The sequence below is a fragment of the Dermacentor variabilis genome, chromosome 9 (assembly GCF_050947875.1).
Source record: "Dermacentor variabilis isolate Ectoservices chromosome 9, ASM5094787v1, whole genome shotgun sequence".
NCBI classification, from domain to species: Eukaryota; Metazoa; Arthropoda; class Arachnida; order Ixodida; family Ixodidae; genus Dermacentor; species Dermacentor variabilis.
This window is the reverse complement of record NC_134576.1, coordinates 5309718-5886433: the sequence shown is the minus strand read 5'-3', so window position 1 is coordinate 5886433 and position 576716 is coordinate 5309718. Positions and strand designations below refer to the sequence as shown.

Sequence of the window (576716 nt, the reverse complement as noted above, 5' to 3'; positions counted from 1 at the left end):
ACATACAGCTTTTGATAGCACGCGCACGTTGTTTTGCGCCAAACCACAAGTTAAGCATGCACATGCTGCTTTTGGCAGAGCGCGCACGTGGATTTCTGCTAAACCACGTGCTAAGCACGCCCATGCTGCTTTTTGGAGCGCGCGCCACTGCATTTGTGCCAAACCCCTTTTTAAGCACGCACATGCAGATTTTGGTAGCACGCACACGCCCTTTTCTGCCTAACCACAAGCTAAGCATGCACATACAGCTTTTGGGAGAGCGCGCACGTGGATTTCTGCCAAACCACGGGCTAAGCACGCCCATGCTGCTCTTTTCACCACGCGCGCATGGATTTTTGCCAAACCACTTGTTAAGCACGCACAAGCATCTTTTGGTAGACGCGCACGTTGTTTTCTGCCAAACCACAATTTAAGCATGCACATGCTTTTTTTCGCAGAGTGCGCACGTGGATTTCTGCCAAACCACGTACTAAGTACGCCCATGCTGCTCTTTTCAGGGCGCGCGCATATATTTGTGCCAAAGCACTTGTTAAGCATGCACATGCAGGTTTTGGTAGCACGCACACGCTGTTTTCTGCCAAACCACAAGCTAAGCATGCACATGCAGCTTTTCGCAGAGCGGGCATATGGATTTCCGCAAAACCACGTGCTAAGCACGCCCATGCTACTCTTTTCAGCGCACGTCCCTGGATTTGTGCCAAACTACTTGTCAAGCATGCACATGCCTCTTTTGGTAGACGCGCACGTTGTTTTCTGCCAAACCACAAGTTAAGCATGCACAATCTGCTTTTGGCAGAGTGGGCACGTGGATTTCTGTCAAACCACGTGATAAGCACGCCCATGCTGCTCTTTTCAGCGCACGCGCATGGATTTGTGCCAAAGCACTTGTAAAGCATGCACATGCATCTTTTGGTAGACGCGCACTTTTCTTTCTGCCAATCCACAAGCTAAGCATGCACATGCAGCTTTTGGCAGCGCGCGCACGTGCATTTCTGCTAAACCACGTGCTAAGCACGCCCATGCTGCTCTTTTGAGCGCACGCCCCTGGATTTTCCAAACCACTCGATTCGCATGAAGATACACCTTTCCATAGCACGCGCACGTTGTTTTGTGCCAAACCACAAGTTAAGCATGCACATGCTGCTTTTGGCAGAGCGCGCACGTGGATTTCTGCCAAACCACGTGCTAAGCACGCCTGTGCTGCTCTTTTCAGCACACGCGCATGGATTCTTCTTTAAAACACTTGTTCAGCATGCAAATGCATCTTTTGGTAGAAGCGCACGTTGTTTTCTGCCAAACCACAAGCTAAGCATACACATGCAGCTTTTGGCAACGCCTGCACATGGATTTCTGCTAAACAACGTGCTAAGCACTCGCATGCTGATTTTCTCAGCGCACGCGCATGAGTTTGTGCCAAACCACTTTTTAAGCATGCACATTCAGCTTTGGTAGCACGCGGACGCTGTTTACTGCCAAACCACAAGCTAAGCATAAACTTGCAGCTTTTCGCAGAGCGCGCACGTAGATTTCTGCCAAACCCTGTAGTAAGCACGGCCATGCTGCTCTTTTCAGGACGCGCGCATGGATTTGTGCCAAAGCACTTGTTAAGCATACACATGCAGGTTTTGGTAGCACGCGCATGCTATTTTCTGCCAAACCACAAGCTAAGCATGCACATGCAGCTTTTGGCAGAGTGGGCACGTGGATTTCTGTCAAACCAGGTGATAAGTACGCCCATGCTGCTATTTTCAGGGGAAGCGCATGGATTTGTGCCAAAGCACTTGTTAAGCATGCACATGCCTCCTTTGGTAGACGCGCACGTTGTTTTCTGCCAAACCATTACTTAAGCATGCACAATCTGCTTTTGGCAGAGTGGGCACGTGGATTTCTGTCAAACCACGTGATAAGCACGCTCATGCTGCTCTTTTCAGCGCACGCGCATGGATTTGTGCCAAAGCACTTGTTAAGCATGCACATGCATCTTTTGGTAGACGCGCACTTTTCTTTCTGCCAAACCACAAGCTAAGCATGCACATGCAGCTTTTGGCAGCGCGCGCACGTGGATTTCTGCTAAACCACGTGCCAAGCACGCCCATGCTGCTCTTTTGAGCGCACGCCCCTGGATTTTCCAAACCACTCGATCCGCATGAACATACAGCTTTTGATAGCACGCGCACGTTGTTTTGCCCCAAACCACAAGTTAAGCATGCACATGCTCCTTTTGGCAGAGCGCGCACGTGGATTTCTGCCAAACCACGTGCTAAGCACGCCCGTGCTGTTCTTTTCAGCACACGCGCATGCATTCTTGCCAAAACACTTGTTCAGCATGCAAATGCATCTTTTGGTAGAAGCGCACGTTGTTTTCTGCCCAGCCACAATTTAAGCATGCACATGCTTTTTTTGGCAAGTGAGCACGTGGATTTCTGCCAAACCACGTACTAAGTAAGCCCATGCAGCTCTTTTCAGGGCGAGCGCATGGATTTGTGCCAAAGCACTTGTTAAGCATGCACATGCATCTTTTGTTAGACGTGCATGTTGTTTTCTGCCAAGCCACAAGGTAAGCATGCACATGCTGCTATTGGCAGAGCGGCAACGTGGATATCTGCTAAACAACGTGCTAAGCACGTGCATGCTGCTTCTTTCAATACAAGCGCATGGACTTGTGCCAAATCACTTTTTAAGCATGCACATGCAGCTTTTCGTAACACGCGCACGCTGTTTTCTGCCAAGCCACGTGGAAAGCACGCCCATACACTCTTTTCTGCACACGCGCATGGATTTGTGCCAAACCACTTGCTAAGCATGAACATGCAGCTTTTGGTAGCACGCGCACGTTGTTTTCTACGAAACCACACGCTAATCAAGCACATGCAGCTTTGCCAGAGCGGGCATGAGGATTTCTACCAAACCGCGTGCTGAGCATGCCCATGCCGCTGTTTTCAACACACGTGCATGGATTTATGCCAAACCACTTGTTGAGTATGCACATGCATCTTTTGGTAGACGCACACGTTGTTTTTTGCAAAACCACAAGTTAAGCATGCACATGCAGGTTTTGGCAGAGCGCGCACGTGGATTCCTCAAAACCACGTACTAAGCACGCCCATGCTGCTCTTTTCAGGGCACGGGCATGGATTTGTGACAAATCACTTAAGCATGCACATGCATCTTTTGGTAGACGCGCACGTTGTTTTCTGCCAAACCACAAGCTAAGCATACACATGCAGCTTTTGGCATAGCCCGCACGTGGATTTCTGCCAAACCACGTACTAAGTACTCCCATGCTATTTTTTTTTCAAGGCACGCGCATAGAATTTGTCCCAAAGCACTTGTCAAGCATGCACATGCATCTTTTGTTAGACGCCCACGTTGTTTTCGGAAAAACCACGTGATATGCATGCACATGCAGCTTTTGGCAGAGCGCGCACTTGGATTTCTGCCAAACCACGTGCTAAACACGCCAATGCTGCGCTTTTCAGCACACGCGCATGGTTTTGTGCCAAACCACTTGTTAAGCATGCACATGCATCTTTTGGTAGATGCGCACGTTGTTTTCTGCCGAACCACAAGCTAAGCGTGCACATGCAGCTTTTCGTTGAGCGCGCACATGGAGTTCTGCCAAACCACGTCCTAGGCACGCCCATGCCGATCTTTTTAGCACACGCGCATGGATTTGTGCCAAACCACTTGTTAAGTATGCACATGCACCTTTTCGTAGACGCGCACGTTGTTTTCTGCCAAAGCACAAGTTAAGCATGCACATGCAGCTATTGGATGAGCGCGCTCGTGGATTTCTGCCAAACCACGTACTAAGTATGCCCACGCTATCCTTTTCAAGGCACACGCATGGATTTCTGCCAAAGCACTTGTTAAGCACGCATATGCATCTTTTGGTAGACGCGAACGTTGTTTTCTGCCAAGCCACGGGTTAAGCATGCACATGCTGCTTTTGGGAGAGCGCGCACGACGATTTCTGCGAAACCACGGGCTAAGCACGCCCATGCTGCTCTATACAGCACACCGGCATGGATTTGTGCCAAACCACTTCTTAAGCATGCACATGCAGCTTTTGGTAGCACGTGCACTTTGTTTTATGCAAACCACAAGCTAAGCATGCACATGCAGCTTTTGGCAGAGCGGGCGTATAGATTTCTGCCAAACCACGTGCAAAGCACACCCATGCTGCTCTTTTCAGCACTAGCGCATGGATTTGTGCCAAACCACTTCTTATGAATGCACATGCATCTTTTGGTAGGCGCGCACGTTCTTTTCTGCCAAACCACAAGTTAAGCATGCACATGCTGCTTTTGGCAGAGTGCGCTTGTTGATTTCTGGCAAACCACGTGCTAAGCACGCCCATACGGCTATTATTACCGCACGCGAATGGGTTCGAGCAAACCCCTTGCAAAGCATGCACATGCAGCTTTTGGTACCACGTGCACTTTGTTTCCTGCAAACCAAGGGCTAAGCATACACATGCACCTCTCGGCAGAACGGGCATATGGATTTCTGCTAAACCACGTACTAAGCACGCCCATGCCGCTCTTTTCAACACACGTGCATGGATTTATGCCAAACCACTTGTTAAGTATGCACATGCATTATTTAGTAGAAGCGCACGTTGTTTTCTGCCAAACCACAATTTAAGCATGCACATGCTTTTTTTGCAGACTGCGCACGTGCATTTCTGCCAAACCACGTACTAAGTACGCCCATGCTACTCTTTTTAGGGCGCGCGCATGGATTTGTGCCAAAGCACTTGTTAAGCATGCACATGCAGGTTTTGGTAGCACGCACACGCTGTTTTCTGCCAAACCACAAGTTAAGCATGCACATGCAGCTTTTCGCAGAGCGGGCATATGGATTTCTGCCAAACCACGTACTAAGTACGCCAATACTTTTTTAAGGCACGCGCATGAATTTGTCCCAAAGCACTTGCTAATCATGCACATGCATATTTTGTTAGACGCGCACGTTGTTTTCTGAAAAACCATGTGATAAGCATGCACTTGCAGCTTTTCGCAGAGCGCGCACGTGGATTTCTGCCAAACCACGTACTAAGTACGCCGACGCTATTCTTTTCAAGGCACACGCATGGATTTGTGCCAAAGCACTTGTTAAGCATGTACATGCATCTTTTGTTAGACGCGCACGTTGTTTTCTGAAAAACCACGTGATAAGCATGCCCATGCAGCTTTTGGCAGAGCGCGCACTTGGATTTCTGCCAAACCATGAGCTAAGCACGCCCATGCTGCTCTTTTCAGCACACGCGCATGGATTTGTGCCAAACCACTTGTTAAGCATGCACATGCAGCTTTTGGTAGCACGCGCACATTGTTTTATGCAAACCACAAGCTAAGCATGCTCATGCAGCTTTTGGCAGAGCGCGCACGTGGATTTCTGCCACACCACGTACTAAATACGCCCATGCTGCTTTTTTCAGTGCAAGCGCATAGATTTGTGCCAAACCTCTTTTTAAGCATGCACATGCAGCTTTTGGTAGCACGCACGCGCTGTTTTCTGCCAAACCACAAGCTAAGCATGCACATGCAGCTTTTGGCAGAGCGCGCACGTGGATTCCTCAAAACCACGTACTAAGCACGCCCATGCTGCTCTTTTCAGGGCACGGGCATGCATTTGTGCCAAATCACTTAAGCATGCACATGCATCTATTGGTAGATGCGCACGTTGTTTTCTGCCAAACCACAAGCTAAGCATACACATGCAGCTTTTGGCAGAGCACGCATTTGGATTTTCGCCAAACTACGTGCTAAGCACGCCAATGCTGTTCTTTTCAGCACCCGTGCATGCTTTTCTGCCAAACACCAAGCTAAGCATGCACATGCAGCTTTTGGCAGAGCGCGCAACTGGATTTCTGCCAAACCACGTGCAAAGCACGCCCATGCTGCTTTCTTCAGCGCACGGGCCAGGATTTCTGCCAAACCACTTGTTAAGCGTGCACATGACTCTTTTTGTAGACGCGCACGTTGTTTTATGGCAAACCACAGGTTAAGCATGCACATGTTGCTTTTGGTAGAGCGGGCACGTGGATTTCTGTCAAGCCTCGTGTTAAGCACGCCCATGCTGCTCTTTTAAGCTCGCGCGCATGGATTTGTGCCAAACCACTTTTTAAGCATGCACATGCAGATTTTGGCAGCACGCGCACGTTCTTTTCTGCCAAACCGCAAGCTAAGCATGTACATGCAGCTTTTGGCAGAGCGCGCAACTGGATTTCTGCCAAACCACGGGCTACGCTCGCCCATTCTGCTCTTTTCAGAACGCGCGCATGGACTTTTGCCAAACCACTTGGTAAGCATGCAAATGCATCTTTTGGTAGACGCGCACGTTGTTTTCTGCCACGCCACAATTTAAGCATGCACTTGCTTTTTTGGCAAGTGCGCACGTGGATTTCTGCCAAACCACGTACTAAGTACGCCCATGCAGCTCTTTTCAGGGCACGGGCATGGATTTGCGCCAAATCACTTAAGCATGCACATGCATCTTTTGGTAGACGCGCACGTTGTTTTCTGCCAAACCACAAGCTAAGCATACACATGCAGCTTTTGGCATAGCCCGCACGTGGATTTCTGCCAAACCACGTACTAAGTACTCCCATGCTATTTTTTTTTCAAGGCACGCGCATAGAATTTGTCCCAAAGCACTTGTCAAGCATGCACATGCATCTTTTGTTAGACGCCCACGTTGTTTTCGGAAAAACCACGTGATATGCATGCACATGCAGCTTTTGGCAGAGCGCGCACTTGGATTTCTGCCAAACCACGTGCTAAACACGCCAATGCTGCGCTTTTCAGCACACGCGCATGGTTTTGTGCCAAACCACTTGTTAAGCATGCACATGCATCTTTTGGTAGATGCGCACGTTGTTTTCTGCCGAACCACAAGCTAAGCGTGCACATGCAGCTTTTCGTTGAGCGCGCACATGGATTTCTGCCAAACCACGTCCTAGGCACGCCCATGCCGATCTTTTTAGCACACGCGCATGGATTTGTGCCAAACCACTTGTTAAGTATGCACATGCATCTTTTGGTAGACGCGCACGTAGTTTTGTGCCAAACCACAAGTTAAGCATACACATGCTGCTTTTGGCAGAGCGCGCACTTGGATTTTTGCCAAACCACGTGCTAAGCACGCCCATGCTGCTCTTTTCAGCACACGCGCACGGATTTGTGCCAAACAGCTTGTTCAGCATGCACATGCACCTTTTCGTAGACGCGCACGTTGTTTTCTGCCAAACCACAAGTTAAGCATGCACATGCAGCTATTGGCAGAGCGCGCTCGTGGATTTCTGCCAAACCACGTACTAAGTATGCCCACGCTATCCTTTTCAAGGCACACGCATGGATTTCTGCCAAAGCACTTGTTGAGCACGCATATGCATCTTTTGGTAGACGCGCACGCGTTTTTCTGCCAAGGAACGGGTTAAGCATGCACATGCTGCTTTTGGGAGAGCGCGCACGACGATTTCTGCGAAACCACGGGCTAAGCACGCCCATGCTGCTCTATACAGCACACCCGCATGGATTTGTGCCAAAACACTTCTTAAGCATGCACATGCAGCTTTTGGTAGCACGTGCACTTTGTTTTATGCAAACCACAAGCTAAGCATGCACATGCAGCTTTTGGCAGAGCGGGCGTATAGATTTCTGCCAAACCATGTGCAAAGAACACCCATGCTGCTCTTTTCAGCACTAGCGCATGGATTTGTGCCAAACCACTTCTTATGAATGCACATGCATCTTTTGGTAGGCGCGCACGTTCTTTTCTGCCAAACCACAAGTTAAGCGTGCACATGCTGCTTTTGGCAGAGTGCGCTTGTTGATTTCTGGCAAACCACGGGCTAAGCACGCCCATACGGCTATTATCACCGCACGCGAATGGGTTCGAGCAAACCCCTTGCAAAGCATGCACATGCAGCTTTTGGTACCACGCGCACTTTGTTTCCTGCAAACCAAGGGCTAAGCATACACATGCACCTCTTGGCAGAACGGGCATATGGATTTCTGCTAAACCACGTACTAAGCACGCCCATGCCGCTCTTTTCAACACACGTGCATGGATTTATGCCAAACCACTTGTTAAGTATGCACATGCATTATTTAGTAGACGCGCACGTTGTTTTCTGCCAAACCACAATTTAAGCATGCACATGCTTTTTTTCCAGAGTGCGCACGTGCATTTCTGCCAAACCACGTACTAAGTACGCCCATGCTACTCTTTTTAGGGCGCGCGCATGGATTTGTGCCAAAGCACTTGTTAAGCATGCACATGCAGGTTTTGGTAGCACGCACACGCTGTTTTCTGCCAAACCACAAGTTAAGCATGCACATGCAGCTTTTCGCAGAGCGGGCATATGGATTTCTGCCAAACCACGTACTAAGTACGCCAATACTTTTTTAAGGCACGCACATGAATTTGTCCCAAAGCACTTGCTAACCATGCACATGCATCTTTTGTTAGACGCGCATGTGGTTTTCTGCCAAGCCACAAGTTAAGCCTGCACATGCTGCTTTTGGCAGAGCGCGCACGTGGATTTCTGCGAAACCACGGGCTAAGCACGCCCATGCGGCTCGTTTCAGCACACCCGCATGGATTTGTGCCAAACCACTTGTTAAGCATGCACAAGCAGCCTTTGGTAGCACGCGCACATTGTTTCATGCAAACCACAAGCTAAGCATGGACATGCAGCTTTTGGCAGAGCGCGCACGTGGATTTTTGCCAAACCACGTACAAATTACGCCCAGCTGCTCTTTTCAGGGCACGGGCATGGATTTGTGCCAAAGCACTTGCTAAGCATGCACATGCATCTTTTGATAGACGCCCACGTTGTTTTCGGAAAAACCACGTGATATGCATGCACATGCAGCTTTTGGCAGAGCGCGCACTTGGATTTCTGCCAAACCACGTGCGAAACACGCCAATGCTGCGCTTTTCAGCACACGCGCATGGTTTTGTGCCAAACCACTTGTTAAGCATGCACATGCATCTTTTGGTAGATGCGCACGTTGTTTTCTGCCGAGCCACAAGCTAAGCGTGCACATGCAGCTTTTCGTTGAGCGCGCACATGGATTTCTGCCAAACCACGTCCTAGGCACGCCCATGCCGATCTTTTGAGCACACGCGCATGGATTTGTGCCAAACCACTTCTTAAGTATGCACATGCATCTTTTGGTAGACGCGCACGTAGTTTTGTGCCAAACCACAAGTTAAGCATACACATGCTGCTTTTGGCAGAGCGCGCACTTGGATTTTTGCCAAACCACGTGCTAAGCACGCCCATGCTGCTCTTTTCAGCACACGCGCACGGATTTGTGCCAAACAGCTTGTTCAGCATGCACATGCACCTTTTCGTAGACGCGCACGTTGTTTTCTGCCAAACCACAAGTTAAGCATTCACATGCAGCTATTGGCAGAGCGCGCTCGTGGATTTCTGCCAAACCACATGCTAAGCACGCCCATGCTGCTCTTTTCAGCACACGCACATGGATTTCTGCCAAACCACTTGTTAAGCATGCACATGCATCTTTTGGTAGACGCACACGTTGTTTTTTGCAAAACCACAAGTTAAGCATGCACATGCAGGTTTTGGCAGAGCGCGCACGTGGATTCCTCAAAACCACGTACTAAGCACGCCCATGCTGCTCTTTTCAGGGCACGGGCATGGATTTGTGCCAAATCACTTAAGCATGCACATGCAGCTTTTGGCAGAGCGGGCGTATAGATTTCTGCCAAACCACGTGCAAAGCACACCCATGCTGCTCTTTTCAGCACTAGCGCATGGATTTGTGCCAAACCACTTCTTATGAATGCACATGCATCTTTTGGTAGGCGCGCACGTTCTTTTCTGCCAAACCACAAGTTAAGCATGCACATGCTGCTTTTGGCAGAGTGCGCTTGCTGATTGCTGGCAAACCACTTGCTAAGCACGCCCATACGGCTATTATCACCGCACGCGAATGGGTTCGAGCAAACCCCTTGCAAAGCATGCACATGCAGCTTTTGGTACCACGCGCACTTTGTTTCCTGCAAACCAAGGGCTAAGCATACCCATGCACCTCTTGGCAGAACGGGCATATGGATTTCTGCTAAACCACGTACTAAGCACGCCCATGCCGCTCTTTTCAACACACGTGCATGAATTTATGCCAAACCACTTGTTAAGTATGCACATGCATTATTTAGTAGACGCGCACGTTGTTTTCTGCCAAACCACAATATAAGCATGCACATGCTTTTTTTGCAGAGTGCGCACGTGCATTTCTGCCAAACCACGTACTAAGTACGCCCATGCTACTCTTTTTAGGGCGCGCGCATGGATTTGTGCCAAAGCACTTGTTAAGCATGCACATGCAGGTTTTGGTAGCACGCACACGCTGTTTTCTGCCAAACCGCAAGTTAAGCATGCACATGCAGCTTTTCGCAGAGCGGGCATATGGATTTCTGCCAAACCACGTACTAAGTACGCCAATACTTTTTTAAGGCGCGCACATGAATTTGTCCCAAAGCACTTGCTAAGCATGCACATGCATCTTTTGTTAGACGCGCATGTGGTTTTCTGCCAAGCCACAAGTTAAGCCTGCACATGCTGCATTTGGCAGAGCGCGCACGTGGATTTCTGCGAAACCACGGGCTAAGCACGCCCATGCGGCTCGTTTCAGCACACCAGCATGGATTTGTGCCAAACCACTTGTTAAGCATGCACAAGCAGCCTTTGGTAGCACGCGCACATTGTTTCATGCAAACCACAAGCTAAGCATGGACATGCAGCTTTTGGCAGAGCGCGCACGTGGATTTTTGCCAAACCACGTACTAAATACGCCCAGCTGCTCTTTTCAGGGCACGGGCATGGATTTGTGCCAAAGCACTTGCTAAGCATGCACATGCATCTTTTGGTAGATGCGCACGTTGTTTTCTGCCGAGCCACAAGCTAAGCGTGCACATGCAGCTTTTCGTTGAGCGCGCACATGGATTTCTGCCAAACCACGTCCTAGGCACGCCCATGCCGATCTTTTGAGCACACGCGCATGGATTTGTGCCAAACCACTTCTTAAGTATGCACATGCATCTTTTGGTAGACGCGCACGTAGTTTTGTGCCAAACCACAAGTTAAGCATACACATGCTGCTTTTGGCAGAGCGCGCACTTGGATTTTTGCCAAACCACGTGCTAAGCACGCCCATGCTGCTCTTTTCAGCACACGCGCACGGATTTGTGCCAAACAGCTTGTTCAGCATGCACATGCACCTTTTCGTAGACGCGCACGTTGTTTTCTGCCAAACCACAAGTTAAGCATTCACATGCAGCTATTGGCAGAGCGCGCTCGTGGATTTCTGCCAAACCACATGCTAAGCACGCCCATGCTGCTCTTTTCAGCACACGCACATGGATTTCTGCCAAACCACTTGTTAAGCATGCACATGCATCTTTTGGTAGACGCACACGTTGTTTTTTGCAAAACCACAAGTTAAGCATGCACATGCAGGTTTTGGCAGAGCGCGCACGTGGATTCCTCAAAACCACGTACTAAGCACGCCCATGCTGCTCTTTTCAGGGCACGGGCATGGATTTGTGCCAAATCACTTAAGCATGCACATGCAGCTTTTGGTAGCACGTGCACTTTGTTTTATGCAAACCACAAGCTAAGCATGCACATGCAGCTTTTGGCAGAGCGGGCGTATAGATTTCTGCCAAACCACGTGCAAAGCACACCCATGCTGCTCTTTTCAGCACTAGCGCATGGATTTGTGCCAAACCACTTCTTATGAATGCACATGCATCTTTTGGTAGGCGCGCACGTTCTTTTCTGCCAAACCACAAGTTAAGCATGCACATGCTGCTTTTGGCAGAGTGCGCTTGCTGATTGCTGGCAAACCACTTGCTAAGCACGCCCATACGGCTATTATCACCGCACGCGAATGGGTTCGAGCAAACCCCTTGCAAAGCATGCACATGCAGCTTTTGGTACCACGCGCACTTTGTTTCCTGCAAACCAAGGGCTAAGCATACACATGCACCTCTTGGCAGAACGGGCATATGGATTTCTGCTAAACCACGTACTAAGCACGCCCATGCCGCTCTTTTCAACACACGTGCATGAATTTATGCCAAACCACTTGTTAAGTATGCACATGCATTATTTAGTAGACGCGCACGTTGTTTTCTGCCAAACCACAATATAAGCATGCACATGCTTTTTTTGCAGAGTGCGCACGTGCATTTCTGCCAAACCACGTACTAAGTACGCCCATGCTACTCTTTTTAGGGCGCGCGCATGGATTTGTGCCAAAGCACTTGTTAAGCATGCACATGCAGGTTTTGGTAGCACGCACACGCTGTTTTCTGCCAAACCGCAAGTTAAGCATGCACATGCAGCTTTTCGCAGAGCGGGCATATGGATTTCTGCCAAACCACGTACTAAGTACGCCAATACTTTTTTAAGGCGCGCACATGAATTTGTCCCAAAGCACTTGCTAAGCATGCACATGCATCTTTTGTTAGACGCGCATGTGGTTTTCTGCCAAGCCACAAGTTAAGCCTGCACATGCTGCATTTGGCAGAGCGCGCACGTGGATTTCTGCGAAACCACGGGCTAAGCAGGCCCATGCGGCTCGTTTCAGCACACCCGCATGGATTTGTGCCAAACCACTTGTTAAGCATGCACAAGCAGCCTTTGGTAGCACGCGCACATTGTTTCATGCAAACCACAAGCTAAGCATGGACATGCAGCTTTTGGCAGAGCGCGCACGTGGATTTTTGCCAAACCACGTACTAAATACGCCCAGCTGCTCTTTTCAGGGCACGGGCATGGATTTGTGCCAAAGCACTTGCTAAGCATGCACATGCATCTTTTGGTAGACGCGCATGTTGTTTTCTGCAAAACCACAAGCTAAGCATGCACATGCAGCTTTTGGCAGAGCGCGCACGTGGATTGCTCCAAACCACGTACTAAGTACGCCCATGCTGCTCTTTTCAGGGCAGGGGCATGTATTTTTCCCAAAACACTTGTTAAGCATGCACATGCATCTTTTGTTAGACGTGCATGTTGTTTTCTGCCAAGCCACAAGGTAAGCATGCCGATGCTGCTTTTGGCAGAGCGCGCACATGGATTTCTGCGAAAGCACAGGCTAAGCACGCCCATGCTGCTCTTTTCAGCACACCCGCGTGGATTTGTGCCAAACCACTTGTTAAGCATGCACATGCAGCTTTTGGTAGGACGCGCACATTGGTTTATGCAAACCACAAGCTAAGCATGCACATGCAGCTTTTGGCAGAGCGCGCACGTGGATTTCTGCCAAACCACGCACTAAATACGCCCATGCTGCTCTTTTCAGGGCACGGGCATGGATTTGTGCCAAAGCAATTGTTAAGCATGCAGATGCATCTTTTGGTAGACGCGCACTTTGTTTTCTGCCAAACCACAAGCTAAGCATGCACATGCAGCTTTTGGAAGCGCGCGCTCATAGATTTCTGCTAAACAACGTGCTAAGCACGCGCATGCTGCTTTTTTCAGTGCAAGCGCATGGATTTGTGCCAAACCTCTTTTTAAGCATGCACATGCAGCTTTTGGTAGCACGCACATGCTGTTTTCTGCCAAACCAGAAGCTAAGCATGCACATGCAGCTTTTGGCAGAGCGCGCACTTGGATTTCTGCCAAATCATGTGCTAAGCACGCCCATGCTGCTCTTTTCAGCACACGGGCCAGGATTTGTGCCAAACCACTTGTAAAGCGTGCACATGACTCTATCTATAGACGCGCACGTTGTTTTCTGGCAAACCACAAGTTAAGCATGCACATGCTGCTTTTGGTAGAGGGAGCACGTGGATTTCTGTTAAACCTCGTGCGAAGCACGCCCATGCCGCTCTTTTAAGCGCACGCGCATGGATTTGTCCCAAAGCACTTGTTAAGCATGCACATGCATCTTTTGGTACACGTGCACTTTTCTTTCTGTCAAACCACAAGCTAAGCATGCACATGCTTCTTTTGGCAGCGCGCGCACCTGGATTTCTGCTAAACCACGTGCTAAGCACGCCCATGCTGCTATTTGGAGCACACGCGCATGGATTTGTGCAAAACCACTTGTTAAGCATGAGCATGCAGCTTTTGGTAGCACGCGCACGTGGATTTCTGTCAAATCACGTGCCAAGCACTCCCATGCTGTATCATTTCAGTGCACGAGCATGGATTTGTGCCAAACCGCTTTTTAAGCATGCAGATGTAGGTTTTGGTAGCACGCGCACGCTCTTTTCTGCCAAACCACAAGCTAAGCACGCCCATGCATGTTTTGGCACAGCGCGCACGGGGATTTCTGCCAAACCACGGGCTAAGCACGCCCATGCTGGTCTTTTCAGCACACGCGCATGGATTTCTGCCAAACAGCTTCTTCAGCATGCACATGCACCTTTTGGTAGACGCGCACGTTGTTTTCTGCCAAACCACAAGTTAAGCATGCACATGCAGTTTTGGCAGAGCGCGCACGTGGATTTCTGCCAAACCACGTACTAAGTACGCCGACGCTATTCTTTTCAAGACACACGCATGGATTTCTGCCAAAGCACTTGTTAAGCATGCACATGCATCTTTAGGAAGACGCGCACGTTCTTTTCTGCCAAACCACAAGTTAAGCATGCACAATCTGCTTTTGGCACGGTGGGTACGTGGATTTCTGCCAAACCAAGTGCAAAGCACGCCCATACTGCTTTCTTCAGCACACGGGCCAGGATTTGTGCCAAACCTCTTTTTAAGCATGAACATGCAGCTTTTGGTAACACGCACATGCTGTTTTCTGCCAAACCACAAGCTAAGCATGCACATGCAGCTTTTGGCAGAGCGCGCACGTGGATTCCTCAAAACCACGTACTAAGCACGCCCATGCTGCTCTTTACAGGGCACGGGCATGGATTTGTGCCAAATATCTTAAGCATGCACATGCATCTTTTGGTAGACGCGCACGTTGTTTTCTGCCAAACCACAAGCTTAGCATACACATGCAGCTCTTGGCAGAGCGCGCACTTGGATTTCTGCCAAACCATGTGCTAAGCACGCCCATGCTGCTCTTTTCAGCACACGCGCATGGTTTTGTGCCAAAACACTTGTTAAGCATGCACATGCATCTTTTGGTAGATGCGCACAATGTTTTCTGCCAAACCACAAGCTAAGCATCCACATGCAGCTTTTGGCAGAGCGGGCATATGGATTTCTGCCAAACCACGTGCAAAGAACGCCCATACTGCTTTTTTCACCACACGGGGCAGGATTTGTGCCAAACCACTTGTTAAGCGTGCACATGACTCTTTTTGTAGACGCGCACGTTGTTTTCTGGCAAACCACAAGTTAAGCATGCACATGCTGCTTTTGGTAGAGCGGGCACGTGGATTTCTGTCAAACCTCGGGCTAAGCACGCCCGTGCTGCTCTTTTAAGCGCTCGCGCATGGATTTGTGCCAAAGCACTTGGTAAGCATGCACACGCATCTTTTTGTAGACGCGCACTTTTCTTTCTGTCAAACCACAAGCTAAGCATGCACATGCTTCTTTTGGCAGCGCGCACACGTGGATTTCTGCTAAACCACGTGCTAAGCACGCCCATGCTGCTATTTGGAGCACACGCGCATGGATTTGTGCAAAACCACTTGTTAAGCATGAACATGCAGCTTTTGGTAGCACGCGCACGTTGTTTTTCCCAAACCACAAGCTAAGCATGCACATGCAGCTTTTGGCAGAGCGGGCATGTGGATTTCTGTCAAACCACGTGCCAAGCACTCCCATGCTGCTCATTTCAGTGCACGCGCACGGATTTGTGCGAAAGCACGTGTTAAGCATTACGCGCCCTTTTCTTTCTGCCAAACGGCAAGCTAAGCATGCACATGCAGCTTCTGGCAGCGCGCTCACGTGGATTTCTGCTAAACCACATGCTAAGCACGCCCATGCTGCTTTTTTCAGCGCAAGCGCATGGATTTGTGCCAAACCTGTTTTTAAGCATGCAGATGTAGGTTTTGGTAGCACGCGCACGCTCTTTTCTGCCAAACCACAAGCTAAGCATGCACATGCAGCTTTTGGCAGAGCGCGCACGTGGATTTCTGCCAAACCACGGGCTAAGCACGCCCATGCTGCTCTTTTCAGCACACGCGCTTGGATTTGTGCCCAACAGCTTCTTCAGCATGCACATGCACCTTTCGGTAGACGCGCACGTTGTTTTCTGCCAAACCACAAGTTAAGCATGCACATGCAGTTTTGGCAGAGCGCGCACGTGGATTTCTGCCAAACCACGTACTAAGTACGCCGACGCTATTCTTTTCAAGGCACACGCATGGATTTGTGCCAAAGCAGTTGTTAAGCATGCACAATCTGCTATTGGCACGGTGGGTACGTGGATTTCTGTCAAACCACGTGATATGCACGCGCATGCTGGTCTTTTCAGCGCACGCGCATGTATTTGTTCCAAAGCACTTGTTAAGCATGCACATGCATCTTTTGGTAGACGCGCACTTTTCTTTCTGCCAAACCACAAGCTAAGCATGCACATGCAGCTATTGGCAGCGCGCGCATGTGGATTTCTGCCAAACTTCGGGTTAAGCACGCCCATGCTACTCATTAAGGACACGTGCATGGATTTGCGCCAAACCACTTGTTAAGCGTGCGCATGACTCTGTTTATAGACGCGCACGTTGTTTTCTGCCAAACCACAAGATAAGCATGCACATGCTGCTTTTGGCAGAAGGCGCAGGCGGATTTCTGCCAAACCACGTGCTTAGCACGCCCAAACTGCTCTTTTCAGTGCACGCCCATGGATTTGTGCCAAAGCACTTGTTAAGCATGAACATGCAGCATTTGGTAGCACGCGCAAGTTGTTTTTGCCAAACCACAAGCTAAGCATGCACATGCAGCTTTTGGCAGAGCGCGCACGTGGATTGCTCCAAACCACGTACTAAGTACGCCCATGCTGCTCTTTTCAGGGCAGGGGCATGTATTTGTCCCAAAACACTTGTTAAGCATGCACATACATCTTTTGTTAGACGTGCATGTTGTTTTCTGCCAAGCCACAAGGTAAGCATGCACATGCTGCATTTGGCAGAGCGCGCGCGTGGATTTCTGCGAAACCACAGGCTAAGCACGCCCACGCTGCTCTTTTCAGCACACCCGCATGGATTTGTGCCAAACCACTTGTTAAGCATGCACAAGCAGCTTTTGGTAGCACGCGCACATTGTTTTATGCAAACCCCAAGCTAAGCATGCACATGCAGCTTTTGGTAGAGCGCGCACGCTTATTTCTGCCAAACCACGTACTAAATACGCCCATGCTGCTCTTTTCAGGGCACGGGCATGGATTTGTGCCAAAGCACTTGTTAAGCATGCAGATACATCTTTTGGTAGACGCGCACTTTGTTTTCTGCCAAACCACAAGCTAAGCATGCACAAGCAGCGTTTGGCAGCGCGCGCACATGGATTTCTGCTAAACAACGTGCTAAGCACGCGCATGCTGCTTTTTTCAGTGCAAGCGCATGGATTTGTGCCAAACCTCTTTTTAAGCATGCACATGCAGCTTTTGGTAGCACGCATACGCTGGTTTCTGCCAAACCACAAGCTAAGCATGCACATGAAACTTTTGGCGGAGCGCGCACGTGGATCCCTCAAAACCACGAACTAAGCATGCCCATGCTGCTCTTTTCAGCACACGCGCATGGTTTTGTGCCAAACCACTTGTTAAGCATGCACATGCATCTTTTGGTAGCACGCGCACGTTCTTTTCTGCCAAACCCCAAGCTAAGCATGCACATGCAGCTTTTGGTAGAGCGGGCACGTGGATTTCTGTCAAACCTCGTGTTAAGCACGCCCATGCTGCTCTTTTAAGCTCGCGCGCATAGATTTCTGCCAAACCACTTTTAAGCATGCACATGCAGATTTAGGTAGCACGCGCACGTTCTTTTCTGCCAAACCCCAAGCTAAGCATGCACATGCAGCTTTTGGCAGAGCGCGCAACTGGATTTCTGCCAAACCACGTGCAAAGCACGCCCATGCTGCTTTTTTCACCACACGGGCCAGGATTTGTGCCAAACCACTTGTTAAGCGTGCACATGACTCTTTTTGTAGACGCGCACGTTGTTTTCTGGCAAACCACAAGCTAAGCATGCACATGCTTCTTTTGGCAGCGCGCACCTCAATTTCTGCTAAACCACGTGCTAAGCACGCCCATGCTGCTATTTGGAGCAAACGCGCATGGATTTGTGCAAAACGACTTGTTAAGCATGAACATGCAGCTTTTGGTAGCACGCGCACGTTGTTTTTGCCAAACCATAAGCTAAGCATGCACATGCAGCTTTTGGCAGAGCGCGCACGTGGATTCCTCAAAACCACGTACTAAGCACGCCCATGCTGCTCTTTTCAGCACACGCGCATGGATTTGTGCCAAACAGCTTCTTTAGCATGCACATGCACCTTTTGGTAAACGCGCACGTTGTTTTCTGCATAACCACAAGTTAAGCATGCACATGCAGCTTTTGACAGAGCGCGCACGTGGCTTCCTGCCAAACTACGTACTAAGTACGCCCATGCTATTTTTTTCAAGGTACGCGCATGGATTTGTCCCAAAGCACTTGTTAAGCATGCACATGCATATTTTGTTAGACGCGCACGTTGTTTTCTGAAAAACCACGTGATAAGCATGCACTTGCAGCTTTTCGCAGAGCGCGCACGTGGATTTCTGCCAAACCACGTACTAAGTACGCCAATGCTTTTTTTAAGGCACGCACATAGATTTGTCCCAAAGCACTTGTTAAGCATGTACATGCATCTTTTGTTAGACGCGCACGTTGTTTTCAGAAAAACCACGTGATAAGCATGCACATGCAGCTTATTGCAGAGCGCGCACGTGGATTTCTGCCAAACCACGGGCTAAGCACGCCCATGCTGCTCTTCTCAGCACACGCGCATGGATTTGTGCCAAACAGCTTCTTCAGCATGCACATGCACCTTTTGGTAGACGCGCACGTTGTTTTCTGCAAAACCACAAGATAAGCATGCACATGCTGCTTTTGGCAGAGCGCGCAGGCGGATTTCTGCCAAACCACGTGCTTAGCACGCCCATGCTGCTCTTTTCAGTTCACGCCCATGGATTTGTGCCAAAGCACTTTTTAAGCATGCACATGCATCTTTTGGTAGACGCGCACTTTTCTTTCTGCCCCACCACATGCTAAGCCTGCACATGCAGCTTTTGGCAGCACGCGCACGTGGATTTCTGCTAAACCACGTGGTAAGCACGCCCATGCTGCTCTTTCGAGCACACGCGCATGAATTTGTGCCAAATCCCTTGTTAAGAATGAACATGCAGCATTTGGTAGCACGCGCACGTTGTTTTTGCCAAACCACAAGCTAAGCATGCACATGCAGCTTTCGGCAGAGCCGGCACGTGGATTTCTGTCAAACCACGTGCCAAGCACGCCCATGCTGCTCATTTCAGCGCACGCGCATTGATTTGTGCCAAAGCACGTGTTAAGCATGACGCGCACTTTTCTTTCTGCCAAACCAGCAGCTAAGCATTCACATGCAACTTTTGGCAGCGCGCGCACGTGGATTCCTGCTAGACCACGTGCTAAGTATGCACATGCAGGTTTTGTAAGCACGCGCACGCTGTTTTCTCCCAAACCACAAGCTAAGCATGCACATGCAGGTTTCGGTAGCACGCGCACGCTGTTTTCTGCCAAACCATAAGCAAAGCATGCACATGCAGCTTTTGGTAAAGCGCGCACGTGGATTTTCGCCAAACCACGTGCTAAGCGCGCCCATGCTGCCCTTTTCAGCTCGCGCGCATGGATTTGTGCCAAACCACATTTTAAGCATGCACATGCAGATTTTGGTAGCACGCGCACGTTCTTTTCTGCCATACCCCAAGCTAAGCATGCACATGCAGCTTTTGGCAGAGCGCGCAACTGGATTTCTGCCAAACCACGGGCTAAGCCCGCCCATGCTGCTCTTTTCAGCACGCGCGCATGGATTTTTGCCAAACCACTTTTTAAGCATGCACATGCATCTTTTGGTAGACGCGCACGTTGTTTTCTGCAAAACCACGTGATAAGCATAACATGCACCTTTTGGCAGAACGGGCATTTGGCCCGCAGGGGCGTCTGCGTCAGCAGGCGTTTGGTGTGTTGCGACACCACGTACCCGAGCACACGAGGTTTGGACCCTCCCGCGCGTAGCCGTGCGCGGCTTAGCCGTGTCTGGGGAAAAGGGGATCCTGGGGGTTGAGCCGAAGCTGGGTGTTTTGGACCTTTAAGGCCCCCCGGCGGAGGCAGCACACCTCTTCGGCCTCGGCTTCACATAGACGGCACCTCCAGGCTGACCCACCTAGAGGAAATCGGCAGTCGCCTTTTCCTGTCTCTCTCTTTCTACAACCTTCGTCTTTCCCTTACTTTCCACCTTTCCTGTCTCCTTCTCTCTTCTATTTACTTCCTTTCTCCTTGGCGGCAAGGGTTAACCCTGTGTGGTTATCCAACCTTGGGTACACCATATTTGGTTATAGTGGCGGCGTACGACTGGCGTCGTGCAGACTTGCATGCAAGTTCTGCCGCGTCCCCTCGTTGGGCTCCGTGGTGGGCGGTCGGCGCTGTTGCCGAATGTATACATTTTTTCATGGAAACTCCTTTCCCGAAACTCCCTGATCGCCCTCAGAAACGAGGGCGCACCGAAGATCTCTTTCAATTTTTCGGACGACAAGTCCACAACTTTCCTCGATTCCACGTGATTCACTCAGAAAAGCCAGACAAACTAGTGCGATCCATTTCACCGTTCCTTGTTTCCAAGTCTTTGACCGAAGTTTTCGGTACAGGATATAAGGTGTCGAGAATGTCAAGTGGTGATCTCCTTTGGGAACTCCAAAATCAGAAGCAGTATGAGAAGCTGCCAAAACTTGTGTCATTTGGGGAGACCCAAGTAACAGTAACCCCGCACCGTACCATGAACACAAGCCGCGGTGTTGTCTCGGACGATGACTTGCTGGAGCTCACTGAGGATGAACTCTTGGAGGGCTTCAGTGACCAGAACGTTATCAATGTTAAAAGAATTAAGATCAGGCGTGACAGCAAAGAAATCAAGACCAAACACCTTATATTAACTTTAAAAGAATTAAGATCAGGCGTGACAGCAAAGAAATCAAGACCAAACACCTTACATTAACTTTCGGCTCAAGTATTCTGCCCGAGTCTGTAGAGGCCGGGTACATCAAGCTCCGTGTTTGGCCATATGTGCCAAATCCGCTTAGATGTTTCAAATGCCAACGCTTCGGCCACAGTTAGCAGAGCTGCCGAGGCCGTCAAACCTGTGCGAAGTGCAGTGCACACGAACATAATTCTGAAGCTTGCGTGAACACTCTCCATTGTGTAAACTGTGAAGGCGAGCACGCCGCATACTCGCGGTCGTGCCCGTCCTGGAAAAAAGAGAAAGACATAGTCACAATCAAAGTAAAGGAAAACATATCATTCAAAGAGGAACGCAGGCGGGTCGCATACCTGCCTAAGAACACATATGCCGAAGTGGCGCGTCAGGGGGCAGCGTCACAACGGCCTCCGGCGGCTGTCCGACCCACAGGCAGTGAGTCGGCAGGTACGCCATCTGCCCCCGCGGCGGTTGCAGCAAGCGCTGCTCCGTCAACCCTGAATGAGGGATTATCGACCCCGAAGGTTGACGCAGCCGAGGCTGCCCCGGCCTCCCCGGCCCCTTCCTGCGCTGGCAACAGCCGGCGCAGCCAAACTCTCGGGGAGCCCCATCGACCTCCGGGCTGGTGGGCGCAGGGGTCTTGCCCTCCAAGGCGGGACCCTCTCTAGTAACTTCTCGCTCGCAAGAGCACGTGTCCGGCGCCTGACAAGAGGCAATGGACACTACACCTATCCCCAAGGCGCACCAAGCGCCTAAGGAGCGGCGATGCTCACTCGAACGCTCCAGAAAGGGCAGAACCCCTGTTACAGGGCCTCGAAAGAGCTCTGTAACCTAAGTCATCACCTGTTTCCATACACACAGCACTTATTAACCTTCAATATGGATACACAAATTATTCAATGGAACGTTAGAGGTCTTCTTAGGAACCTTGATGACGTACAAGAACTCATACACAAACACAATCCAAAAGTGCTGTGTTTACAGGAAACACACCTAAAATCAAAACATACAAACTTTCTCCGACAGTACATAACTTATCGCAAAGATCGCGATGATGCTGTCGCATCATCGGGCGGTGTTGCCATTGTTATTCAGAAAGGCATAGCGTGTCAACGTTTGCAGCTACAAACGCCCCTTGAAGCAGTGGCGGTTCGTGCTGTTCTCCAAAACAAACTTATCACTGTGTGCTCGCTCTATATACCCCCACATTACAAATTAACTAAGTATGAATTTCAGTCCTTCATAGATGAATTGCCAGAACCTTACATTGTTCTTGGCGATTTCAATGCACACAACTACCTGTGGGGCGACCCTCGTATAGATGCGCGAGGACGACTTGTTGAACAGTTCCTTCTCTCTTCTGGTGCGTGCCTGTTGAATAAGAAGGAACACACATATTACTCTCTTGCAAACAGAACATATTCTTCAATAGATCTTAGCCTAGTTTCCCCGTCACTACTGTCTGAATTTGAATGGGAAGTTAACAACAATCCTTACGGAAGTGACCACTTCCCCATACTACTAAGATCACCTAAAGATATCGAATAGTAGACGCGCACGTTGTTTTCTGCCAAACCACAAGTTAAGCATGCACATGCAGTTTTGGCAGAGCGCGCACGTGGATTTCTGCCAAACCACGTACTAAGTACGCCGACGCTATTCTTTTCAAGGCACACGCATGGATTTGTGCCAAAGCAGTTGTTAATGCACAATCATGCACAATCATGCGCAATCAGGCACAATCTCCTTTTGGCACGGTGGGTACGTGGATTTCTGTCAAACCACGTGATATGCACGCGCATGCTGGTCTTTTCAGCGCACGCGCATGTATTTGTTCCAAAGCACTTGTTAAGCATGCACATGCATCTTTTGGTAGACGCGCACTTTTCTTTCTGCCAAACCACAAGCTAAGCATGCACATGCAGCTATTGGCAGCGCGCGCATGTGGATTTCTGCCAAACTTCGGGTTAAGCACGCCCATGCTACTCATTAAGGACACGTGCATGGATTTGCGCCAAACCACTTGTTAAGCGTGCGCATGACTCTGTTTATAGACGCGCACGTTGTTTTCTGCCAAACCACAAGATAAGCATGCACATGCTGCTTTTGGCAGAGCGCGCAGGCGGATTTCTGCCAAACCACGTGCTTAGCACGCCCAAACTGCTCTTTTCAGTGCACGCCCATGGATTTGTGCCAAAGCACTTGTTAAGCATGAACATGCAGCATTTGGTAGCATGTTCCTAGGTGGAAGGTTGACACAGCTGACTGGGAGAAATTCCGCACCCTAACTAGTATATCATGGGATGACATGTCCTCGTTAGTAATTGATGCTGCTGTTGAATATTTTACAGCCTTTATAATAGATGCCGCATCAAAATGCATATCAGAAATAAATGGCCTGGCATGCAAACGGCGTGTCCCGTGGTGGAACGACGATTGTAGAATCGCTCGTAAAAAACAGAACAAAGCGTGGGGGTTGCTACGCGCGTCTCCCACTGCGGAGAATCTTATTAACATTAAGAAAGTAAAGTCCCAGGGCAGGAGAACCCGCCGACAGGCTAAAAGAGAAAGTTGGGAAAAGTTCTTATCAAGTATAAATTCCTATACAGATGAGGCCAAAGTATGGAACAAAGTTAATAGGATAAAAGGGCGACAAACATATTCACTTCCTCTGGTAAACACACAAGGTGAAACACTGAAAGATCAGGCCGACTCACTTGGGGAGCATTTCGAGAGCGTGTAGAGCTCAACCCATTATTCTCAGTCCTTTCTCAAATATAAACAGATAGAAGAATGTAAGCCAATAATTAGGAACTCCAGACAGAATGAACCTTATAACCGGCCTTTCAGTATTGCCGAGCTGAGAGCTGCCTTGAACACATGCAAAAGCACTGCACCGGGACCTGACAGAGTCATGTATGATATGATCATAAACTTACATGCTGACACACAAGTTACACTACTCACACTTTACAACACTGTTTTAGCTGCGGGATACCTCCCATCTACATGGAAAGAGGCGATTGTCGTTCCTGTCCTGAAGCACGGAAAAGACCCCTCCTTGACAGCAAGTTATCGTCCAATAGCTCTTACGAATTGTTTGTGTAAGCTCTTTGAAAAAAATGATTAATCACAGACTCATACACTTCCTTGAATTCAACAATATACTCGATCCCTATCAGTGTGGCTTCTGACAAGGGCGGTCAACAACAGATCATCTTGTGCGCATTGAAGGACATATTCGCGATGCCTTTGTACACAAACAGTATTTCCTCTCCATATTCCTCGATATGGAGAAGGCATATGATACAACATGGCGCTACGGGATCTTGCGAGATTTCTCGGGAATGGGCATCTGTGGAAATATGTTGAAAATAATTGAAAGCTATTTGTCCAATCGTACCTTCCGTGTAAAAGTCGGCAATGCACTGTCACGTCCCTTTACCCAGGAAACTGGTGTACCCCAGGGAGGCGTGCTCAGCTGCACTCTCTTTATTGTTAAGATGAACCAACTACGTGCTTCACTACCACCTGCCATCTTTTATTCCGTATACGTAGACGATATACAAATAAGCTTCAAATCCTGCAACCTCACAGTATGCGAAAGACAGGTACAGCAGGGCTTAAACAAAGTGTCCAAATGGGCAGACCAAAACGGATTTAAGGTGAACCCCCACAAAAGTTCTTGTGTTCTCTTCACAAGAAAGAGAGGCCTGGTCGCAGATCCTTGTGTAGAACTGGGCGGACAACAAATTCCTGTCAACAAAGAACACAAATTTCTAGGTGTTATTCTTGACTCCAGGCTCACTTTCATTCCTCACTTAAAACATCTTAAAGAAAAATGCCTTAGAACAATGAACATACTTAAAGTACTATCCCACACAACGTGGGGTAGCGACAGACAGTGTTTATTGAATATTTACAGGAGCCTAGTTCGATCACGGTTAGATTATGGTGCCGTAGTATACCACTCTGCCGCACCGAGCGCGCTTAAGATGTTAGATCCCGTACACCATCTGGGTATCCGTCTGGCCACTGGCGCATTTAGGACAAGCCCTGTTGAAAGTTTATATGTAGAGTCAAATGAGTGGCCACTCCATCTTCAGCGAACCAACATCAGCTTAACGTATTTTCTCAAGGTTCGCTCTAATAAGGAACATCCGTGTTTTACAACCATTAACGACTTCACGTGTGAAACACTTTTTAATAACAGACCCTCTATGAGACTTCCTTTCTCACTGCGTGCAAGAGAACTTAGCAAGGAAATGGATGTGCCAATTCTCGAACAACGCCTAATGCCTCCAGCTAAGCTAGTACCGCCCTGGGAGTGGCAGCTGATAGAGTGTGACACATCCTTTGTAGAGGTCACTAAACATGCTCCAGAGACACATATCAAAATGCATTTCTTGGAGCTCCAGTACAAGTACTCGTGCACAGAGTTTTACACAGACGCTTCTAAGTCGCATGCCGGGGTGTCCCACGCAGCCATTGGTCCATCCTTCTCGGAATCCGGTGTACTGCACCCTGAAACAAGTATATTTACGGCTGAGGCCCATGCACTATTGTCGGCTGTGAAACATATTAGAAAATCAAATATTCAAAAAACAATTTTATTTACAGACTCCCAAAGCGTCGTGAAAGCCTTGAAGTCACACTGTAAACAAAGAAACCCCGTAATTACTGAGCTCTATTCCATTCTCTGTAGAGCGTATATGTCTAACCAGCATGTCATTGTATGCTGGGTGCCTGGACATAGGGGCATTGAGGGTAACGTTCTAGCAGACCAGATGGCCACATCAATTTCATTGCATACAGTTAATCCTACCGCTTCGGTCCCTGTCACAGACCTGAAGCCTTTTTTAAGAAGGAAACTGCGAAACCACTGGCAACGTAAGTGGGACGCAGAAGTAAACAACAAACTGCACGTGATACAGCCACAATTAGGTTCTTGGCCCTCCGTAATAAAATCACGCCGGACAGATGTCCTATTCTGTCGTCTAAGAATAGGACACACATTTGGCACACATAACTTTTTACTCACCGGAAACGAGCCTCCAACCTGTGGTAGATGAAGGGGAGAGGCTGACCGTCCTCCACGTCCTTCTGGAGTGTCGGAAAGCCGAATCTGAGAGAAAGAAACATTTTCCCTTAGCATACCGCCAGCACATCCCCCTTCATCCAGTAATGTTACTAGGCCCAGCACCGCTGTTTGACTCCAGCGCAGTCCTGGGCTTCCTGAAAGATGTTGTATTACATGTTATTAGCCCCACATGTTCATAGCGGGTCCTCCCTTCAGAGGATGCCGCTGTGATAGCTCTTTCGTATAGCACGCGCCTCTAGGCCCTTGTGTTCCAAGGGCTCCGGGGAGGCAGCAGTGCTCCAGGTAATTTTACTATCTCTTATATCTTTTATTCTGCATCATTCATTTACAATGGATTTAATGTTCAAAGTATTCGTCATGAGTCACTGCCATAATTTTATAGCACGTAAATTTTACGCACTTTACAGCGACAATTTTTAGGCCAGTTTACAGCCAAGTCACGTCTCCATAATACATCGTCAACATCACCACTTGTCATGGCGCTCTTTGGCCAAACCTGGCCCTTGCGCCATTAAACACCACATATCATCATCATCATCAACGGGCATATGGATTTCTGCCAAACCACGTGCTAAGCATGCCCATGCTGCTCCTTTCAGCACACGCGCATGAATTTATGCCAAAACGCTTCTTAAGCATGCACATGCATCTTTTCGTAGACGCGCATGTTGTTTTCTGCAAAACCACAAGCTAAGCATGCACATGCAGCTTTTGGCAGCGTGCGCACATGGATTTCTGCTAAACAACGTGCTAAGCACGCGCATGCTGCTTTTTTCAGTGCATGCGCATGGATTTGTGCCAAACCTCTTTTTAAGCATGCACATGCAGCTTTTGGCAGAGCGCGCACGTGGATTCCTCAAAACCACGTACTAAGCACGCCCATGCTGCTCTTTACAGGGCACGGGCATGGATTTGTGCCAAATCACTTAAGCATGCACATGCATCTTTTGGTAGACGCGCACGTTGTTTTCTGCCAAACCACAAGCTCAGCATACACATGCAGCTCTTGGCAGAGCTTGCACTTGGATTTCTGCCAAACCATGTGCTAAGCACGCCCATGCTGCTCTTTTCAGCACACGCGCATGGTTTTGTGCCAAAACACTTGTTAAGCATGCACATGCATCTTTTGGTAGATGCGCACAATGTTTTCTGCCAAACCACAAGCTAACCATCCACATGCAGATTTTGGCAGAGCGGGCATATGGATTTCTGCCAAACCACGTGCAAAGCACACCCATGCTGCTTTTTTCACCACACGGGTCAGGATTTGTGCCAAACCACTTGTTAAGCGTGCACATGACTCTTTTTGTAGACGCGCACGTTGTTTTCTGGCAAACCACAAGTTAAGCATGCACATGCTGCTTTTGGTAGAGCGGGCACGTGGATTTCTGTCAAACCTCGGGCTAAGCACGCCCGTGCTGCTCTTTTAAGCGCACGCGCACGGATTTGTGCCAAAGCACTTGTTAAACATGCCCGTGCATCTTTTGGTAGACGCGCACTTTTCTTTCTGTCAAACCACAAGCTAAGCATGCACATGCTTCTTTTTGCAGCGCGCACCTGGATTTCTGCTAACCCACGTGCTTAGCACGCCCATGCTGCTATTTGGAGCAAACGCGCATGGATTTGTGCAAAACCACTTGTTAAGCATGAACATGCAGCTTTTGGTAGCACGCGCACGTTGTTTTTGCCAAACCATAAGCTAAGCATGCGCATGCAGCTTTTGGCAGAGCGCGCACGTAGATTCCTCAAAACCACGTACTAAGCACGCCCATGCTGCTCTTTTCAGCACACGCGCATGGATTTGTGCCAAACAGCTTCTTTAGCATGCACATGCACCTTTTGGTAGACGCGCACGTTGTTTTCTGCATAACCACAAGTTAAGCATGCACATGCAGCTTTTGGCAGAGCGCGCACGTGGATTTCTGCCAAACCACGTACTAAGTACGCCCATGCTATTTTTTTCAATGTACGCGCATGGATTTGTCCCAAAGCACTTGTTAAACATGCACATGCATATTTTGTTAGACGCGCACGTTGTTTTCTGAAAAACCACGTGATAAGCATGCACTTGCAGCTTTTGGCAGCGCGCGCACATGGATTTCTGCTAAACAAGGTGCTAAGCACGCGCATGCAGCTTTTTTAAGTGCAAGCGCATGGATTTGTGCCAAACCTCTTTTTAAGCATGCACATGCAGCTTTTGTTAGCACGCACACGCTGTTTTCTGCCAAACCACAAGCTAAGCATGCACATGCAGCTTTTGACAGAGCGCGCACGTGGATTTCTGCCAAACCACGTACTAAGTACGCCCATGCTATTTTTTTCTAGGTACGCGCATGGATTTGTCCCAAAGCACTTGTTAAGCATGCACATGCATCTTTTGTTAGACGCGCACGTTGTTTTCTGAAAAACCACGTGATAAGCATGCACTTGCAGCTTCTCGCAGAGCGCGCACTTGGATTTCTGCCAAACCACGTGCAAAGCACGCCCATGCTGCTTTTTTCAGCACACGCGCATGGCTTTGTGCCAAACCACTTGTTAAGCATGCAAATGCATCTTTTGGTAGACGCGCTCGTTCTTTTCTGCCAAACCACAAGCTAAGCATGCACATGCAGCTTCTGTCAGAACGAGCACGTGGATTTCTGCCAAACCACGTACTAAGTACGCTCATGCTGCTCTTTTCAGCACACCCGCATGGATTTGTGCCAAACTACTTGTTAAGCAGGCACATGCAGCTTTTGGTAGCTAGCGCACTTTGTTTTCTGCCAAACCACAAGCTAAGCATGCACATGAAGCTTTTGGCAGCGCGCGTAGGAGGATTTCTGCCGCACCACGTGCTAAGCACGCCCATGCTGCTTTTTTCAGCACACGCGCATTGATTTGTGCCAAACCACTTGTTAAGTATGCACATGCATCTTTTGGTAGACGCGCGCGTCCTTTTCTGCCAAACCACAAGTTAAGCATGCACAGGCTGCTTTTGGCAGGGCGCGCACGCGAATTTCTGCCAAACCACGTGCTAAGCACGCCAATGCTGCTTTTTTCACCACACGCGCACGGAATTGTGCCAAACCACTTGTTAAGCAGGTACATGCAGCTTTTGGTAGCAAGCGCACTTTGTTTTTTGCCAAACCACGAGCTAAGCATGCATATGCAGCTTTAGGCAGCGCGCGTACGTGGATTTCTGCCAGACCACGTGCTAAGCACGCCCATGCTGCTTTTTTCAGCACACGCGCATGGATTTGTGCCAAACCACTTGTTAAGTATGCACATGCATCTTTTGGCAGACGCGCACGTTGTTTTCTGCTAAACCACAAGCTAAGCATGCACATGCAGCCTTTGGCAGAGCGAGCACGTGGATTTCTGCCAAACCTCGTATTAGGCACGCCCATGCTGCTATTATCAGCGCACGCGCATGGATTTGAGCAAACCCCTTTCTAAACATGCACATGCAGCTTTTGTTACCACGCGCACTTTGTTTTCTGCAAACCTCAAGCTAAGCATGCACATGAAGCTTTTGGCAGAGCGCAAACGTGGATTTCTGCCAAACCACGTGCAAAGCACACCTATGCTGCTCTTTTCAGCACACGCGCATGGATTTGTGCCAAACCACTTCTTTAGTATGCACATGCATCTTTTGGTAGACGCGCACGTTCTTTTCTGCCAAACCACAAGTTAAGGATGCACATGCTGCTTTTGGAAGAACGCGCTTGTTGATTTCTGGCAAACCACGTGCTAAGCACGACCATACGGCTATTATCAGCGCACGCGAATGGGTTTGAACAAACCCCTTGCAAAGCATGCACATGCAGCTTCTGGTACCACGCGCACTTTGTTTCCTGCAAACCACAAGCTAAGCATACACATGCACGTTTTGGCAGAACGGGCATATGGATTTCCGGTAAACCATGTGCTAAGCACGCCCATGCCGCTCTTTTCAACACACGTGCATCGATTTATGCCAAACCACTTGTTAAGTATGCACATGCATTATTTAGTAGACGCGCACGTTGTTTTCTGCCAAACCACGCGATAAGCATGCATATGCAGCTTTTGGCAGAACGCGCGCATGGATTTCTGCCAAACCACGTGCTAAGCAGGCGCATGCTGCTCTTTTCAGCACACGTGCTTGCATTTGTGCCAAACCACTTGTTAAGCATGCACATGCATCTTTTGGTAGACGCGCACGTTGTTTGTTGCAAAACCACAAGTTAAGCATGCACATGCTGCTTTTGGCAGAGCGCAAACGTGGATTTCTGCCAATCCACGTGGTAAGCACGCCCATGCTGCTCTTTTCAGGGCTCGGGCATGGATTTCTGCCAAATCACCTAATCATGCACATGCATCTTTAAGTATACGCGCATCTTGTTTCCTGCCAAACAACAAGCTAAGCATAGACATGCAGATTTGGCATAGCGCGCACGCGGATTTCTGCCAAACCACGTACTAAGTACGCCCATGCTATTTTTTTCAAGGCACGCACATAGATTTGTCCCAAAGCACTTGTTAAGCATGTACATGCATATTTTGTTAGACGCGCACGTTGTTTTCTGAAAAACCACGTGATAAGCATGCACATGCAGCTTTTGGCAGAGCGCGCACTTGGATTTCTGCCAAACCATGTGCTAAGCACGCCCATGCTGCTCTTTTCTGCTCACGCGCATGGATTTGTGCCAAACCACTTGTTAAGCATGCACATGCAGCTTTTGGTAGCACGCGCACATTGTTTTATGCAAACCACAAGCTAAGCATGCTCATGCAGCTTTTGGCAGAGCGCGCACGTGGATTTCTGCCAAACCACGTACTAAATACGCCCATGCTGCTTTCTTCAGTGCAAGCGCATGGATATTTGCCAAACGTCTTTTTAAGCATGCACATGCAGCTTTTGGCAGAGCGCGCAACTGGATTTCTGCCAAACCACGTGCTAAGCACGCCCATGCTGCTCCTTTCAGCACACGTGCAAGGATTTATGCCAAAACGCTTGTTAAGTATGCACATGCATCTTTTCGTAGACGCGCATGTTGTTTTCTGCAAAACCACAAGCTAAGCATGCACATGCAGCTTTTGGCAGAGCGCGCACGTGGATTGCTCCAAACCACGTACTAAGTACGCCCATGCTGCTCATTTCAGGGCAGGGGCATGTATTTGTCCCAAAACACTTGTTAAGCATGCACATGCATCTTTTGTAGACGTGCATGTTGTTTTATGCCAAGCCACAAGGTAAGCATGCCCATGCTGCTTTTGGCAGAGCGCGCACCTGGATTTCTGCGAAACCACAGGCTAAGCACGCCCATGCTGCTCTTTTCAGCACACCCGCATGGATTTGTGCCAAACCACTTGTTAAGCATGCACATGCAGCTTTTGGTAGCACGCGAACATTGTTTTATGCAAACCACAAGCTAAGCATGCACATGCTGCTTTTGGCAGAGCGCGCACGTTCGATTTTTTCCAAACCACGTGCTAACAACGAACATGCTGCTCTTTTCAGCACACACGCATGGATTTGTGCCAAACCACTTGTTAAGTATGCACATGCATATTTTGGTAGACGCGCACGTTGTTTTCTGCCAAACCTCAAGCTAAGCATGCACATGCAGCTTTTACCAGAGCGCGCACGTGGATTTCTGCCAAACCACGTACTAAGTACGCCCATGCTGCTCTTTTCAGGGCACGCACATGGATTTGTGCCAAAGCACTTGTTAAGCATGCACATGCATCTTTTGTTAGACGGGCACGTTCTTTACTGCAAAACCACAAGTTAAGCATGCACATGCTGCTTTTGGTAGAGCGCGCGTGGATTCCTGTGAAACCACGTGCTAAGCACGCCCATGGTGCTTTTTTCAGCACACGCGCATAGATTTGTGCCAAACCACTTGTTACGTATGAACATGCATCTTTTGGTAGACGCACAAGTTGTTTTCTGCCAAACCACAAGCTTAGCATGCACATGCAGCTTTTGGCAGGGCGAGCACGTGGATTTCTGCCAAACCACGTGCTAAGTACGCCCATGCTGCTCTTTTCAGCACACCCGCTTTGATTTGTGCCGAACCACTTGTTTAGTATGCACAGCCCTCCTTTGGTAGACGCGCATGTTGTTTTCTGCCAAACCACAAGCTAAGAATTCACATGCAGCATGCGGCCGACCGCGCACGTTGATTTCTGCTAAACCACGTGCTAAGCACGCCCATGCTGCGTTTTTCTGCGCACGCGCATGGATTTGTGCCAAACCAATTTTTAAGCATGCACATGCAGGTTTTGGTAGCACGCGCACGCTCTTTTCTGCCAAACCACCAGCTAAGCAAGCACATGCATCTTTTGGCAGAGCGCGCACGTGGATTTCTGCCAAACCACGTAGTAAGTACGCCCATGCTGCTCTTTTCAGGGCGCGCGCAAAGATTTGTGCCTAAGCACTTGTTAAGCATGCACATGCAGGTTTTGGTAGCACGCGCACGCTGTTTTGTGCCAAACCACAAGCTAAGCATGCACATGTAGCTTTTGGCAGAGCGCGCACGTGGATTTCTGCCAAACCACGAGCTATGCACGCCCATGCTGCTTTTTTCAGCACACGCGCATGGATTTGTGCCAAACCACTTTTTAAGCATGCACATGCAGCTTTTGGTAGCACGCGCACAATGTTTTCTGCCAAGCCACAAGCTAAGCATGCACATGGAGCTTTTCGCAGAGTGCGCACGTGGATTTCTGCCTAACCACGTGGTAAGCACTCCCATGCTGCTCTTTTGAGCACACGCGCATGTATTTGTGCCAAACCACTTGTTAACCATGAACATGCAGCTTTTGGTAGCACGCGCACGTTCTTTTCTGCCAAACCACAAGCTATGTATGCACATGCATCTTTTGGTAGACGCGCACGTATTTTTCTGCCTAACCACAAGTTAAGCATGCACATTCTGCTTTTGGCAGAGTGGGCAGGTGGATTTCTGTCAAACCACGTGCTAAGCACGCCCATACTGCTCTTTTCAGCGCACGCGCATGGATTTGTGCCAAAGCACTTGTTAAGCATGCACATGCATCTTTTGGTAGACGCACACTTTACTTTCTGCCAAACAACAAGATAAGCATGCACATGCAGCTTTTGGCAGCACGCGCACGTGGATTTCTGCTAAACCACGTGCTATGCACGCCATGCTGCTCTTTTCAGCGCACGCCCATGGATTTTTGGCAAACCACTTGATACGCATGAACATACAGCTTTTGATAGCACGCGCACGCTGTTTTCTGCCAACGACAAGTTAAGCATTCACATGCTGCTTTTGGCAGAGCGCGCACGTGGATTTCTGCCAAACCACGTGCAAAGCAAGCCCGTGCTGCTCTTTTCGGCACACCCGCATATATTTTTGCCAAAACACTTGTTAAGCATGCACATGCATCTTTTGGTAGACGCGCACGTTGTTTTCTGCCAAACCCCAAGCTAAGCATGCATATGCAGCTTTTGGCAGAGCGCGCAACTGGATTTCTGCCAAACCACGTGCAAAGCACGCCCATGCTGCTCTTTTCAGAACGCGCGCATGGACTTTTGCCAAACCACTTGGTAAGCATGCACATGCATCTTTTGGTAGACGCGCACGTTGTTTTCTGCCAAGCCACAATTTAAGCATGCACTTGCTTTTTTTGGCAAGTGCGCACGTAGATTTCTGCCAAACCACGTACTAAGTACGCCCATGCAGCTCTTTTCAGGGCGAGCGCATGGATTTGTGCCTTAGCACCTAATCATGCACATGCATCTTTTTGTATACGCGCACGTTGTTCCCTGCCCAACAACAAGCTAAGCATACACATGCAGCTTTTGGCATAGCGCGCACGCGGATTTCTGCCAAACCACGTACTAAGTACGCCCATGCAATTTTTTTCAAGGCACGCACATAGATTTGTCCCAAAGCACTTGTTAAGCATGTACATGCATCTTTTGGTAGACGCGCACGTTGTTTTCTGCAAAACCACGTGATAAGCATACACATGCACCTTTTGGCAGAACGGGCATATGGATTTCCGCCAAACAACGTGCCAAGCACGCCCATGCTGCTCCTTTCAGCACACGCGCAAGGATGTATGCCAAAACGCTTGTTAAGCATGCACATGCATCTTTTGGTAGACGCGCATGTTGTTTTCTGCAAAACCACAAGCTAAGCATGCACATGCAGCTTTTGGCAGAGTGCGCACGTGGATTGCTCCAAACCACGTACTAAGTACGCCCATGCTGCTCTTTTCAGAGCACGGGCATGGATTTCTGCCAAATCACCTAATCATGCACATGCATCTTTTTGTATACGCGCACGTTGTTCCCTGCCCAACAACAAGCTAAGCATACACATGCAGCTTTTGGCATTGCGCGCACGCGGATTTCTGCCAAACCACGTACTAAGTACGCCCATGCAATTTTTTTCAAGGCACGCACATAGATTTGTCCCAAAGCACTTGTTAAGCATGTACATGCATCTTTTGTTAGACGCGCACGTTGTTTTCTGAAAAACCACGTGATAAGCATGCACGTGCAGCTTTTGGCAGAGCGCGCACTTGGATTTCTGCCAAACCACGTGCTAGGCACGCCCATGCTGCTCTTTTCAGCACACGCGCATGGTTTTGTGCCAAACCACGTGTTAAGCATGCACATGCATCTTTTGGTAGATGCGCACGTTGTTTTCTGCAGAACCACAAGCTGAGCGTGCGCATGCAGCTTTTGGCAGAGCACGCACATGGATTTCTGCCAAACCACGTCCTAAACACGCCCATGCCGATCTTTTTAGCATACGCGCATGGATTTGTGCCAAACCACTTCTTATGTATGCGCATGCATCTTTTGGTAGGCGCGCACGTGCTTTTCTGCCAAACCACAAGTTAAGCATGCACATGCTGCTTTTGGCAGAGTGCGCTTGTTGATTTCTGGCAAACCACGTGCTAAGCACGCTCATACGGCTATTATCAGCGCACGCGAATGGGTTTGAGCAAACCCCTTGCAAAGCATGCACATGCAGCTTTTGGTACCACGCGCACTTTGTTTCCTGCAAACCACAAGCTAAGCGTGCACATGCAGCTTTTGGCAGAGCACGCACATGGATTTCTGCCAAACCACGTCCTAAGCACGCCCATGCTAATCTTTTTAGCACACGCGCATAGATTTGTGCCAAACCACTTATTAAGCATGCACATGCATCTTTTGGTAGACGCGCACGTTGTTTTTTGCAAAACCACAAGTTAAGCATGCACATGCTGCTTTCTGCAGAGCGGAAACCTAGATTTCTGCCAAACCACGTGCTAAGCACGCTCATGCTGCTCTTTTCAGGGCACGGGCATGGATTTGTGCCAAATCACTTAATCATGCACATGAATGCTTTGGTAGACGCGCAATTTATTTTCTGCCAAACCACAAGCTAAGCATACACATGCAGCTTTTGGCAGAGAGCGCACGTGGATTTCTGCCAAACCACGTACTAAGTACGCCAATGCTTTTTTTAGGCACGCACATAGATTTGTCCCAAAGCACTTGTTAAGCCTGTAGATGCATCTTTTGTTAGACGCGCACGTTGTTTTTTGAAAAACCACGTGATAAGCATGCACATGCAGCTTTTTGCACAGCGCGCACGCGGATTTCTGCCAAACCACGGGCTAAGCACGCCCATGCTGCTCTTTTCAGCACACGCGCATGGATTTGTGCCAAACAGCTTCTTCAGCATGCACATGCACCTTTTGGTAGACGAGCACGTTGTTTTCTGCAAAACCAAAAGTTAAGCATGCACATGCTGCTTTTGGCAGAGCGCGCAGGTGGATTTCTGCCAAACCACGTGCTTAGCATGCCCAAGCTGCTCTTTTCTGTTCACGCCCATAGATTTGTGCCAAAGCACTTTTTAAGCATGCACATGCACCTTTGGTAGACGCGCACTTTTCTTTCTGCCGCACCACATGCTAAGCCTGCACATGCAGCTTTCGGCAGAGCCGGCACGTGGATTTCTGTCAAACCACGTGCCAAGCACGCCCATGCTGCTCATTTCAGCGCACGCGCATTTATTTGTGCCAAAGCACGTGTTAAGCATGACGCGCACTTTTCTTTCTGCCAAACCAGCAGCTAAGCATTCACATGCAACTTTTGGCAGCGCGCGCACGTGGATTTCTGCTAGACCACGTGCTAAGCATGCACCTGCAGGTTTTGGAAGCACGCGCATGCTGTTTTTTCCCAAACCACAAGCTAAGCATGCACATGCAGGTTTCGGTAGCACGCGCACGCTGTTTTCTGCCAAACCATAAGCAAAGCATGCACATGCAGCTTTTGGTAAAGCGCGCACGTGATTTTCGCCAAACCACGTGCTAAGCACGCCCATGCTGCTCTTTTCAGCACACGCGCATGGATTTGTGCCAAACAGCTTCTTCAGCAAGCACATGCACCTTTTGGTAGACGCGCACGTTGTTTTCTGCCAAACCACAAGTTAAGCATGCAGATGCAGCTTTTGGCAGAGCGCGCACGTGGATTTCTGCCAAACCACGTACTAAGTACGCCCATGCTATTTTTTTCAAGGCACGCGCATGGATTTGTCCCAAAGCACTTATTAAGCATGCACATGCATCTTTTGTTAGACGCGCACGTTGTTTTCTGAAAAACCACGTGATAAGCATGCACATGCAGCTTTTGGCCGAGCGCGCACTTGGATTTCTGCCAAACCATGTGCTAAGAACGCCCTTGCTGCTCTTTTCTGCACACGCGCATGCATTTGTGCCAAACCACTTGTTAAGCATGCACATGCAGCTTTTGGTAGCACGCGCACATTGTTTTATGCAAACCACAAGCTAAGCATGCTCATGCAGCTTTTGGCAGAGCGCGCACGTGAATTTCTGGCAAACCACATACTAATTACGCCCATGCTGCTTCTTTCAGTGCAAGCGCATGGATTTGTGCCAAACCTCTTTTTAAGCATGCACATGCAGCTTTTGGTAGCACGCACACGCTGTTTTCTGCCAAACCACAAGCTAAGCATGCACATGCAGCTTTTGGCAGAGCGCGCACGTGGATTCCTCAAAACCACGTACTAAGCACGCCCATGCTGCTCTTTTCAGGGCACGGGCATGCATTTGTGCCAAATCACTTAAGCATGCACATGCATCTATTGGTAGACGCGCACGTTGTTTTCTGCCAAACCACAAGCTAAGCATACACATGCAGCTTTTGGCAGAGCACGCACTTGTATTTTCGCCAAACCACGTGCTAAGCACGCCAATGCTGTTCTTTTCAGCACACGCGCATGGTTTTGTGCCAGCCCACTTGTTAAGCATGCACATGCATCGTTTGGCAGCACGCGCACGTTCTTTTCTGCCAAACCCCAAGCTAAGCATGCACATGCAGCTTTTGGCAGAGCGCGCAACTGGATTTCTCCCAAACCACGCGCAAAGCACGCCCATGCTGCTTTTTTCAGCGCACGGGCCAGGATTTGTGCCAAACCACTTGTTAAGCGTGCACATGACTCTTTTTGTAGACGCGCACGTTGTTTTATGGCAAACCACAAGTTAAACATGCACATGCTGCTTTTGGTAGAGCGGGCACGTGGATTTCTGTCAAGCCTCGTGTTAAGCACGCCCTTGCTGCTCTTTTAAGCTCGCGCACATGGATTTGTGCCAAACCACTTTTTAAGCATGCACATGCAGACTTTGGTAGCACGCGCACGTTCTTTTCTGCCAAACCCTTAGCTAAGCATGTACAAGCAGCTTTTGGCAGAGCGCGCAACTGGATTTCTGCCAAACCACGGGCTAAGCTCGCCCATGCTGCTCTTCTCAGCACGCGTGCATGGATTTTTGCCAAACCACTTGGTAAGCATGGACATGCACCTTTTGGTAGACGCGCACGTTGTTTTCTGCCAAGCCACAATTTAAGCATGCACTTCCTTTTTTTGGCAAGTGCGCACGTGGCGTTCTGCCAAACCACAGGCTAAGCACGCCCATGCTGCTCTTTTCAGCACACCCGCATGGATTTGTGCCAAACCACTTGTTAAGCATGCACATGCAGCTTTTGCTGGCACGCGAACATTGTTTTATGCAAACCACAAGCTAAGCATGCACACGCTGCTTTTGGCAGAGCGCGCGCGTTCGATTTTTTCCAAACCACGTGCTAACAACGAACATGCTGCTCTTTTCAGCACACACGCATGGATTTGTGCCAAACCACTTGTTAAGTATGCACATGCATATTTTGGTAGACGCGCACGTTGTTTTCTGCCAAACCTCAAGCTAAGCATACACATGCAGCTTTTACCAGAGCGCGCACGTCATTTCTGCCAAACCACGTACTAAGTACGCCCATGCTGCTCTTTTCACGGCACGCACATGGATTTGTGGAAAAGCACTTGTTAAGCATGCACATGCATCTTTTGTTAGACGGGCACGTTCTTTACTGCAAAACCACAAGTTAAGCATGCACATGCTGCTTTTGGTAGAGCGCGCACGTGGATTCCTGTGAACCCACGTGCTAAGCAAGCCCGTGCTGCTCTTTTCGTCACACCCGCAGATATTTTTGCCAAAACACTTGTTCAGCGTGCACATGCATCTTTTGGTAGAAGCGCACGGTTTTTTCTGCCTAACCACAAGCTAAGCATACAGATGCAGCTTTTGGCAGAGCGCGCACGTGGATTTCTGCCAAACCACGCACTAAGTGCTCCCATGCTATTCTTTTCAAGGCGCGTGCATGCATCTGTGCCAAAGCACTTGTTAAGCATGTACATGCATCTTTTGGTAGAAGCGCACGTTGTTTTCTGCCAAACCACAAGCTAAGCATGCACATGCAGCTTTTGCCAGAGAGGGCATGTGGATTTCTGCCAAACCACGTGCTAAGCACACCTATGCCGCTCTTTTAAGCACACGCGCATGGATTAGTGCCAAACCATTTTTTAAGTATGGACATGCATCTTTTGGTAGAGGCGCACATTGTTTCCTGCCAAACCACGTGATAAGCATGCACATTCAGTTTTTGGCAGAGCGCGCATGTGGATTTCTGCCAAACTACAGGTTCATCACGCCCATGGTGCGCTTTTCAGTACATGCGCACGGATTTGTGTCAAACCACTTGTTAAGCGTGCACATGCATCTTTTTGTAGACGCCCACGTTGTTTTCTGCCAAACCACAAGTTTACCATGCACATGCTCCTTTTGCCAGAGTGGGCATGTGGACTTCCGCCAAACTACGGGCTATGCACGCCCATGCTGCTCTTTTCAGTACACGCGCATGGATTTGTGCCAAACCACTCGTTAAGCATGCACATGCTGCTTTTGGCAGAGCGCGCACGTTCGATTTTTTCCAAACCACGTGCTAACAACGAACATGCTGCTCTTTTCAGCACACACGCATGGATTTGTACCAAACCACTTGTTAAGTATGCACATGCATGTTTTGGTAGACGCGCTCGTTTTTTTCTGCCAAACCTCAAGCTAAGCATGCACATGCAGCTTTTACCAGAGCGCGCACGTGGATTTCTGCCAAACCACGTACTAAGTACGCCCATGCTGCTCTTTTCAGGTCACGCACATGGATTTGTGCCAAAGCACTTGTTAAGCATGCACATGCATCTTTTGTTAGACGGGCACGTTGTTTACTGCAAAACCACAAGCTAAGCATGCACATGCTGCTTTTGGTAGAGCGCGCACGTGGATTCCTGTGAAACCACGTTCTAAGCACGCCCATGGTGCTTTTTTCAGCACACGCGGATAGATTTGTGCCAAACCACTTGTTTCGTATGAACATGCATCTTTTGGTAGACGCACAAGTTGTTTTCTGCCAAACCACAAGCTCAGTATGCACATGCAGCTTTTGGCAGGGCGAGGACGTGGATTTCTGCCAAACCACGTGCTAAGTACGCCCATGCTGCTCTTTTCAGCACACCCGCTTTGATTTGTGCCAAACCACTTGTTTAGTATGCACAGCCCTCTTTTGGTAGACGCGCATGTTGTTTTCTGCCAAACCACAAGCTAAGAATTCACATGCAGCATGCGCCAGACCGCGCACGTTGATTTCTGCTAAACCACGTGCTAAGCACGCCCATGCTGCGTTTTTCTGCGCACGCGCATTGATTTGTGCCAAACCACTTTTTAAGCATGCACATGCAGGTTTTGGTAGCACGCGCACGCTCTTTTCTGCCATACCACCAGCTAAGCATGCACATGCAGCTTTTGGCAGAGCGCGCACGTGGACTTCTGCCAAACCACGTAGTAAGTACGCCCATGCTGCTCTTTTCAGGGCGCGCGCAAAGATTTGTGCCTAAGCACTTGTTAAGCATGCACATGCAGGTTTTGGTAGCACGCGCACGCTCTTTTCTGCCAAGCCACAAGCTAAGCATGCACATGCAGCTTTTGGCAGAGCGCGCACGTGGATTTCTGCCAAACCACGAGCTATGCACGCCCATGCTGCTTCTTTCAGCACACGCGCATGGATTTGTGCCAAACCACTTTTTAAGCATGCACATGCAGCTTTTGGTAGCGCGCGCACACTCTTTTCTGCCAAGCCACAAGCTAAGCATGCACATGGAGCTTTTCGCAGAGTGCGCACGTGGATTTCTGCCTAACCACGTGGTAAGCACTCCCATGCTGCTCTTTTCAGCACACGCGCATGGATTTGTGCCAAACCACTTGTTAACCATGAACATGCAGCTTTTGGTAGCACGCGCACGTACTTTTCTGCCAAACCACAAGCTATGCATGCACATGCATCTTTTGGTAGATGCGCACGTATTTTTCTGCCTAACCACAAGTTAAGCATGCACATTCTGCTTTTGGCAGAGTGGGCACGTGGATTTCTGTCAAACCACGTGCTAAGCACGCCCACACTGGTCTTTTCAGCGCACGCGCATGGATTTGTGCCAAAGCACTTGTTAAGCACGCACATGCATCTTTTGGTCGACGCACACTTTACTTTCTGCCAAACAACAAGATAAGCATGCACATGCAGCTTTTGGCAGCACGCGCACGTGGATTTCTGCTAAACCACGTGCTATGCACGCCATGCTGCTCTTTTCAGCGCACGCCCATGGATTTTTGGCAAACCACTTGATACGCATATACATACAGCTTTTGATAGCACGCGCACGTTGTTTTCTGCCAACGACAAGTTAAGCATTCACATGCTGCTTTTGGCAGAGCGCGCACGTGGATTTCTGCCAAACCACGTGCTAAGCAAGCCCGTGCTGCTCTTTTCGTCACACCCGCATATATTTTTGCCAAAACACTTGTTCAGCGTGCACATGCATCTTTTGGTAGAAGCGCACGTTGTTTTCTGCCTAACCACAAGCTAAGCATACAGATGCAGCTTTTGGCAGAGCGCGCACGTGGATTTCTGCCAAACCACGCACTAAGTGCTCCCATGCTATTCTTTTCAAGGCGCGTGCATGCATTTGTGCCAAAGAACTTGTTAAGCATGCACATGCATCTTTTGGTAGAAGCGCACGTTGTTTTCTGCCAAACCACAAGCTAAGCATGCACATGCAGCTTTTGCCAGAGAGGGCATGTGGATTTCTGCCAAACCACGTGCTAAGCACACCTATGCCGCTCTTTTAAGCACACGCGCATGGATTAGTGCCAAACCATTTTTAAGTATGGACGTGCATCTTTTGGTAGAGGCGCACATTGTTTCCTGCCAAACCACGTGATAAGCATGCACATTCAGTTTTTGGCAGAGCGCGCATGTGGATTTCTGCCAAACTACAGGTTCATCACGCCCATGGTGCGCTTTTCAGTACATGCGCACGGATTTGTGTCAAACCACTTGTTAAGCGTGCACATGCATCTTTTTCTAGACGCCCACGTTGTTTTCTGCCAAACCACAAGCTTAGCATGCACATGCTGCTTTTGGCAGAGCGCGCACGTGGATTTCTGCCAAACCACGTGCTAAGCACGCCCATCCTACTCTTTCCCGCGCACGCCCATGGATTTGTCCCAAACTACTTGTTAAGCATGCACATGCCTCTTTTGGTAGACGCGCACGTTGTTTTCTGCCAAACCACAAGTTAAGCATGCACATGCTTCTTTTAACAGAGCGGGCACGTGGATTTTTGTCAAACCACGTGCTAAGCACGACCATGCTGCTCTTTTCAGGGCACGCGCATGGATTTGTGCCAAAGCACTCGTTAAGCATGCACATGCATCTTTTGGTAGATGCGCACTTTTCCTTCTGCCAAACCACAAGCTAAGCATGCACATGCAGCTTTTGGCAGCACGCGCACGTGGATTTCTTCTAAACCACGTGCTAAGCACGCCCATGCTGTTCTTTGGAGCACACGCGCATGGATTTGTCCAAAACCACTTGTTAAGCATGAACCTGCAGCTTTTGGTAGCCCGCGCACGTTGTTTTTGCCAAACCACAAGCTAAGCATGCACATGAAGCTTTTGGCAGAGCGGGCCCGTGGATTTCTGTCAAAGCACGTGCAAAACACTCCCATGCTGCTAATTTCAGCGCACGCGCATGCAGTTGTGCCAAAGCACATGTTAAGCATGACGCGCACTTTTCTTTCTGCCAAACCACAAGCTAAGCGTGCACATGCAGCTTTTGGCACCGCGCGCACGTGGATTTCTCCTAAACCACATGCTAAGCACGCCCATGCTGCTCTTTTCAGCGCACGCCCATGGATTTTTGCCAAACCACTTGATACGCATGAACATACAGCTTTTAATATCACGCGCACGTTGTTTTCTGCCAAACGACAAGTTAAGCATGCACATGCTGCTTTTGGCAAAGCGCGCACGTGGATTTCTGCGAAACCACTGGTTAAGCACGCCCATGCTGCTCTTTTCAGCCCACCCGCTTGGATTTGTGCCAAACCACTCGTTAAGCATGCACATGCAGCTTTTGGCAGCGCGCACAGATGGATTTCTGCTAAACAACCCGCTAAACACGCGCATTCTGCTTTTTCCAGCGCGTGCGCATGGATTTGTGCCAAACCTCTTTTTAAGCATGCACATGCAGCTTTTGGTAGCACGAACGGGCTGTTTTCTGCCAAACCACAAGCTAAGCATGCACATGCAGCTTTAAGCAGAGCGCGCACGTGGATTTCTGCCAAACCACGTGTTAAGCACGCTCATGCTGCTCTTTTCAGCACGCGCGCATGGATTTGTGCCAAACCACTTTTTAAGCATGCACATGCAGGTTTTGGTAGCACGCGCACGCTCTTTTCAGCCAAACCACAAGCTAAGCATGCACATGGAGCTTTTCGCAGAGTGCGCACGTGGATTTCTGCCTAACCACGTGGTAAGCACTCCCATGCTGCTCTTTTCAGCACACGCGCATGGATTTGTGCCAAACCACTTGTTAACCATGAACATGCAGCTTTTGGTAGCACGCGCGCGTTCTTTTCTGCCAAACCACAAGCTATGCATGCACATGCGTCTTTTGGTAGACGCGCACGCTGTTTTCTGCCAAACCACAAGTTAAGCTTGCACATGCTGCTTTTGGCAGAGCGCGCACGTTGATTTCTGACAAACCACGCGCTATGAACGCCCATGCTGCCCTTATCAGAACCCGCGCATGGATTTGAGGAAACCCTTCGCTAAGCATGCACATGCAGGTTTTGGTAGCACGCGCACGTTGTTTTCTGCCAAACCACAAGCTAAGCATGCACATGCAGCTTTTGCCAGAGCGGGCATGTGCATTTCTGCCAAACCACGTCCTAGGCGCGCCTATGACGCTCTTTTCAGCACACGCGCATCGATTAGTGCCAAACCACTTGTTAAGTAAGGACATGCATCTTTTGGTCGAGGCGCACGTTGTTTTCTGCCAAACCACGTAATAAGCATGCACATGCAGCTTTTGGCAGAGCGCGCATGTGGATTTCTGCCAAACCACAGGTTAATCACGCCTATGGTGCGCTTTTCAGTACAAGCGCACGGATTTGTGTCAAACCACTTGTTAAGCGTGCATATGCATCTTTTTGTAGACGCGCACGTTGTTTTCGGCCAAACCACAATTTAAGCATGCATATGCTGCTTTTGGCAGAGTGCGCACGTGGATTTCTGCCAAACCACGCGCTAAGCACGCCCATGCTGCTCTTTTCAGCGCACGCCCATGGATTTGTGCCAATCTACTTGTTGAGCATGCACAGGCCTCTTTTGGTAGACGCGCACGTTGTTTTCTGCCAAACCACAAGTTAAGCATGCACATTTAGCTTATGGCAGAGTGTGCACGTGGATTTCTGTCAAATCACGTGCTAAGCACGCCCATGCTGCTCTTTATAGCGCACGCGCATGGATTTGGGCAAAAGCACTTGTTACGCATGCACATGCATCTTTCACTAGACGCGCACTTTACTTTCTGCCAAACAACAAGATAAGCATGCACATGCAGCATTTGGCAGCACGCGCACGTGGATTTCTGCTAAACCACGTGCTATGCACGCCATGCTGCTCATTTCAGCACACGCGCATGGATTTTTGCCAAACCACTCGTTAAGCATGAACACGCAGCTTTTGGTAGCACCCGCACGTTGTTTTCTGCCAAACCACAAGGTATGCAAGCACATGCACCTTTTGCCAGAGCGGGCATGTGGATTTCTGCCAAACCACGTGCTAAGCACGCCCATGCCGCTCTTTTCAGGCCACGCACATGGATTTGTGCCAAACCACTTGTTAAGTATGCACATGCACCTTCTGGTAGACGCGCACGTTGTTTTCTGCCAGACCACGTGATAAGCATGCACATGCAGCTTTTGGCAGCGCGCGCATGTGGATTTCTCCAAAATTACGGGTTAAGCACGCCCATGCTCCTCTTTTCAGTACACGCGCATGGATTTGTGCCAAACCACTTGTTAAGTATGGACATGTATCTTTTGTTAGAGGCGCACGTTGTTTTCTGCCAAACCACGTGATAAGCATGCGCATGCAGCTCTTGGCAGAGCGCGCATGTGGATTTCTGCCAAACTAAAGGTTAATCACGCCCATGGTGCGCTTTTCAGTACACGCGCAAGGATTTGTGTCAAACCACTTGTTAAGCGTGCACATGCATCTTTTTGTAGACGCGCACGTTGTTTTCTGCCAAACAACAAGTTAAGCATGCACATGCTGCTTTTGGCAGAGCGCGCACGTGAATTTCTGCAAAACCACGTGCTAAGCACGCCCATGCTGCTCTTTTCAGCGCACGCCCATGGATTTGTGCCAAACTACTTGTTAACCATGCACATGCCTCTTTTGGTGTATGCGCACGTATTTTTCTGCCTAACCACAAGTTAAGCATGCACATTCTGCTTTTGGCAGAGTGGGCACGTGGATTTCTGTCAAACCACGTGCTAAGCACGCCCATACTCCTCTTTTCAGCGCACGCGCATGGATTTGTGCCAAAGCACTCGTTAAGCATGCACATGCATCTTTTGGTAGACGCACACTTTACTTTCTGCCAAACAAGATAAGCATGCACAAGCAGCTTTTGGCAGCACGCGCACGTGGATTTCTGCTACACCACGTGCTATGCACGCCATGCTGCTATTTTCAGCGCACGCCCATGGATTTTTGGCAAACCACTTGATACGCATGAACAACAAGCTTTTGATAGCACGCGCACGTTGTTTTCTGCACAACGACAAGTTAGGCATGCACATGATGCTTTTGGCAGAGCGCCCACGCGGATTTTTGCCAAACCACGTGCTAAGCACGCCCATGCTGCTTTTTTAAGCACACGCGCATGGATTTTCGCCAAACAACTTGTTCAGCATGCACATGCATCTTTTTGTAGAAGCGCTACTTGTTTTCTGCCAAACTACAAGCTAAGCATACACATGCAGCTTTTGCCACAGCGCGCACGTAGATTTCTGTCAAATCACGTGCTAAGCACGCCCATGCTGCTCTTTTCAGCGCACGTGCATGGATTTGTGCCAAAGCAATTTTTAAGCATGCACATGCATCTTTTGGTAGACGCGCACGTGAATTTCTGCGAAGCCACGGGATAAGCACGTCCATGCTGTTTTTCTGCACACCCGCATGGATTTGTGCCAAACCACTTGTTAAGCATGCACATGCAGCTTTTGGTAGCACGCGCACTTTGTTTTATGCAAACCACAAGCTAAGCATGCACATGCAGCTTTTGGTCGAGCGCGCACGTGGATTTCCGCCAAACCATGCACTAAACACGCCCATGATGCTCTTTCAAGGGCACGGGCATGGATTTGTGCCAAAGCACTTGTTAAGCATGCACATGCATCTTTTGGTAGACGCGCACATGGATTTCTGCCTAACCACGTGGTGAGCACTCCCATGCTGCTCTTTTCAGCGCACGCGCATGGATTTGTGCCAAACCACTTTTTCAGCATACACATGCAGCTTTATGTAGCACGCGGGCGCTGTTTTCTGCCAAACCACAAGCTAAGCATGCACATGCAGCTTTTGGCACAGTGCGCACGTGGATTTCTGCCTAACCACGTGGTAAGCACTCCCATGCTGCTATTATCAGCGCACGCGCATGGATTTGAGCAAACCCCTTGCTAAGCATGCACATGCAGCTTTTGGTACCACGCGCACTTTGTTTTCTGCGAACCACATGCTAAGCATGCACATGCAGCTTTTGGCTGAACGGGCATATGAATTTCTGCCAAACCACGTGGTAAGCACGCCCATGCTGCTTTTTTCAGCACACGCCCATGGATTTGTGCCAAACCATTTGTTAAGCATGCACTCAACTTTCGGTAGACGAGCACGTTGTTTTCTGAAAAACCACAAGATAAGCATGCACAAGCAGCTTTTGGCAGCACGCGCACGTGGATTTCTGCTAAACCACGTGCTATGCACGCCATCCTGCTCTTTTCAGCGCACGCCCATGGATTTTTGGCAAACCACTTGACACGCATGAACATACAGCTTTTGATAGCACGCGCACGTTGTTTTCTGCACAACGACAAGTTAGGCATGCACATGATGCTTTTGGCAGAGCGCCCACGCGGATCTTTGCCAAACCACGTGCTAAGCACGCCCATGCTGCTTTTTTAAGCACACGCGCATGGATTTTCGCCAAACAACTTGTTCAGCATGCACATTCATCTTTTTGTAGAAGCGCAACTTGTTTTCTGCCAAACCACAAGCTAAGCATACTTATGCAGCTTTTGCCACAGCGCGCACGTAGATTTCTGTCAAATCACGAGCTAAGCACGCCCATGCTGCTCTTTTCAGCGCACGTCCATGGATTTGTGCCAAAGCACTTTTTAAGCATGCACATGCATCTTTTGGTAGACGCGCACGTGGATTTCTGCGAAGCCACGGGATAAGCACGTCCATGCTGTTTTTCAGCACACCCGCATGGATTTTTGCCAAACCACTTGTTAAGCATGCACATGCAGCTTTTGGTAGCACGCGCACTTTGTTTTATGCAAACCACAAGCTAAGCATGCACATGCAGCTTTTGGTCGAGCGCGCACGTGGATTTCCGCCAAACCATGCACTAAACACGCCCATGATGCTCTTTCAAGGGCACGGGCATGGATTTGTGCCAAAGCACTTGTTAAGCATGCACATGCATCTTTTGGTAGACGCGCACATGGATTTCTGCCTAACCACGTGGTGAGCACTCCCATGCTGCTCTTTTCAGCGCACGCGCATGGATTTGTGCCAAACCACTTTTTCAGCATGCACATGCAGCTTTTGGCACAGTGCGCACGTGGATTTCTGCCTAACCACGTGGTAAGCACTCCCATGCTGCTATTATCAGCGCACGCGCATGGATTTGAGCAAACCCCTTGCTAAGCATGCACAAGCAGCTTTTGGTACCACGCGCACTTTGTTTTCTGCGAACCACAAGCTAAGCATGCAAATGCAGCTTTTGGCTGAACGGGCATATGAATTTCTGCCAAACCACATGCTAAGCACGCCCATGCTGCTCTTTTCAGCAAAGCGCATGGATTTGTACCAAAGAACTTTTTAAGCATGCACATGCAATTTTAGTAGACGCGCACGTTGTTTTCTGCCAAACCACAAGTTAAGCTTGCACATGCTCCTTTTGGCAGAGCGCGCATGTGGATTTCTGCCAAACGACGTGCTAAGCACGCCCATGCTGCTCTTTCCATCACACGCGCATGGATTTCTGCCAAACCACTTGTTAAGCAGGCACATGCAGCTTTTGGTAGCAGGCGGACATTGTTTTCTGCCAAACCACAAGCTAAGCATGCACTTGCAGCTTTTGAGAGCGCGCACACGTGGATTTCTGCCAAACCACGTGGTAAGCACGCCCATTCTGCTTTTTTCAGCACACGCGCATGGATTTGTGCCAAACCATTTGTTAAGTATGCACTCATCTTTCGGTAGACGCGCACGTTGTTTTCTGAAAAACCACAAGTTAAGCATGCACAGGCTGCATTTGGCACTGCGCGCACGTTGATTTCTGACAAACCACGTGCTAAGCACGTCCATGCTGATATTATCGGCGCACGCGCATGGATTTGAGCAAACCCATTGCTAAGCATGCACATGCAGCTTTTGGCAGAACGGGCATATGGATTTCTGCCAAACCACGTGCTACGCACGCCCATGCTGCTGTTTTCAGCACACGCGCATGGATTTGTGCCAAACCACTTGTTAGGTATGCACATGCATATTTTGGTAGACGCGCACGTTGTTTTCTGCCAAACCACAAGCTAAGCATGCACATGCAGCTTTTAGCAGAGTGCACACGTCGATTTCTGCCAAACCACGTGCTAAGCACGCCCATGCTGCTCTTTTGCGCGCACGCGCATGTATTTGTGCCAAACCACTTGTTCAGCATGCACATGCATCTTTTCGTAGACGCGCACGTTGTTTTCTGCCAAACCACAAGCTTAGCAAGCACATGCAGCTTTTAGCAGAGCGAGCACGTGGATTTCTGCCAAACCACGTGCTAAATACGTCCATGCTGCTCTTTTCGGCACACCCGCATGCATTTGTGCCAAACCACTTGTTAAGCAGGCACATGCAGCTCTTGGTAGCACGCGCACTTTGTTTTCTACCAAACCACAAGCTAAGCATGCACGTCCAGCTTTTGAGAGCACGCGCACGTGGTTTCAGCCAAACCACATGCTAAGCACGCCCATGCTTCTTTTTTCAGCACACGCGCATGGATTTGTGCCAAACCACTAGTTAAGTTTGTACATGACCTTTTTGTAGACGCGCGCGATGTTTTCTGCCAAACCACAAGTTAAGCATGCTCATGCTGCTTTTGGCAGGGTGGGCACGTGGATTTCTATAAAATCACGTGCTAAGCACGCCCATGCTGCTCTTTTCATCGCACGCGCATGCATTTGTGCCAAAGCACTTGTTAAGCATGCACATGAATCTTTTGGTAGACGCGCAATTTACTTTCTGCCAAACAACAAGATAAGCATGCACTTGCAGCTTTTGGCAGCACGCGCACGAGGATTTCTGCTAAACCACGTGCTATGCACGCCCATGCTATTCTTTTCAAGCCACGCGCATGGATTTGTGCCAAAGCACTTCTAAGCAGGCACATGCATATTTTGGCAGAGCGCGCACGTGGATGTCTGCGTAACCACGAGCTAAGCACGCACATGCTGCTCTTTTCAGCACACCCGCATGGATTTTTGCAAACCAACTTGTGCAGCATGCACATGCATCTTTTGTTAGAAGCGCACGTTGTTTTCTGCCAAACCACAAGCTATGCAAGCACATGCACCTTTTGCCAGACCGGGCATGTGGATTTCTGCCAAACCACGTGCTGAGCACGCCCATGCCGCTCTTTTCAGCACACGCACATGGATTTGTGCCAAACCACTTGTTAAGTATACACATGACCTTTTTGTAGACGCGCGCGATGTTTTCTACCAAACCACAAGTTAAGCATGCTCATGCTGCTTTTGGCCGAGCGCGCACGTGGATTTCTGCGAAACCACGTGCTAAGCACGCCCATGCTGCTTTTTTCAGCGCACGCGCATGCATTTGTGAAACCACTTGTTAAGTATGCACATGCATCTTTTGGTAGACGCGGACGTTGTTTTCTGCCAAAACACATGCTAAGCATCCACATGCAGCCTTTGGGAGAGCTAGCACGTGGATTTCTGCGAATCCACGTACTAAGTACGCCCATGCTGCTCTTTACAGCACACGCGCATGGATTTGTGCCACACCACTTGTTCAGCATACACATGCATCTTTTGGTAGACGCGAACGTTGTTTTCTGCCAAACCACAAGCTAAGCATGCACATGCAGCCTTTGGTACCACGAGCGCTTTGTTTTCTGCAAACGACAAGCTAAGCGTGCAGCTGCAGCTTTTGGCAGAATGGGCATATGGTTTTCTGCCAAACCACGTGCTAAGCACGCCTATGCTGCTCTTTTCAGCACACGCACACTGTTTTCTGCCAAACCACAAGCTAAGTATGCACATGCAGCTTTTGGCAGAGCGCTAACGTGGATTTCTGCCAGACCACGTGGTAAGCACGCCCATGCTGCTCTTTTCAGCACACGCGCATGGATTTGTGCCAAACCACTTGTTAAGCATGAACATGCAGCTTATAGCAGCACGCGCACGTTGTTCTCTGCCAAAGTACTAGCTATGCATGCACATGCATCTTTTGGTAGACGCGCATGTTGTTTTCTGCCGAACCACAAGTTAAGAATGCACATGCTGCTTTAGGCAGAGCGCGCACGTTGACTTTTGACAAACCACGTGCTAAGCACGCCCATGCTGCCCTTATCAGCGCACGCGCATGGATTTGAGCAAACCCCTTGCTAAGCATGCACATGCAGCTTTTGGTACCACGCGCACTTTGTTTTCTGCGAACCACAAGCTAAGCATGCACATGCAGCTTTTGGCTGAACGGGCATATGAATTTCTGCCAAACCACATGCTAAGCACGCCCATGCTGCTCTTTTCAGCAAAGCGCATGGATTTGTACCAAAGAACTTTTTAAGCATGCACATGCAATTTTGGTAGACGTGCACGTTGTTTTATGCCAAACCACAAGTTAAGCTTGCACATGCTCCTTTTGGCAGAGCGCGCATGTGGATTTCTGCCAAACGACGTGCTAAGCACGCCCATGCTGCTCTTTCCATCACACGCGCATGGATTTCTGCCACGCCACTTGTTAAGCAGGCACATGCAGCTCTTGGTAGCAGGCGGACATTGTTTTCTGCCAAACCGCAAGCTAAGCATGCACATGCAGCTTTTGAGAGCGCGCACACGTAGATTTCCGCCAAACCACGTGGTAAGCACGCCCATGCTGCTTTTTTCAGCACACGCCCATGGATTTGTGCCAAACCATTTGTTAAGCATGCACTCAACTTTCGGTAGACGAGCACGTTGTTTTCTGAAAAACCACAAGATAAGCATGCACAAGCAGCTTTTGGCAGCACGCGCACGTGGATTTCTGCTAAACCACGTGCTATGCACGCCATCCTGCTCTTTTCAGCGCACGCCCATGGATTTTTGGCAAACCACTTGACACGCATGAACATACAGCTTTTGATAGCACGCGCACGTTGTTTTCTGCACAACGACAAGTTAGGCATGCACATGATGCTTTTGGCAGAGCGCCCACGCGGATCTTTGCCAAACCACGTGCTAAGCACGCCCATGCTGCTTTTTTAAGCACACGCGCATGGATTTTCGCCAAACAACTTGTTCAGCATGCACATTCATCTTTTTGTAGAAGCGCAACTTGTTTTCTGCCAAACCACAAGCTAAGCATACTTATGCAGCTTTTGCCACAGCGCGCACGTAGATTTCTGTCAAATCACGAGCTAAGCACGCCCATGCTGCTCTTTTCAGCGCACGTCCATGGATTTGTGCCAAAGCACTTTTTAAGCATGCACATGCATCTTTTGGTAGACGCGCACGTGGATTTCTGCGAAGCCACGGGATAAGCACGTCCATGCTGTTTTTCAGCACACCCGCATGGATTTTCGCCAAACCACTTGTTAAGCATGCACATGCAGCTTTTGGTAGCACGCGCACTTTGTTTTATGCAAACCACAAGCTAAGCATGCACATGCAGCTTTTGGTCGAGCGCGCACGTGGATTTCCGCCAAACCATGCACTAAACACGCCCATGATGCTCTTTCAAGGGCACGGGCATGGATTTGTGCCAAAGCACTTGTTAAGCATGCACATGCATCTTTTGGTAGACGCGCACATGGATTTCTGCCTAACCACGTGGTGAGCACTCCCATGCTGCTCTTTTCAGCGCACGCGCATGGATTTGTGCCAAACCACTTTTTCAGCATGCACATGCAGCTTTTGGCACAGTGCGCACGTGGATTTCTGCCTAACCACGTGGTAAGCACTCCCATGCTGCTATTATCAGCGCACGCGCATGGATTTGAGCAAACCCCTTGCTAAGCATGCACAAGCAGCTTTTGGTACCACGCGCACTTTGTTTTCTGCGAACCACAAGCTAAGCATGCAAATGCAGCTTTTGGCTGAACGGGCATATGAATTTCTGCCAAACCACATGCTAAGCACGCCCATGCTGCTCTTTTCAGCAAAGCGCATGGATTTGTACCAAAGAACTTTTTAAGCATGCACATGCAATTTTAGTAGACGCGCACGTTGTTTTCTGCCAAACCACAAGTTAAGCTTGCACATGCTCCTTTTGGCAGAGCGCGCATGTGGATTTCTGCCAAACGACGTGCTAAGCACGCCCATGCTGCTCTTTCCATCACACGCGCATGGATTTCTGCCAAACCACTTGTTAAGCAGGCACATGCAGCTTTTGGTAGCAGGCGGACATTGTTTTCTGCCAAACCACAAGCTAAGCATGCACTTGCAGCTTTTGAGAGCGCGCACACGTGGATTTCTGCCAAACCACGTGGTAAGCACGCCCATTCTGCTTTTTTCAGCACACGCGCATGGATTTGTGCCAAACCATTTGTTAAGTATGCACTCATCTTTCGGTAGACGCGCACGTTGTTTTCTGAAAAACCACAAGTTAAGCATGCACAGGCTGCATTTGGCACTGCGCGCACGTTGATTTCTGACAAACCACGTGCTAAGCACGTCCATGCTGATATTATCGGCGCACGCGCATGGATTTGAGCAAACCCATTGCTAAGCATGCACATGCAGCTTTTGGCAGAACGGGCATATGGATTTCTGCCAAACCACGTGCTACGCACGCCCATGCTGCTGTTTTCAGCACACGCGCATGGATTTGTGCCAAACCACTTGTTAGGTATGCACATGCATATTTTGGTAGACGCGCACGTTGTTTTCTGCCAAACCACAAGCTAAGCATGCACATGCAGCTTTTAGCAGAGTGCACACGTCGATTTCTGCCAAACCACGTGCTAAGCACGCCCATGCTGCTCTTTTGCGCGCACGCGCATGTATTTGTGCCAAACCACTTGTTCAGCATGCACATGCATCTTTTCGTAGACGCGCACGTTGTTTTCTGCCAAACCACAAGCTTAGCAAGCACATGCAGCTTTTAGCAGAGCGAGCACGTGGATTTCTGCCAAACCACGTGCTAAATACGTCCATGCTGCTCTTTTCGGCACACCCGCATGCATTTGTGCCAAACCACTTGTTAAGCAGGCACATGCAGCTCTTGGTAGCACGCGCACTTTGTTTTCTACCAAACCACAAGCTAAGCATGCACGTCCAGCTTTTGAGAGCACGCGCACGTGGTTTCAGCCAAACCACATGCTAAGCACGCCCATGCTTCTTTTTTCAGCACACGCGCATGGATTTGTGCCAAACCACTAGTTAAGTTTGTACATGACCTTTTTGTAGACGCGCGCGATGTTTTCTGCCAAACCACAAGTTAAGCATGCTCATGCTGCTTTTGGCAGGGTGGGCACGTGGATTTCTATAAAATCACGTGCTAAGCACGCCCATGCTGCTCTTTTCATCGCACGCGCATGCATTTGTGCCAAAGCACTTGTTAAGCATGCACATGAATCTTTTGGTAGACGCGCAATTTACTTTCTGCCAAACAACAAGATAAGCATGCACTTGCAGCTTTTGGCAGCACGCGCACGAGGATTTCTGCTAAACCACGTGCTATGCACGCCCATGCTATTCTTTTCAAGCCACGCGCATGGATTTGTGCCAAAGCACTTCTAAGCAGGCACATGCATATTTTGGCAGAGCGCGCACGTGGATGTCTGCGTAACCACGAGCTAAGCACGCACATGCTGCTCTTTTCAGCACACCCGCATGGATTTTTGCAAACCAACTTGTGCAGCATGCACATGCATCTTTTGTTAGAAGCGCACGTTGTTTTCTGCCAAACCACAAGCTATGCAAGCACATGCACCTTTTGCCAGACCGGGCATGTGGATTTCTGCCAAACCACGTGCTGAGCACGCCCATGCCGCTCTTTTCAGCACACGCACATGGATTTGTGCCAAACCACTTGTTAAGTATACACATGACCTTTTTGTAGACGCGCGCGATGTTTTCTACCAAACCACAAGTTAAGCATGCTCATGCTGCTTTTGGCCGAGCGCGCACGTGGATTTCTGCGAAACCACGTGCTAAGCACGCCCATGCTGCTTTTTTCAGCGCACGCGCATGCATTTGTGAAACCACTTGTTAAGTATGCACATGCATCTTTTGGTAGACGCGGACGTTGTTTTCTGCCAAAACACATGCTAAGCATCCACATGCAGCCTTTGGGAGAGCTAGCACGTGGATTTCTGCGAATCCACGTACTAAGTACGCCCATGCTGCTCTTTACAGCACACGCGCATGGATTTGTGCCACACCACTTGTTCAGCATACACATGCATCTTTTGGTAGACGCGAACGTTGTTTTCTGCCAAACCACAAGCTAAGCATGCACATGCAGCCTTTGGTACCACGAGCGCTTTGTTTTCTGCAAACGACAAGCTAAGCGTGCAGCTGCAGCTTTTGGCAGAATGGGCATATGGTTTTCTGCCAAACCACGTGCTAAGCACGCCTATGCTGCTCTTTTCAGCACACGCACACTGTTTTCTGCCAAACCACAAGCTAAGTATGCACATGCAGCTTTTGGCAGAGCGCTAACGTGGATTTCTGCCAGACCACGTGGTAAGCACGCCCATGCTGCTCTTTTCAGCACACGCGCATGGATTTGTGCCAAACCACTTGTTAAGCATGAACATGCAGCTTATAGCAGCACGCGCACGTTGTTCTCTGCCAAAGTACTAGCTATGCATGCACATGCATCTTTTGGTAGACGCGCATGTTGTTTTCTGCCGAACCACAAGTTAAGAATGCACATGCTGCTTTAGGCAGAGCGCGCACGTTGACTTTTGACAAACCACGTGCTAAGCACGCCCATGCTGCCCTTATCAGCGCACGCGCATGGATTTGAGCAAACCCCTTCCTAAGCATGCACATGCAGCTTTTGGTAGCAGGCGCACGTTGCTTTCTGCCAAACCACAAGCTGGGCATGTACATCCAGCTTTTGGCAGCGCGCGCACGTGCATTTCTGCGAAACCACGTGGTAAGCACGCCCATGCTGCTTTTTTCAACACACGCGCATAGATTTGTGCCAAACCACTTGTTAAGGATGCACATGCAGCTTTTGGTAGCACGCGGACGTTGTTTTCTGCCAAACCACAAGCTAAGGATGCATATGCACCTTTTGCCAGAGCGGGCATGTGGATTCCTGCCGAATCACGTGCTAAGCACGCCCATGCCGCTCTTTTCAGCACACGCGCATGGATTTGTGCCAAACCACTTGTTAAGTATGCACATGCGTCTTTTGGTAGACGCGCACGTCGTTTTCTGCCAAACCACAAGATAAGCATGCACATGAATCTTTTGGCAGGGCGCGCATGTGGATTTCTGTCAAACCACGGGCTAAGCACGCCCATGCTCCTCTTTTCAGTACACGCGCACGGATTTGTGCCAAACCACTTGTTAAGCACGCACATGCATCTTTTTGTAGACGCGCACGTTCTTTTCTGCCAAACAACAAGTTAAGCACGCACATGCAACTTTTACCAGAGTGTGCATGTGGATTTCTGCCAAACCACGTGCTAAGCACGCCAATGCTGCTCTTTTCAGCACACGCGCATGGATTTGTGCCAAACCACTTGTTAAGTATGCACATGCGTCTTTTGGTAGACCCGCACGTTGTTTTCTGCCAAACCACAAGATAAGCATGCACATGCAGCCTTTGGCCGAGCGAGCACGTGAATTTCTGCCAAACCACGTAATAAGAACGCCCATGCTGCTATTATCAGTGCACGTGCATGGATTTGAGCGAACCCCTTGCTAAGCATTCACATGCAGCTTTTGTTACCACGCGCACTTTGTTTTCTGCAAACCAAAAGCTAAGCATGCACATGAAGCTTTTAGCAGAACGGGCAATGGATTTCCGCCAAACCACGTGCTAAGCACGCCAATGCTGCTCTTTTCAGCCCACGCGCATGGATTTGTGCCAAACGACTTGTTGAGTGTGCATATGCATCTTTTGGTAGACGCGCACGTTGTTTTCGGCCAAACCACAAGCTAAGCATGTACATGCAGCTTTTGGCAGAGCCAAACGTGGATTTCTGCCAAACCACGTACTAAGTACGCCCATGCTGCTCTTTTCAGGGCACGGGCATGGATTTGTGCCAAATTACTTGTTAAGCATGTACATGCATCTTTTGGTAGACGCGCACTTTGTTTTCTGCCAAACCCCAAGGTAAGCATGCACATGCTGCTTTTGGCAGAGTGCGCACGTGGATTTCTGCCACACCACGCGCTAAGCACGCCCATGCTGTTCTTTTCAGCGCACGCGCATGGATGTGTGCCAAACCACTTGTTAAGTATGCACATGCATCTTTTGGGAGACGCGCGCGTTGTTTTCTGCCAAACCACAAGTTAAGCATGCACATGCTGCTTTTGGCAGAGCGCGCACGTTAATTTCTGACAAACCATATGCTAAGCACGCCCATGCTGCTATTATCAGCGCACGTGCATGGATTTGAGCAAACCCCTTGCTAAGCATGCACATGCAGCTTTTGGTACCACGCGCACTTTGTTTTCTGCAAAACCACAAGATAAGCATGCACATGCAGCTTTTGGCAGAGCGCGCACGTGGATTTCTGCAAAAGCACGCGCTCAGCACGCCCATGCTGCTCTTTTCAGCACACCCGCATGGATTTGTGCCAAACCACTTGTTAAGCGTGCACATGCAGCTTTTGGTAGCACGCGCACTTTGTTTTATGCAAACCACAAGCTAAGCATGCACATGCACCTTTTGCCAGAGCGGGCATGTGGATTTCTGCCAAACCACGTGGTAAGCACGCCCATGCTGCTCTTTTCAGCGCACGCGCATGGATTTGTGCGAAAGCACTTGTTAAGCATGCACATGACTCTTTTGGTAGACGCGCACTGCTGCTTCTGCTGATCCTTCTGCTGCTCCGAAAGCATATCCGTGGCGGTGAGGGAGGACTCGCATATTTGTACTTTCTGATGATTGGGCTGGCCTGACACTGGGGAGCGAGACAAGGCATCCGTGTCCGAGTGTTTACGGCCAGAGCGGTAGAGCACTCGAATATCATACTCTTGGAGTCGAAGCGCCCACCGAGCGAGGCGGCCTGAGGGATCTTTCAAGGATGACAGCCAGCAGAGTGCATGGTGATCCGTGATGACGTCGAACGGGCGGCCGTAGAGGTAAGGACGAAACTTAGTTATGGCCCAAATGATAGCCAGGCATTCTCTTTCTGTAACGGAATAGTTTGCTTCCGCTTTTGTGAGTACGCGGCTAGCGAAGGCAACAACGTATTCATCGAAGCCAGTCTTTCGTTGTGCAAGAACAGCGCCAATGCCGACGCCACTGGCATCCGTGCCTGTTTCTGTCGGTGCGCTTGGGTCAAAATGTCGGAGTATGGGGATGAGGTTAGAAGACGGCGCAGCGTCGTGAAGGCGGCATCGCAAACTGGCGGCCAGGCCAAGAGGTCGTGGTTACCCGCGAGGAGCTGCGTCAACGGCGTTATTATGGTGGCGAAGTTGCGGATGAAACGACGAAAATAGGAGCATAATTCGATGAAGCTGCGGAGTTCTTTTGTGGCCTTTGGTCGTGGGAATTCGGCAACGGCTTGGAGTTTGGTTGGATCTGGGAGCACACCATCTTTCGAAACAACGTGGCCAAGGATGACTAGCTGCCGGGCGGCGAAGCGACACTTCTTTAAGTTGAGCTGGAGTCCAGCATCGGCAAGGCGAGTGAGCACGCGTTTGAGGCGGAACAGGTGAGAAGACAAGTCTGGGGAAAAGATGACAATGTCATGGAGATAACAAAGGCATGTCTCCCATTTGAGTCCCCGGAGGATGTTATCTATCATTCTTTCATATGTTGCAGGCGCATTACAGAGGCCAAAGGGCATCACGGTAAATTCATATAGGCCATCAGGCGTAACAAATACTGTTTTCGGGCGGTCTGCGTCAGCCACGGCGACCTGCCAATAACCGGATCGTAAGTCTAAGGACGAAAAGAATTCAGCGCCTTGGAAGCAGTCCAGTGCGTCGTCGATACGGGGAAGAGGATAGACATCTTTCCGGGTTATCTTATTTAGACGCCCATAGTCCACACAAAAACGAATAGTCCCATCTTTCTTTTTTAACCAGCACTACCGGGGAAGCCCAGGGACTGTGTGATAGCTGTATAACGCCGCGTCGAAGCATGTCTCCTACGTGCTCATGGATGACGCGGCGCTCCGTCGCGGACACACGGTATGTACGTTGGCGTAGCGGTGCGTGGCTTCCGGTGTCGATGTGATGAACGACTGTGGAGGTGCGTCCTAAACATTGTTTTTGGAGGTCGAAAGAAGTTCAAAATTGGTTAAGGAGGTCACGTGCGTGCGATCTGCGTGCGCTGACTCTGCGTGCGCTGACTCGTAGTGAGGTTAGGGTCAATAAATGGAGCAAACGTTCGGTCACATGCAGGCGCAGGCGCAGAGGCAGGGAGAGCCATGGCGTCAACGTGAAGAGGAGTCGTGTCATCAGGCACATCGTACACAGAGCTCGTGTCGAATACGTCAGCAAAACCGAGGCACTCTCCACGATGTAAGCTTGATGGACACGAAAACGGATTCGAAACGTATAGTGCGCTAGAGCCGTGGCGAAAGGGAAGGAGGGCAAAGGGAAGCAAGAAGGGATGACGGCGTGCAGCAAGTTGAGATGGCGTGAAAAGAACTGTGGAATCGCAGAAAGCAGTACAGGAAACGGGTACAGACAGACAGACAGACAAAGAACTTTTATTTTGGTCCTGAGAAGACGATGAGTGTCCCCGTTAGGGGGCAGCGTCTGCGGGCCGCACCCACGACGGAGCCGGGAGGTTGAGACTCTCGGCGATATCGCGGGCTCTCTGGACAGCCCTGAGTTGCTCTCCCTTGGCGGAGCTGGTGACGAGCCGGAGCCAGTCTTCCTCCGAAGAGGGAGACCCTGAGCCCCCGCACAAGTCGAGGCACTGCCAGAGCATGTGCATAAGTGTGCATCTGGGATGTACACAGCGCGGACAGCCCGGGTTGATGCCACCTAAGAACTTTGAGCAAATAAATGGAGACGGATACGTCTCCGTCTGCAGCATTCGCAGGGTGATTGCCTGTGGTCTGTTTAGGTGTGGGTGTGGAAGTGGAAACTTCCGACGCCCTAGTTGATAGTGCCTGCAGACCTCGTTAAAAGTAAGGAGAGGGTCCCTGTGCCACTGCCATCCCCCAGCCTCCGATTGCCCACTTCCGGCGCGGCGGGTGAGATCTCGCGCCTGGGAGTGAGCAAGTTCGTTGGCGTTGGGGACGGCTTCATGAGCATCGCTGCCCATGTGACCGGGGAACCAGATTAAGTGCTTTTTGCCTGTCCAAGTTGCTACAGAGAGAACGCGAGCGGCTTCCTTGCATACCGAGCCTTTCATGAATGCTCTAACGGCAGCTCGCGAGTCTGTGAAGATAGTGGAACGGTTCGTGGTGGCCATGGCGATGGCTACAACCACCTGTTCGGCTTTGTCGTCGTTCACATTTTGATGCGTAAGCGACGTCAGCAGCTCCCCCCGCAGCGATGTGGCCACCGAAACAAAATGATTGGAAGCAGCGTATTGCGCAGCGTCGACGAAGGCGACGTTGTCCTCAATCTTAGCCGCCAGGCTAAGGAGGGCCCTGGCCCTCGCTTTACGTCTGCCGTAATTGTGCTGAGGGTGCATATTTCTAGGTATCTGGGATACTGAATACATTTCTCTGACTTTGACGGGGGAGCACGCACCCTCTGTTTGGTGATGCACGAACCTTGACTGATATGCGCTAGTAGCTGTCTGCCGGCTTCCGTGGAAGCCAGTCTTGCAACTTGTGACATCTGCTGCGCCTCGACTATCTCTTCAAAGGTGTTGTGGACACCTAGCTCCAACAGCCTTTCGGTACTGGTGCTCTGTGGGAGACGCAGTGCCTTTTTTATGCTCTTGCGAATGATTGTTTCTGCTCTAGCCGCGTCCCTTCTGCTCCATTTGTGGGCCAGGGCTATATAGTTAATGTGGCTGATTAGGAAGGCGTGGAAGATTCGCCTTAGATTATCCTCCGGTAGCCCCCCTTTTTTGTTGGCCACCCACGTTATTAACTTTGTCATGGAATCGGCTTTGGTTGCGATGCGCTCTAAGGTGTAGTCATTACTGCCGTCCTCCTCCAGAAACATGCCCAGGATTCTGATTCTGTGTGCTACCGGAATGACGGATCCGGTCTCGGTGTTGATAGAGATATCGGGAGGTGTCCCTTTCTTTGCACCGATTGTGGGTCGGTATAGTAGCAGTTCCGATTTCTTAGCCGACAGGCAGAGTCCTGCCTTCGCGAGAAACTCCTGAACGACTGTGATCGCTGTTTGTAATTTCTCTTCGATGTACCCGTCGCTACCTCCCTCGCACCAGACTGTGATGTCGTCGGCGTAGAAGGCGTGACCGATACCCTCAATCTCGGCCAGCTTTTGGGAAAGAGCTCTCATGGATAAGTTAAATAAAAACGGGGAGAGGACTGCCCCTTGCGGGGTGCCTCTGGGTCCGAGATCGAATGTTCTCGAGCCCAGAGCTCCTAGGCGAATAGTGGCTTTTCTATCCTTTAGGAAGGAGCTGACGTACTTGTAGAATTTTTGTCCTAGACCTGCTTCTTTAATCGATTCGAGTATGTGAGAGTGCGTTACCTTGTCGAAGGCCTTTTCTAGGTCCAGTGCCAGGACGGCTCTGGTGTCTCTGGAGGCCTTGTCAATAATCTTATGTTTTAGAAGCAGCATTACGTCCTGTGTGGACATGCAAGGTCTGAATCCAATTTGATTACACGGAAATAGATTCCTTTCCTCTGTGAATTTAGTGGCCCTATTGAGAATAACGTGCTCAGGGACCTTTCCCACACAGGAAGTGAGTGAAATCGGCCGGAGCGAGCCAAGCTCTAAGGGTTTCCCTGGCTTCGGGATGAGGATTACGGTCGCGTTACGCCACTCCAGTGGTACCTCGCCTGTCTCCCAAACCTCGTTGATTTTATTTGTGAGGAGCTCGATGGCCCCATCATCCAAATTCTTTAAGAGTTTATTTGTGATCCCATCGGGACCCGGTACTGATCTGCAATTGAGTTCGTATAATACCTCTCTCACCTCCGCGTACGTGAAGGGGGCGCCCAGAGGGTCCGTTTCGTTCTCGTGCGTCGCAGAGAGGTAGTCATTGTTTGAGCCGGGTTCGATACAGAGGTACCTCGAGGCCAACTCGTCTGTAATTTGTTTCTCGGTCATACCAGAGTTTTTTAAGTTGTGGATGAGCCTATCAATAGTGTGCCTCTGATTGGCTTTGGATTGTTTGTCCCCAAGCAGATGCTTGAGGATGTTCCATTTTGCTCCGCTCCTCATTTGCCCGTCGACGGCGTTGCATACTTCGTCCCATTGTTGCCGAGCGAGGGTTTGGCTATGTTCATCTATTTGCTTATTAAGTTCTGCAATCCTTTTGCGTAGGCGTCTATTTAACTTTCGCGTTTTACATTGTGCCTGTAGCGTGTTTTTGGCTTCTAGCAGGTGTGCTAATCTACTGTACATGCGCTCTACCTCTTTGTCCGTCTCTATTTCCTTTGTGGAAGCAGCAACGTCTTCTCGGAGGCAGGCGAATAATTCCTCTAACGAGCTGCATTTAGTCTTGTCCTTCTTTCTGATAGCTCTAAAGAGGTCCCAATCCGTTACTCTGAATTTTGTGAGAGGCGGTGATGACACTCTTATTGCGAGGCTGCTGATGTAGTGATCACTGCTGAGGTTCTCTTGAAAATCGGTCCCTACCGGTTCCTCCGCATTCCTAACCATGGTCAGGTCTGGCGTGGTATCCCTGCTGACTGAGTTGCCAATTCTGGTGGGATATTTTGGATCGGTGACCAAGGTGAGACCGCAGGCTGCTATCTGTGCCGCAAGGGCCTTGCCCTTGGCCGTATCTTTGATGTAACCCCAATCTTGGTGTTGTGCGTTAAAGTCCCCTGCTATGATAAGCGGATGATCGCCTGCAATTTGACATGCCTTCTGGAAGAGAGCGTTAAACGTCTCCCTTCTGTCGGCTGGCGAGCTGTACACGTTCAGAATGAAAACGGATTGGTTGAGTTTAGCGTTTTGGATGAGCTCGATCATGATGTGCTCGACTTTTAAGTTCGGCCTGACGTCGTGATGTGAACAGGCGAGGCTCTTTGAGACGAGTGTCGCTATTCCTCTTTTGCCCTCCGAAAAGTGCGCTTCTGCATGGTAGTCGCGAAGAGCGATCACATCGGTGAGTGTTTCCTGGAAGAGGATTACTGACGGCCTTTCGTTAGCAGAGCTAAGTAGTTGTTGCAAGACTGCCTTCCTTTTGCGGAAGCTGGCGCAATTCCATTGCCAGATAACTAGATTGCTTGAGTTAGCCATTTTACTTACGCAGTGGGGGCGTACCGAACAGCGCAAGCTGTCTGTCGGATTCTAAAATTTGGAGCCTCGCTGTGTGCTCGTTCAGTTGGAGCTTGATGGGGCTAATTTCGGAAACTATGTCCTATCTAAGCTGGTCAAGGAGTTGCTTAATCCCCGAGACGTTAAGCGTCTCCTCGTCGTCCATGGGCTCGGGGCTCGCCCTGCGTTTAGCGCCTCTGTTAAGAGAGGCGGCTGCTGCGGCAGCTTGGCCGCCGATCGCGCGTTCTCTCTGCTGCATTTCCTGCAATCATGACTTAATTTCAGACAGTTCCTTTTTAAGAGACGCGTTTTCGCGCTCGAGTGATTGAATTTTGCCTAGCGTTTGCTCTTGGAGTTGCCCTTGCTGTGCGGGAGCACGGGTCTCACCTGTTTTGGCTGCCTTTTCCGCCCAGGTGGGTTGTGAGTTGATCCGGACCCGGGATCTGCTCCTGGATCTCGATCTAGAACGTTCCGCGGTGGCGTTCCTGGGAGCGTTGGTAGTTGGCGTTGTGGCTGGAGCTGGGGTTCCTCGACCCCCAGCGTTGCTCGTTGCATTGTTCTTCTTGTTGCCGCGTTTCCTTCCTCTTCTGCGTCGTCTCCTCACGACATAAGGAACTTGATACCTGTTTTTGCAAGTTCGGTCGCCGGTGAGGTGAGCGTCTCCGCAAAGCGCGCACTTGGGTTGCACACATTCATGTCCGTCCGTGGTTTGCAAAGTTCCGCACCTTTCACACACTTTTTCGGTCGGTCTGGGGCAAACGTCGTGCCTGTGACCGACTCGTCCGCAGTTGCGGCAAGTGTCTATTTGCCTCTTGTACAGCGTGCAGCGCACTATGTTGGGGCCGCAGCGGACATAGTTGGGCACTTTCATGCTATTGAACAGTATGATCACGGTAGCCGACTCTCTTATGCGCCTGACTCCCAGCACCATCGGGTTTCTGGGTGTGACAAAAAGGCTTTGCAGTGCAGCTTCGGGCAGGTCGGCATCGACGCCTCTGACCACGCCTCTGCAGGTATTACCCGGAGGCGTAATGTATGCCGCGATAGGGTGCCGTTTATGCGCCAAGATAATCTCCCGGACCTGGGAGTATGCATTGGCGTTCAATTCGGAGGGTGTATTTATAACAAAGATATTCTGCATTGCATTCGCACACACGATATCCTCCTCGGCTGCCACCGGGGGCAGCTTGGCCGCCATTAAAATGGCGTTCGTGACTTTGATCTGACTGCATTTTCGCACGTTCAGCCCTCCCTCCGGGCAGACGACAACTCGGAAGTGGGATTTAGGCAGGCGCGGTAGCCTGGAGGCTGCGGCAACCTTTCTTAGCTGGCTGGCTTGTTTGGCGCCAACGTGGGCGCCTTTTTGCTTTGCCTTGCGCCTCTCGTTCTCGACGCAGGTTTTGTCCACGTTCCGCTTTCTGTGAGCGGTAATCCAGCCGTTGGACTCGGCGTCTTCTTTGCAGATTTGCTCTCCCTCTACCATTGCCTCGTAAGGCATGGCAGAATGTCCTAGAACGCTCTTGGGTGTCGGCTAAGCGAGCGGCCGCGCCTTCCCGCGCTACGGCGGAGCCGATGTCGCGCTAAGCCAAAATAGGCTTAACCCTTGGTGTCGGAGAAAGGACCCACAAAAAAGGTTTCAGTGGACCTACCGTGATAGATGCGCCATCCAATTGCTCCTTGTAACTTCCCGGAGTCGTTCCAGTAGAAATTGTGAGGAAAAAGTACATTGGAACAAGTAGGTCAACTTCGGTTGGCGGAGCTGATGCAGACACGTCCGCACGTCACGCCGCCATCTAGCGTCTCCATATAAGCGTCGGTGGCGACGAACACCCGAGCAGAAGGTGGAGGCAAATCTTCAGAAGGACTGCCGCAAAGTGGAGCCAGCGCAAGTTCCGCACGGACACAATCAATAACAGCGTGATGAGATGAGAGGAATTCCCATCCTAGAATGATGGCATGAGAGCAGCGAGGAAGAACAACAAACTCGATGTGGTGTGGACTGTATGGCGACACGGGCGGTACATGTTCCTAAGGGCTCAATTGGCTCAGCGCTTGCTGTACGTAGCGAAATGGCAGAAAACGGCGTCGCGACTTTTCGGAGCGTACGGCGAAGCTGGTCGGCAATCACGGACCCTGCGGCACCCGTGTCGACAAGCGCGTGAACGGCGACACCTTCGGCAAAAACTTCAATGATGTTCGTAGGCAATAAACGAGGGCTTGAGCAGTTCGGAGAGATCGCAGTTCTTGCCTCCGGAACTGCGCCTTTTAGTTTTCCTGCACAGCAGGAGGGCGGCGGACGATGTAGGAGAGGGAACGTCGACGGGGAGATGGAGACCGACGTGTGTTGAAGCTTCGGGGAATAGGAGATGAAGGAGCGAAGTGAGGAACTCGTGGAGAATAGCGGGACTGGGAGTCAGTAGTATTCCCTTGACATCTCGCAGTATCGGGAGGACACCAACCCCGCCGGCGGCAGAACCGTGCCACGTGGCCAACAAAGCCACACGCGAAGCAGATCGGCCGGTTGTCTTGGGTACGCCACGGATTATCAAGAGGGGGCCTAGGTAGCGGTGCACTGTTTTGAGCTGGGCGTAGGGGCTGCGGAGGCGCGCAGAAGCCGCTTCTGGGCAAGTAGTTCGCAGCTGGAGAAGGCGAGGCGTAGAAGCCGCTTGTGGGGGTGTAGTGCGCAACTTCAAGCGGCGGCCTTGGCCTGGCAACGACGGCAGCGTACGTGAGCGGAACCGGCGCTGAGGGTGGCTGATTAGCGAGAGGTAGTGCGTCGCTGACTTGTTCGTGTATGACGCGTCGGAGTTCCGGGGACAAAGACTCAGACGAGTGGGTAGCAGGCAGCAGTGACAGTTGGCGCGTGACTTCTTCGCAAACGAATTGCTGGATTTGGTCGAGGAACGAAGAGTGGGCGGGAGCAGCACTAGAACTGTCAGTTAAAGCCGAAATCGTGTCGTCGGGCGCGGCAGCTCGGCGCCTAGTAAGACGTTGTTTGCGGAGCTCATCGTAGCTCTGACACAGTGTAATGACATCGTCAATCATTTGAGGATTTTTCGCCAAGAGCATTTGGAAGGCGTCATCCTCTATGCCCTTCATGACATTCTTGATCTTTTCAGAGTCGGGCATGGCGGGATTAATGCGCCGGCAAAGGTCAACTACGTCCTCAATGTAGCTTGTGAAGTTTTCACCCTTTTGCTGAGCGCGACTACGCAAGCGTTGTTCTGCGCGAAACTTGCGCACAGCAGGGCGACCGAAGACTTCTTTGAAAGAATGGGTAAATGCTGTCCAGGTGGAGAGGTTGGACTCGTGATTCCGGAACCAGAGATTAGCGACTCCAGAAAGATAGAAGATGACGTTAGTCAGTTTAGCTTTGTCATCCCATTTGTTATGCGCACTCACGCGATCGTATGACGACAGCCAATCCTCCACGTCATGGTCGGCGTTGCCGCTGAAGACCGGAGGATCTCGTTGGCGTAGAGCACCCACCAAAGCAGACGACAGGCGATGCCAGGGGAGAATCAGGCTGCGCGGCGTCCTGAGGCATGGCAGAAACGGTAGGGAGCGTCCGGCTGCGGAGTTCCAGGTTTGGGAAGGGCCCAGCACCTCCACCAAATGTCAAGAGGCGTTATAGTTCGGTTGCTAAAACGCTTAGATAGCAGAGCACCGCAGCGAGAGGACACAGAGCTTCGGCAACACAGGCACAAGGCTTCCAAACACTCGTTGTAGTCGTCTTTCTCTAAGCAGTGCCTACTGCTCATTCTTCTTCAGTACGAAAGAAACATTTTTTTTTACACTCGGAATGACCATGCTTACGTAGCCGCTTAATGCGACAAATTTCATGTCAGTAACGCTGTGCCAAGGTGGGTACTGGGAAGCTATGAAGCGCGCTGCCCGGTTCTGAATGGCTTCGAGCGACTGAATCAAGTAAACCTGGTGAGGGTTCCATATGGCTGAGGCATACTCCATTTTAGAGCGGACGTATGTTTCGTATGCTAGTTGCCTGATGGATGGAGGGGACATACCCAGATATCTTCGGATGAAACCAAATGTTCTGGAACTGTTAGCACAAAGTTTCGTGATATTGACACGTGTACTTATCTTTATCGGGCGACCACGTTTCGCCGCTTAACAAATGTAATCGCACAGCGAGGGACGCGCCTTTATGTATCCGACGTTTCTGGAAAGTTATCGATGCTTCTACCCGGCTGTCTGTTGTCGCCGAACCTTGTGTTATCTGATTTCATCGCCTGCCGCGAATGGTGTAGAACTTTGTGGAAGGCACGCGGGTCCGAACGATTAGTCTGGAACATTCGACGACTGGCTGTATAAAAGCCGACGCGCTTGACCCGCTGATCAGATTTCCGACGATCGCCGACCGTGTTCGCCGCTATCGTTGTGCTATAAGTGTAGCCTGTTTTGTGGGCACAGGTTCACCCAATAAAAGCTAGTTTTGTATTCCACCGTACTGCTTCTTTCTTCACCGTCACTACCACGTGACATCTGGTGGAGGTGCTTTTCGTTCATGTACGGGATGCCCCCGACAAGCCGTGATCCCAGCCCAGACCGCAAACAGAACACCAACGTAGTCCCGGACCACCGAGCAAGCCGCCGTCTTCAACAGCTGCCCCCGGAGCACGGACTTCTACCTGAGAAGACCAAGAAGATTGTGGCCAAGGCAACCCCAATGGCAGCCCCAGCGTCCCCCATCGTGCTGCAGCAGCCCAGGGAACTACCGACGTTCCGCGGTTCCACATTTGAGGACCCGGAAACTTGGCTGGAAACGTATGAGAGGGTCGCTACGTTTAACAACTGGGCAAGCGACGACAAGCTACGACATGTCTATTTCGCATTGGAGGACGCCGCCAAGACGTGGTTCGAGAATCGAGAAGCCACCTTGACGACGTGGGACCTCTTCCGAAGCGGCTTCCTGCAAACATTTCAAAGCGTCGTGCGAAAAGAGCGAGCCCAAGCTCTACTGGAGACAAGAGCGCAGCCGCCGAGTGAGACGATCGCGATCTTCACTGAGGAAATGAGCCGTCTGTTCCGCCACGCCGACCCCCAAATGTCCGAGGAGAAGAAAGTACGTCTACTAATGCGTGGTGTAAAAGAGGAACTTTTCGCCGGTATGGTAAGAAGTCCACCGAAGACCGTCGACGAGTTTCTTCGTGAGGCGACGAGCATCGAGAAGACACTGGAATTGCGGAACCGGCAATTCGACCGACGCACCAAGCCAACAAGCTACTCCGGAATTCAATCACTGGCCACGGACGATCTATGCGAGACCATCAGGGCCATTGTGCGCGAAGAACTGCGCAAGGTCTTGCCATCGTCGCAGCCTCAAGTGGCCTCGGTCGCCGACATCGTGAAAGAAGAGGTGCACCGATCGCTAGGAGTTCCTGAACTGCAACCACAATTACCGCAGCCCCAGCCAGAAGCGATGACATACGCCGCCGTCGCACGCCATCCAGGTACCCCTCCGCGACCACGCCAGGGCCCTGCAACGACGCAATTCCGTCGTCCACTGCCGCCGCCGCCAGCACACCCACCCGTCGCCCAGCGCACCTACGCGAGGAAGACGGACATTTGGCGCGTCCCCAACCACCGTCCGCTCTGCTACCACCGCGGCGAAGCCGGCCATGTGTACCGCCAATGCCCATACCGCGACCTGGGATTGCGAGGCTTCGCCGTCAACGCGCAGCGCCCGAGGGAAGGTGAACGACCTCGTGACATCGCCGACGACCTCGCCGCTACTCAGTGGAGCACTCGACGACCATCGCGTTGGTCATCACCAGGCCGCTACCTGTCGCCGCAGCGCCGACCATACACTGGCCTAGCCCGGGGCCGGTCAGCGAGCCCATATCCGGAAAACTAAAAGCAGCAACCGATGGAGGTGCGGTTGCTGTTCGTCGAACTGACGAAGATCCTCCGGCACCGGCAAAGACGCCGAAGAAACTACCTCGACGAGATAACGACACGCCGCCGTCCCGACGAAGTCTAGAAGCAAAGAATACGACGACGAAAGACGACCTGACGACGCGACGTTCCAACTTCAGTTCAACACGACGCAGCCGTGATCCGACGCCACGAACTAACTGCAACGCCAGACAAAGAACCACCGACCTCGACGTGCTTCTCGACGGTCACGCATTCACTGCCTTAGTCGACACAGGGGCCGATTACTCCGTAACGAGTGGACACATCGCCGCCCAATTGAAGAAGGTTAAGACTGCATGGGAAGGCCCCCAAATTCGGACCGCTGGAGGACACCTCATTACGCCGACTGGATTCTGCACGGCAAGAATTACCATTCATGACCGGACTTACCCTGCCACCTTCGTTATCCTCCAACAGTGTCCACGAGACGTCATTCTCGGCATGGACTTCCTGAATCAACATGGCGCAGTCATCGACCTGAAGTCGAAATCGATAACGCTGTCACAAGATCAAGCGATACCGCCGGAGAGCTGTCGTAGTCACCACGCCTTGAGTGTGCTCGAAGATCAAGTGAGCATCCCGCCGCGTTCCAGCATTATTATTTCCGTCGGCACTGAAACACCCGCTGACGTAGAAGGCGTCATCGAGGGCGACCAACATCTACTGCTCGACCGTGAAATTTGCGTTGCAAGAGGGATCGCTCGACTCCACGGAGGGCAAGTGGAAGTTATGCTAACCAACTTCAGCCAAGAGTTCAAGCACGTCAACAAGGGCACGACAATCGCATACATCGAGGAAATTGTGGAAACCACTAATGCCTTTGTCCTCTCGGATTCAGCCGCATCTACCCCGATGAGCATTATCCCCGAACCAGAGTTCGACGTGAATCCAAGTCTTCCTATGAGTAAGCAGCAACAGATCAGAAGTCTTCTCAGACGATACAAAGACTGCTTTTCGACGTCATCGAGGATTCGACAAACACCAGTTGCAAAGCATCGCATAATAACCGAAGAGAGCGCTCGACCACTCCGCCAGAGCCCTTACCGAGTTTCGACGCGAGAACGTGAAGCTATTAGGCAACAAGTCGACGAAATGCTGCGCGACGACATCATCCAGCCGTCGAAAAGCCCGTGGGCCTCTCCTGTAGTCCTGGTAAAGAAAAAGGACGGAACCCTACGCTTCTGCGTCGATTATCGTCGAATGAACAAGATCACGAAGAAGGATGTGTACCCCCTTCCACGGATAGACGACGCATTGGATCGGCTCTGCAACTCTAAATACTTCTCGTCGATGGACTTCAAGTCTGGCTACTGGCAAATAGAAGTCGACGAGAGAGATCGCGAAAAGACTGCCTTCATCACGCCGGACGGCCTCTACGAGTTCAAGGTCATGCCATTCGGACTGTGCTCGGCGCCTGCAACGTTTCAGCGCGTCATGGACACGGTGTTAGCCGGACTGAAGTGGCAGACGTGCCTTGTTTACCTGGATGACGTCGTTGTCTTCGCCGGAAATTTCGACAATCACCTTAGGCGGCTTGCGACAGTGTTAGAAGCCATCAAGTCATCAGGGCTCACTCTGAAGCCGGAAAAGTGCCGTTTCGCTTACGATGAGCTTTTGTTCCTAGGCCACGTGATCAGCAAATCAGGAGTACGCGCCTACCCACAGAAGACAGCTGCCATCGCAAAGTTCCCGCAGCCAACCGACAAGAAGGCAGTGCTCAGATTCCTTGGCATGTGTGCCTACTATAGGCGCTTTGTCAAGGACTTTTCACGCATCGCGGAGCCGCTAACACATCTAACCAAATGTGATGTCGCGTTCAAGTGGGAAACGCCTCAGGCCAAGGCATTTCAAGAACTCAAACGACGCATGCAGTCGCCGCCGGTACTTGCACACTTCGACGAGGACGCCGATACCGAAATCCACACTGACGCCAGTAGCCTAGGCCTCGGTGCCGTCCTAGTCCAGAGGAAAGAAGGACTTGAAAGGGTGATATCGTATGCTAGCCGGTCGCTGTCAAAAGCGGAAAGCAACTATTCTACGACTGAAAAGGAATGCCTCGCCATCATTTGGGCTACAGCTAAATTCCGCCCTTACCTCTATGGCAGGCCATTCAAAGTCGTCAGTGACCATCACGCACTGTGTTGGCAAGCTAACTTAAAGGACCCTTCAGGACGGCTGGCGCGGTGGAGCCTCAGACTACAAGAATATGACGTCACGGTAATATACAAGTCCGGAAGAAAACACTCCGACGCCGACTGCTTATCGCGCGCCCCCATCGATCCCCCGCCGGAGGACGACGAGGACGACGACGCCTTCCTTGGTATAATAAGCGCGGAAGACTTCACTAAACAGCAACGAGCCGACCCGGAGCTAAAAGGCCTCGACGAGTATTTGGAAGGGAACACCGACGTTGTCCCTAGGGCATTTAAGCGCGGGTTCTCTTCGTTCACGCTACAAAACAACCTGCTCGTGAAGAAGAACTTCTCACCAGTCCGCGCCAGCTACCTTCTTGTTGTACCGTCAACGCTGCGTCCAGAAATACTGCACGCCCTACACGACGATCCAACCGCTGGGCACCTCGGATACTCCCGGACGCTGTCAAGAATACAGGAAAGGTATTACTGGCCGCGTCTGACCGCCGACGTCGCCCGTTAAGTCAAGACATGCCGAGACTGTCAACGACGCAAGACACCACCGACAAGGCCAGCAGGATTACTACAGCCGATCGAACCTCCTCGCCGACCATTCCAGCAGATTGGGATGGATTTGTTAGGGTCGTTTCCGATATCAACATCCGGGAATAAGTGGATCGTCGTGGCGACGGACTATCTCACCCGTTTTGCTGAAACTAAAGCTCTACCAAAAGGCAGCGCAGCCGCAGTGGCAAAATTTTTCGTGGAGAACATCCTGCTGCGACATGGTGCCCCAGAAGTCCTCATCACCGACAGAGGAACGGCTTTTACAGCAGAGCTCACCCAAGCCATTCTGCAGTACAGCCAGACAAGCCACAGGAGGACAACTGCCTACCATCCGCAGACGAATGGTCTCACGGAGCGCCTGAACAAGACCCTCGCCGACATGCTAGCAATGTACGTCGACGTCGAACACAAGACGTGGGACGCGGTCCTGCCGTACGTAACCTTTGCGTACAACACGGCGGTGCAAGAAACAAGACAGATCACGCCGTTTAAGCTGGTTTACGGCAGGAACCCGACGACGACGCTTGACGCCATGCTGCCGCACGTAACTGACGAAGAGAATGTTGACGTCGCTAGCTATCTCCAGCGCGCCGAAGAAGCCCGACAGCTCGCCCGCCTGCGAATCAAGAGCCAGCAGAGTACCGACAGCCGACACAACAACCTCCGACGACGCTTCGTCGAGTACCAACCTGGCGACCGTGTTTGGGTCTGGACCCCGATACGCCGACGAGGACTCTGAGAAACTACTCCGACGCTATTTCGGACCCTACAAGGTCATCCGACGTATTGGCGCTCTGGACTATGAGGTCGTCCCAGACGGCATTTCGCATTCACAGCGGCGCCGCGCACGATCTGAAGTGGTCCACGTGGTGCGCCTTAAACCCTTTTACGGACGCTGACAAACTTCGCCATTTTTGTTCTGTTCTTTGCTACGAGTGCTTTTGTTTATTACCTTCGTTTGTTTGCAGCATCGGGTCGATGCTTTTTAAGAGGGGGGTATTGACACGTGTACTTATCTTTATCGGGCGACCACGTTTCGCCGCTTAACAAATGTAATCGCACAGCGAGGGACGCGCCTGCATGTATCCGACGTTTCTGGAAAGTTATCGATGCTTCTACCCGGCTGTCTGTTGTCGCCGAACCTTGTGTTATCTGATTTCATCGCCTGCCGCGAATGGTGTAGAACTTTGTGGAAGGCACGCGGGTCCGAACGATTAGTCTGGAACATTCGACGACTGGCTGTATAAAAGCCGACGCGCTTGACGCGCTGATCAGATTTCCGACGATCGCCGACCGTGTTCACCGCTATCGTTGTGCTATAAGTGTAGCCTATTTTGTGGGCACAGGTTCGCCCAATAAAAGCTAGTTTTGTATTCTACCGTACTGCTTCTTTCTTCACCGTCACTACCACGTGACAATATGAAACACGTGCTGTGAGCGGTTAGTCAAGAATTCTTCTATCCATTTAAAGATATTAGAGGGGAGGTTCAAATATGAAAGTTTTAGTGGTAAGCGTTTGTGAGGAACCTTGTCGAACGCTTTTGCATAGTCCAGAAAAATAGCATCGGTCTTTAGGTTAGAGTCAAGATTAGCATGCAAATGAATAAAAATGACCAGCTGTGTTTCGTATGAGAAGCCTTTTCGAAAACCGTGTTGCGCAGGATGAAAGAAGTTGTGACAGTCGAGGAAGCTCATTACATTGGAGTAGCATAAGCATAAAAATAGCGCACAAATATCCTTATTATTTTTCAAAAGCTTTGAGTTAATGTTGTCAATGCCGGATAAAGATGAAATTTTCATGGTTTCAATTAGGGACAAAATGTCAGATGACATGAAGACAGCTGGTGGCATCGCATAATTTATCAGTGATGGTGGTGCTGAAAATGATGGCGGTATTTCAGTTTCTTTCGTAAATACGAATGAGAAGACAGAGTTAAACACAGTAGCGCACTCAGCATCAGTGAAAACTGTTCCTGACTTATGTGTGATGGTTACTTCCGGTGCGTGATGCGGATTGATAACTTGCAAGAACTTTCTGGGGTCACTAGTTAGCATATTCGGCAAGTCCGAGTGAAAGAAAGGTATGCTTGGCATTAGAAATAGCGGCGAGATATGATCTTTCAGCATCGTGATATTTTACCCATGCGCTATGCGTTCCCTGAGAGGTGGCTGGACGGTAAAGACGCCTCTTATTGTTCTCCAAACGTTTCAGTGCTTTAGTAAACCATGGCTTTGTGAATTAGTGAAAACTAATTTGGGGGATGAATCCATTAGTTAGACTTTCTAGTTTGTCTTTGAACAGTAACCAATTTTCTTGAACAATGCGGGAATGAAAATGTGACGAGAAGACTTGAAAAAACGCGTTAAGTTCATTAATTATGGCGTTATAATTTCCTTTGTCATAAAGACGGGTGGTTTCACGGTATTTGCGGCGCCGGTTTGGCGTAAGGAGAAGGTTAGCGTGAATTACTTTGTGGTCGCTTATTTCAGGTATGTATGTAATGGGCTGAACGCTGCCTGGGTGATTGGTTAATAAGAGATCTAAAATATTTGCACAGTTCTGTGTTACGTGGGTAGGTTCAAGTATTACCTGAGTAAGGTTGAGTTTGTTGCAAAAATCTGGGAATTCCCTTGTTTCTCCATTGTTAGCTATAAGTGCGGGCTGACTATGCCAGTCGATATTCGGAAAATTAAAATCGCCAAAGAGGAAGATATGTGAATTAGGATGCTTTGTGGACAGTTGACTTAGTACGTATTAAGCTGACGGGAAATATCCTGGCTACTATGTGGTGGCCCGTAACAAACGCCTAGTAAAACTGTGTTAGGTGCTGCGTGAAAGATTAGCCACAACATTTCGAGGTCAGATGAATCTTGTATTAGGGAACATGATAAATCTTGGCAGACGGCAATGAGTAATCATCATACCTTGCTGGTGAAGCAGCGCACTGACACAGACACAGTGAAGACAAACAGGAAAAGACGACACTCGCTGCACTCGCAACTATTTTCGAGTGTCGTCTTTTCCTGTTTGTCTTCACTGTGTCCGTGTCAGTGCGCTGCTTCACCAGCAAGGTATGATGATCACTCACCAACTAGCCCAACTTTCCATTTTACTGGGCAATGAGTACGCCCCCTCCTTATGAATCTTTACGGTCTTTCCGAAAAACTTGAAAGTTTGGTAGATCAGTGAGTATTTCGTTGTCTGTCATGTCACTGCTCAGCCAAGTCTGAGTTAGTATAAGTATGTTGATTCTTGATGACGAAACAGGGCTAGAAATAAGTTCACACTTAGGAATAAAACTACGAATTTTAGTGTGTATAACGGAGAGCGAGGGGCTAGATAAAGAAGCGTTCTTGGTACGGTTTCCAGACAGTTCACGATGAGGTGATTGCTAATCTGATAGGGAGGGGCGAGTTACTATTTCCTTGACTGTTTGCGTGGTTTCATCGAACATGTAGCGCTTGGGACCACTATGTACTGTCTTAAAATTCAGAGCAAACTTTGTTGTCTTTTCTTTAGCAAACGCGACTAAGTGCTTTCGCGCATTTCGTATTTTGAGGGAAAAGTCCTCGCCGACGCTGAAGGTAGTTTCTTTAAACTTATTACCATTCGATAATATGACATCCTTGATCTTAGATGAAGTAAACTTGACGATGATTGGACGAGTGTGGTTGGATTTTTAACGCCCAAAGCGATGGGCGCGTTCAATGTTCTCAGAGTTAATTGTAATACTCAAGTTCTGACAGCAATGGTTGATGACTGTTTCCTCAGAGCCTGCAAAATTTTCGGAGGGGTTAGTATCGGGAATGCCATAGAATATAAGATTACTGCGGCGTCAGCGACTTTCTGCATCCGCAATTCGCGCATCTAGAATGTCTAAATGTCGAGCACTCAGATTTCATTGTTTCGAAATCTGTTTGAAGATCTGAATATGCTTGGAAATGAACCTCCAGATCGGTCATTCGCTTAGTCAAGCCGGCTATAGCAACTTCAGTGGAATTGATCTGAGTTTTGAGGTCTTGTATTTCGAAAATGAGCGTGGTTGACTGGTGGATATATTTTTTAGTTGAGCGAGCACATCCTCAACAGTGTAAGGGCCTGGGTTAGTTTAGGTTCGACATCACATTCCAAGAGCAGCAAGGCACGCAAAACATTGCCGCAATCAGCTACAAGAAAAACGTAGCACTGCGGGCTCGGCACCTGCACGAAGAAATAGTTGCTAGTTTTTTTTGCAAACAGAGAAGACTTGTTACTAATCTGCATGATGAATACCTGAGGATTAGTGACTTGTGCGGGAGCAAAGCCACCGAGCCCACAGAGCGGCGAAGGTGGTTGTAGCACTTTTATATCGGCGGGTGATGACTGCGGTGATGCGGCTTTCCATTGAGCATCCAGAAATAGAAAACCGGGTAGTGGCGCTGTCGGATAGGATGAAGCGTTGATGTCGGGCGGAAGCAGGAATAGGATGCCGTTATCACAGCAGCTGGGTGCTGTAGTCGAATCAGTGGCGGAGGAAAGGGCGAGGAGAGCAGCGAAGAGCGCGTTGGCAACGACGGCAAACACCTGCATGACGAGTACCAGAGGATTAGTGACTTGTGCGGGAGCACAGCCACCGAGCCCACAGAGCGGCGAAGGTGCTTGTAGCACTTTTATATCGGCAGGTGATGACTGCGGTGATGCGGCTTTCCATTGAGCATCCAGAAATAGAAAACCGTATAGTGGTGCTGTCGGACAGGATGAAGCGTTCATGTCGGGCGGAAGCAGGAATAGGATGCCGTTATCACAGCAGCTAGGTGCTGTAGTCGAAACAGTGGCGGAGGAAAGGGCGAGGAGAGCAGCGAAGAGCGCGTTGGCAGCGACGGCAAACACCTGCATGACGAGTACCAGAGGATTAGTGACTTGTGCGAAAGCAGAGCCACCGAGCCCACAGAGTGGCGATGGTAGTTGTAGCGCAGAACACCTCTACAAACTTAGAGAAGGGAAACTGTACCTTCCACAGTGCAACGGAAATAAGAGTAGCGGTGGCGTTGCGAACTAAAGTATACGACCTGGAGATGGCACTGGCAGTGTTATCATCATCATTAAGTAGTGAACAATATGGCCGTTTCGGTAGCGGCTGGTGGGGTTCGTTGTGCGGCTCGCTCGCTGGTTTTTGGGTGTTTTGCTACCGCTTTTGGAGCGGTGATCGTGTGTACAATACTCTAAAATTACTATCGCCACCTTTATTATATCGCCAGGTGACCGAGAGGCCTCAACTGGCAAAAAAAGATACGTCAGACAAGTAAACATACATTGTTTATTGTCAATCGTGAATGAAGCAGTACATGACCACAATTTTCATACAGGCCAGGTGGAGCTAATGCTGTCTGTTACTGAGCTTACAACATACAGAAACACAGATAGTAATCTATTTAACTGAATTGAAAGCTCAAATCGAGATAAGTTTTCTCAGCCGCCGTGGTTGCTCAGTGGCGATGGTGTTGGGCTGCTGAGCACGAGGTCGCGGGATCATATTCCGGCCACGGCGGCCGCATTTCGATTGTGGCGAAATGCGAAAAAACCTGTGTACTTAGATTTAGGTGCACGTTAAAGAACCCCAGGTAGTCAAAAATTTCCGGAGTCCTCTACTAAGGCGTGCCTCATAATCAGAAAGTGGTTTTGGCACGTAAAACCCCTTAGTTCAATTTTGAACTCTTCTCATTCTGCTCGGCGTGCCGCTAAAGCAATAACAACGATATTGTGCTCGGCTACACTCGTACTTGTGTTACGTACAGTGCTGTTTGACGTGTTTCATACTATACGTATGTTGTCTGCATTCGACGATTTCAGCTAGATTAAAAAAAGAAACATAAGAAGTGCTCGGTAAAGATGTACTGTCAGTAAGGTAAGCTCGAGCTGCAATGTCACATTGTTTTCATAACATATTGGCGATTGGCGCGAAGTCTAGAGGGAAAAAAACGTTATGCTAAATTTTAGATCACATATTGTGTATTCTTGATATTTCTACTGCACATTTAGTGTTCAGCTGCAGCAGTAAAGGCTTTGTCACAAGTGGAGTACTCGTAGGAAGGCGAGGAACATTATGGAGACGATAGTGCTTACAAGGACCTCTGCCAATATTGTGTGTAAACAAGCACACTAAATAAACATATAAGTATGCCCAAATAATGCTCACGGATCCTTGTAAAATGAAATTTACGGTTTCATGTTGAAAAAAACATCCCGGTTTGCGTCTTCAAACAATGCAAAAAGTTTACAAGGAGATGAACACTTCGGTTGAGTAACAGAGGTGCGCAAGGGAAGCCTGAGCCTGCAGCCAACGTTTCAACAATCAAACATATTTGCGAGGGCCGTGACGAAGATAAGTTCCCACGCTGAGGCTTCCCTTGCTCCTCCGCTGTTGATTGGCTGAATGTTAAGCCTAACTTAAAGTATATTTCATAAACTCTTTGTGAATAAACACACTGTCCTCAGGTATGTCATCTGCTGTTTGAAGAGAAAGAAAAATTGACTTTATTGGTTCGTCATGTTTGAGAAGTGTGGAGTAGACCAGTTGTGTGAAGTTGCCTGTTCTAGCTATTTCCTACGGTACGGAGCTACCCTAGTTACTGATTTTTGCAAATGAAGAATGCAATATCCAGGTTTAATTCTCACCCTATCACTTACCATCTTAACAGTGCTCCCTTAGATTTTATCATGTCCTATAAATATATTGGTGTACACATTACAAATAAATTAAATTGGACCAATATGGAGTATGTCATTAACAATGCAATTCACCTACTCGGGTACTTACAGTGCAACTTTTCCAAAGCGCTGTCTACATTAAAACACCTTTACAAGACTCGAATACGCTCAAAACTTGAATATGCATCCGCAATATGGGATCCCAGTCTTGTTAGTCTTACCACTTCACTTGAACTAGTACAAGATAACTCTGCTCGTATTATTCTAACTGTATTGTGAGCATAAGCTTATTGAAACTAACCAGCACTCATTCCCGTAGCTAGTCGCCATGTTTCGCTATTTCATAAAATTTTACGTCATACCACACTTCACGACGACTTCATACCATGGCCTAAAGTACATTTCAAACAGCATCGATCATCGTAGTAAAGAAGGGATTGATTCTTGCTACACGAAGACTTTCAATCTTTCATCCCCTGTGCATCTCAGGAATGGAACCACCTTCTCTCAAGTATCGAAGCCATCACCGATAACAAACATATTGTTGCAGGAAGAAAGCAGGCCCACGAGTGTAAAATAATGTATATTTACAACTGATGTTAATGGCGTTCAGGCAACTGCCAGACTTCGTCTTCGTCTAGTCCAGTCCAACTTCTTCCTTCCCTTCACCGTAACATCACCCTCCCGGCGGGGTAGCTCCGTCCCGGTGCAAGTTATAGAGCATCACTTAATGGGGGGACATAGGGCTTCAGCCTGGCGACGTGAACAACATCGCTGGTGACGTTGGAAGGCACTGAAGGCTGACCGACTGGGGCGATCTCATACGTCACGTCGGACAGTTGGCGCAAGATCTGGTACGGACCAGAATAACGACAAAGTAGTTTTTCCGACAAGCCGACGCGACGTGAAGGCGTCCAGAGAAGGACAAGGCAACCAGGTGAAAAATGGGAGTCTCGGTGCCGAAGGTCGTAGCGTCACTTTTGAGAAGCTTGCGAGACTGTGAGGCGATGATGGGCGACTTCTCGGGCCTGGGCGGCTAAGTCAATAGCATCGCGAGCGTAACCAGTGCTGGGTGATTGTACTGCGGAAGGTAGCAACGTGTCAAAGGGCAAGGTGGGGTCGCGGCCATACAACAGGTAAAATGGTGAAAATCCGGCGGTGTCGTGACGGGACGAGTTGTATGCGAAAGTGATGTATGGTAAAGCGACGTCCCAGTCGCGGTGATCGTCGGGAAAGTACATGGCCAGCATTTCAGTTAGCGTGCGGTTGAGTCGCTCGGTGAGGCCGTTCGTTTGAGGGTGGTAGGCGGTAGCAATCTGGTATTCTGTAGAACAGGAGCGGAGCAGATCTTCGACGACCTTCGATAGAAAGTAGCGGCCGCGATCCGTCAGCAACTGGTGAGGGGCGCCGTGGTGCAGCATGACGTCATATAATAAGAAGTCGGCGACATCTGTAGCGCAGATGGAGTAATTTCGCTCGTGCGATGGCATATCTCGTGGCATAATGGGCTGCTACAGCAATCTATTTGTTTCCTTTGATGGAAATGGGAAAGGGGCCAAGGAGGTCTAGGCCCACCCGGTAGAAGGGCTCTGTAGGGATATCAATTGGTTGCAGCAAACCAGCGGGAGGCATAGCAGGCGTCATCCGGCGCTGACACAGGTCGCAAGAGGCGAAATAACGGCGCACAGAGCGATAAATGCAGGGCCACAAGAAGCGTCGCCACAGGCTGTCGTATGTACGAGTGATGCCGAGATGTCCAGCAGTAGGAGTGTCGTGAAGTTGCTGGAGCACGGCTAGTCGAAGGTGCTTGGGAATGACTAGGAGGAGCTCCGGGTCGTTAGGACGAACGCTACGACGGTATAAATTTCCATCGCGCAAGGTGAACATCCGGAGGGACGGGTCATTGGGCGAGGAGCTTAGGCGTTCCATAAGTGTCCATATTGGCGCTGCTCGTCGCCAATATGGAGGAAGCCGGAGAGGGATAGAACACTGATGTCCGAGTCTGCATCGGTATCGTCCGGTTGATCCACGGGATTGCGGGACAGGCAGTCAGCGTCTTTATGCAGGCGCCCTGATTTATACGTAATAGAAAATGTATATTCTTGTAGACGCAAGGCCGAACGTGCAAGTCGTCCAGTTGGGTCCTTCAAAGAGGAGAGCCAGCAGAGGGCGTGATGATCGGTTACGACGCAGAAGCTCCGACCGAAAAGGTACGGCCGAAATTTCGCGACCGTCCATACGAGCGCGAGACATTCTCTCTCAGTAATGGAGTAATTTCGCTCGGGCGTGGAAAGAAGGCGGCTATGTAAGCGATGACACGGTCTTGGCCCTGTTGTCGCTGAGCGAGGACAACGCCGATGCCATGACCACTCGCGTCAGATCTTACTTCAGTTGGCGCAGAAGGGTCAAAGTGTGACTGTATTGGGGAAGTTGTAAGCCGCTCAATCAGGGTAGAGAACGCTTTCTCCTGCAGTGGTCCCCAAGAGAAAGAGGCGTCTTTCTTAAGAAGGTCAGTGAGAGGGTGAACTATGTCGGCAAAATTTTTCACAAATCGCCGGAAATAAGAGCATAAGCCCAGAAAACTACGGACATCGTTTGTTGAACAAGGTACAGGAAAATTTCGCACGGCGTGAACTTTCTGTGGATCAGGTTGGATTCCGGCAGCGTTTACGAGATGGCCGAGCATGTTAATTTCACGGCGACCGAAATGGCACTTGGAGGAGTTCAGCTGAAGGCCAGCCCTGCGAAACACGGAGAGTATTTCATTTCATTTCATTTTATTACCTTAAAGACCCCGTTCGGGGTATTACATAAGGGGTGGTTAACATGTGAACATAGGAAAAGGCAGGTGTTACATTGAAATACAAGTTTCAACAGTTTCTAGAAATTGTGAATGACATGTGATGGCAGCGACATTAATGGGTAGGTCGTTCCAGTCCTTGGCAGCTCGAGGAAAAAATGATGATTGAAAAGTGACAGTTCGTGTTCGAGGACGAGAAACTTGGAGTTGATGGCTAGTGCGCTGTGACATGCGTGAAGATGATGGCGTGACGTAAGGCGGGCGGCTTAGTGAGCTGTAAAAAAATTTGTGATAAAGAGAGAGCGTGGCGATGCGACGACGAAAAGCAAGAGATGCCAAGCTAGATTGTGCCTTTAAGTGTGAAACGCTGATGTTATATGAATATGAAGAATGGATGAATCTAGTCGCACGATTCTGAACCGACTCGAGTGCATTGATGATATATGTTTGATGAGGGTTCCAGATGGCGGCGGCATATTCCAGTTGTGGCCTGACAAATGATTTGTATGCGAGTAGTTTGACGTGCTGTGGAGCATGACGAAGATGACGCCTCATGAACCCAAGGGACTTGTTTGCTGACGAGATTACGTTAGTAGCATGCGTATTCCAGGAAAGGTCGTGGGACAGGGTTACGCCTAAGTACTTATAGGTTAGAACTGATTCTAGTGGGACGTTTGCAATTGTGTAAGTAGACAGATAAGGATTACGACGGCGGGAAATTGAAATAAATTTGCACTTGTTAGGGTTCAAGGCCATTTGCCAACGGTTGCACCATTCCTGCACGTTATTAAGGTCATTCTGGAGAGATGCTTGGTCAGAGATGTTAGTCACAGTACGATAAATCACACAGTCGTCAGCGAACATACGAATAGGACAAGATACATGCAGCGGAAGATCGTTAATGTATATTAGGAAAAGAAGCGGTCCTAAGACTGAGCCTTGAGGGACACCTGAAGTGACAGGGAGGGGTTCGGAAGAGACGTTATTGACAAAGACGAACTGGGAACGATTAGTAAGGAATTCTTTTATCCATTGTACTACAACAGGATCCAAGTTCAATCTAGATAATTTTATTAGCAAGCGGTTATGAGGCACTGTGTCAAAAGCTTTAGAGTAGTCTAGAAAGATTGCATCGGTTTGAATGTTGTTGTCAAGATTAACGTGGAGATCATTAAGGAAGATAGCTAGTTGTGTTTCACATGAAAGCCCTTTACGAAAACCATGTTGTGAAGGATGAAAGAAGTTTTCCGAGTCTAAAAAGTTCATGATATGCGAGTATATGACATGTTCCATGATTTTGCAAGGAACACTAGTTAATGAAATGGGGCGGTAGTTTAAGGGGGAGTCTTTGTTACCTGCTTTGAATACTGGAACGACCTTTCCCACTTTCCAATCATCCGGTAAAGTACCTGTAGACAATGATTGCGTGAACAACAGAGTGAAACATGCCGCGGATATATGCTTAGTATTCATTAGGATCTTTGAGTTAATTACGTCTACACCAGAAGAAGTACATAATTTGTTTTTTTTTTTCAATGATTGATAGTATACCATCTACCGAAAATACAATGGGTGGCATATGTGATGTTATGTTAGTAGATAGTGGAGAGTCCGGAGTGGTAGTTTCTTTTGTAAACACGAAAAAAAATGCTGTCTTGAATATATCGGCGCACTCGGCGTCCGTGGCGGTGTCGCCTGCTGCATTCGTCACGCTGATGGTACGAGCTTCTTTGGGATTTAAAATGCGCCAGAACTGCCGAGGATTTTGAGTAAGTAGCTTGGGCAGGTCGACGTTATAAAAAGATTTTTTAGCAGTGCGAAGGGCACTCATGTAGGCGTTCTCTGCCGTGTAGTATCTTGACCAAGCCTCGGTGCTTCCAAGACGCGTGGCTAGCCGGAAGCGACGTTTCTTTTGGTTTTCAAGCTTCTTTAAATCTCTGGTGAACCATGGCTTATTTTGATTAGTGTGCATAGTTATTCTTGGTATATGTTTGTTTACGAGTTCATTAATTTTATTTTTAAATAGTGTCCAGTTTTCTTGAGGCGAGCGCATATGGAATAATGTCTCAAAAGTAGAAAAGAAGTCACGTAACTCGTAATTAATAGCGTCGTAGTTCCCTTTATCATACAGTATGGTTGTGAGGCGCCGCAGCTGGCTCTCAAAGTTCAGCGAAAACACAATCACATCGTCGAGGTAACACAGGCATGTAGATCACTTCGAGCCGCGCAAGAGAGAGTCCATCATGCGCTCGAATGTAGCTGGCGCATTGCATAATGCAAAGGGCATGACTTTAAATTGGTACAGAGCGTCCGGTGTGACGAAAGCGGTTTTCTCGCGGTTCATCTCATCGACACTAATCTGCCAATAGCCGGAGCGGAGGTCAATTGATGAAAAGTATTGGGATCCGTGAAGGCAGTCAAGAGCGTCATCAATGCGAGGCAGGGGATAAACATCCTTCTTTGTTATCCTGTTGAGGTGACGGTAGTCAACGCAGAAGCGCCACGAGTTGTCTTTCTTCTTTCCTAAGACAACTGGTGATGCCCACGGGCTACTTGAAGGTTCAATGACGTCCTTGTCCATCATCCTGTCTACCTCTCTTTGTATGATGGCCCTTTCTGTTGCGGAGACACGATACGGCCGCCTATGAATGGGGCTGGCGTCACCGGTGTTGATGCGATGCGTGACAACAGATGTCTGGCCAAGTGGACGGTCGTCCAAATCAAAGATGTCCCGATAAGATGACAGGAGGTGACGAGGAGCTGCTGTTTGCTCGAGAGAAGGTCATCATCATCATCATCATTATCAGCCTGGTTACGCCCACTGCAGGGCAAAGGCCTCTCCCATACTTCTCCAACAACCCCGGTCATGTACTAATTGTACTAATGTACTAAAGAAGGTCAGGGGCGATCATCTTAGAAACATAGTCCGTAGGCGTTGAGTACCGAGGAGTGGGTGACAATGGTCCGTTGGTACTGAGGCAGGATTCAGAGGTCAAAGAAGAAATCTCAAATGCTTTCAAAGGACTGATATGCGCAATGACGATACCGTGTGGCAGCACGTGCGATGAAAATCTAAAATTGAGGATGGGCATGCGAGTGCAGTTTTCGTGGATCCGGACTAAGGTGCTCGGCAGGGCAATATTGCGCGACCAAACCACGTCAGTAAGCGGCGACACGACGTACTCGCCATCAGGTACGGTAGGAGAGGGCGTCAGGAGGACATTTGTAGCCGCTTGTGGAGACAGCCTTGCAAACTCAGCCGAACATAAGCGGTGTGCAGCACAAGTTGTTGTGTCGGCAGGAAGCGGCAGATCCAACTGTACAACACCTGCGGAGCAGTCAATTTGGGCAGAGTGTTTCGAAAGGAAGTCGAGGCCGAGAATTAGGTCGTATGGACGATGTTCAAGGACGATAAATAGAACAACGGTATAATGACCCCCAATGGTCACACGTGCTGTGCGCATTCCAAGGACAAGTGAAGTACTCCCATCGGCGACTCGCACAGTGCCCAGTACGGCGGGTGTCAGAACCTTCTTGAGCCTTCGGCGGAGAGCAGCGCTCATAACTGAAAGCTGCGCTCCTGAATCAACGAGAGATATAACAGGAACGCCATCAACTTCGATGTCCAGTAGGTTTCCACATGTAGGCAGGGTCAACAGAGGATTTGTGGGCCGGGTCGTAGTTGCAGCTTCACCTCCCGGAGCTGCACCGCCTAGTTTCCCGAAGCGAAGCGACCGGTTGCAGAAGGGGACGAAGAGCGGTGGACGAGAGACGAACGGGAACTACGACATTGCGGAGACGGGGAGCGGCTAGATCATGGTGCAGCACTGTCGGCGTTGCTGTTCCTAGTCGGCGTATAGGGCGAGAAAGCGCGATTGTCTTGTACTTGGTGGTAGTGACTCGGACAGGACCACCGAGGAGGTGACGACCAGTGGTTGCGGCAATGACGGGCGCTGTGTCGAATACCGGAACAATTAAAGCAGATGGGTTTATCATCCGCTGTGCGCCAGTCAGCTGGGTTGCGACGGGGTGGCGGAAACCTTTGCGTCTGGGAGCGAGCGGCCGGAGAAATCTAGTAGGTGTTTGTATGGCGGACCGAGCAAAGAGATGGAATGCCCCAACTTGCTATTTCCTCCCGAACGACCGCTTGTATGAGGGAGATAGCGGGCACGCTTTCCCGACAGTCGGGACGAACTGAGCCGGAGCCATGGCCTCAAGCTCACGGCGAACGATGCGCGTGATATCTTCCGGTCCTGCGGGCTGAGCGAACCGCGGTGAGACTTCGCAAGAAGATGTCGCGGCGGTATTGGGCAATGGGTCGAAAGTTTGTGCGACGCGGCGGCCCTTCGCTTGTTCGAAGCGCCGGCACTCCTTTACAATTGCATCCACAGTGGCACAGTCCTTACACATCCGGAGATTGAAGGCATCGTCTGCAATACCTTTCAGTATGTGACCAATCTTGTCTGCCTCGGTCATTTTGTCATCAGCCTTGCGACAGAGGGCCAGCACATCCTGTATGTACATGACATAGGATTCTGTGGACGTCTGAGCGCGGCACGCAAGTTCTTTTTTTTCTGCCAGCTGACGACCGACAGGTCTGCCAAACAGGTCTCGAATTTTTTCTTTGCCGACATCCCAGCTCGTTAGGTCAGCTTTGCGTGTGCCGTAGCTTCGCGTGTGTCGTACCATTGCTTCGCAGTTCCTCGTAGACAAAATATCGCGTTTGCTAGCATCGTTGTTGGATCCCGCCTGTTGTTGTCGCACACTCGCTCGTACATGGTTAGCCAGTCCTCGACGTCGGCGTTGTCCGTGCCACAAGATGTCCCTGGGTCCCGCGGATGAGTGAGGATGACCGTTGGCACGGGTTTCTGAGGCGTTGTCGCTTGTGTCGGTTGATTTGCCATTGTGGCGGCAGGTAGATGACGTCCGCTGCGAAGTTCCGTGATTGTACCCCGCACCTTCCACAAAAATGTTGCAGGAAGAAAGCAGGCCCACGAGTCTAAAATAATGTATATTTGCAACTGCTGTTAATGGCGTTCAGGCAACTGCTAGACTTCGTCTTCGTCTAGTCCAGTCCAACTTCTTCCTTCCCTTCACCGTAACAATATTTTGCAATACATTAGCTAACATGGTATAATCAGGAGAATCATTGTAGCACCAAAACTCACTGCTCTTGTTTCTTTGTTTTACTCTGCTGCTCTGTAACCACTGCCCTCTTTAATGGCATACGGCCCTGGGCGTACTTTAAATAAAATATTTATTAATAAAGTGAAGAGTGACTGCCAGAGTTTCAGTGAACATGAAGCATAATTTCCTCAAAATTGCTCTGAGCGGTTTTGAAGGGTTTAAAATTCTTTGCAGGTTCATGTAACAAATTGATGCTATGAAGGAGCATGTGATACTTGTTGGTAATGCCCGTCAATCTGATTTTCAAATAGCACATGACAGAATTTGTGCATTACCAAGTAGGAGCTTGCTACATGACGAGAAAAGGGACAAGTTGGAACTCAACTTGTTACTTCTCCGATTGTCATAAAATGCCCTTAAAATCAAGCAAGCTTGCATGTCAAATTTTAGCATTCCCGCTCGGTACGATACAAAACTGTAGACTGTTGCTTTCCTGATAGGGCTCACAGCCCTCTTTCTGGTAAACTTGCAAACATTTCGTGGTGAGGCACGTAGTCCAAGAGTACCTGTTGTTATTATGGTGTCCGTTGAGCTTCTTATGGCTTGGCGTGGGCAGTATGCGAACCAATAATCTCTCTTTTGTCCTTCTTCCTGAAAAGAGAAATCATGAAACTGTGACAAACATGCAAGCAAAGAATGGTGAAACAGAAGTTTGTCGAATAAATGAACAAATCACAGTTCTAGTTGAAGTGTTCAGAAATATACCTGGCGAGGATTCTGCCTCTGGTGACACATTCACTGGTGTCTTGTACGTCCAGAGACAATAGAGGCTGAAGTAGTGATCAAATAGGAACAGCATCTTGGAGGCTGGAGGCAAAAGAAGGAAGACCCAGTTACTATGGAGGAAGCGTGGGTGAGTTTGTGATTCATGTATGAAGAACAATGCACAAAACGCTCCATGACAGAAAACACAAACAACACTGTTATGAGTCTGCATTTCTTTCAATAGTGTCTTTGTGCGGGCTGTGCTTTGTGAAGTCTCGATGAAATTTTTCGCCAGCTACTAGGTAATAAACACAGTAATTTTATTGTGTATCAAAAAATAATAATTGAACTGTATCACCGGAAGTACACTTGCACTAATTTGCTCCGAATTTATCGCAGTGCATCCTTTCTGCAGACACAGCCAAAACTATTTATTTTTTATACTGTACTCCATGTGAGGAATTTTAGCAATGTGGCATAATAACAAGAGCCTTGCTTGAATTTCTTTTGAAGAGCAATATCTTTATTATGATTTTACATATTGAAAAACGAAATGACTACGGCAATCTGTTTTACACGCCTTGCACCCAATGAAATTGAAAGTTGAAAATGCGAAGCAGTGTTTTTTGACTCACCGGTGCACACACCCAAAGCAGCAAGGTTAATCCGCTTTCTTGGGCAGTTTCCAGACAGACTGTGCTCGGTTCCAGCGACGAGTTTTCACGCTAGCTCGCACATTTTTTTTCAAGCAACCCGTCATTACGCGGCCAGACTCGGTAGACTACTGACGACGGAAGCCATGTATGTAGCCATTATGCCAGTGAAACGCCGCAGCTGATAAAATTCACCGTCTTTAAACACGACCGTCGGGTAGCGGCTATCGAATGTCGGATGCATAAACTGGCTGAGATATTATTGTTGGCTAATAAGGACGAACCTGCGTGATGCTGCACAAAGGCAACGACCACCCCGTTCGCAAATATAACCGCCGTACAATTTGAATCGATAAACGGCACTGACTGCATTCGATACTAGTGGGCTACTGCTTATCACACGTCAGTGAGGTCTCAAAACCTTTATTGAAGTAATAAAGCACAGGCTTTAATAAAGTAAGTTTAATAAAAACAATGGTCTGTTTATTTTGTAGAAAGTTCCACGTTAACTATGTTTGACGGTTATTATGTTTTCATTTATAGATGAAACATGGATGGATGGATGGATGTTATGAGCGTCCCCTTTGGAACGGGGCGGTGGGCTGCGCCACCAAGCTCTTGCTATTATACTGCCTAATGTCCTACCTAGGCTAAACAATAAAAAAAGAGAAAAAAAACACTATGAACTACCCCACCCAAATTTTCTGATCCTCTATTTCGAACTGTGCTTTTGCACGTCTCCGTTTTTTGACGTTTCCCTACTTTTTTTCAACTAACCCTCTAATCGCCTCTTACTAATGCCTATTGCGGACCTGTTTACTTTTCCACTGCTTTCGCTGAACCCAAGTGCTTCAAGGAGGCCTGTGGCGCCTAAATCGACCGCTGGGTAGACGTCTTCACAATGTAATAACACACGCTCCATAGTATCCCTAGATTTACCGCAGCAAGCACATGCTTCTTCTTCCGTCTTATATCTCACTTTATAGGTGCGTGTTCTAAGGCATCCCGATCTCGCTTCGAAAAGTAATGACCTTCCCTTTGAGTTATCATAAATGGTTTATTTCCTGATTTCGTATTTTTCTCTTAAGTAGTTACTCATGGCAGGTTTCTTTTTCATTGCCGCCACGCATGAGATTATTTCAGCCTGTCTGACTTTCCGCTTGACCTTCTTTGTTGCTGTGTTGCCCACCCTACACGCCGCATACTTGTTGGTAGGCTTTCTAGTTCTTTTGCTCCACTGTGAATCAATGTTTTTCCTGTACAGATACCTGAACACTCTCCCAGCCCATTTACTTTCTTCCATATTCCTCAGCCGTTCTTCATACTCAATGTTACTGCGAGCTTCCCTCACTTCAAAGCTAGTCCAGCCCATATCAGCCTGCAAAGCTTCATTTGTAGTCTTTCCGTGAGCGCCCAATGCGAGGCGACCCACTGACTTTTGGTTCCCGTCGAATCCTGATCTTACCCCTGATCACGGAGTAAGACATTTAGGAGGTGAAACTCCCGTCATCACGAGCGAGCGCAGGCGAACACATAAGGTCACAATTGTTGTATGCGCCGACGGCGCCGTATACAGTGGCGGCGCCCTGCGGCGCGTCGTAGAAGTCGCAGCGAAAAAAAAATGCAGCGCCCGGGCAGGCCGCTCCAGCGCGCTCTCAACGGCGGTGATTTATTTCCAGGCCGCCAGGCGCCGCCAGCACGATAACGGCTCCGCGGGCATGTGACTTTTTCTGGTCGCCGCAAACAGCGGAGTTTCCACTCCTAAATGCTTCTTGCTCCGTGCCCCTGATTTAAAGCAAACAACTGCATTTCCAAAAGTAAGCCCTGGAACCATTACACCTTTCCACATACCTCAGAGGACCTCGTACCTATTGTATCCCCGTAGCGCTCTGTGCTTCATTATGGCTGCATTTCTCTTCCCCTTTACTGTTATGGTATTTTCCTGTGTTTCCATATACATATTGCCTTCGTTTATTCGTATACCAAGGTATTTATATTCTGTTACCCGAGGTATTTCTTGGCCCTGTATCTCCACTGTCTGTTGACTGTTTTCATTGAATACCATAACACCTGATTTTCTAACACTAAATTTCAGACTTAAATTGTTGCCTTCCTGTCCACAGATATTTGCGAGACGTTGCAAATCACTTTGCTTATTAGCTAGCAACACAATGTCGTCCGCATAAAATAAACCTAGGAGTTGCTGCAGTACTACTGTACCTGCTTGTTTGTATGAGAGATTAAACCCGATATTACTTCCTTCTAGCGCCCTCTCCATCCAAACCATATACATCATAAACAGCAGCGGGTATAAAAGGAATCCCTGCCTCAGTCCCTTGTTGATATGAACTTTCTCCTCGCTCCTCATCCCTTCCCATTCAACGCAAAGGGTATTTTCTAGGTAAATCTTTCTCAAAAGCTGTAGACAATCGTTACCTAAGCCTTCCCCTTCCAGAATATCCCACAAGGTGCTGCGGTCTACGGTGTCGTAGGATCCTGTACTGTCTAAAAAGGCTACATACAACAATCTGCTTTCTGCTTTTGATATTTCAATTCAATGAGTAAGAACAAACAAGTTATCATCCAAACGCCTACCTATTCTGAAGCCATTCTGAAGCTCTCCCAAAATGCCATTATTCTCTGCCCCTGCTTGAAGATTTAATTTTATTGCCTGCATTGCTAGCCTGTATATTACCGATGCAGCGGTGCGTAGAGTGCAGCGGTGCAGCGGTGGCGTAGAGGCAGAACACCCGCCTCGCGTGCAAGAGGTCCGTGGTTCGAATCCCGGTGCCGGCAATTTTCCACCGGTTAAAAAGAAATCCGCGTGTTGATAAAATTGCACAAACAGGCCTGGAGTGTGGCCTGATCCCGGTGACCAGAACCGGTAACGCACTCCCTCACCAGAGCAGGATTGGCCACCCTGGTGCAGTACTTGGCCACAACCTCCTATGAACACAACAATCAAACCCCGGCCCTCAGTCCCCAGCAGCTGCGAAGCAACTGACCACGGCGGCGGTCAGACCTGCGCCGCAGCAGAGGGTGCTAAGAATCACTGGCTCCGGACAGGCCGCCATTGGAATATGAACCTGGCAACGTTTAACGCTAGAACGTTATCTAGTGAGGCGAGTCTAGCAGTGCTATTGGAGGAATTAGAGGGCAGTAAATGGGATATAATATGGCTCAGTGAAGTTAGGCGGCCGAAAGAAGCATATACAGTGCTAAATAGCGGGCACGTCCTGTGCTACCGGGGCTTAGCCGATAGACGAGAACTAGGAGTCGGATTCCTGATTAATAAGAATATAGCTGGTAACATACAGGAATTCTATAGCATTAACGAGAGGGTGGCAGGTCTTGTTGTGAAACTTAATAAGAGGTACAAAATGAAGATTGTACAGGTCTACGCCCCTACATCCAGTCATGATGACCAGGAAGTCGAAAGCTTCTATGAAGACGTGGAATCGGCGGTGGGGAGAGTGAAAACTAAATACACTATACTAATGGGCGACTTTAATGCCAAGGTAGGCAAGAAGCAGGCTGGAGAGAAGGCAGTGGGGGAATATGGCATAGGCACTAGGAATAGCAGGGGAGAGTTATTAGTAGAGTTTGCGGAACAGAATAATATGAGGATAATGAATACCTTCTTCCGCAAGCGGGATAGCCGGAAGTGGACGTGGAGGAGCCCGAACGGCGAGACTAGAAATGAAATAGACTTCATACTCTGCGCTAACCCTGGCATCATACAAGATGTAGACGTGCTCGGCAAGGTACGCTGCAGTGACCATAGGATGGTAAGAGTTCGAATTAGCCTAGACTTGAAGAGGGAACGGAAGAAACTGGTACACAAGAACCAATCAATGAGTTAGCGGTAAGAGGGAAAATAGAGGAATTCCAGATCAAGCTACAGAACAGGTATTCAGCTTTAACTCAGGAAGAGGACCTTAGTGTTGAAGCAATGAACGACAATTTTGTGGGCATCATTAAGGAGTGTGCAATGGAAGTCGGTGGTAACTTCGTTAGGCAGGATACCAGCAAACTATCGCAGGAGACGAAAGATCTGATCAAGAAACGTATGAAAGCATTTAACCCTACAGCTAGAATAGAACTGGCAGAACTTTCAAAGTTAATCAACAAGCGTAAGACAGCTGACATAAGGAAGTATAATATGGATAGAATTGAACATGCTCTCAGGAGCGGAGGAAGCCTAAAAACAGGGAAGAAGAAACTAGGAATTGGCAAGAATGAGATGTATGCTTTAAGAGACAAAGACGGCAATATCATTACTAATATGGATGAGATAGTTCAAGTGGCTGAGGAGTTCTATAGAGATTTATACAGTACCAGTGGCACGCACGACGATAATGGAAGAGAAAATAGTCTAGAGGAATTCGAAATCCCGAAGGTAACGCCGGAAGAAGTAAAGAAAGCCTTAGGAGATATGCAAAGGGGGAAGGCAGCTGGGGAGGATCAGGTAACAGCAGATTTGTTGAAGGATGGTGGACAGATTGTTCTAGAGAAACTGACCACCCTGTATACGCAATGCCTCATGACCTCGAGCGTACCGGAATCTTGGAAGAACGCTAACATAATCCTAATCCATAAGAAAGGGGACGCCAAAGACTTGAAAAATTATAGACCGATCAGCTTACTGTCCGTTGCCTACAAAGTATTTACTAAGGTAATTGCAAATAGAATCAGGAACACCTTAGACTTCTGTCAACCAAAGGACCAGGCAGGATTCCGTAAAGGCTACTCAACAATAGACCATATTCACACTATCAATCAAGTGATAGAGAAATGTGCAGAATATAAGCAACCGTTGTATATAGCTTTCATTGATTACGAGAAAGCGTTTGATTCAGTCGAAACCTCAGCAGTCATGGAGGCATTACGGAATCAGGGTGTAGATGAGCCATATGTAAAAATACTGGAAGATATCTATAGCGGCTCCACAGCCACCGTAGTCCTCCATAAAGCAAGCAACAAAATCCCAATAAAGAAAGGCGTCAGGCAGGGAGATACGATATCTCCAATGCTATTCACAGCGTGTTTACAGGAGGTATTCAGAGACCTGGATTGGGAAGAATTGGGGATAAAAGTTAATGGAGAATACCTTAGTAACTTGCGATTCGCTGATGATATTGCCTTGTTTAGTAACTCAGGGGACCAATTACAATGCATGCTCACTGACCTGGAGAGGCAAAGCAGAAGAGTGGGTTTAAAAATTAATATGCAAAAAACTAAAGTAATGCTTAACAGTCTCGGGAGAGAACAGCAATTTACAATAGGAAGCGAGGCACTGGAAGTCGTAAGGGAATACATCTACTTAGGGCAGGTAGTGACGGCGGATCCGGATCATGAGACGGAAATAATCAGAAGAATAAGAATGGGCTGGAGTGCGTTTGGCAGGCATTCCCAAATCATGAACAGCAGGTTGCCGTTATCCCTCAAGAGAAAAGTATATAATAGCTGTGTCTTACCAGTACTCACTTACGGGGCGGAAACCTGGAGGCTTACGAAAAGGGTTCTACTCAAATTTAGGACGACACAACGAGCTATGGAAAGAAGAATGATAGGTGTAACGTTAAGGGATAAGAAAAGAGCAGATTGGGTGAGGGAACAAACGCGAGTTAATGACATCTTAGTCGAAATCAAGAAAAAGAAATGGGCATGGGCAGGACATGTAATGAGGAGGGAAGATAACCGATGGTCATTAAGGGTTACGGACTGGATCCCAAGGGAAGGGAAGCGTAGCAGGGGGCGGCAGAAAGTCAGGTGGGCGGATGAGATTAAGAAGTTTGCAGGGACGGCATGGCCACAATTAGTACATGACCGGGGTTGTTGGGGAAGTATGGGAGAGGCCCTTGCCCTGCAGTGGGCGTAACCAGGCTGATGATGATGATGATGATATTACCGATGTAATCGTCAACGGTCTATACGAGTGAATTCTGTCTTTCTCCCCCTTGCCTTTATAAATTAAATTCATTCTACTTTGTCGCCAAGTGTCTGGTATCCGTCTATCTTTTAAAGTTTTTTCCACTGCTTTCACCAGAGCTTCCTTACTTTTTGGCCCTAGTTCATTAGTAAGCCTAACCGGAACCTCGTCTTGCCCTGTGGGTGTGGGCTTAGGAATTTTCTCTTCCGTTTCTTGCAGTTTAAATTTGTCAGCACCAGCTCCTTTTCCACTTGCGCCTGTTTTATGCTCTTTTTTTCTTCAAATACAACCTCGTCCTTGCCTTGGAAAGATTCGGCTGTTATTTTTCGGATGTAATTTATTGCTGCTTCTCCTTCCAGTCTGTTTTCATCTTCGTCTAGGATATGTTGTATTGTTGTTGACTTCCTGCCTAATAATTTTATGTGGTTCCAAAATATTCTAGGTGCGGCCTTCTTTTTCTCACGTATTTCTGACAACCAACGTTCGCTTTCACCTTTTAATTTTGCTTGCACCAGTATTCGAACCATAGAATTTTTCTCTCGGTATATTTCCCATTTACTGGTTACTTCATCCTGCGGAAACTGCGCCTTCTTTGTCTGCCTGTGCTCTCGAAATGCTTTCTGTCGTTCGGCGATCGTTTTTCGTATCTCCCTGGTCCACCAGCTTTTCGATCTCTTTCTTCCTTTCCAACGAACATGTTGCTTCTCTTTCCGTATTCCTGTCGTTATTACACTTAGAAGCTCACCATATTCCCACTTTTTACTTGGCCATTTGCCAAGTTCTTACTCCACCCTTGTGGCTATATTTGCTATTTGTTCAGCATTCAAATTTGGACTGGCCATCTTGCTCTCCTTGCTCTCTTTCCCAACTACATATGCCATTTTTAAAATGATGCATTTATGGTCACTCGCTCTGCTGCTATGCCCTTCCTCATCGATGACCATTTCTCTCAACTTATCATGAATTCCTTCTGTCATCAGACAATAATCAATGGTTGATAGCCGGTTTGCCACTTCCCACGTGATCTGCCCTTCACACTTAGGCCCTGTATTCACGATAACGAGGTTATGTTGCTCACAAAGGTCTAGCATTGACTTCCCGTTTTTGTCGGTATAGCAATCTAAATCCTGTATGTGGGCATTCATGTCCCCTAGTAGGACAATTTCAGCACCATTCCCGAAACCTTTAATATCAGCGCTTATGCATTCCACTGACTCACTATTCTTCTTTGTGCAATTTTTTTCCGGTCCACAAATACGTAACGCCCAGTCAAGTTTGTTTCCCACTCATTGTGCCTGATAACCAGATGCTCTTGACATTTTGAATTTGCACTGTTCCATTTGGCTCCCTCATGGATGAGCATTCCGACTTCCCCTCCCTTTCTTTCCGACTTAGTTCTGCTGCACCCTTCCCAGACATAATTCTCATAACTGGTGGCTCTTCTGAGTCTCTAAGGTGCGTTTCTGTAACCGCATACACCCCTGTTTGATCTTTATGTAACTGCTCCTCAGTCTCTGCCCACTTTTCCTTTCTTCTGCCGCCCTGCATGTTTATGTAGCCTATTGCATGGCGAGCTCTTTTTCTTGCTTTCCTCCTTTTTTCTGTTATCAATGGTGATGCTCTTCTGAGGTTCCCCTAGGGGACCTTCTTCATTACTATCTACTCTGACCTCCTGAGCGCCCTCGGGCCCATTAAAAAAGCAACAACGCGACCACGAAGTCGCCAGCCCACTTCTCGTGCCAGCCTGAAGTTGAAGTGGATCCCGTCTCGTTTGAAATCACCACAACTTCTCACTTCCCTGTTTACTTCGACAACCTCGAAGCCTTTCTTTCGGCTCATTTTCCATGTTGCCTCATTAGCAGGCACAACGGCTCTTTGTAGTGACCGACACGTACAGGCACCTCCGGCACCGTGCACACCACGATCTGCACCTGTGGGGATAGCTCGCGGAAGTCGTCCACCCCCTTCGCCAAGCGCTGGGCTAGTCCAGTCCCTTTCCTGTTTAGGACGTCATTTAGCCCAACTGCTACTATGACAATGTTGCGCACGTGGGCATTTTCTGCGAGCTTTTCTTTTGCTCGCTCCATGACAGAACCCGGTGTCCACCCTGGAAATGTCCCTACGGCCGCTCTTTTGTCGCCTTTCACCCTCTCCACAATTGCGTTTGAGCACCCAGCCAAGTTTCTGTCGCCCGCGATAATCACCCTTTCACTCTCTCCTACCTCGCCCCTCTTCCCTTTGTCCTTTTCCGCCTGATTCGGACTCGACAAGGGGCATTGTCCCCTGGGCTCCTGCTTTTTCCGCGTGGCGGCCTCAAGGTTGGTGCCGCTCTTTCCAGCTAACCCTTCATCACCTTGCATGCGTTCCACATATTTCGTTGAGCGCCCGCGGCCGTCGCGTCGGGGGTCAACGTTCCATTGTCACGCATATTTTCGTTCACAATGGCGACCCTGTTCAGCTTTTCCTCGGCTGCTTCAAGTCTCTTTTAGACTACCTTCCGTGCATCACGCTCCCTGTTGAACTCATTTTTGAGCTCTTGTACCTGTTTGAGAAGCTCGTCCTGGAAAGCCTCCATTTTCTGCAGCCTGGTATCGACATCACATTGTGTGCCAGTTGATTCGATGCTCTCTCCAATCTCATCCATCTCCTCATCTGCCTTGAGGGACCCCCCGCGCACTGCTTGCTTTCCCGTCTTTCTCGCCATGTATTGCACGGCTTTTTGCAAATACTACAATACTATAATAATGCTACTACTGATGCAAATACTATAATACTATATCAATGCAGAGTGCATGCCTGTTAGTAAAGACCGATACGCACAGGATCCAAATCCTCAAAATGGCGCAAGGAAACTCTCACCACTGATTCCAAAACAATTAATGCCGCGGAGACCGAAGGTATGACACGCTCTCGCACGCGCTCAACCACGCGGCCACGCTCTTAAGTTCCTACCAAAACACGCACAGTAAAACCACTAATAGCTATTTGTCTTGCCACTTCCAAGCTACCATTTAAAGACTACAAACACTCGACGTCCCTCCCGGCTGCACGTGTAGGAGTACGTGGCACTAAAGGACTCTCTAACCATCCTGCAAAAACAAATGCACACGAAGCACACCCGCGCACCCGAAATACGAAAGACAAGAAAAGGAAAGAAAAAGAAAACCACCCAATTACTACTTAAAGGCAAAAAATCAGCAAATAAAGAACAGAAGCAAGCTCAAAGCATGCAGAAAGCTTATGATTTTGTCGCCGCCACGGAGCACCGAAAAGCACGTCCATTCGCCACAAAATCCAAACAAGCACTACAAGGTATACGTTAAGCACAAGTTACACGTTAACTATGTTTGACGGTTATTATGTGTGCATTTATAGATGAAATATTGAGCCGCGTTGAGCGCTCTAGCAGAAAAAAATACAAATAAAGTAGGCGATAACTGGTGACACGCGCGTGGTAGAAGCGAAATGCCATACTAAAACGCTGATGCCACGCACGGAAGTGGCGTCACAGTAATGATGACGTTGTTTAAATAAGTAATGCGTGTTCCGGTTTATAGCTTTGCGCGCGCTGCTGGAGCCGCTTCAGGTGTTCAGCTTAGCTAAAACACAATTTTACGGTTTCTTACTGTGTTGTGTGATACAATGTTGTTCTAGTTAGTTGCGCTAGAAGAACCGGATGGTGTTCGAGCTTGCGATCTCGAGCCACACTTGGGCGCAACGTTGGAGCAGCTCGTTTCCTTATGCCTTGGAGCGCGTTTATGGTTGGTATAGTGCGATCTTGTGCAGCTCCTGTTAGGTTTTTCAGTGCTGTTGCTCTTGTTTGTTGAATTTACTGATGTGAATGGGGAATATGTGGGCTCTTAGTTTGGCAGAACTTTTTGCTCTTATGGTAAAACCATTCAAACTCGTTCCAAGTGCTTGTTGCCGCAGTTGCCACTTAGTGTTATGCATCGATCGCGAAAAAAATATTGTTTCATCCTTCGTAGGATCGCTGTTGCAGATATTGCCTGAGTAAGTGAGCTGTTGCAATTTTTATATGGCACTCGATGTCGCATTTACCTCTACCGTTTCTTGTCTTTCATGTTCGTACTGTTCCCTTGTTTATCTCGGATTTTGGCGGCTTGCGAACCACGACTTACTTGAGCGCCTGCTCGCCACAGTTCAAAAGGAACATGTTGAGCAATCCCAATGTAAACTATGAAGACCAATATTGCAGAACGTGGCCCAGCCGCTCATAGTTCTACTCTGGCTCAATTTTGTTGTAAAGCTTGGCTGTCTTGAAGACCAAGAAATTTTCTTAAATTTCTTCCAGCTAGTTTGCTAAGCTGCTATTTAGTATTGCTTCTTTTGATGGTGCTATGCGAGGTACCGGAATCTTGGAAAAACGCTAACATATTCCTAATCCATAAGAAAGGGGACGCCAAAGACTTGAAAAATTATAGACCGATCAGCTTACTATCCGTTGCCTACAAAGTATTTACTAAGGTAATTGCAAATAGAATGAGAAACACCTTAGACTTCCGTCAACCAAAGGACCAGGCAGGATTCCGTAAAGTCTACTCAACAATAGGCCATATTCACACTATCAATCAGGTGATAGAAAAATGTGCGGAATATAACCAACCCTTATATATCGCTTTCATTGATTACGAGAAAGAGTTTGATTCTGTCGAAACCTCAGAGTCATGGAGGCATTACGGAATCAGGGTGTAGAAGAGCCGTATGTAAAAATACTGAAAGATATCTAGAGCGGCTCTACAGCCACCGTAGTCCTCCATAAGGAAAGCAACAAAATCCCAATAAAGAAAGGCGTCAGGCAGGGAGATACGATCTCTCCAATGCTATTCACAGCGTGTTTGCAGGAGGTATTCAGAGACCTGGATTGGGAAGAATTGGGGATAAGAGTTAATGGAGAATACCTTAGTAACATGCGAATCGCTGATGATATTGCCTTGCTTAGTAACTCAGGGAACCAATTGCAATGCATGCTCACTGACTTGGAGAGGCAAAGCCGAAGAGTGGGTCTTAAAATTAATCTCCAGAAAACTAAAGTAATGTTTAACAGTCTCGGAAGAGAACAGCAGTTTACGATTGGTAGTGAGGCACTGGAAGTGGTAAGGGAATACATCTACTTAGGACAGGTAGTGACTGCGGATCCGGACCATGAGACAGAAATAATCAGAAGAATAAGAATGGGCCGGGGTGCGTTTGGCCGGCATTCTCAGATCATGAACAGCAGGTTGCCATTATTCCTCAAGAGAAAAGTTTATAACAGCTGTGTCTTACCAGTCTTACCAGTAGAACTTGCCACAGCTGAGAGATATCTTATGACCAACCCACAGCACAATGCACAAAATGGTTGGCGTGATTTCATACACCCTTGTCTCTTGGTACGAGAACACAATTGGGCTAATTTGACAGGTGTGTAAAGGAACAAATGGAACATTGTATCTAGCAGGCATGATCTTGAAGCTGTGGGTAAATTTGTGCACATATTTGTACATGAGGTGTACAATTTCTACACCTCACGTCTAGTGGCATATGTTCCGCTTACATCTGATTAGCAAGTCCTTGTCGAGCTGCTCTTCAGCTTTTGGGAAATGGATTCGGCCATGGCACGTATGAGCTATAGGATAAACCTGCTTTTAAAAGCCTGTCGATCTGATCTGCCTCATTTTGCCATCAGTGATAAATAATTCACTGCTGTTACAGTAGCACCCACTTGAATATAGTCCAAGGTCATCCCTTCTTGGTCCCAAAACATGGGCGCCTTACCTTACCTGCAGAAATTTGGATTTTAAATTCCTTAGGTTGAGGGGAATAAATGTCTTCAATTTTCTTTGTTTTGACGTTGTACAAAAATAACCGTGTGCCAATTCATTAAGAGTAACCCACAAAAAACAGATGCCTCTCTTCGCAATAGCGTACAAGCTTCTGGCACTGCCCAGGCAGCGCGTCGGTGCAAAAGCTATCATTGCTTCGCAAGACAAGTTGAGTCAACACTGGCACGGTGGACTGGTCTGCCAGTGTTGTGCTAATATCGAAACTACATGCATGCTCTTGCTTAGAGCAACAGAAATGGCACGAATTTTGCTTTGTTACTGAAAGCCAATAGCAAAATTATTCGCTTTCACATAGACAAATGTTGTACACTGCTGCGCACGTTTTTGGAGTGATAGAAGGGGTCTTTTTTGGTGAAGGGCCAATATTCAGAGCAAAGGAAACACACAAATTTTTTTTTTTACTTTGCCACACCATATATGAATTTATGCTTTGAAATAGCAATTCAGAAGAGTCTGTGAGCATGACTCGGCTTGATATTCGAGTAGCTCGCTCTTTCATGGCACTGCTTCGACGCTCTAGTGAGCCTTCAATTTTTGCTTACTTTAGCGTGTTCAGTGATTAGCCGCTTCTCGAGCTAATGCACGGAGGTAATGATGAAGTGTGACCATTATATTCATGCCACTGAAATATGTATGCATTTCGCTGGATCTGCTACTGCGGCCACACATTTTTTTTATCGTACAAACTGCAGCCCGTTAGGGCTATGGCAGGAGTGGGTGTACATGCAAGTAAAACTAATGATATGCAGAAGCAGGAACACAGAAACACAAAAATGTAAAGGAACTATGCATCAGCAATAACATTTAAAATTTGAGAGATGGGTAACAAATGAACTTCGGCAGGTAACAAATTCCACTATTCAATCATGCGGTGGAAAAAACTATTGGAAAGTGTTAGTGCGTGGATGGAGTGGTCTGATATTAGGCATGATAAGCTCTAGTTGAAGTCGAGCAAACAGGCGTTAAAAGGGAGGGATCTGATAGGTGACAAGGAGAGTTCTTATAAGAATAGAAAAGCTTCAGAGATTCTATGTGCCGTCGTCTAGAAAGAAACTGGAGGTTTAATTCCGCAAGAGCAGCTGACGCTGAAAATTCTGTCAAAGCGACGGTAAACAAAACGAATAGCCTTCCTCTGGACCAATTGAATACAATTAATTTCACATTGTTTATATGGGTTCCATACGGAGGAAGCATATTCTAAAATTGGGCGAATCAGTGCTTTGTATGCTACTAATTTAGTGTCCCTCGGAGCAGCAGACAAAGTCCGGCGGATCTAACCAAGTTTTTTTAAAGCTTTACTACAAATGTAATTGTATGTTTGGACCAAGACTAGGTGGGTGTAAAAATGACGCCTAAATATTTGTATTGAAAAACTCGTGTTAGTGGTACACCGTTGCATATATAATCAAAACATATGGGCATCCTTCTGTTAGTAAAATACATTATAACAGTTTTATCAAAATTGATGCTCATTTTCCAGGTAGCACACCAGTCACAAAATGAAACAAAGGCATCTTTAAGGCGCTGATGATCAGCGAGTGAGTCAGCTGGGCTGTACATAACAGAATTATCTGCATAGAGGCGTATTTTTGAAGTAACATGGTCTGGAAGGTCGTTGATAAACTATAAGAATAGTAGAGGGCCAAGTACAGGTCCCTGTGGGACCCCTGAGGTGACGTCGACTACAGATGAATCCGCAGAATCATAGCATACAAATTGGGAACGCAAAGAAAGGAAACTGGAATTCCAAGACACTAACTGAGGGTTATTTACAATATTATGGAGTTTCAAAAGAAATTTAGATTGCAGTACAGTGTCGAAAGCTTTGCTATAAAGTCAATGAAAATGGTGTCAATCTGATTACCTAAGCCGATGTAATGGGAAAGGTCATGAGTCAACACCGCAAGTTGAGTTACAGTGCTAAAACTTTCTCGCAAACTGTCTTTTCTTGGCACGAAACAAGCACTGTGAGGTTTATGGAATGCTACTTTAATAGGCCACATCTACTTCGTATTGGCCTTTAGTGTCCCATTAAATGGCCATATTAGGAAGCACCTAAACCATTCAAATAAATTTCATGGTGTGCATCTTGGCACGCTTTGCAAGGCCTACTAATGTGAACTGTGCTTTTCGCGTGTTATGATCTTGGGCAGTGTATGAGTTTATGGAGGCATATGTTATTAGAACGATCCTGCATGTGTTAGTTAATATAATTCATTTTAATTGCATGTGACCTTAGAATCAGGCTAGTAGCCAATAAACTCTTGTAAGCTACCCCAAGGCATTTAGGCGGTCAAAGTTAGGGCCGTCGACCATTTGTCTGCTCCTAAGCCCAATTAATGGCAAATCAGTTCTGTGGAAGCCCGCAAAATCAAGGAAGGTTCAAGAAAAGGAAGATTCTCATCAACCTGACTTTAGCAGAATGTCCTGGGTTCCATCCCAGGACCTGGGGAAAATTTTATCAGCTATGAAGCTTTTTTTTTCAAAGGAATCCCTTAAGGGTTTTTAAAAAAACTGCTTTCGGCTGAGGAACCTATGAAGCCATCGTTGTTTTAACAGACATCACATGATATAGCCATAGGTATGTACGATTGTATAACACATAATCACTGATAACTTCACAATCCATGCTTCTCTTTCATGTGCTCGTCCAGTACACACGTAGAACGCAGCAGTCTGCATGTTGTAAGCTGACTTCAAATGGCTGGAGTAGAAATCATGCCGTCAGTGTCACACAATCATAGTCACTGACGTCTTTTTGCTTTCGTTACACACAGTTCATTTTACACAAACATGTCGGTCCGCCTAGCAACACTTCATGTTAATCATAACAATGTTGGGTTACCAACAAAATGTTACCATAACATTGGTTCCCATAATGCATGGGAGTCGCTCCATTTTGATTTCCGACTTGTGTAAATGTTTAACCCTTCTGCTGGAATGTAAATTAACAAGTCCTTATGGTTAATTACGTGAATGCAATAATGACTTGCAGGCTAAGGCAATCTTTTCTGACTTGCGACAGAAGCACTGTGAGCAGAGGTGTATGTACAAAGAAGTTGTGGGAAGGCTAGGTTCGGTCGTCCTGGTCACCAATTTATGGGCGGCAGCATGAAGAGGTAGCCACGGCTTGTTCAAGCCAGCTAGCCATGGTGTCACGGGATCTTGGGAGCAGCCGTTCAGGTCGCGTACACTAGCATGTTCTATTCTTGCTCTGCCTGTGCGTGAGCCCATCTTCTTTGCCTGTGTTGGAGGCGATAGTCGCGCGGCTACAGAGCCCATCTCCTAGGGCGAAGTGCAATTGAAATAAAGGCCAATGGTAAAGCCCAGGTAAAATGTGGAGACGGTGTCGTCATTGGTAGTGTCGGGTTCACGCAATCTGAGAGATATACACCAGGCAGCACCGGCAGCATAGGTCGTTAGTGAGGCGCAGCCACAATGATACCAGAGTGCGAAATTGCAACCTGCCACAGGCACTCGTAGCACGGGCCTCTAGAAGTCGGAGCTCCAAAAGTAGACCGTCTGGCAGCTCGGGACTTGCGTGGAGATAGCGCAAGTGTTGGTCACTCATATTGTTGACGTAGAAGTGATTTTCGAGCTGAAGAAACCGGATGGCAGAGTTGCTCCTGCAAAACTTCGGTAGGCCATGCATCCGCGGAAGGTGTGAGCACAACATCGGAAAGCTTGCCTGCTGCTGCTTGCAGTGGAATCTCGAATGCCGATAGCATCAGGGTAGCAGTGGTCACTCAATGCATCACGAATGTTGTGCTTGTGGCAACGCCGTGTCAGCGAGAGTGAAATTTGCGCCTTGTGGAGTCGGTGGCTGACCCTCTGAATTGGCGAGGAGTGAGTTGCCCCGAGTGGAAAGCAGGCAGCTTGGGGAACGTCTAAGGAACGAGAGCGACGAGCTGTAGAGTAGCCGAAAGCGCTTGCGTTTAGCCCAGTGTATTTCTTGGAAAGAATCGTCGACCAGCTGCCTTTGAGCTGGGGAGGAAGCTCACGGACCAAGTAGAGGTTTGATGCTCGGGTCGGCGCATGCTAACGACTGCCATGTGTGGACGCAGGTGATGTAGTACGACCAGATGTAGAATGACACGATAGATGGCGAGAGCTGTTGTGAGGGAGCACCATCTGGAAGAGAGGGAGCGCTCGAGGTGACATAGTGAGCAAGGACGGCTGCCCACGAGTCCTTGTACAAGTCAGAGCAGAAGCTGAGAGCCGGAGCCTGGAACCTTCTTGAGAAGGAAATGATTGCTTAGCGGGATGAGCCAGATGTCCAGCATCTGGTGCTGGTCCTGGCATGACATGCGCTGGTGCTGGCATGGCAGGGCTCAGTTGTTTTGGTCACCAAGTTGTGGGAAGGCTGGGCTCGGTCAGCTGTGTCATCACTTTGAGGGAGGTGGAGCGAAGAAGTAGCTGCCGCAGCCACTGTTTGTTTAAGCCAGCCAGCCATGGTACCAAGGGATCTCAGGGCAGGCTGACACCGCGGCTGCTTTAGTCAAGTGCGCTAGTGTGATCTATTCTCGCACTACCTGCATGTGAGCTCATCTTTTTCGCCTGCGTTAGAGGTGACAGTCATGCCGCTACGACGTATTAAACATGTTTACAGCTTGAGCATCTCTGAATTGCATGAGCTATTAAATACACCCATCATGTAAGTGCAGAGCCCTTCCGCTAAGTCTATCTGACAGGAGTCCTTTGTCTTGTAAATGTTCATGTTTTCCCTGTCCATTGTACAGCTGTATCCTGCTACGTCTACTTGGTTAGATGCCAACGCGAAACTTGGAGGAAAAAGCGAAGCTAGATCCTTATTAAATGATTTCAATGTGGTAAAATGCTTAGAATTATCAGCATTCAAAATTAGCTCTCATTACAAACCACATTTAAATTTGTGATTAACTCTGATTAACGCATGCAATCCACGTGCGCGCTCTGCCAAAAGCTGCAGGTGCATGCTTAGCTTGCGGTTTGGTAGAAAAGAGCGTGCGCGTGCTACCAAACCTGCATGTGCAAGCTTAAAAAGTGGTTTGGCACAAATCCATGCGCGTGCGCTCAATAAAGCAGGATGGGCGTGCTTAGCACGTGGTTTAGCAGAAAACAACGTGCGCATCTACTAAAAGAGACATGTGCATGCTTAACAAGTAGTTTGGCACAAATCTATGGGCGTGCGCTGAAAAGAGCAGCATGGGCATGCTAAGCACTTGGTTTGGCAGAAATCCACCTGCGCGCTCTGCCAAAAGCAGCATGTGCATGCTTAACTTGTGGTGTGGCAGAAAACAACGTGCGCGTCTACAAAAAGAGTCATGTGCACGCTTAACAAGTGGTTTGGCACAAATGCATGCGCGTGTACTGAAAAGAGCAGCATGGGCGTGCTTAACCCGTAATTTGGCAGAAATCCACAGCCGCGCTCTGCCAAAAGCTGCATGTGCATGCTTATCACGTGGTTTGGCAGAAAACAACGCGCGCGTCTACCAAAAGATGCATGTGCATACTTAACAAGTGGTTTGGCACAAATCCATGAGCGTGTGCAGAAAAGAGCGGCATGGGCGTGCTTAGCACGTGGTTTGGCAGAAATCCACATGCCCGCTCTGGCAAAAATTGCATGTGCTTGCTTAGCTTGTGGTTTGGCAGAAAACAACGTGCCCGTGCTACCAAAAGCTGCATGTTCATGCTTAAGAAGTGGTTTGGCACAAATCCATGCGCGTGTGCTGAAAAGAGCCGCATGGGCGTGCTTACCACGTGGTTTGGCAGAAATCCACATGCCCGCTCTCGCAAAAGGTGCATGTGCTTGCTTAGCTTGTGATTTGCATAAAACAAAGTGCGCGTGCTACCGAAAGCTGCATGTGCATGCTTAACAAGAGGTTTGGCAAAAATCCATGCGGGTGTGCTGAAAAGAGCAGCATGGGCGTGCTTAGCCCGTGGTTTTGCAGAAATCCACGTGCGCACTATGCCAAAAGCAGCATGTGCAAGCTTAACTTGTGGCTTGGCAGAAAACAACGTCCGCGTCTAACAAAAGATGCATGTGCATGCTTAACAAGTGGTTTGTCACAAATGCATGCACGCGCCTTGAAAAGAATAGCATGGGAGCACTTAGTGCGTTGTTTGGCAGAAATCCACGTGCGCGCTCTGCCAAAAGCTGCATCTGTATGCTTAGCTTGTAGTTAGGCAGAAAACAACGTGCGCTTCTACCAAAAGATGCATGTGCACGCTGAACAAGTGTTTTGGCAAAAATATATGCGGGTGTGCCGAAAAGAGCAGCGCGGGCTTGCTTAGCACGTGGTTTGGCAGAAATCCACGTGCGCGCTCTGCCAAAAGCAGCATGTGAATGCTTAACTTGTCGTTACAGAAAACAACGTGCGCGTGCTATCAATAGCTGTATTTTCATGCGTATCAAGTGGTTTGGCAAAACTCCTAGGGCGTGCGCTGTAAAGAGCAGCATGGGCGTGCTTAGCACGTGGTTTAGCAGAAATCCACGTGCACGTGCTGCCAAAAGCTGCATGTTAATGCAGAGCTTGTGGTTTGCAAGAAAGAAAACTGCGCGTCTACCACAGATGCATGTGCATGCTTAACAAGTGCTTTCGCACAAAACCATGCGCGTGCGCTGAAAAGAGCAGCATGGGCGTGCTTAACCCGTAGTTTGGCAGAAATCCACATGCGCGATCTGCCAAAAGGTGCATGCTTATCACGTGGTTTGGCAGAAAACAACGTGCGCGTCTAACAAAAGATACATGTGCATGCTTAACAAGTGCTTTGACACAAATGCATGCGCGTGCCTTGAAAAGAATAGCATGGGCGTACTTAGTGCTTCGTTTGCAGAAATCCACGTGCGCGCTCTGCCAAAAGCTGCACGTGTATGCTCAGCTTGTGGTTAGGCAGAAAACAACGTGCGCTTCTACAAAAAAATGCATGTGCATGCTGAACAATTGTTTTGTCAAAAATCTTTGCACGTGTGCCGAAAAGAGGAGCACGGGCGTGCTTAGCACGTCGTTTGGCAGAAATCCACGTGCGCGCTCTGCGAAATGCAGCATGTGCATGCTTAACTTGTGGTTTGGCACAAATCGATGCGCGTGTACTGAAAAGAGCAGCATGGGCGCGCTTAACCCGTAATTTGGCAGAAATCCACATGCACGCTCTGCCAAAAGCTGCATGTGCATGCTTATCACGTGGTTTGGCAGAAAACAACATGCGCGTCTACCAAAAGATCCATGTGCACGCTTAACAAGTGCTTTGGCAGAAATGCATGCGCGTGTACTGAAAAGAGCAGCATGGGCGTGCTTAACCCGTCATTTGGCTGAAATCCACAGCCGCGCTCTTCCAAAAGCTGCATGTGCATGCTTATCACGTGGTTTGGCAGAAAACAACGCGCGCGTCTACCAAAAGATGCATGTGCATACTTAAGAAGTGATTTGGCAAAAATCCATGGGCGTGCGCTGTAAAGAGCAGCATGGGCGTGCTTAGCACGTGCTTTAGCAGAAATCCACGTGCGCGTGCTGCCAAAAGCTGCATGTGAATGCTTAGCGTGTGGATTGGCAGAAAAGAAAGTGCGCGTCTACCAAAGTTGCATGTGCATGCTTAACAAGTGCTTTGGCACGAATACATGCGCGTGCGCTGAAAAGAGCAGCATGGGCGTGCTTAGCACGTGGTTTGACAGAAATACACGCGCCCACTCTGCCAAAAGCAGAATGTGTATGCTTAACTTGTCGTTTAGAAGAAAACAAGGTGCGCGTCTACAAAAAGAGTCATGTGCACGCTTAACAAGTTGTTTGGCACAAATCCATGCGCGTGTACAGAAAAGAGCAGCATGGGCGTGCTTAACCCGTAGTTTTCTGAAATCCACATGCGCGCTCTGCGAAAGCTGCATGTCCATGCTTATCACGTGGTTTGGCAGAAAACAACGTGCGCGTGCTACCAAAAGCTGCATGTGCATGCTTAGTAGGTGGTTTGGCACAAATCCATGTGCGTGCGTTAAACAAAGCAGCATGGGCGCACTTTGCACGTGGTTTCGCAGAAATGCACGTGCGCACTCTCCCAAAAGCTGCATGTGCATGGTTTGCTTGTGTTTTGACAGAAAAAAGCGTGAGCGTGCAACCAAAAGCTGCATGTGCATGCTTAAAAACTGGTTTGCCACAAATCCATGCGCGCGCGCTGAAAAAAGCAGTATGCGCGTGCTTAGCACGTTGTTCAGCAGAAATCCATGTGCGCGCGCTGCCAAAAGCTGCATGTGCATGCTTAACAAGTGGTTTGGCACAAATCCATGGGCGTGCACTGTAAAGAGCAGCATGGGCGTGCTTAGCGCGTGGTTTAGCAGAAATCCACGTGCGCGTGCTGCCAAAAGCTGCATGTGAATGCTTAGCTTGTGGTTTTGCAGAAAGAAAAGTTCGCGTCTACCAAAGATGCATGTACATGCTTAACAAGTGCTTTGGCACAAATCCATGCGAGTGCGCTGAAAAGAGCAGCATGGGCGTGCTTAGCGCGTGGTTTGACAGAAATCCACGTGCCCACTCTGCCAAAAGCAGCATGTGCATGCTTAACTTGTGGTTTGGAAGAAAACAACGTGCGCGTCTACAAAAAGAATCATGTGCACGCTTAACAAGTGGTTTCGCACAAATCCATGCGCGTGTGCTGAAAAGAGCAGCATGGGCTTGCCTAACCCGTAGTTTGGCAGAAATCCACATGCGCGCTCTGCCAAAAGCTGCATGTGCATGCTTATCACGTGGTTTGGCAGAAAACAACGTGCGTGTGCTACCAAAAGCTGCATGTGCATGCTTAGTAAGTGGTTTGGCACAAATCCATGTGCGTGTACTGAAAAGAGCAGCATGAGCGTGCTTAACCCGTAATTTGGCAGAAATCCACATGCGCGCTCTGCCAAACGCTGCATGTGCATGCTTATCACCTGGTTTGGCAGAAAACAACATGCGCGTCTACCAAAAGATGCATGTGCATATTTAACAAGTGGTTTGGCACAAATCCATGTTCGTGTGCTCAAAACAGCGGCATGGGCGTGCTAAGCACATGGTTTGTCAAAAATCCACATGCCCGCTTTGGCAAAAGGTGTATGTGCTTGCTTAGCCTTAGGTTTGGCAGAAAACAACGTGCGCGTGTTTCCAAAAGCTGCTTGTTCATGCTTAACAAGTGGTTTGGCACAAATCCATGCGCGTGCGCTGAAAAAAGCAGCATGCGCGTGCTTAGCACGTTGTTTAGCAGAAATCCATGAGCGCGCACTGCCAAAAGCTTCATGTGCATGCTTAGCTTGCGCTTTGCATAAAACAAAGTGCGCGTGCTACCTAAAGCTGCATGTGCATGCTTAACAAGTGTTTCGGCACAAATCCATGCGGGTGTGCTGAAAAGAGCAGTACGGGCGTGCTTAGCACGTGGTTTGGCAGAAATTTACGTGCGCGCTCTGCCAAAAGCAGCATGTGCATGCTTAACTTGTCGTTTGGCAGAAAACAACGTGCGCGCGCTTTCAAAAGCTGTATGTTTATGCGTATCAAGTGGTTTGGCAAAAATCCATGGGCGTGCACTGAAAACAGCATGGGCGTGCTTAGCACGTGGTTTCGCAGAAATGCACGTGTGCGCGCTGCCAAAAGCTGCATGTGCTTGCTTAGCTTGTGGTTTGGCAGAAAAGAACGTGCGCGTGCTAACAAAAGCTGCATGTTCATGCTTAACAAGTGGTTTGGCACAAATCCATGCGCGTGTGCGGAAAAGAGCTGCATGGGAATGTTTACCACGTGGTTTCGCAGAAATCAACGTGCGCACTGTGCCAAAAGCTGCATATGCATGCTTAGCTTGTGGTTTGGCAGAAAACAGCGTGCGCGTGCTACCAAAAGCTGCATGTGCATGCCTAAAAAGTGGTTTGGCACAAATCCATGCGGGTGTGCTGAAAAGAGCAGCATGGGCGTGCTTAGCCCGTGGTTTGACAGAAATCCACGTGCGCGCTCTGCCAAAAGCTGCCTGTGCATGCTTAGCTTGTGGTGTGGCAGAAAACAAAGTGCTCGTCTACCAAAGATGCATGTGCATACTTAACAAGTGCTTTGGCACAAATCCATGCACGTGCACTGAAAAGAGCAGCATGGGCGTGCTTAGCACGTGGTTTGACAGAAATCCACGCGCCCACTCTGCCAAAAGCAGCCTGTGCATGCTTAACTTGTGGTTTGGCAGAAAACAACGTGCGCGTCTACAAAAAGAGTCATGTGCAGGCTTAACAAGTGCTTGCGCAGAAATCCATGGGCGTACGCTGAAAAGAGTAGCATGGGCGTGCTAAGCACGTGGCTTGGCAGAAATCCACCTGCGCGCTCTGCCAAAAGCAGCATGTGCATGCTTAACTTGTGGTTTGGCAGAAAACAACGTGAGCGTCTACAAAAAGAGTCATGTGCACGCTTAACAAGTGGTTAGGCACAAATCCAGGCGCGTGTACTGAAAAGAGCAGCATGGGCGTGCTTAACCCGTAATATGGCAGAAATCCACATGCTCGCTCTGCCAAAAGCTGCATGTGCATGCTTATCACGTAGTTTGGCAGAAAACAACGTGCGCGTCTACCAAAAGATGCATGTGCATACTTAACAAGTGGTTTGGCACAAATCCATGCGCGTGTGCTGAAAAGAGCGGCATGGGCGTGCTTAACGCGTAATTTGGCAGAAATCCGCATGCCCGCTCTGGCAAAAGGTGCATGTGCTTGCTTAGCTTTTGGTTTGCATAAAACAAAGTGCGCGTGTTACCAAAAGCTGCATGTGCATGCTTAAAAAGTGGTTTGGCACAAATCCATGCGCCTGCGCTGGAAAAAGCAGCATGGGCGTGCTTCGCACGTGGTTTAGCAGAAATCCACATGCGCGCGCTGCCAAAAGCTGCATGTGCATGCTTAGCTTGTGGTTTGGCAAAAAGAAAAGTGCGCGTCTACCAAAAGATGCATGTGCATGCTTAACAAGTGCTTTGGCACAAATCCATGAGCGTGCGTTGAAAAGAGCAGCATGGGCGTTGTTACGTTTCGCCTACAACGCGCGGTATAGCCGGCGCGGATGCAGCGGACGCCGGGGCTTCGTTCAAAGCGGCGGACATTTTGGCCCGTTCGGCGCCGCCGCTACGCCTCCCCGCCAAGCACGTCCAAGCACGTGTATGCTGAGCAGCACAACGACCATCCGGGAGCAGTGCAACGAGCCCTGTGTGATGACTGGTTGCCTGCAGCGGAACGACTGCGCTGAATTCTTGGCTGCGAGGTTTGGTGAGTGCGGGACTTTCTTCTTCTGAGTTTTGCCAGGCTTTTGTTAGTGTCAGAAACAGAGCTGGTAATTGTGGTTGTCGTTGCTGCCGGGTTAGTTTGCGGCAAGACAATAGTAGGCAGTAGAGAAAGCAGCATTCAGAGTATCCATGGATTGGAAGTCGTTGCGCAAACCGAAATTGCTGGAGCTTGCAAGAGAGTTGGGTCTGGATGTCTCAGACAAACTCAGAAAACCAGAACTGCTAAGGGCTATTCTTGAGTTAGAAGCGGAGGATGACGAGCTGTCGGAATGCCTTGAGACCATTGAGGAGAGGGCAAAAAGACAGGAGCGTGAACTTAAAGAACAGAAACAGAAAGAAAAAGATGAGCGTGAACGAAAAGAACAGAAAGAAAAAGAAGAGCGTGAACGAAAAGAACAGAAAGAAAAAGAAGAGCGTGAACGTAAATAACAGATAGAACGAGAGCAACAAGAGAAAGAAAGAGAGCGCCACCATCAACACGCTTTGGAAATGAAGCGTCTCGAGTTAGAGATGGAACGCGCTCGTAATGGAAGTCAGGCACACGGTGCAGGAGAACGAGTATCGTTCAAAATGACTGACCTGATGCGGCCGTTTAAGCTTGGAGAGGACATTGGTTTGTTCCTGGTTAACTTTGAGCGAACGTGCGAGAAGCAGGGGTTCTCTCGGGAAACGTGGCCACAGCGCTTGCTCACTTTGTTACTCGGCGAGGCGGCCGACGTAGTCGCTCGCTTGAATAGAGAGGAGGCAGAGGATTTCGACAAAGTGAAATCGAGTCTGCTAAAGAAGTACAGGCTGTCAGCGGAGGCGTTCCGTCGGAAGTTTCGGGAAAATGAGAAAGGCAAAAGTGAGTCATATACAGAGTTTGCCTACAGGCTTATGTCAAACATGCAGGAGTGGTTCAAAGAAGAGAAAGCGTTTCGTGACCACGAGAAAGTTCTGCAGTGTTTCGGGTTGGAACAGTTTTATAGTCGGTTACCTGAGAACCTGCGGTACTGGGTCTTGGATAGGCCAGACGTTTATACGGTGGCTAAAGCCGCCGAGCTAGCCGAGGAGTTTGTGACGCGTCGGGCTCGCGGAGCTAAGGACGGTCAAAAGGGTGAATTTGGCTCCAAGTTTGAGAGGCCAAAGTTCACACCCATGAGAGCAAGGGGCGACACACGTAGTGCGGATGCGAGTGAAAGCAGTCCGACCGAACGTAAGGAGACGGCGGCAGCCGAAGCCGAACGCAGAAAGCGGTTCCAGACGAGGCAAGCGCGCGTGTGTTATACGTGCCAGAAGCCGGGTCACTTTTCGGCGCAGTGTCCGGAAAAAAAAACAAAAGTCGTGTTTTTGTCATTATGCAGCACTGACGAGAACATGAAGCTTCTCGAGCCTTACATGCGAGACCTCCTCGTGAACGGGAAAAAGTGCCGAGTGCTTCGCGATTCCGCAGCTACGATGGATGTAGTTCACCCCTCTTACGTAGAACCCGATATGTTCACGGGCGAGTGCGCATGGATCAAGTAAGCCGTGGAAGCTCATAGCGTGTGTCTGCCCGTAGCAAAAGTGTTTATTGAAGGACCTTTCGGAGCGCTTGAGACGGAGGCCGCAGTGTTATCTATGCTGCCCCCCCAGTACACGTACCTATTTTCGAACAGGTCCGATCACCTCCTGCTCGAGAAGGGGCTTTTGTTCGGTGAGGCTAGCGTTCAGGCCTTAACCAGATCGAAGGTTCGGGAGCTCGCTGCAAAGGCGGTAGTTGCGGGGCCGACGTTGTCGAACAATGAAAAAGGGTCAGAGGCGCAGCAAGCTGATATTCAGAGCACGCCCGAACTGAATAAAATTGAGCCTGTAACGTTAAATACACCAGATACTGGAGAGGAAATTACCGATGCAGGAAAGTTAGAAGAGCTATCTGCAGATTTGCTCATCGCGCCTACGTCAGCCGGACTTAATAGGTTGCTAAAAGTCAGCAGGGCGGCTTTGATAGCCGAGCAAAAAAAGGATGGCAGCCTAGAAAACATACGCTGCATTGTCAAGGAAGGTATCGCCAAGAAAAATGCTCGCTTTGTGGAAAGAGGTGGGGTCCTGTACCGGAAGTATCTAGACCGCAGGGGAGTGGAGTTCGATCAGCTGATCGTGCCTCAATGCTATCGTCAGGATCTGTTGCGCTTGTCGCATGGGGGTTCGTGGTCCGGACACCTAGGAGTTAAGAAAACTAAGGACCGTCTCTTGCAAGAGTACTATTGGCCAGGGTGTTTTCGGGACGCAGACCACTTTGTGAAGACATGTGACACCTGTCTGCGGGTGGGCAAACCAGGGGACACATCGAGGGCGCCGTTGAAGTTGGTACCTATCATTACGGAGCCTTTTAGACGGCTCCTTATTGATGCAGTGGGACCTCTGCCGGTAACAACCACGGGGTACAGACACATTTTGACTGTGATCTGCCCAGCGACAAAGTTCCCTGAAGCAGTGCCGCTTAAAGAACTCTGCTCAGTTGAGATAGTCAATGCACTACTGTCCATATTTGCGAGAGTTGGTTTTCCTGCGGAAATCCAGTCAGATCAGGGCACAGTGTTTACTAGCGCTTTGACGGCAACTTTTCTCGAAAGGTGTGGGGTAAAGCTGTTACACAGCTCAGTGTACCACCCACAGTCGAATTCCGTTGAGGAGCTCCACTCCGTCATGAAGCGTGTGTTGAGAGCTTTGTGGTTTGAACAACAAACTGACTGGGAGCTGTGTCTGCCTGGGGTGATGTTTGCATTGAGGACCGCGCCGCATGCGGCTACGGGGTTTTCGCCAGCTGAGCTAGTGTATGGTCGCTCGCTGCGATCTCCGCTTCGCATGCTTCGAGACGGATCACTGCCCTCTCCAATGGCTGCAGACCATCTCTTTCACAAATGGCCGCCTCCTGCGCTGTAGCCTCGCTTTGCAACAATATTCCTTTGAGGTGCGTTACAAAAAGGGGAGTCTCAACGGTAACGCCGATGGCTTAAGTCGGAGCCCCTAACGTAAGAATCAGCCTCAAAGTTATTTGTTACTGATGTTTTTCTTCCTGAGGCAGGATTTTTTTTAACATATTGCTTTTGTTTAGTGTTTCAAAGTGATGACGTGCTTTCTAGTGCAATTTTCCAATTTGTGGACGCGTTCTGAGTGCTGCTAGACTACTGTAAGGAACTAGCCAGTGGTATAAAAGGGGAAAGAGCATGGCAGGACTCGGTGAGGGTTGTTTCGTGCTTGCTGACTGAGCGGTTCAGTTTCGGCGTAGTTCTAACGCTTGCCGGGAACGAGAACAAAAATGTCAACTCTCCCGAAGTCACTTTGCTGTGTCCTGTGTGAACCTGAACGAGAGAACGAGGTCTTCTCTGTGCGCTGCGCTCAAGAAACGCCGACGGACGCCCGACTTCGGTTATGAACATCATCGAGCGACATCCCTCCGGACAGCGGATGCAGTCCCCTGACCATCGGGATCTCCTTCCCCCGGCGGGGCGGTCTGTTACGTTTCGCCTACAACGCGCGGTATAGCCGGCGCGGATGCAGCGGACGCCGGGGCTTCGTTCAAAGCGGCGGACATTTTGGCCCGTTCGGCGCCGCCGCTACGCCTCCCCGCCAAGCGCGTCCAGGCATGTTCCAATGCCACGTGTCTTCGTGTGCGTATGTGTGTGTGTGTGCATGTTGGTGCCCACGCTTGTCGAAGCGCGGCAGCCGGGGAGAGGAGCTCCCCCAACTGCGAAGCGAGGAGGTCTTGACGGCGCCGGCCCGGCGGATGCGTCACCTACTCGTCTCAACGTGCCCGAGCGGCGCCGTCACGTGCGCGTCTATAGAGGCGTTCCTTCTTGCCCTCAACTGCGAGAGTATAAAAGCAGCTGCCCCCGGACGCCGAGAGAGGCTCCGATTTCTTCTGTTGAGTAACGTGCTCTCCCGTCTCTCCACTTCGGTCGACCTGACCGCCCGCTCTTATGCGATGATAGAATAAACAAGTTGTTCTCTTAGCAGTCGACTCATGCTTTGCCAGGACCTTCGGATGCTTCCACTTGTGCCCCAGGCCGCCAGGCCAACGCTACCCTTGGGGCTTGCGACCCAGGTGCAACAACGGGTGTCAGCGCTGAGATTACAACAGCGTGCTTAGCACGTTGTTTGACAGAAATCTACGTGCACGCTCTGCCAAAAGCAGCATGTGCACGCTTAACTTCTGGTTTGCAGAAAACAACGTGCGTGTCTACAAAAAGAGTCATGTGCACGCTTAACAAGTCGTTTGGCACAAATCCATGCGCGTGTACTGAAAAGAGCAGCATGGGCGTGCTTAACCAGTAATCTGGCAGAAATCCACATGCGCGCTGTGCCAAAAGCTGCATGTGCATGCTTATCACGTGGTTTGGCAGAAAACAACGCGCGTCTACCAAAAGATGCATGTGCTAACTTAACAAGTGGTTTGGCACAAATCCATGCGCGTGAGCAGAAAAGAGCGGCATGGGCGTGCTTACCACGTGGTTTGGCAGAAATCCACATGCCCGGTCTGGCAAAAGGTGCATGTGCATGCTTAACAAGTGCTTTGACACAAATTCATGCGCGTGCCTTGAAAAGAATAGCATGGGCGTACTTAGTGCGTGCTTTAGCAGAAATCCACGTGCGCACTCTGCCAATAGCTGCATGTGTATGCTTAACTTGTGGTTAGGCAGAAATCAACGTGCGCTACAACCAAAAAATGCATGTGCATGCTGAACAAGTGTTTTGGCAAAAATCTATGGGCGTGTGCCGAAAAGAGCAGCGCGGGCGTGCTTAGCTCGTGGTTTGGCAGAAAATCACGTGCGCGCTCTGCCAAATGCAGCATGCGCATGCTTAACTTGTGGTTTGGCAGAAAACAACGTGCGCGTCTACTAAGAGTCATGTGCACGCTTAACAAGTGGTTTGGCACAAATCCATGCGCATGCACTGAAAAGAGCAGCATGGGCGTGCTTAACCCATAATTTGGCAGAAATCCACATGCACGCTCCGACGAAAGCTTCATGTGCATGATTATCACGTGGTTTGGCCGAAAACAACGTGCGCGTCTACCAAAAGATGCATGTGCATACTTAACATGTGGTTTTAGCACAAAACCATGCGCGTGTGCTGAAAAGAGCGGCATGGGCGTGCTTAGCACATGGTTTGGCAGAAATCCACATGCCCGCTCTGGCAAAAGGGGCATGTGCTTGCTCAGCTTGTGGTTTGGCAGAAAACAACGTGCGGGTGCTACCAAAAGCTGCATGTTCATCCTTAACAAGTGGTTTGGCACAAATCCAAGCGCGTGTGCGGAAAAGAGCAGCATGGGAGTGCTTACCACGTGGTTTGGCAGAAATCCACGTGCGCTATGCCAAAAGCTGCATATACATGCTTAGCTTGTGGTTTGGCAGAAAACAGCGTGCGCGTGCTACCAAAAGCTGCATGTGCATGCCTAAAAAGTGGTTTGGCACAAATCCATGCGCGTGCGCTGAAGAAAGCAACATGCGCGTGCTTAGCATGTTGTTTACCAGAAATGCATGTGCGCGCGCTGCCAAAAGCTGGATGTGCAAGCTGAGCTTGTAGTCTGGCAGAAAACAAAGTGCTCGTCTACCAAAAGATGCATGTGCATGCTTAACAAGTGCTTTGGCACAAATCCATGTCCGTGCCCTGAAAAAAGGAGCATGGGCGTATTTACTACGTGGTTTGGCAGAAATCCACGTGCGCGTTCTGCCAAAAGCTGCATGAGCATGCTTAGGTTGTGGTTTGGTAGAAAAGAGCGTGCGCGTGCTACCAAAACCTGCATGTGCATGCTTAAAAAGTGGTTTGGCACTAATTCATGCGCGAGCGCTCAAAAGAGCAGCATGGGCGTGCTTAGGACGTGGTTTAGCAGAAATCCACGTGCACGCGCTGCCAAAAGCTGCATGTGCATGCTTAGCTTGTGGTTTGCAGAAAGAAAGGTGCCCGTCTACCAAATGATGCATGTGCATGCTTAACAAGTGCTTTGGCACAAATCCATGCCCGTGCGCTGAAAAGAGCAGCATTGGCGTGCTTAGCACGTGGTTTGACAGAAATCCACTTGCCCGCTCTGCCAAAAGCAGCATGTGCATGCTTAACTTGTTGTTTGGCAGAAAACAACGTGCGCGTCTACCAAAACATGCATGTGCATACTTAACAAGTGGTTTTAGCACAAAACCATGCGCGTGTGCTGAAAAGAGCGGCATGGGCGTGCTTAGCACGTGGTTTGGCAGAAATCCACATGCCCGCTCTGGCAAAAGGGGCATGTGCTTGCTTAGCTTGTGGTTTGGCAGAAAACAACGTGCGCGTGCTACCAAAAGCTGCATGTTCATCCTTAACAAGTGGTTTGGCACAAATCCAAGCGCGTGTGCGGAAAAGAGCAGCATGGGAGTGCTTACCACGTGATTTGGCAGAAATCCACGTGCGCGCTGTGCCAAAAGCTGCATATACATGCTTAGCTTGTGGTTTGGCAGAAAACAGCGTGCGCGTGCTACCAAAAGCTGCATGTGCATGCCTAAAAAGTGGTTTGGCCCAAATCCATTCGCGTGCGCTGAAAAAAGCAACATGCGCGTGCTTAGCATGTTGTTTACCAGAAATGCATGTGGGCGCGCTAACAAAAGCTGCATGTGCATGCTGAGCTTGTGGTGTGGCAGAAAACAAAGTGCTCGTCTACCAAAAGATGCATGTGCATGCTTAACAAGTGCTTTGGCACAAATCCATGTCCGTGCCCTGAATAGAGCAGCATGGGCGTATTTAGTACGTGGTTTGGCAGAAATCCACGTGCGCGTTCTGCCAAAAGCTGCATGAGCATGCTTAGCTTGTGGTTTGGTAGAAAAGAGCGTGCGCGTGCTACCAAAACATGCATGTACATGCTTAAAAAGTGGTTTGGCACTAATCCATGCGCGAGCGCTGAAAAGAGCAGCATGGGCGTGCTTAGGACGTGGTTTAGCACAAATCCACGTGCACGCGCTGCCAAAAGCTGCATGTGCATGCTTAGCTTGTGGTTTGCAGAAAGAAAGGTGCCCGTCTACCAAATGATGCATGTGCATGCTTAACAAGTGCTTTGGCACAAATCCATGCCCGTGCGCTGAAAAGAGCAGCATGGCCTTGCTTAGCACGTGGTTTGACAGAAATCCACGTGCCCGCTCTGCCAAAAGCAGCATGTGCATGCTTAACTTGTTCTTTGGCAGAAAACATCGTGCGCGTCTACCAAAAGAGGCATGTGCGTGCTTAACAAGTAGTTTGGCACAAATCCATGGGCGTGCGCTGAAAAGAGCAGCATGGGCGTGCTAAGCACGTGGTTTGGCAGAAATCCACCTGCGCGCTCTGCCAAAAGCAGCATGTGCATGCTTATCCTGTGGTTTGGCAGAAAACAATGTGCGCGTCTACAAAAAGAGTCATGTGCACGCTTAACAAGTGGTTTGGCACAAATCCATGCGCGTGTACTGAAAAGAGCAGCATGGGCGTGCTTAACCCGTATTTTGGCAGAAATCCACATGCGCGCTCTGCCAAAAGCTGCATGTGCATGCTTATCACGTGGTTTGGCAGAAAACAACGTGCGCGTCTACCAAAAGCTGCGTGTGCATGCTTAACAAGTGGTTTGGCACAAATCCATGCGGGTGTGCTGAAAAGAGCAGCATGGGCGTGCTTAACGCGTAATTTGGCAGAAATCCGCATGCCCGCTCTGGCAAAAGGCGCATGTGCTTGCTTAGCTTTTGGTTTGCATAAAACAAAGTGCGCGTGTTACCAAAAGCTGCATGTTCATGCTTAACAAGTGGTTTGGCACAAATCCATGCGCGTGTGCGGAAAAGAGCAGCATGGGCGTGCTTACCAGGTGGTTTGGCAGAAATCCACGTGCGCTCTGCCAAAAGCTGCATGTGCAGGCTTAGCTTGTGGTTTGGTAGAAAAGTGCTTGCGCGTGTTACCAAAACCTGCATGTGCATGCTTAAAAAGTGGTTTGGCACAAATCCATGCGCGTGCGCTGAAAAAAGCAGTATGGGCGTGCTTAGCACGTTTTTTAGCCGAAATCCACATGCGCGCGCTGCCAAAAGCTGCATGTGCATGCTTAGCTTGTGATTTGGAAAAAAGAAAGTGCGCGTCTACCAAAAGATGCATGTGCATGTTTAACAAGTGTTTGGCACAAATCCATGCGCGTGCGTTGAAAAGAGCAGCATGGGCGTGCTTAGCACGTTGTTTGACAGAAATCTACGTGCCCGCTCTGCCAAAAGCAGCATGTGCACGCTTAACTTCTGGTTTGCAGAAAACAACGTGCGTGTCTACAAAAAGAAACAAGTGGTTTGGCACAAATCCATGCGCGTGTACTGAAAAGAGCAGCATGGGCGTGCTTAGCCCGTAATCTGGCAGAAATCCACATGCGCGCTCTGCCAAAGCTGCATGTGCATGCTTATCACGTGGTTTGGCAGAAAACAACGTGCGCGTCTACCAAAAGATGCATGTGCTAACTTAACAAGTGGTTTGGCACAAATCCATGCGCGTGTGCAGAAAAGAGCGGCATGGTCGTGCTTACCACGTGGTTTGGCACAAATCCACATGCCCGCTCTGGCAAAAGGTGCATGTGCATGCTTAACAAGTGCTTTGACACAAATTCATGCGCGTGCCTTGAAAAGAATAGCATGGGCGTACTTAGTGCGTGGTTTAGCAGAAATCCACGTGCGCGCTCTGCCAATAGCTGCATGTGTATGCTTAACTTGTGGTTAGGCAAAAATCAACGTGCGCTACAACCAAAAAATGCATGTGCATGCTGAACAAGTGTTTTGGCAAAAATCTATGCGCGGGTGCCGAAAAGAGCAGCACGGGCGTGCTTAGCACGTGCTTTGGCAGAAATTCACGTGCGCGCTCTGCCAAATGCAGCATGTGCATGCTTAACTTGTGGTTTGGCAGAAAACAACGTGCGCGTCTACCAAAAGATGCATGTGCATACTTAACAAGTGGTTTTAGCACAAAACCATGTGCGTGTGCTGAAAAGAGCGGCATGGGCGTGCTTAGCACGTGGTTTGGCAGAAATCCACATGCCCGCTCTGGCAAAAGGGGCATGTGCTTGCTTAGCTTGTGGTTTGGCAGAAAACAACGTGCGCGTGCTACCAAAAGCTGCATGTTCATCCTTAACAAGTGGTTTGGCACAAATCCAAGCGCGTGTGCGGAAAAGAGCAGCATGGGAGTGCTTACCACGTGATTTGGCAGAAATCCACGTGCGCGCTGTGCCAAAAGCTGCATATACATGCTTAGCTTGTGGTTTGGCAGAAAACAGCGTGCGCGTGCTACCAAAAGCTGCACGTGCATGCCTAAAACGTGGTTTGGCCCAAATCCATTCGCGTGCGCTGAAGAAAGCAACATGCGCGTGCTTAGCATGTTGTTTACCAGAAATGCATGTGGGCGCGCTGCCAAAAGCTGCATGTGCATGCTGAGCTTGTGGTGTGGCAGAAAACAAAGTGCTCGTCTACCAAAAGATGCATGTGCATGCTTAACAAGTGCTTTGGCGCAAATCCATGTCCGTGCCCTGAAAAGAGCAGCATGGGCGTATTTAGTACGTGGTCTGGCAGAAATCCACGTGCGCGTTCTGCCAAAAGCTGCATGAGCATAGTTAGCTTGTGGTTTGGTAGAAAAGAGCGTGCGCGTGCTACCAAAACATGCATGTGCATGCTTAAAAAGTGGTTTGGCACTAATCCATGCGCGAGCGCTGAAAAGAGCAGCATGGGCGTGCTTAGGACGTGGTTTAGCAGAAATCCACGTGCACGCGCTGCCAAAAGCTGCATGTGATGATGATGATGATATGTGGGGTTTTATGGCGCAAGGGCCACTCATGGCCAAAGTGCGCCAAGCAATGTTTTAATGGAGTCTGTGATGCAAGTAATGATCAATGGCGTCATGGTTGGCTATAACAATGGAACCTGGCTGTATAGGGGCCTTAAAACAATAGTAAAATTAATATGTATCTATTAAAATTGTCACAGTGACTTTTTAGATGTACTATGAATTTAAAAGATATGTTCTCATGGAGGGATGGAATAAAATATGTAAATGCTAATAGCACTATTGCCTCAAGATGCCCTTAGGTGCAAGAACCTGTACGCACGTGCTCTACAAAATGCTGCTATCGCAGCAGCATCGTCTGGTAAGATGCTGATCTACGAATACCTTCGGCCTATAACTTGCAATGAATTAACATCTTCCAGAAAGTTAAAAACTGACTTTCTGTGAAAAAATGGGTCAGCACCAAGCAACATTGCAGGATGATAAGGAATGTTTTGTCGGTAGGCTAGAGGGAAATGTTTTTTCCTTTCAGTTTCCATTTCTCTACACTCCAGCAAGACATGGAGGACGGTGAGTGTCTTGCCACATCTGCAGCATATGGGAGGTTCGCTACCGGTCAAGAGATAAGAGTGCGTGCCATACGTATGACCTATCCGAAGGCGGCAGGAAATGACCTCGATTCGCCGTATTTTTGTTATCGGTGGGAAATTTCGTAATTGTGGCTCGATCAAATGGAGTTTATTCGAGGTTTCTGTGTCCCACTTGTGTTGCCAATGCCTTCGAATTTTTTTGCGCAGAAATGGCTTTAAGTCTGAGGCAGGGATACCTACGCAACAGCTGCCAGCTTTCGTTGCAATGGATGTGGCAATTTCATCTGCAAGCATGTTGCCCTTAATGTCTCTGTGCCCAGGTACCCAACATATTATGACGTGCTGATTAGATGTATATGCTGTGCACAGGAGCGAATATAACTCATTGAGTACAGGACTGTTGCGTTTCTGGAGTGACATTAGAGATTTTACGACACTAAGGGAGTCTGTGAATATAATAGCCTTTTGCAATTTCATTTTCTTGATATGTTTAACAGCTGTCAGTACAGCATATGCCTCAGCAGTGAATATGCTTGTTTCGGGGTGCAGGACGTTGGAGTCTGAAAATGATGGACCGATGGCTGCATACGAAACGCCGGCATGCGACTTTGAGGCATCTGTGTAAAATTCCTGGCAAGAGTACTTCGACTGAAGTTCAAGAAAGTGCATTTCAATGTGTACCTGGGGAGCGTTCTTCGTTATTTCAACGAACGAAGTATCACGCTCAATGAGCTGCCATTGCCACGGCGGACATAGCATGACAGGAGCCATAAGAGGATTTTCAAAAAGTGGAACATCCATTTCTTGACTGAGTTTCCGTACACGCAGTGAGAAGGGTTCTCTAACTGCCGGTCGATTATTAAATAAAGTTGCAGATGTCAGGTTGTTTACACTTGGGTAAGAGGGATGCTCACGGTTTGCATTTACCTTCAGAAAATACATAAAACTTAAGTACGACCTCTGAAGATGAAGCGACCACTCATTAGCTTCAACGTAAAGACTCTCCACAGGACTTGTCCTGAAGGCACCGGTCGCCAGGCGGATACCTTGGTGATGGACAGGATCCAGCATCTTCAATGCACTAGGGCTAGCCGAATGGTAAACTATTGCCCCATAATCTAAGCGTGTTCGAATGAGGCTCTTGTAAAGGTTCAGGATGCATTTCTTATCGCTACCCCACGTTGTGTGTGACAAAATTTTAAGAATGTTCATGGTTTTTAGGCATTTGTTTCTGAGGTACTTCAGGTGTGAAATAAAGGTTAATTTCATGTCTAAAATAACGCCTAAAAATTTGTGTTCCGTGCTCACAGGTATGTGCTGTCCCTGAAGTTCGACTTCAGGATTTGCTATGAGACCTCTTTTTTGAGTGAAAAGAAGACAGGTACTCTTGCTGACATTGAGCATAAAGCCATTTTCATCAGCCCACTTAGACACCTTGTTTAAACAAAGCTGTACTTGTCGCTCGCAGATAGCTAGATTACATGACTTAAATCCAATCTGAACGTCATCAACATATACTGAATAAAATATACTACGCGGTATTGATGAGCGCAAGGAATTCATTATGATGATAAAAAGTGTGCAGCTAAGCACGCCACCCTGCGGTACCCCACTTTCCTGTAGAAATGGTCTCGAGAGGACATTACCAATCCTGACACGCAATGTTGCGATTTGACAAATAGCTTTCGATTACAATAAGCATTTTTCCGCGGATGCCCAACTCTGATAAGTCACGTAGAATTCCATACCGCCACGTGGTGTCGTAAGCCTTTTCCATGTCTAAGAATGCAGAAAGAAAGAACTGTTTGTGTATGAAAGCGTCCCGAATATATGCTTCAATGCGAACGAGGTGGTCTGTCGTCGATCGGCCTTCCCTAAAACCACACTGATATGGGTCAAGGAGCTTGTTTGATTCAAGGAAGTGCAAGAGCCTGCGATTTATCATTTTCTCAAAGAGCTTACATAGACAACTTGTGAGTGCTATGGGCCGGTAGCTTGCCACAGAGAACGGATCTTTACCTTGTTTCAAAACAGGGACTACTATCGCCTCTTTCCATGCCAATGGAATGTGTCCTGTTTCCCAGATAGTGTTGAAAATAGACAACAGAGCCATCTGCGTGTCAGGGTGAAGATGTTTTATCATTATGTACATGACTCTGTCGGCTCCTGGCGCCGATTTCGTGCAGCCGTTCAAGGAAGCTTTGAACTCAGCAATGCTAAATGGATGATTGTACGGTTCACTTCCGCTAGCTTTACGGTTCAGTGCCTTACTTACAGCAATCTGTTCATGTTGCTGGAATGACTGCGAGTAGTTCGCAGAGCTAGAAACTCGCTCGAAGTGTCCTCCCAGAGCGTTAGCCTGGTCTTGAAGGCTGTGGCCTTCATCATCAACCAAAGGCATGTTGTAGGTTTGTCGAGTAATTAATTTTCTTAGCCTGTTCCAGACTTTTGCTTCTTGTGTATAGGAATTTATGCTTGTGACGTATTTTTCCCAGCTTTCTCTTTTAGCGATACGACGCGTTCGTCTGCCTTTGGATTTCACGTGCTTAAAGTTGATGAGGTTTTCTGCCGTTGGAGATTGACGTAGTAAACGCCAGGCTTTGTTTTGCTCCTTACGCGCATTCTTGCATTGCTCATTCCACCACGGCACGCGCTTCTTTTTTGCAGTCCCCTTCGTTTGTGGAATGCACTCTATTGCAGCGTCAGTTATAAAAGCGGTAAAATAAGCAATAGCTTCGTTCACACTAAAATCTTTAAAAGTGTTTCGCTGCATCTGGGTGATTTCCTCAAATTCTTTCCAATCTGCGGATGCAACTTTCCATTGAGGGGTGTGTGGCAGGAATTCATTTTGTTCTAAAGCTTTGAGGCAGATGGGAAAATGATCACTCCCATATGGGTTTTCGACTACCTCCCATTCTAGGCAAGGTACAAGTGTAGCCGAGCAGATAGCTAAATCTATCGCAGAGTACGTGCCATGTGTTGTGCTATAGAATGTCGGCTCCTTTTTATTTAATATGCATGCACCTGAAGAAACAAGGAAATTTTCTATTAAGCGGCCTTTGACATCGCATCGAGAGTCTCCCCAGAGAGTATGGTGCGCGTTGAAATCTCCAACGAGTACGTAGGGCTCAGGCAGCTCATCGATTAGACTAAGAAATTCTGTTCTTTGGAGTAGATAATAGGGTGGTATATACACAGAAGAGATTGTAATGAGTTTACCTAACAGTAAGGCTCGAACCGCAACTGCCTCAAGAGGCGTTCGGAGTTCCAAGGCCTGGCATGCTACACGCTTATCAACTATAATCGCGACACCACCGGACGAAGCAAAAGCATCGTCACGGTCCTTGCGAAAAATGTTAAATTGGGGTAGAAATCCTGTCTGTGTAAGTTTCAAATGGGTCTCTTGTACACACAGCACCTTTGAATAATATTTACGCAAGAGTTCCTTGACATCATCGATGTTATGTAGGAGACCCCTGACGTTCCATTGTAATATTTGTGTCTCCATAGCTAATAGTGTGTGTGTGTTCTGTGTGTTAGGAGAGGAAACTTGATTTAGATTACAGGGCCTTCCCAGGCCCTGTAATGCGGAGTTTGTCTTTCTTTCCGCCATCCTGAGACTGGCGGCGGTCCTTGGGCGCTTGCTGCGCCGTCTGGCTTGAAGTAGTGTCCATTGCCTCTTGAGAGGCACTGGACGTCCGCTCTTGTGAGCGGCGCGTTTGTCGTGAAGGCTTCACCTGAGCAGATGAGACCTTCGTGCCTACCAACCCTGAGGTCGATGGGCCCTCTTTCTGTGACGGCGAGGCAGCGTTGGCTGCCATCGCCGAGGGGGCTGGTGGCACAACCTCGGCCACACACTTTGTGGGCCGGGCTGATGCCGGAGTCTGCTGCACCGTTGCCCCCTTACGCGCCGCACCAACATAGCCTGCGGTATGAATGAATGAAACACGTTTCCGCGCTTCTTGAAACGATATATTCTCTTTAACTTTCAGTGTAATAATATCCTTTTCTTTTTTCCACGTCGGACACGATCGGGAATATGTGGCGTGATCACCGTCGCAGTTCACACAGTGGAGTGCGCCAGTGCAGTTGTCGGAAGCGTGCTCTTGACCACATTTTGCGCAAGTGAGACGGCCTCGGCAGCTTTGTGAGCCATGGCCAAATCTTTGACATTTGAAACATCTACGTGGATTTGGAATGTACGGTCTTACTCGTGTTTTTGTGTATCCTGTATCGAGAAATTCTGGCAGAAGACTTGTAGCAAACGTGAGAACAAGATGTTTTGTAGGAATTTCTTTGTTGTCGCGCTTGATCGTTATTCTTTGTACTTTGACAACTTCTTGTTCCTTCCATCCTTCGAGTAGTTCTTCTTCACTCAGGTTCAAAAGATCGGCGTCTGATACCACACCTCTGGATGTGTTCATAGATCGATGTGGCGTCACTGTGACTTCAACATCACCAAAAGCCAGAATATTTGAAATCTTTTCACATTGGAGCTGGTCACGTACTTCAAGCAGTAGGTCGCCGCTAGCCATTTTAGTAATCTTGTATCCAGGACCAAGAACATCGGTGAGAACTTTCGCAACAGTGAATGGTGAAAGGGTTCTTACTGTCTTATCAGGGCACTGACTATGTACGACGTGGTAGCGTGGGAAAGATTCCTTGCGTTGGGCAGAGAATTGAAAAGTTTCTTCGGTGCGCCCTCTTTTCGAAAGAGGGCGATCAGGAAGTCGGGGAAAGGTGCTTAAAGCCATCAATAACTTATTACATTTCGGCAGCTATGCCAGCCACCCACCATCGAGCCCAACAAGGGGACGCTGCGAGACCCGAAGGAAACGCAGACGCCAGCTGTACATAGCTACTATAACCCAATATAATAGATCCAAGGTTGTAGGAACTACACCAGGTTAACCCTCGCTGCCTGGAGAATTGGAAGTAAACGAAGTGAGAAGAAGACAGGAAAGGTGGAAAGTGAGAGAGAAAGATGAAGGTTTAAGAGAGAGAAAGATAGGAAAAGGCAACTACCGATTTCCCCCGGGTGGGTCAGTCCGGGGGTGCCGTCTATGTGAAGCAGAGGCCAAAGGGGTGTGTTGCCTCCACCGAGGGGCCTTAAAGGTCCAAACACCCAGCATCAGCTCAACCCCCAGGATCCCCCTTTCCCCAGACACGGCTAAGCCGCGCACGGCTACACGCGGGAGGGGCCAACCCTCGTGTGCTCGGGTACGTGGTGTCGCAACACACCAAACGCCTGCTGACGCAGACGCCCCTGCGGGGGCAGCATAGGGAGGGACCATGAACGCATCATCTTGAAAATGGGATATGTAGTTGGGAATGAGAGCAAGGAGCGCAAAATGGCCACTCCAAATTTGAACGCTGAACAAATAGCAAATATAGTCACTAGGGTCGAGGAAGAACTTGGCAAATGGCCAAGTAAAAAGACGAAATATGGTGAGCTTCTAAGTGTAATAACGACAGAAATACGGAAAGAGAAGCAACATGTTCGTTGGAAAGGAAGAAAGAAACCCAAAAGCTGGTGAAACAGGGAGATACGAGAAACGATCGCCGAACGACAGAAAGCATCTCGAGAGCACAGGCATGCAAAGAAGCCGCAGTTTCCGCAGGATGAAATAATCAGTAAATGGGAAATATACCGGGAGAAAAAGTCTATGGTTCAAATACTGGTGCAAGCAAAATTAAAAGGTGAAAGTGAATGTTGGTTGTCAGAAATACGTGAGAAAAAGAAGGCCGCACCTAGACTATTTTGGAACCACATAAAGTTATTAGGCAAGAAGTCAACAACAATACAACATATCCTAGACGAAGATGAAAACAGACTGGAAGGAGAAGCGGCAATAAATTACATCCGAAAAATAACAGCCTAATCTTTCCAAGCCAACGACGAGGTTGTATTTGAAAACAAAAAGAGCATGAAAGAGACCCAAGTGGAAAAGGAGCTGGGGCTGAAAATTTTAAACTGGAAGAAAGCGGAAGAGAAAATTTCTAAGGGCACAGCCACAGGGCTAGACGAGGTTCCCGTTAGGCTGATAAATGAACTAGGACGAAAAAGTAAGCAAGCTCTGGTGAAAGCAGTGGAAAAAAACTCTAAAATATAGACGAATACCAGACAGTTGGCGACAAAGTAGAATGAATTTATAAAGGTAAGGGGGAGAAAGATAGAATTCACTCGTATGGACCGTTGACCATTACATCGGTCATATCAGGCTAGCAATGTAGGCAATCAAATTAAAGCTTCAAGCATGGGCAGAAAATAATGGCATTTTGGGAGAACCTCAGAATGGCTTCAGAATAGGTAGGCGTTTATATGATTACTGATTTGTTCTTATTCAGTGTATTGAAATATCAAAAGTGGAAAGCAGACCATTATATGTGGCATTTTTAGACATTGCAGGAGCCTATGACAACGTAGACCGCAACATCTTGAGGGATATTCTGGAAGGGGAAGGCTTAGGTGACGATTGTCTGAAGCTTTTGAGAAATTTACCTAGAAAATACCGTTTGCGTCCAATGGGTAGGAATAATGAGCGAGGAGAAAGTTCATATCAAAAAAGGACAGAGGCAGGGGTGCCCTTTATCCCCACTGCTGTTTAGGATGTACATGGTGAGGATAGAGATGGCGCTAGAAGGAAGTAATATTGGGTTTTTTCTCTCATACAAACAGGCGGGTACAGTAGTAGAGCAGCAGCTCCCAGGTTTATTTTCTGCGGACGACATTGTGTTGCTAGCTAACAAGCAAAGTGATTTGCAAGGTCTGGCCAATATCTGAGGACAGGAAAGCAACAATTTAGGTTTTAAATTTAGAGTTAGAAAATCAGGTGTTATGGTATTAAATGAAAACAGTGAACAGACAGTGGAGATACAGGGCCAGGAAATACCTCGGGTAACAGAATATAAATCTCTTGGTATATGGATGAACGAATGCAATAGATATATGGAAACACAGGAAAAAACAGCAGTGAAGGGGAAGAGAAATGCAGCCATAATGAAGCACAGAGCGCTATGGGGATACAATAGGTACTAGGTCTTCCGAGGTATGTAGAAAGGTGTAATGGTTCAAGGACTTACTTTTGGAAATGCAGTTGTTTGCTTTAAATCAGGGGTACAATCAGGATTCGACGGGAACCAAAAGTCAGTGGGTCGCCTCGCATTGGGCGCTCACGGGAAGACTACAAATGAAGCTGTGCAGGGTGATATGGGCTGGACTAGCTTTGAAGTGAGGGAAGCTCGCAGTAAAATTGAGTATGAAGAACGGCTGAGGAATATGGAAGAAACTAAATGTGCTGGGAGAGTGTTCAGGTATCTGTACAGGAAAAACATTGATTCACAGTGGAGCAAAAGAACTAGAAAGCCTACCAACAAGTATGCGGCGTGTAGGGTGGGCAACACAGCAACAAAGAAGGTCAAGCGGAAAGTCAGACAGGCTGAAATAATCTCATGCGTGGCGGCAATGAAAAAGAAACCTGCCATGAGTAACTACTTAAGAGAAAAAAACGAAATCAGGAAATAAACCATTTATGATAACTCATAGGGAAGGTCATTACTTTTCGAAGCGATATCGGGATGCCTTAGAACACGCACCTATAAAGTGAGATATAAGACGGAAGAAGAAGCATGTGCTTGCTGCGGTAAATCTAGGGATACTATGGAGCGTGTGTTATTACATTGTGAAGACGTCTACCCAGCGGTCGATTTAGGCGCCAAAGGCCTCCTTGAAGCACTTCGGTTCAGCGAAAGCAGTGGAAAAGTAAACAGGTCCGCAATAGGCATTAGTAAGAGGCGATTAGAGGGTTAGTTGAAAAAAAGTAGGGAAACGTCAAAAAACGGAGATGTGCAAAAGCACAGTTCAAAATAGAGGATCAGAAAATTTGGGTGGGGTAGTTCATAGTGTTTTTTTTCTCTTTTTTTTATTGTTTAGCCTAGGTAGGACATTAGGCAGTATAATAGCAAGAGCTTGGTGGCGCAACCCACCGCCCCGTTCCAAAGGGGACGCTCATAACATCCATCCATCCATCCACCCGGGTACCTGCCTGATATTTATCTGCATGATATATGTAGCCTCCGCGCAACAGCCACGACTCTCTAGCAGCACGATCAATCGGAATAAGACTCCTCACTTGTATCGACCCCTCATCTTTGAGATTTCAAAAGTGCCGTTACGCGTTACATTCGAACGCAAACGGCTATTCAATAATTTTTAATTGTGAATTCTGAAGTCGAATACGATCGGAATAGCAAATACCGTTCGATTAGACTACGTGATTCTACTTCATTTCGCCTGCTGACACGTTGGAGATCGCCAGACAAGCCACGGCGATTACACAGGTCGACTTCCCGGTCTCCCCAATTCAGTATGAGCACGTAGGCAATAACATTTCCCTAACACTGCTGTTCAACCATTGACGCCCAATAATTCCTTTTCTCGGAAAGTCGATTGCATCAACTGGGGCTACGGCAGCTTTAAAAAAAACACGCTTATTCCGTTCGGGAGTTTTCACTTTTTAAATGAGCGCGCTTATATTTGACAAGTTTTCTCTTACATATACATATATATAGACATATATATATATATATATATATATATATATATATATATATATATATATATATATATATATATATATATATATATATATATATATATATATATATATCTTTAAGTTTACCTAGAAGTGCATTGGTCACCTGCATCTCTTCGCGCCATGCAGTTAATAAACTTAATTTATTCCACTATAATATTGTTTTCTGTTATCATTGCCCCTGATCGACATTCCACGGACAAGAAGCGCGCGTAAAATGACGCGATATCAATCAAATTTTCTTACGTAGCCTCATCTTGCAAATAGGCGGCTTCATGTGGCAAAAATTTGTTGTTACCTTTAGAAAAGAATAGTAAAAATAGCAGTTCACAGGGATAAATCTACAATCAGTACCGCCCGACAAGAGTGGCGGGCGCACAAAAGCAAGTAAAACCGTAAAACATTTCACTGCACAGACTTTCTGCGAGGGAAACGGGGCGTCAGCCGTCGCCCGCGAAACGAACGCGCTCGCTAGCAGACGACGCACTTGACAACGACAACAGAATTGGAGACGTCATGTTGTATGAATATTGCCTCAAATATGTATACGTAGCAAAATGGTATCACTATAAATTTGCAGTTGAAATAAAGCTCCATTATAAGCACGCACGCGCGCATCTCCCGCAGCGAAATTACGTTGAACCTGCCGCGCAGCGCGTCCACGCTCAATCTCCCTCAATAATATCAAAGTAGAGAGAGGCTCTGATGATGACGCCAGCGATAGGCTGATCGGTGACATGTGACCTCGCTCCGCCCCTTTGCTGCCATGAAAGTTCCTGCGCGCCGGGCAAAGTGCGCGCGTTTCGCCTGTTGTGCTATGCACATTGCTGTGATAATTTCATTCCGGGAGGACCGAAATGTCTTGTTGCTGTGTGGTTGGGTGCCGAAACCGGACGAACGATGGCAAGAAGGTATTTTGCATCCCGTGCGGCAACCAGAACCTAACCAGAAGAAAAGTATGGTTGCACAGAATTGGACGGAAAGACTGAACCATGGGTAACTGCACGACTATGCAAGGAAAGTAACGTAGAGCGATACGAAGGTGCGAGAGAAAGTATACACCTGTGTGTGTGCAGAGCTGCGATAGTATTTCATTCGCGCGCATGAATGTTGACGGCCGAAGTTTGTGGAGATAATTGATTTTAGTGCATTATGAGCCCGTTGCTTAGCAAGTACAATATGACCTGGCATGCAAGTAAATAGTGGGGCAGAAGCGCATTAACTCTTTGACGAATATACGCATTGCGTTACGTGCGATAAAAAATCACAAATTTCATCAGTGAATTCTACTTTTACAGTTTCCTGTGTTTGTGCGCGCGTTGTTAACTGCGCTTTACAATATGTCCAATAAGTCATTTCCAACTCCGCATATCCTAATCATATTTTCTGCATTGCATATGTGAATAAATATATTCCTAAGTGCCTGCATTACTCTGCTTTTAAAAACAAATACTGCATAGCCACTGCTATTTGCCATCCAATAATAAAGTATAATACAATAGATCAAAGTACAATACATACACCTGCGAGCTCGTTCCTTCCAAGTTTCTCTTACACTGGAAGATGTTTCAGTTATCGGCGATGCCATTTTACTGATGAAAAACACACAACTGCAAATTAACATAAGAAAAACGCCAGAAGCGATACACGGATCCCCAGCAAAACACAGTGCAGTAATAGTTAGGCCAATGCGCGTGCGTTTCGTATAAGGGCCCTCGAATTCTTTCGGGGCTTTAGCGGTGCACGGAGGCGAAAAGGCATAAACACAACAATGCCCGTCATGATTCAAGTTTACGTGGCGACGTCGCACGGTTCACGAGAACAGTCAACCGCATTCACACACGCGCACACACTACGCTTGATCTTGGTGTGCCGCGAGATCAGCTCGCGCTGGCAGCCCGAACACGATCGAGGAGACTCGCCAACACGATCCATACCGCCGCCTCAGAAGGTCACAACAATTGCACTGGCTCGTAGCATTAAGCCACAAAATACAACAGTCGTGTAATCGCTACACCACAGACACACTCAGCGGCAAGAAGAGTGTTGGCACACTCGTTTCCACACACACACACAGGATGTTGTTTAGTTGCCGTGAAAGTCGCACGTTTCAGCGACGTTATGTCGAAAGTTTTTCGATCCAAGCGACTGTCAGCCTTCTTTTTTAGACGAATTATTCGTTCAAATTAACCGCTATGTGTACGAAGCACACTAACAAGCAGAGGAATTCACAGAGCAAACGGGATTAAGCGCAAGCAATCGCCAAGGCTCACGGGGTGATTGAGTGCAAACGAACGAAAGGTAAACATGCGGGATCGAGGCAATCAAGCAGTCATTCCACTCTCTTGAGCGTTTTTCTTTCAGCCCTCATTTGAAATTAAAGCACTAGATTTAGCAGTTCAGGCCCTTCTCTAGTTTTTCACCACAGTCAGGCACCAGTAGCGTTTTATTTCCACGCGTGCGCAGATATGTTTTCACCTCACGAATGCCGGCGTGCGTCTATTTGTCGCACAAAAATCCCTCACGTGACCTGATCCTAGGTGCCTAGGGACAGCATCGTTTAGGGATTTTCGAGAAGGCGCGATGCTGGCGCCGAGCGGCGCCGTGGCGTGTTCGTCCTCGGCGTGATCGCATGTGATCGTTCTCTGGACCGCGCATTGTTCAACATTGCTCATGTGATTATACGTGCGTTGCTTGTGTGTTGGTTGTAGGTTCTGTGTTACTTGGCGGAAAGCCATGAGTAGTAGCGGTGCGGCACTGCGGCTTTGGCCTCGGTGAGCCCTGGCAGTACAGAATCTGCGTGGAACTGCGTGAGAACCAGGCGGTGGTGACAATTGAAATATCGAAGCGGCCTAGCGCCTCGGCAGCGAAGTTTTGCGAACCGCGATGTGGCGTCGCCGTGTCCGACTTTGCTTAACGGACATCGAGGGATGTGCTGCTCGCTGCAAGTCATGTAAATGCAACTGCGTGGACCGCCCACTGTTCAGCGCTGAATGTGTGTTTGGTGTGCTGTGCTTGAAACGAGTGGTGCAGCCGTGCAACGGCGGCGGTGGAGGAGCAGAGTGGCTTAGGGGCTCCATTTGCGCTTTCACAGACATGTGCTCCCGTTTTGGTCTCATTAGCGGCTGTCGCGAGATTGTGGTGTGCTCCTTGCCTAGTATGAAGTTTACGATGCTAACACACAGCATGTTCACGTTTTCCGTGCTATATGTCATTTGCATGACGACCGAGTTGAAAACGAGGCATATGTCTGTGTTCTTTGCGTTTGTATGTTGTAAATTACTTTCTATTGTGGAAGTTCTGGCAGTCTAGCTTATTAAGCAAGAAGTACGAACGTAAACATATAAACATATTTCTGAGTGTCTGAAATTTAGAATTGCCCAAAATACCCTTAACGACTGATAAGTGGGATACACGCCCTGTGTGAATCAGCTACATTTCATTGCAACACTCTTCCGTGTGGTAGACGGATGCATCGTGTGCGTTTATTTCTGTACTGTTGTAAAAATCATCTGTTTATTCTTCTTCGCCGCAGTGCATTCTAGTTACGCGGTGAAGCGTACTAAAAGTGGGAGGGGGCCGTTATCACCCACCATAGTATGTCCACTTAGACAACCTGAGAGGCGGCGGGTGCACGAGTGTACAATCAAAGAACTCTTATTATGTCCAGTGACAGTGGCCTCTTTTCCCAAAACAACAGTTTTTACAACAGTACAGAAATAAACGCGCACCATGCATCAGTGTACCACACGGAAGAACGTCGCAACATACGGTAGCTGATTCTCACAGGCCGTGAAGCCAACTTATTAGTCGTAATTAAAGGGTATTATGGGTAATTCAAAATTTCAGACACACATATGTGTTTATGTTTGCGTTCGCACTCCTTGCGTAATAAGACTCCCAGAACTTCCACAATAGAAAGTAATTTACAACACACAGACATATGTCTCGTTTTCAGCTCGGCCGTCATGCAAATGACATATAGCGCGGAAAAACGTGAACATGCTGTGTGTTAGCGTCGTACACTTCATACTAGGCAAGGAGCTAGCACACCACAATCCCACGACAGCCGCTAATGAGACCAAGACGGGAGCACATGTCTGTGAACGCGCAAACGCAGACCCTAAGCCACTCTGCTCCTCCGCCACCCCCGTTGCACGGCTGCACCACTCGTTTCAAGCACAGCACACCAAACACACATTCAGCGCTCAACAGTGGGCGGGCGACGCAGTTGCATTTACATGACTTGCAGCGAGCAGCACATCCCTCGATGTCCGTTAAGCAAAGTCGGACATGGCGACGCCACATCGCGGTTCGCACAACTTCGCTGCCGAGGCGCTAGGCTACTTCGATATTTCAATTGTCACCACAGCCGGGTTCTCAAGAGATCACGGGTCACACCACGCAGATTCTGTACTGCCAGAGCTCACCGAGGCCAAAGCCGCAGTGTTGCACCGCTACTACTCACGGCTTTCCGCCTAGTAACACAGAACCTACAACCAACACACAAGCAACGCACGTATAATCACATGAGCAGTGTTGAACAATGCGCGGTCCAGAGACCGATCACATGTGATCACGCCGAGGACGAACACGCCACGGCGTCGCTCAGCGCCAGCATCGCGCCTTCTCAAAAATCCCTAAACGATGCTGTCCCTAGGCACCTTGGATCAGGTCACGTGAGGGATTTTTGTACGACAAATAGACGCACGCCGAATGCCGCGGCGCTGCGGTTTAGCTTCGTCACCGCCTGCTGCAGGAAATTCTTAGGTGGCGCGCGCGGCAGATATCACTCCCTGTAAAAAGGTGAAAGTGAACGTTGGTTGTCAGAAATACGTGAGAAAAAGAAGGCCGCACCTAGAATATTTTGGAACCACATAATATTATTAGGCAGGAAGTCAACAACAATACAACAACATATCCTAGACGAAGATGAAAACAGACTGGAAGGAGAAGCAGCAATAAATTGCATCCGAAAAATAACAGCCGAATCTTTCCAAGGCAATGACGAGGTTGTATTTAAAGAAAAAAAAGCGCATGAAAGAGACGCAAGTGGAAAAGGAGCTGGTGCTGACAAATTTAAACTGGAAGAAAGCGGAAGAGAAAATTCCTAAGCGCACAGCCACAGGGCTAGACGAGGTTCCCGTTAGGCTGATAAATGAACTAGGACGAAAAAGTAAGGAAGCTCTGGTGAGGGCAGTGGAAAAAAAACTCTAAAAAATAGACGAATACCAGACAGTTGGCGACAAAGTAGAATGAATTGAATTTAAAAAGGTAAGGGTGAGAAAGACAGAATTCACTCGTATAGACCGTTGACCATTACATCGGTAATATACAGGCTAGCAATACAGGCGATCAAATTAAAGCTTCAAGCATGGGCAAGGAATAATGGCATTTTTCTGAGAGCTTCAGAATGGCTTCAGAATAGGTAGGCGTTTGGATGATAGCTTGTTTGTTCCCACTCAGTGTATTGAAATATCAAAAGCAGAAGACCGTTGTATGTGGCCTTTTTAGACATTACAGGAGCCTACGACAACGTAGACCGGAACATTTTGTGGCATATTCTCGAAGGGGAAGGCTTAGGTAACGATCGTCTACAGCTTTCGAAGGAGCCTTTTCAGCATCAGAAAAGCTGGCAAAATATATGTTGATTGACGGACCCGTACCGTAAGGCAGCTGCCGGATGCTCTACGAATAATCGTAAAGCACCAGTGGGTTGCGTAGAAGCTGTTGTTTATGAGCTTCCGCTCTAGAGCAAAAACAATGTAAACACCTCAAGAGTTGATTAGCAAGTAATACTGGAAAGCACAAGTCTAGTGGCCAAGGATGTGGTGAAGTGCTGAAACACTCAACAGACACACCTTAAGTGAGTGAGTGAAAACTTTATTGCAAATGTCCGGCGATTTGGGCGGGGTGGGGCCATAAGCACCCCAACCTAGGTGACGGCTTCAAGTCGTTGGGCTCGGGCGGCTTCCTCGGTGTGCCGGACGTACGGCCCACAGTTGATCGGCGAGGTCGTGGCTGAGCAGGGCCGCCTCCCAACGCGCCCCTCGGTTCGAGACTGCTTTCTACCCCGTTCGTCGGGGACTCCTGCTGCTCGCTACCGGTGCATGCCCACAGCATGTGCTGCAGCGTCGCTCTGGCTCTGCACGCTTTACAGTCGTCGGACGGATAAATGTCGGGGTAGTAAAGGTGAAGGATCGCCGGGTTAGGATATGTGTGTCTGCAATTGCCTCCGGGCAACCGCCTGTTTCTTGTTTAGTTTGGCGTGCGGTGGTGGGTGTTTACATCTGTTCAATCTGTAGTGTTGCGTGATGTCTCTGAAAGTGGTCATGCGATCCCCCCACGTCCACTCGCGCATCGCTCTCGCGGTGGGCGAGACGTCGGGATTGCCGGCGGACGCCACGGCTCGGCATGTAAGTCCTCGAGCCGTGACGTGGGCCGTCTCGTTTCCCGGGAGCGGAGGGTCCGTGTGGGCGGGGGTCCATACGAGGAAACTGTCGTTTTTGCGGCAAATATTACCCTGTTCAATTTGGAGAATGCGGGCCGCTTCCCGAGAGATCCGGCCGCTAGCGTAGTTGCGTATCGCTGCCTGCGAGTCGCTTATTATCACCTCGGCATCCGTGGTGGCTACCGCAAGGGCTATCGCTGCTTCCTCGGCCGCCTCCGTCTCTTCCGTGCTTATCGTCGCGCTCGCAACGCAAGTTCCGCTGTGGTCCGTGATTGCGACCGCGAAACCACGTCGCCGCTCGTAACGGGCGTATCTACGTAAACAGTTTCTCTGTTGCTGCCGTATTTCTTTTGTAAATCTCGCGCACGCCTGTTGCGCCGGCCAACGTTATGCGTCGGGTGCTTATTCTTGGGCAATGGCGAAACGGCGATGCGCTCGCGAATCGGTGTAGGTGTCGCGACCTTTTCGCCTTGCTGTGTGTGGTAGCTGATGCCCAGCGCCTCGAGGATGTGTCGTCCGGTTCTGCTTTTTGACAAACGCTTGTACTGCGCGACGTTGTGCGTTTCTATTATCTCGTCTATTGTGTAAACCCAATTCGAGAAATTTATCCGTGCTGGTATTGATCGGCAATCCTATGGCATGGTGGTGGTAGAAACATTTTATTCAAGAAGTTAATAAGGGAGTTGCTTGCTGTGCGCCTGAGTGGCAGCCCCTATTCCGGGACGCCATTGAAGATGGCCGCTGCCCGGGCGCGTGCCACCAAGGAACGTTGAGCTTCCAAGGTAGAGCAGCCGAGCAGGTACTCTTCCCAAGCCTCTCTAGTAGGGATGGGGAAAGGGGATGAAAAGGAAAGTGGAGTGGCGGGGCACGAAGCCACAACGTGAAAGGTATCGGCGAGGACCTGACAAGTCGGGCACGTGCCTGAGATTTCCGGCATGAAGTGCCGGGCGACCGCCGGACTAAGGAAAGTATTGGTCTGAAGGCTGCGTAGTAGTCGTTCGTCCGCTTTCGCCAAACCGCGTGCAGGGTTAGGGTAGAGTCGGCGCGAAGTGCGATAATAATCCAGAATATCGCTGTAGCACGTGAGGCTCGAGTTGCCAGGATCCGACACAGGACATGAAGGGGCAGCGGCCCGGAGGAAAGAAGCGCGGGCAGCGGCATTCGCCGCCTCGTTGCCGGGAAGACCTGTGTGGCATGGGGTCTAGACTATTCTGATGGAGTGAGGGTTGAAGCGCCAGGAGGCGGCCCGAAGGAGACTAGCCGCCAGCGGGGCGATGGAACCCTGGATGTATCGAGAACAGGCTGAGCGCGAATCTGTCAAGATAGTGCGAGTGGTGGGGTGGGAGGCGGCCAAAGCGATGGCAACCTCCTCTGCATGAGTTACAGTGTCAGCTCTGAACGAGAGGCCATCGACGTGGTGACCCTCGGTGATCACAGCGGCCGTGAAGTGACCTGAGGGGGAAGGGCCCGAGACGTCTAGGTAGAATACGCCGGGGTGTTCGGAGTGGCGCGCATGGAGGGCAGCAGCACGCGCTTGCCTGCGACCGGGGTGTTGTTCGGGATTCATGTTGCGGGGGAGCGGCTTCACCCATAGCTTCTGGAGCCAGAGTTCCGGTATCGGGGAGGGAGGGACCGGGTTAGAGATTGAGCTGAGGCCAAGTCTGTGTAGCAGGCGGCGCCCGCAAGACGTCTGCGACAGACGAGTGAGTTGATTGACGCGATGGGCTTCCCGCAGCTCCGCGAAGGAGTTGTGCACCCCCAGGGCCGCAAAGCGGCGATTGGAAGTAGCGATGGGCAGGTCCAGCGCGCGTTTGTACACGGAACGGAGAAGAATATCCAGCTGGTGTTCGTGGTGACGACGCAGGCGAAGGTATGGTGAGGCATAGAGGACCCGACTAGTCACAAACGCTTGGGCCAACTGGAGGGACTGGGTCCCTCGGAGGCCGCCACGCTTGGTAGAGACCCGCCGAATCATACGACTCACTTGTTCGCTGGTGCGTCGGAGAGCAGCTATGGTACCCTTAGGGTCCAGGGAGGACGAGAGGTTAAACCCGAGAATCCTAAGGTCCTGGACCGACGGGACAGGGCCGGACGGGAGAGTAATCTGGGGTGGCGGTAGGCGGGAGACTGATAGGAGTGCCGATTTGGATGGAGAACACTCTAGGCCGCAAGAAGCGGCGTAAGTGTCCACTAGAAGGGCCGCCTGTTGTAGGCGTTCCTTGATTTGAGCCGGAGAGCCGGTATTGGTCCAAATTGTAATATCGTCAGCATAGAGCGCATGGTGTATCCCCTCGACCTTCTGCAGGAGGGAGGGGAGGTTCAGCATGGCCAAGTTGAAGAGTAGAGGTGACAAGACCGCTCCTTGAGGTGTACCCCGTGTGCCTAGTGGGTAAGGGCCGTGCTCAGCGGAATCGAGGCGGATTAAGACGGCGCGATTAGAAAGAAAAGCGCGGATGTAGTCGAAAGTCTTCTGTCCGCAGTCTGTGGTGGAAACATTAGCGAGAATGCTACTGTGTTTGACATTGTCGAACGCGCCCCGAAGATCGAGAGCGAGAACGGCTTTGTCATTTTGGCGCGCAGTAGTCAGCTCTGTGACATCGTGGTGGAGCTGTAGCAAGACGTCCTGTGCCGACAGATGCGGGCGAAAGCCAAACATCGTATCGGCAAAGGTCCCCCTAGCCTCCAGGTAGGCGGAAAGGTGGTCGCGGACCATAGTTTCCATGAGTTCGCCGGCGCAAGAGGTGAGAGAGATGGGTCTCAGGGCCTCAATGCTAACCGGCTTGCCCGGCTTGGGGATGAACGTGACCAGCGATGTGGTCCATTCTGATGGGAGTGGCGAGCCGTTCCATATCGAGTTAATAAGGTGGAGCAGCGACAAAAGAGCCTGGTCGGGGACATTGGCTAGGAGCGACACTGTGATGCCATCCCGGCCGGGAGCTGTGCCCCGCCGCATTTTCGCCATGCAGCGCCGCCCGCAAGTCGGGAAGCGTGTATGGAGCGTCGAGGCTGGAGTTGGGGGAACCAGAATATGTGTATTCCGGGCCCACGGGGTCGACCGTGCGACAAATGTATCGGTCGCAGAGATCCTTCGCGAGTTGATCCGTCGTGCCCTGATAGGCATGCAAGGCGCGACGGAGTTGACGCTGTGTTTCTCCACGGGTGGTGGAGGGGTCCGGAAGGCTCCGGAAGATTCGCCACGTGCTCTTGGAGCTCACTTGGCCTGCTGCCTTCGTGCAGGTGTCGGTCCAATTTGAATCGGCAAGCTGCACAGAATATGCAGCCGCTTGTGTGGTGAGCGCCTCGATACGGGAGCGGAGTTTGCGGTTCAGCTTGTTTCGCCGCCAACGGCGTATGAGGCCGCGGCGAGCATCACAGAGATGTAGGAGGTGTCGGTCGATAGCAGGAGTCACGTTAGAGGTGGCAAGGGTCTGTGCGTGCGCTCGTTGCGTATGAAGGGCATAGGATGCCCACGCCGCGTATTAGTCTGAATCAGGGATCGGGGAGAAGGGTTGAGATCTGAACTTGGTCCAGTCGGTAAGACGAGGGGCTGGGGCCTGGCCCCAGTGTTGGCGCATTTTCTGTCGTGGTGTGAAGGCAATGCGGAGCAGAAAATGATCGCTACCGAGGGTTTCATCGAGATTCTCCCACGTAGCATCGCGGATGTTACGGGTGAGGGAGAGGTCCGGGCAAGTGTCACGTGACACCGAATTACCGCAACGTCTGGGATGTACGGGATCAGTGAGCAGCGTGAGACTAAGCGAGGAGATGAGCTCCTTAAGCTGTCGGCCTCGGGTCTTTTCGTAGTGGTAGCCCCAGTGAGGGCTGGGGGCATTAAAGTCGCCGACTATCACCAGGGGTTCACGGGCCGCCGTACGCAAGGCCTGATAGAAGAGTTGCGCGAAGGAGACCCCCGAAAGGTGAGGGGGGCAATACACGTCACAATATGAATCAAGGGTTGGCCCCCCCGCAGAGGGAGCACTGAGACCATGCAGTAGTCATACGGGAGGTCCAGATCGAGATTGATATGAACCACTGTGTACATCTTATGCACGAGGAGGCAAGTGGTGGTGCCGCCTACGTAGGGGCAGTAGCCGGGAAGGGTTGGGGTTGAGCCAGATTCCTGGAGTGCCAAGACGGCCGGTTTAGAGTCAAGTGATTGGAGAAATAGGCAAAGGTGTGAGCGCTTTCGCCTGTTCCCGAAACCTCTGGAGTTTCACTGTACGATATCGAAGCGGGACGGCAGATTTGAAATGAGTGTACGATTGGCAGCCATCATGAATGTCCTAGATTTTATATGTCATCCTCCATGCCCTGTTCGGAGCCTTGGGAGACAGGAAGGGGGATGGAAGCCGGGTTGCCCTGTGTCGAGGTGGTGGTGGCCACCTTGCGGCGCCGGGCAGCGGAACCGACCCTACTTCGCGAGGTAGTGCGGGACCGTGATGTTTTGGATTTGAACTGAGTTATCGCCCAGGCCTGAATGGCCTGCACTACCTCAGCTACAATGTTTTGAACAGAAAAAGTGGCGATGTGGTGGAGGAGCAGATTGTAAAGGCGGGAGACGCGCTCCTCGAGGGGCAAAGTTGAATCAATCGGCAGAGGAGCCTTAGCTACGGTAGCCGGGGGAGTACTCGATGTGGGCGCCGCCTGAGCGCTAGGCTTGAGGGGGGCGGCCAGCGGGGCCGTCTGGGTAGGGACGGCAGGGCCGGGCGCCTGCGAAGTGTGCTATTGCAGGGATGCAACTTGCTTAGTCAGTAATGCAATTTGCCGCTGAAGGTCCGCGTTCTGCTTGCGAAGGGCCGCGAGTTCAGGGGAGGGAGGGGCAGTAGGTGGGGGAGAGAGAGGCTTGGGAGCAGCAATTCCTGCCCAACTACGCACCTCTGGTGGCGCCGTCGAGACATCGAGCGGCGGAAATTCTTGGGCTTCAGCCGGGCGCTGGGAGCCAGGCTGTTTCGGGTGGGCACCCTTCTTGTCGTGGAGTGGTGGTGACGTGAGCGCTCGAGGATGTGCCGAGGGCGACGTGGGCTTCCGGTATTTACCCGTGCAACCTCTGGCCCCGGTCTCGTGAGCACCGTGACAGAGGAGGCACTTGGGTTGGCAATCGTGGTCGGTGAGGCCTTCGGGAGCGAGGGTCCCACATTGGGTACAGCGGTCTCGGTTTGGATGGGGGCACACCGACAGCCGGTGGCCTATGGTGCCGCACTGAGGACAGGCCGGGATTGCCTTTTTATACGGTCGAACGTACGTCGCCACGCAGTGGTAAAAGAGGAAGCGGGGGAGCTTCGTACCCTCGAAGGTAACCACGGCCGCGGTGGAGTCGCTGAGTTCACAGACCGCAAGGATGGTTCCTTGGGGCCAGTGAAGTTCTAGCTTTATCTTTTGAGGGGTCTCGGCAGGGTTGATGGTGATAACCCCCCGGCAAGTTTCCCCGGTAGGCTTGGCGTGACCTCGGACGGGTAGCAGCTGGTCCCCCACCGGCAGCTGGAAATCTCCGAGGAGTTGTTCAGCCTTGGGCAGCACGGTGGTGCTGCAGATGATGATGTTTTTTGTCCCAGATCGGCCACACTTGCACTTGTTTGGTGGTCAGGCCACCCAGGTAAGTTCGGATTGCGTCGCCCAGACGATCAGCCGAGGAAAAGGTTCTGAGCTCGCAGGGAATGCGAGGCTTTAGGACCACGATGTAGTCGTCTCGGGAGAGGCGAGGAGTTTGACGCGGACGCCACTTGCGTTGCTTCGCCAACGGCGAAGAAACAGAGGTGCGCGCGGCGTTTGTGGGACGCCGCGCATGTGTGCCTTGCGCAGCTGCGGAATGACTGTCAGCTGCGGCATCTCGGTGCAAGGACGCGGGCTTGCATTTCGCTTGCTTGCGCTACCAGATATTCACCATGTCTTCGAGGTATTTATTCTCCGATGGCATAAGTTGGTCGGAAGAGGAAGTCTCCATCGTAATCAGTTGCAGTGAGGCAGGGTCGTAGCCCGTAACCGCAGTGGCTGCCGCCATGGTCGGGCTGAAAGCCACGACGAGGGGCGCTAGGCGTAATGAGACAAAGCCTAGCGAGGCGGCGTGGTAGCCGGGAATGAAAACAGTCTCTAGAAGTGCCGAAAATTGGCCCACCTGGACGAGAGTGGTATCCGGACAAAGCACAGAACTTGGCGATCAAGATAAAATTGGTTGTGAGGAGGATCACGGTGATAGTGCGCAAAAATAAGGGAAAATCCCCGGAGCCAGAGCGAAGAACGTCCGACGCCGCCGAGCGCTCGCAGCGCCCCCCCCCTTATGGCAGGTTTGTACGCCTTGCGGATGAGGCGGTCCAGTTTATATCGTTCGGCCACCTGCCACTTGAGGTAGGAGGCGACGTACTTTATGTGACTGGTTACCAACGCCTGTACCAGGCGGATCGTATTGCTTTCTTTCATTCCACTATGTCTGTTCGTGATACGTTTCAGTAACCGGATCGTTTTATTGACCGCACGCTCTAGTCTGCGTACGGTTTCGCCGTTGTGGCCGTTGGCCGAAAGGTGCAAGCCCAGTATACCCTAATTTTGTGAACATGCGGGATGACGGTGCCGTCAGATGTGATTCCTCTAATTTCTCTGTCGGCGCGCTCGGCTGCGGAATCGGCGTTCTTGGTTTCGTGGCCCCTGCGCGTGGGTCCGTAAAGCAGGAGCTCCGATTTGGCCGCGGAGCATTCGAGGCCCGTGTCACGCAGATACTCCTGCACCGCGTCGACAGCCGCCTGTAAGGTTTGCTCTACGTGGCCGTCATTTCCCTCAGCAACCCAGAGCGTGATGTCATCGGCGTACAAGCTGTGGTGGAGGCCTTCCATCTCTGCCAGTTTCTGGGGTAATCTGAGAAGCACGACGTTAAAGAGCATGGGCGAGATGACAGAGCCCTGCGGTGTGCCCGCGCAACCTATGTCTATGTCTTGCGATTCCAGTCCGCCGATCACTATGCGGGCATGGCGACCCGTAAGGAAGTCCCGTACGTAGTCGTACGTTCTCTCGCCCAGTCCCAATGCTCGTATGCTTTCAAGTATCGCGGCGTGTTTTACGTTGTCGAACGCCTTTTTGAGGTCAAGATCGAGTATTGCTTTTGTGGATCGCGTGGGATTGTCTACGACGTGGTGTTTGAGTTGAATCATGACGTCCTGCGTAGAAAGGCCACGACGGAACCCCAGCATCGTGTGCGGCAGCATGTCTCGGTCCTCGAGGTAATTGGTAAGGCGAGTGAGAACCGCGTGTTCCATGACCTTGACGACGCAGGACGTCAGGGATATTGGTCGAAGATTGTCGATCTGTACCCGTTTGCCCGGTTTGGGGATCATAATTATGCGCGCCGTTTTCTACGAGCTCGGTATCACGCCGGCATTCCAGCACACGTTAATGTAATCCGTCAGCCGTTCTATCGACTCGTCGTCCAAGTTGCGGAGCGTTTTATTGGTTACACCGTCCGGGCCCGACGCCGATTTTCTGTTCAGTTTGTGCAGTACCGCCCTCACCTCTGCTACGCTAAAGTCCACATCTAGCTGCGCGTTACTCTCCCCCGCGTACGCCGGATGCGCGACGGGGCTGGTTGCCTTGACGTAACGGGTTCGCACGGCTTCTAGAAAGTCCGCGGACGTGCCTTCGTAGTCGTGTACTAGCTTGTTGATCTTATGCGCGTACGCTGATTTGGTCTCCTCAGGATCCAAGAGATGCCGGAGGAGGTGCCATGTCTTGGCCATTCCTAGCTGGTTCTCAATACCGTTGCCCGTCTCCTCCCATTGCGTTTTGCATACCTGCAATGCGTCTGCGTAGCGTTCGATTGTGTCGTCGACGCTTCCACCTGTCTTGCAGGCTGCGCTTGGCTTCCCACATGTGTAGGAGCTTACTATCTATCACGTCTAGGTGTGCTTCCTGCGGTACTTCCCGCGTTGCCCCTTCAACGTCCCTCCTGAGCGTTCCAGTCCAGCTCTCGATGTCGTCGATAGCCTCACTGCTGCGATTATGCTCTTTCCGAGCTTTGCGAAGCGCGTCCCATTCTACCAGCCGATATTGGTTGCCCTTGGTGCCGTCCCGATGACCGTGGTGATGATAGTTCGGTCCCACGTCGACCTGGATCTCGATCACCGAACGATCGCTACCAAAGTCCTCCTGCGTGTTATGTCACCGCACGCCAGCGACGTTCTTTGTAAACGTAAGGTCGGGCGAAGTCTCCGCACATACGCTGTCGCCCTTGCGTGTGGGCGCGGAAAGGTCCGTAACGAGCTCCAGCCCCTCATTCTGCGCGTCTTCCCACAGGCGCTTACCCTTCGGCGTTTCGTACTTGTACCCCCACGTCGCGTGAGGCGCGTTGAAATCACCCGCGATGATTAAGACCCGTCGCCGGCTGCCTCGCTAGCCTTTCGCAGTAACGCGCTAAAGCGGTATTTGCCTTTAAGTCTACTGTACACGTTCAATACAAACAGACCGCGCCCTTTCGTCGGAATAAGCTCGAGCAGTACGTGCGGTATTCTAACGTTCTTGAGTTCGTGTTGCGCGACGGTGAGGTTGCGTCTCACTACTAGCGTTGCAGCGGCCGGCGGTGCTCCCGCGGTCACGGCCTCGTCGATCGCTTTGTAACTGGCCAGCTTGACCACGTCGTTGGTTTCTTGTAATAGTATTACGTCGGGCCGTTCCCGGTTGCGTAGGAATTGTTGAAGATGTCCCCGTTTCCTCCTGTACCCCCTGCAGTTCCACTGCCAAATTGTGAACGTGTTCTGTGTGTTACGCTGTCGTGGGCGTTGTGTTTGTGTGGTGACGTGTCGAGCCATGGTGACTGTCCGCGTTATTATTTGCCGTCCGGCTGATCCTGCACCTTTTCGTATGGTACCGGCCTAAAGTACGGTTTCCCAGTCGTCCGTACCGGGCGACCCGCCGCGCCCGGGAGCCGCATTTCATTATTGTTTATGCGCGATTGGAGCGTTGCGACCATTTGAGTGAGTTGTGCTATTGCACTGCTCAGCTGTTCGGTTTGCGCGGTTTGCTGAGCTATTGCGCGGTTCAGTTCCTTTATTTGATGCGCTTGTTGCGTCATCATCGCGTCTACGTAGTCTTCGAGTCTGTCGACTAGCTCGCGGAGTTTCTGCTCGCTCGTTTGCAATTTGGTCTCGGTCTGTTGCGGGTCTAGCGCCTTGCGTTTAGTAGGAGCTGTTGCAACTGGGTCGCAAGCCCCAAGGGTAGCGTTGGCCTAGCGGCCTGGGGCACAACTGGAAGCATCCGAAGGTCCCGGCAAAGCATGAGTCGACTGGTAACAGAACAACTTGTTTATTCTAGCATCGCAAAAGAGCGGGCGGTCAGGTCGACCAAAGTGGAGAGACGGGAGAGCACGTTACTCGACAGAAGAAAACGGAGCCTCTCTTGGCCTCCGGGGGCAGCTGCTCTTATACTCTCGGAGTTGAGGGCAAGAAGGAACGCCTCGTCAGAGGCGCACGTGACGGCACCGCTCGGGCACGTTGAGACGAGTACGTGACGCACCCGCCGGGCCGGCGTCGGTCAGACCTCGCTTCACAGTTGGGGGAGCTCCTCTCCCCGGCTGCCGCGCTTTGACAAGCGTGGGGGCACCAACATGCACACACACACACACGCGCGCACTTGAAGACACGTGGCATTGAAACATGCCTGGACGCGCTTGGCGGGTAGGTGTATCGGCGCTGAACGGGCCAAAATGTCCGCCGCTTTGAACGAAGCCCCGGCGTCCATTGCATCCACGCCGGCTATACCGCGCGTCGTAGGCGAAACGTAACAGACCGCCCCGCCGGGGGAAGGAGATCCCGATGGTCAGGGGACTGCATCCGCTGTCCGGAGGGATGTCGCTCGATGATGCTCATAACCTAAGTCGGGAGTCCTTCGGCGTTTCTTGAGCGCAGCGCACAGAGAAGGCCTCGTTCTCTCGTTCAGGTTCACACAGGACACTGCAAAGTGACTTCGGGAGAGTTGACATTTTTGTTCTCGTTCCCGGCAAGCGTTAGAACTACGCCGAAACTCAACCGCTCAGTCAGCAAGCACGAAACAACCCTCACCAAGGCGTGCCAGGCTCTCACCCCTTTTATACCACTGCCTAGTTCCTTACAATAGTCTAGCAGCACTCAGAACGCGTCCACAAATTGGAAAATTGCACTAGAAAGCACGTCATCACTTTGAAACACTAAACAAAAGCAATATGTTAAAAATCCTGCCTCAGGAAGAAAAACATCAGTAACAAACAACTCTGAGGCTGATTCCTACGTTAGGGGCTTCGACTTAAGCCATCGGCGTTACCGTTGAGACTCCCCTTTTTGTAACGCACCTCAAAGGAATATTGTTGCAAAGCGAGGCTCCAGCGCAGGAGGAGGCCATTTGTGAAAGAGATGGTCTGCAGCCATTGGAGAGGGCAGTGATACGTCTCGAAGCATGCGAAGCGGAGATCGCAGCGAGCGACCGTACACCAGCTCAGCTGGCGAAAACCCCGTAGCCGCATGCGGCGCGGCCCTTAATGCAAACATCACCCCAGGCAGACACAGCTCCCAGTCCGTTTGTTGTTCAAAACACAATGCTCTCAACACGCGCTTCATGACGGAGTGGAGCTTCTCAACGGAATTCGACTGTGGGTGGTACACTGAGCTGTGTAACAGCTTTACCCCACACCTTTCGAGAAAAGTTGTCGTCAAAGCGCTAGTAAACACTGTGCCCTGATCTGATTGGATTTCCGCAGGAAAACCAACTCGAGCAAATATGGACAGTAGTGCATTGACTATCTCAACTGAGCTGAGTTCTTTAAGCGGCACTGCTTCAGGGAACATTGTCGCTGGGCAGATCACAGTCAAAATGTGTCTATACCCAGTGGCTGTTACCGGCAGAGGTCCCACTGTATCAATAACGAGCCGTCTAAAAGGCTCCGTAATGATAGGTACCAATTTCAACGGCGCCCTCGATTTGTCCCCTGGTTTGCCCACCCGCTGACAGGTGTCACATGTCCTCACAAAGTGGTCTGCGTCCCGAAAACACCCTGGCCAACAGTACTCTTGCAAGAGACGGTCCTTAGTTTTCATAACTCCTAGGTGTCCGGACCACGAACCCCCGTGCGACAAGCGCAACAGATTCTGACGGTAGCACTGGGGCACGATCAGCTGATCGAACTCCACTCCCCTGCGGTCTAGATACTTCCGGTACAGGACCCCACCTCTTTCCACAAACCGAGCATTTTTCTTGGCGATACCTTCCTTGACATTGCAGCGTATGTTTTCTAGGCTGCCATCCTTTTTTTTGCTCGGCTATCAAAGCCGACCGGCTGACTTTTAGCAACCTATTAAGTCCGTCTGACGTAGGCGCGATGAGCAAATCTGCAGATAGCTCTTCTAACTTTCCCGTGTCGGGCATTTCCTCTCCAGTATCTGGTGCCTTCAACGCTACAGGCTCAATTTTATTCAGTTCGGACGTGCTCTGAATATCAGCTTGCTGCGCCTCTGACCCTTTCTCATTGGTCGACAACGTCGGCCCCGCAACTACCGCCTTTGCAGCGAGCTCCCGAACCTTCGATCTGGTTAAGGCCTGAACGCTAGCCTCACCGAACAAAAGCCCCTTCTCGAGCAGGAGGTGATCGGACCTGTTCGAAAATAGGTACGGGTACTGGGGGGGCAGCATAGATAACACTGCGGCCTCCGTCTCAAGCGCTCCGAAAGGTCCTTCAATAAGCACTTTTGCTACGGGCAGACACACGCTATGAGCTTCCACGGCTTACTTGATCCATGCGCACTCGCCCGTGAACATATCGGGTTCTACGTAAGAGGGGTGAACTACATCCATCGTAGCTGCGGAATCGCGAAGCACTCGGCACTCTTTCCCGTTCACGAGGAGGTCTCGCATGTAAGGCTCGAGAAGCTTCATGTTCTCGTCAGTGCTGCATAATGACAAAAACACGACTTTTGTTTTTGTTTCTGGACACTGCGCCGAAAAGTGACCCGGCTTCTGACACGTATAACACACGCGCGCTTGCCACATCTCGAACCGTTTTCTGCGTTCGGCTTCGGCTGCCGCCGTCTCTTTAGGTTCGGTCGGACTGCTTTCACTCGCATCCGCACTACGTGTTGTTCCCCCTTGCTCTCATGGGTGTGAACTTCGGCCTCTCAAACTTAGAGCCAAATTCACCCTTTTGACCGTCCTTAGCTCCGCGAGCTCGACGCGTCACAAACTCCTCGGCTAGCTCAGCGGCTTTAGCCACCGTACTAACGTCTGGCCTATCCAAGACCCAGTACCGCACGTTCTCAGGTAACCCACTATAAAACTGTTCCAGCCCGAAACACTGCAGAACTTTCTCGTGGTCACCAAACGCTTTCTTTTCTTTGAGCCACTCCTGCATGTTTCACATTAGCCTGTAGGCAAACTCTGTATATGACTCACTTCTGCCTTTCTCATTTTCCCGAAACTTCCGACGGAACGCCTCCGCTGACAGCCTATACTTTTTTAGCAGACTCGATTTCACTTGGTCGAAATCCTCTGCCTCCTCTCTCTTCAAGCGAGCGACTACGTCGGCCGCCTCGCCGGGTAACAAAGTGAGCAAGCGCTGTGGCCACGTTTCCCGAGAGACCCCTGATTCTCGCGCGTTCGCTCAAAGTTAACCAGGAACAAACCAATGTCCTCTCCAAGCTTAAACGGCCGCATCAGGTCAGTCATTTTGAACGATACTCGTTCTCCTGCACCATGTGCCTGACTTCCATTACGAGCGCGTTCCATCTCTACCTCGAGACGCTTCATTTCCAAAGCGTGTTGACGGTCGCGCTCTTCTCTTTCTCTTTTTGTTCTTTTCGTTCGCGCTCATCTTTCTCTTTCTGTTCTTTAAGTTCGCGCTCCTGTTTCTCTTTTTGCTCTTTAAGTTCGCGCTCCTGTCCTTTTGCCGTCTCCCTCTCCTCAATGGTCTCAAGGCATTCCGACAGCTCGTCATCCTCAGCTTCTAACTCAAGAATAGCCCTTAGCAGTTCTGGTTTTCTGAGTTTGTCTGAGACATCCAGACCCAACTCTCTTGCAAGCTCCAGCAATTTCGGTTTGCGCAACGACTTCCAATCCATGGCTGCTCTGAATGCTGCTTTCTCTACTGCCTACTATTGTCTTGCCGCAAACTAACCCGGCAGCAACGACAGCCACAATTACCAGCTCTGTTTCTGACACTAACAAAAGCCTGGCAAAACTCAGAAGAAGAAAGTCCCGCACTCACCAAACCTCGCAGCCAAGAATTCAGCGCAGTCGTTCCGCTGCAGGCAACCAGTCATCACACAGGGCTCGTTGCACTGCTCCCGGATGCTCGTTGTGCTGCTCAGCATACAGTCAACCGCATATCTTCGCTGTTGGCCTCCGTTGTCGCGATCTCACCGCTGGCAGACAGTTGTTGCAACTGGGTCGCAAGCCCCAAGGGTAGCGTTGGCCTAGCGGTCTGGGGCACAACTGGAAGCATCCGAAGGTCCCGGCAAAGCATGAGTCGACTGATAACAGAACAACTTGTTTATTTTAGCATCGCAAAAGAGCGGGCGGTCAGGTCGACCGAAGTGGAGAGACGGGAGAGCACGTTACTCGACAGAAGAAAACGGAGCCTCTCTTGGCCTCCGGGGGCAGCTGCTCTTATACTCTCGGAGTTGAGGGCAAGAAGGAACGCCTCGTCAGAGGCGCACGTGACGGCACCGCTCGGGCACGTTGAGACGAGTAGGTGACGCATCCGCCGGGCCGGCGTCGGTCAGACCTCCTCGCTTCACAGTTGGGGGAGCTCCTCTCCCCGGCTGCCGCGCTTTGACAAGCGTGGGGGCACCAACATGCACACACACACGCGCGCGCGCACTTGAAGACACGTGGCATTGAAACATGCCTGGACGCGCTTGGCGGGGAGGCGTATCGGCGCTGAACGGGCCAAAATGTCCGCCGCTTTGAACGAAGCCCCGGCGTCCATTGCATCCACGCCGGCTATACCGCGCGTCGTAGGCGAAACGTAACAGACCGCCCCGCCGGGGGAAGGAGATCCCGATGGTCAGGGGACTGCATCCGCTGTCTGGAGGGATGTCGCTCGATGATGCTCATAACCGAAGTCGGGAGTCCTTCGGCGTTTCTTGAGCGCAGCGCACAGAGAAGGCCTCGTTCTCTCGTTCAGGTTCACACAGGACACTGCAAAGTGACTTCGGGAGAGTTGACATTTTTGTTCTCGTTCCCGGAAAGCGTTAGAACTACGCCGAAACTCAACCGCTCAGTCAGCAAGCACGAAACAACCCTCACCAAGTCGTGCCAGGCTCTCACCCCTTTTATACCACTGCCTAGTTCCTTACAATAGTCTAGCAGCACTCAGAACGCGTCCACAAATTGGAAAATTGCACTAGAAAGCACGTCATCACTTTGAAACACTAAACAAAAGCAATATGTTAAAAATCCTGCCTCAGGAAGAAAAACATCAGTAACAAACAACTCTGAGGCTGATTCCTACGTTAGGGGCTTCGACTTAAGCCATCGGCGTTACCGTTGAGACTCCCCTTTTTGTAACGCACCTCAAAGGAATATTGTTGCAAAGCGAGGCTCCAGCGCAGGAGGCGGCCATTTGTGAAAGAGATGGTCTGCAGCCATTGGAGAGGGCAGTGACACGTCTCGAAGCATGCGAAGCGGAGATCGCAGCGAGCGACCGTACACCAGCTCAGCTGGCGAAAACCCCGTAGCCGCATGCGGCGCGGCCCTTAATGCAAACATCACCCCAGGCAGACACAGCTCCCAGTCCGTTTGTTGTTCAAAACACAATGCTCTCAACACGCGCTTCATGACGGAGTGGAGCTTCTCAACGGAATTCGACTGTGGGTGGTACACTGAGCTGTGTAACAGCTTTACCCCACACCTTTCGAGAAAAGTTGTCGTCAAAGCGCTAGTAAGCACTGTGCCCTGATCTGATTGGATTTCCGCAGGAAAACCAACTCGAGCAAATATGGACAGTAGTGCATTGACTATCTCAACTGAGCTGAGTTCTTTAAGCGGCACTGCTTCAGGGAACTTTGTCGCTGGGCAGATCACAGTCAAAATGTGTCTATACCCCGTGGCTGTTACCGGCAGAGGTCCCACTGTATCAATAACGAGCCGTCTAAAAGGCTCCGTAATGATAGGTACCAATTTCAACGGCGCCCTCGATTTGTCCCCTGGTTTGCCCACCCGCTGACAGGTGTCACATGTCCTCACAAAGTGGTCTGCGTCCCGAAAACACCCTGGCCAACAGTACTCTTGCAAGAGACGGTCCTTAGTTTTCATAACTCCTAGGTGTCCGGACCACGAACCCCCGTGCGACAAGCGCAACAGATCCTGACGGTAGCACTGGGGCACGATCAGCTGATCGAACTCCACTCCCCTGCGGTCTAGATACTTCCGGTACAGGACCCCACCTCTTTCCACAAACCGAGCATTTTTCTTGGCGATACCTTCCTTGACATTGCAGCGTATGTTTTCTAGGCTGCCATCCTTTTTTTTGCTCGGCTATCAAAGCCGACCGGCTGACTTTTAGCAACCTATTAAGTCCGTCTGACGTAGGCGCGATGAGCAAATCTGCAGATAGCTCTTCTAACTTTCCCGTGTCGGGCATTTCCTCTCCAGTATCTGGTGCCTTCAACGCTACAGGCTCAATTTTATTCAGTTCGGACGTGCTCTGAATATCAGCTTGCTGCGCCTCTGACCCTTTCTCATTGGTCGACAACGTCGGCCCCGCAACTACCGCCTTTGCAGCGAGCTCCCGAACCTTCGATCTGGTTAAGGCCTGAACGCTAGCCTCACCGAACAAAAGCCCCTTCTCGAGCAGGAGGTGATCGGACCTGTTCGAAAATAGGTACGGGTACTGGGGGGGCAGCATAGATAACACTGCGGCCTCCGTCTCAAGCGCTCCGAAAGGTCCTTCAATAAGCACTTTTGCTACGGGCAGACACACGCTATGAGCTTCCACGGCTTACTTGATCCATGCGCACTCGCCCGTGAACATATCGGGTTCTACGTAAGAGGGGTGAACTACATCCATCGTAGCTGCGGAATCGCGAAGCACTCGGCACTCTTTCCCGTTCACGAGGAGGTCTCGCATGTAAGGCTCGAGAAGCTTCATGTTCTCGTCAGTGCTGCATAATGACAAAAACACGACTTTTGTTTTTGTTTCTGGACACTGCGCCGAAAAGTGACCCGGCTTCTGACACGTATAACACACGCGCGCTTGCCACATCTCGAACCGTTTTCTGCGTTCGGCTTCGGCTGCCGCCGTCTCTTTAGGTTCGGTCGGACTGCTTTCACTCGCATCCGCACTACGTGTTGTTCCCCCTTGCTCTCATGGGTGTGAACTTCGGCCTCTCAAACTTAGAGCCAAATTCACCCTTTTGACCGTCCTTAGCTCCGCGAGCCCGACGCGTCACAAACTCCTCGGCTAGCTCAACGGCTTTAGCCACCGTACTAACGTCTGGCCTATCCAAGACCCAGTACCGCACGTTCTCAGGTAACCCACTATAAAACTGTTCCAGCCCGAAACACTGCAGAACTTTCTCGTGGTCACCAAACGCTTTCTCTTCTTTGAGCCACTCCTGCATGTTTGACATTAGCCTGTAGGCAAACTCTGTATATGACTCACTTCTGCCTTTCTCATTTTCCCGAAACGTCCGACGGAACGCCTCCGCTGACAGCCTATACTTTTTTAGCAGACTCGATTTCACTTGGTCGAAATCCTCTGCCTCCTCTCTCTTCAAGCGAGCGACTACGTCGGCCGCCTCGCCGGGTAACAAAGTGAGCAAGCGCTGTGGCCACGTTTCCCGAGAGACCCCTGATTCTCGCGCGTTCGCTCAAAGTTAACCAGGAACAAACCAATGTCCTCTCCAAGCTTAAACGGCCGCATCAGGTCAGTCATTTTGAACGATACTCGTTCTCCTGCACCATGTGCCTGACTTCCATTACGAGCGCGTTCCATCTCTACCTCGAGACGCTTCATTTCCAAAGCGTGTTGACGGTCGCGCTCTTCTCTTTCTCTTTTTGTTCTTTTCGTTCGCGCTCATCTTTCTCTTTCTGTTCTTTAAGTTCGCGCTCCTGTTTCTCTTTTTGCTCTTTAAGTTCGCGCTCCTGTCCTTTTGCCGTCTCCCTCTCCTCAATGGTCTCAAGGCATTCCGACAGCTCGTCATCCTCAGCTTCTAACTCAAGAATAGCCCTTAGCAGTTCTGGTTTTCTGAGTTTGTCTGAGACATCCAGACCCAACTCTCTTGCAAGCTCCAGCAATTTCGGTTTGCGCAACGACTTCCAATCCATGGCTGCTCTGAATGCTGCTTTCTCTACTGCCTACTATTGTCTTGCCGCAAACTAACCCGGCAGCAACGACAGCCACAATTACCAGCTCTGTTTCTGACACTAACAAAAGCCTGGCAAAACTCAGAAGAAGAAAGTCCCGCACTCACCAAACCTCGCAGCCAAGAATTCAGCGCAGTCGTTCCGCTGCAGGCAACCAGTCATCACACAGGGCTCGTTGCACTGCTCCCGGATGCTCGTTGTGCTGCTCAGCATACGGTCAACCGCATATCTTCGCTGTTGGCCTCCGTTGTCGCGATCTCACCGCTGGCAGACAGTTGTTGCAACTGGGTCGCAAGCCCTAAGGGTAGCGTTGGCCTAGCGGTCTGGGGCACAACTGGAAGCATCCGAAGGTCCCGGCAAAGCATGAGTCGACTGATAACAGAACAACTTGTTTATTCTAGCATCGCAAAAGAGCGGGCGGTCAGGTCGACCGAAGTGGAGAGACGGGAGAGCACGTTACTCGACAGAAGAAAACGGAGCCTCTCTTGGCCTCCGGGGGCAGCTGCTCTTATACTCTCGGAGTTGAGGGCAAGAAGGAACGCCTCGTCAGAGGCGCACGTGACGGCACCGCTCGGGCACGTTGAGACGAGTAGGTGACGCATCCGCCGGGCCGGCGTCGGTCAGACCTCGCTTCACAGTTGGGGGAGCTCCTCTCCCCGGCTGCCGCGCTTTGACAAGCGTGGGGGCACCAACATGCACACACACACACGCGCGCGCACTTGAAGACACGTGGCATTGAAACATGCCTGGACGCGCTTGGCGGGGAGGCGTATCGGCGCTGAACGGGCCAAAATGTCCGCCGCTTTGAACGAAGCCCCGGCGTCCATTGCATCCACGCCGGCTATACCGCGCGTCGTAGGCGAAACGTAACAGACCGCCCCGCCGGGGGAAGGAGATCCCGATGGTCAGGGGACTGCATCCGCTGTCCGGAGGGATGTCGCTCGATGATGCTCATAACCGAAGTCGGGAGTCCTTCGGCGTTTCTTGAGCGCAGCGCACAGAGAAGGCCTCGTTCTCTCGTTCAGGTTCACACAGGACACTGCAAAGTGACTTCGGGAGAGTTGACATTTTTGTTCTCGTTCCCGGAAAGCGTTAGAACTACGCGGAAACTCAACCGCTCAGTCATCAAGCACGAAACAACCCTCACCAAGTCGTGCCAGGCTCTCACCCCTTTTATACCACTGCCTAGTTCCTTACAATAGTCTAGCAGCACTCAGAACGCGTCCACAAATTGGAAAATTGCACTAGAAAGCACGTCATCACTTTGAAACACTAAACAAAAGCAATATGTTAAAAATCCTGCCTCAGGAAGAAAAACATCAGTAACAAACAACTCTGAGGCTGATTCCTACGTTAGGGGCTTCGACTTAAGCCATCGGCGTTACCGTTGAGACTCCCCTTTTTGTAACGCACCTCAAAGGAATATTGTTGCAAAGCGAGGCTCCAGCGCAGGAGGCGGCCATTTGTGAAAGAGATGGTCTGCAGCCATTGGAGAGGGCAGTGATACGTCTCGAAGCATGCGAAGCGGAGATCGCAGCGAGCGACCGTACACCAGCTCAGCTGGCGAAAACCCCGTAGCCGCATGCGGCGCGGCCCTTAATGCAAACATCACCCCAGGCAGACACAGCTCCCAGTCCGTTTGTTGTTCAAAACACAATGCTCTCAACACGCGCTTCATGACGGAGTGGAGCTTCTCAACGGAATTCGACTGTGGGTGGTACACTGAGCTGTGTAACAGCTTTACCCCACACCTTTCGAGAAAAGTTGTCGTCAAAGCGCTAGTAAGCACTGTGCCCTGATCTGATTGGATTTCCGCAGGAAAACCAACTCGAGCAAATATGGACAGTAGTGCATTGACTATCTCAACTGAGCTGAGTTCTTTAAGCGGCACTGCTTCAGGGAACTTTGTCGCTGGGCAGATCACAGTCAAAATGTGTCTATACCCCGTGGCTGTTACCGGCAGAGGTCCCACTGTATCAATAACGAGCCGTCTAAAAGGCTCCGTAATGATAGGTACCAATTTCAACGGCGCCCTCGATTTGTCCCCTGGTTTGCCCACCCGCTGACAGGTGTCACATGTCCTCACAAAGTGGTCTGCGTCCCGAAAACACCCTGGCCAACAGTACTCTTGCAAGAGACGGTCCTTAGTTTTCATAACTCCTAGGTGTCCGGACCACGAACCCCCGTGCGACAAGCGCAACAGATCCTGACGGTAGCACTGGGGCACGATCAGCTGATCGAACTCCACTCCCCTGCGGTCTAGATACTTCCGGTACAGGACCCCACCTCTTTCCACAAACCGAGCATTTTTCTTGGCGATACCTTCCTTGACATTGCAGCGTATGTTTTCTAGGCTGCCATCCTTTTTTTTGCTCGGCTATCAAAGCCGACCGGCTGACTTTTAGCAACCTATTAAGTCCGTCTGACGTAGGCGCGATGAGCAAATCTGCAGATAGCTCTTCTAACTTTCCCGTGTCGGGCATTTCCTCTCCAGTATCTGGTGCCTTCAACGCTACAGGCTCAATTTTATTCAGTTCGGACGTGCTCTGAATATCAGCTTGCTGCGCCTCTGACCCTTTCTCATTGGTCGACAACGTCGGCCCCGCAACTACCGCCTTTGCAGCGAGCTCCCGAACCTTCGATCTGGTTAAGGCCTGAACGCTAGCCTCACCAAACAAAAGCCCCTTCTCGCGCAGGAGGTGATCGGACCTGTTCGAAAATAGGTACGGGTACTGGGGGGGCAGCATAGATGACACAGCGGCCTCCGTCTCAAGTGCTCCGAAAGGTCCTTCAATAAGCACTTTTTCTACGGGCAGACACACGCTATGAGCTTCCACGGCTTGCTTGATCCATGCGCACTCGCCCGTGAACATATCGGGTTCTACGTAAGAGGGGTGAACTACATCCATCGTAGCTGCGGAATCGCGAAGCACTCGGCACTCTTTCCCGTTCACGAGGAGGTCTCGCATGTAAGGCTCGAGAAGCTTCATGTTCTCGTCAGTGCTGCATAATGACAAAAACACGACTTTTGTTTTTGTTTCTGGACACTGCGCCGAAAAGTGACCCGGCTTCTGACACGTATAACACACGCGCGCTTGCCACATCTCGAACCGTTTTCTGCGTTCGGCTTCGGCTGCCGCCGTCTCTTTAGGTTCGGTCGGACTGCTTTCACTCGCATCCGCACTACGTGTGTTCCCCCTTGCTCTCATGGGTGTGAACTTCGGCCTCTCAAACTTAGAGCCAAATTCACCCTTTTGACCGTCCTTAGCTCCGCGAGCCCGACGCGTCACAAACTCCTCGGCTAGCTCAGCGGCTTTAGCCACCGTACTAACGTCTGGCCTATCCAAGACCCAGTACCGCACGTTCTCAGGTAACCCACTATAAAACTGTTCCAGCCCGAAACACTGCAGAACTTTCTCGTGGTCACCAAACGCTTTCTCTTCTTTGAGCCACTCCTGCATGTTTGACATTAGCCTGTAGGCAAACTCTGTATATGACTCACTTCTGCCTTTCTCATTTTCCCGAAACTTCCGACGGAACGCCTCCGCTGACAGCCTATACTTTTTTAGCAGACTCGATTTCACTTGGTCGAAATCCTCTGCCTCCTCTATCTTCAAGCGAGCGACTACGTCGGCCGCCTCGCCGGGTAACAAAGTGAGCAAGCGCTGTGGCCACGTTTCCCGAGAGACCCCTGATTCTCGCGCGTTCGCTCAAAGTTAACCAGGAACAAACCAATGTCCTCTCCAAGCTTAAACGGCCGCATCAGGTCAGTCATTTTGAACGATACTCGTTCTCCTGCACCATGTGCCTGACTTCCATTACGAGCGCGTTCCATCTCTACCTCGAGACGCTTCATTTCCAAAGCGTGTTGACGGTCGCGCTCTTCTCTTTCTCTTTTTGTTCTTTTCGTTCGCGCTCATCTTTCTCTTTCTGTTCTTTAAGTTCGCGCTCCTGTTTCTCTTTTTGCTCTTTAAGTTCGCGCTCCTGTCCTTTTGCCGTCTCCCTCTCCTCAATGGTCTCAAGGCATTCCGACAGCTCGTCATCCTCAGCTTCTAACTCAAGAATAGCCCTTAGCAGTTCTGGTTTTCTGAGTTTGTCTGAGACATCCAGACCCAACTCTCTTGCAAGCTCCAGCAATTTCGGTTTGCGCAACGACTTCCAATCCATGGCTGCTCTGAATGCTGCTTTCTCTACTGCCTACTATTGTCTTGCCGCAAACTAACCCGGCAGCAACGACAGCCACAATTACCAGCTCTGTTTCTGACACTAACAAAAGCCTGGCAAAACTCAGAAGAAGAAAGTCCCGCACTCACCAAACCTCGCAGCCAAGAATTCAGCGCAGTCGTTCCGCTGCAGGCAACCAGTCATCACACAGGGCTCGTTGCACTGCTCCCGGATGCTCGTTGTGCTGCTCAGCATACAGTCAACCGCATATCTTCGCTGTTGGCCTCCGTTGTCGCGATCTCACCGCTGGCACACAGTTGTTGCAACTGGGTCGCAAGCCCCAAGGGTAGCGTTGGCCTAGCGGCCTGGGGCACAACTGGAAGCATCCGAAGGTCCCGGCAAAGCATGAGTCGACTGGTAACAGAAGAACTTGTTTATTCTAGCATCGCAAAAGAGCGGCCGGTCAGGTCGGCCGAAGTGGAGAGACGGGAGAGCACGTTACTCGACAGAAGAAATCGGAGCCTCTCTTGGCCTCCGGGGGCAGCTGCTCTTATACTCTCGGAGTTGAGGGCAAGAAGGAACGCCTCGTCAGAGGCGCACGTGACGGCACCGCTCGGGCACGTTGAGACGAGTAGGTGACGCATCCGCCGGACCGGCGCCGGTCAGGCCTCCTCGCTTCACAGTTGGGGGAGCTCCTCTCCCCGGCTGCCGCGCTTTGACAAGCGTGGGCACCAACATGCACACACACACACACGCGCACTTGAAGGCACGTGGCATTGAAACATGCCTGGACGCGCTTGGCGGGGAGGCGTATCGGCGCTGAACGGGCCAAAATGTCCGCCGCTTTGAACGAAGCCCCGGCGTCCGTTGCATCCACGCCGGCTATACCGCGCGTCGTAGGCGAAACGTAACAGAGCGGATTGTGCGTCCTGCGCCTCCATGACTTCCTCCGCGCTCTCGACCGTTCGAGCAGCCGCGTCTGCGGCGACGGGTTTGGTGAGAGGAGGAAGAGAGGGGGTTGCTGGGGCCCCCTTTAACGTGGTAATTTTGCTCTTTAGCCTAGCATTTTCCTGCTGCAGTGTTTTGATGACGGATTCTAACTGATCCAGTCGCTTCTGTAACAGGCTTTCTGTTCCGTAGTTGCTACTCTGAGCGCTACTGCTGCTTCTAGTTGCTCCGGGGTTTCTATTAATGGCAGTCTCGGTTCGCGATAGCGGCGCCCGAGGTGCGCCTCCGGAGGCGACCGCCGCCCAGCTGACCTGTGGGGGGTTGGATCCTCGTCCTCCTTCCGCTGCAGCTGCATAGCTGGCACGGGCCGTCGACCTGCTTCGAGACCTCGCTGAGCGGGGACGGGAGCCAGTGCGAGAGCGGGCTCGAGAACGAGTGCGGGAGCGAGCGCGGCTACGCGCACGGCTCTCCCTCGAGGTCGAGAGGCTGTCGGCGCTAGCTCGTCTCGGTGTGGGGCGTCGTCGGTAGCTCTCCTCTCCGTAGTCGTAGGTGCTGCTGCTGCCGTAAGCGGCCGCAGCCTCCTCGCGCATTCTGCGTTCCCATTGTCGTCGCTTGACTAGGTACGGCGTCTTGTACTTGGCTTTGCACTTGCGGTCCCTGGTAAGGCCTCGGTGAGGTCCCCGGTGACCCTTCCTACACAGTTGGCACACCGGCTCGCACCGATGGTCGTCGGGCGGGTTGCAGCATACGCACCCGCGGCACTTTTTGTCGTTCGGGTTGGGGAACACGTCGGTCCTGTGTCCCAGACGACCGCACTCGTAGCACATGTCGATTTGTTTCTTGGAGAGAGAGCACCTCATCAATATCCCGCCGTAGTTCACGTAACGGGGCACGTAGTAGCCGTCAACGAGGATGACCACGTTGCTCGTGTCCCCCATGCGCTTGGCATGCAGGACGTTCGGGTTTCTCTGGTTCACGAGATTTCTCACGACGTCTGCCGGCTTTTCGTCTAGCAATATGCCCCTGATGATACCTCTGGATGTGTTCTCCGGAGCCGCTCTGTAGGCGCTTGCTTCGAACTCGCGGTCGCCAATGCATAGCTTGCAAATGCTGCCGTATCGTCTAGCGCGATCTTCTGACGGAGTGCTCACCACTATTACGTTTTGACGCTCGTTGAGACAAGCGCTGTCCTCCTCAGCTGCCTCGCGTTCCACGCCTGCTGCGTTGCGTATGCAGCAATGAACGCGGTCCTTCTGGTATTTCGACACCTTGATGCCGTCCCGGGGTCGCACGATGACCTTGTAGTCGTCCGTGGACAGGTTGGACATTCGGCTCGCCATGGTGATCTTCCGCACGCAGTGCGTCGCTTGCTTTATAGGCATCGCCTTCTTGGAATACGCTGCCATGACTTGCTGGTTCGTCGCCGGCTCGTCGCCGGGTCGTCGTCTCCCGCCGCCTTGGTGTTACGCTTGATCTCGCACCATCGCTGCAGTTTTCCGAGCTCCGTCGGCGATATTTCCTCCCCTTCGACTTGCACGACTTCCATCTCGGAAGCCGGCGCAGCGGATCGGGGCTCCGCTGACGCTTAGGCATACCATGCCTCGTCTACCAGCCTGGCTGTCGTGCCGACGTGGCGATGCGGAAAATCTTCGAAAAGTGGGCGGAAAACGGGCTCACCTGCCGAAATCTGGTATCGAGAGAGTCCGTAGAACTTTCGCAAGCAGCTGGGAATACCGTGAACAGGATAGCTGTAGAGAATTCGCCGAAAACCATAGAAAATTAGCGGAGCCGGTGCGACGCGCGTTCGCACTCCGTGGCCCCCTAGCGGTTTCTCCCACACCTTAAGTGCTTAAAATTTCTAGCATATTGATGCAGGTTGATCAGACTTACTGCGATATTGGTTGCTTTACAATGAAAATAATAGTATTGGATAAGAGGATGCAAGCGACTCGTGTGGTGCTTAGTTATGCAAACCACATGGGTCCCAGAAATACCCAAACAGGGTTCTTGTTTACTCATGCCGCTTGCATCCACTATTCTAAAGCTCTCTAACGTCAGCAGTATAGAGGCTGTAAAAATATGGCTTTGAACTTCACAACTCCAATTTTGTTTCTTCTATACTCGTACAGCCTCAACACTACGCTGTCGTAAGAGCATCTGCCTAGCTCATTCCCACATTTTGTGACAAAAGCAGTGATCACTCAGAGTTGCCTGTCCTAATATTACTCCAAGAATTCTTTAAACAGTTCATTTTTAAGCACGAAGCATGCCATGCCCAACTATAAAATTAACCACGCAATAAGCTACTAGAAATAGCTAAAACATCAGCAGTCTTCTGAAGTCTGCTTGATTTGCAGCTCCTAAAATTGGATATTATTGAATTAGGGGAAGTACAGAACAGCTTAAATAAACATATGTCTTATCAGAAAGTTGAGGTGGTGTGCTGCAGGCTAATGCAGTGAAAGGAAGCAGTTTGGACATTGGTCTATTTTTGTCCCAAACCAGGAACCGCAGCTGAGGCGACTTCCACTTTGCTTTGACATCTTCAAATTACTTTCCCGGGCACATAATACTCAGTTGATGTGAGTTCAATGCACATCGCCCACATTGGGGATGCAAAGACGTATGGCCAAGAGGATGCCACCTTGACGAAGCAGACACCACAGGCCTCAAATTAACAAATGAGACCATCTGTCCCAACTGCCACACCCTCCATTAAAACCAGAAGGGCAGTACACTTACCTAGCATGGGCAACTGGGGCCTTCATCCAGAGTGTCAGTGCGGCTCTGTCCCAAGAGGCAGCGACCATTATCCAGTATAACACTTGATGTATGAGTGAAAATGTGCCACATTCCCAAAATCAGGGTTTCAGGTTGGGACCATCTCCGTGATGCACTTAATTGAGTCTGCAAAATGTGAAGGTGTTGATGAATCGCTAGCAAAACACATCCTTTACAAACTGCAAAGAGAGACATGCGAACTAGAGCTTACTGGGGCAACATCCAGCCTTGACAACCACCTGCTGCAACTTTGGGGTGAGCAAGCCAAGCTGCATACTGCGTACTTAAATTGTGGCTGCACGCAACAAACCCTGATCAATGTTCTGCACAAGACTGAGCAGGCCAGATATCATAGTAAGAAGCTTGCCAGAGACTAGTGGATGGACCACTGCGTGTCATTTGAACATATAGGTCTCAGTAAGATGCGACACATTCTCGGCTATAACAGGATGAACCAAACACTAATACTATTGAAAACACGCTGCTCGATCGTCCATGCACATCTGAGTAATTTGAGGAACAAGCTGCAGACGCTTTCCCCGACCACCTCTCAGTGACTGACCGTCACCAGAGTTGTACGCACCTTAATGACCACTTGCCAAGGAAGGAATGGAAAGCCTCTTTACGATGGCAGAACCGGTTGGTGCTCTCGAACATGTCAACACTTAAGGCGCACATGGCAAAGATGAAATCATTTTGCAGATGTTGAGGAATCTTGCCAAAACGAGGAAGCAAGCACTATTGCTTGTAATCAATGAAATCTGGAATATTGGAATTCCCCACAGAGTGGAAACACTTGGTCATGATGCCACTACCGAAACCAGACAAGACACCTGACTCCATAGCCAACCTTTTTATCACTCTCACTCACATTGACAGTGTGCAAATTGACTGAGGGAATATGCCTCGCGAGGCTGAACCACCATATGGGAAAGACAACACTATTTCCACCTGTGCCAGATTGGTTTCTGGCCTAAGGTTGACACGAGTGACAATAGCCTCTTTCTGCGTCAAAGCATCGCCGATACAAGTCGCTTTGGAGCAAATACATATCCGTTCTTAGTCACAGTCGAACCAAGAATGTTGAGCACAGTATGCAACGAGGAGGTACTGTTGGCTTTTCGTGAAGCCTGCCCAGGCATTAGGGTTGCCACTGTTGCCAAAGCCTCTTATGCAACCAACTGCTTGAAATATGAAGTTACAGTAAAGAGCCAAAGAACTTTTACCAACTGCACAGGTGGGAATGCAGGTGAAACCCGGATCAGCAGATTTGGTTGCAGGAGTGATTCGGCGATGAGCTAAGAAGGTGATTTAACAGTTGGTGATAAGGTATACCGAAATGTCCAGTATGTATTTGTACTGTTAGGCCGAAACAGGTTAATTTTCTCCAAAGCAATATCAAAAGCTCATCTTTCTTTTTTCAGGATGCCACTCATGTGCTTTAAGCAAGTGTGGACCGGGTTATATAAAGCTGCATAGGCAAAATGATACAACTAGATACAGCTGTTAGGTGTAATATCTTTTCTGGGCTAAATTCTTGTTCCTTGAACTCATTCGAGATCATTAACTGTAGCACCAAAGTAGTGGACGACTACCAGAACAAAGGCATGCAGTGTGCCCATCTCAATTCTTGTGCTTATGCCAGTCTTCTTTTTTACAGCAATAGCTGCTATGAGCTAACTCCTATGGTTGTTCTGATGTCTACTGGTGTTGCCACTGGAATTCCCAAATTTTTTGCTAGAATATTGCAAATAAGGTTCTCATTATGCTGCGAGGATTCAAACATATTATCAAAAGATTGGCAGTACACAATTCTATATTTCAGCCACTCTGCGGAAGGTACAGTAGTGGTGAATACTGATTCTGGGCAGCGCAATCAATCCAACAGGTGCCATGATTGGTTAACACCTGCTCAATGTCTGCGTACTGTGTACAGAGCTGGCGTCCACGCCTTCAAGTTCTGACACATCACCTTCGCACTTGTAAAGGCAGTCCTATGTTAATTTTTGTTCTTACATGTAATGACAGTGATTGGGTGCATCTGCTTCATTAAACTTCTTCAAGTGCTTGGCTTCTCAGATTTACTGGATGGGGCTGTTGGTGTCTCGTTTTCTTCAAGCACAGCGCAAGACCTTGCAATGGGTAGACCAAATATAGATTTGAGAAAGCCAAAACAAATTCAGCAATGAGAAGCAAAGGGCTGTTTTGGTGGAGACCAGTGGCCAAGTCCAGTTATGAAAGAGGAGGAAGAAAATTCGTCTGTCCACTTCAACACTGGGAGGCACAACTCCCATAAATAAATACGACTCGTGCTTATTTTACTTCTCTAAAGGAGATTACTGACTTCCATTGGCAAGTGTTCACTTCAACAAACACCGCATGAAGCAACTTTTCTGCGCATATTTCACCAGCTACTGCATTATTGTTTTGCGTTACGAGTCTTCATCTTGCCCAATTTTCTGTTTTGCACTAGGATGTTAGCTGTGCTATTAAGGTACTTAAATACTCGTGAATAGTGGTAGACGGGCACGTACCCAGGATTTTTTTCCGGGGGGGGGGGGGGGCGGGGTACTTTTCTAGTACAAATGTGAATAAAGCCCACCATTCGCCATTAAAACGCGTAAACCCGCAAACAATAAATTAAATGCGGTGTATTTTACACGTACGCCTGTGCGATACACCTCTCCTTTACATGGCAAACGAAAAACAACCTCAAATGGACTCGCGCAGGAAAGAAGCGCAGAAAGAAGAAAGTTTCAGTTTATTCGTCATTCAAAAAACAATGAGTAAACAACAAATAGTATGCAGACGAGGGTCCCAGAGTCAATGACTGCAACGGGACCCTCGGATCTAAAAAGAAAAAAAAAGCTGTGTACAAAACGTCGGTTAAAGCAGCAAATATACAAAGTACAAGGAAAACAAATGAATGCGCGTACTGCAATACATCGGTTAGAGAAAACAAACAAAAAAGTACATATATCAAAAAGCATAATTATACACAGAACATGTTATAGGACATGAAACTATTTACAAAACTAAATAAAGCATCTTAACTTATGTTTGAATACATTCAAAGATGACGTTAGTTTAAGTGAATAGGGTAGGTAATTACATATTTTTAATGCTGAAAACGAGGACGCCATTTTCCCATAGTTTTGTGTTACATTTAGGTAATAAAAAGTTGTAATTGTGCGCAAACCTAGTGTGGTTGTTATCAGTGAGTAATTTGTAGTCCACAAATTCGTAAGAAGGCTGTTTGTTAAGCAATTTAAAAAAGAAAACACTTAGATGATACTTAAACAAGCCAGATACAGGTAGTATAAAGTTTGCCTGTAGTAGCGGGAGAGCGTTTGAGTAAAAGGAATTGTTGGTGATTATGCGAATAGCCTGGTTTTGTATGTGTTGAATAGACGAGAGGTGGCAGTTATACGTATTTCCCCAGGAAGCAATACCATAGGTGATACGTCTGTGAATGAACGCAAAGTATAAAAATAATAATGCGTGTCCTGAAAAGAATGCACGTGATTTTATGAGAGCTTTTATGCCTAAAGCTGTTTTCTGTTTAACAAACGCAATATGATTAGTAAATTTCAAGTGAGAATCTAATTTTATGCCAAGGAACAAAACACAGTCCGCTGCAGGAATAAGGTGACTGTCGAGAGTTACTCGGGGGGAATACGTCACGATCTTCTGTATTGTTTTAAATAACATGAACTGAGTTTTGAGAGGGTTTAAAATTAAATTATTTAACTGACACCATTCAACAACTTTTGCTAGTTCATTGTTCAGTTTAAGGAGTAAGGTTGCTAAAGAGTTATCAGACATGAAAATAGTAGTATCGTCAGCATATAAAATGGCATTAGAAAGGTCAAGAACATCGGGTAAGTCGTTAATGTAAATGCAAAACAACAAGGGTCCCAGTATTGAGCCCTGCGGTACCCCTTGATTAACAACTTTCGAATCGGAATAAGCGCCCCCTACACAGACTGTTTGCTCACGGTCATGTAAGTAATCTTTAAGAAAAGTTAAAGCTCGACCTGTTATACCTAAAGATTCTAGTTTGGCAAATAAAATGGTATGATTCACAGTGTCAAAAGCTTTAGTAAAATTTAAAAATACTGAGCCAACAAATTTACCACTCTCAATAGAACACGTTATGTAATCGGTTCAGGCAATAAGAGCTAACTCGTCGAACTGCCAGGACGGAAACCGAATTGGCAAGATTTCAACAACTTAAACTTTGTTAGGTAACTGTTTATACGTTTCAGAAATAATTTCTCGATAAGTTTACTAATGGAGGACAAACTAGAGATAGGGCGGTAATTCGACACAAGAGATTTATCACATTTTTTAAGACAGGAATTACTTTTGCCTTCTTAAGCGAACTTGGAAAGGTACCGCATTTAAAAATTTGATTAATTATGCTGCTTAGTGTTTCCGCAATGCAAGGGGCAACAAGTTTTAAGTGATAGGCAGAGACATTATCTAGACCTGGGCAAGTGTTTTTTAGATTTAATATAGCAGAACAGACCTCATCGGCTGTGACGGGAAAAAGAAAGAATGTATGATTGCAACGGTTACATGGATAAGAAGAGGCTATCGGGCTATTGATGTACACTTTATGGAAGTAATCACTGAATGAGTTAGCTATGCAAGACGATGCAGTGCAAGTGTCATGTATATAAGTTATTTTATTAATGTTTCTACTAGCCTGAGGTGCATTCAAAAAGTCCTTGAAAAGTTGCCATTGTTTCTTAGGATTATATTTAGCTTTGCAGAATTCTTTCTCATAATAAAGCCGCTTTCATTTTTTTAGTAGGTTGTTCAACATGGTACTGTATTTTTACAGCGATGTGCTAGATTCACATTGAACACTGCCAATAACAAGTAAAGAAGCAAAATTGCACAATAAAGATTATTTTAGTAGAATATAACTTAAAAAAAAGCAGTTGGCAACAAAGGCACACGGACCGCGCGGAGTTAGGTTACTCCGCCAGCCAATCACAGAAGCAAACAAAATCGTCGTCGTGCGGCCTTTTCAGAATGGTGTCGTACTTGATACCTCCGGCGCGTCTGCTGTTCTTGAAGAGTCTTTCCATCGGCAGAAGCAGTGAGGTGTGCAACAGACATGGACCAAATGTATGGAGTCTTCAAAAGTCTGCGGTGCAGTTTATTTCACTGCTGCACTCGTTTTACTCATCAAACGTCACTGCCAACTGAAGTTAAACATCACAACAAATAGTTGTAGCGAAGCAAGCATGTTATTTCAGTTTAATAAAGAATTAGGCATTCCACATTCCACTATAATAGGCGAGGGAAAAGGTATAAAGTTACGTGCTAATAATTTCATTTTTGTAGTTACCTCTTTATTTGGGTAACAGAAAAAGTTTCAAGTACGAATTACTTGCAGCCCCGCGGAGGAACAGTGGCTGGCGGTTATGAGGGTGTTGGCGGGGCTTCATTGCAGACTTGAGTTGTATCCGACTATAGTAGCGTTTTTTTAATTAGCTCTGGAAAAACTACATATAAATACATATTTGCGAAACAATGACAGTTCTTTTGGATCCCTCCTTTACTGCTCTAACAAGAGCCACAACCGACTCGTATTGTTATTTGGGAAGTTACATAACCATGCGTGGCCGCCAGTCGCGTACAACTGCGTATGGCGCAGGAAGCTGCAATTCTAGACGTACTGTGCCCACTGCTGAAGGTTAGAAAAACACCTACATAAGCACAGCAGAGAAGCGGCTACGTTAGGCGGCTTGAATGATAACTGTAGAAGCGTCCTTCAAAACATATGGAATTATTCTCCACTTCGGGCAGCGTTTTCCCTGTTTTCTTTTTAAATAAACAGGTGTTGATCCATAAATATTTTCATAAACAATGGCTAAATTTGTTAATTTTCGCTTTTCCTTCCTGTTTGGCTGTTGTCTCGGCCCTCTCCTTTAGTAGACCGCTTAATTTCTCAACTTCTTGAGAGTCTTGCTTCCAGTTGCCAACTGTACAGCACGAAAAGTGCTCTACAATTAGGAAAAAACCAGACGAGTTAACGGGCGACAGTCATATTGCCTATGAGTTCAAGGGTTATTGCAGGGTTTGATGATGGACGCTGCCTCGCATTATTTTATTTTCCATCTTATCTAACCCATATCACGGGTATATGGTTGCGAGGATCTGGCAGCGTCGCGGCGAGCCGTCACTCTAAGAAATAATGAAACAAAAAGAAAAGTTAAACGCAATTGGCATTTTCTCTAGCCGCAACTCGTTCCACGTGCATACAAACCAGCTGACCATGATCTGAATCCCTTTCCTCATCCCTGGGTCAGTCTAGATGAAGAAGGTTGAACTAACGAAGCAACAACGATGTGCGTTACCGTTGAATAGATGGTGACAACAGAATGCATTTTGAGTTAGTCGCGTGGGCACCGAATTGATGAGGAAACTGGCATTCACATCCCAGGAGACGCCGATAACTATGCCATCCAAAAGGAGTGAAAAAGGCAACAAAATGTTGACCGCCGAATAGCTGTCACGTCTCAACATTGATTTGGCGGCGCTTTAGGAATATGTGTGAGAAGTGGTGGCGTGGGCGGAGAGGGGGGGGTGATGCGTCTTAATTTCGGGGGAGGGGGCCCAGCCCCCCCCCCTTTGTTACGTGCCTGGTAGTAGATAAAAAAATAAAAGAAAGCTGTAGCTTTTTGTGCGTAGACTATGCATACACCTGGTGTTCTCATGGCCATTTCTTCCCTATCTGCTAAACCCCTCTAAAGAAGAAAAGCTTATACACAATTATTGGAAGACGGAAGAAGACGCAAAGTGCGGATGCGTGTCGCGTCGGCTCCGCAGATTTTGAATGATTTTCGGCGTGCATTCGAAGAATTCACCGACGCCTTATTATCGAAAAGGAAGTGGAAGTTCCACGGACCACCCTGATATCATCCTCAAGTAGGTGGACCGTTTATTTTCGTCACATTGACCACTCTTATATAGCCACGCCGACACGGCCGTTAAGCCCAACCCAACGAAGCTGGTGGCTGGAGCCCCGCGAGGTCGCCTCTTTTCGGGTTAGAGCTGCAAGATGGCAGTGGTGAGCGTGGAAGGAGAGGATATAACGAGGGAAAAATATGAGGACGAAGCAGGTTGGCGTGTTTGTGAAGAGAGGAGGATGTGCCAACGAGCAGGCAAAATCTGACGGAACCAAGGATCAGGCAGCGCGCTTCTCAAGTGAGAACGCATTCAACAATAGGTCGAGGAAGGGACAGAAAGCAAGACAAATCACGGCGGCAAGCAGGATGCCCGGTTTGCCGAAAGCAGAGTGCAAGATAATAGTGCGCCCACGTGAGGGCTTCAAGGTCACCGACTATGGGATCAATCGCCTAGAATGCTGCGTCGCCAACTCCGCGGGAATCCCCAGGAAGGAATCGGAAGATGACACGGTGTGTGCCAACTACAAACAGAACATTCTAGTGATCAGCACGCCATCGGAGAAGCGCACCGAAAAATACAGGACTATAACTCGACTGAGGATGGGAGACAAGGAGTTCGAAGCCTACGCGTACGAGTCGGCTCCGGAGGATACATCTAAGGGAGTGATAAGACGAGTAACGCACGAGTTGTCTCCTAAAGAAATAGTGGAGATGCTTGTAAAACCAAGGAATCCGACGGTCCTCATGGGGAAAAGGATGGGAAACACCACGAACGTCATCAACCTTTTCGACGGGCATCACGTCCCAAACTACGTGAGATACGGAAGGGCACTGGTCAAGTGCTCACTATAACGGAAGCAAATAGACGTATGCTACCAGCGCGGACGCCTCGATCGCAGAGCCGATGTCTGCCCGAACCCGAACAGCAGAATTTGCAGAGGCTGCGGGAGGGAGAACCCGCCACAGGACCACGAGTGCGAAGCGAAGTGCCAGCTCTGCGGCAGAGACCACCCTACGGCGGATCGCCGATATAATGCCAGATACAAGTTACTGTACTTAGTAAAGAGGCGCTGCTGGGAGCGAGCCAGACGAGAGGAAGAAGCGATGTACTAAGAAAGGGAAGCTGATAGGCTGGACAGGCCAGGACGGGAAAACTGGAAACAACGGTCGGAACATCGGACAAGGAACGGATCTGGACTGGAAGATTTCCCCTAGCTCCCCAAAGGGGCCGCTTGACGTCCAACAACAGAACCAGATCGAGATCCAGACTCAAAACCAGTAATACCGGATCTCCCAGAGCACAAGGGGGAGGAGGATCCCAGAGTCTAAAAGGAAAGAGCAACGCCACCGGCGCCGCGGGACAGGTGAGCTGGGCGGACGCGGCTTCCGGGGCGCGTGCGGAGGCAGAGGCTGCTTTTCAAAACAGAGTTAAGACGCTAGACAAAGAATTGGCGCAGGTCAGGCAGAGCAATGTTGCGCTTATGGATGAAATTAAAGAACTCAGGGAAGAGAACGACCGTTTGAGAAACGGTAAAGTGCCATGCAACGAGGAAACCTCGCGAGTTACAAGGGAGGAAAAAGACACAGCAATGGGAGAAGACGTAGCACTCACCCCCATTAAACGTAAAACCGAGAACGCTCCAATTGAACCCCGAGTAAAGAAACCCAAGCCAGGCACGACGCTCCAAGGAAGACAGGAGGAATTTGAACAGAAAATCGAAACCAGCATCAAACACAACGAAACCAAATTTGAAACTAAACTAGAACAACTGGAAGTGAGGCTTGAGGAAAAGATAGAGGCAAAGATAGAGGCACTAGGAAAGGCGATACTACAGCAAGTGCAACGAATGATGGCTGACTTCGAAGCGAAACTAGCAATACAGGAACCCCAAACAAGTTGGGGGGGGGGGGGGGGGTACCGGTTAAGACGGCCATCAAGCCGTACACTAGGCCCCCGGTAGCCGCCGAGGGATTGTAGAACCTGTAACGCCGCCATGGACAGACGAAATAGATACGCGATTTGGCAATGGAATCGTAGAGGATACGACCGAAAACGATACATTTCGCAACAACACCTTAAAGACAAAGAAAATCCGGATATTATAATGATGCAGGAAACGCAAGGGCTGGCAAAATTGTCGGGATACAAGTCCTTTGGTACTGCAAAAGGGGAGACGAAGGTGCTAACGATGCAGGAAACGCAAGGGCTGGCAAAATTGTCGGGATACAAGTCCTTTGGTACTGCAAAAGGGGAGACGAAGGTGCTAACGACGTTCGTAAATCGAAATCATTCAGTCGTGCAACACGGCACGGAGGTTAAGTCAATCGATCACATTCTTCTAGAACTCATACCCATGCGGAAAACGAAGGACAGACTCCTTGTATTAAATATTTATAGCAGTCCAAAGTGCAGACACCATAAATTTCGATCGCTCTTTAAAAAAACCCTAGCTATAGCGGACAACCGAGCGGTAGTGATCGTAGCCGATTTTAACGCCCAACACACGGCATGGGGCTACAAAATCGAAACTCAAAAAGGCAGGAACCTATGGCTAGACGCGCAACAGGAAGGCCTGACCCTAGTAACCGACCAATCGCTTCCCACGAGAATAGGTACCAGCGTTTGCGCGGATACTACGCCAAATTTAAGATTCACCAAGAACATACGGGACACGCAGTGGACAAATACGCAACACGGCTTTGGGAGCAATCACAATATACTGGAAATAACGGTAAGGGCAGGACCGGGCAAGACAAAGGGTAGACCACTTAAGATTGTCGACTGGGACAACAGGAAAATAAGGGAGGAGGCCGATGACACGACACAAGGTATTGAGGAATGGACGGAAAAACTGAAGGGAAATGTGGTGGCAGCAACGAAAACTGTCCCGCCGGAGGCGCACTTATAGAACGTATACAGTAAGCTTCTACACATGTGGGAAGCTAAGACAGGGTTGCCGCGGAGATGGAAAAAACAAATACACAACCGGACGCTTCGTAATAGCCAAATTGAATAGGGACATAGAACACTACACCCAGCAGCTATGCAGACAATAGTGGGAGGGAAAATGCAACGACATGGACAGTCAGGATTGGCAAAAACGTGGAACATCCTTCGATATTTGTTAGACCCGGACAGAACCAAGTCGGCACATAGGCAAAATATAAATCGGCTAATACAAACGTACCGAGGGACAGAGCAGGACTTCCTCAAGGAAATCGAGAAAAGATACATCTCGCAAGCGATGCCCGTCATACACCCCGACTACACAGGGAAGGTAAATGACGAATTAGACAACAAAATCGACGAGTCAGAGGTCAGGGCAGCCCTACAGAAACTCAATACCAAGTCGGCACGTGGACTAGACGGGGTTTATTTATTTATTCAATTCATTCAAATACCCTGAAGGCCCGGCAGGCATTACATAGGGGGGGGGGGGGGGGGGGACAACAGCAAGTACAAAGCAACGCAGTACTACGATGTGTACAGAAGTCGCTGACCATTAACAATATATTGAAATCAAAAACAAAATATAAAGACACATAGAGCAATCATCAACAAACATTCAATTGTTACAGAGGGTAGTGTTATATATACACACATGTATAAAATGGGGAGAGGAGAAGAATGAAGGTTACAGCTCAAGGTGACGTTTCAGGCTGGTTACAAACGCTTCGTAATCAATGACAGATGCAATGGTGCCAGGCAGAAGATTCCATTGACGGATGGCTAGGACGAGCGGCGAATGAAAGAACAGGTTAGTGCGAGCAAAGATGGGTTCGACTTTGGTCATGCGTGGGAATATGCGGTGCGCTGGCGTGAGACGGGACATAGCAAAGGAAGAGTGGCTGTGATATAATTTGTGGAAAAAGGACAGTATGGAAAACGTTTTGCGTTTTTCGAGAAGAGGTAACTTGAGAGCTTTCTTTATTTCAGTCACGCTTGCCGTACGCGAGTAGTTCTTCGATATGAATCGAGCGGCTTTATTTTGAAGAGACTCCAATTTTGTTATTAAGTATGCTTGGTACGGGTTCCAAATCAAAGAGGCGTAATCCAACTGTGAGCGCACTAATGTGGTGTATGCTAAAAACTTAGTGTCTGTCTTAGCTAAACGCAGATTGCGTCTGAGAAATCCGAGCGTTTTAGAAGCCTTGTTAATGACCATATCTATGTGAATGTTCCATGAAAGGTCGGATGCTAAATGGATCCCTCAATATTTTATGACAGGTACCGTTCCTACGGTCATGCTGTTTAGAATGTAATGGCAAGGTTCGGAGTCAGTTTTTGTGGTAAATGTCACGATTTTTGTTTTCGAGGTATTAATTTCCATTTGCCATTGCGTGCACCAATTGTTAATCTTGTCTAAGTCCGATTGTAACTGAAGTGAATCTGAAGGTTCAATTATTTGCCTGTATATCACGCAACTATCTGCAAACAATGTGACTGTAGAACTGAGGTTATTGCTTATGTCATTAATATTGCTACGAGATAGTATTTCCAAGGACGAAGAGCCGAGCAGTAAGGAAACGATGACGACCATTTGAAGCTAGCGCGGGCTGTTGCCTCTTGGCCAAGCGCAGCGTATTTTCTTGTAAATATACTTGTACATAGCTTTTCGTCTGCGTCTTCCTCCGTAACATATCTGGTGGAGGTGGACGTTCCCTGTACCTCGTCACGGAGCTTCGCAGTGGACGGTACGTCGAGCCTTCCTTCATGGCTCCCGGCGACGACAACCCGACTCCGCTGGCTCCGACACCTGCTGCCACCTCGACGACCTACATCACTCTCCCCGCTCCCCGTGATCCTGGCGTATTCTCGGGCAAAGATGGGGAAGACGTCGATGACTGGATCAGCCTGTATGAACACGTCAGCCGCTTTAACCGGTGCGACCCTACTATTATGCTCGCCAACGTAGTCTTTTACCTCGGTGGCACATCTAGAGTTTGGTATCGCACGCACGAAGATGAGCTCACCAGTTGGGATTCATTTAAGACACAGATTCGAGACTTGTTCGACAACCCCTACGGCCACCAACTTGCCGCGCAGAAGGCGCTTTCCGGCCGTGTGCAGACGTCAACAGAGCCCTATGTAACCTACATTCAGGACGTGTTGGCTCTGTGCCGCAAAGTTGACACCCACATGAGTGAGTCCGACAAGGTTGCCCACATCCTCAAAGGCATTGCCGATGACGCCTTCAACTTGCTCGTTTGCAACAACGTAGCGACGGTGGATGCTGTTATAAAAGAGTGCCGCCGCCTGGAACTTGCTAAAAGCCGACGTATTGACCAGCAGTTTGCCCGTCTGCCCAACACCCCAGCGACATCTTCCTGTGCCGACACTCCTCGTCCCAACAACACTGCCGATGTTACCAGGATCGTCCGGCGTGAGATCGAGGCCGCCTATCCGGCTGCCTTCGACTCCAGTCCCACCAACACATCTGCAGTCACGGTCTCACTGATCCAGGCAGTTGTCCGCCAGCAGTTCGAAAACATGGGTCTCCACACCATCTGCTCGGCCCATCGCCCTGATACCCGCCCGGCTTCTTCGATTCCGCCCCGTCCCGCATCTTCTTACCCACCACGTTTCCGCAACCCATCTGAATGGCGCACTGCTGACGACAAGCCCATTTGTTTCCACTGCCATCGAATCGGGCACATTTCTCGGCACTGTCGCAGTCGCTGGAGTTCCCCGACCCGGCCTACTTATACTGCCTACTCTCGCCCCCCAGGTGGCCCGTCTCGTCCCTATGCCGCACGCTCCGATAACGCCGCCACTGATTCTCCTGCACCGAACCGCTCCTATTCTCGTTCGCCTTCGCCCCAACGACGACAATCTCGCTCTCCCCAGCCCCATCGCTCCTATTCGCCGACTCCCTTCGGACGCCGCTCCCAGCCGGAAAACTAGACGATGCAGCGCCTCGAGGTGACGCTGCATTGCTCCCTACGCCGCCAAATCATTTACTGACGTTGCCCACTCATCTGAACCTTCTTGACGTGCAAGTCGACGGTGTTTCTGTGTCTGCACTCATAGACACTGGGGCGCATTTGTCCGTAATGAGCGCTGACCTTCGTAACCGGCTCAAGAAAATTATCACGCCCGCCACAACGCCTGTTGTCCGTGCCGCCGATGGCGGAACAGCCCCCGTAATTGGTATGTGTACCGCCCACGTCTCCTTCGCCGATCGCTCAACAATCGTGCTATTCACAGTCATCGCTCACTGTCCCCACGACATCATTCTCGGCTTAGACTTGCTCTCCGCACATTCTGCTCTCATCGATTGCTCTGCCAGTACTCTCCGCCTCGACCTGCCTGTTCTGGATCCCGCTGAACAACTCCCTACTCGCCTCAGTTCCGTCGACTTCGTTCGCTTGCCACCTTCGGCACTCACTTACGTTGACTTCGTGTCATCCCCACCAGTCCCCGACGGTCACTACATCGCGGCTCCTACGCAAGACGTCCTCCTTAAGATGCGCCGTACTTAAGATGCCCAGACAACACAAAACATCCTCAGGATGTCCTCAAATGGTCAAAATGTCCTCATCCCGTAGCGGACGAACTGAGGACATCCCTAGCACAACCTGGTATCTTGTTCCAGAAAATGTACCTTATAGAACATCCTCAGGAAGTCCCGAAAAGAGCCTACATTTTTATCCCGAGAATGTGCGTGATAGGACGTCCTCTGGAAGTCCTGAAAAGAGCCTACATTATTATCCAGAAAATTATAAATGAATTATATATATAAATAGCATATTCACTGTCAATTAGCGATAGTGACAAAAGTTCACATGCCTGCGGCAACGAACGATTTGTATGCTAACCATCTTATCTATGCCATGAAATGTGCATGCCGGCATAAATCTGTCTTGGAATTAAGAATAAGGTAATTGCATAAATATTCAATTAATTATATATATATATATATATATATATATATATATATATATATATATATATATATATATATATATATATATATATATATATATAGTGAGAAAGCGTACATCTGATATAGATGGTGTCTGTAGCCTCTACACGTGCGCCAGGCAGGTGCAGGTGGAACGTAGATCCGCCCCTGCTGCTTAGCCACTGTGTGGAAAAAGGCGAACTCCACCTCTCTTTTGATGCTGTAGGCATTCTTCGGCTAAGCTTCCCCCGAAATCTGCCTATCTGTTCGTCTTTAACACTTATTTACGCGCTCCGTAGGAATACATGGGGTAACGTAACGCGCCATACGTGGGCTCAACCCGGTGTTAGTGCAATACCAGGCCGACCAAGGCAGCAGAGGTGAGTGGCCGATTTCGGTGGTAGTGCAGTGCCTGGAACACCCACAGTTTAGCTGAAGCAGGCTTAAACCTATGCAAATTTTCAAGGCAAGAATGCTGAAACTTATACTAAAATGTAGGTAGCAAGCTTGATTGGACGCCCCAGAAAAAGACTGATCCCACGCCCTCATAACCGCTAGCCACTGTTCCTCCACGAGGCTCCAAATAGTTCAAACTTTCCCTGTTACCTAAATAAGATGGTAACTACAAAAACAAAATTATAAGCGCGTAATTTTGGGCGTTCTCACTCGTCTGCTATAGTGGAGTGGTGAAAGCCAAATTTTTTATTGAGCTGAAATAAAACGCATGTTTCGCAGCAACTAATTATTGTCGAGTTTAACTTAAGTCGGCAGTGAAATTTCATGAGTAAAACGGGGTCAGCAGTAAAATGAACTGTACCGCAGACTTTTGAGGATTGAAATGCTCAGACTTCATATACTTTGTTCATGTCTGTTGCACACCTTATCGCTTCCTCCGATGAAAAGCCTCTTCAAGAACAGCAGACGCTCTGGAGGTATCAAGCACGACGCCATTTCGAAAAGGTCACATTGGCAGGCGGAGTAACACAACCCCGCGCGAGCCGTACGTGTGTTCGTTGCCAACTGCTGTTTTTTTAAGTTATATATACTATACAATGATTACTTCCTGTCCAAAAATTTCTCAGGGGAGTTTGCCTTACGTTTTTTCGCTCCCTAACATCCTTTTTCTCATATTTTTCTAGGTTGTACTTCAGTGGCTTGCTTGCACGAAGAGCCGGTACACATATATGGCGCAGACTAGTGCAGGCTCTCAACAAAAAGCAATCTCGGAGGGTTCCGGCACTTGTTGTGCATAAAAACAAGGCCTTTGAGATTGGCTAATGCTGGCAACGTTGTGCATGCAACAAAGTCAAGTCACGTCCAAGCAGAAAGCCAGTCAGCCGTCAGCGTTTCACGCGTTTTCTGTATTTACCGCGGCAGAGTGTGCAGCGACCTCCGTTGCGGTATCTTGTTCCTCGGAGGCATGCCCTCGGAATCGGAAAAAGGCGGTGAGTGCATATTATTAGTTAGTGAAATAAAAACCTTAAGTGGTGGAGTTTGTTGTGGTATTCTAGAGACGACTACTTGTTTACGCTTAGCGCCAAGTACTGTACCGTTGTGCACCATGTCGGCGAGTGACCGATGGTTTCGCCGCTTGAGGAACCGAAGAGTAGATGAATTCTTTATGATCCTAAATCCATTGAAAACTGGAACTAATAGCGAGCAGAATAATGTGTACCCATCTGGCTCTGGAGAGAGCACTTGGCGCAATCAACTTGATGCTGCTAGTGGGAGCTCATTGTTCAGCGATGTTGCATCGGAATCCGACCAACGTGAGCAGCCCAGCATCGAGCACCACTCCGTGTTCTGCAGCAGTACGGATTCCGAGTGCCTACAGGAGAAAATGAAGCAAACGAGTGTGCATCAAGAAGTGCAACCTGAGGTAGACGATGTCGGGCCGTTCAGCGACCAATTGCAAGCATGGGCCATTCAGTACGGCTGTTCCCACCGCTCAGTTACTGCCCTTTTGAGAATCTTTCGTGGTCATGAATGTTTTTCTTGTCTTCCACGATCAGCAAGAACGCTGCAAGATCAGCAAGATCAGCAAGAATCGGAGAAGGCCGATTAGGCCTTCTCCGATTGGTTTCATGACGCCCCATTGTCTATCCTAATTGGTTGGCTTCGTTTAGTTCCTTCTTTTGTGCCGCGCGTTCACGTGCCGGACGCTCTTCGGCGTCGTCGTTTTCCTCCTTCCAGCACGGAACTCGCCTCGGCGCGCGCACTCCTTGTCATCTGCTCCTCTCCGTTCCGACCACGGAGTAAGACATTTAGGAGGTGAAACTCCCGTCATCGCGAGCGAGCGCGGGCGACCAGATAAGGTCACAATTGTTGTATGCGTCGACGGGGCCGTATACAGTGGCGGCGCCATGCGGCGCGTCGTAGAAGCCGCAGCGAAAAAAAAAACGTAGCGCCCGGGCAGGCGGCTCCAGCGCGCTCTCAACGGCGATTTCTTTCCAGGCCGCCAGCACGATAACGGCTCCGCGGGCATGTGATGATGACGATGAAAAACTTTATTTATCCCTCTTTAAAGGGAAGGGGGCAATGGAATAGAGGGTGGGAGGTGGAACTACTTGAAGTAGGCCTCCTTTATCCTCTCAGCCCATTCCAGGATGGCCTCCTGAAGATCGGGCCTGGAGCTGCGCAAGGCAGCCTCCCACTGCTCCTCATCATCAGCCTGGTTAAGCCCACTGCAGGGCAAAGGCCGCTCCCATACTTCTCCAACAACCCCGGTCATGTACTAATTGTGGCTATGCCGTGCCTACAAACTTCTTAATCTCATCCGCCCACCTAACCTTCTGCCGCCCCCTGCTACGCTTCCCTTCCCTTGGGATCCAGTCCGTAACCCTTAATGACCATTGGTTATCTTCCCTCCTCATTACATGTCCTGCCCATGCCCATTTCTTTTTCTTGATTTCAACTAAGATGTCATTAACTCGCGTTTGTTCCCTCACCCAATCTGCTCTTTTCTTGTCCCTTAACGTTACACCTATCATTCTTCTTTCCATAGCTCATTGCGTCGTCCTCAATTTGAGTAGAACCCTTTTCGTAAGCCTCCAGGTTTCTGCCGTAGGTGAGTACTGGCAAGACACAGCTGTTATATACTTTTCTCTTGAGGGATAATGGCAACCTGCTGTTCATGATCTGAGAATGCCTGCCAAACGCACCCCAGCCCATTCTTATTCTTCTGATTATTTCCGTCTCATGATCCGGATCCGCCGTCACTACCTGCTCTAAGTAGATGTATTCCCTTACGACTTCCAGTGCCTCGCTGCCTATTGTAAATTTCTGTTCTCTTCCGACACTGGTAAACATTACTTTAGTTTTCTGCAGATTAATTTTTAGACCCACCCGTCGGCTTTGCCTCTCCAGGTCAGTGAGAATGCATTGCAATTGGTCCCCTGAGTTACTAAGCAAGGCAATATCATCAGCGAATCGCAAGTTACTAAGGTATTCTTCATTAACTTTTATCCCCAATTCTTCCCAATCCAGGTCTCTGAATACCTCCTGTAAACACGCTGTGAACAGCATTGGAGATATTGTATCTCCCTGCCTGACGCCTTTCTTTATTGGGATTTTGTTGCTTGCTTTATGGAGGACTACGGTGGCTGTGGAGCCGCTATATATATCTTTCAGTATTTTTACATACGGCTTGTCTACACCCTGATTCCGTAATGCCTCCATGCCTGCTGAGGTTTCGACAGAATCAAACGCTTTCTCGTAATCAATGAAAGCTATATATAAGGGTTGGTTATATTCCGCACATTTCTCTATCACCTGATTGATAGTGTGAATATGATCTATTGTTGAGCAGCCTTTAGATGTGTCGGCGAAGTCCGACGCATCTGATGCCTGAGCCCGGACTGTAAATCCTCGGGCACTGGCATGAGCCGCCTCGTTTCCGGCAAGGCCCGCATGCGCGGGAGTCCAGACTAATGCCACAGTTTGATGGAAAGGATGGGCCAAGAGGAGAGAAAAGGCTAGCTTAGAGACCCTACCCGCTCCGAAGTTATGTATGGCTGCTTTGGAGTCGCTAACGATAACTGATGAATTTGGAATTGTGAGGGCCAGGGCTATGGCCGCTTCCTCCGCCTCCTCCGAGGAAGAGCCAGGAATGGAGGTGGCCGCAGCGACCTGGCCGTGAGAGTTAATGACTGATATTGCGTAATGATTTCTGTTCCCATATTCGGCGGCATCAACATAGAGCACGTCTTTAGAGGTGGAGAATTGTTTTTGGAGAGCCTTTGCTCGCTGCCTCCTGCGCTGTTTGTGATGCACAGGGTGCATGTTTTTAGGAAGTGGGGGAATGCAGAGGTTCTCGTGTATGTGATGTGGAATGGTGTATTTAGCCTTGATGATGGGTGCCGGAGTGATAGAAAGAGTTTGTAGAATGTGTCGACCTGTTGCAGTGTTAGAAAGTCTGCTATATTGGGATGTGAGGTGGGCTTCTGTGAGTTCTGTAAGTGTGTTGAAAGTTCCAGTAAGCATTAGCCTTTCAGTGGAGGTACGTATGGGGACCCCCAGAGCGAATTTATATATTTTGCGTAAAAGAGTGTCGATCTTATCTGATTCTGATTCAAGGAAATGTAGATATGGTGTTGCGAATGCAATCTTACTGATAACGAAGGCCTGAATCAAGCGGAGAAGTTCGACTTCCTTTAGTCCGCCATGTTTATTGGAGACTCGCCCTAGAAGACGCAGGGTGTGATCGACTGTGGTGTGGAGTGTATGTAGGGTATATGTGTTGAGCCGGTTGCTTTGAATGCGTAAACCGAGCACCCGGAGCCTCTCCACTCTAGTAACGGGGATGTGGTTTAGGATTACCTCTATACTAGACATGTGTTTTCCGGCCCCCCGGTGGGATGTCAGAAGAAGTAGCTCGGATTTTTGAGGGGAGCATGTGAGATTCATAGCCCCGGCATGAGCCACGACGGCGTCGACTGCGGCCTGTAGAGTGTCTTGAATTTCTCCATCGGAGCCGCCAGTCGTCCAAAGAGTGATGTCATCGGCGTAGAGTGAAAACTTGAGATCGGGAATAGACCGCAATGCTTGCGCCATCGGCATCATAGAAAGGTTAAAAAGAAAAGTGGACAGCCCTGAGCCTTGGGGCGTGCCGTAGCTACCTAAAGCGTATGAAATGGATTGCTCTGTGCCTATGTGTATCGTTGCGGTACGGTTGGATAAGAAGGTACATATGTAGTCATATGTCTTTCCGCCAACCCCAATGAGATTAAGCTCTCGGAGGATGGCGGAATGTGAAACGTTATTGAAGGCTCCGTGGAGGTCCAGACTGAGCATTGCTTGCGTATCTAGACTGCTATTGGGCGTAATGATGTCATGCTTCATTCGAAGCATGATATCTTGGCATGAGAGAGATTTTCGAAGGCCTACCATTTCTGATGGATAAAGATTGTTGTCCTCCATGTATTTACTGAGTCGGTTGAGGATGACGAGTTCGAGTGTTTTACCTAGACAAGAGGTTAGTGATATAGGCCTGAGATTAGAAGTGTTGAGTGGTTTGTTTGGCTTTGGGATAAAAATTACCCTGGCATCTTTCCACGAACTAGGGAGGGTGCCAGTGTCAAAGCAGTGATTGAAGTACGCCTTGATGGCTGTGACAGAGTTGTCGTCTAGATTGCGGAGTATTTTATTGTTAATAAGGTCGGGGCCTGGTGCTGACATTGTGCGCAGGGTGCCGAGGGCATGGCGAACCTCTGCTTCCGTGATAGCGGCGCTAAGTAGGTCGTTGGGTTCGCGAGTATATTTCGGCATATCATACTTCTGAGCGGGAGGCAGATGTTTATGGCGGAGGTCGTCGAAGAATCCGTTGAGATTGTTTTTGTGTGCATGTAGCAGTTTGTTTATGCTATGGTTGTGGTGTGTGCGCGATGTGGTAGGGTCTAATAAGTGTCGCAAGAGCTGCCATGTGCGCTTGTTATCGAGGTTGTCATGCATGCTTTCACATACCTGGCCCCACTGCTGGCAGGCCAGTTGTGTGGCGTACTCCTGGATATGGAGGTCTAATTTGGCAATTCTGAGTCTTAAATTTCGGTTGAACCGTTGCCTCTTCCACCCTTTGAGAAGGGACTGTTTGGCTTCCCACATGTGCAGAAGCTTGGAATCAACCGTGGTGAGAGCGGTTTCGGGGCGCAGAGTGGTAGTGTGCGTCTGGGCGTCTGAGTGTAGTTGCTGAACCCATTCTGAAATGTCTTGAATGTTTGTGGGAGCTGATATCTGGCGGGCCTCTCGAAAATTGTCCCAATTGATAAGGCTGAGGTGTTTGGGTGCAAAGGGTTTGTGTTTTAATTGTAGTGTGATGGTAACGATGTAATGGTCGCTGCCGAGGTTAACTTGTGAGTTGTGCCATGTGACGTGTTGGATTCTGTGTGTAAGCGTAAGATCGGGGGAGGTGTCCTTAGCTACGCTATTGCCTAGCCTGGTTGGTGCATCGATGTCGTTATTGTAATGTGAGTCTGTGGTCTTGTATGTGGATCCATAGGGCTCTGCCCTGAGGAGTAGAAACGGAGTGACCCCACAAATGGTTGGGTGCGTTGAAATCTCCAAGGATTAGGAGGGGGTGGTGGGTGGCAGCGGCAATAGCTTGAGCGAAAAGGGAGTCAAAGCGGTGATGTTTGTCTTGTGGACGACTATAGATATTGAGAATGTAAAGGCCAGGTGCATTATTTTTGCGAGGAATAATTTCTAGAAAATCGTGCTCTATATCGACGCTGTCGAATTGGGAGTGATTGGCAGTGAGGTGCTTTTGCGTAAGAATTGCCGTATCGGGCCGGGAGACCTTATTGTTCTGATAGACATTATAACCCGGGAAGCTGATTAGTCCGTGAGTTTCCTGAAGCGCAATGACAGCTGGGAGATTAGAAGAGGAGGCTAGAACCTGCTGGAGGTGTGCTTTCTTTTTTCGAAACCCCCTACAGTTCCACTGCCACACTTCAAACTCGGAGAGGGTCGGGTTATTGGCCATTGTTAAGCGGAGCTGGTGGGGAGGCGGATCGAGCAGGTGCAGCTATGTTAGGATGATTCGCGGTGACTCCAGCTATCCAACTTGTAGTTTGTTGGATGTGTGCTTGTACGAATTCAATAAATTTGTCGAGCTTTTCATTCCTGGCTGTGTAATCTGTATTGATTTTTTCAATTGCAGTGAGTATATTATGGAATTTAGTCTCCAAAGCGGTTAGCCTGTCGTTATAATTTAAGATTGTCTCGTCCAGGGTGTCCTCTGATCGCAGAGTGCTCGGAGTTTTACGTTTGCTGGGGGGAGGGTGAAGCGGTTTCCGTTCAGTGGAGGGGCTAGTGTCCATGGGGCGGTGTGAAGAGGTTTCAGGTAGGGCTGATGGATGATGAGTCGAAAGGGTCGTGTTAGAGAGAGGGGCTTCAGAGGTTGAAGTAGAGGGGTGACGAGATTGGAGTTCTAATTGGAGCTCGAACGCCGGCCTCGGGCAGCAGGCGGCACGACAGACGGGGGCGGCGTTCTGGCCGGGCAGCTGGCGTAGAACTCGGGCCCGTAGCCCGACTCGTCTCGTCCTGCCCACGGGCGCAGAAGCTCACCGGCCTTGAGCAGCTGGCGGCACGCTCGGGTAGACGGGCGACGCACAGGAACGGGCTGGCAGGAGGCCCCGGTCGGGTGAAGTCCTGGTGGTTCGGGTCGGGAACCCGACGGCCCGTCTTCAACTCCCGGTCCGGTGGTTGACCTCCTCCTGGCGTCGCTTCGTGGAATTCTCCCGGCGTCTCCCTGTTCTGCCAGCGCACCACGCTTTTTCTTCTCTGGCCGATTAGGCCTTCTCCGATTGGTTGCATGACGCCCCGTGGTCTTTCCTAATTGGTTGGCTTCGTTTAGTTGCTTCTCTTGTGCCGCGCGTTCACGTGCCGGACGCTCTTCGGCGTCGTCGTTTTTTTACTTCTAGCACGGAACTCGCCTCGTCGCGCGCACTCCTTGTCGTCTGCTCCTCTCCGTCCCGACCACGGAGTAAGACATTTAGGAGGTGAAACTCCCGTCATCGCGAGCGAGCGCGGGCGACCAGATAAGGTCACAATTGTTGTATGCGTCGACGGGGCCGTATACAGTGGCGGCGCCATGCGGCGCGTCGTAGAAGCCGCAGCGAAAAAAAAAATGCAGCGCCCGGGCAGGCGGCTCCAGCGCGCTCTCAACGGCGTAGATTTCTTTCCAGGCCGCCAGCACGATAACGGCTCCGCGGGCATGTGACTTTTTCTGGTCGCCGCAAACAGCGGAGTATCCACTCCTAAATGTTTCTTGCTGCGTGGCACCACCGCACCATGTTGCGCACCACACATCACACACAGAGAAATATGTTTATATGTTTACATTCTTACTCCTTGCGTAATAAGACTGCCAGAAGTTCCACAATGGGGAACCAGCACTCGATAGGCGGCGCGTCGAAAAGGGTGCGTTGCACGCCGCCCTGGCGACGAAACGCGGCATATTCAAGCCTCTCGACCAGACGACACGTTCGCGGCCGTTTCATAGTTCGCATATATGGTTCGCATGTTTCCGTTTTCGCGCCGCTTCAAGTGGACAGTTTTCGTAAAGAAGCTAGCGCCATCAAGTGAATAAATAACGAAAGAAGCTTTTTAAGCTTTATATATTTTTCACAGTGTGTCGCGGCGAGCACGTGCGTTTAACGGTTGCGCCGTGTGCCGTTCCCATGCTTGTGTGGCAGCCCGCCTCGCAAATCTAGTTGCTACGGCGCCGGTTTTGCTGCGCTATGGTTTCGGAAGTATTAGTTCGCCTGAAGACATTCAATACTTCTCTGGCTAGACATAAGAAATTTTGATGTTACTTGGCCACAGCAGTCAATGGAGAAGAAAGCTTTATCGCATCAGCTGACTCGGGCAAGCAAAGGTTTGAGTGCTCCGCTGCTTGATCCGTAACAACCTAATTACATAAATTTACCGGATGCATCTCAGTGCCGAGTCCTCATCCGCATGCGCATCTTTAAAAACACATGGGCGGCTTAGTCGCGCGTGCGCCGGCAGTATGCGCACACAACTCGTATTACAATGCAGCTTCCCTGCCACATAATTGTTGGCAATGAATGGAAATTATTTACCTTTCGTATCGCTCGCTTGGTGTGGTGGCATTGGAAGGAGCTTGGCGCTGGTATTGCGAAGGAAAAATGGTTGGTACACATATCGGATGGTGCATGCTATTGCTCATTTTGTTTCCGACGAAATGCCGACTGCAGATTCTGCTGTTTGGCACTGGCTGCCACGGCTGACCGTCTTCACTATCGAATAAACCAAGCACACACGCAAAATTCGATTTAGAAACCAGCCCGACATCGCTTGACAGGGCGACAAGACGGGAACTTACTCCGCTCGCCTGACTGCTTTGATGCAACGCCGCCTCCGTTCTTGTTCCTAGGGTTTAGATGGAAAAACGCAGAAGGATACATTCTCCCTCATTCCGACGTAGTTTTGGCACTTGTATACGCAACAGTACCATCGGCGTCCTTTTGTTTTCCCTCGACTTTCAGCGCACGCAACGCCGCTACCAGCAACAATTTTCCTCCGCGAGAGCGGCTGCATTGTGCACGTTCTGACCGCCAGGGTGGCGCTGCAGGCGTCGTTAAAACTCCAGCGCTGGTTCCCCATAGAAAGTAACTTACAACACACAAACGCAAAGAACACAGACATATGCCTCGTTTTCAACTCGGTCGTCATGCAAATGACATATAGCACGGAAAAACATGAACATGCTGCGTGTTAGCATCCTAAACTTCATACTAGGCAAGGAGCTAGCACACCACAATCCCGAGACAACCGCTAATGAGACCAAAACGGGAGCACATGTCTGTGAACGCACCAATGGAGCACCTAAGCCACTCTGCTCCTCCACCAGCCCCGCTGCACGGCTGCACCACTCGTTTCAAGCACAGCACACGAAACACACATTCAGCGCTGAACAGTGGGCCGTCGACGCAGTCGCATTTACATGACTTGCAGCGAGCAGCACATTCCTCGATGTCCGTTAAGCAAAGTCGGACACGGCTACGCCACATCGCGGTTCGCAAAACTTCGCTGCAGAGGCACTACCCCACTTCGACATTTCAATTGTCACCACCGCCGGGTTCTCAGGAAGCACGAGTCACACAACGCAGATTCTTTACTGCCAGAGCTCACCAAGGCCAAAGCCGCACTGCCGCACCACCACTGATCACGGCTTTCCGCCAAGTAACACACAACCTACAACCAACACACAAGCAACGCAAGCACATTCACATGAGCAATGTTGAACAACGCGTGGTCATAGAATAAAGAGCGGTCTAGAGAACGATGACATAGAATGACATTTATTCTATGGAATGACGATGATCACGCCGAGGACGAACACGCCACTGCGTCGCTCGGCGCCACTATCGCCACCGAACACCTATACAAATTTAGAGAAGGGAAACTGTACCTTCCACAGTGCAACGGAAATAAGCGTAGCGGTGGCGTCGTGAACTAAAGTATACGACCACGGATGGCGCTGTACAACAGGGAACGGAATTAAATGACGAACAAATAGCGCAAATGGCGGCTGGCATAGAGGAAGCAATAGAGAAACATCCCATGGAAAAGTGGGATTATAATCAGTTAGAACTACTCATTAGTACAAAAATAAAAGAAGTAAAAGGAGTAAACCGCTGGAGAGGAAAGAGGAAGCCACGAAGTTGGTATGGTATGGTATGGAGAACTTTATTGGGTCCTGAAGGTCAACCATACGTTGACGCGGACCGCTCACACGTTGGGACTGTCAGGCCGAGCCCTTCAGCCACATCGCGGGCCTTCTGGACTGCCCGTAATTGGTCAGAGAGTGATTCACTGTGTAGCATTTGCCGCCACCATTCTTGTTCCTTGTCACGGTCTGTGAAGACCGCGGGGCACTGCCAAAGCATGTGGTCAAGAGTAATGGTGCCATTACACTTATTATAGTTGGTTTGAATTTCCCTCTCCGGATAGATCCTGTTAATAAAATATGTGTCCACCGATTAGCCCGGATGGCTAAGGCGATTGCTACTTGTTCTGCTACCGTGGGGTCCTTGGTATAGACGGTGATGGCATCCTGTATGTTACCTTGAGTGTCTACGACAACGGAGGTATACGCATCCTTATTTTTAACCCAGGCAGCGTCAACGAACACCGCCTGCTGCTTATGTTGATCTATGTCTTGAAGGAGTGCCTTCGCCCTTGCCTTCCGTCTCTCGAGGTTATGTGTCGGGTGCATGTTCCTAGGGAACGGGGTCGTCTTTATTGTTTCTCGTAGTCCCGCTTGCAATTGTGTTAATAATTCTCCTTCGTTGGTGTGGTTGTTAATTTCTACGCCAATTTCTTCAAGTAGCGCCCTCCCAGGGCGTGTCCCCATTAGTCTCTCCTGGTGGGCCACCTGTTGAGTCTCAGCTATCTCCTCTAGTGTGTTATGCAGCCCTAGGCGAAGTTGGTGGAATAAGGAAATTAGAGAGGCCATAGAACAACGACGGTGGGCATCTCGGGAACACAGAGAAGCAAAGAGGGCGCAGTTATCTGAAGAGGAAATAGGCCAAAAATGGGAATATTATCGACAAAAGAAACAACAAGTGCAGGTACTCGTCCAGGCTAAAATAAAGCAGCCCTCTGACCGCTGGCTGGCTGAAGTTCGCGATGCAACTAAAGGGGGTCAAGAAAATTCTGGAACCATATAAGCTGGCTGGGTAAAGCTAATCACAGAAAACAGGAACAGATTCACGATGCCGAAGGAAATTGTTTAGATGGAGATGACGCTGTGAACTACATTGGTTCAGTTATAGCAGAGTCATTTAGGAAAGACGATAGGGTAATCGCCCCAAATGAGGGAGCAATACAGAATAGCATAATAGAAAACAGCTTAGACCTGACCAATCTTAATTGGAAAAAGGCGGAAGCAAATGTTCGAAAATGCACGTCCGCGGGTATAGACGAAATTCCAATCAAGTTAATTAATGAACTTCGCCCAAGAAGCACGGAAACGCTGATAAAAGCATTGGAGGCAGTCATAACAAATAAGCAAATTCCGCACAGCTGGAAACAGAGTAAAATTAATATGATTTATAAAGGAAAGGGTGATAAAAAGAAGAACATAAAATCATTCCGACCAATTACGATAACATCAGTTATATATAGGCTGGCGACGCAGGCGGTGAAATTAAAAGTGCAGTTATGGGTAGAAAGTAATAGAATACTCGGAGAACTTCAGAACGGGTTCAGAAGTGGTAGGCGCTTAGATGATAGCCTGTTTGTGCTTACCCAGTGCATAGAAATAGCTAAGGCGGAACATAGACCTCTGTATTTAGTCTTCCTGGACATAAGTGGTGCATACGACAACGGGAACAGGGAACTCCTGTGGAACATGTTAAAAGCTGAAGGTATCGGTCATGTGCTAATTGATTTTCTACAGGAAATATATCGAGAAAATAATGTTGAGATAACATGGGAAGGAATTAAGAGTACGACAACTGTTGAGGTTCACAAAGGATTAAGGCAAGGTTGTCCTCTATCACCGCTGCTGTTCATGCTTTATATGATAAGCGTGGAAAGAAGGTTATAACGAAGCAATCTTGGGTATAATCTGTCGTACAGATTAGGCGAAAAGGTTGTTGAGCAACGACTACCGGGTTTAATGTATGCGGACGATATTGTACTGTTAGCAGATAGCCAGGAGGATTTGCAAACTCTGGTTAATTACTGTGGAGACGAAGGAGACAGTTTAGGTTTCAGTTTTAATGCAGCTAAGTCCGGCGGGATGTTTTTCAATGATACCACTGATCAGGAGCTTACAATACAAGGCCATGAAATACCCCGAGTGGCCGAATACAAATATCTCGGGGATATGGGTAAACAAAGGGTAGATGTACACGGAAAAGCACGAACAGTCTCTCATAGCAAAAGGGCGAAGAGATGCCGGTATAATAAAATATAGGGCATTGTGGGGGTACAACAGGTATGAGGTACTGAGAGGTATTTGGAAGGGAGTAATGGTGCCGGGGCTTACTTTCGGGAATGCGGTCCTGTGTTTAAGGGCAGAGGTTCAGTCGAGACTAGAAGTAAATCAGAGAGCTGTGGGAAGGTTAGCACTAGGTGCCCACGGGAAAACCACAAACGAAGCAGTACAGGGGGACATGGGCTGGGCATCGTTCGAAGCACGGGAAGCTCAGAGTAAAATCCTGTGCGAAAAACATCTGAGGAAATTGGACGATAACAGGTGGGCAGCTAAGGTGTTTAAATACCTATACAGAAAGAGCGTTGACTCACAATGGCAGAAAAGAACTAGGAAGCTAACCAGTAAGTATGCCAGACACGAGGACGAAGAAAGACAGAGCATTAAACGACAGGTTAAAAACGCGGAGGGTAAAAGTTGGATGGGTTCAATGGAAAAGAAGCATAGTGTGGAACTATACCGATACTGGAAACAGCAGATCAGGAAGAAAGCGTTTTATGATAACTCAAGAGGCAGTGCCCTACTCTTTGAAGGTAGATCAGGATTTCTTAGAACGCGGAGCTATAAAAAGAAATTTAACAAAGAAGATACATGTACTGTATGTGGTAAATATGTAGAAACAATGGAACACCTCATACAAAAATGTGATGGTATCAAGCCCGATGTCGATGCGGCCACAGTCACCCTTCCTGAGGCCCTAGGGTTCAGAGATAATAATAGTCATGTAAATAAATATGCGGTGGAAATTAGCAAAAGGCGATTGGAGGATTGGTGGCACAAAAGCAGAGAGGTGACATAAGATTAAAATGGTAGGAAGACGTATTTAAAGAAAATCAAGAAATTCAATAACACACAACACAGATAAAAATAAAAGGCAAAATAAAAATCTGAGCATGGTGGCAACTGCCATCACACCGTTTCAAAGGGGACGCTCCTACCTTCCATCCATCCATCCATCGGAAACAGTATTGCCGCTTTACCAGGTGTTCTGTGGCTTTACTGGGTTTCTGGCTGCTGCGCCTCGATCGTGCTATGTCGTGCTCCCTCCAGTTTGGTTGGTGTGTGGCAAACGTAGCGCCTATGTAGGCGCTCAGCGCTACATATATTCTGCTGCGCCTCGATCGTGCTCCCGCCAGTTTGGTTGCTGTGTGGCAAACGTAGCGCCTATGTAGGCGCTACGTTTGCCACACAGCAACCAAACTGGCGGGAGCACGATCGAGGCGCAGCAGAATATATGTAGCGCTGAGTCATATCGAGTTAAGGCACACTCTGAATTGACTTTTAAAGGCATCCCGAGCGGTTTTTCGCTTATTACGCCGCCGTTACCCCGAGTTGTGCCGCCGCGCTCCAGCTGTTGCATTTCGTGTAAGGCTACTGACAGAATGCGGTTTCCAGGTGGCACGATGGCCTCGACTGGAATAAACGCACACGACACCAAAGATTGAGTAAGCTTGAAAATATTTTATTTGCGTTTTACAAGTACAACAAAAAGCACACGTCCACGCATCCACACAAACGCGGTTACATAGTCAAGCACATAGTCAAGAAATGGCTCATTAATAAGGGTAGCACAAACGCACAAAAAAGAAGACCTAAGCTACAAAACGTACGGTCGGCTGCTAAGTATAATAATTTCCCTGTCACCGCGTGTCACTTTTATACAGCATCCTTACAGCACTACCAGGCCGGATAGTTTGGCGGAAGGAACGCAACAGCTTACGGCCGTCAGCTGCCTCTTCTTTACGGGTGTCATAATTATCCTAATCTCCGCATCAACGTCGTGCAAGTCCGCATACAGGTATCTGTATCTGAACCATATGTGCCAGCTTAATACATGTGTAGTGAAATTATGATAACCACTGCGTCTTATCAAACCTATATTGGTTTTGCAAATGCGCATTACAGCTGACAAAATGACATACTGTAAGTGAAGCACAACAGAACAAAGACAAAAGGAGGATACAACACTTGAAGAAGAAATGAAGAATTAGTAGGCGTACAGCATACAAGCGATGACGGAGAACACACAATGATGCATCGGGTGATCTGTGACATCGGTTTGCGTACTTACGGTGTTATGGAGACCAACGGCATAAAAACGTACCTTCAAGCGTACTCCCTCAACATCCGCCACATTCATTATGATAATCAACGCCTAAACAAAATGAGGCACTATTTTTTGCCAAGAGTAGACCTCTTTAAAGCAAATCTATGTAATGACTCGCAGACGAAACCAGCATGCTTTTCGAAAATGTTTTACCGCCGTAGTATTCGAACGCGAACGGCCAGGAAACACATCGATACCAATAGGCTGTCGGTTGTCGGTGGTTAATCAAGCACAAAAACGGCGCCGAATAAAACAACACACGAAGAAGGGGGACACGAGACAGCACGTAGGCGCTGCTGTCTCGTGTCCCCCTTCTTCGTGTGTTGTTTTATTCGGCGCCGTCTTTGTAATCATGCTTAACCAACTAGCCCGCCAACACATGCTCAAGTACAAAAACCTTGACTAAAAAGCAGCTCCAACAATCAAATAAAAAAAATCAACTGCTTATTTGCCTGAGGTAAAAAACATCCTTAGACACCTCGATTGTTTATGTTAATGGTTCGTGTAAAGTAAAAAAATTCAGCATATTTAGCGCCCCTGGCAGAGAAAGGACAAATTAATGTATGTGACCAAAGTATAGTAGCTCCACTTGCACGCTTACGCTGAAACGCGATGGATGGATGGATGGGTGGATGGATGTAATTATGAGCGTCCCCTTTGGAACGGGGCCACCAAGTGGGTTGCGCCACCAAGCTCTTGCTACTATGCTGCCTAATATCCTACCTAGGTTAACCAATGAAAAAAGAAAAAAAAAACACTATCAACTACCACGTCCACATTTTCTAATCCCCTATTGCGAACTGTGCTTTTGTACGTCTCCGTCTTTTGTCGTTTCCATACTTTTCTTCCACCAATCCTCCAATCACCTCTTACTAATGTCTATTGCGGACCTGTTTGCTTTACCACTGCTTCCGCTGAACCCAAGGGCTTCAAGGAGGTCAGTGGTGCCTAAATCGACCGCTGGGTAGACGTCTTCACATTCTAATAAAATGTGCTCCGTCGTTTCCCTAGCTTTACCGCAGCAAGCACATGCTTCTTCTTCCTTCTTATATCTCGCTTTATAGGCACCTCGTTTGATTTTTCGCCCTCTGTGGCCATTTGTTGAACTTGAGAGTACCGTTACTAGATTGCCTCTTTCAGTTTGCAAACTCCGCCGGGATGCGGCGGCAAATGTGGCCCCCTTCGGTTCCCGCTCGCGAGATGGCGCTTCTGACACCATTGGCCCGGTCGCATCATCGTTACGGAGCCTGCGCGCTGCGTTAAACGCAATTTACGCAGTTAGTTATGTGTAATGGGAGTTATTTTCGAGATAGTGAGTAAACATTATTTCCACTTCGCTACTAGAATATCGTTTGAGCCATTAGAGCGATGCCACCCGGCAGAGGTGCTACTGAGATGCCTGAACCTAGCTACTGCTGCGCGGGACTCCTATCTATTGAGCTGTGAGGATTCATCGGCTTCCTGTTCTTTTTAATTCAGTTTTGCATAAAATCACATGTTAGCGGTGAGCCACGTAAAACAGGCATCTGATGCCGCCGAAAATACTGAAACCTAAAGCTTAGAACCACCCTTTTGTTCCAGAACACTTAATTCTAGGATACGCGTTTATTAAACGCAAGATACTGAACTACTTCAGTGAAAGCTCGCCGTTCGTAAGGCTATAAAACGCGAAAAATGACAAGCACAAAAGCCAAATTGACAACAATTTATTGAATCAATGCAATAAAAATCAACTGGGAACCATTTTCCAAGAGCCAGAGTTACAAGAGACGCGCTTTCTTGTTTGCTATAGCCACCTTTTCCTTGCTTTGTAACCGATGGTTAAAATCTCTGGAGAAAAAGTGCATCCTTGTCACAATGACAAAGTTCAATATCTGGCATGTGAATGCTGGCATGTGGTCTGCACAGCCCAAGCGAGCAAGGCTACACTTATCGAGCTGTTCTAGTACCTTCCAGAAAATGTTTTCGCAGGCACCAGCCTCATCTAATGTGACAGAAACTACATCATTTACAAGTTTCATCACACTCAACAACTTAGCTGTACGATTTTCCATGCAGCCTTCCTTGAAACTTCTATAAGCCGTCAGATATGCATCACGGCAAACAACGGGCACTGGACTGCTTATGTCTTCTAAGCACAGAAGGCATGTGTGCTTTTCAAATTTGTGCACAACATATCCACTCAAGTAGTAGACAATAGCATCGCCCACTTCTCCTTTGAAGTAGGAGGGATTGTCGTCCTGCTTTCCAGGGTTCCTGGCTGTTTCTGACGTCATCTCCAGCAGCTTTTCTTCTATGCGTTCACGCAAGGACACATGTTTGGCGCGGTAAAACTCTCTCGTCCTCCTCAGTGTGTCCTGTACGCTGACAAGCACATTCCCTGGCACACCTTGCACACTCCCACGCAAAGCAGTTTTTATCGGTGTGTACAAACTCAGAAGGCGGAATCTTTGAGTGAAATTGACCACAGTAGGGTGAGATTCATCGCCTCCGAAGGAACGGACAAGTCCGAAGTGGCGCTGAAAAAGATACATGGTTTGTTAGGCCACAAGCAACTTCATCACTTCAACACTCATAAAGCAGCACCGATCACATTATCACCTCAAGGGGGTCCTGGTTCAACTTTGCCGTCAAAACATAGTGCGCACCCTGATCCAGTAAGAACTCGATGATGTCAAGCGTTGACAACAAAGTAACACGCAAGGACTCCGTGGTCAGCTGAGACGTAAAGAGCTTGAGACCTTTCTCCACGGCGTTCTTTTCTGTGACATTCAACATTTCCAAGAAGTCTTTGATGACTTGAAAGAATGAGGTAAAATGTCAGTAAATAGGCATCAACATGCATGAAAAGGTACTTTGGCCTGCCTGTATTTCCTTTGAGTGCCTTTTAATGCCTCTTTCAGGTAGCTTTATGTTCAAAGCATCAAACAGGTCATTAAGCAATTTGGTGAATGCTTCTGTTCCCCCAGAACCCATCATGCCTTCAGCACCGGCTTCTCTGTATATGCGGATGCCAATAGCTGTTCCACGGCTGAATAGCTGAAAAAAGTGCATTTATAAATTAGTTAAAAAATAACCAAAAATACTAAGCGTTGTATTTCACGGTACCTATGTAGCAAGTCGAACGCTCATCTTCTGGAGGTTGTCCGGGGCAACATGCGCTCTAGTCAGTTTTGGCACAACTCTCGTATGTTTGCTCTTTTCGGATTCATACAGCGCAACATAATGTGCAAAGTTGATCTGATGATCTCCCGCCTGAAAGAACCAATTTTCTGAGCTCCATTGCAACTAAGTGCACCTATTTCTTCTTACCATTCCATAGGTGTGCTTTTTCAAATGATTTCTGATGCATTTGACTATGTGTGGAACGTCACAGATAAAGAAGATCTTTTGTGAAGGCTCCCAGGGGAGCTCGATGCTGTTGCATGGCGATATCATGTTCCCCGATATTCCCAAGTTCGTCCACATTGAGCGGTTATTACCTGCTCCATCACTTACGACAACAAGCACTGAAGCATTATGCTTGTGAAGCTGCAACACGGCACTTAACAGGAGCTGTACAAGGATCCGTCCAGGTGCCGCACCTCTTGTGGCAAAAGATGCTATGGGTTGAACCCAGTTCTCAAAAAGCGGAACAAACATCAACACCAGTGCGTGGTCAGCAAGTTGGTCGGTGGTGGCATTTGTCACATCGCCATAATCAACAAAGCCATCCATCTTGTATGAGGTTTTGCTGAAAGCAACAGATTGCTTGAGCTTTACCTCATCGAGCAATAGAACACCGCACCTTCTGAGGCGGCTCTTCTCATGAAAATGCTCTCGGATACTCTTTAGCGATACCTCATTGAAACCGTACCTGCAGGGAATGCCACTAATAATCTGATGAAGGCGTGCTCTTGTAGGAAGTGGCAGAAGCTGCATATCAGATAACAGTTTGTAAGCTTTTGGGCTTGAAATCTGCAGCAGAAGGCATGCCATTAACCACTCTTCTGTGTACCGCCTCCCATTTTTCGATTTTGCCTTTGCTGCCTGAAAAGCAGTCCTGAAAGCGAGCTGCTGTTTATCTGGAAGAATGTCAAGTGCACGTTCCACTCTCTCTTCTGTAACATTCTGAAGTTTTTTTTTTCATGGTGGTTACTTCTTTCTTCGTCTTTTCTCTCTGCATAGTTGCTCTTAATGCCTTTCGACGCCGGGACTTCACTTTAGTGCTCCTATATTTCAACCTGTTGCTTGTCTTGCGACGCTGTGAGAAGAGCTTGTGCAAACTCCGGCATTCGTGGCATGTTGCAGTTAGAGACAGAAGTGTGCATGATTTGCGATGCCATGTTTCACCATTTTTAATGGCCACAGCTGATGACAAGACACAGGGGTAATTATCAGCAGGGCAACCTTCACAAAAATTCAGCCTTTCAATACATGAAAGTAGCAACTTTAGGTCGTCACATGATTTCAGTTCAATGCTCGCATCAGAAGCATACACAGCTGATTGCACACGTTGCCCCTTGGCACTGACAGAGGCGGTCATGTCTCTCGACACTAACACAGCCCTGTCGATTGCTGGGAGGTCTTCTCTCATTACCAGCTTGTACACCACGATTGTAGTGCCAACCACCTCAAGTAACCAACCCTGCAACCGTTGGCCTGCTGCTGCCATTCCACACAACTCATTGAAAAGCTGTATGTTATTCTCCTGCACAACATTGCTGTCAATGTCACCACTGCTTTCCCTAGAAACGCAGAAGTTCGACGTAGCAGCCTCTTTGTCGTTCTTTTTTTTTTTTTTGCCCTTTCGGACGCTTAGGCCGAGGCGGTGCACGCACGGTTGGAGCCTTGCGTTTTCGCGCTGGCTTCGACAAGTATTTAGGGCAATTGGGAAAAATGCGCGGCACGGCATCTTCCTTAAGAGCCCACTTGTCACGCGGTATGACAACCACGTCACCATGAACTTTGTGAATGAAGTCCTTCGCAATATCTTCCTCGTGAAAGTGGAGGTCGCAAACGGCGCATGAGCTGGACAGCTCCTTATCCGATCTGGGTATAGCCCGTCGCCACTGTTGAAGGCGGAACTCGTCAGCGGGTGGCTTAAAAAAATGTCTTTTTTCAGCCGTGGATTTCGTCGAATCGTAGCCACTTCGGCAACTAGTCACACAGCAACGAGGCATGTTTTCTCCGATTCAGGACACGCCACAGCCAGACACGATATATATGCACTTGCGATAATCAACGATGATCAACCGTAGTCCCACATTACGTTGAGAGGCTGTTCTTGCCTTGATTTGAAGTGAGCAAGTCAAACTACGTCGCACGATCCGCCCGCAAGACGCACAGCTCGGGCGCAAGGACGCCGCACGTGGTCGCGAATGTGACAACTTGCAGCGGGAGCACACGCCGCACGAGCTGCGTCGATAGGTCTTGTTGGCACTCACAGGGATAAGGATCACTACACAACACAGTTGAAGGTAACGAAGAAACACTCGGCACGGGGCCAAGCCTGCGTTGACTTCGCCAGAGAAGTTGCAAAAAGACAGACGCACCGCCGACACTCGCCGAAACAGCCGTCGCCACTGTCAGACCCAACGAGACCGGTCAAACAATAGAGTTAGTAGAACAACTCTAGAGGAAAAGCTGGGCCAGAAAAGTGGGAACCTCTAGGGCGCCGCCCTGTTGCTACTGCGTGCGTCTAATTGTCGTACAAAAATCCCTCACGTGACCTGATCCTAGGTGCCTAGGGACAGCATTGCTTAGGGATTTTTGAGAAGGCGCGATGCTGGCGCCGAGCGACGCCGTGGCGTGTTCGTCCTCGGCCTGATCGTTCTCTGGACCGCGCGTTGTTCAACATTGCTCATGTGATTGTACAGTACGTGCGTTGCTTGTGTGTTGGTTGTAGGTTCTGTGTTACTTGGCGGAAAGACGTGAGTAGTGGTGGTGCGGCAGTGCGGCTTTGGCCTCGGTGAACACTGGCAGTACAGAATCTGCGTTGTGTGACCCGTGCTTTCTAGAGAACCCGGCGGTGGTGACGATTTTTCAATCGTGGCCTAGCCTAGCGCCTAGCGCCTCGGCAGCGAAGTTCAGCGAACCACGATGTGGCGTCGCCGTGTCCGACTTTGCTTAACGGACATCGAGGGATGTGCTGCTCGTTGCAAGTCATGTAAATGCAACTGCGTCGACCGCCCACTGTTCAGCGCTGAATGTGTGTTTGGTGCGCTGTGCTTGAAACGAGTGGTGCAGCCTGGCAGCGGGGGTAGCGGAGGAGCAGAGTGGCTTAGGGTTTGCTCGTTCACAGACATGTGCTCCCGTCTTGGTCTCATTAGCGGCTGTCGCGGGACTGCGGTGTGCTAGCTCCTTGCCTAGTATAAAGTTTACGACGCTAACACACAGCATGTTCACGTTTTTCCGCGCTATATGTCATTTGCATGACGGCCGAGTTGAAAACGAGACATATAGTGTTCATTGCGTTTGTGTGTTGTAAATTACTTTCTATTGTGGAAGTTCTGGGAGTCTTATTACGCAAGGAGTGCGAACGTAAACATAAACACATATGTGTCTCTGAAATTTTGAATTACCCATAATACCTTTTACGACTGATAAGTGGCCTACACGGCCTGTGTGAATCAGCTACCGTATGTTGCGACGCTCTTCCGTGTGGTAGACTGATGCATGGTGCGCGTTTATTTCTGTACTGTTGTAAAAACCGTTTGTTTATTCACTCAATACAAATGTACGGCTTCTTCGCCGCAGTACATTTTAGGTACGCAGTGAAGCATACTAAGAAGTGGGAGGGGCCGCTATCAGCCAGCATAGTATGTCCACTTAGGCGACCTGAGAGGCGGAGGGTTCGCGAGTGTATGATTAAAGAACTCTTGCCCCTTTTCACTTTTAGTATGCTTCACCGCAGTACACTGCTTAGGCTTCACCGCGAAATATTAGTGTATTGCGAGAAAGATGATCCTACAAAGCCTAATTATGCAAAGTTTCTTTTAGTCAAGAGTTCGACGAAAGTTCGTCTGGTCAGGTAACATGATGATGAAGAAATTACGGCCACTGACCAAGTCAAGGTGAAAGAACACACAGAGACGTTTCGGGACCCGTACGGGTTCCTTGATCACACTAAGTTTCTTTTGTAGCTTGCTACACCGCAATACATGGGTGTAAATAAGCATCGTGCAGTAAAGCATACTAAGAGTGGAAAGGGCACATAGGTTTGCTCATTATCTTCAATTGTGATATAATTTGCAAGTGCATCTGTGCTCGTGGTAAGCTTCATTGACAATTCTTTGTTTATTACAAATTCATATTGCAGGGAAGCTTACTAAAGCACATTCGCCATTATGGTATGTGTTATTCACCTTCAATGCAGGAGCGCAATGCGGATTCTTGCCCCTGCTTTTGTCTGGACTGCACATGCTCTTTGAGAATTGATTCATTGTTCATAAGTGCACTGGTACTTTACTCTAAACTGGAGGGCTCAAGTTAATATGGAAGCACAATTTTTATTGAAGGGACAAGATGTTGCCGAGATGGTTGCAGCACAGCTTTTTTTTTTCTTCCGGGCACCTTTTATACTTGAAGCTTCCATTGGAGTGTTTCGAACCTCTTTGAACCAGCACATAGTGTATATAAAAATTGGACACTGATTGGGAACATCACCTAAGTTCATGCCTATCTATAGTAAAAAGATGTAGCACGACCAAACAAAATAAAAGAAGGGGGTGGGCTGTAGCAATACTAAGTGTTAAATGGTGCTTTATCCTTTTCCTTGAGTTTTCTGTTTTTGTGCTTTTTATGGATCCTCCGCAGTAACCATGCGAGTGCCGAACTTGAGCTTGTTGGTTTCAAGTCTCGTGGTTGTTACTAACAGAACAGTGTGATAAATGAACAAGGGCTTGGAGGCATCCGTTCACCTTGCTTGCCTCATGGTGCTGCTTCATAAGCACCATGAGCATCCAGGCCAACTAGGAAGGGAGGATCGTTGCAATTGCTTCTGAACTTTATTGCCACCAAACCAACAGTGCTCTCAATGACAGCTTTTGGACAGTAGAATGCTTGCACCCAGCAAAGTCTTGAGAAGGAAGCATTCAGGATGTGCAAAATGGGCGTTTGAAGCTGGCAGCATTACTGAAGGGGCTTTGCCCATCTGCCCTCTTTATGGATACACAAAGATGATTTCCTCTGTAAGAGGGATTGTTTCAGAGGTCGTTACATGGCAACAGTGTTGGGTGTTTAGTAGCTTGTCTTTGTCCACTGTTAATAACCTGTTCCTTCTCCAGTGCCCCGGTGAAGTGCCTACTTTTTGGACAAAATGTGCTCTCCATGCATGCATGCATTTTTAGCTTGTAAAGACGTCCATTACCCCTTGCCTCAAGCTGGTCCTTGCTGATGTCACCCAAGAAGGCATTGTGGAGTATGGCAATGTACACTTACAAAACACTGTTGATACCAGTGAAACCAAATTAATGGAGCTGTTGTTCTTTTTTTGTCCACTCCATCTTTGTTACAATGAGCAATGTCCGAACAGAAGGCATATGTAGTTGGTTGTGCATAGCCTGCGCACTAAGACTTGTTGGCATGTTATGACCTTAGCACAGTGTTTATATGTAAAAACGTTCTGATGTGTTGATGACTTCCTTCTCTTTATCATACTTTGCCTGATGGAGCCAGCAAGTGGGTCAACCAGATGTTCAACAGGCTTCCCACTAGTTTTCCCAGAGTCTCCTTTACCAGGGTTTTCTTGACCTTGCACTGCACTTCAACCATGGCCACACCTGCTAAACCTATAGCATGCAATCAAAAAAGTGCTATACATCATGTTGCTCCAAACTCGTCACATGTGCTACAAGGCCTTGAGGAACATTCTCATTTATTTACGCCCTCATCATACCGTACGAAGCTTCGCATGATAAGTGCGAGAATTAACATCTGCTGGTTTTTCAGTGTTATTCCTGTCCAGCTTGCTGAAAGCTATCCTGAGTGTTTCAAAAGCAAATGACTGCTGCTGGACAAGAAGTGCTTAAAACAAGGGTCGCTATAACCATATATGTCACACGAAATGAAAAAGGCTACTGAGTATACAGGCGGTTTACTTCATATCCAATAAGCTTGGTTCTCCCTTTGCTAATGAGTGAACTCAACTTGCCCCGAATACATGGCCTGTGACAAACTATGTGCCAGATGCTGTGTCCCCTGCAAAGCTCAAGATGTGTACGAGATCCTGACACCCTGCAGCGGCTTCTACACTGGGCAAACAGGCTACTATAAAAACGACTGCCTTTACTAATATGCTAATAACATGAAAACGGGCAGAAATTTGGCTATTCATTGGGCCCAACTGCAGGTGCAAGGCACTCTTCCACCAGATGTGTGTTGTTCATTGAAACTGGAGCCATACAAATGCAGATAAAAGCAATGATGTTTGAAAGTAGTAGAGTTGAACTATATTCTGCACAAGCAGTGCTATCTGCAGCGCTGGTACCTTATAGCCACAATTCATGGCTGCACCACCATGCAAAGGCACTATTCTTGAATTATTAACTTCTATTATAATTATGGTGGCCATATATTGCAATTACATATCATCCACATTGTGTGCAGTATGGTTAAATGTCAATTATGATAGCCATTCCTAATCTGAAATGCAACAAAAGAGCAAATATAGGCAACAAATTGCAATTCAAAGAGACAAAAGACAACCAGTGCACAGGATAAGCGACAGACTTCCTTTTATTGAAAAAGAAATGTCACATGTGTCATGCCACCAGCAGTGGGTAGCAATCTTTCAAGCTTGGGTGACAGAGGCAAAACTTAGCAAAATACTACAATCGCACTGTAAAACGGCCTTGGACACAAAAAACCGACATCAAATTGTACAGAATGAAAGGGCAAGACTCCGTCTAATAACACTCTATGGCACCACATACTTGAAATGGTGTAAAAAATGTTGACATGCCCTACCCATAAAGAAAAAGCAACAAACACAGAAAACACGCCTTAAAATGCAATGTGCAGAGTCTGAAACCAAGAAAAAACAACCCGAAAAAGGTTTCGCTAAGTCTTTCAACGATTAAAATTGTCAAACTGTATCATCACTTCTTAATGAACCTGCACAGCTGAAAAGGAAGGAAGGAAAGCCCAATAGCAGGGCTGCAGAAAATGTCACCGAACAAGTATACTTTGCTTACCAACAATACCTGTGGTTTAGTTGTGGTCTGTGTAAAAACTTTTCTTGTTTAGAATGGTTTAGCGGATAGGGAAAAAATGACCATAAGAGCACCAGGTGTATGCATAGTCTACGCACAAAAAGCCACTGCTTTCTTACTTTTTTTTTCTCTCTACTACAATTCATGAGTTTTAAGTGCCTTAATAGCACTGCTAACATCCTACTGCAAAACACAAAATTGGGCAACTTGTAGCATAAAGAAAATTGCAGTTTCACTCATAATGGGAAACAATGATGCAGTAGCTGGTGAAATATGCGCAGGAGGCTTACTTCATGCAGTGTTTGTTGAAGTGAACACTTGCCAATGCAAGTCGGTAATCTCCTTAAAAAAGTAAAATAAGTAGGAGTCGTATTTATTTGTGGGAGTTGTGCCTCACATTGTTAACGTGGAAAGACTCGGCTTTTCTTCCTCCTCTTTCATATCCGGACTTAGCCACTGATCTACACCAAAACACTTTAGCTTCTTACTGCTGAATTCGTTGCGGTTTTCTCAAATCTATATTTGGGCTAGCCATTGCTAGGTCTTGCGCTTTGCTTGAGGAAAACAAGACACCAACAGCTCCATCCAGTAAATCTGAGAAGCCAAGCACTAGAAGAAGATTAATGAAGCAGGTGCACCCAATCATTGTCATCACATGTAAGAAGAAAATTTAACATAGGACTGCCTTCACAAGTGGGAAGGTGATGTGTAAGAACTTGAAGGTGTGGATGCCAGCTCTATATACAGTACACAGACATTGAGCAGGTGTTAGCCAATCATGGCACCTGTTGGCTAGATCACGCTCTCCGGGATTGGTATTCACCGCGACTGAACCTTCAGCAGAGTGGCTAAAATGTAGAATTGTGGACTGCTACTCTTTTGATCATATGTTTGAATCCTCGAAGCACAATGAGAACATTATTTGCAATATTCCAGCAAGAAATTCGGGAATTCCAGTGACAACACCAGTAACATCAGAACAACCAGGGGAGTTCGCCCATAGCAGCTATTGCTGTAAAAAAGAAGACTGGCATAAGCACAAGAATTGAGATGGGCATACTACATGCCTTTGTTCTGGTAGTGGTCCACTACTTTGGTGCTACAGTTAATGATCTCCACTGTCACTGGACATAATAAGAGTTCTTTAATTAGACACTCGCGCACCCGCCGCCTCTCATATCGCCTAAGTGGACATACTATGTTGGCTGATAGCAGCCCCCTCCCACTTTTAGTATGCTTCACCGCATAACTAAAATGTGCTGCGGCGAATAAGCCGTACATTTGTATTGAGTGAATAAACAAATGGTTTTTACAACAGTACAGAAATAAACGCGCAACATGCATCATTCTACCACACGAAAGACCGTCACAACATACGTTAGCTGATTCACACAGGCCGTGTAGGCCACTTACCAGTCGTAAAAGGTATTATGGGTAATTCAAAATTTCAGAGACACATATGTGTTTATGTTTACGTTCGCACTCCTTGCGTAATAAGGCTCTCAGAACTTCCACAATAGAAAGTAATTTACAACACACAAACGCAATGAACACTATATGTCTCGTTTTCAACTCGGCCGTCATGCAAATGACATATAGCGCGGAAAAACGTGAACATGCTGTGTGTTAGCGTCGTAAACTTTATACTAGGCAAGGAGCTAGCACACCGCAGTCCCGCGACAGCCGCTAATGAGACCAAGACGGGAGCACATGTCTGTGAACGAGCAAACCCTAAGCCACTCTGCTCCTCCGCTACCCCCGCTGCCAGGCTGCACCACTCGTTTCAAGCACAGCGCACCAAACACACATTCAGCGCTGAACAGTGGGCGGTCGACGCAGCTGCATTTACATGACTTGCAACGAGCAGCACATCCCTCGATGTCCGTTAAGCAAAGTCGGACACGGCGACGCCACTTCGATATTTCAATTGTCACCACCGCCGGGTTCTCAAGAAAGCACGGGTCACACAACGCAGATTCTGTAGTTCCAGAGCTCATCGAGGCCAAAGCCGCACTGCCGCACCGCCACTACTCATGGCTTTCCGCCAAGTAACACAGAACCTACAACCACCACACAAGCAAGCACGCACGATCGCATGAGGAATGTTGAACAATGCGCGGTCCAGAGAGCGATCACGCCGAGGACGAACACGACACGGCGTCGGTCGGCGCCAGCATCGCGCCTTCTCAAAAATCCCTAAACGATGCTGTCCCTAGGCACCTAGGATCAGGTCACGTGAGGGATTTTTTTACGACAAATAGACGTACGCGTGGCGGCCGGGGTCCTCGATGTCGATACCAGCGCCGCCGTTCAGGGTGGAGACAACCTCAACGGCGCCGCCATATTGAAGCACACAGGATCGGCTGTGCTAGCGCTCGTAACGGCGCCGTTCATGCTCTCGGCGCGCTTCGAGTGCTTTGATTTGAACAATTTTTTTATCAATATTACACTGCGCATCTCTTTACTCATAATAGCCGTTTCAACATCCGAGGGTCGAAGACGTAATTGTACGAATTAATTTTAGGGCCCCGAGTGGTCGAGGTTGAACAATTAATGTGCCGTCAGTTGACTATCACTTTAAACAGGCTATCATATTAAAGATCCGTTGCCCAGCAGGTGCTACCGCTCCGTGCGAGTGGAAGAAATTGTTTTTTTTTTCTACGTGGTTTTTGGTTTTTCAATCCCTGCGCTATGATAACAGCCGCGCGTCATCAGCCGCTCGCGCGCGGCGGTTGGTTTCGCTTCGGTAGCGTGAGCTGTTTCCGTTTGTTTTTCTCGCAAAGACAACCTGTCTGCTTTTTAATCTTTCAAAGTGTAACTGCGAGTTCCTCGCCTGTTTATTGCCCACAGGGGTGCAATCACATCTGTTTACAGGCTGGCGCTGGTATATACAAACGATGCCGCGTATACCAACGTTGCCACTGCGCCTGCGTTTTCTTTCACGAGGCCCATGAAAACTGATTGCACCTCATTGGCGGTAGGATAAACCTCTACTGCAAGTTTTCCACTCGTTTTATTTTTCTGACAGGCGCACAACCACCGAGCGTTCTTGCGTGCGCTCATATGCAGGCTTCGCTTGCGCTCTGGACATGGACACCGGTTGTTCTGCTACGATTCCTCCGTTTGTGAAGCGCATTTCTGCATATATTTTTCATTGTATTTATTTTACTCATGCCCATCTGTACTCATATATAAATCATGCTTGTACACCTACACAAAAAAGAGTGAATTTGAGGTCATTAAATAACTGCAGTAATTCTTTCCTAACAATTTTAAATCCGAAATAAAAGTAAGACTGAAAATTTATGCTTTGTGAAAAACAATCGACCAGAAAAGGTTTAGTAAAAAGCTGTAGTTTTGACGATGCCTGTGCATGCAATTCCTATTTTGCCTGCAAAATTGGGTGATGATGGGCTAGGATGTTGAAAATAACTGCTCCCTAAAGGTTGAGCTTCTAGTGCTGCAGAACTATATGTAACCTAGCTTGTCAACCTCACCCCTTACAGACAGCAAAGGCAACAAAACAAAAAACAGTGCAAATTATTAATTTCATGTCAAGTGCAGTCGACCATGAAAAAACGCAAACTACAATACAAGTAAGCAAGACAGAGGGACAGATGAGTGGGGTATGTACAGGGGGGTTTAACCTTAAAAGGAAAGCATAAAAACAAAGCATGGAAAAAAATGCAAATCTCCACATAAGCGAGCAAGACATAGGGGCAAGAAGTTGCTACGTGCACTGTGGTGTTACCTTTGCAACAAACATGAAAACAAAGCATGAAGAAAGATGCAAACTACAAAATAAGCCAGCAAGTCAGTGGTAAAAAAGCAGCTATTTACCGAGTGGTGCAAGATTTAAAGCAAGGTACTCTACGACAAGTTCACACCAGCCACAGTCTTGCTGCCATACCCAGGTAGCACAAAAGAGATACGTAACGTTTTCGTAGCGTTTATCCAAGACGATAAAAACGGGTTAAAGAAGACACGAATGAGAGAACTTCGGCGGGAAAACGTCGGATATCTCTGCTAATGTCCGGCTTAATTACTTTCTTGAGACGATCTAGAACAGGTCTGCAAGACGTATTCGAAAAGCTGGTCTAGAAATAGGATTGGGAAAGACACAAGTAATCCCTTTGCCAAAACTATTCGTAACCAATTTCTAAACGTTTTTAGGACGTTATCAAAAAGCTGGTCTAGAAGCGGTCTTGAAAGGTTTACGATCATCTGAAGCTAATTTTCGCGGGTGACGGGCGCGATCAGACATCGTTGTTCAAAACACGCGTTTTGTTTCGCCTCACGCGACTGGCCTATGCCGCGCAGACGTCGTCAGCCGCACCCGTTGGCACGGCCTAGGCCAATCGCGTGAGGTGAAACTGATCGGGCGTTTCGAACAACGATCTCCAATCGCGCCCCAGATGAGTAGAAGCGTCGGTGTTGACTGTAAGAGCCATGGCGCAGTGCCAAGCACTGTTCCCCGCATGGCCGGCGCATCCTCTACCAAGTCGCACGAAAATGAGCCTGTTAGGAATAATAAATCCTTAATACCGCCTTTAGTAAGCTACGATGCTTACAACCACAATGGGAATGACATTCTGCAAAGAACAAATGGCCACGTCTTGGCAGGTGGCCAGACCAAGCCCTTCATGCCAAGAGTGCATGAAATGAGAACATTGTGACAAAGCAAGAACACTTTATTAAAATGTAATGCTTATGCAAGGTTCGAACAAACTGTGTGAGAAATGCAAATAGAAATAAAAGTACATCAACAATGACAAAAGTCGCAGAAAGGATTCGTAATAAACTCGAAAGTGAACATTCACTAGCACATAAACAAAATTCCAAGTACACATACAAAAATGAACAGAAAAACCTGGAGTGTACTAAAGTGTCTAATTTATCATAGTAAAGTGCGCGTGCTATTAGATGGACTAGAGTTATGCAGAAGTGACATCGGAGCGAATGGAAGAAGTAGACTGAAAAATGCAAGAGTATGAATTGGATGGTAACTGCCTCCAAGCAATGTTACCAATCATCTAGAAGCTTGAAAAGAGCACAAAAAGAAATACCACCGCATACCATCATAAAACAATCCTGTGACAGAAATAAAAAAAAATGGGAACAATGCAAAATTGGAAATATTGCCTTTAGGATATATCAAAGAAGGTAATGGCGAGAAAAAATAACCATACAACAAAAAAGCAATAAAGTGAAATTAGTACAGAATACTTAAACGGGGGGTTCAGTGTAACAAGTGAACACTACTGTAGTACAGCGAACGATGAGACAGTAATGCTGCATCTTGCCACTCCAGAACGTGAGAAATGAATATGCAAGCCTCATATTAGAAACTTACATAAACATGGAAATAAACTAGAATGCACTGGAAGCTGCATTTGTGTAACAAAGGAAGCAATGGTCATAATAAATGGTAAGTGTTTTATATAAAGAGCCCTTTACAAGAGGCAAAGTTGTACCTCTCTGGCAAAAATAAGGTTGCAACGAATAATTTGCAAACCAGCAAATACATTAATTAGCACACTGACATGTCACACTTTGCGCACATCTCCAGTCTCCTAAAGTAAAAAAAAGCACTCTGAATGAGAAAAACGTTTAACACATGTAGCCCAGAGCAAATTCTTTGCCAGTTCACTCACACTTTCACATCCAAAAACATTTGCCACAAAGTCCAGGCACAGTTCCACTGATGTTTACCAATTCACCCCCACTTTCACGTCCAAAAATATTTGGCACACAGTCCAGGCAGAGCTTCATAGATAAACAGCTTGAGAGCACCCTACTGATTATTGTGCAGTCCCGCTGCTGGAAATAGAACTGCCGCACATGCTGGTAGTGGTTTCAATCTAGACACACTTGCTGCCCTGGACAGGTATGTTCAGATATCTGCACTGGTGCTCCATTTTGTCGAAGTAGACACATTGATGCACTACGCTGGTAATTGAAATGTTTTGAATGCACAAGTATTGGCTTCACCAGAAAGACTTGCCCACATACCACCACTGGCATATATATGCACTTGCCCTTCACTCAGTAGCATTGAACTTAAAGTGTTCCCTATGTGGGAGCCATGTGTAAAACCGGTGTCACACGACCACTCTCGATCGCGATCAAGCCCGATCCGGATCGAAATTATCGATGCGACTGGCTCACTCTCGTAGCTTGCGCAGAGGAGCCATCACGACCGAGAAATTCGATTTGTAACGGACTGGATAGCGGCTAAAAAAGCCCCGTGTGAAACCGGTATCAAATAATGCACAGACGTACGCTAGGAAAATGTGTTGCACAAGGACAAAGAACTGCGACATGCCCTGTTGTGCGAAGCGCGCGAACAGAACACATGTATATATATATTAAAAAAAACTGCAAGAGCGCTTCGCGAACTCCATGCGCACACATGGCACCCGCACGAACTCGGCAGGCCGCCGTAAAGCGCGAAGGGCGCACAGCGTACATTCCGACACATGTCCCAAACTGCAAACAATCGTACTACCTAAAGCATACAAGTTATTTTATACCAAGGGCATACTCGACTCACGCATGCAGTATGCGCAAGCGAGTTATGCAGCGTACATGCTGTATCCATTCGCCAAATAGTAAAATTGATAACAAGCACAAAGCTACAAGGGACTCAATACATTACTACCATTTGAGGCGTCAAATACAATCGAATTTGGCCGTTTCATATATTGGACACAATATATGGACACATGTGGTACCCGGTAATACCATGAAATACCCATCACGTGGGTAAAGGGGGCGAAAACACAATCGAGAACCTGAAGCGCGAACGATAAAAGCACGGTATGGTGCACGCAAAATTCTGTCAGTGCGCTGTAGCGCGAGGGAAGAAAACAGGGCGAGCACTTGACCTCACCTTTTGGGATACCGCACTAGTAGTGGATCATTAAAAAAAAAAGCCTGTTTGAACCAGTTCCCTTGTCTGCAACACTCTTGCTAAACGGGAGACTAAAATACCACGATGATGGCTCTATTGCGGAGATCGGCAAGGTGCGCACAGACAGAAATTTTGCCGCCGTTCTTCGCATTCTGCAAAATGCTTTCTTGTTAGGATCACGGATAGCGGCCGACCCCGACGCTAGGGACACACAGGCACGATTTCGTCCGTCTAACTTTCGTCCTTATACTGCCCTTAACGCCTTAATTACAGCGGCAGTGAAAAGGCGCCTCACATAACATGACAATGAACTTGAAGAGCTGATTAGTGCCCTCCACTCCGCGCCCTCCAATTGAAAACACTACTGATTTCCAAATTAAACTACACAAACAGATCGCACAACCCAAACTAATCACAGAACGTCGTTTTCTTGACGGCAAAACCCTGCAACACTTACATGACAAAGGGCAGCGGCAGCACATTCAGAACAGCCGCTATCATACCACAGCGCAATGCAAGTGCGATAACGTTATTATGCCCGGCTCAAACAGATCGCACAACCCAAACTAATCACAGAATGTCGTTTTCTTGACAGCAAAGCACTGAAACACTTACATGACAAAGGGCAGCGGCAGCACATTCAGAACAGTCGCAAACAGACCATAGTGCCATGCGAGTGCGATAACGTAACTATGCCCGGCTTCACGAATAACGTGGCCGCCTTGATCACATAACAATTGAAAACACTACTTATTTCCAAATTAAAACCACACAAACATATCGCACAACCCAAACTGATCACAGAATATCGTTTTCTTGACAGCAAAACACTGCAACACTTACATAGCAAAGGGCAGCGGCAGCACGTTCAGAACAGCCGCAAACACACCACAGCGCAATGCGAGTGCGGTGACGCGACGACGCCATGACGACGCGACTATGCCCCGGCTCGCCCGGCTGCCCGGCATCACGAATCACGTGACCACCTTGGTCACATGATTTGACGACGGTATCGCCACCTTGCGCAAGGTTGGATCGCGTTGATGGGTTGTTGAATATTGTAGAAGCCGCTAAAGAGGCTGACGCGCCGTGGCGTGGCGGTGGCGTTTTGAGTCGTTTGCAAAACGTATTCACCCCTCGTTTTTAAGCTGTCTGGCTTCCAACGTTATGAAAACGTATTCACCCCTCGTTTTTAAGCTATCTTGTTTGGAACGTCTTTGATGCGTCGATTTTGGTCAAAAATCCGTTTCAGACGTTGAATCCCTTAATACGACGTTTTCAAGACTTTGTGTGCTACCTGGGTAACCGTCGTCTGAATCATCAGGCTCGTTCAGCCAGCGGAGGTAGATACGCAGTCGCATGACAACAAAACGGCACATCAGTTTTCTCATAACGCTTGGGTGGTCAGCGCATTCACTAGGTGGCAGAGAAACTGATCGCTCAATAAGGCTCGTCAATGTATTGATTGGGTGATCCAAATGACAAACATCATTTTCCTGTGAAAATTTCTTAAAGACACATTCACAGGAAGAAACAAAGCGCAGTACCGTATGACTTACATACACCAAATTTCTAGAACCTTGATTGTACTCTTTGAGCTGCACAAGAGCATGCTCATCGGACGCCTCATCAGCAATCAGGGTCTCAGTACAGGTGGAGCATGGTTTGTTAGTAGATATAAAAGACTTCACCAAATACCCTGCCAAGTGAGCAATAATGTCATTTTCTACAAGAGACAATGGCTCGCCCTCTGTGCATTCATCATCGTACGAGGGTTCTTGAAATTCTTTCTGCACTTCTTGAATCTCTGCAGAGAAGAAATCCACTAAGTAGTTGCTGTCAGCTTCATAACCAGAGTTCTTAGGTACCTTGAGGAACTGGCAAACTGACACAATTCTGAGCGCATTTTTGACACCATATGCACTGGGCACAGGAGAAATCATCCTGATGACCGAAAACAAGTTCTCCAGGCAATCTTGGGCCAATCGTCCTGTCAAGAAGAATGCATAGCCACATTTCTTTAGCTGAAATTCATGCAGTTGAAGCACTACAGCAGTGGACATTAGCACCCCTGCCTGGCATGGCTTCCAGACCTTTTTGATGCCAATGCCTAAGCTCTCGATGACTTCAACAGCGAGTTTCAGCGTTGCAATAGCCTCTTCATATTTGCTTTCATTTGATAAGCTCAGAGCAACAACAGGATGCCGTGCAGTCATGATTGTGTACCACTTGAAAATTACTTCACAAAACCAGGCTGTTGTTTCAGCCTCGGGCGGCAGCTTCATACGCTCTACAAAGTACCTTAATTATAGCTGCAGGTGCTTCCCGGAATAACTGAACAGCTACCCCTACCTTCATCTTTGTGAAGTGGCCGTTGGAAATGAGCACGGTACTCAGGTGCCACCTTCAGTTGTTCTGAGTCCATCTTTAGGATTTCTTCTATGTACTCAATCGACACGTCACTGCTGCGTAAATTGTACTTTGCCACTATTTCTTCACTAAGTTTCATGGGATCTTTTCGCACGAGGTGCCCTCTAATATTTTTTAGCACATGTGAAGGATCCGGCATAAAAAACAATGACATAGAATTGTCACATGGGTGGGGAACAGTGCATCTAGTGACAGAGCAGCGGGAGCTTGACAGGTTTAAGCTCCGCCACATTGCACGGTTGGAGCTCCCCATGTCGCATGTCACGCACAGCACACGCAAAGAAATGTCTGCACAAAGGTTGATTAAGTGGACGACAAAGTCTCTCAGCTTCTCTCCATTGACAAAAGCACCTGTGTAGTGATAAGCAATCACCTGCTTCCAGCGGGTGTTTAGGCCCCCAAGCATAAAGACGAGTACATGGTTTGCTGCTCGGTCGGTTTCAGGGAGCGTCACCTTGCCAAGGAAGCCGTCACCACTGCGGTGTAGCTCGACACCCTTGCGAATCTCCATTTCATCGAGAATTATGACGCAGTCTTTTTCAATGTTTGACATTGCGGCCACTTTCACTTTCATCATATTTACTATATCAATCAAAACGCCGGACTTAAATGGCAGGTGCTGCAGTCGTCTGCACAGTGTTCTTCGTGAGGGAAGAGGATTGCCCTGTCCTAAAAGTAAGTCGTAGCCTGCAGAGCCACAAGCAAATTTGAGTTGCAGCGCTTTCTTTATGGTTTCTGCACTCCATGCACTGCCTTTCCGGCTCTTTCTCTTCAAGGCAGCCTTCTGGTCCTCGTTCAAGAAACCCAGATTTTTGGTCAGCGTTGAGAGGTCTTTTTCTAACCGCTTTGTTTTCCTGGCAGCAGTCTTTAACTTCTTTTTTGGTGTCGACAAGTTTTCTTGCAAATCAGTGTTTTTCTTTTTCGCATCTTGCAGAGCCTTTCGTAACTCACATACAGAGAGCGAGGAAATATCTTCATTGCTCTCATGCTCGACTGCATCTTCTTCGAAAGAAGAGGTACTATCTGGACTCAGTTCTGCGGAGTCTTCTTGGTCAGCGTCTGTAGCAAGTGTTGAGGAGGACTTGGTGCCTTCCTCGCCAGCAGGTCCACATTCGGCAGTTCGTCTCATAGGGAGTTTCCTTCGTTTAGGTTGAGCTGAATAATAAAAATAAAAAAAGCATGTCTCAATGCTTATTGAAATAACTGCAAATCGCGGAAATAATACGCTCCACTACAATTACTACTCACGTCTAAAGTCGAACAGCGTGGGCAGAGCTGTAGACTTTAACAAGCGGCGTCCATCCTGCCGATTTTTCTCAAACTGGTCCTCTTCAAAGTGGAGCTAAAAAAATAAATAAAACACCAAATGTGATTATTCACGTTTGTTTGGGCTGATACAAAAATACTTGTAAAAAATAACCAGTTATTTAAGGTGCTTAACAGAAAATGTTCATAAAAAATGTTGCCGTATTACCAAACCTCGCACGTTTCCAAACAACGCGCAGGCTACGACGGACGCCGAGCCAGAAAGCCCAGGAAAATTTTGACCCATAATGTGCGTTAGCTGCACGTTTACATGAGTACATCCTGCTCAGGTATTTAGCTCCGTCACGGAATAGCAACCACGATCAGGAACGAACATGCAGCGATAAGGTCTGCTTACGAACAGCGTAGTGCAAATATGCCCGCGATCATAACATCGGCCACGTCGCTTTCGAATAGCACGATGCAATTATATACCAATGAAAAAAAATCCTGTATGCACTTTGACATGAGAGCCGCAATTATCTATTGAGATCTCAAAGAAAACCGCAGGGCTTCGAGTGGCACCAGCACAACAGCCGCACTCTACAGATGAAGCAGTGTGTGCCTTCAGTAGCAAACAACGAGCACTTAACTTTTGGTTCGTCTATTTTCGCTTAACGTAAATGTAACTCTGCTGTCTAAACAATAGCGACGCGAACTTTGCAAAGGAGACGCCAGTGCTTTCTGTGAAAATATAAAACAGGTGTGCGACGTTACGATTTTTTGCTAGTTTTAAATATTCCGCGAATCAAAATCACCCTCGTCCGACTCTATAATCAGGGCACTACTCGCGTAGAAAAGCTAAGTTCAAAACGAAAAACACGCTCGCGCCCGTACGTATGCGCGTACCTATACGCTGCCTATGCAACAGCGGCGCACACGAGTTTGCTTTAATTGCAAAATACGGATCAATAAGACTTAACTGTTTTGCAACTCACCTCTCAGATATATGAGCTGTCAGTTGCGTTCCACCGATCCCGCTTTACTTGAGCTTCCCATTTCTTCCTTCGCTCCGAGTCCCGGGGGAAGCGAAAACAACGCAGGCCTCTACGTGTTGACCCGGAGCACATTGGCACACAACAGCCCGTCATGATGGCTCAGTGTTCGACTGCATGCTTGTCAGTCATACAGTCGAACACTGTTAAACAAGTTGAACCACCAGCGAGTGCCTCGAACAACGCAAGCTCAGCTGTTAGCACCGATCAACTGCGACCACTCTGACCGCCCGCCGTGATTCAATATGGCGTCGCAGCGAGAAAGAGGCGGCGTGGGGGTGGTCCACGACCTACTGTATAAGGGTCACCAACCCACGACCTTTATACAGTAGGTCGTGGGGTGGTCAAAGCACGACCTACTTATACAGTAGGTCGTGGGTCAAAGAATGGCACCACCCTGAACGGCGGCGCTGGCATCGAGGCACCCTAGGGCGCCGTTTAGAGCGCCGTAGTTTCTCGGGGCGTCTACATACCTCCGAGCGGGAAAATGATTTGGTAGCGCTTAGTTTTTGCGTTTGAATGCGTTAAAATCTGACCAGACTTTTTTCTCTACATTGTAGATACTGAGAGAATTTAATGATATTTCGCTGCTCTCATTCCACATGGAAACAGCGAGCATCGACTACGCAGCCGACACAGCGACGGTTTTTGCGACCACCTCTTCCCGAGATTAGCGCGCTTATGCCTTACCGAAAATATAGTTCATAGGAATTGCCGCGCAAGGCCGGCGCATTGGAATAACCTTGAATGTGTCGCCCGCACATAAGTCACATATTGGGATTGTAACATTACTTTAAATGGAGGAAGTTCATGCAATATATCAGCATTGTGGTGAAGAAATTCTAGAAAGTACAAAGCGCTTGCGACTTAATACATGTTTATTGGAAATAACACAGTTATTGCATAACATCACATTTTTACAAAACGCAGGGCTTAACCTTCTTGGCTTTGTTGGGGATGACACACTGATTTAAGCTTTTGAGGAAAAAGTGAATACCTAGTGAAAGTGAAAACCTAGACACCGATCCTGTTAGATCAGCGGAATGCCTCCTGCAGCCAATTTGTGACACATTGGCTGCTAGAAACAAGAAATTATTCACAACTTTTGCGTGCAGTCGCGTACTGCTAAATGCACGAGTGAACCTGCCCTCGTGTGTCCGAATGAGGTTGTATAGACATGCTGAGGGATACAGAAGCCCCCCCGGCCCCCGAGACGCGGTCCCGTATGACAACAGCAGAAGTCGGTCGAGAATACAAAGCTTGGATCATCTGTCTAAAACCCACACTAAAACCAGCCTCTTCCAGAACACGGAAAAGGTACCTATGGCTATATAATGATGTCGAAAGCCTTCTCCTGATCGAAGGAGCGAAGAATACCTGGAAGTTTCCTGGTATTTGCCCACAGGAGAAGGTCCCTTAGTGCTATACCGTGAAGCTGAGTAGAGCGCCCCTGGACAATACATGCCCGGTATGGACCCAAAACAGTGCTGAGCACTGGTGTGAGTCGCGTACACAGGCATTTTGCTATGAGCTTATAATCACAGTTCAGAAGCGTGATTGGACGCCATGCTCTCAGATCGGAGTTCCTCGACTCGTCCTTACAAAGGAGAGTGATTAGCCCCTCTCGTTGAGACGCTAAGTCCCTTCACCGAGTAGCCTGTTCACCAGTGATATGAACGGCTTCACTAACAGTGTCCAAAATTTAACATAAAATTCGACTGTCAGACCATCGGATCCTGGACTGCGATTACGCTTCATAGACTTCAAGGCCGAAAATAGCTCGTCCTCATCTATGGCTGAGTCGCACGCTTGTGGCGGCTCAGCTGGTGAAGCAAACGGAAAGACAGCTGGAGATAGGCAACTGGAGAGGCATACAAGGTCATGTAAAACTGCCTCGCCAGTGCAAGAACTGCATCTGGTGAGTCGACTATGCTACCATCACTTGGATCTATTAGGGAAAAGAGAGTTGTGTTCTTCCTTGAAAGATGCTTACGTAGGACGTTTCTGCTGCACCACGCTTCCATTTCCCACAGCTCTGCTCAGGCTGTGGCCCTCAAGCCGTCCCAGCGTCGCTGCAGGAGAATCCGAAGTTTCTTTCGGAGTGAGGCCAGAGCCGAAGCAACACCAGGCCCGCCGGACAGTGGCCTCGAGAGCAGGAGGATCGCGTCGGAGACGATTTTAATCTCCCCACGCTCCTCGTGCGCTCGAAGCTTGCCCCAAGACCTGAAGCACTCACGCACTCTGACCTTCACGTCATCCCATTCTGTGCCAGTTAGATTCGCTGTGTTGTGAAGCGATCGAAATTAAGGAAACGCGAGAAAAATACAGCTGCACTATACCGACCACAAGAGTTACTTTGCACTGCACCGTGGTCTACGAGACTGACAAGCTCACGGCGCCTCCGCGCTAGCCACCATACCCGCGCCCCCGACGGAAGCGCCAAATTCTACCCCAGTGGGAGGAACGCGTAGCGGGGCCTCCCTAGACAATGGCAGCGGCGCCGCGGTCTTCACACCTCCCAATTCTAGCCACCCTACCTACGTCACGCATCGAATAAAATGGCTGAATGTCCAGAATAGCGCCCGAGTTTACAGTCACGAAGCCGTTTGAAGCCAAAAGGACGAAGTTTAGGCAAATCCATGTACTTCCCATAATTCCCATGCTGGGACAACCGCTCCCATTGCAGCTCCCGTAGACACTAGCGCCAGAGTTCCTTCTAGAAATTCTCGTAGGAAACTCTATGGTTTAGGGTGCTGCAACAGCTTTGCAGAATAACTGATCTACATGGTCAATTTAAAAAAAAAAAGTTTGTGAGAATTACTTGACTTTCTCAAGTTTTTTCAGGTTGCTATACACCCCCGAGAAAGTTTCTGGCCTTTCAGAAGCAGAAGTGCACCGATTGTAGCAAATAACGCCTCCATCCCCTTGACAGTATCTACAGCCATGGTGCCATAGACATGTGCTATGCGGAGCAGCAGGCTATGAAATGGGATGAAATGATGTGGTTGGCAAGACTGATGCAATGTCATACAGACAGACATGCACTAGACGGAGCCTCGCTGTTTTACACAGTATTAATTTGAATGTCAGTGGTTAGGAAAGCCTCTCTTTTACCATATTGTCACAGCACTGCGCAACTGAGGCAGAGAAAGAAGTAGGGTGCGCGCGCGTGATCTCGGGGGTACTCTGCACCGGCTGGGCCTGGCCTGTAGCTTCCCTCTCGGACCTCGTTTCACCCTGTAAATAAACATCATTCGTAACATCTTTGGTGGACACGCGGGGTAAATCTTGGACGATCCTGGACGACCCAGCTCTACCAACTGTCCGACGGAGTAGACGCTTGGCCGGTTTACGACCACAAGCAGCGGACATGGCTGATTCCAGAGAAGGCAATGACGACCCCACCTGCGGCGGACCAGACAGCAATCACGCAGGTCAGGCTGGCTACTGGACACCGCTGCGAGAGCCACCCACCTTTTCGGGGAAAGCGACTGAAGACGTCGACGACTGGCTTAAACACTACAACAGAGCGAGTTGCCACAACCACTGGAGCACTACGAAGCAGCTTGATAACGTGTTTTTTTTTTTCTTGCTGGAACCGCGCTCCTCTGGTTTGAAAACCACGAGAGCGTTCTAACAAGCTGGGATAATTTTGTAGAATTCACCAAGTGCTTCGGGGACCCGATCTCTAAGAAAAAGAAGGCTGAGTAGACGCTTTCCCGATGAGCTCAATTACCTGGCGAAACGTGTACAACGTACATAGAGGCCGTTCTGAAATTATGCAGAATCGTCAGCGCTACCATGACACGAAGACAAAGTAGAACATCTGCTTAAAGGAATCGCTGAAGGTGCTTATAATTTTCTTGTAACGAAGGAAGATCTTAGTACTCCGTCTGATCTGAAGAAACACTGCCGGACGTTTGAAGCGCTGAAAGTGAGAAGGATTGGGCCAAAGTTTGGACGCTTGGACAATGTTACTACTATTGCAAGTGTGTCTGTCCCAACCCACGACGACATCTCCTCGGTGATTTGGCAAGTGGTTAAGAAGAGCTTGAACGCCTTAAAGTTGTTGACGACGCTCATGTGTGCCATCAGTGTGCATTTGATCATCGCTCTCGTGTGCCACTAGCCACCTCAGAGATACCGAGAACCTAGCAGGACCTATGCTGACCGTGCGGAGAGCAACAACCTGCCACCGCAACCGACAAGTCTCGGGCACCGACAAGATGCACCACAACAATTTGTTCCGCGGGCTCTTCCCTCCCACAACCGGCCTGAGAGTATGTTTCCACCCATGACACCCATGTCACCTGTGTCACCCACGACAAGCCACGACTCCCGCATTTGCTACAGCTGCAGTGTGCCTGTACACATTGCTACGTATTGCCACCGCCGTCAGCAGCGTGCTCCATGGTTTAATTCCTACACACCCCGCGTGCCCGCTGACGAGCCTTGATCGTATCCCAGTTCCTTCCAGCAGCTGCAGCAGGGACGCGTGAACCGCAGCGACTCCTCGGTTTCTGATCGCAGCCTCACACCGACGACACTCTCCATCCCCTCGTTGTCGCTCATTATCACTGCCGCCGCTGGAAAACTAGCTGGTGCGACTGATGGGGGTGAGGCCGCAATATGTTCATCTTCATGAAGACTCCCTTGTGTAAAATTGTTTGAAAACAAAGTGTGCATTTCAGTTGACAATGTGAGTGCTTTTGCTTTAGTTGACACCAGGGCGGCAGTTTCTGTTTTGAGCCTGTCCTTCAAAAATTGTCTTGGACAAAAAGTTATGTTTTCTTTGGATCGGAACGCTACCTTTCGTGGAGTTGGCGGGGAAATGTTACGCCCACTTGGGGTCTGTTCTGTTTCAGCTACGATAGGGGACCAGACATTTCGAAGAGAATTTGCTGTGCTTGCATGTACAACGCACGACATTATTTTAGGAATTAATTTCTTGCGTGAGTGGGGGGCAACTTTGGATTGTGGAAGTGGCGCGATTTCTCTTCGCCGCGACGTGCTAACTGCAATGACAGATAGCACCAGTGATGCCGCCGACGTTCTCTCCGTGTCACAAGATGTGTGTTTGCCCCCTCAGACTGCAATGTTTGTACCTGTGAATACTTCTCGCCTTCCGAAAGGTTCTTGTTGTGGTTTAGCCGAGCCCGATTATAACAATGCTCTCAAGAAAAATGCGATAGTCCCTTGCTCCCTCGTTGTCACCACTGATGGTTATACTCGTTTGCAGACAGTGAATGCTTCAACCCAATCCACAACATTGCCGCTAGGACTTGGCATTAAGTTTTGATGAACAAGCCATTGTCAGCGTCGGAACGGTCGAAATGTCAACTGCCGAAAAAATATCCAACCCCGATTCCAACCATGATAATTCTGCTGACTTTAAGCGCATGATTAACAAGTTGCCGTTTCTAGTGAGCAGTTTCTGCTGGAAGCTGTGCTCGCTCGCTACGCCACAGTGTTTGATTTTGCTCAAGGCCAACGAGCGTCCCATACACCACCGGCATCTCATATGCAACACCGCATCCATACAGGGCAAGCAACGCCAATTCGTCAGAAGCCCTACCGCCAGTCACCTTCAGAGAGAAAAGTCATCACCAAGCAGGTCGAAGAAATGTTACAGAAAGGAGTGATCCAGGAATCATGTAGCCCTTGGGCTGCTCCTGTGATCCTTGTGAAGAAAAAAGACAACTGATGGAGATTCTGTGTGGACTATCGCCGCCTAAACACCGTCACAAAGAAAGACGTGTACCCCCTACCACGAATAGATGACGCTGTCGACTGCCTCCACTTCGCGTCGTATTTCTCTTCTGTTGATTTATGGTCAGGATATTGGCAAATTCCCATGCACCCCTCAGACGAGGAAAAGAAAGCCTTCGTGACACCTGACAGTCTCTGAGTTCAATGTTATGCCCTTTGGCTTATGCAACGCTCCAACGACATTCGAGCAATTTATGGATACCGTGCTCCGCGAACTCAAATGGAAAATTTGCATGTGCTATTTAGACGTCATTATCTACGGCCGAACATTTCACGAGCACAACCAGTGCCTGCAGCGATCGTTCTTGACTTGACATAAAAATTGTTACAGTGCAAACACATGCAGCCACAAAGTCACAAGGACGGGACACAAGCGCTGACTGTATCCAGCAAGCTGACCTTATATTAAACTCGAAGAAATGTCATTTCGGTGAGCGTCAAGCCCTCGTACTAGGCTTTCTGGTCGACAAAGATGGCATACGACCAGACCCTGAAAAGATGGCAACGGTTCGCGACTTCCAACAGCCACAAACGGTGAAAGATTTGCGAAGCTTTTTGGGCCTTTGCTCATATTTCCAGCGCTTTATCAAGAATTTCGCACAGCTTGCCTCTCCCCTCACGTCTCTCCTTCACAGACACCCCATACTTGTGGACTGCTGACTGCGAGTCGGCGTTTCAACAACTGAAATTTTTGTTGACTTCTGGACCGGGACTGCGACATTTTGATCCGGAAGCGTCAACTGAGCTACACACTGACGCCAGCGGTGCGGATGTTGGCGCTGTGCTTGTCCAGCTCTGCGGTGGCCGTAAGCATGTCATTGCCTATGCTAGTCGGACACTTACAAAAGCGGAGACAAACTGCAACGTTACTGAACTCGAGTGCCTAGCAGTCGTCTCCGCCATTCAGAAGTTCCATCCGTATCTACATGGCCGCGCATTCACTCTGTTGGCTGGTTGGGCTGCGTGACCCGTCTGGTCGGTTGGCCCGCTGGGCTTTGCACCTTGAAGAGTACAGCTTTTCCGTTAACTACGAGAGCAGACGCTTTCAAATGGATGCTGACTGCCTATCCCGTCTCCCTTTGCAGCACACTAAAGCTGAGGATGATGACTTTGATGACTACCTAGTTTCCATCTCTTCCGACTTTCCAGACCTGCATACCTTCGAGAGCCAGCAGGAACACCGTTTACTTTTCGTAATGGTTTGCTGTACAAAAAAAGATTACTCAGCTGATGGCCCCCCATTGTTTCTAGTTGCGCCCGAAAACCTGTGTCCTGCTGTCCTTCGTTCCATGTATGACGATATCACGTCCGGGCACCTTGGCTTTGCATGCACACTACACCGACTTAGACAGAGATTTTTCTGGCCAAAGCTCTGGAAAACAACGAAACAGTATGTCGCCAGTTGTACTGTTTGCCAGTGCCATAAGCAAACAACGATGGCCCCAGCAGGCTATATTTACAACCAGTTAGGCTACCGACGTTACCCTTTGAAAAAGTCGGCATCGACTTGCTTGGCCCGCTCCCAAAGACGGCAGCTGGCTACCGCTGGATTATAGTATGTGTAGACTATATCTTACTCGCTACACGGGAACGGCGCACTTATCTGCCACTGCAGCAGATGTCTCTTCATTTTTGTTGCATCACGTCATACTCCGTTACGGCGCTCCCCGGGTTGTCATCAGTGACCGTGGATGGCAATTCACTGCCGACGTCATTGAAGAACTTTTATGGTTTTGTAGTTCTGCATATCGTCATTCCACTCCTTACCACCTGCAAACCAATGGCCTCACGGAGTGGACGAATCGAACCCTTACCAACATGTTATCAATGTATGTCGCTGCTGACTACAAGAATTGGGACGCCGTCTTACCTTTTGTAACGTACGCGTACAATAGTGCCAAGCACGAAGTTACTAGATATGCGCCGTTCTTTTTGCTGTACGCACACGCTACCCAGAGCTTTCTGGACACTAATCTACCTTTATCGTGCCAAGAAGATCCTTCCATCGCCCAAACTCTGTGTCGGGATGAGGAAGCAGGTCGACTGGCGCATCTTAGGACGTTGTCCTCCCAAGGCAACAGTAAGATTCACTATGATGCATTAAAGCCCCTCAATTTCCCAAAGTAGCGCCATTCACTTCCCTCCTCCTCCGCTCGGCGCGGCCTCGTCGGTGGCGCCGCCGGTGGTGGGCCTGCCGTAGCAGACGACGGCTAACACGCTACGGGAGGAAATCCGCAGAAAAGTTCGTTCGAGCCCTGCGGAGCAGTTTTTTCAATCGAGATCTTTCTTCGCCAGTCGGTAACTGGCCTTTAGAATTTCGTCTTGGAATTGCGGAAGAAATAGAGAAAATTACCATTATTCAAGGAGTATTTAAGGCGTAAAGCGCGCGACGTTGAGAGTTCGTGTTGCTGAAACACGACGCAAGCACGCGGTGTACTCAAACACGCGCGTAATTACCAAAGTTTCAGGTGTTGACAGCGTGAAGGTATGTGTACGTGGTTTCGTAGGTTCATTCACGTACCTGCAGGACACTTTTGTTCGGTCGGCGCGTGAGAGATTCCGGCTGTGTGCGGTCAGCAATGCCTGGCAACAGGGCCGTTTTTTTCATTGCGGGTTGCTTTGGTAATCGTGACGATATATTATTTTTTTTTACAAGTACTGTTCCAGGAGGGCACATGTAATGGCTAACGGAGGCCTCTGAAGAGCACGTAACATTACACTAATGCAGGCGTCGCAGGGAGTGTTAACATACAAAATTGGCTGTCCGCGATCTTATACCCCCTTGGCATGCACAGGCTTCGGCAAGCCCCATCCAGCCCTGGTTCTAGCTTTGGTGTTCCCGTTGCCGCTTTGGTGCCCTGGAGGCGCCGTCAATAATACGAAATAATGACAAGTTGTTACAACTAGTAAATAAAATTTATTGAAGAAATACAATCGCGCCGAGGCGCCAACTTCTAAAGCAGCGCTAGCGCGCGAGTATTATGAAACGCCAACGAGGAATTTACCGGCCCACGTACGACTCTACGATCAAAGTGCACGTTAAACATCCCCAGGCGAGCTAGATAAAGTTATCCTGAGCCATCCACTACGACCTCTTAGCTTTAGTCGCTTCGGAACGTTAAAAACGTTAATCACCACAAACCAAATCAATGCATGCGGGCGTACATTCGAAGCTAAGACTGCGTCGTAAGTCATAGTGAGCCTTGCAAAAGCGTCGATAATGTGCTAACTTCTGGTGGAGCTCAAAACACACCCTGAATAAAGTCGCTTTTATGTCACAGGCCAGCTGCAGATGCGTGCATCTCACCGCAAGACAAAACTACATGAAACAAAGAGAGCACATTCGAAAAAAGAAGTCAAACAACGCGCTAAAAACCACGCAGAGCATGAACACACTTTTTCGAAGCGGAAGGCGTGAACTAGGCTCAAAATAAGAGGTTGTGAGTAGCCGTGGCCCTTACTTCACTAAGCCGTGCGTTCTTTGTCACTTCCTCGAAGTCAGCCCGCCCGATCCTGCGTATCCACACTTCTTTTTGTGTAGCGCCCGCCGGACGGCAAAGCAAAAAACTTTTTGCCCTCGCTGTGTCTGTTGCGGCAACCGAAGGCGCAGCAGCATGGCATCGCAATTATGTTCTCGGCCCTGCACATTCTATTACGCTAACGCACTCTGTCAGTCCGCCTGCCGTAGTTTCGTCGCGCAGGCCCAATAATGGAGGTCGGCGCGCGCTGGAAAGAAAAAAATATACAAAAGCGCGGCGCCTGCTCCGCGCTGGAAAGAAAAAAATACACAAAAGCGCGGCGCCTGCTTCCACGTGACACAGATTGGCCAATGGGGGAGCGGAGGAGGCTGGGGAGACAGGAGGCGTCGAGGAGGACCCGCCAGGGTGAGCGGGGTGTCGGAAAGATCTAAGAATGGCGCTACTTTTGAAAAATTGAGGGGCTTTATGATGCATGTCCCCGTCAGCTTTGCTCCCGGTGATTATGTTTTGTTGTGGACACCTGTTCGCAAAAAGGGATTGTACAGCAAGTTTCTCGCCACTTACACCGGACCATTCGCTATACTCAGCCGCTTGAGTGATGTGAACTATGTCGTCGCCAAAGTGACGGCAAGTAATCGGCGTTCACGTGCGACGCAAGTTGTTCACGTGGCCAGACTGTGGGGTCTCTCACACCCGTACTCTTGGGACAAAGGAACGACAACACAGTAGTGCAAACAATCACAAGGGCATTTATTGCACCTTTCATAGATCAGTGCCTGCTAGCCGAGCTGCTATCCACAAAACATGCCGATGTGCGCGCGACAAATCTAGAAGTCTGACTCACCGCGACCGGAAGCGAGCGAATATGTTCGCCCCATGCTGGATCCCAAGGCCTGGTCGTTCGCGTGTATGGTCACGCGAATCGTGGCGCGTTCGAGGGCGGCCACGCGAGGCGGTCTCGCAGAAGCATGGGTCGGCGCGCACGCGGGATAAGTCCCCGCCACGCGCCGACCCGCCGGGCAAGAGGGTCGCTGCACGTGCGGCACGGCCGTCCCGCTTCCTGTCTCGAACCCAACAGCCCGAGCGCCTTGTCTGCCGACGCCCGAGTAACCCCGCAGCGGCGCGACGCTCGCGCCATCTCTCGCACCGCGCTTGTACCACTCCAACCGCCGCGGGCGAAGCCGCCCTGCAGGAGACGAGCCATGCGGGAAAACTAATCTCAGGGGAGGCGTGAGAGTCACGCATCCCCACAAGACTCAAGCAGTACCATCACAGTTCCCTTTAACTCGCTCAACGAGCTTCGTCTGCCCCCAGGGAGAATGTCGCAGCACTGCACGACTGAGGCAGAGAAAGAAGAAGTAGGGTGCGTGCGCGTGATCTCGGGGTACTCTGCGCTGGCTGGGCCTGGCCTGTAGCTTCCCTCTCGGACCTCATTTCACCCTGTAAATGAACATCATTCGTAACAATATTGTAAATACTACTTTACCCTAGTCTATGTAGACTTCAATTAGGAAACGGTTCCCTGCTTCATTTCACTGTACCTTCTTGCAGGTCATGTAAGAAACCCCTTGCCAAGAAGTACAATATGGACAGTTCGGCTACGACCAGAACACAGCAATCCTTTATTCACACCACACCAGTCTTCCCATCAGATGGAGATGATCTCGTGTGCCTTGGTCTCTAGCAGCTTCTCCATGGAGGCAACATCTGCGTTCCATGCATCCAGCCGCTTCTTCATGCCTGCAATCTGTGAACCATCCACAATATCACCTACACAAAGCAACACACACTGCATGTATACAGGATGTCCCAGCAAGCTTTAGCCAGGGTTTAAAAGTATGCCACCAAATGCATGTTGTGCACGTATGGAGTCATTCACACTATTCTTTAAGTGGGGAGGCTACCCTCGGATGCCAACTTATTTGTTTATTGAGATATCTTAATGAAATTTTAAGGATAGTCTCATAGCAAAAGCATTAGCAGAACTACGAAATTTAATGAGTTATGTTCACTGGTTCTCAAGTTACAGCAATATGTCAGAATGGTGCACATGATTTTCTCATTCCAGGCCTGCAGAATTTTCAAAAGGTGCTGCAACTGTGAAATACACTATGATGATTCCCATATGGATACCTCAGAGCAAGACAGAGCCATCTTATAAAATTTTCTTGCTGAATAATTTTAGCAGACCACCAAATTTAGTGTTGGTGATTAAGATATTATCAATCATATTTTGATTAAATATCACAAATCACAGACACAAATATAAAAAATGGGCTTGTCTTGCCCTCAGAAATTTATTCAGACACACAATAAAAAAGACTTCTCGAAATCTGATGAACAGTTACAGAGATATGGCTCGAACAAGCAGCCTCACCAGCCAAAAGAGTCATTTTGAGAAAATGAGCTTCGAAAGTTTTGAGCACATATATTGGTCTAAAATAATCCTGCAGCGTAACTGGAGATGCCCTTTGGCACTCCCTTCTTTTGCTGCCTTTCCACCTTCTCTTACGATCGCTTCTTGGCCTTTTTCAAGTGCAGAGAATCTTTCTTGGCTGCCCGTTGAATGGTCAGGTGGCTAGGTGTTAGCCCCACTGATGAGCATAGCTCTTGGGTGGGCCTGTGGCAGCCAGCATTATATCTTAAAACTGCCTCATGCAGTGCTGTCTCCACAGCATGGAGTGAAATGATTCTGATGCATTCTGAGTCTTTGCTCCCAGGCAGCGTTGCAGAAGAGAAGCCTGTGAGAGGCACTCACAAACAGGTAACAGTGCTTCTGCAACATAGACCATCACTCTTGCTGGCATTATGATGACAACATGAGTCTGCACCCTCAAGGCACAAGTCGTGGTGAGGATCCTCGTCCGTCGATGTCACGTGGTGTACGATGCCATCACTGCACGGTGCATGGCAGCCACATCGTTAGAATATTTTCGTAGGGCCCAGTCATAAATACAGTTGAACCCGGCTATATCGAACTTGAAAAAAAAAAACGCCTATCAGTTCAATATAGAGCGTAATTCAATATAAGCCTGCTAAATAATCGGATGTCATAAAAGCACTTACCCTATATAAGATCACTTTATTGATGAAATTAGCTTAGTTTCGCACGGAATAGTCCTGCATTTTCTTCTGCTTGGGCAATTTCGCTGCCTGCAATGCACGCACTTCCTCACATTGTCAAAGGAGTCTGAGGACTTCTCCGCATTTGCGCAGAAGCCCTGGACTAGTGTGAGCCCACCAATCACTTCGGATGATGTGGGCAAAAGACCGTCGTTGCTTTCCTCATTGTGCCTACTTTCACTTGTGCTCGGTACGATGTCGGCAATGTCGTCTTCGTTTGTCGGCTCTCCCGTAGTCGCGACACCATCATCTGCACTCACAAACTCGTTCACTGTTGATCCATCAACAGCTTCTGGAAATTTTGACAGCTCGCTCCAAACTTCGGCAACACCGGCAACGGCTTTGTCACATTCATCAGAATTTACAGTCATCACCGAGCATGCGAGAGCCGGCACGGCTGAAGCAATCTCAGATGAAACACTCGTACACGGCTGTGCGTACGCGTCGGGCGCCACGGGCACCAGGTCGAGAGTTTGACCGCTTTTGGCGGCGAGGAGTTATGGAGTCGCCATCTATCGGAAGCGACTCCCTGGCATAGTATGAGGGATCACGCGGCGCGCTCCTCATAGGTTTTGCTGTCAGCGCTCACTAAAAACACCACGTGCGAGCTCTCCCAGACATTTCTGTCAGTACTTTCGAAACGAGAGAAGTTTATTACTGTCCAAATAATAATCTTGGGCAAACTAAAAGCACAGAATCGTTTACAGATGCTATCTCTTTACCGATCGCGTACAGTGAACGCTACTGCGTGCGGTCGCCACAATGGAGTCTCTCGAACCGGCTTCTTGCGTGAAAGGTAGGTAAACGCTGAGAGCAAACTATGTGAAATATGTTCTTATAGTGTTTGTATAACTAAATGGAGCGTAATAGAACGAAGCCTCAATGCAGTGACCACACAGATTCGCAGCGACCGACTGCGTGTCTGCATGCTTGTCCGTGCACTGTTTCGCTTTCGCCGCATGCACATTTTAGCACCGTGCCATAAGCTTTAGGCCGCAGAATATGAGCATTTGACGGTATCTTTAGGTCGCAGAATATGAGCATTTGACAGTATACAAGCAACCATTGTTGCGTGGGCGCAAACAGAGCTGTTCAAAAATAATTGCGTAATAGAGACTTCGACGCCATCGTCATGATGAATTGTCACGACGAGATTGAATCGTCACAATGATTCAATCTTTTTTGTCTTCTAAATTCTCGGACGCTTCAATATTATTCCTCGAGTTGCGTCGCACTGTATGTTTATCGGTGTTCTCAGTGTGCGATTTCGTGCTCCTTCTTTTTTGTAATCCAGTGAATTAATTCATAACACAAACATGACCATATGCCATGCTTTTTTTTTAATGTGCTTCTTACCGCTCCCTTTCCACTCCAGTGAACTTGCCAGTATCTATAGCATCGACAAGTTCATAGACCAAACCGTCATGACATTAGTCGGGCGAGCGTCTCAGTGTGCGTTTTCCGAACATCGCAGACCCGGCGCCGTAGCAGAAATCTTCCTCGCGTCCGTGCTTGCTGCATATCCAAGTTGTAGCCGATGACTGTTTGCCGGTTTTATGTTTCGTGAGCCAAGATTCACGCAGCATTTTGTCTTGCGGCTATGTGTGAATAAGGCAGACACCGGGCTCTTTTGCGTACGTCCGGCACTTCAGCACCGAGCAGTAGCCTACCATGTTGCGTGCCTTCAAAGGCAGCCACTACCTATTGTAGTGCTTTCAAGCGTTGTAAAGGAGACACTTGAAGTGGGAAAATCTTGCCGCTAAATGAGGACCGCAGTGTATGAGGGAATTCAAACTCGTTTTCAGCTCGCTTCGGCGCTCCCGAAGCAGCCGAATTGCGGCCGCTATGTCCACGTGATCCCTAATAGCACGTCACGCCGACGGTGGCGCCAGCTTTTCCAGTGGTGGAGCTCGAGGCCATTAGCCCTAATCTCACCCTTATTCTTCAAGATCGTACTGAGAGTGCTCCTCAGAATCTTGCACGTTGCAGGGACACCCGACTTCTCACCACGTTCGACCTGGTTTATGATTTCGAGCTTCATGACGAAAGGCAAATTCTGCCACTTAATCACGGCAACACTGCGGGAGAGAAGGCCCACAAGGCACAAACACAATGAACCAGAAAAGCAGCGAGACAACTCGCACTTTCGCTATCTTGCACGACGAGGGCACAAGAGCCTCTGATTTTGAGCAAGCGCTGCGGGTGGGCCAGGATCATTTTTTGCAGGGGGTTGTCGGCGGCTCGTCCGAGGCAGCGCGGTCACGGTAGGAAGAGCGGTTGGATGGAGTGCACTGCCGAGCTTCCCCGACACCATGAGGGAAAGCCAACTTCTGGGGGCACTTTTCCGCTGCTTGACGTTCTATATATCGGGAGTCGCTGCTATTTTTTTTTTCAATGTAAGCGTAATTTTTGCTATATATACTCATTGTAACTATACCGTATCCGGAAATTGTTCGATACATAGAATAATTCCATGTAAACAGGTTCGATATAGTCGGATTTGACTGTAGTCGGTCAACTTGTTGATGAGGGCCTTTGTCAGCCTGCCCTTCCCACCTAAAGCCTTGTCACTTTTCTGCACAAGGTTGCGCAGTAGTGTCCCCATCCTTTTCTGGACTTGGTTCAGGCATTCTCCTTTCGAAATGGGGACCAGTCCATAAACATTTTCTGGCACAAGGGCAGAGAAGGTGGCACTGTCTCCATCAGACATGAGCATTGTGTAACGGAGGTTGTGCTTTGTCACCGAACATAGAAAAGGATGACAGCTGCCTCAAACTCCATCCTCCCAGACTTGTGTTTTTCTGCCACGCATGATCCTCCTGCCAGCTTGCATAGCCTCTAGGCTTTGGTCCTACGTGGCAACCAAAGCACTGGTTCGATAAAACAACGGTGTCCAAGATGAGGCCAGTATGATATTCAATTATTGCACCAACTCCAATATGGGACGTGTGGCCACGCTTGTGCCATGTTCCATCAAAGTTTACTGTAATATCCCTGCTGAAATATGGATCCATTTCCTTGTAGGTGGTTTTCACAGCAGAAGCAGATTCTGCAAAGAATTTGTCTATGCACTGTGTCTGCAGTTCCCCAATTTTCTTCAAGTGCTTCTGAAAAGTCTTATGATGCAGGCTACGATGGGACACGTTCATCACTGCCCAAAAGTCATGCAGGGCTGTTTGTCCCTTCCCTATCTGTTTCGTTGCCACAATGGCTCTTATATACACGTCAAAGGCAATTGAGTCATCCTGGCAGAACTGCATGAGCTTGCAACTACTCCACAATGTAAACATAGCAGCTCAAGCTTTGTTGCAAGTCCAAGTTGCGTGCCTCCTTGAACCTTCATCCCAGTTGCGAAGCACCGCTGGCACGGGGTCCTGGATAGCAGGTCGCTAGGGCATCCATTTGCACAAGGAGAAATTTTCGCCTTCACTTGTAGTGGTGGCAGCTTCAGGATCGCGCTCCATTGCTTGAAATTTTTGCTCAGTCGCTGACACAGCGCCAAGTCCTCGTTGCACAGCAGTGCGTTTTTTGTGCGCCGCCTCTTTCTCCTCACACGTCAGGAAACGTGTTTTCAAGTGCACAGTGGACGACGCCATCGCACTGTTCAAGGCTGATGAAAGAGAGGATGTGGAAACCGCTGTTGATGAGCACGAGACACCAGGCGTACTTGTCACAACAAATTCTTGAGCCGGTGGAGCAGGAGTCACATTGCTAGAAGAGTCAACGCAACCATGCTCTTGCGTAGATGAAACAGAAGCTGCCCCGCAGGAATTATCGGTGCGGTCATCGTCAGCGCGCGGGTGAGCAGCGAGCTTCGCCATGTGGACGAGCTTCATAGAACGCTTCCTTGCACCGAACGCATGTAGCATCTTGAGTTTCTTTGGGCACATCGTGGCCCAAACACACACAACACACAACAACACTGCACAAGAATTGGCACAACGACAGCACAACAATCGGCAGGCTAAACGCAACAATGGTCTCATAAAGACAGTAGAAACTTTGAGAATATGCGAACAGCTGAAGAGATAGACGATGGCAAGTGGAACACACAAAGGGTGCCAGCGATGGAGGAGTCAAAGCAGACAACGGCAGGACGTATTATGCAGAAGATCACTACGTCATCGCACGCAGCAGCCAGTGGGAGTCGCGGGCTCCCCGCGTCCTTGAGGAGCGCGCACTTCGCCCAATCTCAGCTTCGCATCTCAGCTGTGGGAAAGTTGAAAGGTCTCACGAGCCCTCCAATCATGAGCGATTTACACCTCTCTCGCATTGCCGCCGCCACCACGGGTGGCGGGAAAAAAATAGCACAAAAATGCATGAACAAAACAACACTAAAATGGCGGCGCTCGGGGGAGCGGTGGAGAAATGGCATTGACGCCAAGTAGGGGTATTTTGAGCGCTCGCTCGCCACTCGAGGGCTGCCGCGGCTCGTTATAAACTTTATTTGAAATAGTTTCGCGATGAATTAGACGTTGATATTTACAGAAATTGTCGTTTATAAGACATACTGCCCGAATATGTGGTTTTCCAAAAATCGACTTTTTCGTGATTTTTCCGTTTTCAAAGGCCGCGTCCCCCCTTAATTGCAGGAATACTCAGCGAAGTAGCCAAGTATGAACTATAGAGTAAAGCTTCCAATGAGAAAGTTGCAGTGTTCTAGGAAACGTAACTCCCCAGCTTCTAACTACCTACTTCTCACGTGATCCTTTTTTCTGCATTGTACAGGAAGCTCACGAATTATGAAAAAAGCATGTGGCATGCCCACTTTGCAGTGCTCTCCCACGTGCCACGTATGAACGAACAGCACATGCTTAAAAAGTGACAAGGCAGGCACTGACTGCGATTTATGGTACATGCAGTGTAAGCAAATGAGGCAGCACACTAAGCTAAATGCACCATTCCTTCATACACGGTGTGTCAAGCGCCAGAAAGTGTGCAATTGATGCTCCATCGCAGCATCATGTTAACGACAATGAGCAGCGAAGTGCTGAGGCTGTGGTGCTATATAACACCATCACCATGCAGGCGTCCCCGGACAGTGTGCATGGCATTAGGATCGGCACTGGTACTGCTGTTGAAAATGATGAGTGCAAAGCATGTGCATGCAGAAAGACAACAGTCTTCCATACTGGCAACAACAGGGAAGATTGAGATTTTTGCAATGGTAAGCAGTGTACGTGATCATGGACTCGGTCACGTTTCTTCCGAGTTCTGCGATATGGAATGTGCAGTGGGCCAGTACAACTTGTGCAGGGTGACTGTGACTATGACCTGGCAGTGAAATTGACTGCTGTAAGAGACATGCGACTCAGATCACAGCCGAATGGAGCTCTCCTAGAGCTGACAATGCTAAAATTTGCCATCATTTCAACATTAACCTCCTGGCTGTGTGGTGAAGTTGTGGCAATTTCCAGCCATAAGATACCCATCATGGCACATTCCAGTGACACATGAAATGGGCTCTGGCACCTGCTTCCATGCGAGGTCAGTATGAGCCAGCGTGCACAAGATGTGATCTCACTGCATGACAATTCACAAAGGCAACATGGCAGTGTGCTATGATAGTAATACTAGGATGACCCGGTGTCATTGCTTGTACATAGGCATGGGTATAGTGATAGAGCCTGTCTACCAGGTATGCAACAAACTATGTGGAACTTTGGCTTAGGCTGTGGAGCCTAATTATGAATGCTACACTAAGTGGAAGGCAATGCAACAGTGCCATAAAAACACTGCCAGCAAAGCTGGCCTCATACCTTACCTTAGAGTGAGAAGGAACACAACCACCTTGTGTGATGGTACCAGCCGGACTTTTACTTCTCTTCAAGAAGCAAAAGTCTCTTCTTCACAAGTTCATCGATGTGCAAAAGGAGGACTGTGGGTACCACATTCAAATGTGCATGCACTGCAAAATTTAGTTCAGATGCAGATATGTGAAGGGAGCTTGGTGGAACAAGCTGGTTAACAAATGAGCTCATCACCAGAGTGAGCACCCCATATTACGGTTCGTCTCTAAAATGTGATGATGACAACAATGACCCAATGCAGAAGGTGGTGATGGCAACGTACAGGCATGTCACGTCTGCTGATGGATGTTCAGATTGCAGCCTATGGTTCACACTGTAGGAAATTCGCGGCAGTGCCACAACGCTGCGTGAGCTACGGGAGAACCACTACAACTTGCCAAAAAACGTGGCAAAGGCAATGCCAGCAGTGTGAGAAAATTCTGCTCCACAGTTGTCAGCTAGGCAAGACTCGGAACTTGGGAGTTCAAAAGAACAGCATAAATCACTCTTTGTTGTGCTGTTGCAGAAGCTGTCCTATGCTTCAACACTGGAAACTTGCGTGAATCCACTGCAACTCTACAGCAGCCTCATTGTGTGTGGTAAGGCTGGCCAAGAAGCATCGCTTGCACCACCGATTGCATTTTGATGAGAATTTGTTGGTTTTGTTCCGATACAAATGCCCTGAAATGTTTTCCCCCGATATTAATTAGCAGCAAGTTCTTTTTTTTTCAATATGTTTATTTCTATTTTGTGCTTTTGTTCAATTTACTGTACTTTACTCGTTACCAAACATTGTACCTTTGTTTGACAATTTAATTAAGAGAAAATGAGGCATCCAGCCAATAGTTATTTTTTAAAGGATTTACCTTTTGCGACAAGCTTACTCAAGTTTTCACAACCGCAAGTAAAATCCGTGTCTTGGAGAGTAAAGAGCAAAAACTCCACTGGGGCACAATTTATTTTTGCAATTATTTTGCTGTTGCTGACTTTGCCTGCTTCAGAAACTTCTCCGTGTAGGTTTGCTCAAAGTAAGTACCACTCTGCTGCTTCTTGACCATCAGCAGACTTTCGAGTGTTTTCTCACACACAGATTAGCAAAATTCTGTTAAGAGTTTCGTTCACAGTGCTGAATATTTTCTCACATTCAGCATTGCTGTGGGGAATGGAGCGAATACCCAGTATAACCATTGAAATTCTGTGGAACCTGAGCGATCTGTTGACACATCGGATGCTTCCTAATTGTGACCACTGTACGTTGCGCCTTGGCTCATTCAATGTCGGCTGGAACCTGATATGCTTGCCAGTTGGCAAACTTGACTTTAAGTGCGTCGATTCCTTCTTCTTTTTTGATTTGCCACTCTGCTGGGGTAGGATAGCAGGGAACGCCATAATATGACCTGTGCTGTTGAATGAAGCAATTTCCAGAGTTTGTACTTGAGCAACTTCAGGCTTCTTGAGATTGACGTCTTCTAGTGGGAATTTGGGGTGAATTTAATCGCATGCAGCCATTAAGTACAGACGTACAGCAGAGAAGAACTGCTCTCTCTCAATGCAGCTGTGTCTCAACCACAACAGGGGCATAGCCAGGGGGGCCGGGGTTATGGGGCGTCAGCCCCCCTCCCTAAACTTCTTCATGCTGTCATGCACCGCCGACCAAAACAACCCTCGGCACCGGAAATCATTCTGGATTTTGTCTAGTATGTATTTTACATGCTTGAAAATGACATTTCGGCATGAAGATTGTGAACTCAGGCTGGATTTCGTGGCAACGCCCACGCACCTGGAGTCACATAATGCAAAGAGCCCCATCCGAGCACAGTTTCAAGGGCGTTTTGATAGTGAGCGGGATTGCCGCGGAATCTACGGAGAGCATGGATTTCAATTCCAAAGCTTTACGAATATAAACATCACAAACTTTTGATGCGAAAGATGCACTGACATTTCCAAAATCGTGCTTTAGATCTTCAATTTCGGATCTTTGTGGGTTTAATGTTCTCATAAACATTTGACGCCAAAGTTGCATTGACTTTTCTAAAGTCATACATGAAATCATGCGAAGAGACAAGCCAACTCAACATACTATCAGACAAGTTGACAAAGCACCAGCGAGGTCCGATGAGACGAACCGTTGTGATGGTTTATTTGTGCCGTCATGTATGTCACAGAAAAGAATATCAACATTTTTTTCACCTGCGCCAAAGCATCCACGTTGAGGCACTATTGGAGGCAAGCTCCACCAGTGGAAAAGCTGGCGCCACCGCCAGTGTGACGTGGCATGAAGGATCACGTGGACACAGCGGCCGCGTCGGCTGCTTCAAAAGCGCCGAAGAGAGCTGAAAATGAAAGCTTAATGTCCCACCTGCACTGTGGTTCTGATTAAGTGGTGAGGCTTTCCCGCCTTGGATGTCTGCTTGACAACATTTGAAAGCACTATATACTAGGTAGTGGCTGCCTTTGGAGGCATGGAGCATGGTAGGCTACTGCTCAGTGCCGCAGTGCAGGAAGTATGCAATGGAGGCCACTGTCAGCCTTATTCACACGTAGCCACAGGACAAGCTGTGTGAAGCTTGGCTTGCGAAACTTAGAACCAGCAAACAGCCATTGGCAACAACTCGAGTATGCAGCAAGCACAGACGTGAGGAAGATTTCTGCTACGGCGCCGGGACTGCCACGTTCGGTGAGTAGCACAAAACGCGCAGTGGGACGCTTGCCTGTGCTTGCTGCCCAGTTAATGTCATAAAATTTGGTCTATGAACCTGTTGATGCTAGATACTGGCAAGTTCACTGTAATGGAAAGGGAGTGGTAAGAACCACACTTAAAGAAGGGAATTGCACTAAAAAAAGACACGGACGAGTACGGACATGGACGATACCGATGGTAAGAACCACATTAAAAGAAACATGGCATATGGTCATGTTTGTGTTATGAATTAACGCACTAGGTTACGATACAGACGCAGCGGGAAATCACACGCTGCAAAATACCGGTAAACATTCAGTGCGATACAACTTGAGAAATAATATTGAAACATTCAAGAATTTAGAAAAAAAATTAAATAAAGGTAAATCGTTGCGACGGCACATCACAGTCGCCGTAGGCGTCGAAGTCTCTATAACGAAATTATTTCTGAACAGCTCTAATAGCGTCCATGCAACAATGGTCGCTTGTGTACTGTCAAATGCTCATATTCTGCTGCCTAAAGCTCACTGCACGGTGCGACAACGCGCTCACAGCAAAAGCGATACATTGTGCACGGACATACACGCAGATGCGCAGTCTGTCGCTGCGAACCTGTGCGATTGCTGCATTGAGGCTTAATTTTGTTATGCTCCATTTGGTTATACAGACAGCCCACTATAAGAACATATTTCACACAGTTTTCTCTCAGCGTTTGCCTACCTTTCATGCGAAAAACAGGTTCGGGAGACTCTATTGCAGCGATCGCGAGCAGTGGCGTTCATTGTATGTGTTCGGTAAACAGACAGTCTGTAAATGATTCTGTGCTTTCAGTTTGCCCAAGATTATTATTTCGACAGTAAGAAACTTCCCCCGTTTTGAGAGTACATACAGAAATGTCCAGGAGGGCTGCCGCATGGTGTTTTTACTGAGCGTCGTAAGCCAAACCAATGAGGAGCACGCCGTGTGATCCCTCATACTATGCAAGGGAGGCGCTTCCGACAGATGGCGACTCTGTAAGTCCTCGCCCCCAATATAAAGCCAGCAAAAATAACTATGTTCTTATTTATTTTTTCTACTCTGACTTGTGAGGACACATTGAGCCTCTTCAATATTTCTTGTTCTCATTAACCGCGGGCTGCCAGAGCCAGCCAGAGGTCATGCGTTTTTCACGTGTTGCCCTGACAACCGTACAGCGCACTTTGGTGCGCGTTCGTTTTTCTCTGGCCAAGTGGATTTTGGCCTCGCAGAGTTTTTGATGCTTTCTGGCTAGCCGACGAGAAAAAGAAGCAATGGTCGCTCAACATCGCCACTGCAGGGACTTGGCGGATTGTAATGCATTTGCTTGAGGGCATCACCTTCATTTCGATGTTATTGCAACCTCTCCGGAAAGTCTTTTGTCTCGCCAGTGTAGGATAAGGAGCAGCATGCATATGGTTCTGTGTACCAAGCGTCTCACATTTTCTTCTATATTCCTTCGGTAGCCACATTAGGTGCCCAAAGCAGACATTCCATTGTGGCCAACATGCTTTCGTTTACATTTCCTTTATTTCGGTGCCCCCGCCCCTCATAAAAAAAAAAAAAAAGACGTGGCGCAGCAAATCGTCGCATGGTGAAAGTTTGATTTGGTTACTTCTTCTTTTGACCCGCCCTGGTTGCTCAGTGGCTATGATGTTGGGCTGCTGACCACGAGGTCGCGGGATCGAATCCCGGCCATGGCTGCCGCATTTCAATGGGGGCGAAATGCAAAAGCATCTGTGTACTTAAATTAGGTGCCCGTTAAAGAACCCCAGGTGGCCGAAATTTCCGGAGTCCCCCACTACGGCGTGCCTCATAATCAGAAAGTGGTTTTGGCACGTAAAACCTCATAATTTTTTTTCTTCTTTTGCGGAGCGGAATGGGCCACGGCACTCTTCAGTTGCTGGACACACTTACTATATTGCTGCGAGAGCAATTATATGAACACTCAGGGCACATTCCTGTCGTCGTCGTCATGTTGCGTATGAAGTTCAAGGGCGATAACATCATCATTGCGCACTGCATGCCTTATGACTCCAGGAATTGATGGAAGTACAGATGATAGGAGTGCAGTCCAGCTGTTTTAAAAATCCTCCAGGTAGTTGAGTTAGACAAACCGAGCTGTGTGCCACGCTGCGCTTGCTAGCGTATGAATTGGCGGCCATGCAACACAAAAAGTTGGAGCGAACCTCATTATTTATGACTGAAGCTCTCTGCCTCTTTCCTGGGAAGCTTCTGGTTGGTTTGCATCAGCGACTCGTAGGTGTTGAGTATTGTCATCCGGCTCAGTCATGTACCCTGATGTCAGCTTCGAAATATTCTTGCAGCCTGCCATCTCTGTCCGCTTGCAGCTCCTAGGAAGAGGATCATGTCTGCTTTTTCCTCGTTGCAAAAAGGCATCACGAAATCGCTCATGCCTTAACAGCCAATGCACGATAGTCTGTCTATTGCTGTCTAGAAGTATAACCTACCCACCACCACCACGTCCATAAGTCGCTTTACGCAGCGAAATCGATAACGTTTGCTAGCTTACATCGAACAGCCAACGATTGCGTCACTGCCCTGTCGCTTTTTAAGCGGCAGCACACCTATGGCTATTTGTGCACAGAACGCTTGGGAGCAGTGCAATCACGACGCACAAGCAGGCATGTCAAGTGTTTTCTTTCTTATTTTTTTGCTGGCATCCACAGCGAGCTGAAAAACACTAGCACCTAACAGGTTGAATGACAGAAACTGTTTATTTGAATGTTTTGCAAACTGCTCTGCAACTTTCTAATTGGATTTGTTTTTCCTAGCTTCGTTGCTTGAGAAATTTGTTAATTAATCTTGACTAATTATCTGATTAAACAAAATACAAAAATAGCGTGACACACTGCATACAAAAGGGAGCAACATGCATTTGGTCAGGTTGTCAAAAGTGCATCGGCATATCTTTAAACTCTGGCTAAAGTTCTCTGAAACACCCTGTATAGTGCGCGTCAAGCAAGGCAAATAAACTTGTTGCACAATCACAGATCACAGAAATCTAATGCCGCCCCCCCCCCTTTTCCCTCCACTCGCTCCATGCATTGCGCGCGATGGAAGGGAGCACGCTTCCTCCCCACTTTTCTCCGTTGCGCACACAAGACACCATCGTCGGCTCACCCCCCCACCAAGCTTTCACTCGCACATCAGGCATGCGGCGCTCAATGACGATGTTATCTCCCTTGAACTTCATACGGAACATGACGACGACAGGAATGCGCCCTGAGTTCAGTTCAGTTTATTTTCCTTAAAGACCCCCGATTTCAGGGGTATTACATAAGGGGTGGGTAGAAGATTCGATTTAAGACTCGTTCAAGTAACGTTCAAGTACACATATATATACACATACATAGTATACATATTTAAGTATATTCACACACGTATACACACATATCAAAGACTATATATATAGACATACATACAAATATGTAAATACAAACAACATATATAAGGAAAAATCATGTACAATGTAGTTGGAGATGGTCAGTAACCTGTTGTAAAAATACAGATGGGCAGATTATGTCGACAATGGCAGCGGGGAGGCCGTTCCAGTCTGCCGCCATGCGAAGAAAAAACGAGGCTAAACAGATCGATGTTCGTGAGCGGAGTCGTGAAACCTGCAGCGAGTGGCTCGTCCGGTATGATATGCGCGCTGTGGGCGTGATATAGGGCGTTTGATGAAGGATAGGACTGTGAAAGAATTTGTGGTAAAGAAAGAGGGAAGCGATTTGCCGACGTAAAACGATGTCCGGAAGCCCAGATAGTGATTTCAGTGATGTGACGCTTATGTCATATGAGTACGACAACTAGATGAATCGAGCGGCGCGGTTTTGTACCGCTTCAAGAGCATCGATGAGATATGCTTGATGCGGATTCCAGACTGCTGAGGCGTATTCTAGTTTCGGTCGTACAAGTGATGTCTAGGCAAGTAATTTTACGTGATTTGGGGCTTTCCGCAAATGACGTTTTAGGAAACCTAAAGTTTTGTTAGAAGCTGAAATGATGGTATGCACATGTGTACGCCAGTTAAGGTCGTCTGATACAGTGACACCGAGGTATTTATAAGTGTCGGTTGATTCAAGAGCGAAATTATTAATTGTGTACGCAAACGTCCGAGGGTTATGGCTGCCGGTGAACGACATGCTTTTGCATTTGTTAGCGTTTAGTGTCATTAACCAAGTGGTACACCATTCTGAAATATTAGTAAGGTCACTTTGTAGGGTTATCTGATCCGAAGTGTTAAGTACGGTGCGGTAGATAACACAGTCATCCGCGAACATGTGCATATTACAAGATACATGCAAAGGCAAGTCGTTGATATAGATTAAGAATAGGAGTGGGCCAAGAACCGATACCGGGGGGATGCCCGACATTACTGGAACCGGAGTGGATAGGTGCTTATTTATAACAACGTACTGCGATCGATTAGTAAGAAATTCTGTAATCCATGTTAAGACAGTAGGATGTAAATTTAGCTGGGAGAGTTTCGCAACTAATCGTTGGTGAGGCACTTTATCAAACGCTTTAGCATAATCAAGAAAGATTGTGTCAGTCTGTATGTTACTATCGACGTTAGTGTGGATGTCATGTAGAAAAACTGTAAGCTGTGTTTCACATGACAACCCCTTATGGAAGCCATGTTGTAAAGGATGGAAAAAGTGATTACTGTCAAGGAAATTTATTACGTGAGAGTAGATCACATGCTCCATGATTTTACAGGGGACGCTTGTTAGAGAGATAGGGCGGTAATTAAGTGGGGAATTTCTGCTACCTGACTTGAAAACAGAAACGACCTTCCCTGTCCTCCAGTAGTCTGGAATGACTCCTGAAGAAAGTGACTGTGAAAAAATTAGGCTGAGATAAAGTGAGACGTTGTGCTTGGTGTTTTTCAAGATTTTGGTATTAATTTCGTTCATTCCAGCTGAAGATGACAATTTAATATTTTCTATTATGGATGAAATTCCATTTTCACGAAAATTTATCGTTGGCATGTCACAACGAAAGTCAAGCAAAGGTAAACATGCGGGTGCAGTCCCTTCATCAGAAAAGACAGTAGCAAACGTGGTGTTGAACAAGTTCGCACAGTCCACATCCGTAATCCCTTCGTTCACGTCACTGGTGAGTACGATTTCTCACGGTTCGTCGTCTTTCAGTGTTTTCCAAAACTGTTTGGGATTAGTTTTTAGTAGCTTGGGCAATTCTAAGTGGTAAAAAGAGTGCTTTGCTTGATGTATAGTAGAAAGGTAGTTTTTATCTGCTTCATAATATTTCTCCCGTGCTTTTGGTTGATCTCTAACCTTTGCAACCCAGAATAGATGTTTCTTTTTATTTTCAAGCCTTTATAATGTTTTCGTAAACCATGGTTTGTGACGACTGGCTCTGAAACTTATTTTAGGTACAAATTTATCGGTTAATTCCTTCAGCTTTTCTTTAAAACGTGTACAATTGACGTCAAGATTATGGTGGTTGAAAGTTGTCTCAAATGTGGGAAAAAATGTGCTAAGGTCCTCATTTATCGCTTCATAATCACCTTTCTCATACAGCTGTATCGTTTTCTTGTACATTTCGCACTTTGTTGGTCGAAAAGAAAAGCCGGCATGAATTACTTTGTGGTCGCTGATTTCATTGAGATAATGGACGTATGATAGGCTTTTGGGGTTGTTGGTTAATATTAGATCTAAGATATTGGATGTATCCTGTGAAACACGTGTTGCTTCAGAAACTAGCTGGGTCATGTTAAAATTGAGGCAGATATCGAGGAAGTTCCTGGCTTCGGTTAGTCCTGTCGAAGAACACAAATTGTCAGTGGGAAGTTATAATTGCCAAATAGTAGTATGTGTGTATTCGGGTGAGCAGCAATAAGCTGACACATGGTTTAAGCTGGCTGCAAAATTCGGAAGTTGTGTGGAGAGGTCTGTAACAAACGCCTAGTAGTATGGTGTGTGGGCGTGATTGGATAGTCACCCATAATATTTCCAGCTGTGACTGAATATTGATGACTGCACAAGACAATCGTTCATGGAATGCAATCAGTACACCACCACCGCGCGTAGATGCACAGTCATTGCGGTACACACGAAAGTTCTATAGGTCCGATAGCACTTCAGTATTACTCACGTCGTCAGTGAGCCACGTCTCGGTAAGTATTAGTAGATTACTGCTAGAGGACAACACAATGCTAGATATACGTTCACGTTTTTGAAGAAAACTGCAGACGTTAGTGTGAATCGCAGAAAAAGAAAGAGCATCGCTAGAGACAGCATATGCTCGGTTCTTTTCTTTCTTTTTTTGGTGCTTCGTCTGCTATGATAATTATTTGATGCTGTTTGTACTGTCGTCAAAAACGTAACGCTTTTTGTTCATATACAGAGTTTTGAAACGGACAGAAAATGGCTTGTTGCTTTTCGCAACAAAAGCAATCAGTTGTTTACGGGCACTTTGGACTGGGCGCGAGAAATCCTCACCGATGCCATAACTTGTCCCTGTAAGCATCCGGCCATTTGACAATATTGCAGCTTTGGTCTTGTGTAATGCAAGCTTTACTATTATGGGCCGGCAGCGACCAGCTGAGGGACGGCCGAGGCGATGCGCATGCTCTATATCCCTTGGTTACATGGTTAACTGTAAATTATCCCGGCAAAGGTTTGCGGCCAACTGCTCTGTTTCTGCGAATGCTTCCGAGGAGGTGCGGTTGGGGATGCCGTAGAAGATTAGGTTATTTCGCCTCGAACGGTTCTCAACGTCATCCATACGGGTTTCCAGCTCCGAAATTCGAGACGCAGTGCGCTCTATGCCAATCCGCATGATTTCAATTTCTTTCCACAGTGGTACCAATGCCTGATAATGATTTTCGAGATCTGTTAGTTTTTCGTTCAATTTACCTATTGTTTTGTCAGTATTGCCAAGTTGAGCTTTCAGGCCTTGTATTTCTGCAATTACCTGTGCTTGGCCGTTAGTCAGGTTACGCAATTCAGCAAGAAGGGCTTCAGTAGAAGGGCCAGGGTTAGATTCAATATCTCCAGCTTGGAGTAGTAGCGAGCGCATTACATCAACACATTCAGTAACAATAGTAACACAGTACCGTGGGCCGTCGAGTAGCATGTTAAGGTCGATGGTTCTTTGTCTTGCATTGCAGTTAGGTCTTGGCATCGGATCACAGCTGCATTGTATTGACCTGTGAGTGGAACGTTGCGTCATAAGGTCTTCTTTTGTTGGCATATTTTTTGTTTCTAGGCTTCATCAGGATGGCGGCATCACGTTGATATGTCGTCGAGATAGCTTTTTCGGCAGCGGTGGTGGAGGATCTTCGTCAGTTCGACAAACAGCAACCGCACCTTCATCGGTTGCTACATTTAGTTTTCCAGACATGGGCTGACAGACCGGCCCCAGGCTTGGCCAGTGCATGGTTGGCGCTGCGGCAGAAGGTAGCAGCCTGATGATGGCGAACGAGACAGCTGTCGAGGTAGTTGGCAATATCACGAGGGCATTCACCTCGCTGCAGGCATGGAGAATTGACGGCGAACCCTCATAGTCCCATTTCACGGTAGGGGCACCGGCAGTAGATGTTGCTCAATTTCTTAGGTATACAGTAGCCGACCGTTTGTTTGGACCTCACGGGGACTGCGGAAATGTCCGAATAAACAGGTGTCCGAAAAAGCAGATTAAGAAAAAAAAATGAAATCCTTTATTTCCACGCGCTTATTCGGGCTCGGTAGTAGGCTTGAAGAAATCGTGAATGAGCCGTTGCACGCTGTTCCGTTTACGCGCAGTCAGATAAGCCTGAATCTCGGAGAGGGTCGCACGGTCACTATAGACCTTTGCACTGAGGCTCCCACAGGCGCCACCATATTTGGACTACCGGCGCCGCCTAGCGTCTGCTTGGCGTTGATGCCATACTGGACTGTCGTTGCTCAGCCTAAGCCGGCTGAGCGCTGCTGTTGCTATCAACAAACCTACCTAAAAACGTTAGTTGCTATCATATCTGTGTTTCTTGGTATCTTCGGCCTTCACAGTCGTCTTGCCACTTTCGTGCTATTCTCACCACTGCCAAGAGGCATTGGCTATGCGTCGACTCGGAAACTTCCCCGCCAGCAGCGGCCGTATACTACTGCGCGCGACTGCCGAATGGCGAAGCGTCAGCTCAGCCCTGCAGCTGCTTTCACCTATGATTCTCCGTGTCTTAAGTCTCCTCAGCATCGTTTTGGACCTTTAGTGCAAGTATCACCAGTGTTGAGAGGTGTCGCTTTACGAATTAAGGTGAATTCTTTCCTGTTTTAAGCGCCCGTGGCTGCGAATCAGTCCGTGCGATGCAGAACAGCGTCGACGTCAGCCACTGTCGACTAGCCGCCTGGGGCACCCGTCCATATCGGGCACCCATCGTAATATTTTCATATTTACAACCCATCTAAATATTAGGGGATGGCGATGGAGACACACACACAGCGCACCTTGCCTTCCTCGCGTATCTGAGCAGAAGCATCGGCTCTGGATTCTCAGGTGTCCGCTTCCCATCGATAAAATGAATCGAGCAGACGCGCGACAACTCCGTATAGGGATGAATCCCTTACGATTTGCAGCGCTAATCCAGCGATGCTTCAGTACCGCTTCGGCAGGAAACCGAGACAACAGGTACATGTTGCAGCCGCAGTCCTCTAGCAGAACATTGTGCGTGCTGCACTGCACTTTTCTTGCTGCATTGCGCTTCTTCTGGTTGTTCAAACAACCATACACAGCGCAATGCTGCCCGGAGGTTCACATAGCCTGTGCGGATAAGCTTAAAATCGCGAAAACGTCGTGCAGTCAATGCGGAACTGCGCGCGTGACAGTCCAGCAAGATAGGGCAACTATGAGACGCTAGCTACTCTCGCCACCGGGGTCCTGATATCTGTTTCTGACTCTCTGGTTCGAGGCTTCCGGTGCAAAGGTCTATAGGTGGCTGAAAGCACAGTCACTGTTTGTGCACGCTCCGCATGCGACGGCAGCGTAGCACATTGTGCGTCATCTTACGACTCGGAGTCACCGTCTGGCGGTGCAGCAGAAACCTGACGAATGATCTCGCTGTCGTCGAGTTCTGCGCATGTCAGTACAGCAGTGCCAGCACCTGTGAAACTGTCAAATGAGACGGTGTCCGGAATCGCAATGCAACCACTGCGCAGGTCTCGGCAGAACATTTTCCACGTCAGTAGGGAGCACATTGGAAGGCGACAAATCTTAGGCCTCCCGGCACCCGCTTACCGGCATTCCCCAGTGAAGTCTGCGCGGGCACTGTCGGCGCCATTGGACACTTGACGCGGTGTTTCCACACGCCGCGTTGGATCACCGAAACCTTGACACAGCACACAAAGCAAACACCACCGTGCCGACACCAGTCGCACAAACGAAAAACATAGCCTGCTCGCAGCGTCCTGCGCGAAGAAACTAATCAGCTGCTGGATTGTCTTGACATGGCTTACTAAGCTAAAACTGTAACTGCTGTAGAGCCACTCTATCAAACCAGGCAGAAACGATGATGATGAGCGGAGATTTCCAGTAGCGCCACTTCTTGGGGCAGCAAGGAGGCTCTGTTCAAAACAAAAATGGCGTTCAGCAAGTCGAACTATGCGCCGGTCATAGTCGGTGCATGATGCTCTCGATCGAGTTGGCTCAAGAAGTGTCCGAAAAATCAGACGAGAGGTTGCAACGTGCCCGAACTTTCAGCAGTTGTTATACATTATGATCTATGGGGGGAGTGGCGGTGCCGCGAAGCTGACCGAATAATCGGGCATGTCTGAATTTTTGGAGTCCGGAAAATCGGTCGGCGACTGTACTTGATTGTGGCACGAAATACGTTTTGTGAAAAGGGGCAGAAATTATTTTTCTGTCCCTTTCCTAGGTATACTTGATTGTGGCGCGAAATAAATTTCGTGAAAAGGGACGAAGGCAAAGGCCTTGTCAGGAAACATACGTTTCCTTTTGCCCCGCCTCGTGGACATACCTACAACATTGCATTTATGTCTGAAATAAAGATTGGTTGATTGATTATGTGGTCTGGGCACTCTGGCCAGATCGATGAGTATAAAGAAGAGCACGCGACAATAAACATCAGTCTTGCCGTGTCAGCTTCATGCTGTTAGTCATCAATCGACATGACTCATACAAATTCATGCAGGTAACCTAATAAGTTTTTTTTTTTTTTGTCTACACAAAGGGTTTTCGTGCTGTGCATTTTTCTGACTATTTTCCAGTGTACGCCAAGACATAAAAATCGGTCGACAACTGTAATTTTGTCTATCTGTAGCTATGTTATGACAACGAATATATACTGATTGACCACGTTGCATGCAAGCATATGTTCCATGAATACTGCATACTGCTTCCACAGACACCCTTACCTGGTATCAATTGTCACTTACAATGCATACATAGACAAGGGACAAAAAAAGGACGATGAAGACAAGCGCTGATTTCCAACCACGGAGCAAGAAACATTTAGGAGTGGAAACTCCGCTGTTTGCGGCGACCAGAACAAGTAACAAGCCCGCGGAGCCGTTATCATGCTGGCGGCGCCTGGCGGCCTGGAAAGAAATTACCGCCGTTGAGAGCGCGCAGGAGCCGTCTGCCCGGGCGCTGCATTTTTTTTTTTTTCGCTGCAGCTTCTCCGACGCGCCGCATGCCGCCGCCACTGTATACGGCTCCGTCGGCACATACAACAATTGTGACCTTATCTGGTCGCCCGAGCTCGCTCGCGCTGACGGGAGTTTCCCCTCCTAAATGTCTTACTCCATGCTTCCAACTGATCTTTATTTTGGGAACGAAACATATATATACTGAGACACCAAGACAAAAGCGCCCTCTACAAAGCATCAACCTGACATGAGTATGCATTCAAAATTCATGACCTAAGATGAACGAGAGCGCATGTGCGACCTTAGAAAAACCAGTTCTTTGTCTGTTAATGCAATTGATGGCTTGCTACCTGAGTCACCATCAGCAATCGCTGCTGCTTCAATGATAAGTCGGGTGCATTCATTAGAATGCCTAGCTAAGATAGTGGTTTCTTCAAAAAGCGGGATACAGCCGCATTGAGCGCAATGAACACCTAGAAACCCTTCCCGCCCTTTATTGTTGTGTTCTTGTAACCTAACGTTAAGACATCTACCTGTCTGCCCTACATAAGACCGACCGCATTTCCAAGGTATCTTATACACAACACCTTTCGAACAAACTGTATACTTTTTTCTATGATTAATACTGCAAATCCGGCAGGAAGGGTTTCCAGGTGTTCATTGCGCACAATGCGGCTGTATCCCGCTTTTTGAAGAAACCACTATCTTAGCTAGGCATTCTAATGAATGCACCCGACTTATCATTGAAGCAGCAGCGATTGCTGATGGTGACTCAGGTAGCAAGCCATCAATTGCATTAACAGACAAAGAACTGGTTTTTCTGAGGTCGCACATGCGCTCTCGTTCATCTTAGGTCATGAATTTTGAATGCATACTCATGTCGGGTTGATGCTTTGTAGAGGGCACTTTTGTCTTGGTGCCTCAGCATATATATATATATATATATATATATATATATATATATATATATATATATATATATATATATATATATACATATATATGTTTCTTTCCCAAAATGAAAATCAGTTGGAAGTCAGTGCTTGTCTTCGTCGTCCTTTTTTTTTTTTTTTGTCCCTCGTCTACGTATGCGCTGTAAGTGATAATTGATACCCATGGAATACCAACTAGCCCGTACCCAAACCTTGCTTTAAACCCTTACCTGGTCGCGTGAGAGCACCCGTGGCTGCACCCACTGCATGTGCACCTGTCCATCCACCTGGTCGATGGTGCCTCGCACTAGGCCCAGGGACAGCGCCTTCATCACCAGCACCTCCACCTGCATCACACGTCAACGGTGGTCAGACATCACCAAACACATTGTGGCCTTGCTTCAATGAGAATGGTCATATGACACAGGTCAAAAGCAACACAGGCAACTCTCCGCTTTTTCTTTAACAGGTTGCAGGTGATAGGTGATCAGAACAAATGACACAATGAGCATGTGCACCCCAGAAAGAATTCTTGCGTACATGGCATGAAATGATGTGGAACAGCACCTGCCTGCCTTGACCCCCCCCCCCATCTCAAAACAATTCCCATATGTGCAACATATGTGGTCCAAGAGCCTTTTTAATATTCGTGTTATGAGACACAGGCTGCCTGTGTTTGTTTTAATTGTCCTGGGTTGGTAACCCTACAATCTGAAGGTCAACACAAAATTTCAGCTTGCCTCATGCGTTGTTGCATAGACATATTTGTAAACTAAAAGCTCTATACATCCCGACAGTAAATTTACTGTTGATTCTGCACCTGCATGGAGACTAGACAAATGTGAAACACTTCGGTAGCTTATTTACACCATGTTAGCTTATGTTCCAATAGTTCTTCAATATGCCATGCAAGTTAAGATTCAGTTGACAGTTTTAGTGGCAATTTTTGCAATGTTGGAGCAAAATTTAGAGGAAATTTAGCAACATCTTGGTGCCAGTTTAGTAACCCACCCCCAAAATATATGGCAACATTGCTGTCAGGAACAAATAATCGAAGAGGCCCACTGGAAATTATGGCAGCTGTCAGAGCACGCACAGGCAACACTGTGATGCTGTTGCCAGATTTGGTCCAACAGGTCTCTCCGGTGACAGCAGCAGAGCTGTGTAGCTTGTCTTAATGTGGTTTAAATTACTATATATTTACGCCTTTTACGTGCAGGCGTAACTGGCCAGCTTGTGAAATCGGCGGTGTTTGTCTGAAGCTGCGAAGCAAGCGAACGAGGAAGGTGTCTAGGCCTGCATGCTGGCTCCGGTTTGTCTGCAAATTTTGTCTGCACATTTAATTAGCACGGTGGGCAACCACAACAAAGAAATCAGACAATAAAAATTGTTAAGCGCCCTTCATACTCTTCAAACACTTTGAACAAAAAGTCTGACGCGCATATACCTAAAATTGCACTGCTGAAGTGTTTGCTGTTAATAGATAATGAAAAAAATTATGAAGAACCAACCCCGTTTACTATTCAAGAATACGTTAAGCATGCATAGAGAGGAGGTTATTTGTGGCGCTATATTGCACTCTGCTATGGGGGGTGCTCCCCTTTACCACCATGCCTTACCTGTATGCGGAAACCAAGCGGTACTTCGTGTGCCACTTCCTCAACCAACATGTTCGCAACTCTGTGCAGTGCCTGCCACTGCCTCTGATGACAGACGCTGCAACCAGCGGCGCAGTGTCTCAACGACAGCATCTCAAAGCGCTAGGAGGACGATGACGAAGAAGCGCTCGTCCCTAGTCACAGATCGGCTCCGTAATGCTAGCCAATTACGCAGTACTAATTACCTTGAACCAAAGTTTCGCTTGCACCAATGTGTCTGTGAAGGCGAGCGGCATCGACCGATACCAGCTGACCACAGAGGTGCGTTTTTCTTTGCCACATTTCGTGACTACTTCTACTGCCGCCGTGCGAAGGATTGCTAGGCTTAGGCATGTTCCGCGGACGCTAGGCCCAACACCATCGCACCGACAGCGGCCTGCTGTACTCCTCGGTGGCTGCCGCTCGAAGAGCGAAGAAGCCCGAAGAGCAACGGTGACGACAAGATCGAAGACATCGACTCGTGGACGGCCGAAATCACCAAGAGCGTACGCGACGCAACCAAAGAAATTGAAACGGGCGCGGAGATAGATAAAGTAGACAGCCGGCTTGCGCATCTCATCGAAGCCAAATAGTCGACACTCAATCGCTGGAAGAAACAACGGCTTAACTGCAGACTCAGAAAGAAGGTGGCGAAGCTAAACCGAGCGATCGAGGATCACTGCTGCGCGCTCTGCACGCAACAGTGGAACCAGATTTGCAACGCGGCAGATGGGCAGATGCATAGCGGGAAGACATAGAACCTGCTGCGGCACCTGCTCAACGAAACCAAGACCAAGTTGCATCAAAGAGACAGACTCGCCAGGCTCATACATTGGGCGGTCTCAGTACACGGCGCCAATGAAGTCACCAGGCGCCCATTAACGATAAATACCTGCCAACTACACCCACCGAACAACAGGCGCCGTACAGCGGCCTACCTAACGCGAAGCTCAATCGTGACATTGACGTCGAGGAGGTACGCACGGCCCTGCACGACTTCAACAGCCGGTCGGCAGCCGGCCCGGACCTCGTCACGAACAAGGCGCTCAAGAACCTCGACGAAGGCTCGATTGAAAATCTCGCCAAATACCAACAAGTGCTGGAGAGCAGGCGCATTGCCAAAGCTGTGGAAGACAGCCAAGACCATCCTGATCCCCAAGCTGGCGAAGCCGCCGGACACGGATAACCTCCGGCCCATCTCGCTCACGTCCTGCGTGGGCAAAGTGCTGGAGCACGTCCTGCTCAACAGGTGGCAAGACTACCTGGAACGAGAAGGGCTGTACCCGGCCACTTTGATCGGCTTTAGACAGCACCTCAGCACGCAGGACGCGATGCTGCAGCTCAAATACCAAATCATTAACAATGGCGGCAGCGCCCATGACAACAAAGCAGTCCTAAGGCTTGACCTGCAGAGCGCCTTAAATAAGGTGAAACCCTCGGCGATTCTGTCCCAAGTCTCCACGCTCAACATGGGCGAAAGATCCTGCAACTACATCAAGGACTGCTTCATGGACAGGACCGCCGAGCTACGAGCAGGCGACCTACAGACGCAAGAGAAAAAGCTCGGGAGCACCAGCACACCACAGGGATCGGTCGTTTCGCAGATGCTGTTCAACCTGGTAATGATTGGAGTGGCCAAAAAGCTCGCGGACATCGAAAACGTCAGGCACACCATCTATGCGGATGATATCACGCTGTGGCTGACCGGTGGCAGCAACGCCCACATCGAGGGCGCGCTGCAAGCCGCCGTCGACGTAATGGAAGATCAGCTGGAAGGCACCGGACTGAGATGTTCGTAGAGCAAATCGGAGCTTCTCATACTCTCACCTACCAAAAACAGCAGAAGCAAGACCAGACAACGCGGAAACGAAAAAAATCAAAATCGTGACCAAACCCAGCAACGTGATCCCCGAGGTCGGCAAAATTATGATCCTAGGCATGGTCATCGAAAAGCACGGAAGAAATGGCGAAACCATCACTGGTCTCACGGCAAAAGCAGCCAACGCGATTTGACTCCTTAAACGTGTCCCTTCCCTGAAGGCTGGCATGAGAGAGGAGAGCCTTATTAGGCTCGTCCAATCCTTCATCATCAGCCACGTCACGTACGTTGCAGCCTACCACAGATGGCTGCAACACGAACGTAACGAAATCAATGTGCTCATCAGAAGAGTGTACAAGATGGCGCTGGGCCTGTTCGAGTCCACGAGTACGACCCGCTTGTTACAACTCGGGATACACAATACGCTTGAAGAAATAGCTGAAGGGCAACGCACCTCTCAAGTGGAGCGGCTGTCCAAGACTAAAGCTGGGAGGAAGATACTGGATGATCTGGGAATAGGATGCTTGAACGAGGTGGAGATGAAGCTCCCTGTCCCCGTCCCCGAAGACCAGAATCGACCCCATACCGAAGGACATGAATCCCCAGTTCAACAAGGAAAGAAGAGCGGTGAGCGCAAAGGCTCTCATCGACCAGCATGCCAACGACAAACACGCACGGTACGTGGACGCGGCCGAATACCAACAGAACGCCTTTGCAGCGGTCGTCATAGAGGCATCGACCGGCGCCACGAGGACGGCAACGAGCGTGGGAAGCGCCAGAGCGGAACAAGGGGAGGAGGTAGCCATCGCCCTGGCCATCGCCGACGCATGCTGCTACACGGTGCTGAATGACTCGAGACAGGCGGTGCAAAACTTCGCCAAAGGCCAAATCTGCAGGGAGGCTGAGCGCGTACTGCGAGCGGCCAAACTACAAGACAGAAAAGTAAGACTCAAGTGGTTCCCGGCGCACGCGGGCGACGTGTTGCAACGCAATGAGAACCACAATGAGACGGCACACGCAACGGCGTGAGCGCTAACTAACCGGGCCCCGGCGACAGACCGTCCGACATGGTTCAGAACCAAGGACCGCATAACGGATTACAATGAAATCACGAAGGCCTACTGCCTGGCTCGCAGGACTCGCTCACTCCCGCACCCGAGGCTGAGTCAAGCGGAACTCTCTCTAGCCTCACGCCGTAGAGTACCACGTCTTAACCTTTATCATAAATTTTTTCATTCTTTGCCTTTTGACAACCTGTACATAAAAAGAGCACATCGCATTGCCCACACCAGTCACTCTAACACAGTATATCTTCCAAAAGCCCATACCGTTACTTTTCAGCAATAATTTTTTCTGCGCACAACACGAGACTGGAATGGCCTGCCCGCCGAAGTCGCCACTATCATCGACCCACTTGCATTCAAGCGACTCATCGGAAATATCCCTTTGTAATTTGTATTATCTATCTTTGTCACTAACTCCCCACTCCCTCATGTAATGTCTCAACAGAGACCTTTGAGGAAATAAATAAATACTACTGAGACAGCTCCAGACCAGATCGCTACCGAACCCGAGACTGATGCATCTCATGTACCCCGAGAGATATCCGACCGATAAGTGCAGAGTCTGCCGGAGGGAGACGGCAGATTACATGCATATCTTGTGGGATTGCGTTAAAAATCCAGAAGAGGCAAAATCCAGAACGCTCCCACCGTGGCTTAAAGGGACACTAAAGGTTACTATTAAGTCAACGTGGACTGTTGAAATACCATCACAGAAACCTCGAAACGCTTGTTTCGTGCCAAGGAGAGACTTATTTTAAGAGAAAATGCGTTCTGAAGCGTCCGCGTACCTCTAGTGCAGTTCAAATCGCCCGCCCTCCGATCGAGGAGTACTGACATCACGGTCTCATAGTGACGTTGCGCCATCGGTGAGTAGAACGGCGTCCGCAGACGGCGCTACGGCTTTTCTGCGCAAAACGCGAACGCGCGGCCAGAAACAGAGCCAAGACAGAGCCGACAGCAGAGCGAAAGCGGGAGTATGGTGGCTAGCGGAAGGAGAAACGAATTACGTCCCACATTACGTCCCACGGCACACGGAGAGTCCGCTTTCGTTAAACTATAGGCTGCGGCGAGCTCGCAGCGTGGTCGGCGTGGTCTATGAGAAGCGACGAGCCTTTTCGCACTCGCAACAGGGCATAAAATTGTGCGAATCGACGCAAAACTCGGCCTAGAAACGTGCTTCGCCACAGCCAGGGCTCAATACGACCCAAGCTGGCACGACCCAGATGTCGTTTCCCGCACCGCCACCAGGTGCCGCTACTATACCTCAAACTCCAGCGCAAGACGCCCATAAGCTGGTACTTCATTCTATGACGCTAACTTCGACGCTCGTCGCTATGGACCCTGACACCGACAGATTGGCTCGCGATGGTGGGCTCAACTTCAGCGATTTAAGCACCGACGAGCGCGACCTGCTGCTGAGGGCTCGCACTGCCGGCGTCGTTGCGTACTACGACGGCGGCCTCGAGACACCGGCTCTCCGGAGCGGGAAAGCAACGAGGGCTTCCCACGACATCACATGGACGTGGCATTCTCGCTGCTTGTTCCAAATGAAAGTTTCGCGAGTCAGCAGAACCCTCACAGCACGACGCGATAACGAAACTACTGAAACTCCAAAGCGTGCGTGGTGCAGAGTCGAGCGCGCAGAGTCGAGCGAAAACGAAACCTTTCGAACACCCATATTACTGAAGGGCAACGTCAAAATGTTATTTTTTCTTAGAATCGAATAGACGTAGACAAGTAGCATTTTTTTCCGTCTTATAATCGAATGAAATGATATTTTTAATACGAGTAGTTGAGTATTAGTAACACAAATTATGAGGAGTCCTTTTGTCATCGGGCTAGTACCGGAATGTCGCTGGGGGGTCTCAAATCGTGTCATGCATTTACCTCAATTTCTCGGTTACTAAAGCTCTGTTCGCGATTATATTGACGCCTTAGACGTTCTAGAACATTGCTCTACCACTTTAACTTGAGTTTCTGGTAACCTTTAATGTCCCTTTAAGGCAGCCGCGAAGAGCTACGACCGAGACAAACAGCTCTGGGCCGTCCAGCAGGTCCTCGGGGCGCTCGAAAGGCAGGGACCCAGCGAGCCGGCAACGGCGAGCGGAGACCCGCGCCGAGTAACGGCGACTTCGTAGATGACGTAGGCCCTCGTCGGAGCGCACGAGCTCCCAACTGCAGGCACAAATAAAGTTGGCTCCAATCCAATCCAATCAAAGCGCTAGTTGTAAAGAGGGAAGAATGCTTGCCTGTGTGTGATGACACCACGCTAGGTAATTTAGATAGTAAGCGAATGTTTCCAAAGAGGCCTCCTACCCCGGTGGCTGCTGTGTATGGCGCAGCTGTGCGAGGCCTGTCTTGAATACGATCTGCGATGCGGACAGTACATGTGCACTATAGCACCTATATGCTTGCCCGTCACCCGCGCTCACAAAGTGAAATGTCACTGAAACTTTTTCATTTTGTTATTTAAAGATGAGATGCTGCATTTACAATGCATGCTACATGGTTGTACAGTACAGGTACGTCAAATTATAGATGGACAGCTGCTAGAACTCAAGTGCTATCACACCCGCCATCCTCCCTGAACTGCTCAATAAGTTTTTTTGTGAAAATACAACCGATTGGCACACCAAATTGCTCAGCACTACTCACTTATCCATTTCTATTATGCAGCTTCTTTTTATAAAAATTCATCCGGAAATTGCTTAGGCAGTGTCATCATTATCAGCCTATTTTTATGTCCACTGCAGGACGAAGACCTCTCCCTGAGATCTCTACCGTATTTACTCGCATAATGATCACACTTTTTTGTCAAAAAATTTACGAAAATTCAGGGGTGCGATCATTACGTGGGTTAAATACCCCACGGAAAGAAAATCTTTTTTTCATCCTGTGTTTGCTGCAGGATGACAACAGGTCAAGGAACAGGTGGCTGCCGCTGTAACAGTGCGGGACACCCAAACAAAAATGGCGGCCGGTGAAGCAAGCCAAACGCGCTGAACGCGATTTCTTTTCTTCTTGGGAGTACATTACGTGCATTGAAACAGTTTCTTCCATATCAGTAATGAATAATATTGTTAATATCGGCAAGTTTGCAGCAATAATGTAGCCATGTCCACTTTGAGGGGACAGAAATAGATGGGCAGGCTTAGCTGCCAGAGACATAGAAACACAAGGCGGGCATGCTGCGGAAACTGCGGAATTTGTCTTCACTACTATCCTAATACGGCAGGTTTCCGTGAAGGGTGGGCGAATATCTTACCTGTGTTACAAGCGTCGGCATATGAATAGGGTACACTTCTAATGTATCAGTGTAAATGTGGCTACTATCGTTGCCGCTCGCGATTTGTTGCGTGCCCACGAGTGCCGACGAGAAGAATCGAAAGGCGCCCTTTTGTTGTTCTTGAACACAACCATTATACAGCCTACACATAATAAAGGCAAGTTTGGTTGTAGCTTTTTTTTTTTTTTTCTTGGAAGTGCAGAAAGTGATGAAAGGAATGAAATCGGCATCTGCTAAAGAATGTTTGGTGCGTACAGACTGCTTGGTTTGTCTTGAAGAGTCGTTCGCGTAGCATTCGACAGATGGTAAGCCCGATCATTATTAGCTAGGCTTGGCATACAATATATCGCTGCGGCAAGCTCGGGGTACGATCATTACACAGGAAAGAAAAAAAAAATCGAATTTTGATGCCAAAATCCAGGGGTGCGATTATTACGCGAGTGCGATCATCATGCGAGTAAACACGGTAATTACCCATCTTGTGCTAGCTGATTTGAACATGAGCCTGCAAATTTCCTCATTTCATCACTCCCCCAGTTTTCTGCCTGCACTCAACTGTGCTTCCCTTCCCCTTGGCACCCATTCTGTAAATCTAATGGTCCACCTGTTATCTACCCTAGGCATTACATGGCCTGCCCAGCTCAATTTTTTTCTCTTCGCGCAAACTAAAATATTGGCTATCCTCGTTTGCTCTCTGATCCACATCGCTCTCTTCCTGTTTCTTAATGTTACACCTAACATTTTTCATTCCATCACTCTTTGCGTGGCCTTTAACTTGTTCTCGAGCTTCTTTGTTAACCTCCATTTCTGCCCCATATGTTAGCACCGGTAGAATGAAATAATGATACACTTTCCTTTTAAATGAGAGTGATAAGCTCCCAGTCAGGATTTGGTAATGACTGCTGTATGCACTCCAACCCATTTTTATTCTTCCATTTAAGTTTACTTGTCATGATCAGGGTCTCCTGTGAATAATTCAACAAGATAAGCATATTCCTATAGACTCTAGAGCCCGACTGGCGATCCTAAATTCATGTTCCCTTGCCAGGCTACAACCCCGCTCTTGTACTTTCATGGTTAAGGTTAGCAAGAGCTGCAGTACGAGGCAAGTTCAACTTGGAGCCAGTGTCTGGCTGCCGCGGCACTGCATGTGAAGTGGCCCGACCACATAACATGCTTCAGGACATGATGAATCGCAGCCTATCTTCCTTTCTTTATGCAAATCGATGCTATCAGAATTGAGGTGACAAAAGGAAATGAGACCACTCCACACTGATCAATCGAGGCACAGCTTCTTCGCAATTCACAAATGCTTTAAACAAGCACTGCACCCACTCTTTATGCAGGAGAGTTTTGATACTGGGGCCCTCAGGTTAACGTCTACAGAGTACCCGGCCTCATCATTCACAGCTGTTGCTACAACCTTGTATAGAAAAATTATGAAACTGCAAGGGACGCGGAAGACACTGAATCATAAAAAAAACTGAAGCAATGCCATATTTACATGACCTGTCTCACAACCTAAAGCATGTGGCCACAAGGAGTGGCATACACTGGTGTTTTCTGTGTTTACCAAACTGGCAAGGAAAGCATATTTAGCGCCAGCAAACAAGGACAGAAGGGAGACAGCACCACCAATGCGCTAATATCAACAACTTGATTTTCAGGAAACACACCTATTTAACTCATACACAGTGGCGCCACCTCATCCAAATCTTAACCATCCAAAAAAGCCATCTCCTTATGTAACAAGTGGACCGAAGGGGCCCTAACTCACGTACACTATTTTGACAGATAGCCTGAGCCTCAATAATCTCTCGCACATCTTTATCTTTGTGCTTCAAAAAAACCCGGCAGGATCCATACACCGGCACACAGCCGCATTCCTGACAGTGAGTTGACAGATGACCGTATTGCTTATTTTTCACGTTTAGGCTATGTTCCCATAATCGGTCATTAAGACGCCTTCCTGTCTGTCCGATGTATTTTTTCCCACAGAACAGCGGGAGCTCATAAACAACAGTTTCTACAGAGCTTTACGATGAGTCGTAGACCATCCGACAGCTGGCTTACGGTTGTGGGGATGGGTGACTCTCGTGCATCCCCTGATATCTTATTTTCCTGCATAGCTCCCGTCTCCTGCAATACAGCTTCGCCGCGTGGCCTGGGGCCCGCGGCAGTCAGTGCGGTTGAAGCGCAGTACGAGAGATGGCGCGAGTGTTGCGCTGCTAACGCCACCTACCGGCAGGGTTACTTGGGCGCGAAAAGTAGAAAGCTCTTCCTCTTGGGTTGTGGGTCGGCGAGAGCCACGGACGTCCCTCGCGTGCTTCGATCCATGCTTCTGCGAGACCGTCTCGCGTGGCCTTCTTTAAAGAAGAACGCGCCACCGTTCGCGTGACCGTACGCGCGAACGACCAGGTGTTGGGATCCAGCATGGGGTGAACATATTCGCTCGTTATCCGGTTGCGGTGAGTCGGACTTCTAGATTCGTTGCACACCCATCGGCATGTTTTGTGGATAGCAACTCGGCTAGCAAAAAATTTAATTAAATTATGGGGTTCTACGTTCCAAAACCACTTTCTGATTATGAGGCACGCCGTAGTGGAGGACTCCGGAAATTTCGACCACCTGGAGTTCTTTACCGTGCACATAAATCTAAAAGTACACTGGTGCTTTCGCATTTTGCCCCCATCGAAATGCGGCCGCCGTGGCCGGGATTCAATCCCGCGACATCGTGCTCAGCAGCCTAACGCCATAGCCACTGAGTAACCACGGCGGGTAACTCGGCTAGAAGGCATTAATCTATAAAAGGTGCAATAAATGCCCTTGTGATTGTTTGCACTACTCTGTTGTCGTTCCTTTGTCCCAAGAGCACGGGTGGGAACCCCACATGGTACAGGTCCGTTAATTGACATATTTTTGCCAGCTTTTCTGGCACTAAAAAGACCACTTTTGTGTCCACCCTAACTTGGCTTGGAAAATGGCTTATTCAGCCATTTTCTTAAGACTATGTGCAGTGCTATGCAGGTAGGGCACTACCGCTACCTTCCCTCTGCGTTCTGTCCGTTGATTTGCCGCATCCTGAATTGTGCTGTCTGACCCGCACCTTTTTAGCAGCCCCTCTACGACCGAAACGTGCATCGATTCCGGAAACCCTGCCGCTGATAACCTTCCCGACTGATCCATAAGATCTTATGGTGGCACGATTTCTTTAAGGCATTTCCAAAGCACAGGTTGGCAATGCTCCTCTTGAGGAACTTCTAGTGGGCTGACCGACACGGCAACAGGGGCTTATTAGTTCTACGTTTATACTCCCAACACATGTGCCGTTCCCCGAACTCAAGCTGAATAAGAAACGCAGCATGTTATCGGTCGACTCTTCAATCGTGAGAGTAAGCGGGCTAAGGCCTGCAGAAAAAACTTCGTAAAGCTTGCCTACTGTAGAATGTGCATCTGGTTCGAAAAGGACTTGATAGTCATCAACATACGTGACAACTTTAATCACACTGTGCTCCGATAAGGTATGCAACATGTTTTTGTTATGGTGAGCTAAAAAAATGTGCCTTAGTATAGGCGCCAAACATGAACCAATGCAAACCCCCTGCTTTTGAATGAATATTTCGTCATTACATACATTACATTACATTCGTCGAGTGAAGGTAGCAACTAAGCATACCACAAGGTAAAGCAAACCGATGTATCTCTGAAGGGGTCGATGTGGTCTCGTGCAACACACCGATGGTCTCATGTGTACTGGTAACATGCGCAACTTCGTTCTTGAGGCAGAACTGACTGCTTTTTGCCAGCAGACAAGGAAGGTGATTTTAATACGAAAGCCTGCTCTGCGATTGCCTCTGTGTTCGACGAGTGTAGCAATGTATCTCTTAGAAAAATCAAGCTAGAAGCAAAGCGTCTTTGCAAAAGGGCACACCTTAGTCAGTTGGTTCGTGAAATTGACAACGCGAAGTCTGGTTGCCTTCGAATCATGTTTAGTATGAAGACACACAAACCCGATTGCCCATTAAGGATAATAGTTTCAGAAACCGGGTCATGGGAAAAAAAGTTTGCTTTTTTCTTGCAAGAAAAGCTCAGCATTCTTAATAGTGACGACCAATTTTTGTTAAAAGCGCTGCAGAAATCATGGATTTCCTGAAAGAAAATTCTGACAGAAGCTTATCAGCTTGCTCCTTTGACATAAAGGAATTGTACTACTCCTTGGCTGAAAAGAAACTACAGTCGAACCCGGCTATATTGAATTCGCAGAAAAACGCCTATCATGTGATATAGAGCATAATTCAATATAAGCCTGCTAAATAATTGGATGTCATAAAAGCACATACCATTTATAAAATCACTTTATTGATGAAACTGGCTCGTCTACCACTGATTCGTCAACAGCTTCCGGAAATTCTGACAGCTCGCTTCAAATTTCGGCAACACCGGCAACAGCTTCGTCACATTCATCAGAATTTAGTCATTACCTAGCACGCGGAAGCCGGCATGGCTGAAGCAATTTCGGATGAACCACTCGTACACGGCCGTGCGTACACGTCGGGCGCCACGGGCACCGGGGTCGCGAGTTTGGACGCTTTAGCCCTAACCTCCCCCTTAATCTTCAAGATAGTGCTGAGAGTGCTCCTCAGAATCTTTCATGTTGCAAGGACATCCGACTTCTCACCGCATTCGACCCGATTTATGATTTCGAGCTTCACGACAAAAGGCAAATCTGCTGCTTCATCACGGCAACACTGCGGGGGAAGGCCCACAAGGCGCACACACAATGAACCGTAAAAGCAGCAAGACAACTCGCACTTTCACCATCTTACACGACGAGGGCACAAGAGCCTCTGATTGGCTGTCTGAGCAAGTGCTGCGGATGGGCCAGGATCACTTTTTGCAAGGGGGGGTGTCGACAGCTCGCTCGGCGCAGCATGGTCACGGCAGGGAGAGCAGTTGGATGGAGACGCGCCACCAGGTTTCCCCGTCACCGCGAGAGAAAGCCAACTTTGGGGGCACTTTTCCAACACGACGTTTGATATATCGGGAGTTGCTGCTATTTTTGTTTGATGTAGATGTAATTTTTGCTATATATACTCATTGTAACTACACCTTGTCCAGAAATTGTTCGATATATAGAATAATTCGATGTCAACGGGTTCGATATAGTCGGGTTCGACTGTAATAACATGCATAGAAGAGTGCATAAACGAGTATGGCATGGTTTCATTTCAAAATTTAGTCAGTTTATCCGTTCAGGACTATTTAGATGTGCTTAGTTGCTACCTTCATTCGATATATGCAGCATGGAATGACGAAATATTTATTCAAAAGCAGGGGGTTTGCATTGGTTCATATTTGGCGCCTATACTAAGTGACATTTTTCTAGCTCACCATAACAAAAACCTGTCGCCTACCTTTTTGGAATACAGGGTGGTTAAAGTTGTCAAGTATGTTGATGGCTATCTAGTCCATTTCAAACCAGACGCACATTCTACAGTAGATAAGCTTTACGAAGTTTTTTTCGGCAGGCCTTAGCCCACTTACTCCCACGATTAAAGAGCCAACTAATAATGTGCTGCGTTTCTTAGATATTCAGCTCGAGTTCATGGAACAGCACACGTCTTAGGAGTATTAGGAGTTAAAATATGTCGATTAACGGACCCGTGCTGTAAGCCAGCTGTCGGATGCTCTATGAATCATTATAAAGCAGCGGTGGGTTGCATAGAAAGTGTTTATGAGCTCCCACTGGTCCTGTGGGAAAAAATACATCGGACAGACAGGAAGGTGTCTTAATGACCGATTACGGGAACATAGCCTAACGTGAAAAATAAGCAATACAGTAATTTGTCAACTCACTGTCAGGAATGCGGCTGTGCACAGGTGTATGGATCCTGCCGGGTTCTTGCGAAGCACAAAGATAAAGATGTGTGAGAGATTATTGAGGCTCAGGCTATCTGTCAAAATAGTGTACGTGAGTTAGGGCCCCTTCGGTCCACTTGTTACATAAGGAGATGGCTTTTTTGGATGGTTAAAATTTGGATGAGGTGGCACCACTGTGTATGAGTTAAATAGGTGTGTTTCCTGAAAATTAAGTTGTTGATATTAGCGCATTGTGGTGCCGTCTCCTTTCTGTCCTTGTTTGCTGGCAGTAAATATGCTTTCAAAGTCAGTTTACCAACACGCCCAACAAATGGCAATGCAAACTGGCAACGTTGTGCCAGTTTGCATTGCAGGTGAGAAGAAGCGACCAGTTGCTGTGGTAAAAAGCACACCCCTGTTTTGACGAAATGTTCTTCTGTCGTTTATCAGATTGCGGTCAGTCCTACGTTGGCCAGACAGGCTGGTGCATCAATTGAGTGCATGCGTGAGCACCGCAATCTGGTCCCAACTGGTACAGAAAGGAACTTGCAAGATGTGTGGCTGCAGTCCAGACTTCGTGATGGTCGAGTATTGGGAGAGAGTGTGGCAGAGTGGAAAAAGGGACGTGCGAAGCTTTCTACATCACAAAGTTGGGCACACAATTATGTGTAATTGGAGATTGCAGGGAGAGGCCTTTGTTCTGCAGTGGACATAAAATGGGCTGATGATGATGATGAACCTTCGGCCAACCTCACTAATAAGGAACTTGAATTTTGATTGCTAAAGATACCATGCTAAGCACTCTACCACTTGTTTATGAGTGCATGGCACCAACCTACAGAATTTAATAATAAACTTCTGTCGTAAGTGCAGTGTTCCCATGTGCATTTCTTTTTTCTAAGTGCTCGCTGCCTGCTGGAACCATCATTCTGTCATGGTGAACGTTGCGTCATGGTGGACATTCTGTCATGGTGAACCCAGACAGCGTCTTTGGCACTGTGCACAGAAACGCCGGCTGCTGTAGCACCCATATATCTGGAGCCGAGTCATGTAAAACTGATACGGGAGATGTCATGTCCCCCGATTTTGGGACATGTCGGGTTTTACAATGTATTTGAGCAGTCTCAGTGAGGACAATGCATTATATGACACGTGATTATACAGGTCCCATTTCATGCAACAACCCTAGTGAAACGCGTAACATTTTGAGCGGTTTTGGTTTCAGAGCCCTGCACAGCATTCATCATCATCATCAACCTATTTCAAGTCCACTGCAAGATGAAGGCCTCTCCTTAGGATCTCCAATTACCCCTGTCCTGTGCCAACCGTTTCCAACTAGCGCCCGCGAATTTCCTATTTCGTCGCTCCACCTTGTCTTTTGCCAACCACTGCGTTTCCCTTCTCTTGGTACCAATTCTGTAACCCTCATGGTCTACTGGTTATCTAACCTACACATTACATGACCTACCCAGCTCCATTTATTTCTCTTAACGTCAATAACAATTTTGGCAATCCCTGTTTGCTCTCTGATCCACACCGCTCTCTTCCCATCTCTTAACACCGATAAGCCTAACATTCTTCGTTCCATCGCTTTTCGTGTGGTCCTTAACTTGTTTTCGAGCTTCTATGTCAGTATCCAAAGTTTGTGCCCCATATGCCAGCACCTGTAGAATGCACTGATTGTAGTACACCTTTTTTTTAAAGATAATGGTAAGCTTCCAGTCAGGATCTGACAATGTCTGCCGAATGTACTCCAACCCATTTTTATTCTTCTGCAAGTTTCCTTTCAGGGAACAGGGATCAGGGAACCCTGATCATGACTCTAGAGGCTGACTGGCGACCCTGAATTCTTGTTCCCTTGCCTGGCTATTGAACATTATCTTTGTAGTCTTCAACCCCACTCTTATCTCTTTCTGTTAAGCTCCTCAATCATTTGTTGTAACTCGTCCCCAGTGTTGCTGAACAGGACAATGTCATCTGCAAATTGAAGGTTGCCTAGATATTTGCCATTGATACTTACTCCTAAGCCTTCCCAGTTTAACAGCTTGAATACTTCTTCCAGGCACGCAGTGAATAGCATTGGAGAGATTGTGTCTCCTTGTCTGACCCCTTTCTTTACAGGTATCTTCCTAATTGTTAAGAATTCGGGTAGCTGTGGAATCTTTGTAGATATTTTTCGAAGATATTTACATAAGCCTCCTATACTCCTTGTTTACGTAATGTGCTTCTTCTGTCGTATACCAGATTGCGGGGTATTAGCAGAGTATTAGCTTATAGCTTAAACCGAAGCTCACAACTCTTTTGTGCGAAACTATGAATTATAGGCAAAATTTATTTTGGTCATATTACATGACACCTGAATTATGTGACGTTTAAGCATGGTCCTAAGAAAGTTGTATTTCATTTCATTTATTTTCTCTCAGGGCACACACACAATTTAGCAGCATAGTAGGGTTACAACAAGTTGTTAACAAAGCTTTTTGAATTCGTTGGCATTGACGATTGAAACAACAAAGTGGGAAAGTGGTTCTACTCGCCACTTGTTGTAGGAATGAAGGAATTGAAATGAAAGTTGGTGTGGCAACATGGCACGTCAACCTTGAACTGATGATTGTTTCTTTTTAAGAAGAGTTGTTTAAACTTTTTTGAGAGAGTTGCTTAAACTGGGATTGTAATGATAGATTTTATGAAATAGAGATATGAAATTTTGCGTCAAAGTGGCCGGTTAGGCAAATGAAGATTGAATTTCATTGAAGCAACATTTGCTGTATGTGAGTAGTGAGATAAAATAAAATGTGCTGCATGGTTCTGAATAGCTTCTATGCTGATGTTAAGTCAACTAACATGAGGATCCTAAATGGGAGATGCATATTCAAGCTTGGGCCTAACTAGTATTTTATAAAGCAAGAGCTTTAATTTGGTGGGAGCGAAACTAAAATTATATTCGATATAACCAAGAGCACGACTAGCATTACTAGTTATGTGATCAACATGAGCTTGCCAGGAAAGGTTCTGAGGAACATAAGTACCAAAGTATTTGTAAGTGGAAACCTGAGTTAGGGGAATATTAAGAGAATAAGTACATGGGGGTGTCATGAGAAGTATGGCGATTAACTCTCATTGCCTTACATTAGTGAGAGATTATTACATTATTCTGCGAGGGTACAGGGTAATTAATATACAGTATGATTAACCAAGTCTCACACCATGCATATATATAACTTAGGTCCGACTGAAATGTTAAACAGTCATTAGCAGTTACCATTTCAAGATAAGTAATGCAATCATCTACGAACAGTTCTATGGATGAACAAATGTTGTCAGGAAGGTAATTAATGTTAACAGAAAGAGCAAGGGTCCCAGAACTGACTCCTATGGTACTCCGGATGTCACAGGACAAGGAGTAGAGTTGTGGTCGTTAACTGTTACGAACTCAAGAAGCACTCTATCCATTTTAGTATGTTAGGGTCTAAATTAAGCGTGCATAGTTTAAAGAGTAGTAATTCATGACAGGGTGCAGCGGTGGCATAGAGGTAGAACATTCGCCTCGCGTGCAAGAGGACCGTGGTTCAAATCCCGGTGCCACGCAATTTTTAGCCGGATAAAAAAAAAAAGATATCCGCGGGTTGATAAAATTGCATAAACAGGCCTGGAGTGTGGCCTGATCCCGGTGACCAGAACCCATAATGCACTCCCTCACCAGAGCAGGATTGGCCACCCTGGTGCAGTATTTGGCCACAATCTCCTATATGAATACAACAATCAAACACCGGCCCTCAGTCACCAGCAGCTGCGACGCAGCAGAAGGTGCTAAGAATCCCTGGTTCCGGACAGTCCGCCATTGGAATCTGAGCCTCGCAACGTATGGCGCGAGAGCGTTATCTAATGAGGCGAGTCTAGCAGTGCTAGTGGAGGAATTAGAGGGCAGTAAATGGGATATAATAGGGCTCAGTGAAGTTAGGAGGACAAAAGAAGCATATACAGTGCTAAAAAGCGGGCACGTCCTCTGCTACCGGAGCTTAGCGGAGAGACGAGAACTAGGAGTCGGATTCCTGATTAATAAGGATATAGCTGGTAACATTCAGGAATTTTATAGCATTAACGAAAGGGTGGCAGGTCTTCTTGTGAAACTTAATATGAGGTACAAATTGAAGGTCGTGCAAGTCTACGCCTTTACATCCAGTCATGATGACCAGGAAGTTGAAAGCTTCTATGAAGACGTGGAATCGGCGATAAGTAAAGTCAAAACAAAATACACTATACTGATGGGCGACTTCTACGCAAGGGCAGGCAAGAAGCAGGCTGGAGACAAGTCAGTTGGGGAATATGGCATAGGCTCTAGGAATAGCAGGGGAGAGTTATTAGTAGAGTTTGCAGAACAGAATAATATGCGGATAATGAATACCTTCTTCCGCAAGCAGGATAGCCGAAAGTGGACGTGGAGGAGTCCGAATGGCGAGACTAGAAATGAAATAGACTTTATATTCTGCGTTAACCCTGGCATCATACAAGATGTGGACGTGCTCGGCAAGGTGCGCTGCAGTGACCATAGGATGGTAAGAACTCGAATTAGCCTAGACTTGAGGAGGGAACGGAAGAAACTAGTACATAAGAAGCCGGTCAATGAGTTAGCGGTAAGAGGGAAAATAGATGAATTCTGGATCAAGCTACAGAACAGGTATTCGGCCTTAACTCAGGAAGAGGGCCTTAGTCCTTTTAAGATATGAGCGACAATCTTACGGGCATCATTAAGGAATCTGCAATAGAAGTCAGTGGTAACTCCGTTAGACAGGAAGCCAGTAAGCTATCGCAGGAGACGAAAGATCTGATCAAGAAACACCAATATATAAAAGCCTCTAACCCTACAGCTAGAATAGAACTGGCAGAACTTTCCAAGTTAATCAACAAGCGTAAGACAGCTGACATAAGGAAGTATAATATGGATAGAATTGAACATGCTTATTGTTCTATTTTGTATTTTCGCAATTGTATGTGTTTCATTTAGTTAGATTGCTCTTCTTTAATACATCTCTACATTGTTATTATTGACCGAGGGTCCCGTAGCAGTCTTTGACTTTGGGACCCTCGCCTGTACATTGTCTCTTGCATATTCATTGTATCTAAAGAATAATAAACTGAACTGAACTGAACTCAGGAACAGAGGAAGCCTAAAAGCAGTGAAGAAGAAACTAGGAATAGGCAAGAATCAGATGTATGCGTTAAGAGACCAAAGCCGGCAATATCATTACTAATATGGATGAGATCGTTCAAGTGGCTGAGGAGTTCTATAGAGATTTATACAGTACCAGTGGCACCCACGACGATAATGGAAGAGAAAATAGTCTAGAGGAATTTGAAATCCCACAAGTAATGCCAGAAGAAGTAAAGAAATCCTTGGGAGCTATGCAAAGCGGGAAGGCAGCTGGGGAGGATCAGGTAACAGCAGATTTGTTGAAGGATGGTGGGCAGATTGTTCTAGAAAAACTGGCCACCCTGTATACGTAATGCCTCATGATTTTGAGTGTACCTGAATCTTGAAAGAACGCTAACATAACCCTAATCCATAACAAAGGGGACGCCAAAGACTTGAAAAATTATGGATCGATCAGCTTACTGTCCGTTGCCTACAAAGTATTTACTAAGGTAATTGCAAATAGAATCAGGAACACCTTAGACTTCCGTGAACCAAAGGACCAGGCAGGATTTTGCAAAGGCTACTCAACAATAGACCATATTGACATTATCAATCAGGTGATAGAGATATATGCGGAATATAAAGAACCCTTATAATAGCTTTCATTGATTATGACAAAGCATTTGATTCAGTCGAAACCTTAGCAGTCATGGAGGCATTAAGGAATCAGGGTGTAGACGAGCCGTATGTAAAAATACTGAAAGATATCTATAGCGGCTCCACAGCCACCATAGTCCTCCATAAAGAAAGCAACAAAATCCCAGTAAAGAAAGGCGTCAGGCAGGGAGATACGATCTCTCCAGTGTTATTCACAGCGTGTTTACAGGAGGTATTCAGAGACCTGGATTGGGAAGAATTGGGGATAAGAGCTAATGAAGAATACCTTAGTAATTTGTGATTCGCTGATGATATTGCCTTGCTTAGTAACTCAGGGGACCAACTGCAATGCATGCTCACTGACCTGGTGAGGCAAAGCAGAAGGGTGGGTCTAAAAATTAATCTGCAGAAAACTGATGTTTAACAGTGTCAGAAGAGAACAGCAGTTTACGATACGTAGCGAGGCACTGGAAGCGGTAAGGGAATACATCTACTTAGGACAGGTAGTGAGCGCGGATCCGGGTCATGAGACTAAAATAATCAGAAGAATAAGAATGGGCTGGGGTGCGTTTGGCAGACATTCTCAGATAATGAACAGCAGGTTGCCATTATCCCTCAAGAGAAATGTGTATAATAGCTGTCTCTTACCAGTACTCACTTACAGGCAGAAACATCGAGGCTTACGAAAAGGGTTCTACTTAAATTGAGGACGACGCAACGACCTATGGAAAGAAGAATGATAGGTGTAACATAAGATTGGGTGAGGGAACAAACGCGAGTTAATGATATCTCAGTTGAAATCAAGAAAAAAATATGGGCATGGGCAGGACATTTCATGAGGAGGGAAGATAACCGATGGTTATTAGGGTTATGGACTGGATTCCAAGGGAAGGGAAGCGTAGCAGGGGGCGGCAGAAAGTTAGGTGGGCGGATGAGATTAAGAAGTTTGCAGGGACAACATGGCCACAATTAGTACATGACTGGGGCCTTTACCCAGCAGTGGGCGTAACCAGGCTGATGATGATGATGAATTCATGACAAGTAGTAATTCATGACATACCGAATCAAATGCTTTGGCAAAATCTATGAAAATGCAGTTTATGAAGGAAGAACGATCTAAAGCGGTAAATAAGTCGTTAGTGAAAGACAAAAGTTGTGTCTTGCAGGAGTAATTTTTTCTAGATCAGTGTTGTGTAGTGAAGAAAGAGTTCATTTCCAAAAATGTTACCAAGTGACAATAAATGGTGTGCTCCACAAGTTTGCAAGGTACACTAGTCAGTGAAATGGGTCTATAGTTATCAGGGTTATGTTTACTACCGTCTCGTACAAGGGAACCACCTTCCCTATTTTTCAATCGTCCGGGAGCACACTATGTTCTAGAAACTGCAAAAAAAAAAAAAAATCATAGAAAGCATGATGGATGAATAGGTATCATTTTTTTTTTAAGGAACTTTGGGTTTATACTCTCTACAACAGGGGAAGAAAGCGGGATGTTACGGATTAGGTGGCTTACCCAATCAAAATCTATTATGAGACGGTCAACTGGAAAAAATTTATATGTAGTAATTTCAGGAAATGAAACTGGTTATGTATTAGCAAATGACATAGAGAATGATGAAAATTAGAAGGCCACATAGAGAATACAGTGTTAATTACAGAGCAACAGTCACCCCTGGAGTTAAGAACATCACTGGCAGTGGTTAATTTGACTGTCCGATAAGTGTCACTGTTTACCACTTCCCAAAATTATTGTGGATTTTATAATAACAAAGACGGAAGCATTGTTTGAACAAAATTAAGCTTGGCAAGTGAAAGAGCATTTGTGTACTTGATTTCTGTAGCACGATATACTGCCCAACGTGCAGGGGCAGGTGATAGCCTGGCTTTTCTGTAGAGACACTGCTTCTTATTGCACAAAGGTTTTAGCAATGGTATGAACCAAGGTGCACATTTGTTTCCTTTAACTCTGCGAAGTGGCACATAGCTGTTAGTGAGCTCGAATACATTTGATTTGTAGGAAGCCACTTCTCGTGTACAGACCTATCAAGGAAGAATGATATGAACTCGTTCAAAAAAACTTCAAGCTCAGCATTTATCAAACTTAAGTTTGATACTCTCTGATAGTGTTTGCAGCTTTGTGCCCATGTGGGGAAGTATTAAATAAATTGAACTGTATGGCAGCATGATCACTTAAACCTGGCAATAGTGACACTGATTGTACCACTGACGGGCCCCGCCGTAACTACGCGTGACCCCCCACAAATGCAGTGCAGGCACAGCCGCACTCGTCTCTGTGCTCACCCACAACAGCAACCACAGTAAAGAGAGGAGGTGGAGAGAATGTTAAAGAGGGAATAGAGAGAGACAGAGGCAGTTTTGTGAGCTACAACGCTTCAACCCAGAATGGCGCCAAAGCGTGCACTTAGTGCTGAGGAGACAAAAGCTCGCACAAAGCACTGAGTGGAGCAGGCAAGGTAACATTTCACATCACGTCCCGACTGCCGTTTGCCATCAGTATACAGTCGCCGACTGATTTTCCAGACTTGAAAAATTCAGACATGCTTGATTATTCGGTCTGCTTCGCGGCACCGCCCCCATTCTTCCCATAGACCATAATGTATAACAAGTGCCGAAAGTTCGGACACCTTGCAACCTCTTGTCAGATTTTTCGGACACTCCTTGAGCCAACTTGATCAAGAGCACCATGCACCGACTCTGGTTCGACTTGCTGGACGCCATTTTTGTTTTGAACGAAGCCTCCTTGCTGCTCCGCGAAGTGGTGCTAGTGCAAATCCCTGCTCATCATCATCGCTTCTGCCTGGTTCGATAGAGCGGCTCTACAGCAGTTCCGGTTTCAGCTTAGTAAGCCATGTCAGGACAATCCAGCAGCTTATTTGTTTCTTCGTGCACAACGTTACGAGTAGGCCACATTTTTCGTTTGTGTGACTGGTGTCGGCATGGTGGTGTTTATGTGCTGTGTCGAGGTTCCACTGATCCAACGCGGCATACGGAAACATAGCGTCAAGTGTCTAATGGCGCCGACAGTGCCCGTGCAGACTGCGCTGGGAAGAGGGTGCCGGCAAGAGGGTGCCGGGAGGCCTAGGATTTGTTGCCTTCCGATGTGCTCCCTACTGACGCAGAAAATGTTCTGTCGAGAACTGCGCAGTGGTTGCATTGCGATTCCAGACACCATCTCATTTGACAGTTTCACAGGTGCTGACACTGCTGTACTGACATGCGCAGAACTCGACGGCGTGATCATTCGTCAGGTTTCTGCTGCACCGCCGGACGATGACTCCGAGTCGGAAGACGACGCACCATGTGCTACGTTGCCGTCGTATGCCGAGCGTGTACAAGCAGTGACTGTGCTTTCAGCCGCCTATAGTGACCATATGACCCTCTCCGAGATTCAGCCTTATCTGATTGTGCGTAAATGGAACAGCGTGCGATGGCACATTCACGATTTCTTCAAGCCTACTGCCGAGCCCGAATAAGTGCGTGGAAATAAAGGATTTTATTTTTTTTTTCTTAATCTGCTTTTTCGGACACCTGTTTATTCGGACATTTCCGCAGTCCCAGTGAGGTCCGAATAAATGGTGGGCAACTGTATCTCCACCAAATAATGTCAATGAAAGCAAACAGTAGACAAAGCTTCGCTTATATTGATACCGGCAGTGCGTGGGATCTGCATATTTTTTTACTTCTTGCAGATTCGCCTCAGTAATATTTCTGCCTTTAACCCTTTGAAGGTTTTTGCCGTATATGTACGGCAGCAGTTTTCTGTCCGTAAGGTCTTTGCCGTACGGGTACGGTTTCGACCCTCCGTTTAAAATTTTGCGCCATGATGATGCGTGCTTACTGGGAGGTGCTGCCACCTCTTAGGACTTACAAGAAGCATTTGAAATTTGTGCTACCTTCCTGCAGAGATAGAAAGAACAGATTTCTAGCTTCAGCGTGTTGCGCAGACTGCGGCAACACCCCTTTTGCGGTTTCGGTTTTGCCGCGTGATAGCAGTGGAGGCCCGCGAAACGTGATCTTTCTCTTTGTCGGCACTCTCTTGCAGGGGTTAAGGAAGTTGATTTCTATCTTGATTGGTGCTGCTCTTAGCTTGTTAATCATCGCTGCTCGCGAGGTATTCTCGCTCTCAGCGGCAATGCAGTTTCGGTTACGCCGTGTGATCGCAACAGAGGCGCGCGAAACGCAATTTTTCTCTTTGTTGGCACTCTCTTGCAGGGGCGGCGGAAGTTGATTTCTATCTTGATTGGCGCTGCTCTTAGCTTGTTTATCACTGCCACTCACAAGGTATTCTCGCTCTCTGCAGCAACGCACTTACGCGAGAGAGTGCCTCAGATCTCTGCCCAAGGCGGCCGCACGCAGAGAATATGTCATGTGTGTGCCAACACAACTCGTCGCTCCAAGAGGAGAACAGACACGCATTTTAGGTGTGCAGACTGCGATAAGGCACTGTGCGTAGACTCGTGTTTCAAGGAGTACTACACTCTGAAATACTATTGAACATTTTGCTGTTCTGAGTGATGCCGACACCAAAATACTGTTCCTAATTTCTTTTTACTATTTATTCCCGACTTTATAGATTCTGTAGATTCAAGATCGGCAATAAAGTAATTTGACCACCTGGGAAAGCTTTTTTTTTTTCAAAATAGTTCCTACCTCAAAGGGTTACGGCAGGTAGAGCCATAACTTTTGTTGTTGCTTGTATCTGGTAGGAATGGTTGTAATGGTAGGAACAGATTTTGGAATTAATGCTTTAAAACTTTTCAGTTCTGCTTTAGATCAGACAGTAGGGTGCCCACATTTAGAACAATGAAGCTTGAATTGCTGTAGAATTACTAATATTTGTTATATCAAAAAGTATTCCCACCATTGTGTCCCTTATGTTTTCTAGTACCTAGGCATGTGCCAATATGAATTTTTGTAGCGCAGCTATTTTTTTTATTGTTTCTGCAAATTATGAACAATGAATTTCATTTACCTTCAGAACTAAATGGCCTATAGAAAAAAGAATAGCATATTTGAAATCACCACAAAAATCTTAATAAGACTGGGACGTTTCGTTAATATTATTAAAAAAAACATTATTTCAAAAGCAGTGTCCCCCTTAACCAAGGGGACTTCACCGAAGCTGATGGCCAGAAATTGGATTTACGCATTGGGCGTTTGTCTGCAGGAGTACCAGGAAGCTGTGCTGAATGTTGTGAAAAACATCTGAAGCCTCCTATCGATTTGAAGTCCCTGTTCGAGACGGGCCTGGGCACATTGACTGGCACGACGACCGGCATCTATGTACTGTTGCATTCGGAGGCGATCTCACCGCTGGCAACCAGTTGTAGGAGTTGAGGAGGACGTCGGGATGAAAAACTTGGGAGGTTTATTTACATTATTTACAGTGAGAGTCAACTAACAGTCGTACAGTCATTACGGGCCGGCAGCAACTCGGACGCTGCGGCCCGTGGCAAGAAGCTCAAAAGAGATGAATCAAGGAATGCTCTAGGAATCCTCTAGGAATCTCCCTTGCTGCTCCCGGTCTGCGTCTTTTAAGCCCTTCGGTGCCTCGAAGACACGTCACGTTCGGCCAATGGGAGAGCCCGCTCAAGTGACGCCATTTCCAGCCAATCGGCGAGCCCGCTCGGGTGTTGTCATTTTCGGCCAATGGTAGGCGCCCGTGTGATGGAGTCACACCTGGCGAAGAGAGTCGCTGCTCGTGTGTTTGTCCGAGGGCTTTCTTCTCCCTGCGGTCTTGCCTTGCTGACTTGCAATGCGCCGTCACCATAGAGGGAAGGGGGCGACACCGTCAGGTTGTCACGGCGCATTACAGCAGTCTTGCTTCGGGGCCCACTTTACCCGCCACCAGTGCCAGGCTCTCGCTTTACTTTCGGGAAAAGCCAAGCAGTGAATAGCTCCGCCTGCTGCACACGAAGTGGGGTCCGCCAACTTGTTTGCACGTGCCTCGCCTCAGGAATGTGGTATCCGTGCTTCTGCGCTCCTTAATTAGCTGTGGTGCGATTCGATGTGGTCTGGGGAACTCGAAGTAGGCTTAGGAAACGGTCCCGTATCTAACAGTACCTGAGGGAGCCCAGCTTTGTTTTTTCAAGCCTCGCCCACTGCCGTTCGCCCTGAAGGACAGGGTCGCCCAGCAGCTGCAACGGTTACAGCGAGAGGACATCCTGGTGCCCATCAAGACGTCCGAGTGGGCTGCTCCCATCGTTCCAGTCCTCAAGCAAGATGGCAGTGTCAGGATCTGCAGGGATTTCAAGGTTCCCATCAACCCCCTTGCTACCATCGAGGTGTATCCGCTGTCCTGGATTGAAGATCTCTGGTCAGCATTGCATCGGGGACAGAAGTTCACCAAGCTTGACCTCAGAGACGCTTACCAGCAGCTGGTGCTCCAGCACACCTCCCGCAAGTATGTCACTATATCGACACTATCTTGGGGCTCTTCCAGTACACACGCTTACCATTTGGCACGGCCTCAGCCCCAGCCATTTTTCAGAGGATGGATAACCTCTTCAGGGGCATGAGGCGCGTGGCAGTGTACTTGGACAACATCTTGGTTGTCGGCACCAATGACGGGGACCACCTGCAGAACCTGCACAACGTCTTGGCATGATTGCAGGACGCCAATCACAAGCTCAAGCTGGAAAAGTGAGTTTTCCTCGCCCCCAGTGTTGAGTACCTGGGATGCGTCACTTCCCAGGCTGGCCTGGCCCTGGCCCCCCGCAATGTTGATGCTGTGCTCAAAGTGCATAAGCCCCACAACAAGAAGAAGCTCTAGAGCTACCTTGACCTCATCAAATTCCATAGAAGTTTCCTGCCGAACCTGTCAGTGCATCTACAGCCACTCCATTTTCAGTTTCGAGATGGTTAGCAGTCGGTCTGGAAGAAGGTGCAGGACGTGGCCTTTCAGCACAGCAAGGAGCTAACCACCAAGGCTCCAGTACTGGTACACTGCGATCAACCTGTCGTCCTTACCGTAGGTGCATTGCCGTGCAGCATGGGAGCTGTTCTGGCACACCGGGACAAGGATGGCCAGGAATGCCCTGTGTTGTTTGCTTGCTGTCAGACTCATGCTGCAAAGCAGTGTTACAGCCAGCTGGACAAGGAAGGCCTGGCCCTCATGTTCGGGGTCGAGTGCCTTCACTAGCACCTGCGGGGCTGAAAATTCGAGGTGGTCATGGACCGCAAACCGTTGTTGGGGCTGCTGGGGCCTGACAAGGCAGTTCCCGTGCACGCATTACCTCGAGTGGTACGCAGGGCTTTGAGGCTGGCAGCCTACAGCTACCAGCTGGTCCATCGTCCGAGACAAGGAAGACCTGGGACCTGCTGATGCCCTGAGCAGCCTGCCCCTGCCAGAGGTGCCTGCTGCTGTTCTAAAGCTTGCTGAAGTGTTCATCCTGGAGCACGTGTACCCGGATGTACTCTCCAGATCTGCGGTGTCGCAGGCTACCAGCCGGGACCCAGTCCTGTCCCGGGTGGTCAAGGCAGTGTCCCGATGAGAGGAGTTGGTGAAGCATGCTTACAGCCACAAGGCCACTGAGCTGAGCCTGCAGCAGGACTGCCTACTGTGGGGTTTAATGGTGGTGATCCCACAAAGTTTCCAGTCCAGGGTCCTGCAGTTGCTGCATGCAGGTCATCCTGGCATGGGAAAGATGGAAAGATTGTGGTCCGGTCCCACATTTGGTCGCCTGACCTGGACCAGGACATCACTCATATGGTGCAGAGCTGCCGAGTCTGCCAGGAGCATCAGTGGACCTCACGTCATGTGGAGATCACCCCCTGGCCGCTCTCACAGAGAACCTGGTCCTACCTGCATGTGGATTTTGGGAAACCCTTCAAGGGCCATTATTTCCTCGCAGTGGTGGATGCCATTTTGAAGTGGGTGGAGGTCCTACCTGTCATCACTCCATCAGGAGGTGCGACTATTGCAGCGCTGTGGCAGGTATTTGCCAGCCAAGGGTTGCCAGACGTCATCATGCCTGACAATAGTCCTGCTATCACCAGCACGGAGTACCTGGCATGGCTGTTGAAGAATGGAATCTGCCAGATGATGTTTCCGCTGTACCACCCTGCTTCAAACAGTGCAACTGAGTGGGTGGTGCAGACCATCAAGGACAAGCTCAAGAAGAGCCAGGCTGCGGATTTCCGGATGCAGGTTGCCCGGTGTGTGCTACACTGAGTGCCTATCATCGATGCAATGGGTGCTCCCCCCCCCCCCCCCGTCTTGTGACAACCTGAAGAGTTCCTCGAAACTGCCAGCCCCTTTAAGTGGGTCGAAATGAGGAGTTCAGGGGCACAGAGCTTCTTGACGAATCCACTTACAGCCTTCAATATTCCACAGAACTGCTGTCCCCTTGCTATGCAGCTTGGACTTCTTCCACAACAAAGGAAGGTGATGTGGTTGATGTCAGCACCAGTCTCGCCCTGTTCCTGCCAAAGGGATTTAAAAGGCAGAACTGGCCCTTGGTTAGAGAGAGAGTGACCCCCAGCCACCCCCCCCCCCCATCAATCTGCGGCGCTCTTCGGCACCGCTACTTGTATGCTATTATTTGCTATATGTACACAAAGCACAAAGCTTTTCATCTCCTCTTTGTCTGCTCCAAGAGTCCATTTCTCGTTTTCAACCCCAAGTCGCAATGGCGGGGTTCTTTATGCCACAGACAAAATGGTCCCGGAGCAGTGAGTCTAGCTGGTCCCCAAAGGTGGAGGCACTTGCTAACCCTCTTAGCACAGCGACAAACGATTGCGTTGAACGATTGTGCCGCATGATTGCATTGATAATGGCCTCGGTTTCGTCCGCAGCAGTTGCCACTAATAGTAGTTTTGTTTTGACTCGGTACGCATGTTGGCTGCGTGCCTTTATAACTGTGTAGTCACCATCTATGACCGCATCGATAGCGACACTGTTTCGTCTGCATGTGGAGCAAACGATAGTTACATTTTGACTTGGTGCGTGCATTGGCCGCACTTCTTCAGAACCGAACCGCAAGGTCGCCATGCATGATTGCCTTGACAGCAACTGCGGTTTCGTCCGCAGCGATTGTGTCAAACAGTGAGTTTGACACAGCGCAAAGCTGCAGAGGATAAAAAGCACCGTATACATCGTGATGGGCGGCGACCTGGTGACACTGGCAAAAAAATAACTGGGGACGTGCCCGCGGAAGTGGAATGCGTGTCTCAGAGGTGTGCCGCGGCTGCACTGTGAAGGAAGTCGCAAGGCCTTCACTGCTGCGAGCGCTATCAGTCATGATGTGATGAGAATTGCAGTTTGTGCACTGCTTTTGTGCAAAATAGAAACAAGATTTGCTGATCTATTCAGTAAATAAAAGCATGTTGACATAGTAAGCATTTGCTTGTTTACTTGATACCCTCGATAATTCGACATTCAGTTAATATGGACATTTTTTTCGGTCCTGTGGAACCCAAATTACCGAGGTTTTACTGTAGCAGTGCCGTTCTTGAATGCCGACAGCTGCGGCTTGTTACATGCGAGTGGAGCACGCAGGAAGCAGAGTTGAACAATTAAACGAGTGAGCACACTAAGCAGCAGGATGGAGGAAGGTGATGGGGAGGGGCACTCTTGCCTCCTTGCCATTATAGTTTTCTGCCAGCTGTTCTGCCATTGCCCTATTTTGATTTTCTTTTCGTGCAAACTGGTTATAACAATTATCAGTTACAACAATGGAATTTTCGCAGCACTTGAATACTGTTATGAGCGGTTTCGACTGTAGAGGTGAAATTACACATGAACTGGTGAAAATAGGAGCAGAGCCCTATGAAGATCTGTAACTCTTTTATTGTTGTCGGTTCAGGAAAGTCGGCTAAAGCACAAAGTTTAGCTGGGTTGGACACAACATGGCTGAGAATTGTCAGATTCCATGCAGAGGCATTTACCAAGATTGAGTTAGAGCGCAGCATCTTTTAGGCACATCAGGATGCGTTTGAGGCATTCAAGGTGCATTGAAAAATCTTGGCAAAGACAACAACATTGCCCAGGTAGCAAAAACATGTGTGCCATTTCAAGCCGCGCAGCACAATGAGTCCATCATGAGCTTGAAGGTGGCAGGCGCATTGCATGACAATGAATTCATATAACTGGTCCGGTGTAACAATCAATCGGTGCGACGATTGTGATGATAGACCACAGCCGTTGGCACGGGCGTAGCCAGGGTGGGGGGTGGGGGGGGGTGCTTATAAGGCTCCAGCGCCCCCGAAATATTTTCGTGCTGTCATGCACCGCTGAGCCAAACAAAACCTGGCGCCGGAAATCATTCTGCATTTGGTTTAGAATGCTTTTTTTGCAATCAAACAGACATTTTGGAATGAACATTGCGAACTTGGGCTGGATTTTGCGGCGATACACATACACTGGGAGTCACATAACGCAAAGAGCCTCATCCAAGTGCAAAGATTCAAGAGTGTTTTGATGGCGAGCCAGCTCGTTGCAGCATCTCGCAGAGGCTGTGGAATCTATGGAGTACATGGATTTTATTCCGAAACTTTACGAGCATAAAGTTCTCATAGACTTTCAATCCAAAAGGTGCAATGACATTTCCATGCTTTGGATTTTCTATTCCAGAACTTTGTGGGTTCCATGTTCTTATAAACATTTGACGCCAAAGGTGCATTGACTTTTCTAAAGTCGTACATCGCACCATACAACGAGCAAGCCAAATCAACACACTATCAGAGAAGTTGGCAAAGCACACAGCAACGTCCGATGAGATGAAGCATTGCGGTGGTTCATTTATGCTGTCATGTCACAGAAAAGAATATCAACATTTTTTTCACCTGCGCTAAAGCATCCATGTCAAGATACTAAAATAGGCAAAAATAACTTCGTTCTTATTTATTTTCCTACTTTGACTTTTATTCGCGAGGACACATTGAGCCTCTTACATTTTCTGGTTCTCGCTACACGCGGGCTGCCAGAGTCAGCTTGCATTTTTCTCGCATGCCCTTTTTCCTTTTGCCCCGACCACCATGCGGTGCACTTGGGTGCACATTTATTTTTCTCTGACCGAAAGGATTTTCACCTGGCAGAGTTTTGGATGTTTTCTGGCTAGCAGATGAGAAAAAGAAACAATGGTCGCTCGCTGCCATCACTGTGCAGACTCGACGGATAAAGTCGATGAGGATAGCAATAGGGGCTTGTTGGTACGGCATATCTTATTTTGTTATAGCGCAAGCTTGACACGGACAACAGAAGGCACATCTGACACACACAGCGCTACTTTCAACAACAGATTTATTTCTCGTTCTCGTCGCTACATATACAACCTTGACCTGTCATACAGCATGTGCAAATTTTTTTGAAAAATAAACAAAAAAATATAAACTGGGAAACACACGTAGGCAATTTCTTGACTCACATATTCACAGACATGTACACATTCAACGCGAACAAAGATAATTCAGCTCTTTTGAAGATAATGAAATGGAAGGTTTACTGACGCATGCGTCGCCGAATGTTGATATGTGTCTGGCTTCTATTATCAAGCATGTCATTTCACACCTGCTTCTACTCATGATGACTGTTTCTTTAAATCTTGGTTTGCACTTGCATCTCTGGCAATGGATGGCAAGAAAGCCGTCAGCGGCCAAGTTGTTAAGTTTGTTACTGTGTTCTTGTAGCCTGTCATTTATGCATCTGCCTGTTTGACCGATGTAGGATTGTCCACACCCGAAAGGAATGCGGTATACCACACTGGCAATGCAATCAATGAATTTGTTTTTATGTTCTTTTACGCATGCGCTACGTGGGATTCTTTCTGGCCTTGTGTTTTTACAGAGGCTGACCGATTTATTAGGTGCCGAAAATACAATGTTGATGCCGCTCCTTCCAGCAATCTTCTTTATTCTATGGGAGAACCCGTGTATGTAGGGGATGACGGCAACCTTTCTTTTGTTTATGTCAGTGCTCGACATGTGCACCTGCTCCGAACCGCTTTGCTGCGCCTTCTTAAGCAGTCCTTCTGCGACTGACACAAGCACGTGGCTCGGGTAACCAGCGCCGCTTAAACGGAAGGCTTGCCGTTCGAAGCTATCGTGCATTAGGTGTTGGCATGATTTCTTCAGTGCTTCGCTGAAACACATCTTCGCGATTCCCCTCTTCACAAGCTTTGTATGCGTGGAATGAAATGGTAAAAGTGGCTTACTTGCCCTAGGTTCGTAGCACCTGCAGGTTTCGTTATCGGTGAGCCCAAACTTGATGTCAAGGAATCTAATCCTCCCGTCACATGGCATTTCAAAGGTCACTTCTAGTGGATTTAGACAGTCACGAATAGTGGTAAAAGCAGGAGCACATTCATTAGTAAAATAAGCGGATGAACAGTCAATGAGAACTAAAAAGTCGTCAACATATCTAAAAACTTTTACAACCTTAGATTCGTGAAGGCGCTGCAACAGGTCTCTGTCAAGTTTGGCTAAAAACAGATTACTTAGCACTGGTGCTAGGCAAGAACCTATACACACTCCTTGTTTCTGCAGGTACAGGGTACCTTTGTTCTCGATAAACGTAGATGACAAATAAAACCTAAGTAATTCTAAAAAATTGCCAATGGATGTACCTGCTTCCGTGCTAAACCTAACGGCACCATATCTATGCAACTGTCAATACAGGTTAATAATTCTGATTGTGGCAGAGAATAATAAAGGTCTTTAACATGGGCAGAGAAGGCCTTTAAAAGTTGATTTTCATGAGCTCTTACAAAATTTAAAACCTCCTCAGAACTTTTTGTCAGGAAAGGGTCACTGATGCCTAGCAAGTTTAGTTTTTCTTGAAGGTACATGGCGACAGATTTCTGCCACGTGTCCCTCTCAGAAACTATCACCCTGAACGGTACACCTTCTTTGTGAGTCTTAGCGCTGAAAAATACTTCCAGACAATCCTTCTTGCTTTTTTTGATGCTGCTTATCACACCTTGCAGATTCATCTTTTTACACAATTGTTGTGCTTTCGCTCTGACATTATTACAAGAGACGTCATCTTTTCCCTTAAAAACAGCAGAAATAGCGTTTATAGCTTTCTCATTGAATTCTTCATGTGAAAAAACCGCGAAGCCGCCTTCTTTATCTGCTGGCAGCACACACAGATCATGCTGTAACAAGTATGATTCTACGTGTTTCACAAGTAATTTCTGACGTGGAGGCTTACGGCTTTTTAAGGCGTCAAACGTTGGCACATCAACTGAAAGGAACCAGGTTCGTGTCGGATGATGACGTGAAAGAGACAGTTACCGACTCTGAAGCAGCAACCCAAGAAGCTTTATGAGGCGGCAATCACGCGACTCATTAGTCAGTGGGACAAATGTCTAAATGTTCATGAAGACTGCCTTTAAATAAAGCATGCCGTCTGTTGTATATTCAAATTGGCTCACTTTCATTTGACTCACCCTTGTATATTTTGCAGAACTCCTGCTCTCTATATGGCCTCTCTGTTGCGACTATTACTTCAGTGTGATTACTCGCAATACAAAGCCGGTGACAGCTGCTCCTGTGCAATACATTGGAACAAAGGACAGCATCATTGAGATTTTCCCCTGGCTGTTGTATATGTATAAAAATATAAACAAGGTTCTTGAATTACAAAGTTTCATTAAAATGTGCGTCCCTAACTTGTTCATTTCATGGCCTTTACATTTTCCTTTTTTTTCTTTAACGTGCCAAAACCACTTTCCAATTATGAGGCACGCCTTAGTAAGGGTCTCTGGAAATTTGGACCACCTGGGGTTCTTTAACGTGCACCTAAATGTAAGTACACGGGTGTGTTTGTATTTGACCCCCATTGAAATGCGGCCGCCGTAGTCGGGATTTGATACCGCCACCTCGTGCTTAGCAGTGCAACACCATAACCTAAGCAACCACGGCGGGTACATTTTGCATATCAGCGGCATACGCTGCTTTGCAGGTTTCGAACTGATATGGCTGTAAAGGCTGCGTGATATTTTTTTTTTTACATATTATATAGACAAAAAGGTGAAACCATTGATATCAGTTATTTCAGGCACAATTTTTGGGATATACAAATATATTCTTTTATGAGAAAATACAGATTTTACTTTTCTCGACTGTGTGTAGCGTTCAAGAATTTGTTTTCTGCATCTTTGACGATGGCAGTGCAGTTATTCATGTATTTGATCTCTCGGCAAATTCTGTAAGGAGGAGGCTGAGCTGTCATGAGCCACCCCCAAACGAAACTTCTGGCTACACCACTGGCCATGGGTACCTGCGAGTAACCAGAGTGCAGATTTAAAGATGAAAAGTACTCACTGCCTTGAGAGCACTCAAGGTCATCATCAATCCGTGGCAAGGGATATACGTCTTTGCTAGGATATACGGCTGATCTTATTAAGGTGCCGCTAATCCACACAGAAGTCGATGGAACCATCCTTTTTCTTTGCAAAAGCCACTGGAGAGGCCCATGAACTATAACCCTTTCAGTCATGGTGTCTTCATATGAAGATGAGACTGTCTTCGTTGCCTTTTGCATCAAAAAGCGAAAGAGACACACTGCACATTGGTGTGGTCAATATTTGAGACATACATAAATGTAATTATTGCCACCTGATATGAAGTGGCGAAACACTACTGAAGAAAAAGATGATTGAAGACGGATGACTCCAAGTTTTACGTAAGCTCTGGTTTGTCGCTGTTCAGATTTCTCCTTTACAGCAGTCTCGTCAATTCAGAACAGTTAAAGCCCCCTGTTTTATGCAAAGAAAAAGCTACCTTTAATGAAAAACAGTTACTCAATACTCATGGTTCTGTTACTGAGTAGTTTTGACCCTGTTTTCATATGCATCTCCATGTGGAGACACCATGATGCAATTTACCACGCCAGTGATCCATAGACAACGCGCGAAAATATGAAACTACCGGCACTTTTCGGATTTCTTGCACTATCTAATTTACCGTCAAAGAATTAAACTGTGTTTTTTGGATTTTTTTTCATTTTGAAGCAATAAAACGACAGACAGCACCAAAGAAATGCTAAAAATTATTAAATTTTTAAGACATCTTGGCTTCGCTACTGAAGCCTTGTTCACAATGGGCCTCACAATGGACAGACGGGCTTCCGTCGAGCCCTCGGCTTCATCAACCTTCGCTGGGCATATGGCCAATCGTAAATCACCGGAATTTGCTGTTATGGTTCCCTCACTACCCGCACTGCTGCGTTTCACGAACACCTAGAGTTCAACCTTTCCTGCAAAGCACGGTGCCTCATCCCGTGCTCATTGCACCTTAACAGGCCAGTACCTTCAAAGTTTGGTTATAGCATCATCACAAAGATAGAGAGGCTGTTGCTACAGGCATGACTACAGGACTGCTGTGACCCCATCAGAAAACATGAAAACGAGGCTTTTTTTGCACGCAGCTGCCTGGAGGACCACTGCCCGGATCATTTTGCAAGCATCAAGCTGCATGCCAACTTTCAAGCCAATGTACACGCCCATCAGTCTGAGTTGGTGCATAGCGTCAAGCTTGACAGACTTTCGGAAATTGCCAGGCCATACCGGCCACACAGCGGAAGTACTACGGTGTACAACCTTTCATCGCACAGTGTCGACCTTGTTGAGGCCTCCTTCCTGAAGCTAAGTCTAAATTTCAATGTTGCACCTGCCCCTGATGTCGGAAAGGTTGCGTGTGCGGTGGAGTGCACAGTTAACTAAGTTGACCCATCCTGCCATGACGAGGCTTGCACCCGCACTATTGTTGTCCTTTCTGGACTGCACCGGCTAAAGTTCGTTTCCCCTCTTTCTGCTGAGGAACGGAAGGCTGTCAAGCGACTTCAGGCAAACACTAGAATCGTGATTCTTTCCACTGAGGGGAATGCAACAGTACTAAATGACGCAGCTGTCTACAAAAGCAAGATATTGGCCCTGCTTAATGACCAGGACACCTTACATCTGGCTCGCTCGGTACCCGACCTTGAAGGTATAGAGGGACTTCCAGGCTCTCCTGGTGAATTTGTTTTGCTTCGTAGCTCCAGAGTACAATCTCTGTATTATAAGCTTCTCTGTGATAACAGAGCTGCACCTGCACTTTATGGCTTGCCGAAAGTTCACAAGCCTAATGTCTCCCCGCATTCAATCATTGACTACACCCGTTCCCCTCTTTACAAACTGTCTGGATACCTGCACCAACTTCTGTCTCCACTCATCGGGGAGGGCTCCACGCATGTGAGGAACTCCTGTGTCTCTAGACGACGACGAGGTCATGGTTTCTTTCGACATAGTGTCGCTGTTTACCTGAATTCCAACTGACATGGCTGTAGAAGCATGAACTTCTGCTCTAGAATCCAACAGGACTTTGCCAGACAGGTAGCCCATCGACGTTCTCGACCTCAAGAGGCTGCCCGCTTTTGCCTTGGGAACACATACTTCTACTTCAACAAGGTCTTCTATAGGCAAGTCCACGGTACTCAATGGGTGCCTCCGTTTCTGTTACTACTGTCACTCTCACGATGGAATGGCTGGAAAGTTGTGCTCTCGCATCCTTCAGTCCTAGGCCAAAAGGTTTTCTTCGCTATGTGGACCGTTCTTGTGTGATTCGGCGCAGTGCTTTGGCTTCATTCACTGCACACCTGGACAGTCAGGAAAAGGCCATCTAATCCACAGTTGAGACAGAGGTCGACAGACAGACATTTTTGGACGTGCTTGTGAACAGACGCGATGGATGGTTTAGCGCATACCGTAAGGACACTCACACTGGCCGCTACCTAAACTTTCAATCCGTTCATCCTAACGCTCACAAAAGGTTGGTTGCTGCCTCCCTGTTCAACCGTGCGAACCGCATTTGCACCACAGCAGAACATCGTTTCACCAACTTGGACCACGTGCGAGGTGATCTCTTGGCAAGCAGCTGTCCCACGTATTTTTTTAGTGCTGTGGAACGCCATCTGTCCAATTCCATCCAAACGGCTAATCCCTGACCAAGATAGCATGCTGCCATAACCTTCATTCCTGGGATAAGCGAAACCTTGTCTCGCGTTCTGCGCAGTTACAGCCACAATTTCAATTTTCTTTGAAGTAGTAAAGGCAAGGCACAGAAGACCAGGACTCAAGGAGAAGAACACACATGACAGGACCGGCGCCTCCTGTCGTTTGTGTTCTTCTTCTTGAGTCCTGGTCTTCTGCGCCTTGCCTTTACTACGTCAAGAACGAACCAACTAGCCCAAGCAAGAGTTTTACTCAAGTTTCTTTCTTGGCCGATAATTCTTGAGCTTTCTTCCCAATCAATCTTGTGACCTGTTGCATCTGTGTGCTTGGCAAGGGCATTTGAAACTGTTCGTTTCTTTTCAACATCGTTCTGATGCTGCCTCAGTCTCTGCCTAAAGTTGCCTGATGCACCGATGTATGTGTAGTCACAATCTGCGCAGAGTATCTTGTAGACTACGCCGGGAAATGACTCTTTCGAAAACCTATCCTTACTGTCCATGAGTGCATGCCTCAGCTTACACACGGGAACATGTGCCACCTCTACGTCATAACTGCGCAGGACGCGAGACAAGGAGACAAAGCTATAGCTAAAGACAAGCTATAGCTAAAGGGAAGCCGGAAGTTGCCGTTGCTCATGGCGTTGCTCCACCTATCGGGCCAGCTCTCCTTTCTTGTTTACATTTCTCGTGAAACCACGGCGCGCTGCGCCCAGCCGGGTTGCTCGTAAGCGCGCGCTCCGCAGCAATACTAAACAATCGTTAGCATGATTACACCAAAGAGGGCAAAATTTCCCGCGGATATTCCTTCGTCCGTTGCCATTGCCGTGGCGTGGCGACGACGAGGAGCACGAGCCACATGATGCCGAGGAGTTGCCAAATCCTAGCTTTGGAGAAGTCGTCGCGGCTCTGGACCTACCCCGCACGTACGTTGCACCTCACAGCGATGCTGGCAGCAATGCGGCCTTCCAGGCTATTGAGAAACGTGTGGTGACTTCTAGCGAGCGAAAGAAACGGCAAGCCACCATTCTAGACTTTTTAAAGCTCTAAGCGCACTCTGGTGGAAATAAACTGTCTATAGTTGAAGCTGCACTTTTTTCATTCATTTTCGGAGCTTTCCTTACTGTTGCATTTTCCCGGCTGTTATGTTTTTTTTCCTCGGTCCGGTGAAAAACGTATCAACGGGGTTCCACTGTAGTTGGAGATGCGGAAAACACGTCACATGCTCAATCGAAGTGAATGAACTCTCCCCCCCATCGTACACGCGCTGCTTATGTCACGTGCTGAAGAATGCAAAAGCTTCCAAGAACTTTCCTTCAACCCACGGTGAGCAAGGCTTCAGTAGCAAAGCCAAATGTTTTAAAAGATTTATTCATATTTAGCATATATTTTGGCCGGTGTCTGTTATTTTATTGCTTCATGTTTAATCCCGACCAGACGGGCTTCCGTCAAACCCCACTTCCTTTCCATTTTGAGTGATGGCAATTATTAAACGTGGTACAAATCGCCATATGCACTGTTTGACCGTGAAGATGGTAAACGCTCATGTTTCAGGACCATCAAATGAATGACGTCAGTCTGGCAATTATGTTGTGCCCTCGAATGTTGCCTGCTCTCCTGTGTTGCTCCAGGAGAGCAGGCCTGGTCTCTACTACAACCCTTGCTGCTCGCCCGGGAAAATCAGTGAAGCTTGTGCTGGAGTGCTCCACCTGTGGCACACACAAATGATGCACAGATGCCTTGAAAAGGATCATGGGAGGTTTCACATGTCCAATAAGGATCACATGAAGAGAAACGCTGTGAAGAGAAATGCTGTGACAAGCAAGCTTGCAAAGAGACGCAAGACAGCAACAGACTCTGCCTACAGCCCTGGGCTACTATAGGTCCAGGTGTGACCTGTGCTGAATGCACAATTGTGTGAGTGTGCAAAAGATATTCTTTGTTAATTTGAATTCCGGGATTTTACATGCCAGAACCATGATATTGTAACAGATACAAAAGGCACGGACAAGAGAAAAGAAGAAAAGACGAAGAGGACGAAGCGTTGGGGAGGCCGAGCTGCGCTACTATCACGCGACGATCTTCATCCATCGCCTGTAAATAAAACCATTTCTTCGAAACTCTTCGTAACAGTTGTGGTGGAAGGTGCGGGGTAATCGACACCCGAAGACGGAGGCTGAACCAGAAATTCTTCGACGGAGCCGTCGCATTGCTGGACTCCCACCGTATCTACCGGAGCTGAATATGTCCCACGACGCAGACGAACAACGGCCCATTCCAACAGCTGCGCCGACAAGTTCCGTTCTGCAACTGAGAGATGCGCGTCCCTTCGCCGGAAGATCGGACGAAGACGTCGAGGAATGGCTCGTCCATTATCACCGGGTGAGTGCCGCCAACAAATGGAACAGCGCTTCTCAGCTTTCGAACGTCGTGTTCTTCCTAACGGATACTGCGTTGCTGTGGTTCGACAATAACGAGGAAACGTTCACGACATGGGGAAGATTTGTTTCCGAAATCAAAGAGAGATTCGGCGACTCCGCGACGAAAAAGAAAAGGGCGGAACAGACGCTACTGCAACGTGCGCAAGTGCCAGGCGAAACCTGCACGACCTATATTGAGGCGGTAATAAAACTGTGTAGGATGGTGGACTCTGGAATGTCTGAGGAAGATAAAGTCGGGCACATCCTGAAAGGAATTGCCGAAGACGTCTATAATTTCCTCATCGCAAAGGACAACCTGGCTTCCGTCACTGACATCATTCGGCATTGTCGTACTTTCGAGCAGCTGAAAACGAGGCGCATCACGCCGAAGTTTGGCAGGCTAGCCATTGTGACAACAGTTGCAAGCGTGGACAGCAACCAGCCCCTCGATCTTGCATCAACGATCAGACAAATAGTTCGGGAAGAGCTCAGCCTGCACGCACAAGCGACACATTCAGGCACTCACAGCTTCCGCTTATCACCAGATTTCCAGTCAAACGTGGCATCCATCGCCCCGTATCCTGCGGCGAGGGGCACCGAGGATTATGAACTCGCGCCCCGACAGCAGCCACGTCTCTACGACAGAGGCGCTAGTTATGACGCTCGGCCACAACGAGAGCAGCCGCGGTTTTACCCCCGAGGTCCTGTGACTTCTGTCAGGCCGCGACAAGAAGGGCACCGACCCTACTACCACGACGTGCCTTATGAACGATATGACGGATTTCAGCGAGGCGCAGAGACACGTTATCCACATGACAACGAACTTTCTCGCCGCCCGCAGCAGCCTAGCATCCGTTTCGAGGAAGATGCTGTGCACCACGACCCTCCCGTGTGCTACAACTGCGGTGCCACAGGCCATATAGCACGGTATTGTCGCCAAGGCCGTCAATCACGAAGGACACCAACAATGCTATCGCCACCCAGAACCCGTACTTCATATGACTTGCGGACGACCGATTCCCTTCCAATGGACCACTTCCCACACGAGACCAGACGCAGCGATTCGCCAACTTCTGAGCGGAGTTTGACGCCACCAAATAATCGTCCCCGTCGCTCTCCGTCCCCTCGGCGCCGTTCTTCGTCACCGCCGCCGGGAAACTAGCATCCGCGGCCAATGGAGGTGAGGTCGCCGGACGGTCTTTGCCAGAAATTCCTCTGCCTGTTGTGATGCTCAAAAACAAAGTGAATGTCTCGATTGACGGAATACCGACCATGGCGTTAGTTGATACTGGGGCGACTGTGTCTGTGATGAGCCTCGCTTTCAAGAACCGTCTAGGCCACAAAGTTATGTTTTCTTGGAACGACGGTATTACTTTTCGTGGAGTGGGCGGCGAGTGGCTTCATCCCCTTGGTGTTTGTGCTGTGAGTGTTTTGTTGGCTGGGAAAGTTTTTGTGTCGGAATTCGTTGTTCTTGCTCGTTGTTCGCACGATGTTATTCTTGGTATTGATTTTCTTGAACAGTGCGGCGCTTCCGTGGACTGTGGTTGTGGCGAAATATCATTGAACAAGTTAATTATATCAACAGATTCCGAACAAAGCTCGCGTGGCGAACACAGGGACACAGACACACTCAGTGTTCTTGATGAAGTGATTGCACCATCGTGGTGCCTGACGCCCGTTCGTGTTTCTGCAACTACTGTTGACGCTGATTGTGTTGATATTGTAGTTAGGCCTCTCCGCATAAACTGTGCTAAAAAAGATATACTTGTGCCCTGCTCTGTCGTGTGCATGACGAAAGGAGTCGCCACATTGTGGGCGCTGAACTGTTCCGCCACGCCGGTTGTCCTTCCTCGCGGTATGAAAATCGCTCTCTTCGATGAAGCCGCATGTAACTCAATGGCGGCCCTAACTACGGACGTCTCTACAGCTTGCTCTCCTTGCGATAATAGCCATTTTGAAGAGCTAATGCTTGGCATGATCAGCAAGGCTCTCGGTACGTCGGAACGGCAAGCACTGGTACATGTCCTTGCCAGGCATGAGGCTGCATTCGACTTCACGCATGGAGATGCACCACTTCATTTGCCGTCGTCCCGCGCTCGTCACAGAATAGATACCGGCTCCGCACACCCCATCCGCCAGAAGCCCTACCGAGTGTCATCCTCCGAGCGAAAGGTTATTGCACAACAAGTCAAGGAGATGATGGACAAAGGTGTCGTTCAAGAGTCGTCTAGTCCTTGGGCAGCCCCAGTAATCCTGGTCAGAAAAAAAGATGGCTCCTGGAGATTCTGCGTGGATTACAGACATCTAAACGCAGTGACGAAGAAGGATGTCTATCCACTACCGCGAATAGATGACGTCATTGATTGCTTACACGCTGCTTCTTACTTCTCAACACTTGATTTGCGATCGGGGTATTGGCAAATACCTATGGACCCTGCCGACAAGGAAAAGACCGCTTTCGTGACTCCAGATGGCCTATTCGAATTTAATGTTATGCCTTTTGGCCTTTGCAATGCTCCTGCCACCTTCGAAAGATTCATGGACACAGTACTACGTGGTCTGAAGTGGGAGATATGCATGTGTTACCTCGATGATGTTGTAATCTTTGGCCGCACGTTTGAAGAACATAATCAACGCCTCAGCCTTGTTCTCGACTGCATCGAGAAAGCTGGGCTGGTTCTAAACTCAAAGAAATGCCGCTTTGGCGAACGTCAAACACTGGTCCTGGGACACTTAGTTGACAAGGATGGCGTCAGACCCGATCCTCGTAAGATTGAAGCGGTGAGCTCCTTCAAGCCACCACAATCAGCACGAGAACTTCGCTCATTCATTGGCCTATGTTCATATTTTCGTCGTTTTGTTCCCAGGTTTGCCGACATCGTTTACCCGTTGACAAGTATTTTGCGACAAAATGCATCCTTCAATTGGACACCAGAGTGTGACGCATCATTTTCTCAACTGAAATTTATACTAACGTCAGCACCGCTCTTGCGTCACTTCGATCCGTCTTGCCCAACTGAAGTTCACACTGATGCTAGTGGAATTGGGATAGGAGCGGTGCTTGTACAACGTCACAGTGGCGCAGAACATGTAGTCGCATATGCCAGCCGTTGCCTGAGCAAATCTGAACGGAATTATACGGTTACGGAACAGGAATGCCTGGCAGCTGTTTTCGCCATACAGAAGTTTCGGTGTTATCTTTACGGTAGACCATTCAAGATTATCACCGACCATCATTCTTTATGCTGGCTGGTCGGTTTGCGTGATCCCTCTGGTCGCCTCGCACGTTGGGCACTGCGCCTCCAGGAATACGACTTTGTGGTGTCGTACAAGAGTGGCCGTCGTCACGCTGACGCAGACTGCCTCTCTCGGATTCCTCTTGCGGCTACCGACTGCGATGCTGAGAATTTTGACGACTGTCTCGCTGCTGTTACTTCTACGTTCCCTGACGCGGCAGACTTTCAGCGAGAACAACGGAGTGATGTTACCCTCGATCCGCTTTTTGTTGCCGCCCGTACTTCTCAAGGCAGTGGTCGCTTTACCGTCCGTGATAAATTACTCTACAAAACTAATTATTCCGGGCATGGAGCGCGTTTTCTGCTTGTTGTCCCGGAGAGCCTTCGCTCCGACGTTCTACGCGCCATGCATGATGATGTGACATCCGGCCATTTCGGTTTCGTACGAACACTACACCGCACGCAGGAGCGCTTTTACTGGCCCAAGATGTACGAAACAACCAAGCGCTATGTCGCTAGTTGTGAAACGTGCCAACGTCACAAGCGACCGACCACCGCAGCCCCGGGTCCCCTTCGGCCATTGACACCACCCAACACGCCATTCGAGCAAGTAGGCATTGACCTTTTGGGTCCATTCCCGTTATCTAGCAACAAGAACCGTTGGATAATTGTCTGCGTAGACCATCTTACACGGTATGCAGAAACTGCAGCCATACCGTCTTCCACCGCCGCTTGCGTGGCGGTCTTCCTGTTGCGTTCCGTGGTCCTTCGTCATGGCCCACCACGTGTCATCATTAGCGACCGTGGTCGCCAGTTCACTGCTGATGCCATTGAAGAGCTACTTCGTTTGTGCACTTCCCAGTTCCGTCATTCCACGCCGTACCATCCACAGACCAATGGCCTCGTTGAAAGGACGAACAGAACGCTGACCAACATGCTTGCCATGTACGTCTCCTCCAATCATAAGAACTGGGACGACGTGCTGCCCTTCATCACTTACGCATACAACACGGCGAAACACGAAACCACGAACTATAGCCCATTTTATCTCCTCTATGCCAGGTTACCGCGAAGCCCTCTGGACACTTTCTTACCGTTCGTTCTGCACAGTGACGATTCTGTATCGAAGACTTTGTGTCTCGCCGAAGAAGCGCGTCGAATAGCTCGTCTTCGTACTCTGGCCTCGCAAAGTCGTTCGAAAGAGCGATACGACAACCGTCACGTACAAGTATCGTTGGAAAAAGGTGACTTGGTCCTTCTTTGGACACCGCAACGCAAGCGTGGATTGTGCCAAAAGTTATTGTCAAAATATTCAGGCCCATTTGTAGTTGTGGACCGCCTGAGCGAACTCACTTACGTCATAGCTCGCCTACTGTGCAATGGTCGGCGATCAAGCAGAACTCAGCTGACTCACATTGCTCGCCTGAAGCCTTTCTACCCTGCTTGCGCATCCTGACTCGCCCCACGGGCTTCGTCTGCTTGCGGGGAAATGTAACAGATACAAAAGGCACGGACAAGAGAAAAGAAGAAAAGACGAAGAGGACGAAGCGTTGGGGAGGCCGAGCTGCGCTACTATCACGCGACGATCTTCATCCATCGCCTGTAAATAAAACCATTTCTTCGAAACTCTTCGTAACAATATGATTTTGGATTAATTTTGACTAACTGGCGTGCACTACAACACAAGTACATGAACTTTTTGTATTTCGCCTCCATTGAAATGAGGCTGCCACCACTGGGATTTAATCCCAATAGTATCTTGTTTTAGCAACAAACTTTGTGCGAAGGACATATTTTACTGTGGCCATGAACTCTGTGCAACATTATTTGCAAGAAGAGAAATGTGAAGTGAGTGGTGCTAGCTTTCTCGCATTCCTTTCAAATACGGCATAGACCGCTTATAACGTAGGTCGCAGGAGTCGGGAAAATCCACATTATAACTGGTACCGCACTATATTAAATACGCCATTTCTGGACTCTTATTCACATGCAAATAAGGTCAATCCACCTTGTATGATGTCTTTCACAACTTCACACGCCATAAAGCACCAGAATTGGACACTAAACAACAAGCTTTTTTTCTTCATCAATGAAAAAGATGTCATTATCTTCGTCCGGTGCTGAGCCTTCACCGCACTATGCACCACCTCATCTTCAACAGCAATCAGACGCTGGAAAGCTTTCTCGCTCAAGCCCGTCTGCGCGCACAGTGCATCCTGAGCTTGCTGATGTAATCCAGTGCATCTCTGTGCAAAAGTTCCGGTGTGCTGTCTCCTTTGTCGTCATCGTCGTCCAACACAGTGCCATCGCGATCCCGCACTGCTGCCATTTTCTTGGACATGATCAGGACATGATCAGAACATGATCAGGTGGCATGGCAACTTAGCCCAGCGCGACACGAGTAGCGCGACACAAATGCAAGACAGGGAAACATGCTCAGCAGCTAGGCCTACGATGCTGGCAGCGCATTTCGGTACAACGACTCACGTACATCCTCGATAACAAGAGAAAAAGCAGAAGACTGGCGCATGTGCTGAGCCAGCCTGTCAACTGGCCACCCCCAGCGAATGGACCTTCCCAACATTTCCCCTTCTCGCCCTCTGAATGGGACCCACCCCGTTAAGGTGGCGGCGCGGGTGCTCAGTCTGGCGCGGTCCCAGCCTTCGTGGCGCTGTACAAAGAAAAACAAAAGATAAGGCCGCTAGTCGCACTTCTTTTCTCCGTATGCTGTACCGTCTCCCTCACCTCTAGTTTTCTCCCCTCTTGCGACGGGTTTCGTGCCTTTCTTCTCTCTTTTTGTAGAGGGTACAGGCACCATAGCGCGGGGGAGTGCGCTCCCTTGTCTTCGAAGAAACCATACTATACCCAGTCTTCCGTTGTGCGCAGACCAGGCATAGAGCGGTACGCTGACACATTGAACTCTATGGGAGGCGTACTGGTGGTCACATAAAGCCGCATTATATGCAGTCCCGCACTATAGGCGGTTACGTTATAAATAGTCTATGCTGTATTTCAGTGTTACTTTTGTACAGTGCCCACATATATGTCATGAATTTGTTGCTGAAGAACAGGGCTTCATGGTGATGCAATTGATATTGCCACATTGCTATTCCAGTAAAGGTTACACTGAACTGGAAGTTCAGATTCATTTTTCTGTATCATTTTTTTTTACATCACACACTGCCTTACGGAACATTTTCGTATGTTCTTTCCAAGTACAAGTAAAAAGTTTGGTATCAATATCATTGTATTTAATGTATCTATCTGGGGAAACTATTTATTTCTAAAGTTCTCTGCCAAATTGCCAATAAATTGAAGTGAAAATTATCAAAAATATTGCAATCAAGCTTACCTCTGTTTTTTCGCGTAATACATGCACTGAGAACAATAAAATTAGCATCACCGGCTATAGAAACTCTCTGGCCTTCTGGCCATATACTTCGCTTTTGCTTTCGACGAAGTGAACTTTTGAAAAGTCTCGTGAGAAATCAACCGAATTTCTGTATTAAAAACCTTGTATCTTTTGTTCTAATGCAGATATACAAAATGTAATTAGACACAGTTAAACCTCGATATCCCGAACTTCAATATAACGAAGTATTTAATTTTTCATAACCTCTTGTCCATACAACACCATATATTTAGAACCTCAATGTAACGAAGTGTGTTGTATGGGATTTCAATACAATGAAATTTCACTGCCACCGCAAAGGAATTCCGAGACAATAAATGGGAACTTCCATGGATGCAGATGGTCAAATGATTGAATTACAAGTGGTTGCTTGCGAATGCACCTCTTAAATCGTTCACCGCATGACAAGAGCAACCGCAGAAGTGTAGTCGCATCATGTTCTGTACAAAGTCCAAGTGTGATAAGATCGAATCATGCCCCATGCATTGTGCGCTTTAGGTGCGAGTATAAGCGTACATAGGTGAGACGAGACAGGTGGTGGTTTCACGAGTGCCGCCGTCTCGCGCGAGCAAAGGCAAAGAGGGGGAGGGGGCGGAGTGTGGGTAAGTAGCAACAACTCGTGCACAGCCTCTCGGCCGTGGCTGTGCACGACTGTAAGCACGGCCGAGCGTATATGCAGCCACGCACCCTGCTTTAGAGGTAATCTGCCGCGCGTGCAAAAGGTGGGTGTGCTGAAGGGCGTGGTAACTTGCAAGCTGTCTTCCCGCACATTTAGTTTTGGAGGCTGCATAATCTCGAGTTTCGGTGACACATTAAAACGAGAGAGCCAGACAAAGCATTTGCTCCCTGCTGCCGGCGCTCTTCTTGATAGCATCGTCGCAGTGCGGGCCACTATAAGCTGTGGGGGCGGAGTGCACGCGAAAGCATGGCTGGCTTCTCTTAATTCGTTCTACCGATGTGAAGATATGGTCAACGTACACGGCATGAATCAGCATCATTCGTTGCCAACTCTCATATTTATCAATGTGAACTGTTTTCTCGTTCAAGTTTTTAAATTATTTTTTTCGATTATCCAATTATTTAGAAAATTTCGCGGTCCCTTTCCATGTAAGAAATATTGACAGGCAACAGTACTTATTTGCATAAACAGTTGAATTTCAATACAATGAAATTTCGATGTAACAAAGCAAATTGCTGATTTGACCGACTTCGTTATATTGAGGTTTAACTGTACTTGCAATCAGCAGAAAGAACTGAACCATACTGTTAAATATCATCCAATTCACACCAAAATGAATAAAATTAGTTTTAGAACCCACGTCTCCCCTTAAGCACATTCTGGACTGCGGATCCGAAGAGTCGTAGTGTGAACAGGGCACGTCGACGTTAGATGACAAGTGCCTTGAACCATTTGCATGTGATGACCGCAGTGTCTGGTAATGTAGCCTCCACATGCATCACAGACGCCAAGCAACAAGCGGGGCTGTCGCGTGACGCAGCCATGCCAATCAACGGGTGTAAAAGCGGTGGTTTGTGAAACAACAAGTAGGTTTGTGGACAGTGCCACTTCGCTGCTTTGAAACGGTGCGTGGACAGGCTGCTGCTGGACGGGCACCGGTAGGGTCTCGGTGATCTGCTCCTGAATCGAGAGAGGGAGCCCAAAGGGCGGGCTGCTGCAGTGGCGGGCTCAGATGCTGAGCGATGCTGGATGCTGGAGCTACCTCTTCCCGCACAAACGTTTTGATTTGTGTGAAGAGCGGCAAGTGGTCGAGGACAACTGGCAGCCCTGCAAGGGCTCGTTGCGCTGGTAAGGACAATTCATCATTACTCTGACACAGCATTACAACTTCGGCCACAGTGAGAGGGGACTTCAAGAGAAGCATCTGAAAGAGATTGCTGATGCCCTTCATTATGTGCCAAGTTTTAGCGGCCTCCGTCATTGAAGCGTTGAAATGCACTGAAATGTGGTTGTTGTAATGAATAGATCGTTATAAGTGGGTTCAACAGTACATTGGGTTCTAGAGAATGATAAACATAAGTCAGAAAAGACAACAGGAAGCGTTGATGCAATCGTCTTGTACCAATGGAGAATAAGCTACATCCATTACTGGAAACATGAACACGATCATTGTTGGCAGTGCACGTCACCATGCGGGCTCACTTCATTGGCATTGAACGTTTTCGTGTACCAAACATGTATTGTGCCTTGAACTTTGTTGCACTCATCGCGTCTAACTTCACAGCATCACATATCAATCACATACACATATCAAATGATAGTAAACATGGCAAAAAACAGAACGATAAAGTGGTGCAGCATGCGATGGCAAAAATGCTGACAAGTGAAATGGAGCGCTCGAAGACCGGCAGCAACAAAGCAAGCAAACAGCCGCAGCAGACAGCGCACAGAGCAGTCGCCGCCGGGAACCACCGTGTCATCCTGCACAGCAGCTCGAGGAGTGTACGCTCAGTCAGAAGTGAGCCAACACGTGAAAGCCTAGCCATGATGCATAAACAGCCTGAAGAAAACGCTTTTGAACGCGAATCCCCGCAGTGTAGTTAGTAAGCATGTGAACTTCAGTTGCCTCGTAGAATGTCATAATCTGTCAGTAATATGTGTCACTGAAACTTGGCTTCACAGATCTATTCATGAAAATGAATTCATGCCCCTTGGTTACTCGGTTTTTAGAAATGATGGGCCTTCTGGTCGTGGTGGCGGTGTTGCGCTTTTTATCAAAAAACAGCATTGAGTACGCGACGCTGCCTGACGTCCCTGAAACAGAGTCTGTCTGGTGGAAGATTAAGGTATGCTGTTTGTTTGTAGGAATTGGCGCTGTATGTTGCCCACCAAATGACGGTGGCAAATGCATATGTAGTATAGTGTCGCCCCCTGCCAGATCTCTGTGTTATCATACATTTATGTTTCGTAGTAGTTTAGCTAGATGGCGCACCCCCCTTCTGTCATGTGACGAGCTGGGACCAATCAGGAGGTGTCATTTGGCGTGTGAAGTCCTTTTTAGTAATAAACGGCCGCGAGCCGGCTCAGTCTTCGTTCCGGTTTTCATCAGGAGCAGTTAGCTCCGAGTCTCCCTCTCTGCGTCGGCGCTCGCCGCGCATTCGCTGGCCGCGGGCCCCCACTTGCCTGCCGCTGCCGACACAACAGCATACTGGCTATCACTAATACGCACACATCGCGACAGTAAACTGATCATATGTGGGAATTTTAACGTGCTTCACATTAACTGGGACTCCTTCATTACAGCAGGCCACGACAAGGTTCTCTGTAATGCCCTTATCGACTTCACTGTCTCACTTGATTTAACTCAAGTTGTTCATAGTGCCACTAGAGGTTGTTCAATTTTGGGTCTTGTATTCTTTACAGGTGATTAGATAATGAAGACCCCAAGTGTGAAGTTGTAGAGGGTCTTTGCGATCATAATGCAGTCTTTATGAATTTTCCTGTTGCCTATGAACCTATGAAACTAGAATACAAAGTTGTTACTGATTTTTCATGTGCCAACGATGATGGTGTACTTTCTATGTTAGCGAACTCCTATGATGATTTTCTGCTTTCCAGTAACACCTGCGGCATGGACGTGTTAGTGGAACGCTTTCACGCGATTGCGTCTGAATGTATATCGAAATTCGTGCCCAGCAAGTGTGTAAAATGTAATCCTAAACACCCAGGTACACAGAAAGATAATTCAGCATATTCGCCGCATAAAGCGACGATGTCGCTGATGCAGGTCCAAACCAAACCAGGATTTGCATGCTAAAGAAAACGCTCAAAAGTAAAATGCATGAATCTAGAGAGTTTTATTACAACAGTACTTTGTCAACGTTCATAAGCGAAAGTCCAACCAAATTTTAATAGACGATTACTCCACCTTCTACCACTCTGCACCTTTCTTACAGGCTCCTATGCTGATAAATTACTTGGCTGGATTAGATTATTTGCACCTTAGGACTCACTTTGTCAGCCAGCAGTCATCACCGGTTCCCATTTCGTTGGGTGTCCCACAGAATTCTATTTTGGGACCCCTTTTGTTTACAATTTATATCAATGATGTCATCCAAGTTGTTACTAACACTCGAGTTAAGCTTTATCTGTATGCTGATGACTGAGTTTTGTATTCTAATGTCTGTAGTGTCAATGATCAGGTTTCACTAAATGATGTGTTTTCTTTTTTTTATGATGGGAGCAGAATTTGGCAAATGGAGATTAACTTTAAGAAAATGGTGACAATGACATTCACTAATAAGCAACAACCCTCGCAATTTAAGTATGGCAATGCAGAACACGCACTAGAAAGAGACCAGGAATTTAAGTATCTTGGTATTGCATTCTCTTCTAAATACTTAGACGGAACAAACATGTCGAGCTTAATTTGATCATATGTTACTTAAGGAGAACTTTAAAGGGCACGACCAGAGAATGCAAGCTAACAGCCTATGAATCGCTGGTCAGACCTCTTCTTGAATACGCATCATTGTGTGGTCACCTCGCCTTGTACATGACAAAGATAAACTCGGGTTCATCCAGAGGAAAGCTATCAGATTTATTTTTAATCGTTACTACTGCAACTTTGCTCCTTCAGAGCATCACCATGTCTTATCAACGAATTGCTTAGAACATTGATGAACATGTGATCGGCTTATGATGTTACATAATATTGTGCATAATTCCACTTGTACAGATGCCCCTATTTCTTTCACTGGTCATTCTACACCTGTGACCCGGTTTGAACATATGAACATAGTGCCATTCTGGTCTTTTCGTGACTGTCACAAGTATTCTGTTTTTCCATGCACAGTTGACACTCGAAATAAACTTGATAGTTCTTTGCAACATCTTCCACATGCACAGTTTGTAAAGCAAGTGTTTAAATCTGTCTTCATGTTTCCTTTTTCTTGTTTTATGTAACCATTACTGCAATGTCTTAAACCTGAGACAGCAATATCTGTAAACAAATTAAAAAGAAAGAAACTATGCAGTTTCCCAAAAATAGACTTTCTCACAATTCTTTTTCAGCTTTGGTGCCAACCCTTAAAAAGTGTCTTTTGCTACCTAAGTACCACAATCCTGGATGTGTATGGCTACTACTGGTTGATTAAAACCACAAAGCAGTGTGCACCACAGAGCTCCCCCGGTGCCCGTGGCAGTATCTGACTGGCATTGTGTGGAAGTGCGTTGCTGGCAAGGTCAGCCCTTGCATGACGCAGTATCAGCAAAAGACAGTACCTCGTTGAGGGGCAGGCGTGCTTGTGCAGCGATTTCCTGGAAGGAGAGGCAGCTACCTGGCCGCTGGAAGGACATCTCCATCAGGCACAGCAGGCACATCTTCTGGCGCAGGGACAGCTCACAGGCCGCAAGGTCCGACTATGGCCACAAGAGTGAGCGACATGCTTGAGAGTCACTCTTGACATGGTAGGGAAAGCATGCGGCCACGCTACTAAGGCATCAAAAACACACAAGGAAAACTTGCCAACACATCCTCTCAGCTGCAAAAACTTCCTCAGGGCAACCAAGGGAATGCAGCAGCAGCATCTTTTTCTTGGGATGAGCAACTCCTTTGGCTGCATAGTTTGGCCCTCGTGCACAAGTCGATACAGCACAGACCACTTATAATTAGGGGTGTGCGAATTTTCCAATACGAATTGAATATGAATACCTACTTAGCATTGAATATCAAATAATGATACGCACATGTATTTATTAGAAAGTTGGTTTATTTTAACATGTTGGAACGTTGAAACTTCACTGTACTGGTAAAAAAAGTAAGCTAGTAAGCAGTTATACTAAAAGATTGTGTATTTGGCTCGTGTTAGCTTTGGAAGATTTAGTAATTTATGCTAGTTGTCTGCTCTCGCCAACCTGTGCCTCATTATGCCTATCAATTTCCCATACGCTCAGAGGCCCTGTACCAGTTGTCACTCATCGCATTTGCTGTCAAGCAATAAGCTCAGGATTGGGGGGGGGGGGGGGAACCTGCAAAAGAGTGCGCCCTTGCTGTTCACAAACCCGTGCCCCTTGCTGCTGAGAGAAGGGAATAGGTTTGGGCATGTTGGTTATTCATCGTAAAGCAAGTAACATAGTACAGTAAGGATGAGGGGCAAATCGAGATAGGGCAAGGGACAAATCGAGATAGGGCAAGTGCTAATATACACCCATCCGAATCCGCCGAGAAGATGAAGGTACACTGCCATATGCAGACTATGTCAAGAATTTACATTCTTTCCTTGATAAAGCCACTGATGGCCAACTGACACAATCATCTCTTGCCCGTGCGATCTTGGTAGCTTCTATAATGTGCACCTAATGCACAGTACAAAGGTGTTTTTGCATTTCGACCTCATCGAAATGAGGCCACCACGGCCAGGATTTGATCTCGCAATCTCGGGCTTAGCAGCGAAACACCAAAGTCAGTAGGCCACCACGGCAGGTTCTTCACAAATCCTAGGTTGTTTTAAATGCTAATATTTTTTTGCAAACATCATCCAAAACTTTTTCATTAACATCTTATTGATCAGTTAAATTTATAAATTTAGCTAATTAAACACATTCGAGCACAATGAACGAGAAATATTCACAGTGGCCACCATGAACAACACTCACCAAGTTACAGTGAATGCCGTTCACATAGTGCCCTCAGGTAATTTTTAATTCTTGGCAATCTTCAGTTAAGATAGCAGAATACCGAAGAATAAATGGGAAGCAACATGTACAGGTCATTGCATGTTTGCCTGTAATTCACATCGCTTGCCGAGAAAAGGCTTCAAGATATTTTTGAAAATAATCAAGGGATAAAAATGTTTACTGGCTTTCCATACAGCGTCATCGACCAATATTTTGCATAAGCTTGATTATTAGGGCTTATTCAGGGTTATGCCACAGGCTCCATAAAGCCAGTGCAAAACAGTAGCAGACATTTCATTCACCGAACAATGGTTTATAAAAATTTTTGGACTTGATTTGCTCAAGTCATGTCATGAACATCGTTGGCACAAATGAAATTTCGGAGTTTGTGGTTTTGCCAAACATTTAATGATGACCAAATTTGGCCAATATGGTTGACTAAATATGGAACTTTACATCCTTGGCTTGTTTTCTGCAGCAGCAAGAGCCCGATCTTGCGTAATGTGGTCGGGCAGAAAATAGTGTAGCCTGAATTGCGAATTTGAGTGATGATTGCGCGTACCATTGGATATTTCTGACCAAGAAGTTTCATGAAAGCAAGTAGGTCGTTTGTCGGCGTGCCGCACTATCAACCCGCCAACCAAACGTGGTGTGCTTTCGAAACCGATTTATATTGTCCCACTCATGGCGTTCGCCCATTAATCGAGGCAGGTGTACCAATAAAGTGCCAAATCAAGTACTAGCATGTATAACAAAACAGATGCGCTACACATTGAGCAGACTGTACGACCTTATTCACTCAATGAGCTTTACTTCCTGACTGCCCTATAAAATAAGCACCAGTTCAACTCATCTTTAACTACTCCGCATACATGCAAACGCTTGACTTTTATAAAGCATTCGTAATACACTGTATGGCATAAAACCGTTTTCATTTTCCTGGTGCCTGGTTAAATTATGCCGCCAAACATAGCCACACTCCAAAGACGCCAATGCAGAAACAGATTGCTTAGGCTTGGATTGCAGTGCTAAGCGCTAGCAAACGCATGTCTGCGGCTGTGTGGTTGCCACTGGACATGCACACGCTGCTAAATTTGGTAACTTCATTCAAAATTAGTGTTTTGGCACAGGCAGGCACAGCTCGATGGTTTGGTGCATGTTGGGGCAATTGGCACAGCACTTTCATCTCTGAAATAGCTGCTTACATAGGTCATTAAGTGACCTATGCAACAGACACAGTTTTTGTGAACAAGTAGAGCTAGCAAATAAAAATGCCCCTTTTGATTTGATGATTTATCGTATACAGTAATACCTCGTTAAGCAGAACTCGCATACTATCTCGAAAAATAGGCCAAGTCGAAATTTTCTTCGGTACTAAACCAATTCCCATACATGCCATGTATTTATTGCCCTTTATCCTGAAGTATTTTTGGGCCAAATTGCGCATATCTCAACATTTTGACTGAGAGTGAAACAAAAACTCAGCCGCCGGCCAAGGCTACTGCGTCTTGGCACACGCCTACCACCAAGCGGACCCCTCCCCAAGTGTGAAGTCGGAACCTAACGGCTTAACAAACAACCTTGTGAAGCAACCATGTGGCACGTAATGTGACGGAAGAGATGTGTGCAGAGACAGGCCCTGCAACATAGCACCAGGGGTAGCACACTCTCAAGTTCAACAAATGGCAACAGAGGGCGATAAAAAGATAGACTGTGTGGTGCTGCTAATAAAACAAGCATACTACAGCCATTCAAAGTCTGCCTGTGTGAACCCAATATCTCCCGCTAAAGGTGCCATAGGTGCCATAGTAAGCACAATTTTAACCTACCAACGTTCTCCCACATTTCTCGAAGTGTTTTTATTACATGACAAAAGAGTACAAACTATAATTCCTGATTATACATTGTACTCTTCAGTAGCAATTTTTTTTTTTTTTGCCACTGTATACGCAAATCATGTTCAGCATCATCGACCTCCCACATGACCTCTGGCCTGGATTTAAAATTTTTAGTGGTATGTTTGCATGCACGGCAGCCACGGATTCATTGGTTCGTACACTTGAGCTGGTTTCTTATTTTCTGCTAAAACCTTTATTGCGTTTCGATACCTCACATTATTTAACCTGGGGTGAGGTATTTGTGAGCGGAGATGCAAGCCTGAAAGCTAGGTTTCATTTGTGAGCGATGTGGAACACATCTGCATCAAAACGAGAGCTGGATTCTGCTGCGACTGAGGACGGCAATGCCGGTGAGTCGTTCAGCATCGCTGCTTGAATTGTAATGTAACATTCATCTCGTTACTTTAGAGGCGGAGACAAGTTAACTAACTAGATCCTACATTACATATGGGCAGTCAAGACTCTCTGATGCTGTTTTTGAAAGAAACATTTAGTTGCGAGGCCATCGTTATGCAGACACGATCACGAAAGAAAGAGCGATATCAGAACGGGCGTCAGATTTTCCATCTCGTAGCTGTGGCCAGCGGCGATTGAGTAGCCTTATGAATATACTTTCTTTTTCGAGTGTGCCGGCAACTTCTTTTGTTTACAAAACCACATAACCCTTCGGTAAATTGAAGTGAAAGTACTGAATTTAATGTATTAACTAGATGCACGCATGATAATTCACCTACATTTTGTACTTGTTCTTTCCAAATGTTCTTGCTGTTCAGTTTTGGTTTACCTTAGGGCATTTATTTTTGGAGTAGTGAAGCCGTGCATCACACTCCTGCAGAAAAAGAATGCATCAGTTCTAATAGCTTCATGTCTTTCATGCATTTTCTTGTGGAACCAGCACTAGTGTATAAATAAATGCACAAATGGACAAGGACGGGTGCGCCCATCCTTGTCCCTTGCTGTCTTTGTGGTTCGTTTGTTCATGCAGTTAAACAATGTTCGCAAGACAATTGAAGATGTACCCGGCGTCGGCGAGACAGACAGTTGTACAAGATGGCGTACACAAAACTCAAGCCAGCGTCCTCAGCCTCTACTTCTTCTTCTTCAGCGCCCACGTCTTGCTGAGCGCGCGTTCCAGTCACTTCTTTCTCAGCGCTGGCGTGTGACACCTAATGGCAATTATTTTCTTAACCATTATAAATGTGAGACAATGAGAAACAAACATGAGGCACGAGACCTTTTCATTTTTCAATTTATTCAGACCATTGTGCACTGCTCACCCAGCCTTTCATCCCAGTGCATGTTGCTATGTATAAACATTAACTGCTCAACATGCTCAGGGAGAAGGTTTTCTCTTCTAGTAGTGACAACATTTCCTGTTGACGAGAACAACCTCTCACTTGACATTTGGGTTGCTGGCACTGACAGGTATAGCTGAGCTAGCTTGGTCAGTGACGGGTACTTCGCCAAATTTTTCAACCACAGGAAAGGATTCTCCAAGCGGGGCCGAAGAGGTGCATGGAGGTACTCCTCCACCTCCTCCATCAGTCGCTCGGAACCAGTGCTTGAAGTGGTGGTGGAGGCCAAAGCTCCAAAAACATCCCACACATCACTAGAGACAGCTTGTGCAGGTGCATTCGGCTCTTCCCTGTCTCTCCCTGAGGCAGGCTCTTCTCCACAGCTGAGCAGAGTAGATTTTTCAGCCACAGTTTCTCACTTGGGGTGTCGTAACACACTGCTTTAAATCGGGGGTCCAATGCCGTGCTCAAGGCATGTGTCACCTGCAATATTATATAGACAAACCTGGACTTCATGCAATGAAGGAGGTTCCTCCCCACAACTCTGCTGTTGCTGGGTGAGCAGAGGTTGCATGCAATGCACTAGTGGCACCACTTGCGAAAGAGTTGGGTGCTTTTCGGAGCAAGACTCTCTTGTCGCATCGTCAACACATTTTGGCACTGATTTGACAGGTGCCATCACATGCCATTCACATGAAGTCAGGTTTTCCAATGTGTCCTGTTCTGACAGGTTCAAGGAAATTTGCACACGGTTCTTTGAAAGGCGTGACATCATTTCATATTCACTGTTCCATCTCGTTACAACATCCTCAATTGCTTCAATGGCTCTAAACCTATGCTAACTTGAACCTCTTTGAGGCAATCCCTGGCCTGGGAACTCCTCTTGTAGTGCCCTACAATTGGCCTTGACACACAGCTGCTCAAAATTCTGAGTGTCCTTCTTCGCACACTGGATGCACAATTGTAACGTATGCGCAAAGCACTGTATGTTTCTCCATCCTGTTCACGATGCGGTGTTCAGGAAGTTTCTGGCACTGTCAGTGACAATGAAAACTGGAATATTGTCACGTGGTGGTGACGTTGAAGAACACAGTAGCAATACGCAATACTGTGAAAGACAAAACTAACTTTTATTGGGCGAACCTGTGCCCACAAAAATAGGCTACAATTATAGCATAACGATAGTGGCGAAAACGGTCGGCGATCGTCGAAAATCTGATCAGCGGGTCAAGGGCGTCCGCTTTTATACAGCAGTCGTCGAATGTTCCAGACTAATCGTTCGGACCCGCGTGCCTTCCACAAAGTTCTACACCATTTGCGTCACGCGATGAAATCAGATAACACAACGTTCGGCGACAACAGACAGCTGGATAGAAGCATCGATAACTTTCCAGAAACTTCGGATACATGCAGGCGCGTCCCACGTTGTGCGATTACATTTGTTAGGCGGCGAAACGTGGTCGCCCAATAAAGATAAGTACACGTGGCAATACCCCCTTCTTAAAAAGCATCGTCCCGATGCTACAAATATAAGAGAGCGAAACACAAAAGGACACTTATTAAACATAAGTAACAAAACAACGAAAAGAAACAAAGTCCAAAGGTAAGTTACGCGAAGTCCCAAAGTTCATCAACGCTGGTAGTACGGCTTGAGTCGCACAATGTGGACAATTTCAGGTCGTGAGCGGCACCGCTGTGACAGCGAAATACCATCTGGCACGACCTCATAGTCCAGTGCGCCAATACGTCGGATGATCTTGTACGGTCCGAAATAGCGACGCAAAAGCTTCTCGCTCAGTCCTCGTCAGCGTATAGGGGTCCAAACCCAAACACGGTCACTGGGCTGGTACTCGACGAAGCGTCGTCGGAGGTTGTACTGTCAGCTGTCGGTACACTGCTGGTTCTTGATCCGTAGGCGGACGAGTTGTCAGGCTTCTTCGGCGCACTGGAGAAAGGTCGCGACGTCAAGATTATCTTTGTCAGTGACGTGCGGCAGCATGGCGTCGAGCGTCGTCGTCGGGTACCTGCCGTAAACCAGCTTAAACGGTGTGATCTGTGTTATTTCTTGCACCGCCGTGTTGTAAGCAAAGGTTACGTACGGCAGGACCGCGTCCCACGTCTTGTGCTCGACGTCGACGTACATTGCTAGCATATCGGCGAGGGTCTTGTTCAGGCTCTCCGTAAGACCATTCGTCTGCGGGTGATAGGCAGTTGTCCTCCGGTGGCTTGTATGGCTGTACTGCAGAATGGCTTGGGTGAGCTCTGCTGTAAACGCTCTTCCTCTGTCGGTGTTGAGGACTTCTGGGGCACCATGTCGCAGCAGAATGTTCTCGAAGAAAAATTTCGCCACTTCGGCTGCGCTGCCTCTCGGTAGAGCTTTAGTTTCAGCAAAGCGGGTGAGATAGTCTGTCGCCACTACAATCCACTTATTTCCTGATGTTGACGCCGGAAACGGTCCCAACAAATCCATCCCAATCTCCTGAAATGGTCGGCAAGGAGGTTTGATCGGCTGTAGTAATCCTGGTGGCCTTGTCGGTGGTGTCTTGCGTCGCTGACAGTCTCGGCATGTCTTGACGTAATGAGCGACGTCGGCGGTCAGACGCGGCCAGTAATACCTTTCCTGTACCCTTGACAGCGTTCGGGAGAATCCGAGGTGCCCAGCGGTTGGATCGTCATGTAGGGCGTACAGTATGTCTGGACGCAGCGATGACGGAATAACAAGAAGGTAGATGGCGCGGACTGGTGAGAAGTTCTTCTTTACGAGCAGGTTGTTTTGAAGCATGAACGAAGACAATCCACGCTTAAATGCCCTAGGGACAACGTCGGTGTGCCCATCCAAATACTCGACTAGGGCTTTTAGCTCCCTCGTTGTTGTTCGGCAAAGTCTTCCGCGCTTATTATACTAAGGAAGGTATCGTCATCCTCGTCATCTTGCGGCGGTGGGTCAATGGGGGTCCGTGATAGGCAATCGGCATCTGAGTGTTTTCGTCCGGACTTGTATGTTACAGTGATGTCGTATTCTTGTAGTCTGAGGCTCCACCGTGCCAGCCGTCCTGAAGGGTCCTTTAAGTTAGCTACCCAACACAACGCCTGATGGTCGCTGACCACATTGAATGGCCTGCCATATAGGTAAGGGCGAAATTTCGGTGTAGCCCAAACGATGGCGAGGCATTCCTTTTCCGTTGTAGAATAATTGCCTTCCGCTTTTGACAACGACCGGCTAGCGTAAGCTATCACGTGTTCATGTCCATCTTTTCTCTGGACTAGGACGGCGCCGAGGCCTAGGCTACTGGCGTCAGTGTGGATTTCAGTATCGGCGTGCTCGTAAATGTGCGCAAGTACCAGTGGCGACTGCATGCGTCGTTTGGGTTTTTGAAATGCGTCGGCCTGCGGCATTTCCCACTTGAACTCGAAGTCACATTTAGTTAGCTCTGTCAGCGGCTCAGCGATCCGTGAAAAGTCCTTGACAAATCGCCTGTAGTAGGCACACATGCCAAGAAATCTACGCGATGCCTTCTTGTCGATGGGCTGCGGGAACTTTGCGATGGCAGCTGTCTTCTGCTGGTCGGGGCGGACTCCAGACTTGCTGATGACGTGGCCTAGGAACAGAAGCTCATCGTAAGCGAAGCGGCACTCTTTTGGCTTCAGAGTGAGCCCTGATGACTTGATGGCCTCGAGTACTGTTGCAGGCCGTCTAAGGTGATCGTCGAAATTTCCGGCGAAGAGAACGACGTCATCCAAGTAAACGAGACAGATCTGCCACTTCAATCCTGCTAAAACCGTGTCCATCACGCGCTGGAACGTTGCAGGCGCCGAGCACAGTCCAAATGGCATAACCTTGAACTCGTAGAGGCCGTCTGGGGTGATGAAGGCGGTCTTCTCACGATCTCTTTCGTCGACTTCTATTTGCCAATAGCCAGACTTGAAGTCCATCGACGAGAAGTATTTAGCGTTGCAGAGCCGATCCAATGCGTTGTCTATCCGTGGGAGGGGGTATACGTCCTTCTTCGTGATCTTGTTCAGTCGACGATAATCGACGCAGGAACGTAGGGTTCCGTCCTTTTTCTTTACCAGGACAACAGGGGATGCCCACGGGCTTTTTGATGGCTGGATGATGTCGTCGCGCAGCATTTCGTCGACTTGTTCTCTTATAGCTTCACATTCTCGCGAGGAAACTCGGTAAGGGCTCTGGCAGAATGGTCGAGCGCACTCCTCGGTGATTATGCGATGCTTGGCGACTGGTGTTAGTCGAATCCTCGATGACGTAGAAAAACAGCCTTTGTATCGTCGGAGCAGATTTCTGAGCTGCTGTTGCTTAATCATGGGGAGACTTGAATTAATGTCGTAGTCTGGTTTGGGAACCATGGTCGTCGGCATAGATGCGGTGGAATCCGAGAGGACAAACACATTACTGGTTTCCAGAATTTCCTCGATGTACGCGATCGTCGAGCCCTTGTTGATGTGCTCGAACTCCTGGCTGAAGTTTGCCAGCAACACTTCAGTTTTCCCTCCATGCAGTCGAGCGATCCCTCTTGCGACGCAAATTTCACGGTCTAGCAGTAGACATTGGTCGCCTTCGATGACGCCTTCTACATAAGCGGGTGTTTTGGTGCCGACCGAAATAACAATGCTGAAGCAAGGCGGGATGCTCACTTGATCTTCGAGCACATTCAAGGCGGTGTGACTAAGAGGGCTCTCCGGCGGTATCGCTTTCTCTTCTGACAGCGTTATTGACTTCGACTTCAGGTCGATGATTGCGCCGAGTTGGTTCAGGAAGTCCATACCGAGAATGACATCTCGTGAACACTGTTGGAGGATAACGAAGGTGGCAGGGTAAGTCCGGTCATGAATGGTTATTCTTGCCATGCAGATTCCAGTCAGCGTGATGAGGTGTCCTCCTGTGGTGCGAATTTGAGGGCCTTCCCATGCGGTCTTAACTTTCTTCAACTGGGCGGCGATGTGTCCACTCATTACGGAGTAATCAGCTCCTGTGTCCACTAAGGCGTGGCCGTCGAGAAGCACGTCGAGGTCGGTGGTTCTTTCTCTTTCGTTACAGTTATGTCTTGGCGTCGGATCACGGCTGCGTCGCATTGACTTGTGGCTGGTATGGGACGTTGTCAGGTCGTCTTTCGTTGTCGTATTCTTTGCTTTCACACTTCGTCGGGTCAGCAGCGTGTCATTATGTCGTCGAGGTAGTTTCTTTGGCGTCTTCGGCGGTGGATCTTCGTCAGTTCGACGAACAGCAACCGCACCTCCATCGGTTGCTGCTTTTAGTTTTCCGGATATGGGCTCGCTGACCGGCCCCGGGCTGGGCCAGTGTATGGACGGCGCTGCGGCGACAGGTAGCGGCCTGGTGACGGCGAACGGGACGGTCGTCGAGAGTTGTACTGAGTGGTGGCTAGGTAATCGGCGATGTCACGTGGGCGCTCCCCAAGCTGCGGACAAGGCGCATTGACGGCGAACCCTCTCAGTCCCAAGTCACAGTATGGGCATCGGCGGTACACATGGCCGGCTTCCCCGCAGTGGTAGCAGAGTGGGCGGTGGTCAGGAGCGCGCCAAACGTCTGTCTTCCTCGGGTAGCTGCGCTGGGCGATGGGTGGGCGTGTTGGCGGCGGCGGCAGTGTCGACGGAATTGTGGCATTACATGGCCCTGGCGTGGTCGTGGAGAAGGACCTTGACGGTGGGCGACGGCGGCGTAGGTCATCGCTTCTGGCTGGGGCAGCGATGATTGTGACTGCCCCTCGGGAACTCCGAGCGATCGCTGGACTTCTTCTTTGACAACTTCCGCGATTGAGGCCACTTGAGGTTGCGATGAAGGGAAGATCTTCCTGCTTGCTCGATGGTCCGGGACTACGCTGGTGTTCTCTTTGCGGTCCGGGCTTGAAATACGGCTTGTCGGGGGCGTCCGGTACATGAACGTAAAGCACATCCACCAGATATCATGTGGTGGTGACGTTGAAGAACACAGTAGCAATACGCAATACTGTGAAAGACAAAACTGACTTTTATTGGGCGAACCTGTGCCCACAAAAATAGGCTGCAATTATAGCACAACGATAGCGGCGAACACGGTCGGCGATTGTCGAAAATCTGATCAGCGGATCAAGCGCGTCCGCTTTTATACAGCAGTCGTCGAATGTGCCAGACTAATCGTTCGGACCCGCGTGCCTTCCACAAAGTTCTACACGATTCGTGTCACGCGATGAAATCAGATAACACAACGTTCGGCGACAACAGACAGCCGGACAGAAGCATCGATAACTTTCCATAAACTTCAGATATATGCAGGCGCGTCTCGCGCTGTGCGATTACATTTGTTAGGCGGCGAAACGTGGTCGCCCGATAAAGATAAGTACACGTGGCAATATCTTGAGGCAGTCTTCACTCCTTTGCCAAGTCAAGGAGGATGCGCTTCAAGTTGTCAGATGTATGGCCTTCTGGCATGCGCTGGCATGCAAGGTGATAATAGTGAAGCCGGAACTTTTTATTAACGAGGTGGCATGTAAATGAGACATAGCTATCCCCGGGCCTACATGTCCACCCGACGGTCGTCACCGAGTAGCGTGGGGTCCCATCGGTGAAGTGATTGCGCAGCTCACTTTTGATCCGTTCTTTTTCTTTGGTGTAATGTTCTGGCACAACACTCAGAGAAAATGTAGTTCTCGATGGGACCTTGTACTCGGGCACTGCAGTGTGCATCAAAGACAAAAAGCCTGGCTCCTCAACGATAGGAGTGCAAGCCAGTGGCCAGGAACTGCGCAACCTTTGTTGCTAACGTTTCGCGCGCTGACTGTCACCTTTCAACGTCGGCTTGAAGTAGCTACAGACAGCAGCACTTGCGTCCGTCTTGTTTTTGCCTGTCTTTTTCGAGCCTGCAGGCTTTTTTTAGCGTTCAGCAGCACGGAGCTTCTCAAACTGCTTGAATGGATCAGGGTATCAGGGTGACGTTTTAGGTGATTGATGAGGGTGGTTGTAGTGCCCGTAGGCATCTTAAGGCGCATCTTGCACGTGCGGCACGTCATGCCACTGGCTCCGCGATCGAAGAACTTCCAGAGAGCACTCTGGAACACCTGCTACACCGATTCGTTCATGGTTTGGCTAGTTTGGCTGTGCACGCAATCGAAGAAAATGAACAACTAAAGCTGATAACTTGAAGCGACATACACATCCGGTGACCACATTTGCAAGCGCAAGCTTAAAACAAAGCTACAGAAAGCACATGGTTGTTTCACTGAATACCTACTACCATTCAGACAAACTTTTATTTTTTTTAAATTAGTTGATGTTAAGGCGGTTTATATTATATCTTACAATTACAAGGTATACTTTTATGTAGATAAATACCCAAGGATATTATGATGACGTTACAATTACGTCACATTGAGTGTCTAAAAATGCAATAGTAAACACTTTAAAACTTCCGAACAGCCATCGTTGTTATTACCAATATTGTTTACGTTCGTGAATTCGTATGCTTGGTCCAAAGCTCGGTCACGGCTATGGTCCCGGCCTTGTTTCTTTCAAGCGGTCGTGGCTCCGTCAGCAAAGTGGCATGAAAATGCTCTACCCAGGGTAGATATAAAAAGACAAACTTGCAGAAAACATACGCATGCTGGTATTCTTAAACTTCGAAAGACTTCAAAAATATTTGAAGTTTTCGAATAGCCCTATTCGATTCGAAGGTCGAATCGAATATGACATTATTCACTTCGGTATTCGAAAGTTTCGAATATTCGCACAGCCCTAGTCACAAACTATTACGATATACAGTAGAACCTCGTTCATACGTTTTGGAGAAAACCTCATGAAAAAATGTACTAGCCAGGAAAATGTACGATCCGAAGTAACTAAAAAAATTTGACAGACTGAACTATTGTTGACATCTTACTTAATGCGAAGCGTCGCGCGGGCTGTTGCGGCATGAGACACGTTTCGTTGTTTTCCTATTGCATGGTGTTGAACTGGTGGGCGACGCCAGATACCAAGCGACGAAATTGAGCTGGTGGGTGACACCAGATACCGGCAAAGCAAAATGTGCTGCCCACATCGCGCCGCCTGCAGCAGGGAACGATGGCGTGTTGGATTATTACCTACTAAAAGCATGCAGTACGCTACCAATGGCACTACATACCACACACTGTAAAACAGATACAGTCGAACCCGGCTATATCGAACTCGCAAAATAACGCCTATCAGTTCGATATAGAGCATAATTCGATATAAGCCTGCTAAATAACTGGATGTCATAAAAGCACATACCATTTATAAAATCACTTTATTGATTAAACTAGCTTAGTTTCGCACGAAATAGTCCTGCATTTTCTTCTGCTTTGGCAATTTCGCTGCCTGCGACGCACGCACTTTTCCACATTGAGGAGTCGGAGCAGCTGAGGCCGCAACTTTCCGCATTCGCGCAGAAGCACCGGACTATTGCGAGCGCACCAATCATTTCGGAGGATGTGGGACCGTCGTTGCTTTCCTCATTGTGCCCACTTTCACTTGTGCTCGGTAAGATGTTGGCAATGTAGTCTTCGTTTTCGGGCTCTCCCGTGGTCGCGACACATCATTTGCGCTCACAAACTCAATCCACCGTTGATTCGTCAACAGCTTCCGGAAATTCTGACAGTTCCCTCCAAACTTCGGCAACACTGGCAATGGCTTCGTCGCATTCATAAAAATTTACGGTCATCACCGAGCACGCGGATGTCGGCACGGCTGAAGCAATTTCAGATTAACCACTCGTAGGCGGCCGTGCGTACGGGTCGGGCGCCACGGGCACCGGGTCGCGAGTTTGGACGCTTTAGCCCTAATCTCCCCCTTATTCTTCAAGATCGTGCCGAGAGTGCTCCTCGGAATCTTGTGCTCTGCGGGGACATCCGACTTCTCACCGCGTTCGACACGATTTATGATTGCGAGCTTCACGACGAAAGGCAAATTCTGCCGCTTCATCACGGCAACACTGTGGGAGAAGGCCTACAAGGCGCACACAAAAACAGCGAGACAACTCGCACTTTCGCCATCTTGCACGACGAGGGCACAAGAGCATCTGATTGGCTGTCTGAGCAAGCGCTGTGGGCGGGCCAGGATCATTTTTTGCAGGGGGGGGTGCCGACGGCTCGTCTGAGGCAGCGCGGTCGGGCGCGGTCACGGTAGGGAGAGCAGTTGGATGGAGCCGCGCAGCCGGGTTTTCTTTGCCACCGCAAGGGAAAGCCAACTTCCGGGGGCACTTTCCGCCGCTTGACGTTCGATATATCGGGTGTCGCTGCTATTTTTGTTCAATGTAAGCGTAATTTTTGCGATATATACTCATTGTAACTATATCGTGTCCTGAAATTGTTCGATATATAGAATAATTCGATGTAAACGGGTTCGATATAGTCGGGTTCGACTGTAGATGAAGATGATTATCACAGTAGGTTTGGCAGTCATGCTTTTGAATGTGGCATGTGACGACCCGGGTGATTTGCTTGTACCAGAATGATAAACTTTTAAAACGAGACAGGCAGCTATATACTGTTCTCGATAATGTGCACCTCGCACCTTTTCTTGTTCACATGATATCTAGTGGCTGGAAAACGTACACGATCGCAGTCTGCAGCAGGGAATGGTGGCGCGTTTCGGTGATCGCCTATTAAAAGCATGTGCTATCCTTCCAACAGCACCACACGCTGTTAAACAAATAGGCGAAGATGCTTATCGCAATAGGATTGGTGGTGATAACTGTGACTATCATGTGCAACGACTTCGGAGAAGATTTGCTGGTACAGTTGAACCCACTTATAAAAATACTCAAGTGCCACGAAAATTCCATTGTTATAACCAATAATTGTTATAACCGGGTTGTATAAAAAAATCAATATAGGGGCAGAGCTGTTGTGAGAAAACTATAATGGCGGATAGGCCAGTGCCCTTCCCCACCACCTTCCTCCATCTGGCTGCCGATTGCGTTCACTCGTTTAACTGTTTCCTGGGCGCTTCGATTGCATGTAACAAGCTGCAGCTGTCGGCGTTAAAAGAACGGCACTGCTATAACAACTGCAAAGAGGGGTCATGGGTGGCAAGCAATATGCGAGCACCGCCGAGGCATCGCTTTGGTGGCCCCAAAAGAGGCCTTAAAAAATTGCGAGAAGGCTGCCGCAGCAGCCTGTCAGCTTGAGGAATCCAGAAGAAATGCTGAGGCGAGATTGCCACAAGCACCTCGCCACGCACTTCTCACTGGCTTGCACGAGAAAACCCTATGTCCGTCAGCCTTGCATGCTTTGTGCAGAGCTCGCAGAAATCCTTCTCCAAGGCACTCAGGTGTTCCACGTAGTGCAGCGAAAGGTTCCTTGTGAAAATGAAGCCTTGGAGGGACTAAATCATCTGCCGGCCCTTTTGTGAGGAGAACATTGAGGCAGCCTGCCCTACCGCGTCATCACTGCCGTTGTTGCCGTCACTATCTGACGCAAGCATGTTCGCGACGATCGCCTCATTGGTTAGAAGCACTTAGTTTCCAAATCTGTAGACGTGCGCTTTCTTTTCACCAGCAATGTCGTGCATTGCCGATGATCAGCAGGCAGATCAGCCATCTTCCATTTCGGCGGAAAGTCAAACGAGGCTGAGAAACCACATGGCTAGGAATGATTTTGATGCAAAAAAGACAAATGCGAGCGATTAACTTGCTGGCAGAACTGTGCTGATTGAGGATCCAGCGAGCAACATGCGAGCAAGCTGGGAGCAGCGCAGCTGGCATGGTCCATTCGAGTTTCCGAGGGTGGGGCGGTGTAGAGCTATGGGCGCAGCCCATTCGTGCTCAGAAGGGTGCAAGGGCGACGGGAGAGAAGCACGTCGAGACGACTGGGAAATGAGCGTGCAGCGGCTGTTGGTGGCGGTGGTGGTGGTAAACTAACTTGAGCAGCGGCCCATCGTGCAGCAGCTTGAATTTCTCGTTTCCTTTTTTTCTTCTCAAGGATTCTGCATTTTAATACCATTCGGCTTGGGCACCCAGCTGCCAGACTTCACCGTTATAACCAATAATGTGGCATTGAGGCATTGCAGTAAGTGGGTTATCTAACCATGGAAAACGTACAAAAGTTGACGGTGCAGCAGTTTCTCATTGTTATAACTGATATATTGTTAAAACCGGTATCGTTATAAGTGGGTTCAACTGTAATGAAATGAGAAACTGAGTGCGCGCCGGCGTTTTCACACGAGACAAGCTGGTGAGTATTGCGGCTATGCTGCCGAGACGGGCACCTACATACTGTTCGCAATATCGCGTGCGCCTCGCACATTTTCTTGTTTACATGCAGTCTAGTGGCCACAAAACATATCGTACAATCACTGTTTGGCAATGTACTGAACGTTGCTGGCGAAAAATTGTGTTTTCAGAGAACGTATGAACCAGTAAATATGAGCACAACTCTATTGGGTCATTTTTTATGTTCTCGATTGTGAACTTTGGTGCCGGAAAAATGTACGTAACGGGAATGTATCAATGAGATTCTACTGCATATGTCACACCTTTGCATTTCATATTGCAAAATTGTGCTTTTTCATTTTCTGATGCAGTCAAAATTTCCGTTCCAGACATGCAGTAAAGAGGACGGTACCAGAGTAAAGCAACACACTCCATGCACTAAAGAGAAGCTACTGCCTGCTACAACAAGGCGAACAACACCGGGCTCCGAAAGAAATATGCCTTATATATGCTATATTAGCTTCCTAGCCTTGAGATATGTCATTTGTTTGTAGCAGATGATATGAATGTTTGTTCATATTTACGGTTCAGCATAATTGATTCAAACATAAAAGAAAACACTACAAGAGTTTGACTAATGTGTGTTGTATTTCACGTGTTACTCTTCTGCTCCAATAGAGTCTGCACCAAGCACATCTTGGTCCTCATCACAGGAACCCCCATCTACACCAATAGGAAGGGGCTGGAGCTGGATTTGGACGTCTTTTGGCAGCTGGTTTCCTTTTGACGGTCGTCAACGCTATAGTAGAGTCTCTTCTGCAAAAAGTAAATCTTGGAGCATGAAGGGCGAGAGCAGAGGTCAGACGACCGAAGGTAAGACTAGAGGTTATTCCCTACGTACACAAGGTGTCACACAACCTTAAAAAGGTTGCTAACCGTCATGGCATTCCTCTGGTTTTTTTCTGCGCCCAACAAGCTTTCGAAGCTGTGTTCTCGAGTTTGCTGTAAGAGCAGGTGGGGCTGCCGCACAAGGCATGACAAGCCCTTTGTTGAGTGCTCCAGAGGGGTTGTTTATGCAATTCCCTTGCACCCTTGTGGGCAGCTATACATTGGTCAAACTGAGCATTGTGTGAATGACCGTTTAAGGGAACATGCGCAAAAACTAAAGAAAAAAGAGGATAAGGGCGCACATTTGGTGGCTCATGTTACCACGTGTGGTTGTGACGCTCAATTTTCTGCGACAACTATTCTTGGCAGGAGCGGCAACGCCTCTTCCAGGCTCGCTCTTGAGGCCTTCTTTATAACGAAGAATAGAGATAGATGTCTGAGTGAGCCTTCTATCACATTACTGGAGGCCGAATTTAACTTCTTGCGCAACCGCCTTTGATGTGCATGTACTGGCTACTCTTCTACTTGGTAGGCGCATGCGTGAGAAAGGATATATATATGCACTATCCTTCCTTCCATCAAACAGTTGTGAGTAGTGCTTGTCCTTGTCTGTCTTCCTTATGTCCGTGGTTTTATTTGCGATAAGCTACTACTTCAAATAGTTGTGTCATTTGCTCCCCCTTGAGAAAAGATCATCGCCCCGATGATAGAAGCTTGGAAAGCAGCGGTAAAGAACTGTGCAGCCTTGTCAGTCCTCATAGTACGGCTTCACACGAAGCACATGAACAACCTCGGGTAAATGCCATCGGCGCTTTGAACAGTGAGAGCTGTCTGGAATGACTTCGTAGTTGACGTCACTGATGCGTCGGAGAACTATGTAGGACCCAAAGTATTTGCGTAGGAGCTTTTCAGAGAGCCCACACTGTCGAATAGGGGTCCAGACCCACACTTTGTCGCCGATGTTGCATGTCACGGCTCGGTGCCAAAGATTGCAGCGTCTGGTGTCACAGTCCTGTTGTTCGTGGATTCGCAGACATGCAAGCTGCCTAGCTGCCTCTGCTCGGTGTGTTATCTCTTCAGCACCCGTCTCGTTGTCGTCAAATTCATGAGGGAGCATTGCGTCTAATGTTGTTGTAACCTCACGGCCGTATACGAGACTGAAGGGTGTCTTGCGAGTGGTCTCTTGACGAGCCGTATTGTACGCGAAGGTGACATTAGGTAAAACCTCGTTCCAGTTCTTATGCTCTACATCTATGTACATGCTTATCATATCTGCCAATGTCCTATTGAGTCGTTCTGTCAGTCCGTTTGTTTGAGGGAGATATGCCGTTGTCTTCCAGTGGGCGGTACCACTTAGACGCAGTACCTCTGTCCGTGACGACTACTGCGGGAGCACCATGCCTTAAAACGATGGATTCCAGAAAAAATCATGCCGCTTCATCTGCTGTTGCCCGTTGCAGAGCACTTGTCTTGGCCTACCTAGTGAGATAATCCGTGGCGACGATTATCCACCTATTACCAGCAGTAGACGTTGGGAAGGGGCTCAGAAAGTCCATGCCTACTTGTGCAAATGGTGCGGCCGGTACGTCAACAGGGTGCAGTAAGCCGGCTGGTTTGACGGATGGCGATTTGCGACGTTGGCAATCCAGACATGTCTGAACATAACATTTAACACCGCAGTAAGTCTTGGCCAGTAGTAATTCTGCCGAATCCGTGCCAATGTGCGAGTGTAGCCCAGTGCCCAGCAGTCGGCTCGGTGTGGCAGGTGTGTAAGATTTCACGTCGAAGCGATGATGGAACAACAAGCGAGTAGTTGGTGCCGCTAGGCGAGAAGTTCTTGTAGAGGACGTTGCGATGCAAGCAGTACGATGCCAGCCCTCTTGCAAGGAGCCTCGGCACGCTGTTGGTTTGTCCTTCGAGGTAATAAGCGGCAGCAATTCAGTGTCGTCCCGTTGCTGGCATGAAAGATCGGCAGTATACACGAGTCCCAGAAAGACTGTGTCGTCATCGTCTTGTGCTGCCGGCTCAACAGGAGACCAAGAAAGGCAGTCGGCGTCTGCATGCCGTTTTCCCGACTTGTATGTAACAACAAAGTCGAACTCTCGGAGTCGAAGACTCCAGCGTGCGAGCCGGCCGGAAGGATCTTTCAAATTAATGAGCCAGCAGAGGGAATGGTGATCGCTAACAACGGTGAAAGACCGGCCATACAAATACGGACGAAATTTCAGAACTGCCCATACCATTGCGAGGCAGTCTTTTTCAGTGGTCGAGTAGTTAGCTTCGGCTCAGGATAGTGTCCTACTGGCGTAAGCAATCACTTTTTCGCTGTCAGGGCAATGGCAGGGCATTGTACAAGCACTGCCCCTAGACCGAATTACTAGCATCTGTATGCAATATCGTCGGGGCTTCCTCATTGAAGTGTGCTAATACAGGAGGCGATTGCATGCGCTGCCGGAGCTCGTGGAATGACCGCTGCTGGTCGTCCCAAGTAAAAGGCATATCTTCTTGGGTGAGCTTTGTTAACGGCCATGCGATGCGCGAGAAATTCGCAATAAATCGCTGATAATATACACAGAGTCCCAGAAAACGTAGCACGGCTTTTTTGTCTGATGGAATCGGGAAATTAGCGACGGCGGCAATTTTATCCGGATCAGGTCGAACTCCTTGGCTACTGACGACGTGACCGAGGAACTCAAGCTTGTGAAAACCAAAATGGCACTTCTCAGGCTTCAAAGTGAGACCGGCAGAGCGTATCGCTTCAAAAACAGTTTTCAGCCTTCGTAAGTGTTCATCGAACGTTGCGGAAAAGACAATCATGTCATCCAAGTACACCAGGCATGTTTACCATTTGAGTCCGGAGAGCACAGTGTCAATTAGACGCTGAAATGTTGCTGGTGCTGAACACAAACCAAAAGGAAGTACCTGAAATTCAGAAAGTGCGTCAGCTGTCACAAAGGCTGTTTTCTCACGGTCTCTCTCATCCACTTCGATCTGCCTATAACCACTTTTCAAATCCATTGAGGAAAAGTAGCACGCATTTCTCAAACTATCCAAGGAATTGTCAATACGTGGCAGTGGATAAACGTCCTGCTTTGTGACCTGATTGAGCTTCTGATAGTTGACGCAGAAGCGCAGGCTACCGTCCTTCTTCTTCACTAAAACTACAGGTGATGCCCAAGGACTATTAGATGGTCGAATAATGCCATCTTCCAGCATCATCTTCACTTGTTTTTGTATTGCTTCGCATTCCTTTGGGGCCACACGATAAAGGTTTTGTCGGATGGGTCTGGCGTCGACATCAGTACTGAAGCGGAGTTTGGTAAGTGGCATTTGACCAACTCTTGACGCAGAGGAGAAGCAGCCCTGGTACTGATTGATGAGCTCAAGGAGACGGTTCCGCTCAGTGGCCGTTAACGTTGGATTAACGTCTACAATAGACGCAGCTGTGTGGATTGTAGAGGCCAACTCCTGCGCTAAGTGGCAGTCTTGTATTTGTGTCCCTTCGTCGAAATAGGCGACAGCAGTGCCTCTAACAACGTGTCGGCGCACCTTACTAAAATTCGTCAGCAAGAGTTCGGCGCTTCCATCGATTACATTGATAAGTGCTCTGGCAATGGAGACACCGCAATTCAGTGATAGCGCACTGATGTGTTCAGCTACTCCAGTCCCATTCTGCAGGCTGTCACAGTACACCTGTACAAGAGAGCAACTCCGCGGAAAAAGTATGACGTCATCCGCGGCAATACACAAGCGAGGTTGTTGTTGCTTTTCATGGGTGACATTATCCAAACTCATGGCAAATGTGACGCTTCTGTCACGGATGTTAATCCCGGCGCCGTACTCACGTAGGAAATCCATGCACAATATAAGTTCTTTACAACACTCAGTAAGGATGACGAGGGTGGCGACAAAGGTTGAACCGGTGATTAAGAGTGGGGCCGTGCATTTCCCTACAGGCGTCATCAACTGGCCTCCGGCGGTTCTTATGTTGGGCCCGTGCCATGGTGTCTTCACCTTCCTTAGTTTGTCAGCGACCTGTAAGCTTATGACTGAAAAATGGGAGCCATTGTCAACCAGAGTGGCTACTTCGTCGCCGTCAATGCAAACGATGAGCTCGGCGCTGACGATGTCAGTTACGTCTTTCGTATTTGTATCCGTCGTATTTGTCGTTGCACTGGGCGTCTTTTTCGTTAACGTAGTCTTCACGTCATCATTCGTTGATAATGGGGGATGTGGAGAAGTTAGAGTATTGGCAACCTCATCCCCGGAGGTCGCTGCGGCTAGTTTCCCCATCGAGGGCTAGGGGATCTGCCCCTGGTGAAGTTGGCAAAACTGCGACGAGTCGGCGAATTGTAGCGCGCCGGAGATGGAGAAGGAGAATGTGGTCAGGGCGTCATCGTATTTTGTGGCTGACTGTTCACAGGAGCGTAATTGTAAGCATGTCAGGAAAGCTTGGATGTTGAGCAGCACGATAGTTGCTCCATTTGTGGCAAACTCTATAGACATGTCCAGCTTCACCACAATGGTAGCACACTCGTCGACGGTCGACGGTGCGCCACAAATCGGTTTTCTGACACTGATACTTCGGCGGTAACTCTTCATGGAGCCAAGGAGTGGCGTGCGCATGTCGAAAATACGGCATTGTTTGTGCTGGCATGATTGGCGGGGTTGGAGTCGACGAGGGTGACGATGTCGGCTCTGTTTGTGGCATAGGTGGTGTTTTAGTTATGGGTGTCAACGGCATTGAAGTTGCATTGAGTGGACGGCAAACAGCCTCCGCATAAGTGAGGCACCGCGGAACGTTCCCGCAATCTGGCACTGAAAAAGCTTGCCGGACTTCCTCCCGGACCACATCAGCAACAAAAGATAACGCTGGCGTCGGTTCCGTAGGCGCAACAACAAAGCCGAGCTGCCGAAGCTCTTCTCGCACCATCTCTCGGACAACTTCACGCAGAGATATGTCGTTACTCGCAGCCAGTACGGAAGTGTTCGCCGCCGAGTTGCTCATGTCATACTGGCGGTATCGCTGCTGCAGGGCCTGTTCAATGGCTGTAGCCTCTTTTGTGAACTGTGCCACTGTTGCGGTGGATTTCTCACAAGGCCGGCAAACAGTTGCTCCTTCACTCCTCACAAGAGGTATCGCAGCTTTCTTTCCTCTGGCATGTCTGGGTCTGCCCTACAGAAAAGACAGGCCATGTCTTCCGAGATCATAGTAACAACACTCTCATTGGGTTTTTGAACGCAGATTTCAAGGAGACGCTGCGCGTTTTCCTTCCTGTCTATGCTTGAAAAGGTATCCAGCAGCTGTGCGCGGAAGTCATCCACATGGCAAAGCTCCTCTCCCGGTTTACGTACCACGTACGAGCATTGTCCTTCAAATAAAAATAGACACTCGAGAGTTTGTCTGCCGAGCTGGTCTTATGGTTGTACTGGGCGACGCGCTCGAACTGGTCTAGCCAATCTTGGACATCTTCAAAGGCATCACCATGAAAGCTCTCCGGGACCATAGGATTCTGTAGTGTTACTTGTGATGGAGCTGCGGTGGCCATGTTATTTGTAGGAGGCAAACGATTTCTCGAAGTTTCTTGCAGGAGACTGGACTCGGGTGCTAAGCCTAGCAGGCGACGACTGAACCGGTGGACCGGTGTTTCGATGCGCGATAATTCCGGGCCCGATCGTCGGCTCCACGAAGGGGTGCCAAGCACGAACAATACCCCAAACCTCCACCAGTGTAACGACGTGGGATCAATGAGTATGCGGAGCAGCACCGCCAAGAAATGCACTTTATGAGTCCAAGAGAAAACAACGTCTTCTTCGTTTCCCCGCTTCACCTAAAAACCCGCGCCACTTCAGCGTCGTCCCCACTGGCGCATACCCGCTGCATTATGGTTGTACCAAATATAGTTGTGTCAATATTAGAGTACAGTTGAACACTGCAATAACAAAACCGACGGGAAAAGCCTAGAAATTCACTTTCACTGGAATTTCATTGTAGCAAAATGAGACAGTACCAATAAGAAATGTGTCCCAAAATGAAACATTATTATAAAAATTTCGTTGGCCTGCCCTGGCAAGCCTTGCTCGAGGCTATAGAACCACATTGCTGACCGCACAGTGTGTGTGCCATGCATGAGTCAGTGATAGCGGCAGTGCCATAGAGAGTCACCTTGGAAGATACTATCAGTTTCATAAGATTCCATGGAACTCAGCAATGGACCCAGAGAAACATTGTTCCTCCAATGCACGCTGTTGCCCATAGATGCTGACACATGCAGTGCCAAGCACGAAAGTGATAGCATCTCGTATTCCTGAGAGCGGTCGACCGAGTATGCAGCTCTTTGTGCAAATCTACTTCTGGAAATGCCGAATTAGCACGTGATGCCTGCTGAGTGGTACTGAAACCATCTTTTTGCAGCAGGGCATGCGTATTGTCGGAGGATTGCTCAATCACAGCCAGATGCATGGCAGCTCACACTGTTGCTGCCATCTCAAGAGCTCTAAACAAGTCCACGCAGCTGTGACGTGGATTTCTTTGTTTCTGCAGCACCTTTCTCACTGAGCAGCAGATTATACACTGCGCTTAATGAACCATTGCCACATGTTGGTAGAGGCATGAGGCCATGCCATTTGAAACAGGCAATTGGCAAAAGATGACACGTGTTTTCAGAATGGCACACGTTTCTGGCGCACACAATCGCTTCCAGCACTTGGTTGCTTTCGTAAACAAAAATTCCGGTGCCCACGAAACATAACGTGGTGGTATTTTACGCAATTTAGATGCAAAGTAAAAACATTTGAGCACTCTTCGAAGTCTGGTTGTCTTACACAAGTAGGTAATATGTAGGGTAATGTTCTGGCAAATTTCGGTGATGCAGGGTTATAGTTCAGTGACATCTTGATGTTGAGAAATACAAAATATTGAATCCTATAGGTGTTCGCCGAGCATACAAAAATTTTCCTTTGTCATGTGATTTCATTATCGAGAGTTTCGACTGTATTTATCTTTTTATGCCATATTTACTCGCATAACAGGTGCACTCGCATAATAGGCGCACCCCTAGTTTGGTCGCGGAAAATCGGATTTTTTTTATTTTCACGCATAATAGGCGCACCCCAAACTTGGCACTGTGATCAGCACCGTATTTACACGATTGCAAGCCGACGCCCTCCTCCCCTCCATCTCAGGGAAAAAAAAGAAAAACACACACGCACGCACGCACATTCCACAACCTAAGCTTATTAACATATTTGCTGAATTGACTACTAGTTCTCATTAGTGTTGCTGCCGTCGCAGCTGCTGAGGTCCCATGGCATGTACAACATCGCCAAAACCAGTTCTTTGGTTAACCATCATTAGCTACCGGAGACCCGAGTGGACGAGACTCGGGTAAACCTCAATGAGGTTGCTCGTGACTTGGCATGAGAACTTGCTAACTGTGACAGTCACAGCCGAGCCGTTCACCATCAAGCCAGGGAATCTAGAGATCATTTAGTAACATACAATGACGTTACCAAACATTACTATTTAGGACGCAGACAATTCCCATTGCCACATTCAAAACTGAACAGGGCTCAGGCAGTCTCACTGTGCTTATTGCAAACGGGTACATATCCCACACTGTACACCATAAATAAAATATATCCAGAGAGGGAGATTAAGACGAACTGCAATGATTGTAATGGCATCATTGAAATCAGACATATGCTGGCGGGGTGTCCCGCGACTCTCCCCAACCTCATTGAAGAATGGACACAGTGGGAGAAAAGGATTTAAAGCCCATTGTTTCAGGACCAACTAAGGGCAGTCCAGAGGGCCCATGATGTTGCTGAAAGGCTTGGCCTGACAGTGCCAACGTGGGAGCGGCCCACCTTGGCTTGAGAAGTCGAGCCTCTGGACCTCATGACAATAAAAGTTTTCATACACACACACCGGAGACACCCCTCCCCGAACTGCCACGAAGCCAGCGAGCACGACGACCTAATGCGGCCGTAGAAACACAAAAAAAGAGAAAAAATGCATCAATGAGCGAAAAATAGTTACACTATCAACTATCAATAACACCCCCCCCCCCCCCCCTGCAAACCGCCGCGCGGATGTAAGCTTTTCGCTACCTTCGTTGAGGCAGCTTGGAAAGCTGGGCGACTCTCGGAGGCCAGGCACCTCGACACAAGCGACAGTGCCATCGCCATCAATGCTTCACACAGGCAAAGAAAAAAAAAAAAAAACGCCACACCTCGCCATTTTGCAAGCGGCCAGTGTTGCCAGGTTTGGCTATAGTATATAACCAAATTGGGCTACAGAAAAAAATTTTTGCCGTCGACTTGGGAGAGTTGGCTATGTGGATATATTTGGGCTACTGAAAATCTGCAACTTGGCTTTGTTTGGGCTTTACATGATGCCCTAATTCACGTTTCAGAAGTGGCTCTCGTAGCGTATAAACAAACATCGAAGGCTATGTTTTAGATGGCTGAGCCGGCAATGCAGTTGTGCATGTGTGCATGTGCAAAACGCCCACATCCCCATCAGTGCGCCGTTGTCTGAGCCTATGGATTTGATCTTTGATGCAATTAAATTTGTACCGCACTTCACTGTGTGAACATCTGTGCCAGCAACATCGTTTCATCTTCGTCTTATCGGTTTTAGTCACCAGACACCCGATCACCAGGCATCGGAATGATCCTAGAAGTAGAGGGTGCAAGGTCGGAGGGTGTTTCACTGTACACTGTACTGAAATAGCTATGTACAAAAAGGGAGAGCAATAAAATAGGATCGGGCGACTGTGGCGCCGACATGAAAGAAGGGTAGCACAAGTAGATGACACGCTCCAGTGTGTTTATGGCCATCGTTTCTGGGTGGAGTATCATGCCATGTGCAGCTTTCGACTTGCTCCACGTTTGTCACGGTAAGCTTTACTGCCATTTTCCTTTACTTGCATGATGAATTTTAACGCGACAGTGTTAAGGGCAACGTGCGGCAAAAAATCTGGTGTTGGTGCCCGGCGCTAATGCCGCTGTCCATATGAGAAAAATGATCCCGAACCATGCTGGGCCTCCGAATGGCGCATAGGTGTTACTGAACTAACTGAATTTCTCCAAGTAAAATGCTTCAGAAAAATTTGTAAGTACAACTTGCACACAACGTACAAGCATGATAGCATCACATTGTAATTTGAATGCACGAGAAAACATATTTCTATTGCGTGGAAACCCAACACAAACCCCTTTGCTGGCTGCCGTTTGAGGTCTGTCTTATGACGAATTCGGCAAATCGCACCGACGCGCACCAGGCCGCCCTGAGGTGATGATCCCTGGATGAATCGGCGCATTGGGGTGCGGCGGTGTGTAGCGGTGCGACTTGCTGAATTCGCCATTAATGGGAATGGTGCGCTCGGTTCCCTGCAACACCATCCCGATGGTGTTCGCATGCACGGCAGCGGCAGCACCCGCAGTGCGACGGAAAGACAAAAAAAAACAAAAGACAACCAGAAAGCCCGCCTTCGTGCATAGGGTGAGGCGCCGGCGTTTGCAGGTAAGCATTATGGTTAGATAAGCTGCAGTTGCAAGAAAGTGTGAGAATGACAATGAATGCCCCTCTGCGTTTAATACATTTTTTTCATCGATTTTCAGCCACGAGGATCATACCAATGTACCCAATGTTGCTGATTATGACTGGCAATTCATGGAAAGTATCGAAATCTTGGTGGAGGGAATTGCATGTCTTACTAATAATTTGAAGTTATTTACTTCATCTGGTATTGATAATATTAGTTCCAAGATATTAAAAAATACCATTTCTATATCCAGTAACATTCTGTACCATATATTCAAGCAGTCTTTGTCATCGGGACAGCTGCCCAATGACTGGAAAATGGCCAAAATCATAGCCAAATTTAAAACTGGGAATAAAAACTGCCCGGAAAATTACTGTCCAATTTCATTGACCTGCATTTGCTGCAAGATGCTCGAACATATAATTGCTTCTCATATTTATAATCACCTAGAGTCCAATAATTTCTTTTTTCGCCATCAACATGGTTTCAGGAAAGGATTATCATGTGAGACACAGTTACTCGAATTCACGACTGACCTACACCTTAACATGAACAATAACCAACAGACTGATTGCATTTTCCTTGACTTTTCCGGAGCGTTTGATCGTGTAGCTCATTGTCGCCTTATTGCAAAATTAACTGCACTTCGAACTGACTCCTTCACTCTAACATGGCTTCATAATTTTCTTTCGAATCGTCAACAGTTCACAGTAGTTAATAATATCGCTTGGTCTCCTACTCACGTTACTTCTGATGTGCCTCAGGGCAGCGTTTTGGGCCCTTTAATTTTCCTAATTTACATAAATGATTTGCCACTTAATCTTTCTTCTCGCTTACGTATTTTCGCTCACGACTGCATTATTTACAGATCAATTAACAGTACTGACAACCACCTGGCCCTTCAAAATGACCTTAGCCTAATTCATAATTGGTGTAACACCTGGTTAATGGCTTTAAATGTATCAAAATGTCAGGTAATTTCTTTTAGTCGTAAGCGTGACAACTCACATTTTTTATATGTCCATAATAAAGAATTGTTAAATACAGTATCGTATAAGTATTTGGGTGTTCACCTAACCGAAAACCTCTCCTGGACAGACCACACTGCAGCCGTTTGCGCAAAAGCTTCAAGGACATTAGGTTACCTACGTCGTAATCTGGGTAATTCACCTTCCAAAATCCGCAAATTGGCCTATCAGACATTTGTTTGTCCACAGCTCGAGTATGCATCATCCATTTGGTCCCCACATCCTATATACTTAATCGACATGCTTGAATCAGTCCAAAGCTGAGCTGCCCGTTTCATTTCACATAATTATAGCCATCACTCCAGCGTAACGCAAATGAAACTCGATCATTCCATACAGCCTTTAGTTCTTCGCCGTAATATCGCTCTGTTATCCTTGTTTCACAAATATGTTTATTATGCCACACAATCCACACTGCATATCCAGATCGCCTCGAACACGTCTCGCCGATTAAATAACCACTTCAATTTGGCACGCATGTACGGAACGACACATGCTTTTAACTTTTCCGCACTCCCTACGGCCATTCGCTTGTGGAACAATCTGCCTGATCACATTGCTTCAGAGTCAAATCAAGAAAAATTTCGTCATCTCCTACACAAGCATTTTTCATAACAGCACTTACAAATCACTTTATCTTGTTTCTTTCACTCGGCAATGTGCTTCGAACTTCTTGTGATTTTTTTTTATTGATGTATTGCTATCTTGCTCCTATGAATTGCTATTTTATGCTGCGTCACATGTTCACTTGTATGCCCTGTATATATTATAGCTTTTTTCGTCTGTTTTCCTAAATATCCCTTCAAGAATTGTACTCCCTGATATGTTCATTTTTTGTGTATTTTACTTTCTATTATTAGTACCTTACGTTAAGTTTTACTCGTGTGATTTCCTTAAGTGTACCTTTATGGCTTGAATCAGTTGAATCAGAAGTTTAATTACTTCAGTTGTTCCTTTTTCATGCTTTTGGTAGTAATGTTGATGAGCCCTGCATTGAGGCGCATCTTTTGTATTACACTTTAGAAGGCTGTTTACTCTTTCTTTCCCCTCGATTTTGTAGCCCCCCCTTTACACAATGCCCCCATAGGGCCTGTAAGGTATGTTAAATAAATAAATAGTAAGGGATTTTTTAATGCTATAGCATTCCATTTTTAAAGGCAAAGCACCCTCCAAGTTTTTATAGGGGAAGCTCTATATGACCAACCTCTCGTAGTTTTTTCGGCGTCTGGCAACAGAAACAGATTTAGCGCTTTCCTACAAACCAATGCGAGTGCACTGTGGCGGTGCAGATGTTAAAATGCAGAACAGATCATAATGCTCGCCGTGAACAACAGCGTGACTTCAAGATTATCGAAGTATATAGGCAGGAGAGGTATCGGCACTAAAAACAGCTGCGTTATCGATGGGGCAGACACGTATAGTTCGTATACCCGAAGAACAACATGCCTACGAGGAGCGCCAGAGGGAAAAGCAACGAGAATGTTAACGGTACCAGCGCGAAACGACCACCAACAAAGAATGTTCCCGGGATGCGGAACAAAAGCGACAATAGCGAACCCGGGCACCTCCGAACAAGCAACGACGCCAGACACACAACGCAAAAATGACAATCATTCCACTCTGTGAAGATGGAATGGCAGCGAAAGCAATTTTCTTTTCGTTTGAGAGCTTCGACTGTTGTAAGCTTTTGCTGGCATTCCATATTTACTTTTTTTTGTGTTTACATTCAAGATTCATCTCGATAGGTTCGCCCTCTGCAGTGATTTGCCAGCACTTGAGTTTCCTGGGCCAACCAAAAAGTGTTTGTGCAAGCATGATGTCGCTGTTGTTGATGTCAAGGGTCGACCGTCACATACTTTTTGCTATGACGGATTGCGTAAAAAGTGACTGACATAGTCTAGTCGAATGTGAAATAAATATGCCGCACTTGGACAAGAGGCAACAGCCCGCGCAAGCCTCTAATCGTCGTCGTCTTCACACTGCTCGCCTCTTCGGCATCATAAATACTGTTCCGTAGCACTATATTTGCAAATAAAACTGCAAATAAAGGTGGCTATATTTGGCTACAATTTTTTCTTGCTCTTTATGTGTTTGGCTACATTTGGGCTGCAATTTTTCTAGCTTTGGGCTAAGCCGCCTTCTCCAACCTGGCAACACTGCAAGCGGCGTGCGGTTCGTGTGGTTGCGCGTTCTGCAATGGGGAGGTACGGGAGCTACACAGCTGCATTCAAACTGAAAGCAGTGCAGTATGCACTCAAGCATGGGAACCATGCTGCAAGCAGACATTTCAGTGTCAGAGAAACCAGCATTCGCTACTGGCGAGGTCAGCAAGAAAAACTTCAGGCCACCAAGAAGTCGCGACGGGCCTTCCACGGTGCAAAGTCCGGAAAGTATCCGCAAGTGTAGAAGCAACTCGTTCAACACATACGGGGCCTTCGACAGGACGGTTGTGCAGTGTCTCTCGATATAGTGCAGACTGAAGCGTGCAGAATTGCCCAAGCGCAGGGCATCGAAGCAAAAGATTTCAAGGCAAGCTCCGGATGGACAACATGCTTCATGCAACGCCATGGATTTACCCAGAGAAGGCGCACAATGTTGTGCTAGCGCTTGCCCTCGGCATACGAGGACAAAGTACTGGAGTTTCACCATCTCATCATATGGCTCCAGCAGCAAAAGAACTCCATTTTGTCCCAGGTTGGAAATGCAGCTCAGACCCCCGTCTGTTTCAACATGCCGAGAAATATTACTGTAGAGGAGAAAGGTGCACGAAGTGTGCTTATTAGAACATCTGGTGCGGAAAAAGAAAGATGCACTGTGATGTTGGCAGTGACTGCGGATGGGCGCCAACTACCGCCTTATGTTATCTTTAAAAGGAAGACGCTCCCAAAGAGAAATTGCCCTCGAGACATCTACGTGAGGGTCGAGGAGAAAGGCTGGATGTCCGCCGAGTTGATGGGGGACTGGGTCAAGACCGTTCTGGCCATGCTCATTTTGGACAGTTTTCGCGGGCACCTTGTAGAACGTGTACGAGAGAAGTTGTTAGAGCTGCGCACGGATATTGCCGTGATTCCGGGAGGGCTCACTTTGTTACTGCAACCTTTGGAAGTGTCCTTAAATAAGCCTTTTAAGGACAATGTTTGGAGGCTGCACACTAAATGGCTGAAGGACAACGTCAACTAACTCCAGGTGGCAAAATTAAGTGGCTGCCTATGGAAATGTGTGGATGGGTCGTGGAAGCCTGGCAAGAGATCTCCGATGACGTCGTCAGGAAAAGCTTCAAGAAGACCGGGATCTCCAACATACTGGATGCGAGCGAAGACGACATATATATTGTCGAGTTCGGACAAAGACGAATCTCATCTCGGCGGTGATGAGTATGTTCTCTCCAACTCGGACTAGGGGAAGGAGAGGAGCATCCATGACATGTCTTAATAAATTTTATGTGTGTGTGCAGTCGACGTCTCTCGCCTGTTCATTAAAAGGTAAGTAGTTAGCTTTTAGTTTTCCTTTTATACTCGATTTATTGGTAAATTACGTGAGAATAGCCATATTTCTAATATATGTTCAAATTTAAAGCTCAAGAATGTGAGTTGAAAAAAATCTTGTAATTTTTACCCAGCATAATAGGCACACCCTGAATTTGAGCCGGATCTCCTGAAAAAAAAAAAAAAAACTGCACCTATTATGCGAGTAAATACGGTAACTTCATGTGCATAGAACACCATGTATTCTGAACTTCAATTAAGAAAGTGTGTTTTCCCACGATTTCAATAAAATGAACTTCACTGCTGCCAATAAATGAAATCTGCCATGGATGCAGACGGTACTATATGCGGATACTTCCAAACACACTTCTCAAGTTATGCATTATGTGACAGAGCGCAGCTGCTGAAGGTGAGCCGAGAGGGATAGCCTTCAAGTGCAGTCTACCCGTGCGAGCAAGGGAGTGGGGGGGAGGGCAGGTGAGCAAGCGTTGTTTTTTCTACCCCAGCTGTGGCTAACTATTGCCCAATAATTCAGAAAATTTTATAGCCCCTTTTATGTAAGAAAGATAAGTCAAAAACGGCAGTTATTTGCATAAAAAGTCGAATTTTCATAAAGTGGACTTCCATTCATTTGACTTCAGTGAATTTGAATTTTTTGGTTAATTTGATTACGATCCAAGGTCCCGGCTGGTGCCCATGCACGTCTATAGGTCCAAACTTTTGTTTTTTCAATCCTAAAATTGGCTTTTCACAGCATAATTCTAACTTGGCCAGAAAGCAAGCATGTGCCTGACCCTTATTTTGACTCCAACAGCAACCCTTTTTGTGCCAGCGTCTGTCTCAGCAGAGCTTAGAGGACAGTGAAAGCATTGAGCACAAGTAATGACACAAGTCAGACACCTTCTATGTCTACGCATGTTCTGGTGCCGCCGGAAATAATGACACTGGGGTGACGCGGGGCGCTGACTTGATCTTCAAGCACACTCAAGACATGCTGACTCTGAGAACTTTTTGGCACTGTCGCTTGGTCTTCAGACAGCGTTAGCAGACCGGAATTCAGGTTCATGATCACTACAAGGTCTTGGTTCAGGAAATCCAAGCCAAGAATTACATCTCATGAGCACTGTTGGAGGATAATGAAGGTGGCAGGGTAGGCCTGGTCGTGAATGGCATTCTTGCCGTGCAGATTCCAGTCAGTGTTATCGGGTGTCCTCAAGTTGTACGGATTTGAGGACCTTCCCGCGCAGTGTTAACTTTCTTCAACTGTGGAGCGAAGGGTCCACTCATGACTGAGTGGTCGGCTCCTGTGTCCACTAAAGCTGCGACTGTGCGGCCATTAAGTAGCACATTGAAGTTGGTGGTTCTTCGTCTAGCAATTACAGTCTACACTCGTTACAACGAACCCACCTTCAACGGACTGTAGAAGCGTCATTCAAAACACACGGAATCATTCTCCACTTCCAGCGGCGTTTTTTCTACTTCCTTTTTAGACAAAGAGATGTTGACCCATAAATAGTTTCACAAACAATGGTTAAATTTGTTAATTTTCGCTTTCCTTTCCTGTTTAGCTGTTGCCTCGGCTCTCTCCCTTAGTTGATCGCATAATTTCTAAAGTTCTAGCGACTATTGCTTCCAGTTGCTAATTTGCGCGAAAAGTGCTGTACAATTAAGGAAAAGCCAGACGAGGTAACGGGTGACATTCATATTGCTTATGGGTTTAACAGTTATTGCAAGGTTTGATGACAGTCGCTGTTTCGCATGATCTTATTTTCCACTTTTCTAACCAATATCATGGGTATATGGTTCCAAGGATCTGCCAGCGTCGTGGCGAGCCGTCACTAGCGGAAGTAATGAGACAAAAGGAAAGGCAAACACAGGTGGTACTCTCTCCGGCCACAACTCGTTCCAAGAGCATATAGACCAACTTAATACGAACTGAATCCCTTTCCTGGTCCCTGGATGAGTGTAAACAAAGATGGTTGAACGAGCAAACGAGCATGACTGTTGCAATAGATGGTGACAATTGGACGCTTTTCGAGTTAATTGAGGGGGCACCGAATCAATGAGAAAACTGGCCTTCACACTCCAGGAGATGGCGGTAACTACCGCCATACAAAAGGAGTGAAAGAGGTAGCAAAATGTTGACTGCCAAATAGCCGTCAAGTCTCAAGATTGATTTGGCAGTGCTTTAGGAACGTGTGTGAGGAGTGGTGGCGTGGGCAGGGTGGGGGGGGGGGAGGGGGGCCTGGGCCTCCCCTTAGGTACTTGCCTGGTACAGATACAACACAAAACTGGCGGAAGTACAGGTGAACTTGGTTGCATGCAAGCAGAAGTGCGCAGAGCAGTGAATCGACCAATTCTTCCTTGAACAGGGGCCTTAAAACGTAAATAAAATAATGGTTCTTGGATACATTCATTTTTTTGGACATACGATAGTTCGGACTTACGTTCCCCATGGAGCCAGAATTATCGGTCGTCGACTGCACAGTTAAACCTTCAATAACAAAGTCAGTGAAATTAGCAATTTGCTTCATTATATTGAAATTTCGCTATAGTGAAATGTGCTTTTTAATGCAAATATGTACAGTTGCCAATGGATTTTTCTTACACGGAAGGGGCTGCAAGATCTTAGGAATTGTTCGATATTGGAACTGGAGAAAGCAAATTTGAATAAGAAAAAAAAAACTGTTTTGTTGCACAGTCACCGATGAAAAATATGGTTTCATACCACGTTGACAATATCTTCACGTCGGCGGCACAAAGCGAAGTCAGTCACGCTCTCGCATCCACTCCCCCTCGCGGATGATAAGTGTCTCGCTTGCAGTGGGACGACACAGGAACGAATGCTTCGTCTGCCTGTTGATTCAACGTCTATCCGAAACTCGATATTACGCAACCTTCAACACTAAATGCTCAGGAAGACACTGCATGGTACCACACTAGCTCACCTCGCCCAGTCTTTGCCCACAAAGCAGATTACTTCTAAAATGGTGCGCTGACTGCGTATGCGCTCAGCCACACTGACAGCCATGTGCAGGACATGGAGATTTAACTATGTGTGAGCTCCGCCCTTGCTCGTGCAGGAAGGTGGCAAGCTACCATCATTCTCAGCTCATTCACACTCAAAGCATACAGCCCATGGCATTGCACTTTACACGGAACATGGATTACACGGATGTTGTTCCATTAGATTTGAGAAGTGCATGGGCAAGCAGCCCCATGTAATTCAACCATTGCACCATCTGTTCCCATTTGTTGTATGGGTATTCCTTCATGAGGGGTGGCAGTGAAATTTCGTTATATTGAAATCATGCACAAACACTTTGTTATATTGAAGTTCAACATACACGGTGTTCTATGGACATTAAGTTATAAAAAGTTAAATGCTTCTTTATATTGAGAATTTATTTATGCACTCAAATCTCGTTGTAACGAAGTTGAAGGGGAAGCCGAAATTACTTCATTATATCAATTATTAACGTTTACTGCAATATATTGCTACGGAAGGATGAAAGAAGAGAGAGAGAAAGAAGAAGATTGCGAGATGCTGGCTGCTGCGTGTTGTTACTAGTCAGCCATTTTAACCCCATTGAATCTGCTTGTACATACATTGTAAATACAGTCTTATACTCCCAACATCCCCGTAACATATTGGTAGAGGCACTGGGTACCACGGCGGGAAAAGGAGCTCCGGAGTGGACGTCGCATCATCGTCCTCACCATGAATGACGGTGAGCACTTGGGATCAATGTCGTTGCCACCTCCGACGTCACTATCGCCCGCTACATCGCTGTCCCCTTCGGTTGTGATTGTGCGACCCAAGGACTCCAGAACTTTCTGCAGGACTGATGGCGCCGACGTCAAAAAGTGGGTGGCTGTATACGAATGGGGGGGGGGGAGTTGCGAGTAAAATAAACAGATGGGACCCTATGCTTATGCTAGCTAACCTGTTGTTCTACCTAAGAGGCATGGCAAAGGTATGGTGCGAAAACCATGAAGAGGAGCTGACCAGCTGGGACCAATGCAAAGAGAAGTTAACAAAGTTGTTTGGCAAACCAGCCGGCCGTAAAGTTGCCGCAAAGCAGGAAATGGCCTCTCGTGCCCAATCCCCCACAGAGTCCTATGTTTCGTATATCCAGGGCTGGTGCTTTGTCATAAAGCCGATCACGACATGACAGAAGCTGAGAAGGTAGGGCATGCGCTCGAGGAAATTGCTGACGACGCCTTTAATCTGCTCATGTGCAAAAGCTGCTCTACAGTTGATGCTATCATCAAAGAGTGCCGACAATTTGAGCATGCCAAGAGCCGACGCGTCTTCCCACCAGACTTCCCAATACTGCCGCAACGTCAATGTGTGAAAATCAGCCCATACAGCAGCATGCGTCGCCATCAGAGGACGTGGTGCGAATCGTTCAATGTGAACTCGACAGGATGGCGCCAGCAGCTTTCTGTACGCGTAGCCCTGATGCTACCCCTTTTTCAGTTCCCCTCGTGCAAGCCATCGTTTGACAGGAACTTGAAAACTTTGGCCTACATTCTGTCTGTGCTGTCACCAACCACAGAGTCAACGAATGCCCTTCTACTACTTCCGCTCCACCCCGACGCTTCTCTCCGTGTTATCGCAACTCGAATGAGTGGAGAACCGCGGACGACCAGCCGATATGTTTCACCTACCGCCGCATTGGTCATGACGCCAGATACTGTCGCAACTCGTGGCTCTCAACACCTCGCACGCCGACCAACCTGAGCCATTTTATTGGAAATGCCCGCAATGTTTAGCCCACTGCCGAGAATAACAGCGCCGACAACTCTGCTAGGAACACGTGGAACAGTCGCTCATGATCGCCGCGTGAACACCAGTCTCGTTCTCCGCAAACACGTTGCCCATCTTCCCGTTCGCCACAACCACGTCGCCTTTCGTCCCCTGTGGCTTTAGGCCGCACCCTTTCGGAAATCTAAGAAATGTAGCCCTCGGAGGTGGTGCTGCATTTCCCACTACTGCAGCAAATCCCCTGTCTGTGCCCACAAAGAGAAGTGTAATTGATGTTAAAATAGACAGCTTACGAGTCCAAGCACTCATCGACACTGGAGCCCATGTATCTGTTATGAGTGCTAGCCTACATAGACGTTTAAAGGTCCTCACCCCAGCAGCTGCCCGAGTGCATCGTGTGGCCAACAGCGGCGTGCTGGTTGTACTTGGAATGTGTACTGCACTAATATACCTGGCCACCCTACTTCTGTTCTCTTTGCTGTGATTGACAACTGCCCTCACGACGTTATCCTCATCGACGCATCCGGTGTCCAACCAGATCCGGAAAAGTTCGCACCTTACGCAGTTTCCCTGTGCCACGTTCTGCTTCTGACATTCGCTGCTTCGTCGGCCTGTGTTCTTACTTTCGCCGTTTCATGAAAAACTTCGCCGACTTTGCTCGGCCATTGACAGACCCTGAGCAAGCTCATGCATTCGCCACTCTCATTGGGTTTCTGACCACCCCTCCCACACTTGCCCACTTTGATCCGTCTGTACCGACCGAAGTCCACACTGACGCAAGCGGCTATGGTATCAGTGCTGTTTTCGCCCAATATCAGAATGGTACCGAGTGTGTGATAGCTTACACTGGCCGCCTGCTGTCACCTGCCGAGAGAAATTACTCCATCACCGAGCAGGAGTGCTCGGCTTTAGTTTGGGCTGTCACTAAGTTCCGGCCATATTTGTACAACTGCACGTTTTTGGTCGACACAGACCATCACGCACTCTGCTGGCTGTCTTCCCTACAGGACCCCCCGGCCCGCTTGGTCGCTGAGCTTTGCGGCTACAGGAATTTTCTTTTGTTATCAACTATACTGCTTAAACTTGACCCCAAGAAAGGTAGCGGCCCCAACGACATACCTAATACTTTCCTCAAAAGATATGCAGAGTGGTGTAGTAAATATCTCGGCCTAGTTTTCCAGAATCACTTAAAACTTCACAACTACCTCATGATTGGAAAATTGCAAAGGTAATCCCGATCCACAAGGGAGGTGACACAACATTACCTTCAAATTTCAGACCCATTTCACTAACTAGCATGCCATGTAAACTTCTAGAACACATACTCTTAAAGCACATGACCGTATTCCTAGAGCGCTTTGATTTTTTCTCACCCAACCAACACGATTTTCGCAGTGGTCTATCGACAGTAACCCAACTAACAGAACTAGTCCACGATCTTGCTGTTACAGTTAATAACAGCGGTCAAACTGACTTGATTCTACTTGATTTGTCCAAGGCTTTTGACTGTGTATGTCACAGCAAATTAATAGCTAAAGTTCAAAAGGTTTTTGGTATGGGAGAACTTCCTGCTTGGATAAAAGGTTTCTTAAGTAACCGCTCGCAATTTGTGGTTTACGAAGAAACGCTTCCTAACATGGTCGCAGTAACATCCGGAGTCCCCCAAGGGTCTGTGCTCGGACCGTTGCTTTTCTTACTCTATATTAACAATATCACAGCAAACATCAATTGCAATATAAAACTATTCGCAGATGACTGCGTCATATAGAGAGAAATTAACAATTACAATGATCATATTAAACGATTCTCTAGCCGACATAGCTGATTGGTGCTCCAAATGGCAGATGCAAATAAACATACAGAAGTCCGCGATCATGACAGTAACCAGGAAAACGGTACCATCAATCTTTATTTACGCAATTAACGGCACTCCACGCAACAAAGTTGAAGAACACAAATATCTAGGCGTTACATTAACCTTGGAGCTCAAATGGGACAAACATATCAGTAATATAATCTCAAAGGCGCTGCACAAACTATTTTTCTTAAAAAGAAGCCTGGCGCTCGCAACCAAGTCAACGAAGCTGCTAGCCTACACAACATTTGTAAGGCCTGTTCTCAAATACGCTAACACAGTCTGGTTTCCGCAAACACTGACTAACATAAGTAAGCTAGAATCAATACAAAGGAAAGCTGTGAGGTTCATCCATAACAAATATAGATGTACAGACTCGCCAACATATTTTTTAACCCAGTCCGGTTTGCGAACGCTATCCACAAGAGCAAAACACGCTCGCTTAAAATTCTTGTTTCAACTAATAAAAAATAAAAATAGGATAAATACCTCCCAATACATTTCATTCTCCGAGGCTCGACCTATACGTAACAAGCATGCGCACACATTGACAGAAAACGCATGTAAAAATGACACATTTAAGTATTCTTTCTTCCCGCTCGCAATAGCAGAATGGAACCAACTTGATCCTACTATCATCAACATTGAATCATTATCCGAATTTATCTCGCAAATAGAAAAAACTGCGTGTGAATAACAGTACCTATTATGCATGCAGGGACACCGGCACAGATTGCTTTATTCGTTAGGAAATTTTAGCAAACACTAATTTTCGACAGCTTATTCGTTTGCCATAATGATTCCCAAACACTCGTAGTTTATTTTAGTTACTTCTGTTTTATTACTTGCCCTTAGTAATATCAGTGCTATTGTTATAAAGCATCTTGCTCTTCTACATTTCTTTTTTTTATTATTTACTATTCTGTTTAATCTTTACATGGTTTACTTGTATAGTACTATGTATAACTTGCACTGCTTATGTTGTTTTTTACTTTTTGTATAATCTATACTTTGATTTCCCTGCATTGTACAGCTGAATTATTGTACTGCCCAGCTGCCACGCTCTCGAAGGAGAGCAGCAGTATTGAAAATAAATAAGTAAGTAAATAAATAAATAAATAAATAAATAAATAAGTCTAGGCGTCTGCACACGGATGCTGACTGCCTCGCATCACCCCGCCGATCCTCCCGATTCTGTTGCACGTGATCCGGTGACCTGCGTGACGGCTTTGACTGACATGACCGACATGCGTGCTGAACAACAACGCGACGCATCCTTACAGTCCATCATCGCCAGAGTGCAATCTGGCAGCACCGATAGCACATGAAGCATGTTCTTGCTTCATGGCGGCCTCCTCTACAGCCACAATATCAACCCTGATGGCCTTGAGTTGCTCCTTGTCCTTCTTTGCCCATTGCGATCTGTCGTTCTCTAACAACTTCACGATGCACCGTTGGCGGGACACTTTGAAGTTTTGCGTACATACGACCGGGTACGATGCTGGTTCTTCTGGCCGGCTCTCTACCACTCTGTGTGTCGTTATGTCAAAACTTGCGAATTGTGTCAGCGCTGGAAGAAACCTCCCCTGCCACCTGTCAGCCAACTGCATCCAACTGAAGTTATCTCTGAACCATTCTCTCGCGTAGCCCTTGACCTGCTTGGCCCTTTTCCAAAGATGATTAGAAGGAATAAGTGGATCGCTGTCGCTACTGACTATGCGACACGCTACACCATAAGAAAGGTGTACAACTGATGTAGCCGATTTTCTCCTTCCCGACTTCATTCTCCAGCACGGTGCACCTCGGCAGTTACTTACAGACCGTGGCCGCTCGTTCTCGTCTCGAGTTGTGGACAACGTCCTCTGCTCTTGTGCCACTGAGCATAAGCTGTCCAGCGCCTACCACCCACAAACGAATGGCCATTTTAATTCCATTGATATTTACCAGGGAGAGGTGGGCTAGTTGGTGGTTGATATCGGAATGCATTGTGTAACCATACATTCCAATAACTACATTGACTCTGCTTGTATATACATTGTAAATAAATAGTCTTATACTCCCAACATCCCCATAACAATATGCCTAACGTGGTGCAGAATTGTGATCGTGTAAATAAGCAGGTGGCTTTGCAGCCTGCGATACTGCTACACAGCCACGCATGCGAAGAAATTTGAATGAAAGAACAAAAGAATCTTCAGCGTGTGCAACACACGATTTGGCATCTGATGTGACATCTGCCATCTGTTCCACGGTCTTTTACGCCAGCTTTCCACTTGGCTTGTTGCAGTCGCGCAGCACGTGGCACACAACACAGCATTCTCTGCTGGGTGATCGATGAGGCAAGCGAAGTTTGCCACGACTTCTTGGCTCGATCGGCTTGATCGGCCTGTGAGATTGCACCAATAACGGTGCGAACCCAGAGGCCATGCCCAACTACTAGCTTACGCAGCACGTTGAAGGGAAAGGGAGAAGTGAATGAGTGAAAAATTATGTTGCCGAGTTGACCAAAGCGCAACTTCTGTGTAGTTTTATTGAAGAAGTGCTACGAGCACTGCAGGCTAGCTTCAACGACACCTCCAGTCGAAGCTTTTCTTTCCAGGCTCTCCAATTTGCTAAAAATTGTCAAATCTGACAAATAGTTCAAGTTCAGTCATCATTTCAGATGGTGCATATGTTGCCAATAGAAAAACAGTTGATCAAATTCATCAATTTCTATAAGGAAGAGCTCAGAATGAGTTTGTTATATTTTATAGGCATTCACACTTTTTTGCATGCATATTACATTGTAAAGAGGGTAAAGAACTATATTATACAGTTAAACCTGGATATAACGAAGTTGACAAAAGCTCGCAATTTTTCGTTACATGCAGGTTTCGCATGAAGGCTCGAAACGAATGATGCAGAAACGAAACCAAATAGCTCAATATATCCGTGAAGGTGAACTCACCCTTCAAGCATTTATTTTACACCAAAAAACTGCGTAATTTCCGCTTGCTTCTTCGGCACGAGTGAAGGCACAACACGCTACTACAAAGAAGCTAAATCGTGTAGAGCTCCTTCATCGTCGAGCGAGCCGACGAAACGGCGCATAACGTCCATTGCGTTCATCACCTCCTTTGCAGTAGGCACGTCACACGGATCTGCCTCACAGGCACCATCATCACCGCCATCGGGATTTTGCACGCTTTCAGCTACTGCTGCATCAGACATTTCTTCTGTAGCGACGGCGGCGTTGTCGGCAAATAAAAAGTCAGTCAGTTCAACGTCGTCGGGTACACCACCGTTAGTACATAGCTCGTTCCACGCTTCGGCCACATCAGACGGAGTAGAAAGGTCTTCCTCCTCCTCGTTGGCACCAGCCCGTGCGTTTTTGGCTATTCCGGCCTTTAAAAAGCAATTCGCGATAACTTCTGCCCTGACCTCTTGCCAGGAGGCAGCAAGCATCTCGACTGCTTGACAAATGTCGATCTTCATCTCCCGTTCCAGACGGATGTCGAGAAATATCTTCAGGATTAGTCGGCGCCGGTAACAGCATTTAAAACTGTTAATGACCCCTTTGTCCAGGGGTTGTATTAGGGACGTGCAGTTGGCCGGGAAGTAATGCAGTTCGATGTTTGATAGCTGCAGGCCCTCGACGTGGTGCGCCGAGCAATTGTCCAGCAGTAGGCAAACTTGACGGCCTTGCCGCTTGACGTCCTGGTTAAATTCCTTTAAGGGGGGACGCGGCCCTTGAAAACCGAAAAATAGCGAAAAAGTCGATTTTTGAAAAACCATATTTTTGGTTTGTATGTCTCATAAACTACCTGTTCTGTAATTATCAGCACCTAATTCAACCGTAAAGTACCAAAAATAACGCTACTTTTGAGGCCACCGCGGCCCAAAAAACGCGCAAATGCCGAAATGAAGGCAAACTTCGCGGGCGCGCCATTCCCGGCCCATGCGGCCTGCCCGCGCCATCTTGGTGTCGTTTTGACCGTGGATTCTTTGTCTATATTTTGCCGCCTTGCAAAATGGCATCGTCGGCGCGGTTGAGACGCTATTGGCGTTTTCCTGCGATGTGATGCGGAGCGCTGATTGGCCGGAGCAGTGCATTCAAATCTCGCGGGCTAAGGCACGCCTGCCATTGGCTGCTGCGCGGGCAGCGGCTGCTGCTCAAATCTCGCGGGCTAAAGCGCGCCTGCCATTGGCTGCTGCGCGGGCGGCGGCGGCTGCTCCCTTTGTTGCCGCGCTCGCGTCGTTGTTGCCCCTTGCTCTGTCGGCCTCAACATGAGCTTGCGCGCTGCTCATCGCCTTGCGCTATCTTTTAGATTATTTGTTCAGCTTTTCTTTTTTCGCTAGTTCTTCGCTGCACGCGATGCCGGCAAAGCCCAAGACAGTGCAGATGTTCGGTGCACGGGAGCGCGATATGCGTCTTGTACGAGCATCGAACTTCCTATCTCTCGCAGCGAGTGCCGACTGCGTAGACGCTTTTCAGCGGCGGAACTGTGCTTTCGGCTGTCGCCAGTCGAAAATCCGACACACTGAGTGTGCCTGGAGCCGCAAGAGCTAATTAGAAGCTCCGCAGGAGCTTTCTAATAAAGAAACACATGTGTTCAACTTTAAGGCCTGTTTTCTCGGAATGGATTTTTTCGCTAGTAGTGGTGCTGGGGAAGGCGATATCTCAAGAACCGCTCTTCAGATTTGTATGCCGTTTTTTTTATTCTGTTCCTGAATGACTTTGCCAGGGGGTAACAGGCTTCTTTTTTTGAAAGCTGGTGCAGTTAATTTATAATAAGCAATTAATTTTTGATGGATGTGGTCATTACTGGCTACATCAAATTCAAAGTTGTCTTAAAAATTTTTGGAGGGGAAATTAAAGAAAAGGGCTCTTTAGCCCCCTGGGATATCTATCAAGGGATCATCACAGTGAATTTCAGCTTCCTACGATGTCCTGGCATTTCTCCAGGCTCTTCCTCAGGCATATACATGAATCACCTAGTTAGACCTCAATAACTCTGGAACTAATAAACATATCTTCATGAAACTTTGCAGTTCCTCATAGTTCAGTGGTGTGAACGTACCCTGAAAGTTTCATCTGGATATCTTAAAAAATAAGAAAGTTCGGTCTCCAGGGTAGCCTCCCCCCTTAACCACTCAGAAAATATTGGCCGAGTCATCCACGCTTTGGAATTCGCCACATACTTCACAGGCATACGCTTCGTTCCCTTAAAACACCTGAGACGGGCACTTTTGCTGACAACTAGCGGGACTCGCTTGTCTGTGCCGTCGAGGTTGGCACACAGCAGAATCGTTATGCGGAGCTTGCTCTGCTTTTCGCCGCGGCAGTCATCGCCTTTTAATGCTAGCGTGCGGCCCGGAAGCATTTGATGAAATAGAGCTGTCTCGTCGGCATTGTAGACATCAGCCGCCTCGAAGCGACTCAGGATTCCAGGCAGCTTGTCAGCCACCCACGAAGCAGCAGCATCGCTGTCTGCCCAGGCAGATTCGCCGTTGATTACTCTTCCGACGACACCGTGCCGGCTCTTAAATCCCTGCAGCCACCCGTTGCTTGCCTTGAAATCATCATGGCCCAAGATACATGCAAAATCCTTTGCCTTCTGTTGCAAGATCGCGCCACTTATGGGTACATTTCTGGCTCGCGTGTCCAAAAACCACGTGAACACTGCCTTGTCCACATCAGTGTATGTGGACAGCTTCAGTCTTTTTTTCTTCGAGCTTGTTCCCGACTCCACTGCGTTGCTGATGCTGTGTTCCGCACTCAAAATCATTGATAGTGTGCTCACTGGAATGCTGAAACGGGTAGCAACGTCCTTCTTTTTCTCGCCCGCGGAGACTGCATTTAAAAGTGCGAGTTTGTCTTCAAAAGACGGAACTTTTCGTTTTCTGGCAGTGGCACTTATCACATCCAACCGACGACACAGTTAGAAGCGGAGACGCACGACTAAACGCCGACAGGCAGGCCTAGCACCTCCAAAACAAGTCGGACAAACCAGTACCAGAGCACAGTTGACACACGCACACATGCAGAATGCAGGACAACACTCAAAATGGCGAATGCAACGCATCCATAGAGAAAGAAAAAAAAGTGACGCATATCGTTCGTCATCGTCCCTCCCCCTCTCCCTTCCCGCGCCCTGGCAACGAAAAAAACCGGCTATCAGCATTGCTTTTCAAGTGAATTCTTACACATAAGTGTGTCTAAGCCGTTGAAACAAATGAAAATCACAAAATAAGAATGCTTGTCCTCAAATCTATATGAAACAAAATAATTCTGCAAGAGAAATCAGCTGCCGATACCAATGCCACCTGTTGCCATGCTAGACAAGCAAAGCCTGAAAAGACTGCTACGTTAGGCACGGAGCGGCGCTAGTTGCCGCCATCATCATCATCATCGCTAACTTTGCTCGGTCGCGGCAATCCCTGGCGTTCGCGTAGCTGCTGGCTTCTTACAGCATTAATATTCAATAATCTAGAGCATTTCTTCGGCCGAATTTTCCTTAAAAGTGCAAAAAGTAATGACTGATCAGCTTTGGGAGTTCGTTACATCAAGGCTAACCGCCGCAACGCGTTCGTTGCATCAAGGTCGAAAATGCATGGGCTTCAATGGGGGCAGCGTTGGGGAATTCAAAAACTTCGTTAAATCCAGGAATTCGTTACATATAGGTTTGTTACATCCAGGTTTAACTGTATGTCAAGACGGGCTGAAACCATATCACCTGATGATGTCACTCTCTAGTAAGCACATGAAAAAAAAAAGCGACTTAATTCAATTTGAATACTAAGGAGTACTGTTTATGTTATTCAAAAAGAGAACAGAAGGCAGGGGTTAGTAAAATGCACAGCAAATAAAGTGTCTTCGAAAAAAATTGCAAATGTAGTCGGACATTCACAAATACGAATAAAAAGGAGATGCACATAGAGGCAAATATATTCGAATATGAGCTATTTCTATCAACTGATAGCAAGCTCATGTGGTATGAGGCCCGAACTCTGTCACAACTGAGATTCTATCTCAACCGCTCGTAAGTCAACCTCAACTGTCCTGACATACTCTCAGCCCGCGCACGACGCCCGAGTGTTGTGTTTCACTGCTTTAAAGAGTTTATTTTGGTTTGGATGAGGGACACCTGCATCTCGGCATCAGCCAAAATTTTGTTTTTTGAGCTCAAACTTCTTCAAAATGGCGGCAGCAAGCTTCCTTTCCCGTTTATTCCTCAATGCATACATAATTTCTGTTCTTGTCCTCCTTCTGCCACTCGTTCACCTCAAGGACCATTTGAAGCATCTTGGCCAGCTGCACAGTCCACGAACGATTTTTAGAACTCCCTAGGGGTCAGGAAAACGTTCGAAAAATCGGCCAGTTGGAAAAAAATAAATGCGTGTTATTTACTGCCCTTAGGGGCTCAAACCGCGACAGGCACGTTCGAAAACGCTCTGAAGGCTTGTCGGTACACATATTAGGCATATCGGCGCTCGTACTGTGACAGGAAATACAGGGTGCACGCGTGTATAATTAAGGAATCCATACTATGTTCCGTGCCACTAGCCCCTTCCCACGCTTGTTATGCTTCACTGCAATACTTCTGCGTATGCTTCACCATGTAACATTTCTGTACAGAGGCGAAGCTAACTTTCAGGAACCGGCTTTATGCAACGCACCGTGTTTTCTAAGTTCCTAAGCCGATCACGAGGACCACAAATTCGGCGTCCGTGCCATTGCTGACAGCAGCTAATTCTTTCAATAAAAAACTCGGCATCCAACGGCCAGAAACTTCATAGCGAACGTCCAAGCAACTAGGCCTAGCGTTGCCGCAGTGGTGGCAACGGCTGCCAGCGGATCTACGTACGAGAGTGCCGGTGCGAGGTGGCGAAGTAATCAAAACGGCAGCGGTGTACCTTTGATTATTGCCGTTTCGGACCCGCGGTCACGGAAAACGTCCGGAAAATCGGACGGCGAAGAGTTCTTGCGTCCGAAATTTCACACGTTCTGATACGTTGACTCTATGGGTTACGTGGCGGTGCCGCAAAGCCGTCCGAATTATCGGGAATCCGGAAAGTCGGTCGTTGACTACACACTGGCAACTCCTCCAGCCGAGGACAGCGCGTCAAAGACGATTCATTACGATTCCTGTCTGGTGCTCGAGCCAGCATTACCGCGACTTTCGACACTTTCAATAAAATTGGCGCTAATTTTCCCTGATAGAGGCCCAAATTCCCTGAGTTTTCCCTGATTTTTCCAGACTACACAAAATCCCTGAGAATTCCCGGTTTTCCCGGTTGGTAGACACCCTGACTAGAAACGCAGATGTATTTGTGGGCACGTTCGGCCCACGAAAATGAAACAATCTGATCAACCGCTCTCTCGCGGCCCGGCACCTACCACGGCTCCACTATGTGAGCACGCAGGTTTGCTTGGCCTGACTTGTGCCGATTTTACGCAATCTCAGAGTCCCTGCCTAGCTGCATCAGCTCAGCGTGGCGTGCCGCAGCGAGAGAGAGAAGTGTAAGCGCAGGTTTTTTAGCACACTGCAAGAAAGCATCAACATCGACGTATGGCTAGGTGCTACAGCTAGGAGCAGCACTGAAGATTCTCGGAGGGTGCACCTAGCTTCACTAGCTATGTGCCACAGCCAGAGAGATAAGAAAGAAGTGCTGCTTGCACACCGTGCGCACGGCTGTTGTGCACGTCGACGAGCAAAACCAGTGTTACTTGACAGCACACCTGGCAAGGGAATTTTGAGCTGCCGTGTTGAACAAGTGCGAAATCTGGTGGAAGGCAATATGCTTCGTGCTCATTGGTCGGTATTTTGAATTAATCTAGTTTATTACACCAATTGGCAGAACCATTTTACTTCGTTAGGAGAGGTTTGAAACACATAAATCTCTATTGCTATCACAAAGGGAATTGCACTCAGTTTGTTATATCCATTATTTTCTTATATCCCATCTCGTGAGATTCAAGAGCACATGGTGGTAAAAAAAAAAAAATTTGGCAAGCCCATATCCCGCTGACCGCCGACAATAATGCACTACCACTGAATCAATATATCCACATGATGCATTGCCACGGTCGATACGAGTTATGTATGAGGTGTGTACTGCAGCAGGATTCAAATTTTGCACTTCCCTAAGAACACTCGCCGAGTGCCACCGCCGCAAAGCCTGGAGCGCCATCCGAAATGCATGGCACATCAGTGCGTAAGAACACCGAGAAACGTGCCATGCAAAAACCAGGCTCCACTCTCGGGCTTCTTTCTGGACACAATGCATCACCTAGCAGTGCTGCTGCAAGGTCTGCGCACGGCTTTTGAGATGAGAAGCGTGGCACGCCAGTGCCTGCAAACGCTGAGAATTGTTCCCTCACTAGCCGCACACTTGGTGGCACGTACTCAATGACCCAAGTTGGCAAGATGTTCATTGACGAATGGCACACACTTACTGGCCCAGTGACCCAAGCTGGCATTACAAGGTTCACTAACGACCAGCACGGGCCGAGTGGCACACACACAGTGTCCCAAGTCAGTGCTTACCCGGTCCCAAATCTACGGTGACCCATGTTGGAGTGAAAGAGGATCACTGAAGAGTGGCATGCATGTGCACATTGGGGCATGGTCAGTAACCAAAGTTGATCTGATGGTTGGTTTCAAACCCCATTACTCGGCACCGCAGCCCAATGAGCTAACCATTTCACCATGGACTACCCAGTGATCCAGGTATGCAGGAAAATGGTTAGACACAAAGACAGATGGACAGATAGCTAGCCAGCCCCCTAGAAGTCTGTGAAGTATTGTATTTACTTGATTTTAACGCGCACACGTCTTCTGTGAAAAAAAAAAAAACCCTCAATTGTAATGTGCACTGTAGGGGTTGAGGACGGACTTCGGGATGAAACACTTGGGAGGTTTATTTTACATTATTTACAGAGAGACGTCAATGAACAGTCGTACAGTCATTACGGGCCGGCAGCAACTCGGACGCTGCGGCCCGCGGCAAGAAGTTCGAGAGAGGTGAATCCGGGAATGCTCTAGGAATTCTCTTGCTGCTCCCGGTCTCTCTTTTAAGCCCTTCGATGACTGGAAGACGCGTCATGTTCGGCCAATGAGAGAGTCCGCTCAGATGACGCCATTTTCGGCGAATGGTAGGCGCCCGTGCAATGGTGTCATACCTGGCGAAGAGTGTCACCGCTTGCTCCCCCCTGCAGTCTTGCCTTGCTGACTTACGCACCGTCACAAGAGCCAGGAGGGGCGACGGCGGACCAAGGCGGGCAGAATTGGTCTTGCCTCGCTGGCTGGCAACGCCTTGGCACAATGGTCGTATGGGGGCTACGCTGCCAGGCCTTCCCGGTACATCACAGCCGTCCTGCTTCGGGACCCACTTTCCTTGCAACAGTGCCGGGCTATCCCCTCGCTTTCTGGAAGAGTCAAGCATTGAATAGCTCCACCGGCGGCATACGAAGTGGGGGCATTCAACTTGTTTGCACGTGCGCTCCTCTGGAATGTGCATTCCGTGTTTCTGCGCTTCTCAATTAGCTGTGCTGCGATTCGATGTGGTCTGGGGAACTCGAAGGGGGCTCAGAAAAAGGTCCCGTATCTAACAGCTCGTCCTCGCCCCGGAAATTCGGAATAGCCGGTGAAATCAATTCGCTGGCCATGAGGAACGCTGAAAGAACCTGCAGGGTACTGGTGTCGCGCCTCGTTTGACGCACTTCGGGATCCTGGGCCCTGGAGAACGTACGTCAAACAAACAAAACAACACAGCGCTGCATCTCGTGTAAGCGCAGGCTCTTCACCCCTGACTCGCCAGGCTATTACTGAGTCAAAATGAACCCTGATCTTTTATTTCCCCAATTTTGACAAAGCAGTTCCAACCACCTTTCCAAACAGCTATCCATATCTCCCCAAATGCCGACAGGACCAGAGTGCTATTGATGTTGCAAAACAAAAGGTCGTTGCCGTTGTAAACAAACAATGTAAACAGCTGAACATAACTTAAGTGGCCTAACTACACGAACAGCATGTTTCAAATCTATCGCAGTGGCATACTTATCGCACGTATTGGTGCCACTGAACAATCTGGTCAACCTCACAAGTACGTAATCACAAGCGCACTAGCCTTGTGGTCACTAAACAGAACGCGTACTTGCATCGTAGGCAAACTTTTCATTACGCCTACTCACATGTCTTTCTCTAGTCCATACAGGACACGTGACTTAAACGAACAATTAAACTTGCGGGACTTACACACTCCGCAGAACCCTTAAAATAATGTGTCTTTTAATAACTCGTTCCACGCATACTTATCAGAGAAGTCAGAATACGGCTGCCCTCAACACACACGAGCAACCCAGTCATAAATCTGCTTCCTTCCGTCCACACAGGACACGCGCTAAAGGAACTAAGGACGCTTTTCAATGCAAATGATGCACTTACTGAAAACCTACGCGGTTAACCTTAGAAAATTAAAGAAACGCTTATAAAAAAAAAAAGAAGGTCAACTAAAACACACGCACGTTACGATAGGCCTCTCAACAATAACCTTGACACTCAGGTTACTCACTCACACACAAAAAAGAGCCTATATACTCATTAACTAACACTCGCGAGACTACATGTTTAAATAAACCTCATCTTTCAAATCTCGGAGCTTCTCAAACGAAAACACAAACAAAGCTCAAACTTTACACATTGAAAGAAATCCTAGTCTCAAATCGCGAAAACTTTCCGAGCTCAAAATAAAAAACAACACTTCATTTCTACGGAAGCGCTCCTGGCCTCCCTTTCCAAACGCTTATGTCTGACTCATACTTTGAGCCGTACCCGAGGTGGTCGCAGTTTGAAAGCTACTCTGGCTGCCGAGGAACAACAAAAGGGCTGACTCACTATCAGCTCCCCCAAGACGTTACGATCTCCTGCCAATTTGCGTCCTGGCGCCCCGCTTTCCTCACAAACTCGATTGACCGCGTCGCTACTCCCCACCTGGTCTCGTCCTGCCACCTTGCGCTTCTTCGTACTGCACGCTGAGCTTTGAAAAGAACTACGGAACGACGAGGAGTTTAACTGCCCCGTGCCCTTTGTCCGCGTCCGTGCAGAACATGCTTCGCGGTCCCCCTTTGACCGGTGGCTCGAACGTTTTGGATGCGTCAACATCGTCCGTGATGACCGCACCTTTTTCCTCGCGCCCTGCCCTTTTGGGTTTCTCGCCATCTTTGGCGGCGCTACATTAGTTACCGTCTTTCGGTCTTTACCACGCTTCTTTTTACGGCGCTTTCTCTTTGCACTCGCTTTCATGTCGCCTTCTCGTGCCTCGTGCTGGCCGGTACACATTTCGTCGGCCCGGATCGGTCTCTTACCCGCACAGTCTGAGTGATTTACATTTAAATCTACTCTCACTTTGCCTCGACTGGTGGACAGCCCAACCAACTCTGGAACAATGCAGCAGGCTTTACTCGAGTTATGCAACTCGCACTCTTGCGAACTGCCCTCTACTGCATTGCCCAGCTCATGCTGTGCATCAGCACACAGCCCGTCGATATCGATCGCTGTCTCACGCGCACAGTCCGAATGATTAACAACGGAATCATCCCTATCTAGGCTATCTAGACTGTCGGAGAGCCGCACCGATCCCTGAACAATGCAGTTGTTCTCTCGTGAACTGCGGAGCTCGCCATCCTGAGAATTACCCTCAACTGCATCGCTCAGCTCGCACTTCACTTCTGCACGCAGATCTGGCTCTACATGGGTGCTCGCGTCTGTCGGGTCAGCAGTACCCTTTTCTTCGCTAGCAACCTCGCTAACATTACCAGCGACGCACACGCGCGGTAACTGTGCCAATTTGTTCACAGCTGGCCTAGCTGTCTCTACAGTCATCTGTTGGCACAGCACCTTGTCGCTCTCCTTGCGGCCTTTAACGGCCTCTGTTGCCACTAAGGCATTGTTAGCAGCTAGCCTTTTCCCTTCACTTATGAATCTGCAGCCAATCTCACAGGCACTACTCTTCTCGTCGGCTTTTGGCGAAAATCCGCTCGATGCTGCCTCATTTTTTCGCTCTGTACTACCTACAGAATTCTCAGACAGCCGTTGTCTCTGTGCCATTAACGGATCACAATACTGCATCTCTTTGATCAGTGCTGCCTTCTCTCTCTCATACTTTTGCTCACGCTCACGCTTACGTTCCTGATACTCACGTTCGCGTTCATTCTCACGTTCGTGACGCTCACACTTAAGAGTAAGTTCTTGAAGCTCACGCTTCCATTTATTCTCACGTCTTCACGCTTACGCTCACTCTTATGTTCACGACGCTCACGCTCACATTCACGACGTTCACGCTCCCGTGGTTCCTGTATCACCTCCCAAGCAAGCTCAATGCTTTTATCATCATTGCCACTATCTTGAATGGCCTTTATGATAGCTGGCGTTTTCATCTGTTCATCCGCCTCAACTCCCAAATCGTCGCACACCAACAACAAGTCTAACCTCGTCAACCTTCTAAGATCCATGGCAGCTGCCCCGACTGGTAGTTAGAACTGTTTTCCTTAATTTATTTGTGCAAACACACAATGCAACAAACTCCCGATTCCCAGAACTATCAAAATGAACACACAACATTTGAGTCTGGCGAATCAAAAGGAAAAAAACACGTGCTCACTTACGGTGCAGCACCCTGCCATCCGGTTCATTTGTCCGCTGTTCCCGGTTCCTCAGAACTCCCTGGGTCGAAGGCTCGCTCTTCTTCGCTACTCCCAGTTTCTTCGGACCTCTTTCGACGAAGGCTCTCTCTTCTTCGCTCTTCCCGGTTCCTTAGGATCTCTCTGGACGAAGGTTGATCCGTAGCGCTGCCACCAGCTGTTGCATTCGGAGGCAATCTCACCGCTGCCAACCCGTTGTAGGGGTTGAGGACGGACTTCGGGATGAAACACTTGGGAGGTTTATTTTACATTATTTACAGAGAGACGTCAATGAATAGTCGTACAGTCATTACGGGCCGGCAGCAACTCGGACGCTGCGGCCCGCGGCAAGAAGTTCGAGAGAGGTGAATCCGGGAATGCTCTAGGAATTCTCTTGCTGCTCCTGGTCTCTCTTTTAAGCCCTTCGATGACTGGAAGACGCGTCATGTTCGGCCAATGAGAGAGTCCGCTCAGATGACGCCATTTTCGGCGAATGGTAGGCGCCCGTGCAATGGTGTCATACCCGGCGAAGAGAGTCACCGCTTGCTCCCCCCTGCAGTCTTGCCTTGCTGACTTACGCACCGTCACAAGAGCCAGGTGGGGCGACGGCGGACCAAGGCGGGCAGAATTGGTCTTGCCTCGCTGGCTGGCAACGCCTTGGCACAATGGTCGTATGGGGGCTACGCTGCCAGGCCTTCCCGGTACATCACAGCCGTCCTGCTTCGGGACCCACTTTCCTTGCAACAGTGCCGGGCTATCCCCTCGCTTTCTGGAAGCGTCAAGCATTGAATAGCTCCACCGGCGGCATACGAAGTGGGGGCATTCAACTTGTTTGCACGTGCGCTCCTCTGGAATGTGCTTTCCATGTTTCTGCGCTTCTCAATTAGCTGTGCTGCGATTCGATGTGGTCTGGGGAACTCGAAGGGGGCTCAGAAAAAGGTCCCATATCTAACAGTACCAGTTTGTGCTGACCTAAAGAAAGAAAGTCTTTCACAGCATCGTGCACCTCATGCTTTCATACAGAAATACAACTTTCTCATTTGGAAAAGAAAGATTTACTCCTTATGGACTAGAGTTGCAATGAAAAAAAGAATGTTGCAGTTTCCCCTGAAAGGCAAAGCATTGATTGCGATAGCAAAATAGTACACAGCTATACGAAGTAAGTATAGTAGTTTTATCGGCCGTATAAGCTTGTAAACATTCGCTTCGTAACTAAATTAAGAAGCATGGCGTCATGCGCGCACAAGCAAACATGAACATGTCTTACTCGATGACCGCGACAACTCGCTGTGATAACGCTGGAGTGAGAAAGTGCAGTAGCAGGAGCAAGCAAATTGACCTTTGTGCTACCACTTGCTTCAACATGAACTAAGTGATGAGTACTCAGCGCGCTGCACCTAGACTCTTTCCTTATCACAGATCACTCTCAAGATAGGGCCCGTGACGCCACACCGTAAGCAGCAGCCACGAGAGTAGAACGCCTCTCCTGTTTGTGCCAGTCACGCACACACATTTCAGGTCATCCGAATGCCTGTGATGCAATCCGATTTCCGTCCACCTTTGCACAAGCGATCACTTTCCTTTTAATTGCGGTAACATGATGGACTTCAGTCGGTACTTCCATGCTGGTACAGCAAATGCAGAAAATGGGAAGACAGACGGTGGATTAACCTATGCACACATACTACAGCACATGGAGAAAGCTACAGCAGCTAGGCTTGAAGTGTATATGAGGCGGCCATTTTGAAATCCCGATGGCGATATGGTAACACAAATTTAGGGTCGTACTCGATTCTAATGCGCATGCAAATTTTTAAACCCGTTTTATCGGAAAAAAGGTGCATGTTAGATTCAAGTAAACACGGTACCTTAAAGGGCACCCTCACCAGGTCTGGCCATTTTGAGCTGACAAGTGCAGAATGTACAATGCGCGCCAACGACCGTGTTTGCAAAGGATTACGTACAAACACAAAATCAGGCATACGTGCCACGGCCTTTCAGGCCGCGGCACGTATGCCTGAAATTAAATTTGAACGCTGTTTCCCTCTTCACTCGCGTCGAATCTGCCCGGAGAGGGACGGTGACGTAGTCGGGTTCCTGCACCTATGTAATCGGGTCCGCAGTGTGACGTCACTCGTGGTGACACGTGACTTCGAGAATTATTCAAGACAACATTTGTTATCTGTGCGATCTGTTGCTTGAATTGACGAATTGAAGTTTAGGGAAATAATAAAACACAAACGGAATGTCTATGTGTTGTTTGTTTTACTTCGCACCGAATCAAGAGAGACATACTTCCGCTTCGTCTTTTTGTTCCCACGGTCATGCGGTCACGTGCGCAAGTACCTAAACTATGCCATTTTCTACCGTGTTCCAGCACGTGATCACACTCTGCGATCCACTTGTTATGCCTCAGTATTCTTGTAGCTCTGAATTATACCACTAGTCATGTTTCCTTGTGCACAGCACACAAAATCGTGCGCTGCGTGAACGAGACAACAGCTCACGCGCGGCGCAGTCAGCGGAAATGCATAGTGCAGGGAAAAAAGAATAGCGCGGAGAAAAAAAATTGAACGTGGGGCCTGTGATGTATGCGTCACCCGATCCTCGAGGGCTGGTATGGGAGTACGCAGGGAAGGAATTTCGCTTGTGAAGGCTAGACGGGGTGAGTGGAGAGAGCGCCTTGCTTGGCAGTGCAGCCCGCTTGCTGAAATCATAGGTTCACGGCACTGAAATATTTCTATCTCGGCTATTAATGAGCCGATTTGAAAAATTTTACGGCAGAACACTCCCTAGGAAACATAACTTTCAGCATATAGCCAAAATTTGCTATGGGCCTGGTGAGGGCCCACAGCAAATAATTCATTAGTACTCATTAAATAATGCCGTACTAGAGAAGTTGCAAGTAGCATCCTGCCACTGGAGGAGGCAACAGTATCTCCCTGCACAAACTACCAAATGACGTACCTGCAGTGACCAGGCAGGCCTCAGGGCCTCATACTGCGCCAGGGATCCACTGTTGAAGGCCGACAGCAACTGCACCACCCAGTGGCGGTCAGTGCCCTGCAGGCATTCCAGGATTGGGTGTGCCAACTGTAGTCATCAACACAAGAGCACATTACCATCAAGCAGAACGACAACCTTTCTCTCAGTACAGACTGTTCATCAGATTGATCACAGACTGTTCATCAGAAAAACAGGTGAGCTACGTACAGATGTACAGCAACTTCTAAGCTTGTCCCTTCCTTGTGTTCTCCAAACATAGCGCAATTCTTAGAGGCAAATGAGCAGCCAGTACCCCTACTGTGTTTCGCAGTTGTAGTGTCCGTTTGCGGTAAAATAAAAAGGACAGCAAACAAAAATAAAACAAAATCTCAATTTATCATGTTCTTGATTCAATGCAGTAATCTGCAACTTATATTTTAACCAAACACGGAGGAGCGAGTGGCAACGATGACGCTTCTGGTTAGCACTACTGGGCGACAATGCTGTTGGAAGCAATTTGAAGTGATTTGTTTGCACGATTAAAATATGATTATATTGATATCGGTTGTTTGACGTATGCTAGAGGCATCTCCAGTCTACGCAACCTGCAGCAGGAAGACGGTGGCTTGAAAAGTGTTCAAAGGCCCCTTTAAACCCACCGGGTGGTGCCACAAAACTCACTTTTATGCAAATAAATTCAAGGCACATCTGCAAGGCATGCCATTGCAGCAGAAGCGGCAGAACAACAGAGTAAAACAGTAGTGCTGACTCCACTCACCTGCGAGAGACGCGTCATAAAACGCCGGTTGGCAGTTCACAGAATGATACTCCCAAGTAGACGTTTGTACATGAAATACGAGTTTGTCTGTAGTGCGTTTTTGTGCAGTTTCCTTTTCTTGTTTCGTTTCACTCAGATTGAAGGTTACAGAGAAACAAGGATTTATTGATTTTTTGTTTCTGCATGTGGAACATTATTCGGTTGCTGCCGGCACCCCGCCAATTATTGGAGCAAATCCGTCAAGACAACCGCAGTACAACACCAACCCAGTAGTCTGCATCGCAGCAAAATAGTCCATGAACTAAATTTTGACTAAAGCTAGAAGTGAGATATTAATTAATCATACACTGCTTCATTAGCAACATTACTACTAATTTGGCAAACATTCCATAGCAACATGGTTGGAAATAATAGTGGGGGAGTATACAGTCAACGTCCCTTAATCGAACCCTGACAGGTCCAACAAAATATGTAGAATTATTTGGCAGGTCAAATTAAACAAGATGCAGGAAAAAAATGCCACAACCCACCAGTGATTAATTTGGCAGCATTTGCCAGAGACAACAGGCACCCATTTTCTATGCGTCCAAAGTAGAAAACATCATAGAAACGGTAGAAAATCTCCTAAACAAAGTACAGACTAGGTGGCAACGAAATTAGGAAATTTGCGGGTGCTCGTTGCAATCGGTTAGTGCAGGACAGGGGTAATTAGAGATCTCAGGGAGAGGCCTTCGTCCTGCAGTGGACACAAAATAGGCTGATGATGATGCACTATGGCAACTTGTTTTTAGAAATCAGCTTCACCGCAATACATTCGTGTTAAGCAGTAAAGCATAAAACGCCGCAAAGGCGGTTGTGGTTTCGTATTTGATGGCACCGCACAGGCAATTTTAGGCCTAATTCTCTCAAAATAAATATAAAGGCGAGTTTTAAAATCGGGTAAAGGGAGTTACGGTTATAGCTTTAAGATTTTCCTAGGGCCAGCCGCATTTACAATGGGAGATATGGTGTGTTCAACGCATTTACTATCCACTAAGCTCAGCCAGACAGACGTTGCCCCTAAAGAGGTTGCTATAGGGGTAACCATAAGGGCACGTTCACACCGAAGGCGGAGCAGCCAAAGCAGGCAAGCGAGCGAGCGGAAAGTGGGCAAACCTCCTGTCCATGTGGCTAAAAGCGGGCGGAAAACGAGGCGGCGAGCCCGATCGCTCGCGTACCAATTTTTTTTTCGCACGCCGGAGCTGTCTGCTTTCCCGCGGCCAATAAAAACGCCAGACGACGGTGGCGCAGTGACAACGCTCGCGCGCGCGCGTTGAGGACGAACGACCGGTGCCAAGAAATGGTGACACGTGCACCACGAAAACGCTACATGCTCTGCCTCCTCTGCAACGTGGGCAACAGGCAAGCCGTCCGGTCTGAACAGGCGCGCGTGCTCACCACCTTGCCGCATTGAAAATCCGCTTGGCCGCTTAGACGCTCCGCTTTCAGTGTGAATGTGCCTTAAGCGTGTCCATGTTGACTGGTCAAGTCCAAGTTATCTGGTGAAGGCCAATTTTAGGGTGGAAATAACTAAATTTTGCGCCAACAGAAATGCACGGGTGCAAGCCAGGACCTCCAGTGCGGATCGAATTAACTGAAGTCAAAGGAAGTCCGCCGTACTGATGGCAGGCAGCACGTCACTTTTCTGCAAACAAGGATGCCTCTTGCAAGCAGTCACTTAGCAACTAACTATACAAGCATTGATTTGACACCTGACAGTACTCAAGCTATGTATATCTGTAATATAACCAGTTCCAAAGCCTACAACTACATTCTGTAGCATACCTCCAGCTTTTTATGCACTGTAACCAGATATTGAGCCGGGGTGAAATAACAGTGAATGATGGTGACATCCGGCGCAGGAGGAAGATGGGGTGTTGTCGTGAGAACAGTGCTCACCAATTCGCCAAAGTTGTAGACACCTTCCCCCAGGAGTGCGGCCAGGCACAGGGCAAAGGCACGGTGACGCAGCTCCTCCACTGAACATCGCGAAGACAAAAAACAAAATTTTATTATTGATGCCCACTTCTAGAGCTTTGTGGTAACAACTACATTCCATCACCAAGCGATACCTATCCAGACAATGTCGAGAGAAGTCTCAAATCACCAAGAAGCTGATAACTTACCAACAAACAGGGATGGAAGTCGCCAAGGGTGCTCTGGGAGCAGCAGATTTGCCCCATGGGATTAGCTTAGTAAGATCCAACATATTTCTTATTTGATAAATTACTGCAGAATAAGTGTCAGGTCACTTCCCCAGTAATTGCTGCCTGTTTTGTTAGTTTTAAACATCGCTTGCTGCAAAAAAGCACTCCGATATATTGAAAAAAGAAAATAAAGAGAAAAAAGTGGGCCAAGTTTTCGCACGTTTGATTATTTATTAGTGGCACTGCCGCAGGCACCATAGAGCCAATGTATAAGTAGGGCATTCGTTTTCGAGTGAAATCGGCGCTGCCACACCATTGGCATGAGAGGGTTATTGTGGACGAACGTCACTCTACATTGCAATGGTAGCTGTGGTGTTGACAGGACATTTTCGAAACTAAGGTACATGCAAAGGCCTGACAAGTCTAAGATGGATACCGAAATGCTGAAAATAAAGATAATCATATACGTCAACAAGAGCCTATAAGACAAGGAAAAGCGTTCTTGCAGAGAATGCTTGTGTGCACTAATTGAGTTTAATTGTTTTCTCGAAAAGAAAGCAAATAAACACGCAATCGCCCAGCACGTGTCTATCATTTATGTGGCATTCTAAAGTATAAACAATGCGCGACAACAAATGCACAAGTTTGCCGCCTGAATTGTAAGCAGCTCTCTTCGTGTAAAGCTTTATTTGCAAAAGATATCTAATGAACTGTAATGCCATCTGGTTGGGACTAGTTAATCATTTATCAGTAGAGATGAACTCTATTGAATTATAAGGTAGCCAAAGATTGAGCACATTCTAAGAACTTGCACAAAGGCTGAAATACGACAAAATGCACAGATATGTGACATCACAGTGACCCTACTGACACACTGCAATTTCAATGTGAAATTTGTAAAATGTAAGTCTAGCTTTTATCTTGATACCATAAAGTTAAAGGAAATTCTGCTTTAAAGGAATTAGACAAGTTAACTTGATATTTTTCTTGTTATTGTCCCTCTAATGATGATTTATTCTGTACGAGAGAGGCAAGTGATACACCCGGCCTGTTAAACTGCGTCTAACTGCTAAATGTCACATTGGCAAAATTACAGCCATAAGGAGTTGTCTCACTGAGTGGACAATGAAGCAAAGTGCTTCCGCTGTGTTCTGTGTATAAGAACATGCACATTTAAAAACATAACTTTCAAATGTGCCCCTACTTCTTTATTCCGACATTTCTGTCATCCCCAGCTTCAAACTGTGCTCCAAATGCTATGCAGAATAACGCAGTCACTACGGGCCAACTATGAATGCTCTTATTCAGTTGTGCTCGTCGCTTCCGCCACTCTGTCATTTCATATGCTGCCTCATGGCCAAGCCAACCTCTTAAAGCTTGTTGTCCTCCATAAATACTAAATACTCCTATAAATTCACTTTTCTGCAGCGCACATATGAATATAAGTATTTAGGCCTCCTTTTCACTCCAAGGTTATCCTGGTCAGCACATATTCTAACAACCTGCAACAAAGCACTAAAAAAACTTGGTTACCTAACCCGAACCCTACGTGCTGCCCCCAAAGAAATTAAACTCGTTAAATACAAAACACTTCTAAGACCTATTCTTGAATATGCGGCTACCATATGGAACCCTTACAAAATTTCGGACATTAACAAAATTGAACCTGTTCAGAAAAAGACTGTTCGTTTTAGATACCGCCATTATGACAGAATGTTGTCACCATCATCTCATCTGCATATGCTCGGTTTAACCCAGGGTGTCTACCAAGTTGACATTTCCAAATTCCCTGAGTTTTCCAGGTTTTCCCTGAGCACCTTTGCGAAATTCCCTGAATGAACCAGAACTTTGTTTTATGTCAAGACAGGCTGACACCATGCTGCCCGCTGCTGTCACTCTCTGGTAGGCATGTTGAAACAAAAAAAAGATGACTTAATCCAGTTTGAATAGTAAGGAGTAATATCTATTTTATTTAAGAAGAAAACAGAAAGAAGGTATTAGTAAAATGCACAGCGAAAAAAAATGGCAATACCCATTCCAAATTGAGTCGAACATATTCAAATACGAATTAAACGGAGATGCATACAGAAGTAAACATTTTCGAATATGAGCTATTTCTATAAACTGATAGCAAGCTCTTCGGTATGAGGCCTGAACTTTGTCACAACTAAGATTCTCTCAGCAGCTGGGAAGTCAACGTCAACTGTTTTGACATAATCTCAGCCCATACACAAGACCTCAGTGTTGGCTTTCACTGCTTTAAAGAGTTTATTTTGGTTTGGATGAGGCACACCTGCATTTCGGCGTCAGCCAACACTTTGTTTTTTGAGCTCAAGCTCCTTCAAAGAGGCAGCGGCACGCTTCCCTTCCCGTTACTTCCTCAGTGCATCGGTCCTCTCTTTTCTCATCCTCCTTGTGCCATGCGTTCACCCCATGGATTATTTGAAGCATCCTTTTTGTCAGTTGTACAGTCAACGTTCGATTTTCCGGACTCCCTAGGGGCCGCAAAAACATCTGAAAAATCGGGCAGTCCGAAAGAAATGAATGTCTTTAACTGCTGAAGGGCTAAAATTGCCACAGGCACGTCCGAAAAAGCTCTTAAGGCCTGCCAGTACACTTATTAGGCATATCGGTGTTCGTACTGTGACAGGAGAAGGGGATGCATGCGTGTATAATTAAGGAATACGTACTGTGTCCCGTGACAATTGCCCCGTCCCACGCTTGTTATGCTTCACCGCGTAACACTGCTGTACTGAGGCGAAGCTAACTTTCGAAGACTGGCATTACGCAACGCGCAGTGCTTTGCGAGCTTCGAAGCCAATCGCGAGGATTACAAAGGCGGAGTCAGTGCCGTTGCTGTCAGCGGCGAATTCTTTCAATGAAAAATACAGCAGCACATGGCAAGAAGCTTAATAGCGAACGTAGAAGCAGCTAGGCCTAACGCTGCCGCAGTGGTGGCTACGGCTGCCACCGGATCTGCGTGCGAGAGTGCCGGTTCGAGGCAGCGGTGGTGGCTTTGAATAATGCCATTTCAGAACTGCAGGCAGGGCAATATGCATTGACTATATGCAGTACGTGGTGGTGCCGCGAAGCCGCGCGAATTATCGGGCATGTTCGAAAAATCGGGCATCTGGAAAATCTGTCGTTAACTGCTCTAGAAATACCTCGTGCCGATAGACACGGCATCAACAACAATTTGTTGCGATTCCTCTGTTACTGGAGCCAGCATTAACAGAACTTTCGTTCCCTTTCAATAAAATTACAGCTAATTTTCCCTGATAGAAGCACAAATTCCTGAGTTTTCCCTGATTATTTCCAGACTATTGAAATTCCCTGAGAATTCCCGGTTTTCCCGGTTGGTAGACACCCTGTTAACCCCTCTTTCCCACTGTCGTCACATTACTTCTCTGAAACCTTCTACACTCTCTAACTCTCCACGTTATGCTTCACCTAACACATATGTGACCCGTGCAAATCCCTAATCACGAGAAACAGCAATGACTTAAACTTATCTGCTTTTTTTGCTCACACCAACACTTTTAAATATAGTTTCTTTCCTAGGACAATTGAACTCTGGAATGACCTGCCTGGTTCCATCCGTTGTTTACCACATGGAGAATTTGGAGATGCTATTGAGTGCTCCCCTTAGCCATGTTACTCACATTTGATTCTTTTGTATGGTGATTTGTATTTTCCACATTTTGTATTCACCCACTCTTGCAATAGCCCTTCTGGGCTGCAGTATTTGTAAATAAATAAATAAATAAATAAATTGTTTGGAGATTTCAGTCCCCATGAAATATGATGAAGACTGCACTGCCATTACTGCAATCACTTAAAGGCCATCAAGTGCTTCCCAATGACTGCAAGACGGAATGCACATGAAAGAGTGATGCAGCTAAACAATGTGCTGCCCCAGAGTCAATACTGTTTTAGAGTGCTAGATCTTTGCTGCATGATCTGGTGAAACACAGTGATAAGGGTGCTATCGTCCGATGATTACAATAATGATGGTTTATTGGAATATCCCCTTTGAAATGGGGCGGTGACAAATAGACACCTAGTTATACTTGATTTACTTAGGTACCTATACATGCTTGACCAGGGTGTCTACCAAGTTGGCATTCCCAAATTGCCCGAGTTTTCCAGATTTTCCCTGAGTGCCCTTGCAAAATTCCCTGAGTGATGCAGAACTAAGTTTTATGTCAAGACAGGCTGAAACCACATCGCCCGATGCTGCCACTCTCTAGTAAGCATATGAAGAAAATTGTAAAAGAAAACAACTTAACCCAATTTGAATACTAAGGAGTAATGTTTATGTTATTCAAAAAGAGAATAGAAGGGAGGGGTTAGTAAAATGCACAGCAAATAAAATGTCTTCGAAAAAAAATTTCAAATCGTGTCGGACACTCTCAAGTACGAATAAAAAGGAGATGCATACAGAAGGAAATATTTTCGAATCTGAGCTATTTCTATCAACTGATAGCAAGCAAGCTCAGTGGTATGAGGCCCGAACTTTGTCACAATTGAGATTCTCTCTCGACAAATCGTAAGTCAACCTCAACTGTCCTGACATACTCTCAGCCCGCGCACGACGCCTTAGTGTTGTGTTTCACTGCTTTAAAGAGTTTATTTTGGTTTGGATGAGGGACACCTGCATCTCAGCATCAGCCAACAGTTTGTTTTTTGAGCTCAAGCTCCTTCAAAATGGCGGCAGCATGCTTCCTTTCCCATTTCATTCCTCAATGTGTAGGCCCTTTCTGTTCTTGTCCTCCTTCCGCCACTCCTTCGTCCCACGGACCATTTTAAGCATCTTCTTGGTCAGTTGCGCAGTCCATGCACAATTTTTCTACCTCACTAGGGGGCTCGAAAACATCCGAAAGATCAGCAAGTTCGAAAAAATAAATGCATGTCATTTGCTGGCCTTAAGGGCTCAGACCGCCACAGGCACATTCGAAAACACCCTGAAGGCCTGTCAATACATGTATTAGGCATATCGGTGCTTGTACTGTGACAGGAAATACTGGGTGCATGCGTGTATAATTAAGGAATACATACTGCGTCCTGTGGCAATAGCCCCTTCCCATGCTTATTATGCTTATTGAATACATTGTTGCGCCAAAAAAAAGGAAAATAAAGACTTAGGAAGGAAGAGTACGAAACGACAGATTGAGCGCTGAACTTCAACTGATTTTATTCTTAGAGCAGGGTAGGGAGTATGAACAAATGCGCATGCGTACATCAGTGTTGTCTAGAGCGATTACAGTGACGTTTTCAACATTTGCAACTCGTTTTCAAACAGAAAAACAGACGTGCCACTAATACAACTCGTGCCTCTTACTTTTATGTGAAATGCCTCCAAAGTTCTCTTGCTAACGTATCACCACTCCTGCCAAGTATCTTTATCTCAGGCAGTAGTGGCTGGCATGTTCCTACCAGGCAAACCGTGCAATGCGGAGGTAAATGCACGTTACCTTTGTTGATTACAGAGTTCATGCTCCCGGGCCCGGTCATTAACACATCTCCCCGTTTGTCCAACGTAGGATTTCCCACATTTTAGCGGTATTTCGTATGTAACGCCCCTCACACATTTCACGTACTGTCTAGTGTGCTTTTTCTGGCATCCTGACTTTTTGTCGACGCTGCTTATGCGCGGGCACAGTCCAGCCAACTTGCGTGGTGCCGAGAAAACAACTGGCACACCAAACCTTGTGGCTTTTTTTCAAAGAAAATAACCTCCAGCTTCTTCAGTCTGATAAGGAAGGACATTTCGTAGTCTTCTCAGGAGGTGTGTTTAGCGACAAGGCACAACAAGCTGTAGAAAAGAACTTTGTCCTAGTCAAAGAAAAGGCAACAAGAGTCAAGAAACAAGCTGTAGCCCTTTGCACAGAACTTCATCTTTCGAAGTTAGTCAAGGCAATAAGTGAATGTAAAGGTGCTTCCTTAACCCTGTTTTTCACAGCGAAATCTTATAAGGAATGAATTCCGTTCCGTGCCATCGTAAGCGAGAAAGGCTCTTGGCAACAGGTAGTTAGCCAGTTTCTTTTAAAGAACTTGAAAGCGTTGTAAGTGAATGATCCTTTCATGACTAAGAGCACTAGAGATGTAATTCAATTCCTGAAAGGGAACGTTTTATAGTAATTTTACTTAAAGTCTACTTTTATGTCTTTTAACGACAATTTGTATGTTCAACAACAAGGGATATGCATTGGGTCCTGCGTCGCTCCTGTGCTGTGTGACATTTTTTTGGCTTCAATTGACCGCGACCTGCACAGTTCCTCTGACGATAGGTTTTTAGATATTGTCCAGTACTTACCAGGCGACCGCATGTGGGTGTGGACACCTATCTGACACTGTGGGCTCAGAGAAATTGTTGCACCGCTATTTCGGCCCCTATGAAGTTGTATGCCGCCTCAGTGATGTGAACTACGAGGTGGTGCCTCAAAGCTCTGATCCTTGTTCGAACCGACGCCATCCTTGTGCTGAAGTCGTCCACATAGTACAGATGAAGCCGTACTATGCATGCGAGGGATAAGCAACCCTCACAAACCGCTTCAGCATTGTGCACATTCCTGTATGTTTTTTTTTTTGTCTTTTCATCTTGGCACTCTTGCCCATAGTGCGCGCCCGCTGCCCTTGAAGTGACCGGGCCAGTCGCTTTTGAAAGGGAGCAATGACGCGAAATAAGTTTGCACATGATGACACGGGACCTTTAAGGCGAGAACGACGAAGTTAGTGGTTGTGCGCGCGCTCTCCGAGGACCAGCCATCGCTAAAGGCAGACGTTTTTTTGCCAATCTGTTGGTGGTAAACTGTTTTAGTTGTAATAGCTGGGTGACAATATGTCAAAGATTTTTTAATTCTTTTAAAAAGTAACCATAATTTTACCGTTAACCAGTTCATTAGCCAGATCTTAGATGTTCTTAGAGTACATGAGAAGGGCATGCTATTTACACACGAAATTCCTTCCCATGGCACTCTACAGTTTTTACATCTGTCCTTAGTTTTTGACAAAGACCACCTATGTTGGCAGTATAGCCCACGTGTCCAGAAGGAATTGCTACCATATGATTCGGCACACTCAAAGCTAGTTAAAAGAGAAAAAGCCACTCTTTGCCTTGAATCTGCTCTTAAGAAATTGTGCCCCCACGCGATGCAGACTAGCGTTGATAAGTAATTGGCGAGGCTACACACAGCCGGCTACCCGAGCTCAGTTGTTGGGGCAATGTCAAAAACATTGCTCCAGAAGGTGAAGGGAAAAAGGCATACACCTAGGCCCAACCAAAAACGAGGCAAAGCTGCAGTGGTGCCATACGCCCACAAGCTTTCCCACAACTTGAAGAAACTCGCCACAAGGTTTGGTGTGCCAGTTGTTTTCTCGGCACTACGCAAGTTGGCTGGACTGCGTCCGCGCATAAGCAGCGTTGACAAAAAGTCAGGATGCCAGAAAAAGCACACTAGACAGTACGTGAAATGTGTGACGGGCGTTACATACGAAATACCGCTAAAATGTGGGAAATCCTACGTTGGACAAACGGGGAGATGTGTTAATGACCGGGCCCGGGAGCATGAACTGTCTGCAATCAACAAAGGTAACGCGCATTTACCTGCGCATTGCAGGGTTTGCCAGGAAGGAACATGCCAGCCACTACTGCATGAGATAAAGATACTTGGCAGGAGTGGTGATATGTTAGCAAGATAACTTTTGGAGGCATTTCACATAAAAGTAAGAGGCACGAGTTGTATTAGTGACACGTCTGTTTTTCTGTTTGAAAACGAGTTGCAAATGTCACTGTAATCGCTCTAGGCAACACTGATGTACGCATGCGCATTTGTTCATTCTCCCTGCCCTGCTCTAAGAATAAAATCAGTTGAAGTTCAACGCTCAATCTGTCGTTTCGTACTCTTCCTTCCCAAGTCATCTTTCTTTTTTTTTGGCGCAACAATGTATTCATTAGATTCCAACCAACTCGGCCAGCAACAACGTCTACTTATTATGCTTCACTGCAATACTTTTGCATATGCTTCCCCAAATAACATTTCAGTACGGAGGCAAAGCTGGCTTTCAGTAACCGGCATTATACAACGCACCATGCTTTCCAAGCTTCTAAGCCAATCACGAGGACCACAAAGGCGGAGTCTGTGCCATTGCTGACAGCAGCGAATTCTTTCAATAAAAAACACGGCACCCCATTCAAGAAGCTGCATAGCGAACGTCGCCGCAGTGGTGGCCACGGCTGCCAAAGGATCTGCGTGTGAGAGCGCTGGTTCAAGGCAGCGAGGTAACCAAAATGGCAGGGGTAGTGGCTTTGATTATTGCCGTTTTGGACCTGCGGTCATAGCAAAACATCCGGAAAATCGGACGGTGAAGAGTTCTTGCGTCAGAAATTTCTAGCGTTCTGATACATTGACTCTGTGGGGTACGTGGTGATGCCGCGAAGCCGTCCAAATTATCGAGAATCCAGAAAGTCAGTCGTTGACTGTAGACTGGCAACTCCTCCAGCCGACAACAGGACGTCAAAGGCGATTCATTACGATTCCTGACTGTTACTCGAGCCAGCATTACCGCGACTTTCGACCCTTTCAAAATTACAGCTAATTTTCCCTGATACAGGCACAAATTTTCTGAGATTTCCCTGAGTTTTTCCAGACTACTCAAAATCCCTCACAATTCCCGGTTTTCCCAGTTGGTAGACACCCTGTTGACGTAACTTAACCTGCTAAAAGCTGTGTGCCCTGTACAGCCTTGACTACCCAAGTGCTAGCCATTTACTGTTGAGTAAATACTCCCCATAACACCTTTTTGGAGGAGGTTGCAGGCTCGATTCCTGCCGGCCCTTGATCTTTGGCGCGGACACCATGTTTCTTTCGCCTCATGGCCGAAGACAGTATGCTGTCATCGCAGGCTCCGCCCGTGGCTCCAGCAACAGTGGTCCTTTCGAAATCCCCTCGATCCCGGCACAATTTGCGGTATGGACAACAATAACGTCGACGATTGGCTCCTATTGTACGAGCATGTCAGCAAGCACCACAGGTGGGATGAGAGGCCAATGTTCACCAACATTTTCTACCTACAGGGCACAGCTTGCTGGTGGTTTAATATGTACAAAGAAGAACTGACAAGTTGGGATGTAAGCAAGAAGATACGCGAATTGTTTGGCCGATCGGTCGTACGACAAATGACAGCCCGGCACAAACTCACGGCCAGAGCTCATCGATGTCGACAGTATCACACGTCGCATATATCCAAGACGTGCTAGCCTTGTGCCACACCATTGAAGAAGACATGCCAGAGGCGGACAAGGTGGGCCATGTGTTGAAAGGCATAGCTGAAGATGCCTTCAACACACTCATGTGTAAGCACTGCAGCACGGTTGACTCTTCTATAACAGAATGGCGTCGGTTCGAACAAGCAAAAATCAGGCGCATTACTCACTGCTTTACCAGACTACCGAACAGGGCTGTGACATCCTCATGCGAAGATTCCGAGACGCCCCCTCCGTTCTCGATGCCTAACAACCTAACCAGGATTGTTCGCCAGGAGCTCTAAGCCATGGCTCCAGCCGCTTATCAGGCACCTGCTCACGACCATTTGGTGACAATATCCTTCCTTCAAGCCGTCGTCTGTCAAGAGGTTGCGAATATAGTAATTCCACAAGCCACCTGTCACACACCTCACCCCATGTGCGCTCCCGGTCCTCACACTAAATGCTACACCGCCCCAATTGTTGCTGCTGCCGCTTCTACTCCCTGTTTCACACCCCACTACAAAACCCCATCTGATTGGAGGATGCCAGACAATCAACCAATCTGTTTTTCTTGTTCTCGCGTTGGCGACATTTCACGCCACTGCTGCAGTCATCGGTATTACCAACCAAGCTTTCCCAGTGACCACCACCAAGGTCGTGGCCAGTCTTCTAGCACATCTCTTCTTGACGACCACCTTCTGGCCCGTGAACTTCATCGTCTATGTTCGCGCTCTTCACCGACATACGCCAATATTGCTGCTCCAGGACACTGGTCTAGCCAATCGCCATCCCTCAGAGTCGCACGTCATGCTCCCCTCAATGCCGTCACTCTCCCTTCACCAGTTACTCTGGCCACCACCCGGGAAACTAGCCAGTGCAGCTCCGGGAGGCGAGTCTGCACTGATGACAAGGACCAAAAAACCTCTACCGATGCCTACTTCAAGACGCAATTTGCTTGGTGTTCTCATCGATGGTGTGACTGTTGCTGCTCTCATTGATACTGGTGCCCACATATCTGTTATGACTTTTACGCTTCAATGCCGCCTACAAAAAGTGCTGACACCTGCTGTCTCTCCTACTAAGCCCGAACACTTGTTCTTGGTATGTGCACTGCTTGCGATACTGATGCCGGCCACCAAACATCTGTTCTCTTCACTGTTCTCGACGCTTGCCGACATGATGTCATTCTTGGTATTGACTGCTAGACCACCCACTCTGCCCTCATCGATTGTTCTACTGGTATTTTGCAGCTTGAACTGCCATTGTGTCTTGATGACACCGCCCCCCATCACGTAACACTCACCTACGTTCTGTGGAGTTTCTATGACTACCTGCTCAGTCCTCTACGTCCTGTCACCGTTTCCTCCAGTCTCTGATAGTGACTATGTGGTCGCTCCCCTCACAGATCTGATCCTCTCGCGCAACATCGCACTTTCTTGCACTACAGTGGTTGTTGCAAACAACAGAACGATGCTTCCAGCCACCACTTTTCTACTTCGACCCATATTCTTCCTTAAGGAATTTCACTAGCCGAACTGTCACCGCTAAAAGAAAGTACAGTTTCTGCATTCACTGCTGACGCAGAGACCGTGCCCCAACCTGTCATACCTGTGCCAACCAAGGCACTTCTGAACAAAATTATATCCCCTGACCTCTTACCTTCCCAAAGTGAAGCACTCTGCGCTGTCCTATTTTCTTAATTTGACGTTTTCGATGTTGACAACAGTCCACTAGGCCATACACATGTTGTGGCCCACCACTTCGACACTGGAGATGCCAGCCGCCTTCACAAGCACCGTTACCAAGTGTACCACTCTGAGCACCAAGTGATCCAAAAGGAGGTAGAGAAAATGCTTGGGAAAGAAGTGATAGAGCCTTCCTCTAGTCGTTGGGCATCCCCTGTGGTGTTTGTGAAAAAGAAGGTCGACAGCTGGCGGTTTTGCGTCGATTACTGCCATCTCAATCGGGTAATGAAGAAGGATGTGTATCCTTTCCCTCGAATTGATGATGCGCTCAACTGCCTCCGTGGTGCCAGATATTTCTCATCGCTAGCTCTCCGCTTGGGATACTGGCAAATTACCGTCGATGATTGCAACCGCGAGAAGACCACTTTCATCACACCTGACGTCTTCCACCCATTTAAGGTCATGCCTTTTGGGTTGTGTAACGCACCTGTAACTTTCGAATGCATGATGGACACTCTTCTACGCAGTCTTCAGTGATCGACCTGTCTTTGTTATCTGGACGATGTCATCGTTTTCTCGCCCAGTTTTGAAAGCCACCTCTCTCACCTGTCGGCCATTCTCGGCATAATTCACCAGGCTGGCCTCCAGCTCAATGCCTCTAAGTGCACTTTTAGGCACTGCCAGATCAAATTACTTGGACACCTAGTTGATGCTACTGGTGTACAACCAGACCCTGACAAAGTCTGTGTCGTCCGCGAGTTCCCGGTTCCGCAGTCCACGCATGAAGTGTGCAGCTATCATGGGTTCTGCTCCTACTTTTGTCACTTTGTTAGCAACTTCACGGACATTGCTTGAACCCTCATGGACCTCCACAAAAAGGATGCAACCTTATCTTGGGGCACAGACCAAGCGACTTCCTTTGCATGGCTGATTTCTGCCCTCACATCACCAGCTGTGCTGGCTCATTCTGACCCAGCTGCTAGAACAGAGCTTGACACCAATGCAAGCGGCCATGGCATAGGTGCTATCCTCGCTCAAACACAGAAGGGAGCTAACCGTGTGATAGTGTATGCTAGTTGCCTCCGGTCATAGTCAGAAAAAAATTACGCCATTACCGAGCAGGTGTGCCAAGCCCTCGTCTGAGCTGTCGAAAAATTCCGTCTGTACCTATACGGACGGCCGTTCGTAGTCATAACAGATCATGATACCCTCTGCTGGCCCTCAACACTTAAGGGGGGACCTTGCACCTGAAAACTTTTTTTAATATTCTTTATCGATTCTGATTAAATTTGCTGAGTTTATGTGTTTCAATGTGCTAGTATTAAATATACACCCAGTTTTCTTGCAGAGTAAATAATTTTCCAGAAATTGAGGAAATTCCGCTTTATTGCATAATTTGCTTGGAGGTGAGATGTCTACCAAACTATACATGGCATAATAAATATAGCTCAGGAGCGTGCTTTGTGACCTCTACAAAGGATACATCACATTCTATCACGTGCCACTCCCAGGGCTATATATAATAGCTTAGCTGCAGGCATTAGGCGATATTCGAGAAATGGGACGTCCATTTCTTCGCTAAGTTCTCTTACAGGCAGTGAGAAAGGCAACCTCATAGAGGGTCTGTTATGAAAAAGTGTTTCACACATCAAGTTGTTAACGGTTGTGAAACACAGATGTTCCTTATTAGAGCGCACTTTCAAAAAATAGGTAAAGCTGATGTATGTTCTCTGAAAACGGAGTGACCACTCATCTGACTCAACATATAGACTTTCAACAGGGCTTGTTCTAAATGCGCCAGTGGCCAGGCGGATTCCCAGATGGTGAACGGGGTCTGAAGTCTTTAGCGCGCTTGGGGCGGCAGAGTGATATGCTACGGCACCATAGTCTATTCGTGAGCAAACTAGGCTCCTGTAAAGATTCAACAGGCACTTCCTGTCACTATCCTATGTTGTGTGGGATAGGATATTAAGTAAGTTCATTGTTTTTAGACATTTGGCTTTTAGACATTTTAAGTGTGAAATGAAAGTAAGTTTGGAGTCAAGTATAACACCTAGAAATTTGTGCTCCTTGTTAAAAGGAATTTGTTGTCCGCCCAGTTCTAGAAAAGGATCTGGGACCACGCCTCTCTTTCTTGTGAAGAGAACACAAGAACTTTTGTGGGGGTTGATTTTAAATCCATTTTGGTCTGCCCACATGGACACTTTGTTTAGGGCCTGCTGTACCCATCTCTCACACACTAACACAAGAACTTTTGTGGGGGTTGATTTTAAATCCATTTTGGTCTGCCCACATGGACACTTTGTTTAGGGCCTGCTGTACCCATCTCTCACACACTGTGAGGTTGCAGGATTTGAAACCTATTTGTATATCGTCTACGTAGACAGAATAAAAAATAGCTGATAACGATGCTCAAAGCGTGTTCATCTTTACCACAAAGAGCGTGCAGCTGAGTATGCCACACTGCGGTACCCCAGTTTCCTGTATGAATGCACGCAACAGTGCACGACCTATTTTCACCCGAAATGTATGGTTCTCTAGGTAGCTATCTATAATGTTTAACATATTGCCGCGGATACCCAGCGCCGAAAGGTCGCGCAGGATTCCGTACCACCAGGTTGTGTCGTACGCTTTTTCCATATCCGGAAATATGGATAAGAAGGATTGTTTGTGCACGAAGGCATCGCGAATGCTCGCTTCGATACGCACGAGATGGTTTGTTGTAGATCATCATCATCATTATCAGCCTGCTTATGCCCACTACAGGGCAAAGGCCTCTCCCATACTTCTCCAACTACCCCGGTCATGTACTAATTGTGGCCATGTCCATGTTGTAGATCACCCTTCCCTAAAACCACATTGAAATGGGTTAAGCATTTGGCTGGACTCTAGAAGATGTACGAGAGAGCGACTGATCATTTTTTCAAAAAGCTTACAGAGGCAGCTCGTAAGCACTACGGGACAGTAGCTAGTCAGCAATGAAGTGTCTTTACCATGCTTCAAGACAGGGATCACAATAGCCTCCTTCCAATTTTATGGGAGATAACCAGCAGCCCAAACAGTATTGAGAAGTGTGAGTAGCGTGATTTGTATGTCGGAGTGCAGGTGCTTAAGCATATAGTACATTATTCTATCGGGGCCCGGTGCGGAGCTCCGACATACTGATAAGGAAGCTTTAAGTTCAGCAATGGTAAAAGGACGGTTATGAGGATCATTTCGGATACACGTCCGATTCAGTGGCTTAAGTTCTTCTATCGGTTTATGTTTCAAAAAGGTCTGCGAATAGTGAGTGGAGCTAAACACGTGCTCGAAGTGTTCACCAGAGCATCAGCCTGGTCTTCCAACTTGTTTCCTTCTTTATCAACCAGGGGCAATGGTTGAAATTGCTATCCCTTTATTCTCCTCAGCCGGTTCCATACTTCTGCCTCCTGTGTGTAGGAGTTAATGCCGGTCAAGAATCTCTCCCAGCTTGTCTTCTTAGCTTGCCGTCGCGTCCGCCTTCCCTGTGACTTAATATTTTTAAATTCTATCAAATTTTCTGCAGTTGGGTACCAGCGCAGCATGCCCCACGCTTTTTGTTTTTTCTGCACCTCCTTGCATTCGTCATTCCACCACGGAACTAGTCTTTTGGATGAGCTACTGCTTGATTGTGGAATGAATTTATTTGCTGCTTCGATGATAAAAGCCGTGACATAGGCTACCGCGTCGTCAATACTAAAATCGGTGATAAAATCTCGAGATGGTAACTGGATTCCTTAACATGGTCCCAGTCAGCAGAAGCTAGCTTCCACCGAGGCGCATGTGGAGGGCATTCTTGTGGTACACTTAAGTTTAAAAGGACAGGAAAATGGTCACTTCCATAAGAATTTTTAATAACGCTCCATTCTAAGTAAGTCATAAGAGCTGCCAAGCCAATAGATAGGTCTATAAAAGATTGTGAATTGTGGTACATATTATAATAAGTCGGTTCGTTTCTATTGAACAGACATGCACCCTTGTTTACTAAAAAGTTTTCTACCAGTCGACCTCTTGCGTTGCATCGTGAGTCTCCCCACATCGTGTGGTGAGCATTAAAATCTCCCACAAGTATGTAAGGTTCGGGAAGCTGGATAATAAGGTTATAAAAGTCTGTTTATTCGAGATGATGGTTCAGGGGTATATAAATGGAACTTACAGTGATAAACTTATTAAAAGGTATGGCCCGAACTGACACTGCCTCAAGATGTGTCTGAAGGGGGGACGCGGGTTTCAAAAGTCGAAAAATCGCGAAAAAAGATTTTTCAAAAAGTATATATTTCGGCTATACGTGTTGTAAACTACCTTTCCTGTAATTATTAACGCCTAATTCACCGTGGAAATGCTTCTAATTCGATATACAACAGGCCACGGCAGCCCCCGAGCCGCGAGCGAACGGCGAAAATAACCAAACATCGCGCGCGCGCCATTTCCATGCCGCTGAACCGAGCGCCGCCATCTTGGTCTTGTTTTGCTTGTGAATGCTTGCCCTTTCCCGTGTTGCCTTCGCCGGCGGCGGCCGCGGCATGGTAGAAGCATGGCTTGCACGGGATTGGAGGCCTCAAAGCAGTGTTTGAGGTTCCCGCGTCTCGAATTCGAGCTGTGATTGGACGAAGCGCGCGCTCCCGGAGAACGCGGGGGAGAGCGTGGCTGCTATTGGCTGCTGGGCACGCTGACACGTGGTCTCTCCCCCGGCGCGTCGTCTGCCGCTGCTCGCTCCGTTGACGGCGTTCTTTGTGCGCTCGCTTTACTCTTCACCATTTTCGAGATCGCTGTCTTCGCTACCGTCGGGATTCTTGTGGCGTGTTTTGAACGGTTTTGTGCACCCTACGGATCCTCGCGCGTCCGTTCACGATGGTCCCTAAGCGGAAATTCAAAACGCAACATGCGTTCGGTGCGCGGCGTCGTTCTATGAATGCCGTCCGCATGGCGAAGTTGGCAAAGCGCGTTGCCGGCGATTGCGGAGACGCTTCCTGCAGTGCTGCCTCTGCTACACCGCTAGAAGAAGTCTGCGTTGCCACTTCCAGCGCCGTACCTTCCGAGTCAGCAATGCAAGGAGACGGCGTTTCAAGTGTGCCTGCTGTCCTGACCGCATCAACCTCGGCGATCGCGGCACCCTCTCTCGCGTCTGTCGCCGTGAGCAAAGACGCATCGTCGACCGTGCGCGTGAAAACGCACTTTCTGACGCCGGAGGAGATAGAGGCGGCGGAGGCACAACGTAATGCTGTGAAAAACAAACTTAGTGCCACGCCCGCGACGCTACGAAAATTTCAAGCGATGTCGCCCGATCCCGCACCTGCCACTGCTACCACCGTAGATGAGGTATTTTGCCTTGTGCAAATGTGTGTGTTCGGCCACCTGCTCTCCAAAACCTTGTGCCAGCGCTGCCTTTCAACTGGACTGACAATTCAACAAGGTACCCAGTTCGGACTGGCTACAAAGCTTGAGTTGGTATGCCCACATTGTGGGATTATTGCTAATTCTTGGAGTTCACCACGCCAGAACGCAGGAAATGCTTTTGAGGTGAACATCCGAGCCATTATGGCTATGAAGCAAATTGGTAAGGGGCAGACAGCTGTAAATGACTTTTGGGCTGCTATGAATGTATCTCACAGAGGACTTCATCACAAGACGTACCAGGAACATCTGAAGAAGACATTCAGGGGCCCAGAGACTCAACGCATGGAGAGTTTCTATTCAGAATCAGCAGCTGCTGTGAAAAAGGTTTACCAGGGAATGGACCCAGGATTTACCAGAGACATTACTGTGGTCTATGATGGCACCTGGCACAAGCGTGGACACACATCCCACATTGGAGTTGGGGCAGTGATAGAGTATCACACTGGCCTCATCTTGGATGCAGTTGTCCTCTCAAACCAGTGCCTCGGGTGTCAAACAGGACCCAAACCAGAAGACTCCGAGTACTCAAGCTGGCGTGAGCAGCACATCTGCCAAAGAAACACTGATGCGAAGTCTGGAAGGATGGAGGTCGAGGCAGCCTTGATCCTTTTCGCCCGTTCACTGACAAAGCACAACCTCCGTTACACAACGATTGTGTCTGATGGAGACAGTGCCACCTACTCTGCCCTTGTGAAGGAGAATGTTTATGGGCTAGTCCCAGTTGTCAAAGAAGAATGCCTCAATCACGTGCAGAAAAGGATGGGGGCTGCACTGCGCAACCTAGTGCAAAAGAGTGATAAGGCATTGGGAGGGAAAGGAAGGCTGACAAAGGCTCTGATCGACAAGCTGACGGATTACTATGGCTGGGCTTTGAGAAACAACTCGAATGACGCGGCAGCAATGCAGCGTGCAGTGATGGCGTCCTACCATCACATCACATCCACCGATGCGGAGCCTCACCATGACCTATGCCCAGAGGGCGCTGGCTCATGGTGCCGCCACAAGGCTGCTGAGGCAAATGGCTTACCACAACCAAGGCACAGGTACAATCTGCCAGGCTATGTCGCTGAGGCTATGCTGCCTGTTTATCAGCGCCTCTCCGAGCCTTCCCTTCTTCAGCGGTGCCTTGGAGCGAAGACTCAAAATGCATCGGAATCATTTCATTCTGTTCTGTGGTCACTGATGCCCAAGGAGCAGCATGCATCCCTGATTGCAGTGGAGACAGCACTGAATGATGCAGTGATGCGGTATAATGCTGGAAACCAAAGGGTCACCAAAGAAATTTCTCTGTCTGCAGGGCTCACACCTGGCCACCTAGCCATCCATCGAGCCGTGGAAAAAGATGCCCTGCACATGGGAAAGGCTGAGAAGCGAGGTCAAGCGAAGACTGAGAGGCGGCAGAGAAAGAAAGCCTGCAAAGACACCGCAAACTATTCTGCGGGGTCATTTTAGACCCAGAAATGTTGTGTCAAAACTTCAAGGGCCGTTTTCTTGAAATGAATTTTTTTCCTGGTGTGGCTGCTTATGCAAGCAGTATCTCTGGAACCGCTAATCAGATTCCCACCAGGTTTTTTTTATTGTGTGCCTGAATAAATTTATGAGGGCAAGACAGGCCCACTTTTTCAAGTTATTGAGTCTGGAATTTATTATAAGCAATCAAAATTAGGCTAATGCAAGTCTAATTAGTAACACTAAATACAATGTTGTGCTAAAACTTTTCAGCAAGGAAATTAAAAAAAAGGGCTCTGTCTTGCCCTGTGGTACCTATTCAGGAATCTTCATATTGAATTTGACAGTGCTAACACATTTTGCAAGTTCTCCAGGCATGTCATAAGGAACCTATGTGAACCATTCTGATATACTCCTGTAACTTGAGTACCAGTGTACGTAGCTCCATGAAACTTTGTAGTTATTCATATGTCTATGCCATGAGTGTACCCTGAAAATTTCATTCAGTTATCTCAAGAAACAAAAAAGTTGGTGTTCGAAGGTAGCCTCCTCCCTGAACATGTCGAAAAGCTATCGACTTGTCCGCTATAATTGCTACTCTGCCAGAGGCATTAGCCTCATCGCGGTCCTTCCGGAAGAGTAAGTAATTGCGAAGAAAGTTTGTGTTTGTAGATTCCAGATGTGTCTCTTGAACACACAGCAACTCGGGATTATGTTTGTGTAGTAGTTCTTTATTGTCGTCGAGGTTATGTATAAGCCCTCGTACATTCCACTGTAGTATTTGTGTCTCCGTTATAATAAATGTGTTTGGTGCTGTGTGCTTAAGATTAAGAGAGTGATATTTGTTCACGGGCCCTTTCGAGGCGCTGTGACGGGAGTTTTTTGTTTTTTTTTGAGCAGTTGAGAGAGGCTCGCCGATCCTTAGGCGCTGGTGGCGCTGTCTGGCTGGTCGTTGGGTCCATCGCCTCTTGCGAGGCGCTGGACATGGCTTTGTTTGACCTGAAGGCCTTGGCACGTTAGACGAGACCTTCGAGGCCACCTGCCCGGAGGTGAATGGCCCCTTCTTCTGGGTTGGCAGAGCAGCGCTAGCTGCAACCGCCGCGGGGGCAGGTGGCATATCTGCCGACTGACTGCTTGAGGGTCAGACAGCCGCCAGAAGCCATTGTGTCGCTGCCCCCTGACGCGTCACATCGGCAAAGGTGTTCTTGGGCAGGTATAAAACCTGCCTGCGTGCCTCCTTGAGAGTTATGTTTTCTTTTACCTTTATTGTCACAATTTCTTTCTCCTTTTTCCAGGATGGGCATGACCGCGAGTATGCGGCGTGCTCCCCTTCACAGTTTACACAATGAAGAGTGCTCTAGCAAACTTCAGAGGCATGTTCATGGGCACTGCATTTCGCACAGGTTTGATGGCCTCAGCAGCTCTGCAAACTGTGGCCGAAACGTTAGCATTTCAAACATCTTAGGGGATTGGGCACGTATGGCCCAACACAGAGCTTGATGTACCCGGCCTCGACCGACTCTGGCAGGACACTTGAACCAAAGGTGATTATTATGTGCTTGGTTTGGATCTCTTTACCATCTCGCCTCATCTTAATTCGTTTAACATTTATGACATTCTGTTCACCGCAACCCTCCAACAGTTCAGCCTCAGTGAGCTCCAGCAAGTCATCGTCCGAGAGAACGCCACGGGTGGTGTTCATAGTACAGTGCAGGGTTACTGTTACTTGGGTCTCCCCAAATGACACAAGTTTTGGCAGTTTCTCAAACTGCTTCTGATCGCGGAGCTCCAAGAGGAGATCACTGCTTGCCATCCTAGACGCCTTATATACTGTACCAAAGACTTCAGTCAGAGACTTGGAAACGAGGAACGGTGAAATGGTTCGTACTGGTTTGTCTGATTTTTCGGAGTGAATTACATGGAAACGAGAGAAATTGTGGACTTGGCGTCCGAAAGACTGAAAGACATCTTCGGGGTGCCCTCGTTTCTGAGGGCGATCAGGGAGTTTAAGAAAAGCATTTTCCATAAGTACAGTTGAGCTTTCGGCGGCGATGCCAACCACCCACCATGGAGCCCAATGGGGGGACGTGACAGAAGTTCCTCCTAGAGAAACCCTGCCAACACCAGCCGTACATCACTGCTATAACCAAATGCAGCATAACCAAGGCTGGCTAACCACACAAGGCTAACCCTTGCCGCCGGGAAACTAAGAAGTGAAGAGAAGTGAAGATAGGAAAGATGGAAAAGTGGGAGTGAAAGACGAGGATTGGAGAGGACAGGAAAAGGCGACTGCCGATTTCCTCCAGGTGGGTCAGTCTGGAGGTGCCGTCTATGTGAAGTCGAAGCCGAAGAGGTGTGTTGCCTCCACCGGGGAGCTTAAACGTCCAAAGACTCAGCATCGGCTCAACCCCCAGGATCCCCCTTTACCCAGACACGGCTAAGCTGCGCATGGCTACACGCGGGAGGGTCCAGCCCTCATGAGCTCGGGTACGTGGTGTCAGAACACACCAAACGCCTGCAGACGCCCCTGTGGGGAGTGGTTTTTTCTGTTTGCCAAATTCAGCCTTTGGTTAAGGTGTCTTTCAGCAGTGCAATTTTCGTATCTTATGAATCAACTACACCACTGGCCATCCTCCATGCCACTGCATGGTAAATAAATGTAGTTTGTAAACATGGCAACAAAATACAATATAGAAATGCTTAGTGTAGGGCTACAGAATTGGCACCAAAAATCCTAAGTTTTGTTAAAGAAGTCCTCAGTGTCAACAAGGCAATTTTTTGGTTTCTTTTAGTTTTTTACAGTTGTACAATTTGCTAAGAATTTCAGTTTCAATTACATAGGCCTTTGGATAAACTGATAAAGTATAAGGAGTTCATCTAATATGTTTACAGAGCAGTGATGCATTCGTAGCTCCTCTTTTGTGAGCGCACAAGCCTTGACGCTTTGCGAAAACTAGGCCTGCCCTAAATTATTGGAAACAAAATGGGAGGACACTTATTATTCGTTCATACATGTTCTGTGTAGTTGCCGGCAAGAAAACATGACTTAAGAGCTGTGTTTAGTATTTTTTCAGATAATACAGCTGCCAATAAATGTGTTATATATACTCAGAATATGTTAAAAAAGTGCTTGAAAAAATGAAGCTACATTTAGGTCATTTCTGCATTTTTTGGCTACTTCTAGCTACTTTCACGCTGCCATCTAGCTACTTTTGCTCGCAGACATTTGGCAACACTGGCCATTGACGTGCAGCGCATCCCGTCCGTGCGCCGACTGCATAAGCCGCGGAGAGCATCATGGGCTGGTGCCACTCGCTCCCCGTACGCATCACCCGTGATCGTGCTCCACACGTCCAGAGGAGAGGAGAATAATAATAATAATAATAATAATAACAAAAAAAGCAAAGCGGCACCCGACCACCCTTTCTGCACTCTCTCAGCGAGTGCAGAAGCAGCCCCTAGGCAGCAGGCAGCCCACTTAGTAGACGATGGCGCCGACAAAGCGCATAACCGTGTCACTTGAGACGAAGTTGCAAATTTTGCTAGACTCAAAGTACGAGCCCACGCTGGAGTGCCAAGATTGTGACGGCGAACACCAGGGGCCATGCCAATCAACGGAAAAGATGAGCTTTGTGCACCAGAATGAAACCCCCCTAATAGTGAAACTAACACAGTGGAAGCTTAGAATGACAGAAAGCTGAGCTAGTTGGTAAGGATTCATTATGCAAAAAAGAAGTGAGGCATGCAGACAGGGCACAAGAGTAGAGAAGTGGACAACACGAACGCCGAACATAAAACCCGTCGACGTTTTAAGCATACCGCGCTGCATAACCAGGTTCGTCCCGGAAGAAGAACGCTCACGCTCTATTTCGGATTGCATTGCTAGCATTAAACAATCAAATGCTCATTTTAAGACGCCCTGTCCGACCGTTAGTTGATTACCTTGTGGAGCATAAACTTAGACCAGTAATATCTGACAAGGAAGGTTATTTCGTAATTATGCCAGATGACATGTTTTCAGAAAAAAGCGATTTCAGCCATAGAAAAGAATTTACAGCCAGTAAAACTCAAGCCTTCGGTAGTTAAGCAACGTGCGGTTGACCTCTTGTCAAGACATAATCTTGATAGGCTTGTCTGTAATGTCAAGAAAGCTAAATCCCTCACCTTAGAACTGTTTTTCTCGGCCAAGACCCATAAACAAGAAATTCCATTTCGTGCTATAGTATCAGAGAAAGGGACGTGGCAGGTCTGTGTCGCTAGTTACCTACAGAACTGCTTAGCTTCACTAGGTTTTTCAGGCCCCTTTTGCTTACGTCATTCTCAGGCACTAGTTCAGTATTTGAGAGAGGAAAATCCTGGTGATTGTACAGCTTTTAGTATGGATATCGAAGACCTGTATTATTCCTTGCCGCATGACGGGTTACTAAATTCCGTAAATGAGTGCATTAAAGAACAAGTGCAAGAATCGGCGTTTATTGACAGATGCGGTGTTTCCACGGCAGCTTTTCTAGAAATTCTTTCAATGTACTTGAAGTCGACGCTGATTGGATGGAGAGATAGCGTTTTTCTGCAGAAATCAGGCATTTGTATTGGCTCAAAGGTTGCCCCTATTCTTAGCAACATTTACCCGAGTAAGGTTGACAACTGCTTAGAGAAAGCCTTAGGTGATAGCGTTATCAAGATGTTTCGGTACGTTGATGATTACCTGATTTTCTGCAATAGGGAAGAATTCGATTCCACTGCTACCTCAGTAAGTGATCAATTTAAACTTTATGGGGGAGGATTAAAGTTTACCAAGGAATTTCCACAGCGACGCGTAATTCAGTTCCTTGACATTTCCTTGATCTTCGAACAAAGCCATGTTTGTTGGCAGTAATCGCCAAGATCTTCGAAGCCATTGCTAAACTTTCAATCCAAGCATTCTAAATTAGTAAAAAAACGGAATTGCCATGTCGTGCCTTAAGTCTTCCCTCACCAGATCCTGCATGCACAAAATGAGCGCCAGTTTTAATGCGCACGTCCAGCGCCTATTAGAAGCAGGTTAACCTAGTGTAGTGGTGGCCACTGTGGCTGAGCGCCTAAAGAAGTCGGTTTCGAGAGGGATGGACGTGATTACAGAAAGCAGTAGTAGCAAAAAAAGAGTAGTGGCTATTCTGTATATTCATTCAGTGTCGCACAGGCTTTAAAAAGTTGCAAGTAGATATGATGTTAATGTTGCTTTCACTGCTCCCAACAAGCTAGGTAAGATATGTGCTGCCATACAGAATAAAAAGGAGCGGGTAAAAGGCAAAAAACGAACAGATATTTGTCCAGTGAAGCACAATAAGAACAATAGTTTTACTGACTGTCGTATGGATGTGGTGTATAAAATTCCCCTTAGCTGTGGCCAGTTCTATGTAGGGCAAACGGGACGGTCTATCAATCAGAGGCTAATGGAACATAAAAGGTCATTAACCGGTGGGTCGCCTTCTAATCTTTCGCTACATTGCCGAGATTGTAACTGCATGCCAGAGTTAGATGAATGCGCAATATTGCACAGGCATAAGAATGAAGATACGTGTCTTATGGTAGAGGCATGGCATATTTTTAATGGTGGAAGTGCGTGCGTGAGTCAGCCTTCGATTACTTTACATAAGGAAGAGATTAAGGGGGGACACGGCCCTTGAAAACTGAAAAATCGCGAAAACGTCGATTTTCGAAAAACCGTAATTTTGGGTTGTATGTCTCATAAACTATCTGTTCCGTAATTATCAGCACCTAATTCAACCGTAAAGTACCAAAAATAGCGCTACTTTTGAGGCCACCGCGGCCCAAAAAACACGCGCAAATGCCGAAATAAAGTCAAACTTCGCGCGTGCGCCATTCCCGGCCCATGTGGCCTGCCCGCGCCATCTTGGTGTCGTTTTGACTGTGGATTCTTTGTCTCTATCTTGCCGCCTTGCAAAAGGCGGCAAGACAGAGACAAAGGCACTATTGACGTTTTCCCGCGATGTGATGCGGAGCGCTGATTGGCCGGAGCAGCGCGTTCAAATATCGCGGGCTAAAGCGCGCCTGCCATTGGCTGCTGCGTGGTCAGCGGCGGCTGCTCAAATCCCGCGGGCTAAAGCGCGTCTGCCATTGGCTGCTGCGCGGGCAGCGGCGGCTGCTCCCTTTGATGCCGCACTTGCGTCGCTGTTGCCCCTTGCTCCGTCCGCCTCAACATGAGCTTGCGCGCTGCTCATCGCCTTGCACTATCTTTTAGATTATTTGCTCAGCTTTTTTTTTTTTTTTTTCGCTAGTTCTTCGCTGCACGTGATGCCGGCAAAGCCCAAGACAGTGCAGATGTTCGGTGCACGGGTGCGCGATATGCGTTTTGTACGATCATCGAACTTCCGATCTTCCGCAGCGAGTGCCGACTGCGTAGACTCTTTTCAGCGGCGGAACTGTGCTTTCGGCTGTCGCCAGTCAAAAATCCGACACACTGAGTGTGCCTGGAGCCGCAAGAGCAAATTAGAAGCTCCGCAGGAGCTTCTAAATAAAAAAGCACATGGGTTCAACTTTAAGGCCTGTTTTCTCGGAATGGATTTTTTCGCTAGTAGTGGTGCTGGGGAAGGCGATATCTCAAGAACCGCTCTTCAGATTTGTATGCAGTTTTTTTTATTCTGTTCTTGGATGACTTTACCAGGGGTAACAGGCTTCTTTTTTTTTGAAGGCTGGTGCAGTTAATTTATAATAAGCAATTAATTTTTGATGAATGTGGTCATTACTGGCTGCATCAAATTCAAAGTTGTCTTAAAATTTTTTGGAGGGGAAAAAGAAAAGGGCTCTTTAGCCCCATGGGATATCTATCAAGGCATCATCACAGTTAATTTCAGCTTCCTACGATGTCTTGGCATTTCTCCAGGCTCTTCCTCAGGCATATACATGAATCACCTAGTTAGACCTCAATAACTCTGGAACTAATAAACATATCTTCATGAAACTTCGCAGTTCCTCATAGTTCGGTGGTGTGAACGTACCCTAAATGTTTCATCTGGGTATCTAAAGTTCGGTCTCCAGGGTAGCCTCCCCCCTTAAGTGTCTTAACAGTTATCTCTCACGTAGACCGGCACGTGTACCCGACTGACACGTGGTGTTACCATTCCTGAGCATGCGCAGATGAGTTTTGTGTCTTCTTCTTTTTTCGCCTCAGTGCTCCCTTCAGTTGATAGTCGGCGTTCGTGTTGTCCACTTTTCTAGTCTTGTGTCCTGTCTGCACGCCTCACTTCTTTTTTGCAGTGGAAGCCGCTGGCATTACCGAGCTCTAGGAGCACGTCGCTACTGATGATGAAACAGGTGGTGCTTCGATGGAGGAGTTTCTGAGTGCAGATAGTGCTGCATCGTTCTGTGAATGGGACGATTGTTGTCACAATGACAGATGGCGGTTTTGTGCGGTGGAGGCAATGACAGCAGCGGCAGTGACGATGAGATTGACAATAGCCCGTCTTTGAAACCAACTCCAACCGAGTGACTGATTAATTTCATGCAGACTAAACTATTGCTACAGTGTTCGCGCAGCAGCTAGACGCAATGTACACCGCAGTTGTGAACCTGAAATCACTGCAAAAGCAAGTGCAGATTTTCGACTACAGTGGAAGCCCCATTATACGATTTCGTGAGGACCACGCAAAATCATTGTATAATCCGGGCATCATATAATTGAAAAACTAAGAAATTAGGCAGCAATGCCTAGCCTTGCCCAAAAAAGGGGTGCAGACCATCTGAATAAGCTCACGGCACAAATCTGCACTGCTCCGAGAAAGATAGATTAAATTATTTTTAAAACATGAAAGCCAGGCATTTAATTGGAGTAGGTGTGAGCGAATCTTCATTTTCATCTTTAAAAATAAATCTGAGAGATTTTTCTGGACGTTCGCCCTGCCACGACGCACTAGCTTCCTCTCGAGAGCTACAACATCTGGTAGCAAGTTGTTGACATCGTCACAAGCACAAACAAACCACTAAATGTTGTCGATGCTGCACAACATGTCTGCATAAGCTGGAACGAATGGACAATTTGGAAACAAGTTCTCTTTACTTATCGTCGTCGTCTGCGGTGGAGAAAGCTTTCCTTGGGTGGTATTCTTGGGTGATCCCTTTTGAAGATAGTTTCACTTACACGAAATTTCGCATGACTTGGCACCAAATCCGTCCCCGACAAGTGTTTCTGGCACTATGCCAGGCTCATTATCAGGGCCAAGAGCACTTTCGGCTGTGTACTTTGAGGGGTTCGGCACCAGAACAAGCAGAGTCTCACGAGAGCGAAACTATCTCCGTAAATGAACGCAGGAGTATACGTCAACTTCGAGCTTGTTTAAGATTAAGTACGTCTTAAGAGGCCGCACAGCCATTTGATTCAGGTACAGTACCAGGCCACTACGAGGCCCACAGAGCGCTTCGGACAGGCCTCGTATTTAAAGAGGGCCTCCTGTGGGTCCTGCCATCGATGAATCATCATAGTCCGCAAAAATGACATTGGTTTCGGTGCCTGTGCGCGCAACCGCACAACGTGGGAACAAGCAGACGAAACAGAAGTAAATTTCTCTTGCTGCAGTGCGAAGTAAAACAAAAATATGCAGACATTCGGTTTGTGTGTTTTATTATTTCTCTAAGCTTTACTTTGTCTACTCAAGCAACATATTACACACATACCAGACGTTCCTTAGAATAATGCTCAAAGTCACGTGTCACCACGAGTGGCGTCACAGCAAACGTGTATGTAGGCACACGTGTACGTCATCCTCCATTGGAGGGCGGCGGCTACAAGAAGAAGGGAAAACAGCGTTCGGTTCGAAATTTCAGAGCTTTCTGCGGTGCGTAGCGATGTAATACTTTGTAGACACAATCACTATCATGCATTGTATGCTCTGCGCTTGTCAGCTCAATATGGCCAGACTTGGTGAGGGCCCTTTAACGCTTGACACATTATTTAGAGGTATGAATACATGTTTTATTTTTCACTGGCTACTTTCTACGTCTATATTTAGCGCAAGTGGCAAATATTGTTTTGTAGCTATAAAAGTAGGCTCTGTAGTGTCCCCCCCCCCCTTTTAATAGCAGTCCAGATTTAGTGACAATCGGTAATAATGACGGGATTTTTCCTTCTTTTTGATATCATTATAAGCGGACTGCACTGTATGACTGGCTAGGGACTAGTCAGCCAATTGCTGCATGTATCGTCATACCCTTTGCCTGACACTATACTTGTCTGCACAAGTTTGGACGAAGCGTAGGTAAAGAAAAATACATTTTACTTTTACAATTACAATAAAAATACTTTTACAATTCTAATGCGTCCTCGACCGTAATGTGCACCCGTTTTCCATGACCAAAAAAAAGGGAACAAGAAAAATGCCCTCAATCGTAACACGCACCCGTTTGCCATGACCTAAAAAAAAAAGTCCTTTACAATATTCTTTCATACACCTCATTCTTTCATACAGAAATACAGCTTTCTCTCATTTGGGAAAAAGATTTACTCCCAGTGCACTAAAGTTGCGATAAAGTCGCAGTTTTGCTCGACAGGAAAAGCATCGATTACAATAGCAAATTAGTAGACAGCTATATGAAAAGTAAGGATCGTACTTTTATCGGCGGTATAAACTTTTAAACATTCACTTACTAACTAAATTAACAAGCATGGTGTCACGCAGGCACAAGCAAACACTCAGTGATCGCGGAAACTCTTTTAACGAAACGCTGGAGTAAGGAAGTGCAGTAGCAGGAGCAAAGGAATTGACCTCTGTGCAGCCGCTCGCTTCAACGCGAACTAAGTGACGAGAACACAGCACAGTGCGCCTTGATGCATAGACTCTCGTCTACATTGCAGATTGCTTTCAAGACAGGGGCCGTGCGGCTGCGCTGTACGTAGCAGCCACCGGTGTAGAACACCTCTCCTGTTTGCGCCAGTCCCGTACACAAGTTTCGAGAACTAAAAATTCCTTTCGACTCAGATTGAATTCCATCAGTCTCTGCAAACATCATCGCTTTCTTTTTAATTGCAGCACCATGATAAACACGGCATTTCGTTGCAGTCGGCACTTCCATGCTGGTAGAGCAAACGCAGAAAACGGGAAGACCGAAGAGACGGACAGCACACTAACCTAAGCCAAAGGAAGCATTGCCTAAGCACACGTACTACAGCACGTGGAGGAAGCTAGGCTTGAAGCGCATACGAGCCGGCCATTTTGAAATGCTGATGGTGATATGCAAACACGCATGCACCGCTATTATGAACCACTACCAACTTGCCCAAGCCTCTGCCTTAATATGCAGATTTAGGGTCGTACTCGATTCTAACACGCACACAATTTTTGGAGCCGTTTTATCGAAATAAAAGTGTAGGTTAGGTTAGAGTAAATAGGCAATCAAGATGAGGTTTTAAATACATGCATCTCTATATGGATATTAAGGGTAATTCCATTTACTTTGTTACATCCATTATTTGATTATATCCCGTTTCGTTATAACGTTTGGTGTAGTAGAAAAAGTAAAAAATATTCTAATATACATTTCCCTATTGTTTTTCTGAAAGGCAGCAAAAATTAGTAAATTGCAAAGGTTCACCACTGAAATCTGGAATGAATCAGTGAATAGCTATGGCAGCACTGCATGTAAGGCCTGCACCTCCACTTTCGACTGCGAAAATTTGAACATGTTTCAGTAAAGGTCGTGTGCATACCTACATATGTGGCCTCCGAGATGGCAATGGCACAATGTTGAAATCTCAGAGGCCCCGCCCACGTGCTGGTTAATTTCCACAAGCCGCTACTAGATGACACTAATTACTGTCCTGCTGATGATGGCAGGACACGTGATCACGGTCTCCCACATGATCGCAATCACGTGATTAGATACACAGTGTTTCAAGGGTATTGGTTGTGCTGAGGTGTACTGCTGCGAGAAAAGTGTGCGTGGATTTTGAACATGTGGATGTCTATTTTGCTTGAGGCTGCAGTCTGGAGTTTCAAGGCAACGGAAATTTCAAACTGCAATGGACGGCACAGAGGATGACCAGCTTTGGCAGAGCACTGATAAGGCAAGCTCATCAAACAATGAGGGCTGTGGAAGCGGCATCAACACTTGAATAAACGCTTTCATGTTTGTCCACTAGTGGTTCCTACACTATTCTTCATAGCAGTCTGAGCATCTTCGGTAAGTAGCCATAAGCTTGCCTCATGCAAGACCTGCACCCTGTAAAACATGCAAAAAACAAAGTACTGCCCTGACACAAGCAGTGTACAACAACTTGGCCTGTTCTATAAAAGAGGCTGCACCCAAAGGTCAGCACTGCAGCAGCCAAGCTAAAGAACGGCTCTCACTGGGAATGCAGTCAAGCGATGTGCAGCCAAGGAAGCGTAGGGCGTCCCTGTAGTAGGCCTGGTGGTCACCCATCTTCTGGTGGTAGTCGCTGCACAGCTGGTAGAAGCGGCCATGTACCTCCGTCACGCCCGGAAGGGACTCTGCCTGGGACTCTGTCTCCTCCAGAACCTTCTGCAAAGTGGGCTCAAGATCAAGCTTTGTGCCAAGCAGAGGCTGCGACAACAATCTGTCCTTCACTGCGCACTCACCTGGTTCCGAATAGTATGCAGGAGTCGCAATCATGCAAAGCGCGCTAATGATTTAAGCCAGAGATATTCAGCCATTCTTTAGAGCAATGGAAGCAGACTGAGGCCGTCACTACTATTTCTGTTGCAAATATAGACCAGATTTGAGTGAGCGTGACTGCTGCGCCAGCAATGAAACGTGACCAGAATGTGGTTGGGCCCCGGTCACGCTTTCAGGTCAAACATGAGAACGCATTAGAGTGCTATGAAAGAACCAGGCAAATTATTTCTAAGTGCTCAATTCTGACCACAGGAATGCAAAGAACGCCACCAGAGCACCCTTGTAGTACACTCAAACCCATTTATAACGAACTCAGCAGTTCCGTGAAAAGTGGTCGTTGTACATTAGTTTGTTATATATGCGCTCGGCCTTGAAAACAATAAAGAAGTGACCACACTAAAACTGGCATCAGCTATTACAATTCACCTTGGTCCGAAAACTTGATTTTCAGTGCCATTTTTGTTCCCGATGCATTCTCGTGCCTAGCAGCAAATTTCCGTTAGAAACATCCATCCAAAAAGTGAAATGCTGTGACGTATAGCTCTCTCCAAACAGTGCCCGGTTCTGATCACCTGTCATTTTGAAACTGCCAGCGCAACAGGCGTTTTTTATTGAAGAGCTTGTGATATATTTTACTACCAGCGGGGACACGACCATATTCTTCATAAGAGATTGAAGCATTCTAGTTGGCCGGAACATAAACTTCGGAAACTACTAAGGAAACTATGATGACCATGCAAAAGCCACACAACAGCCATTAAATAATGTTATCCATTGTCGTTTCGGGCAAAAATAATGCCATGTTTGAGGGGTAAAACATCACCGTGAACAGTTATCACCAATCGGCAATGCGTAAATGCAGCATTGCCGAACCGTGATTTCCAGGTAATGGCGTAGTAACTACCGACCCTTTCCAACGTCGCATGGCGGCAGTGCGTGGTGCAGCATTCTCGCCAACTCGGGCTGTGTCAACAGAAACGCTTGAGCAGCCATTGTTGTCATGGTGCAAAGACAAAGATGGTCATTCTGAATCACTGAAGCAGGTGTAATGCACATGGTGCTGCAAGGACAACTGCTCAAAAACTAGTGACGCCATCGTGGCATCCGATATTGCACGGGTGCACATGCCAGTGCCCACCACGCACCATGCTGTTTATGCCGTACGCCTCCTCCTTGGAGGCATGCCTAATGCGAGTGACCTTCGCAGCTTCCAAAATCTGCGCGCGGCAGTTGCTTCTTCATCTCGAAGGCTGCATCATCATCGCAGTTTGACTGGAGCAGAGCAGTTTGGTCTTGCTTCCCTGCTTCTGTACTTTGCGTGCGGCCTCTTTTTACCATGACCGAGTTTGAAGCGTTTGTTGTAACAGTACGTCGATTCAAAGAGCATTCGTTACATTTGGAAGCAGTTTCAATAGGCAGGGTCAGAAAATCGTAAATGCACTAAAATGTGGTGGTTATAACAGATAGATTGTCATACCTAGAATTGTTATAAGTGAGTTCCACTGAGTTAACACTAAACCCTTTCATATGTTGCACGTATGTATGTTGTAAAACAGGTTGAATGAAGTAATTCTTTTAATATGCTGATGTCACACACACCTTTTTCTACTAAGAAACGCTTGCCGAGACATATCCAATACAACTAGATGTAGTCGTGAAACGCTGGCAAGAAAGTGGAGCCAAAAAGAACCAAAGCCAGAATGCAGTGACATACAGTCGAACCTCGATATATCGAACAGAGCGGTGATCGCAAAATATTTAGATATAGCCAGAATTCGATATATAAAATCATGTAAAAAACGATTAAAAGCGTGTACAAATCAATCAATGAAACCAAGGACGCAATCGGGGATCATTGTTCAGAGGGCGTCGCACAACCAATTGTGAGCTCCAAACATCGATCCCCGATCACCAGTGGAATAGCCAGAAATTTTGTTCCGGGGGGCTCACGTTGCAGCTCGGCCTCCTTCGTATAGAATTTGTTGAGGGATCAAATACATGAATAATAAGTGCATTGCCATTGCGAAAGATGCTGCAAATGAATTCTTGAACGCTATGCACTGTCAAGACAAGTAAAATATGTATTTTTTCTTAAAAGCATATATTTGTATGTCCAAATAATTATGCCAGAAATAACCGATATCAATGTTTTCATGTTTTTTTTTTTTGCCTTTTTAATAAGTAAAGAAAATATCACACGAACTTCAGAACTATATCAGTTCGAAACTAGCAAAGCAGTGCATGCCGCTGATATGAAAAATGTTAAGGCCATGAAATGAACATGTTGAGGACAAATATTTTAATGAGACTGTCATTTAAGAACTTAGTTTACATTTTTGTACATATGCAACGGCCAAGGAAAAAGCTCCAATGACGCTGCCCTTTATTCCAATTTATTGCGCAGGAGGAGCTGTCACCGGTCATGTATTGTGAGCAAAGCTACTGAGAGACAGAGAGCCCATATAGAAAGCAGTTCTGTAAGATATACGAGGGCGAGTCAAATGAAAGTGAGCCAATACAAATATATGACTAATGGGGTAGTTTATTCAAAAGTAGTATCCATGAGCCTTTAGACATTGGTCCCACTGAGCAACAAGTCGCGTAATTCTTGTCTCATAAATCTCCTTGGGTTGCTGCTTCAAAAACTCTTGTAACTGACTCTTTCATATCATTGTCCGACATGAATCTGGTTCCCTTGAGCTCTTTCTTCAATTGCCCTAAAATGAGGAAGTCGCAAGGTGACAGGTCTGGGCTGTATGGCCGATGTTGCAGCGTTTCCCGCTTGAACTTTGCCAGTTTTATATTAACCCCATCCTTGACGAGGGCATGGGCATTGTTATGGAGCAAGATGACCCAATTCGTCAATTTTTCACGTCGCCTGTTCTTGATTGCAACACGCAGCCAATCCAACCTTTCACAATATCAGAAACGATTGATAGTCTCTCCAGGTTTAGTAAATTCTATTAGTAATGGCCCCCGATGATCAGAAAAAAATTCAAGAACACCTTTCTGGCGGAAAGGACGGCCTTTGCTTTCTTTGGGGGTGGTGAATTCCAATGTTTCCACTGGGAGCTTCGCCGTCGTGTTTCAGGCTCGTAGTAGTGGCACCATGATTCATTCGCAGTCACATTTGCAGACAAGAAGTTGTCACCATCATTGTGATACCGGATTGGATGAGTCAAGGCAGCGCCGAACTTCTCCATCTTCTGGCGGTGGTTGAAACTTTTGGGCATCCATTGTGCACACAAGAGCCAATAACCAACATGTTAATGAATTATGGTGTGAAGCGAACCGTGACTGATGTTCACATGCTCTGCCAGTTCATCTATGCTTATCCTCCATCATTGTCTAATCAGCTCATCAACCTTTGCAATTGTGTTGGGTGTGATTGCACGGTGGCTTTGGCACGGTCTTGGAACGTTTTTGCAACTTTCACGTCCTTCTTTGAACTGTTTGCTCAAATGCTTCACACTGGCCAATGAAATGCAATGTTCAACATACACGGCAGCCATACGGTGACTAATTTCTTTTTGGAAAACACCTTCAGCTGTCAAAAACCTCACGACAACCCGCTGTTCAACTTTGACCATCCATTATGTCCCGCAAACATGTTCAACCCAGTGTATGAGAGCATTAAAGAACATTTCTCCTTACATCTCAGTGTCACTTTTGTAAATGAGAGATGCCTGTGTGCTACGCACATGCCTAGCAGCTAATGAATCGAACCATTATCGTGCGGGGTGGGTAGGCTCACTTTCATTTGACTCGCCCTCGTACATTAGAAATACAGAAAGCGGCAACCATGCAGTCGCCGGTAAACCCTTTTTGCTTCTACATGCAGTTCATCGCCCTTCATGGAGCATGGCTGTATCCCTCGACCTGCGCACGTGCGGTTCCACCAGTGCTCACCTTTAACGATTCACCGACACCGCTGCCAGTCCTGCTATCTGACACAAGTCAAGAGTCAGGTGCCAGCAAGTAATCCAGGGTGCCATCTTCATATCTTTGCACACGGATTCACAGCCGCCAGGAGCGACATCTCCCTTCTGGCTCTACTTAAGCAGCTGCCTTTGTCCGGCCACTTTCAGTGGGCATGGGAAAGCGGCAACCATGCAGTCGCTGCTAAACCCTTTTTGCTTCTACATGCAGGTTTGTGAAGCATGCAGGTTTGTGAAGCTTTACTCTAAACGAACGAGTAACATCTGTCTGCTGCTTTTCCCGTGCCCAAGTGTATCTTTGGCCTCACTGTGTGAATGTGCGTTGGTTGCAAAGCTACTCATCCTATGTGGTGCCGTTGAACTTAATCCGGGACCCGCAACTGACACGCAGTACAAAGAACTTCTTGCAGCCATTTCTGCCCTTTCAGCAAAAATAGATTCACGAAACACAGAGGCAATGAGTGGTCTCGCCATAGTAAAAGAAAAGCAAGCTCAATTAACTAATCAAGTGTCCGATTTATCCACTAGATTAACGACAGTTCAATCGCTTGTTGAATCACTTGAGCTTAACCTGTCGTCAGCTGACATACCTGCAGTTGTAGCTCACGCCGTTAAAACTGAAAATGCCTCTCATCTGACACGTCTCGATGATTTAGAAGATCGCTCCCGTCGTGATAACTTAATATTTTATGGTATTTCTGACACTCTGTCAGAAACATGGGCGCAGTACGATAAATTGGTATGTGAATTTTTATTTCATCATCTTAAGTTTGAGGTCCCCGAGAATATGGTATGTAGAGCCCACCAACTTGGCTCGTATACTGCTAATAAGACTCGCCCGATTATAATGAAATTTTCTTGCTCAAAACTAAAGGATAAAATTCCGGCACTAAAATTTAATGTGAAATCCACCAGGGTATTTGTGGGCGAAGATTTTTGCCGAGCAAGGCGCCAGTCTAGGAAAAGCTACTTGATTTTGCTAAGGCATCGGGCCACACATACTTAATATGGCTAAACAAGTTATTTTTGAACAAGAAGTGCTACGTTTACTGTTCTACTGCTGACAATGTGAGCGAAGTCGACATGCCACATGTAGCACACTCTTCCCATCGGTCACGTCAAGCTATCGAAGGAAATGGTTCGACATAGCTAGCACATGCGCAATGTAATAACAGCATATCAGTTTTTTTCACTAACATGCAAAGTCTACTAAATAAACGTGCTGCAGTGTCCTCACTGATTGATTCATGCGCTGCTGACATCGTATGTCTCACCGAAACATGGCTCTCTGCTCAGATAAAAAATTGCGAAATTTTTGATTGTGAGAAACTGTATTCATGTTATCGCTGCGATCATGGTGTGCGATGGGTTGGAGGCATTGGAGGCGATCAGGTGGAGGCGTCTTGATTGCAGTTAGTGAGACGCTCACTTTGAAGTCAGTTTCCATAGAAACACCACTTGAACTTGTTTGTGTGAGCGTTGTACTCAAAAACAGAGATGTCATTTTTTGCACATGCTATCGCCCTCCAACTGCTTCGACATCATTTTGCAATGACCTTCATGACGCATTGAACAAATTAGTTGTCAGATACCCTAATGTGCCCCTTTTTCTTCTTGGTGACTTCAACTTTCCCGATATCATTTAGCATAATGACACGGCAACGTCCTAGTCTTCTCAGAGTACCCAGCTTATAAACACTTGTTTGGACTTCCACTTCACCTGTACTGAAACCAATGCACGTGTCTGCCTCTTCATCTAACATACTAGACCTGATTCTCACTATGAACCCTGACACAGTTTCCGTAATTCTTTACTTAAAAGGCTTAATTGATCACCTTGCACTCACTTTTCATATCAACACAAGGGCTCCTGTTAAGAAAACTACGAAGGCGATCTGCGATTACAGCAAAGCCGACTTGGCTTCCATTAGCACTGAAATGGAAAATTTCACAGCTTCTTACATCACTAATTGCGATCAGCCCTGTGTTGAAGAAAACTGGTGCATTTTCAAAAATAAATTGTCACTAGTCGAACGTTTTGTACCGCAAAGAACAGTCGCTTGCAAGCCACGGTCCCCTTGGTTCAACCCCTTTTTGAAGCGATTACGTAACAAAAAAAAAAAAAGCGGTTGTTTCGTCACGCAAAAGCTTCACGCAGTGACGTTACTTGGCCCGCTTACTACTACACTGAAAGTGACTACAACGCAGCCGCCGCTGGTGTGAAACAGCATTTTTATTCTGTTACACTTCCGTCTATCTTGCAAACTAATCCTTGTAAATTCTGGACCATAGTTAACGGTACTCCAAGCAAAATAATCCAATTAACATACCCCAATGATGAACCTGTTGCTCCTGAAGAATGCTGTAATGTATTTAATGATGCACTTTCTTCCCATGTTGCCGCAATGCCACATAGATTACCACTTGTATCCAATTCTGGTTTTTCGCCCATGGATTCAATCTCTATTGACTGGGTCGGTGTTAGCTGCCTAATTTACAATAAAAAAACATCCTCCTCTGCCAGCCAAAACTGCCTGAATTAAACAATTTTGAAGTGTACTAATGTATTTTCCGCTGTTATTTTGTCGCAGATTTTCACTCAGTCATTACAGCAGTCTGTTCTTCCTAACGACTGATGCGTGGGAAAGGTGATTCCAGTTCACAAATCAGGTAACACACAATTACCCAGCAATTACAGACCTATCTCACTAACAAGCATTTCATGTAAAATTCAGAGCATATAATATATTGACATTTGGCTGAGTTTTTAGAATCAAACGCCTTTTTCAACCCCTGTCAACATGGTTTCTGTAAAATGTTTTCCTGTGAAACACAGCTCTTATCATTTACTAACAGTCTCTTTGCAATTTCTGATCTAGGTACTGCTAAGAACGGCCAGCTGAAGTGCAAGTTTTGCCAGCCAGTTGCGACAGCGGCGGCAACTTTTCTTGGAATGCCACTGTTACGCTCCAGCGTTGTCGCCGTTGTGCCTGAATGTGATCGGCGGACCAACTATTGTTACTAAGCTCGCCACCGCCGCCCTGGTCTGCCGCGAGCGGGGGAGTGCTTGTGGGAACGTAGTTTGAAGCTCCTTCCCACGCGCCATTCAAGACGCAAGACAATGGGCATCTGGCGGCGCGCTGCGGGGGTCAGCTCGGGGAATAAAAGGCGCCTTTCCTGACTTAAGCCCTAAGTTCTACGAAGTCCGTCTGATGTCGGCTCCGGACCGTGAACCTCGCGCAAGGAAGTGTGTGTGTGAGTGTGTGTGTGTAAGCCAGAGAGGCGCAGAGAGGCGACTTGTTTACGATGACTGGACGGCCGTTTCTACACCTTGGGATCGAGGGAGGACCGAGTGTTTATAAACTGCTGTTGTGCGGCTGCTCAGTGCACTTTCTCAAGCAGTCATGTAAGACTGATGCACTTTCTCTCGCAGTCATACTAGACTTATGTACAGCAATGTCCTTATGTAAATACTGTAAATAAACCCATATTTCTCGTTCTCAATGAGAAGCAGTCCTTGCCTTCAACAACGTCCTCAGCGTGAATAAGTTGGACGACAACATGGACCAGCTACCTTCTAATGCATGCCCGACTCCAATCTTGACAACTGATTACGAGCGATGGGATTGAGCCCCCAATCCTGACAGTACCAACATTGACGGTATATTTCTTGATTTTGCCAAAGCCTTTAACTCTGTGACCCATGATTTACTTCTGCTTAAACTGACTGAACTTAACTTGGACATAAATGTACTCGAGTGGATAAAAAATTTTCTTTCTAACAGGACACAGCTTCTAAATGCTAATAACTGTAATTCTCAGTTTTCTAATGTACCAGCAGGTGTTCCTCAAGGCTCAGTCCTGGGTCCACTTCTCTTTCTAATCTATATTAATAATCTTCCGAACTGCGTTCTTTTCTCTTCCATAAAGCTTTTCGTGGATGAGTGTGTTCTTTACCGTAAAATTACTAATGCTTCAGATTCCCAAGAGCTGCAGGACGACCTTAACCGCGTAACTGAGTGGTGTTCCAATTGATGCATGCAACTAAATTCAAATAAATGGAAGGCCATGCGTATATCTCGTAACACTGCCATGCACACATACTTTATTAGTGGTGCACCTGTGACGTCAGTTACCTCTTACAAGTATCTCGGCCTTCACATATCAAATAACCTTTCTTGGCACTTGTATATTGACTATGTTACTAAAAACACTAACTGCATGCTTGGTTACTTGCGCCATAATTTTAGCTCTGCCCCTTCTTCCCTGAAGCTAACTCTTTACAAAACTTTAGTTCGCTCCAAATTGGAGTATGCTTCAGCCATTTGAGATCCAACTCAAAGCGTAAAATGCTCTGGGATTCTGCGAAACAAGAAAGGGAGGAAGGGCATGGCGTGCGCTTGAATTATGACAAACTACATCTGGACTCTGATGTGTAGTACACGTAGGATCAATCAAAGCGCAGCTGTGTGAAGGTTCCGCATCCTAACAGACGCCCTACTGCTAGTTGGGGTGACTGATGGAACAAAGAATGCCTTCCGTTTGATCAATTTGAACGCTGGAAGTTTAGTAAACAAAATTGGAGACTTAGAATACATCCTGGCTAATTACGATCCTCATGTGCTTACAATAACCGAAAAGTGGCTGCGGCCCAAAATACAAGACCAAGAACTTGTACCGCCTAATTATAAAATCATATGAAGAGACCGCGATGCTCGTGAGGGCAGAGTTGCTATTGTATTCCCGATATTGACTGTGTGCAAATGACTGGCATTCCAACACATGAAAGCCTCTGGTGTGAAATTAAGCTAGATAAAACAAAATTAATTCTTGGAACTCTTTATAGACCGCCTAAATCACCCATTTCCTATTTTCAAGATATGCAGTTTTACTTAGAAAGCTTTAAAAAGCGCAGCTCTCGCATAATCATTGCTGGGGATTTCAACTTGCCAGGAATTGATTAGTCCACGCTTAGCGTTCAGCCTCGCGAAGATGCCCATTGTGAACTACTTCTAGAAATAGCTTTCAGTAAGGATTTACAACAGGTAGTTCATGAGCGCACACGCGTAGTTGGGAAATCAAGATCTATATTAGACTTGATGTTCCTAGACGGGCGATTTGAAGACTACGACGTATCGGTTGAAACCGGCCTCTCGGATCATAAGCTATTTTATGTAGAGATAAAGTCTACCGCTGTATACCCGAAGGCTGGTAGTACTACACATGTTTTGTGTTTCGATAGAGCCGATGACACAAGCATCATTGATCATCTTTCGCTGTGTTTTGATGGATTCAACGGATGATGTCAATGCGATGTGGACTGCATTTAAAGATATTGTTTTTCACTGCGTAAACAGATTTGTGCCAGCTCGGAAGAAGAAAATAAATAAACAGAACCCGTGGATAACCCGCGAAATTATACATTTAAAGCAGAAAATGAACAGTGAGAGACAGAAGTCAAAAAAAGATCATAATAAAATTTCGGCGCTAAGCTCTATATTGCGCACAAATATGGCTGCTGCTAAAACAAATTACTATGACGTGACATTAACTAATTTTATGAAGCATGATCCGCACCGTTTTTGGCGCCATTTGTCGCATAATAACGAAGGTCCAAGTGGCGTTGTCGCTAATGGCGAACTTGTGTCAAACAACTCGCGTATGGCAGCATGTTTTAATGAGTTTTTTCAATCCGTCTTTACTGACATTTCAGCAGATGGTCTTTCTCCACTCTCACTAGAATCCCCGTACACATCACCAATGCCTAATATTCAAGTTTTGCAGGAAGGCATTGAAGCTCTTTTGCTTAAAATTAACGATAAGACATCTGTAGGTCCAGAGGGCATACCAAATGCCTTTCTGCGCAGATATGCGGAATGGGTAGCTCACTATGTAGAGATCATTTTTAATTCTTCATTAAAACAAAAACGGGTCCCAGATGACTCGCTAGTCGCAAAAGTGGTTCCGGTTCACAAGTCTGGTGAAAGGCATATTGGAAACTATCGGCCAATTTCACTCACGTGTGTATGCTGTAAACTACTTGAACACATATTTTCAAAGTCAATCCACACCTACCTTGAAGACAAGAAAGCTTTTTTTCGTAACCAGCATGGATTTAGACAGCATCTTTCAACTGTTACACAGTTGATAGAACAAACGATTTTTCAGCTTTTTTGAACAATAGACAGCAGGTCGACGCTATATTTTTATATTACTCGAAGGCTTTCGATCTGGTCATACATAACGAATTAATTAAAACACTGATGGAAATGAATATAAATTATGATGTTGTTATGTGGATCCGCTCATATCTTACAGATCGGACACAACACATTCAAATAAATGGTAACAAATCTAACCAATTAAAAATAACCTCCGGTGTTCCACAGGGATCCGTTTTAGGACCACTTCTTTTTATAGTTTACATAAATGATATTGCTCATCACATAAGTAACGACATAACCATCCGGTTATTTGCAGACGATTGTTTATTCTATCGTGAAATCAATAACCCAAACGATCAGGCGTCACTTAGTCAAGCTCTTAAGGCTGTAGAAGTGTGGGCCGAAAAAAGTAAAATGAAAATTAACTAATCTAAATCAGTCATGCTCAGAGTTACAAATAAAACAAAACATGTTATTGAGTGTAATTATGAGATGAACACAGCAATTCTAACTGAAGCTGAAACGATAAAATACCTAGGTTTAACAATTTCGAAAGACTTAAGTTGGAAATCACACATAGATAGAATTAGTGGAACTGCAGAAAGAAAGTTATGGTTCCTTCGCCGAAAATTAAAGCTAGCAACCACACCCGTCAAACTACTTGCATATTTAACTTACATTAGACCGACATTAGAGTATGCCAGTGTCATTTAGGATCCGTTTCAAACAGGATTAATAACCCGCATTGAGAAGATACAGAGAAAATCTGCAAGGTTCATTCTTTCCCGGTATTATCGTACTGACTCTGTTTCCGAAATGCTTCAGTTGCTTGATTTGCCTCCACTGGCTCAACGGCGGAAGTTGGCTAGACTTAAATATCTTTTTTTGTTATTTAAAGGCCACTTCAATATTGAAACCACACCCTATCTTGCTCCCAGGCAGGCTAGAAATATCAGGTCAAGCAATCATTCCATGTTCTCAATTCCAACAGCATATCTGGACATGTATGCTTATTCATTTTTTTCGCGAACGATTAAGGAATGGAACAGTTTGCCAGCGTCTGTTTTACTGTCGAGTAGCATTAAAATCTTTGAGGAACATGTTAAAAATCTTTTGTGAAATTGAATCTTAGCAGTGTCGCGCAAATGTTGTCACACTATTCTACAAATACATACAATAGTCTTTCTTTTATGCTGCTTCCGATGTCACTGTTACAATGTTACAAACATGTATTTCTTAGCCAAATATTGTATTAGTATTTGGTTATTTGTTTTGCATTGTACTTCCAACATTCATTGCTTCATGACCTATTTGTGTTTGTAAGGTGTTTACATTTTTTATGCTATGTGCAAACTTGCTGTACCCACCCTGTTACGGCCAAAACGGCCAACAGTATTTGAAAAAAAAAAAATAATAAACTCAGACTTCAATAGTTTCTACTCTTGAAAGTATTCAAAACCGCAGTGCATGCTTTGTCTTATCTAATTATTTACGCTATGCAAGTATCTCTTCGATGGAACGAACTCTTAACTTACCTGATCTTTCGTCACGCCGGAAATCTTCCCGTCTCTCCCTTTTTCACAAAGTTTTTCACTTGAACACCTTTTAAAAGAAACCCTTCTTGCCCCTCCGTCTTATATTTCGGCCAGCACTGACCACAGCCTTAAAACTGGGGTGCCATTGTGCCATACAAATCGGTACAGTGACTCATTCGTCCCTAGGACAAGCACAGACTGGAATTGCTTTCCCGCATCAATCGCACTCATCACCGACTCTACCCACTTCAAGACCGCAGTTCAGAATGCCTTTTGTTAATATTTTTCGTAATACTTTTTGTTTGTATTTTTACTGCATTACTTCTTGTTTTGACTCCGCTCCTTTCTGTAACGCCTTCGGGCCTTGAAAGTATGTGAAATAAATAAATAAATAAATAAATACAACGGAATATACAAATGAGAAGATACAGCTTAATAAAGGGCAAAAAGTGTCACTGGAAACGAAGTTCAGTGCATATATACACAAGTCCTTGCAACAAGATATTTAAATATACGTATAAGTCTCCAACAAATCTACACATCTAAGAATAAGTTACTGCAGTTACTGCAGGAACACGCGGATGCTTTGTCGTGTTCCCCTGTTGACAGCTCTGATGCACCCAATATCGAGAATGCTGCTTGTGTTTTCTTCTCTTTCTCCATACAAGAGGTATCACCTCATGGGCTCTTGTATGGCAGTGAACCTCAACTTCTGGATGACACACTGCTGCCATGAAATACGACCTGGACAAGTGAATATGCACTTGATGTTATCGCTCGCGCTAACCATGCTTGACAACTTGCCTGCGTTCGCTTATTAGTGTCACAAGAGAACCAGAAGCGTCGCTATGACCTCTGTGACCGCGAAGGGCACTTTTCGATGGGCACCCTAATGCTCCTTTGGATGCCTTCCCGTAGAGTAGGCCTTTGCGAGAAACTCCAGTCTTGTGACAAAGGCCCTATCCCGTGGTTCGTGAAGTCACTGATGTCACCTATGAAATCATTCCAGTTACCCTCGCAACATCCTCCACTCTGAACACCAGCGAAATCGCCCACGTCGCCAGGCTCAAGCCCTACAACTTACTGCTTGGCACAGATATCTAGCGGCACCGAGACAGCGCTTTTTCCACCGATGGTATCACAACATCACCCGTGGTGATGTGATACAACAGACGTGTACGAGACATGGCACAAAGGAAGACAAAGACGGGCATCTAGTCTTGGAACGAGCTGGTTACCATCATGGTCTCTGGCTGTGCTGCTTTTGTAAATACAGAGTAAATAGTCTCTTTTGTCTGTGTCTTTCCGGACGTAAGAATATATATTCAGTGTAGAGACCCGTGCAGTGCCACATGTTGCACGCACTGTGAAGCCCTCAGTGCCAATACCACCCAAACGAGCATTTCACTTTATTTTTACCACTTAAGGACTGCCGAGTGCACCGAGGACGGGCTGTGCTGGCTGATGTGGTTGCAGACTTTGTCCCTGCAAGCACTCCCTCCCGTCTCTGTCAGTACAAGGTTCATCCAGGTTGACAAAATAGATAGATATAACAGGACACTGACAGAAGGAACAGCAACATAAGCAGCACATATTTCATAAAGTGCGAAGAACAGGCCCATTAGCTGCCGATAACACCTGTTGTGAAGTTGTGGATCAAAGCGGCCATGAAGGTTCTATGGCTCGTGCCATGCCAGGTGTTGGGCGAAAGAGACGGCCAGAGTGACATCTGAATGATGAGAAAACAAGTTTTATTACAAATTTACCCGCCGAGGTTTACAAGAAGGGCTCCATGACTCTTGGAGCACACTACATGTTGGACTCTGAGCACACCCCGCATGTCTGAGCACACCCCACAACATTCAAGCTCCGCTTTTCAACCTGTTAATTTTCCTCTTTCGCTCGACGAGGGAATTCAACGCCTCTGATGTCCAACCTTTGACCCACCCTCAATGCAATGAAGAGGCAATTGCATGGTGAACCAGGGTCAACGCTGTTGCCCCGGAAGTTGTCAGCATTGGCTCTCATTAGTAGGCTCTCCGTAATGACCAATGTAGCGACTGACCCTACCGTTTCCAAAAAACAGACACCTTGGAGAGTCTGCTCGTCAATAGCCAGGCCCAGTCATTGCCCAGGCTACTTGCTGGGGCTTTGCATGAAGCATACACAGACTAGCACTGTTATTTAGCGGTGCCCATGGCCCCACTGAAGTTTCAGGTCCCACCACTCGTCTCATTTGTCAGCTCTGGGTCACTGAACAGAAAAACACTCGACACATAGTTGCTCGCAATTATTATTTTGAGGCGACGCACGTTTTGTCGCTAGCTCTTTGGTGTCAAGAAGACGATGAAGAGAGAATGCCACTCCATAGCTGCACACTCGCCAGTGAAGCACCTTTTGTCCAGAAGGAACACCAGGCATAACAGCAAGCAGATCGCGTTGGATATGCGGTGACTTCACACCGCTTTGACAGCCTTCAATTCAACCCACACGTGTGACCTCAGGACGAATGAAGAGCACGAAATTGCCATCACCCTGCAGATTGTAGAATCTGTGACAGGTGCCAAACCTGGTGACAGGTGGCTCATGCTCCATCGATGTGTTCGTCGTGCCGAACGAGCCGACCCACAATGCATGGCGCGAAGAAAAAAGGTGCCCACGCTGCTTTGCTGAGGGTCGCACACAGCCGTTCAAAGCGGTGCGCAGGCTGGGGATCGTTCTGCGCATGCTCCAAAAAGACCAGATGACAGCTCGCGTCTAAGTACACAGGGGACAGCACTTCGGCTGGTGCAGCGCAAGCGGCGTAGTGTGACTGGCCGCAAGTAAAGCCCCTGTGGAGGGGCTTTAACCGTAAGTGGCACATACCGAAAATGTCTAACTATATATGTGCCTTTGCGCTGCCAAGAGAGAAGTGGTTCGTGTTGAGAAAGGAACGGTTAGCGCTATCTTCTGCAGCCCTTGACGGAGCAGGGCTCAGCGCCAGCGGGGAGTGGAAAGGGGGAGAAAACGAGGTAGGAGAGGAGAAGCACCACCGACGTTCATTGCAGGAGCAAGAGCTGTGCTCTAAAATGCACTCGCGAAACGCACAACCTGCTACGATGTTGGTCTCCATTGTACTCTCAGAGCTGCACCGGCTGCACACTGCTGAATTTCACTATATGTATAGGTAGCGTCCAAACACGTATTCCAGCGATGTTTTCTTTTGAGTAACAATAACGAATCTCAAAGGCTATGCTTTTTGGTACTAAGAGAGTCAATAAACATCACAGCCGCCATGTTTTATACATTACCTAGTGCTGCTTCTCGGCAGAATACCTCGTAAAGAAAGTGCATAGCCTTCAATATGTAGCATGAAAAGAGAAAGAAAAAAAAAAACATGCAGTGCTGCACCCACGTTTTTATCTTGAAGGTTATGAGAGAGGGAGAGAACCGACCTGCAACAGAGGCATTGGCCGTGCCTGGCCAGGTGCAAACGCATTTCTGCCTAGTCAGGTCTAAATAAACGGCTACAGGTGGAAAGAGCAAAGCAGTGCGGGCCACGCAGCGACACCAGTGTTGCCAACATGCTCCTGCTCACTAGCACTCTCCTTATTCCCCATGACAGGGAATTATAATCATAAACGGAATATGAACCTGGCAACGTTTAACGTTAGAACGTTATTTAGTGAGCCGAGTCTAGCAGTGCTATTGGAGGAATTAGAGGGCAGTAAATGGGATATAATAGGGCTCAGTGAAGTTAGGAGGCCAAAAGAAGCATATACAGTGCTAAAAAGCGGGCACGTCCTGTGCTACCGGGGCTTAGCGGAGAGAAGAGAACTAGGAGTCGGATTCCTGATTAATAAGAATATAGCTGATAACATACAGGAATTCTATAGCATTAACGAGAGGGTGACAGGTCTTGTTGTGAAAATAAGAGGTACAAAATGAAGATTGTACAGGTCTACACCCCTACATCCAGTCATGATGACCAGGAAGTCGAAAGCTTCTATGAAGACGTGGAATCGGCGATGGGTAGAGTGAAAACTAAATACACTATACTAATGGGCAACTTTATTGCCAAGGTAGGCAAGAAGCTGGCTGGAGACAAGGCAGTGGGGGAATATGGCATAGGCACTAGGAATAGCAGGGGAGAGTTATTAGTAGAGTTTGTGAAACAGAATAATATGAGGATAATGAATACCTTCTTCCGCAAGCGGGATAACGTGGAGGAGCCCGAACGGCGATACTAGAAATGAAATAGAGCTCATACGCTGCGCTAAGCCTGGCATTATACAAGATGTGGACGTGCTCGGCAAGGTGCGCTGCAGTGACCACAGAATGGTAAGAACTCGAATTAGCCTGGACCTGAGGAGGGAACGGAAGTAACTGGTACATAAGAAGCCGATTAATGAGTTAGCGGTAAGAGGGAAAATAGAGGAATTCCAGATCAAGCTACAGAACAGGTATTCGGCTTTAACTCAGGAAGAGGACCTTAGTGTTGAAGCAATGAACGACAATCTTGTGGGCATCATTAAGGAGTGTGCAATGGAAGTCAGTGGTAACTCCGTTAGGCAGGATACCAGCAAACTATCGCAGGAGACGAAAGATCTGATCAAGAAATGCCAATGTATGAAAGCATCTAACCCTCCAGCTAGAATAGAACTGGCAGAACTTTCAAAGTTAATCAACAAGCGTAAGACAGCTGACATAAGGAAGTATAATATGGATAGAATTGAACGTGCTCTCAGGCACGGAGGAAGCCTAAAGAACAGTGAAGAAGAAACTAGGAATCGGCAAGAATCAGATGTATGCGTTAAGAGACAAAGCCGGCAATATCATTACTAATATGGATGAGATAGTTCAAGTGGCTGAGGAGTTCTATAGAGATTTATACAGTGCCAGTGGCACCCATGACGATGATGGAAGAAAAAATAGTCTAGAGGAATTTGAAATCCCAAAGGTAACGCCGGAAGAAGTAAAGAAAGCCTTGGGAGATATGCAAAGGGGGAAGGCAGCTGGGGAGGATCAGGTAACAGCAGATTTGTTGAAGGGTGGTGGACAGTTCGTTCTAGAGAAACTGGCCACCCTGTATACGCAATGCCTCATGACCTCGAGGGTACCGCAATCTTGGAAGAACGCTAACATAATCCTAATCCATAAGAAAGGGGACGCCAAAGACTTGAAAAATTATAGACCGATCAGCTTACTGTCCGTTGCCTACAAACTATTTACTAAGGTAATCACAAATAGAATCAGGTACACCTTAGACTTCTGTCAAGCAAAGGACCAGGCAGGATTCCGTAAAGGCTACTCAACAATAGATCATATTCACACTATCAATCAGGTGATAGAGAAATGTGCGCAATATAACCAACCCTTATATATAGCTTTCATTGATTACGAGAAAGCGTTTGATTCTGTCGAAACCTCAGCAGTCATGGAGGCATTACAGAATCAGGGTGTAGACGTGCCGTATGTAAAAATACTGAAAGATATCTATAGCGGCTCCACAGCCACCGTAGTCCTCCATAATGCAAGCAACAAAATCCCAATAAAGAAAGGCGTCAGGCAGGGAGATACGATATCTCCAATGCTATTCACAGCCTGTTTACAGGAGGTATTCAGAGACTTGAATTGGGAAGAATTGGGGATAAAAGTTAATGGAGAATACCTTAGTAACTTGCGATTCGCTGATGATATTGCCTTGTTTAGTAACTCAGGGGACCAATTACAATGCATGCTCACTGACCTGGAGAGGCAAAGCAGAAGAGTGGGTTTAAAAATTAATCTGCAGAAAACTAAAGTAATGCTTAACAGTCTTGGAAGAGAACAGCAATTTACAATAGGCAGCGAGGCACTGGAAGTGGTAAGGGAATACATCTACTTAGCGCAGGTAGTGTCGGCGGATCGGGATCATGAGACTGAAATAATCAGAAGAATAAGAATGGGCGTTTGGCAGGCATTCTCAGATCATGAACAGCAGGTTGCCATTATCCCTCAAGAGAAAAGTATATAATAGCTGTGTCTTACCAGTACTCACCTACGGGGCAGAAACCTGGAGGCTTACAAAAAGGGTTCTACTCAAATTGAGGACGACGCAACGAGCTATGGAAAGAAGAATGATAGGTGTAACATTAAGGGATAAGACAAGAGCAGATTGGGTGAGGGAACAAACGCGAGTTAATGACATCTTAGTTGAAATCAAGAAAAAGAAATGGGGGGCATGGGCAGGACATGTAATGAGGAGGGAAGATAACCGATGGTCATTAAGGGTTACGGACTGGACCCCAGGGGAAGGGAAGCATAGCAGGGGGCGGCAGAAAGTTAGGTGGGCGGATGAGATCAAGAAGTTTGCTGGCACGGCATGGCCACAATTAGTACATGACCGGGGTAGTTGGAGAAGTATGGGAGAGGCCTTTGTCCTGCAGTGGGCGTAACCAGGCTGATGATGATGATAATTATCGGTGGCAGTGCGGATTTTAGTGTGAATTAGCTGGATGTGTTACATACTGCTTTCAAAATATTGTTGGAGAAACTGCGGCAGCTACTTCGAATTATCCAAAATTTCGTATTATCAAGTTGTGGATTAACGAGCTTTTACTGTACTGAAAAATTTTGCATTGAAACCATAAGAAGTTAGCAGGGGATTTCTGAAAAGTTTAATCTGTAAAGCTTGTTGTGTGGTGCTCGCAGTATCCAGATTTCACTGTAGTACTAGAACTGAGCTGTAATCAGTGCTGGCATACTGATTTGGTGTTCCTTTTAAAGGCACCCTGAACCACTTTTTATTGAAGTGGAGAAAGGCATTTGAAGTGAAAATAGGCTATTTCAGAAATACTACTTTGCTGCAAGTACTTCAATGCATTCGGCAGAAGCAGTTATCGGCAATCAAACACGGCCTCTGCTGTGCTCCCGTTCCTTCTTCAATGCCTTGCACTGCAAAGGCTACGGTGCAGTGGAGTGTGCCCACAATGCTCCACCTTCTAAATGTCACTGTGGCACACAGTTAAAATTTCATTTTGGATGTTAACGTAGATGCAGCGACGCACTGAACATAAACTAAACTCAATTGTCCTTACCAAGCCTCGGTGCACTTAGCCAGTGGACACATGACGGCACCCCGCAGCAGCTGTGGTATCTAAGCTATGACCGCTGCTTGACGTTAGCTATCGGCCAATAGCAGCCATCTAAGGGAATGATAAAATAAAGTGTCCAATAACAAAATAAAGTGTCTAGTAGAGAGTGAGGACAGCGCTTCCTGTTAAAAGGAGAGTGTTTAAGAGGAAGGTGGCTTCACGATTCGCTTAAAAGCCCCACACACCGCGTACAACAGCAGAACTTGGCTAAGATGTTCACAGCAGCGTATCCTACGGACGGACTATGTTATTTCACCAAGCCTGAGGGGTGGCTTAGGGCCCCTTTAATAAGAGTAGACCATGCTGTATGTCTTGATTTCTATGTACCTATGTTAGTGATGGCTTGCTAGATTCTTGTTATGCAATGCGAGGAGACTTCTAAGCATGTGCAGCAGTGTATTTTGTTGGCCAAAATTTGTAAGCATTAAATATTGTGAGACGCTTCCTGATATTCAATATTCGGCTTCCTATTTCTTGATTTGGTATGTGATTCGAAATCTACTGTTCGGTATACACACCAAGAGTGTCAAGACATATTTAATAACAAAATGACACATGGTGACCATGAACTATTTCTGCCTCCTGCAATCCCTTATGGTGCTTGCAGTATACAATATCACGGCCTTTTAAGATTAATTTCTGTTACTTCGAGGCAGCCATTGCCAGGGGTTTGTCTCATTTTGCCACCATTACAAGTTGGTGGACTGTCATACATTTCAACTGCGACACTAAAAAATTTTAATGAAGCTTTTCTACTGCACTGAACGCACTCAAAGTTTTGCCAGCTTGCTGTTGGATGTGCTATGTCTAACATGGAATTCAATATTTAAAATTTGGTGCTATGGCCCCTTTAACGGAAAGCTAACGAGCCTGTCGAATTCAATAAGATGCTCATATATGGATGCGGGAACCTCATAAACTATGCAGGTAAGATTTTGGGGGGATTTTTCATGTAATCGTCGGTTAAAATTGCGCTGTCGCTCCGCCCCCCTTCGAACGCTGCGCAATGCTGCTGATGCCGACGATGCGAGCAGAGACTGGAAACCGCAGCATAGTGACATCAACGCTGGTGTTCTGTTCCTTCAGTCTCCGCAGCCGTGCCTGGCCGTGCTTGTTTCTGCTTGCATGCAGTCATAATCTGCTTCGCTTGACCCTGATTCCTTAGTTTCTGTGTATCTAGAGTGGTCGTTAACATGTGCAGCATCAATTGAAGTAGTGGGCCGATCATGCCGGCGTTCTGTGCAGCCTACAGTTGCACGAACACCAGTGGCCACGACGATGTTGTCTTCCATTACTTCCTGCAAGACAAGAAGCTTTCAGCTAAGTGAGAGGCTGCTGTGAAGCGGAAGAATTTCAAGCGCTCAAGAACAACAGTGCTTGGAATACAGTGATGGCACAAACACCTATTAAAAGTAGGGTGTGTTTACAATGGCATCATTGAACTGCCAAAAAAGCATTTGCATTCATGAACAGATGCAAAGAACTAGTAACAAATTAACAAGTGCTGTTTAGCTTGGTATATTATATAAGCGTGCAGCACGTGTGCTACAGCCAGCTGTGCAATTTGGGCTGCAGATTTGCTGCATATGGCCACAGAATGAGTGAGAGGATGACTTGCTGCTAGCAGGCTTTTTAAACGCAGCACGAAAAGGTCACGGCAACGCACACACAAAGACAGGACATGGGTGCGGACGGACGGATGGTAACTGGTCTTGGAAGACCTTATCAATACACGAACTCACCCAAACCACGATTTTGATTTACTGCTAGCTCCTTCGCATTATCATGCTGAACGGAAGGTGCATGTTTATCTCCCACCCTTGACGCAAGTGTTGTCGCAGAGCGCCGCGAATTTCCTATTCGCACGCGTTCTGAAACAGCCTGCATGCAGCTGCCATAACGCAGTGCAAGTGTAAAGTTAGCATGTGTTGGAAAGCCGGCACACGCCAAGACTCTGCACTCCCCCTTCTATTGCGTACAGAGAGAAACCGACCGTTTCATGTACCCAACAGAATTCACTGCCTTTACGGCTCCAGTTACGAGTAGCGTGAGGATGGCGTGCCACAAAAGCCGGGAAACTTTCCTGCGTTTAAATCGTCTATGTACATTGTCGACAGCTTTGAGGCAGTGCCCAAATGCCAATGATTGTGTCCCCGCTTACGTTCCATGAGGGGCATGCAAGAACATAACACTACAGTTGTTTGCCCGAAAACGAACTCACTGGATCGCTGAATGCCCAGCTTTGCAAAAAAATATACTCACCAGAGAACATTTCCAACACAAGGAGATGCTAACACTTCGCTTTCGTTCGCATCGAAAGCAGTGCTTGCACCAGCATCTTTTGCTTCTTGGAGAGGCCAGCTCTTCACAATCGGCTCATACACGTAAGGAGTAACGCCGTAATCAGAGAAATGCAAGCTCTCTAAATTTTCCATCACTGTCTCAGCAAAACAACAGCACCAAACTACCTAGCACCGTGCTTCATGTGTAGCGGCAGCGGTCAGTCCGGACGAACGCCACTGTTGACGTCACGAGGCGCCCAACCAATCACAGGCAGAAACGAGGTGTGCGAGCTGCCCCGAGTCTGCTGCTGCACTTTTCGTCGAAATAAAACCTGTTTGTACTTTCTTTCACTCAATTTCGAGGCGATATTCGAATTCGGTGGGTTGAAAGCCATCACGTACAACTCTTCACTCATTTTTTCTGGAAAACCTTTCATTTTCCCTTTAACTGTGTGCATCGCGCCATGTTTTGCATAGCTCATTTCATGACAGATCAAAGAAACCTTGCGAAATCTCGAGTAAAACTTGGCATTTCTAGACACAGACAAAAACTATACTGCACTTACATTCTTTCCCCTTTGCATGGTTTCTCGAATAAAACATCAGCTAGTGACGCACTAGCCCACTCTGCATAAAGTTTGCCTAATGGTTTTGTCCATCCTTTAAGGCTCATATTTACAGTAGCAGGAACAAGTCCAAAATGGCACTTTGTTAGGTATTTTTATTTGAAAGAATGTACCCTTCAGAACTAAGTGCCGCCTAGTGTCATCTCGGAGGAAAAATTTATTGCCCCATGGCTTCCACCAGATGTAATTTTTTTCTTCCCGGTCTAATGGCTACCACTCTAGATGCCTAGGACTGTTCTCGCTTTGCCTAATTTGCTGCCACGTACCCACGCTTGCGTGCTTTAGATTTGGCACTGTCATTCTGCATTCACACTGGTTTTCATCTGATCATTGCATCTGCGGGCACGGCGAAACGGATGGAAGCATTTCAGCCATACGTCCTGTTCTAACAGGCTCTGCTGTGCTACGCGTCGGAACCACTGCATGTGCTATCAGCCACATCGTAGACTATCGCGCACCGGAATTAACGTGGCATCCTGCTATCTTCAATGGACTAGAGCCTGTGCAAAGACCATTGACAACAACCACAGTGGCAACTCCTGCCCAACACATGGGCTACAAAAGGCCAGTCTGCATCGAGCCATCCCATGGGCATGACAAAAATTTTCGGATTGAAGCACTTCAACCATATGTCCTGTTCTAACAGGCTCTGCTGTGCTACACATCAGAATTGCTGCATGCACTACCAACCATGTCGCAGACCATTGCACAACGGAATTAACGCGGCATCCTGCTATCTTCAATAAAGTGGAGACTGTGCAAAGACTGTCGACAACAAACGCAGTGGTAACGCCTGTCCAACGCACAGGCTACAAAAGGCAAGTCTGCAGTGAACCATACCGTGGGCATGGCGAAACTTTACAGATGGAAGAATTTCGACCATAAGTCCCATTCTTACAGGTTAGCAGGTTTGGAAAATGCTATCGAAGTGATGATAGGTTTCTTATTGTTCTGCTATGCCCCGAAGTGTGCATCATATATGGTGCAAAACTACGTTGCGTGGTGCACCCTTGTTAGAAACGGGACCTTTTCTTGAGCCTTTTTCGAGTTCACCAGACATCGAATTGTGTCACAGCTAATTAAGGAGCGCAGAAGCACATCTACCACGTTCCCGAGGCGCGGCACGTACAAACAAGTTGGCGTTACCCACCTCGTGCGCCGCATCTGGAGCTATTCACTGCTTGACTCTTCCCGAAAGTGTAGCGAGAGCCTGGCACTGTTCCAGGTAATGTGGGTCCCAAGGCAGGACGGCTGTAATGCACCGTGAAGCCCTGGCAGCAATCCCCCCCACTCGCCTTTGTGAAGGCAGTTGCAGACCGGGAAGGCAATACCGCAGACAAATAATCCCTCATGCAATTGGAGCCTAAGGAGTGACTCTCTGAGCTGAATGTGACGTACACTCGCACGGGTGCCTACCATTGGCCGAAAATGACGACACCTGAGCGGGCTTGCCGAGTGGCCGAACGTGATGCGACTTCGAGACACCGAAGGGGTTAAAAGCCAGAGACCGGAAGCAGCAAGGGAGCATTCATTCATTCATCTCTTTCGAGCTTCTTGCTACAAGCCGCAACGTCCAGAGTTGCTGCTGGCCCGTAATGACTTTATGACTGTTAATTTCTTTGTACTCTCACTGTAATTAATGTAAATAAACCTCCAGTTTTCATCTCAAAGTCCTCCTCAACCTCGGCCAACTCCCGCACCCAACGGCAAGGTACAAAATCTGGGCGACAATAATTGGGATTGTCCTCCAGATCCAACACCCTACACAATCGGAGCAGTTTACAGACCGCCAAACGTTCCCATAGAGTTTCTACAATCTATGCAAGATTTTTTTTGTAATAATGTCCCTGCTAAAAAGCGCCTGATCATTGTAGGTGATTTTAACCTACCAGGTATACAATGGAATAAACGAAATAAGCAGCATGTCTAACAAATATTGGGTCGTTTTGATGGATATTGTGTTTAGTACGATCTTACCCAATTAGTAAGTGAAGTAACAAGGACTGGAACAACCTCAGTATCCCTGCTGGACCTGGTTTTTTGAGCAATAAGGTCACTGATTACAACATTTCTGTTCACGATGGGCTGAGTGACCACAAACTCATTTTGCTAAGTGCAAAAAGGCACTGCCTCCTAAGAACACGCAGAGACAAACTTTCCTTATAAGTGACTTCACCAGAGCTGATGATGTGAGCGTTTACGATAATTTTGAAATGTCGTACAGTTTTGATTGGGCAACTGACAAACAGGCTGTGAAACCAGTTTAAAACTATTATATACTACTTGTGAAACATTTTGTTCCTAAATGATCAAAAACTGTGAAGAAACAGAGTCCCTGAATAAATAGAGAAATTATTCAGTAAAGCGACAGCTAAAATGCAAAAGAAAGAAAAAGAAATGAAACCAAGTTGAAATCTCCCATCTTTCACAGGTGTTAAGAGAAAAACTGGAGGTCACAAAAGAAAGGTATTATACACAAGACACTCGCTGAGTCCATGAAGGACTCCCCACAGCGATTTTGGTCCTTCTTGGTCCATCAAACAAAAACGCCAACTACATTGTCGACTCTGGAAATGTTATTACTAGCCCTTTAGAGGGTGCAGATGAGTACAACCACTTTTTCACTTTGTGTTTGCTCCACTTGAGCTAATGGCTGAAGACTTGAGTACGCCAGATGTTTGAGCACCTTCTGCTATGGAAGATAATTGTTTTTCAGAAGGAATCCTTTCTCTACTGCTGAACATAAATCCCTTCCAAAATCGGTTGGCCCAGATGGTATCCCTAATGAGTTTTTGAGACACAAGGCAGACTGTGTCTCAAAATATCTCCTAATCTTATTTAAAGATTAGGAGATAGCAGTGGACACGGCAGCATCGCTGTGACTATGTCGCCTGAAGTTCCGCTTTTTTTGCAGGTGTTCTACGGATGCAGTTACCTCGGATCGCTCACGGATGCTTCTTTTCCACCTGATGGACAATGTATCTACAGGTACAGCGCGCCACTGCGACTGCGCACGGGTATCAGGAACCATGTATCTTCGGCATTAGATCGACTGGCCGGACCGGACGTGGATGATGCGGGTGACGCCTACCTTCCTTGCGGAGTGACGTCAACAAATGCCCATGTGATCACCCGACCGACACCTTTAAAAGGGATGCCGGCTTCATTCACCATCAGTGGACACGGCAGCATTGCCGTGACTATGTCGCCTGAAGTTCCGCTTCTTGTGCAGGTGTTCTACGGATGCGTTTGCCTCGGATCACTCACGGATGCTTCTTTTCCACCTGATGGACTACATCTCTACGGGTACAGCGCGCCACTGCGACTATGCATGGGTATCAGGAACCACGCATCTTCGGCATTAGACCGCCTGGCTGGACCGCACGTGGATGATGCAGGTGACGCCTACCTTGCTCGCAGAGTGACATCAACAAATGCCATGTGATCACCCGACCGACACCTTTAAAAGGGATGCTGGCTTCATTCACCAGCAGTGGACACGGCAGCATCGCCGTGACTATTTTGCCTGAAGTTCCGCTTCTTGTGCAGGTTAGTAAAAGCAAATATGGTTTCTGCAGTGATTACATCTGCTTATTAGTGCTGCCGTGTCCACGCACTCTTGGTTTTTGTATCACTGAATGCCTATCCGTAATAAGTCTACTACTGAAACTTTCTGGGGATATCGAAGAAAACCCAGGACCTAAGGATAGCATGCTTGAGCAGCTCATGCTGTCTCAAAAAGAACTACTTGAGAAAGTGGCTGAAATTAGAGATAAGCAGGCAACATCAGAGGCTTTCCTCTCGCAGGTTGACAGCAGACTTAAAGCTTGAATCCTTAGACGATATTCATAAACATCTTTCGGTGCTTGATTGTGCTGTAAGTAAATTTGATGGTGAGATGGGCAAGTTGGTTAAAAGAATTGATGATATAGAAAACCGCTCAAGGTGAAATAACCTTATAATTAGGGGTATAGCAGAAGACAAAGAAACAGATGAAGATCTCATACGCAAAGTAAATTCTGACATTTTTGAGCAAATACTGAAAGTGAAGTTGAACTCAATTGAACGTATCCATAGGCTTGGTAAGAAGATAAACGGAAGAAACAGGCCGGTTATTTTGCGCTTTGCTGATTTCAGGGGAAAAAAAGAAGGTACTAAACATTTGTTCGAAGCTGAAGGGAACACATTTCAACGTCCAGGAGGGTTTTTCTATGAGAGCTTGGGATGACGTAAATCATAAACGGTATGCGTGCTCGGATCCTTCTATTGAGCAGGGATGCGTGACTTCAACCAAACGACCTTGCATATTTAAAGATCATAAATCTTAACACCCGCAGAATACTGAATAAATTAGATGTGTTAGAAAGTATTCTACTCGAGCATGAGCCAGATATTGTTGGCATTATGGAAACATGGCTCCGCAATGACATTTCCGATGCTGAGGTTACTCCCTGCGGTTACACTCTTTTGAGAAAGGACCGATGCAGTAGAGGGGGCGTAGGATTACTTGTAAAAAATTCCATTACATACACAGTATTGCCGGATTTCAGAAATAATGAAGCTCTGTGGATTAAAGTAAAACTTTCAAACCGTTCACTTTGCATAGGTGTATTTTACAGACCTCCTGGCTCAACCAGCAGCGTAATGGTAAACTTTAGAGCATTTATGGAAGCAAGTTTTTGCCCCACAGATAATATATGCTTGATTGGCGACTTTAATTTACCTGGAATCAATTGGGTAACAATGGATCCAGGCTCATCTGAACCTCGATCCTGTGAAGAATTGCTTAATTTCACCTTCTGCTTTAATTTATCCCAGATTGTCTCAGAACATACTATGGTGTGTGCGGATACTTCCTCAACCCGGGATCTTGTATTTCGTTCTGAGCCGTTACATCCCTATCTTTCTAGCTGCTTGGTTGAGGATGGAATGTCTGACCACAAGATGGTTATCCCATGCTTTAAGCTTGATGCAAGGATCTCTGAGGACCGCTTACGAAAGCTGATCCCGAATTTTAAAGATGCTAATGATGTATGCATATTAAATCACCTTGCCTTATCATTTGAAGACTTCATTACTATGCACCGTTCTGGTGAGAGCGTTGACAAACTCTGGGATCATTTTTCCAATGTGGTTCAACGTTGCATAAAGTGCTATGTTCCGCACCGTCTTAAGACCACAAGAAAAAGAAATCCATGAATAACCAGAGACATTATTCATGCAAAAAGAAGATTAAAGCGAAGGCGTCAGGTGCTTGGACAGACTGGTAGCCCATATTCCATTAATGTTATCAAGAATATGAGCCAGGAATTTAAGCAACTTATTAAAGATTCAAAAACTAACTTTTTCAACACTACGTTGGTATCATTCCTCAAAAATGCTCCTAGTAAATTCTGGAGATATGTAAACCCCTCGCCTCGCACTGACTGTAAGGATAACACTTTAGACAGAGCTCAGTCTCTTAACAGTTCTTTTTCTACCATTTATACTAAAGACGATTGCTCCACACCTAATTTTGACGAAGTTCCCAATCAATCCCTTATGAATGACATTGAAATAAATGAACAGAGTGTATTAAATCTCATATTGAACATAGATAGCAAAAAGAGCCCAGGACCCGGTAACATTCCTAATGACTTTTTGTATATATATGCAGAGTGTACCGCTAAATACCTTACAGTTATCTATCAGTCCTCAAATTTATACTGGCTGCTTCCCGTCTGTTTGGAAGTGTATGAAAATTGTTCCGATTCATAAAAGTGGTAATAAATTGGATGTTAATAACTATAGACCTATTTCATTAATTATTACATGTGCCAAAATACTAGAACATATTGTCTCCAAACAATTATCCATATACCTTGTTGATTTCAATATCCTAAATCCCTTCCAACATGGTTTCCGTAAGCAGCACTCAACAATAACTCAGTTGGTTGAATTAACACATGTTCTCGCAAGTGCCTTGAACGAACGCAAACAAGTAGACATAATATTCCTTGACTTTGCCAAAGCTTTTGATAAAGTTTCCCATTCTAAACTGCTCCTAAAGATTGATAAAATTTTCAAACATTCGATGATTACTAAATGGTTTTTATCCTATCTCTCCAACAGAGAACAGTACGTTGTGCTTGAAAACTGTCGCTCTGATCCCTCAGGGGTACTATCTAGTGTACCCCAGGGCAGCGTTTTAGGTCCGCCTTTTAATAAATATTCATTAATTATATGCCCAATAATATTACAGTACCCATTCGGCTGTTCGCAGACTATTGTGTCTTGTATAATAAGATAGAAAAACACGATGACCAGACTCTTCTTGAATTAAACTTGCAAAAGATTAAAACCTGGTGTGACACATGGCAAATGGTATTAAACACAAATAAAACTGTTGTCATGATGGTTACGAGAAAAAATAAACCTCTGTTTTATACATACTCCATTGAGAACACTTCCTTAACAAGGGTTTCAGCTCATAAATACCTTGGTGTTACTATTGCATCCGACTTAAGATGGAATGTTCATATCGATGATGTGTGTACCAAGTTACGCAATGCACTATGGTCCTTAAGAAGACGCATTCACAGCGCAACTCCTGAAATAAAAATTCTAGCATACAAAACGTTAGACCAATCTTGGAGTAGGCCAAAATAATATGGGACCCTTACACCATAACGAATCAATCTAAACTTGATGAAATTCAACGCCTTGCTTTAAGGTTTTTTTACAATAAGTATCGGCAGCACGACTCCCCCTCAGAACTTAACAAAATTGCCAATCTACCCTCTCTAAAATCTAGAACTTCCCGCGAAAGACTAAAATTTTTCTTTCTTGTTATTCATGATCTCGTTAGCATAAATAAAAACGATTACTTTGTCATCCAACCAGACACCTATTTTAGGCATAGACACAGTATGTACATTCCCCCTGCCTCTGTCTTTATTGATTCTTTTAAATTTAGTTTTTTCCCTAGAGCCATCAGTGAATGGAATGGGCTACCAGACACTATAGTGAAACTATCATCAACAGGTGAATTTCAGGAAAAAGTTAAGTCTACATATTTTACATAATTTGTCCCCTGTGACCTTTGTTTGTTCATGAGTACACCTCTATAGTGCGTCTTCCAGAAAGTGTTCGTTCGTTAGAATATTTGCTCAACTATGAAGTATTAGAAGTGCAATGTTCCGATCATACCGTATTTTGCTTTTGCTAGGGTCTAAACACGCTTTGTATGTCTTTTTATGAATCACCTTTGTATGCCATATTGAGTGCCTTTGTGTACAACACACTTTCTTGATCTTGTATACCTTGTATACCTAGTTTTCATCTGAAAGAATATTCTTGTACCTAGAAAATCAACATTGATGTATGATGCTCCACAACCTGCCAAGGAATGTAACACTTTGTATGTTCTTTCTGTACTTCTTCCACTCCTGTAATGGCCCATTGTGGGTTGACAGTATTAATAAATAAAATAAATAAATAAATAAAGCATCTCTAGAACAGACTAGTCTGTCATATGATTGGTTGATTGCAAGAGTTGTGCCCGTTCATAGATCTGGTGACGAACCCCATGTTCAAAACTATAGACCAATATTAATCAGATGCACATGTAAAATTTTAGAACATATCCTATCAAAATGCTTGTTTGATCATTATGAAAGCTCTCATATCTTAAACCCAAATCATCACAGTTTTAGACGGCATTTGCCTACACGTACACAGCTCATTGAAACAATACATGACTTTACAAAGGCGACAGACGAACGAAGCCAAATAGACTCCACATGTTTAGACCTGTCAAAAGCCTTTGACCGTGTTTCACACCCGCAACTCATCACAAAATTGCTAAATTCTGTTGTTCATATCAACATATACAGATGGATAAAATCATATCTTACTAACAGAAAACAATCTGTCGAAGTTAAAGGTGCAAGATCAGAAATACTGCCTGTCACTTTAGGGGTACCACAGGGCTGCATGCAGAGCCTTGTCCTGCTTTTATGTTAGATTAATGATATAACTGAAGGACTTGACAAAAGTGTTACGATACATTTTTTTTTTTTTTTTTTTTTTTTTTTTGCAGATGACTTCCTAATGTATTCAACGATTTCACATCCTGAGGATCAGGTCATACTAAATTCAGCCTTAAAAATTGTCAGTGATTGGTGTGACAAATGGAAGATGAAAATAAATTGCAAAAAAACAGTATGTACGAGAATAACAAGAAAAGCAACTTTCTCCTTTGATTATGAACTAGGAGGTAATGCAGCCTTTTGTGCACAAGACGAGGACAGAGAAGAGGCTAAGACATGTACTACCAACATGCCCAAACAGCCAACTTAGGGGGTAACATACCTCAAACTAGTCGCTTTCAATACCTAGGCTTAACCATACCACAAGGCCTGAGGCAGAAAACACATATTAATAATTTGTGAACCTCAGCCTAAAGAAAGCTTTGATTTTTTGAGAAGGAGATTAAAATGTTGTCATTTAAATGTAAAAGTGATAGCCTACCTAATGCTAGTACGTCCCATGCTAGAATACCGACACGTGTACTTGCCTATCATTATCAGGCGACCACGTTTCGCCGCCTAACAAATGTTATCGCACAGCGCGGGACGCACCTGCATGTATCGGAAGTTTCTGGAATGTTATCGTTGCTTCTATCCACTGTCTGTTGTTGCCGAACCTTGCATAATCTGATTGCATGTATGCGCGACGCGAATGGTGTAGAACTTTGTGGAAGGCACGCAGGCACCAGCGATTCCTCTGGAACATTCGACGACTGATGTATAAAAGCTGACGCGCTTGACTCGCTGATCAGACTTTCGGCGATCGCCGAGTGTGTTCGCCGCTATCGTTGTTCTTTGAGTGTAGCCTGCTTTTGAGGGCACAAGTTCACCCAATAAAACACTAGTTTCTATAGTCACAGCTTTGCTGCCTTCTTTGCCGTCACTACTATGTGACAATACGCTAGCATTGTATGTGATCTATATGAATAGAACAGAATCCTGAAAAGATTTTGCGCCAAAAGCAACACACACAAGAAAGACAACGACACCACAGGCACTTATCAACATATCAACACGAGTGCCCGTGCTGCCGTCATCTTTCTTTCGTGTGTTGTTTTTGGCGCAAAATATTTCAGTATGCAAGATCACAAACTAGCCCAGCAGTTAACTCTTCTAAAGAACAGAATCAATCACATAGAAAGAATCCAGAGGAGAGCAGCGAGGTTTATCCTTTTGAAATACAGGATAACAGATTCAGTCATGGCTATGTGAACTATACTGAACCATACTGACACTGTTCCAATGAAGAATAGCTGCAAAATTAAAATTTCTCCACCCTATGTACCCAAATTACTTCAATTGAAACACCAAACGCCATATTAGAAGGTCATCATGTGCAGTCAGACAGAGTCACCCCGATAAAATTACACCTCTAACTGTGAGAACAGACATAAATAAGTCTGAAGCAGCAGAAGCTTGATGTGGACGAGTTGGTTTTGCATACTTGATGAACAACATGTCCGTAATACATGTTCTTTTAGTCCGCGTCTTCGTAGCGCTCTTTTCATCAAGTAGACATAAATAAATTTTTCTTTTTCCACACATAATCGAAGAATGGAACTCGTTACCACGTGAGATTGTAACACTAGATTCTGCGGGTGAATTTGAAAAAGTCTGTATTGAATTACCTAGCGGAGCACTGTGACATTTAGACCTACTCCCCACTGTTTGTATTTTATTCTCGTTCCTTCCACTTGTATTCGAAACTTTGTTCCATGCATGGTACATGTTTTGTGTGCATCGTCCTTTTTTTTTGTTTCATTTCCTTTTTTTCCCTTTTGCAATACTAGATCTGTATTATTAATGTACATGATGTTTGAGGTACTGGTATGCATTGCATGATGTGTGCAGCGCTTGTATTTTCTCCTTTATGCTTCAATGCGCTTGTGCTTGTGGTGTGCAATGCTGTAATCAAGTATTACGATATCCACCCTGTTACGGCCCTATCGGCAAACAGTATAAATAAACAAATGAAGTGCAAATACGGACTCTCAACGCGAGCGGCATTACCGAGCAAAAACGCTGAAGAGGCCGGGCGACCCACTAGAAAGCGCTGAAGAGGACGACCCATTACATCGTTCCCAATCCTTCTCTACAATTACCCCTGGAAACGAAAAGGGAGCCACCCAGCGACTTAACAGCTTGTCAGTATGAGTGGGTCACAGTAGGTCTTGAGGCGATTGACACTGACAATGTCTTGTCCATGATGGTGCATGTCTGAAGACGGTTCAACAGGCTCGATCCTGCAGTTGACTGGAGATGTGCATTGAACAATGTGATAGGGGCCTTCATACTTGGGCAGTAGTTTAGACGAGAGACCAGGTGCAGTGGAAGGGACAAAGAGTCACACAAGCGCTCCGGAGAGAAACATGGGCGCAGAAGTGCTGTCACCACAAACACTCTTCTGGCACTCTTGTCATTTGAAGTAAAGGCCCGCGCAAGATCGCGACACTCTTCAGCATGTCTGGCTGTGGCAGAAATAGGTGCACACTCATATGCATCAGGCTTGTATGGATGGATTGTGTTGATTGTGTGTGATGGGTGCCAGCCATACAACAAGAAAAGGGATGAAAAGCCAGTAGTGCTCTGAGCGGCAGTATTGTAGGCGTAGGTTGCGAAAGGCAGAATGGCATCCCAATGTGTGTGGTCGGAGCCTATGTACACTGCGAGCATGCCGCCAAACGTGCCGTCAAAGCGTTTTGTGAGGCCATTGGTCTGTGGATGGTAAGCTGTAGTTGTGCGGTGCACAACTCGGAATTCTTTCAGAGTGGCTTCAATGACTCCCGACAAGAAGACACATCCGTAATCGCTGAGCAACTTCTGTGGTGGACTATAACACAGTATGAATCAGTGAAGCAGGAAGGAGGCAACATTGCATGCTGTAGCCACTTGGAGAGTGGCAGTTTTGGCATATCACGTGAAGTGATCAACAGCCACAATGGCCCAGCAGTTACGAGCAGATGTCAGGGGAAGTGGCCCATACAAATCGATGCCAGTGTGCCCTAACAGCCGGGTAGGGCAAGGTAACGGTTGCAGTCCCGCTGGTGAGAGGCGCGGCGAAGATATCCAGCGCTGACAATCCAGGCACGAGCAAATGAACTTCTAAACGTAGCTGAACATCCCGCGTTAGCAGTACCGCTGTCGAATGCGCTGGTAAGTTTTGAATACTCCCAAGTGTGCACACTGCGGGTCAGAATGCAATGACGCGCATATTTCAGAACACAGACTACAAGTTACTACTAGAAACCACTGGCGGCCATCGGTATTGTAATTGCGTTGGTGGACTAGGTCGTTGCGAATGGCGAAATGGTGGGCTTGACAACGTAACGCACAAGTGGTTGGTTGTGCCTATGGTTCAGAGAGCAACTCTATCAGCGAGGCGATCCAGTGGTCCTTGTGCTGCTCGGAAGCATTAGTGCGAAGGTCAATAGAAGAAACGGCAAGCCGGGATACGGAGCAGTGGGCATTGTCGTCGAGGAAGGGAGAGCGCAAGAGGGCGTCGAAATCAGTGCTGGCGGCCGCTATGGTAGAGCTCGTGAGTATCATAGTCCTGCAGGCGAAATGCCCAAGGGGCAAATGCAGGCAAATGCCTGAGGGGTCCTTCAGTGACGACAACCAACAAAGTGCGTGGTGGTCTGTGATGACATTAAATGGGCGGTAATACAAATATGGACAGAACTTAAGAGCCCAGTTGATCGCCAAACATTCTTTTTCCATCATGGTGTGGTTACTTTCGGCTTTCGTAAGTGTGTGACTTGCATAAGCCACAACGTATTCAGAAAACCAGTGTTTGTGCTGTGCAAGGACTGTGCCGAGGCCAACACCACTGGGCATCAATGTGTACCTCTGCAGGGGCCATCGGGTAGCAACGCAAAACTGAGGTGACATCAGCAAATGGCACAGGATTGCAAACGCCTTGCTGCACTTGGACGACCCTGAAGTGAGGGGCCCGATGTTTCCAAGGGGCTTCATCAGGGGCAACATGATGGTAGCGAAATCGCAAGTGAAGCATCTGAAGTAGGAACAAAAACCAATGAAACTGCACAATTCTTTGACGGACGTTGGCTGAGGGAATTTTGTGATGGCCCAAAGTTTGGCTGGATCTGGGAGAATTCCATCCTTGGAGACGACGTAACCTAGAATTGTCAGCTGCCGAGCAGCAAATTGGCACTTCTTGAGGTTTAGTTGTAGCCCTGCATTTGTTAAACATGTTAAAACAGACCGGAACCGTTGAAGGTGCATGGGGAAGTCAGGAGCAAAAACAACAATGTCGTCATGATAGCACAAGCACATGTGCCACTTCAAACTGCACAGATCTGTGTTCGCTCAAACATTGCGGGCTCATTAAAAAATCCAAAAGGCCTTACGGTAAATTCGTATAAGTCGTCAGGTGTGGCAAAAGCTGTCTTCGGCTGATCGAGATCTGCCATGGGTACTTGCCAATACCCTGGGCACAAATCTAGAGAAGAAATAAATTCTGCTCCTTGTAGACCGTCAATCACATTGTCTATGCGCGGGAGAAGGTAGACGTCCTTGCAGTTATCTTGTTAAGGCGGCGGTAGTCCACACAAGACCGCACAGACCGCACATTAAATTCGTAGAGCATCCTCTGGATCGAGGATGCTCTACAAATTTAATGGGCTTATAACAAGCAGAAAGACATCATTTAAGAAGTTGAGGACTGCCTAAGTGTTAAAAAGTGGTTCCTTGCTGAGAAACATAGCTGGGTGTAGAGGGATGTAATAACGGTATGCAAGTGGAAAATGTTTCTTTCTTTCAGATTCGGCTTTCCGACACTCCAAGAGGACGTGGAGGACGGTCAGCCTCTCACCACATCGACCACAGGTTGGCGGTTCATTTCCAGTAAGCAGAAAATTGTGGGTACCAAACGTGTGCCCTATTCTGAGGCGACAGAATAAGACATCTGTTTGCCGAGATTTTATTGAAGAGGGCCAAAAACCTAGCTGTGGCTTTATAACGTGCAGTTTATTATTTGTTTCTGCGTTCCACATGTGCTGCCAGTGTTGTCGCAGTTTCCTTCTTAAAAAAGGCCTCAGATCTGTGACAGGAACAGCAGTAGTAGGAAAAGTAGTTAGCGATGTGGATAATGTCGCCATTTTGTCAGCTAACACATTACCCTCGATGCTCCTATGTCCAGGCACCCAGCATATTACTAAGTGTCTATGTGATAGATAAATATTGCGTAATAGCGAGTAGAGTTCAATGAAAACAGGATTTGTGTGCTTTTGTAAAGAGTTCAGCGCTTTTACAAGGCTTAACGAGTCTGTAAATACTATTGCTCTGTCGAGCTTTAATTCATTTATATGTTTTACTGCAGACAGTACGGCATAGGTTTCTGCAGTGAAGATACTCGTTAAGGACTAAAATACATCAGATTTAGAAAAAGAGGGATCAACAGCAGCATAAGATACACCAGAATGTGATTTTGATGCATCTGTGTAGAATTCGGAATAGCAGTATTTCGATTGAAGTTCACAGAAATGCATAGCGATGTTGAGGTCAGGAGCATGCTTTGTGACCTCCACAAAAGATACATCACAGTCTGTCACCTGCCACTCCCAGGGCGATACTAGCTTAGCTGGAGGCAATAAGTGATGTTCAAGAACTGGAGCATCCATTTCCATGCTAAGTTATCTTGCACGCAGTGAAAAAGGAAGTCTCATAGAGGGTCCATTATGAAAAAGTGTTTCACACGTCAAGTCGTTAACGGTTGTGAAACACGGATGTTCCTTATTAGAGCAAACCTTGAGAAAATACATTAAGCTGATCTATGTTCTCTGAAGATGGAGGGGCCACTTATCCGACTCTACATATAGACTTTCAACAGGGCTTGTCCTAAATGCGCCAGTGGCCAGACGGATACCCAGATGGTGAACGGGGTCTAACATCTTAAGCGTGCTCGGTGCGGCAGAGTGGTATACTACGGCACCATAATCTAATCGTGATTGAACTAGGCTCCTGTAAATATTCAATAAACACTGTCTGTCGCTACCCCACGTTGTGTGGGATAGGCTTTTAAGTAAGTTCATTGTTCTAAGAGATTTTTCTTTAAGATGTTTTATGTGAGGAATGAAAGTAAGTCTGGAGTCAAGTATAACACCAAGAAATTTGTGATCTTTGTTTACAGGAATTTGTTGTCCGCCCAGTTCTACGCAAGGATCTTGGACGAGGCCTCTCTTCCTTGTGAAGAGAACACATGAACTTTTGTGAAGGTTGACTTTAAATCCATTTTGGTCTGCCCATTTGGACACCTTGTTTAAGCACTGTTGAACCTGTCTTTCGCATACTGTGAGGTTGCAGGATTTGAAGCCTATTTGTATATCGTCTACATATATGGAATAAAAAATGGCTGGTGGTAGTGAAGCATGTAGTGTCTTCATCTTAACGATAGAGTGCAGCTGAGCACGCCTTCCTGTGGTACACCAGTTTCCTGCGTGAAAGGACGTGATAGTGCATTGCCGACATTTACACGGAAGGTACGATTGGACAAATAGCATTAAATTATTTTTAACATATTTCCACCGATGCCCATTCCCGACAAGTCTCGCAAGATCCCGTAACGCCATGTTGTATCATATGCCTTTTCCATATCGAGGAATATCGAGAGGAAATACTGTTTGTGTATAAAGGCATCGCGAATATATCCTTCAATGCGCACAAGATGATCGGTTGTTGACTGCCCTTGTCTGAAGCCACACTGATAGGGATCGAGTATATTGTTGAGTTCAAGGAAATGTACGAGTCTGCGATTAATCATTTTTTCAAAGAGCTTACACAGACAATTTGTAACAGCTATAGGACGATAACTTGCTGCCGAGGAGGGGTCTTTTCGCTGCTTCAGGACAGGAACTACAATCGCCTCTTTCCATGTAGATGGGAGATATCCCGCAGCCCACAGAGTGTTGAAAAGTGTAAGTAGTGTAACTTGTCTGTCAGTATGTAAGTTTCTGACCATGTCATACATGACTCTGTCAGGTCCCGGTGCAGTGCTTTTGCATGTGTTCAAGGCAGCTCTCAACTCGGCAATACTGAAAGGCCAGTTATAGAGTTCATTCTGGCTTGATTTTCTAATTATTGGCTTACATTCTTCTGTTTGTTTATATTTGAGAAAGGACTGAGAATAATGGGTTGAGCTCGAGACGCTCTCAAAGTGCTCCCCAAGTGAGTCAACCTGATCTTGCAGGGTATCGCCTTGTGTGTTTACCAAAGGGAGTGAATGTGCTTGTCGCACTCTTATCCTAATAACCCTGTTCCAGACTTTGGCCTCATCTGTGTATGAGTTGTTGCCCGATAAAAACTTCTGCCAGCTTTCTCTTCTGGCCTGTCGGCGGGTTCGCCTGCCTTCGGACTTTACTTTTTTAAACTTGATAAGATTCTCTGCAGTGGGAGAAGCGCGTAGCAACCCCCACGCTTTGTTCTGATTCCTACGTGCGATTCTACATTCATCGTTCCACCACGGGACACGCCGTTTGCATGCCGAGCCACTTACTTCACGTATGCATTTAGATGCGGCATCTATTATTAAGGCTGTAAAATACTCCACAGCCGCATCAATACCTAGCGAGGACATGTCATCCCATGATATACTAGTTATGGTTCGGAATTTCTCCCAGTCGGCTGTGTCAATCTGCCACCTAGGAGCCTGTGGTAGATATTCGTTTCCTTTAAGTGTTCTTAATAGTATGGGGAAATGGTCGCTTCCGTAAGGATTGTTCGTAACTTCCCACTCGAGTTCAGGCAGTGTAGACAGGGAAACTATGCTGAGATCAATTGAAGAAAAAGTTTTGTTTGCAAAACAGTAATACGTGGGTTTCTTCTTGTTCAGAAGGCACACACCAGAAGAGAAAAGGAACTGTTCAACAAGACGACCTCGCACATCTATACGAGAGTCGCCCCACAGCGAGCTGTGCGTATTGAAATCGCCAAGAACAACATAAGGTTCTGGCAATTGATCTATATAGGACGGAAAATCATGTTTGTTTAATTTGTAATGTGGGAGTACGTAAAGCGAGCTAATGGTGACGAGTTTGTTTAAGAGAACAGCTCGAACCGCCACTGCTTCAAGAGGCGTTTGGAGCTGTAAATGTTGGCACGCAATGCTTTTGTGGATAACAATAGCTACACCTCCCGATGATGCGATAGCATTATCGCGATCTTTGCGAAAAGTTATATGCTGTCGGAGAAAGCTTGTGTGTTTTGATTTTAGGTGTGTTTCCTGTAAACACAGCACTTTTGGATTGTGTTTGTGTATGAGTTCTTGTACGTCATCCAGGTTTCTAAAAGACTTCTGACGTACCATTGGATAATTTGTGTATCCACATTTAGAGTAAATTGGTGCTGTGTGTACGGAAACGGAAGTGATGCCTTAGGTTACAGAGCTCTTTTGAGGTCCTGTAACAGGGGTTCTGCCCTTTCTGGAGCGTTCGAGGGAGCCTCGCCGCTCCTTAGGCGTTTGGTGCGCCTTGAGGACAGGTGTAGTGTCCATTGCCTCTTGTGAGGCGCCGGACACGTGCTCTTGAGAGTGAGAAGTTACAATAGAGAGTCCTGCCTTGGAGGGCAAGACCCCTGCGCCCACCAGCCCGTAGGTCGGTGGGGCACCCTGCGGAATTTGGCTGCGCCAGCTGTTGCCAGTGCTGGAAGGGGCCGGGGAGGTTGGGGCAGCCTCGGCTGCGCCCACCTTCGGGGTCGATGGTCCCTTCTGCTGTGTTGGCGGAGCAGCGCTAGCTGCAACCGCCGCGGGGGCAGATGGCGTAACTGCCGACTCACTGCCTGTGGGTCGGACAGCCGCCGGATGCCGTTGTGATGCTGCCCCCTTACGCGCCACATCGGCAAAGCTGCTCTTAGACAGGTATGACACCCGCCTACGTGCTTCTTTGAAAGAAATGTTTTCTTTGACTTTGATTTTCACAATCTCTTTTTCTCTTTTCCAGGACGGGCAGGACTGCGAGTATGCGGCATGCTCGCCATCACAGTTGACACAATGTTGCTTTCGCTGTGTACTACATAGTACTTGGGGAAGGATGGAGCGTTGCTCCGAAAGGAGAAATGAAATGGTACTTCGGTGCGGCATCTTTTCAGACGCCGATCATAGATAACAGAGGTTTGTGCTGCCATAGAAAATGCGTATGTTCGGCAGCAACGCCGACCACCCACCACGGAGCCCGAGGGGACGCGGCAGAGCTTGCGTACAAGCCTGCACGACACCAGCCGTACGCCGTCGCTATAGCCAAATTTGGTGTACCCAAGGTAGGATAGCCACACAAGGTTAACCCTTGCCGCCGTGGAGAAAGGAAGTAAATGGAAAAGAGAAGACGGGAAAGGTGAAAAGTGAGAGATAAAGACGAAGATTTGAGGAGAGAGAGACAGGAAAGGGCGAATGCTGATTTCCCTCAGGAGGTCAAAGGGGTGTGTTGCCGCTGCCGAGGGGCCGTAAAGGTCCAAACACCCGGCATTGGCTCAACCCCCAGGATCCCCTTTTCCCAGGACACGGCTAAGCCGCGCACGGCTACACACGGGAGGGTCCAACCCTCGTGTGCTCGGGTACATGGTGTCGCAACACACCAAACGCCTGCCGACGCAGACGCCCCTGCAGGGAATAGCAGCGAGAGTTCTATTTCGGCCCGTGTGGAATAAATAACAGCATTGTGGCATGAGAGAAAATCCCAGCTGAGGATAACACCATGAGAGCATGAGGAAAGGATGATAAATTCTATGGCATAAAGAACATCGGCAATGGCAACACTAGCAATGCAAGCCACCAAGGGGTGAACATGCTGAGCAGTGGCTGTGCAGAGGGACAGTCCAGAAAGGGGCATCATGACTTTCAGAAATAAGTGGCAAAGCTTAGCATTCATAACACATACGCCGGCTCCTGTGTCCACGGGTGCAGATGTATGAACACTGTCAACAAACACTTCAATTACGTTTAAGGGACTGGGGGGAGGACTTTCAATTTTTGACGCTGTCGCAGCCCTAGCCTCTTGGACTACGACCATCAGTCTTCCTCATACCAAGTTATGGGGCAAGGTCGCATCGGTGAAAGTGAGCGATGGCATGGAGAAGGTGAACAGCACATAATTTTAGCTACGGTGTGGAGCAATGTCAGTGACATAGCCGACGGGGGGCCGTAATTTGGACAGTTGGACTAGCTTGTCACGGGTGGTGCAGTGCTAGGCGGCTGCACACGATTACAAAAAAAAAAAACATGCGACGTGACTGGCGTAGCCGCACGCAAAGCGTATTGGCCAGTTGTCGGGAGTATGCCACCAGCTCGCCGGGGCAGCTCCCATCCATGTCACAGGACGCGTTGTACGGGGTGGCCGCTGACATGACTGCACAGTGGGCGGCAGTCGGAGTCTAGGCACGAAGTTGGCAGAACGGAGAGGCATACTTGAAGAGAGTGGCTGGGTCCTCATGACGACTTCAACGTAGCTGAGTGGTGGAGCTGCCAGGACCTGTTGGGCGGCGCAACGACGTCAGCGTAGCTTAGTGGTGCAGCCGCAAGATGTTGGCTCTGGTCTGGCAAGACCTCGATGATTTCCTGCTCGATCGTGTGACGAAGCGGAGGCATAAAATTCAACGCAGGCTGTTGCAGACGCGGCCGCTGAGCGAAGGATATCAAGGAGAGCTGGCGTGCAACTTCCTACTGAACGAATGCTTTCATTTCAGCAAGCGACGCTGATTGATCGGAGACGGTAGCTAAACCAGCAATGAGGTCGTTGCGCGAGGAAGGGAAACGTGTCAAGAAGCACTGCCTGTGCAGCTCCTCGCAGCTTTGGCACAGAGTGATGGGATGTCAGTCACAGACAGAGGGTTCTTGGCAATGAGCATGTCAGAAGCATCGTCCTCTATCCCTTTCAAAACATTTCTGGTTTTGTCAGACTCTGACGTCATCACATTGACTTCCTTACACAAGTCCAGTACATCTTCAATATAGCTGGTAAATGATTCACCCGGCTGCTGTGCGCGTTCTCACAAAGGTGATTCTGCTTGCAGCTTGCCACAGCGATTCTGCTTGCAGCTTGCGCACAGCAGTGCGACCAAACACAGCCACTAAAGAGGTCTTGAACGAGGAGCACGTCGGACAGTCGGTTTCATGGTTGTTGTACCAGAGACTGGCAACAGCTGCAAGATAGAGCATGTTGCTCAGCTTGGCGAGATTGTCCCATTTGTTGTGGGCGCTTACCCTTTCATATGTCGCCAGCCAGTCCTCGACGTCCCCCCCCCCAGTGTCATCCGCGCCGCTGAAAATGGCAGGGTCCCTGTGGCGAGGCACACCAGAGCACAGGACCGACTGAGGGGGGCACTTGCTGGGATCAAGTAGGAGGCATTTGCTGGGATGAGTCTTCAGGCATAGTTCAGCATAGGGTACGGAATCAAAGTTCTAGGCTTGACGTTGTAGGCCGAAGCAACTTCCACCACTTGTAAAGGCATTTATTAGTCACCAGCGTTTGGGACCGACCGTTAGAGCAGGGCACGGACTCTCAGCATGAGCGGCATTCATGAGCAAAAAACGCTGAAGAGGACGACTCACTAGAAAGTGCTGAGGAGGACAACACACTATATCATTCCAATCCTTTTCTAAAAAATAAATAAACCTATCAAAGTGTTACTTTCTCTATGCTTTCTTGTAGGCGTGTGCAATTAGTTTACAGTCAGGCACTCACAAACCAACAACACTGTCGCAGGTTTGTGTCTTGCCTAGAAACCAAAAATACTGACTTCAGCAACTTTCTCACTCACTTCATTTGTACCATAGGTGTTAAACCAGGTCATATGACATGCCTTGCTTTTGATTGCTGCTGGAGTAGCACTTTCTCAGCAGCATTTTCAATTCTTTTTGCATTTTGCCTCAGACATAGCTCAGAGGCACCAATATCTTGATTGGATTGGCCATTTCGTACAACATAAAATGAAAAATGAAATGTTACAGAATGTGGGCCCTGGTAGACAAAATCTGTTAAAAGATAAATACGTGCATAATTTTGAATATACAGTAAGAAAAGCATATTGTACATGTGTATTCACATACTGAAGTATTAACCAGGGCGACAACCCAGTCAAACTCTTATTTGGATGGAAGTTGAGGACTCAGCTCGCAATCATTAAAAGCACTTGTTGCTTAAAGGGCCCCTCACCAAGCCACATAGCAAATTTTAATTATATGTTATGTGCCCTCTAGGGAGCGTTCTGCCACAAGAATTTTTCGAATTTGCTCAATAGCCAAGACAGAAATATTTCAGTGACACGAACTCCTGAATTCAGGAGGCGAGCACCACTGCCAAGAGAGACACTCTCTCCACTTGTCCCATCTAGCCTCCACAAGCAAAATTCCTTCCCTGCGTTCGCACACACTGGAGCTCGAGGATCACATGACGCATGTGTCATGGGCATCGCCTTTATTTTTTTTCCCTTCACCTTTTTGCTGCGCGGTGCACTTTCACTCTCGGCATCACGCGCGAGCTGTTTTTTGCCATGCTTCGCACAGCACATGATTTTGCACACTGTGCACAAGAACACCCGACTACAGGTATAAGTCAGCGCTACTTGAGAACTGAGGCCGACACAAGCGCATCACAAGGCATGATCGTATGCTGGAACATGGTGAGGCAGACACAAGTGGATCACAGAGCATGATCGCATGCTGGGACAGGGTAAAAAATGACAAAGTTTAGTTGTCTGCGCACGTGACTGCAAGACGTGGGAACAAGCAGACGAAATGGAAGTACATCTCTCTTGCTGTGGTGTGAAGTAAAACAAAAATATGCAGACATTCGGTTTTTGTGTTTTATTTTGCCAACTTAATTCATCTATTGAAGTAACAGATTACACAAATAACAGATGTTGCCTTGAATAATTCTCCAAGTCACATGCCACCATGAGCAATGTCACAGCATTGCCATGTATGTAGGCACACTTGTACGATCTGCATCAACTCTCTAGCTGGAAGTGCAGCACCCATGAGGAGAAGAGCAAGCAACGTTTGGTTTGAAATTTCAGCTCTTCCCATGGCGCACGGCGATGTAATACTTAGCAGACACAATCGTTAATGTGCATTGTATGCAGAGCGCTTGTCAGCTCAAATTGGCCAGGCCTGGTGAGGGGCCCTTTAATCTCACCTAAAAATTATTTGCTAGCTTTTTTTTTTTTGCTTAACATAAGTCAATGTGTAGAATTTAAATCTTCAATAAAATAAAGTTGACCCTGGGTCTTTTTAGACTCACACTGGCTTCTACAATATTTGCAAGGCCTGTGAAATTGCAGGAAAGGATGTTTCTGACCTTAACGCTGGCCATGTCCTTGACAGCCAACTTGTTTTGACCATACAGCACATTGCAGAGGACGACAGCTTCAGGGTCTGCCTTCACCTGCACACACCAATGTGGAGACATCACTTGAGCAAACAACAATGCCCATGGCGCTTACCCAATTTGAGGGTAAGTGCAGTGATTATCACAGTAACCTAGCTGTATCATCTCACCCTTTTTCTCGCCTCCTGCGAAAAACGTGCATGAGAGCTAACAATTTGTCACAAGTGGGTCTGGAGCAAGTAGTAGGAGTAGAGCGAAGACAAAAATGGGGACCGAGTTGTCATCTGCTGGATAAGCCCTGCACTGTTTTCACTTTCTCTCCACTGACCGCAGGGCAATGCGGATTACTGCTTTCTGCAAACGGTGCATCCTTCGAGATTGTATATTCTGCACTGTGCAGATGGAATGCTTCCATTCAATGGTGCCATCTGCACAATGCATTTTGTCTGCTAACTGGGAAGGATTCTGGCTTCACTTATTAATCATGCAGCAGCTTTCCAGGCATGTTTTTTTCTTGCTTGATGCACCATTGTAAGCGCAAAATTTTAAAAACTAAATTTACACTACCAGTTCATCGTGTCACACCAAATGTATTAAACATGTTAACCAGGTTAAGATCCTGTGTAAGTGCAGTAACAAAAAAGCACGGGAACTTCTAGAGGCATATTATATAAAAAAGAAGGGACAAGCATGCATCAGTGACACATCGATCATACTTTACAATAGGGAAGCACGTTTCCTAGAAAATATGATTAGCTGAGTTACGCCATTGGTTTTTTGATTTGTTGTTTTTTTCTCCTCTTATCTGCTGCTGATACCCTGATGCGCCTGCACTGACATGAACCGATTGTTAAGTGTTTCCCTCGAATAAACTTCAGTTGTTAGTTTGCACCTGTACCGTCTTCCTCCTTGTGATCGTCCAGAAAGCGCATCCAATCTTTCCAAATACAATGAACCAACTTGCCCAACAACGCATTCTGCCGAGTATCAGTGGTGTGATCAGAGAAACGGCCACAGAAAAACTCATTATATGCGTTCGCAATTTCTTCTGCTTGTTTATACATGGCGTCTGATGAAAGAACCTTACTTCGACCTAGGTATTCAGATTCGACCTGATGTCGACCTAGGTATACAGACTGACACCATTTTCACTGACTTTAGCAAAGCTTTCAACACTGTATTAAACTCTAAATTGCTTTTGAAACTCCATAATATTCTAAATAGCCCTCAGTTTGCGTCATAGATTTCCAGTTTCCTTTCTCTATGTTCCCAATTTATATGCTATGATTCTGCAGCTTTGTCTGCAGTCGCCGTCACCTCAGGGGTCCCACAGAGATCTGTACTTGGCCCACTAGTACTCTTATGGTTAATTTAATGACCTTCCTGACCATGCTATTTCAAAGATATGTCTCTATGCAGATGATTGTGTTATGTACAGCCCAGTTGGCTTGCTCGCTGATCATCAGTGCATAAAGAATGCCCATGTTTCATTATGCGACTGGTATGCTATCTGGAAAATGATCAGTTTTAATAAAACTGTTCTAATGTTTTGTTTTTTTTTCACTATAGACACACACCCATACATTTTCATTATATTTTCAATGGTGTAGCACTAACGAGTTTTCCAATACAAATATTTAGGCACCATTTGTAAACCTACCTTGTCTTGGCCTAAACATATAGACTGCATCTGTAGTAAAGCGTTAAAAAACTTGGTTCCATCTGCTGGACCTTGCATGGAAAGTCACATACAAAACTTATTATCCAATTTTAGAATATCCTTCCTCCGTATGGAACAATGCGAAATTACTTGCTTTGAGTTGGTCTTGAGGAAGGCTATTTGTTTTGTTCACCGTGGCTTTGGCCGAGACTTTTCATCGTCCCCTGCTCTTTCTGAATTAACCCTCAAGTTTCTTTCCAGATGGCAGCTCATAGAATTTCTGAAGATTTTCTGTTTATATAAGAACTCTCTTTGTCACCTCTCAGATCCTTCCCTTTTTATGCCTGCTTGCTTGGCCTCAACTAGAGCTTATCACACCTCTAATATCAGACCATTTCATCTATGCATTAACATTCAAATAGTTTTTTCCCCCGCATAATTGAACAATGGAATTTGGTACCTGCCGAAGTTCGTTTGTTACCGATTTTTCAATTTTTAAATGCTATTGGTGATGTATAGTTACCTTACATTTTTCCATTTCTATGTTCCTGTCTCTTCATATTGTAATTACCTATACTCTACTCACATGTGCACCCAATGCTGCCACAGCCCTAATGGGCTGCAGTATGTATAAATAAATAGAGAAAATAACCACCACTCATCGCTTCATATTCATTCATTTCTTTCAAAATCATCTGACTGGGTGCTACACAAATGTTTACCTCTGACTTGACAAAAAACAAAAAAAAAAACAAGCTGGGCTTCCAAGCTGAGTTCAGTCTGTTTCTAGTTAAGGTCCATCCTTGCTGCTGCTTAATGTGATGGTATCCAACACGACCTAATTAATCTGCCAATGCCTGTGCAATAATAGAGGGCCATTGGTTTGCAACATGTATTACAGACAAAGGCACCAGAAGGAAACTTATTAATGTGAAGGCAATTTTTGGCGAGTAACCAGCAAAATGTGTCTGGCACGCAAAAATTATCTGTGCAAAAATGCGTAACTTGCAAAGTTATGACATTTAATCATGATAATAGTGTAAATGTAGATGATTGGTACCTTTATAAGCGATAAGAAACTGAAAGTCAGTGCCTTTCCATTCTGTGAAGAAGGATGACCAGCCAAGCTGCGTATGTCGGCCCCTTAATGGCGAACTGCACCTCCACCATGAATCAGCCCAGCATTGCACTATCTTCAGGATCGGCCCTCATATGCGGTGTGCTTCACCTACGCCATGGGTCGGAGGTGAAGAGAGCGTAGGAGTGGGGTTGAAGATTAATATGCAGACGACAAAAATAATGATGAATAGCCGGGCAAAGTAAGAAGATTGCAGGATAGACAGTCAGCCTCTAGAGTCTGTGGAGGAGTACATTTACCTAGGTCAACAAATCACAGGGAACCCTGATCATGAGGAGGAAATTCATAGAATAAAAATGGGTTGGATCGCATATGGCAGACATTGTCAGCTCCTCACTGGAAGCTTACCATGATCACTAAAAAGGAAGGTGTACAATCAGTGCATTTTACCGGTGCTGACATATGGGGCAGAGACTTAGAGACTGACAAAGAAGCTTGAGAACAAGTTAAGGACCGCGCAAAGAGCGATGGAACGAAGATTGCTAGGCATAATGTTAAGAGACAGAAAGAGAGCGGTTTGGTATAGGCATAAACAGGCATAGACGATATTCTGATTGACATCAAGAGAAAAAGATAGAGCTGGGCAGGTCATGTAATGTGCCGGTTAGATAACTGTTGGACCATTAGGGTTACAGGATGGGTTCCAAGAGAAGGGAAACGCAGTCAAGGAAGGTAGAAGACTAGATGGAGCGATGAAATTAGGAAATTCGTGAGCGCTAGTTGGACTCAGTTGGCGCAGGACAGGGGTAATTGGAGAACGCAGGGAGAGACCTTTGTTCTGCAGTGGACATAAAACAGGCTGCTGCTGCTGCTGCTGATGATGATGATGATATGTACTGTTTATTCATGAATAACAACAATAAAGAAAGGAAATAAACTTATAAGAATTAAAGATTTGAAGCATTCTTATACACATAGTTCAAGGCTTAGAAAATCCACACACAAAAATATTTCGCAAGTATCAAATGTTCCTGCTCTTACACTAATATTTACGTCCATAGCGTAATCGAACTGTGTAGGTGAGCGCACTCAAGAAAACTGCACGGTTTCGTGCCCATCCAAAAAGCAAGTCGTGTGAAAAATTTCCGCTAATCTTCATCTTATCGCCAACCAGAGGCAATTAGTCTTCGTGAGTCGCAAAAAAAAAAGGGAAATGCATGCACAGCAGCATCCTTCGCATGCACACCCCTGTGAGCAATAGACGAGTGAATAACAGGCGATCGCCCTTTGAGCGATTAGTAACGAGATAGCCATCAGTGTTGCAAGTTCAAGAAGCCGAAATCACCCAGCGGAACAAAACCCAAACCAACTGCCGCCCATCCGTGTGCGCACCAATGCGCGCGAGCGGTAGTATATAAATGCACCGAAGCAAACAAACCATGCAACGAAAACCGAGAGAGGAAGGCACGAGAAAAAGATTCCCTGTATTCCTGCAGAGTGGCAGCACATGCCAGGAAAGAAAAAATTCGAAAATTGGCGTGCTATTTAAACGTACAGACGGTGCCGTAAATATACAGCATTGACCAGTTTGGACTTGCTCAAGGTGCCGTATATTTATGTCATTGACCCTGAAAGGGTTAACTTTGATGATCATCTCAAGATGGGTTCTGTCTGAACTCTTTAGTCTTGGCGACACCGGAAAACTCCGGTCAGCAGTGTTTCCAGGTTATTAAGTAAGACCTTGGATTCCTAGAGATGATCATGCTCAGTCAACATTAGAATGAAGGTGGCATTGCTAAGGGACAGTGCAATGCACTTTCCCTTATTGACAGGCCTGTCAACAAGGGGAACACCATTACCATGGTAGTGAACTATAAATTTCAAGAGTGGCAAGACATCAAAAAGTTGCATCGAAATCACAGTTAGAAAGAAATTCGCATTGTAATGACGTCAATGAGATTGGAAACTATTTTAATGGTGAGCAACTCGCTCAAAAAAAAAAAAATTCTCCAGGCTCTCTTCCGGTGTCCAAAGTTACATCTTTCAAGAGCAGATGACATGCCTCAAAGCAGTTGTGTACAATATTTCATTGCTGAACAAAAATATGTAGACTTTCGGCAGGAGTAATTGATGTGCCACTTTGCATTGCCTTGCGTGTGATTATTTTAACGGCAAAACAAAAATGAAATAATTTTGAACAAGTTCTTAAGCTCTGAACAGCTTTTAACCCAGGAGGACGTTCCTAGTGTGTACTAGAAGAATTAATAAAGTTGAATAAAGTTGAAGTTGAAGAGTATTAGTGGTAGCAAAAAAATTCTGGAATGTTTATCCACAAATTTACTTGTATGTCAAGACATAGTGCAACTCACTACTGGTTTCCATTATTTTTCTTCACTATTTGTTCAAGTGAGTTGAATATTCTGCCTAAGATTAATGTACAAATTAGTTAAACTAATCAACAAGCACATTAAGCCTACGGGGATGCTGCAAAATTATTGCAACATTGTTGATAGTTATGTTAAAAAGAAAACAGGGCTGGAAATTTTATTATCTCAGTGCATTTTCTACTGGACATTATTTTTATGTGTCAGCTTGCTCAACCCTCCTGTTCACTGCCATGTGTGTTTTACAATGAAGCTTTCTATGGCTAGGATCGCAGGATTTCTTCATGACGCAACGTCGACAGAAACTGTCACCACAAATACCTAATCGCTACAGGCTACAAGCTCTGAACAAAAAGCAAACAGTGCATGCATCTTTTGGAATCGCGCATACAACATACAGAACAGCATGTGATGAAACAAGTGTAGACAGAGTGCAAATTTGCTCACATTTCGAAACAAGGATATCTAAATTACACCACCATAATCAAGCCGAATAAAGCAATAAAGATGGCATGTTTCATATGACAATATGATTGCACATGAGTGTTCACTAATTTCGGCCTCTAGCTATTATATTTGCAATCATCCTGTAGTCAATGCAGATTCATTTAAATATCATGGACTTCGCCTCTCCCCCTATCAAAGATGGGTTCGTCACATCAGTAAAATTACGAAATCCACTAATAAAATACTAGAATTTCTTTGCAGTAAATCATACTTGCACCCCCCCCCCCCCCAGTAAACACCTGGCTTGCAAGACTTTCATATTACCCAAATACAAATTTGCAAGTTCCTTATTTGACCAACACTAAAGCAACCTAATCAAACACTGGGTTAAATTCAAACTGAATTAAAGCAGCAAGCTGGGCAACTTGGTGATTGAACACATTCCTAGGGGTGGGCAGCGCAACACGGACGAAGGACGAAACGAAGTGGACAATACGAGCACAGACTAAGAACTGGTTTATTTACACAGAGAATCAAATCATGTGATGAAGTAATGTGTAGAAGTTGTGAAAGGGTATCAGCCTATCTTGCCAATCAGAAACTTCGTTCCTTTATCATGCAGAGAGATAGAAGTCTGGCTTGAGTTGGCATGCGTGAAGTATCCTTCCACAATGTCGCGGTTGATTTGATTTCCATCTTTATGCAATATTTCGTTTTTTGTTTTTGTTTCCGAACAAAGGTTTGCATGGGCAATTTCAACAATGCACAGCCAGGTTCGAGCCTGTTGAATTCCTTATCACGCCTTGGTACTCCCTAAGGCGGATGTTAAGGTAGTGTCCCATCTGCCCAAAGTACATTTTGCTGCACGGAAGTACACCACTCCCACCGAGCATGCCAAAAGCTGCCCCGTCTGTTTGATGCGACAAATGGCCTTGGACGCCTGTTTAGATCTACTGACATGATTGCAAATCTTGTTTAACGAGTTTTTAGCTGAAAAGAATATGCAGCGGTGGCGTAGAGGTAGAACACCCGCCTCGCGTGCAAGAGGTCCGTAGTTCGAATCCCGGTGCCGGCAATTTTCCACCGGATTAAAAAAAATCCGCGTGTTGATAAAATTGCACAAACAGGCCTGGAGTGTGGCCTGATCCCGGTGACCAGAACCGGTAACGCACTCCCTCACCAGAGCAGGATTGGCCACCCTGGTGCAGTACTTGGCCACAACCTCCTATATGAACACAACAATCAAACCCCGGCCCTCAGACCCCAGCAGCTGCGAAGCAACTGACCACGGCGGCGGTTAGACCTGCGACGCAGCAGAGGGTGCTAAGAATCACTGGCTCCGGACAGGCCGCCATTGGAATATGAACCTGGCAACGTTTAACGCTAGAACGTTATCTAGTGAGGCGAGTCTAGCAGTGCTATTGGAGGAATTAGAGGGCAGTAAATGGGATATAATAGGGCTCAGTGAAGTTAGCAGGCCGAAAGAAGCCTATACAGTGCTAAAAAGCGGGCACGTCCTGTGCTACCGGGGCTTAGCGGAGAGAAGAGAACTAGGAGTCGGATTCCTGATTAATAAGAATATAGCTGGTAACATAGAGGAATTCTATAGCATTAACGAGAGGGTGGAGGGTCTTGTTGTGAAACTTAATAAGAGGTACAAAATGAAGATTGTACAGGTCTACGCCCCTACATCCAGTCATGATGACCAGGAAGTCGAAAGCTTCTATGAAGACGTGGAATCGGCGATGGGTAGAGTGAAAACTAAATACACTATACTAATGGGCGACTTTAATGCCAAGATAGGCAAAAAGCAGGCTGGAGACAAGGCAGTGGGGGAATATGGCATAGGCACTAGGAATAGGAGGGGAGAGTTATTAGTAGAGTTTGCGGAACAGAATAATATGAGGATAATGAATACCTTCTTCCACAAGCGGGACAGCCGAAAGTGGACCTGGAGGAACCCGGACGGCGAGACTAGAAATGAAATAGACCTCATACTCTGCGCTAACCCTGGCATCATACAAGATGTGGACGTGCTCGGCAAGGTGCGCTGCAGTGACCACAGGATGGTAAGAACACGAATTAGCCTAGACCTGAGGAGGAATGGAAGAAACTGGTACATTAGAAGCCGATTAATGAGTTAGCGGTAAGAGGGAAAATAGAGGAATTCCAGATCAAGCTACAGAACAGATATTTGGCTTTAACTCCGGAAGAGGACCTTAGTGTTGAAGCAATGAACGACAATCTTGTGGGCATCATTAAGGAGTGTGCAATGGAAGTCGGTGGTAACTCCGTTAGGCAGGATACCAGCAAACTATCGCAGGAGACGAAAGATCTGATCAAGAAACGCCAATGTATGAAAGCATCTAACCCTACAGCTAGAATAGAACTCACAGAACTTTCTCAACAATCAACAAGTGTAAGACAGCTGACATAAGGAAGTATAATATGGATAGAATTGAACATGCTCTCAGGAACGGAGGAAGCCTAAAAACGGTGATGAAGAAACTAGGAATTGGCAAGAATCAGATGTATGCGTTAAGAGACAAAGCCGGCAATATCATTACTAATATGGATGAGATAGTTCAAGTGGCTGAGGATTTCTATAGAGATTTATGCAGTACCAGTGGCACGCTCGACGATAATGGAAGAGAAATTAGTCCAGAGGAATTCGAAATCCCAAAGGTAACGCCGGAAGAAGTAAAGAAAGCCTTGGGAGATATGCAAAGGGGGAAAGCAGCTGGGGAGAATCAGGTAACAACAGATTTGTTGAAGGATGGTGGACAGATTCTTCTAGAGAAACTGGCCACCCTGTATACGCAATGCCTCATGACCACGAGCGTACCGGAATCTTGGAAGAACGCTAACATAATCCTAATCCATAAGAAAGGGGACGCCAAAGACTTGAAAAATTATAGACCGATCAGCTTACTGTCCGTTGCCTACAAACTATTTACTAAGGTAATCACAAATAGAATCAGGAACACCTTAGACTTCTGTCAAGCAAAGGACCAGGCAGGATTCCGTAAAGGCTACTCAACAATAGATCATATTCACACTATCAATCAGGTGATAGAGAAATGTGCGGAATATAACCAACCCTTATATATAGCTTTCATTGATTATGAGAAAGCGTTTGATTCTGTCGAAACCTCAGCAGTCATAGAGGCATTACGGAATCAGGGTGTAGACGAGCCGTATGTAAAAATACTGAAATATATCTATAGCGGCTCCACAGCCACCGTAGTCCTCCATAAAGCAAGCAACAAAATCCCAATAAAGAAAGGCATCAGGCAGGGAGATACGATATCTCCAATCCTATTCACAGCGTGTTTACAGGAGGTATTCAGAGACCTGGATTGGGAAGAATTGGGGATAAATGTTAATGGAGAATACCTTAGTAACTTGCGATTCGCTGATGATATTGCCTTGCTTAGTAACTCAGGGGACCAATTGCAATGCATGCTCACTGACCTGGAGAGGCAAAGCAGAAGAGTGGGTCTAAAAATTAATCTGCAGAAAACTAAAGTAATGCTTAACAGTCTCGGAAGAGAACAGCAATTTACAATAGGCAGCGAGGCACTGGAAGTGGTAAGGGAATACATCTACTTAGGGCAGGTAGTGACGGCGGATCAGGATCATGAGACGGAAATAATCAGAAGAATAAGAATGGGCTGGGGTGCGTTTGGCAGGCATTCTCAGATCATGAACAGCAGGTTGCCATTATCCCTCAAGAGAAAAGTATATAATAGCTGTGTCTTACCAGTACTCACCTACGGGGCAGAAACCTGGAGGCTTACGAAAAGGGTTCTACTCAAATTGAGGACGACGCAACGAGCTATGGAAAGAAGAATGATAGGTGTAACGTTAAGGGATAAGAAAAGAGCAGATTGGGTGAGCGAAAAAACGCGAGTTAATGACATCTTAGTTAAAATCAAGAAAAAGAAATGGGCATGGGCAGGACGTGTAATGAGGAGGGAAGATAACCGATGGTCATTAAGGGTTATGGACTGGATCCCAAGGGAAGGGAAGCGTAGCAGGGGGCGGCAGAAAGTTAGGTGGGCGGATGAGATTAAGAAGTTTGCAGGCATGGCATGGCCACAATTAGTACATGACCGGGGTTGTTGGAGAAGTATGGGAGAGGCCTTTGCCCTGCAGTGGGCGTAACCAGGCTGCTGCTGATGATGATGATGAGCTAAAAAGACGACTTCAACACCATATTTCAGGGTTGTCTTTTTTAAACCATGTCCCATCTGACGTACATAAGCGATTACTGCAAACCGGCTTTCTGTAGGCCATTAAGCTGTTGCGAATAGTTGAGAATAGTGAGGTGGTGGCATGACTTTTTAAGTGCGAAACCTAAACATGTCAGAGCAATGCCTAGTTTTGAGCGTGTCGACGCATAGTTTAAAATTGGTTTGCTTGTCCTGGGGCTATATTGCCAACAAATATGTTGTGCTGTTAATCTTAACTGTAGATACAAAAATTTCATTTCATTACAGCAGCCGACCAATTTTCCGTACCTGGAGGGGACCGAAAAATAGTCCAAATAAAAATAGTCCAAAAAATCTGTGAGTCGCAAAACCGAACTTTATTCCAGCTAAAACTGAAAATGTTGCGGATGGTCCCTTGTTTTAAATTCCTCCTTTTTGTAATGACGTCTGCTTGCATCTGTGCAAGCATCATGTTCTCGTCATACACACTAAACAACAATATTAGAGCGTTGACAACGTCTTGCATTGATGGTTGCGGGCTGCCAGAGGTGTCGTCGTCGGAATCCCGAGTTTCTTTGCGGCGGTGCAGTCACCTGGCGCACGATCTCGTTGTCCGTAAGCTCCGAGCACAACTGTATATTGTTGTCAATCAAGGCAAACTCGTGAAAAGTAACAGCAGTGGGAAGGCCCATCCCACTTTTGCACAAGTCGGCAATCAGCTGCTCGCATGTCTTCAGCAGTGTTGCTTGCCTCTTCGGTCACGGGCTGTTCAGAGTTGCAAAATCCAGTATGCCTAAAACAATTTGCAAGTGTCGAAGGTTGAACAGCCTTCCGCTAGCATGCCAAGTGCAGAGAACAGGTTAATGGAATACGTCTTCCCGTTGTCAAAGCACATGAGTGTGCGGCCAAGTAAGCAGGCCCGGTAGTGCACCTTGAGGTTTTTAATGACCCCTTGGTTCATCGACTGGAGCACACTCGTACTCGGCCGCAAGAATTTAAGATGAATAGCTTGCAGGTTGTTTACAGCGCCATGCGCCCCGCAGGTATCTACAGCTATTACCACTTGCCTCTTCTGGTGCTCAAACATCCGCCGGTCCAGACGGCGGACGTAATCTTCGAACCAGCTTTGTGTAATCCAGGCCTTTATATTGCTGCTTGACGTAATAGTTCTGCGGAAACCAGCAAGGTGGAGGGAAGTAATTAATACAGGGAAAATGAGACATCCACCCAATCGTAGCAATTGCTACAATTGGGTGGATGTCTAATTTTCTCTTTATTATTGTATTGCTGCTATATCATACAGGTAGGGTTCTTCGCACCCTTAAAGCAACACAGGTTTCTCACCTTCCCTATCAATAGAAGAGGCAGCTTCTCGGTGCCAACCGTGTTTGCCCCAACCATGACAGTTACCCTCTGCTTACTATGCTTCCCACCAGCGCAGGCCACATTAGTAAAGGAAAGTGAATGGTCCGGCAGCATCTTGAAGAATAGGCCTGTCTCGTCACAATTAAAAATGTCTGCAGGAGCATACTCTTGTAGCAGAGCCTTTGACTTACTCGTCCGGTAATCCGTGACAGTAGATTGATCCACAGCACCGCTCTCCCTGCAAACTTTCTCGAAAGAGACTCCGGGCTTTTTCTTAAACCAACGGATCCACCCATCGGTGAACTTGAAGTCCTGAGTGACTATTTTTAAAGCGAGCATCTCGGCTTTCTGCTTGAGCACGTTGCCCGAAATGGGGAAGTTCTTTGCTAGGACTCCTTTCAACCACAACTGCAGGGCCTCTTCAAGCTTTGGATGTTGTCCTTTCCGGTAATTTTGTTTAGTTTTGCAGTACGATTGGTCGACTGCAGACAAGATCTTTTCTTTGTTTTTCACGCAATCAGACAAGGTCTGTTTGGAGATATTAAACTCCTTTGTGACGTTGACTTGGGTCCATCTTTGCTCAGTAAGCCTGGTGATGGCGGTCTTCTTGTCCAGCGTCATGGTCCAATATTTTCCACGCTTCGACACATTCGGTGGAGGTGGGTGAACAGCAGGGGCCATGGTGTCAAAAACACACAGGCTAAAGGCAAAAGCATGGCCTTTTGCCTGCAATGGTGGCGCCAACAGGCGCCACCATTGCAGCGTGCTTTTGGACCCCTCTTATACTTGCTAATCAAATTAATATACCAATCCATGCCACTTCACGTCCGATCCAATGCTAGTCAGGCGGGTCAACATTCAAAATGGCGTCCTCCCTGACTCATAGCGCTGGTCCGTCACGGCAAATTTTGTCAGGAAAATCAAACGTCTGGCTTTATGTTGTGTGAAAAATCGGTCATGAAAATGCGTTAACTCTATGGGAACCCTGATGGTGCATTTATGAAGTCCGCAATATCCATCAAGCCCAAAATTTTGAAGTCCAAAAACTCGGTCAGCTACTGTATTAGTCGGCAGCTCATGAGTAAATCCGAGACCCATCCCTTCTTTATCAAAGGCTGCGAGAAGAATGCCAATATCTTTGGAACTTGCCCGATAGGAGAGGGGTACCTTATTCCACTTTCATGTGGCAAAAAGTACTTTGGGCAAACAGGATACTGCCTTAAAATCTGCCTTAGGGACCTCCCCAAGGTGCAAACAAGAATTCAACAGGCTCAAATCTGGCCGTGCATTGTCGAAATCGCCCACGCAAACATTTGTTTAAAAAAAAACAAAATACTGTATAAAAATGGAAATCCAATCAACTGGGACATTGTGGAAGCCTACTTCATGCATGTCAACTCAGGCACATGTGTCAGCTAGACTTTTATCTCTCTGCATGACAAAAAACGAAGTTTTTGAATGGCAAGACAGGCTGGCACCCCCCCTTTCACCATTTATACAGATTACTTCATCACATGATCCGATTCTCTGTATATTTACTGTATTTACTCGCATAATGCTCGCATTTTTCGTCCGCAAAATTGACGCAAAATCAGCGGTGCGATCATTACGCGGGTTAAATTTCCCGTGAAAAGAAAAAAAAAATGTTTTTTCGTCCGCGTTTGCTGCGGTACACCAAAACAAAAATGGCAGCCGGCGGAGCAAGGCGAATGCGCCGAATGAGAGTCTTTTTTTTCTTCTCATGAGTACATTACGTGCACTGAAACAGTTTCTTCCGTATCAGTAATGAATAATATCGTTAATATCGGCAAGTTTGCGGCAATAACGTAGCCATGTCCACTTTGAGGGGACAGAAACAGATGGGTGCGCTTAGCTGCCAGTGACATAGAAACACATGGCCGGCATGCTGCGGAAACTGCGGCATCTGTCTTCACTACTATCCTAATACGGCACGTTTCCGCTAAGGGTGGGTGAATATCTTAGCTGTGTTACAAGCGTCAGCGTATGAATAAGGTACAGTTTTAACATATCAGTGTAAACATGGCTACTATCGTTGCCGCTCACGATTTGTTGCATGCCCACGAGTGCAGACGAGAAGACTCGAAAGGCGCCTTTTTTGTTGTTGTTGACCACAACCTTTATAAAGCCTACACTTAATAAAGGCAAGTTTGGTTGTACCTGATCGATTCAAAACCACACCACAAGATTGTTCTCGTCAATTATTTCTATCATGCTAGCATCTCTACTCTGAAAACACAACTTGAAATTAAAACGCTTTCTACACGCTGCAGGATTACACGCCTATGTCTTTAAGACAAATTATGTCTGCCCCATAAGCCAAAAACCCCATTCGTCCAATACATCGTGCTTTGTGCCGAAAACACCCGATAGCCCTTTACCCTGAACAAGCTCATACAACCATAGTTGAAGAAAAAACAGCGCTACAAAGACGCGGACTGAAAGAACATGTACGATGAACAGGTGCTAACACCCAACTAAATTTTATTTGAAGAAACAGGGTTTATATAAATGGAAAAAACTAACAGTAGCACCATGACATCAAAGCCTCTCCATTGCATCAAAATGCAATGTCTTTTTCGGCAAGTACCACTGACGGGCAGCTAATGCACGTGCCCTCGGCCCTGGCAATGTAAATGTCCCCCTTTTTAGTCTATCTCCAGAACGTGCCAGAAATTTGGTGTCATGAAGATATGGACAGCATTTGTGACATTTACAATGTTCAACCAAATGACCCCCCGCATTGTTATTTACGGCACAATTGCGCTCTCGCGCCCTTTCATTCTAACACCGTCCCGTTTTCCCAATAAACCTGGTTGCAACTTAAGGGCATCTCATACAGTCGAACCCACTTATAATGATGCCGGTTTTAACAATATGTATATCGGTTACAACAATGAGAAGCTGCTGCACCATAGACTTTTGTATGTTTTCTATGGGAAATAACCTGCTTACTACAATGCCCCGATGCCACATTATCAATCTGGCTGCTGGGTGTCCGAGCCGAAAGGTAGTGAAATGTGAAATGCGAATTCGAGCTGCTCCATGACGGGCCACATCTCCAACAGCCACCGCACGCTCATTTACCAGCCATCTCTGCGCGGCTCTCTCCCGTCGCCCTTCCACCCCTCCGAACACGAATGGGCTGCGCCCATAGCTCTATGCTGCCCCACCCTCCAAAACACAAATGGACCGCACCAACTGCACCGCAAGCACATTGCTCGCATGTTGCTAACTGGCTCCTCATTCAGTGAAGTTCTGCGAACAGCTTAATGGCTAGCGTTCATTTTTGTTGGTTGTGTTGAAGTCATTCCTGGCCACGAGGTTTCTCAACTTCGCTCGACTTGCCGCCGAAATGGAAGATGACTGATCCGCCCGCTGATCACTGGCAATGCACGATGTTGCCGGTGAAAAGAAAGCACACAGCTATAGATTTGGAAACGAAGTGCTTCTGACTGATGAAAAAATCGTCGCGAACTTGCTTTCATCAGATAGCGACGGCGACAACGGCAGTAATGACGTGGTAGGAAAGGCTGCCTCAACATTGTCCTCACAGGAGGCCCGGCATGATTCAGCCCCTCCGGGACTTCGTTTTCGCGAGGAACCTTCAGTTGCACCACGTGGAGCACTTGGATGCCTTGGAGAAGGATGTCGGCAAGCTTCGTGTAAAGCATGCATGGCTGACGGACATAGGCTTTTCTCGTGCAAGCCAGTGAGATGCTTGTGGCGATCCCTCCTCAGCATTTCTTCTGGATTTGTCAAGCTTACAGGCTGCCATGGCAGCCTTCTCGCAATTTTTAAATGGCCCCTTTTGGAGCCACCAATGTGATGCCTCGGCAGCGCTCGCATATCGCTTGCCACCCGTTACACCTCTTTACATTTGTTATAGCAGTGCCATTCTTTAACGCTGACCGCTGCAGCTTGTTACACGTGATCGGAGCGCCCAGCAGGAAGCAGTTAAACGAGTGGACACAATCAGCAGCCGGGCAGAGGAAGGTGGTGGGAAGGGGCACTGGCCTCGCTGCCTATATACACATGAGCTCTGCCATTCCGTTATTAATTTTTTCATGCAACATGGTTATAACAATTATCGGCTATAACAATAGAATGTTCGTGGCACTTGAATATTGTTATAAGTGGGTTCGACTGTATACGACATTTCCATTGCATTCCGTGTACTGCGCTGCATGTTTCTTAGAGCATGGTTCTGGTTTTGCTTTTGTTGGCATAGGGCCAACAAAAGCAAATTTACATGGTGCACTAACGACAAGATTAACATAGTGCCATCGCACAACGTTCTTGATGTTGTGGGACGCCCTGTGCCAATATGCGACCACTTGTACTCTCTTCCTGCCACCTGGCTTTTCTTCGTTAATTCCCTCCCTTACTTGTTTGATCTTTCGAAGAAGCTTATTACAGATGCTATAAACTGAATAAGAAAAGAAACCAGCAAGGCACAGCCTTTAAAACTGCTTTACACCCTGTGGATGCAAGATTTATTTAGAGCTTCTTTTAACAAGTCATTGCAACTCCTCTTTTTACTAACTTCGAGTGGGCACTGTCATATTATCACATGGTAGTGACAATGATGAAAGCTGCAAAACTATGAATGCCGAAACCAGTATTTTATTGGGCAAACCTGCACTCTCAAAAACAGGCTACATTCAAAGCACAACGATAGCAGCGTACAAAGCTGGTGATCGTTAAAAATCCAATCTGCCGATCAAGCGTGTCAGCTTTTATACACGAGCCATCAAACATTACAGAGTAATCACTGGTGCCCACGTGTCTTGCAGAAAGTTCTACACCATTCGTGTTGCGCATACATGCAATCAAATTGCACAAGGTTCGGTGACAACAGACAGTGGATAGAAACATCGATAACATACCAGAAACTTTCGATACATGCAGGCGCATCACGTACTGAGCGATAACATTTGTTAGATGGTGAAAAGTGCTCATCCCGAAAAAGATAAACAGGTCCACTAGTCAATGCCCACTCTCAAAATTGAAAATGCGTCGGCGCCAACTGAAATTAACCGCCTTGTTAATGAAACTGTTAGAACTAAAGATGCCGTACTCAACTCAAGGCTCGACGAATTTGAAGATTGGTCTCGTAGGGACAATTTATTATTTTATGGCATATCTGACAATGCTAACGAGACGTGGGCACAGTCCGAAGACTGTATTAAAGATCTGCTGTCACGTCATCTAAGCTTGAACGTTACCGATAATATGATCGACAGAGCGCACAGGCTGGGTTCCTTTGTGCAACTAAAGACTCGCCCAGTTATCGTCAAGTTTGCGTCTTTTAAAACCAAAGAGTTTGTTCTTTCTCAGAAAGCTAAGCTGAAAACAGCTGGCATCTCCGTAGACGAAGACTTCTGCAGATCAACACGCTTGTCACGAAAAAAACTAATTGAATACGGAAAATCTAGCGGCCAACCTTTTTCACTGTGCTTTAACAAACTTAACATCAACAAAAGGCCCTACATCTACAGCGCATCCACTGATAACGTTTGTGAAGTTGACTCCCCTCGTGAGTCACATGGTAATCGCAACCCACCTTTAAGCAATACTGGCAATTCGTCTGCGTAGCTATCTTCCCGCCACACAAATGATGTGTCTCTTCTTTTTAGCAATGTACATATTGTGCTCAACAAGCGAGCGGCACTCTCGGCTCATATTGATTCATGTTCCGCTGATATTGTTATTCTATCCGCAACATGGCTTTCTGCAAAAGTTCAAAGCAGTGAAATCTTTGACTGTGAAAAGAAATACGCTATTTATCGATACGACCGTGATGTTCGTATCGGTGGGGGTGTCTTGATCGCTGTTAATGAAGAGTTTCCTTCCTCAAGTGTCCCAGTCGTGTCAGCTTTAGAAGTGGTGTGCGTGCATATTACCATTGACAATAGGGATTGTATTTTTTTCGCATGTTACAGACCCCCAACTGCACCCCGTTCTTTCTGTGATGAACTTCATGATGTCTTAAATAATATTGTTATGTGTAGAAAGATACAGACGGAAGAGGTTATTTAAAAGCTATTTACACTGGACAGGAGCCAGAGCACCAGGCCGACATTTTTCTCGCGCCAAGGGCACAGACCCACTTCGTCGTCGTTCTCGCGGCGGCTCGTCTCTCGGGTATCTACCGATAATATCGTAATACTACCCCCCCGCAGCAAAAGCGCCGTCACGGTGCTGTTAAATATCCAAGGCACGTGGAGGGTTGTAGGGCTTGAGTCAGGTGACGTGGACAATGTCACTGGTTGTCACACCGAAGGACGTAGTGGTTGTGGCTAGAACAATTTCGTAGGTGACATCGGTCACTTGGCGGAGCACGTGATATGGGCCGGTATAACAGGAAAGCAGTTTCTCACAAAGGCCAACTTTACGTGATGGTGACCAAAGCAACACGAGGGTGCCGGGCGCAAAATGGACATCACGGTGACGGAGGTCGTAGCATCGCTTCTGTTTGTCTTGAGAGACTTGTAGACGAACGCGCGCAAGTTGACGAGCATGGTCAGCACGGGCGATTGCATCACGGGCATAAGCGCTAGTTGAAGCTGTGGTGGACGGAAGCACGGTGTCTAGTAGTAGCGTCGGTTCGCAGCCATACAAGAGGTAAAACGGGGAAAAGCCGGCAGTCTCGAGACGGGAAGAGTTGTATGCAAAGGTAATGTAGGGTAGAGCCAGGTCCCAGTCACCGTGGTCGTCTAAAACATATTTGGATAGCATGTCTGTAAGGGTGCGGTTCAAACGTTCATTTGAGGGTGGTAGGAGGTAGTGAATTTATGCTGAATGGAGCAGGCCCGCATGATGTTGTCAATGACTTTCGCCAAAAACGTACGGCCACGGTCTGTTAGCAATTGACGCGGAGCACCATGTATCAAAATGATATCATGTAGAAGGAAGTCCGCAACGCCAGTTGCACAAGTGGTCGGAAGACTGCGGGTTACGGCGTTGCGGGTCGCGTAGTCAGCTGCAACTGCAACTCACTTGTTTCCTGATGTAGATTCCAGAAATGGGCCGAGAAGGTCTAAGCCAACACGATGGAAGGGCTCGGCAGGGATGTCGAGCGGCTGCAGGTAGCCAGCGAGGGGCTGGGAAGGCTTCTTGCGTCGTTGGCAAAGTTCACAAGCGGCGACGTAACATCGTACAGAACGGGCAAGGCCCGGCCAGGAAAAACGGCGACGTACACGGTCATAGGTTCGAGATACGCCGAGGTGTTCTGCCGTTGGTGCGTCGTAGAGCTCTTCTAGAACGGTTGAGCAGAGGTGTTTAGGTATGACAAGTAGGAACTCAGAGCCGTACGGATGAAGGTTACGACGGTACAGAGTACCATCGCGGAGGACGAAGAGGCGTAGAGTGGCGTCGGCCGGAGAGTGTTCAAAACGGTCGATGGGTGCTCTGATGCTGGTGTCACGACGTTGCTCGTCGGCGAAATGACGCAGCTGCGACACAGAGAATACACAAGCAGCACTGGTAATATTGGAGGAGTCAGGGTCGTCAACAGGGTAACGCGACAGGCTGTCAGCGTCTTGGTGCAGGTGGCCAGACTTGTAGACCACAGAATACGAAAATTATTTTTTTGAAAATTCTTGTAGTCTCAAAGCCCATCGACCAAGCCGGCCTGTGGGATCTTTTAGCGATGAGAGCCAGCAGAGAGAATGATGGTCAGTGACTACGGAAAAAGGGCGACCGTAGAGGTAAGGACGGAACTTCGCAGTCGCCCAGACTACAGCAAGGCATTCTCGTTCCGTAATGGAAGAGTTGCGCTCCGATGGTGTGAGGAGGCGGCTCGCATAAGCAATTACGCGATCCTTGCCACGCTGACGCTGGGCTAAGACGGCACCTACGCCATGACCGCTGGCATCTGTACACAATTTTGTAGGGGCATCAGGGTGGAAGTGGGCGAGAATGGGTGGTGAGGAGAGAAGAGTGACGAGACGAGAGGAGGCGGCGGCTTCTGCAGTACCCCATGAGAATTGTACGCCTTTCTTCAAAAGATTAGTGAGGGGTCTAGCAATTGCCGCAAAATCTTAAACAAAACGACGAAAGTACAAGCACAGCCCAACAAAACTTTGAACATCTGCGGCTGTCTTCGGAACCGGAAAGTCTCGGGCAGCGCGAGTTTTGTCGGGATCAGGCTGTACTCCGGAAGCGTCAACGAGGTGGCCCAGAACAGTAATTTGGCGGTGGCCGAAACGACATTTCGATGAGTTAAGTTGCAGCTTCGCCTTTCGAAATACATCAAGTATAGCTGTTAGACGCTCAAGGTGAGTGTCGAACGTGGGCGAGAAGACGATGACGTCATCGAGGTAGCAGAGACATGTGGACCACTTGAAACCACGGAGCAAGGAGTCCATCATACGCTCAAAGGTGGCAGTGGCGTTGCATAATCTAAACGGCATTACTTTAAATTGGTATAGGCCATCAGGTGTGATGAACGCGATTTTTTACCTGTCCATATCGTCAACGGCAATCTGCCAGTATCCAGAACGAAGATCGATAGAATAGAAATAGCTGGAACCGTGGAGGCAGTCAAGGGCATCGTCTATACGTGGGAGCGGGTAGACGTCCTTCTTAGTAATGTTGTTCAGATGGCGGTAGTCTACACTGAAGCGCCACGTGCCATCCTTCTTCTTAACCAACACCACAGGTGACGCCCAGGGACTCGAAGAAGGCTCAATAATGTTTTTGTCTAGCATTTTGTTGACTTCGCTTTGAATTACTCGGCGTTCCGATGCAGAAACTCGATACGGTCGTCGGTGAATAGGAGTAGCATCGCCAGTAAGAATCCGATGCTTGACCGCGAGCGTCTGGCCTAAAGGGCGATCGTCGAAGTAGAAAATATCTCTGTAGGACGATAACACTTGGTAAAGGTCTTCAGCCTGCGCAGAAGACAGGTCCGTCGCAACCATTTTCTGAATCTTGGGATCGGCGGCCGAGGCTGGCACGATGGGCCTGCTAAGCTCGCAAGAAGCATCGGTTGATAACGCTGCCACGTGATGGTCGCCGAGACAATCAACGTTGGCAAGGCAAATACCTTGCGGTACAATTTGCTTTGCCAATCCAAAGTTAAAAATAGGTATGCGAGTGCGGTTCGCAGTAATAGTAAGCATACTGTGAGGCACGGTAACGTCATACTGAAGTGGAATGTCGGGCAGAGGAGTGACAAGGTACTCGCCATCAGGGACTGGTGGGGAAGACAAGAGTTCAATATAGGCTACTGATTTTGGCGGCAGGCGAATAAAGCCGGTGGGGCGTAGGTGGCACTGGGGTGCGTCACAAGGTTCTGCGAGAATCAGCAACTCAAGGCGAAGGGTTGAGTTGCCCTTATTGACTGGCAGAGCAGTCAATAAGGGCAGAATGCGCGGAGAGAAAGTCGAGGCCGAGAATTAGGTTGTGGGGGCAATGAGCAATCACGGTGAAGAGGACAGGGGTGTGGCGACCGGCAATGCTGACTCGTGCTGTACACATGCCGATAATAGGCACAGTACCGCCATCCGCAACACGGACGACGCGTGCCGACGCTGGGATGAGGAGCTTTTTGAGTCGTCGTAGGATGGTAGCACTCATAATAGAAAGATGTGCGCCTGTATCGATGAGTGCAGTGACAGGATAGCCGTCAACGTCAACGTCAAGAAGGTTTTGGTTCGTTGATAACGTGAGCAGAGGATTTGAGGGCAGCGTCGACAACGCAGCTTCACCTCCAGAAGCTGCAGTGCCTAGTTTTCCGGCTGGGTCCGGGAGGCGATAGGCAGTGAAGAGAAGCGGCGGGGTAGGGGCAAACGAGACTGATGGCGTCAAGGTGAGGGCGAGCAGCTGTAGCGAAGGTTCGGAGCAGGGGCATCAGCAACAGTGGGTTCATGGCGGGTGGCATAGGGAACAGAAGGTCCAAAAGTGCGGGAATAAGTGGCGGCGTATGTCCGAGGAGGTGGTGGCCATCGGTTGCGGCAGTGACGAGTGACGTGGCCGATGCGACAGCAGTGGAAGCAGATCGGCCTGTCCTCAGGGGTACGCCACTCAGACGGGTTGCGGCGATATATGGGCAGAAAAGGACTGCCGGGGACGAGGAGGGCCGGTAGAGAACTGGGGAACGTTGGGTTGAGACGTTGTACACACGGAGTTCAGACCCATGTTCTCAAATTCCTGTTTGACTACAACCTGAATCATCGCAATGGTGGTTGCTGGCGGATCGGGAGGCGTCACGGCGAAAGCTGACGGACAGGCGGCCTCGAGCTCGCGGCGAACAATATGGGTGACGTCGTCACAGGTGGTTCCCTCACATGTTGACGTAGCAACAGTGTTGGGTAGCCGCGTAATGTGGTGTGTGATACAGCGGCTCTTAGCCTGTTCAAGGCGACGGCATTCTTTAATGATGGCGTCAATTGTCGAGACATTGCCGAAAACAAGCAAATTGAAAGCGTCGTCGGCGATGCCTTTTAGGACATGTGACACTTTATCAGCTTTAAACATAGCGTCGTCAGCTTTTCGGCATAGAGCCAAGACGTCGAAGATGTATGAAACGTACGGCTCTGTAGATGTCTGAACACGAGACGCAAGAGCCTTTCTCGCGGCAACCTTGCGGCCAATGGGGTCGCCGAACAGTTCCCTGAGCTTTTCTTTGAAATTGTCCCAACTGGTTATCTCGTCGTCATGTGTCTGGTGCCACACACGTGGGGTGCCGCCGAGATAAAAGATGACATTGGCGAGCATAACGGTTGGGTCCCACCTGTTATTAGCGCTGGCACGTTCATATACCTTGATCCATTCGTCAATATCCTGTCCCTCCAGGCCAGAGAACACACCAGGGTCGCGATGCTGGGCAACCGTGACGACGGGAGCAGTCGGACAAGCCGAAGCCGTTGCAAAGGTGGTCTCGTCACAGGGAGGCATGGCGACAAGCTCGATGTACCGACCACTCCGGAGTTCCGTGGCGAGGACGGGGATCGCTCACCTCCACCAGAATGTTACGTGTAGAAAGATACAGACAGAAGAGGCTATTTACAAGCTATTTACACTGGACTGGAGCCAGAGCACCAGGCCGACATTCTTCTCGCGCCAAGGGCACAGACCCACTTCGTCGTCATTCTCGCGGCGGCTTGTCTCTCTGGTATCTACCGATAATATTGTAATAATATAGTTACGCGGTACCCCACGTTGCCTTTTTTTCTGTTGGGAGATTTCAACCTTCCAAACTTCTCATGGCACAGTGGTACCGTCACTATCACAAAATATTCTTCGGAATGCGCACAGTTTCTTGGTGTTTGTTCCGATTTCAACCTTGCACAACTTGTTGATGAACCTACTTGTACTACTGCAGTTTCCGCTAATGTCCTTGATCTCATTTTTACTACTACACCTGATCTGGTTTCCAAACTTACTTATATCCCTGGTTTAAGTGACCACTTGATTATTCATTTCACTTTGCGTGCCCATGTTTCTACTAAAAAGAGCTTTAAGGTTGTTCGCGATTACAAGCACGCCGATACGGCTTCTATCACGGCAGAAATGGAATAATTCACAGCTGCTTACATCTCCGGTTTTGACGAACGCTCAGTTGAGGATAACTGTCAACTTTTCAAAAATAAACTACTATCTTTAATTGACAGTTATATACCTCAACGAAAGATATCCTCAAACACTAGATCGCCATGGTTCAACAACTCTTAAACGTCTGCGCAACAAAAAGAAACGGTTATTCCGCCGGGCCAAGCAAACAAACCTCCCCGCTCATTGGTCAACGTACCGTCAAGTGGAAACCGAGTACATCCAAATGTCTAGTAATGCTGAAACTACCTTCTTGAATGTTACACTGCCCTCGTTTCTTCAAACGAGTCCACGCGAGTTTTTGGAGTGTTGTTAATGGCACTAAAACAAACATTCTACATTTAACTTACCCTGATGGCACCAGTGTTCCACCTAATCAATGTTGCAGCGTTTTGGATAAGGCGTTTGTCTCTTTCCTCATTGCGAATATTATCGTAAATTTACCGAGTGCACCAAGTTCAAACTTCCCTCTGATGGATCCCATAATAATTGACTGGTTTGGTATTAGCCGGCTAATCAATAATCTGCAGATTTCGTCTGCCAGTGGGCCTGATAGTATTGATTTAAAAATATTGAAATGCACTGAGGTGTTTTTATAAAATTTTTTGCTCAGTCGTTGCAGTATTCTTCGCTGCCGCGTGACTGGAAGAAAGGAAAGGTGGTTCGAGTCCCAAAGTCAGGCAATGCGCCTGCTCCCGAGAACTACCGTCCCATTTCATTGACAAGCATCCCATGCAAATTTTTAGAACACATCATTTACTCTCACTTTGTTGAATTTTTGGAAACCAATTCATTCTTTCATTTCTGTCAACATGGCTTCAGAAAAATGTACTCGTGTGAAACCCAACTAGCTTGCTTTACTAATGATCTTTTTGCTGCATCTGACAATAACTTTGACGTTCACTGTATTTTCTTGGACTATGCTAAGGCCTTTGATACCGTAAGGCACGATCTACTAAACCTTAAACTTGATCAGCTTAACATTGATCCTTTAGTATTAGACTGGATTAAGAACTTCCTTTCCAATCGAACTCAGTACGTAAGTGCCAATAACGCTTCCTCTGCTCTTTCATCGGTTACATCAGGGGTCCCGCAGGGATCCGTCCTCCGGCCTCTGCTCTTTCTAATATATATTAACGATCTCCCTGACTGCGTGAAATCGTCTTCAATTAACCTATTTGCCGATGACTGCGTAATATATCATAAGATTAGTGACCCCGCCAATTTCACTAAACTACAAGAAGACCTTAACAATTTATCTATACGGTGCAATGCGTGGAACATGAAACTAAACGTAAATAAATGTAAATATATGCACATATCATGCCACTCTAACAATACTGACACACGCATGTATTTTCTGAATAGCGCTCCTCTCTGTCAAGTTAATTTTTACAAGTATCTCGGCCTTTACATCACTCACGATCTATCATGGCACAAGCATGTTGAATTTATAACTTCTAACACTAATCACACGCTAAGCTATCTATGCAGAAACTTTTACGTCGTTCCTGCATCTTTAAAACTGACGCTCTACAAAACACCTGTTCGATCAAAATTAGAATATGCCTCGGCCATCTGGGATCCCCCTCAAGTATCACTAACCCTCTCCCTCGAAGCCATTCAGAACCGCGCTTCCCGCTTTATTCTATCTAATTACTCTCGTCATGCTAGCGTAACACTCGTGAAGCAAACCCTTAACATACCGGAACTTTCAGTACATCGTGCATACAGTCGCCTCTGCCTTTTCCACAAGATTTACCACAACCCGGTATTAAAAGAAAAACTTCTTACTCCTCCTTCCTACTTTTCATCCCGCAGCGATCACCTTCATAAAGTTTTTGTGCCATTTTGTCGCACGAATGCGTACTATTACTCGTTTTTACCTCGCACCTGCAATGACTGGAACCACCTCCCCACATCAGTCGCTACTATTATAGACTCATCGAGGTTCAAGACTGCTGTTTTCCATGCCATCTAACAAATATTTTATTCACTGATCTGCATTCTTTTTCTGTGTATATGTACCACTCCTTTCTGTAGCACCTATGGGCCTTGAAAGTATTTAAAATAAATAAATAAATAAATAAATAACAGGAGAGCGAAACACAAAAGGACATTTTTCAAAGAAACAAAGTACAATGTAACAGAGTCCAAAAAAAGAAAGTCCAAAGGTCAGCTACGCAAAGTGCCAAAGTTCGTTAGCACTGGTATAACAGCTTAAGTCGCACAACATGGACTATTTCAGGTCGTGAGCAGCGCCGCTATGATAGCGAAATGCCATCTGGTACGACCTCATAATTAAGTACATTGCTAGCATATCGACGAAGGTCTTATTCAGGCACTCTGTAAGACCATTCGTCTGCGGGTGGTAGGCAGCTGTCCTACTGTGGCTTGTCCAACTGTATTTCAGAATGGCTTGGGTGAACACCGCTGTAAAAGCCGTTCCCTTGTTGGTGGTGACGACTTCTGGGGTGCCATGTCACAGCAGGATGTTCTCGACGAAGAACTTCCCCACTTCGGCTGCACAAGACTCTTCGGCAGAGCTTTTGTTTCAGCGAAGCGGGTGAGGTAGTCTGTCGCCATGACGCTCCACTTATTTCTGGATGTTGACGACGCAAAGGGTCCAAACAAATCCATCCCGATGTGCTGAAATGGTCAGCAAGGAGGCTCGATCGGCTGTAGTAATCCTGATGGCCTTGTCGGTGGTGTCTTGCGTCAGTGACTATCGGCATGTCTTGGCGTAACAGCCGACGTCAGCGGTCAGGCACGGCCAGTGATACCTTTCCTCTACCCACGATGGCATCCGGGGGAATCCGAGATGTCTAGCAGTCGCAATGTCATGTAAGGCGTGTGGTAGTTCTGGATGCAGGGTTGAGGGGGGAACAAGAAAGTAGTTGGCATGGACTGGTAGGAAGTTCTTTACGAGTAGGTTGTTCTGAAGCAAAAACGAAAAAAATCCTTGCTTAAGTAACCTAGGCACACCGTCAGTGTTCCCTTCCAAATACTCGGTGGGGCTTTTTAGCTCCAAGTCTGCTCGTTGCTGTTCAGCAAAGTCGTCCACACTTATTCCGAGGAACGTGTTGTCATCCTCCTTGTCTTGCGACGGCAGGACAATGAGGGCGTGTGATAGGCATCAGAGTGTTTTCATCCAGACTTGTAAATTACATTTATGTCATATTCTTGCAGTCTGAGGCTCCACCGCACCAGCCATCCTGAAGGGTCCTTAACCCTTTCGCTGTCACGGACGTACCGGTACGTCATCGCACAATCCCCCCACAGTGTCACTGACGTACCGGTACGTTCTCTATCGTGCGTTCAAAATTTCGCGCCTGAGTGCAAAGCTGGCGCTCCTGGATTGGCCATGCCATCTGTTGACTCTTTCTACAAGATCGTATATTCGCCTCGACCTGTGTTAGTCCATGTATTAAAGAGTACGGTGCGACTGCCACTCCCTACTTTCTCTTTGCTGAGTGGCGCGGTGGCTCCGCGTTCGTTGGATTATGTGTCGCGCGCGTGTGGTTATGGATTCAAGGGTTGTTCTGCCATCTCCGCTGGTTTGAAGGTTTTTATTTTTCTTCTGTTGGTGTGCCTGCTACGGCGCGTCAAGTTCAGGCGCACGTGCCGTTGCCTCTCCGAAAAGAGTGACTCGATTGCTGCTTTCGCTCTCTTGCCGCACCCTCGCTTCCGGCTTGCAGCAGTAAACGTAAAGCCCTTCGAACTTTGTTTAGCCTTTTTCCATCTCCCTCTGTCTTCTTGATCACGCAACGTCCCATTTATCTCCGTTGTGCGGGCGACTGAAAGCGCATCCTCCCCGCATACGGTTACTTTCGGATGGCTCAGCGCGCGAGACTTCATCTGCTCATTGGAGCGGTGGCTCAATTCCGATTCAGAATACGAGCCGAGCTCGGATTCGGACTCGGACAGAGCGCATTCGAGGAAGAGGGTTCCGCATCGTCAGATTCGGATGTTGAACGGATTTTATAGTCAGGCTGATGATGATGATGATGTTTACTAACAACAGCTGCAGAACACTGAAATGTGCATATTGCATTGACTATGTTATTTGTATACCAATCATAATCAAAAATAAATTGCTATGTTCATTCCCTGTTATGCTCATTCCCTGAAACCAAGCCGACACTGGGGATGCGTCACGGCCAGTAAGGTCCAACAGCGAAAGGGTTAAGGGTCCTTTAAGTTAGCTAGCCAACCCAACATGTGATGGTCGCTGACAACTTTGAAGGGCCTGCCATATAGGTAAGGGCGGAATTTCACTGTAATGCAAATAATGGCAAGGCATTCCTTTTCGACAGTAGAATAATTGCCGTCCACTTTTGACAGTGACCAGCCGGCTTAAGCTATCACCTGTTCAAGTGCATCTTTCTTCTGGATTAGCACGGCACTGACGCCAAGGCTACTGGTGTCAGTGAGCATTTCTGGGCCCGTATTCTGAAATACTCACCTTCCACGAAGCTACTGCCTTGGCCACGCCTCCGCAAATGGCATGCGTGGATTGGCTGTTTCAGCAAAACTGGAAAATAAACAGTGCCATCTAGTAGTTCAGACCTACGTTATTGAATAGACATGTATTGACTAGACAAACATGTCTTTTGGCGTTCGGTTTGTGGTGGAGTGTAGTAGATATGAGAGGTGGTAGTTTATAGTAGTCTTTTTGGTGGTGTCTTACATGCGTTGTTTTGTGGCGATATTTGTTGATTCCTTTCCTGTCGTCTTTCTTGTGCCTGTCGTTTTGCACTAAACAAAGTATTCATGGATTCGCACCAACTAGCCCGCCAACGCATTGTGCTGAACTATCCTTTAAAATAAAACATTTCACACTTCCTTTTTCAATTTATTTTACCTGAAGCAGCTGTAGCCTACCATAGTTAGGGCGCAGAACCCGTACTGCAGCCACTACACTCGAAAACAACACACCCGAGCCACTCTGCACTCGCACGGTGTGCTCTCTCATACGATGTGAAGCATTCAGAGCGCGTGTTGCTAGTGCACGCTGGCGTCACAGGTAAGCAACCGCTTGATTTATTGAATGTGACTATCACGGCAGCAGAACCACTGTGTAAGGCGCACGTTTCAGACTATGGCCTTTGTATCAGCGTCCTCGTCGAAGTGCACAAGCACTGGTGGCAACTGCATGCGTCGTTTGAGTTCTTGAAATGCGTCGGTCTGCAGCATTTCCCCTTTGAATTCGACATCACAGTTAGTTAGATGTGTCAGCGGCTCAGCGATACACGAAAAGTCCTTGAAAAAGGGCCTGTAGTAGAAACACATGCCAAGGAATATACGCACTGCCTTCTTGTCGATCGGCTGCTGGAACTTTGCGATGGCAGCTGTCTTCTGCGGGTCGGGCTGAACTCCAGATTTGCTCATGACCTGGCCCAGGAACGGAAGCTCATCGTAAGCGAAGTGGCCCTTTTCCATCTCAAGGGTGAGCCCTGATGCCTTGATGGCCTGTAGTACTGTTGAAAGCTGCCTAAGGTGATCATCGAAATTTCCGCCGAAAACGACATCATCCAAGTAAATAAGACAGGTCTGCTACTTTAATCCTGCTAACACCATGTTCATGATTTGCTGGAACGTTGCAGGCGCCGAACACAGACTGAATGGCATGACCTTGAACTCATAGAGGCCGGCTGGCGTGATGAATGCGGTCTTTTCGCGATCTCTCTCGTCGACTTCTATTTCCCAGTAGCCAGACTTGAGATCCATCAACGAGAAGTATTTAGCATTGCAGAGCCGATTCAATGCATCGTCTATCCGTGGGAGGGGATATACGTCCTTCTTCGTGATCTCGTTCAGTCGACGATAATCGACACAAGAACTAAGGTTCCGTCCTTTTTCTTCACTAAGACAACAGGAAATGCCCATGGGCTTTTTCACGGCTATATGGTGTCATCACGCAGTATTTCGACTTGTCTTAAAGCTGCACATTCTCGTGTCGAAATTTGGTAAGGGCTCTGGAAGAGCAGCCAAGTGCACTCTCTGGTTATTATGCGACGCTTTGCGGCTGGTGTTTGTTGAATCCTCAATGACGTCGAAAAGCAGTCTTTGTATCGTTGGAAAAGACTTCTGAGCTGTTGCTGGTTACTCATGGGGAGACTTGGATTTATGTCGAAGTCTGGTTTGGAAACTATGGTCGTCGAGGTAGATGCGGCAGAAACCGAGAGGACAAACACATTGTTGGTTTCCACAACTTCCTAGATGCACACAATTGTCGTGCTCTTAATGATGTGCTTGAACTCCTGGCTGAAGTTGGTTAGCACCACTTCCACCTTCCCTCCGTGCAGTTGAGCGATCCCTCTTGTGATGCAAATTTCACAGTGGAGCAGTAGACGCTGGTTGCCCTCGATGACGCCTTCTACGTCTGCAGGTGTTTTGGTGCTGACTGAAATAACTACGCTGGAGCGAGGCGGGATGCTCACCTGATCTTCGAGCACGCTCAAGGCATGGTGACTACGAGAGCTCTCCAGCGCTATCGCTTGATCTTCTAACAGTGTCATCAACTTCCAACTTCAAGTCGATGATTGTGCCACGTTGGTTCAGGAAGTCTATGCCGTGAATGACTTCTTCGGAACACTGTTGCAGGATAACGAAGGTGGCAGGGTAAGTCCGGTCATGAACGGCCATTCTTGCCGTGCAGATTTCATATGGGGTGTCCACCAGCGGTCAGAATTTGAGGGCCTTCCCATGCAGCCTTAACTTTCAACTGGACGGCGATGGTTCCACCCATGATGGAGCAATCAGCTCCTGTGTCCACTAATGCGGTGATCGCATGGCCGTCGAGAAGCATGTCGAGGTCGGTGATTCTTTGTCTTGCGTTGTAGTTAGGCCTTGGCCTTGGATCACGGCTGCGTCACGTTGACATGACCTGTGGCTGGTATGAGGTGTCGTCAGGTCACCTTTCGTCAGCGTATTCTTTGCTTGCAGACTTCGTTGGGATGACAGCGTCTCGTTAAAGGGACACTAAAGGTTACTATGAAGTCAAATTAAAGTGATAAAGCAATGCTCTAGAATGTCTAAGGCGTCAATATAATCGCGAACAGAGCTTTAGTAACTGAGAAATTGAGGTAAATGCATGACACGATTTGAGACCCCCCAGCGACATTCCGGTACTAGCCCGATGACGAAGGCACTCCTTATCATAATTTATGTCACTAGTACTGAACTACTCGTATTAAAAAGATCATTTCATTAGGTTATAAAACGGAAGAAAATGCTCCTTGTCTAGTTCTGTTTGATTCTAAGAAAAAATAACGTTTTGACGTTACCCTTCAGTAGTATGGGTGGGTCGAAGGTTTCGTTTTCGCTTGACTCTGCGCAGTGCATGCTTTGGAGATTCAGTTGGTTCATTATCGCGTCGTACTACGCTGGTTCTGCTGGCTCGCGAAACTTGCATTTGGAACAAGCAGCAAGAATGCGACGTCCATGTGATGTCGTGGGATGCGCGAACGGTCCGCGGAACTTGGCCAAGGGCAGTTGCAGCGGCGAATCCAACGTTACTTATCAATGTGTGCCAACGAGTGAACCTCTCTGTTTGAAGTGGTTAAGTGCCCTACCTATGCCACAGCGCGTTGGCAGAGGCGAAAAATCGCATAGTGTGCTCGCTGCACTTTCGTCCAGAAGATTACGAGTTCAATGCCGACTTAGTGAAGTCGTGTGGAGTGCCTTTCAAAGCAATGTTTTCCCGTAGCACTGTTCCATCGGCCTTGCCTGCATTCTCCGAAGCAAAAGAACAACTGCAGGTCGAAGACGGGCGGTGAGTGCGGCATTTGGTTTTGACAAAGGAAAAGCTACAAATGTGCGAACATGTACAGCTATGACATACAGTTGCCATCGTAGTAATACACAACGACAGCGCGTATTACTGCTATACAGCCGACAGCGCGAGCCCTCAGCAGCAGGTCACGTTCATCAGTACTGAAATCGCTGAAGTCGAGCCCAGCATCACGAACCAATGTGTCGTTGTGAGGTTCATTCATTGCAATGAGCGTCAAAAAGTTGGCGTCATAACATAAAGAACCAGCTTATCGTTGCGCGCTTTCCCTTCCACTAGCCACCATAGTTCCGCTTTTGTGCTCCTGTCGGCTCTGTCTCAGCTGTTTATGGCCGCGTGTTCGCATTTTGCGAAAAAAAAGCCGTAGTGCCGTCTGCAGGCGCCGTTTTACTCACTGACAGCGCAATGTCACTATGAGACCATGATGTCACCACTCCTCAATCGGAGGGCAGGCGAATTGAACTGCGCTAGAGGCACGTGGACGGTTCAGAACATATTTTTTCGTTAAATAAGTATCTTCTTCGTATGAAACAAGCATTTCGAGGTTTCTGGGATGGTATTTCAACAGTCCACATTGACTTATTATTAACCTTCAGTGTCCCTTTAACCCTATCAGGGTCAATGACTTAAATATACAGCACCGCAAAGAAGTCCAAAACGGTCGATGCCGTATATTTACGGCGCTGTCTGTATGTTTAAAAAGCGCACCAATTTCCTAATTTTTTCTTTCCTGGCCTGTGCTGCCACTATGTGAGAATACAGGGAATTTTTTTCTCGCACCTCTCTGTCTCGGTTTTCATTGTATGGTTTGTTTCAGAGCTAGTTTGCTCCGACACGTCTATATACAACTGCTCGCGCATTAGCTACGTTGGCATAGGTGGCATAGGTTGGCGGGCGGCAGTTTGGGTTTTGTTCTGCGAGCAGTTTCGGCTTCTTGCGCTCACAAAACTGACGGCTATCTCGTTACTAATCGCTCAAAGTGCGGCCGCCTGTTTCTCGCTCATTTAGTGCTCACAGGGCACTACCTCAAGCGCCATTTATGCCAATTGCCAAATCGCGAATAGAATCAGGAACACCTTAGACTTCTGTCAAGCAAAGGACCAGGCAGGATTCCGTAAAGGATACTCAACAATAGACCATATTCACACTATCAATCAGGTGATAGAGAAATGTGCGGAATATAACCAACCCTTATATATAGCTTTCATTGATTACGAGAAAGCGTTTGATTCTGTCGAAACCTCAGCAGTCATGGAGGCATTATGGAATCAGGGTGTAGACGAGCCGTATGTAAAAATACTGAAAGATATCTATAGCGGCTCCACAGCCACCATAGTCCTCCATAAAGAAAGCAACAAAATCCCAGTAAAGAAAGGCGTCAGGCAGGGAGATACGATCTCTCCAATGCTATTCACAGCGTGTTTACAGGAGGTATTCAGAGACCTGGATTGGGAAGAATTGGGGATAAATGTTAATGGAGAATACCTTAGTAACTCGCGATTCGCTGATGGTATTGCCTTGCTTAGCAACTCAGGGGACCAATTGCAAAGCATGCTCACTGACCTGGAGAGGCAAAGCAGAAGGGTGGGTCTAAAGATTAATCTCCAGAAAACTAAAGTAATGTTTAACAGTCTCGGAAGAGAACAGCAATTTACAATAGGTAGCGAAACACTGGAAGTGGTAAGGGAATACATCTACTTAGGGAAGGTAGTGACGGCGGATCCGGATCATGAGACGGAAATAATCAGAAGAATAAGAATGGGCTGGGGTGCGTTTGGCAGGCATTCTCAGATCATGAACAGCGGGTTGCCATTATCCCTCAAAAGCAAAGTGTATAATAGCTGTGTCTTACCAGTACTCACCTACGGGGCAGAAACCTGGAGACTTACGAAAAAGGTTCTACTTAAATTGAGGACGACGCAACGAGCTATGGAAAGAAGAATGATGCGTGTAATGTTAAGGGATAAGAAAACAGCAGATTGGGTGAGGGAACAAACGCGAGTCAATGACATCTTAGTTGAAAACAAGAAAAAGAAATGAGCATGGGCAGGAAATATAATGAGGAGGGAAGATAACGAATGGTTATTAAGGGTTACGGACTGGATTCCAAGGGAAGCATAGCAGGGAGTGGCAGAAAGTTAGGTGGGCAGATGAGATTAAAATTAAAATTAAATTTTGGGGTTTTACGTGCCAAAACCACTTTCTGATTATGAGGCACGCCGTAGTGGGGGACTCCGGAAATTTGGACCACCTGGGGTTCTTTAACGTGCACCTAAATATAAGTACATGGGTGTTTTCACATTTCGCCCCCATCGAAATGCGGCCGCCGTGGCCGGGATTCGATCCCGCGACCTCGTGCTCAGCAGCCCAACACCATAGCCACTGAGCAACCACGGCGGGTGGCAGATGAGATTAAGAAGTCTGCAGGGACGACATGGCCACAATTAGTACATGACCGGGATTGCTGGAGAAGTATGGGAGAGGCCTTTGCCCTGCAGTAGGCATAACCAGGCTGATGATGATGATGATGATGCCCCTAGATGACCCGTTCCTCCTGAGGAGCTGAAGTAAAGTTGTGCCGACTTCAGAAGAAGGAACTTCGAACCGTGTGAATGCGTTTTCTATGGACGTGGAAGACTTGTATTACGCGATTCAGCATGAGGGAGTGCTCCGCACCATTAGGAACAAAGTCGAAGACTTCGGTAAAGTTAGGTTCTGTTGTGCAACTGGAGTCAATAGTGACCAGTTTCTAGAACTTTTGAACTTTTACATTCAATCCACCGTCGTTAGTTTCGAAAACTAACAGTATGTACAATGCAAGGGTATTTGCATTGGATCGTTGCTAGCTCCCATTCTATTGGATATCTTTCTTAGCACCTCTCACAAATGTGTAAATGGCATTCTAGTTCAGTTGTGCACTCCTACCATACTGAGGTACGTCGATGACTACTTGGTGGTTGTTAACACGGTACCAGGATCAAGGCTAGATGACACTGTAGAATCAGTAATTAACACGTCTAGAAATGCATCGGTGGCTCATAACTTCACGTGCGAAAGGCCAAGTGATAATTGCATTCATTTCCTGCACCTGAATCGCACTTTAATGAGCACAGATGTTTGTTTGGAATACAAGCCAACGTTGAACAAGGAGCTGATATCATATGACAGTGCCCACTTCAAGTTAGTAAAAACAGCAGTTGCAACAACTTGTCTAAAGAAAGCTCTACATAAATCCACAAAGTATAAAGCAGCTTTAACAACCAGGTTACAAGGCTGCTCCTGGCCGGTTTCCCTTCTTATTTAGTTTCTAGCGTCTGTGATAAGCTTCTTCAAAAGCTCAAACAGGTAAGAGAAGGAACTAACAAAGAAAAGCCAGATGACAGGAAGCGAGTACAAGTGATTCCTTACTGGCACAAGGTGTCCCATAGCCTCAAGAAGGTTGCGCAAAGGCACAATATTAATATTGTCTTTAGCGCACCATGTAAATTGGCCAAGATATGCCCTATGCTGACAAAAGCAAAACTAGAACCATGCTCTAAGAAACATGCAGCCCAGTACACGGAATGCAATAGAAATAAAGAAGTATGTAGGATTGGGCTTGTTGGTAAAATATGCTTTAAAGTTTGAAAAACAATGCAAGGGCAGCAGAGGGGACAGAAGAGAGAACTGAGCGATAACTTCCAACAGTTTATTTTCTTTTCAGAAAGCATAGCAAGTTTTAGAGCCACACATTAGCATACCAACCATGCACAGAACACCGCGACACCACGACAAAGCCATACAAAATTCAATGTGGCATTGATAGCTCCAACGCAACAGAGGGGGTGATGATACACCCATCTTTTAAACATATAATTTTTCCTTTTTTTAAACACAGAACTTTCCCCTCTTCGATTATTTCACGCGTGACACGATCACTGTGTTTCGAAATGATGCTAAATTTTTTGCATCTTGGTTTACATCCACACATGCACCAGTGGGCAGAAAGCCAACCCTGCTTAGCGCGGTCAACATTGTACATGTGCTCTTTTAGTCTTTGATTAATGCAGTGGCCCGTCTGTCCGATGTAATATCTACCACAGGAAAGGGGGATCGTACACCACATTGTTTGTGCAATCTATGGATGCATTCTTGTGTGTGATAAGGCAGCCTCGTTTGAGCCAAGATACTGGGGTGGTTATTTTGCACAGGTTGCCTAATTTTGCAGGAGTAGAGAAGACCACTTTGAGGTTGACATGCTGAGCGACCTTTTTCAGATTGTGTGAGATTCTATGCATGTATGGAATTACCCCAATTTTTTGTCCATCCCGAGTTGCTCCATCTGGATTTTCATTCACCATGGACGAATAGCTGCGCAGCAGGCCTTCAGCAACAGAGACTTGGGCCCAAACAATGAAATGTTCCTTTCCTTCGACCGCTTCCTAACCTTACGTGAGGCCTCTTTACAGCGAAGGACCAATGGAGGAAGCATGCGTGCTCTGAAAGCTCCCTTCACCCGTCCTCACGTAAGGAATGGTTGCCGTATGCCTGGGTTCGAGAGCATCTTTTAAAAGGTTTATGCGAGCATCATTATCAAATAAAAAGACTATCATCACATTGTTTTTAAATTGAAATGCGAATAGAGAGATGTGGGCATCCTTTCTTCCTAGTTTTGTTTACTAAACGTAAAAAAGTACCCCATTACAGCACTGAACTTGATATGCTCCAGCAATGCTGGCACGCCGGCGGCGTCTAACGCCTAGCAGTACCTAGGAATGCTACCCATGCCAAACGTGCGACTGAAACAAACATGCTTGGCAAGATGTACTGTGCACGCGCTTCTCCACAGGCGGGCAACAGGGCACACATGCAAGCAAACGTCACATGGCTAAGCAGTGAGGAGAAGTGCTCATTCAGGGTCAGGAGTGGCATAAGGATGCATGAAGGTAGCTTAGGCTGAGGAAGCACCAAGAAAGCCTTCACTGAGGACCCTTCAGTAAGGAAACTTTCAGAGTGACATAGGGTGGCCTTACCATACTGAAGGCTTCCTTACTGAGCTAAGGAAGATTTCACTGTTTGGCCCTTCTACAAGAGATTAATAGCCTGCCAAAGTTAACCATTTGGACTGCTCCCGAAAGCTGTCGATCATTTTGTTCGCAGGAGTTTCTTAAGGAATTTTTGAAACATGAGCTAATAATGCGTTTTGTAAACTTTGAGTGCGCGGAGTTGAATGGAAGAAGTGGCTTGTTGCCACGTGGGCAGTACATCCAACAAGAACGGTTTTCGTGCAAAAATAGTTTAACGTCTAGGAACCTCGTTATACTATTCACAAAATATTTATGGGTTAGTTCTAGTGGGTTAAAACATTTGCGTGCAGTGTCCAGAACTAAAAGAGCATCAGACTTGTACGAAATGGCATCACTGTAAAGAAAAATTAGAAAGCCCTACACATATCTAAAAGCAGCTAAGACGTTCGTGTTGATGAAAGCATTCGACACAGATCTGTCAAGTTTTGCTAAAAACAAGTCACTTAATATGGGAGCAATGGATGATCCAATGCAAATACCTTCTTTTTGAAGGGAAGGTTTACTATCCCAATGGATGTAGACCGTAGATAAAAGCTAAGTAATTCTAAAAAAAAACACTGACACTGATACCATACTGAGTCTGGTAATTTGAAGGGCCAAATTCATCAATGCAGTGAATTAGTAAAACATGCGGTATAGAATAATGAAGGTCCTTAATGTAAACTGAAAAGGCAAATAGGTTTTCACTGCATTGTGAGCTGACAAATTGCTGGATTGCGCCTGAGTTTTTTACAACGAATGGATCATCAACTTTTAAACAATTTAGGTTTTTCTGTAAGAGTGACACATTTTTGCCAGGTGGGATTTTCTGAAACGATAAGCCGAAACGCCATGACAACTTTATGAGTTTTTGCAGTGAATAAAACTTGAGAAAAATTTTTTGAGTTGGACGTGCCCTTTAGAAAAGATTCGAGGTTTAACCTGCAACAAATGCCATTGGCTTTGGTTCTGATCTTCTTCTAGTGAACACCGTGTTGTGACAATCAAAAAAGGAAGAAACCACACATTGCGCCTTATCATGATACAGCTTAACAGACATGACTGCAAAGACACCCACCCTCTTTGTCTGCAGGGAGCGCACACAGGAATGTTCATTTAGAAAACAAGTGACACGTTTTACCAGGAGTTTTGAAAAACTTGGCTTACAGCGGCTCAGGACGTCAACACCGTCTCTATGCATCGCTCATGCTCATGCTCAGAAGCATGCAGAGAGACTTGCCCGATGGTAGCGAGGAGTGCCAGCAGGGAATGCTTCGGTTCAACTGCGAACTTAGGTCCCAGAGAAAGCACGACAGTGACGGGCTGGGGTAAGTCCAAGTTTTCTGGCTTATGAAGCATGCACTTGGGCAACTGCTGTCTCATAGGCACAAGAGTACGAAGCTGAAGAAGTTGGGTCTTTCAGAGGAACTCGGTAGATTGTGAAACAGTTGGAAGAAGTTCTCGAGGCTTCCTCGCAGCCTCAGCAGGACTGCTGGGGACGTGTAGATGAGCACACACATACTCATTGCACAACCGTGCTTGCCTCTGGATTTCAGCCTTCAGGATTTTGCAGGCTCTCATCCCGTGTACTTGAGAAGGAGTGAAGCCACCGAAAAGTTGCCGAACGTCGTCAGGAAGCACTTTTTTCGGACACAAAAGGAAAGCATGCACGCTCTGCAGGTGGCAACTGCAATGACATTGATGATAGCATGTGGCTGAAGCAATAGGCATTGAAAAGGGCCCATTGTACGAGAAATGTAATTAAGAAGGGTGTAGGATTGGGTTTGTTGGTAAAACGTGCTTTAAAGTTGGAATAACAGTGCAAGGACAGCAGAGGGGACAAAAGAGGGAACAGAGCGCTAACTTCTGCCTGCATGTGTGAATGTAAGCCAAGATACAAAAAAGGTAGCATCATTGCAAAACACAGTGATCGTGTCACGCATGAAATAATCGAAGCAGGAAAAATTCTGTTTAAGAGATGGGTGTGTCAGCACCCCCTCTGTCCCATTAACTGACAAGGAGGTCAGATACCTCAGGTTATCGATGTCACATTGAACTTTCTATGGCTTTGTGACGGAGCCGTGGTGTTCTGTGCATGCTTGGTGTGCTAATGTGTGGCTATAAAACTTGCTACGCTTTCTGAAAAGAAAAGAAACTGTTGGAAGTTAGCGCTCTATTCTCTCTTCTGTCGCCTCGGCTGTTCTTGCACTGTTATTCAAACTTTAAAGCAATAGAAATGTTGTATATGATATATCCCCGAGTTGCAACCAGGTTTATATTGGTCAAACGGGGCTGTGTTACAATGAAAGAGCGTGAGAGCGCTATTAGGCCATAAATAACACTACGCGGGGTCATCTGGCTGAACATTGTAAATGTCACAAATGCCGTCTTTATCTTCGTGACACCAAGTTTCTGGCACGTTCTGGAGATAGACTAGAAAGGAAGATATTAGATGCATTTTACATTGCTATGGCCGAGGGCATGTGCATTAGCTGCCCATCAGTGGCCCTTACCGAAAAAGAGATTGCATTTTTGATGCGATAGAGGTATTGACATCACGGTAGTGCTATTCGTTTTTTCCATCTTACAAACCCTGTTTCTTCAAATAAAATTTAGTTGGAATTTAATGCCTGTCGGTTGTACATGTTCTTCTTTTAGTTTGCGTCTTTGTAACGCTGTTTTTTCTTCAAGTATGTTACACCAACTCACCCACATCACACTCCTGCTGCTTATACAACCACTTTTCAGCGGTCTTATTTTTTGTACAGCCAAAGACCAGAACGATCTTCCTATACAAATTGCCATGATCACCGACCATCTTCTCTTGAAAGACTATATCATTATAGACAATACCGAATGATGTATGATGATTGATGACTGCCTTGTAATACCCTCCCCCAATGGAATGCCCTCGGGCATTTTAGGTATGAATGAAATAAATAAAAGATAATCAAGAACTCTGCCTAGCTTTGTATAGGCTCAAGGGTTAATCCATCTAACCGAACTGTGTTGGGCCAGGTAATGCTGGACCTGAATCTTTTGGGCCTGGGTGGTGCGTATAGGCCAGATTTGAAATTACCAGGCTGGGCTCGGACGGTCCAACGCATGGCAGTTTTGGGCTGAGGCACCTCCCCCCCCCCCCCCCCAAAAAAAAAGGCCAGTACAGTGTTCTAGCGTGCACTGACTGTTCTATGCATTGTGTGGCATAACAGCGTCCTATGTGAACAACATGTTTGATGCTTATTTATGCCGTTTTTTGCCCAAAAATGTTACTCGTGGTGCAGCCTTTGATAGGCTGATGTGCATTTTGGCCATAAGAGACCTCATCACCTGGCTGCAGTGCAGAGCCAACATAAGGACTGTATCACAGCTGTAACGAAACGTGTCCACTACAATCTGCCAATAAGTGGCCCAGAAAAAGGTGTTGATCATCATCCGCCAGCAACGAGAATGGCTCTTGGTTTGCCCATTGATGCTTCAGCTCTCCACACCAAAGTATGAACAGCAATGAGAATATCTTGCAAAGCCTACTAAAGTGTGGGTGTGGCATGCACTTGCTTATTTAAATCTAAACAGGAACGTTCCTTTTGTGTGCACTGCTACGTAAATGGATAAAGGCAAGGTCCGATTCGTGGCCCCTCATGAAAGCGTTAAATGCCATTTGCAGAAACCAGTTTCGGAACCACCGTTATAAACACACCGACTTGGTAATAGCCTTAAATGTTCTCCCCCCCTTCGAAGTTAGAACAGTGAGGACACCAAGGGGTTGAATTTCTTTTGACAGTTATAACCCATGTGAAACAGACGGGCGATAAAGCCAGCAAAAGCATAGGGGAAATATTAGTAAAAAACAAAGTTACTACACCAGACACACTTGCACATATGATGCCCTAACATGATGGCCACTGCACGACACTGCGCCTGTAAGGAGCATAAACAAACACAGACTTGTGGATTCTTGGAACGCCCACAGCACTTTTCCAAATAGTACTCAAGGAATGCATCATCTTCCAATAAGTTTCAAGGGCCCTCGCAGCACTGTCTCAAGTTCACGGCCCTTTTAAGCAGGTGTATAAACACTGCAACCTCTCGCTACACATGGTAAACATGCATAGCAACACCTACCTTCTCCTTGGTCTTGGTGATGAATCCAAGGCGCTGCTCCACGTCTGCAATGCAGTGGTACAAAAAATTAGTGACAAACCGACACCATTGCATAGTGGCTCAGCAGCAATTACATCTATACTGCAATCATACAGGCAACAACAGCACTGTTCTACACATATGACGGATAAAATCAAGTTGGGTTGCATCACATCAGGCACATACAAGCAATGAGTTTGTTCCCATTGCGTTTGCCTTAGGTACTGCACATACAAGACAGCCTGGTAGGGATTAGCCAAATAATGTTTATAAAAATAACACGTCCAGTCAACATTAACAAAATCCAGACAGCCAATTTCAAGAAGGCATTTATTCTACCATACTCGTACAATGTACCGTGCCACCTAAAGAAAGATAGAGACATGGCTTTGGTGCACTGTTTTGCATTCCACACAAGTTAAAGAAAAGGAGGCTCAATGAAAGGTGTGGCATACTTGTGGTATCCTGTGTTGGCTTCTGGTTTCGGTTTTGGGTCGTTTACATCAGAGCGCCACTCAGCGCCAAACGCTGTAAGTTGCCTGCTGCATTTCCCCTCGTGGAAATAAAATCATTCTTTGCCTGGTCCCCGACTTGAGTAGTCCGGCTCTTTTTCTGCAGTGCTGCACGCCCCTGCCATTTAAGCCTCATGCTGTAGGTCCTCTGTCCGGCCGCCCCATCAAAGCTACAACAAATTGGCAACGAGGTAAACCGTTTACTCTTTTCCTACGTGCCCTGGCAGTTCTACTCCTGCTTTTATCCTGCTTCAGACATGCAAGACGCTACGTCTACTTCCACTCCGTCCACCTCGACTCCCCCGCCTTTGTTCTCAGTGCCCAGCATGGCGTTCGCACCCCCCATGCCGCCTTTCCTTGCATTACCCGGTACTCCTTCGGTACTGTGGCTCACATGGAAATGTTCTTTTTGCACGTTTCTCCAGGCAACCAGATGCGAGGCACTACAAGACAACAGGAAGAAAGCCATTTTACTCAGTAACTTCGGCTTCAAGGGGCAGCGTCTCTACTACAACCTCGCGTCGCAAACGGACCAGACGGCTACTATGTCCGAAGACATTCTTCGCATCTTCGACAAGCACTATGAAGAAAGCACCAATCCCCTGGTACAGTGCATTACCTTCCGAGAGAGGAAGCAACTACCCGGGAAAACCTTTCAGGACTTTGTCACCGCGCTACAAAGGCTGGCGCCTGCCTGTGCATTCGGCGCTTGGCACAACGAGTCCCTTCGTGACCAAACTCTGCAAGGCGTTGCATCAGCAAGAATACGAGAAAGGCAACTCTACGAAGGATCGTCCCTAACGCTCAAGAAAGCCGAGCCAATTGGACGAAGCGTACAGCAAGTTGACAAGGAACTTCAAGCCTTCAACAGCTCGTCTGTTCAACACATCGACATGGCGTCGCCAGCCATCAACTTCCTCGCCCGGATGCGCAAGATGGCGGTTCCCGCCACCCTTCTCCCTCGACCCTGTGCCTTCAAGATGGCGCTCAACGGCTTGGCGGACAGTTGCATCCTCGGGAGGCTGGCCAATGTGACGCCCGTCCCGAACTCCGTGAAGCCAGTCGAGACATCGCAGTCCGTTGCTACCAATGTGGTTCACCTCACCACATCGCATCCGATCCAGCCTGTCCGGCAAAGCACGGTACCTGCCGTGCGTGTGAGAAAGTGGGACATTACGCATCGGTTTGCCATTCGAGGAATCGAACACAGCGAGTCTCCTGCTTGAACGCAGCTTGTTTCCATCAGCGCTGACACAGACTTAGCCACCACAGTCCCGTTTGTGCTTACGATTCAAGCACCGAATTTCTGTCCGGCAACAATTCAAGCCGAAGTCCTCATTGAGAATACTACACTCAAGTTGCTCATGGACACAGGAGCTGCGGTGTTGCTGATGAACAGCTCCCTATACAAAGAACATTTCAAGGTTTTTCCATTGTCTCCTTTGAGTTTTCGACTCAAGAATTATTCGCAGCAAGAAATTCTGCATTCAGGACGTTTCTCCGTGTTCGTCAAGTACCGCAACAAGGCTGCAGTAGTGACATTCCACGTTATGAACCAAGGCACTTCTCTTCTGGGCTTAGACGCCATTCAAGCTTTGGGCATTGACATTCAAGGGTCTTTGCTCACATGTCAACAAGTATCAGGACTTCCAACTAACCCAAGCGTCCAGCTTCCGTTTCTTCCACACAACGCTCCAGCAGAGTTCGCCCATCTGTTCTCAGAACAATTGGGACTTGTAAAGGGCTTCGTCCACGACGTTCGTCTCCGAGCTTCAGTGCAACCAGTCTCAGCGAAACTGCGCCCTCTACCTCTGGTTCTCCGAGAGAAAGTCTCCGACAAGCTGCAACGCCTGTAATCAGCTGATGTCATCGAACGAGTCGCTGTGTCCGAGTGGATTCCTTCGCTCATCGTCGTTCGGAAGGACAATTTCATTCGACTTTGCGTCGATCTTCAAGACCTCAACAAGGCTATCATCATCGACGCCTTTCCGCTACCGAGGGCTGACGAACTGTTGCATCGACTCGCTGGTGCTACTGTCTTTAGTAAGTTGGACTTGCAGCCTGCTTATCAAGTTTTATTGTCCGAGAAAAGTCGTGAGCTTACTACTTTTATCACTCATGACGGTCTTTTTCGCTTCAAGCGTGTGTGTTTCGGTTTGGCATTTGCGCCATCTGCTTTCCAGCAGGTCATGTAATCTGTTTTAAAAGACTGTCCAGGCACCTTGTGCTACCTTGATGATGTTCTTGTATGGGGTCACACTCAACATGACCACGACAGAAATTTGCGAATCGTCCTGTCTAGAATAAGTAATGCAGGCATGCAGCTTGACTACAAGTGCGTATTCAGTGTCCCAGAATTAACTTTCTTAGGACATAAAATTTCTGCAAACAGCATTTTGCCAATGGATAGCAAAATTCAGGCAATCGTGGAGGCACCACAGCCTAAAGACAAAAAGGCTCTACATTAATTTCTGGGCCTCACAGGATATTATGCTAAATTCATCCCGCAGTGTGCCAACGTAGTGGAACCACTAAAGAAACTCCTAAGGCAAGGACAAGCCTTTGTCTGGGATCGAAATACTGAATACAGCTTTCAGGCGATTAAAGGCGTACTTGCATCCCGCCCGGTGGTACGCATGTTTCAACCGCGTCTTCCTATTATGTCACAGTTAATTGGCATAGGAGCCGTCCTACAGCAAATATGCGGAAATGAGCTCTTTACAGTAGCTTTTGCTTCTCGTACGTTATCTTCCACAGAATGATGGTACTCCATAGGAGAACGGGAAGCATTGGCATGTCTGTTTGCGTGTGAACACTGGCATGTTTACTTGTGGGGTCGACAGTTCACTCTACGAACTGATCCCCAAGCTCTAGTCACATTGCTATCTTCAAAGGGTCATGGGCAGCGACCATTAAGAATTGGAAGGTGGAATGCAAGGTTGCTACATTACAATTTCACCATTGAGTACAGTAAAGGTGACCAAAATGTCATTGCGGGCGCATTGTTACACCTACCTGTCCCTCCCGAATGTGAACCAGCACTAGATGAGGAAATAGTGTCTTTAGTTTCGTCTTGTAAGACAAAATAGTAAAAGGATGGAGAACTGCGGCGGACTTTCCAGCAGAGTTACAGGCATATGCTGCTGTACAGTCCGAATTGTCCTACATGGATAATTTGCTTCTCCGAGGTGAACGTATCGTTCCTCCTGCTTTCTTGTGTCAGACACTCCGGTCTATTGCTAATGAAGGTCACTTAGGCATCACGAAAACCAAGCTCAGATTGAGAGGCATCTACTGGTGGCCTCACATGGATAGGCAAGTTGAGGAACTTGTTGGAAACTGCTTTGTGTGCCAACAAGCAAATAAATCTGCCAAACCATCTTTTGCTGCATTACAACCTGTCGAATGGCCGTTAAGACCATGGAAAAGGTTAACCATAGACATAATAGGCCCTCTTGATCGCGCTGCAAAGTATGCACGCTTTGCATTGGTCATGGTTGACTATCATTCCAAGTGGCCCGAAGTTGCTTTTATGCCTTCCATCACATCCGAAGCCATCATGCGCAGTGTCCGACAATGGACCACAATTTGTTTCTGCACAGTTCGAAAACTTCCTGAAGGAAAGAGGCATTAAGCATTTCTTGTCTTCTCCTTACTACCCACAGGCCAATGACCAGGTAGAAAGATTTAACCGTGTCCTTAAAGAGTTCATACAGATTTCCATTTTGGAACAGCAAGACCTCAGGCTTGCGGTCTTAGAATACTTAGCAATTTACAGGTTTACTCGACATATGACTACCGGTGTGTCTCCAGCTATGCTGCTCCATAGTCGACAACCACGAACTCGCCTGGACGTTGCAAACATGCCTCCAATTCATCCTGAATTCGCTTCTCCAAAGTTGCACCAGGAAGTGCAGAGTAGAGTACGTGAAAAACAGGAAAATACTAAAAAGTATGTGGATAGTCATCACGCAACCAAATGTCCCCAGTTTCAGCCAGGCGATCTGGTTAGGGTATGTACTTCACGGAAATCTGGTCCTAAATACTCCCGTCCGTTCAAGATTTATCGCAAAGTAGGTCGAAGTACTTTCCAGCTTGAAAATGGCAAGCATTCGAATGCACCTAAACTGGTGAAGTACTCGGTACGTCAGGGTGAAACAACAAATAAAAGGAGTCATTTAAATGAACACATTTTTTGACGATAGTTTTCCACTTTTTCTTCCAGTTCCTAATGGCGCCTGTTTTCCTGCGGCAGCCACGTCCTTGCAACCGCCTGTTTCACCACCGCCATCGGGTTCACCCCGCGCAGAAAAGTCTCCTGAACATCGGCACGATGCTCCACGCCAAGACACTGCTCCTGAAAACACTCAGGACACTGGTGCACCTTCCAGTCCCTGTACGAGTAACACTTCTGCTGTTCCTCCTCTACAACCTGAACAAGTCCTCCGTAGATCTACATGTCATAGACAACGTCCAGTATGGTTTAAGGATTATGTTTTCAAGTAGTTTTCTGCCTTGGTTTATTGTCTACAGAGGTTTCAACCTCCCATGCAACTTTGGCTCTTAACGCCAAAAGTTTTCCTTACATGTTTGTTAGGTAAATACAGTGCAGTCCACTTATAACGATACCACATATAACGATATATTGGTTATAACGATGGGTCGACATGAGAGTGTCATTTTATGCATTAGGTCTATGGGGAAAAAAACCATTTATAACAATAGGTTATTCACCGCATATCGGATATAACGATCAAAATTTTGCCGTCTGGATGGCGTTTTCCGTGCCAAATAATCGTAACATTTGCGTTGCTTAGTTCCCTGAAACGATGTCGAGATGAGGCGATGTTTACCTCCATAAGTTCGTATCTGCCGCCATTACCGCGCAGCGCTTCTCGCCCCGCCCGCACACCGGAAAATAGCTGAGAAGGCGCAGCGCGCCACAAGATGGCGCTAGCTGCTTCATGCGCATAAAGCCCAGCCCCTCAATCTCCCAAAAATTGAGGGGCTTTACATGCGCATCGGCCACAGTCGCTCCGAAAGAGCGAGAAAGAAAAAAGAAAAGCGACAAGCAAAGCAAAGCGGTGGCGCCCGTCCCGCGTCTCTCTCTCGCAATAGCAGGCTGACGCCACCGAAGCAGCGTGCAACCAACGGTTCAACCCAGTTCGAAGATGGCGCCGACCAAGCACAAAGCTGTGTCGCTTGACATGAAGATGGATATTTTGCAGGACTCTCGATGCGGATTCAAGGTGAGAGCCGTTGTGAAGAAGTATGAGCTCGGCCAGTTAACGATATCAACCATCTTGAAAACCGGGAGCACCGCGACTGTGAAGGCAGGAGCTATCAGCGGAAAAGGGCACTTTACCAGTGGTTCATCACCAATTGCTTCAAAAAGGCGGGCTTTGTGCGAAGGACGAACTTTCCCAACCCACTGAGACCAACACGGTGGAAGCCGCTGACATAACCGAGCTCTGGGAGCTCGTTCCTACTGGTGACACAAGTGGTGAGTCGAAGGAGGAGCTTTTGACTGCAGACAGTGCTGCCTCGTTCTGCGATGAGGTCACCGACGAGGCGATCGCCGAAGATGTGCTGTCTCGAAAGACGGCAAAGTTGTGCGACGGTGGCGACGGCAGCAGCGACGGCAGCAGCGACAGTGACAACGAGATTGACAGTGACTCCTTGACCCCGACCTCTATGTCCACACAATGTGCACTGTCGTGGATCGACTCCTTAATTGATTTTATGCATGCTAACGGATTGCCGCCAGTGTTCGCGCAGCAGCTGGAATCCATGCACACCACGGTTGTGAAGCTGAAGCTGCCGCAAAAACAAGTGCAGATTTCGGACTATTTCGGCGCGCCTAACTCTTGACACGGTCATTGGCGCTAGAAATAAAGTTTGTTTTTCACGGCCTACTTTCTACACCATCTATTCTTTAGAATAAGTAGCGAATTCGAGTTCGGAGCTGCAAAGGTATGTTCCGCATTTTTTTTTGTTTTTTGTTTAATAACTTCAGTCCAGATATAGCGATCATCGGTTAGAATGATCATATTTTTCGTCCTTCTCGATATCGTTATAAGTGGACTGCACTGTAGTACACAAGTAGTATCCTTCAGATGGGGGGATTTCTGGCAGCATAAAGGGTGCAATGCGCACGCTGTACTTACTGCTATACTGCAGATTTATCAGTGGGTCCTAGTGGTAGGAACACTCTTCTTGATTTCTTAGCATCCCCGTAGAAGGGATACCATACATTTCTTGTACGTTGCATTTCTTGCAGCATAAGCCTGCAGTATGCACATTTTCACTACGGTAATAGCCGCCATACAAATTTGTTTTTCATGGCAAAAAGTTTTTCAACATTACTTAGGTCGTCAGCATCCTTACGGGGGGACTATCCCAACTTCTTGGGAGCGTAAAGTGCTTTGTACGCACAATCTCCAATCCACGACAGCGACACAGCTGTCTCGAGTCAGGCTCAAGGCGAATGAGCCACCCATCAGTGCTGTCCCAGAAGGCACACATGTTTACACTGGCTACTTTTGTACTCTGTGAACTCTTTTTCATATGTGATCTGTGTGTGCAAGTCTGCATCTTATCGTCTTCCCAAGATGGGTACTGAAACTTTTCAGAACTGTAGTTCAATCGTGTTCATTTTCAGTTTTCATGTGTGTTTTTAAAATGGGGAAGCCAAAGATGTTATTTTCTATTATATAAAGATGTCATCACCAAACACGCGTGTTACAGTGCTAACGTGTCTTCTTCTGTAACTCATGACTTGCTTTTGTTGCGAGGAGAGCGGGTAGCGCATTTTCCTCTCAAGGGAGAGGTGATGTAGTATCCTGTGTTGGCTTCTGGTTTCAGTTTTGGGTCGTTTACATCAGGGCACCACTCAGCGCCAAACACTGTAAGTTGCCTGCTGCCTTTCCCTCGCGGAAATAAAATCATTCTTTGCCCAGTCCCCGACTTGAGTAGTCCGGCTCTTATTCAGCGGCGCTGCGCACCCCTGCTGTTTAGGCCTCATGCCGTAGGTCCTCTGTCCGGCTGCCCCGTCGAAACTAAAACAATAGTTGAAACAGTCATGCCAGAAATCCGAGTAAAGTAACATAAGCATGTCTTGCAAGACTAAGAAGACATGACATTGTGCAACCATCTTTCCATAGCAGAGCTGCTAACTCATGAGACTGAAAGGGCAAAAGAATGGATCTTAGAGCGCCCAAACACAAAGTACATTGAAACATGGAAAAGAGTTAGCTAGTTAATTCGGGTTTAATGGCGCAAAAGCGACTAAGGCCATGCTGCGCCAGCCACAAGATATTAAGAATTCAAATGTTAAAGCAGCGGAAGCTGCATTAAGTTAGAGTCTGTGTAAAAAACTAATTTCTTCTAGAAAGCTGAACAAGTCAGTGAAGGGCATTAGCGGTTCATCTCCGAGTGTTGAGGCGGGGTGTAAAGGTATGTGTAAGTTATAGACATTTTGTCTCTGTGTTTCAATATTTGGACATGTCATAATAATGTGCATTACTGTGAGTGGTTCATGGCACTTCTTGCAAGTTGGCGGGTTTTCGTTTTGAAGCAGAAAATTGTGTGTCAGGTGTGTATGCCCGATTCGGAGTCTACATAGGATCACCTCATAGAAGCGTTGCTGGTGACTGCACGACTTCCATTCGCTAAGCAAGGGTTTTATTGTGTGTAACTTATTTGTGCAAGAGTCCCATTCTAGTTGCCACTTTGATGTCAGGGCCTTATGAATCGCTCGCATACTGTCTTTGTATGGAAGTGTTGTTTGCGTTACACCTTTGTACGCTACCATGAACGCGCATCTATCTGCTGCTTCATACCCTGGTATCCCAACATGGCTTGGGACCCAGCAGAATCGTAAGGTTCTTCCGTATTTGTTATAGGCCAACATCTTTAGGATATCCCAAAGCAGGGGTTCAGATGCGGAGTTAAGATTTAGAGCTCTGAGTGCGCTTAACGAATCAGTATATATGATAGCATACATCTGCTTGTCGCTGGTAATTTTTTTTACTGCCGTCCATATCACAAAAACTTTGGCGGTAAACACTGAAGAAAAATTATTTATCCGAATTCTATTTTGCCAATTTTTCATTATTATTCCGACACCTACATATTCTTGTGTTTTGGAGCAGTCAGTGTAAAATTCCATGTAATTTTTATATTTTTCTTGAATAGCTCGGAACTCTTGTATTAAGTGTTCTTGTGGAACGTCTTTTTTCTTTAGATGTGTTAATGTCCAGTCACATAGGTGTGAAAAGTTGTACCATGGTGGCAATCTTGGTGGCCTTTCAGCAACCTGTAGGGCCTCATGAGGAACATCATAAGTCTGACAGTATTCTTCGTGTCGTAAGATTAGTGGCCGAATCATGTTCAGTTTGCTTGTGTAGTGTATCCGTGATTTGCAGTGTGTTACGACGCTGTAGCATATATTTGTGGTGATGATCGAATTCGTAGTACATAGGAAAGTGTAAGCAGTGCTCTGTGTTGCTGTAAGGAAGGCTCATTGCAGTCAACATATAAACTTTGGGCAGGCGATGTTCTGTAGGCACCGCTCGCCAGTCGTAGGCCGAGATTATGAACTGGATCGAGTCGCTTGATGTATGACTGCCTAGCTGCACCATAAACTACACTACCGTAGTCGAGGATGCTACGTACGAGGGATCGGTATATACGTAGTAGACAAGTTCGGTCAGATCCCCAGTGCTGGTGCGATAGCACCTTGAGGATATTTAATGGTTTATTTGCTTTAATTTTAGTTGTGTTAATGTGGGCCAGGAAGTTCAGCTTTGTGTCAAACGTTATGCCTAAATATTTGTGGTCGTCTTTGACTGGCAAGGTTGTACCATTCAATGTGAGAACTGGATTGCAGTGTATAACCCTCGTTTCTGGGAGGAGAAGATAACTATAACAGTTTTGTCTTGAAAAACGGAATCCATTTTTGTCAGCCCATTGTGTAAGGTTATTTCATCATCATCATCATCATCATGATTTTTTTTATTTTCACCACTCGATACAAGGTGAAAAAGGGAGAGCCGGAAAAAAAGCCGAAAATTCTTCGGCTTGACAAAGCTCCGGTCTCCCCAGACAGGCACGGTAGCGGCTGGTGTAGCAATACAATCACTCATAAAGTGTGGATATAAGAGTATTTTTAAACAGAAATACATAGACATTTTTGTGTTATTACATAGAAACTAGTTATAATACAGTTGTGTCAAATAACTCCCAGTATACAATTACAATCTGTTATCCTGTATATTATTATTTAACACAACTCAGTCACATATATCATAAGAATGCAAAAGCAATGTATACATATATATATATATATATATATACACATATATACATACACATACATAAATAAATATAACAAATTTCACAGAAGTGTACAACAAACACAAGTTACCATCAGGAAACGTTCTTTCTTTTTTAGAAATTAGTTTACATACTTGCAAATACATATGTGCGTCCAGGTTAAAAAGCAGAAAAAAAAAGATAATCTTAATATAGACTGCTGCTTTCGTGACAGACACTTCGGCAACGTAGCCCAGGGCGTCGTCACATCCTCGATTTTTTTTTTTTTTTTCGCGAAGACGCCCTTTACAGCATCCAGTTTACAACCCAAACCCTGCCATGAGGTCCGGGCACAATCACTGGCGCAGAAACCTGGATTGTAGGAATAATAGTTACAAGTGTGAACATATAAACGCAACGAAAGTACATGATAAGTTCTGCGGAACTGTTAGAGCAGTTAACAATACACATCTATAAGAACAAATCCAATATTTTAGTTTTGTTTAGAGATAGCACATAAACATTTTGTTGGCTGAAATAGTTAAGTAGGGAAGGTAGTGTATTTTTAAGGCATTGGCAGCCATAATTAGTACGTGAGAAAGGAATCTGCCATAGTGCCTGGTGACGATATGAATATGTACTTCGATTCTGTTGTAGAGCTGCCAGGGTTAGGAATGAGTCGAGTTTTCCCAGCATAGCATTTCTATAGCTTAGTAACGTTTTGAATTTATATATGTCACAGGCTCTGATTATTCTGTTTTGTTGGAAAAGCTCTTGCGTATGCTCGAAAAAAGAAACGTTCGCTATCGCCCGAATTGCTTTCTTTTGAAGTATTTCCAGCATTTGAATATTTTGCGCTGTAGTGTTAGCCCATATAAGTGAACAGTAACTGACGTGTGAATGGAAAAGAGCATGATATATAAGACGCTTAACTTTAAAAGGTAGTGCACTTCGATTCCGATTTAACACACCAACAACTTTTCGTACCTTTGAGCAAACATGACTAACGTGTTCATCCCAGGACATATGCGCTGTGAATATTACGCCTAGGGTTTTTATGGATGACGAAAGGTTAATTTTATACGGACCCAACACAATACTATCTGGCAATGTAGTAGAACTTCCCGGAGCATGAAAAATAACGCATTTTGTTTTGGTTTCATTGAGGATGAGGCCATTTGCCTTAGACCACGCTCGAAGTCCATAAGAAACGGAGCTTGCTATAGGCGTTATTTCTTTTAAATCTTTGCCGGTAAAGAAAACAGAGCAATCACCTGCATACGCGACAAATTTACACATATCGCTCACTTGTACAATATCATTAATGTAATATAGGAAAAGTATTGGGCCAAGGATGCTACCTTGGGGCACACCCGCTGTCAAAGGTTTCATCTGCGACCTGTACTCATTAATTTCAACAAACTGAGGTCAGCTTTCTAAATAAGATCGGATAAGTTCAAGTGTTATTCCTCAGAAGCCATATTTTTCCAGCTTTATCAGCAGCAATTTGCGGTTGACCCTATCAAAGGCTTTGCTGAAGTCTAAGTATAACCCTAAAGTCAGAAATTTTTTTTCGATGTTCTCTAGAATAAGCTCCTTCCGTATGCTTAAAGCAGTTTCCGTAGACCGTTTTTTCTTAAACCCGTGTTTACAGTCAGTTAGCAGGCTATGTTTTCGCGAAAAATTATCAAAACGAAAGTTGACAATTTTTTCGATCCCTTTGATAGCACAGGAAGTATAGATACAGGCCGATAATTGCCAATATTATTTTTGTCACCTCCTTTGTGAACAACGATTACTCTCGCTACCTGCATATTATGCGGGAAAACTCCGGTTGACAGGGAAATATTAAAAATATGCATCATTGCAGGTGCAAGTAAGTCTATGACGTACTTAATTGGCCTAATTTCTAAATCATCTACGTCTCGACTGTGGCTATTTTTCAAGGATGAAAATTTTGTAATCGCCTCAGGGATGCTAGTAGGCTTTAGGAATAAAGATTCTCTTAATGAATCTACATGCATTGTATCTTGAATGTCATGATCTACGCATCCTACTTTAACAAAAAAATTGTTAAAATGGTTCGCAAGTTCTGTACCACCTACAAAACTGCCATCAATGTTCAACTTATCTGTTCGTGTATCGACTGACTTCAGATTTAGTGTTTCGCTTATTTTTTTCCATACTTTATCACTTCTACGCATGCAATCATTATTAAATATACAGCTGTAGTAGTCATTTTTCGCCTTTTCTTTTTCTTTGTTCAATTTATTCCGAAACTGTTTATATTCTTTCCACTTTGACAAGTCCTTCGACTTGATGAACGACTGATAAAGCTTATTTTTTTGGTTGATTTGCCTAATGATTTCTTTTGAAATCCATGGCTTGCGCGACTTTCTTTGACTCCGATAGTTTCCAAGCGGGAATGATTTGAAGTACAGCGTTTTGAGTTTGCTCATAAACTTATCATATGACTCGTTGGCATCTTCAATGGCAAAAATATCGCTCCAGTTCGTTTCGTGCACTGCTTCTCTGAATTTATCTAGTGTTTGAGCCGATATCTTGCGGTACGTTGTCTTTTCAGTGCACATGCTTTTAATGGTGCCTTTACGCTCTAGAAAAAGGTATATAGGCATATGATCGCTGATATCACAACTTATGACTCCCGATGTCGTGCTATCGATAGTCGAGTTTATTATGAAAGTGTCTAGTAATGATGAGGTAGTGACGGTTACACGTGTCGGGGATCTGATGATGCTGCAGAAGTCATTGCACTCTAGGATAGATAAAAATTGCGCAGTAGGTGCTGAATTAGTCAGCATGTCAATGTTGAAATCCCCGCCCAGTATAAGCAGATAGCCGCTTTCATTTACGTATGACAGAAGGTTATCTAAAAACTAAGAAAGCAGAGTGGCTGGCATTAGGGGGTCGATACAAAACCGCAAATACTGTCCTTTCTTTCTTTATGCATAAGACTTCATAATTTTCTGTAGCTGTGCTATATTTTCTAAGAATGTCATACCCTGTTAGAGAAACTAGAATTGCAATGCCGCCACGTCTGCTTCCCCTGCGGTTTACGAAGAAATGCTCGTATCCTTGAGGTATATAATGTTCCGAGTCATCATTGTACCAAGTTTCGGTAAACATCAGTACATCAAATTTTACCTTACATGATTCGATTAGTACAGTGACTTCATCTTTTTTGTTCAGCAGTGACCTTGCGTTTAGATGCATGAATGTTAGCAGCTTTGCTTTGCTGCTAATTTTGTGTCTCTTAATGATTTCCTCCGGAATCACACAGCCTGAGGACGTCATCTCTACTGGAGGTACGAATGTGTCAAAGCTTATGTTTGTTAAACGCTTGTGATTTTGCTCAGGTCGCTTTCACGCCTGATGCGAACAACAGGTGAAGTCTCTGTGCGATGTGCAAGAATAAGGCCATTCTTCGTCCACACAAATTTCCAGCTGTGTTCACGTTTGCGTGCTATTGCCATCCCTAACATTTTCTTCACTTCGGGACAAAGGTGTTCATTTACAAACACAGGAGATTCAGTGGGCAAGCCGAGGGATGCATTTGTTAGCCTTTTCTTGCGTGACTTTTGAAGCACTTCGTTGCGTTTGTCACGGCGTTGAAACTGAACAATTATATTTGTCTGATTTTCCTTCTTTGTACGAATTCTGTGACAAACATTGATGTCCTTGCGTGCTATAGGTTCACCAACCACCTCACCAATTTTCTTTAGCACTTCAACCAGATTTTCGTTTGGTTTCTCAACTATTCCTTTAATTTCAAGAGTTCGATTACGCGAGTAGTGCTCGGACTGCAAGAGGCCCGACTGGCAATCTGCCAAGTACTTCTCCAGCGTAGAAACTTTATGTTGTAGTAGTTCGTTTTCTTTCTTCAGCTCATTATTTTTACTTAATGTTGCCATCAATTTTTCATTTGTATCATCAAGGCTCTTGCTGAAGAAATCCATGCTTTTCTTCATTTCATCAATTTCAGTGTGCAAGTTTCCCTCTTCAGATCGGATGCTTCGCTCTAGCGCTTCTTTCATCTGTTTCCACTCATTTCTCATTTCATCTTTGAAATCATGTAGCATTCTTGAAACTTCCTTGTTCATATTATACACTAGTCGTGACACAAAGACCACATACACTCAAGATCGGGCAGCAGTGGCAGCTATTTAAAACTACAATTTGTATTCTGAAATGCGCTGAGTGCACCACTAACCTGCAAAACACAGAAGAAATGCTTCAGCATGTGCCTAGGAAGCCGCCACTGCTGCCGTATGCGATCCCCGGTGAGATGGCAGGCTTTATATGTCCAGATAGTCAGGTGGTCCCGGAAATCACGTGGTCCCGGAGCCAGACGCCTCGAGGTGTTTTCGTAGATTGCGCTTGCTTCCTTTTAGGCAGTCGATGACAAGGGCACGTGTATGCGGATCTGCAGTATATCTAGCTGCCCAGTGAAACTGCAAAACACAGAAGAAATGCTTCAGCGTGTGCCTAGGAAGCCACCACTGCTGCTGTATGTGATCCCCGGTAAGATTGCAGGCTTTATATGTCCAGATGGTCAGGTGGTCCCGAAAATCACGTGGTCCCGGAGCCAGTCGCCTCGAGGTGTTTTCGTAGATTGCGCTTGCTTCCTTTCGGGCAGTCGATGACAAGGGCACGTGTATGCGGATCTGCAGTATATCTAGCTGCCCAGTGAAACTGCAAAACACAGAAGAAATGCTTCAGCGTGTGCCTAGGAAGCCGCCACTGCTGCCATATGCCGTATGGTTATTTGTAGTTGTCTTTCGCAAGTGGGTAGATTTGAGGCACGGCAAGCCACTTGCAAATCGTCGACATATATTGAGTGCATAACAGAGGATGGTATGATCTTATTAACAGAGTTCATTTTGATTATGAAGAGTGTCGTGCTCAGCATACAACCCTGTGGAACGCCATTTTCCTGTGCAAATGTGCGTGAAAGTATTGTGCCGAGACGCACTTGAAATGTTCTACTTGCCATAAAATCAGATAGACAGTTTAGCATTCTGCCACGCACTCCCAAGTCAGCCAGGTCTCTTAAAATTCCATACCACCATGTGGCATCATGCGCTTTCTCTAGATCGAAAAATACTGTGAGACAGTGTTGTTTGTGTAGAACTGCATTACGTATTTCATGTTCTAGTCGTACGAGGTGGTCAGTCGTCGAGCAGCCTTTTCTGTATCCGCACTGGTGCACGTCTATTAGGTTCCTTGATTCAAGGATGAATGTGAGCCTTATGTTCATGATACTCTCGTAGGATTTGGTCAGACAGCTTGTTAAGGCAATGGGCCTGTAGCTGCTTGGGGACGTTGTGGATTTACCTGATTTTAAAAAGGCACTATTACTGCATTTTTCCAGTCTGTAGGCATTACTCCAGATTCCCAGAACTTGTTGAAAAATTTAAGAAGTGTTTCTGCTGATGCTTGAGATAGGTGTGCCAACATCGTGTAGTGGACACGGTCAAGACCTGTTGCTATTTTTTTACCGGCAGAGAGAACCCTGTTCAATTCTTGCATTGTGAGGACGTTATTATAAGGTTCATTTGAAGCCCCAGTAGTAGGCAGTCTCTGTTTCTCCGCTGACTTTTTATATTTTAAGAAATCACTTGAGTAGTTTGCTGAGCTGGAGACCTTGTAAAAATGTTCGCCTAATAAGTTGGCCTGGTCCTGTAGTGTTGTTTCTGTGCCTGGACATGTGAGTAGTGGTATTGTGTATGATGTGTACTCTCCTTTAAATTTCCTTACCTGGTCCCACATTTGTTTTGATGTGATCATATTATTAATTGAAGATACATATTTTTGCCATGACGATTTCTCTGCCTGTTTTCGAATAAATTGTGCTTTGGCTTTGGCGTGTTTGAAATTTAAAAGGTTGCTATAAGTGGGGTACCTCCGTAGGATTCCCCAGGCCTTATTTTGCTTCTTCTTGGCTTCAGTACACTCGTTCGTTCACCAGGGATTTAGCCTTTTGTGTACAATACCGAATGACTGGGGTATTGCCTTTTCCGCTGCAGAGATTATGACTTCAGTGATTTTTTTGTAAAGTTCGTCAATGCTTAGTTCTTGTGAAAAGACAACTTCCAGTTTCGCATTTTCCATAAAAAGCGGCCAGTCAGCGAGCTGTAATTTCCACTGGCGTGGCCTAGTGACTAAGGTTGGTCGTGATGATAAAAATTTGATGATTGTGGGCAAGTGATCACTGCCATAAGACTTGTCGATGGTTTCCCATTTAAGATAACTAAAAACAGATGGTCAGCAAAAAATCTAAATCTAAACAACTAAAAGTGCGGGAAGTCAGTGAAAAGTATGTCGGTGCACCTGAATTTAAAAGGCAGACATCATTTGACAGAATAAAACCTTCAACCATTTGCCCTCTTTGGTAAGTTTTGATACTGCCCCAAAGAGTACAATGAGCACTAAAATCCCCCACTAAAACAAATGGCTCCGGTAATTGACCTGTTATATTTTCTAAGTGTTTAGTGGTAAAATGGGTGTGGGGTGCAATATACTGCAAGCAAATGGTGATGGTTTTGTGAGTTATAACGGTGACCGCAACGGCTATGTGACTGGTAATGGGAACTTCTCTAGCTGCAATACCGCCTGGCACAACAATGGCTACACCACCCGAAAGCCGGTTCATCTGAGTGCGGTCGCGCCATACAACAGTGAAACCTTCTAAAATAAGTTTGTGTTTTTCGCCTAGGTTTGTTTCCTGTAAGCATAAAGCCACAGGTGAGAAGTTAAATAACAGGTCTTTAATGTCACCTAAGTTATGTAAAAGATCTCTACAATTCCAGTGAATAATAAAAGCCATTATGGAATTGAAGGGTAAAAATGGCATTAACAGTTGAATAGGGGGTAGGAAAGATGTTAGGTGACGTAGATCTCAAGAAAGGTGATACAAAGGAGCAATAACCTTCAGGTTATCGCCTTCTTATTTTGGGTGGTTATTGGGATCTTGTCCCTCTTACCACGCTCGAGAGTGCGCTTGTCCTTCGGTGTCAATGACACCGGGTTTTTGTGTCGATCTCCCTCGCTCTCTCTGAAGCGCTGGAAGACCGAGAGTTGGGCGCCGAGACACGTGCCTCGGGCCTTGGGGTACGCTTGATCTTAGGGCCATGTGGGACTGGTGTCTGCAAGGCCTCCGAAGAGGGTGGAGCAGTACTGGTTGCTTCCACCACGGGGGCGGGGTGGGAGGGGTCACTGCGGCAACACTGCACGTGGGCTGGTATGACTCTGGGGGCCTTTGTGACGCAGCCCCCGCCTGTGTCACATCGGCACAACTTCTTCGCGGAAGGTATGATAGACGCTTTCTGGCTTCAAAGAACGAAATTTTTTCTTTGACAGTTAGTGCTATTATTTCTTTTTCTTTTTTCCAGCATGGGCAAGACCGCGAGTAGGCTGGATGGTCTCCTTTGCAGTTAATACAATATGGGGAAGAAGTGCATTTTTCAGTTTGATGCTCATTGAAGCTGCATTTAGCACAGGTTGTTTGACCTCGGCATGCATGTGAAGTATGTCCGAACCTTTGGCACGTGAAACACCGTCTTGGGTTCAGGATATATGGTCTCACGTTTACTTTTACATACCCTGCATCCAGGGAGGTAGGAATTTCGCTTGTTCTGAAGGTGAGTATAACATGTTTGGTGGGGATTTCTTGCTCGTTTCTACGAATTACTATTCTTTGTACCTTTGTCACATTTTGTTCTTGGAAACCCTCAAGGAGTTCCTCATCGCTCAACCAATAAAGTCTTCTTCAGATATCACGCCCCTGCTTGTATTAAGTGTTCTATGGACTGACACTGTCACTGTCGCGTCGCCAATACTGCTAAGGTCAGTGAGCTTCTCTGCTTGGTCTTTATCATTCAGTTCTAGAAGGAAGTTCCCGCTAGACATTTTGGAGGCTTTGTACGTCGGTCCGACTTTTTCTTTCATGCATTTGGCTACAAGGAATGGAGAGAGTTTTCTTACTGGGATGCTGCTTTCGCTGTGTACTACATAGTACTTGGGGAAGGATGGAGCGTTGCTCCGAAAGGAGAAATGAAATGGTACTTCGGTGCGGCATCTTTTCAGACGCCGATCATAGATGACAGAGGTTTGTGCTGCCATAGAAAATGCGTATGTTCGGCAGCAACGCCGACCACCCACCACGGAGCCCGAGGGGACGCGGCAGAGCTTGTGTACAAGCCTGCACGACACCAGCCGTACGCCATCGCTATAGCCAAATAAGGTGTACCCAAGGTAGGATAGCCACACAAGGTTAACCCTTGCCGCCGTGGAGAAAGGAAGTAAATGGAAAAGAGAAGACGGGAAAGGTGAAAAGTGAGAGATAAAGACGAAGATTTGAGGAGAGAGAGACAGGAAAGGGCGACTGCTGATTTCCCTCAGGAGGTCAAAGGGGTGTGTTGCCACTGTCGAGGGGCCGTAAAGGTCCAAACACCCGGCATTGGCTCAACCCCCAGGATCCCCTTTTCCCAGGACACGGCTACGCCGCGCACGGCTACGCCGCGCACGGCTACACACGGGAGGGTCCAACCCTCGTGTGCTCGGGTACGTGGTGTCGCAACACGCCAAACGCCTGCTGACGCAGACGCCCCGACGGGGGAAACATGGAAAAGAGTCCTGTGTAATAGAAATACAGTAAAACCACGTTAAACTGTATCCGCTTAACAGTAGTTTCGTTTTAAAAGTAGTAAAGTCAACTCCCCGACTCAGCGGCTATTGACCATAATGTGTTTTGTATCCACGTAAACCGTACCAGCTTACTGCGTACGTATCGGTTAACACATAGCATTTTCAGTTTCCGTCGCGCAAACACAGCAGTGCGTCGTCTCCATCGGGCGCTGATAGTGGCAGAAGCTGCGCATTGTACCAGCCTCAGGAATGCAATCGTCACAACGAGAACAGCACCCCGCAATGAAAAAGGCACCCCACGACTTCTGCAGCACTACCGCCCGGGTGCATGGAGAACATGCAATGCCAACGAGGAATCTGTCGTGCGAGTGTTTGCTGAGAAGAGGGGGCTGGCTGAAAAGCTGGCTCGCAGCTTCAACAAGTTTGAGGCCGCTGTCGTCGCTGCTAGGCCACCGCGGTATCAAATGAAAATAACGCTTTTGTCGTGCGAAGTGAATAAATACTGCACATTTCTTTCCCCTTTCATCACACTCTCTCTGAGTTCCGTTTTTGACAGGTAAGTCGGCAATCTCATGCTATTTCAGTTAAGCAGTACTACCGTTTAGTACATACTTTTTCCGAGCTCTGGCCAACTATGGTTTAACGAGGTTTCACTGTACATTGCAAAAGGATGGATAGGTGGGCTAGTTGGTAATGCACTATAATAAAAACTTAGAGCACTAACAGCACAAAGGAAGTTATGTGGTGCATTATGTGATGGTGTGGCGTGTGTGGTGTGCGTTTCTCCTATGTCCTTTGTGTTTTCAGTGCGCTAAGTTTTTATAATTTTTATTACAAACAAGTTCACAGAGGAAAAAATTCACCAATTATTATGATACGCCCTAATGCAAAATTTGAGCGCAGCTCTATTTGTGTTTTCCTTTCAAAATATATTGAGGCAAAGAACTTGAGAAAGACATGTAGCATAGTCGACAGTCGTCGAAAATTTGATCTGCGGGTGAAGTGCATCGGCTTGTATACATGACTCATTGAAGGTTCCAGTGTAATCGCTGGTGCCGTATGGCTTCCAGAAAGTACTACACAATTCTCATCGCACATACAATCAGATTACAAAACAATCGCAAACCATGACAATCGAAACAAGTGTGAAAGAGACAAAACCAAGCAAACCAAACAAGCGCAAGCGTGAGTTGATGCGAGCAGACGATAGTACAAAACAAGCAGTCCAGCTGAGACCAGATACAAGTACGCATTGAGCGGTTGGGCGGATCCGCGTGGCACCAGTTCCTTGCACGCATGTCACTGAAGGGACTGGTCTCATTGGTCTCTGCTGTGGCTCGTGTCTTTCATCTCCCGCTCCACATTCGCTTTTTCATCTTTCACTGTGCTCATTTGCTCGGTTACGCTGCTGACTGCGATGCTCGCCGCACGAATGAGCACCTGAGAGCTGTGCTCCAAAATGCACAGAATGTGCCACATTGCCATTGGGGCATGCAATGAGTAGCTGCACAGTAGACGACCAAGCGAGTGCCAGAGCATGAGCATCTCCTACACTGTTGATGTTGGCAATCTCCATGGAAACACAGCCAAAACTGATATGCATAAAAGCTGTTACTGCAAATTATTCAGTGCATTCCGAGTCATGCTAGTATAAGTCCTGCCTACTTTCTTGGTCTCGTTATTTTGACCAAGGAGGAAACAGAGGCTGCTCAGCAGTAGTGCATGGAGCAAGTGACAAGCAACTCACCTGGGATGCTCTGGGACACCTGGGCGGCAATCTCTACCAGCGACAGGGGCTTCATCCTGGAACAAACATTCTTCAGTGACCACACTGGGGAGGACACAGCTGCCAAGCCTTCATTATATCTGACATACGTTACCAGTGGCCAGATTAATAAAAACAAAACAATCGTGTCTATGCAGAAATGCATGTCTGATGCCCCCAATGGGCTTTGCTGCATGATACATGAACCAACGATGAATTATAACCGTCACTAAAATGCAACCAGGGTCCCTTGATACTTCTACTTGTCGCAATAATTCAGGTCAAGTTTCCTATAGAGAGAGAAGCTGCCTCTAGGGGCAACACTGCAAACAAGGAGGCCACCACCAGTCTCGTCGGCTTGCTTTGTGGTTTCCATTGCTAAGACAGGAGGAGGATGCAGTTGGCTACAGTATACAGCAACTCGCACTATTTTGGGAATTCTGTTTAATTGCATGTCTAGGTGAAGATACTCAATCATCTTGAAGGCTCCTGCTAGAATGAAACTTGCAATGAAAAAGTTTTAAAGCATTCTAGAAAGCACTTCATTCAGTAGCTTCTTTCTTCTTGTTATGTGATCACTTTTTGTTCGTCCTACAGAAACCCCACAAAATATGAACAAAAACAGCGGCACACCAGGCTTCCTATTTCACATTCAGCAAAGCGAACAGGACTGCCAAGTGTTTTAGTTCACTAGATTTCATTTTACGCATTCTCTGTTTGTGCGGAACTATTTACTGCAGCCAGCAAGGTGTTTCCGCAATAAAAATCCATCAACAATAAGCATTTGTTGCATTTTCCTTTCTGCCTGTTCGTCTGTGCTTGCAAAAACCAACTGGCCAAACTTGCAGTTCCACAAAAACACTGCGGCCATTCTAAAGCACAACCTCCCAGGTGCAGCGCAGGAAACGAGGTCTCCAGGGACAGCAATGAAAACTAAATGCCCCAATACTATCACATAGTAGTGATGGTGAAGAAATCGGCAAAACTATGAGTGACGAAACTAGCTTTTTATTGGGCAAACCTGTGCCTTCAAAAACAGGCTACACTCAAGGAATGACAGCAGCGAACACAGTCAGCAATCATTGAAAATGTCATCTGCCAGTGAAGCGCATCGGCTTTTATACACGAGCCATCGAAGGTCCTAGAGTAATCGCTGGTGCCCGCCTGTCTTCCAGAAAGTCCTACATAATTCACGTGACACATGCAATTGAATTACACAAGCTTCAGTGACACCAGACAGCAGATAGAACCATCAATAACATTCGAGAAACTTCCTATACATACGCGCATGTCTTATGCTGAGCGATAACATTTGTTAGACGGTGAAAAGTTTTGGTTTGCTTGGAAACGTTCTTTAAACACTTCGCTAAAGCTAGTCCAAAAAAGAAACAGCAACATCCTATACTGCTTTGTAGAAACAGCACAACTAAGTTTTGACCATGCCTTATACCTTAGGTGAGATAAAGTGCCATACGTCAGTCCTACTTGCAAGTTCATTCATTACTGGTGAGATCGTTTAGCTTGCTATAATTAGCACATTGCAATAACGTTGCTGTATTCAGCATTTCAGGAAGTTGAACTGGACAGGTTTCTAATTCTTCCATTTTCTAGAGAAGTCTAAAACCCTCCTATACAAATTCGGCTCTTCCCGCCAAAGATATCTTTTCCGTGACACTAAGGTCCCATAGCACCCTTCAAGAAGGGGAATTTCTTTGAACATTCCCACAGCATAAACATGTCATATGCACACTGCCACGTCAACGATGGTCCAGGACCATCACTCTTGACCCAGGCTCAGAGCGAGTGAGCCGCACATCTTTGTTATCCGAGGCGGATACATGGGTTTTCACTGTCTTTTTCATTCAGTTTTCATATATTGAGTGAATTGTATGTACTGTTGTCTTTTCAATACGGATCTACAATTCAAATTTGTATCTTTACATTATGTAAACAGTGTTGCGTGCAATATACTTCATGAAAAAATCCTTGCCTTGAACATGTTTGTTATATGTAAATGTACCTACTGTTGTCAAAAACTGTTGCTTTACGTTTCCTGTTGCAATGGTGCTCCTCCTATACAGCTCTATTGCTTTTACTTAATATTTGTCCATCGCCATCTAAAATGCATAAATGCTACGGGTCCTCTCAAAACATCATTAATTGTATAATGCATACAGTTCCTGCTTTTAGTCTGCAAGACATTTGCGTGTCTTTTAGCAGACTGCCTTTTAAGCAGGATGAGATAGCTTCACTTTTTTTTAATGAAAGGTGATGTTATAACCTCAGTTCCGGTTTTGCAGTGTTCTTATCACTAGCGCCATGCCGCACTCAACCTTGCAAGTTTACTACGCCATGTTCCCCTTCCCATCTTTTGAAATAAATGTCAGTTTTTGTTTGGTCCCCGTCGTAAGAAGCCCTCCTTCCTTCTGCGGCACTCCGGTCCCCGCCATTATGCCCGCTCAGCAAGCCTGCCCCTCGGCAGGCACCATTCGACACCACGCAGCTACATCACTACATTTCCAGGTTAAGTTTTGTGCAGTGGACTCGCGGTTATTCTTCATTATTTGCAGTAATAAATTCAGTTATTTGCAGCCTTGTCCCGTTGTCTTGTACTTCTGCTACGTTGTGGTGGGTTTTCACCTTCAATCATGTACCAAATGACTCAGCTTTTGATCTGGGTGTTCATCACCTTCGTCTGGCCTCGGCCTACTCTCCATGTTTAATGGTAATCACCATACAATGAATTTTCTGATACTACCGTTATCAAAACATGACAAAACAATTTATAAACTATGAGGGAGAGTTATGCAGTTGTGGAACAGTGGAAGAATCCTCCTGTCGCATCTGCACAGTCCAAACTTAACTAATTTACACATTTGCACTGGCAAGGCGCAGTTTGTACCACAAGCATGGACAGCCAGGTGGCTGGCCCATAACTTCTTGCTTAGTGCAGTAAGAAGGCTTTGTTCCAACAATGCAGTAAGAAAAGTGCGGCCCAGAAATTAAGAGCAAACAAAACAAAAAAAGACTCGGTCACTCACTTGTTTTCAAATTCCGAAATGAAGTTCTCATACATCTGAAAAGAAGCCAAAAATTAAAACCAAGTACTAGCATTCCTAACTGGAAGACAACCCAGCCACCAAAATACTGCAGCCCAGCAATCTTCCCTGTCCAGTCTTGTCATCCGTACCCGCTCACTTCAGTAACAACAGACAAGCTGCCCTGTTAGGCCCACCACCTGCCCTACCCCTTTTTGGTGTCTCATTGCTGAAGCTTCTTTGTTAGCTTTAGCCTCTTGGTTACCATATTTATTCAAATCTAGGCCAGCTTAAATTCTAAGCTGACTCCTGAAAGTCCGAAGCCAGAAAAAAATAAACTTACCTTGAATGTAGGCCGAACAAAAAAGCAAGGACAGCATTCCCAAAATGGAAACAGTCTTTATTGAATATGAACATGCTGAGCTGCTTCTATGTCACTATCTTCTTGGATTGTAGCGCGAAGTGAACACGGACACAGAAAGCAGCAGACAGGACGATCTGCTCCTTTCTGTGTCCGTGTTCACTTCGCGCTACAATCCAAGATCATGTCACCGTACCAACTCGCCTAACTTTCCATCCTTTTGCGTCACTATCTTCCTTATTGCCGTCATCTCTTCGTTGTGGCCGGTACAAGAAAAATATGTCTCCCATTGCCCCGCCCGGCTTGAACGTTTTACAATGCCTCTGCAGCTAGCACAATTTTTAGTTAGGAAGTGGCAGCACAGTGGTATCACCTATTTGGTGCCATTATAATAACTACATGCCAATACAACACAGGTCAAAATGGCGATGTCGCTCGTGTACTTCAGATGGCTACTGCCGCTGCGAGTAGTGGCTGCGATACTGATTTTTTTAGATGGCACTAGTTATGCACCATATTTATCAATTTCAATTAAAAACTGGTGCATATTTTTAAAATCCTTGAATGTGAGCGTACCCTAGAGTTTGGTATATGCTTATTTGAAAGGAACTATCGGCCTAGATTCGAATAGATACGGTAAGTACTAGGCACCGGTTATGCACTTTGCCTTTAAAACAATTCGCTCAGCACATGCATTCTCATTATGTCTGTGGCTGGTGCGCAGCTCATTTTTGATTCCATGCCAGGCTATGTGAACACTACTTTAGCCAACCAAACATTTACCCTATGACGATAGACTAAATTCCACCCCATTTTTAGCATTTTTACTGGCGTCCCTCAGCGTTCACACCGAGAGACGACGAGCCAAATTGCCGAGGTATGGGCCCACCAGATCTCACTGCCTGAAGCAGCTCAATGAGAGGAGAACAATCATCACACGGCTAAGCTGCTGGCTACTTTTGCAAGCAACTTCCACCGCAGCCAGTTAACATATGCCCCACCGTGGGGCACCAATGTCGTCGCTAGCACCATTTGCGAAAGCAGTCGCTCGTGCCTTCATGTGCGCAGCAGCCTTGAATTTTTTTGGGTGTGTGACATAGAACTATATATTAGGCATAAAAGCGATAATCAGAAATATTTCTAATAGCTCACTCGAATTACATTACACACTGCTTCAGCTTAAATCCATCTGGTCAAATTGTGCGATGCTGGGCTGGCGCGCTGGTCTATGTGGCTGGGCAACCAACCTTCCCTGCTTATGTGCCGCCGCTGAGAGACGTTTGTAAATACGCTGAATGTGGAGTGGGCTTAATGCTCAAAAACAGCTTTACTAAGCAAGGACATTCTAGTACAAGCCCGATGACATTGTAACACCTCATCATAATTGTGTCACTAGTACTCAATCCCCGATAATAAAAACAACATTGTAGGACAGAATAAAATAGTGCTTCCCTACGCCTACTCAATTCTTAGAAATATCAACTGAATAGAGTTGAAATAAAATGAAGAAAAAAATGTGCGAATTCTACACACTGTAGAAATTGATGTAAGCGAAGCTTCCAGTGTTGTTTGTTTTGATTGATGACAATTAGCAGTGATGACAATTAACGGTGAAGTTCTTCAATGTTCAGTTCAAAATTAGAGTGGCAAGTTGGTGTTAAATGCTACCTTGCATGCACCACTGCTGTTTGTCTCCATGCTGCACTAAACACTCAGGGAGACAAAAGTGTTTGCTAGAGGCATTGTTGTGCGCCATTGTTCATAACCTCCGAGAGGATTAAGTATTGTCATTGCTTCACAGGGCACATCATATCTTGGCACAAGTGTTAAACTTTAATTTAATTGTAGGGCTGTACGTGCAAAAACCACAATTAGAGTATGAGGGACGCAGTGGCGAACTTCCGATTAATTTTGATCCCCTGGGGTTCTTTAACATGCACCTAAATCTAAATACACAAGAGCTTTTGCAGACGAGAGTACAATAAATCCACGTACACAAGAGTACATAGTCAGGATTGAACCTGCGACCTCAACAATGCCATAGCCGCAGAGCCACCACCACAAGAGTGTTGATTTTATGTGCGGCCACTCCCGTAGTGTCACCTCGATACTACAGTGCTTCAATGCAGCTTTGTGCCTGGCACACCCTATGTCAGTAGCCCGTCTTTACATATTTGCGCGGTGTTGATTTTCCAGAAATAGCAGAAATGTACTGTACCATGCCTTGAAATCAAGCACAGTCTACGCTCGTTATGACAAACCCACATACAACAGACTTTCAGATTTAATGGATCCTATTTCAGCCTTAGTTTGTCCTACCTATTTTATTATTGCAACGAAGTTCGCTTTTAACGGACTGCGCTACAATGGACTATCAGCTACAGCGGATGACATTAGTGGCAATCTTTTTCAAAATCGGGCTTATAAAACAGACTTTTGCTGTGTCGGCATGAACTGGCAACTGACTTCCGAGGTTCAGCCGATGATCACGGCTCAATATCTCACATGCGAGAAGGAGAGGAAAGCGGGGCGGAAGAGCGCCATCTTTCGTGTGCAATGCACAGGGGGGAGGCGAGGGAAATAGGGAGGAAGGTTCTACTCTGGTGGCTGCTGCTAACGGCGCAGCGGCGCGGGTGCCGTGTTTTGAAAGCGATCTGCAATGGGACAAAGTGCACGCCTGCGCAGGTGCCGTATATTGAAAGCAATCTGCGATGTGAACAAAGTGCGTGCCCGTGGGAGCCTCATCTTCAAAGCGATCTGCGATGTAGACAAAGTTCGCTGTTGTGAATAAAACTGCTACAGACACAGGATGGAGGGAGACGACAACATAGGGCAGTTGTCTCACCAACTGGCCTACTTTGCTAAACAAAGTGCGCATAGTGCCGGTAGCTTCGTATGCGCTGTGCTTTCGACGTTTAGTTCGCGTTGAAGCGAGAGACAGCACGAAGGTCAATTCACTCGCTGCTGCTGCTGCGCTTATCTTTCTTAATTTGCTATCGCAATCGATGCTTCGCCTTTCGGGTGAAACTGCGACATTATTGTTTTTTTTCTTCACTTTGGACGTTTGTCACTCACTCTTTGCAATAAAGTTGTTAGACATTGCAACGAAAGTTTAGGATATTATGGACTTCGGATAAAACGGACTTTTATTTTTTGTCAGATTACCAGGGTCCATTGTAAAGGGAGTCATCTGTATATCAAATTTGTCTGCAACTGGCTGTCATGTCTAGTAGTAGCGTTTCCTTGCCTTCTTATGTCGCGTTTTCAGTCTCCCACCCTCCCCCCATGTATGCAAGCTGCGAGCTAAGAGTGACAAGGCTGTTGTTCCCTTGTTTCACGACAGCGTCGGTTCTACCCATTCCCTGCGTCCTCTCTACTTCCCCTTTGGACTGCTGCATTTTAGTACAAAGGTAAATGCTGGAGTTTCTACAATGCTTTTGAGGGGCATCACTGATAATCACAGCAGTCAGGAGGGCAGTGTGGCGATGCCCAAAGAGCGCCAGAGGTCATTATAGCAATATGCTGGAAAGATCCAAATGAGCTTCTTGCGTTGCCTTTCCTGCCATGTATATGCATGCTCTGAACCACATCCCCCCGTGGCGGGCAAGAGAGCAGCAGCAGTGAAAAAGTCGAAGGAAGAGGCAAAGAAAACAACACTTTGAAACTTCATTTTCATTTAGCCCCATGCTGGCTGCACTCTCAGGTTTTGGGATTTTCGGCACTGCATGGTGCTGCAACGGTTTTGCTGGCTCACGAAGTTTATACTAACTACAAGGAACGAAATTTGCTGCATCCATTTCATGTATCTGGTTGGTTTTTGGCTAGAGATCTGTGTTATAGGCAAACAAATTGTAGCACCAGATCTCATGCACTGTTACTCACTGATGGCCGTAAATGGTAGGGGAGACATGTACAGTGTCACACTGCATCAGTGGCGGTGTCAAAGAATGCAGTCCATTTAATCATAACTTTCTCCAGAACTAAGTATATTATGGCACAAAACAACTGCTTACAAGGAAATGTTGAAATGGTATATAACCAGTCCACATTGACTAAATACTTCCCATGAGTATCCCTTTAGGTACTTTGTGATCTGTGGCAAGTTATCTCCACATTTGCTGAACATGTGCATAAACCATAGTGTACCAAGATATTATCTGCTCATCTTTCCAGTCTAGCAACCAGCGTGCAGTGAATGTATACATTATTCTCTCCTACTGAGAGAACAAGAATATACAGCAAACTCTCCTCATAACCAAGTCAATGGGACAGAAAGTCCACTTTATCATAAGGCTACTTTGTTCAAACCAGGACAACTGAAAAGAGCCAGTGTAACATGGGACATACACTGCAAGGATGTGGGATTTCGTAGAATAGTGCTCAAGATAAAAGCTGAACTCAACAGCAGCAACATGGCAGTCGCTGATGCCCGAGAGCCCTGTTTGCCCACAAGTGCCACTCAATGGCAGAGTGGCTTCACAGCACTCTCTCGTGGGGTCATACTGCCAAGAAAACAAAAGTCTAGCAAGTGTTGTCGGCACAAAGAAGAAAAGAACATGCACCAACACCTTGTGTTCGCTCTCTCCGCACCGTCTATACCACGACATGAAAAGCAGAGGGTCATTACGTAGCAGTGTGGTGTGGATTACCCGATCTGCGCTAAGCCTAGTTCAACGTCGTCAGGTACAACATGCACACACCTCATCTGGGGCAACAAAATACATCATTGGACAAATATGCTCGACAGGCTCTCACCTGGAACAGGGCACTGCCCTGCTGCATCTCCGGGCAACGGACAAAGGCCTGCAACTTGAGAGTCAGTTGGTGCCACAGCCTGCAATGACAGTTGAAATCCACTGCCTTTGTTAGCAACCCGCCAGCGCTGTTAGGAAGGTTGGGCCAGTTTTAACCCACAACACCAAAAAACTCAAATGGGTTACAAGATCTGAAGACTATCCTCATACTGACACGCACCTTCTCGGCCACGAACGAGAAGAAAGGGGGTTAACCGAGGGGCCCGATATTTATTAATCAATCATATACTGAAAGTAGCTAATGGCATTTTATTGTGTCTGATATTCCGTCTTCTACATGGCAGTCTGTCAAAAGCCCAACCAGCCCATGCGACACTAATATAGAGTCCAAAATAGATGCAGTTGTATCACATAGCCTGGTATGTTCTCCTACAATTTGCTCTGAATCATATGTGAACGCCAAATCCAAAAGCTGTTCACCACTAGCCACATCCACCTCCCCGGGTGAGTATGAGCTCGAGTTAATTCCAGGTAAGTTAAAGTCGCCCAGGAAAATGATATTGTTCCCACTCGAAAATTTCTTTTAATAAAATTTCCTTAGGCTAGTCATTACATCAGGTGAAGTATTAGGGGGTCTATATACACCTCCAATGTAAACTGTTCGATTGGCAAGCTTAGTCTTATCCCATATAGCTTCAATACTATCCGATTGTTGGAGTATTACAGAAAATGCTTTGCTTAACATATGCCTACACCACTGCCTCTTCCTTCTTGATCCCTTCTAAATGCTTTGTAATCAATTGGCACATCTTGGCGCCGTTTACCCTTCCACTTTCTTGGGCATTTATGTTTTACTACAACTAACCTTGGGAGTGTTAACCAGCGCCATTACTCACAAACCTCAGCGGTGGATGTGGAACATCCTTTCTGCCACAGGCATCCCGAGTACGAGATCCTTTTGGGTGAAGGCAACTGGTCAATAAACCCACACATACGACCTGAAGGCATTAATGGTGCCAGATTCGAGAACCTCACGTAATGAACAAGAAAGGGGGTTAACTGAGGGGTCCGATGTTTATTAATCATATTGTTACGTAGGAATATTGTTACCCCAAGATGTTCTGCAGTCGGCGCGCGTCATGCATCTCAAAAAGCACACTCTGTCGTAGATGTTTTGGCCCGACAAGAAGATCAGCGCCGTCAGGGAGGAAGTTCCTTCGGTATATAATGCCGCCCTGGAGGACATATCGGAGAACGGATGCGTCGGTAGGTGTAGAGCCCAGACGTTTCGATGAGTGCTCGCAGCGATAGGTCTCGGTACTGCTCATCGGCAATGTTAGCGAAGGCAGACAGAGAAAATGCCGTTGGTGCTACTACTGTCGGCGTCGGCAGGCTCGTCGACGAGTAGCAAAACAGGCAGTCAGGGTCCTTTGTAGTCGCCCAGATTTGTAGATGACAGAATACGAGTATTCCTGGAGGCGTAAGGCCCAGCGACCAAGTCTTCCTGTAGGATCTTTCAGTGAGCATAACCATCAAAGTGTGTGATGGTCTGTGACAACGGAAAAAGGTCGGCCATATAAGTATGGGCGGAATTTCGCAACCGCCCAAACTAGGGCCAGACACTCACGCTCAGTGATGGAATAGTTGTGCTCTGCGGGTGAGAGGAGCCTGCTGGCGTAAGGGATAACACGGTCGTGGCCGCACTGGCATTGTGCCAGTACTGTGCTAATTCCGTGACCACTGGCACCATCAGTACGGACTTCGGTAGGCGCAGAAGGATCGAAATGGGCCAGAACGGGAGGCGTTGTGAGAAGGTCGATTAGATGAGAGAATGCAGAGGCCTCGTTGTCGCCCCACTGGAAAGGGGCGCCTTTTTTCAAAAGCTCGGTTAGTGGTCGTGCTATGGCGGCGAAATTTTTCACGACCCGGCATGGTTGCTCAGTGGCTATGGTGTTAGGCTGCTGAGCACAAGGTTGCGGGATTGAATCCCGGTCATGGCGGCCGCATCTCGATGGGGGCGAAATGCGAAAACACCCGTGTACTTAGATTTAGGTGCACGTTAAAGAACCCCAGGTGGTCGAAATTTCCGGAGTCCTCCACTACGGCATGCCTCATAATCAGAAAGTGGTTTGGGCACGTAAAACCCCATAATTTTAAATTTTTCACGAAACGGCAGAAGTACGAACAAAGGCCGATGAAGCTGCACCCATCCTTGACACACTTCGGAACAGGGAAGTGCGTAACAGCATGAATCTTGCCTGGGTCCGGTTGCACTCCATTCGCGTCAACGAGATGTCCAAGGACGGTAATCTGGCGACGGCCGAACTGGCACTTCGATGTGTTGAGTTGCAGACCGGCTTGACGAAAAACGTCCAGGACTGCTGAGAGGCGCTCGAGGTGCATAGCGAACGTTGGGGAGAATACTATAACGTCATCCAAGTAGCAAAGGCACGTGGACCATTTGAAACTGTGAAGAAGAGAGTCCATCATGCGTTCAAAAGTGGCAGGAGCGTTACATAGACCGAACAACATCACTTTGAATTGATAAAGACCATTGGCTGTTACAAAAGCAGTCAAGGGCATCATCAATCCGAGGTAGGGGATGCACGTCCTTTTTGGTAACCCTGTTAAGGTGCCGATAATCCACACAAAAGTGCCATGAGCCATCCTTACCAGTACAACAGATGACGCCCATGGACTACATGACGGTTCAATAATGTTCTTGGCAAACATTCTGCGAACTTCGGCGTGAATAACTTGACGCTCAGCCAGTGAAACTCGATACGGGCGGCGATGAATAGGACGGGCATCGCCGGTATTAATGTGATGTTTAACAGCTGTAGTTTGGGCCAAAGGACGATCGTTAAAGTAAAAAATATCGTGGTAGAAAAACAGAACACGGTAGAGCTGCGCCCCAGTGTCTATAAGAGCAGACACAGAAACACCATCAACTTGTATGTCAAGAAGGTTCAGATGAGTGGGCAACGTCAGGAGAGGATTCGGCGGCATAGGGAGTAATGCAGCGTCACCTCGAGGTGCTGCATCGTCTAGTATTCCGGCTGGGAGCAGCGTACTAAGGGAGTCGGCGAATAGGGGCTGGGGAGAGCGAGATTGTCATCGTTGGGGCGAAGGCGACCGAGAATAGGGGCGGTTCGGCACAGGAGAATCAGTGGCGGCATTGTCAGAGCGTACGGCATAGGGACGAGAAGGGCCACCTGGGGTGCGAGAGTAGGCATGATAAGTAGACCGGGTTGGGGAACTCCAGCAACTGCGACAGTGCCGAGAAATGTGCCCGATTCGATGGCAGTGAAAACAAATGGGCGTGTCGTCAGCAGTGCACCAATCAGATGGATTTCGGAAACCTAGTGAGCAAGAAGATGCGAGACGGGGCGGATTTGAAGAAGCCGGGCAGGTATCAAGGCGATGGGCCGAGCAGATGGTGTGAAGACCCATGTTTTTGAACTCCTGGCAGACAACTGCCTGGATCAGGGAAACCGTGACTGCAGGTGCGTTGGTGGGGCTGGAGTCGAAGGCAGCCGAATAGACGGCCTTGATCTCAAGCCGGACGATCCTCCATCGCCAGTGTTGTTGGGACGAGGAGCATCGGCACAGGAACATGTCACTGGGGTGTTGGGCAGACGGCCAAACTGCTGGTCGATGCGTCGGCTTTTAGCGAGTTCCAGGTGGCACTCTTTTATAACTGCATCCACCGTCGCCACATTGTTGAAAACGAGCAAGTTGAAGGCATCATCGGCAATGCCTTTGAGGATGTGGGAAACCTTGTCGGACTCAGTCATATGTGCGTCAACATTGCGGCACAGAGCAAAGATGTCCTGAATGTATGTGACGTAGGGCTCCGCTGGCGTCTGCACATGGCTGGATAACGGCTTCTGCGCAGCAAGTTGGTGACCGTATGGGTTGCCGAACAAGTCTCGGAGCTTTTGTTTAAGCGAATCCTAATGGCGAGCTCATCTTCATGCATCCGAAACCAAAGTCGAGGTGTGCCACCGAGGTAAAAGACTACGTTGGCGAGCGTGATAGTAGGGTCCCACTGGTTATTGCGGCTGACGTGTTCGTACAGGCTGATCCAGTCATCGACGTCTTCCCCATCTTTGCACGAGAATACGCCAGGATCACGGGGAGCAGGGAGAGTGATGTAGGTCGTCGAAGCGGCAGCAGGAGTTGGAGCAGGCGGAGTCGAGTTGTCGTCGCCGGGAGCCATGATGGAAAGCTCGACGTACCGTCCAATGTGAAGCTTCGTGACAAGGTATGGGGAACGTCCACCTCCACCAGATATGTTACGTAGGAAGACGCAGACGAAAAGCTATATACAAGTATATTTACAAGGAAATACGCCGCACTTGGCCAAGAGGCAACACCCCGCACTAGCTTCTAATCGTCGTCATCTTCACACTGCTCGCCTCTTCGTGATGGCAAATACTGTTCCGTAGCAATATCATTAGAAGCCAACAAACAGATGCCAAGCACAACATAGGGGAAATTACCTGTACTTAATAACTGAATTCAAGAAACAATAAATTAATGGCAATGAAAGTGGATGAAAAAAAACAACTTGCCGCAGGTGTGGCACGATCCCACATCTTCACATTACGCGTGTGATGCTCTAACCAAGTGAGCTACTGTGGTGCCATTTGCCCTTCCACTTTCCAGTCTTATGTTTTACTACTACAAATAATCTTGGGAGTCTTAACCAGCACCACCACTCACAAAACTTGGCGGCGGATGTGGGACATCCTTACTGCCACAGCCGTCACGAGTAGAGTATGTGATCCGTTTGGGCAAAGGCAACTGGTCAATAAACCCACACATGCGACCAGAAAAACCTAATTAGTTCCGTAACTCATTTGTTCTACATGGAGGGAGTGCACAGTCGGGTATTAGTGGTTCGGAATGATTTTTCGCAAGAAGACAGTCGATGCTGGACGTCGGATTTTGACACAGGGACCTTAACACTATCGCGTTAAAGAATTAAGCCCAAGTATGAGGTCATGAAGGCAATGTGCAAGGACCGTAAAAATAACAACCACGTGGTAACCAGCAATGGTAACCCCAGCTGTGCATATCCCACCAGCGACCGTCAGCAACACGTACGACTCGTATCAAGGCAGGGGGCACAGCGGGGGGGGGGCTTATGGGGGCCTCAGCTTCCCCCCCCCCTAAATTTTTTTCGTGCTGTAGTGCACCACCGACCAAAGCAACCCACGGCACCGGAAGTCATTCTGAATTTTTTCCTAGAATGTCTTTTTCATGCTCGAAAAAGACAGACATTTCAGCGCGAACATTGCAAACTCGGGCTCGATTTCGTGGAAACGCCCATGCACCTGCCGTCACATAACGCAAGGAGCCCCATCCAAGCACAACGTTTCAAAGGTGTTTTTTATGGCGAGCGGGCTCGTCGCGGCATCTCGTGGAGGCCGCAGAAGCTACAGAGCACGTGGATTTCAATTCTGAAACTTAATGGGTATGAAGTTCTCATAAACTCTTGATGTAAAAGGTGCATTGACATTTCCAAAGTCATGGTTTAGATATTAAATTTCAGAACTTTCTGGGTTTAATGTTGTTATAAACATTTTACGCCAAAGGTGCAATGAGTTTTCTAATGTCGCACAATGGACCATATAACGAGTCAAGCCAAATCAACACGCTATCAGACAAGTTGACAAAGCACTGCAGCGAGGTCCGATAAGACGAAGCATTGTGGTGGTTTATTGTTGTCATCATGACACAGAAAAAATTACCTGTGATTGTCTGTGATTAATCTGCGATTGCCCAACATGTTTATTTGCCTTGTTTCATGCATTATACGCAGTGACTTTCTCTAGATAAGAAGATTTATTGGATACTTTTACGTATATTTAAATATCTTGTTGCCAGGTTTTGTGTACACCTGCAGTGAACTTTGTTTCCAGTGACACTTTTTTGCCCTTTATGAAGCTGTACCTTCGCATTTGCATATTTCATTGTATGTTCGCATTTCTAATTACGGGGGCAAGTCAAACGAAAGTGAGCCAACCCATCACGCGCAATAATGGTTCAGTTCATTATCTGCGAGGCATGTGCGTAGCACATGGGCATCTCTCATTTACAAAAGTGACACACAGGTGTGAAGATAAATGTTCCTTAATGCTCTCATACGCTGAGTTGAACATGATTGTGTGACATAATGGACGCTGCAAAAGTTCAACAGGGCGGTTTCATGAAGTTTGTGGTAGCTGAAGGTGTTTCCCAAAAATCAATCAGTCGCCGTATGGCTGCTGTGTACGTTGAACATTGTATTTCATTGGGCACTGTGAAGCATTGGAGCAAATGGTTCAAAGAAGGATGTGAAAGTTGCAAGTACTATCCAAGACCGGGCCAAAGCCACCGTACAATCACCCCCAACACAACTGCAAAGAGTGGTGAGCTGATTAGACAAGAACGGATAAGCATCGATGAAATGGAAGAGTGTGCGACCATCAGCCACAGTTCTGTTCACACCATATTTCATGAAAATCTTGGTTATTGGCTCTTGTGTGCGCAATGTATGCCCAAGATTTTCAACCACGACAGGAAGTTGGAGAGGTTCGGTGCTGCAATGACTCATTTGATCCGGTACCGCAATGAGGGTGACGACTTCTTGTCAGCAATTGTGACCAGGGACGAATCATGGTGCCACTACTACGAGCCTGAAACACAAAGGCAAAGCTTACAGTGGAAACATTCGAATTCACCACCCCCAAAGAAAGCAAAGGCCGTCATTTGCAACGGAAAGATGTTGTTTACTTTTTTTTTTTCCACGGGCAGGCGCCCTTACTGATCTAATTAGCTAAACCTGGAGAGATGATCAATCGTCTCTGATATTGTGAAACGCCGGATCGGTTGTGTGTCGCAATCAAGAACAAATGACGTAGAAATTTGACAAATGGGGTCATCTTGCTCCATGATAATGCCCGTCCCCACGTCACTGATGTGGTTAATACAAAACTGGCAAAGTTCAAGTGGGAAATGCTGCAACATCTGCCATACAGCCCAGACCTGTCACCTTGCAACTTAAACATTATGGGGCAATTGAAAAAAAAACAGCTCAAGGGAACCTGGTTCATATCGGACGATGATGTAAGTCAGTTACAGACTTTTGGAAGCAGCACCTCAAAGAGTTTTATGAGAAGTGAAACAAGCAACTCGTCAGTGGGACGAATGTCTAAATACTCATAGAGACTACTTTTAAATAATGTACCCGGTTTGTTGTATATTCGCATTGTCTCACTTTCATTTGTCTCACCCTTGTATATTTTGCAGAACTGCTGCTTTTTATATATGCTCTCTGTTCCGACAATAATTTCAGTGCAATTGCTCACAATACACGACCAATGACAGCTGCTCCTGCGCAATACATTGGAACAAAGAACAGCGTCATTGAGATTATTTCCTGGCCATTGCATTTGTACAAAAATGTACACAAGATTCTTGGATGACAAAGTTTCATTAAAATATTTGTCCTCAACTTGTTCATTTCATAGCCTTTACATTTTTCATATCAGCACCATGAACTGCTTTGCTGATTTCGAGTTGATACAGTTCTAACGTTCGTGTGATAGTTTCGCTACATATTAAATAGACAAAAAAACATGGAAGCATTAATATCAGTTATTGCTGGTACAATTTTTGGGTCATTCTTTCATGAAAGAATACATATTTTACTTGTCTTCACAGTGCGTAGCATTCAAATTCGTTTGCAGCATATTTGGCAATGGAAATTCAGCTATTCATGTATTTGATCCCTTGACAAATTCCCTAACAAGGAGGCCGAGCTGCAACGTGAGCCCCCCCACTCCCCGGCTCACGTCTGGCTATGCCACTGGTTCGTGGGGGATGTAAGAATCTTCTTCATACGAAGACGAAAACTGGCACTCATTACAGAGACGTGTACCCCAGTATCAACCAAAGCTCTGACAGGGACACAGTCAACGTGGCCTTCAAGAATGTTCTGGTAAGGGCAGCTGAGGATTTTGGGTCAAAGTCGACAGTGCAGCTTCACCTCCAGAAGCAGCGCATTCTAGTTTTCCAACGAAAAGTGACGCCTAAAGGACGACAAAGAAGAACGGTGGCAAGCTAGTGAATGAGATGGGCGGCAATGCGGCAGAGGCAACTTCGCATAGCAGGTACTCCTCGGGGACATTAGGTAAAGGATTTGGTGTGGGGAGGATAGCGGCTTGCAGTATGGAAGGGACTGGAACAAGTGGGAAATGGCCTATGGGACCAAGAGGGCCAATGGCTGTGGCTATAGAGAGCAATGTGTCCAGCTTGACTGCAGCGGAAACAGAAGGCTTATCATTGGCTGTTCTCCATTCCGACGGGTTTCTGTAATGATGAAGGGCATGCGATCCGCGATGAGGCCTGTCCGCGGAGACTAGGGTGGCATCAGGAGTGTTCACGGCGGAGACAGTAGAGGTGTCGAGGTGTCGGATACCGTTGTTTTATAGGAAGCCAGATAAGTGGCCTCAAGTTCTCGATGAACGATGTGCATCACGTCTGATGTGGATGACGGACAAGGAGCTGCCTCACAGGACAACGTTGCAGCAGTATTCAGCCGATGCTTGAACTGAGACGAGGTGTGCCGGCATTTCGCTTGCTCTAGACGATGGCACTCTTTGATTACACTGTCAATGGTAATCACGTCGGTGAAGACAAGCAGACTGAACGCGTCATCCGCAATACCCTTCAAAATGTGGGCAATCTTGTCAGCTGGACATCATCTGGTCAGCTTGTAGAGACAAGGTGAGTACATCCTATATGTACAGGTAAGGCTCAGTTGATGTCTGGGTACGTACCCCCAGTTTTTCTTGGCGGCAAGCTGTCGACCAAATCGATTGCCGAAAAGGTTGCCGAGCTGCTGCTTGAATGCGGGCCAGCTGGTGAGATCATCCTTATGGGTCCGAAATAAAACGCGAGGGGTGGCGCTGAGGTAAAATAAGACATTTGCCAACATTATAGTTGTATCCCAGCCACTATTTGCTCAATTGCTCGTACTCATCCACATCAATGCTGTTCACTCCGGAAAAGGTCCCAGGATCGCAGGGCTGTGCGAGGGCGATAAAGTGGGTAGTAGTAGTCGCAACTGTAGCTGGCGGCAATGTGTGATCACCTGGAGGCATGGCAGTAAATTCGAGGTGGCGTCCACTGCAAAGCTCATCAGAAGTACTCCACATCTCCACCAAATAAATGTTACGTGAAAGCACAGTAGGGAGACTATTTAGAGGGTGTATTTACAAGGGTAGCAAGCGTTGGCCAACATGAAAGCCAGCCACCATCAAGCAAGGTACGTCGTCGTCATCAGATTGGCAGTGGCCACTTATGGGTACGTCCCACTAAATCCAAGGGTCGACATGATCCTCTTCGAGTAGTACGTAGTAATGTGCAACGTAACAAACTGCAGAAACAAAACCAACTCAATCACTCAACTAATTACACAATAATAGCTAATACACAAATCAGACTAAATAAGACAACTAACAAAACTAATTAACTAATTAAACTAACAAAGCAAACAAACTGATGAACCAAGTTACCTAACTGAAATAACAAAATTATCTACTAATAACGTACCTGACTACAATAACTAAGCAAATATAGTGAGCTTGCTAACTAATAAACTAATAGCTAGCACACTGAACTAGCTAACCAAATATAACTGACTAACCAGACAACATGCAAAAATAGACAGCCAAATGAAACAGGTTGTGCAAGGAAGGCTACTATATGGGGGAGGGGGGCGACGTCAATCAAAATGATGCAATGTATAATTTACACACAAACACATCGCACATTATATTATTTTGCCAAAAGCTCCCATTGCAAGTTCACTCTACAAACATGCTGAAATAAATGTGGAATAGGCGCCTTTCCTCGTGAAAGATTGGCATGATCGTGCAGCTTGTCCATCTGGTGCGGCAGAATGTTCACATGCGCCAGCGCCTCTGATGCCACCTTCTGTCCCCATACGAATAGATCAATTATTCATGTATGGGGTTCTAGGACCTAAGGGCCAGATGTGGCCAAGGTGCGCCATGCATGTGGTGATCGGTTTTCAATAAATTGCTTGTGAAATGGAGATATATGCTTGGAATGGTGGATGTAGCATGGCTGTAAATAGGCCTAAAATCAGTCGCTGTAAAGAGCATAAAATATATAAGTACTAAAACAATGACAGTGACCACAGATGCGAACTATGGCGATAAATGTTTTGTTATGCAGGGTTGATGTAATAAAGCCTGTAGGTGAACATAGCACTACTGCCTCATCAGGGCCCTTGAATGCAAGGGCCTGGAGACACGTGCTGTACTAGGTGTACCTAATGCAGCAGCAGCCTCTCGTTAGAGGCTGTCCTATGCAACTTTTGGCCTGATAATTTGCAATGTAAGAATGTCATTGAAAAAAATTTAAAACAGATTTGGTGTAAAATATTGTGCTTGTGCCAGGAAACTGTGCTGGGTGTAGTGTGATATGTTGCCGATATGCTAAAGGGAAGTGTTTCTTCCTCTTGATTTCTGCTTCCCCACACTTCACAAGGGCGTGGAGAACAGTCAGCCTTTCGCCACATCTGCCACATGTAGGAGGTTCATCGCCACTCAACAAGAAGTTGTGTGTAAACTATGTGTGACCTATTCTGAGTCGGCATAACAGCACATCAGTTTGTCGTGATTTTATTATTAATAGGAGAGTGCTGTGGCTTAATTAGATGAAGTTTATTTGAGGTTTGGGCATCCCACAAACATTGCCAATAATCTTATTATTTATTTTTTTTTCCCGAAGGAAAGGTTCGAATCTATGGCGGAAACAGCGATAGAAGAGTTGAAATGTTTTGTTGTTGTGGATGTGGCTATTTCGTCAGCGAGCATATTACCCTCAATGCCTTTGTGCCAAGGCACCCAGCATATTATGACATGTTGATTAGATGCATAAATAGTGCACAGGAGTGCATAAAGGTCAATAACTACAGGATTTTTATGCTATTCTAGCACTGGCAAGCCTTGGCAGCACTTAAAGGGTCTTTAAATATAATTGCTTTTCTAGTTCAATTGTTTGGCGTGTTTTGCAGCTGACAATAGTGCATAGGCTTCAGTCGTAAGTATACTTGTTTGAACGTGCAAAATGCCGCATTCCAAAAATGGCAGGCCAACTGCTGCAGTCTACTAGTTTGCTGTATAAATTTTTCAGCAGCGTCACTGATAAAACCTATTAAATAAGCTACATCGTTGTCGATATCAACCACATCAATGTGATCTCAGTCTAAATGTGCGAGCTCTGAAAACAGCTCCCATTTGGCTGTGCCAACCTTCCATCAGGGAAAATGTGAGAAGCACCCACCTTGTTTTCTTAAACTATAAATTATTGGGGAGTGATCACTTCTGTAGGGATCCTTTAATTTGCTCCATTCAAGGTGTGGCATGAGTGTACTTAGTGCTATATTCAAATCTATGGATGAGTATATTTTGTGTGTCATGTTATAGTATGTTGGCTCTTTTTTATTAAGCAAACACAGACAAGAAAGTTTTCAAATAAGCATCCTCTTGCATCACAGCGAGAACCTCCCCACAGTGTGCTGTGTGCATTGACATCGCTAACAACAATATACGGTTCATGAAGTTCATCAACAAAGCTTTCAAAATCAGCTTTACAAAGCTGATAACTTGGAGAAATGTACATAGAGCTGATCATAATGAGTTTATCGAAGAACACCGCCCTTGCAGCAACTGCTTCAAGGGCTGTTCAGAGTTATAACTGCTGACAAGCAACATCCTTATCAACTATCATAGCCACACCACCCGACGAGGCGGTAGCGTCATTGCAGTCTTTGCGAAAAATGACATGCTGCCTTAGAAAGTTTTTGTTTATTTATTTTAAATGCATCTCCTGGACACACAGCATCCTGAGGCTATATTTACGGAGCAGCTCTTTAATGACATCGAGGTTATGGAGACGTCCTGGTTAGGCCCGCTGCAGGGCAAAGGCCTCTCCCATACTTCTTAATCGCATCCGCCCACCTAACTTTCTGCCCTGCCCTGCTACGCTTCCCTTCCAGTCCGTAACCCTTAATGACCATCGGTTATCTTCCCTCCTCATTACATGTCCTGCCCATGACCCCCCCCCCCATTTCTTTTTCTTGATTTCAGCTAAGATGTCATTAACTCGCGTTTGTTCCCTCACCCAATCTGCTCTTTTCTTATCCCTTAACGTTACACCTATCATTCTTCTTTCCATAGCTCGTTGCGTCGTCCTCAATTTAAGTAGAACCCTTTTCTTAAGCCTCCAAGTTTCTGCCCCGTACGTGAATACTGGTAAGACACAGCTGTTACACTTTTCTCTTAAGGGATAATGGCAACCTGCTGTTCATGATCTGAGAATGCCTGCCAAACGCACCCCAGCCCATTCTTATTCTTCCGATTATTTCAGTCTCATGATCTGGATCCACTGTCATTACTTGTCCTAAGTAGATGTATTCCCTTACCACTTCCAGTGCCTCACTACCTATCATAAACTGCTGTTCTCTTCCGAGACTGTTAAACATTACTTTAGTTTTCTGCAGATCAATTTTTAGACCCACCCTTCTGCTTTGCCTCTCCAGGTCAGAGAGCATGCATTGCAGTTGGTCCACTGAGTTACTAAGCAAGGCAATATCATCAGCGAATCGCAAGTTACTAAGGTATTCTCCATTAACTCTTATCCCCAATTCTTCCCAATCCATGTCTCTGAATACCTCCTGTAAACACGCTGTGAATAGCATTGGAGAGATCGTATCTCCCTGCCTCACGCCTTTCTTTATATATTGAGATTTTGTTGCTTTCTTTATGGAGGACTACAGTGGCTGTGGAGCCGCTAAAGATATCTTTCAGTATTTTTACATATGGCTCGTCTACACCCTGATTCCGTAATGCCTCCATGACTGCTGAGGTTTCGAATGAATCAAACGCTCTCGTAATCAATGAAAGCTATATATAAGGGTTGGTTATATTCCGCTTACTTCTCTATCACCTGATTGATTGTGTGAATATGGTCTATTGTTGAGTAGCCTTTACGGCAGGATTCCATAAAGGCTACACAACAATAGACCAGTACCCCGGCCTTTCGAAAGAGAAAAAGATGCATGCTGTCAAAAGAAGTTTGTAGAACCCCAATAGGGCCAATGAAAGCTCAGAGTTTGGCGTCGCACAACGTTTAGTAATGAATATCGGCTCATTTCCCGCAGTAACAATTGACGATTGACGATGAACATATCAAAGAATACTAATTCCTACGCAATTTGCGATCAATGCGTTCGATTTTCACGTGTCCAGTGGGTACGCGGACACACTCTTGTAAACAAAAGGCAATCAAGAGCTTGTAACGCTTTTTTAAATGTCATGTTCAAGCATATTGCATAAGCTCGTCTGCCCAACGTGCTCGTATGGAGACTGGAACTGCGGGCGTATCAGAATACGAGGACACCCTGCACGACGGAGGAGCACGATCGGCGCTGGGATTTTGTCGCACTGCGCTCAAAGCCGGAACGTACCGCTTGTTGTACAACTCCTCGAACTCGGCCCACTGCTGCGACAGCTCGGGCGGGCTCTGCTCCTGCTGCTTCTTCAGGTAGGCACCCACGTCTTTGGCCATGACGGCGACGAATACACTTGCCAACGTGCGCGTTCTGACCAAACGCGGCAGCCTACAGCAGAGCGTTTTGCTTTTGCCAGTCACGCAACACCTACATAAATTTATAGAAGGGAAAGTGTACGTTCCACAGTGCAACGAAAATAAGCATGGATGGATGGATGATTGTGGCTCAACCCTTTGAATCGGGCGGCGGCGGCGCGCGCCACCTAGCCTTTAATGGTTCTATATGCATGCATACCTATGTGTTATAGTGAGAAACTCTATGCCTATGTATTTACTCCTTTACTTTTGCGTTGATATTGTCCACCAATCAGATAGCCTCCGTTTAGTTATTTCTACCTGTTCAAAGTCTATTCTACTTTCACTGTCTTTAAAACCCAAGGCTTTGAATAGTTCCCCGTTAGATTCAACTGCAGGGTGAAGTTGTTTACAAGCAAGTATCAGGTATTCCACCGTTTCCTCCTCCTCTCTACACGCCTCGCACACCAAATCTATCTCCTGGTATCTGGCTCGGTACGTTTTAGTCCTCAGTACACCTGTCCTGGCTTCGAACAACAATGAGCTTCCCTTAGAGTTATCGTAAATATTTTCTTTGGCTATTTCTTGCTTAAACGTCCTGTATGTCTCCAATGCCGATTTGGTTTGCATCTCTGTACTCCACATACCCCTCTCTGCCTCCTTAACCTTTTTCTTGACAGATGATTCCTTACTTGTTCCTCCGCTACTGCCCAAGTATTTGCTTGTCAATTTTCTAGTTCGCTTCCTCCACCTCGTGTCAACATTCCTCGTGTATAAGTAACTGAAAACCTTCCTAGCCCACCGAATTTCCCCCATTTTTCTCAATCGCTCCTCAAATGCTATCTTGCTACTAGCCTCTCTGCCCTCGAAAGAAGACCATCCCAGATCCCCCTGCACTCCTAGATTTGGTGTCTTGCCATGTGCTCCCAGAGCGAGCCTACCCACACCACGTTGCCTAATTTCCAACTGTTGCCGGGTCTCTGTTCTAATACATAGAACTGCATCGGCAAAAGTCAGGCCTGGTACCATTACCCCCTTCCATATCCCTCGTACTACCGCATACCTATTGTAGTTCCACAGTGCCCTACTCTTCATAATCGCTGCACTTCTGTTACCTTTAGTCGTTAGATATTTTTCGTACTCTGTCAGATACTCAATGCCATTATTTATCCACCCCCCAAGGTACTTGTATTTATCGACTATCTCCAGCATGGCCTCCTGTATCTTATGCTCGCCGCAACTGTTATCATTAAAAGTCATGACTGCTGATTTTTCTTTGCTAAACTTCAAGCCTAACCTGTCTCCTTCTGTACCATAGAGTTTCCTACAAAATTACCACATATGTCCATTAATTCCTGCAGATCTTCTGCATTGTCAGCCATTAATACAATATCATCCGCGTACATCAGTCCTGGTAATGACTGTTCAATCAATTTTCCTTGCTTGAGAAATGATAGGTTGAAGCCGAGTCCGCTTTGCTGTATTTTGGCCTCTAGACCTTGTAGGTACAGCATAAACATCAGCGTGCGTCTATTTGTCGTACAAAAATCCCTCACGTGACCTGATCCTAGGTGCCTAGGGACAGCATCGTTTAGGGATTTTTGAGAAGGAGCGATGCTGGCGCCGAGCGACGCCGTGGCATGTTCGTCCTCGGCCTGATCGTTCTCTGGGCCGCGCGTTGTTCAACATTGCTCATGTGATTGTACTACGTGCGTTGCTTGTGTGTTGGTTGTAGGTTCTGCGTTACTTGGCGGAAAGCCGCGAGTAGTGGTGGTGCGGCAGTGCGGCTTTCGCCTCGGTGAGCTCTGGCAGTAGAGAATCTGCGTTGTGTGACCCGTGCTTCCTTGACAATTGAAATGTCGAAGTGGCCTAGCGCATCGGCAGCGAAGTTCTGCGAACCGCGATGTGGCGTCGCCGTGTCCGACTTTGCTTAACGGACATCGAGGGATGTGCTGCTCGCTACAAGTCATGTAAATGCGACTGCGTCGACCGCCCACAGTTCAGTACTGAATGTGTGTTAGGTGTGCTGTGCTTGAAACGAGTGGTTCAGCTGTGCAGCGGGGGGTGGTGGAGGAGCAGAGTGGCTTAGGGTCTCCATTTGCACGTTCACAGATATGTGCTCCCGTTTTGGTCTCATTAGCGGCTGTCGCGGGATTGTGGTGTGCTCCTTGCCTAGTATGAAGTTTACGTTGCTAACACACAGCATGTTCACGTTTTTCCGTGCTAATGTCATTTGCATGACGACCGAGTTGAAAACAAGGCATATGTATCTGTTGTTTTCGTTTGTGTTGTAAATTACTTCCTGTTGTGGAAGTTCTGGAAGTCTTATTACGCATGGAGTACGAACGTAAACATATAAACATATTTCTGTGTGTGTGAAATTATGAATTACCCAGAATAGCCTTTACGACTGATCAGTGGGCTACACAGCCTGTGTGAATCAGCTACCTTTTGTTGCGACGCTCTTCCATGTGGTAGACTGATGCACGGAACGCGTTTATTTCTGTACTGTTGTAAAAACCATTTGTTTATTCACTCAATACAAATGTACTGCTTCTTCGCCGCAGTGCATTTTAGTTACGCGGTAAAGGATACTAAATGTGGGAGGGGGCCGCTATCACCCAGCATAGTATGTCCACTCAGGCAACCTGAGAGGCGGCGGTTGCGCGAGTGTATAATCATAGGGTATAATTAAAGAACTCTTTTTATGTCCAGTGACAGTGGCCCCTTTCCACTTTTAGTACGCTTCAACACAGTACATTGCTTAGGCTTCACCGCAGAACATAGGTGTATTGCAAAAAAGGTAATCTTAAGAAGCTCAATTATGCAACTTTTCTTTCGTAGCTTGCTACACCGCAATACAGAGGTGCAAATAAGCATCGTGCAGTAAAGCATACTAATAGTGGAAAGGGCACATAGGTTTGCTCATTATTTTCAATTGTGATATAATTTGCAAGTGCGTCTGTGCTCTTGGCAAGCTTAATTGACAATTCTTTGTACATTACAAATTCATATTGCAGGGAAGCTTACTAAGGCACATTCGTCATTTTGTAACGCATTATTCACCTTCAATGCAGGAGCACAATGCGGATTCATGCCTATGCTTCTGGCTGGACTGCACATGCTCTTTGAGAATTGATTCGTTGTTCATAAGTGCACTGGTACTTTACTCTAAACTGGAGGGCTGAAGTTTATACGGAAGCACAATTTTTATTAAGGGGACAAGATGTTGCCAAGATGGTTGCAGCACAGCTTTTTTTTCTTCCAGGCACCTTTTCTATTAGAAGCTTCCATTGCAGTGTTTCGAGCCTCTTTGAGCCAGCACATAGTGTATATAAAAATCGGACACCGATTGGGAACATCACCTATGCTCTCTGCAGTAAGCTGTGCACAGGATAAGTTCATGCCTATCTATAGAAAAAAATGTAGCATGACCAGACAAAATAAAAGGGGGTGGGCTGCAGCAATACTAGGTGTTAAATGGTGCCTTATCCTTTCCCTTCAGTTTTCTGTTTTGTGCTTTTTATTATGGATCCTCCACAGTAACCACACGAGTGCTGAACTTGAGCTTGTTGGTTTCAGATCTGATGGTTGTTACTAACAGAACAGTGTGATACACGAACAAAGGCTTGGAGGCATCCGGTCACCTTGCTTGTCTCATGGTGTCGCTTTGTGAGCACCATGAGCCTCCAGACCAACTAGGAAGGGAGGTTTCTTGCAATCGCTTCTGAACTGTATTGCCACCAAACCAACAGTGTTCTCAATGACAACTTTTGGACAGTAGAATGCTTGCACCCAGCAAAGTCTAAGAACGAAGCATTCAGGATGTTCCAAGTGGGCCTTTTGAAGGTGGCAGCATTGCTGAAGGGGCTTTGCCTATCCACCCTCTTTATGGATGCACATGGATGATTTCTTCTTTCAGAAGGATTGTTTCAGAGGTGTCACATGGCAACAGTGTTGGGTGTTTAGTAGCAGATAAGCTTGCCTTTGGCCACTGTCAATAATCTGTTTCTTCTCCAGTGCCCCTGTGAAGTGCCTACTTTTTGGACACAATGTGCTCTCCATGCATGCGTGCATTTTTAGCTTGTAAAGATGTCTATTACCCCTTGCCTCAAGCTGGTTCTTGCTGATGTCAACCAAGAAGGCAGTGGGGAGTATGGTGATGCATACTTACAAAGCACTGCTGATACCAGTGAAACCAGATTAGTGGAGCTGCCGTTTTTTTTGTCCACTCCATCTTCATCAGTTACAATGAGCAGTTCTTTGTCCAAACAGAAGGCATATGTAGTTGGTCATGCATAGCCTGCGCACTAAGATTTGTTGACGTGTTACAAGAGACGTGCCTGAGAACCTTAGCAGTGTCTATACACAAAAACATTCTGATGTGTTGATGACCTCCTTCTCTTTATCACAGTTTGCCTGATGAAGCCAGCAACTTGGTCAATTAGATGTTCAACAGGCTTCCCACTAGTTTTCCCAGCGTCTCCTTTACCAGTGTGCTGCTCATAGATATCTGTTTTCTTGACCTTGCACTGCACTTCAACCATGGCCACACCTGCTGAACCTATAGTATGCGATCAGAAAAGTGCTATACATCATGTTGCTCCAAACTCACGACAAGCTAGAAGGCCTTGAGGAGCACCTTCATTAATTTCCGTCCTCATCATACTGTAGGAAGCTTCGCATGACAAGTGCGACAATTAACATCTGCTGGTTTTTCAGTGCTATTCCTGTCCAGCTTGCTGAAAGCTATCCTCAGTGTTTCAAAAGCAAAACTGCTGCCGGACAAGAAGTGCATAAAGCAAGGGTAGCTATAACCATATATGTCACACAAAATGAAGAAGGCCACCGAGTGTACAGGCGGTTTAATTCATATCCAACAAGCTTGGTTCTCTCTTTGCAAGTGAGTAAACCCAACTTGTCCCAAAAACATGGCCTGTGACAAACTATGTGCCAGATGCTGTGTCCCCTGCAAAGCTGAATATGTGTACAAGATCCTGACACCCGCAGTGGCTTCTACACTGGGCAAACAGGCTACTATAAGAACGACTGCCTCAACTAATATGCTAATAACATGAAAACGGGCAGAAATTTGGCTGCAGTGGGGCTCGCACCTGCAGTGGCTCGCCCCACTGCAGGTGCGAGCCACTCTTCCGCCAGATGCATGTTGTTCACAGGAACTGGAGCTATACAAATGCAGATAAAAACAGTGATGTTTGAAAGTAGTAGAGTTGAACTATATTCTGCACAAACAGTGCTACTTGCAGTGCTGGTAACTTATAGCTACAATTCATGGCTGCCCCACCATGCAAAGGCACTATTCTTGAATTAACTTCTATTTATGGTGGCCATATATTGCAAGTACATATCATCCACATTGTGTGCAATATGGTTAAATGATGTCAACTGTGATAGCCCATTCCTAATCTGAGATACAACAAAAGAACTAATATAGGCAACAAATTGTAATTCAAAAAGACAACCAGTGCACAGGATAAGTTACAGACTTCCTTTTATTGAACAAAAGTCACATGTGTGTCACATGTCAACATCAGTGGGTAGCAAGCTTGGGTGACAGGCAAAACTTAGCGAAATGCTACACTCATACTCAAATGTAAAACGGCCTACGACACAAAAAACGACATTATATTGTACAGAATGAAAGGGCAAGACTCCAGCCAAGAACACACTATGGCACCACATAATTGACATGGTGTAAAAGATGTTAACATGCCCTCTCCATAAAAAAAAGAAACACTTAAAACATGCCTTAAAAGGCAATGTGCAGAGTCTGAAAGCAAGGAAAAACAACCCAAAAAAGGTTTCGCTAAGTCTTTCAATGATTAAAATTGTCAAACTGTCTTGTCACTTCTTAATGAATCTGCACAGCGGAAAAGGATGAAAAGAAAGCCCAATAGCAGGGCCACAGAAAATGTCACCAAATAAATAAACCTTGCTTACCAAGGATACTGGTTTAGTTGTCTGACTGCACAATAATTGTGTATGAGCTTTTCTTGTTTAGAATGGTTTAGCAGATAGCGGAAAAAATGGACACGAGAGCACCAGGTGCATGCATAGTCGATGCACAAAAAACCACTGTTTTCTTACTTTTTTTTCTCTACTACTATTCATGAATATGTAAGTGCCTTAATAGCACTGCTAACATCCTACTGCAAAACACAAGATTGGGCAAGTTGTGGCATAACGAAAATTGGAGTTTCACTCGTACTGTGAAAGTGATGCAATAAATGGTGAAATATGCGCAGGAAGCTTGCTTCATTCGGTGTTTGTTGAAGTGAACACTTGCCAGTGCAAGTCAGTAATCTCCTTTAAAGAAGTAAAATAAGTGGGAGTTGTGCCTGCCAGTGTTGAAGTGGAAAGACTAATTTTCTTCCTCCTCTTTCACATCCAGACTTGGTCACTGGTCTCCAGAAAAACAACCCTTTAGCTTCTTACTGCTGAATTAATTTGGTTTTCTAAAATCTATATTTGAGCTACCCATTGCTAGGTCTCGCGCTCTGCCCCATCAACCAGCCCCATCCAGTAAATCTGAGAAGCCAAGCACTAGAAGATTAATAAAGCAGATGCACCCAATCACTGTCATTACATGTAAGAAGGAAAACTAACATAGTACTGCCTTCACAAGTGGGGAAAGTGATGAGTAAGAATTTGAAGGCGTGGACGCCAGCTCTATATACAGCACGCAGACATTGAACAGGTGTTAGCCAATCATGGCACCTGTTGGCTAGATCGCACTCTCCAGGATCAGTATTCGCCACGACTGTACCTTCAGCAGAGTGGCTGAAATGTAGGATTGTGGACTGCCAATCTTTTGATCATATGTTTGAATCCACACATCACAATGAGAACTTTATCTGCAATATTCTAGCAATAAATTTGGAAATTAGACTGACAACACCAGTAGACATCAGAACCAGGGGAGTTGGCCCATAGCAGCCATTGGTGTAAAAAAGAAGACTGGCATAAGAAGAATTGAAATGTGCACGCTACATGCCTTTGTTCAGTTCCACTACTTTGGTGCTACAGTTATTGATCTCGAATGAGTTCAAGGAGCAAGAATTTAGTCCAGGAAAAAATATTACGCATAACAGCTGTATCTAGTTGTATCATTTGCCTATGCCGCTTTATATAACCCTGTTCACACTGCTAGTAAGGGAAGCGTAGCAGAGGGCGGCAGAAAGTTGGGTGGGCGGATGAGGTTAAGAAATTTGCAGGGGCAACATGGCCACAATTAGTACATGACCGGGGTAGTCGGAGAAGTATGGGAGAGGCCTTTGCGCTGCAGTGGGTGTAACCAGACTGATGATGATGATGTCCACACTTACCTAAAGCACATGAGTGGCATCCTAAACAAAATTGAGCTTTTGATATTGCTTTGGAGAAAATTAATCTGTTTCAGCCTAACAGTATGTATACATACTGCGCATACCTGCATTTGGTGTACCTTATCACCAACTGTTAAGTCACCTTCTTACCTCATCAGCGAATCACTCCTGCAACCAAGTGTGCTGGTCTGGGTTTTACCTGCATTTCCACCTGTGCAGTTGGTAAAAGTCTTTGGCTGTTTACTATAACTTCATGTTCAAACATATGGTTGCATAAGAGGCTTTCACAACACTAATGCCTGGGCAGGCTTCACGAAAGGCCACCAGTACCTCCTCATTGCAGACTGTGCTCAACATCCTTCTTGGTTGGACTCTGACTAAGAACCCATACATCTTTCCTCCAAAGCGGCTGGCATTGGCGATGGTTTGATGCAGAAAGAGGCTATTGTGGTACATGTCAACCTTAGGTCAGAAACCAATCTGGCACAGGAGACATATGTTTATTCAAGCCGTTTCTTTCTTGCCCTAATTCAATAATAGCCAATTTTAGCAGCTGCAAATCAAGCTGACTTCAGAAGGCTGCTGATTTTTTAGCCACTTCTGGTAGATTATTGCGTGGTTAATTTTCTAGTTGGGCATGACATGCTTCGTGCTTAAAAAATGAACTGTTTAAAGAATTATTGGAGTAATATTAGGACAGGCAACTCTGACTGAATCATCACTGCTTTCTTCGCAAAATGTGGCAATTAGCTAGGCAGATGCTGTCACGAAACCATAGGTTGTACAAGTACAGAAGAAACAAAATTGGAGTTGTGAAATTTAAAGCCATATTTTTACAGCCTCTCTTTATACTGCTGACATTAGAGAGCTTTAGATTAGTGGACGCAAGCAGCGTGTGTAAACAAGCACCATGTTTGGGTATTTCTGGCACCCATGTGGTTTGCATAACCAAGCAGCACACAAGTCGCTTGCATCCTCTTATGCAGTACTATTATTTTCATTGTAAAACAACCAATATCAAAGTAAGTCTGATCCGCCTGCATCAATATGCTAGAAATTTTTAAGCACTTAAGGTGTGTTGGTTGAATGTTTAAAGCACTTCACCACACCCTTGGTCACTAGACTTGAACTTTCCAGTATTACTTGCTAATCAACTCTTGAGGTGTTTACGTTGCTTTTCTGTGCTGTGAGATTAGTTTGACAGTCCTAATAGAATTGTTAAAGTGAAGGTGTGAGCTGTTGTATTGGCCATGTCATTCTATAACCGTTAGATCTGACACTGTCAAAGCATTTGGCAACATTAATCAGCTTCACCTCACTATATATATGTATTGCGGTAGGACCATTCAGCACGTGAAAATAAAAATACCGGCAAATAGAGAGTTCGAGAGCACCTGAGATTATAGTAAAGCGGGCGGGGCAGTATGTTCAGGGTAACAAATGTGGTGCGGTGAAGCTATTGCAGACGTATATACACATTCATTCGTCCCAACTTTGCACCGAACCCTGCGTCCCGTTGCCAAAACTAAGAGCGCGAAAGACGGGCACAAATGCAGCTGAACATCACAGGGCACAGTATTAAGCTCCACCTCACTGTGCTTATCGCGCCCTTAGTACGAATAATATTAAACATCTACTCTGCATATCGTGGAATTCTGGCAGATCATGTGACATCACTAAAGCTCCGTTATGTTCACAGCACTACGCGATAATTGTCGTAAAGCCCACGATAAAAGTAAATCACATGAAGTCACGGATAGTGCACTAGCGCTGAACACGATTGAAAACATGCGCTGCCCTATTTCAAGGACGCGTGAAAAGTTGTGAGCAAACACCACCTTAAGCATTATATTACTTACGTAAGTCGTGGCGAAAAACACGTGCAATACCTCCGCCTACGAGTCCCGTCAAGTAAAGGTGCATGTGCGATGTGATGACGCTGCCGAAAAGGGGCGAACACGACGACGCTGCTGCACAGCGCCGGTTCGCAAATTGCATTGCCGAGGCGCTACGCCACTTGAATATTTCAATCGTAAGCACCAATGAATTCTTCAGAAATACGGATCTCACACCACCAGAGTTCACCGAGACTTAAAGCCGACATGCCACACCACTACTACTGCGCGACTTTTAGCCAACAAATACTCAACCCACTGCGGAGACACACGACCAGCGGTCGGCGTGGGCCGGAGATTCAACGCACGCCACGGCATCGCGGTTCGCAGAACTTCGCTGCCGAGGCGCTAGGCCACTTCGACATTTCCATTGACAAGGAAGCACGGGTCACACAACGCAGATTCTGTACTGCCAGAGCTCACCGAGGCGAAAGCACAGATGGCGAAAGCCGCACTGTCGCATCACCACTACTCGCGGCTTTCCCGCTAAGTACCTACAATCAACACACAAGCAACGCAAGCACAATCACATAAGCAACGTTGAACAACGCGCGGTCCGCGCGAACCGGTGAACGATCACGCCGAGAACAAACACGCCACGGCGTCGCTCGGCGCAACCATCATGCCTTCTCAAAAGTCCCTAAACGATCCTGTCCCTAGGCACCTAGGATCAGGTCACGTGAGGGATTTTTGTACGACAATTAGACGCACGCCTACGAACCCCACCAGCTGGCGTGCGTCTATTTGTCGTACAAAAATCCCTCACGTGATCTGATCCTAGGTGCCTAGGGACAGCATCGTTTAGGGATTTTTGAGAAGGCGCGATGCTGGCGCCGAGCGACGCCGTGTCGTGTTCGTCCTCGGCGTGATCGTTCTCTGGACCGCGCATTGTTCAACATTGCTCATGTGATCGTGCGTGCGTTGCTTGTGTGGTGGTTGTAGGTTCTGTGTTACTTGGCGAAAAGCCGTGAGAAGTGGCGGTGCGGCAGTGCGGCTATGGCCTCGGTGAGCTCTGGAACTACAGAATCTGCGTTGTGTGACCCGTGCTTTCTAGAGAACCCGGCGGTGGTGACGATTGAAATATTGAAGTGGCCTAGCGCCTCGGCAGCGAAGTTCAGCGAACCACGATGTGGCGTCGCCGTGTCCGACTTTGCTTAACGGACATCGAGGAATGTGCTGTTCGCTGCAAGTCATGTATGCAACTGCGTCGACAGCCCACTGTTCAGCGCTGAATGTGTGTTTGGTGTGCTGTGCTTGAAACGAGTGGTGCGGCCGTGCAGTAGGGGTGGCTGAGGAGCAGAGTGGCTTAAGGGCTCCGTTTGCGCGTTCACAGACATGTGCTTCCGTCTTGGTCTCATTAGCGGCTGTCGCGGGACTGCGGTGTGCTAGCTCCTTGCCTAGTATCAAGTTTACGACGCTAACACACAGCATGTTCACGTTTTTCCGCGCTATATGTCATTTGCATGACGGCCGAGTTGAAAACGAGACATGTAGTGTTCTTTGCGTTTGTGTGTTGTAAATTACTTTCTATTGTGGAAGTTCTGGGAGTCTTAATACACAAGGAGTGCGAACGTAAACATAAACACGTGTGTCTGAAATTTTGAATTACCCGTAATACCCTTTACGACTGATAAGTGGGCTACACGGCCTGTGTGAATCAGCTACCGTATGTTGCGACGCTCTTTCGTGTGGTAGAATGATGCATGGTGCGCGTTTATTTCTGTACTGTTGTAAAAACCATTTATTTATTCACTCAATACAAATGTACGGCTTATTCGCCGCAGTACAGGCGCCCAAATCTTTAACTGGCGTGCGCGAGCGGCGACTTTTCCGTGCGTCAGCGCCGTATGACGGGGCGAGGCTGGAAACAGCTTAGCAGACGATGGGCCCAGCTGAGCGCGCTTTGTCCGCATGCGCTTAGCCTCAGACTCTTTCCAGCCGCGCCCCGTCATACGGCGCTGACGCACGGAAAAGTCGCCGCTCGCGCACGCCAGTTAAAGATTTGGGCGCCTGTACATTTTAGTTACGCGGTGAAGCATACTAAAAGTGGCAGGGGGCCGCTATCAGCCAAGTATGTCCACTTAGGCGATCTGAGAGGCGGCGGGTGCGCGAGTGTATAATTAAAGAACTCTTCTTATGTCCAGTGGCAGTGGAGATCATTAACTGTAGCACAAAAGTAGTGGACCACTACCAGAACAAAGGCATGTAGTATGCCCATCTCAATTCTTGTGCTTATGCCAGTCTTCTTTTTTGCAGCAATAGCTGCTATGGGCGAACTCCCCTGGTTGTTCTGATGTTACTGGTGTTGTCACTGGAATTCCCGAATTTCTTGCTAGAATATTGCAAATAAAGTTCTCATTGTGGTGCGAGGATTCAAACACATGATCAAAAGAGTAGCAGTCCACAATTCTACATTTCAGCCACTCTGCTGAAGGTTCAGTCGCGGTGAATACTGATCCCGAAGAGCGGGATCTAGCCAACAGGTGCCATGATTGGCTAACACCTGCTCAATGTCTGCGTACTGTATATAGAGCTGGCATCCACACCTTCAAGTTCTTACACATCACCTTCCCACTTGTGAAGGCAGTCCTATGTTAAATTTTCTTCTTACATGTGATGACAATGATTCGGTGCACCTGCTTCATTAATCGTCTTCTAGTACTTGGCTTCTCAGATTTACTGGATGGAGCTGTGGGTGTCTTGTTTTCCTCAAGCAAAGCACAACACCTAGCAATGGCTAGCCCAAATATAGATTTGAGAAAACCAAAACGAATTCAGCAGCAAGAAGCTAAAGGGTTGTTTTGGTGTAGATCAGTGGCTAAGTCCGGATATGAAAGAGGAGGAAGAAAAGCAGAGTCTTTCCACGTTAACACTGTGAGGCACAACTCCCACAAATAAATACGACTCTTACTTATTTTACTTTTTTAAGGAGATTACCGACTTGCATTGGCAAGTGTTCACTTCAACAAACACTGCATGAAGTAAGCCTCCTGCGCATGTTTCACCAGCTACTGCATCATTGTTTCCCATTATGAGTGAAACTGCAATGTTCTTTATGCTACAAGTTGCCCAATTTTGTGTTTTGCAGTAAAATGTTAGCAGTGCTATTAAGGCACTTAAAACTCATGAATTGTAGTAGAGAGAAAAAAAAGTAAGAAAGCAGTGGCTTTTTGTGCGTAGACTATGCATACACCTGGTGCTCTTAGGGTCATTTTTTTCCTATCCGCTAAACCATTCTAAACAAGAAAAGTTTATACACAGTTAAGTTTATACACAGACCACAACTAAACCACAGGTATCGTTGGTAAGCAAAGTATACTTGCTCGGTGACATTTTCTGCAGCCCTGCTATTGGGCTTTCCTTCCTTCCTTTTCAGCTGTGCAGGTTCATTAAGTGACGAGACAGTTTGACAATTTTAATAATTGAAAGACAGCAAAACCCTTCTTGGTTTCAGACTCTGCACATTGCATTTTAAGGCGTGTTTTCTGTGTTTGTTGCTTTTTCTTTATGGGTAGGGCATGTCAACATTTTTTACACCATGTCAAGTATGTGGTGCTTGGATGGAGTCTTGCCCTTTCATTCTGTACAATATGATGTCGGTTTTTTTGTGTCCAAGGCCATTTTACAGCGCAATTGTAGCATTTTGCTAAGTTTTGCCTCTGTCACCCAAGCTTGAAAGATTGCTACCCACTGCTAGTGGCATGATACATGTGACATTTCTTTTTTAATAAAAGGAAGTCTCACTTATCCTGTGCACTGGTTGTCTTTTGTCTCTTTGAATTGCAATTTGTTGCCTATATTTGCTCTTTTGTTGCATTTCAGATTAGGAATGGCTATCATAATTGACATTTAACCATATTGCACACAATGCGGATGATATGTAATAGCAATATATGGCCACCATAAATATAATAGAAGTTAATAATTCAAGAATAGTGCCTTTGCATGGTGGTGCAGCCATGAATTGTGGCTATAAGGTACCAGCGCTGTAGGTAGCAGTGCTTGTGCAGAATATAGTTCAACTCTACTACTTTCAAACATCATTGTTTTTACCTGCATTTGCATAGCTCCAGTTTCTGTGAACAACACACATCTGGTGGAAGAGTGGCTTGCACCTGCAGTTGGGTCCAATGAATAGCCAAATTTCTGCCCATTTTCATGTTATTAGCATATTAGTAAAGGCAGTCGTTTTTATAGTAGCCTGTTTGCCCAGTGTAGAAGCCGCTGCAGGGTGTCAGGATCTCATACACATCTTCAGCTTTGCAGGGGACACAGCATCTGGCACATAGTTTGTCACAGGCCATGTATTCGGGGCAAGTTGAGTTTCATCATCATCATCAGCCTGGTTACGCCCACTGCAGGGCAAAGGCCTCTCCCATACTTCTCCAACAACCCCGGTCATGTACTAATTGTGGCCATGCCGTCCCTGCAAACTTCTTAATACTCTCTTAATCTTCTTAAGTTGAGTTTACTCACTAGCAAAGGAAGAACCAAGCTTGTTGGATATGAAGTAAACCACCTGTACACTCAGTGGCCTTCATCTCGTGTGACACGTCGTTATAGCGACCCTTGTTTTAAGCACTTCTTGTCCAGCAGCGGTCGTTTGCTTTTGAAACATTCAGGATAGCTTTCAGCAAGCTGGACAGGAATAACACTGAAAAACCAGCAGATGTTAATTCTCGCACTTATCATGCGAAGCTTCGTACAGTATGATGAGGGCGTAAATAAATGAGGGTGTTCCTCAAGGCCTTGTAGCACATGTCACGAGTTTGGAGCAACATGATGTATAGCACTTTTTTGATTGCTTGCTATAGGTTTAGCAGGTGTGGCCATGGTTGAAGTGCAGTGCAAGGTCAAGAAAACATATCTATGAGCAGCACCCTGGTAAAGGAGACTCTGGGAAAACTAGTGGGAAGCCTGTTGAACATCTGGTTGACCCACTTGCTGGCTCCATCAGGCAAAGTATGATAAAGAGAAGGAAGTCATCAACACATCAGAAGGTTTTTACATATAAACACTGTGCTAAGGTCATAACATGCCAACAAGTCTTAGTGCGCAGGCTATGCACAACCAACTACATATGCCTTCTGTTCGGACATTGCTCATTGTAACTAACAAGGATGGAGTGGACAAAAAAAGAACAGCAGCTCCATTAATTTGGTTTCACTGGTATCAACAGTGTTTTGTAAGTGTACATTGCCATACTCCCCAATGCCTTCTTGGGTGACATCAGCAAGGACCAGCTTGAGGCAAGGGGTAATAGACGTCTTTACAAGCCAAAAATGCATGCATGCATGGAAAGCACACTGTGTCCAAAAAGCAGGCACTTCACAGGGGCACTGGAGAAGGAACAGGTTATTAACAGTGGGCAAAGACAAGCTACTAAACACCCAACACTGTTGCCATGTAACGACCTCTGAAACAATCCCTCTTAATGAGGAAATCATCTTTGTGTATCCATAAAGAGGGCAGATGGGCAAAGCCCCTTCAGTAATGCTGCCAGCTTCAAAAGCCCATTTTGCACATCTTGAATGCTTCCTTCTTAAGACTTTGCTGGGTGCAAGCATTCTACTGTCCAAAAGCTGTCATTGAGAGCACTGTTGGTTTGGTGGCAATAAAGTTCAGAAGCAATTGCAAGAAACCTCCCGTCCTAGTTGGCCTGGATGCTCACCGTGCTTATGAAGCAGCACCATGAGACAAGTAAGGTGAACTGATGCCTCCAAGCCCTTGTTCGTTTATCACACTGTTCTGTTAGTAACAACCACGAGACTTGAAACCAACAAGCTCAAGTTCTCCACTCGCATGGTTACTGCGGAGGATCCATAAAAAGCACAAAAACAGAAAACTCAAGGGAAAGGATAAAGCACCATTTAACACTTAGTATTGCTACAGCCCACCCACTTCTTTTATTTTGTCTGGTCGTGCTACATCTTTTTACTATAGATAGGCATGAACCTAGGTGAAGTTCCCAATCAGTGCCCAATTTTTATATACACTATGTGCTGGTTCAAAGAGGTTTCAAACACTGCAATGGAAGCTTCAAGTAGAAAAGGTGCCAGGAAGAAAAAAAGAAAGCTGTGCTGCAACCATCTTGGCAACATCTTGTCCCTTTAATAAAAATTGTGCTTCCATATTAACTTGAGCACTCCAGTTTAGAGTAAAGTACCAATGCACTTATGAACAATCAATCAATTCTCAAAGAGCATGTGCAGTCCAGCCAAAAGCAGGGGCAAGAATCCGCATTGTGCTCCTGCATTGAAGGTGAATAACACGTACCATAATGGCGAATGTGCTTTAGTAAGCTTCCCTGCAATATGAATTTGTAATGTACAAAGAATTGTCAATGAAGCTTACCACGAGCACAGATGCACTTGCAAATTATATCACAATTGAAGATAATGAGCAAACCTATGTGCCCTTTCCACTCTTAGTATGCTTTACTGCACGATGCTTATTTACACCCCTGTATTGCGGTGTAGCAAGCTACAAAAGAAACTTTGCATAATTAGGCTTTTCAGGATTCTTTCTCGCAATACACTAATATTTCGCGGTGAAGCCTAAGCAATGTACTGCGGTGAAGCATACTAAAAGTGAAAAGGGGCAAGAGTTCTTTATTCATACACTCGCGAACCCTCCGCCTCTCAGGTCGCCTAAGTGGACATACTATGCTGGCTGATAGCGGCCCCCTCCCACTTTTAGTATGCTTCACCGCGTAACTAAAGTGTACTGCGGCGAAGAAGCCGTACATTTGTATTGAGTGAATAAATAAATGGTTTTTACAACAGTAAAGAAATAAACGCGCACCATGCATCATTCTACCACACGAAAGAGCGTCGCAACATACGGTAGCTGATTCACACAGGCCGTGTAGCCCACTTATCAGTCGTAAAGGGTATTATGGGTAATTCAAAATTTCAGACACACGTGTTTATGTTTACGTTCGCACTCCTTGTGTATTAAGACTCCCAGAACTTCCACAATAGAAAGTAATTTACAACACACAAACGCAAAGAACACTACATGTCTCGTTTTCAACTCGGCCGTCATGCAAATGACATATAGCGCGGAAAAACGTGAACATGCTGTGTGTTAGCGTCGTAAACTTGATACTAGGCAAGGAGCTAGCACACCGCAGTCCCGCGACAGCCGCTAATGAGACCAAGACGGAAGCACATGTCTGTGAACGCGCAAACGGAGCCCTTAAGCCACTCTGCTCCTCAGCCACCCCCACTGCACGGCTGCACCACTCGTTTCAAGCACAGCACGCCAAACACACATTCAGCGCTGAACAGTGGGCTGTCGACGCAGTTGCATTTACATGACTTGCAGCGAGCAGCACATTCCTCGATGTCCGTTAAGCAAAGTCGGACACGGCGACGCCACATCGTGGTTCGCTGAACTTCGCTGCCGAGGCGCTAGGCCACTTCGATATTTCAATCGTCACCACCGCCGGGTTCTCTAGAAAGCACGGGTCACACAACGCAGATTCTGTACTGCCAGAGTTCACCGAGGCCAAAGCCGCACTGCCGCACCACCATTACTCACGTCTTTCCGCCAAGTAACACAGAACCTACAACCAACACACAAGCAACGCACTACAATCACATGAGCAACGTTGAACAACGCGCGGTCTAGAGAACGATCAGGCCGAGGACGAACACGCCACGGCGTCGCTCGGCGCCAGCATCGCGCCTTCTCAAAAATCCCTAAACAATGCTGTCCCTAGGCATCTAGGATCAGGTCACGTGAGGGATTTTTGTACGACAATTAGACGCACGCTAAACATCAGAGGTGACAATGGGCACCCCTGCCTAAGCCCCCGCCGAATCATCACAGGCTCCGAAACCTGCTTTTCCCATTGTATAATCACCCGGTTACCTTTATAGATATCCTTTAAGAAATTGGTTACTCCATCTTGCACTCCTAAAGTTTCCAGAATGTCCCACAAGCCCTCTTGAAGTACGCTGTCATAGGCTCCCTTGATGTCCAAAAAAGCCAGCCATAGGGGTCTCATAGAGTTTCATATTAGTATACCTAGAGGGAAATCTGGCGCTGCGATCGTTCAACCATCATGGGAATGATGGGAAATGCAGGCTTCGGATTGGCGTTCTATTGACTGGCGAACCAGTCTGCAAGTATTTCTTTTTCAGTTTTGGTTTCGCTTCAAGCTCAATTGCTATAACCTGCAGTGGGACAGTGCAACGCAAAGCCCTCTGCCTTTGTTATGTTGCTCGAAGTGGCGATAGCGCGCTGGGCCAGCGACTGAGACGATTTTTGTGTCGCGGTGTGGTGTCGAAGTCCTGACGAGAAAGCGACGGCATCGTAAACGTAGAAAGAACATGTTTTGAGCGTTTGGACTTTGGTTTGTTAAGTGTGTTAGGTTGGCGCTGTAGCGTTACGTGCTTTATGAAACTTCAGAATAGGGAAAAGAAGGCACTACTGATACAAGACATATACAGTTGTACTTCTAGTGGCTTGACAATAAAATTTTATTGAGGGCTTCATCATGCATTGCTCGTTTATGTGCTCATTGAAATCGGTGTTTTAGGACTTTGAAAACACAAACTTACTTGTGGTAGGACAGGTTGCTGCTTCCTGGCTGTAGTCTAGGGTCGCAAAATGGGTAACTTCAAAGCCACGCCATAACGCTTCGGAAGCGGTACGTCAATATAAAGTATGATGAAGCATATACTAGTAGGAGACCACTAGCGTCCTAGCTAGCACTGCTGCAGATGTGCATAAAATACTTGAAGCCGTTCAGCACTCGTGACAGCTGACGCAGCCTTTCGAAAGAGTGAGAGAGTTCGCAAGTGCCTGTCGTCTGCGAGCAATGTCTCGCGTTTGCAACGAGCAGGTGTCGTAGCAGACGACACTTGCAGCATTCCGCTCAAGGGCGCAAAACTTTCTCACAAGACAACAATTTTATTTCCATAAATACTTGATGAGTATTTTTATATAAGTAAATGCACGGTTGTTATAGCTGTTGCAAAAATAAATAAATAATTATTCTCTGGCGTTAAATCGGGAACAGAATCGCACAAGAATGCATACCCTGGTGTGTCCTGGTGATAAACCATAGTAAACCGTGCTTCCATTTCAAAGTCATACAAAGTTTATGTAGCGTGTTGTACATTATATGACATACTGCAGGAATAAAATTACTTTTTACGCGATAATATTTGAGTATAGCTTCGTTTAATGCGCCGCAAGCAAACTTCACTAGTCTAAAGATCGAAGTCAATCCGAAGCCTGTACTTCCCATCATTCCCATGTAGGTTGAGGCAACGCTCATGAGAACCCCCGTAGACACTAGCGCCACATTTCCCTCTAGGGTATTATTAGAAACTCTATGGAAATAAGAGTAGCGGTAGCGTTGTTAACTAAAGTATACCACCTAGAGATGGCGCTGGCAAAATCAAAACTAGGGCGAGTTCGAGTGGCGGACGGTGCGGACGGCGGTACGGACGCTCCTGTGGTCGAGGCTTCAGCGACTTCGTTCGTAGCTAAGTACCTTTTTAATCTTTATTAGCTAGTGTTTTGAAGTATTTTCTGTTGCATGGAGTAGGGGCGCAAATTTTGAATTCTTGGTAAGAGTAGCAAACGCAAACGCACCGGCTTTGTCTAGGTCTGGCGGCTCCCCCGTTAGGCCTAGTTGGTAGGAGGGACCTATTGATAGGCTTCGTTAATTATTTCAGTTAGCTCCTCAGATTCTTGCATGGGGTAGGGAGTGACAATTCTTTATTTTAGTTTGGGATAGCGGTCGAGGTCGGCTTTGCTTGAGTGATTTGGCGAAGTTCCTCGTCAATTGGGCCTCGGGACGTAGGCCTAGCGATGAAATCGAAGAACGCGAAGGCCGCGGGGGACGGGAAACAAGTGCAGTGCGACGAGTGCCTGCGATGGTGCTTCCTCGACGAAACTAAGTTCCAGAATTTAGCAGACGCGGAGGGGTCTATCTTCACGTGCAGGTCGTGCGAGGGCGTCAGGGAAGCCGTCCAAAAACTGGAAGGGAATTGGGCGGCTAAGTTCGACGAGCTTAAGGCAGAACTGAGGGAGGAACAGGAGAAGCGGGTAGCACTGCAGGCGAAAGTTGACAATTTTGTCAAGGTGGAGGCGGCCCAGGCCGCGCAGTTAGTAAGGACCGTGGCCGAGCTTGAGGCAGAAAAAGAAAGGAGCGCCGAACTGGAAAGGCGGCTCGACGCGCTGGAGACGCGGGCAGCGGAGAAGGTCGGGTCAGGACAACAAAGTGTTGGCAAAAACTCGGAAAGTAGGGTAGAGCCTACAGGCGAAGTGGGAGGCAGGGAGCCAAAGCAAGCCGTCGTCAGCTCGCCGCCGGTGAAACGGCGTAGTTATAGTGAAGCTGCACAACGCGCCCCGAGTGAGGCGACGCTGCAGCCACAGGGGCGCCAGCGGGCGCAAAGGGAGGGGCAGCAGGCACAGGCTGCAGTCGAACGGTTTGCACGTAGAAGGGTCCTGGTGATAGGGGACTCCAATGTGGGGAGGGCCGAACAGGGCGTGATGGCGAGAGTGAAGGCGGACGGGCGAGTACAGGTGGAGGGGCAAGCGGGCAAGGGTATGGCGGAAGCAATGACCAAGGCGCGGGAAGTAATTGGGGTCAGCACAGAGAGCGACAGCTTGGTCATTATGCATTCTGGGCTCAATGACGTGCTTAAGGGGAGAAGCCAGGACCTTGAGAGGCACATTGAGACTGGGCTGAGTAAGCTTAGAGAGGCCTCCGGGAGGGTGCATGTGACCATATGCACTATCCCAGAGGTCCAGGGCCAGGCTTACCAGGTAGAAAGGAGGGTGGTTGAGGCCAATCGGGTCATTAGGAGTCTGAGCGGACGACTCGGGTACAGCGTGATGGAGGTCAACAGGGACGTGTACGGAACCGGCTTCCGACCTTTTGTGCAGGATGGTATTCACTACAGTGGTGCCACTGGCAAAAGGATAGGGGGCAGGATGGGTCGCCAGGCAACAGCTTTTTTAGGGGGACCCAGAGCCCTGAAAGAAGCAGTGTAGGCGTGGACGATTCGAGGCAGGAGCCACAAACACGCGAACATCGGTACTGAAGGAGAGGTGACAGGAATAAGCGCAAGAGGCAAATTAAGTCAGACATAGGGTTCATTAACATGCAAGGTGGCAGAAATAGGCTAAAATGGGAGGAAATCGAAGAACAACTAAGGCAGGAGAACTTAATGGTTTATGGGTTTGTAGAGACATATCTTAGGGACATGGAACAACCGCCCTGTAACCCTGATTATGCATGGGAATACTGCAACAGAGTGCAGGGTAGCAGAAAGGGTGGGGGAATTGGAGCATTCATTCATAAAAATACAAATTGGCAAAGGGTAAAACAGGAATGCAAGGAGCATTTATGGCTAGAAGGAAAAGTAGCAGGGGCGAAAACACATCTGGGCTTTGTATACCTTTGGACAGGATCAAATGCTAAAGAGGAAAACAAAAAAAATGTTGGACTGTATAGCAGCGGACATCAATGAGCTAGGAAAAGGATGTGAAGTAATTGTATTAGGAGACATGAATGCGCATGTTGAAGATATGGATGGGTACACAGACTCCACAGGTAACATGCTGCTGGATATGTGTGAGAGGCTTAACTTAGTTGTCTGTAACTCTACTGAAAAGTGTGACGGGATCATAACATGGGAGGTAGGGGGTCGACACTCGACAATAGATTATGCGTTGATGTCACATAGGATGTACGATAGATTAGGAGCCATGATTATAGATGAACAGGGCTCCAGAAGTATAGGTAGCGACCACAAACGTATCAAGTTGAGTTTTAAGAGGGAAACTAAAGCACGAACGACGCGCGAGGAAACGCCAGATGTGATTTTTTACTCAGAAGACGAAGTGGAAATAGCGGCCAAACAAATTGAAGAGGAAATATCAGAGAGTACTGAAACTGATTGGACTTACCCAAAGTTAATGAGACTATTTGAGCGTGAGCTAGGTAAGGCGCGAGTCAGGAAAACAAGGCAAGGGATACGAAAACTCAAGAGCTGGTGGGATGAAGAGGTTAAGAAGGCCATAAAGAAACGTCAGGAAGCCTCCAGGGAACACAGGTATTCCAAAAGTAAGGGAGAACCTGAAGCAGAAGTAGAGAGGAAATGGGTAAACTACATAAAATGCAAAAGGGAAGCATCTTATTTGATCAACGAGAAAATCAAGACAAAAGGGTCCCAATGGCTGTCAGAAATAAACAATAAAAAAGATAAACAGGCAGCTAGAAAATTCTGGCAACATCTGAACTCCTTGGGTAATAGGACAAGCCTAGAGCAGAGGTATATAGTAACAGCTCAAGGTACTCGGTTAGAAGGAGAGGCGGCAATGGAGCATATAGGAACCATGATGAGGGAAAAATTTACAGAACAGACAAATGGTACATGCAGTACGTCGGAGAGGGATAGCCCGGTCAACCCACTGCTTTCGCTCGGACAAAAAGAGTGGGAAAGGGCGGAGAAGAGGGTACCAAGTAGCACATCGGCAGGCCCCGATGGTATTCCAATTATGTTAATAAAGAAATTGGGCCCGAAATCTAAGAAAGCATTGAGGGAGGTGGTGAGCAAAATGCTAGTGGATGGTAAAGTACCTGACGAATGGAGGCTAAGTAGGATGAGAATGATATATAAGGGAAAGGGGGACAAAGCTGACATAAATAACTACCGGCCTATAACAGTGACGTCAGTGGTTTACAGGGTGGTTATGCAGATTATAAAGGACAGACTGCAGGCATGGGTAGAGAACGAGGGGGTACTTGGAGAGCTACAAAATGGGTTCCGGAAGCATAGGAGGCTAGAAGACAATCTGTTCTCGCTAACACAGTGCATTGAAATAGCTGAAAAGGAACACAGACCCCTATGGCTGGCTTTTTTGGACATCAAGGGAGCCTATGACAGTGTACTTCAAGAGGGCTTGTGGGGCATTCTGGAAACTTTAGGAGTGCAAGATGGAGTAACCAATTTCTTAAAAGATATCTATAAAGGTAACCGGGTGATTATACAATGGGAAAAGCAGGTTTCGGAGCCTGTGATGATTCGGCGGGGGCTTAGGCAGGGGTGCCCATTGTCACTCCTGATGTTTATGCTGTACCTACAAGGTCTAGAGGCCAAAATACAGCAAAGCGGACTCGGCTTCAACCTATCATTTCTCAAGCAAGGAAAATTGATTGAACAGTCATTACCAGGACTGATGTACGCGGATGATATTGTATTAATGGCTGACAATGCAGAAGATCTGCAGGAATTAATGGACATATGTGGTACAGAAGGAGACAGGTTAGGCTTGAAGTTTAGCAAAGAAAAATCAGCAGTCATGATTTTTAATGATAACAGTTACGGCGAGCATAAGATACAGGAGGCCACGCTGGAGATAGTCGATAAATACAAGTACCTTGGGGTGTGGATAAATAATGGCATTGAGTATCTGACAGAGTACGAAAAATACCTAACGACTAAAGGTAACAGAAGTGCAGCGATTATGAAGAGTAGGGCACTGTGGAACTACAATAGGTACGAGGTAGTACGAGGGATATGGAAGGGGGTAATGGTACCAGGCCTGACTTTTGCCAATGCAGTTCTATGTATTAGAACAGAGACCCGGCAACAGTTGGAAATTAGGCAACGTGGTGTGGGTAGGCTCGCTCTGGGAGCACATGGCAAGACACCAGATCTTGGAGTGCAGGGGGATCTGGGATGGTCTTCTTTCGAGGGCAGAGAGGCTAGTAGCAAGATAGCATTTGAGGAGCGATTGAGAAAAATGGGGGAAATTCGGTGGGCTAGTAAGGTTTTCAGTTACTTATACACGAGGAATGTTGACACGAGGTGGAGGAAGCGAACTAGAAAATTGACAAGCAAATACTTGGGCAGTAGCGGGGGAACAAGTAAGGAATCATCTGTCAAGAAAAAGGTTAAGGAGGCAGAGAGGGGTATGTGGAGTACAGAGGTGCAAACCAAATCGGCATTGGAGACATACAGGACGTTTAAGCAAGAAATAGCCAAAGAAAATATTTACGATAACTCTAAGGGAAGCTCATTGTTGTTCGAAGCCAGGACAGGTGTACTGAGGACTAAAACGTACCGAGCCAGATACCAGGAGATAGATTTGGTGTGCGAGGCGTGTAGAGAGGAGGAGGAAACGGCGGAACACGTGATACTTGCTTGTAAACAACTTCACCCTGCAGTTGAATCTAACGGGGAACTATTCAAAGCCTTGGGTTTTAAAGACAGTGAAAGTAGAATAGACTTTGAACAGGTAGAAATAACTAAACGGAGTCTATCTGATTGGTGGACAATATCAACGCAAAAGTAAAGGAGTAAATACATAGGTATGCATGCATATAGAACCATTAAAGGCTAGGTGGCGCGCGCCGCCGCCGCCCGATTCAAAGGGTTGAGCCACAATCATCCATCCATCCATCCATCCTAATAACCTGGATTCAATGGCGGCGTGCGTGAGTAGCTGCTAGGGGAATCTGCCGGTTGGTTGTGGCTCGTGGACGCTCCTGTGCACGAGGCTTCAGCGACTTCTTTCGTAGCTAAATACTCTTTTATCTTTATTAGCTAGTGTTTTGAAGTGTTTTCTTTTGCATGGAGTAGGGGCGCAAATTTTGAATTCTTGGTAGGAGTAGTAAACGTACCGGCTTTGTCTAGGTCACGACCTACTCTATAAAGGGACCTACTGTATAAAGGACCCTTATACAGTAGGTCGTGGTCTAGGTCTGGCCAATGCCTCTTTTACTAGATGCCAGCCGCGTTGTCCATAAACTCGGTTCCTGGCCCTCTCGCTTTTCTCTCCTCCGCGAAAAGGCAACGAGCGCCGCTTGTGGCGGACGTCTGCAACCTAGATCACTTGCTGCGGCCTCTGAGATTACCATGGCGTTTGTTGCCATCTCGGAGGCCTGCGATAACGCTCGCTAACAGAAACCCGCGCATATAAAGCGCCGGCGGAGCATTCAGCCGCCGCTGCCACATCCGCCGGAAGTTGAAAAGGCAACGAGCGCCGCCTCACGAAATGTATGCTGAACTAACTTCAACCACGGCCGCTCGATCCAAAAGCCTGAACGGCGTCTCGGGCCTAGTTCTCCGTGCGCCCGCTGCGGCGCCACCGCTCTGGGATGGCTGCTGATAGAGAGCGCCTTCACAGCTGCGTCGGCACGCGCGATCTCCACTCCAGTCAAGGCGTAAATAATGCGTTTTGTATTTGGAAATTGCAGACAAAATCTTTTAAGTCGTCGATGGAAGTGCTGATTACGCCACAAACGCCAACAGATTGTCACAGGGGTGGAAATCTGTTCTAGAATACGCCTGAACGCTATCCGTGACCGTAGCCGCCGTGGTTGCTCAGTGGCTATGGTGTTGGGCTGCTGAGCACGAGATCACGGGATCGAATCTCGGTCACGGCGGCCGCATTTCTATGGGGGCGAAATGCGAAAACACCCGTGTGCTTAGATTTAGGGGCACGTTAAAGAACCCCAGGTGGTCCAAATTTCCGGAGTCCTCCACTACGGCGTGCCTCATAATCAGAAAGTGGTTTTGGCACGTAAAACCCCAAATATTATATTATCCGTGACCGTTGTCCGTGCGATGCACGACCGGTTGGTGCACTTCCATCGAGAGTTTCTGCTTGAACCAATCTATCAGTACTTTTATTCACTTCTCGTGAACACGTACGCAAAGTAAAAACTTTACACAGGGAGAACTTGTACGAGTTTCCCAAGTAATTCAAACTAACTTAAATGAAATAAAAACGCTTATTGCAAATAATCATCAGTAGATTGTTTCTCAAGAAAACGAAGCATATTGAGTGATGCTAGAGGTTATCTAAGGAGTGCGTCCCTTTTAACGAAGCTTCAAAAGGCATCTGCTTCGAACATGCTCATGCCCTTTATTTGAGCATGCTTTCCATAAAACACATTCCCGCAGTATTTTTTCATTGTAGGCAGGTTTTTTTCCCCTGAAGTGGCCACTTGGTTGCTGATAAAAACAGCAGCTTTGTCTCCTTTTTACGCTCTTTGTAATACCCGAACAAAGGACTGAATTTCGTTCTTGTTTTCATAAACTAAGCGGCGGTTTTTCATTTCGTCCCTTTCGGACTGCAATTTTTCAACTCTTCTCCTTTTTGACGGGCAACTTTTTTTTTTATCCCTTGATTGCTTGCTTTGACTGTTCTAGGACGTCCACAATATCTAATGTAGTTTGGCAGGCCTGTTCAACAGAAAAACTACGTTCAGAGCATGATTCTAAGGCAGTCTCTGGAACTAGAGCTTCCACCTCGTCGCTGAGAAACTGCAAGGCACTTTCGATGTTGGGGCTTTCTCCTGAGCTTCCGCAATTATCGCTTGCCTGAACTACTGTGTGATCAGTAAATTTCCTCGATGGCGTTTTTTGGGCTGCACATTCTCTTTTTGCAGGTACTGTGGATATTTGAAAAACACGGTCGGTACCGTATTCGGAAGCAGGAGCCTAAGTTCCGTGTTCGTTTTATAGTCACTTTGTGTAAAGTGCAGGGAACATACAAGAGATCTATCGCTCAGTTCCCACTTGCTTCCTTTTCCTGACACTCCTTGGCGAGAGATATTTTTAGCTACGCTTCTCGACGCTCCAAGTCGCATGGGAACTCGTGATATTTCACAGTCGGGTCTTTTTGGCATATGTGTCGCAGAGTGGCACACAACAGGTGCGCGTCATCGCGCCACATGAACGAGGCTGGCTACGGCACACACGCACACCGAAAAGCCTTAACAAAGCACAGCAAGCACAGGCAAACTTGCTCACACACACGCACGCGAAAAAGCACAAGATTAATGCATAGCGCACGAGGCAAACACGTTCCGACGCGAACCGACTTGCTCACACACGCACGCGAAAAAGCACGAGATTAATGCATATCGCACGAGGCAAACACGTTCTGACGCGAACCAACTTGCTCACACACAGGCACGCGAAAAAGCACGAGATTAGTGCGTAGAGCACGAGGCAAAGACGTTCTGACGCGAGAACCAACGCCCGCTTAGCCCCGGCGCGAAGTCGCGACAGCATCCCCGACCGGTGGCGCCCTCACCAAGAAAAGCGGTCGCAACTGTAAACTCGGCCGAGACGCGCCCGCCTATTGTCAGCGGCGCGACGTAGCTGGCCGCACCTTGCTTTGCATCGAGCGGCCGTGCTTCAACTAAGGGAACCGCCGCCGCAATGGGAAAGCGAGCAACGCGGCTGGCATCTAGTAAAGGAGGCATTGGTCTGGCGGCTCCCCCGTTAGGCCTAGGTGGTAGGAGGGACCTATTTGATAGGCTTATCTAATTCTTTCAGCTAGCTCTTCGGATTCTTACATGGAGTAGGGAGTGATAATTCTTTATTTTTGTTTGGGATAGCGGTCGAGGTCGGCTTTGCGTGAGTGATTTGGCAAACTTGCTCGTTGGGCCTAGGGATCAAATCTATAAGAACGTGAAGGCCGCGGGGGACGGGGAGAAAGTGCAGTGCGACGAGTGCTTGCGATGGTGCTTCCTCAACGAGACTAAATTCCAGAATTTAGCAGACGCGAAGGGGTCTAGCTTCACGTGCAGGTCGTGCGAGGGCGTCAGGGAAGCCGTCCAAAAACTGGAAGGGAATTGGGCGACTAAGTTCGAAGAGCTAAAGGCAAACCTGAGGGAGGAGCAGGAGAAACGGGTAGCACTGCAGGCGAAAGTTGAAAATTTCGTCAAGGTGGAGGCGGCCCAGGCCGCGCAGTTAGTTAGGACTGTGGCCGAGCTCGAGGAAAAGAAAGAAAGGAACGCCGAACTGAAAAAGCGGCTCGACGCGCTTGAGACGCGGGCAGCGGAGAATGTCGGGTCAGGACACCAAAGCGGCGGCAAAGACTCAGAAAGTAGGGTAGACCCTACAGGCGAAGTGGGAGGCAGGGAGTCAAATCAAGCGGTCGCCAGCTCGCCGCCGGTGAATCGGCGTAGCAGCGCAACACGCCCCGAGTGAGGCGACGCTGCAGCCACAGGAAGCTGGAAAGAGTGGCACCTACCTTGAGGCCGCCAAGCGGAAAAAGCAGGAACCCAGGGGACAATGCCCTTTGTCGAGTCCGAATCACGCGGAAAAGGACACAGGGAAGCAGGGAGAGCTAGGAGAGAGTTAAAGGGTGATTATCGCTGGCGACTCAAACATGGCTGGGTGCTCAAAAGCAATTGTGGAGAGGGTGAAAGGCGACAAAAGAGTGGCGGTAGGGACATTTCCAGGGCGGACACTGAGTTGTCATGGAGCGAGCAAAAAAAAAAAAGCTCACGGAAAATGCCCACGTGCGCAACCTTGTCGTAGTAGCAGGTGGGCTAAATTTCAATTTCAATTTATTTTCCCATCTTACAGTACAGATGGAGGGGTTGCAGAAAAAAGCTACACCAGGGTAGCTTGACAAGTCTACAAACCTAAAATTCAGCAGGGAGGCAGTACTGGAACTTGTACAAAAACAAACAGATAAGTATATCAAGTAATCACTGAAGGATACACGAAACAGCAATACGTGCACACAAGTAAACTCAAGCCATGTTATTTAAACACATAGTACGAAGCTCCTCGCGCGAACAAGAAAACAAATTAAAATTAATGAGACTATAACCATTAAGAAGAGATGGAAGAATATAGTGAAGGCGTTCTTGTCCAAGTTTAAGTCGAGGTGTCGGTACTATCCATTCCTCGCCATGTCTTGTTGGATAGCTTAACGTTTCTTTCTTTAGTTCTGCTAATTTCTTGAGATTGGTTATATTATTCCTAATTTCCGATTTAAAGACGACACTGAGACGATATTTATAGAGATTATGTACTTTAATTACTCTAGAATGACTAAATAAAGCTGCACTTGGATGTCGGTATGACGTATTATACACATGCCGGAGATACCTTTTTTGGATTAGGTGAATGCGTTCAAGGTTAGTGAAGGTTGTGGTACCCCAAACTAGTTGCCAATAATTAAAATGCGAGTTGAAGATTGAGTTGTAAACCAGCATTTTAGTTTGTGTAGGTAGGATGTTTTTTAAACGACCTATAGCGCCAGTGATTTGAGCTATTTTGTTTGAGACGTAATTAACGTGATGATCCCATGACATATTGGAGGAAAATATAACCCCTAGGCATTTGAACTGCTCTACTATTTCTACAGGACGGGAATTCAAAATAATATCTTCATGCCGAGGGATAAGCTTGTTTTTTGGTTTGAAAATGACTGCCTTAGTCTTACCCTTATTTATCTTCATTGAATTAGAAATGGACCAATCCTCGAGGGCAATCATTGCAACGTTGCATTGATCAATAAGTTCGGAAATGTTATTACCGGCAAAAAACAGACTTGTGTCATCCGCATATATGACAAACTTTGCATCATGGTTACTATTTATTATATCATTTATATAAATGTTGAAGAGTAAAGGTCCTAGCGTACTTCCTTGAGGGACACCGCACATGAGAGGTTTCGGTTCAGACTGCATACCATTAATTAATACCACTTGTTGCCTAGAGGATAGATAAGAGTTCAATAATGATAGTGCTTTCCCTCGGATACCACAGTACTGTAATTTATTCAGCAGTATTTTATGGTCCACCAGGTCAAAAGTCCTTGAAAAGTCCACAAACAGACCAATCACAATAGCTTTGTTTTCTAGCTGTGTTATGTATTCTTTTTGTTCGAGCCATGCAGACTCAGTTGATTTGCCTTTACAGAAGCCAAACTGAAATGGTGTTAGTAAGTTAAATTTATGAATGAAGTTAGACAGCCTTAGATGAAGCGTTCTTTCAAAGGCTTTTGAGAAAACTGGCAGAATTGAAATTGGTCTGTAATTACCAAGAACATTTCGATCTCCCTTTTTAAAAAGGACAGCGACTTTCGCTAATTGCATTCTTTTTGGAAAAACTGCAGTTACTAAACAGATGTTAAAGATGTGAGCAAGTATAGGAGCGATAACTTCAGCTACATGCTTGACTGGCCGAATTTGAATGTCATCAATATCACAGCTACCGCTGTTGTTAAGATTTCTTATTACTGACACTACTTCACCTTCTGTAACAGGATGCAGGAAGACTGATTCATCATTTCGAATGTGCATGTATTTGCTAGCATCAGATTGAGCAGCGCTAGTAGTCAGGTTTGTTAAAAAAGTATTGAATACATTAGCCAATTCCAAACCACAAACTTCCTTTCTATCAATATTTAGTTTGTTCAATGCAGTGTGTGCACTATTACGCTGTAAGAGAGTATTTAATCTTGCCCATAGTGCACTATGTCGAGTATTCTTGACGTCTAGTAGTGATAGGTGATAGGAAGTTCTTGCAGATCGCAGTTTTGACGTTCTAAACAGGAAAGGGCCAGGACTAGCCCAGCGCTTGGCGAAGGGGGTGGACGACTTGCGCGAGCTATCCCCTCAGGTGCAGATCGTGGTGTGCACGGTGCCGGAGGTGCCTGTGCGTGACAATCACGTACAAAGCCGTAATGGCTGCCAATGAGGCAATATGGAAAATGAGCCGAGAGAAAGGCTTCGAGGTTGTCGAAGTAAACAGGGAAGTGAGAAGTTGTGGTGGTTTTAAACGAGATGGGATCCACTTCAATTACAGGTAGCACGAGAAGTGGGCCGGCGACTTGGGGGTCGCGCTGTTGCTTTTTTAGGGGGCCCGCGGGCGCTCAGGAGGTCAGAGTAGGTAGTAATGAAGGAGATCCCCTAGGGGAACATCAGAAGAGCTTCGCCGTCGATAACAGAAAAAGGAGGAAAGCAAGAAAAAAAAGCTCGCCATGCAATAGGCTACATAAACATGCAGGGCGGCAGAAGAAAGGAAAAGTGGGCAGAGATTGAGGAGCAGTTACACAGAGAACAAATCGGGGTGTATGCGGTTACAGAAACGCACCTTAGAGACTCAGTAGAGCCGCCAGCTATTGAGAATTATGCTTGGGAAGGGTGCAACAGAGCTAAGTCGGAAAGAAAGGGAGGGGGAGTCGGAATGCTCATCAATCAGGGAGCCAAATGGAAAATAGTAAATTCACAATGTCAAGAGCATCTTTGGAATATCAGGTACAATGAGTAGGAAAGAAATTTGGCTGGGAGTTACATATTTGTGGACCGGAAAAATTGCACACAGAAGAATAAAGAGTTAGTGGAATACATAAGCGCTGATATTAAGGGTTTCGGGAATGGTGCTGAGATTGTTATATTAGGTGACATGAATGCCCACATACAGGATTTAGATGGCTATACCGACAATAACGGGAAGTCAATGCTAGACCTTTGCGAGCAACATAACCTCGTGATCGTGAATACAGGGCCTAAGTGTGAAGGACAGATCACGTGGGAAGTGGGAAACCAACAATCGACCTTTGATTACTGGGCTTCTTCGATTTTCCACTTCTTGGCTAACCGCGGGCTGCCAGAGCCAGCCAGAGCGTCTTCGTTTTTCTCGGGTTGCTCCGCCCACCGCGCTACGCACTTCCGCCGGGCGTTCGTTTTGCTCGCGCTGGACGGTTCTGGCTACCCGCGGGCTGCCAGAACCTGCCAGGACGATTTTGGTCTGGCTGCTCTCTGGAAGTTCTCTGGCTAGCAGACGACTGAAAGAGGCGATGGGCGCTCGCCGCCATCTTTACGGGGACTTCACGGATTGCAACGCGGGTGCTTCAGGACTTAAATTTACCTCGCTCAGCCAACTGTATACGGTCATCTTCGGATTTCCTTACTTCTAGCGTTATCTTTTTAGGTGCTAACGCACCGTCCCGCATCGCGAAGCGGTGTGATGCGAGCCGTGGTGAACCGTTTGAAGCTTTTGTGTGCGTGTCCCCAGCTGATTGCTTCTTCGCGGCGGTGAACAGCGCGCCGCTCTCTTATGCGTGCATGTTATCTGCATCGTGTTCCACGCAAGTTGTAGACGCTCATTCACACATTGCGGTACATTTTTGGTCTTTCTCTGGTGGCGTTCCTTTTCACATATCTCGCGTATGTATATCTCCTTTCTCTGCAGTTAGCGAAGGCTTTGCAGCTAGCCCGCGTTCGCTCCGTCTCTCCGCCGTATGCTGTGGCAGCTCGAAACCGATATGTGTTCGAACTGCAGGCCGTTGATCTCAGAATACACTGATTGCACTCGGTACATTTAGACACACATACATTGGCTTATTGCTCTCATGATTGCGACCAATGTTGTTTTTCGTGTGAAACGTTTCGCTCGTCACAGGCGACGTGCATTTTCATGCGCCAGCCGCGTACCCACCCACGAAACACAGAACCTCTTAAAAACTTCTTGAAACGGCTACAAACGGCTACAGACGTCTTGGTCTATGATAAGACTGAAAATAGAATTTCTTCTAAACATAACCTCAGCACTTGGAATATGCTAGTGTATATTCTATCTGCGGCAAATCCCACTACTGGTGTCACTAGAGTCTATTTTGGTAAACAAATTCAGAACGTCTAACTCAAGAACTTTTTTAGATCTTTTTGTCTAAAAGTGCATAAAATGTCAAACGACGTGTTAAAAGTGCGGTTACCGTCGGCGTTAGCGAATAAAAGATGCCACAGACAAATCGAACTCATTGGAAGCAACATAATAAGTTGGCTTTAATGTTAAATAATTTCGCACCAGAACTTCAACAATCAAGGGCGTGTTGTTTTCCACACGGGGCGCGCACACGACGCCTGCAAACCGTTCTATGCTCGCGCAGGTACTGACAGCAGCAGGAGCGTAACACCGGTGTTGCATTGACCACACGGTGTCACAGCCACTGCGCTGCAATCACTTCGGCGGCAGTCAAGTATATGCAAGCTCCAAATTTGTCAGACATCTCATTCCGTGCTGGAAACACTGGGAGGCAGGAAGTTTGAAAAAAACGGCCGCTGCCGCCCGCAATGTCTCGGCCGTGGGTATACTATAGCCGTGGGTTCGTTATGCCAGTTGTGCGTCATTCTAAGCCCTTCTGTACATTTAACTGGATATTAACTGGAGTCATTTAGCTGTGCTGATGCTGTTTGCCGTGTTTTTTGCATCAGTGCTTCGTGACATCGGCTGTATTGCGTGTTTTCGCCGACGGCTTACTACCACAATGGCGGGATCTGCGTTCGCCGCCTTCGTGTCAGTGTGCGTCTGTGTACGTCGCACGTTCGGATAACGCTTTTTCCGGTAAGTGAAATACATTGCACTTCGTTTTTCGTCAACAATGTGAATATTTTTAGGTGTTACCCGCGACAATTCTTGATGGATGGGCTCTTCCGCCCTGCGGGTTTTTGTCATATTTACTTTTATACGAGGGTTCTACTTGTGTTCAGCAGTTCAGCACTACCGCGCTCCACTACTTCCACAACACCAGCCAAACTTTGTCCTGCTTGTTAGTCTTTTTAGTTAACGTAGCACGAACCAACCGAAGGGAGTGGATTCGAAGACCACGCGCTGGCTGTAATTCTGAACCAAACTGAACTCGCCCTATTTTGTGTCCTTTCGTTATTGCCTGGGTAACAACGTTGCGAGCGAGCGTACGTGTGTCAGTGACTATGCAGCTTGTAGCGTTCCCACTTTATGGCAAAAGAAAAATATAACTGCAATGTTTACTTCATGTATACAATTCCAAATGAAATCGTCTGCTGATGTACAAATTTCACTTGTGTTTTGTTCTAAATGAGCAGCAAAACGTTTAGCCTAGTAGGTGCTTCATCTGGGAGTGCAATCACGACTGCTTGGCATTTACTAATGAATGACTGTGACTGGGTCACCTCATATGTAATTGCAAGTCTGCCTTTCAACTGACTTCATGCTCTCTTATTTTGTTCCTTTCACTCTATAGACGGCTGGACATCCTTCTTGTACCTTGGCGCTAGCTGGATGACGGAACCGCATCATGATCAGTGTAAGCCAACAAACTGTACACTCTCTGTACCTCCCAGTGCTTTGTATATGGGTTAAGGCCAGGGAGCGCTTCTTGGTAAAATAGCTAGTTTGTGTCTCACAAACGAGCTTTTTTTTTGCGCTGCTCGCTTATAAGCTGCCACTGTCATAAACAATTTCTCAGTGCCAGTGTACATACCAAGTTTAACTAATAATTAGTTTCCCTGCCTTACAAAATTTACCTGTAGGTAGCCACTGCTATGTAAGAACTCACAACTTAACTCTGTTGTGTCATATGAGTATTCCATAGATGAGTAAAAATTTTTTACACCCGTGTAGATTACACCTTGCTTCCCTAATGTACAAACGTATTCAAGCCAGTATGTGATTAGTTCTGTATTCTAAATGTTGTCTGTGTGATTTAGTTTTTTTGCAGGAATATACTGTACAGCATCAGCAAGCAGTCTAACTTAAGATTTATGTGTGCTGTAAGATTTATGCTTTGCCACTACAATTGATGTGCATGTAGAACAGACATGATGCTGAGGGTCCCAGCAGTTTGCAGAGGTGTTTTTAAAATTTTGTCATAACTGCAATTTTACCTGTGCTGCTTTATGTCACCTGTTTAATAATATCGTTGGAGGTGTTGTTAGAATTTATCAATCTATTTGCCCTGGCCCATTAGCCTGCCACATTTGCCTTTTCACTAAGTGGGCAATTATTCTGCGTGGACCATTACTTGAATACACCTTTTTGTGTGCAGTGGCTTCTCAGTTGCAAGTCAGCATAGATGCTCAGAATTACCTGAGGCTATAGATACACTGATGAATTTGCCACCTATACGAATCACTTTGCACTTTCTCACGCAAACAGCATGTTAACACTTCCAAGTCAGTGGGCAATGTTATCGTTTGATTACATCATGAGATACTTTCAACTTTGTATGACGCATCATCCAAAGTGTTGCATCATTTGTGTGAGGTATTGCCCGAAGTCAATTAGGGTCACATGAAAATATATCAACAAAAGTGATTGATCCAGCTAGGAGTGTTGCTTTGGAACACTACTTTATCACCAATCCTCCTTTGCATGCTATCTGCTTACCCTGTATTGTGTCATGTTTAAATTTAAAAAAGGCAACAGCTAGGCAGTGCAAAATGCCAAACTTGCTTTTAGTTTAACAATATAAAATGTTATTTAACTTTTTTAGTTAAGTTAGTACATCATTTAGCTGCAGAGTGGATTACTGTTTTAAACTGATTATATTTAGCAGGAAGCTTCTCAGACTGGTTTGACAAGTTGATAAGTGCCTTTTTAGCCACAAAACACCATATGTTAATTTCAAGGCTGACTTTGACTCTGTTCTGAAATTTAATAACTGTATTCAATGAAATATACTAGTCATCTTAAACATCATCACATACATACCGTAAGATACCTGTTTTTAAGAGAAAGGAGTGCTTAAATTTATTTTTAATATGAGCCAAACTTCTTACTTAGCACATATTGCTAATTGCAGTTCCAATTTGTGCAGGTATTGCTTGCCTATGTCTACAAGAACCTTCACACTTGGCCTGTCACAGCAAGCTTTTGTGGGCAGCCAGTGCTTTCGAAGGCTGGCCTACTCTGGCAGCGGCGGCAATCATCAAGATTTATCCATGATCACCTTTGCTGCTATTTCTCACTCTTGTTACTTACACTTTCTGCATCTTTTCTAATTTATTAGGTAATAAAGTATGACTATGTGACATAGTGTAAAGTAGATGTCTTGTTGCATTTTTGCTTGCAATCGTCTTTTATGCATGAAAAAACTCGTCCTACAGTTTATAAAAAAATAACAGCATATTATCATTTATATTTCAGTTCCGGTAACATGCAACGTGCAAGGCATTCGCTAATGGATGGTGTATTGAAGAATTGGCCATTATTTCTGTGTGATGCTGTACAAGCATGTGGCGTTACCTTACAAGGGGCACCCACAAAGTAAGTTACAATTTACTTTTAATTGAAGCATGGACATCAGAAAAAAAATATATTTATATTGCCAGTTAGAGTGGTTCGCAGTGTTTTTTCCAGATGTGTACTATCCTTTATTTCTTAACAATTCATTGCAGCACAGCGTTCTGTTTCGTATACTGATGTCAGGCTATTGTGCCCCCCGTAGCTGAAGCCATGTAATTTTTACCTGAACTGCAGCATCACCGACAAAATGTTTCCCTGCTAGAAACCATTTCAATTTGGGGGAGACCCAGCAGGGCGAAGTTTTGTCAGTAATGTCGTGTTTCATGCAGAGGTGTTCTTGTTTAGGTCTATGGGCATGATATCAATGGGCAGAACATTGGCATGATATCCGCATACAATACAGATCTTGTTTTATTTGCCAAATAATTCTGGCAGGCGGCATTCAATTGATTGGTCTAAGTAAAAAGCACGAATTGACCAATGCGGTCGTACTACACTATTCCCATGGTTCACATCTGGAAAAACTACCTGTGCATTATCTATCTGACAATATAAACTTTTTTTTCTGATGTCCGTGCTTCATTTAAAATAAATTGTAACTGTGGCCAAACCTCGTGTTACTATAGCAGCTGCCGCAAAAATTTGAGGGTATGTCTAAACGAAGTCTTCAGCTGTTCTTGTCAAGCTGTCCATTAGCCAACTTTTCGCGTAACGTTAGCAGGGCTTACTGAAGTATTTCTAGACGTCCATGGATACAAAATGTCTTGATCAAGACAGCTAATAGCCTTTTGAATTAGCCGTTCAAGACATCTTTTAGACATCAAATAGCTGCTTACGTGTTTCGTGGGCAGCATCTTAAATGAGAAGCACCATCAGCCACAACAAACTTTATGAAATCGAAGCCCAAGCAGGTCGGCGCGAAATTTTATGCGTATGAGCTAGACGTACCCGATAACCTGTTTTTTCATGTCTTGTGATGACGCAACGCCAACTCATCAATGTCGCCGGCGGTCGACGTGATCGCTGCGAGCAGGGATCCTCCAGCTATCGCTTTCGAGTATACAATCACGATTTCGCGTCTTGTCATCCGCCGCGTCGGAGGCCATCTGTTGCGCTGCGCAAGCGAGGTTGGCTGAGTACGCGTCCTGCGCCGAGTCGCGCGAAATCGCGCGAAAGTGATCGTATCCCTGAATGCAACAATATATTTTCAAGCTGGCAACGCATAAATGGGCCAACTACGCCGAGCGCGCGCCGGCCTCGATGGGCTGGTACCATGCTGGTAGCATGTTTACATTTGGCCAGCTGTACCGGCGTTCGATTTTGCAAACTTCGGGCAGGTTCGCGTTGTCTTGGGATCCCAGCCCATGTGACTTCCTGTCAGAACCGGAACTAGCTGGCTGCCAGCGGGCTGCCGCCCACGAAACACGCAAGCAGCTATTTGATGTCTAAAAGATGTCTTGAACGGCTAATTCAAAAGCCTAGTAGCTGTCTTGATCAAGACATTTTGTAGCCATGGACGTCTAGAAGTACTTCAGTAAGCCCTGCTAACGTTACGCTAAAAGTTGGCTAATGAACAGCTTGACAAGAACAACTGAAGACTTTTATTAGTCATTCTCTCAAATTTTTGCGGCAGCTGTTACAGTAACACGACGTTTGCCCACAGTTACAATTTATTTTAAACGAGGCATGGACATCAGAAAAAAAAGTTTATATTGACAGATAGAGTGATGCAGAGGTAGTTTTTCCAGATGTGAACCATGGGAATAGTGTAGTACAGCCTCGTTGGTCAATTTGTGCTTTTTAATTAGACTAATCAATTGAATGCCACTTGTCAGAATTATTTTGCAAATAAAACGAGATCTGTATTGTATGCTGATACAATTCCAATGTTCACTCGTTGACCTAAACAAGAACCTCTCTGTGTGAAACACGTCATTATTGACAAAACTTCGCCCTGCTGGGTCTCCACCAAATTGAAATAGTTTCTAGCAAAGAAAAATTTTGTCAGTGATGCTGCAGTTCAGGCAAAAATTACACCCTTGTTTCAGCTACAGGGGGCACAATAGCCTTACACCAGTATACGAAACAGAACACTGTGCTGCAATGAGTTAAGAAATAAAGGATAGTACACATCTGGAAAAACACTGCGAACCACTCTAACTAGCAATATAAATATATTTTTTCTGATGTCCATGCTTCATTTAAAAGTAAATTGTAACTTACTTTCTGGGTGCCTCTTGTAAGGTAACGCCACATGCTTGCACAGCATCACGCAGAAATAATGGTGAGTTCTTCGGCATACCATCCATTAGTGAATTCCTTGTACGTTGCATGTTACAAGAAGTGAAAGATAAACCATAATATGCTGTTATTTTTTTCATAAACTGTATGGTGAGCTTTCATGCATAAAAGGTGATTGCAAGCGAAAATGCAGCAAGGCATCAACTTCACACCATGTCACATACTCATACTTTATTACCTAATAAATTAGAAAAGATGCAGAAAGTGTAATTAACAAGAGTGAGAAATAGCAGCAAAGGTGATCATGGATAAATCTTGAAGATGATTGCCGCCGCTACCAGAGTAGGCCAGCCTTCGTAGGAAAGCACTGGCTGCCCACAAAAGCTTGCTGTCACAGGCCACGCGTGATGGTACTTGTAGACATAGGAAAGCAATACCTGCACAGAACAGGAAAAAAAAGGGCAAGGGAAGAAATGGGAATGTTGAAATTGGAACTTCAATTAGCAATATGTGCTAAGTAAGAAGTTTGGCTCACATTAAAAATAAATTTAAGCACTCCTTTCTCTTAAATTACGGGTATCTTAAGGTATGTATGCGATGATGTTTAAAATGACTAGTATATTTCCTATCATAACAAGCCAACAAACACTGACACCAAGGACAGCATAGGGAAATTACTTGTGCTTAATAAATTAAATAAGGAAACGATACATTAATGGAAATTAAAGTGGATGAAAAACACCTTGCCGCAGGTGGGAACTGAACCCACAACATTCGCATTTCGCGTGCTATGCTCTACCAATTGAGCTACAGCAGCGTCGCTTTCCCATCCACTTTCTTAGGTATTTATGTGTCCTAGTAGAACGCTGGGAGTGTTGGCCAGCGCCACAACTCAGAGACCTTGTTCCTGGCATATATTCATTAAGTTGCATAGCAGAGTCAAAGTCAGCTTTCAATTTATTAAATGGTGTTTTGTGGCTAAAAAGCCACTTATCAACCTGTCAAACAAGTCTGAGAAGCTTCCTGCAAAATATAATCAGTTTAAAACAGTAATTCACTCTGCAGGTAAATGATGTACTAACTAAATTAAAAAGTTAAATGGCGTTTTATATTATTGAACTAAAAGCAAGTTTGGCATTTTGCACTGCCTAGCTGTTGCCTTTCTTTCACACAGTACAGAGTAAGCAGGTAGCATGCAAAGGAGGACTGGTGATAAAGTAGTGTTCCAAAGCAACACTCCTAGCTGGATCAATCACTTTTGTTGATATATTTTCATGTGATCCTAATTGGCTTCGGGCAATACCTCACACAAATGATGCAACACTTTGGATGATGCGTCATAAAAAGTTGAAAGTATCTCATGATGTGATCAAACGATAACATTGCCCACTGACTTGGAAGTGTTAACATGCTGTTTGCGTGAGAAAGTGCAAAGTGATTCGTATAGGTGGCAAATTCATGAGTGTATCTATAGCCTCAGGTAATTCTGAGCATCTATGCTGAATTGCAGCTGAGAAGCCACTGCACACAAAAAGGTGTATTCAAGTAATGTTCCACGCAGAATAATTGCCCACCTAGTGAAAAGGCAAATGTGGCAGGCTAATGGGCCAGGGCAAATAGATTGATAAACTCTGATAACACCTCCAATGATATTATTGAAATAGGTGATAAAAAACAGCACAGGTAAAATTGCAGTTATGACAAAATTTTAGAAGCACCTCTGCAAACTGCTGGAACCCTCAGCATCATGCCCGTTCTACACGCACATATGTTGCAGCGCAATCTATATCTCAGACGCAGGCGCCTCCACAGATCACTTTGTGATCTCCTCACAATAAGGTTAAACAGTGACACAAGCTACTTGATGTGATTCATTTTGCAAGCGCCAGCCAAGTGCTGATGGTGGTACAGCGAAATTGAAGTTTGTCCTTGTATGGAAGCCTTGGCCCATGTTTTATCAATTCTAGCGGCAAAGCACACCTTTTACAGCACACATAAATCTTGAATTAGACTGCTTGCTGATGCTGTACAGTAAGTTCCTGTAAAGAAACTAAATCACACAGAAAACATTTAGAATACCAAACTAATCAAATACTGGCTTGAATACATTTGTGCATTAGGGAAGCAAGGTGTATTTCTTGTCTTTTTTCCGCTCTCTATCATTCTCTCTCTAATCTTTTTCTCCCCACTCCCCTTACCCTGTGCAGTGCTGTTGAGGTGTCCTCCCTTGAGAGACAGTTACAGCACTGCACTTCTCTCTTCCATTCATCCTAAAATCACTACATACACAAGCAAGGTGTAATGTACACTGTTGTAGAAAATTTTTACTCATGTATGGAATACTTATATGACACAGCAGAGTTAATTTGTGAGTTCTTACGTAGCAATGACTACCTACAGGTAAATTTTGTAAGGCTTAGGGAAACTAATTATTAGTAGAACTGTGTATGTACACTGGCACTGAGAAATTGGTTATAATAGTGGCAGCTTATAATGGACCAGTGCAAAACAAATGGCCGTTTGTGAGACACCAACTAGCCATTTTACCACGAAGCGCTCCCTGGCCTTAACCCATATAAAAAGCACTGGGAGGACCAGAGAGGGTACAGTACATTGGCTTACACTGATCAGGATGAGGTCCCGTCATCCAGCTAGCGCCAAGGTACAAGAAGGATGTCCAGCCGACTATAGAGTGAAAGGGACAAGATAAGATAGCATCAAGTCAGTTGAAAGGCAGATTTGCAATTACAAATAAGGTGGTGGCCCAGTCACAGTCATTCATTAATAAATGCCAAGCTGTCGTGATTTCACTCCCAGATGAAGCACCTACTAGGTTAAAGGTTTTGCTGCTTATCTAGAACAAAACAAGTGAAATTTGTACATCAGCAGACGATTTAATTTGGAATTGTATAGATGAAGTAAACATTGCAGTTATATTTTTTCTTTTGCTATAAAGTGGGAATGCTACAAACTGCATAGTCACTAACACACACGCGCGCACACGTAAGAAAAAAGTACACAAAATAGGGCGAGTTCAGTCTGGTTCAGCCATAGAGTTTCTAAATAAATACCTAGAGGGAAATGTGGCGCTAGTGTCTACGGGGGTTCTCATGAGCATTGCCTCAACCTACATGGGAATGATGGGAAGTACAGGCTTCGGATTGACTTCGATCTTTAGATAGCGGCGTTTGGTTGCGGCGCAGTAAACGAAGCTTTACTCACATATTATCGCGTAAAATCTCATTTTATTTCTGCAGTATGTTACATAATGTACAACACGCTACATAAACTTTGTATGACTTTGAGATGGAAGTATGGTTTACTATGGTTTGACACCAGGACACACCAGGGTATGCATTCTGTGCGCTTCTGTTCCTGATTTAACCACAGAGAATAATTATTTATTTATTTTTGCAACAGCAATAACAACCGTACATGTACTTATATAAAAATACTCAACAAGTATTTATGGAAATAAAAATGTTGTATTGTGAGAAAGTGTTGCGCCCTTGAGCGGAATGCTACAATTGTCATCTGCTACGACGCCTGCTCGCTGCAAACGCGAGACTTTTCTCGCAGACGACAGGCACTTGCGAACTCTCTCGCTCTTCCGAAGGACTGCGTCAGCTGTCATGATTGCTGAACGTCTTCAAGTACTTTTAAGCACATCTGCTGCAGTGCTAGCTAGGACGCTATAGTGGCCTCCTACGAGTATGCTTCATCATATGTTAAATTGACGTACCGCTTCCGAAGCGTTACGGCGTGGCTTTGCACGTACCGATTTTGCCACACTAGACCACAGCCAGGAAGCAGCAACTTTTCCTACCACAAGTAAGTTTGTGTTCTCAAAGACCTAAAACACGCATTTCAATGAGCACATAAACGAGCAATGCATGATGAAGCCCTCAATAAAATTTTATTGTCAAGCCACTAGAAGTACAACTGTATATGTCGTGTATCAATAGTGCCTTCTTTTTCCTATTATGAAGTTTCATAAAGCAAGTAACGCTACAGTGCCAACCTAACCCACTTAACAAACCAAGGTCCAAACGCTCAAAACATGTTCTTTCAACGTTTACGATGCCGCCGCTTTCTCGTCAGGGCTTCGACGCCACACCGCGACACAAACATCGTCCCAGTCGCTGGCCCAGCGCGCTGTCACCACTTCGGGCAACAGTGCAAAGGCAGAGAGCTTTGCGTTGCACTGTCCCACTGCAGGTTATAGCAATTGCGCTTGGAGCGAAACCAAAATTGCCAAAAAATACTTGTAGACTAGTTCGTTAGTCAATAGAATGCCAATCCGAAGCCTGTACTTCCCATCGTTCTCATGATGGTTGAACGATCGCAGCGCCAGATTTGCCTCTAGGTATACTAATATGAAACTCTATGGGTTCAGCATTACAGCCAGCGCGTCGTCTTCGAATGCACTCCTTTCGGTTGGTTCGTGCTACGTTAACCACAGGCTAACAAGCAGGGCAAAGTTCTGACTGTTGTTGCGGAAGTCGTGGAGCGCGGTAGTGCTGAACGGATGAACACAAGCAGAACCCTCGTATATATGTAATGACGAAAACTCGCAGGGCAGAAGAGCCCATGTATCAAGAATTGTCGCGGTTAACACCTAAATATATTCACATTGTTGACGAAAAACGAAGCGCAATGTATTTCACTTACCGGAAAAAGTCTTATCCGAACGTGCGACGTACAAAGACGAACCGAGACACGAAGGCGGCGAACGCAGATCCCGCCATTGTGGTAGTAAGCCGTCGGCGAAAACACGCAATACAGCCGATGTCACGAAGCACTGATGCAAAACACACGGCACAGAGCATCGGCATAGCTAAATGACTCCAGTTAATATCCAGTATAAATGTACAGAACGGCTTAGAATGACGCACAACTGGATAACGAACCCACGACCGAGACATAGCGGGCGGCAGTGGCCGTTTTTTCAAACTTCCTGCCCCCCAGTGTTTCCAGCACAGAATGAGATGTCCGACAAATTTGGATTGTGCCGCCGAAGTGATCGCAGCGCGGTGGCTCTGTGAAACCGCTGTGCAACACCGGCGTTTGACTCCTGCTGCTGTAAATACCTGCTGCGCGAGCATAGAATGGTTTCCAGGCGTCGTGTGCGCGCCCCGTATGAAAAACAATTACACGCCCTTGATTGTTGAAGTTCTGGTGTGAAATTATTTAATATTAAAGCCAATTAACTTATGTTGCTTCCAACGAGTTCGATTTGTCTGTGGCGACTTTTATTCGCTTACGCCGACGGCCGACGGTAACCGCACATTTAACACGTCGTTTGGCATTTTATGCACTTTTAGACAAAAAGATCTAGAAAAGTTCTTGAGTTAGACATTCTGAATGCGTTTACCAAAACAGACTCTAGTGACACCAGTAGTGGGTTTTCCCGCAGATAGAATATATACTAGCATATTCCAAGTGCTGAGGTTATGTTTAGAAGAAATTCTATTTTCAGTCTTATCATAGACCAAGACGTCTATAGCCGCTTGTAGCCGTTTCAATAAGTTTTTAAGAGGTTCTGTGTTTCGTGGGCGGAACTCCGAAAATCGAAGAGGCCCACTGTCTGATGACAGAAGGAATTCATGATAAGTTGAGAGAAATGGTCATCGATGAGGAAGGGTTTAGCAGCATAGGGAGTGACCATAAATGCATCATTTTGAAAATGGGATATGTAGTTGGGAAAGAGAGCAAGGAAAGCACAATGGCCAGACCAAATTTGAACACTGAACAAATAGCAAATATAGTCACTAGAGTTGAGGAAGAACTTGTCAAGTGGCCAAGTAAGGAGTGGGAATATGGCGAGCTTCTAAGTGTAATAACGACAGAAATACGGAAAGAGAAACAACATGTTCGTTGGAAAAGAAAAAAGAAACCGAAAAGCTGGTGGAACAAGGAGATAGGAGAAGCGATCGCCGAACGACAGAAAGCATCTCGAGAGCACAGGCAAGCAAAGAAGGCACAGTTGCCATAGGATGAAGTAACCAGTAAATGGGAAATATACCGGGAGAAAAAGTATATGGTTCAAACACTGGTGCAAGCAAAATTAAAAGGTGAAAGTGAACGTTCGTTGTCAGAAATACGGGAGAAAAATAAGGCCGCGCCTAGAATATTTTCGAATCACATAAAATAATTAGGCAGGAAGTCAACAACAATACAAGAACATATCCTAGACGAAGATGAAAACAGACTGGAAGGAGAAGCGGCAATAAATTACATCCAAAAAGTAACAGCCGAATCTTTCCAAGGCAAGGACGAGGTTGTAGTATAAGAGAAAGAGAGCATGAAAGAGACGTACCCAAGTGGAAAAGGAGCCGGTGCTGACAAATTTAGACTGGAAGAAAGCGGAAGAGAAAATTCCTAAGCGCACAGCTGTTATGTAATCGCTAGCGCCCCCTACGTTTCCCTCTGCTAGTTACGCAATAAACGCCACTCCCAACTGGGGTATAGGCCCATAGAGTTTCTCACTATAACACCTAGAGGGAAATCTGGCGCCACCGTCTAAGGGAGTTTCTTAAGGGGGCACCGTGCCGTCATAGGAATGACGGTATATGTGTCTGCGAGGCTTGTGTTGGCTGGTGTTGTAAGAGGCTTCGTCTAAAACGTGGATATGGCTACAGAAATACCGCGTTCTCAAAGTAACATCTTCATAAAATGTTTCCATTCACGCATATCACCTATTTACTCACACATAATGCATGACCAAGCGAAGAAAAGCAAGAACAGACGACAAACTGTTTCAAAGCGAGCGCAAACCTCGTCGTCTGTCCTCCAACTTAAGCGGCCAGCTGATACTTTTTACGTAACATATAATCATACACGCAATAACAAATTCTCATAGTTAAACAAAACATGTTTTTGCGTAATGATAAAGCCAAAACAGCTCTTCACATGCTGTTTTAGTAGAAAATGAACCATTGTGACGGACGGAACGGTGCTTGACAAGCTTTTCTTCAAGGTGTCCTGTCTCTCCGAGAACAATGCCAATCCGAAGTCACAATATACCGGCATTCCCATGCATACCACAGCGCAGCAGCGCCAGATTTCCTTCTAGGTAATGTAGTGAGAAACTATATGGATAGGCCAGTTATGATTCAACCCGCTCACGATGGCGTCCGTTGTCCTTCCTCTAATCAGTTGTAATCCACTGTAATCAAGATGTAATGGATATAACATGGTGTCAGAAGTGGGATTCGAACCCACGCCCGGAATTTTTTCCACCACAATGGTGCTACATATTTTCTGTTAGTGGACTACTACTCCAAGTTTGTAGAGGTCAAGAAAATGCCAAACACTGCAGCCTCACCTGTGATCTCAGTGCTCAAGGACATCTATGCACGGTTTGGCATACCTTCAGAGGGAAACGTAGGGGGCGCTAGCGATTACATAACAACGGCCATAGGGCTAGACGAGGTTCCCGTTAAGCTGATAAATGAACTGGGACCAAAAAGTAAGGAAGCTCTGGTGAAAGCAGTGGAAAAAACTTTAAAAGATAGACAAATACCAGACAGTTGGCGACAAAGTAGAATGAATTTAATTTATAAAGGTAAGGGGGAGAAAGACAGAATTCATTCGTATAGACCGTTGACCATTACATCGGTAATATACAGGCTAGCAATGCAGGCAATCAAATTAAAGCTTCAAGCATGGGCAGAGAATAATGGCATTTTGGGAGAGCTTCAGAATGGCTTTAGAATAGGTAGGTGTTTGGATGATAGCTTGTTTGTACTTACTCAGTGTATTGAAATATCAAAAGCAGAAAGCAGACCGTTGTATGTGGCCTTTTTGGACATAACAGGAGCCTACGACAACTTAGACCGCAACATTTTGTGAGATATTCTGGAAGGGGAAGGCTTAGGTAACGATTGTCTACAGCTTTTGAGAAAGATTTACCTAGAAAATACCGTTTGCGTTGAATGGGAAGGGGTGAGGAGCGAGGAAAAAGTTCATATCAACAAGGGACTGAGGCAGGGGTGCCCTTTATCCCCACTTCTGTTTATGATGTACATGGTGAGGATGGAGAGGGCGCTAGAAGGAAGTAATATCGGGTTTAATCTCTCATACAAACAGGCAGGTACAGTAATACAGCAGCAACTCCCAGGTTTATTTTATGCGGACGACATTGTGTTGCTCACTAACAAGCAAAGTGATTTGCAACGTCTGGCAAATATCTGTGGACAGGAAGGCAACAATTTAGGTTTGAAATTTAGTGTTAGAAAATCAGGTGTTATGGTATTCAATGAAAACAGTGAACAGACAGTGGAGATACAGGGCCAAGAAATACCTCGGGTAACAGAATATAAATACCTTGGTATATGGATAAACGAAGGCAATGGATATATGGAAACACAGGAAAAAACCATAACAGTCAAGGGGAAGAGAAATGCAGCCATAATGAAGCACAGAGCGCTATGGGGATACAATAGGTACGAGGTCCTCCGAGGTATGTGGAAAGGGGTAACGGTTCCAGGACTTACTTTTGGAAATGCGGCTGTTTGCTTTAAATCGTGTACAATCAGGACTCGACGGGAACCAAAGGTCAGTGCGTCGCCTCGCATTGGGTGCTCACGGGAAGACTACAAATGAAGCTGTGCTGGGGGATATGAGCTGGACTACCCACGAAAGACGCAAGCAGCTATTTGATGTCTAAAAGATGTCTTGAACGGCTAATTCAAAAGCCTAGTAGCTGTCTTGATCAAGACATTTTGTAGCCATGGACGTCTAGAAGTACTTCAGTAAGCCCTGCTAACGTTACGCTAAAAGTTGGCTAATGAACAGCTTGACAAGAACAACTGAAGACTTTTATTAGACATTCCCTCAAATTTTTGCGGCAGCTGTTACAGTAACACGACGTTTGCCCACAGTAACAATTTATTTTAAACGAGGCATGGACATCAGAAAAAAAAGTTTATATTGTCAGATAGAGTGATGCAGAGGTAGTTTTTCCAGATGTGAACCATGGGAATAGTGTAGTACAGCCTCATTGGTCAATTTGTGCTTTTTAATTAGACTAATCAATTGAATGCCACTTGTCAGAATTATTTTGCAAATAAAACGAGATCTGTATTGTATGCTGATATAATTCCAATGTTCACTCATTGACCTAAACGAGAACATCTCTGTGTGAAACACGTCATTATTGACAAAACTTTTCCCTGCTGGGTCTCCACCAAATTGAAATAGTTTCTAGCAAAGAAAAATTTTGTCAGTGATGCTGCAGTTCAGGCAAAAATTACATCCTTGTTTCAGCTACAGGGGGCACAATAGCCTTACACCAGTATACGAAACAGAACACTGTGCTGCAATGAGTTAAGAAATAAAGGATAGTACACATCTGGAAAAACACTCAGCGAACCACTCTAACTAGCAATATAAATAATTTTTTCTGATGTCCATGCTTCATTTAAAAGTAAATTGTAACTTACTTTCTGGGTGCCTCTTATAAGGTAACGCCACATGCTTGCACAGCATCACGCAGAAATAATGGCGAGTTCTTCGGCATACCATCCATTAGTGAATTCCTTGTACGTTGCATGTTACAAGAACTGAAAGATAAATCATAATATGCTGTTATTTTTTTTCATAAACTGTATGATGAGCTTTTCATGCATAAAAGGTCATTGCAAGCGAAAATGCAGCAAGGCATCAACTTCACACCATGTCACATACTCATACTTTATTACCTAATAAATTAGAAAAGATGCAGAAAGTGTAATTAAAAAGAGTGACAAATAGCAGCAAAGGTGATCATGGATAAATCTTGAAGATGATTGCCGCCGCTGCCAGAGTAGGCCAGCCTTCATAGGAGAGCACTGGCTGCCCACAAAAGCTTGCTGTCACAGGCCACGCGTGACGGTTCTTGTAGACATAGGAAAGCAATACCTGCACAGAACAGGAAAAAAAGGGCAAGGGAAGAAATGGGAATGTTGAAATTGGAACTTCAATTAGCAATATGTGCTAAGTAAGAAGTTTGGCTCACATTAAAAATAAATTTAAGCACTCCTTTCTCTTAAATTACGGGTATCTTAAGGTATGTATGCGATGATGTTTAAAATGACTAGTATATTTCCTATCATAACAAGCCAACAAACACTGACACCAAGGACAGCATAGGGAAGTTACTTGTGCTTAATAAATTAAATAAGGAAACGATACATTAATGGAAATTAAAGTGCATGAAAAAACACCTTGCCGCAGGTGGGAACTGAACCCACAACATTCGCATTTCGCGTGCTATGCTCTACCAATTGAGCTACAGCAGCGTCGCTTTCCCATCCACTTTCTTGGGTATTTATGTGTCCTAGTAGAACACTGGGAGTGTTAGCCAGCGCAACAACTCAGAGACCTTGTTCCTGGCGTATATTCATTAAGTTGCATAGCAGAGTCAAAGTCAGCCTTCAATTTATTAAATGGTGTTTTGTGGCTAAAAAACCACTTATCAACCTGTCAAACAAGTCTGAGAAGCTTCCTGCAAAATATAATCAGTTTAAAACAGTAATTCACTCTGCAGGTAAATGATGTACTAACTAAATTAAAAAGTTAAATGGCGTTTTATATTATTGAACTAAAAGCAAGTTTGGCATTTTGCACTGCCTAGCTGTTGCCTTTCTTTCACACAGTACAGAGTAAGCAGGTAGCATGCAAAGGAGGACTGGTGATAAAGTAGTGTTCCAAAGCAACACTCCTAGCTGGATCAATCACTTTTGTTGATATATTTTCATGTGATCCTAATTGGCTTCGGGCAATACCTCACACAAATGATGCAACACTTTGGATGATGCGTCATACAAAGTTGAAAGTATCTCATGATGTAATCAAACGATAACATTGCCCACTGACTTGGAAGTGTTAACATGCTGTTTGCGTGAGAAAGTGCAAAGTGATTCGTATAGGTGGCAAATTCATGAGTGTATCTATAGCCTCAGGTAATTCTGAGCATCTATGCTGACTTGCAACTGAGAAGCCACTGCACACAAAAAGGTGTATTCAAGTAATGGTCCACGCAGAATAATTGCCCACTTAGTGAAAAGGCAAATGTGGCAGGCTAATGGGCCAGGGCAAATAGATTGATAAATTCTGATAACACCTCCAATGATATTATTGAAATAGGTGATAAAAAACAGCACAGGTAAAATTGCAGTTATGACAAAATTTTAAAAGCACCTCTGCAAACTGCTGGAACCCTCAGCATCATGCCCGTTCTACACGCACATATGTTGCAGCGCAATCTATATCTCAGACGCAGGCGCCTCCACAGATCACTTTGTGATCTCCACACAATAAGGTTAAAAAACAGTCTGGCACAAGCTACTTGATGTGATTCATTTTGCAAGCGCCAGCCAAGTGCTGATGGTGGTAGAGCGAAATTGAAGTTTGTCCTTGTATGGAAGCCTTGGCCCATGTTTTATCAATTCTAGCGGCAAAGCACACCTTTTACAGCACACATAAATCTTAAATTAGACTGCTTGCTGATGCTGTACAGTAAGTTCCTGTAAAGAAACTAAATCACACAGAAAACATTTAGAATACCTAACTAATCAAATACTGGCTTGAATACATTTGTGCATTAGGGAAGCAAGGTGTAATGTACACTGTTGTAGAAAATTTTTACTCATGTATGGAATACTTATATGACACAGCAGAGTTAATTTGTGAGTTCTTACACAGCAATGACTACCTACAGGTAAATATTGTAAGGCTTAGGGAAGCTAATTAATTGTAGAACTGTGTATGTACACTGGCACTGAGAAATTGGTTATAATAGTGGCAGCTTATAATGGACCAGTGCAAAAAACCACGAAGCGCTCCCTGGCCTTAACCCGTATAAAAAGCACTGGGAGGACCAGAGAGGGTACAGTACATTGGCTTACACTGATCATGATGAGGTCCCGTCATCCAGCTAGCGCCAAGGTACAAGAAGGATGTCCAGCCGACTATAGAGTGAAAGGGACAAGATAAGATAGCATCAAGTCAGTTGAAAGGCAGATTTGCAATTACAAATAAAGTGACGCAGTCACAGTCATTCATTAATAAATGCCAAGCTGTCGTGATTTCACTCCCAGATGAAGCACCTACTAGTCTAAAGGTTTTGCTGCTTATTTAGAACAAAACACAAGTGAAATTTGTACATCAGCAGACGATTTAATTTAGAGTTGTATAGATAAAGTAAACACTGCAGTTATATTTTTTGTTTTGCTATAAAATGGGAACGCTACAAACTGCATAGTCACTGACACACAGGCGCGCACACGTAAGAACAAAAGGACACAAAATAGGGCGAGTTCAGTCTGGTGCAGCATTACAGCCAGCGCGTCGTCTTCGAATGCACTCCTTTCGGTTGGTTCGTGCTACGTTAACCACAGGCTAACAAGCAGGGCAAAGTTCTGACTGTTGCTGCGGAAGTCGTGGAGCGCGGTAGTGCTGAACGGCTGAACACAAGCAGAACCCTCGTATAAAAGTAATGACGAAAACTCGCAGGGCAGAAGAGCCCATGTATCAAGAATTGTCGTGGTTAACACCTAAATATATTCACATTGTTGACGAAAAACGAAGCGCAATGTATTTCACTCACCGGAAAAAGTCTTATCCGAACGTGCGACGTACAAAGACGCACCGAAACACGTAGGCGGCGAACGCAGATATATACCTCCATTGTGGTAATAAGCCGTCGGCGAAAACACGCAATACAGCCGATGTCACGAAGCGCTGATGCAAAACACACGGCACAGAGCATCAGCATAGCTAAATGACTCCAGTTAATATCCAGTATAAATGTACAGAACGGCTTAGAATGACGCACAACTGGATAACGAACCCACGACCGAGACATAGCGGGCGGCAGTGGCCGTTTTTTGAAACTTTCTGCCTCCCAGTGTTTCCAGCACAGAATGAGATGTCCGGCAAATTTGGATTGTGCCGACGAAGTGATCGCAGCGCGGTGGCCCTGTGACACCGCTGTGCAACACCGGCGTTTCGCTCCTGCTACTGTAAATACCTGCTGCGCGAGCATAGAATGGTTTTCAGGCGTCGTGTGCGCCCCCCGTATGAAAAACAACACGCCCTTGATTGTTCAAGTTCTGGTGTGAAATTATTCAATATTAAAGCCAATTAACTTATGTTGCTTCCAACGAATTCGATTTGTCTGTGGCGTCTTTTATTCGCTAACGCCGACGGTAAAACCGCACATTTAACACGTCGTTTGGCATTTTATGCACTTTTAGACAAAAAGATCTAGAAAAGTTCTTGAGTTAGACATTCTGAATGCGTTTACCAGAACAGACTCTAGTGACACCAGTAGTGGGTTTTCCCGCAGATAGAATACATACTAGCAGATTCCAAGTGCTGAGGTTATGTTTAGAAGAAATTCTATTTTCAGTCTTATCATAGACCAAGACGTCTATAGCCGTTTGTAGCCGTTTCAAGAAGTTTTTAAGAGGTTCTGTGTTTCGTGAGTAGTTTTGAAGTGAGGGAAGCACGCAGTAAAATTGAGTATGAAGAACGGCTGAGGAATATGGAAGAAAGTAAATGGGCTGGGAAAGTGTTTAGGTATCTGTACAGGCGAAACATTGATTCACAGTGGAGGAAAAGAACTAGGAAGCTTACCAGCAAGTATGCGGCCTGTGGGGTGGGCAACACAGTTGCAAAGAAGGTCAAGCGGAAAGTCAGAGAGGCTGAATTATTCTCATGGGTGGCGGCAATGGAAAAGAAATCTGCCATGAGTAACTACTTAAGAGGAAAAAACGAAATCAGGAAAGAAACCATTTACGATAACTCAAAGGGAAGCTCATTACTTTTCGAAGCGAGCTCGGGATGCCTTAGAACACTCACCTATAAAGCGAGATATAAGGAAGAAGAAGCATGCGCTTGCTGCGGTAAAGCTATGGAAACGACGGAGCATATTAGAATGTGAAGACGTCTACCCAGCGGTCGATTTAGGCACCACTGGCCTCCTTGAAGCCCTTGGGTTCAGCGGGAGCAGTGGTAAAGCAAACAGGTCCGCAATAGACATTAATAAGAGGCGATTGGAGGATTGGTGGAAGAAAAGTAGGGAAACGACAAAAGACGGAGACGTACAAAAGCACAGTTCGCAATAGGGGATCAGAAAATTTGGACGTGGTAGTTCATGGTGTTTTTTTTTCTTTTTTCATTAGTTAACCTAGGTAGAATATTAGGCAGCATAGTAGCAAGAGCTTGGTGGCACAACCCACCGCCCCGTTCCAAAGGGGACGCTCATAACATCCATCCATCCTAATAGGCCGGCGCTGGGTGCACGCGCGTGGCAGCAGACGACCCCAAGTGGAGTCCGCTGCTGCCACGCATGATGACGTCACAATAAGAAAGCTTAATAAAAGATACATGAAATGCTAACGTTATCGTTTTGTTGTTAAATGCACTACACCCAAATAAATAAAGCATTTATTTTATGTTGGGTTTTAAAATCGAAAATGACTGTAGGCGCCTACAGAAGCGTGCACGCAGTGGGAGGGCCGTTGTGATTCCTTGTGGCTGTGTGGTGTGTACTGTAATACTGGATCACTGTGTAATATCGGCAAGTACGAATAACGTTGCCGTTACGAAGCTATAGAAGCTTCGAACGAACTGTGCTGCATCCACGAAACAGCACGACATGTCACTTCATTTGGACTGTCGGTTTCGAAGAGTCGTGGTAACACAGCGCCGACTGCATATGGTGCCGACACGGATGATGCATATTGCAGGGTGTGTCATATGTGGTGGTTCTTTAAGTTGTGTGTACGCCTTCTGGCAAAGCCGGATGCCTGTTTGGCCTTGGACACCACGTCGACACACTGCTCTCGAGCTCGAAAACGCAGAAGTGGTGCGCGTCGGCATTGACGCCGATGTAGGGTGCATACACATTTCCAAATCGCTTTGCAAAGTAAGGGTGCCTTTTATCGATGAGCAAAGTGCATTCAAACATTTCGCGTCGCCTTACGCACGCAGAAGCGTAGTAACGATAGCCTGGACGTGAAACGTGAATCTAACGGAAAGGCCTGTTCCCGCCTGAAGGCAATGTCAGCAAGTGTCCGTGACGAGTGTCAAGTGACTCACACGAGGCTGGGCGTTGAACAGTGTGTGGAGTGCCGCTGCTTCAGACTGGCCAGGGCCCAACCCGCTTTCATGAACCATTTGAAATGCCCAGTGTATAGTTGCTATAGATTGTGGTGCATTGAGACAGCCATTCCGTAGCAGCCATGAAAATTACCTGTGGAAGTAATAGTAATGCGATAGGCTTTCGTGGTGATTGTCATTATGTATCACATGCATCGGAGTGCGATCATTTAAACCCTGTGCATGTGTTCAGATAAATGCTTTATCTTCTGAAGATATGGTACAGCACCTGGATCTTGAGTGGATCTTTCACTGTACAGGCTATACCAAAACGTATCTACCTTTGTGTGATTCATTTTTGCCAACTGCCTTTGCTCTACAAAGAAGGCCAAGTTTCTCTCACTGAGTTTAACTCACTAAGAGAACAGGCTTGTGCGTCTTAGCTGGACTTGCAGCAATAAACAGGGGTCAAACATGTGGTATAGCTTTAGTGGTACAATTTTCAATTGGGGGCCATTGTACATGCACCCCTAGGAAATCATTTGCTATGGCAAATACTAACGTAGTGGCATTTCTTTTTTAAATTTGTATGCCTTAATAATATTGTTAAAATATAAGAAGTATGTCTGCAAATTTAATAAATTTGGAGATCCTGACGTAATTCCTAATGCATGTTGGTACGTTATATTATTCCCAACGGACTCCTCAGTATCGCTGTTATTTCTCAGCATTCTCCCACAACACGTATTGTTCTTTCATCTTTGAAACAAACAAAAGTCATCCCACTTTTCAATCTGGTGACTGAGGCATTTGTAGCTATATCTAGATTGATCTTCTTAGCACCTTATTCAAGTAAAATGTTAGAATACATAGTTTATAAGCATACTATTGAATTCATTGAATCGCATAATGCCCATGTAAGTTATAACATGGCTTTTTGCATGGATTTAGTACCATGTCGCAGTTAACTCACGACGTCACTCATGCTTGTGTTTTCTAGCAATGTCAATCATGATTAATAGTTCGCACTTCATTTGCTTGCTTTTTTTCACATTGCATGGTGTGTGCATATTATTCTTGTATGTATACCTGAATAAAAATTCAGTTGCAAGTCAGTGCTCCTGTTGCGTTTTCACTGTCCTTCATACTTCGTGCACTGTTTCTACTCTTTCAAAAACGCACTAACTCGTCCAGCTCTCAGTATGGAAGCTTAAAGGCAGCTGTTAAAATGAGAATCCAGTAAACATGGAAACTGTCTGTAGGACAATAGCAATGATTTTACTGTTTGCAACATGCAGTTTGTAAATGTTGGTACAAGAAGATTTCAAAGAGATATACAGAGTGTTACAGAGCGCAAGGTTGAATGGTCGCGTCCCTGCCATGAGTACTGCAATATCATCATAAGTGTGCATAGGTCTTGCACTGCAAGCCAGAGACTTGCTCCAGGGCTTTCTTCTTCTATTAAGTGTCGGCTGCTTGCATTCATAACGTGGTTGGTAAATTGCTTACCTATTTCCCATCTAAGTTCCCTGCATTTCATTCTGCTGTACTAACCGACTTATTTTCAGCACCTTTCTTTCAATGACATTAAGGGTTACATTCATATTGTGTCAAGGTGTTTTCTAATGCACCAAGATTAAAGATTCTGACAAGTTTTCAAAGCTGACGCATTGGCAAAAATATTCTCGGCCATAAAGTGTGCTCATTGAGACACCATGCAGGTACCTTGTCCCACAAAACATCAATCAATTCTATTTTGAGATAAAAGCACATCAGTTTCTTACTTGTCAAGCTACATCTCTAGGCGCCACATGGTCTTTCCAAAAAGAAGGTTGCACAAGTATTTAAATGCACTGTTTAAAAGTTTACTGTTAAGACCTGTGTTTCCTTCATTTCACTTGCAATATGCGAAGTAGGTAGCAAGAGTGTTTAGCTTTAGTGCATCTGCTGTTGACAGAGCTAAGCTGACATGAAGGTGAAAGGGTATCCCTACATATATCAACCCAATGTAAAGGTATGGCTTGATAAAGACATGTTGCGCTGCAGGATTCTCTGGTAATGTAGCATGCACAATACAGCTGGGAAACAATATGCAGATTACTTTGCAATTACTTATTCGTGTCTTGCTTTCTTTCTACAGCATAAGTCTGCATGCTATAGTGTTATTTATCTTCATAACATCATAAAAAAATTGCAACTCATTGCTCCACCAAAGGCACCATCAGCCAGCTAAACCATTCTCGACATAAAGCTTCTCAGCCTGGTCTCTACATATGTTAGCTTTGAGAATGTCTTTTCACACAAACATGTCACAGGAACTCTGGAAAGGAGGTCAAGAACGCAACTTCAATCTTTGGAAACTGATTTGTCCAGCCCAGTATCATTTTACGGTCCTGGCTTTCTTGATGCCAGTTTGGGACTTAAGAAGCTGCAGTTTAGCATGCAAGGTGTCGAATTATGTATATTTCAGAGGAGCTAGAGTTGAAAAGCCATTTTATTATTCCCCACATAAAGGTCCAAAAGGCTCTACCTGAAAACTATGAGATAAACTTGGGTAAATCCCACGCAATGTGGGAATTGATGTTATGTGAAGTATTTTACAGGTAGTTGGCTATGCCAAGGTGAGGTGTTGCTATCGCTCGTTCCGAAACGAACACTCGTGTGAAACTTCTTTTTGAATCTCAAACGGAGGCGGCCAACAACGGGTGGGTGGGCTGCTGCTGAGACACCTGGATCTTTTCATGTGAGCCATCTGGTTCCAACGCAGGTAGCGTGAGAGTTGCATGACAAAGCTGGAATGACGACAATGCAACGAACACGATGGCATCACAAACACAACCACACATCTAGTGGCACAAGCTCATTCATTTCATTTATTTATCCAAATTTCTTTGTACAGGGTGAATTCGCTGGTCAATCTAAGCACGCAGTGCTTGTAAAATGACCAGACAGTTGGTGAATCAACATATTAAAATTCATATTACCACAATTAATACATTCTCTGGCATATATACACTGAACACCGTCCAATGCAGTAAAAAAAAATAACAACAAGCATTTCGAGTTCCTGTTTTTTTTTTTCATTACACAATGTTGTCAAGAAAACATCAAAGTCAAAACAATGTCAAAACATCAAAGCGATACATGAATACACCAGTCACTTACAGGACTACAACTCAATTCTTCAAACTGATGAATTCAAAATTATACACAGGTATCGAAGCAAGAACATAAACAAAAGTTGAAAACAAAGCCGGTAAACAATTCCGTATGAGTCAACTGGCTTTACCTACTAAATGTTTATTGAGCTTGCACACCATTTTCTGATCGCTTTATTCATTTTTCGTTTCGTGTTTATTATACATAATTCATCACTCAATTGATAAAATACTGAAGGGACATAGTAGTTCCGAGTTCTTTTTCCATAGTGAGTGTAGACATGTGGTTTCACGTACCTCTCAGTTTGTCGCAATGTCACGTTCTTTTTTACGGCAACCCTGAATTCTTTGCTGAAGTAGTGATTCTTCAAAACTACATAATTAAATAGTTCTGTCACTGGTATTTTGTGACTGGTATTTTGGTTCACTGGTTTTGGTAGGGCTTGGTATTTTTCCCTTGTACCTGCGCTATCTAACGCTGTACCGTAGGTTATGCTCTTGACTATTTTACGAATTCCGCGATTAATTTCTTGTTTTTTGTTTTCAGAGCAAGTGCCGTATAATGTAATGCCATATATAAGTAAAGACTCAGCTAGCGCCTTAAATACAGTAAGCTTTACTTTAAATGGAGCTCTGCCTCGAAGGTGATACATCATGGCAGCAATTGATCTTAGCTTTTTACATATGTGTTTAACGTGACTATTCCAATTAAGACATTGATCGAAATGCACACCTAAATACTTTACAGTTGATACGAGTGGCAAAGGTAGGCAACGGCATGAATTACAGTCTGATGAATGCAAAAAAATCCTCCTATTAATTGTGATAGCTTTGTGGGGATTCTTAAAACAAATTAGCTTCGTTTTTTCCTTTATTTACGTAAATCTAATTTTCCTGAAACCAATCACATAATTTAACAATATCACTTTGTAGTTGTTGGAACTCTGTATCAATGTTGGCAACATCTATAGTAATCGCAGTGTCGTCCGCATACTGGAACATTTTAGAATGTAATGGTAGAAGGCTGAGGTCTGTAACATAAATGTTAAAAAGCAGGGGTCCTAACGTACGACCCTGAGGTACTCCATAGTTTAGTGACTCCAAACTGCTATATGTTTCTCCTAACCTAACACACTAAAATCTGTCAGCAAAATAACTTGAAAAAAACTTAATGAAGTGTCTCCGAAAACCCAGATATCCAACTTTTTTATCAGAATGTTATGGTCTATGGTATCGAAAGCTTTTGTTAGATCTAACATTAAAGCCAGGACCACTCGGTTATTTTCTATCGAACTGTTGATGTAATCGGATAGCTCATCTAGCAAGGAAGTTGTATTTTTATTCTGTGTGAAGCCAAATTGCGCATTATTGTTAAGTGAAAATCGATCACAGAACGACAGCAGCACGGATGCTACATGCTTTTCCATTATGTGGGCAAGCGCTGAAAGGATAGAAACCGGTCTAATTTCCGCAGTCATTCTTTTTCCGTTTTTGTATATTGGCCTAACAACAGAGATTTTCATTCCTTTCGGTATATCTCCAGTTTGAAATATTCCGTTTAGTATTTTTAATAATACGTCTTTTAGTTCCTTAAAATTACTACGGAGGTCTCGATTACGAATCTTATCAAAACCTAGTGGCTTCCATTCCTTCAAACCCTTGATGATATTCCATAATGCGACTTCAGATATTTCTGGCAGAAAAGCTGTGTTTGCGCATGTGCGTTTAGGTTTGTATTCGGTGTGTCCATCGCGACTTGTTGCTCTTAGTTTTTCCGCCGCATGCAAGAACGTGTCATTGAACTTATCACACATTACTTTCGTGTCTACTGTGGGGAAGTTCTTTTTTATCACTTCTTCAACGCATGCGTGTTTCGATCGGCCCACCAGGTCGCTTACCAATGCCCACGTTTTCTTTACATCGTTTTTATTTAACGAGAATTCTCGTGACAGGTATCTTCGTTTCGCAAGTCGCAATTTCGCTGTCACCAGATTTCTTAGTGAACAGTATTCTGTTCTTTTCGTAACATCGTGCGGTTCTTTCTTGCTTTTCTGCCATGCTTTGTCCTTAAGGTAGCACAATTCTATGATATCTGGCGTGATCCATTTACTGTCAGGCTTTCTCTTCTTCACCTTTACTATTTTAGTGGAACCTTCGTAAATCCTATTGAATGTTTCAATAAGACTGCTGTACATGGTTCAGTGATCAAGCGGTAAGAGTGCACTCCAGTTTGTATTTTTAATTTTTGTATCAACGTGTGCATTATCGATAATAGTTCTTGTAACCAAAGCCTTTCCTTTCGTTATTGGTTGTTCAGACATAATTGCTAACATGACAAAATAATGGTCAGCCAGTTTGTGCTTCACGACTCCGGATGTATACCGCTGGTTGGTTAATCGAAGGATGATGTGGTCAATGCACGATTTGGAAATTTTTGAGCCCAAGTATTCCTCTCTTGTGTAGTCATTTATTGCGTTGTATAACCCATGTTCAGCTAGCAAATTAAGGTAATCAGTTACAGTTCTTTGAGACTCTTGGAAGATATCTATATTTATGTCGCCTACTAAAATCAGGTGTTTCTCGTTCATATACTTATTCAGTAAAAGCTGCAGTTCCGCGATATATTTGTTTCTATTCAAGTTTAACGGCCGATAGATAATACACAGAGTGTACGCAGTGTCCACTTTACTAATCGACAAGTTGAGCAGCTCGGCATTATCAAATTTTACCTCAATACTGTATGACAACCAGCTATCTTTCACAAACACCAAAACACCTCCACCTTTCCTATTTTCCCGACATACGGCATATTGCGAGTAGCCTCTGAGGCAATACAAACTTGTCCTTTCCGCTGCAATGTTGATTTCAGACAGCGCAATGACATCCACATCAGGCATTGTTTGCAAATACGCACACAAGTGGTCCCAAGTTTTCTGCAGGCTACGAATGTTCACGTGTAGTAATTTTAGCTCTTCATGCAGTGTTTCTTCCCTTAATGTTTCGAGGATATGTTTATCCCATTCGCTGAAGGATTCAAATGACCCCATTAGTTTATTTTTGCAAGATCAGCCACGCTATTGACACTAATTACATTAGAACCTTCTTCCTTCCTGACCAACACCTTGCCGTTCTTTGTCCAGACAAATTTGTACCCTTTCTCTTTCGCCAGCTGTCGAGTCTGCCAAAATAAGTGTCCTTGGATTTTGGTCAGATTATCATTCAGGAATATTTTCTCAGCCCTGAGAGTGTTCTTTTTGGATATCCAGAGATGTTTGGTTGCTTGGTCGGTGAATCTGACAATAATTGGAGTGATTTTGCCTTGACGCGGTTTCAACCTGTGCGCTGCTTCCAAGGAATGCCGTTCTGGCGCTGGAATGTCAAGTTTATTGCTAAGGTTCACCAAGACCTGGAATAGGTCTTCCTTTGGTGATTCGGGAAAGCCATGAATCTCAATATTTTTCCGGCGCGAGTACAGCTCTGCAATTTCAATGCTATCTCTTATGCGAGCAACTTCAGCATCCTTTTCAGTCAGCCGTTTCTCAAGTTCCTCGGTTTTTGCCTTTAGTTTACAGATCTCAGTTTCCTGGGAGCCGATTTTGGCAAGAAGTTCATCATACTTTTTTGATAGCAGTTCCATGAAGCTCTCTATTGATTTCGTCGTTACGTTTTGCATGTCGACTTTCTGATCAACACTATCTAACTTGCACAAAGCTTTGGCTAATTTCTGATCCAAGCTTTCAACTTTTTGAGCCGCAGCACTTGGCTGCTGAGGCTCCTTGCCGCTTTCGGGGTTTTGGTCACTTGCATTGCTGCTGTCTGAATCCGAAGATTCAGTTTCTTCATCTGCGCATGACTGACATTTCCAGATATCAATGTCACCTTGTTTCATACCTTTAAATCTTTTTTTCTGAATGCGTGAGCACTTGCCCAGACGGTAACAATGTTTACAGCGAAAACACAACAAAAACTGCTCTTTGCCAAGCTTCTTCTGGCATGCAAAACACTCTCGTTCCGCCATAACTTCTTCGATAGGGCTACAACACTACAATACTAAATTATTTCAACACGGCAGTCAGTCCAGTGGAGCATGAAGTTCAGGCAAGTGTGTCTCATTGAGGCACAATTTTCTTACCTATAACAAAGAAAACACGGTCAGAGCTCGGTCGCTGCTCCACCGGACTGCGGGGCGTTCTTCTTCTGAGCGTCCTTTTGTAGCCCGTAGAACCCGTGGTTTGTGACGTCAGCGCCGCCCCCTTTCGCGGCATTATCGTCCCGTTGTCATCCGCGCTTGCTTGGCCCAGATCCCTGCGCAGATATCTGCCGCAGGCCTAGCACATCGACGCTTCCATGGTCATCGGGCGATGCGGCGGTTCCACGGCTCGGAGCTGTAACAAAGGAAGCACGGTCAGAGCTCGGTCGCTGCTCCACCGGACTAATCTAATATACTAATATATAATCTAATATATAATCTAAGCTAATATACAACTTGGGCTACTGGGTTGGCGTAAAAACATGTAAGAGTAACAACCCCCATTATTGAAATATTTCAATGCAAACTATACCAAAAAATTTAGTGCTTTGTTGCACCTATAAAACTACATAAAAAATCATATACTAACATAAGCAAATACACAATAAACAGTCCATTACAGCAAAAGCAATATTGCGACTTATGCGACTTTATTTTATTGATGAGGCCATGAAAGTAGAAATGCCAGGTGATTACACTTTGCCAAAGCTCAAGCAAATGTTTTGTTTAGTCCACTTCCTTTTTGGTGGACTTTAATTTGCTGGTCATTGATGCTTGTACATGTTGACATAGTCATGACTATGTCAACATGACATAGTCTTGACTATGTCATGACTATGACATAGTCTTGCTATGACTGGCATGTTGACATGCCAGTCATAGCAAAAGCTGATCTTATTATGATTACGGCGTGCAGTTTCTCAACTCCAAGCCCAGCTGCTTCTCTTTTTTTAGCATAGCTTCCTTCAGTTGCAGCAATACTATAAAGTGAATATGTGCTGGGCCAATGTACAGATATTTCTGTACTCTTGCATGTCATCCTATCTTTTTACTTCTCCCGTTTCTGCCCAGAATGATGCAGTTGATTCGATTTCCAAGGTTGCTTTTGCATTGCTTGTAATTAACCTTGGAAGGCAGCATTCTCCACTCTTTTTCTATCCTTGCTGGATTAAGCAACAAGCGAGAATACTGCTTCAGGTGGCAAAGTGGTTGCTTTATTTTGTCCTCCAATGTAATAGCAGTTGCTACGAACTTAGCAAGAACCTGTTCCAGATGCCAGCAGTCCTTTCTTCACCTTTGTCACAGATGTCTGACAATGCAAATTAATTGGCAGAAAATTTACAGATCATGCACTTCAACTTGCTCACCAGCTTCAATGCAGGTTGCTATGCAACGCTTGCAGTAGTTTGTCCAGCTAACACATTCCACTGCCAAAAAAACTTGTGTGTCTGTATCAGCATCACTCTTTTCTCTGGTGTTTGGTTGGATGAAGTTCTGCAAGAGAAGAATCTGCCTAATCATAGCACGAATTCCTGAGTATACATTACCCAAAATATTAATTGAATTGGTTTAAGCAATGTAGGTAGTTAGGCGAGTTGGTTCAGCGTTGCAGGCTTGTAAAAGTCTATAAGATACAAGGACAATTACAAGAAAGGACAAGAATCAGTAGTGCATGTGCTACGTGTGTGTTGTCCTTTCCTTTGTCTCTGTACTTTAGGTGCATTTACACGTCTGAAATTACTTAAGCATGTCGCATCTTAGTTTCAACAGGTATGGCTGACTAGATTTTTTGTGGTTTTTAGTTTTCCTGCATGGGGTTTACATCTGAGAGAGAAAGAAAGGAACAAGGAAGGCCGGGTAGGTTAACGAGACGTACATCCAGTTGGCTACCCTGCATGGGGGTGAGGGTATGAGGGGTTAAAAAAAGGAGGCAAGTCGAGAGTCCACTCGCACAAACGACAGATGGCGTCTATAAGTATCTTTTCAGATTCGTTTATTTTAGAAAGTCATAAGAGCATGTATGCATAGCTTTCTTCATTAATATGGCCAAGCACCCAGGATCCTAGCCTCTGCGAAAGGTCAACTATTCAGTTGGGTGGGTACACTCTAAAAGGGCTGACATTGGACATCAAAGACTGACAGGGGAGGTGTTCAATGGTCTTCTTGCAGTTACAGTGGTCACATTTAATAACGAAGGACAGTGAATTTGTAAAGGCACTTGATCAAGTATGCCTCTAAATACCAGGGGTTACAAAGAAGGCCTAGATGTCATAAACAGTTCTAATAGAGCTTTCTCTCACCCCGAAAGGGACATGGTGATGTCGCAGCAGGAGCAAACATCTTTTAAAGTGGAGGCTAGTGAGTAACAATGGTTCTTGAAAATGTAGCCCGAGAGCTCACCCCTTTCAAGCAAACGAGATGGTACTCAAGCAAGACGGTGGAATGTTGAATATGTGCTCTGAGCCCTTCAGTATATATAGCTATGTAGGCCGAGATTAGGTCTCTCTGATGATTGCAATTGTAACAATTCAACTGTTAACAATCGTGAGTGTGTTTCACACACAGTAGATTCAAGAAAATGCTACCTTGACCATGGCTATATCACCAATTTAACCAGTTCAGAGCTAAACTTGCATTTCAAGATGCTAAGGGTCTCGTAACAGCCATGCGCTCAAGAGGGATTTATTTAGAATTATTTGTCCAGCATGCCATACATGTACCCGCCTGTTGTGTTGACTAGGACAGGGACCATTGATTTATATTTGCAGAGGCTTTGTAACAGTGAAGGCTGTCCTTAGGAATTCAGTAGCCACACAATACACGATTTGTGGTGCAACCAAAAGTATATCTGACTGTGCTCCACAAAGGCAATGAGCAAATCACTTTTGTGATAGTGCATTTCGCACGGATGTAAGTGTAAGTCAAAGTGCTTTTTTTCTTTTTTTTCTCACTTCCCAGACGAAAATGGGAGGTCAATTTCCAGCTGGAAAAGGGTTTTCCAGCTTCATTTCCAGCTGGATTTTTCAATACCAGCTGGAATGAAAGTTTTTCAGCTGGAAATGCGGCTGGTAATCACATTATCCAGCTGGGCCAGTTTCCAGCCAGACATGGTCCAGCTGGAAAATGATCGCTAGACTGGATGGGCTGCCAGCTGAAGCTGGAAACAGCTAGGAATGTTTCCAGCTGGACGATAGTTCAGCTGCCAGCTGGAAATGCTCAATCACAGAATGTGGATGGAAAATAATTTTCAGGAGTATGACTGTACTATTGAGCAAAAGGGTAAATGAAGCTCTTGAAAGTCATGTACTGAATAGAATTCTTACTTTTAAAATGACTATGGCAAAGAGCTGCACAATATTTAGATGAAGGCATGCAGCATCAAAAGCTCAGATGATGTTGGTTTCATTAAAAAGTAAAACAACTGCCTGGTTTTAGTTTGCAGCGAATTGTGAAAAAGTGAGTATGTTTGCATTCCCTAGTACACGTTAACTAACTTGAAAGCTAGGCAAGGCTTAGCACTTTTTCTGAAATCCTGAAAGTTTTCTTTTTCTTTCTAATACACAATTATTTTGTTTGATGGGCTTGTTGTGCCTTGTACAGGAAATTCGAGAGTTGTGAGAGTGAAACATTTTAGACCAAGTTTTTGGTTCCAGGCTCATAATTTACTGTCCTGCTTTTCTGTTTGCTTATAGGCAACAGAAATGATTAAGGTACAAAATTAGATTGTAATTCATTTTCAAGACAATAGTATTTGATACAGGACTGACTCCATTCTATATGATGTGCTTCAGAAATATATGTCCCTTCAGCACATATGTGGATATATGCTTTTAGTGTGCAACACTACCTAAAATATAATCTCTTGAAAGAAAATAATAAAATCGGTCGTATGAACAATTTTTTTATTGCAATTGACAGGCAAAAATATGTGTGGGAAATGACACCTTATAAATGGAACTAGCGAACAGCTTGAAGTATGTCTGTTCAAAGCATACAGAATGGCTGCGACGCATATTTTGCAACTTATTAGGGGTATCAGTAAATGGCAGGACAAAAAAGGACAACATACGGATGGAACCATGTGTTGTTCTTTTTCTGAACTTCTCTATCAGCGCTCCATCTTATAAGTTTGAAGATTTGCCAATATGCTTATTTTCAACCATTCGGTATATTGTACAATGTTCATTTCCAAGGTATGCATGATCCAATAATAAAAATGATAGCTAGTGCATTTGCTTTGTCCTAGTTTCACTGGTTACACCATATTCAACATTTTTCAGTTTCAGCATTTACATTAGGGGATCACTTTACTTCCAGCTGCATGAATGATTCGCTGATTACTTGTAGGTTAGAACCTGCACAGTAGCTCGAGAATGTGTATACACAGGAGCACAAGTGAACACAACAACACAATGCCATGCCCTTGCAAAGTTTTCTTTGTGCAGCAATCTACGAAGCCACAAACTATAAGAAAAACTGCTGTCCCTTTGCTGCATAGTATTGATGACAGTGCAAGTATCATAGCAGTGAACATTACTATGTTTTACATAGGTTCTGAAAAGTCACTAACTTTTAAACATGCAACCTTCTCGATTGAGCAGACACAGTGCAGACAATCGTTATTCGTTTATATATATATAAAGAAACAGGTAAATACAGCTTCAAACAAATATGTGCACTGTCTGCTACAAAAGGACTAGAAGCAGATTAGCTGCTTAGTTTCCGCAAGTATCTCGTGGTCATGTAATGTGCTGAAGGCAACCTGGAAGTGCTTGCAAAATTAGGTACGTTTAATCACACATTGACTAAAATCCAGCTTTATAATGTCAGCAGTTTGTAAATTGAAGGTTTAGCAGAACAAAAACTTAAGTGAGTTGTAAGTTTCCCTGAAGGTACTTCGAATCGTAAGAAAAAGACAACTACACATCAAAGGTAAACCAGACAGGATGAGTGCTCGTCCTGCATGTTGCACTCATTTAGTCTTGTTTACTTAATTGTGTAGTTGTATTTGTTATGCTTCAAAGTAAGGTTACTGCAGGAAAAAAGATGTGTCACGTAATACCAGGCTGCATGCACACATGAATTGAACATGTGGCTAAATGTCTTGAATCATTAGCTTATGAGACATGCAAGAGTATTAATTGCATAGTTCGTACACTTTAAGACTACATGACTCAGAGTCGAACACATCAATATATAAAAATTGCTTAAACTGCTGACAATGCAGGAGAATGCTTGGATAGCATAGCATTACTTTTATATGAAAACAATCCTAAATTATTACACATAGTTGTGGCGTATTGAATCACAATGTAGTACCAATGAGTGCATCTGTTCTTTGTAATCAAGCCAAAAGACCAAGGTATAACACTGGTATACATATAGCCACCTTAAGTAATTTTCACATACCTGCTGGTACAAAGCCTGCATGATATTCAATATTTTCATAATAGAAGAGTAACATTGAAGTTCTTGCAACATCAAACAACCACAACATACAGAAAAGGCAGTTAAGTAAGTCTCGCAAGTGCTGTGGGAATCTATGCTAAAGCAAAGCATCTGACTTGCTAAGTGGCTGTCAGAAGCAGACTAACGGATACCCTGTAAGCAGCTGGTCTTATGCAGCACGACTTGGATGAAATGTCCTGCTACGTGTAGTAAGAGATATATTACTATCTCAAGTACAATACACTAGCACAATAAGGAAGTGCTTCACATGCATGCGGCAAACAGAGGAAGGAAAACTTTTCATCTCTCAAACACCTGCTTACAAGTGGTTTCGTTGATGCATCATGGAGACTGCAATTAAAAGATGCCAAGCACCGTCAGGAGTACAAAACAAAACACAAAGAAAGCAAGAGTACTTGCAAGCACAAGGCATTACTGAAGATGACTAATTTTTATTTGATTCATGACAGCTTCCTAGCTAAGGTTTTCATAAACCTTCCTAGTTTCACTTGACAGCAGCTGCTGGGTGTTGCACCTTGAACCTACTAGGTTGGTACTGAAGTTAGTTGAACATCATATAGCATCTCAAAGAGCTAGTGATTGCGAAAAATAAACTCATGAGGTTATTTACTCTGCTGGCAGCACATGCTACTATAGCCTAACTAGCAGATCATCAAATTGGATTTCTTAATTTGTTACCCTGTCCTGACCAATATTCTGCATATGGCAACATCTTTCTAAAGATGAAGAGAGCCTTATACCTACTGGAGCACTGATGGACCAGTGTTCGAAGTCTACCACTGTACACTTTATTTTTGACGCTATCTGGCTGGACAAGAATAAACCAGGGGCCAATCCTAATGCTTCACATTAAAAACTTTGGTGCCAGAATTTTTTTATTGTGAGCTATTAGGTCATCAAAACCATTCATAAGAGTTAACTAAATCGCAAAAGTACTCGTGGTTATTAAAACAAAAATATATGCATGGTCGTATCTGTGCACCAATTTTGAGCAGACATTCATCACCTCGTTTTTTTGCGTTCTTAATGTGCTCACTTGGCAGGACAGAGTCAACAGTGTATACTTCAGAAATAATAAAGAAGTGTTCTCCAGATGGTTCTCTGGAGCAGAATATTCTTTTTACCCTGGCATATGTGCCACCTGGAAAAACAATAGCAGTGCTATTTGTTCTGACATGTTTGCTGTACCGCTCTGATGCAATTACAGTGCACCCAACCTTCATCCTACGAAATTCAACTATTTGCTTTCCCTGTAGTTCTGTATGGGCAGAAAAATCATCATGAACTGTCTCAGGTTTGCCTAGAGAAGTAATGTTTTCTAAGCATTCTTTTGCAGCACTTTCTTTGATCAGCGAAAGTGCATAGTTGCTTGCACGTGCTTTCAGGGCTAGCAGACTGCTGCGCAAGAGAAGCCTGCTAGCAATCTGCAAGGCCACTCCATTGGCAGATGTTATTAGCTTCAAGAGCCTGCCCATATTTGTTTCAAATGAGAAACAAGAATGTGCCCGCAGAGGTCCAAACAAAACAACCGACTTTGGCAAATGTAAAAGCTGGTGCACATTGTACGTCATGTTGCTCCGGCCGTACAAAAATTCAACACCAACGACAAACTCTGTAAGTAGTTGTGTGCTGAGGTCTACATCTGCACGTGAAATAGAATCCTTTAGCAGGATGAATACACCTGATGCAAGAAGGCTCCAGTGAGTCACATACTTGTCCTCAAGCACACCAGTGAGACAAGGTACACTGTAATAAAGCAAGCAGTACTGCCATTCTGAGGCCTTCCAATATTTTCTAACCTGCAGCGGTCGTGGCTGACGGCTAACACATACAGGCATTCTTATTTCACCAAGCCGTTCATTTATAACCCTCACAGTAGAGGGCATGCCACAGTAATAATCTGCTCCTGTATCAGAGAGCCACAATTCTGTCAACTGTCTTGCGACACCAAGTAGAACACAATGCATGTAATCTGGGCACCATGACCAAGCAGGGCTAAAACCTGATAAGTTAATAAGTGGAGATGGGCCCTTGACTCCATGTACAGTAGTGCCAGTACGACAAGCCGCCTTCATGTCCACCAATGTTTCTTCGTCAGTGCGATCAGGGTAGAGCTGATCCAAGCAGTATTTGATAGTACCTGTTAAAAGAAGCAAAAGTATACACACAGCAAGTTTAATTTACGGTAACTGAATCATACTTCCCTTTACACTGATCCATACTAGAGATAAAATGTGCCGAATACTCAGCCACATAGACTGGCACATTTTTTTGCAGTGGTAGCATGTATTTTAACTGGTCCAGCTTCTGACCACAGCAAAAGAGCCAAGAGTGGCATAGGACTTGCCTTGTACATTGGTTCCTGGATGGTAGCACCAGCTACAACCAAAGTAACCGTTGAACTGGACCATTTGTTGCATTGCAGCTCTGGCAGGTGCATCTGCACAGCAACATATGCAGAAAACCTGCAGGATAATGGAATATCATGTGAATATATACTCAAGAGTTGTGTCGTAAATGTGTTAAAATTTTCTGTTCGGGATCATTTACCTTGGAGCGTACTTGTGTGCCAGCAAGTGTCCACGTGATACCAGTTGCATTTAGCTGCTCCAGTTGATGCACAAATGCCTGCAGCAGCATTGGCATATTTGGATGCTGATGCCCATACCACAGGAGTGGTGCCATTACATTGCTCCAACGCAGCCGGGGTGGTAATTCATTTAAAATTATTTGCACAGGCCATATGCTGTACTTTGACGACTTGAACACAGGACTGCCATCACTGTTCACAGTCAATGTTAAATCATGAGTAGCCATCCCAACCTTTTCACGTGCAGTGCGATATTGATGGCCATCCAAGATGTCAGTCATTAAGCCATTACTGCTCTGTGGCCGGCTGAGGTTTGCTGCTAGCGCAGTGTTGGCTGTCTTGCTAGAAAGAATTGCCATCAGCTGCTTCTCAATTGGCAAAGTTACAAAAAAGCTGCCTGTGCGCATAAGATCACGGCCTACATATTTTGTGTTGCAGACTGTACATTTGACTTCAAGTTTTTGACGCTGCTCTAGGCATCCCGTTGTTTTAGCAAGCAGATGCTTGCAATCTGCGCAGTAAAAATTGAAAATCACATCCTTCATGTCAATTCCACAAAAATTCTTATAGAGGTATTTGCTTTCCGGAAAACATTTCTTCTCCAAGAGGTTGTTGAAAAGCTTCTGAATCTCTTCAATTGCAGCCCAGGATAGGCCAAATTTAATTGCCAAGTCCAACAGCAGCATATAGGCATCTCCTCGGGTGACTGTTCCACCTTCAATGAATGGTTCACAGAGTTCATCAGCATCTATATCTTTCGGATCACCGCTCGGACACGCACTATGTTCGCCCGGCAAACAGTCTTCGTCCGCGGACACCGGTTGGGAGAAAGATGCATCGGAAGTTGGGTGTTCACCATCACTAAAGTCACTGCAGTCTTCATCACTGTCCTTCTCTCGGGTTAAGTCTGTGTATGTAGACTCATCACAGATTTGGTCCTCGAGAGAGTTTGCTGGCGATGTTGGCGATCTCGTTGATGTCATAGGCGACTTGTGACCTTTTGGTGTTCGCGGAGCGGCGCCAAGTGGATGGTGAAGGAGCCACTTTGTTGACTTCGGCATGCTGCTGCTTGATCCAGGGTCGAGATAGACTTTACGCCTTTTTCGCGGTGCCATTTGGTATCCAAGACAAGTACAGCTATGTAATCGCGAACGAGATAGAGCTCTTGATCCACGGACAAACAGAGCGTCGAGAGCGCGGACCACATGCGCATGGACTAAAATCTACCACAACCTTTTGTGCTATACCCCGCACCGCAAATGCTCCGCAATCGTGCAATTTACAAACTCTTTTGGTAAAGAGTGACATATTGTTTATAAATGAATAATATACAATAATACATGTTAAGAAGTATGAACAAAAACCCTTTATTAAAAATGTACTACCATTTAATTTACGCACATGCGCGATCTACATGTTGGCGTTCCAAACCCTCCGCAGAGCTCCAGAGCGTGAGAAGGCCAATAGTGTTCCTCCGCAGTCCGCGCATCTGAGCGCGTGGTGCGAGCGGTGCGAGTGTCATTTGGCTTCGTGGTGGGTGCCGCGTTTGTGTTGTGGATCGTTTCGCACGCGTGCATCGTATCAGTAAGCGCGATGTTTGCTCTTGTGCGATTTGTTGAAGACAAGACAGACAAACGATATGTTATACCGGTAACCGATGTCAAGAACTTCCATCCCGAAAATGAATTGGATTTTGACAATACGATGCCTTACGACGCATACTGGCGGGACGAAGACAACGAGGAGAACAGTGGCGTATACGTCGTACAGATTCTCAAGCTCGCAGGTAAATACTTTGTTAGAGTGCCCTGCTGGTTAAAAAAAAAGTGCAGTTCACAGAATTGTGATATCGTTTTTCACTGCCGAGTTAAAGTTCTAAACTTCATAGTTTCGTTTTCTCAACTTTTCAATTTTCGACAATTTTAAATAAACAGTTGACAACCGCAGTAAAAAAATTACAAACCAACATTCACTAGATATTAAGTTTTGCTTTTAAGTGCAACAAACCTCGATTTTGATGCAATGGTTGTCGAGATAAACGAATTCTCCTTTTACATGTATTTAGATAGGAGCACCGGAGCTAAAAGTTAGCTGCACCGACTTTTCTGGAAATTACTGCCTGTGGGTTGAGTGTAATAGAATAAGGATACTGGCTGCGCATAAACTTGTAACAATTTGAGCACGCACTTATAATACTTGTATATTGTTTTAAAGATACGTATTTAAGAGGAAGCTTTAGCTCGGGCCCAACTCCGACGCGGCCTATTCAAATACATGTAAAAACGCAAAAACGTTTTTCTGAGATAACCCCTGGACCGATTTTAACGAAATTAGTTGCTTTTGAGAGAGAAAGTTAAATTCTAGTGACTGTTGGAAGCGGAATTTTGATTTAGGGCTTGCATTTTGTTAAAGAGATTTTCAAAATTTCAGAAGTTTGAAAAATATAAAAGCACGAAGTTTACAAACTAATAGCTCTGCATCAAAAAGAGATATCGCGGTTCTGTAAACGGCACCCATTAGATCATTCAAAGCGGACAAATTTCGTATGTCATTTTACATCTTACGTGAGTTTGTTACGTTGTTTACGAGGGTTCTGCAAAAGTTGTAATTACATATTAATAAATTTTTTGAGATTCATGCATAAGATGTCAAATTTGTTCGCTTTAGATGTGCTATTAAGTACAATTCACAGAATTGCGATATCACCTATTCT

The 576716-nt window shown here is 46.9% G+C and overlaps 5 protein-coding genes, 3 long non-coding RNA genes and 1 pseudogene across 13 annotated transcripts in view; 2 read left to right on the top strand and 7 right to left on the bottom strand.

Annotated features, from left to right (window-relative positions):
* Window positions 1-191878: 191878 nt before the first annotated feature.
* LOC142558597 (uncharacterized) lies at window positions 191879-193206 on the bottom strand. Its single transcript, XM_075670750.1, has 2 exons — window positions 192790-193206; window positions 191879-192707 (listed from the first exon to the last, which is right to left on the bottom strand). The coding sequence occupies exons 1-2, from the start codon at window positions 192964-192966 to the stop codon at window positions 191949-191951; spliced, it is 936 nt and encodes a 311-aa protein (XP_075526865.1). The 5' UTR covers window positions 192967-193206; the 3' UTR covers window positions 191879-191948.
* LOC142557939 (uncharacterized) lies at window positions 191879-195082 on the bottom strand (annotated as a pseudogene).
* A 27789-nt stretch (window positions 195083-222871) lies between these two features.
* LOC142558596 (26S proteasome non-ATPase regulatory subunit 13-like) lies at window positions 222872-506505 on the bottom strand. 4 transcript variants are annotated; one of them, XM_075670747.1, is made up of 13 exons: window positions 506267-506505; window positions 492716-492794; window positions 487603-487637; window positions 484544-484599; window positions 464285-464328; window positions 424565-424651; window positions 381249-381420; window positions 351866-351945; window positions 349132-349227; window positions 326006-326044; window positions 295157-295294; window positions 244670-244786; window positions 222872-223019 (listed from the first exon to the last, which is right to left on the bottom strand). In XM_075670747.1, exons 1-13 carry the CDS (start codon window positions 506365-506367, stop codon window positions 222921-222923), a joined length of 1143 nt encoding a protein of 380 aa, XP_075526862.1. In that variant the 5' UTR covers window positions 506368-506505; the 3' UTR covers window positions 222872-222920. The 4 variants fall into 4 exon arrangements, with proteins under 4 accessions (XP_075526862.1, XP_075526861.1, XP_075526864.1 ...); XM_075670746.1 differs by having other exon boundaries at window positions 349132-349257; window positions 506267-506504; XM_075670749.1 differs by lacking the exon at window positions 326006-326044 and having other exon boundaries at window positions 506267-506503.
* Window positions 367717-370091, top strand: LOC142558595 (uncharacterized). Its single transcript, XM_075670744.1, has one exon. The coding sequence runs from the start codon at window positions 367915-367917 to the stop codon at window positions 369910-369912; it is 1998 nt and encodes a 665-aa protein (XP_075526859.1). The 5' UTR covers window positions 367717-367914; the 3' UTR covers window positions 369913-370091.
* A 37377-nt stretch (window positions 506506-543882) lies between the features above and the next one.
* LOC142557872 (uncharacterized) lies at window positions 543883-548610 on the bottom strand. Its single transcript, XR_012822889.1, has 3 exons — window positions 548338-548610; window positions 546289-546351; window positions 543883-544103 (listed from the first exon to the last, which is right to left on the bottom strand). It is a non-coding gene; the product is annotated as an uncharacterized LOC142557872 (long non-coding RNA).
* A 4738-nt stretch (window positions 548611-553348) lies between these two features.
* On the bottom strand, window positions 553349-556529 carry LOC142557871 (uncharacterized). Its single transcript, XR_012822888.1, has 3 exons — window positions 556259-556529; window positions 555558-555620; window positions 553349-553569 (listed from the first exon to the last, which is right to left on the bottom strand). It is a non-coding gene; the product is annotated as an uncharacterized LOC142557871 (long non-coding RNA).
* Window positions 556530-561136: 4607 nt separating this feature from the next.
* LOC142558594 (uncharacterized) overlaps window positions 561137-576716 on the bottom strand; it is a 75343-nt gene continuing 59763 nt past the window's right edge. Inside the window, exons 2-3 of the long non-coding RNA XR_012823041.1 lie at window positions 566047-566299; window positions 561137-561548 (exon numbers count right to left, since the gene is read on the bottom strand). This is a non-coding gene — a long non-coding RNA (uncharacterized LOC142558594). The remainder of the gene's footprint in view (window positions 561549-566046; window positions 566300-576716) is intronic.
* Window positions 571960-574225, bottom strand: LOC142558591 (uncharacterized). Its single transcript, XM_075670740.1, has 3 exons — window positions 573964-574225; window positions 573761-573878; window positions 571960-573553 (listed from the first exon to the last, which is right to left on the bottom strand). The coding sequence occupies exons 1-3, from the start codon at window positions 574096-574098 to the stop codon at window positions 572310-572312; spliced, it is 1497 nt and encodes a 498-aa protein (XP_075526855.1). The 5' UTR covers window positions 574099-574225; the 3' UTR covers window positions 571960-572309.
* LOC142558592 (BEN domain-containing protein 5-like) overlaps window positions 575597-576716 on the top strand; it is a 6016-nt gene continuing 4896 nt past the window's right edge. For all 3 annotated transcript variants that reach the window (XR_012823040.1, XR_012823039.1, XM_075670742.1), the window contains exon 1: window positions 575597-575789. Coding sequence is in view for 1 of the 3 variants with exons in the window: in XM_075670742.1 (XP_075526857.1) it covers window positions 575597-575789 (193 nt within the window). In the remaining 2 variants the exon portion in view is untranslated. The remainder of the gene's footprint in view (window positions 575790-576716) is intronic.

What these genes read in the sequence shown, in the direction of transcription:
- LOC142558591 (XM_075670740.1), bottom strand. Translation starts at nt 574,098, where the DNA reads ATGGCACCACTCCTGTGGTATGGGCATCAGCATCCAAATATGCCAATG. An exon ending in GCACACAAGTACGCTCCAAG is followed by an intron (nt 573,879 to 573,963) that starts GTAAATGATCCC and finishes ATTATCCTGCAG; the next exon opens with GTTTTCTGCATATGTTGCTG. An exon ending in TCCAGGAACCAATGTACAAG is followed by an intron (nt 573,554 to 573,760) that starts GCAAGTCCTATG and finishes TTCTTTTAACAG; the next exon opens with GTACTATCAAATACTGCTTG.
- LOC142558596 (XM_075670746.1), bottom strand. Translation starts at nt 506,367, where the DNA reads ATGGCCAAAGACGTGGGTGCCTACCTGAAGAAGCAGCAGGAGCAGAGC. An exon ending in GAGGAGTTGTACAACAAGCG is followed by an intron (nt 492,795 to 506,266) that starts GTACGTTCCGGC and finishes CTGTCATTGCAG; the next exon opens with GCTGTGGCACCAACTGACTC. An exon ending in AGGACATGGCCAGCGTTAAG is followed by an intron (nt 381,421 to 424,564) that starts GTCAGAAACATC and finishes CCCACTTTGCAG; the next exon opens with AAGGTTCTGGAGGAGACAGA.
- LOC142558595 (XM_075670744.1), top strand. Translation starts at nt 367,915, where the DNA reads ATGGTCCCTAAGCGGAAATTCAAAACGCAACATGCGTTCGGTGCGCGG.
- LOC142558597 (XM_075670750.1), bottom strand. Translation starts at nt 192,966, where the DNA reads ATGTTGAATGTCACAGAAAAGAACGCCGTGGAGAAAGGTCTCAAGCTC. An exon ending in TGAACCAGGACCCCCTTGAG is followed by an intron (nt 192,708 to 192,789) that starts GTGATAATGTGA and finishes TATCTTTTTCAG; the next exon opens with CGCCACTTCGGACTTGTCCG.